At 41.5% G+C, this 576,716-nt stretch overlaps 15 protein-coding genes and 1 long non-coding RNA gene across 35 annotated transcripts; 8 read left to right on the top strand and 8 right to left on the bottom strand.

Moving 5' to 3' along the window:
* Nucleotides 1–75,266: 75,266 nt before the first annotated feature.
* Nucleotides 75,267–83,682, bottom strand: LOC117447033 (SH3 and cysteine-rich domain-containing protein 3-like). Its single transcript, XM_034083613.2, has 13 exons — nt 83,542–83,682; nt 82,507–82,588; nt 82,112–82,190; nt 80,623–80,776; nt 80,422–80,519; nt 80,245–80,326; nt 79,680–79,777; nt 79,349–79,409; nt 79,064–79,101; nt 78,863–78,966; nt 78,653–78,704; nt 77,948–78,085; nt 75,267–76,183 (listed from the first exon to the last, which is right to left on the bottom strand). The coding sequence occupies exons 2-13, from the start codon at nt 82,521–82,523 to the stop codon at nt 76,085–76,087; spliced, it is 1,020 nt and encodes a 339-aa protein (XP_033939504.1). The 5' UTR covers nt 82,524–82,588; nt 83,542–83,682; the 3' UTR covers nt 75,267–76,084.
* Nucleotides 83,683–84,594: 912 nt separating this feature from the next.
* On the bottom strand, nt 84,595–85,466 carry LOC117446148 (uncharacterized). The gene is made up of 2 exons (XR_004552115.1): nt 85,247–85,466; nt 84,595–84,876 (listed from the first exon to the last, which is right to left on the bottom strand). It is a non-coding gene; the product is annotated as an uncharacterized lncRNA (long non-coding RNA).
* A 6,071-nt stretch (nt 85,467–91,537) lies between these two features.
* Nucleotides 91,538–173,054, bottom strand: LOC117446295 (R3H domain-containing protein 2). Of its 12 annotated transcripts, XM_071203174.1 has the most exons (29): nt 172,974–173,054; nt 172,812–172,874; nt 170,633–170,679; nt 141,364–141,523; nt 140,734–140,888; nt 140,381–140,603; nt 140,091–140,132; nt 139,464–139,550; nt 139,167–139,290; nt 138,473–138,551; nt 130,314–130,373; nt 129,617–129,757; nt 127,487–127,595; nt 114,751–114,846; nt 114,280–114,329; nt 113,653–113,706; nt 109,963–110,198; nt 108,994–109,160; nt 108,247–108,345; nt 105,947–106,240; nt 101,667–101,802; nt 100,762–100,919; nt 97,188–97,327; nt 96,531–96,631; nt 95,476–95,645; nt 95,166–95,310; nt 94,390–94,481; nt 93,696–93,780; nt 91,538–93,065 (listed from the first exon to the last, which is right to left on the bottom strand). In XM_071203174.1, the coding sequence occupies exons 6-29, from the start codon at nt 140,537–140,539 to the stop codon at nt 92,683–92,685; spliced, it is 3,207 nt and encodes a 1,068-aa protein (XP_071059275.1). In that variant the 5' UTR covers nt 140,540–140,603; nt 140,734–140,888; nt 141,364–141,523; nt 170,633–170,679; nt 172,812–172,874; nt 172,974–173,054; the 3' UTR covers nt 91,538–92,682. The 12 variants fall into 12 exon arrangements, with proteins under 12 accessions (XP_071059275.1, XP_033938308.1, XP_033938312.1 ...); XM_034082417.2 differs by lacking the exons at nt 172,812–172,874; nt 172,974–173,054 and adding an exon at nt 171,050–171,326; XM_034082421.2 differs by lacking the exons at nt 172,812–172,874; nt 172,974–173,054 and adding an exon at nt 171,050–171,326 and having other exon boundaries at nt 108,994–109,118.
* A 12-nt stretch (nt 173,055–173,066) lies between these two features.
* Nucleotides 173,067–177,026, top strand: LOC117446297 (inhibin beta B chain). The gene is made up of 2 exons (XM_034082429.2): nt 173,067–173,632; nt 174,026–177,026. Exons 1-2 carry the CDS (start codon nt 173,284–173,286, stop codon nt 174,805–174,807), a joined length of 1,131 nt encoding a protein of 376 aa, XP_033938320.1. The 5' UTR covers nt 173,067–173,283; the 3' UTR covers nt 174,808–177,026.
* An 11,835-nt stretch (nt 177,027–188,861) lies between these two features.
* gli1 (GLI family zinc finger 1) lies at nt 188,862–237,979 on the top strand. The gene is made up of 13 exons (XM_034082092.2): nt 188,862–188,951; nt 224,358–224,467; nt 226,810–227,042; nt 227,682–227,777; nt 227,887–228,085; nt 228,690–228,858; nt 229,070–229,177; nt 231,116–231,256; nt 231,383–231,532; nt 231,657–231,821; nt 232,296–232,538; nt 232,705–233,008; nt 233,218–237,979. The coding sequence occupies exons 2-13, from the start codon at nt 224,397–224,399 to the stop codon at nt 235,785–235,787; spliced, it is 4,449 nt and encodes a 1,482-aa protein (XP_033937983.1). The 5' UTR covers nt 188,862–188,951; nt 224,358–224,396; the 3' UTR covers nt 235,788–237,979.
* A 5,029-nt stretch (nt 237,980–243,008) lies between these two features.
* LOC117446231 (zinc finger E-box-binding homeobox 2-like) lies at nt 243,009–268,930 on the top strand. The gene is made up of 8 exons (XM_034082295.1): nt 243,009–243,096; nt 261,578–261,859; nt 263,505–263,714; nt 264,079–264,272; nt 264,445–264,556; nt 264,780–266,254; nt 266,397–266,574; nt 266,840–268,930. The coding sequence occupies exons 1-8, from the start codon at nt 243,036–243,038 to the stop codon at nt 267,490–267,492; spliced, it is 3,165 nt and encodes a 1,054-aa protein (XP_033938186.1). The 5' UTR covers nt 243,009–243,035; the 3' UTR covers nt 267,493–268,930.
* A 2,387-nt stretch (nt 268,931–271,317) lies between these two features.
* Nucleotides 271,318–320,625, bottom strand: arhgap9 (Rho GTPase activating protein 9). Its single transcript, XM_034083141.2, has 22 exons — nt 320,408–320,625; nt 313,415–313,473; nt 307,395–307,744; nt 306,116–306,314; nt 305,570–305,985; nt 298,002–298,253; nt 296,967–297,056; nt 293,199–293,260; nt 291,085–291,229; nt 290,821–290,907; nt 289,727–289,788; nt 289,512–289,599; nt 283,146–283,241; nt 282,542–282,640; nt 280,854–280,959; nt 280,372–280,491; nt 279,096–279,194; nt 277,997–278,074; nt 277,312–277,365; nt 276,409–276,543; nt 274,839–274,944; nt 271,318–272,478 (listed from the first exon to the last, which is right to left on the bottom strand). The coding sequence occupies exons 3-22, from the start codon at nt 307,614–307,616 to the stop codon at nt 272,292–272,294; spliced, it is 2,703 nt and encodes a 900-aa protein (XP_033939032.1). The 5' UTR covers nt 307,617–307,744; nt 313,415–313,473; nt 320,408–320,625; the 3' UTR covers nt 271,318–272,291.
* Nucleotides 320,626–320,953: 328 nt separating this feature from the next.
* On the top strand, nt 320,954–338,197 carry mars1 (methionyl-tRNA synthetase 1). Of its 3 annotated transcripts, XM_071203173.1 has the most exons (23): nt 321,133–321,223; nt 322,715–322,790; nt 324,501–324,591; nt 325,106–325,184; nt 325,508–325,639; nt 326,355–326,430; nt 326,605–326,789; nt 327,099–327,208; nt 327,511–327,627; nt 328,270–328,473; nt 329,896–330,097; nt 330,233–330,307; nt 330,583–330,753; nt 331,164–331,259; nt 332,768–332,885; nt 332,991–333,204; nt 334,543–334,674; nt 334,877–334,981; nt 335,360–335,555; nt 336,159–336,230; nt 336,501–336,527; nt 336,830–336,958; nt 337,549–338,197. In XM_071203173.1, the coding sequence occupies exons 2-23, from the start codon at nt 322,769–322,771 to the stop codon at nt 337,696–337,698; spliced, it is 2,703 nt and encodes a 900-aa protein (XP_071059274.1). In that variant the 5' UTR covers nt 321,133–321,223; nt 322,715–322,768; the 3' UTR covers nt 337,699–338,197. The 3 variants fall into 3 exon arrangements, with proteins under 3 accessions (XP_033938244.1, XP_033938243.1, XP_071059274.1); XM_034082352.2 differs by lacking the exon at nt 322,715–322,790 and having other exon boundaries at nt 320,957–321,223; XM_034082353.2 differs by lacking the exons at nt 322,715–322,790; nt 336,501–336,527 and having other exon boundaries at nt 320,954–321,223; nt 337,549–338,196.
* A 42-nt stretch (nt 338,198–338,239) lies between these two features.
* On the bottom strand, nt 338,240–342,349 carry ddit3 (DNA-damage-inducible transcript 3). 2 transcript variants are annotated; one of them, XM_034082354.2, is made up of 4 exons: nt 342,170–342,349; nt 340,742–340,805; nt 340,182–340,390; nt 338,240–339,971 (listed from the first exon to the last, which is right to left on the bottom strand). In XM_034082354.2, exons 3-4 carry the CDS (start codon nt 340,335–340,337, stop codon nt 339,213–339,215), a joined length of 915 nt encoding a protein of 304 aa, XP_033938245.1. In that variant the 5' UTR covers nt 340,338–340,390; nt 340,742–340,805; nt 342,170–342,349; the 3' UTR covers nt 338,240–339,212. The 2 variants fall into 2 exon arrangements, with proteins under 2 accessions (XP_033938245.1, XP_033938246.1); XM_034082355.2 differs by lacking the exon at nt 340,742–340,805.
* Nucleotides 342,350–348,703: 6,354 nt separating this feature from the next.
* On the bottom strand, nt 348,704–368,523 carry dctn2 (dynactin 2 (p50)). Its single transcript, XM_034083474.1, has 14 exons — nt 368,309–368,523; nt 367,924–367,992; nt 364,850–364,946; nt 364,151–364,212; nt 363,943–364,041; nt 362,663–362,823; nt 353,894–354,047; nt 353,606–353,671; nt 353,344–353,382; nt 353,066–353,143; nt 352,246–352,317; nt 351,301–351,403; nt 350,190–350,281; nt 348,704–349,477 (listed from the first exon to the last, which is right to left on the bottom strand). Exons 1-14 carry the CDS (start codon nt 368,342–368,344, stop codon nt 349,391–349,393), a joined length of 1,215 nt encoding a protein of 404 aa, XP_033939365.1. The 5' UTR covers nt 368,345–368,523; the 3' UTR covers nt 348,704–349,390.
* Nucleotides 368,524–377,662: 9,139 nt separating this feature from the next.
* kif5ab (kinesin family member 5A, b) lies at nt 377,663–451,012 on the top strand. The gene is made up of 31 exons (XM_034082514.2): nt 377,663–377,678; nt 377,896–378,581; nt 380,277–380,360; nt 405,711–405,798; nt 410,966–411,039; nt 411,351–411,455; nt 411,831–411,879; nt 413,496–413,551; nt 414,263–414,350; nt 414,583–414,707; nt 416,196–416,300; nt 417,253–417,401; nt 418,634–418,782; nt 421,452–421,669; nt 422,541–422,609; nt 425,994–426,200; nt 429,145–429,291; nt 431,244–431,432; nt 431,942–432,059; nt 433,888–433,952; nt 435,780–435,889; nt 437,572–437,673; nt 438,100–438,160; nt 438,274–438,345; nt 438,442–438,546; nt 440,175–440,391; nt 444,812–445,301; nt 446,430–446,494; nt 448,950–448,977; nt 449,431–449,513; nt 450,926–451,012. Exons 1-30 carry the CDS (start codon nt 377,663–377,665, stop codon nt 449,498–449,500), a joined length of 4,107 nt encoding a protein of 1,368 aa, XP_033938405.1. The 3' UTR covers nt 449,501–449,513; nt 450,926–451,012.
* A 12,088-nt stretch (nt 451,013–463,100) lies between these two features.
* Nucleotides 463,101–483,733, top strand: soat2 (sterol O-acyltransferase 2). Of its 2 annotated transcripts, none has more exons than XM_034082074.2 (16): nt 463,101–463,250; nt 464,962–465,101; nt 465,223–465,281; nt 470,060–470,199; nt 470,328–470,381; nt 471,037–471,144; nt 474,542–474,824; nt 477,820–477,895; nt 478,702–478,786; nt 478,868–478,913; nt 479,145–479,274; nt 479,696–479,793; nt 480,429–480,527; nt 481,106–481,241; nt 481,783–481,928; nt 483,290–483,733. In XM_034082074.2, the coding sequence occupies exons 2-16, from the start codon at nt 465,023–465,025 to the stop codon at nt 483,344–483,346; spliced, it is 1,596 nt and encodes a 531-aa protein (XP_033937965.1). In that variant the 5' UTR covers nt 463,101–463,250; nt 464,962–465,022; the 3' UTR covers nt 483,347–483,733. The 2 variants fall into 2 exon arrangements, with proteins under 2 accessions (XP_033937965.1, XP_033937964.1); XM_034082073.2 differs by having other exon boundaries at nt 463,102–463,250; nt 465,220–465,281.
* Nucleotides 483,734–487,737: 4,004 nt separating this feature from the next.
* On the bottom strand, nt 487,738–504,180 carry igsf8 (immunoglobulin superfamily, member 8). Its single transcript, XM_034084035.2, has 8 exons — nt 504,079–504,180; nt 503,735–503,892; nt 500,958–501,338; nt 499,739–500,200; nt 497,186–497,358; nt 496,312–496,564; nt 495,305–495,763; nt 487,738–490,321 (listed from the first exon to the last, which is right to left on the bottom strand). The coding sequence occupies exons 2-8, from the start codon at nt 503,775–503,777 to the stop codon at nt 490,194–490,196; spliced, it is 1,899 nt and encodes a 632-aa protein (XP_033939926.1). The 5' UTR covers nt 503,778–503,892; nt 504,079–504,180; the 3' UTR covers nt 487,738–490,193.
* A 19,655-nt stretch (nt 504,181–523,835) lies between these two features.
* On the top strand, nt 523,836–526,822 carry sp7 (Sp7 transcription factor). 2 transcript variants are annotated; one of them, XM_034083320.1, is made up of 2 exons: nt 523,836–523,856; nt 525,473–526,822. In XM_034083320.1, exons 1-2 carry the CDS (start codon nt 523,836–523,838, stop codon nt 526,820–526,822), a joined length of 1,371 nt encoding a protein of 456 aa, XP_033939211.1. The 2 variants fall into 2 exon arrangements, with proteins under 2 accessions (XP_033939211.1, XP_033939210.1); XM_034083319.1 differs by having other exon boundaries at nt 523,836–523,871.
* A 32,427-nt stretch (nt 526,823–559,249) lies between these two features.
* Nucleotides 559,250–566,024, top strand: tarbp2 (TAR (HIV) RNA binding protein 2). 3 transcript variants are annotated; one of them, XM_034083323.2, is made up of 8 exons: nt 559,855–560,209; nt 560,909–560,951; nt 561,301–561,615; nt 562,084–562,153; nt 562,269–562,386; nt 562,762–562,889; nt 563,129–563,324; nt 564,143–566,024. In XM_034083323.2, the coding sequence occupies exons 3-8, from the start codon at nt 561,311–561,313 to the stop codon at nt 564,298–564,300; spliced, it is 975 nt and encodes a 324-aa protein (XP_033939214.1). In that variant the 5' UTR covers nt 559,855–560,209; nt 560,909–560,951; nt 561,301–561,310; the 3' UTR covers nt 564,301–566,024. The 3 variants fall into 3 exon arrangements, with proteins under 3 accessions (XP_033939215.1, XP_033939214.1, XP_033939213.1); XM_034083324.2 differs by lacking the exons at nt 559,855–560,209; nt 560,909–560,951 and adding an exon at nt 559,250–559,416; XM_034083322.2 differs by lacking the exon at nt 560,909–560,951 and having other exon boundaries at nt 559,857–560,209.
* A 73-nt stretch (nt 566,025–566,097) lies between these two features.
* Nucleotides 566,098–574,995, bottom strand: tespa1 (thymocyte expressed, positive selection associated 1). 2 transcript variants are annotated; one of them, XM_034083316.1, is made up of 12 exons: nt 574,745–574,995; nt 573,183–573,364; nt 572,776–572,818; nt 571,850–571,890; nt 571,247–571,300; nt 570,636–570,675; nt 570,058–570,105; nt 569,827–569,922; nt 569,308–569,516; nt 568,036–569,159; nt 567,078–567,147; nt 566,098–566,410 (listed from the first exon to the last, which is right to left on the bottom strand). In XM_034083316.1, the coding sequence occupies exons 2-12, from the start codon at nt 573,325–573,327 to the stop codon at nt 566,319–566,321; spliced, it is 1,962 nt and encodes a 653-aa protein (XP_033939207.1). In that variant the 5' UTR covers nt 573,328–573,364; nt 574,745–574,995; the 3' UTR covers nt 566,098–566,318. The 2 variants fall into 2 exon arrangements, with proteins under 2 accessions (XP_033939207.1, XP_033939208.1); XM_034083317.2 differs by lacking the exon at nt 574,745–574,995 and adding an exon at nt 574,595–574,730.
* Between the last annotated feature and the right edge of the window lie 1,721 nt (nt 574,996–576,716).

Genomic DNA, 576,716 nt, shown 5'->3' with positions numbered 1-576,716 from the left:
TATACAAAAACGAAACGGTTCAGAAACTCCCTCAACACGTCGTTGATCATAGCCTGGAACACAGCAGGAGCATTTGATAATCCAAATGGCATTACACGGTATTCATAGTGGCCTGAAGGGGTGTTGAAACCCGTCTTCCATTCATCGCCCTCCCTGATCCTGACTAAATGATAAGCGTTACGCAGGTTTAACTTGGTGAAAACCTTGGCTCCCTGAAGCTGCTCGAAGGCTGACGAGATGAGAGGAAGGGGGTACCGGTTTTTAACCGTAATGTCATTGAGAGGTGAGTAGTCAATACAGGGCCTAAGAGACCCATCCTTTTTCCCAACAAAAAAAACCCCCGCTCCTGCTGGTGATGAGGAAGGGCGAATAAGGCCTGTTTTGAGGGAGGCATCAATATAGTCCTTCATGGCCTCTTTCTCAGGTCCTGAAATAGCATATAGTCGACCCTTAGGAATTGTAGACCCAGCAATCAGGTCGATAGCACAGTCATAGGGGCGGTGAGGCGGAAGAGTCAGAGCCTTGGATTTACTGAATACTTCACTTAAATCGTGGTAGCAGGAAGGGACTGAAAGAACATCAGGAAAATATATTTCTGGGATAGTTCCCTGCCTAACCCTCCCAGTGTTACCTCTTCTGTCAATCTCCGCTACCTGCTTAACACAGTGATCTCTGCAATTCTTTCCCCACCCCTCCACCCTCCCAGATTGCCAATCAATGTGAGGGTTATGAAGTTTCAACCAGGGAAACCCCAAAATGAGTGGATGTTGGGCTGAATTAAACAAGTGAAATGACATTGTCTCGTGATGGTTATCATCACATCTTATTTCCAAAGGCTCTGTTTGGTGAGTCACTTTAAACAACAGCCGCCCATCGAGAGCACTCGCTTCAAGAGGCTGGGGTAGAGGTTTAGTTTTTATGTCCAATCTTTTAACTAAACCCCAATCCATCAGACTTTCGTCTGCCCCTGAGTCAATGAGTGCACCATGAGTAACCACATTGTCTCTGATTTTTACCTGGATGCGGGTCAGGGTGCGAGGAGGAAAGTCAGAGGAAGAGATCCGGCTCACCAACGTACTCCTCTTTATTGGTGAGCCTCCTCTTTTACCGGACAAGCCGCTTGTGGATGTTCGCGCTGCCCACAGTAGAAGCACAGACCCTCCTTTAATCGACGCTGACGTTCTGCCATCGAAAGCTTGGCGCGGCCCAACTGCATTGGCTCCTCCACGGAGCCAGGGGGCGCTGTTGTCCGGAACGCAGGTGAGGGGTGACGGGGCCTCCAAGAAGAAGTAGTATCCAGCGGCGAGCGTCTCCTCTGGGGAGGCGGATCAACCGCATCCTTGGATTTATTCCTTCTCCTCTCCGTCAAACGATTGTCTATCCGTATTGCCATGGATATGACAGAGTCCAAGTCAGCGGGCAGATCGAGAGGCGCCAGCTGGTCTTGTAGGGAATCCGAGAGACCGCTGACAAAAGCGTCAAACAATGCAGCGGAGTTCCAGCCGCTATCGGCTGCCATAGTCCGGAACTCGATGGCGTAGTCAGCCACACTCCGCTGATGTTGTTTCAGCTTAATCAGAGCCCGAGCTGCTTCCCTGCCCGGCGTGGTTTGATTGAAGATCTTTCTCATAGTGTCTATGAAGTTTTCCAGAGACCCGCAGATGGGGGAGCCTCGGGACCACTCTGCCGTAGCCCACGCTGCTGCTCGGCCGGAGAGATGGGAGATCATGAAAGCCACTTTGGAATTGTCCGTGGGAAAAGCAGCCGGTTGGTGGTGATAGTGTAACTCACACTGCACAATGAACGTCCGGCAGCCCTCCGAGTCTCCGGAGTATTTTTCGGGTGGAGCCAGACGCATGGAAGTACTGTGCGGCTCAGTAGACCGGTTGGGATCGGAACCGGTCGCCGCCGGAACCGGGAGAGTCGTGGGAGGAGAAGCAGCCTGCAGGTGAGTGAGCACACGCTGGACCTCAGCTGCCAGCAGATTCACCTGGGTTGTCACCGATGATTGTAGTTCCCCGTGGCTGTTGGATAGGTGCTGCACTCCGTGCTGTATGGCGGCCATCTGCTCTTCTTGTTGCCCAAGACGTTGGCCCTGAGAGCGGATGGCGTTCTTTAGCTGGTCTGAGTCGGCTGAGTTCATTTTAATGGTCAGTTCGTACTGTCAAGGAGAGACTCTGAGGCATGAACTCAATTGCACGACTCAGATAGTGTTTTCAAAAATAAAGACTTTACTGGAATTTAGCACAGTAATCAAAACAAGGAAAACAAATATACTCTTTCGAGGAAAACTAGCAAATGATCAATGAGGTAGATCCGTGGGAAGTCCGTGAGGTAATCAGGAACGTGGGTCATAGTAAGACAACGAACTGACAATGAACAGGAGGAAGCTACCACAATATATACACAGGTAAAGGGGACACAGGTGGAAACAATCAGGGCGGGGAAAACAATCAAGGACGCAGGAGACAGAAAGGGGCGGGGAGCGTGGAGGCCTGAAATGAGAGGGATGATTAATTAAGGGAATAAACATAAAGCACAGGGCAAAGGGACATGACAAAACTAACATAAAGAATAAACTTTCACTATTAGTTTCCTAGACATGACACTTCTATCATCTTACGTGAACTTCTCTTTCTCCCTGAAAGAAACCCCCCAAAAAACCACGGATGGGCAGCATCCGTGAATAAAAACGAAGACTCATTGAGTGTCTGAGTGAGTAGATACGGCCGCTGCTAATGTGTGGCGTTAATGGGGGTGGGGGGGGTGGTTCGAAAGATTATTTGCCACGTGGTTCCTGGCGCGAGGTACTGGCAAAGCTGTGGTTGCGCCTGGGGCATACAGACCTCGGATGAGCGTCCTTGCAGGACTGCAGATGTGGAGGAATGTACAATATGGGTGGTAGCAGACGTTTTCGTTAAAGTTATGACTAATCTTCTCGTCTTGCCTATGCTGCACCTGACGGCTTTGACTATTATTCCCGGAAAACAGCGTGGGAAAGACTCTAGGCCCAACAAAATAAAATACTCAGTTACCTCTAATCATTAACCCATGTTTGTATAATTTAATGAACTCTGTGTGTTGCTGCTAGCGTACATGACACCTGACGTGGAAACGTTACTCGTGGATGGGGCTACAGAGCTGCTAGACAGTCGAAAACGGTGCATTCCTCTGTCTGAATGTGCTGCACTTTTGATAAATGTTTAGACAAATTGCTAAACTCTTATTGCACTTTTGGCAACGAGCATTCTCCACGTCGAGACGGGTAAAGTTTAACCACACCTCGGAGCGTGTTCTCTCCGCCACCTCCGCAGAGTGCTCCGCTGCATGTAGCAGCTGCGTGTGTGTAAACTGCCCCGCCCCCTCGCACGCAGACCGGGGAGAGAGATCTCGTCTGATCGAAAATACATCATGGACGCATTTGTTTGTCTTTTGCATATTAGAAATGAGTTGGCGCCATTCATTTCAGGTAACGCTGTGTTGAAGCTTGAAACTGCGTTAGTTACTGAGCATTGTAATGGGTAGTAATTACCCGACTGCATTAGTAATGCAAGTAATACGTTACTGAAACTCCATACTGTAACACGTTACACCCAACACTCCCTGGAACTCACCTTACCCTGAACTAAAGGTAGCAATGCATTGTATTGAACTTCCTGTCGGCTCCCAGACCGTAGTCGACTGTCGTCTCCCAGGGCAGAAGCAACACGCTTCGGGTTCAATAACCCATTTTATCGGAAAGACTGGAGAGAGGCGAGCTCTTCTTGGGAGGTCGTTGCATTTATTTAGCTCTTCTGTTTCGTAAGATCACAGACATTCCTTTTTCTGCTGCCTCGTTTATTACTAGAAAACATGAATCCCGCTCACTCTGCCATACCATGCCCAGCACACCTGCACGCCCCACACCCCTCTCTTAAAGGGGTAGTGATCTCGCTCTGCATGCCCCGAATGTCATGACAATATAACGAAACATCTCGTGAATTTGCTGCAACTGCCTCTTGCCAGCACTACCCTGACGCCTGTTTTAGAGTGAGGCGCAGGAGGAAGTGGGATGTAGCTACATTGTAGTCTACAATGGGATGTAGCTTGAGCCCTGCCTGCCTGCAGGAGGGGTTGTGGTTTGAAGCCAGAATGGGTAAAGCTTCGCATGCGATGAGGACCCGTTCCGCGTGAAGCCGGAAACGCCGCATTTGAGCGGCCCTGAAGCCAGTGATGCCCTCTTGAGAGACTGAAGGCGTGCGTCAATTGTTTGGGTGAAGTAGCCCGTTTCCATTAAGCCGGAGGAACTTCCGTGGAGCCCGATTTCCTTGTCTTTTCCTCCCGCGTCCGGGTTTGCGGGGCGGCCGGCTGGAACCGCTAGCCGACTGGGGAACGCCGCCTGTAGCTTAATCCGCCAGACTGCGGAGCTGATGAATAATGCCTGGAGCTGGGACGAAGCCCCGCTGCTGCTTGCGCGGTGACACCTGGAAGACAGCTGATAGGAAAGGGGAGAGCATATATAGGGGGATTAACAGGTGCGATCATTAGGCTTGTAAATGGAGGGGCGTGATAGGTTAGCTCAGGAGTGGCGCTCCCTGTCACTTAGTGCAGGGAGCAAGTATTGCCATGACGAGCAATACGGAGTGTTAGGTCTTCCTGTCTGAACTTGCACTAAGCTTCATGTCACGGACAGGAATCCCTCAATTTAAATAAAACGAGGCCACGCTTTATTAACTCGTGCGCACGCTTTATTAACTCGTGCCCACGCTTTATTAACTCGTGCGAACGAGAAAGTAAAACGTGGCCACGTTTTATTTATTTTTCTCTCAATGAACCCTCCAGGGCTCCGTAGGCATGCCTTTTTGATACAACATTTTTTTTGTATTTTTATACTGCCATCAATAAAGTACTTCTTTGACTTATCTTATCTCTTGTTGATAATGAATTGCACCCAACAGAAAAAAATCAGATTCACATAATCTTGATTTAGAGAAGATATAAACATACATGAATTTATAAAGCAACAACAAACACCATCAGTTAGGAAAAAGCCCCTTAGTTTTAAGAGATTTAAAGCAAGAAATTGAGTTTGCTAGCTTGAGGTCCTCCTCTAAAACATCATTACATGTTTATTTTGTAATAGTATTAAGAATACATGATAAATACATAATACATGTAGAAATTGCTCAATTGTAATACCCTCGTTCTACTAGACTCAAACAACACATTCCTTATATATTTCAAAGACGAGAGAACAAAAGAAACCTTTAACCCATTCAAGCAAGCTTTTAACATGTCTAGAAGAAAGATTCAGGTTATATTTTAATATATTATTTTATGTTGTGGATACTTTAGCCTCCATCCATGTTTACAATTGTCCACACTATTTTACACTTGCATTTATGAATATAGTTTTGCTGTGTTTTACACTTTAGTATTTATGTTTATAGTTAGCTTTGATATTCGCTTAATTTATTAGAAAGATTTTCTTTTCATGATCTGATATTTCCTCAAATGTTCTTATTATGGGGCAGTACGTACTGGTGCTTGAAATTCAAATATTTACTAAATATTCAATTCAGATAACATTTGTTTAAAAGATTTGACAAACACATGTATATGAAAAAAAAAAGATTTATTTATGTTCAATACAATGAATACAATACAATGCATATTTAGGTATTCACGTAGCGCATCAAACCCTCTCTGATGTCAGTGCCCTCCTCCTCTCCACCTTGAGCCACTGCTACCCCAGGCTCTGCTGCTGCTGGTGCATTCCACCCATCATCATAGTCCTCTCCATGACTCTCGCAGAGGTTATGCAGAGCACAGCACGTCAGCACCATGGATCTCACAAGAAACAAGTAAACGATCGCTTCCACATCCTCCATTGTTGTGTGTGTTTTGTGAGTTGTGTCGCATTGAAGATGACGCCACTGCAGTTTTACCCAGCGTCACTCCGCCCAAAAAGCCCGCCAAAAAGCCGATCGCCCCGCCTACACTGCGTTGCTACCCCAGGTCCTAAACTGTAATGGAAATGCGCCACGGCCTCGGACGGCCAGCGAGGCAGCCCGAGGCCTGAGCGAGGACGCTAGGGACGCTTAAACGGGGCTACCCCGCTGCAGTGGAAATGCGCCATTACTGAGCTACTAGCAGAGAGACAGAAATCTGTCACGTAGTGATCATCTCAATAAAGTATCTTTGCTGATGCTTTTTCGAGTCTTCTGGCCAATCAGAATCAAGATAACGGCATGGTGTTGTTGCCGGAAGTCCTGACGGAGAATAACTTTGCGGTAGAACTACTCTTTATACATCCATGGATACAACTTCAGATACAAAACGAACAAGTACTGTAATGAAATATGACCCCCGGTTTGATGATTGACAGGTCACAGAACAATGGGGGCCATCTACCCTTATCCACAATTTAAAGTAAGTCACACAGCCTCTTTCCTCTTCTCTCTGTGAGGAGCAGCATGTTCAGCTGTCAGAAAAAGTAAAAAACAAAAAATGGCATAAAATATTATTAAATATGTGTAGTATGTAGCAATAGATTTTTTTAATTTTCTACTCGGAGTGTACCAGAATGCGTAGTTTATATGTAAGTATTTCCAAAAATCTCCTGGGGGAGAATCCCCCCTGACCCCCCTTCTGGTGTTGGGTTCTCAGCATGTCTCAATTTTCACGTTTGCAGGATTGGCTCCAAGTGTGCCTTTTTATGTTATACAGTTCAACTTTGATTCTAGAAACTTGATGACCATCATCAGATTAAACTTTTTTTTAAAGCATACTTTAATTCTGTGAAGGGATATACGCACTGCACTTCACTTTAATTACAATTGTATGCTGGAAGCATATACAGTGGGGCAAAAAAGTATTTAGTCAGCCACCAATTGTGCAAGTTCTCCCACTTAAAAAGATGAGAGGCCTGTAATTTTCATCCTAGGTACACTTCAACTATGAGAGACAGAATGGGGGGAAAGAATCCAGGAAATCACATTGTAGGATTTGTAATGAATTAATTGGTAAATTTCTTGGTAAATTAAGTATTTGGTCACCTACAAACAAACAAGATTTCTGGCTCTCACAGACCTGTAACTTCTTCTTTAAGAGCCTCCTCTGTCCTCCACCCGTTAACTGTATTAATGGCACCCGTTTGAACTCGTTATCAGTATAAAAGACACCTGTCCACAACCTCAAACAGTCACACTCCAAACTCCACTATGGCCAAGACCAAAGAGCTGTTAAAGGACACCAGAAACAAAATTGTAGACCTGGACCAGGCTGGGAAGACTGAATCTGCAATAGGTAAGCAGCTTGGTGTGAATAAATCAACTGTGGGAGCAATTCTTAGAAAATGGAAGACATACAAGACCACTGATAATCTCCCTCGATCTGGGGCTCCACGCAAGATCTCACCCCGTGGGGTCAAAATTATCACAAGAACGGTGAGCAAAAATCCCAGAACCACACGGGGGGACCTAGTCAATGACCTGCAGAGAGCTGGGACCAAAGTAACAAAGGCTACCATAAGTAACACACTACGCCGCCAGGGACTCAAATCCTGCAGTGCCAGACGTGTCCCCCTGCTTAAGCCAGTACATGTCCAGGCACGTCTGAAGTTTGCCAGAGAGCATTTAGATGATCCAGAAGAGGATTGGGAGAATGTCATATGGTCAGATGAAACCAAAAAAGAACTTTTTGGTAAAAACTCAACTAGACGTGTTTGGAGGAGAAATAATGCTGAGTTGCATCCAAAGAACACCATACCTACTGTGAAACATGGGGGTGTAAACATCATGCTTTGGGGCTGTTTTTCTGCAAAGGGACCAGGACGACTGACCCGTGTAAAGGAAAGAATGAATGGGGCCATGTATCGTGAGATTTTGAGTGACAACCTCCTTCCATCAGCAAGGGCATTGAAGATGAAACGTGGCTGGGTCTTTCAGCATGACAATTATCCCAAACACACCACCCGGGCATCGAAGGAGTGGCTTCGTAAGAAGCATTTCAAGGTCCTGGAGTGCCCTAGCCAGTCTCCAGATCTCAACCCCATAGCAAATCTTTGGAGGGAGTTGAAAGTCTGTGTTGCCCAGCGACAGCCCCAAAACATCACTGCTCTAGAGGAGATCTGCATGGAGGAATGGGCCAAAATACCAGCAACAGTGTGTGAAAACCTTGTGAAGACTTACAGAAAACGTTTGACCTCTGTCATTGCCAACAAAGGCTATATAACAAAGTATTGAGATGAACTTTTGTTATTGACCAAATACATATTTTCCACCATAATTTGCAAATAAATTCTTTAAAAATCAGACAGTGATTTTCTGGATTTTCTTTTCTCATTTTGTCTCTCATAGTTGAGGTATACCTAGAATAAAAATTACAGGCCTCTCTCATCTTTTTAAGTGGGAGAACTTGCACAATTGGTGGCTGACTAAATACTTTTTTGCCCCACTGTATATTACTGCACGATTTTGTTGTTGAATCAATTTGAGTGGTTCAACATTTTGGGTCACGATTTATTGACGAAGGAAAAAAGTGGGTCCCGAGGCTTGACCAGTTGAGAACCACTGCTTTAGATAATGTGGCTGTCCAGTGAAAACCAAGATTAAGAATTACTCAAATCAACCAAAGCATTAAATGCTTAACAGATGTTCTGGCCATTGGGGATAAGGTATCAAGCTATAAACACAACACTGATATAATATGTCCAAAAAGAAAATTACCACTTATGACGTAGAACAGTGGTTCTCAAACTTTTTTAATAATGTACCCCCTTTGAAAAAAATGCAGCCAAGTAGCCCCTGATCAGCGCAAAAAGAATTTGTTAGGGGAAAAAAGCCTATATAAAGAGGTACAGTGCTGCACCATCAGTGTATTAAAACAACAAGATGAGAAACACTTAAATGCTACATTTCAAATGTTTACAATCCATCACTAAATTCATGGCAAACCAATTTTAACATCATGCAATAACACTAAGACGACATTAGTTGCATTGAACTGATCTTTTTAATAAATTGTACTTACAATTTAGTGAGAAACATGGGCTTGTGCTTCACTGAGGATCTTTGTCATTCTGACAGCGAGGCAAACTGCAGGTATTACACTTCACGTTTTGAAATATGTGTAACTCTGTTCATATAAAATCCACACTGCTCAAACTTTGTAACTTTTCCTAAAATGTGTATATTTATTTATTAGTTTTGGGGCGTGGGGAATGAAGAGAAAAAACATATGAGCATTTATACCTATAACCGCTCATATAAACATGTGCATAATGCTGCGCTATACTTTGCGGCCACACCCTGTGGCCAAGCAACGCTTATTGTTTAGGTGTCCTTTGATAAGCAGGCAGTCATATCATTAACTAGAACTAGCTAGATCTGATGGATATAAACATAAACGCGAGTGAAGTCTAATCGGACGGGAGAGAAAGATCAGCTGCTGCTGACGGAGACACACGAAGCTCTACATCAGGCCTATTCAAATGGCGGCCCGCGGGCCAGATGCGGCCCAGAACCAACTCCCGAGTGGCCCAGCCTCTCGTGGCCAAATTCCTACACTAGTACAGACCATGAACGCAACACTCCGCGTTGCTAGAAACCACCAAACCACAACGCAGCACGTTTTTTGAAAGTGCATCTAGTGGTGCTAGTAACGATGGTCCTATGATAGCAACTCTAAAACATGTCTCTCTCAACTCTGAAGTGTAAACAAAGACAAAACGGTCATTGATCTTGTGGAGCAGATGCGCGAGTCATTGCCCAAGTCAAGCTGGACCTTTTCGCGACCGACTTGAGTACGGGTCGGATGCTGCATTTTCCGACGCTCCACAAACACATCACATCCCCGGCACAAATCACGGATGTGATGACAGATTTCATTGCGAGGTTGAAAGAGAACTTTGGTCAATTGGATGGACTTGCTCTGCCCACAGAGGTGATGGGCTTTGTCAGAGACCCCTCCACTGTTGCAATGGAGGGGGGCGTATCCACCAGAGCAAAGGAAGTGGTCCCCTCCATCGACGAGGGGAAATGTACACTGAAACTTATTGACATGCATTCATCCGTAACCGGATGCCCCAAGCGCAGCGCACTAACGGGCCAGCGAAGTTTTGGAGTGACGTCAACAAACGGCAGTTCCCTTCGTTCAGAAAGTAGCGATCTGTGTGCTCAGTATGTTTGGATCAACATACAAATGTGAGTCAAGCTTTTCACACATGAACTCAATCAAAAGTAGCACTCGCTGCTCCCTGACTGACAGCACTCTTCACCAATGTCTTAGGATTGCATTGACATCCTATGAGCCAAAAATCACTGCTCTTGTTCAAAACAAAAAATGTCACTTCTCCCATTGAGAAAGTCAGCGATGACAAATCACACATGCGGTGATAGTAAGCACCTAGTTTACCATAGTAGACGTGTAGTGTAGTATTCATTCATGTTAGTTACCCTTATCCCTTGTTATGGGTTTGTGCACTGAAGGGTTTGACAGTTATTTTTGTATTTAAATGCACTTTGTAATGTGTCTGGGTCGAAAAAAATTACCTGAATATTTTACTTCTAAAGCGAACACATGTAATGCTACAACTGTGCACTTTTTTTTTTATGCACTGATGCCTCAGATTCTGTTAAATTAATGCTAATTTGTTGTGTTTTTATGCACTTTTGTTAGATGAACAATGAATACAAATGGCATGTTTTTCATCGCAGTAATATGTGTTGGTTTAAAATGTGTCATTACCCGCTTTTTACAGGCCGCTGAATGTCTGGCCCAGCTGAATTTTGTAGTTATAAAATCTGGCCCAATTGAATGCGTAATTGAATAGCCCTGCTCTACATGATCACCTGCAGCGGTGAGCGGAGCAAAACACACACTAAGAGTTAGAACATCGCACTTAGCTATTTGATCTACTCTGGAACTAGCTAAACTAGTTATAAATATGTTTATTTACTGTCGGGACACTCATCACAGGTTCTTCAGCGAGCTGCTGAGCCTGACGGGCTGTCAAGAGAGGGAGAGGAAAACAGAGCAACCCGTTTATTTTTCCCATTTTATTATCCAGAATTACTGTAAACTTTTGAATAAAGTAGTTCATCTACTATTAGTAGCCTAGTTTGTTTAAATATATTACTTATTTCTTTCTTTCGTTTTTTTTCATTAACATAAAATAAATCTCACGTACCCCTGCAGTACTCCAACGTACCCCTAGGGGTCCGCGTACCCCCATTTGAGAACCACTGACGTAGAAGGTAAACATACAATGAAAATATGATATTCTTATCTACTATTTTGCTGGCAGAGCTACTGGTCTATTTTCATACATTTCAGCAGTACAACATCATTAATCTTCACCAGGATCGTTTCTCAGTCTGAGGCTAATGTCACAATAAGGTGATGTGAATATGATGATTAAAAAAAACACATTGCATCACCTCTCACCCATGGTTTTCAATGGAGTATATGGATCAGAAGTTTAAAAATGCAATTCATTATAAAGCAGCAGAAGCAGAATGAAATGTTCCCTTCTGAGATACTGTTAAATTATGGGATTTTTTATTTTTACAAGTGAAGTCGTTTCGTAGGTTCCCTTTAAATAGGGGCCCTATTATGCTCCTTGGGGTTTTCCCTTTCCTGTGATGTTATATAGGTTTTTGGACGAAAATTATCTGCAAAGGCTAAAATCCCAACGTTCCTCCCCTGCCTGAAACGCCTAAAATGCACTTCTTTGTTTACTGCTGTAACATCGCTACTGTATGTCACACTTGCTCTTCTTTTGGCTAGCGCTCCAACACATTGTACGTGATAGGTTTAGGGGGGGACATCTCTATGCGGTTGACCAATCACAACAGAACCTGACACAGCTCTGGTTTCGGACAGAGGGTGAAAAGAGGTGCTGCAGCACAGGCAGTATGAGAAAAATAAAGCCCTTTTTGAACATTAAAGCATGAAAATATGTCAAAGTAGAGGCAGAAAATACAAAAATTAAACCTGAAATGTCAGCATAATAGGGCCCGTTTATCATAAAGTGAGCGTAAAGCTCTCGTTTTGAAAAAAGTAGCCTCATCCTGACCTTCCTGTTAGGATACATCACATTCTGAAGCTTTTATTTAAAAAAAAAAACTAGGTCCTTGACTGGAACCAAAGTAACTCTGCCTTAACAAACCACCATAAAAATGTTCAGTGGTGATCATTACCCAGCTGTTCTGGATTTCATGACATACTATTTTCAATGACACCTAACCAGGACCTTACCAACAACAACCTATCATTCCAGTAAATAATCATGTCGACCTCTTTACCCCAAATGTCCCATTCCTCTCTCCCTGCTTACAGCCAACCTTACCTCTTTCCCTACCCTCCATCTCTTAGTCCCTCCCTTTCCTTCAACACCCCCCTCTCTTCCTTCCTCACCATTCCATTGCATCCCCCTCAACTTGTTTCAGAGTCTGTCTGGTATATGATGAAGTGCACATATTGAGAGACTCTGGTTCCCATCTTCATTTCCCTTTATCTCCTCCGTTTGGAGTGTCAGTGTTATTAATGCAGGCTCAGGGTCCACAAAAGGGAGAGAGAGACACAGATAGAGAGATAGAGAGAGAGAGAAGAAGAGAGGAAAAGAAAAACTAGAGAGACAGAGAGGTGGCACATGGACTCCCAGCAGCAGTAAATACTAGGGATGTAACAATACCAAAAACTCACGGTACGATAATATCGCGATAAAAAGTCCACGGTACGATATTTATCGCGATATTGAAAAATAAATGTTTTTGTACTTGAATTTTTTTTCTTTATTAAATAATAAATCTGATTTGTACAGCATTTTAGTAGGATAGTAGTTGTTTAAAGTGTCAACAATATAATAATCAGACCCTGCAATAGAATAAATCAAGTTTCACTTTAGTTTGTCAAGTAACTCAACTCTAACGCACTCACTCAGCATCATCAAGGTTATCTTTTAGGAATATGAGCATGTCCACATTTCCAGGTAGAAGCTGGGATGTTTGGGCGTTTACAAAATCCCCTGCTGTGGAAAAAACTCTCTTGCTTGGTACTGATGTTGCTGGGACAGAGAGATATGCTTTGGCCATGGGCAACAGCAGTGGGTAAAACTGTGCATTGTCTCTCCACCACTTCAAAAACAATACAGTTTTTGCCAAGAAGGTGAGGCTTATTGACAGGGCGAGACATATACTCTTGGTACTTGTCAATGTCTCTAGGTATACATGTAGCCCTGTAAATACGATGTCCTTTTGTGTTATCTGTTGTTTTATGTTTCATGTTGTAACCTACTTGCTGCCATGTTGGACAGGTCTCCCTTGAAAAAGAGATTGATGATCTCAATGGGACCACCTGGTTAAATAAAGGTTTAAACGACGGTATTGAGACATTTATTTACCGCGATATTTGATATATCGTTACATCCCTAGTAAATACACAAGTAGGAGAGAAGGAAGAGGTGTGCCAGGGTGTGATTTATTACACAAGTTTCATTAGGCAGCAAACAAAAGGTCAGGAAACCTTAAGTTGGGCCTTGGCAAATGATGGAAAATGCAAACAGTCGTAAGTATTCTTAGATACAATTAACCTTTTCCTTCTCTCAGAGCCGCTCTTTCTCTCTCTTTTCCTTTATCTCATTGCAGACCGGGGGCAGCAGGTTTCACTGACTGGAGCTGTCACCAGCTGCTATTCCCCAACACTTATTAGGCTTTAATCTTACAGTTTTAGATTTCTTCTCACTTCTTTCTTTTTATTCTCCCTCTGAATGACTGGGCTTGGCACCACCGAGTGACCTGCGCTTTGTGGTGGAATATTTCTGTCATGCTAATTTGCAGAGAAATCAGAAGCTGCCTATTCTTTCAACACAAGAACAATTTCAAAACTAAAGCGTATCTTGTTCATTAACCACGTTCAGATGCAATTATGGTTTGTTCTTATGTAAATGTGTATTTCCACTTAATGTCAAATGCTCAAAAGTATATTAAAGTTATTTGCATGCTGCTGCTCTTTATTGGCAACTCAACATGAAATTAAAACAATGCTATAGAATAGGGAAATACAACCTTAATTACTTTAAAACTCTCAGTTTTTTTGTTTAATGATTTCATCTAGGAAATGTGAACATTTAAGTGTGTTTTCCTTCACACATTTCATCAAAATAAACCAAAAGCTCACCTATGCTAATTTGTAGGCAACTCATACTTTGGTGATTGACTCCTCACCTTTAGGCCTTTTTTTTAGCCATGTAGTCCTTCATTTCAGTACTTTAATTAAAGGTGTTCTGCTTAGTCAAGTCAAATTTATTTATATAGCACATTTAAAAACAACCTCAGTTGAACAAGTGTTCCAGTTTTAAAATAAGACAATCAGCAATCAATAAAGATTTAGCTTAAACAGCATATTAATTCTTCTCACAATAGAAACACATATGAAAATGTGATTAAAGGGAAGAGTTATTTGCCTTTGTTCTAATATTGCTTTCAAACTATTCTACCAGAGTGCAAGGAGCAATCTACCAAGACTGAAGTTTAGGATTCACGATGGAGATCTCCTCGCCATCCCATCTTCCCAGAGGCCGAATAACAAGTCAAAGGCCTCATATTACATCAACTGCGGAAGTAACTGTTACAGGATGAAACAACCACAGGGCAGTTAACAGGCTGGAGGACATGTACTGGTGCCGTTCAGAGGCAATCATAATACAGCCAGTCTTGGGTTTCATATACAATTATTGGAAGTTGGACAATTTATTTATTAAAGTATAGCAGACCAAGTTTTTCTGAACACAGAGGACAAACAATCAAGGATTCAAGGATATCCCATTTCGTTTCAGGGCCGTTTAGTGCACTTGGCATTTTATGTTGACAACACAGATGGAGAGGACAGGATGGTTTATGGACAGATAGTGTGATCCAGAGTTACAGTTGAGTGGTTTTGGCAAAGCAGTGAAAATGGTGGCAGTATCAACAGACAATTTGTCCAAGAGGCAGCAGAGAGAATTTAACGTTGACTAAATGTTGGATTTAGTCAACGTTAAAGGTGGGGTATGTCATTTTGGAGAAACCAGCTCGAGTGCACTAGAATTTGAAAGTACAACCGGAAAAAATCTGTTTCTTCCTTACAGAGCCCCTCCTCCAACACACACGAACGTGCACATGACCAATGAGGGCACGAGATAAGTGTGTGCACAGATGGAAGGCTTACAGGCAGGTAGGCCATCCAGTTATTTTAGCCGGGCCGGCTAAAATGATTGGTCGTGCTTTTTACAGCGCCACGGGTTCCTCAGATGACATTATTTTATGTATTTATTGTCAAAGCATTTAATGTATTCATTGCTATCGGGATGTTAAGTGCATTCCATGGAATATAACAAAAAGTGTTTCTGAAATAAATGACATACCCCACCTTTAATTAATAAATGACAGGGTTGTTTTGAGAGATGTTATTGTTGTTTCCCTGTTTGAGAATATAAACAATCAAAGAGCACTAAAGTTTCTCATTAACAAATCATTGATTTATGGAGAAAAACATATAGGAATTGTAAAATAAACTAGGGTTGACTGCAGCCATAAGCTATAACAATAAGAATATTGTACATGTGTTTAATAGATAGATGCAAGCTTTTGGTGCCTGAGAGCATTTATGTTCCGTGCAAAGATGTGCAGCGAAGTGTAGTGGTTTAGAGCAGTGGTTCCCAACCTTTTTTGTCTTGTGTAACCCCTGAGCCTTTTGTCATACTATGAGCACCCCTTCACTCATACGTGCTGATGATCCTTCACAAGTAGAACGTAACTGATTATTGAATGAAAATATCTTTATTTCATCTCCTCAGGCATTTTCTTAATTTTAACTTAAATCACTCAATAAAAATGAATATGTTGCCTTGAAAATAAATATAATCAAATAAATACATATGAAATCAAAATAATCAACTTATCTTTGCTATATATATATATATATCTTGTAACATTTAGGCTTAAACCATGGAGCCCCTTTGAATAAGTCCCCTTTAAACAGGCATTTAAACTTTAATTCAAGAACAAAACACTTTCTAATATCCAGAATCAGAATCAGTATAGGCCTAGCAGTTTCTTTTCACCAGTCATGTGAGCTTTAATGAGACACTTGAGCTTGCTTGTCTTTCATAAGCTTTGATAGTTCTGGAGGCAGTGTGGAAACAGCTGTGACCAGGCTGGTCTCCACATCCAGTCTGTTCCTCTGCTTGGTTTTGATGTGTGTTAAAGCTGAGAAGGTCACCTCACACAAATAAGTAGAACCAAACGGCAAAAGTTCAATCAGTGCATGTTTTCCCAGTTCAGGATATTCCTTCTCCACATCACACCAAAACTCAGTCAATGACTTCTCAGCATATGCCATCTTCAGACCACGGGTCAGATGATAATTCCATCAGAGGCTCCTGCAGCATTGCTGGAAGGCTGTTGCTGCTCTCACTCACAATGAATGGGTTCCTCACCCAATCCAGTCTTTCTGACTTATTTTCAATGTCCTGAAAATAATGGCTGAAATCAGTGGAGAGTTTGGACAGGTGTGCTTGCACCAGTTTGACCACTGGACCCCTGGCAACAGCAGTGGTGGCAAGATGGGCATTGATTAGTGGGAAACAGCTTACGTCTCCCTCATCACATTTCCTCTCCCATAGTTTGAGCTTTTTTGTGAATCCTTGAACTTTGTCATACAATTTCAGGACATGTGACTCCTTGCCCTGAAGTGATAGGTTGAGCTCGGTAAACACATCAGCAAGATATGCCAGGCCCGCCACCCACTTGTCATCCTCAAGCTGCACAGCAAGAGGATGCAGATGCTCCGTCAAGAACCAGGGTATATGCAGGAATCCTGAAGTCAAATTTAATACCTTTTAAGACCTTTTTTAAGACCCTTTCCATACATTTTAAGACCTCATCGCAACTTTGAGTTCTAACCGGTTACATTGAAGACACACTTTACCTCACATTTACTATTGATTGTAAGATAGCACAACTAAACAGAGTGCAGACAGACTACTGAAGCCTCCTCTCCACATGAACTTCCACCTCTCTGTGAAGGTCAGGTTTAATGCAGCAAGCTGCTTTGTTGCTTCTGCACTCTGTGCTCTTTCATTCCAGTAAAACTCCTCAGAAACCAGTAGAAACCAGTATTTGACCAATAAACAAAACAATTGACAAAACTTTGAACTATGAAATATATTAAACTTTGGTGAGCTTCAGTGGGGTAATGCCATATAGAGCTCCCTCACAAATACCCAGGGGTTAAATTGGGCTGGGGCTGTCCGCAAACGCAAAAAAGTCTTCCGTTCACACGCATTCGATTCATTAACGTGTCCGTTCACACTAGACCGCTGGAAATGCTGGAAACGCTGTAGTACATATGCCAGGCCTGTAAGTGGCGCTGCTGCTGCCACAAAATACACCAAAAGCAGCGAAGAAGACCCCGGAGCATGGTTGTCATGGTCGCCCTTCTGTTTATTCTCCGCGGTGGACGGCGTGTTCTCCTGCTGTATATCTCTCAGGTAGTCCACCAGCAGATAACAACCCCCCCCCCCCCCCCCCCACAGAGCGGAGCAAGGCAACGAAACTTAAAATAAGAAGCAGCATTTTATGGCACGCTATGCATGGGGCCACCTTGAGGGGGTTTCCCGACATGTTGTTTCAGTAAATTAAAGGGTGTTTCATGTTGTCGTTGCTGTGGACCTTCTTAATACCTTGGAAAATGCCGTTTAATACTTTTTAATAGCCTTAATTTTCGCTAAATTGATTTATCAACTTTTAATACTTGTTAAGACCCCGCGGACACCCTGAGAACACAAAAACTTCATTGCGAAGTTCATAAAGTCTCAGTAGCGTTTCCCCACGAGTCAGCCAGCGCACGTCTGTGTGAAGCAATAGCTGATCGTGCTCTGTGCCGTTCTCATGACAAAGAGTTTCAAACAGCCTGTGATTCAATGGCCGAGATTAGATGAAATGTATCATCTTCACAGCATCATCCATACCAGCACTTAAATCAGGGCTCATACTCTTGCTAGCTAGTGCTTCACGATGAATAATACAATGCATCCATTTAATGTCGGGATTTACCTTTCTTACGTGCCCAAAAAGTCCCTTTACACGCCCCGTCATCGCAGCTGCTCCATCAGTACAGATGTGGCTGCAGGTTTTCCACTGCAGATCATGTTCTCTGAAGAAGCTGTCGATAACCTGGAACAATTCTTCCCCAGTTGTCTTTCCTGGCAGCGTTTTGCAAAATAAAATATGCTCGTTTATGTCCGACGCATCTTTGTAACGCACGAAGGACAGGAGCTGCGCTTCTCCACTCACATCTGTCATTTCATCCAGCTGCAAAGCGAACTGACCGGATAGTTTTATTTTGTTCACCACTTGTCCAATTATATTAACAGACATATCAGTGATGCGACGGGATACGGTGTTATTCGACAGGGGAACTTTCTTGAGTGCTTCGGCTGCTTTCTTGTCTATTGTAGTGCCGAGAGATATGGAGTCAGAGGCGGTGCATCGAAGGTACAAAAGGGAACTTTAATCACAAGCTGCAACGGACATGTTGTCGGGTCGCAGCCCGGGTCGACAAGAGACAGAGCCAAGAGGGCACACCTATTTATAGGTAACCCATAACATGTCCGTGTGGGAACAATAACCGCAACTGTAGTTCCAGGTTTGAATTATGACCCAGTGGTTAAATAGGTGGTCACCACACTATCATAATTTCGGCCAATGCAGTCGCTGCAGGGAGAATGAGCTCCTCAACAAAAGAGTGAGGTTTTTTTTATTTAGCCACAAGCGGGGACACGGCGTAAGATGCCTCGAGTGCTTTCATTGACACATACGTGGCTTTCATCATTACTGTCTGGCTCGACTTAAATTCCGACAGCTTTCGTCTGTAAAATGCTTCACTTTTATCGACACTTCCCGAGTGTTTGGTGCTCTGGTGTCTCTGTAAATGCGCTGGCTTCATTGCACTATTAGCCAGGACTTCACCGAAAAAGAAGCACTGAGGCTGCGGTGGGTCCGCAGAAGTAGAAATGAATCCAAATAATATATATGTTTCACTGTACTGCCTTGGTTTCAGTTTGGCCTCTTTCTTACGTTTCTCTGCGGGCTCCTCTGAACCCTGGCCTGAATCCAGAGCAAGCGGACGTTTCAGCCATTTATCCATAGCGCAGACCTACCAGTATTTTTCTGGCTGCAGGTAAGCAGCTGTTTTCATTGTGGGATTTTGGCGCGGTTGTGCGTGCCACAGACTATTGTCTCCCTAGGGAAACAAATCGCGCACTATCATTTTTGACGGGATTATTTTTTTTTTACTTGTCACCTTAGAATTCCACGTACCCCCTACAGTTCCCTCTAGTGGTACGTGTACCCTCGGTTGGGAAACACTGGTTTAGAACATACATCACATCAGAGCATTAGCATCAGTGCAACATTTGCATTTTTATTAACTGTAACCACTATCTTTTTTTTTAAAGGTCCCCTATTATGCAAAATGCAACTTTTGGATGTCTTTTATACATAAATATGTGTCACTGGTGTCAGGAGACTCACAAAGTGTCCGAAAATAAAAAACGTCTCGCTTTTCCTCCTTACCCACATCTCTAAAAACGGGGGGACAACGGAGCTGATCCAGATTTGCTGCGGTCATGATGACATATCGGAAATGTGGGCTGGCTTTCCTATCAGACGTCACTGTATCAGAAACAATGCGTGACGTGTTTTGGAAGTTATATGGTCAGTGTTTACATTAGCAAGCATCGCTAACACTCAGAGCTAACCTGTACTGGAGAGAGTATGTGTAAAAAAGCCGGCTATAAAAAGGTACCCACCTTGTGGTAAACCTGTGAGAGAAAAAGCCTTTGAGCTCCATACTGTTTCCGAAATAATCCTTGATGTGGTTTGGAACATAATATGGCGTTTAATCACGGCAGAATTTAGCTGAGAATCTGGGTAGAATCCTCCTGCATGAGCTCTCCTCTTTTTCTTTTTTTTTAGAGCTACGGACCCAGAATCAGCACTTCTCTAACAGGGCTGGGATAGAGGGGTATGAGGCAGGGCTAGAATGGGTGATCTGTTTGGTATTTTGAGCAAAATACATAGACATGTTTTTTATATATCTGAGACTGTCACAAACGAGCTGAGGACCAAAATGCAGAACACGGGTAACCAGGGATAGTCGGTAACCAGCTTTATTGAAGGCAATAGGCGGGTAGGAGACAAAACGGCAGATAGTAGGCAAAGGGCTGGTCGGGGACAGGCGAGGGTTCCAGGAGAAAGCAGGACGGGAGTCGCAGGTATAGAATGGGTCAGGGAGCAGGCGAGGCAGGGTGGTCAGGGACAGGCAGGGTCGAAACCGGCAGAGCAATCTGAAGGGTAATGCGGGAAAGACTGGCATGCTGCAAATGGATCTGGCCCTTCCTACATCCAGGACATGGTTAAACCGTACACCCCAGCGCGTGCTCTACGCTCTGCATCAGCCAAACAACTCGCTGCACCCTCGCTGCGAGGGGGACCCAAGTTCCCATCAGCAAAAACACGTGGGTTTGCTATCCTGGCTCCAAAATGGTGGAATGAGCTCCCCATTGACATCAGGACGGCAGAAAGCTTACACACCTTCCGGCGCAGACTGAAAACTCATCTCTTTCGACTCCACCTCGAGCGATAGAATTACTAACAAATAACTACTAACAAAGCACTTATATACTAATAAAGGACTGGCTTATCTATAGCCAGTTGAGTAGCACTATAAATACTTGGCTCTATGAAACCTGATGTACTTATATGATTCTGTTTTCTTCAAGGTTGTGTCTTCCTGGTCGAATGTACTTATTGTAATTCGCTTTGGATAAAAGCGTCAGCTAAATGCAATGTAATGTAATGTAAAGTACGATCTGGCACTGAGGTGAAAGTGAAGTGGGCCTAAATACTAATGGAGCCGATGGGTGGAACAGAGTGAGATACCATCCCTCTGGTACGTTGAATTCCAGGGTGGCAGGAAAGTCTGGAGCTGTGAGCCCACTGAAGCACCTCAGCCCTCAAAACCAAAAGGCACAAACAAACGGTTGAGAGGACAAGAACTAGGACCGGGTTGGTCCACCAAAGCGGACTTATCCCTCTCCTCAATCTCCCAAGCCTCCTCACTTGAGGAGCAGGAAGAATAGGGTCCGGAATACCCCAGGTGTCTCCCTCCCTCACGAACTGCCGGGACAGAGCGTCGGCCTTCACGTTGCGGGAGCCCGGGTGGTAGGAGAGAAAAAAATTAAACCGGGTGAAAAACAACGACCACCTGGCTTGCCGGGAATTCAGTCTTTGTGCCGACCTGATGTATTCCAGGTTCTTATGGTCGGTCCAAACCTGAAATGGTTGTTCTGTCCCCTGAAGCCAGTGTCGCCACTCCTCCAACGCCAACTTGACTGCTAGAAGCTCCCGATTCCCCACGTCATAGTTTCTCTCTCCGCCGGACTCAATCTCCTCGAAAAGAAAGCACAGGGGTGGAGCTTCTGGTTCTCACCAGAACGTTGCGACAGGATGGCCCCCACCCCTACGCAGAGATGGGGTCGTTACTAAAAAAAAGTAATATATTACATATTACATATTACTTTAAAAAAAAGTAATATATTACACTACTTCGTTACTATCTACATAAAGTAATTCGTTACTTTACTCGTTACTTTACTCGCAGGGCCGGCCCGCCCCTCCCTACAGGCAGATCACGCAGACTGCTAAAGTTTCAAATGTTCTCTTTAGTTCAGTTTCCATTGTCGCATAAGACTGATCCAGATAGCTCCTGAATGTTTTCCTATCTGACCATGGATGTCCTCTGTCTCCTGCTATCTGACCGTGGCTGTCCTCTGTCTCCTGCTATCTGACCGTGGCTGTCCTCTGTCTCCTGCTATCTGTATATTTTGCGCAGTCTATCTCTGCTCACGCTGTTGCGTCAGCGTGTTCTCCTGCGTGTTGGCCATGTGTTGCACTGGAGCCAGACTTCAGCCGAGCACGTACGAACTGCGCATGCGTGAGTGGCAATAACTCTCCTTACCAGCAGGCAGCGGTAGTGTGTATTCGTCATTCAAAACAAGCAACAACCGGAAAACAGAGAAGAAGAACTACGTGTGTGTGATATAAATAAACAACAGCTATGTGCGTTAGCTTCACCTAGCATGTGTTCTTTGCAGGTGTTTGTTGAGGTTTGATTATGACTGATTTTAGAAAGTAACGAAGTAACGCGTGTCGGGGCAATGTTAGTAACTGTAGTGTGATTACTGGATTATAAAAGTAGCGCGTTACACTACTCCGTTACCGACAAAGTAATATTATTACAGTAACACGTTACAAAGTAACGCGTTACACCCAACTCTGCCCCTACGTCAGAAGCATCCACCTCCACCACCAACTGACCAGCGAATTCTGGTACTTGCAGGATAGGAGCCGACGTAAACCGGCCCTTGAGGTCCTGAAAAGCCTCCTCGGCTGCAGGGGACCATCGGAACGTCACCTTGGACAAGGTCAGGGCGGTGAGCGGGACGGCCACGGTGCTGTAGCCACGGATGAACCGTCTGTAAAAGTTGGCGAATCCCAGGAAACCCTGCAGCTCCTTCCGGGAATCAGGGACCCGCCACAAGGTAACTGCTGAAACCTTAGAGGGATCCATCTCCACACTTCCTTGACCCACGATATAGCCAAGAAAGGCGACCGAAGAAGTGTGAAACTCGCACTTCTCCCTCTTGACGAACAGCAAGTTCTCCAGAAGTCTCTGGAGGACTGTATGGACATGATGGACGTGTTCTTTGAGGTTCTTTGAAAAAATCTAAATGTCGTCCAGATAAACAAAAACATAACGATCCAACATGTCTCGGTGTACGTTTTTCACCAACGCTTGGAAAACTACAGGGGCGTTGCTAAGTCCAAATGGCATCACCAGGTACTCGTAATGTCCCGAAGAGGTGTTGAAAACGGTCTTCCATTTGTCCCCCTCACAGATTCGTACCAGGTGATAAGCGTTTCGTAGATCCAGCTTAGTGAAGATTGTAGCCCCCTGTAGTAACTCGAATGCGGACGAGATGAGTGGCAAGGGATAACGATTCTTCACCGTGACGTCGTTCAGGCCCCGATAGTCAATGCAGGGTCTCAGGGTCTTGTCCTTCTCCACAAAAAAAACCCCTGCTCCTGCGGGTGATGTGGAAGGACGAATAATTCCCGCAGCCAGAGAGTCATTGACGTAAGTCTCCATGGACTTCCTCTCCAGTGCCGAAAGCGAGTACAACCGGGCCTTGGGTGGGACTGCGCCTGGATGTAGCTCAATGGCGCAGTCATAGGGCCGATGAGGTGGGAGAGATGTCGCCTTAGCCTTGCTAAAAACCAGTCCAAAAATTCTGCCGGAACCCCTGTGACATCCGGAACCAGGTTCATATCCACAGATAGTTGAGGTGCGGCGGCCTGCTTGAGGCAAACCTGATGACAGGAGGAACTCCAACCTAGGATGGACCCAGTTGCCCAGTCAATGTTCGGGTTGTGGCGGCGGAGCCACGGATATCCCAAAATCAGAGGGATTTGGGGGGACCGTAGCACATGAAACTGGATTGTCTCATGGTGGTTCCCCGACATGAGCATATCGACCGGTGTCGTCTGGTGTGTCACCGTTCCCAGCAGGTGACCATCCAAAGCATTAGCCGATACCGGCTGGAGCAGCCGAACCTGTTGGATGCCCAGCTGTAGTGCGAGCTCCTCGTCAATGATGCTAACATCTGATCCGGAGTCGATAAAAACAGCCAGAGCGTGAGATTTGCCTGTCAGGAGGAGTCGAGCATGGCACAAGGGTCTTAGATTGGGGATCAGCTCAGAGGTTTGGCCCACCAGTATACTCCCCATTACTGATGAGCTCTGCCTTTTACCGGACAACGGGAAACCATATGTCCAGCCTGACCACAGTAAAGGCAAAGATTACCTCTTCGACGTAATTCCCTCTCCTCAGAGGTAAGACTGGTACGACCCACTTGCATGGGCTCGACCTCCCCGTACCGTGAGTCAGAGTAGGAATGGGAATTCTCCGCCGAAACCGGAAGTCGAAATCTCCCGGAAACCGGAAGTTGTTGTCGCGAGCAGAGGCCCGCCGCTCGCGTCTGTTGCTCTCCTCTCCGGGTCTGGATTCGTCTGTCAATCCGAGAGGTGCGGTATGTAACTTCTTCATTCATGCTGTGTAAATGTTTGTTAGAACACAGTGTGAATAAGTTACTGCTGCGTGTCCATTGGGGACTGACTTGTTGCTTGCGTGTGTTGGTTTGTGCCGCTAGAGGTTGCTTATTATCGGCAGCTGTGATATATTGAGCGTTCGGCTGAGTGGATTGGAGCTTTTTTTTGGTGCATTCATTAAAACATTAAAAGAATATGTCAATAAGTGGAGCAAATTCAGATGTCAATGTGGCAAAAATGGATGAACAAAAGAGAGAGTCGATACTCACAGCCAAGGCTTTGGCAAATAAAATTGAAAATCTTCAAAAGGAACGTCAATCAAAGGTTCACAAAATGAAAAGTGTGATTAAAACAATGAAGGATCTCATGCAAAAGGATGACAACGCTTCACAAATACAAACTCAACTTGAGCATTTAATTCAACTGGTTAATGAAACCACCCTGTTACACAAGTCTGTAATTCCTCTTCTTCCTGCAGACAAACAGGAAAAACAAAATGTATGGTTTGCCAAGACACTGAAATGCAATAATGGATTTATCGACGTTGTCAAGCAATGGCTTTCTGAAACTGGGAGACAACCGAGCAGCACCATTGCACATGTGCCCTCAAATGAGATATCTGATAAACACCAGCAAAGTATGTCTCATGTTTCAAAACACTCTGGGAAAAATGTTGAAACTTCCGAAGCACAAGATGAAATAAAACCAAGCGACAGTGTTTCAAACATAGGAAGCATTGTGTCTTGCAAGCGGAGCTCTGCTGGAACCAGGTCCAGTGTTTCAACTACAACATCATGCATCAAAGCTGAGGCTGACATGGCCGCTCTCATGGCACGACAAATGTTATTAAAAGACAAGCATGCATTGGATGAACAAGAGGAAGAGCTCAGGAAAAAGAAGGAAGAGCTCAGGAAACAGAGGGAGCAGCTCAGGAAACAGAGGGAGCAATTGGAAATGGAAGTGGAAATAGCCGCATCAAGGGCTAAAATGAATGTGCTAAGACGCTCTGGAAGGTCTCGTGCTGCAAGTAACTCATCTGTGAGTCCCAATGGCATGCATTCTTATTTGGAAAGGGGACGAAAGGAAGCCACACTCAGTGCTGGAGCAAAAACATTTGTGCCTGACACAAACAGGCCTACAGGTGGCCAGTCTGATTCACAGTTTTCGCACAGAGAACATGAAGTAGCAAATGGACATCTGCAACATCAAGCCACAAGAAGCTCAGAGGCCAATATACATCAAAGTTCAACACAATCACATCCACAGTTACAGCACCAAAGCAATCACCCAGCAGCACTGGCACCAAGCAGCAGTGCTCAGAACCCATTACTTAATGTCTTAGAAAGACAAAATGAAATAACATCCATGTTGGTTCAGCAACAGTCTCTTTCTTTTCTGCCTAAAAGAGAAATTCAGATTTTGGATGGCTCTCCATTTCAATATCAAGCATTCATAAGAGCTTTTGAGCACAGCATTGAGGAGAAGACTCACAACCCTAAAGACCGCCTGTATTTTCTCGAACAGTACACCAGGGGGCAGCCTTTGGAGCTTGTCAGAAGCTGTCAGCATATGGCCCATGACAGAGGATATGCCAAAGCAAAGGCTTTGCTACAGGAGCATTTTGGTAATGCACAGAAAATAGTTTCAGCTTACATGGAAAAGGCTCTTTCATGGCAGCCAATAGGAGTAGAAGATGTGCGAGCTCTGCAAGCTTACGGTCTCTTTCTGAGAGGATGCTGCAATGTCATGGAAGAGTTGGAATACATGTGTGAGTTGAACATGCCTAGCAATATGCTAGCCATCATAAAAAAGTTGCCCTACAAATATAGGGACAAATGGAGAACCCTGGCCTATGACTTACAGAAAAGGCAGGGCCGGAGAGCTACATTCACTGATATTGTTAACTTCATTGAAAGACAGGTGGATATTGTGAGCGATCCACTGTTTGGAGATATACAGGATACTCCACCAGCAGCCAACAAAGATGTGAGGAAAGCTACATTTGAACCTCGTTCAAGGATGAGGGGAAGCAGCTTTGCTACTACCATTACGACAGTGGAAAAGAAAGTGGAACCTGGAATAAGAATGAAGGAGAGAGGCTCACTAGATACAAGTGTTTGCCTGTTTTGTGGAGGTGGACATACACTGGATCTGTGTTTTCAACTGGAAAGAAAGGCTCATAGTGAGAAAATCGCTTTCTTGAGGGAACATGGTGTGTGTTTTGGATGCTTGTGTATTGGGCACATGAGTAAAGACTGCAGGAAACGCCTCTCGTGCAAAGTATGCAGTCTGAAGCACCCAAGCATACTTCATATCTATCAGAAAGAGAAAGAAAATGACACAATGCAAGCTAAAGGAAAAGCTGTAAGCAGTGTTCTGATCTCCGTTCAGTCCAGTGGTCTTACAGGGGCCGGTGAGCCAGATTGTACTCTCTCCATAGTGCCTATTCAAGTAAAGTCTAAGAAGGGACATGAAACAATCATAACATATGCCTTCCTGGATCCTGGAAGTTCAGCATCATTCTGCACGGAGCGGCTGATGAACAAACTGAATCTCAGGGGAAGAAGAACAGACATTCTCCTTCGAACAATGGGTCAGGAGAAAATAGTTGGAAGTCACATTGTTTCTGACCTGCATGTGGCTGGATTAGACAGCAGTCATTATTGTGAGCTGCCTGACACCTACACCCAGAAAACTATGCCAGTTCATCGAGGCACATTCCTCGTCAGAAAGACCTTCAGAGATGGCCACACCTGAAACATGTAATGATTACTGAGATTGATTCAGATGTGGACCTGTTGATTGGAACTAATGTTCCTCAGGCACTGGAGCCATGGGAAGTTATTCGGAGTGTAGACGGAGGCCCATACGCAAAACTATGCTGGGTTGGACTGTCAATGGACCTCTCAGAGGAGACAGGAGTAGTGAAATGACTTGTGGACAGCCAGATGTCACTGTCAATAGGATATCTGTTGCAAACCTTGAAGATCTGTGGAAGCAGCAGCTAAAGGCTGATTTCCCTGAATGCAGTCAGGATGAGCAGATGGGACCGTCAAGAGAGGACTGTCACTTTATGGAGTACGTCACAAAGTCTGCTAAGTTGATGGATGGCCATTACTGTATTGGCTTACCTTTAAGGAAAAGGGATGTTAGTATGCCAAACAACAGAAGAGGAGCAGAACAACGTACACTGAGCCTCAAGAGAAGGTTTGATAAAGATATTTCATTTCATGCTGATTACACCGCTTTCATGAATGACATCCTTTCAAAGGGCTATGCAGAGAAAGTGCCAGTAGGGTATGGTATATATATACACCATGGTGTATACCACCCAAAGAAGAAAAAGATCAGGGTCGTATTTGACTGTGCAGCTACATTCCAGGGAACATCGCTGAATGCGCAGCTCCTACAAGGACCAGATCTTACCAGCACACTGGTTGGAGTCATGACAAGATTCAGAAAGGAACCTGTTGTACTCATGGCAGACATTGAAGCCATGTTCCATCAGGTTCGAGTACCAGCTGAGGATTCGGATCTGTTGAGGTTTCTCTGGTGGCCAAATGGAGATCATCATCAGAACTTAGAAGAGCACAGAATGGTTGCACATCTGTTTGGAGCTACATTGTCGCCAAGTTGTGCTAGTTTTGCCCTTAGAAAGTGTGCAGAGGACCATCGGGAGCAGTTCAGTCCCAAAGTAATCAACACTGTCCTGCACAATTTCTATGTTGATGATTGTCTAACATCAGTGGTTTCAGAGGAGGAGGCAGTGGAACTCTATCATGACCTTTGTGCTCAAGGGGGCTTTCATCTCACAAAGTGGATTAGCAACAGACGTACCGTGCTTGCTGCTATACCTTCGATGGAGAGAGCGAAAGAAGTTAAGGATCTGGACTTGGATAATGACACACTTCCTGTGGAAAGAGCATTGGGCGTACAGTGGTGTGTTGAGTCAGATGTCTTTAAGTTCAAGATCATGATCAAGGACAAACCCATAACCAGAAGAGGGATCCTTTCCATGGTCAGCTCAATATTTGACCCATTAGGAATATTGGCACCTGTGGTCCTATCAGCCAAGATGATTCTTCAAGACTTGTGCAGAAGAGAACTTGGTTGGGATGATATTATACCAGCCTCAGCTGCACAAGAGTGGAACAATTAGCTGAAGGAGCTCTGCAATCTCGAAGATTTTAAAGTTGACAGATGCCTAAAACCGGTGGATTTTGGGGAAGTGACCTCTGCTCAGCTACACCACTTCGCAGATGCAAGCGAAGACGGCTATGAAACAGTGACTTATCTGTTATTACATAACATCAAAGGACAAGTGCACTGTGTTTTCATTATGGGAAAAGCTAGAGTGGCCCCATTGAAACCAATAACCATCCCTCGAATGGAATTGACGGCTGCCGTGGTTGCAAGTCGTATGGACAAGATGTGTAGGAAGGAGCTGCAAATGCAACTTAAAGACTCCATCTTTTGGACTGATAGTACTTCCGTACTGAAGTACATCAGTAATGAGACCTTAAGGTTTCGAACCTTCGTCGCAAACAGGGTTTCAAAAATACGCAGCGTATCAAATCCATCTCAGTGGAGATATGTTCCCACCGCAAGCAATCCTGCCGACTGGGCTTCCAGGGGAGTCAAAGTGGAAACGCTCCTGAAAGATGACACATGGGTGTCTGGACCTCAGTTTCTCACTGGACCTGAAGAACAGTGGCCTGGGAACCCTGATGGCTCTGAAATGGCACCAGAAGACCCTGAGGTCAGGATAAGTCTGAATGTGAACGCTGTGCAGGTTGAAGAAGAGATGGATGCTGTAACCCGATTGATCAATCACTTCTCTTCTTGGATCCACCTGAAGAAGACAGTTGGTTGGATCCTTCGGTTGAAAAACCTGCTGCTGTGCCTTAGTCGGAAGAGGAAGCAATTGAGTCTGACTCTTGCTCAGTCTGGCTTGAATAAGGAACAACAAGACCGAGAGATGAAAAAGGAAATGCAGACTATCAAGGCTCAGGTGGTCTCCGGTTTTCTTTCTATTGAGGACCTCCGGAAAGCTGAGAAAGAAATTATCTGCTTTTGCCAAAGATAAAGGTTTCCTGATGAAATTAAAGGCTTGCAAAAGGGAGAAGGTGTGAAAAGGACTAGTCACATCTACAAGCTCAACCCAGTACTTGAAGATGGTGTTCTGAGAGTGGGAGGACGTCTCAGTAGAGCAGCAATGCCTGAAGAATCTAAACATCCTGCTATATTGGCAAAAGATCTTCACATTTCTGACATCATTCTACGGCAAGTACACCAAGATGTGGGACACGGTGGTCGTAACCACATGCTATCTAGCCTGCGACAAAGATACTGGATTCCTGGTGCTAGTGTGGCTATAAGGAAAACCCTGTCAAAATGTGTTGTTTGTCGGCGACTAAATGGAGCTCCAGGAATGCAGCAGATGGCAGATTTACCTCGAGACAGAGTTTCTCCAGATGAACCTCCATTCACTCGTGTTGGAGTTGACTATTTTGGACCTTTTGAGGTTAAGCGAGGAAGGAGTACAGTTAAAAAGTACGGTGTTCTCTTCACATGCTTAACAGTAAGAGCCATCCACATTGAAGTAGCTTCATCCTTGGATACAGATTCCTTTGTTAATGCTCTTCGACGCTTCATCGCAAGACGTGGACAAGTATTGGAATTACGCTCAGATAACGGAACCAACTTCGTCGGAGCTGAGCGTGAATTGAGAGAGGCAATAGAAAGGTTGAATATTGCTAAAATCAACAACACCCTCCTTCAGAAAGGAATAAAGTGGACTTTCAATCCCCCTACTGGATCCCATCATGGGGGAGTATGGGAAAGGTTGATCAGATCTGTGAGGAAGGTTCTGAATTCCAGCCTGAAGGCACAGAACCTTGATGAAGAGTGTCTTCACACGGTTCTTTGTGAAGCCGAATCCATCATCAACAGCCGTCCCATAACGAGAGCATCCACAGATCCCAATGACTTGGAAGCACTAACCCCTAACCATCTTTTGCTGCTAAAAACCAAGCCATCTTTTCCACCTGGACTGTTTCATAAAGAGGACATATATGCTCGTTGAAGATGGAAACAAGTTCAGTACATCTCAGACTTGTTTTGGAAACGATGGATTAAGGAGTACTTGCCTCTACTCCAGGAACGACAGAAGTGGTCAAATGTCAAGCGCAACTTCATACCAGGAGATATTGTGCTCATAGTCGATGAGTCAGCACCTCGCAATTCATGGCTTACAGGAAGGATTGTACAAACCATTCCAGACAGAAGAGGACTTGTACGTCAGGTGCGAGTGAAGACAAAAACTAGCTATCTGGACAGGCCTATCACAAAGATCTGCCTTCTACAGGAAGCAGAAGAGCCGTGAGGAAATTAGAAACTTCATAGACCTTGACATTGACGTTTTTTCCGATTTTTTATTAAGTGATAGTAAAGATCACTCCTTCATAGGCTAACAAACTATATCTTTTTTATTTTATTTTCAATTTTCAAGGACACTTTAACAAAAGGACGTTTTATCCTTAAAAGTTTTTTCCTTGATTGTCTTCTACATAATTTTTCAGTTGTGTAATTATTATGTTGATATAATTAGGGGCCGGAATGTAGGAGCCACATATGAAGCCATTTCTGTGTTTGTTAAGATACATGTTTTTTGAGTCACGATAGGTGGTGGGCGTGTCATTGCATTGGGGTGGTGACGTTTGTGCTTATATCCGGTTGCTTTTACCTGTGCACCTGGCAATAGATGGGGGAGTGAGCTAGAGAAGGAACATTTTTGTTGACCTCACGCACGCACTCACGCACGCATACAAGGAGATACGTACATGGATATGGAATATTGCATTTTTGGAAAGGAAATAAAAGGTCAAACGCATACTGTGTTGGAGAGACTGAGTTTTTGCGCATCCACAGTGTTTTTTCTCTTGTTTAGTCCCTCGCGGCACTTTGTTTAAGATTACTGCCGCAATACAACTCATCCAAGGAAGCAGGGAGATCATCATAGGAAACCAGCTCATCTCTCATATAATCCACTAATCCTCTCAGATATGCGTCTGCTGCTCCCACTCTGCAGTTCCCCATAAACGGGCTCTTCCCGTCAGATGATTAACGGTGAAAGCTACACGAGCCGCCTCGGAGGCGAAGGTGTGTGGCTGCAGTGAAAACAATATGGAACAGTTTGTGAGAAAAGGACTGCATCCCTCCGGCTCACCAGCGTAGCGTTCCGGCGTTCCCACACGAGGCTCCGGAGCGTATCTTGTCGGGCCAGGGGCTGAAGCGAGCATCGGAGCTGCGAGCGGAGGGACGGTAGCAGCCATGGTAGCGGCTAGCTGTTGTACGGTGGCGGCCATCTGTTGCATCTGGGAGGTAAGGTAAGCCAGCATTTGTCCCTGGGTTGAGGTTGCCTGGTGGGTCTCGGTAGCTAAGGTAGCTATCGTGACCTCCTGTCTTTGGATGGCATCCTCAACCCTCTCAAAGCGGTCTCTAGGAGACCCGGTGTTTGCTTGGTCCATTTCTGGCCAGATCGTTCTGTCACAAACGAGCTGAGGACCAAAATGCAGAACACGGGTAACCAGGGATAGTCGGTAACCAGCTTTATTGAAGGCAAGAGGCTGGTAGGAGATAAAACGGCAGATAGTAGGCAAAGGGCTGGTCGGGGAAACAGACGAGGGTTCCAGTAGAAAGCAGGACGGGAGTCGCAGGTACAGAACGGGTCAGGGAGCAGGCGAGGCAGGCTGGTCAGGGACAGGCAGGGTCGAAACCGGGAGAGCAATCTGAAGGGTAATGCGGGAAAGACTGGCATGCTGCAAAGTACGATCTGGCACTGAGGTGAAAGTGAAGTGGGCCTAAATACTAATGGAGCTGATGGGTGTAACAGAGTGAGAGAGAGACAGGGTGTGACTACCAGGTGACTAAGGAATGTTAATGCAGAAAATAGGTGAGTGAGAAAGCAGACTGTGACAGAGACCTCTAATATATGCCTACAAATAGTATAATAGGAGACCTTTAAGTTAATCCAAGTGTTTTAGTTGACTAACATTAAGCATAGTTTATGTGAAAGAAACACAATTCTAGCATTAATATCGTAGTTTTCATGCACAGTTTTTGTAGAAAGGCTTGGCTTTTTTACCATTTTAAAATAGTTTTTTGCATAGTTATCCAACATTGAAGTTATTTTCTGGGGCTGCAGTTGGTGCTCTTTACATATGTCATTCTTTCATTCGCAGCACATATTTACTCAAATAATTGACCAGACCTGTAGACTAGCTAATCACTATAATTAACAGCCTCATAATTGACTTTTTCCTGAATTTAAAAAAGAATTACCTTTTTAATAAGAGTTTTTAATCCGAGCACTTACAATGTTTAAAGTCACATCCAGCTGTGCCATTATTTCAATCAAGCACGGTTTTGTAATAGTTATGTGTTAGTTGCTATGGTAACTCTTGTGTTAATAAGGGGGTTACATAGTGATGTATATGGTCTCCTATTATTGAGCTGAAAGTGTGTTGTTTTACAGCTATAATACCCTTGGCAGCATTTACTGTTAGTGTGGATTATTAATGATGCTGATGGAAAGTGTCTGCACATCAAAGCTATTGAACACTGCGGGGCAATATGATGAAAGTCACATGAGAGACTTGTTATAATTAAGAGCAAAAAGATATAATGATAATAACATAATGAAAATATGTCCAGCAAAACATGGGGACATTTTGTATTTAAGATAAAGTTTTGTTATTAAAATGATTTCTTCTTCTGAAACCTACATTGTTTTGAGGCATTAAAGAAGCAGAAAGCACTGAAAAACTGATCACATAACTATTGGATCAAAAGAAAAGTTGCATTAAAATACTTACAAGAAAATGACAGAGTGAGAGTTTGTTTTTCACTTGTTGTGTTTGTGATAGACTATGAATGGATGTGGAAAATTGCATAGATTATTTTTCTTTTGCTGTTTTTGGCAGTTATCCAGCCGTTTTAGGTGCATTATCATCAACCTGTCATTTTCATGAAGAGGATTGTAGTAGAACTGTGGTTATGTACATTTTAGGTACTTGTGTATTTTTCTTTCTACTTTGATATGTACCACTTAGGTTCCCCTTAAGTGTGATATGGGATAGTAAACAGTTAGAAGTATTGACAAGACCAACCAAAAGCACAACTTAAAAGAAAGTCTTATCAGCAAAGATTATTCTGATACATTGTTTTGAGGCATTAAAGAAACAATAAACAGAAACACCTTGTACTGATGCTCCAAATAATAATGACATAGTGAGACATGTCAAACGTATATAGCCTCATGCTAAAGTTCAACATTTATAAGCAACCAGACTATGAAAAGTGTCATTATTCATAAACAAAGTAGTCTACTGATTCCATAGATCTCGGATCCAGCAACCCTAAAATGCAGTCTGTTGAACTCCATACTGCAGAAAGCTGGCAGGTTTACTGGGTTATTGATGGTCCTAAATGTCCTGCTGCTAGGCTCTTCTCTGCAAGCAGATGCTAAGGTAACCGCTAACTGGCCGCTTAGATGAACATTTGTGCTTCGGCAGCCTCTAAAGCACCACGCTGATATCATAACACCACCTGTTCTCTCCAGATCCTAAAGAAGCAGAGTCCGCCTGCCATATCCTCTCTCACCTCTCTGACTCACTCTCACTCCTTCACTCCTCTTTCGCCAACCTTTGCAACTCTTTTTACCTCCCTCTCTTAAGTCTTGTTCTTCACAGTTCATGCAATGCATACACTTTACCTATGTGATTTTGTAAAGCCCCTGTCAAACTGTCCCGAAATTGACACCCGATGGACACACGAATATGGAATTGTGAATTACGCACGAAGATGGCCCCGAACCACACACGAAGGCAACATTTACATTACATTTAAGACATACAACTGCAACGAAAGTACCAAAAACAATTATGTTACAGTACTGATATCTTCAGACTTTGTTCTTTACTTTATCCGTCTTTATATGTAGAAAATATTACGTTTTCTCCGTAATGTTGTTTCCATAGAAACAACAACTTCCTGTCAACTCTCCTTCAAAATAATATATTATATCCTTTTTAGTTTCACAGAACACAAATTGGGTTATTTACATAATATGTTTACATGATTTTGTTGTGCAATAAAACAACCCGATGGACACACGATAAAGGAAATGTTCAAATTCAGCTGTGATCGTGGCAACATCGGGCCATTCGTGAGGGCATCTTAAGCCATCGTATGACCGCTGGTGGAGTTTCTCAGGCTCCGGCAGCAACTTCGTGAGCGGTGGCAAAATCTTTGGCATGCCAAAAAATAGCCGAAGGACCTTGCGAAGGTTCATTTTCGTGTTGAATTTGTGTGTCAATTTTGCCCTTCGTAAGGCCATCGTGAGGGCATCTTGTTATCATCGGTGCCATCGGGCATTCGCCCCGATCAGAGTGAGGGTGAATGTACCGATGATAACACGAAGATGACACGATTTGACAAGATGCCCTCACGAGTGCCTTACGAAGTTGCCGCTCACGAAGTTGCTGCCGGAGCCTGAGAAACTCCACCGGCGGTCATACGATGGCTTAGATGCCCTCACGAATGGCCCGATGTTGCTACGATCACAGCCGAATTTGAACATTTCCTTTATCGTGTGTCCATCGGGTGTCAATTTCGGGACAGTGTGACAGGGGCTTTAGAGACTGAATATGCTAAAGTGCATACGCTATTCTTCTTGTGGTGCTTTTTTGCAGTTATCCATCAGCTTAAGGTGCATTATCACCCACATGTCCAATCGTCCAAAATGTATGTATTTGGTGAAAAAAGTTTCTTGAAATTTGATTTTGATGATCATGTTTGACCAATCTGAAATGTGTTTGGGATGAATACATCTATTTTTAGAACAGAAAATCACATATTTCATTACACTACTGTCTTCCACCCTCACTCTTTCTTACCAACAATCTGTTATTTCACTTGGAAAGCTAGGTCCTGTTTTTCTAATTGTTTTCAGATTTACGTTTTGTCGTTACTTTAAATGACTATGGATGTAGGGAAATAAATACATTGCGGTAACAAAAAAAAACGAATACAGAAATCTAGAATGAAATAATCAGTTATAACGATGTATGAGACAGAGTGTAATATAGTGGAGCTGTTGCCCCGGTTATTCATCCATAAACTGAACAAGGTTTTTTTCTGTTGTTTACTCCAGTGTAAAAGGAGTATTAACGTCAGTGTGTAAAATGTGCTACAATGGGAATCCACACAAAAGCACATCAATAGTTTCTGTATCTTTCATAAGGTGTGATTTCATATATAGAAATATCATAATATGTGCTCCCTGCAGACCTGACACTTTGCAAACACAGAGACAGGAGCAGGCTGAGACCAAAACAGCACCGTGCACAACAAGGTTAGATCTATAGTAAATTAGGTCATACATAAAAATGTTTGATAATATTGGTGAGATGCAAAGAATTGTAGGTAAACTCCTTTTCACAGTCCAGAAGAAGAGTGGTTCCATGCTAAACGATACAACATATTTAAATGTTTTTCCGTTTTTGTTTAAAAGTGACAGGTGGAACATTATCTCCCTCTCACCATAACAGTAGCTGTTTGCATATCTGTGCCTACTTGTGTTTGTGTGGCTGCGGCGGCGACTTGTCAGTGATAGGACGACAGATGGGAGTGTGTTCATCTGCTTTTTTTTGTAAATGCACAAATGGAGTGTGTGTGTGTATTTTGTGTTTGAGGCAGAGCAGTGAAGTGCTAGGTGACCTTTCGGGTGGTGTAGAGGTGGCATCACTGTGACAGTGTGACAGAGCGGGCCTCAGCCTTCCTGTAATGGATGAGCACTCTCAAGGTGAACACCTCTCCTTCCTCTCTTTTCATTCCCCCCCCTGATCCCACGTGCCCTCTTTTCCATTGAGAATTGACGCGTCTCCTTTTGGGTTGTTTTTGACCCAGTGTGTGTGAGTGATGATTTCCTGCATCTTGGTTTTTGTGTTTTTTTCCTCAGCTGATGTTGCCTTTGTTATCCCACACATGTATCACAATGTTTTAAAATGATCTGATGAGTCTTTACTGAGAAATATATTCAATAAAATTAATTAAAAGAACCCTCAGTCAGATCATGTGACTGCTCCATCATCCGTTACACTAAACTACTATCTATTCCATTATATCTCACAGAGCTTATACTGTCAATTTAATTGCTTTAGGGTTCCAACAGCCTAGCTGACACTGCCCTTTCAAAGAGGGGATATATGATAATGATGTTGAAAAGGCACACACTAATCCCTCAGAGAGTGGAGGTGGGGGGGGGGTGTACAATCTGTTCATGTTATTGATCTAAGCTGAGGGGACACGCATGGCGGGTCACAGCAACATACTTGCATGATATTGATGGGTGGGCAAGCAGCCGGCCACCCACATCTCTGAGAAATGGACCCTGCTGTTCGTCCTTTGGACCGAGCAGACTGGAGGAGACCTTCTGCCCGGACAGCAGTGGTGGGCAGTTATTCGAAAATGTAATGCAACCAACAGCATTCCATGACATCAGCTCACATATAGAAAGAAATTCTGAAAATGACATCATTTTAGAGACTATTGAGCTTCTTTACCACAAATGGGTAAAAGTTTATCTGAGTTGTAATTTAATTAACTACATATGGTATATGACAGAAGTTATTTAACTGTAGATAGATATTCATACATGTACTTGTTTAAGAGTAAAAAGCACCTTTAAGTCAATTGCAAAATCGCAAAGTCAAACACAGGACCATGGCTAATGTGTAGTAAGATCATTTATAGTCAAGTGTAAATCAAGTGGATCTCAAGGTCAAACCCACATTTGCAAACTGTATGTTTTTCAACTCAATCAATGCATTAAGTATTGCGCATTTCATTGTTTGATCAAACAACTAACGCAGCATCTCTTGATACCGAGTCAAATACCTCAATTCCAACACATCATTTCTTCTTTCCTGCCACTTACTGTAAAGAGATATACCATGAATGATGTTGTTATGTTGGATAACCATCAGTACAACCATCAAAAGATTTTTGACTGAGCTGACCTGATTTGTAACCGATCACAGTGAGCTCACTCAGCCCAGCTGTGTGGTTCAGCACAGAGTGACCCCCGTACTGTATAAATGTTATGTCAACTTAGTTCCGCAGCTACAACACATCACTCAAAGCTAATTTAATACTCTGTGGCTTTGCCTTAATTGTCCAATATGTAACTGTAAACAAGTCTAACAAGATTAACATTTTCACAAGCTGATAAGAGATATCAGTCATACATATGCTCTGTAGTCGTTGAGTTAATTGTCAGATTATTAAATGTTAATGACATGATTAGGGTAACGCTCTAGCTGGTTCAGCACAGCACACAAGGCCTTGCCCTGAACCAGTAAACAGCAGAGCGATTCAAAGAAGATTGCATTTGTGACAAACACCATTCCCGACTCATCCATCATGCTTGCTAAACTTAGACATTCATTATAAAGTTTGCCGATGGATGCAGCCCGTTCTGCTCGGCCATTCATTTTTTAGACCCTCTCTCTTTCTCCATCTTTTTGCCACTCTCTCTCTCTTTTGCGTTCGCTGTGTGTGAACAGCGCTGTTTGAATGAGTTTCTGTTGTTCCTCCTCTCTTACTGTGGACTGAAAGATGCTGAGCAGCAGTGTAACAAAGGAGGCAGTGCATTAATTAAATACAGCAATTTGCTTTCCTCTCCTTTTTGTTGTAGGGACAGAGCCGCTAAGATTGATGAGGCACTGTCTGATACACAAGAAGCCCACTACATCTATATCTGAGGCTGATTGTGATGGAACACCCATTGAATGGCCAGTATGTATTAGGATGTCAACTCTTACATTATAAACTGTGCTGGTTGTTTCATTCATATTTTATTATTAATCTTGTTTCTATCCCTTTTGCATGTAAGCATATTTGTTTGCAATACCAGTGGATTTGCAACAGTGCTCTAGGACAAGTGTTTCCAGAAGAAATCAAAAAGGAAGGTGAACAAAGAATTCGATAAAGAAGAATTTAGTAAAGAAATTGTTTGAGAAAATACCGGACGATGTATCCCTTTGGTAAATATGAAACTGGTGCCTTGTGAAGTCTTTCACACAATGTAGCATTCTGTTGGAAAACAATGGAAAATTCAATGTATCTGCTTGATATCCATGCATCTTTACAGACTCACAAGATGACCTATACAGTAGTACTGTATGTTTGGCTGTTTAGATATGCACGGCGTAAAAAAGGGCTTGACATTAGGAAGGACTGAAGGAGAATAAAGTGAGGGAAATAGGTGCTAAAACAGCCATGAAAGAGTCAAAGGAGCCCTTGAGGGTCGTCTCATTATCATACAGGTCTGTATGGATTTCACATAGCGGGGCCAAAATGACCATTTAATGAAGGTTTTCATCAGCCAAATTTACATCATATTATTAGATGTTTCAAAGTTAACCATTTTAACCAACCCTGGATTTCTGAGGCTAGGAGAGTGAGTCAGTTAAACCCCACGGCCCCGCGGGCGGGGGCAAAACGCAACATCTTGCAAGAAACAGCATCTGAGGGCTTCTTAACATTTAATAAACTATGAATGTGTCATACTAACTTAACGGGAAGAAACTCAGCTTTCAGACAATATTAACCATGTTTAGCTAAACAAAAGGGTAATAACAAAGTCTCTGAATTAGCCCTGAGCGAAAAAATGCTAACGCAATTAGCACAAAACTCAAGGTAAAATACCCTTATTACTTATCAAATCTGCACAAACAAGATATCGATTAGCAAGCTGAGATTCCACAGATTTCAGACTTCCAAGTATCATCACTGAGCGATCAGAACTCACGACAGGGGAAGCGAAATCAGACATCACACCACGTAGCATTACGGAGGAAACCCGGGAGAAATTCTTACCTATTCTGTTGTTCTGATCAAAAGTTGTGTTCAATGGCATTAAAACGATAAAGACGCTGCTGAAGGTTAATCCATAGGTTGATCCAATGTGTCTGTCACTTTGAAATGATTACTGATAATCCATCTTCATATCCATGTCAATAACGGAGATTTCATATTAGCTGCTACGAGAGTGTATGACAGCTTCCGGTGTTTGGCATTATGGCTACGCATCACTCATTCACCAATGGGTAATGTTTAGATGGATTTTAGGAACCTCCCCTCGATTATATTGGCTCTAACGGTTAAAAAGAGGTGTCAATCATCAAAATCGACCAAGGGGGGCCATAGATATGGAAAATGCACCCAAATGACCCCAGAAGTGGGTTTCTTTTTCTAAATCTCTCTAAAAAAGGTAAAATGTCACTTGTTTTGCATCAATCTTGATACAGGGTACTTATATGTTGTAGTGTGGATTCCTAAAGCTTTTAGTCTCCGATCCCATCATTCAAGGTTGGTTTTCACTACAAGTAATGTTTTTCTTTTGGACGGACACTATAATTTACATTTCTTTACTATGTTCAATCTGAATTTACTTTAAAATTAAAAAAAAATCTGTATTGATTCTGACTTTTCTACATCCAGTTCACAGGTTTATCATTGCTTTGAGAAAAAAGATTCTTAATTTACCCTTTTAGAAGTGAAGATACAGTAAATTGTTCTGGGAATGTCATTTTCGAGCCTGAGGCCTGAAAAACAGGCTCGGAGCTCAACTGGTTAAGAATAATTTAACCAAGCTAAATAAATCTGTGTTTGAGGACACTGTGTTTGAGGACACTGCTTGATTTATTCTGATGAGGTCGGAAAAGTACTGAGTACACCTCTACATCACCCCATAGGACTGCAGGCTCAAACTTTTTTTCCTCTTCCCAATTCTTCCAAATGTTGATCCGGGAGTTGGATGTGATAGAGTTAAAGCTTTTCTATAGTGTAAACATGCATCACGACACCCCCAGGGTGTGATATTTCACTTTGAAATCCAAAGTCCTGGGTGTTGGAGGCACATCATGGACTGTTGGCTGAAATCCTTTAAGTAAATTGCTCTTGTCCAGCACAAACAAATAGTTGTGTTGTGCCAGGTCACGTTCAAAGGGCTAACTGTCTCACCTTGGGTAAGTCAATGTTACTACAGTTAAGTACAAAAAACTTTTCAGGTAACAGTGACTAGTTTAGGGTCTAACAGTGTCCTGCATTAACTAAGACAAAGGAAATTCAAGTTTGCAGATATGGTACGAATACAGCAAGTATAGAATTAAACCAATAGAGGTCAGAAAAACAAAATTATCAGAGGGTGGTTAGATACGCTTTCAAAAGTAAGATACTAATATGGTTTATTTGCCAGGATTTGTTATTTGACATACATAAAGAAATATTTAAATGAGATTTTTAAAGAATTGTGACCAAGATATGTACTAAGTCCATATTTATGTGTAGTATATAATGTTTTATTAGTCACAGAAAAAAGCAATTAGTTATTTAATCAATATAATTTAAATAACTTTGAGAAGTTTAATGATTATTTGGGCAGTCATTTGCCATTTTCTATCACCCTCCAACTCACTGAAGTAAGACTTTAATCCCAATGTAGTTATCTAAGAGCTTTGCTGAACACTCGCCTCTCTCAGCACCGCTGTGCCTTGCAGTTTCCTTTCTTCAATATATTTCTCTTCTGTCCCTCTCTCACCTCTGTCCTCCCCTTGGCGCTGCAGCCTTTTGCCTCTTCACTCTAATTGATAGGAACAGACTTAGTTAAGATGTCACCCGAACACATCCACAAACCCTCAGACATGGCGACAGCCCACCATCGACAGCCCACCTCGTGCCACACATGGACTAACCAATGGTTAAATTGGTGTTGTAGGAGGGTCAGGAGTGCCTGTGACCCTCAGGGAACATTTGACCCTTCCTGTCACACACTTGCAAACTCGTACACACTCTCCACACTTCAGCTGGTACAGCTTAGGCCCAGCAATCCATTTACTTCCACTGCAGCTCAATTAGCTCACAGACAGTTGTGCAGGTACCACAGGCTTCAAAGTATGCACATAATTACACGTATGAACATGCATACACCGCTCACAAGCAGCATGTATTGTGATTGGTAATTGCTTTCCTAGTTCTGACCCAGCTGTCATGATCAATGGGTGCGACCAGGTGATTAGACATACAAGCACCCAAAGCCATTGATTGGATACATCCATTCCATAGGATATAGATGTATGAGCCGTCCGCTGCACAATGCGTCAACCCAATGGGAATTCTTGTGTAAAGGTTACAAAAGGGTAGAGAATCTTCTCCTAAAGGATTTTCAATTTTAGCAAGATATCAGTGACCTTTTCAAGAAACTTTCTCAGAATAGTGAACGATGCAGTAATTGCAGAGCATACACATTTACAATTCTAGGGAGTATGGAATGGTTATGGTCAGAGGTCTTGATTGAATATCAAGAAATTATTTAGTTTTTTGCTAATGAAAAATAGTCTGGCAATAGTTGGCAGTGTCCTTGCATGTTTATCAATTGATTCAGAAGACTAACTGTTACCTTTAATGTCACTGTACTGTAAACAAATAAACAGTAAAAGTCTGACTACTACATGGATTTTTGTTCTGTTCTGTTTTGAGAGACATTGTAGGATAACAAGATAAGTTTAAGCATTAAGTGCATTTCAAATAATACATAGCTGAATTAGTTGAGATCAATACTCTACAGTTGCTATTGCTGCATCAAGCAAATCAATAGACTGTAATATAATTGTTTTTCTTGTGTATTTAGATAATACTGTGTCTCCAGGTTCATTTAATTAGTGTGTGTGCACAGTATAAAGATAAGATGGGACAAGCTCTATAGGATTTAATGGTAGTAGCCAAAGGACATAGTCATAAAAACATATGGATTAATCAACTATCTACTTTAATTGCAAGATATCCAGATCTTATTTTCACAGCTCTGATGGGACTGGATGTGTCAGGTAAAGAGTTAAAGTAGAAGCTAAACTGAACACCTTTAACTTGCACCTTGAAAATAAGGCACTGCTCCCACTGCGCCTTAGCACCCTGGGGGGTCTCACTTGTGAAATAACTTAGATGAAACATGAGGCATTAACCTTATAGCTAGGATGGTGAATATTAAGAAAATGGAGTGAAAAAGGCATTATAATCCATTCCTAGAGGAGAGGGAGGGGGTATCATTTATCTTATCTGAAGATACCCCGACAATATTTCTGGATAAAACTGGCCACAAGCCTGGCCTGTAGTGCCTGTGTCAACAGAAAAAAAGCGACTGTGCATCTTCCCCCCCCGCTGTTCAGGTGGTGATCAGCAAAAGTGTATCTCTAGAAACTCGCTGTCAGGCAGAATGGATTGTACTTAATTTCCAATAAGGTGCTTAAGAACGATCCCTAATCATGCCTTTAATTAGAATCCCTTGGTCATTAAGGGGAGATAATTCAGTGAAAAATAACTCCGCTCTCTGTGGGGGAAGCAAAGCGGCAGACGGACAAACTGTCTGCTCGGTACACAGGACAATTCCTCTCGTCCATGCAGAATGTGCCACAAAAGGCCCAACGACAAAGATTTTAAATTAAGCTTCATGCTTCTGACCCTACTCCTAACTGCCAGCAATAAAAAGTGACCCTTTACCCAAAGACAAGGATGATGAACCTGATCAACATCCTGTGACTTGTAAACATTATACAAACATCTAAGGCACATTAAAGACAGCTTCTAAACGCAAGCAATGGCATCTGAAATTAACATTCAAAAGTTGTACAGTTTTGGCTATTTTACAACCATTTTCTGTTTCATTGGTTAGTTGGGCAATAATCAGTTTGTTTTGTAAGTGGGTTCATGTATTTCTGCACATTAATAAAGATTTGGCAGTATTGGGATCAAAATGGGATGACAGTGGTGGGTTTGTCAATCAATTCTGATCAAGGGAATTTGTGTTGCGAGAACGACTTTTGAATAGTGTCCAGGCTACGGCCACTCTTAAGTATGGGTATGTGGTATGTGTATGAAAAAAAGCAAGGCGGAAGAGGGAAAAAATAAAGGAGGCTGATTCAGAGTGAGCAGTTTGGGGTCTACCTAGAGTAAGAAGGACTGCAAAGCATACTGAACATGCCATCAAAGAGATAATAGGGCATACAGGAAACAGTTTGTCTCCATCAGTGGCTCAAACTCACCCCCGGCCCCAGTCCACCACGGTGTACCCCAGGGCTCTGTGCTTGGCCCCCTCCTGTTCACCATTTACATGCTCCCCCTCGGCCAGATCATCCGACATCATGGACTCAATTTCCACTGCTACGCTGATGATACCCAATTGTATCTCAGCACCACTCCATCCTCCCAGCTCCCCCCTCAGTGTCTCATCAACTGCCTGCATGACATCAAAACATGGATGTCTTCCTATCTTAAGCTGAACAGCAATAAAACAGAGCTCATGGTTGTGGCACCCAAGGCCCTGCTCCAGAAGGTTGGTGACTTCGTCCTTGAGGTCGACGGCTGCTCCATCTCCCCATCTCCTGAAGCCCACAACCTGGGTGTCATCCTTGACTCCACCCTTTCCTTCCATTCCCACGTAAAATCTGTGACCAAATCGGCCTTTTACCACCTGAGGAACATTGCCAGACTCCGACCATCACTCTCGGAGTCGGTTGCCGAAACCCTGGTGCATGCGTTTGTCACCACCCGCTTGGACTACTGCAATGGTGTCCTGTTCGGGGTTCCCAACAAAACCCTGGACAGGCTCCAGTATGTCCAAAACTGTGCTGCTAGGGTACTCATGCACACAAAGCCGTGGCAGCACATCACTCCCACCCTCATCCACCTCCACTGGTTGCCAGTCAAGTCCCGCATCACCTACAAAGTCCTCCTCCTTACCTACAAGTCCCTCCATGCCCTTGCCCCCCAGTACAACACACTCTCACTCCCTAAGCGTCCAATAGCGACGTTTGGTCAGTGTCCGTGGCGTCCAATTGTGACGCTCCTAGGCTCCTTCAGCGTCATAAAGGGACGCAAATAGCTTTCAACTGATTGCAATGTATTCCCATCTGCGTCGGGATTTGACGCTCATGGAAGCACGGCATTCGTTGTGTCGGCTGCCCTTAAAGGTAATGTGAGCGTCCATTCCCAGGAGTAAAGGATGGCAGAAGACACTACACTACCCAGAATCCCCAGCTATCGTTTGGACTACACCATGTGCTCTGTTTGACAAACCCCGTGATAGTCCTCAAGCTCTGTGATTGGAGAGTGTGCTCCGAGGGTTAAGCCGATTCTCGAACAGCACTTGAAATGGGATGGAACCACGGCAGACTGTCCAAAACTGGATTTGAACGGGTCCACCGCGTCCCCCCTCCCCCACCCCCAGAACTACACATGCTGGCTATTCTGTTTCGCAACATGTTCTCTATGGCACGTCTCTACTGGGAGTTGTATTTTTAAAAGACGTTTTCGTATTTCCCATAATAAGAAGTTGCCAGTATTAAACTGTGTACATCCCTGGAGGTTTAGGGGACAGGAAATACTCACATTTAAAACATATAATTAATAAATAGGTGAAAATTGCTTGTGCCCATTATGGGCAGTATTAATATATATACCCACATGCCAGCTAAGGTCAGAAGAGCTTTATTTAACAGCTGGTCTTATGTGTGTGACCCCTGTGATAACATTACATTACATTAATTGATAAGCCTGAAACATGCACTTGTCAAGGTTCAGAGGCACATTTTGCAAATATGGCAGTAGCCATCGATCAGCTTAAGATAAGATATACTTTATTGATCCCAAGTTGGAACATTTGCTTTACATCAGCATGTGTAACAGTTAAATATGCAGTTGTGTTTATTTGTAAATCATTTAGTATAATCACACAAATTCTGTGTTTTATATTTAATAATTCTGTGTTCTTTATTTATTGATTGTTCAATACCTGACAAGGCCGGAGATGAAATATCTACATAGGTCTTATAAGAGTATAATACATTATGTATAATATCAGTTAAAATAAGTGCTTCAACATAGTTAACATTGCTGGAGGTATGCACACATATTGATAGATGTCTTGTAATGCACTATTGAGGAACCTACAACCCAAGTTTTTCATTCAGTGCAGAACTACACCACAGTTGTGTAGGCCTATATGATATGTCAATAAACCTTAGAAAATCTTGAAATCTTGAAAGGGATGTGCAAAATAGTCATTATATACAGTCTTTAATTAACTATTAGTTGAGAATAACGAGTAATGAATATACTTTACAGGGATCCTATTAATATCTAATAATAAAAATAATGAAATTCAATAACATGCTTTAACCACTAGGTGTCCCTTTACATCAGCTGTGCACCTTTATGGTGTAAATACAGCCTATCTACCAATTGGATCAAATATAAAAGTGAGCCGAATTAGTGTTGATACTGCAAGGAGACGTATTGTGTGAAAAGAAATGTAAGATGTTGTTTAATGGCTGATATATTTATGATCCACGTCACGTTTTCAGTTCCTCATGTTTGTCTTCTCATCAGGGCTCTATAAATACAGAACTACGGCAGATATGTAATATATAATGCAGCCGAACCGTGTATTACAATGCCGTTATGTGATGACTTTCAAAGAGAAAAGCAAGCACACTCGGAATAAAGTATTATTATTTTTCTTTTTAAATGTTTTCGGTCTGTTTCCGGTATTTGTTAATGACAATGTGCTGTGAGATGTGAGACTGGAATTGCACAGGGGGGTAATAACGTAGGCTATCTTTAGATGCGGATTTTGTTAAACTAATATGTTTGCGCTGTGGACCAACACTATACATTGACGGGGAAGGGGGTAGCAATAAAGATAACACCATTAAACAGTTACACAACATAACAGAAATAATATCGATAGCAGCGTCCCTAGCAACCACCTTGGTAACAATGAAAACGTCGCGATTTCCTGAAGTAATCTTCGTAATAACTAGCAAACTAAAGATCATGTACATCCACTGCACACATAATCTGAAATAACAACTCATATTTCTCGCATCAAATGACATCAAAACGCATTTTAATGGCCAAACTAACTTTAAAATAGGCATTTTCCACCCAGAATAAAACGAAGTTCGGCCATGTTTTCTTTTTCTGCAGGGAGCCATTGGAATGAATGGTGAAAAAAACGGGGTTTGTCAAACAGAGCACATGGTGTAGTCCAAACGATAGCTGGGGATTCTGGGTAGTGTAGTGTCTTCTGCCATCCTTTACTCAGAAAAAATATTTGTTTCTCCGAATCGAAGGGGAAAAATACAAAAGCATTGCACACAATTTAAACCAATCAAGGTTGTGTAATTAACAAGGATAATCTGGTGTTTTTTAGTCGATGAGTAGTGCAGATATCACTGTAAAATCAATCGACAGTAAGAGGAATACTTACTTCCGGGTGTACAATTCTCCGTTATCCAATGGGAATGGACGCTCACATTGCCTTTAAGGGCAGCCGACATAAACGAATGCCGTGCTTCCATGAGCGTCAAATCCCGACGCAGATGGGAATATATTGCAATCAGTTGAAAGCTATTTGCGTCCCTTTATGACGCTGAAGGAGCCTAGGAGCGTCACAATTGGACGCCACGGACACTGACCAAACGTCGCTATTGGACGCTTAGGGAGTGAGAGTGTGTTGCCCAGTACCTATCGGACATCCTTCACCCACATGCCCCACCCCGGAACCTGCGGTCCTCAGACTCTGGCCTGCTTACCACCCCCCGCACCAAACTGCGAACCTTCGGGGACAGAGCCTTCAGTCTAGCAGCCCCCACCCTCTGGAACGCTCTCCCTGCGGAGATTCGCAACATCCCCACACTTGACGCCTTCAAAAGGGCCCTCAAGTCCCAACTTTAGATTAACCCACAAATATGTTTTAGTAACCTTTTGTGCCACTAGAATCAAAACAAATCCTGACTGAAGGGGGTAGTCCTAGCGCTTAAACATTTCCCTACACGCTATAAAATACATTTCTCAGCATTTACTACTTCCAGTCTATCTGTGGAGAAGACTGCCTGTAACAGTTCAGTGATGTAGTGTTTGTATGCTGTGTTATTTTTGGGTTACGTACTCTCTATCAGTCGTCTGTCACTTTTATGCTCAATTAAATTGTCTTGTCTTGTTTGTGAGATTCAATCTGTGTGTGTGTGTGTGTGTGTGTGTGTGTGTGTGTGTGTGTGTGTGGTGTGTGTGTGTGTGTGTGTGTGTGTGTGTGTGTGTGTGTGTGTGTGTGTGTGTGTGTGTGTGTGTGTGTGTGTGTGTGTGTGTGTGTGTGTGTGTGTGTGTGTGTGTGTGTGTGTGTGTGTGTGTGTGTGTGTGTGTGTGTGTGTGTGTGTGTGTGTGTGTGTGTGTGTGTGTGTGTGTGTGTGTGCAGTATGTGGATATATAGTGGGGTTTGATTAATAATCTCCTGACCATTTCATTACAGTAATCAAGTCTGGGATCGGCAGCGCATGGCAGGATGACTTAGAACTCGGGGCCTCGCCTCATTAACTCCCTGTGACCAACGAACGACACCCTCACGACAAATTGGAATTGCCTCGGCACCCTGACTCAGACTCTTCAGGCTGTTCTGCAGCCAGTCCAGTGAAAGTCAAGATAATATTCCCCATTATCTTTTGTCTCACCGTCCCACCTGAGATCACGTTCCAGTTAACCCAACTCGTTTTTGCTAGAAGACTTTATGTTCATTTTTTACACTGACTAATGTCATTAAAAATATTACGTTCAGGTGGATACAGTGAACAATTGTAGTCAGTCGTTTCATTGATGTCCGTTTAGTATCATTGTAAACTGACCCCTGTTATTTGTATCCTATTCAACACTGTTGACCTAGTTTTTATGTATCTCCTTTAATTATTCTTTTGAATTCATCTTATATACCAGATACTAAATATATCCTATTTTTACCGAGTATATTTTCTTCTTTACAATCAATGGTCTCCTGCCTCCCATAACCCAGTGACAGTCAGGTGCTTTGAAAAGAAAGGATAACAAAATACTCCGTTTAGATAAAAAGCACCCTGGTGAACACTGCATGCTGTAGCTTTTTGGGTTTACAACTGCCTGTACTGTAAATGTGTTTTGAACTCATTCGGCATCAGTGACTCCTACTTTGTTTACTGCTCATTTGGAGAATTGTAGATGAGAAGGATATATTTAGAGCATTGGTTTATTTTTTTCTGAATATGAAATATTAGTTCATGTACTTCTGTGTTTCTAAGTGTGAGGTGTGCGTGTGTGTGTGTGTGTGTGTGTGTGTGTGTGTGTGTGTGTGTGTGTGTGTGTGTGTGTGTGTGTGTGTGTGTGTGTGTGTGTGTGTGTGTGTGTGTGTGTGTGTGTGTGTGTGTGTGTGTGTGTGTGTGTGTGTGTGTGTGTGTGTGTGTGTGTGTGTGTGTGTGTGTGTGTGTGTGTGTGTGTGTGTGTGTGTGTGATTTAAAATCCACACATTTGAAGACATCTAGATAGAGTGCCCAAGGCTTGAATAATGACCTACTGTCATTTCCATGCCCTCTGTATCCCCCTCTTAATCAGCCCCCTCCATGTGCAGTCGTACAATGTAATTAGGTGCCCACTAATGTTATTATTAAAACTAATTGCAAGCATCCAACCCACACAGATCACTTCATGATGTTCATTTTATTTGTCCTTAGATAACACCGGTAGCTTTAGAGACAACAATGTTCAAAATAAATCAATGTTAATCATGTATTAAAAAGTATTTTTACTTCACTGTGTAAATATTGGGGAATAGGCAAGGAAGGGCTGATCCAACATTATGTAAATGTGTCTTATTAGGATTTGTCATGCTACAATCACAATTGAACAAAAAGAAAGGTTTTAATCTGAATTCAGATCCAAGTCATCATCCAAGCTACATTCCTAGAAGTCGACAGAGCAGGGGGCCTCTTAACAACGACAGCTCAATGTTAAGACCCCGGCTCTGCGTCCCCTTCTTGGAGTTAAATTACCTCCATATTTCCCTGTGTGGCTGACACTAATGGGAACCACGCTGTGTCGCACAACTCACCGCCCGGCCTCCCTGCGCTCACTGATGCTCACTCTAATGAATTGGTGACTGAGGTCATCTTTTCTGCACTGACCACAAGTTATGGAGCAAAACTTCAATAACCCGCTGGCTTATGCAATTAGTAGTCAACCACCATATCACTTACACAACAATGAGTGCTGCCCAGAGGGAATGAACGCTGGTTTGGGGTTGTGCTTGATAAACAATGAGGTCCTCACTAAAGGGGAATAGGGAGAGCGGGGTGGAAGGAGTAATGCTATGATGCAGCTTTGGTGTTATCAAGTCTTTTGTGTGAGGTGAGGGTGAGAGAGGAATAAAGGTGTGCTATCATATAAAATGTGTTATCTCAGTGAAATCTTGTCAGTTCTGCACTCACTATCAGCGCTCCATATCTGGTGAACACTTATAGTTTTGAAGTGTTTACACTGCCAGAGATATGGCACCAATAAAGGGCTTTTTCCTGACGCTTGTTGCTTGAAATCTACCCAGTCATGTAACCATTATGCTTAAACACGAACACTTCATGTGTCTTGATGTTGTGAAATCTTGTGGTTGCACTACATTAATGTGGTTGTTGTGATGTGCGGATGTCTTGATGTTGTTGTTGTTGTTGTTATCTTGTTACTGATGGTGTGGTGGTATTTTGAATGTGTACCGTTTTTTATTTGTGGTTTTCTACTGTTCATTTTCAGAACAGAGATGTCAATATCTGTTTTCCAGGGACTACAGATGTAAATAAGCTTATAGCTCACTCTGGTAAAAAGCTCAGATTTGTGCACTATCCCTGTCAAAAAATGTAACACAATCTTATCAATAGGTGAAATGTATGGAATGTACAGTAGTGAGTATTGAAATGTTATATTGGTAAAGTGTATGTCGGCATCCTAAAGTAATTTTGGGATCTTCTGTGAAATATTATGCCTAATTTAACAATGACGTGAAAATACTGTGGTGTTGATTTTGTTGAGTGAGACATACTCAGTTACAGGAACAGTGGGGTTGTAGTAAACACATTACACTCACTTGACCTATTATAACAAAAGATAAGCTAAACAATATATTACTATATCTAAGGAAATCATAAAGACTTTGGCAGTCATTGCTTTAAAAGCAGCATCCAGGGTGTATATAGTCAAGCCTCTCATTGCAGTTTGACCTTCAACCTGATCACAATCAGCACCTGATGTAATTAATGAGGTGATTAATTGCTGGATTGATCCATTGATCAATCAAAAGGCTCTTGAGTAGCAATTGAAATCCTGAACAGAGTGTAATTACTGGGAATATTAAGAGTTTAATTGGAACCTCCTCGTCAATATTGGTGAAAATGTGTTTCTAATTTGTAGCATGTTGATGTGACTGTTGAGGGCAAGTCATTGAAATAAAAGTAATATTACCATGTATATAATAACATGGGAAAGACGTACTAGAATATTTTCAGACAGCTTGAATAAAATCATGTTAAAATCACATCAGATTAATTGTATGTCCAAGATTGAAAAGTTTACTTTGTTGCTCTTTAGCACAATATAACTCGACTGCACACTTGGCTTGGGAACCAAAGTCAATCATGAGGACCCACAAGTAGCTCAAGTATTGGATTTAGCTTTATCAAAGCTGTCGTAGAACCAGAGGAGACATTTTAGCCACACAGGAGTCCAAACAAATCCCTATTGCAGTCTTTTAGGTAAGCATTATGGACTATAGTCTGCACGCATTAACATTGTCTGCTTTAACTTAAATTCCTGCCAGCTTAAAACACATTGGCAAATTATTTCAGGAGACTTCTGCATTTTTTAATACCCGATTCTTGCTTCATACATGCAAGTTGATAGTTCATAACATCTAAAACAAATAAGATTCAAGAGGCTACCCGATCCTGGATTCATTTTACTTATAGGCTTTCTAAGGATGGCTATGCGGTGGAACACTTAGTGCTTTCATTGTATGATAATAACAGCAGTGAATGAAATGCTGTTTCTGCAGCAGACCTTCAGGTCTTACATGGGGACATGGACCCTTGTCCGACAGGAAAGTCAAAGTCGAAGGAAGGGTATGAGGGATAAAGTGTGTGACAGGGAGAAACAGGTAAAAACCGAAAGGGAGAAAGAAAGAGATAGAGAAGAAATTAGGTGGCAGTAGTGGAGGCTTGTAGCTTGGGAAGGTGACCCTGAGACGCAGCCAGGGCTGTTCATTTAGGCAGGCAGAGAGCAGAGCGGTGACAGCGAGCACCAGAGAAGTCGTGGACCCCTGGAGAGAGGCACTGTAGCAGATGGAATAAAAGAATTTAGATTAAACAATCCCACACCGCACAATGTCACCATGTTGATGCTGCTCTCGCCTTAGAGGTGAAGCTGGACTCTAGTACCTGAAGGATTGGGAGGGGAAGGATTGAATGTCTCTGGTATACAGCCATTTTAAGAGATTGGTACACAAATCATTCATGGTCTTTTCTTTAGGCTAGCTGAAAATGGTGTTAAAGGATAAGAGCGATAAGTATTTCAGATATTATTATTAGAATTAATAAAAACATTTATGAAATAAGTTAACAGAGCCAATCACAATTTCCCATAACCTGCGATGTAGTCTTCTATTTGCTTCTTTGGTCCAAAAAACTAAAAAGGTTCATTAACCAAAAATCTTCTCTTTGAAACTGTAAATTAATTATGTCACACTGTTTGAAGAAGACGGTCAACAAAGTATCCCAACACAGTACTGAACTCATGTTGTTGTCCACATTATGTGAAATGTGTGCATGAACAGGCACTTGTTAACTACATCATTACATTTGAATAATTTGAGCGTGGCCATGCACTTTGAATCCTGCTCAGGACAACAGACACAGTAGCTATGATACTACTGTATCATAGAAAAGGAGATTACATTACATCAAATGTAAGTAATATATATTGAGAGCCTATTGCAATTATACATGTCCTGCAATATAGTATTAACATTGGGGTTTAAGATCATAGAAATCTTTGGGGTTTCAACTTTCAGATAGAATACAAAAATTCTTCAGCTATTTCAAATATTTGGCAGTAAAGTCATACCAGCCTAACAGCAGACGATGACCCCATGTGGTATCCAATCGGACCACGAAAAAAAAAAACGGAGTAAAAAAAAACTGTGGGATCAGATTGAGTGTGGACAGGGTTGGTCAAACTCTTCATTATCTAGTACTGGACTTCTAATTTGTCCACCTCAGTCTCATTCTCTATTTCAAAGACACACTGGCTGCTGAGAGTGTGGCAGTACGAGCGATGCTCCCTCCATTGTAGTTGGACGGCCAGCTGCACGATGTATTATATCTTCTGATTACCACCCACCACACTCTGATAAGATCTCAGCTGGAGCAGGACAGAGGCCAGAGTGCCAGCCCTCGGCGAGGTCTGCAGGTCTTTTGTAAGCCAGTATCAGCATGCCTGTGCATAACAGCATGTTTGTCTGGATAATCAAACATCAGCACGGCTAAATGTATTAGTTGGGTTGAGTGAAAAAAAGGAAAGACAGATTTACACACATGTGTTATGTACTCACAATCCAAGTGCTCGTCCTATCATACATGCATGAACAAACAAACAACTAAAATGTGAAACAGTGCCCTTTTATCAAATGGCAATTTCTTCTAAGTTTTGATTATGTAACTTTAGATATGTGATAAAGCTTCTCTTTGACAATGTCTAAAGATGTCCATGTCAATATCCATGTTCCTTAGTCAATATTAAAAGAAGAATATCATAACAAATCTTTGCAATTATTAAAGTGAATTCCGATGGCAAAGGTTAATTTCTCGTAAAATATTTAAATCCCCAATTCAAAAACATTTAAAATTCTGGTTATGCCCGTCTGCCTGCCTAAATGTCATGTACTTAATGTGATGTGCCTTTAATTACTACATCTAAATGAATTATATATATTATATTTTATATACACGCATTCAAAGACATACAACTATCATCATTAGTTTACGTACATACAATTTAAGTGTTAAATGTTACTAGATTATAAGGTTCAAATCTCAAAACAATGATTAACCTGATAAAAGACACAAATTAAAGACTGGCAGCGTCACTTTCAACTCTTTGGAAGTAACCAGTTGGTCCCATTGTATCCATACTGTTTGCTGTTGTTGCGACTACCCATACTGCAGAGGTCCTTTTGCTTTATTATCACCATTGTTGTGCCTTCTCATCCTGACAGAGCCATTTCTCAACCAGACACTCTCTACTAACTAATTCATTTTTCTGAAACAGGATTTATCTCCTATTACTCCCCACATACAGAAGCACAATCATTTTTCTCTTCAATAAAAAAAAGGGACTGTTTCCAAAGAATGTCTCATCTTTCTTTTCTTTTTTTCTACAATGGTTTCTGATTATCACCTCTGTATGTAAACCGTCTGCATTTATAATGTGGCACTGACGGATGCATTCATTTTCTTGGCTACTTGTCATATTTAATATTATGCGTTTATCCGAGAGCGCTGCCTCTTCTTCTCACTCGTGTTAGTAAACTCCTCCGGATGAAAATATTACTGTGAAAGAATCCCTTAAAATGTCTAAAAATAGATGTACAGATGTTAATCTCTCACTCCATTGTGATGTTGATATGACTGTCACACAAAGGTATGTTGTGGTTTTCCTCAAGGGAACATGTGAATATGATGCCAAAGCTTACTTGAAGAGTAGAACACACATGCATTCACTCACGTCAAAGCAAAATAAAAACAAATTCACACGCAAAGCAAATGCTATGCAGGTATAGATGGAATTTTGCCATCAACAGCCCAAAGCCATTTTTTCCTCCTCTCCCTCATCATTCTTTCTGTCTTTTCCCTCATCTCCTGAACCTCCAGAGGGTTCCTCCTGATTCATTATTTCCTGTCAACATGTGTCTCCTGAGGCCTCCAATGCACTGGAGCCCCTTCTCTAACTACACTTGAGCTGTTAAATGGATACACATTGCCTCTCTCTAAGCGGCTGAACCTATGTGTTCACGCTTTAACTTTTAAACAGGTAACAGTTGCAGTTGTTTTATTGAATATTAGGGAAAGGTTTGTACTCCCGACTCCAGGTTTATCATGAAGTGGTGACAGGTGTATACAGCCTTAACACCTAAGAAACAACCATGGTTTCACTGGACACGTTGCTATAAAAAGGTATGAGTGGAAAATAAATAATGAACTTGCAGTTCCAGGTCTGTACCCTGCTAAAGTCCCTTGTCACGGCAGGTACTTGGAAGTATATAAACAGGTAGCTACATACTGTACATGATGGCTTGTGGAATCTGAACTAATTTCAAATTGCGAGTCTTCAAAAATGTTTGTTGGAGTAGATGAAGTATACTAAGCTTAATGTTCTATTATGCAAATAAATTGCATCAAGAAATAAAGCCGGCAGTGGTTGCGACGAATACAGGAGACGGCTGATGCAGCTTGGACAGTCATGTCAGTACTGGGGAAAGGTGAAAAAAAAACCTGTCAATATAAAGTTGCCCCCTTCTTATTCACAAACATGAATACAAGTGGATTGAGCCAGTGGCGTGACAAGGTTGTGATTGGCCCCGGTGCAAATATTGTTTTGGGGCCCCCCCACCCCATCGCCCCAAATATAAGCGCACGCTGATGCGCTCACACACGCACAGACATACACAACCACTCAGAAGCGCCACATGTAGGCTATTAACAACAGCCTGCCTTGGCCTCAGACCATCACAGCCTGACAACGGCACACCGAACTAAGAAGAGGATTACACCTGTTTCCTTGATGTTTGTCTCTGGGGAATGGGCCGGTAGGCCTACCTGGACCGGTTGCTATAATATAGCCTTTGATCTAGGCGTTGGGGGTCTCAATAGCGCCATAGAGTCCCCTATCGGTTGGGGCCCTTGGGGGAACTGTTGGACCACCACCAGGCACAGCCAAATCCAGCCTCTCCTCCTGGCTGGCTGGAGAAGAAGGTCGCACAGCCACGGATACAGCTTCACTTGTGGAGCTAGATGGCAATGATGGTGGTGAGGCAGGTGAGCTATCGTTAGCCTCCGGCTGCCGCTGCACGTCAACATTGCTAACGTTAGCGCTCGATTTCGAGGACGATGTATGACAAAAGAAACGGTCTAATTTTGTCAGTTTAGCTGTTAGATCTCCTTGTTCTCTCTTGTCCTTTCTCTTTTGAGCGCTGCTCTTGTGCTTTGGTTTGCTGTACATTATAAATGCAAGCTATTACATTTTTTATAATGCTGCCGAACTTGCTGCTGCTAGCTACAGTACAGGTTGATTAAACGGTTCGCTCGTCACGCAAGGTATCACATGACTTGAAAGGGAGCAAGGTCACTGGACAGACAAATTAATTTAGGTTGCTTGGTTACTTTGAAGACTGCGTGAACCGGTCAATGCCATTGGGGCCCCAAAAAAAATATATATACTTTTTTTTTTTTGCATGGGTCCCTTGCTGGCTCTGGGCACCGGTGCAATGCACCGGCTGCACCGGCGATAGTTACGCCACTGGATTGAGCCGATACAACTGATATAATGTTCGTAATATGGTGCTATGGTGAATGGTAATATACACCAACCATAAAACCATAGAAAAACATGAACAGTTGCTTCAATACTGAATGGACATCAGGGGTCACTGTATAGTTTAATGTGGATAAAGATGATGTGAATCATAAGCTGTGGCCTTTGCAGTCACCTGATCAACCAAGTTGAACACCATCATGTTAGACAGCACTCTCCACCAACCATATCAAAACCAAAGATATACTTGATAATAATGAAAAGGAGTCACTTAAAAATGTTTTGATATGTCACCCTGCTGTACTTTTACATACATGTATGTGTATTTACAGAAATACACACAAAGAAGAACACATATCTTACTCTGCATCTAGTTTTTGGCCCCTGCTGATAGTGGGATCCATTGATTCTGTCTCCGCAGCATCAGTCTATCATGTCTCTGCCTTTAGATGGTATTCACATTTCTTCTCTGGAGAGCAGTATTTGGGGACACGAGGGAGGTAGAGAGAGATAAAGAACAGATCAAATGTGATTTATCCAATGTGGGACAGGCAGCCAGTAAACTATACATGCTGAAGAGGATCAGCAGGTCACAGAGGGGAAGGTCACAACTGTATAAATACTGACACGGCAGTACTAGACATGATTTGTGTGTGAGGAGTGGAAGATGTGACTTTGAGTGTTACGTTTTAAAAACGGTGTTACAAGCTGCAGCATACTCATTTCCTTTAATAGCCTATTTCTACACAGTAGTGCCAAACCTCTCCATTCTTAACATTAAGGAATACTTTTCTGAACATCTGAAGATATGGTTTGAAAACCACAGAGGCCATATGCTCTGTTACTTTGCACTAAGGTGTCATTCATGTGGTTTCTGTGAGTTACGGGCAGTTGCTAAGCAGGTTGTTGGGGTCAGACACGTTAATGATCCAACCTGAAACCTTGGTCTGTCATGATGGCAATTGAGGAAAAGAAACAGAGGTGGCCAGTTTGAAGTAGGTCAGGGCAGTTTGACAGGTCATCATCACAGTGTAAAGCCAGAGAAATGTAATGTATTGTATGCTTATCTTGGAAATGATACGGTGCTATGACTGCATTTACAGGATTAATGTAATTACTTTGAATGTGACATTTCTGTCAATCAATTCTTTAATTATAGTATCAGATTTAATCTGAGTGTATTCATTAAATCAGGGTTCACTATGATAATTTTCCTCTTGGTTAAGATGTAAAAAGTCTGGACAGAGGGCATTGCAATAATATATTAGGGCTCTGATTGGGGTTTTGGTTATCAGACACTTCCATTTGGACTAAGAAATACTGAAAATGATTGTCATAAAGTAACAGTGTTGGGCAGAAAATATATCAATTCAGCAGTTGAGAAGCAACCAGCTAGCTACTTTTATCAAAAAGCTGACATATTTTTCCTTCCCAACGGCAAACTGGAAACACATTGCAATATTACTTTTCCCGTTTCTCCATTTATGGAATATTAAAAAAATGTTATAGTTTGTTTTTACTGTGTATGCTTGCTATGGTTCCCAAGTACTGTTCAACATTTCATTTCCTTAAACATTTGGCATCCAAACTCTTTTTCTCCAACCCTTCCTCCCACTGAGTCCTCTCAGTCCTGAGGCTGTGGAGGTCCGCCTGTCTGTCCAAACATACGACCCTGGCTGCGCTGCCTTTAAGCCAAGAACCCAAAGACCTGCAGGTGAGTGTGAATGTGTTTGAACTACCTGAATACTTAAATGCATGTACATGTTGGTATTAATGCAAGTGTCTCAACATATCTCTCACCCGTAATTAATGAAATAAAGGGCTGAGCAAATTAACAAAAAGGCTATCCTAAACATGGCAATACTGATGCTGATATTTAGGGAGGAAAAAAACATTGCACAAATAATAAATATATTGTATAGTGTGTATGTACTGCATAATAAAAGAAAGAAAAACATATAATGTATATAGTTATCTTTTTGTTGGAGTTTTTGTTGAGTGTTCTAAAAGTACTTTTTTTTTTTTTTTAAATGAGTATATGACCAAGATAATTTGTGTACTAAGCAAGACATTGAAAATGTAACTTGTCTGTGCTCGTACACAAATGGAGTCACAGTTTTAAAATAAATATCAACATTTGTTTTTTTAGCGGCAATTTACTGGCCAAAACTATTAAATCTGTAAAAAAAAAAAAGTGTTAAGTGGCTGATAATATCGGCCGGTCAATATAATGTTGAGGCTTTTATTTATTTTATAAAAGCATATAAAAGCAAACATTCACACCAGGGATGGAGGTAACCATTGGTTTTCTGTTAACCCTAATGTCAAAATACCTACTATCAAACATAACTCTTCATTTTTGGTTTAACACAAGCAAGTACAAAACTGATCATTGTGCTTACCAACAGCATTTGGACTACGTCGATCCAGAGATGGTGTAAATAGTTCATATCAATCAACATATCCTCTCTTTACAGAAAACTGCTAACCTTTCTCAGGAGGTGTAGAATAGCCACAAGGATACAAATGGTGTCTTGATTTAAATTAATCTAGGAGCAGATGACACATTTGGTTTCCATGCTGCTCTGGTCCCAGGATATCTAACACCCAATGAAACACATACACATCTTTCAATCTACAGCCACATGTTTGTAAACGTGAAACAATATGTACTGTATATGCAAGCATTTGGATTTAGTTCTCATGGGTATGACTTGTCAAAGCACAGATACAGTGCGTTCTAGTACCTATAGGCAGGCTGTCAGACTTTACAGTGCAATATGAGGAAAAACACTTGCACCCGGTGTTAATAAATTCATACACCTTGTTAGCAGCTCTTAAGGTGATAAATAGATTTTTGCTTTGAAATAATTCCATAAAAAACTAAGGCTCCCACAAGATAAACGACTTTGGTTCATCACTCCTGAAACAAACAACTCAAAGTTTGCTGGCAGAAAATGATGTAGTGATAAGTATATTAATGCTAGAAAAATACAATCAGTCTTGCAGATTGTGTAGACATAAAGGTGCAATGAGCAGGAACAAATGTCCTCAATTATCAATGGTTGATAAATAAAGCATTTGAGATTTGTTGACATTTCGAGACATGTTTTTTTAAACTGCCTGACATAAAAGACTTTCATAGAAGTAAATGGTATTTTCTCAATCTTCCACAATGTTGAGAGCAATCATGTGTTTTTTACACAATCTGCTTTTATTATTTCTGATGCTGGACAACCTAAAACGTTTCCCTATGGTATAGCGATCTCATGTGATGATCCATTTGTCTTTACATTGAAGACATTATTAAATTAAGTATTGTTCAGGTGATGACAGAGGACGGCCGTCGGCCAGCATGGACATTTAGTCATCACACTTATTTTAGCAATGTGTCAGACTACAGCTGAGGTTGACAGGACTTTTCCTACATCATGCTGAGTTCAAGAGATATCCTGTGTTATTATAGAATAGACATGATATAGGACATGGGGTTACAACATTCACCAAGAGTAATGCTTTGAACCATTCATGTCTGTACCAAATGTGGTCAAATAATTCAGTCAAGAGTGAAAGACAAACCAAAAGGCTGACTGTCATCACTAAAGCCCTTCCTTTAGTGTGACTAAACTTACACACATCTAATAAATATTTCATAGCCATTGGTGTCCAATACACCCCAGGGGAAACACACCATAACTCTTGTTGACATGTGCTCCCAGAGTCACGATATTCATGTAGAATATAAACTATGAGTTCACACAAAACTGCTTCCCTCAGGTTTGATTTGACTGTCCATCTCTCAGAATCCGTCTGTAAAGGCTCGGTATATTCTACAGAGGTATTTGTTGATCATTGACACCATTCTGTCATTCAACAATACAAGAGGTTTACCAGAAAACAAAGACTTTACAACAATAGTAAACACCCATCCATCTTCCCCTTTGTCACTCTTCTGTTTCTTTTAAGAGCTGTATCGACTGCCACACCTTAAAATATTTCAAAGAAGTTTGAAAGGGTAATCCAGACAGGGTTTATGCATGTAGCTATTTAAATAGAATAAAGGGTTCATAAGAAAGTAGTGTAAGTCTAGAAACACCTTGAGAAAGGGGAAATTCATAAATATTCTCAAAGTGAACACAATATTGCTTTAAAAAGGAAAAAAACTGGACTATAGGTCAATGTGTCTCCAACCCAAATCTTAATTACAAGTAATGTTCATTGATCTTTAGACGTCCAAACTTTTCATTGGTTTGAATGAGTCTGTGTTTTGCAGAGAGGCATTGTGGTGATTTTCTTAAACTTTTCTCAAGAGGGAGAAAACTGCTTACGCTCCATTGATTTTGCTGTTGTTATTCCCCTCTCCTATTCTGCACACTCCTCACTTTTTCCTGCCCATCTGTAAGTCCAGCATTTCCTGCCAATAGAGAACAGTTATCTGCACAATTATTTGCACCGAAGTGATGATCAATAGAGCCAATATAAAATGGTTAAAGAACGAGCAGTCTAATACCCGAAAACACATTAGCATAAGTGGGTTTGAACGCAGAAGCCACCAGGATGACTATTACATTTGATGGGGGGGACATGGATATGTATTCATAGTGTGTGGCTGGTGGCGTTACCACATCCACTGCCACCTGTCAACACACACTGTACTTGCAGACACACTAACATAAACACTCACATGGCACAGAGAGGAGCAAAAGAGAGGCATAAATACATGTAGCCAACATACACACACACACACACACACACACACACACACACACACACACACACACACACACACACACACACACACACTACAAGACACACACAGAACCAGCAGTGTGCGTCTGGCCCATCTGCTGTGAGAGGACAGCAAAATGACAGTAATGCGTTTCGCTGTCAAGTGTCACTTTTGAGAGAGCATAAAGTATTCTAATTGAATATAACAGAACACAGATAAACACAGGCTTATGCTTGCAGAACATTGTATTAGTTCAGAAAGCCCTGAGAAATGTACAGTAAGCACATTCTACATTTGAACAGAGTAATCTGCAGAGAGAGGCAGACATCCACACATGCATAGAAAAAGTGACGTGTGCATGACAACGGAAACCAAACTGCATGACAGTGGCATGTACTGTATAGTTCAAACTTAGAATATATTTTCAAAAACATCCCACAAAAACTATAAGATGGAGTCATTGCCTGCAAGAAAAAAAAACAAGACTTTATTGCATTTATATTATGGGAACTGGACTGTTAGCTTGGGGAACACAAGACCTCCGACTAAGTCATTTTGGAGACCGGGAAATTGGCATAAACATTTTGACCACTGTTATCTTTTGAGTATTTCACATAGTTAAATAATTAACAATTGGTCGGAAATAGCATTTATCTTATTCTATAAAATACAGAAAACACAAGTATGAGAGTATGATACGATGGAAAGGAATGACATTTTGCTACTTCTGTCTTGTTGTTTTTCCAGAGCCTGCTCTATCATTTCTCTTTCCAGTGTTTGAGCTGGATTTTACTTCGAAGCTGCATGTGAAGTCCCGAAAATAAAATGTCAAAATGATGTGCCAGGGACATGGGAAATGTTCGTACTGAGAGTGTGAGAGGGATTGAGGGTGTGCTGACAGCATGAAGAGGGGGGGTGAAACGAAATAGAGTTGTTTGTGAGTTTATTTTGAGCTCCATTACCCCTATTACAGATGAGTATCTGCTCTCCACACTCTTCTAAATACTGAGGGTGCAGGTGGCCCACTGAGGAAAGCACCTATTAATCTCTCCCAGGCCATCCACCTATCCGGCTGCCCATTTATTCATCAGCTCATCTGATGAAAACCAACTGTGTCCATTCCACTATTCTTCTGCCTCTCCTCCATTTTTCAGATAATCAGTCCATCAACACATCCATCTGTGCACCCATCCTGCAATTCATCTTCCCATCCATTTATATCCCCATCATTCATCTATTTGTCTATCATCTATCCATCCATCCATCCTAACACACACGCCTGCTTCCATCAGTTTCCAGCGGCTCCATCAAGACTACTCCTCAGTTGTTTAAAGTGCCTCACATGAATACAGCAGGCCTTACGTTAGACTTCCAAACAGAGAAACGGAAAACAAAGGAGCTTTTCAATCAATAACCTGTGCGAGCTGTAATCACTTCTGTGACTCGGTAGATGTGGGAAAACGCAAAATACAGCAACAGGGGAAAACAATTAAAACCACTGATGAAAACAATGTACAGACACTGCTCCAAATAGTTGATTACCATCGTCTTTTAAATCAATTACTTGTTCACAGATATATCCTGTAATTGGAATGGATTAGTGTTCAAGGATTATTCTCCTGTGTCGTGTACAGTAAGGCAGTGATGTTTTTTTTATTGTTGAAACGCAGTATCTTTGCGGATTAAAGAACTAGGAAAAGACTTTTTATTTATTATGTTATCATCAAATCCCAGTAGATGAGAAGTTTCTGTACAGCTCGAATCACCCATCTGGTACCAACAAACGTGCCATGTGTCTGTGTGGATCTACCACGCTGCCAGTTGCTGTTATCATCTGAGTCACTGAAATTAGTCGGATTCTTTTTAAGGTTAATTTCTTGAAATGTTAATGGAGTATCAAACTGGGCACCCAATACCATAAGGTACATCTTTAAAGGAGAATAGCTCCAGTATCATCTTGGTTTTAAATAACTAAATTAAAGCTCATTTGTTGTGTGCAAGAATTGAATGGGTAATGATTTGTCACATGATGACAAGACATCTGAATCACATATTTGAAACTTTATCCTGATCCAATTATATGGGCCATTAAACATTATACTTGTTGTCAATAATATCCCCTTCATGTTGTACCCTTTCTGTTAAAAGTGTAAAAACGTGGCTCATTTGCTATGTTCTCCTCTTTCCTGTTTGGGTTTACGTTTCATACTGTTGAATCAAAAGCAGTTTTGGTGTTAAAAACTATGTTAATTAAGGTCTCAAGAAGAGGGGTGTAATAAAAATATACGGTTTGCTGTAAACCAATGAGGTAAGCAGTGGCTCTGTATGTCATTACCCTCAGGGGAAAACTGAATATCGGTTAACTGCAAGGTTTGCTATTTCAATTATTAAATTCTTATTGATTCCTCCTCCGTTCTCTCAATGGAACATCTGCAATAGTCTGCAAAGGTAATGAAGAGAAGAGGAGCAACAATGGAGAGGAAGAGCTTAGCTGCACGTGTTCTCTGACACCCCTCCAGGCCAACCATGAGCAAGCCAATCACCATTTCATCAACGCTCACTGCACGGCCTCTCCCCTCTCTCTTATATTCATGTTTTCTTACTTTTTAGTTTGGTTTTTCCTCTTCCATTTTTCATTCTTATTCCATCTCTCCCTGAGCTCATCTCTCCTTCCCTTGGTGGACTGTGGTGGAGGATACACATGTTTTTCCTTCTCTGTAGGTGCTGATAAATGTTGATCTGCGTGAAAAATACAACCCCCATTGTGTATATATTTGACTATCACAGGTGTGTGTCTGCGAGTGTGTGTTATGTTCAGCAATCTCAGGACGACCTAATGTGCCCTGAAGGCAGCAGAGCGTGATGTGCAGCAGCGCCGCTGTTATGGGATAATGGAGGATGTATCGCTCGTTTCCCTCATTACAGGTCTCTATCCTTCTCTCTCACACACCTCTTACTGGTGTCTGTCCTCTCATACAACACATCCACACACTAGCACACATTCACCTGTATTCTCTCTCCCCCCTAGCTCTCCGAGAGGCTTCACTCACCACCTTATCGGCCCAAACCAGCTCTGACAGTGCTGGCCTCACTCACACACACCTTGTCCCGGGGGCACACCACATTATGAAACAATTACTCCCTTAATTGACAGTTAATTAATCTAAAGTCAATTTGACCTTGCAAGCCTAACCTTGAGATCGAGAGCCGAAGAACTAGGCTGATAGTGGAATGGAGAAGAATAGGTAGAGAGCAATGGAGGGGAAAGGATGGTGGTGATGATGCTACTCCCGACTTATCTCTACACAAATGGAGAAATCTGTATACAGTATTCTTGTCCGAGGGAAGATAGTGTGGCATATGGTTGTGTGTGTGTGTGTGTGTGTGTTTGTGTGTGTGCAACCTTACACCTTATTAGACAATTTCCAGCTAGTTTGCTGAGTTGATCATTTAGGTGTTAATTACACAACTAATTTGTAAAGCGCTGGGGATCAGTCTTCGACTCTGTGTTTGTGTGTGTGTGTATGCGTTTGTGTGAAAAAAACCTGAAAGTTATGTTTTTGATGGCCATTCAGAGAAGGAAAATATCAAATAGCGCAAAATACATGTATTATTTATAAACTGATCAATGTTATTTAATATCAATCAGTATCAAAACTCAGGCAGTGTATTGAAAAGGTTCAAATCAATCAGCCCATGTTAGATATTAGTAATGCTGGGACTACTGCTATATTATTACAAATAATACTGCATTTGTAATAAAAATACACTCCGCATATAATGTCAAGCAATTCCAGAATCACAATGCAGAGGGCTATCGTTTATCCAGCTTCGACTTTACATCGACATAAATGTCAGATAAGTTCAACTTCTTGCCATGCAACCAAACCAAAGTAGACGCTTATCAAAACAATATCAAGGCCGAGCTGAACACGAAGACCCCCATTTACATTTAAAGCCTTCTCTTTAGAAAATGCCTACACATTTTCTGTATCAGAATCTATGGCGTGTTGGATAAATGTGTCTCCACTTTGTGTTTCTTTGACAAGACAGAGCTCTGGCTTCATGGCCGACTGAATTTGTGTGATTAAAGACGACAAGCAAAACCATCTGCTTGTCACATCCATCTGTCATCGCCCAGCGTTCGCCATCAGCCGCATATCACTCAAAAACAACAGCAAGTCATTGAAAGAGAGAGAGAAAGAGAGGAAGGGGGGAGGGAGGGGGGACATACGCTGCAACGCCTCAGAGAGAAAGAGAGGAGAGGGGGAGCTGAAGAGACCGGGAGATGCAAGAATGAGTCGGAGGGTGTGAGCGAAAGTAAATGAGGGAGCGAGGGTTAGGAGACAGAGCGCAGGGGTGATGGAGAGAAGGCTGAACACAGCAAGAAGAAGAAGGAAGGAACAGATGGAGATGTTCTACCCATCTCTGAGCCAACCTGTTGGGGCTGCCCTGTTGTGTCTACAGATTGTCTTATAGTGACAGACAGTGTCCCACCAGCCAACGATCGAATCTCACCAGGGTTGTATTCCCTATGCTTCCCCCTACTTGCAATCCTCTTTTCTTCACTACTGTGTTTTGCAGAACATACCAGAACAGCAGCAGTAGACTGCTCACTCCTTTTACAACCATAACAAAGACAGACTGATCGGTTTGCAGACCCAAATCCCAACAATAAAAAGGGAAAAAGTTGGCAAATAGTTTGAATTCACAAAGTCTTAGAGACTTGCTTTTTCTCTCTTAAATCGTTGCTTTCACATAATTTAGCCACTCATTTGACCCAAAACAACCTTCAAGGTACCAAAAAGGTCTTTAAAGGGAAGGATAGCTAGTAGGGCTGTACCCGAATATTCGACTATTCGAATATTCGTTTGTTGGTCAACTATTCGGGTTTTAATTTCATTATTCGGATATTCGTTTTTTTATTTATTTTCAATTCAAATTTTTTCCTAAATGTATGCTACCAATAAAGGCGAATTTCCATATTCTTATACTATATTTATACTTTTGAATTGCACTGTTAAAATACGGAAATATATACAATCTCAGCCTGTGCTCCTGACATCGCGTTCACTCACAGTCACGAACGCAAACGGTACGCTTCACCTCGCTTCACCTCGCTTCACACACCTGAACACAAAATGCCGAAGACTTCAGCTGTGTGGGACCATTTTAAATTGGACGATGGTAAGAAGAAGGCAGTGTGCCAAATATGTGACAAGAAACTTGCCTACCACGGTGGCACAACAACTCTGAAAAGTCACCAGATGCTGTAAGTACTAGCCTAGCTTAGCTTAGCTTAGCTGTTGTCAAGTTGCCATGATGAAGCTGCTTTATCCGCCGTTTAAACAGTAACGTTACACATGATAAAATCGTGCACTTACTTTGCTTGGAAAATAGTTGCAAGCAAGCGACCGAATTGTTTTTTTATATTAGTTTTTCAATTTGATCCGAATAGTGAAAATAATAGGAGCAATGTGGGAACATCTGGGACTAAGGCAATTATTGGCATACAGTTCGTTCATTTATTTTTCGTTCTTCCATTTATTTAAATACTGTTTACTGTATCGGTAACAAGTATTACACTGTTAGGCCTACTGTTACGGCTATGTTATTAAAAGCATTGTTGTTATAACATAAATATGTGTTTTGTATCTTCAGGTTGTAAAACGTAATTTGGAACCAGATTTGATCCCCAGGCGCTGCACTGCGGCTCGGTTAAATGCAGAGGACACATTTAGTTTTAATGTATGCGAGTACTGAGACAATAAATAAATATAAATCGTAATAGTATGCTCTTTCTGCACTTCTGCTTAACAGCATGTTGTCAGGTGTCTCGGAGCGTGTTATGAATTTTTTTTGTAAAAAAAAAAAAAATTATTCTAAAAAATATATATATATCTTTCCGCACCGAATATTCGAATATTCGCTGCTGATTACTACCGAATATCCGGAGCCCGAAAAATGGTATTCGGGACAGCCCTAATAGCTAGTAGGCAAACTCAATTATGACTGAAAGAACCAAAACCAAGTTATATTTGATTCAATTCCACATAGATGATTGCTTGCTGTTTTAGTAACATTTGCTAAAAAATACAGTGCCTGAGTATTAACTATTCAAATCAATGGATCCTTTTATGTATTATTTATATTTGAGAGTCTTTGAGGTAGTCAAACAGTAGTTGAACTAACTGATTGTTGGTTTTACTGGTTTGGTTGGCAATTCAATGGAAAATCAGTGATATTTAAACTCTTGTCACTCTTTGTTGTAAGTCGGAAAATTGCAACCCGCAGGAACAACTGCACTGTACATGTAACATGACACTGCATTTCCTAGCAAGCTGAGTCAAAACTGTATGAACTAAGGTTAAAGAAAGCTCTCTGGTGCAGACGACATCTTGTTTTTTCAGTAAATCTCTACTTGCTCTCTAAGTGTTTCCCGATGATTTCTCAGTTATATTCATTCTCCTCTTCTTCTTCCTTTTGCTCTTCTCTCACCTCAACACTGTCCTCTCATTCTCTGATAAAAACACAGTCAGCAATAGGACCCGTTGGGAGTTTGTGGGAAAACCAGCCCTCATCTTTCATCTTCCCATCCTAGAATTGTTCTTCCCCTTCTCCTCCTCCTCCTCGTCTCTCTCCCCCAGCCACTTTCTCTCCATCTTTCTCTCTCTCCCTCCCACCAACTATCTCCAGGATTATCGATTTAGCGTAGGCTGTGATTGAGTCTCACTGGGTGTAATGCAGGCCCTAAGGTGTCTTCTGAATGGAGAGCATCATGAGTTATGGACTAACTATAGTCACTCTTCCACAACACCTGAATCAAAGGCAGACACGACACACAAACACACACACAAACAAACACACACCACATAACAGAATACACACACACACAGCTTTCCCCAATGCACTGGCCCTCCTGTACAAAAACAAGGACACACACATATTGATAACCGCTGACACACACATATAGACACACACTCTCTCTGATTCTCATTGTTTACATACTTAACTTTAACTGACCTAAAGGTGTCATTTTAAAACCTCTTGTGCTTTTGCTCATTTGCATTCAGATAAAATAACATCCAGCAGTGACCTCTGACATGTTTTCTTCACTTATACAGCAATAATAAGGTATATCACACATTCTTGTCTACTATTACATCCATCATTCAACACCATATATAAGTTTTTCATACATAACATAATTACACAGTAGTTTTGTATATGTCATGACAATAAAACCTTTGAATCTTTGAAACCATTGATGGCTACAGATGAGCGCGATGTACAAATTCATCTACAAGACAAAAGACACCCAATAATAAACATTGTTATAAAAAATACAGCTTACCTCACCGTTAAAATAGATGACAGGAAGTGCTGGTGAGACATCTGGGTAATATCCTTTCAGGCATTGTTTCGAAGCTCAGCAGCAGTAACCAGAAGTCATCCTGTGGCTCGTCCATGCTCGGTGAAAATAATCTGAAATGTAAAAAACACAGTAGTTCATAGTACAATTAAAAAAATTACTTTACCTTCCATCAAGCGCCACGTCTGCATTTCAGAGGGAAATATTGTACATGTAATCCACTACATTGTGTACAGTACATATGTTGTTTTATTGTGTTTTTTTCTGCTTGATGTTTGTTCTTGATGTAAAATAAGATGTCGGTCTACATTGTAAAAGGGACGAGGAGGAAGAGAGAGAAAGAGATTGTCTTGCCTTATTGATTGCCGTGAGTAATACATTTTAAATTAAATTTTGGAGTGTCAACTCAGACATCGAGACACTCAAATTAATTGATTTGTTTGTATTATTGTCTGATGTTTTATGGACAAAGCTTAAAAAATGTATCGCCGGATGATTTCATAAATAATCTAATAATGCTACTTACCATAGTAGCTTCTTTTGCTGAGCACCATTTTGAACTAGAGAATGCGATTCCTGAAGAAATTGCCAGTGGGAATGCTTTATGCTGAAAATCTGACGCTAAACTGCTATGCTGAAATGTAATGTGTAAGAAGAAAGTGAAGAATTGAGATTGAAATGATACATGACCACTGGGGGCTTGAATGTGTGATGAGAGAAGAAAAGAAAGTAAAAAGGATTGGAAAAGCAGCAGAATATTTTAACTGCAAACTTCTGAACTAACTTGATGGTGAATGATCTGTCGCCATGGCAACGACATTTGATGACACCCCATACTACGCTTAGATGCGTTGATGGCTGCATCGTTACCATCGTTTCAAGGCGAGCATTGTGTTGCAACGGCATTTGAAGAAATCTCAAAACTGTCCCGTAGATGTCTTCACGGCTGGACTGTTGGCACACTGCTATCTAAAGTCAGTTGGAGTGATGACATCATCATGTTCCATGACACAGGTGTTTATATTATTATATTTATATATTATTTAGACAACGGGTCTCACCCCCTGCATGCCACACTGGTTTCCTACCGGAGCACTTTCAGCCATAGACTGAGATCACCGATAACCACCACACAGCGCCACAGGAGGTCTTTCCTCCCAGTGGCCATCAAACTCTTTAACTCTTCACCCCTAAGTAAAGGGCACTGAGAACTACCACACCAACACTATGTGCAATATACATATCAATATAATTAACATCATTGCAATACACTCGCTGCTATGTATATAACTATGTGCAATATTATATTATTATTATTAATAATGCTATGATAACGTGCAATTACATAACTGCCACTACGTTTTAATGTTTGCACTACTAACTACTAAATACTGCTAATAATGATTGCATTGATTGTGTGACCATCTATGTTTCTATGTTTCATGTTGTCTGTGGATGTTTAATTGCTCTTTTTGCTGCACTTTTAGTGTACAGTTTTGCTGCTGTGTTTATTGTGTTTATTGTATTTTGTTACTCTGGCACAACAATTTCCTTCGGGATGAATAAAGTCTTATCTTATCTTATATTTGAGCTAACGAGGTGTGCAGAGATCACAGGTTTCCATTGTTCTGAATGAGAGATAAACCTCTTCCATGTGAACGTTTTGTGGAAGAACCGTAACAGATATCTGTGAAATTTCAAAACGTGAAGCATGTCAAGGAAGTTGAGTATCTGAAGTGTAATTTTTGTGTAGTTTTTTTTTTTTTTTTAATATCTCTAAAAGTAAGAATCAGATTTAAAAGTTGTTTTACATGAATAATGTCAGAAAGATGTGTAACATTTTAAAGTTAGAATGAGGTTTCTGAGTGAAAGTATGAATGAACAGTTAGCAGTTGAAGTCGCATGAAGATTTGTTGAAGTTGAAGAATTTCTTCATTGACTTCAATGGTTAAAAATGTGATGAATTATGGGATGTATCTCTGGAATTATGAAAGTTATGAATGAGAAAAGTAATAGCCATCTATTCCCGACCGAGCTGAACGTTTTGATGTTTGAACGGAGTTTCTGCGATGTTCAATGCGGGAGAAGAAGAGGGCCAAAATAAGTCGGCGGAATAATAATAACAAACTTTTCATGCGTAGAATAACAGTTTAGTTGGAATGCTGTTAACAGCATTCCAAATAAATTAAAACCTTTAACAGACAAAGAGGATCTTGTTGCGTTGGTTTTACATTACCAAACTATCTAAGTAACATTAATCAATATATGAGTGAAATGTTTTAATTTTCATGGTGGTATTGTATTGGACCTGTCTAAACAAATCTAAAAAAAGAAAATAAACAGAAGTCTGCAATGCAAAATATAGTAACCTTTGATGTAAAAAAAAAAAAGAATACTAATGCCATTAACTAGGTAACCTACAGGAAGCATGATAAAGTGTTGGGTATTTATGAAATCCAATCAAATTGCACTCAAAATTAAACATGCATAGGCCTACTGCGCAATATAAATTGTTGTATGCGTTTCAAGACAATATTGTATAATAGGCTCTAACTTTTTCAAATATCATGACTTTTTTCAGTTAATCTAAGAATGTCTAAAGTTGAATGTTACATCCTTAAGATACAAAATGTTAGGGTACATCATGTACAATGATCTTGTATTATTCACCTTGACTGGGACAAGTTTACATATTGGCAGAAAATCTACTTTTAGACTCTGCCTTGACAATTACAGATTTTACATAAGTAGCATGGCGTTAACAAGAACAATTTACCTTAATTTACAATGTGAACAGCACTTTGCAGTTAATGTCTCGGACTGTCAGTCTGAGGAATTCCAGCGGCAGGTAGAAAATGACGTTCGCCGTTGTTAGCACTGTTAGCTTAGCATAAAATGATATCTATCAACAAACTCGACTAATTTATCCTTTTTATTCTCACCTCGACTTAATCTGTCTCGCTAGATCTAGCCTAACTGCTGGTAGTGTATTAGTTGGGTTAATAAACACAAATATGAAACTTTTTTGAAGTTAGTAAACTTCTAGCTGACTCAACTTAAGCAGCCAGGCACTTCCAGTTACGTTAATTACAACACCTGTGTGTTCCGCTGCTTCCGTTCCCCCCAAAGCCCTGACGTGTATTTATTATTATTTTATTTTTTGTAATCATTCATTCATATATTCGTTCATATATTTTGTATGTATCATTATTAACATGTTTGATATCAGTATATTTGTGCGTGTGTAGTTAAATGGTGCTTAGTCGCACTTGAACTAGTTCACAATGCTTTTGATATTTTTCTTTCAGAATATGTTTAGACAATGCTGCTGTTTGTTTCCTTTTCATTTGCTCTTTTCATTTGAACGTAGGCCTACTATTGCCTAAATGCACATTGGCCATCTACAATATAATTACTTTACATAATGAAACAAAAAGCACTTAAAGGATTGGAACACTCAGCCTGTTACATTTTTAGGAGAATGCATCACAGTTAGTTTAAAATAAGTAAATACAAAATGAAACTTTGACTGTGAGTCCCTCCATTAAGCACAGATGTTCTCTGCAAATTGGTTGACAGATTTTCTTTCTATAAATGCTTTCCAAAACACTGCATTAATAGTTTTAAAGGAAACTTTGATTGTATTTCCTTTGTCAAAGACTTAGTCAAATGCAAAAATATATATTTTATTACAACAAGTCAGCCCAATATCATATGCCTCAATGAATGGGCACACACTTTTTAGTGGACAGGGACTGTAGTGACCTGATAAATGACGGTTACAAAATGCAAAAGAGAATACATTTCTACAAATAGAAATACCCAATAAATCTGGGATAGTAAAGAGAAGTAAACAACACTGAAGAAATCAGGTGGCACGGAAAAAAGTTGGGCTGTTATTTTGAATACAGTGCACAAAATAATATGACTGAAATGCTATGGATATGTTTGCATGGTCGTATGAGTTCAATAGTAATCACCTGAATAAAGAGAATAGATTTCAGGGGATAGTTTGACCTCACTTCTGTACACATACGGAACTACCAGGGACACCACATATAGTATTGATGCTAGGGGAGCTTGTAATCGGTGTGCATAATTGATTAAAAGGCATTTATTTGAACATGTGCTGCTGATGTCTCCAAATGCTCGCTTTAACCATGCATTAACCCTCCCCTCCTCCTCAAGCATCTTCCGTGCCCCAAAAACAAGACGCTCATTGTAATTCGAGAATCCTATTAGGATTGGCCCCAGAGTCGGCCTCTGCTTAGCAAATAAATAATGGTAATGATGATGATCCCTCATCTTGTCACTAGGGCTCTTCCCCGGGGGCCCCGCAGTGCAGGTGGAGGGATCCTCTCCTGTCCTAATTGGTTCCAACCCTGCAGTCTTCTCTCCAGCCTTTTCTCCCTCCCTCCCTCCTTTTCTCCTCACTCTCTCTCTGGGCCTCGGGACTCACTCAGTAAACTTGTCTTTCTCTTTATGTGTGAGTGTGTGTGTATTTGTTTGTGTGTATGTCGTCACTATCTTTAATTTATTCTTGCACAAGCATGAGATGAGACTTATACACCAGCACATGTGTTGTCTTTCTGACCCTGCGTGCACCGACAAACACTTACACACACGCGCACACACACACACACACACACACACACACACACACACACACACACACACACACACACACACACACACACACACACACACACACACACACACACACACACTCTCACACACACTCTATGACTCTGACCCCTGGCCTGCAATGAGCCTATATACCACTATCACCATGCCTCATTACAATTCCACTTTAAAAAAGACACACAAGATTGAAAAATTATTTTGGATGTATGAGTAATGGAGATTAATAATCATACAAATCAGATTAAATAATTGAATTTTTGGCACCTCAATGAAAAATGAATGGGAATCAAATGGATGTTATTCTTCAACAGTTATTAAAAGGATCTTGTCAAGGATTTAATCTAATGCTTCAGAGGTTCTGTCAGGAAATATGAGATTTAATACACATTCAAACTGTCCTGCGCACACTTACACACCTATGCGTTACAAAAATGGAAGAAAAATAAAACATTCAAAAAATAAATCAGGTCCGTAAGCTTTATATAAAGCCTACAATGTTGTTATGTTCCGTTGAGGACTTAGAAAAGAGGCAGTTATAGTATTGGCCCATGGAACAGACTTTCTGAAATATTTCTCTAAAAATCAATACCTTCTCTGCTAGGCAAAAAGGATCTCTAATATAGTTTTATGTTATTATTTCTCCTCACACATTGCTACATTTCTCACTGGCTGGCAGAGGAGAAGATGGATTTTCTATTCGACTGGATGCTAAATGTGGTTCTGAACACGGTGGGTCAATGAGATGAAGCAGAGCCTGCACTCTTAAAAAGGGATGCGCCACATTCTGCACATCCATGAGTGCAGTTTGACACCTCACAAAGTTATATTACCTTTTGATGCTGTGCAAACGTGCTGCAAATTAAGCATTCAAGAAGATGTCTGATATGCATGGAAAGTAACAAGCTGTGTGCCTGAAACTGCACCCATGGGTGTGATCATTAACAACTTGGTATCACGGATTAGGGAGAGGGAATTATCAAGCTATTATCTGTCACGTGATCTCTGAATTTAGCAAGAACCATAGATAATGATGAAAGCTGATAATACAATGTCTGCATGGGAACATAATCACTTAAAAACACTGTATTTGGGATGTCTCATGGTTTCTAGTGACCAAAATAATTATTCCAGCATCTCTACACAGTTCTTCAAAACCACACTATCATTAACATTAAATCATGTCTTCCTATTTGCCAGCCTGATATGTTTTGGCCTGGAAAGCCCCCACATTCGCTTCACAACTTTGACAATGAGAATGTAAGCTCTACATGGGGCAATGGGGACCTCTGTTGGGTAAAATCATCATTGCATGATCACTGTGTCTCCGGACCACACTTTGTTTTCAGTGTAGTATTTATTTACATATGCAAAATCTTCTTATATATTACATTTATATTGTAATGTATTGAGGATTTGTGAAATTCAAAAAATAGTGCTTGATGTTGAGGTTATGAACCTTTTATAACTCTCCAATGTTATGTTTGTGTCATTGTTTGATATAAACCTGAGCAAATACAAGTTTAACAGTTGGTTTCTTGATGTGGTGTCCACAATACAAATGAAATTCTCTGGAATTAAACAGATTCATTGCCACAGCATCAGACCGTCACCCCACCCCATGCCCTCAACCTCTCACCAGTGCACTCTCATACACAGACACACACACAGACACACACAGACACACACACACACACACACACACACACACACACACACACACACACATATCAAATCATCCACCCATCCGATCCGCAAACATTTTGGCAACCCTCCTCCATCCTGCCTGTCTAGAGTGGCAGGGTCAGGGGGTCGGGGATGACAACATGGCAGCTGTGATATCTTCCAATGCGGTTACCATGGGTCCTCAGCCGCATGAAGCAGAGGCTGTTTCCCAGGAGGAAGTGACCCGTGTCTGAAGGGGTGCCCTGTTGTCCTATCAGAGGACTGCTGAAGCCTGGCAGCGCTACCTGCTCGGGCCACGCTGCTCTCTTTTTCCTTTGACAGACAACAGAGTGGGAAGGAGGTGTGACCAGGCAACTCATCATCTGCATCCAAAAGTGATCGTTGAAAGAATGAGAAAGAGGGAGAGAACAACATAAACATAAACAAAGGGGGGATCTATCCTAGAGTAGTGACACAGCAAATGTACAAGAATTAAAGAATGTATTGTATTGACAACAATCAGAAGGCAAGATGAAATGGTAAAATAGATATGTACGTTAACAAATAAAAGTGAACCTGTGTCTGTCTATCTAGCTGTCGTGTTATCCAGGCCTGCAGTCACTAGTGGAATGTCTCTTAGGACGTTCAGATGCCATTCCCTGCATACCTGATCTCTGAGCTGTCACTTTACATAGCGAGCCATCCCCACAGTGTTTCCTAGGGATAATTACACTGCACTCAGGGTAGCTACAGAAAATAGCTCTGCATCCTTTTGAAGTTCTGGAAAATGCCTCCGTCTCATTTGAATTGAGAAACAAAATGATAGATAAACTAAAAGCTTTCTCCCATCCACTATGAATGACTCCAAAAACAATAATGGCTCAGAAATACAGCACATATTCACCAAATTATTTTCAGTTACTCAGAAATCTTTGACACTTCCTTTAAACATACACACTTATGCACGAACACACACACACACTCTGTCCAAAGTCTGTATATGTCTGTAATCAAACACATTTAATGTTAATCTGAAAAGGTTTTGTTTTTCACTACTGTCATGATGATACCTACATTTAAATGCACATGTGAGGTGATAAGTTTGATAAAATGTCACATATTTAAAATTGTATAAAAGCTACAGGTAACTGAGTGCAGTGCATTTGGCATTACATCCCATTGATGGGGATTGGGAGAATACTTGCTGTCCTGTCCATGCTAACAGCATGTTAAATGTGCCTACAAATGTGTGTCTCTAGTGTTCAGAACTGGTTTAGAACCAGTAATACATGATCAGTTTACATACAATAGTGTGTAAAATATTATTGTTGAAATAGCTGTGAAAAAGGAACAGCAGCCCAACAAAATAATCCAAGCCTCATATTCTTCAAGGAAAGGCTCAATGACTCAATGATGGTGTTCACAGAAAGATCTTCGACAACCTCCTCCTTTTATAATAATCACAAAAGCATGCTTAATACACAGCATAGTTAACAAAAAGTGCAATACAAAAAAAACTTAAAAACAAGAGCTCCTTGATAAAGCAAGTCCTGGAATATAAAAATTCACTTTCAGTGACATTGTCAGAATATATCTGAAATACAAAATAAGCCTTATAACAAAATGACTGAAAGTGACCTGTGTGCTGCACACAGGTTGAAAGAGGTAAAACACTTAGGCCTACATGTTTGTAGACTAAACCTTTACACTTTCACTTTGTTATGTATCTCCCTTTTTAACACATGGCTTCTCGCACTCTGAGTAAATTCATCGGAATTGTATTGTGCAGAGTTGCCTTGTAAGGTTGTGCGTTTAGACATAAGAAAAAAAAGTGTTTTGAACCAAAATTCAAGTCGAGAGTGTTGCGTTAGAAGAAAACTGTAGCAGCCAAAGCCGGTGAAGAAACTGAGATGAAAGCTGACGCCTGTCTCCTCCTCAGATCTCCTGCAGCAGGTTGGAGGGGAAGAAGCCGAGCTTCCGTCCTGTGCTGACCTTCAGGTAGCCGTTTACCTCCTCCCCTTTCTTTACTACAATCTGAGAATACACAAACACACACACACACACACACACACACACACACACACACTCACACACACACACACACACACACACACACACACACACACACACACACACACACACACACACACTTAGACTTGGACATTTCTTAAGTATCTTTCACAAGTCTGGGCTTAATGTGTGGGATTTTTTGCGCTACAAATCAAAAACAGATCTATTGACACAACCATTTTAGGCAGAAATGTATCTGTAATTCAACAGTTCAGTGTGAAATGACATATTTATAAATGCAGATCACATTCAACAAATGGCAATTAAGAACAGAAATGTGAAAGCAGAACATGTTTGGAGCCATTTTAGGGTAACTACAGTATGTCAGTGCATGGCAAAAAGTAAAGTGATTTGTACAATCTGACAGACCGATAATAAAAAAGGATTTGACCCAAATTGATTTACGTATGGAGTTTTGCTTTAAGCTACTTTTGCTTAAGCTGCAGTTGGAGACAAATGTGAAGACAGATTTTGAAGGGCGTGCACTTTAGCACAGATCTGTTAAAGCAATTATGTATGGACAGCTCACAGGCCATTTTTGCAGATAGCAATGCATCGGGCCTAATGCTCACTAGTTTCCAAGTTTTCACCAGAAGAACAAGAATTTAAAGTTAATGTGCAGATAATTTACTACAAGATTTACATTAAAACAGCTGCGAAGTTCCACACTGTTTCAGATGTCAGTGACCAAACATTAAGCAGTCAACATCTGTCTCAGGGCATATGCTTGACATCTGCATGCATGTGTGTGTGTGTGTGTGTGTGTGTGTGTGTGTGTGTGTGTGTGTGTGTGTGTGTGTGTGTGTGTGTGTGTGTGTGTGTGTGTGTGTGTGTGTGTGTGTGTGTGTGTGTGTGTGTGTGTGTGTGTGTGTGTGTGTGTGTGTGTGTGTGTGTGTGTGTGTGTGTGTGTGTGTGTGTGTGTGTGTGTGTGTGTGTGTGTGTGTGTGTGTGTGTGTGTGTGTGTGTGTGTGTGTATTCATGCTTTTATATCCATCACATATCCATTAACACACGATGTCTGTATTTAACTGAATATCTAGACCATGTTGAATTAATTGAACTGGAAGTCATTATGTTTTTTTTAATTCACTTTTGAAAACCCTTGTGTGGAGAACTGCATAATTACTGTGTTTGTTATTTTTGCCTTCTTCCTTTGGATCCTTGTGTTTATTAATTAGTAAGGCTTGAAATGTCTCCAGTGTATGCATAACAGTGGATTTACTTTGACTTAATTAAGCAAAATATCTATAGAGAATTGATCTGAGAACTAGTCACACAGTACTTTAGGCCGCATTAATGTGTCGGTGTACTTGTGTGTAATGTAAACACTGTGTGTTTGTTAGTGTACTTAAGAGGATAAACTGTCCTCAAACAACATATAGATATACACAACATAGTTCAAGCTCTTGAATCTTTATTTTAGTGTGTTCAGTTTAGGGATACTGGGATTAGCTTTATTTTTAGGACGCATATGGTTAGGTTATATAATCATGCGTGTGTGTATGTGTGTGTGTGTGTGTGTGTGTGTGTGTGTGTGTGTGTGTGTGTGTGTGTGTGTGTGTGTGTGTGTGTGTGTGTGTGTGTGTGTGTGTGTGTGTGTGTGTGTGTGTGTGTGTGTGTGTGTGTGTGTGTGTGTGTGTGTGTGTGTGTGTGTGTGTGTGTGTGTGTGTGTGTGTGTGTGTGTGTGTGTGTGTGTGTGTGTGTGTGTGTGTGTGTGTGTGTGTTAACCTGGTCTTTCTTCAGAGTGATTTGGCCCCTCTCCTTGTTGCCGACAAAGGAGCGAGTGACAGTGTAGACCCCCTCTCCTGCTCGCACTCGGATGATGTAGTTGGCCGGGAAGAAGCCGGTTCTCTCTCTGATCTTCCCCTGGTGGATGAAAGCTTTTACAGTGAAGTGGTGCAGCCCCAGTTTCCAATGTACTGTTCATGAACATATTGCTCATTGTAGCTTTGAAACCTGAGTGACCTGAAAGCAAAGACCAATGTCAGGACTGTAAGTGCAATAGCTATCTAATCAGGGGTAGATAGACACTATATGGTGCGGCCTACTTTGAATGATGTTCATTCAAAGAAAAAGCCTATTTAACCATAGAGACCAGAATGAGGGAAATAAAAGTGAGGCTGAAGCCTAGAAACTGTAAATTATAAATGTATGTTTTGACTTGGAACTTTTTTTAAAGTATCATTTTTATGTATAAAAGGTCAAAACTTAGGAACAGATTGCCATCTTGCAAAGCTGCAGATCTATGTATCACAGTTGAACGCTTTACTCTTTTCAAACCTCAATCCACAATAACTCTTCTTTCTCCAAAAACGAAGTCCTGGAGAATGAACAAAATCTACCTAACTGACCATAAAGCGATTGAGAAGTTTCTGTAAAGTAAAAAAAAAAACAATACCCAGAGGAATATGAGAAAACTAATCTAGGACTCACCTTCCACCATTCCTCATTGGAGTCATCTAGCACTGTGATGCGGTCACCAGCACTTGGGAACACACAGGATATTAAATATTCAAATATAGAAGAGACACACAAAACAGTATGTTTGCTGGCAGTGAGACAGTCCGGGAAATAGTATAAACGAAGAGCTTTGCAGACACACAAGAGAGAGATTAAGCGAGTTGTTGCTGGGGGGGGGCTTACTGAACGTCCAGATCATCCTTCTCTATGGCTTTGAAGCGGTACAGAGCCATGTAGTAGTGAGCCGTACTGAACACGCCCATCTTCCCTGCATTGAACTTTTTACTCTGATCAACAAAAACACATAAAGTGCTGCCTTAAGAAAGTATCTTAGTTTGTTTCATTTACATAATTGTTGTTGTTTTCATTGTCACATGTTCATACCTTGTTATCTACTGCAGCCTTGTCTCCTTCTGTGTTTGCTGGTACATCACAAGAATAAAAACGAGACAAAAAACCAAATCATTCCAAATGTAATCATTGTTAATACTTTTTAATGTTATTTACAGTTTGTCGTGGTTAAACATTAGCATTGAAGAAACTCCCAAAAACACAAACTGAAGGCAAACAAATAATGAAAGTTTTTATTTTATTTGATGTATTTAACACAAAAAAAATTCCTTCCAAACACCCCTTTCCAATGTTGATAACTTTTCTGTTCTCACTCACCTTCTTCCCCTTCTTCACCCTCCTGTTTTGGCTGGGACTCATCATCCTCCTCCATCATCATCTAAACAATTTAAGATAAATGTTACACAAGACATTATAACAAATATACTGTAACACACCAGGGATACCCATACATCAAAGTGTAGTGAAGTAGTTCACACAGTACACAATGGTCGACAAAGTACTCCCATCTTTCAAATAAAAGTAGCATAGCAAATTCATAGATGTACTTGTTGTACTGTAGAGAATATGTTAAACATTGAGTAAAGCACTTTGACATCAATGAAAAGGTGCAATACAAGTATAATGCTGTTTGTGCATTTACACTCACATTCTTCTTCTCATCTGACCCTTTTTTACGCTCCTTGTTGGCCATGATCACACCGATACGCAGCGTCTCAAACACTGGGTCGGTGCGGTTTGACTGTGCTGCGCATCAAACGTCATTGATCCATTCACATTAAGAGAAAACACAAATCCAGATGAGTATGCAGTTCTAACAAAGTATATTTAAGTAGAATCAACTGTAATGTGACTGCAGTGGTGGACTTAAAGAAGGGCTGTTCATGCTTTGTTATCCCAGCAATCTTATTTGTGACTTTGGAATGATACTTCTAACACCTTAGCAAAGTTTGAGCAGGGTAGAGCTGTGGTAATCATGCATTTTGTAAAGCACAGCCACTCTTATGGTATCTGATGATGGTGTCATAATTCAAATACATGACTAAATACTAAAGATTAGGAGGTCAAAATGAAAAGATTGATCAAAAATGTTTGTGCTCTTGCATCATCTGTCCGCGAAATACTTCTACATGTTGAAGCATATTTACTAAATAAGATTAAGCAAAGCAAAATGGTCCATTTAGCTTTATGAAATGTACACACGTTGGACTCACAAAAGGGCAGCAGCTGTGAGACGGTGGCATTCTGCTGAGTGCTGTACAGAGGAGAACTGTACGCTCTCCTGAATCCTGGAGGCTGGAAGAGGAGAGGAGCATGTACACTGTTTATCTGAAGGTCAATTCTCTGCAGTGCATTTTTTTGTTAACGCCTATATTACTCCATAAACTCACAATTTTGCCAAAACACTTCTGGTACTCCACATAGGACTGACACTGGTGGTGGATGTTGGTTTTGCAGTTCTTACATCGCAATGCAAACTTGTTGTTTACTGAGGAGAGAAACAAAATCAGGCGAAATGACATCAGGGAAGAACAAGAGGCACTAAGGTCCACTTTTTTTGTCATGCAAGAAAGGAAAAGAGGTGGACGTACAAACTATCATGCGAGCGCAGACGTCACAGAACTTTGGCTTCTTGCAGTAATGGTCCTTAAACTTGTGAGGGCTGTCGTTGACTGGTCTCACTGGTTCTACAGGAAGTTCCTCTTTTTCTTCCACCTCTACTTCCTCATCATATATGAAATAAACCTGAGTGATGAAAGGGGTACAATAGCAGATTAATATGGGTCATAAATGTTCAATATAAAACTGCCGGAAAACACAATGCACTTCAATTGAGTGTAACAGCAGCCAGCAATGGAGAATGTCAAAAAGCCTTCGGGCAATTTGTCTGTGTCTTCAATCAAGCAAAGATGAATTGTTCATAAATGATTCAGTTTAAGGATTTCATTGAATTGTTTATTACTGTCCTATATTTGCCTTTTTACTTATTTATCAGTCTTAGTAGCCTGCACCACCCACAGCCTAGCAGATTGATAACTAAGAATGATGCTATTAATACTGAAGCACCCTGCGGACTGAGTCATATAGTCTGTCTGGTGTCTGTTCTCACAAACTGTATCATATCAGCCAGAGTCAGAGCTGTGACTAATAACACACACACACACACACACACACACACACACACACACACATACACACACACACACACACACACACACACACACACACACACACACACACACACACACACACACACACACACACACACACACACACACACACACACAGATGGGAGAGACTTAGATCTCAAAATAGCGCTCACACACCGGAGCAAGACAGAATTCCCGACTGAATGATACAAAGCTCCACATTGCTACCTACTCCTAAATACACACTCAGAGGGACGCCTGTCAGGCTGCACTGGCTCTGACTCTCCATCTCTGGCAGGATTAGAGGCGTCCTGTGGCCGCCGGTTGCGGATTTACACTAGAATAACTGATAATACCCGGGACAGTTCACACATTACAGCGCCATCACTCTGCAACTCTATTTAGCTGACATCAATCCTAAACAAACCTCCCACATTGTCTCAGTACATCTCAGCTTAGAGTCGACTTATACAAACCCACCGTGGCAATATTTCACAAATCAAGAGAGCAGAAAGACAGGGGACGTGATATCTGTCCCAACATAATGTATCAGGTGTGATAACAAGACATGAGGCTGTATGAAATCCAATAAATAAACATAACAGATTCAAAAAAGTGATGTTTTGGACTAAAAAACGTTATAGATTTGCAAAAAGTTGTTCATCTAAAACTCTAAGCAAGCAAGTCCAAAACTATGTCTATGTCATACCACTAAAACTAGATATACAATAAAACTGAAATTAGTTTTTGGTAACTTAAATGTATTCAACCATTGATTTGGATATAGCCTAAGCTTCAATGTTGACATCCAACATTAATATTTCCCAATGCAATGTAACATTTGTGTGCAGTTGCTTGGCGTGTATAAATGGTATACAGCCCCTTGATGTGTGTGTACCACATGGTATGTTGAGGATATAGGATGTCTCACCGTGTTGTCCTCCTCTTTCATTACATTATCGGGGGCAGGGGGGTCGTCATGAATATCCACAGAGTTCTTGTCATCCATCCTGTCATCATCGGGTAGCAAATGTCACACAGAGAAGCACATGTTGAAACGCAAAAGACAAATATGTGGTTTATATTTCACGGTGGTCTGACTGAGTCAGTGAATGCCTCAGAAGTCACATTCTGGGGGGTTTTCTTGGGTGATTTTTAGGGTTTCTTAAGTGTAATTTATGTTTTGTGTTGGTGTACCACTACATATGAGATGTAATGTTACTCAGGATTATAAAGAGACCACACATAGGGATGCTGGCCTAAAAACTTGTAAAAATTCTTACTTTACAAATATTTTCATTTTACATTCACATATGCACAACTTACAAGTCGCAGTTAGCCATGGTGGCGTTTGGTCAGTTGAAGTTTAGTTCCTCCAGATATTCAGAGTGCGGACCAGCAGATGGCACTGTCAACAAAACACAGAGCATCACTTCTGTTTCTGTAGAGGGATTCCCTCAAACAGTGTCCTCTAAAATCCTTGTAAGTCATCATATCACATAGGAAAGCAACTTATTTCAGCTTGACTTACAATAAATAACCATCCAGGAACCTCTGGTGAAAAGAAGATTAACATTTCTTGTTTGTTTTTTTTACTTGAATTCAGAGACCTTCTCCTCTGATTAGCATTGCTTCTGTCATGACTCATCAGTGAACAGCAGTCTATTATCAGATGCAGTGAACAGTGAGTTCTGTTAAACTCATGAGCCTTTCTCATGGCCTTTTATAAAATGTATGGCAAACACATCCAGAGGGTTTCCCCCTTCTCTGGTTGCTCTACATGTGGTTCCTTACCAATGGACCCCTTCTCTTGATAACTAAACCGACAACCAATAATATATTTTATAGATATTTTTATATTTTTTGCATAACAATAAAAGTTGTCTTAAAAGAGATAAAATGTACAATGAGTAAAAAAGTGAGCACAATAACTGCAAACAGTTTGTGAAAAACAAGCCATTTGGAGGAATTTTGAGCATTTAGCGTTCCTGCTCCCTGGGCTTGGCCGTTGTTCTTAATCTCTTTGGTTGTAACCTTATGACAAGGCACTTTTTTCATGAAGGCTCTGTAAAAAAATATTGTGATCAGGTTTTCCATATGTCCTGAACTTAGGAAAAAATGATGATCCAAACTTTACAAATGTATTAATTTAGGTTTTTCTCCTAAATAAATGAAATCCTGAGATAAAGGTAATTTAAAAATCAGAAAAAGGTTGCTCCAATTGATATCAAGGAATGTTAGCCACCCCAAGTGAAGCTTTGGTCCTTTTCATGTTACAATTCATAAACAAGAAACGACCCAACACTAAACAGAGAGTGTTAGTAATGGGTTAAAAGAGGGTAGATCATTCATACAACTGACCGTGAAACTGGAATTCCACTTCTTCTAAAAGTGAGATGGTTCCTAAGATAGGGATCCCTGAAGCTTCAGACTTTCGCTGACTTTTTGTAGCGTTGCTGATCAGTCCTCTGCATGCTCAACTTTCCAAATGAGACTCCAACAGGTGGGAGATTGGATGAGTAATGCCAGCAGGCAAACCCAGCCCAACCCAACCCAGCCCTGTGTGTGTGTGTGTGTGTGTGTGTGTGTGTGTGTGTGTGTGTGTGTGTGTGTGTGTGTGTGCGTGCGTGCGTGCGTGCGTGCGTGCGTGCGTGCGTGCGTGCGTGTGTGTGTGTGTGTGTGTGTGTGACTGCTTGGGACAGCTGAGCACTACTGAAGCTGAGAAGCTCTGCTCAGCTTCAGTTGCGTCACTCACAGCATATTAAAGCGTCATGTTAAATATTGTCACACTCCCAAACAGTTTGAGCACCTCATTTATCTCGTCAGTTTTGAAAGTGAAATCTTGAAAAAATGATTTTCAACCAAATATGAATAACATAATAACTTACTATCTAAAAATCTCAATCACAAAATGTGAAATACTTGTAAATGCTTGCTTTATAGTTGGACATAATACTATTTTTTAGAATAACTTATCAATCTTTATTTTAAAGAGTTAAGGAGCCTACATGATCTTTGGAAGCTCGTTCCGTGATTTTGCAGCACAAAATGTGAGGAAAGCCCTTAGTTGGAACAATGTTAAGGAGTTCCCTCTTGAATACATGTTATTCTAAAAGGAGACCACTGGCTTCGATGTGACATAGAACTTAGTGATGTCACCCCTTTGTCATGGTTATAGTATAATGCCCTGTACAACAATAAACTACATTACAATGTGTTAAAAACGATATATTATATGATGTGACCTTTTTTCTCCTTAAATTAAACCCTTAGTGTTTAAAATGAACTAAAATCTGTGAAGATCAGTGATATGATGCAGGATAACCCACGAAATAGATTCTCAACAATGTTACAAATGCAACATACTACCAGAAAAGGACCTCATTTACCATTGACAATACAGAAACACTACACTAACTTTCAGTTATATCTTTATTTATTTGTATCGAGATAGAAAGAAGGGTAGGGAAGAGAGGGAATAAACTTGTTGTTTGTGTCTCTTTGTTGTTGTTTTGGTCTCTTTGTAGTTGCAGTAGTCTTGTGTCTGTAGTTAGAGAACAGTTAAGGCAGAAGAAAGAGAAGAGCTTTCAGTTGGTGGAGAGGTCACTCATTGAGGGAACAGCAGCAGAACATCTTTCTCAGCGGACACGGCCTTTCGGTCCGGACAGGCTGATCCCAAGCTGAAGCTTTCTGAACCTGTGATTAAAATGTAAAAACAACATAAGTAAACAGTTTTAAAACAATAAACCTGTACAGTTCAGCATAGAGACGACACGAGAGGTCTGGAAAAGAAGCCAACTCTAATTTCACAACCTCAGATCCTCAAAAACAGAAAACATAATAGTAATATCTACAAAAGAAAACCTCAATTCCAGTCATTTCATACACAAAATGGCTTTATCAAGTGTAATTCATTTATCTTTCAAATGTGTACTCGTGTAGGAAAAGTACAGTAAATGCCTTTTAGTTACGCTTTTTTATTCTATGTAACTTAGCTATGTTTTCTCTCATCTTGTTTAATACAGTCTTGTGTTTTCTTTCAAACTAGTCTGATCAATTTCATTACCCAGATGAATGTATCCTTGCGCTTCCTGGCAGCCATGACATCTTTGTTCCCAGAGCCAGAATCAACAGAATGAGGACAAATCAAGCTTCTCTTCATGGTCTGAGTTTGTAACAGAAGTAACCTTTCTCGGTTTTCTGGGACAATGAAAACCTCCTCGTCCTCCTCCTCGTCCTCCTCCTCGTCCTCCTCGACGTCGTCGTCCTCCTCGACGCCGCCGCCGCCGTCCTCGTCCTCCTCCTCCTCCTCCTCCTCCTCCTCCTCCTCCTCCTCCTCCTCCTCCTCGGAATCTATTCGAAAAAAGTCAATCCAGTTTGGAGATGGGTTGCTTCCGGTGTCCGTTGATGTGTCATCCTCATCCTCTTCTTCATAATCAAACAGCTCCAGAGGGGTGGAGCAGATGTTAGATGAGGCTCCAGGAGACGAGGAGAGTTTGTGTTCAGATGACAGTTTATTTGGTGACACTCTGACCTCCGTGTCTCCTTGTTTGTCAGAAACCGGATGGATCTTCTTCTCCTTCATTTTACGAAAGCAGATCCACCACTCCAGCGTATTTTCCTGGACTTTTCTTGTATGAGAACTGCTAGATTTGTCATCTTTACTCCTTGCATCTGAATGTTTTGTGGTTTTCACTATCTTGTGTTGCGTAAGGAGGGATTGCACTTCCACGATTGCCGACCTCCTCTTGCATAACCTGCAACCTGAGGACTTGCAGCAGGTGACAGAGTGATCGTTGGAGGATCCTCCGCTCAGAAAAGCATTTATGGTTTCTGACTGAACAGAGGTAACCTCATCACTGATTGCTCTCAAGATGCCCTCTGTAAATGTTGGAGTTATGCCAAGATACATGTCAGCATCATCAAAGCCACTAAGAGCCTCGGCAGACGAGCTTTTCAGACTCTGCTGGAGGTTGCCTTCTATGATGACACATTTATTTTGGAGAGTCTCTGGGGACAAATTGGCACATGCCTGGGAAGAGGTCAAGGAACCGCATGGTGTTGCATATTGATTCACAGATTTTGAAAGGGTGTCGGTGATGGTCTCAATGATGAGACTCAGCCCCTCCACGCACACGCTAGCCAGCTTGTCGTTCACATTAAGGTCATAAACACCTCCTCCTAATACCATCCGCTGCCTAAAAAAGAAAACAAACAAACAGTTTAAAAAAGCGAAATCACCAAAAAACATTCATAACAAATGTGAATTGTATTTAAGTGTTCAAAGGACTTTCAGTGAGGAAATTCAATAACGTACTCTTCGTTAACGCTGTCATAGAATCCCTTGACTGTTTTGTAGAAGATGTTTTTCAGGCCAGTGAGCTGGGGTAGGCCTGCGTCTACATTGTCCTCTTGGAAATGCTCAGGAAGTCTGTCCTCCTCTGGACATGGAGAGAGAGATTTTGAGTCCTTGCTTTTTGACTCTTCCTGTGTACTGACAGCCTGAACAGGGTTGCAGATATCTTTGTCTATCTGCTGGGAGAGTGTATCTACCTCCACAAAGGACGACTCTCCAGAAGACGGGGATGCTGAATTTGTCAGGTTGCTGAGTTCAAATGTCAAGTAAGGACATGAGCCAGACCCGACAACTTCATCCAAATCCTCTTCGGTTGCCTGCCAGACCTTTTTCTTTGGTTTTGATATAAAGCAGCTCTTCAGTGAAGACTTCATCTTCTTGTAGATGTTGCTTTCACGTGTGCTTGCTGATTTCACATCTGTCCAGTCAGGTTTATAAAACCTCTGTGCACTGTCCTTCAGAGCAGTCTGGCAGACATATATTTCGTGTTCCTGGGAGGGTGCATCAATTACCACAAAGGACAACTCTCCAGAAAACAGGGATCCTGAATTTGTCTGAGAACTGTCTTCAGACGTCAATTCACTGCTGGCTGACTCGACTACCTTATCCACATATCCTGCTCCCAGCAACACCAGGGGAACTGTTGGTGTTGCGTCCATTACTGGGACCAGGTCGTCCTCTATCAATTTGTCTATGACACTCTCTGGTGTGTCATTCCTTTCTGCCGTATCCATCAGGTCCATAGGGACAGAGCTCTGATCTACTTCCTCAGCAAACTGTAAGTCCTCACTGGAGTCAGTGGAGAAACTGATATATATCTCTTCCGGGGATTCACTGCTGGACGTCAAGTTGCTGATAGCTGCCAGGTGGCCCTGAGGAGGTTCAAGTTCCTGCCCTGAGGGTCCTGGTGTAGACTCTGTGATTGTGACAAGGTCTTCATCCATGACGTCAAAGCTTACATCATCATGCTCCTCTGGTTGAGATGAGCCGGTGGGGGAGAAAGTTAAAGGAACCTCTTTGTTCTCTGGTGGGACTTCCTCATGCCCTACATTATTATTAATCTCCAGAGGGACAGAGTTCAGGTCTATTTTCTCAGCAGACTTGATGTCTACATTTGAGGCAGTTGGAGATGTCTCTTTAGGACATGTAGAGCCAGACTTGACAGCTTCATCCAAATCCTTTTCAGTTGCAAACTGGACCTTCTTCGGTTTTGATTCCAAGCAGCTCTTCAGTGAAGTCTTAATGTTCTTGTCGATGTTGCTTTCAAGTCTGTTTGCAGATTTTACATCCGTCACGTCAGATTCACAAAGCTTCTCTGCACTGACAGTCAGAGCAGTCTGGCAGACATCTTTGTTCTGGGAGGGTTCATCCATCTCCTGGAAGCACACCTTTTTCTGGATATTTTCTTTAGATGTTGACTCTCTGCTGTCTAATCCGACAATCTCATCTGGGTGTGAGGAAGTATTTACAGTCTTTTGCACTATCGAATTCTCATGCTCCACATGATCAACCAACTGCAGAGGGACAGAGCTCAGGTCTTCATGCGTTGCGTCCCCGATGTCCTCACTGGGGGGTTTATGGGCCGAGGGAAACGCCTCTTCAGGACATGGAAAGCCATAGTTCTGATCTGCTGTCTTTTGCTCCAGTTTAAAGCAGCGCTTCAATGCAGACTTCGCCTTCTCATAGATCGTACTGCCTGTATGTTTCTCATCTGTCCTATCAGAATCACGAGATGTCTGTGTACTGATAGTTGCAGTTTCATGTCCTTCTTGTCCTGATGATCCTGGTGCTGAATCCATCTCAGGAACAATGTCTTTGTCTGTGTCTTCCAGTGTCTCTCCCTGGTATTCTGCGAACAGACGCCGGAGGCCAAAGAAACGGTCCAACTCATGCTCAATATTTTGGTTAACACGACGAGCAGCAGAGGATTTGTCTCCATCGTCATCAGCCTCCCACCTGGATATAGACTGCAACAGCTCGCATAAATTCCCAGTAGATCGTTCAAGTATCTCTGAGACGATAGTGCTGGCAACTTCAGAGGTTACTGAGGAGGGGGAGGAGGCCGTCTTCTCGATTTTCTTGCTAGAAGTTCTGGAGGTTGAACCTCTCTCGCTGACATAGACATTTTCTGCCTCATTCTCCATTATATCAGGATCCAGAGGGCTTTATTTGACCTTTGTAGTCTTTTGGAAAAAAACAGTGACAAAATGTTAGATACATGTAGTAGTAGTAGTAGTAGTAGTAGTAGTAGTAGTGCTATTATTGCCACCAAACACATATGGAGCAAAGCATATCACAGTGATGACTATAAATGACGGATTAAATGTTAAGGCTGATTTCAACAGCTCCATATACTGTTGGTTTAATCTTAAACAATGCTTCATATTTTATAAACTGCTCATATGTTTTGTAAGTAAACACTTAGTCTACAAAGTAAGTCTTTTCATAGCAGGGAAATTGATAGAATGCAGTACAGTATGTATCTTTGTTTGGTAGAAGTATAAAGTGGCCTTAAAATTAATTTGTCAAGTAAAGTGTGATAAATACCTCTTTTTGGTGAGACATCTTCTGTTTTTCTTGCTTCTGCTTTTTGCTTTCGACATGTTTTTGTATTTTTTTGAATCAACATTCCACATTCCATTCACATATTGATATTCAGTTTTCAGTCAGGCTCTTTTATTTGGCTTCCAATTATCTCCCTATAAACACTGACAATAAGGATATCTTCGATGAACAGCACGTCCAATACTGTGCGTTGCCGATATCAGAATGATTAATAGGTAAGGTCAGAAAGGTTAACATTTCGAAAAATATAAAATTACTATCTTTTTGAATCCTGTGTATTCTGTAACACTGGTGCAGATAATACATGTATTGTTCTACTTGATGTTGTTCATGTTTTGGGAACATTCTTGGGACTAAGATTAGTTCATCCAAAATATATGGAGAACAAAATCATCCGGACAGAAGTACAAATGATCTAAAACTGGGGCGTCCAAACTTTTTCCACCGAGGGCCACATACAGACAAATATACGAAGGGCTGGGCCGCTCACTAGCCCTTTAACTGCCAGCACCACCATTTGGTAGAGCACATTTTTTGTCTTGATATGGTGTTGAAAAAAAAGTTGAACTCCATCTGATTCAGCCAGCTCTACCCTTTGGTTGACATGTTATGCACAAAACAACCTCTAGATGTCATTGTGGTTCGAACAGAAAGCCCTTTAGCTAACTTCAACTGAGAAAGTTGGCAATGCTAAAAATCACTGCTGAAGAAATCACTCTTTTTGGTCAACTTTTGGAAGGTAACCATATCCTTTTTGACATATTTGAGTGGCAGGGCACTGACTGAACATAATTAGATAACTTGATGCACAAAAAAAAGTTTTAACAAGGGTGTAATTATTTTTTTGAAAATATGCTCAACCAATCGGTCTAATTGGCCTTTTATGGTAAGCTAGCAATATGACTTTTTCAGAGTTTCAGAGATGTTTTCCAATAAAATATGGTAAATAAATGGCTAGATTCATGGTAATATTACTAAATCTAGTACTGCCTTATGAGTCTCAGAGTGAAAGAGTGATAATAATTTATATAGCAGCTTTAATGCATGGCATTCAGCCCAAAGTTGCACACAGATGAGCAAGTTAGGCCAACACAGGATATAGACATTTGCTGTTAGGCCAGTGGTTTCCTGTTAGGCCAATTCAGCATATACAGTAAGATGAGCAAGTATTTTTTTTATCATGAAAAACACTATTACTTTTTTTTTTACAATTATAATTTATAATCTTTTATGAATATATCTGGTTGTATATATTGCTCATTTTCCATAAAAGAAACAAATGTATTTGAGTTTGTTTTATTTGAGTTTAATGCATACAAATACTGTACTGTATATGATGATAGTTGAAAATGTACTTTTACCATAGAAGGCCAGCTCGACCAGTTGGTAGAGGCTCATAAAAACAAAACTGTGTGGTCAGTCAAAAAAAAAAATAGTTTGTGGCCCATTTGATAAGAAAATGCAAAAAAATAATTTTTCCATGGCTTTTTTCTTGGTCCGGCAGTTAAAGCGCTAGAGGTTAGGTATATTGTAGGTCAATTATGCTTAATACTTGAATATGCTTTAAGAAAAACAACAACCTACATTACAGCTCTCCATAGGGTTTCATTTATTTTGTTAGCAGCTGATTCCTTAAAACAGGAGCCTCAGATTGCTTATCATAACAGGAAGGTTTTATTTCAAGCGTGTTATGAAAATAAGTTATTGGGCTTTTTTCTTAACTTAGATTTGATAGAAAATGTTTTCAACATTAATTGACTACATTTGTTTGAAGAGTGGGCTTCTTAACACATGAATACTGTGTAATATCTGTTTTCATCTATATTTAAGAACTACAATACAAGACAAGCACAAGTTTCATTGGTTGGCCATATTCCATTGTACTTTTTTAATTTGCAGAGGGCCGATTCAAATGGCCCCCGGGCCGTAGTTTGGATACCTCTGGTCTAAAAAGGAAAATGTGGCTTTCCTTCACCTGACGCTGGAGCAGACACATCTGTTAGCGCAACTCCAGAATTTAAGGAAGCCATTGTGAGAAAATGTTTAACCAAACTTAACCTACAACTTTGGACTGAAATGCTGAACAGGGTTCTCCACAGACAAAATGAAAAAGTATGCTTTCAATTTAAAGTTAGATGCATTGATGAAATATAACTTTAGTATAGTAAGGACAAATATATGCAAACATTGAAACTATTTGAAAGGATATGAAGCTTTGTAGATTCAAATCACCCAGCATCCATACATTTTAAGGAGTGATACGTTTATGTTTCTGTTGGTAATAATCTTACCAGTAGCCTACTAACAATTGTAAGTTACTGTATGGAACTCGTGGGGGACCCTTTCAAACAGTGACATAACTAAATGTTACACAGTTCGGTCTGGCTCAGACTTCAGGTCAGCTTCAAATCAAAAAATTAACCACATGACACAGAGGATGTTTTGATAGATTTTTTCTCGACTTTTATATTTTTAAAAACAAACAAAAAATAACAGATTAAATAAAATTTACAGTAGACATATGCAATCATTGTGCACTTTAACTACTTCTTCTGAACGTTCTGCACAGCTGTCAATGAAAAACGCAAACACAATGGGGCGTTGGGGTGGAACTCGGGTCGGGGGGGGATGTGGGTCAGAGGAGAGGGCCGAAGAAGTGAGGTAGAGGGCAGTAAGGAGGAAACAAATGTAGGAGAGGAGAGGGGGATGAAGAGGGGAGGAGTAAAGGATAAAGGAAGACCTACATTTTTTCACTCAAGTGGAAAGAAAGAAAAATCACTAAATATATAGATTTCTTTTATTCCTTACATCACTTATATAAATATATTGAATCCCAAAAAACGAAAACAAAAAATTCTGAGAAAAAAACAAAAACAGCGCAATACAAGAAACCCACAACAGCAGTAAGGCAAACAGAAAGCAAGAGGAGAGAGCAGTGAGGGAGCATGAGAGGTGGCGAGGGAGCAGAGGCAGGATGAGACATGGCAAGAAAAGAGAGCAGAGAGGGTGCGCAACTGTGCGTATGAAAATGTATAAATATGTGAGATTAAGAGACAACTGGGTGACGGAGAGTTAAGGAAGGAGAGACAGCGTTGGGAGGGAAAGGATGGAGGGCAAAGGTTTGACTGTCCAGTGTGTTTTTCTTATGTGTTACGTGACCCTGTTGACTGTGTGTGTGTGTGTGTGTGTGTGTGTGTGTGTGTGTGTGTGTGTGTGTGTGTGTGTGTGTGTGTGTGTGTGTGTGGAGTTTCATGTGTTTCTGTATAATGGCAGCGCACATTCCACGGCAACAGTGAAACACATGGTCGCGTCTCTTGTGTCTGCTATATAAATACAAAACAAAAACAATGAATAAAAACAAAACCAAATTTGCAACCAAACCCAGCCACCTCATGATTCACACCTTCTTCCCTTTTATACATTTTGACACATCATTAAACTCAAGTACATTTTTTTTGTTTTGTTTTTAAATTGTACAATAAGAGCAGTCCGCCTCAGTTCTCCTTCCTGTTCCACCACTCCACCAAGAGTCTCTCTTTCTGTCTGTCTCTTCCACTCTGTCCTGCCTCCCCTCTCCCCCCTCACTGAGAGCTGGCCCTCTCCAGCACGCGCAGGTCATAGTTCTTTTTGGCGGCCCTCAGTTTGAAGAGGCTGGCTCCGCTGTTGTTAAGTTTGAAGGAAGCACTCTGGGCGGCCATGGTGCTGGGGAACACAGCCACAACGGTGTAGAGGTGAGCCGGGTCGACTCCCTTCCCCCCCATGCAGGCCCCGAGGCCGGCGGCGGCACCCGGCCCTGCAGGGCCCCCCCCGGGACAGGGGCCACAGCCCCCTCCCCGGCCTCCCTGGGGCTCCTTCAGCCACTGGATCTGGGCACCGCACATGGACAGCTGGTTGAAGAGCTTCTCAGCCTCCGGTCGGGAGATCCCCTCCGGCAGGTCCGTCACCTCCAGGACTCGACTCACCACTGCACAGAGAGACCGGGGGACGTTAGGGTCTTTACATCAAACACCTGATTCAAAGACCTGCTATGTCTGTTTCAGACTTTTAGCAGCGTGCATTGGTGCACACATCTCATGCCAGAGGAATCTAACTTGGAAAATCAATATGGCTTCTGGAATACTGAAATTCAATGGTATGTTCATAATAAAACATTGATGATTAAATAACTAAAAATACTACATCTTTTTATAGGACCTTCTCTTCTCACATCAAATCCCACAAAGAAGCTCTAGGTCAAACAAATACCTTTGAACTGAAAATGCATTGCAATACATCGCACTGAATCTAACAGGTTTCAATGTGTTCATTTCTATTTAATGGCAATCACAAAATAAGGAGGAGTTTGTGACAGGAAACTAAGGACAAAAAAGCTATTCTGAAAATAAACCTTTTTGTATTTGAAATGTATTTATTAGGATAAACCCCCCCTTGAGATGCACCATCTCAAGGGGGTCCCGAGCACACAGTGTGCTGCCCTCCATTATCTACCATCTCCTCCATGAGAACAGAGCGCTCCTCTCAGTGCCAGCAGAAACACTTCAGGACATCACTGGCAGAGGATATTGTGCTCGGTGAGGATGCACGGCTGACTTACCAACATCAGTGGTGCCGAGGTCTGTTGATTGAGATTTGAGTGTTTGTTTTTTCCCTCGTGCCCCGTGTTTCATTACTCCTTGGCCCTGAACACATCAAATGTTTAATTAGGCTTATTATTACAAGCAGTTCTACAGCAAGGCACTAGGTGGGGGTGAAAGCAATCAGTGTTTGCTAAATGGAAACTCCAGAAGACAAATATCCTGCTCACAGTGTATTATGGCTTAGATTGAAATGGTTACATGCTGCAAAGGACGATTTCAAACTATGTCCACAGCCAACATGTTATGGTTGGATCTGAGGAAAGCTGCCACTGTCCCACAGCTATATTTTATTTATATTCCTGGGTGACTAGTTGGTCACTAACACATTTCTATCACTCTCAACAATACGTAAAAACAAATGCAGATATAAGAATTACATTTATAATAGTACAAAATATGTTCTTGTGTTGTGACAATAATAAATGTCATTGTCTGTCTTGACAAATGACAAACTGGAAGGCGTACATTTGACCTGGTAGTGTGTTTAGAAACATGCTGGAGCTTGCGATTCATGATGGCTCCATTTAAGCTAGACATGAACTGAATAAAAAAAGCGATGCATTCTTGAAATGTCTGTAAGAGCAGGATCAATCTGAGCCTTAAGATGTAGAAGGCTGGAGTTATGCGTTACAGCGGCCTGCCAGTACTGACCTGATGGGAGCTGTAGGAGGACTGGCCATGCATGAGGGGGGGGCACAGGCTGTACTGGAGAGGCTGCCCCAGCAGGGAGTAGCGCCCATCACCTGAAAAACAGAAAGCACCAGTTAAAGTCTTGAATCCTAAAGAAATGGCCTAATAAGTCCAATAAATAATATATAAAGATCAAAGCATGTTCCTGCCATCTTAAAAAAGAAGGTGCTTGATAGATTTCTTGTCGATAGTTTTATGGAATTGGCAAAGGTTTTGAAATCAAGATGTACCTTTAACACGACTGGAGAGTAAAACATTTGTAAAGCACACCAAGCTATGAGAACTGGGTCAAAGGGCCCAATGAAGCTCATTTAGGTATAAAAGCCCTGGGTCATAGTGATATTACTGTGGGTCTCTAACAGTCTTGCGGCTCTGTGTGTGAGGTTTGACCAGGTGGCACAGCGCCACCTGACCAGGTTAAAAAGTCATTGTGGCACAAACAGGGGTTAAAGCACACATTTGTAATAGTTGTGACATTAAAAGTATACACAAATAGTCGACACAAATTACCAGACTTTTGGACAACTAGCAATTGGTAAAAAAACAAAACATGGCGAGTTTAATAATTATGATTAGAAATGAAGAAGGATTGAACACAGGAGAATAAAAATGTCCACTACCTGGTCTGCTTTTAATAGTTGGCTCTAATTTGTAATGGGATGATTGCTGTCTGTTACCAGGTAACGTACAGCTGTTTGTGTGTGCAGGTTTAAACCTTCTCTCTTCTTCATTTGTACCTTGAGCTGGTCCTCCGGGCCGGGGGAACTGTGAAATGAGGGGTAGTGGTCCCAGGCCGGGACAGACGCTGCTGACGCTGCCGGAGGGGGACGGGGTGGGAGACTGAGTGGGGGAGGCCAGGGGACTCGTCAGCTGGGTGCTGGCCTGAACACAAGGAGAAAAACCAAGAGGGAAAATATAAAAAAAACATGAGAGGAGTAGTTCCGTCTTTAATCCTCAGTTTGACCAATAGGTGACTGTTGAATAAATACATGTACATGCATAACAGGATGACCCCCCCCACTGGTGAGGAAGATGTTGTGTGTGTACCTGTGGAGTGTTGTCTGGTTTGTAGAGCTCGCCCGGCTTGCTGGGCCTCTGCTCGATGCTGTAGTATTTGCACGGGTTCCACTGGACCAGGGGGGGGTTCTGGGAAGGCTGCGGTCCGTTGGGGACGCTGAGCTGCATGACCATCACCCCGGGCCCAGGAGGAGGAACGCCTGAGGGACACACAGAGACAGACGTACATAAGATAAACCTGCAATACATGACAACTGGAGGAGCTCAAAACAACAAAGACATCTCTCTCTCTTCATCAAAATATGCCATGAACTCATCAAACGGACCACAAACGTCCTGAAACCATTATTTCAATTGCATCACAGATAAAACAGTGAAAAACAAACATCTTAAAAAGGAATCCAAAATAAAGGTGAAATAGCAACATTTGTTTTCTTTTTAATAATAATTCCTGACCCTTAAAATATTAAAACATTTTAAAGACTGAGGGGATAGTTTCTCAGCAACTAGTGCTTTTCTGCAGAGAACATGAAATTCACACTACCGGCGTAAGAAGATGAAGCACGTTCTTCATCTCAAACACATTTAATACGCTTCAGGAAGACCCAAATCATAGGTTTATTGTTGGATTTGGTCTCAAAGTGGAGGGAAAGTTTAAAATCAAAACCTGAAACCAAGAGTCTGAGTCTGAGAAACCGACCAATCACATAGCTATATGTTGATTTGTGAGTAAACGGCACAAACAGGAGCAGAGGTTGAAAGGATAAAGTGACTACGATCAACATTTACTTTAGGCCTTTCTGACGTGGAGGTTTGTGATTTCTTCAAACATTTCTTTTTTGAGCAAATCGATGAACAAGTTCAACCTGTGAACCCTGTGTACCTCGCTTTACCTTTACCCTAAATACCTTTCACCTGATTCGTGGGTAGGGCAGTTAGAAGTAGGGCATCACTAAATTGCATAATACTCCAGACATTCATTTTGGGAGAATAATGCTCACAAACAAGATATAATGAGTATATAATACTTTAAAAAGCTTCAATGTTGTTTATGAAATGTTTAACTAATCGCCCTTCAGTCTCACCTGAATATTGCTGCTGCAACTGTTGAGGGTTGCAAGGGGACGGCGACTGAGTGATTTGATACTGTTCAGAGCTGGGGGGCTGCAGGTAGCTGACTGACGGGCTGCCGGGTCACACACACGGTCACACACACGGTCACACACACGGGCACACACACACACACACACACACACACACACACACACACACACACACACACACACACACACACACACACACACACACACACACACACACACACACACACACACACACACACACACACACACACACACACACACACACACACACACACACACACACACACACACACACACACACACACACACACACACACACACACACACACACACACACACACACACACACACACACACACACACACACACACACACACACACACACACAATTATTATTATAAAGGTAGCATTTTTCAATTAACACATGCTGGATAAGCTGTTTCTATCCGGGTCTTAGGAGAATCCATCGCCCAAACATTTATTCAGGCAAAAATGTCAGAACATGCAGAGATCCTGCTACTTTCTGTTGTATATGATAGTTATCTAAATATATTTGGATTTTGTACGACCAAACAATTATTAGAGAAATGAGGGAATCAAAAAAGGGAATAATAATGAGTTTGCATTGTTCAGACATACCTTGTGCTGCTCTGCTGTGTGGGGGTGATAACACTGTAGTAGACGGGCATGGGGCCCTGGACCGACTGGCTGACCGGCACCATCACCTGCTGCTGGTACTGCTGCTGCACCACCTGCTGGCTCTCATTTCCCACTGGTACCTGCAACAAGGGAAAGGGCAAGAGAGAAAACACCTTAGGAGAAGTTCTGAGTGCTGTCAAAGCTAAACAACAGTTTGGATCAAAGAAGACCAAACTCTCAGATGGATTAACTCCAGTCATGATGTCATTATTACTTGGTCAGACACGTGTTGCTGTTTCAATAACAAATGTAAGTCTGTTTTTATCTCGTTGTTTGCAAGCGTTCAAAATAGTATTCAAGTAAAGGTATTGGGGTATGTTTACTCAAGTACTGTAATTAAGTACAATTCTGAAGTACGTGCATTACATTTTTGTACTTGTACTCTACTCTTCTATTTGAGTATTACCCCTTTCTACCTCTACATGTTTTTAATATCTTAAAGGTCCCATGTCATGCTTTTCCGGTTATTACCCGTCCCCTTGTGTGTTATGAAAGTTTTTCTGCATGTAAACGGTCTGCAGTCAAAAACCCTCAAAGTACACCCTGCAGTGAGTAAAACTCTAACACAGAAAATACCTCCCCAAAACGCCTCGTTGGAGATTTCTCATTTTCCATTGTTTACTTCCTGGGTATCGCTACGTAGGGATACCCAGTAGCCACGCCCAGAGCTATGGCCGCACCCTCTGCCAGCCTTTCACGAAACAAAGCTTCCCAAACCTTTCGGCACTGAAGGACGATGCTGTTCCTACTTTGTTTGGACCAGCGGGAGATTCGGGTACACAACCTGTAAGTATTCATGGTTGTTTGTGTATTTATGATGTTTAAAACAAACAAGGTATCTACCACGACTGTTTAAATGGGTAAACGTTTTTCGGCTGCTACGTTGGGATCGCGGAGAAATGCTCTCTGCAGACCCATGCTCACAGCGTTATAAACATTTTTCTTACTCAATATCAAGCCACACTTATTGTTTTTACTTCGGCTGTGACTTTATGTGTGCTCAGGATGAGTTTAGCTTGTTCTCGCTGTATCGCCGACCCGGAAGCCTGTCTGCTCCTCGCAGCAGATCGCAGCAACGAGCCTCTCAACGTTGCGACCAATCAGAGCACACTGGGCTCACAGGGAAGGGGGGGCAGGAGCTCCAACAAGCCGTTTAGGACAGAGAGTGAATACCGGTGAATACACATACTTTACAGCAGCGTTTCTCAAAGTGTGGGGCGCAGAGATGTGATAGGTGGGTCGCGAAAAAAAAAAAAATTATTAAAAAAAAAAAAAAGACCTGAAATTTTCCAAAAAAAAAATTCCACATTTATTTATTATTTATACACTGGTGGAATATCAAAACAACGACCCGCCCGGGGTGCAAAACGCATCAATGAAAAGCGACCCTCTACCACACAAAACAACACCTGTAGATAACCCAATTTGTGTTCTTTGAAATTGAAAAGGATATTGCATTGTGTTTGTTACTTTCGTTGCAGTTGTATGTCTTAAGTGTAATCAAGCTGGACGTCCAATCAGCTCCTGTCTTCACAAACTCGCAGAGAGGAGCTTCTTTCATTTAACGCTTCACATTCAAACAGAAACTGAATAGGCAGATTCAAAGAATTTATTTCTTTGGAAATGTTATTTTAAATACAATTTAATCAAGTTATTTTTGGTAAAACTATTGACAAATATTACTAAAAACATATTTAAAAAATATAATTTGCTTTAATGTTTTTAAATATTATTTTGTAGAATATCTTAGGCCCTCAGAGACAGGCTCGCCACTGGTAAAAATCTCTCATACACACGTGTGAAACGGACACACACAACAGCGTTGCAGTCGGGAAGAAAAGCAATGTGGAGCGAGAGAGAGAGCGAGCAAGAGAGAGCACACCTTTATCGATTTAATAAAGTTGTACAAAATAAAGTAAGAAATCATTCCAATGTGTACTATAGGACAGTAAAAAGTTTAAAAGGGGAGTGATTAGTCAAATATGCATAAATAAAAAGAAAGAATGCTAACTAGGTAACATAAGATAAGAATAAACAAGTTTAAATGATTTGTTGTGATCATATTCTAAAGATGTTTGGATTATTGAAAAGTATACAGCTCCCTTTCATCTGAGTGTTGAGAGCTGTATCCATAAATTCATGTTGGGCTCAAAGTAGGGCTGCTCGATTGTGGCAAAAATCATAATCTCGATTATTTGGGTCAATAATTGATATCACGATTATTAAAAACGATTAACCATTTACTTTGAAAAACATCAATTTATTGAAGAAAATCATTTGAAAAGTATGTTTTTAACAGTTGATTACCCTGAACTTTAAGTATAATTCAACTGAAAAACCAATTTAAAAAAAAATAAAATCGTTTTATTTCGATTATGTTGTTTTCATAATCGTTGCAAGCCAAAATCGTAATTGCGATTAAAATACGATTTAATTGAGCAGCCCTAGCTCAAAGTGCACCAGATTGATGCATTCAACTTCAACATTTAAAAAACATCTTCCTGGGGGTGCATGCCCCCGGACCCTCGAGGATGTGATGTCCACCACCAAATAAAGCAGGTTAAAATAATTAAATTGCATACATTTTATTTTAGTAAACACTGAAAATGGGTCCCACAGACCCAAACAGCACACAAAGGTTAAAGGTAGCATATAATAATGTTAAAATGTGCTAAATATATACACTGCAAAAAAACAAAAAAAGAGGAGTAAAAGTAGCTCACGACTTGTTTTATTTTTTGAAAGTAACCCTCATCCTAAAAAAAGTTGGAGACCCCTGTTATAGAACAATACATTTGACAATTTTAAGCTTGGCCTACCATTTTATTGGAGCGATGAGGAACAGGTGGGGCTTGAAAAGGCCCACCTGTTCAAAGTGGGGAATGGCAGACAAAGTTTGAGAACCACTGCTTTACAGAGATGCCGTATGAGAAACCAATGTGAGTTTGGAAAATTGCACAGTATAAATCTATTTTAGTATAACCCATTAATGGATTTATGATCAGTAGAAATGGCCATGACATGGGACCTTTAAGATACTTTGAGGATGCAAAATATAACCAAGAGATAAATTATGATGGTTATCAGTAAGGATACAATTCTATTGATCACCTGGTCAAATTGACAAGCTATGCATGAAGCACTTAAAATATTAAATGGACTAAGTGAAATATTTGAGTACTTCTCCTCCACTGGTTGTGGGAGTCTGTTGGCTGTAGCTGACCCGGCAGATGAGCAGCTATTTCATGAAAATAAAATGTACAGTAACCTTTGAATAATGTACACGTTTGCCACGTTATCAATAAAGTGATGTTAATATGGGTGGTGAAGGCCTTTTCAAAATAAATTGTTTTCAAAAGTGTGCACCAGATGGAGCTGTTAACCATGCCAAGATCAGCCACATGTATGGAGCCACTGGTGGCGCTTTAAGTCTCCAGGCAAGGCACATGTTTGTATTGATAATAGCAAAACTATCAAAATGGCATTATTTTGGCTGACTTTAAACTGTCCATACCTGATATGATGGCATCTGCGGGTACTGAACCATTATGCTCTGCATCTGTCCTCCCATGCTGGCCCTCTGGGAGTTGAGCAGGCCGGGGTTCTGGGGCTGCTGCACTCCCATCATGCCCTGGTAGCTCGGCTGCTGGCTGGGCATCATGGTCTGGAGACCTGAGGACAGCAGAGAAACTATTTGAAAAGGCGAATGATAAAGTAAGAGTATAAGAGTATATTACAAGAGAGGAGAAGAAGAGAAGAAGGGTGGTTGGGCCTTTGACTGTAAGGGGAACATCACATTACAACAGGCAGACGTACAGATGACTTCAACAAACACAGAAACTCCATTTCAGAACAAAACATTGAGTTTACTTGGATGATGACACAAAGGAAATAACACATTTCTCTGGATGAACTTGACATTTTTATAAAGTAAAAAATGCTAGAATGTTAGCACTTTATGTTTGCATTTCCAATGGTTTATCTTTGAAGCTATATGGAGAAAGCCAACAAGCTTCATACCGTCACAAAGCTCATACTTCAAACCACGCAGCGGCCATGTGCATGATGTAAGGAAAGACTGACTGCAGTGTGCATGATGGATTTGGCAGCCTTCGCTATGAGCCAGAGTCCGTTCTGGTTGATGGTCTGTTGCTAACTGTACAAACACATAATCAACCTTGACAGTCCCCAAATGAAAGAGACTGAGGGATAAAGGTGTCAAGGTTTTCCGAGAAAAAAAATAAAGAGCTCTATTTTGGTCCTAGCATATTTGATTTGGCAGGACAATGCAGGGGAAAGGTTGTTTAAAATCAACCTTTTACCTTCAACCTTTTACCTGGTAGACAGAGTATTGTTGAGTCATTCTTTTTGCAGCTGGAACAACATAATACAGTAGCATAACAAAATGTTCAAACTGACCTGACTGCTGTGTGGGCTGAGGCATGGCTTGTGTGCGCTGCGCAGGATAAGACACCTGGTGGGAGATGGGCTGGGGCACACGGTACTGCTGGCCTGAGCTGGGATACTGACCAGGAGGGTAGTATGACACCTGTATCTGGAGACAAAAACACATGTATAGAGATTCAAATACTAAATGAGAGAAAAATTACTTTGGATGAATAAAAGTGACTCCGTCTTTCCTGGTATTGCGTCAGTGCCATTTCTACACGGAGGCAATACCAGGAAAGATTGTATTTTCATGGCATTGAGAGCACATTATTTCATTTTTAAATGTTTTATCAATAATTATCGAATACTTATTCGTATTAAACGGGCCCCGGGGCTGAATTATTATAGACCGTGGTACCGTTAAGCTCCGTAGTTAGCGGTCTTTTTATCGGTACTGGAGACAAAATATGTCATGTGTATTATTGCTACACAAACATTATATTGCAGTTTTAGTGTCGCCAATTCCGTTTCTAACACGCAAAAAGACTGCAAAATGCTTCTATGTTTATTTTTAGTATTTTTGATCTCTCTCTCCCGCCTGCTTGCGAGGGGGCGGGGCAGTTTACACACACGCAGCTGCTACAGTACATGCAGCAACACACACACACACACACACACACACACACGGAGGAGATGGCGGAGAGAACGCGCTCCGAGGTGTGGTTAAACTTTACCCGTCACGATGCTCGTTGCCTAAAGTGCAATAAGAGTTTAGCGTGTAAGGGCGGTAACACGAGCAATTTGTCCAAACATTTAGCAAAAGTGCTCCACATTCAGACGGAGGAATGCACCGGGTTCCACTGTCTTTCTAGCAGCTCTGTAGCTCCATCCACGAGTAACGTTTCCACGTCAGGTGTTATGCTAGCAGCAACACACGGAGTTAACTCAATGATACAAACATGGGTTAATGATTAGAGGTAACTGAGTTATTTATTATGTTAAAGTTTCAGCTATTCTGTTTACAGATCTGTCATCAGATTATTTAATACGATTTGTTAAAACGTTGTTTCTTTTGTTGTGAAATATTATGTATTTCATTTAAATAAAAAGCAATGTTAGTTTTGTTCACAATTTGTTAAGTTAGTTTACCTTATTTATTTCTCCAAAAGAACCGATAAGAGTACCGTTAAAAGACCGGACCGATAAGCGGTATCGATAAAAGTAGTAGTACCGTTAAAACCTTAACGATACCCATCCCTACATCCTACAGTGACTCTTTTTTGCCACTTGTGACAGCAAACACAAGCGCTGTGAATAACAGTGACATGTGTGAGTTGATATTCCACTCTTGTTGGACCTGTCCACTATTGAGAGCAGGAAGGTCCAGAACTCACTATGTTTTCCGAGGTGTATACAATACAATTAACGGGCCTCCATTTGAGAAAGTAGTTCCATCTACTGAGGATGGGAGGTGCTGTAAAATCAATAATTAATAAATTATTCACTATATTTACTAGCTTGTTGCCAACTTTGTCCGTCTGGTGTTTAGTGCAGGACGGTAAAGTCTGAACACAGTAAACAGCTGAGGCCCGAAAACTGCAAAATACAAAATGATCTGACTGGCTAAATGAAGCATACAGAATGGATATACTAGGCCTCAAGTGGATAACAGTAAGGAAGTTGAATGCATAATTCTTGCCTTAAACCTCATCTGCATACATGACAACATTCAGCCCATCTCGAGGCTGCAGCGGTGTTAATATTTGAACTCCTGCTACACTGTCCACCACCCACACGTTAAACAACACAGAGCTCCTTCTATTAACGGCCCATGCTGTTCATACAGAATGGAAATCAATAAGAGTGAGGATAATATATATGATTGTTTGTAGGGTGATAAAAAGCACCAAAAGAAGCGGTCTATATGGGTCAGTGCTTGGAACAACTAAATGAAATCGCAGAAAATATAAGCAAAAACAAAAGTGTAGCTAACTTTGGGACTAACTTGCATCAGTATATTGAACAGGTAGCAAGCATGGGGACTTGACTTGGGTCTTTGGGAGTTGTAGCATTTATTCACCGACAAATAAACTATACACACTGCTACGTTCAAAGCCACAGCATTACTGCTCACTCCAGACACGTGGACTAAAACTCCAGCTAATGATGCATGCACAATTGTGTCTGCAAACTCTCCTGGAAGGGGGGAACTGGGGACTCGGTTGCCCTTTTTGCGCAAACACTGCATCACTGATAAATTATGATTCAACCTGTTTGTGCTTCGATAATTAAGTATCTCTGCCCAAAAGCAAGGTCATGTAAACAAAACACATTAACTAATAGTTTGCACTGCTGTCTGAGGTAACACATGTGTACCGGATTATAATACATCCTCTGATGCTCTAAGCAGACATGACTGACCCCCGATTCACTTCATATGAACACAACACTATGTAGTCACTTCAGCTATTAGAAACCATCTTCTTTTACAACTTAGCCCCAGAGACACATTACAGGACCTAATGTCTCCCACAGGGTGTTTAACGGCCAGGTCAATTTAGTTCTCTGCTCAAATGAATTATAATAACTTCTTTATGGAGCAGAAGCCTAAGGGAGGGAAGGGAGAGTGTGAGTGACAGAGTGAGAAAAGTCATCATATTGTCACCGCCTCTGCGATCAGAGGAATGTGACAGGCGAACTGAGAGCGAGCTTGTGGAGGTGACACACAGCGCTTTGGGAGCTAGAACCAAACTCCCCCACTGGGTGAATCCTGATAGTTCACAGGAATCACATCCTTGATATGTCACACGTAACTCTTTTGAGTTTGTATTCTGTTATATTTATTGCATTCATTCATCACTGGAGAGTTTTTAAAGTAAAAATGGATTTTGTAATAACCTAGGCAGTTTCCTGGAAAGGACAATTCAGATGTGAACTATGGACAGCGTTATATTGGTACACTCAATTAATGGGTGAGCTAGTGCAACCTAGTCGACATACGCAGAAACGCGTTTCATCTTTGATGACCACCTCTACTTTTAACATGATATTCTGTTGTTCAATTATATTGTGACCAATGTAAAATATTCCAATGATTAGGTTTCAAAAATACATCTTTAATGAAGGAATATGATTCCAAAGTTCTTTCATGGTAATGTGTACTTTACCTGTAATTACTACAACATGACATAGCTCTTTCCAAGACAATGATATTACTAGAAAAATATCTCTGACATGACTGACCAGATAATGTGTATTTAAACACATTTTCTGGAAATGTAGTCACCAGAGGAGAGATGAGTACTGTGCCACAGCTGGAAACATAAAATAGTGTGGGAAGTAATAATAATAATAATTATGTGGGTAGATTTCGCTTGACAATTAAACCAGTTATTTTCTTGTACCAGGAAACTATTACTCATTGAGATGTTGTAATTTCACAGTTAGCGGAGATCTCAGATGTCTCAATCCAACAGCTTTAGCAGTTACTTCCCTGTACACCTTTCCTATAAAAGGGAGATACCTGTGCTGTTGAGTAAGCCTTGTTCAAATAACTTTGACGAAACGAATCAGACCTCTTGTTCTCAGTGTTTAGTTCCTGTAATGGAAAACCATTATAAGACTGCCATATCACTCACGAGTTTCATCTCTGTATCTGTATGTTAACAAAGTGCAGCGTTGATCACACAGTGTACTCTTCTAATTCATTAACACATCTTTACATTAACACTCATTAGTATGAGGTGTAAGGAACATGGGCCTCACAGTGGCCAATATCTCAAGGAAGCAGGAACAGTCTGACATCAGATGGTGTCAGCGTGTTCCAAATGTAATCTAAAGGACTAATTAACCATTTCACACATGCATAACGATGGATTCAAATACTTGAATTATTCCAGTACAAATAGCAGTTTCCCCAGAGAATCATCAACACTCGAGAAACAACCATCCTAATGCCATCACCTCTTCCTGGAAAAAGTGACACAAATGAATACAAACTAAACAGTTCCAAATAAATGTTTACGTATTGTGTATGTGCAAACCGTGTATATATACATAACTACTGTGTTCAAATGTTGATGCCTCACCCTTAATCCATTATTTGTAATAAATTATGGAATTGCAGGAGGCAATCCAAAACAAATGTCCTTACAGGAACAACAAAGTATTTTGTATCAAGGTGTACCGTATACAAATATTTGAGCAAATTGATACTGTATCACAAACGTAATATACTCCCATTTCCGGTATTCTGGGAACATTCAAACAATACCTTTGTTCGATATTGCAGCCTGTGGAGAAAAGCGTACCTGTTGAGGTGGAGGGGCCTGCATGTAGCCCTGTGGGGGGGGCGGGGCCTGCATGACGGTCTGGGATGGAGGAGGTGGTGGAGGTGGAGGATGGGGGTGTCCAGTGGCAGGCTGATAGCCAGACGGAGGCGCCATAGGCTGACCCGTGGTAGCCATGATGTAGCCGGTCTGAGGAGGCGGGTGCTGGGTCAGCACCGTGGGAGGAGGCTGATACATGGGGGGGGGCTCAGGGTTCTCACTGGAGCCCTGCCGACTCAGAGTCATCTGGGTGAACTGTGGCGCCAGATCTTCTCCCTGGGAGGAATAAGAAGGATGTTTGATTGCCACTAATTACAAAGTATACGATTATTAGGATGAATCTAGATTACACAATATTTCATGTATAATAAAATAATACCTACACATTTCCCTCAAAGCCAGCACTCTGAATACTAGCAGGCATTGTTAGCCACAAAGTGCACTACAGAAAGTCACTGTATGAACCATCTACAGATATGTAAAACTATAGGTCACAATCTAAAGCTTCTTATATCTGTAGCAGGGTATACGCAGGAATCCTGAAGTCAAATGTAAGACCTTTTTTAAAGACCCTTTTCATACATTTTAAGACCTCATCACCACTTGGAGTTCTAACCGGTTACATTGGCGACACACTTTACCTAAAATGTACTATATACAGTATTGATTGTCCTTCCTCCTTATCTTCCAACCATTTGGACGCAAACTTGCATTTCCCCAAAACGATGTTGTTTAACAACCGGCGTAAACGAACCTTCGCGCGCTATCAAGCAGTGAGCGTGCGACGTCCTGTTCAGATGACGTCAAGCCCAACGGGATGCCATAAATAAACTACACAGAATCACACTACACACCTACGCAATGATTACATTCAGGCAAACTGTAGAATACAACCTCTTTGGACAATTTATATACTTATTGAAAACAAGCTACAAAATGTAATACCTTGGACAATGCTGTTTAATACTTTTTAATAGCCTTCATTTTCGCTAAATTGATTGATCAACTTTTAATACTTTTTAAGACCCCGCGGACACCCTGTGTAGATACAGGGTGTTTCTCAATGTCGAGTACGCTTGCTTAAAAGCACATGTCTCCGAGCGTCTTGTTTCAGAAGCGAGGCAAGAATACTTCCTGGCATTCAGAAAACGAAGAGTGGAGCAGGCGAGCAAGTGTGCGTCATATGAGAGGCCCCGCCTTACATTTTCCGCCATAGATTTGGGGAAATTGGTCCGTGCGCAAAGCATTGTGGGGATTTTAAGACCGCGGAGTCTACACATATACAAGCCTCGAAATTTCTCCCAACGAAGTACGCAGGGCTCGGTAGAATTCCAAGTATGCTGGACATTGGAACAGTACTTCGGCGGCACTCGATGCTTGAAATAGTGGCTCTGGAGCAGCTTTACTCGAGATTGAGAAACACCCACAGTTGTAGCTGCTGGCATCACGGTCTGTGCTTCTTCTGAAGTTTGCGCTAGGACGAGTGATTCAAAGTGATTTCTAAAGCCATAATGCTACCTTAACAACAGTAAGAGCACTTGATGAGTTTTAAGGGAGCACTGTGACATTTAGAAAAATATCCATCTCAGGTAAGAGGATCAATATCAATGACTCTGTTTTTCATATTCATCTGCATTTAGTTAATGGTTCAAATAAACAGAATGTTGTTACATCTCCACAGAAATCAATATAAAGTGCTTGGCAGACCAAAAGCAAATTACAAATAAGCAAAACTCTTGCTTTTTTTTTGTCACAGCAAGACACATTAGCTTGATGTACATGCAGACACTTACGGCCCCTACACACGGCGGCGTGCATTGTCGCTTGCCGGCGGGGGGGGCTGAAACTCGACCAACAACCAATCACATGAATCTCCCGCCCCAGACACACAAGCACGCGGTTTGATTGGCTAGAGCTTGTACTGGCATATTGGCTGACGCCTCCGTCGAGGCTTCAAAAGTAGAACATTGCTCTACTTTTGCCGCGAGCACCGCGAGAGAAGCTACGCTTCGCTCCCACAATGCAGTTTGGCGAAACGTGACGTCACCCCATTCAAAGTGAATGGGCAGAAGCGTTGAAGAGTCAACGCACGCCGCCGTGTGTAGGGGCCGTTACAAGGAGTAGCAAATACATTAAAGATCAGTCTCTAAAGATTTGTTGATCATCAAATATATGATTATTTCCCGGTTATATACCTCTGAGAACATGGTATGAGCGTTTAAGACTTTAAGGGTGTCCTTAATGCAGTATTTGACTCATGAAAACACAAGTGGTGTCAGTACCATTGTGTACTGCTGGGGAGGAGACACTGGCAGGAGAACCTGGGGGCAGGAGGGGCTGGAGTAGGAGACAGGCTGAGAGGGCTGCAGAGTGGCCACCGGCTACACACATCACCAGAGAGAGGGAAGAAATAAAGAGGCAGAGCAGGGAGAGAGGACGGGAGGCAGACGCAGGAGGATAGAAGGAGACAAAGAGAAATGAATACATAGGAAAGATGAGGGTTAAACATAGAGGGAAAGTTGTTAATGAAAAAATGATTTTTTTTTATTATATGTGGTTTTAGAATATTTCACCAAAACAATAAAACGAGGTTTACAAAGTGAGCTACTACTCTAAAAGAGACAAAAGAGGAAATCTCTGTCATTTCATAAACTGTTGTTGATGTGCAATCATGTTAGCTTGTTGCTCTAATGTACCTTATCTTTAGATGTGAACGACCTGAGGCTAGGACTGTAATAAATTATTCTTTTCATTATCAGTTAATCCGTTGATATTTTTTAGATACAAATGATTCATCGTTATGTCTATTATATGACAGATATTAGTAAAAAATAATGTTCCTTACAGGTTCCTAAAAGTCAGAGGAGATGGAAAAGTACTACAATCGACTGATTATTGAAAAAGTTGATGATTTTTTTGTTGTCAATTGAGCACCAGAATAAATGACACCCTAATTAACTTGAAAGTGCGTCTTGGTTTTACCAATATGCTTGACGTAAATACATATAGTGGCGGTACATAGTACATACCTGAGCAATCATGTGGTTTCCCATGGGGTGCTGCTGTGGGGTGGGCAGCAGGGCGGTCTGGGGCGGGACCTGGGGCTGCGGCTGCTGTGACGGGCAGGGAAGAAGGCTACGGCTAGACTGGGAGGCTGCAGGCGGAGGACACACATCAGGACTGACTAGGGACAGACCTAGTGATGCAGAAGAAGACATGAAACAAAAAGATAATACTGCAGATGTTTTTGAGCGAAATACTGAGTGAAATACTGGCTAATGAGGACTAAGGGGAATTTATTATTATGGTATGCATCTGGAGTCGTGGCGGAAGATATCAGATTGGCATTTTGCAATATTAATCTAAAATATGCCAATTGTTGATATGTTAATTAATCAGATCACTATCACATGTAATATTGTTTGTTTAATAATGTTGTAACTGAGATGTTTCTTTTTATGGCAAGTCTTTAACTTTAGTTGCTGCATTTTTCATTTAATACTATTTCTTGATTAAAAAAGAACAATCAAAGATGGAAGAAAACATTCAAATGAGGATAATACTGTTTTACCAACAGCTTGCAACATATTGTTGCATTATGTGTCGTTTGTGGCTTAAAACTGCTATGCTAGCAGGTTTCTGTAAGTATTTAGTTAGTGCAGTTTAACCTACAGGAGTTTCCAAGAGTCTATGTAACAGAGGAGTCAATGAGTCAAATTCACCTCCTGATGTCTTGCCTGAATCATCTGTCAAGCAGCTAAGAGTAACTATTATTACATTTTAGGAGAACGCTCAACAATAAAAAGCGAACAGCTAGAGAATAATAATTCCGACTGGATCAAATGGCTTGAAAAGCTGTTTGTGCTTCACTTAAGTAGCTATTGTTGTATTAGTAATAGTTAATAATGTATAGAAAAGGGTGTGGTGTTTTAAAAGTGAGATAATGCTAGCATTAATGACATGCAACAGAAAGTCCTTAATATGTCTCTATGTCTTACCAGATCGAGAGCCTTTGCAGCTTCCCTGTGAGCCTTTGTTGCTGCCAAGGCTATCCCCTCTGGTGAGGATGGAGATGCCAGAGAAGCTGCTAGCCTTGGTGACGGGTGGCCGGAGGGTGCGGTTGGAGCTGTCTGAGTCAGTGCTGCTCCAGGGCCGTGGCTCCAGGCACTTCATGTCACTGTCTGTGCTGCTTTGACGACTGCTAGACGCCCGGCTGGAGCTCTCACGGTTCCCTCTGAGAAAAGACAGCACAGGGAGGAAGAGGAGAGAGACAGAGAGATGAAAGGAAGGGGATAACATGGGGATGGAGTAGGATAAGAGGAAAAGAAGAGGTAAAGTAAGGAGAGTTAGGAGGCAGCAAGAGAGAGATAGGTAGAATGCAGAGTTGAATTTAGAGGAGGAAAGAGACACAAATGTAAATGGGTAGAGGGAGGAATATATAGAAAGGGAATTGTGTAGATGTAGACCGGGACAGAATGAAAGTGAAAGACAAAACAAGATGGAGGGGAGAGCAGAAGAGAACAGTAAGGTCATCAACAGGTAGAGAGGACAGTGTGACAGGCTTCATTTAGGGTGGGGCATTCAACACCGATGCACATTGGCTGGTTTAATTAAACCACGATACAAAGAACAGGCAACATACCACCAACAATATGATATCCCATTTTAAACATCTAACCAAACATTCACACGCACAAACACACATCAAAACCCATCCACAAAGGAAAACATACATGCAGGCAGAAAAGATGCTCCAGACAATCAACAGGGGGGTGTAACAAGTGACACTGGATGAGACAAACTTCCATGAATTTAACACAAACACCATCAAAGACAGGAGACACCATTCACATAAAGAGCATTTGCATACATTCATGATATATTTTTGAACACATAAATTGAGATAAACAGTAACACATGCAATTTAAAACATGTTATATTGGACACAAAAAATGACATACAAACAGGACACACATACACCTGTAAATTACACTTAGACTCACACACACTATCTACAAAATAGCAACTGGTTCACCACTATGGTTCTTTAAACTGTACTGCCGTAGACACTCATTGTGTTGTTGTGATGCTGTCACCCTGGATAAAGGCAGCTGCCAACAAACCCTCACTCTGGGGAAACCTCTCTATCACAACTGAATGGTTCAGTCCGACATTGGCATGTCAGCATTAGAAGTAGTAGTGCTTCATTTAAATATGTCCTAATGTGATTTAAAATAACACATTTGAAACTGGGCACATGGCCTCCCTTCACAAAGACACAGCGGATGGAAATCTGTATCCGCTCGTTGTACCCCCGTTTTTAAAAGATTTGGGTACAGAGGAAAAGAGAGAGGGTTTTATGTTCTGACGCTGCGTGACACCGGGGACACATATGTATGTATAAAAGACATCACAAAGTGCATTTTGCATGATAGGTCCCCTTTAAATAACATTTTATGTATTAAAAAAAAGGGTAAAAATAGTTTAAAGTTTCTACTACCAAGTGTCTTCATCATTATAAGTGTTAGATTTAAATATTAATGTTTAATCACACAATTAATTAACATTCTGATATCCGGAGATCTTGTACAATGTCCACTATGTTTACGAAGATTTACTGGCTGATACTCGGTTACCGAATCCTTTTTGATCTGAACCTAGCTTTATTTGACAGCCTTACTTATTTTCTCCTATTTTGTTGTTGACAAAACAATCAAAGTTAGCTATACATAGTGGTGGCGTAGCATTAGGTTGAATGTAGGCTCTGCAGGTCAACAGAGACCTGTGACATTAAGTACAGCAGAGTAGGAAAAAGCTAACTCTTGTTTTCTTTAATCCTCTTAGCACTGTAAGAGGGTAACAAGACAGTATGCCGATGGGAAAAGAACAAGAGTGAAATGAATTGAAAACATGTGAGGCTGATTGTGGGAATCTCTATGACGAGAACAGTTATATGGTATGGGTTGTAAAACGCGAGCGATAACGAGTGGTGTTTGAAGGTGGCTGTGGCTGATAAATATTTCAGAGAGACTGTAATTAATGGAGGATCTATTTTGAGTCTTCTCTGCACAGCCTATTTTAAGGGAGGGTGGGTGCTCTGGCGCTCTGTGAAGGGAGTCGCACACTTGTTCGCTTCGCTCTGCAGACAAAGATGAGAGCAGGAGGGAGAGGAGGAGGGATTCTGCTGTTGATCACATGATCTTTCATCTCCACTCTCTGGTCACGACAGCATTCCCCATCACACGCACACGCAGGGGAAGCAAGGCTGCTTATGTGCCTCTATCCCTCTCAGGTTTTAAATGGCTACATTAAACCATGCCTCACAAAAGAGGTTCTGGTTTATTTAGGTGAGGACTGTGGATTGGATGCTGCGATTAATTAACAGCATGTGTTCTGCAACACCTAATATCATTGACTCAGTTTGCTGGGTTTGGGGTATAAGGCTTGTTTTCAGGTGAACTCTAAAAAGACCATAACTTAACAATGCCATATTATTATGGGACGGTGGCGCAGTGGTCTGTACATCTGATCATCAGATCAAGGGGGGCGTTGGGGAACTCCAGTTCGAAACCCGCTCCTGCCGCCACTGCGTCAGGCCGTTGTGTCCTTGGGCAAGACACTTCACCCGGATTTGCTCCTGTGGGTATTGTCCACAGTACATGTATAATATCAATGTGTACTTGTGTACACGCCTCGATGACTTCGAGGCGTGAAGATGGACGGTGTGGCGCAGTGTGCTGTGCAATGAAACCCGCTGCTGCTGCGTCTGTAAAGCCGTTGTGTCCTTGGGCAAGACACTTCACCTGAACTTGCTCCTGTGGGTATTGTGTAGTGTGTATTTGTGAAGCGCTTTGAGCATCTGGAAAAGCGCTATAATGAATGTAAGGAATTATTATTATTATTAAATTACACATTGTATGGCAACTGAATTGAATGTCATGACATTCCTCTAAGAATCAGAAATATTAGTGATAAGGGAATAAACAAATAGTCCGCACATAATTAAAGGGTTCAAAGGTTGAATGTATATTAGATACTCCTAGAAAATGAAAAGTAAAAACGAAATAAACTGTTGCCCTTTATCGCAGAAACGATTAGTTTACTTATTAAAATATTTATTGTTTTGTTAATCCTCTACAACAGTACATAAAAACAATACAAATGTGTCAAATTGGATTCATGAAACACATTTAACATTACTCGCTAATATTGTATAGAACAAAAACTGGTATTGCTTTAATTAAGAAAACAATGAATATAGCCTTTCTGCACTCTAAAATTCGTATTATTTTTGTCAGATTAATAGCACAATTGCATATACGTACCGTACCGTACATTTTCTCATATGCTACTATGCAACAGGTGACATGTTAACAAAAACTACAACACTAAGTCAACCACAAAACAAACAGGTTACTGTGGAAGCGATGCAGTTACTTTATATCAAAATGTAGTTGAGGGAGGATGAGTGGAAGGGTAAGTAGGTCAATCAGTCCCCAATGAAACCACAAAGCAGCCATGCATGGGCCATGGGAAGCCCCACAGTGCAGTGCTGGAATAGCCATCAATCAGCCGACTACGCAAAGCAAAGATATAAAAACCACCACAAGTCACCACTATCATCACCAAACCACTTTGAAAGAATGGGCATGGCAACACACAAGTCAAAGTCAGCAGCACCCCAATACCTAAAGATCTGCCTCCTCTTTTGAGAGCTAGAGCAGTAGCCCTCAGTGGAAAGTCTGTTGGGGTTAACATTAGGAGAAAATGTGGGGGTTACAGGACTGCATTGGAGAAGAGGAGGGGGTTTTGGGAGGGGCAGATAAGGTGGGAGGTAGAGGTAGGCACAGTGCAGAACTTTTACCCTGCAAATAAAAAATGTACGCTGCTCTTTCTCTCTCTAAGCATATTCTGTCCTAATCTTTCAACCTCAATGGCCAGGATGCCAAGGGATGGAGGCTGACTAAGTGCTGTGTGAGATAACTCATTCCTAGAAAACATTTGATCCATTACCGACTAATCTTTCTTAAAGACATCATGTCCCTCACAGTCTAACAACACTTGCAGAGAAACCTCAGCACATGCATATTAATCACAGTAAAATAACAAAACCTATTATAGGGGCTACAGTAATGTAAGTGATCAAATTTAAACAAATAAAATCAGTATATATTATGTTGATGGGTCTACAGCCCTCTCCATTTGACATAACTGGAACTTAACAAGCGTTCTGTAGCTTTAAGGGGAAAGGTGGCAGAAATGGAGTATAAATACATTGCACACATCACAGTCTCCACTAGGATGAATCATCTTACCTGTTGTCATTGATGTATCCATTTTGAGAGGACTGTAAGAAAAAGGACACCTGCACATTATGAAATGCTTCATTCATCCAGGCGGCCAACATTTTTTTCAAAACAACCTTTCAGAAGTTTTAACATTTTAAATGATTGTATTTTGCATGTGACATGGTGTTTAAAGTAGCTGTTCCCATGGTTTGATAACCTGCATTACAATTAGAAACCTGTTTTGGTTAAACCTTTCAGGCCTCTATTATCTAAATTAAACAATGAGAGAAGGTAAAAACAACTGTTTACATCTCGCAGACATGCACCTAGTGATCATGCTCTGTATTAACGGGTCACAAGCTAAACACACTGGGAAACACCAACTTCAGATATCAATATTACCACGTCTAAATTCAACATTTATTAACAAAAATGTACTGTCCAATTTGGACCTTTTGACATCTCACTATTCAAAACCCTTCCAGGTCCAATACTTACTTCTCGGGCAAAGATCCTATCTCGTACCCGCTGATACTCTTCCTCTCGCTCTTCAATGGACTTGCTACGTCGCCCGTCCTGCAGCGGCACGCGGATCTAACATTTAGGAACACAATCAAATGAAAGTGTTACAATCCATTATTCACTTTTGACAAAAATATGCTAAAGTTTTATGTAAATACAATACATGCGTAGCGTCCTTCTGTAAAGATAAGAAGCAACAAGTCACATGATAACAACAGTAGCATGTGATGGAGAGCAGCTGCTTCAAAACAAAAACAACAGAATGGAAACTTTGCAAACTGAGTGTTTTGAGGGGTGGGAAAAGTGTGGGAAGATTTAACGTGATAGAACAAAGGGAAATGACAAATATGCAAACGCGTTAGGCGCCAAGAAAATGTGTCAATGTTTCAAACAAACACTGTCGGAATGATGACAAGTGTGAAATTTCAGCAACAACTATAGCATATTATTCCTTATTATTTTTAATCCTTTGTGGTTAAAAATGGAAGTCTAATGTGTGGTTTAAAACCTAAATACCTATGTTATTAACTTCCCTCTGAAACAACAGAGATGTTTTAGTTGTGAGATTATTATCTGACTGTATACTGTTGTTTAAAATGTGCATCTTGCACCATTCCTAAAACTGTCTGCAGTGTGGATAAACAGCACACGTGCGAGGCCTGTACTACAAAGCCGGATTTTTGCTTAGCGAGCTAACTTCAGGGAAAACTCTGGGTTTACGGTCCTACGACGCTGGTTCTCTTCTTACCGGGGTAGATCTCCATGGTAACTTATGCTGAACGGCTAGCCTGCTCCAGAGCAGGTTAGGTTGCAGGCTAAGAGATCAACTCAGTGAAAGCACCGTCTGCTGACCAATCAGAGCTCAGTGTGCGGAGTTTAAAGCGATCAAGTCATATTACAGGATAGAGGAAATACAGAAAAGCTGCCGTTGCAGGAAAGACGGCCGGCAAAAATCAACTGACTGTGTGAATGTGAACATGAATAGAATATCACCTCCCATCTTCAGAGCACTCTGACTATTATAACATTAGCGTTAAGAAAGCTTACTTAAATATCTGCCACAATATAAGTAACCGGATCAGAGTAACATTACGTACAGTCCACGGCACTGAGTGCAGACTTCGATGTGTGTGTCCCATTATCAATCATATCACATCATAATGTATCATATATTTCCTTATCCGAGTCAGCTTCTTGAGCCGTATCTGGCCGTGCAACACTCAGTGTCACAGACTGTCAAACACTTTTTCTTTTACCAGCTGTATTCACCTTGCAGGTGCAACTATGTGGCTTTTATCCTGGATAAAGTGTTTAAGTCATGGATGTTTAAAGTTTAACGTCTTCATATGTCTAATATTATAGTTCACTTTTCATTCAGGAAGTGTGACGCTGCGCTGTCAGTACGCTTCTCCATGTTGGTGATTGGTCAAATGTTGCTAACCCCGCCCCTTTCATGTGAACGACGCACACTCAGCCGGATAGAGAAATCCTGGCTTGAGTTAACGAGTTGATAACCAGCATTGTAGGACCGCTTAGCGAGAGCGCATTTGTTTTGGGTTAGTTAAGCCAGATAACTCAAACATATCCAGGGTCTGTTGAACAAATTCGTAGTACAGGCCTCTGGGTTACAGTTGTGTGGCTCACACTCAGGAAATCAACAAACCATGGAGAGATATTCAATACATTGCAAATTGAAAAGTGTGTGTCATTTATAGAGACAGTATCAATAACATGCAATCTACTGCATACGATTGCCCTGTCATTAGTTTAGTACAAGTGTTTGCATTCAGTGATTCTGAGTTGTTCTATCTCTATAGTAATAACTCAAAACAAGGGGTGGACAGACCTGTGATGTTTTGGACTTAAACAAAAACTAAATGTGACGGAAGAGTCTCCTCCATTTTTAGTACCAAACCAAGTCTTACAGATGGTTAAATCTCCCTCCACATGCTAATTTTCACCTGTGTGGTCACACCCACCTGAGAAACTCAAATAATGTAGTTATCTCAGTTGAAACTCTACATGCTCTTACACAAAGCTACAATTGTTTCACCGATTGACTCTTCTGTTAAAATCCCTATCTTTTTTTGAAACAATGGAAGGGTTATTTTGAATAATTCACACAAAGATGATGCTGCAGCACTACCACTCCTACTTCCAGATGCCAAGTTAACCTGGGGGCTCACCACTGGAAATCTGTGAGTGTTAGATTCACAGCCCAGTTGGCATCCAAAGAAGACTTTTTTCATCTGAACTGGAAAAGGTTTAAAGTAGTTATATTCCATCACATCCATCTCTGCCGACTGACAGTTAATTTAACAAAGGGACAAAACCCACATAGAATATATTTTTAAGTACAGATGTAGCACTCTAGAACAGACTCCAGCCAACAGCTTCCTGCCAAAGACCCAACGGATCCCAGCGGCTGGGAATGTTAAGCCCTCCCACTATTTTCCAAGAGGGCGTTGCCAGATTTTAAATTTCAGGATTTAACTATTAGATGGCGCTTCATTCACAAATACAGAAAGACAAGTTTCATGGACTTTCAGTTGTGTTTTGAAGAGCATTTGAACACACATTTGTTATGGTTTTCACAGGCTACTACAGTATAACGAAAAAACATCAATATTTTAGATCAAATAAAGTAGGCCTATATCTAATCTTGTAATTCAATAATATAGTCTTTATATATTAAATAATCATAATAATAATGTAAATGTTTACACTTCTTTATTTGTTATGCTCATACTTTTAATAGTTTGCTTTAATATGTAGTATATTTGTTGTAATATTTGTTTTGGTGTTTGCTTCCTCCTGCTCCCTTTCGGACACATACTGTATGATTTATTATTATTATTAATAATATGAAGATATTATTAAGATAAGATGTTACTTTATTGATTGAACATTTTTGTTTAGAGTTCTCTGGCTCACATTCCGACCATTATTTAAAACAATAGGCGCTTTCACACCGTCTACAGTTTGATTTGCATAGAGGGAGCTGTGGCTGAATGGCCGGCGATAAGGTGTGGCGCATTTATCATAGGTGATCAGAGCTGCCTGCCTGCAGTCAATTTCATTTAAAAAACAGGTCTGATTTTAAGATCCTAAAATAAATACAAATAGCCTATATATTATATATATATATATATATATATATATATATATACTCGAAACACAATTAAACATTTTTCCGATTTAATTCAATTTCCTGCCTTTCTACAAATATATTAGGGACTATGGTGTTAAAAAAATCCAAGAAAAATGTGTAGTGTAGGGTTGGGAGGGTTACTTTGTAAATGTAATCAGTTACTGATTACTGAATACAGTAATACAGTGTACAGGAGACACAAAAAGCAAAAGGAAGCTGAACGTGTTTTTACTGTTTTAATGGCTTATCAAGAGCACAACTGAAACATAACATCTGAAACGATGTAACAACATAATACACTTTTTGGGGATGCAGCTTGGGATGTGAGGAGTGAGGGCAGAGGGCGCCTTCTGTCCTGCCAGTGTTGCCAGGACATGAATTAAAATGTCGAACTCGGACTTAATTTTAAGGACATTTTGGCCAGCGGTGTAGAGCTATATTTGTTTAAGCCTATTGTATGATAACTGTGTGATTACTATTTATTTTCAAATGCACATATGCCACCCATTTACAGCGCTCTCCCCGTCAAGAATTGGAATTTGAATAGAACTTAGTTTTAGTTTCTGGATCTCACGGAGAACACTGTCCCGCTTCATTGTAGGATTTCTGCCTTGTCAGCTTTCTGTCCGCAGAGTCAGAACTAAACATGGTAAAGCAGCGTTCAGTTATTATGCTCCAAATATCTGGAACAAACTCCCAGAAACCTGCAGGTCCGCTGCAACTCTTACTACTTTTAAATCCAGACTGAAGACTTTTCTTTTTGTCGCTGCTTTTAATTGAACTATTCATATCTTAGACTGCACTGTTACTTTTATCCATGTATTTTTTATTAGCTTTTCTTTTTAATAACTGATTTTAAATGCCATTTTCTTAATGTCTTTCGTTTTTTGTAAAGCACTTTGAATTGCCTTGTGTTGAAAAGTGCTATATAAATAAACTTGCCTTGCCTTTCCTCCACGTTATAAATAAGTAATTAGATAGGCTACCTTACCATTACTGTGCTCATAAAGAATGATGAGAATAAGAATAATGCCGGCGTGATCAGATCACATGACCTGTTCAAGCCGGTGTCGCATAAAAACAACAGTCCGGACAAGTACTGGCTTGAAACTATATGCCAGTCTTTGTTTTATGCAAAAAGACCCAGTAAACACAGAGATACGATGATATAAAGTTAATACAAATATATTTCAAAAGTATGAAAAATGGAAGCACATATATTTTAATATCTTCGCCGTATTTTATCATTTTACGTGATTAGTGAGTTTATTTAAGGTAATTAGGTAGAAGCCTTTTTTTATCAGTAACAAATTTAGCAGTTGAACATAAAAGTCAACTGAGTGTGACTTGCAATGACAGTGTTGTGTTTTTATTTTATGAACCTTTTACATTAAAAATTGTTGTTGAATATACAAATATTATTATGAATATGGATAAATACTAGGCTATTTATTATAAACGTTAGTCCTTAACATCTATCACTGTGTATATCACCATTCTTTAATTATATGTTTGATAAGTTTCTATGAAATAAGAAATGAATACAATTAAAATGTAATTATCATATATTATAATGTATTGTATTATTAAGTAATATCATACATTAACCCCATTATAGCAGATGCCACATTGAATGGATGAACACATTTATGCATCAATAATTACAACGGAGTATTTCTAAATACAAGTTGTAAAAATACTTATATGTATTTAATACTAATAACATAATGATTCATTGTACTTTCAGATGATAATACTTTTCAGGGTTAGGGTTAGGTCCGGTCTGACAGCGCTTAGCTCTCTGCTGCAGAGAGGAAGAGAATATCACTGCTCTAAACAAAGTCAAAAATCGTACATCCAAACGGAATAAATATAATTAATTATTATGAATACGTTAACGGCACGTCTACACTACAGGCATCAAAAAATCTTGAAGCTGGGCGTGTCTGAGGCTTGGCGATTTCTCGCGCCCAAGGCGACCAACAACCAATCAGGAATCTTCCTCCCGCCCCCGGCATACAAAGCAATAGCAATGTTAAAACGAAGTAAACTGGATATAAAATCCCCAAACAGGCGAAAACCTACCAGTTTCATCCACTGTCTCTGCCACCTCCCTCCATGCCTGGTTCCTCCGGTTTGTATCCCGGTAGATGAACAGAGACTGATCATACAGCACCGGGTGATTCACTACCGCTCCATTTTTTTGAATATGAGGAAATGACCTGCGTACTCTCTCCCAGCATACACGCGGTTTGATTGGCTAGCGCTTGTACTGTCAGATTTGCATGATTTGATTGGCTGATGCCAAGCATCGAGCCTCAAAAGTTGAACATTGCTCAACTTTTGATGCTCGCGATGCTTGCAAAGCCACGCTCCCCACAATGCAGTTCGGCGAAGATTCAAAATCAACTACGTCACCCCATTCAAGTGAATGGGCGAAGCGTTGAAAGCATTTGTCGATGCCTGTAGTGTAGACGGGCCGTAAGTCTTGTTCATTGTTTTTCACTTTTATTAAATGTTTGATATTTCCGGCACAGACCCTTTCATACCGGCAATGCGTGATAGAAACAACAGGAACTGCGACACAAACCAGACTGCTGGAGAAGAGAGATCACAGGGGGGGGGTTGGGACACACATATTCCGATGGCCAATTAGTTTTAAACAAAGAGTTCGCAACATACAGTAGGCATAGGGGGGTGGGGCTGGTGAACGGTATGGTCAATGTTTGTAAACACTGTGAAATGTTGACTTTATTTGATAATTTCAGTTAAAAACTAACGTTCATATTTCTCTTTTTGAGAAGAGAAATATGAATATGTTAGTGGCTCACCCAGCCCCATGGTCTGTCACAGTAGTGCGGGAAAGAGAAGTGCACTGTTTTGTCTGGCTGGACCTGTATTTTACAGGAAAGGAGTGAGCAGAGGGTGGAGTTGTCGATTCTTGTTCTGTTTTCTGTGAACAATCCCCACCCTCTCAGACTTTCAGTTGCGTGCGCTACTAAAGAAACGCGCTACCATGGAAACCAAACAATGGTGTAGCCAGGGTTGGGTTGTAAGGGAATACATGTAACGGCGTTACGTAATCAGAATACAAAAATCAAGTAACTGTATTCAGCTCGCGTTACATTTGAAAAACGAGTAAACCTGAAGTGAAAACATTTTGGATTACTTATTGGAATTATTGGTGGAAAGATTTCTTCACAACATTTAATATGCAGTACAGCCGAATCATCACAGCGCACAAAACCTATTACCGCTGCAGATGGACCAAAAAAAGGGAGCGTTTGAAAAAAATGTGCGGGTCCGCTCAGTGAAACAATAACAACGAAACATGGAGGAACAAAAGTCTGCGTTTAAATTGTGTGTGTGTGTGTGTGTAGAAGTGTGTGTGGTTAAAACACATCAGCCACACCGCTCTTTAGCCTTTCTAATGAAGGTAAACACAGTGAAGGCGGTGCGTGAAAGGCGGTGCGTGAAAGGCACTGCGCGCTCCTCTTCTCAGAGGCTGAGTTAACCCTCCCGCTGCCTCCTGGTGCTGCAGAGATTTCATGAAGTGAAATCACTCCCCTTTTAAACTCTATTCTTGTTATTTTTAACAACTTTTTTGTTACTGTCATATAGTATTTTATACATGTTTTTCATTTAGTCTCTAATGTCTCATTAATAACTATAATGATCATATCAAGGTGTGCCTTAACCTCACTGAGCTGAGGTTATTTGAGCCTCTCAGGAGAGAGCTCTCTTTCACCTGGTTGTAGAAAAGTTCTTTAAATTCCGGTGCTCTCCGTCAGCACTCTAGTCTACACTCCTTTCAGACGAGACATATACCACATGAAGACACGTTACGCTCTTGTTGTGTTCAAGGAACCTGTCCTTGGCCAGGAAAAACAGGCACTCGCTTGTTTAATTAGTTTGCGATCTAGATTTCTTCTTCTTTTTTGAAGTGAGAATTTGTCTCGACAAATTGATGGACCCCCCCACCCAAAACGAAAACTCTTCGGTTCTCCAAGAATTACAGTCACCCAAATCAGCGTTAAAAAAGCGGGAGGCGCCATTTTGCATCACTGTCCAGTGTGGAACCCCACTGCACCTCCTGGTGGATCAATGATCCATTGCAGCTGGCTTCATTATAAATTACATTTATTTATCAAGGGGGCAGTCTCAAGTCACGCTGGAGGTTTTCCTTTGAGCGAGGGCAGACCCCGTGCCGGCCACGGCCCTCGCGTTTCAAACTGTCTGAAATGAGGTATCTGTCGATCGGCAAATTCATTTTATACGTAGACACACATCTTTACACCAGGAACCAGATTAATTGTTTTGTTTTTTTAAAATAGTGATTTGTGCCTAGTGCTGCATACCTGGACGCACATTCAGGTTCAGGTCCGGACTCAAGTCCAGACCTGAACCCATGGCTTGTGTCAAGTTGTGTGAGTAACTAAAGTTACACAGGTCTCAGTAGGGGCACTCAACCCTGCATTACAATATAGGCAGGGCCACTCTGCTGATTGCGTGAAGTACAACAGTGTGAATTAGTCATCTTCCAGCTAAAAAGCACTCAAATACCGCATTTAAAATCTGAAGAACTCAGTGTGCATCTAGACCGGGTGACGACACTACCTATTGACGCAGAAACCACTGTAAGTTATATTCTTGTTTAATTAGACTTCTCTGTTTCATTTAATCTACTCTGTATAATTGTTTTGTAGTTATTGTAGCTAAAACGGCGCTTTTAAGAGATTTTAAATCTCAGATCTGCTCAAGTGAACCTGTTACACAGGTCTCAGTAGGGGCACTCAACCCTGCATTACAATATAGGCAGGGCCACTCTGCTGTTGCCCATCAGCTGTAGAGAGGTAACTAATTAGAGGGGCGTGGCCCCACAGCTGTGAGAACTCAGCAATCGGGCGTCCATTTTAGGTAGCTCTTTCCTGGAGCGTCAGCGTCAGACTGACAAAGACATTGGAGTCCTGCGGGAGTAAGACTGACAAAGACATTGGAGTCCTGCGGGAGTCACGAGGGTGGCAAAGAGGAGGCAAATCCTCCTCTGATTAAGCTAATTATCGCTGGTGTCTTATTTTCTTTTCTTTAGTTTTCTAGCCCCTCATGCTATAATCATGTGTATTTTCTCCATTCCTGTTCATATGTCTCCTCGCAATTATCACTGGCCCCGTGTATCTCCTAATCGCTATAACCGGCCTGCTCTCGTCTATCCCACATGCTCCACTGAGATCCAACATCTAGTTTCAGGTGGCCTGTGGAACTGCCAGTCAGCTGTTCCTAAGGCTGACTTCATCTCTGGCTACGCCTCCCTGCAGACCCTGGATTTCCTTGCTCTCACTGAGACCTGGATTACTCCATTCAACACATCCACCCCAGCAGCTCTCTCCACAGCATATTCCTTCTCCCATACACCCAGACCCACTGGCAGAGGAGGTGGCACTGGTCTCCTGCTCTCTCCCAAATGGAGCTTTTCCCTCTTCAAGCTACCTAACTTCACTCCTTCCACCTTTGAATTCCATGCCGTCACAGTAACCCATCCTATACAATTAACCATTGTTGTTCTCTACCGTCCACCAGGCGCCTTGGGGGACTTCTTGGAGGAATTAGATAATCTCCTCTCACACATCCCTGAAACTGGCCCTCCCGCTGTACTTCTCGGAGACTTCAACCTCCAGACAGGGAAGATAGACGAACTAACATCTCTGTTAACCGCCTTTGCTTTCTCACTGTCTCCGTCCCCACCAACTCATAAAGCTGACAATGTCCTTGATCTCATATTCTCAAGGAACTGCACTACTTCTAACCTCTGTGTAAACCCGCTCCACACATCCGATCACTTCTTCATTTCATTCTCTCTACCCCTTTCCAAACATAACAAACTAATCTCTTCTAATCCTGCACCTGTCCGCCGTAACCTTCGTTCCCTCTCCCCCTCTACCTTTGCCTCATCGGTGCTCTCAGCCCTCCCTTCCTCCGACTCGTTCCAACTCCTGCCTCCAAAGTCTGCTGCAGAAACTCTCCTCTCTACTCTCTCATCCTCTCTGGACTCTCTCTGTCCTCTCACATCTCGGCAGGCTCGTCAGTCCCTCCTGCTCCCTGTCTAAATGACGCACTGCGTGCTAATAGAACCGTCCTTAGGGCAGAAGAGCGGAAACGGTGGAAATCCAAACACCATGACGACCTCCTAACCTATCAGGCTCTCCTCTCCTCTTTCTCTGCTTCGATCTCTCAGGCAAAAAGCACTTTCTTTCAAGATAAGATCCAATCTTCCTATTCCAATCCCAAAAAACTATTTTCCATCTTCTCCACCCTCTTGGACCCCCCCAAAGCCCCTCCTCACTTCTGTCAAGCGACTTTGTTAACCACTTTGAAAAAAAGGTTGATGATATTCACTCTTCTTTTTCTGACTCACCTTTACTCACCGCTGGGTCACCAGACCCTCCTTCCACCCACACACTAACCTCCTTTTCCCCTCTCTCTCCAAGTGAGGTTCTTACCCTCATTACCTCTGCCCGCCCTACCACCTGTCCTCTGGACCCTATCCCTTCAAACCTCCTTCAGACTATCGCTCCTGATATTCTACCGTTTCTCACCCATTTCATCAACACTTCTCTAACTTCTGGTCACTTTCCAAACAGTCTCAAGGAGGCAAGAGTAAACCCTCTCCTAAAGAAACCCACTCTCAACCCATCTGATGTTATAAACTACAGGCCTGTCTCTCTACTCCCGTTCCTGTCTAAAACACTTTGTCTAAAACGTGCTGTCTTTAAACAACTCTCCAGAACAACCTTCTGGATCCGCACCAGTCTGGTTTCAAGGCAGGTCACTCCACAGAAACTGCTCTCATTGCTGTCACTGAGGAACTGCACACTGCCAAAGCAGCATCCCTCTCCTCTGTCATCATCCTGTTGGACCTGTCTGCTGCATTCGACACGGTGAACCATCAGATCCTCCTTCACACTCTCCAAGAACTTGGAGTTTCAGGCTCTGCACTTTCCCTCCTCACCTCATACCTCAAAGACCATACCTACAGGGTAACTTATACGTAACGACCCTTGTCAATTAACTACTGGGGTCCCTCAGGGCTCTGTGCTTGGTCCCCTCCTCTTCTCCCTGTACACAAACTCGCTCGGTTCAGTCATTAGCCCGCATGGTTTTTCATACCACTGCTACGCTGACGACACCCAATTAATTCTGTCCTTTCCCCGCTCAGAGAACCAGGTCGTCGCACGCATCAGCTCAAGCTCAACCTTGACAAGACTGAACTGCTTTTTCTTCCGGGAAAAGATTGTCCCACTCTTGACCTGACAATCAACATCGGCACCTCTGTTGTTTCCCCGACTCAGACTGCAAGGAATCTGGGTGTGATCCTAGATAACAACCTGTCCTTCACTGCAAACATTGCTGCTACAACCCGTTGCTGCAGATACACGCTTTACAACATCAGGAAGATACGTCCCCAGCTGACCCAGAAAGCCACGCAGGTTCTGGTCCAGGCTCTCGTCACCTCACGCCTAGACTACTGCAACTCCCTCCTGGCTGGTCTACCTGCATGTGCCATCCGACCTCTGCAGCTCATCCAGAATGCAGTGGCTCGTCTGGTCTTCAACCTTCCTAAATTTTCCAACAACGCTGCGCTCCTCCGCTCCCTTCACTTGCTTCCGGTAACTGCTAGAATCCACTTCAAGACACTGGTACTTGCATACCATGCTGCGAATGGATCTGGCCCTTCCTACATCCAGGACATGGTTAAACTGTATACCCCAGCGCGTGCACTACTCTCTGCATCAGCCAAACGACTCGCTGCACCCTCGCTGTGAGGGGGATCCAAGTTCCCATCAGAAAAAACACGTGGGTTTGCTATCCTGGCTCCAAAATGGTGGAATGAGCTCCCCATTGACATCAGAAAGCCTGCACATCTTCCGGCGCAGACTGAAAACTCATCTCTTTCGACTCCACCTCGAGCGATAGAATTACTAACAAAGAACTGCTAACAGAGCACTTATATACTAATAAAGGACTGGCTTATCTAAAGCCAGTTGAGTAGCACTTGAAATGTTTGGCTCTATGAAACCTGATGTACTTATATGATTCTGTTTTCTTCAAGGGTGTGTCTTCCTGGTTGAATGTACTTATTGTAAGTCGCTTTGGATAAAAGCGTCAGCTAAATGCAATGTAATGTAAAGTGAACTTATTGTGAGCTAATTGTCAATTGAAAATAAACTCATATATCAAATCAAATTCAAACTCGTCAGGTTTGTTCCCTTTCAACTTGTGTCTACATTTCTCTACAAAGTACAAATGTAAAAAAAACACTTTTTGCCACTTAGTCTACAAATGACTTATGACAGCAACTACAGTGAACTACTACAAAGTTCAAACATTTATTTCATTTACCAAACTAAAGTAACCAAACGCATTACACTGTTACACACCTACTATACAGTATACATTGTAGTGACTGTACAGTCAGAGTGTACTGTACTGTCTGTACACCATGTATTTTCTACAACTCTACATGTGTACATTATACAGTACATACTACATACATAGTGATGTACATACATACTGTTAGAAATTAAAATCAATGTTGATATGGCTTAATTTGAATTAAATAAAATGTAAATCAGTTTTATTCTGAAAAAACCGGAAGTTCACACTATTAACTTAATACTTTTATTCTGAAAATTATTCACTTCCGGTTAGCATTAGCATATGGCGAAATGCTACGTTTTTAAACCGTGAATCGAAGGTGAAATGACATGTGATGTTGTACACTGAGCACACTGGGATTAGCACTCATTTATTGACGCTGAATAACGTTTATCAACGTTTAAGCTCGGTTGGATGCTAGTCAATCGGAAGCTATTGGTACCTGCTTATGTGGATAATTATGTAAATGATGCTGTATGATGTCCTTTTGTTGTTCTGTTTATGTTTTTATGTTTCATGTGGAACTACTTGAGCAGGTCTCCCTTGAAAAAGAGATCAATGATCTCAATGGGATTTATCTGTATAAATAAAGGTTTGAAATGAAATGAAATCAGGGAATGTTTAAATAACCACAGACACCAGAATGATGTAATTTAGCAACAGAAAAAGGCAGGAATTGCATTGGACCCGCCCCCCGACGACGCCGGCCAATAGGAGAAGACCTCAGATGACAACAGGAAGAGCAAGCCAGGAATTTATCTCTTCTCCCTGCTGACCTGGGCTGACGGGAGATGAGGAGAGCGCCTCCTTTTGCAATTTCATTTGTACACCACCGCATCTTTTGTGTAATTAAATGCTGTTAACTTTTATAAGCTTCCCTTGACTCTTTTCAGTCTCTCCTGCCTTCAGGGAGGTTTTAGATGGTTTAGAACAAAAAGGAGACTATACGTAAGTGCTAGTGTTTTTGCGAGTCCAGTACCGGTTCGGCGTACCGGTACGCAGCACTATTTGTGCCTGTGATAGTAAAAACGAAATAATAACATTGTGTGTAAAGTTCCTTTAACTACTGTGCCACTATTGTTCTATATTAGGATATACGTAACAATGTGACGGTACAATCCAGTTTACCTGATTATCATCCTTGTCCATGCTGGCATCATCTCTCTTCAGGATGAATTTCTTCTGGAAGTCCATGTTACGTTCATCTTTGATGTGTTCAGAGAATCTTTGTTCTGGGCTGTAAAGGACAAAAGACATGATTTTAACATACTATACAAAACATTACTTTACTGCAACATTTGAGAAATGGAGAAAATTAGCAAGGCAACAGCAAAAAATAAGTACATCAATTACTTTTCTGACTTTTTTGAGCACTGGAAAAGCGCTATAATAAATGTAAGGAATTATTATTATTATTATAAATAGACAGTCAATTGTCAGCCAAGAAAAGTAGTTTCAATGAGAGAGGGTCCCTCTATTTATTGTGTGGCATTTCATATTTTAACCCAAATACTAACCCATTTCCCTTGTCACTGTTTAGGGAACTTAAAGTGATGCATTTTTAACAGTTTGGCATTTGTGTTGGTGGTTTCCCCATCAGCCCCTAGATTCCTCATCAATAACTGTTAACTGGTGTCGATTCCTCCGGCCACGGTGATGATGCCTTCAGCTTTGAAACAAACCTTCCCTTGGATTACATTTTGCTGCTCGCCAAGTGTTTGGTTCAGGTGGTTCTTCATCCTGCTCACACAAAGTGTATAGTTGTGGGATTCTTCTACTACCCATATCATGGTTGTAACATCAATGTTTGTTTTTGTGTGTTGTCTAAGAGTGTTTACATTACTTCTGGATTTCATTTGCATACAAAAGCCCCTACCTAGACCCCTATTGACACTAGTGTTAATTTCGTCAGCTATTTTTTAATTTAGTTTTAGTCTTAGTCCTGTGTTAAATTTCCTTTTTAGTTTTAGTCATATTTAGTCACCTTCATCCTGTTTTTATTTAGCCAAGTTTTAGTCGACTAAAAGTCTGAGCATTGTAGTCTTATTTTAGTCGACTAAAACAGTAAACATTTTAGTCAAGATTTAGTCGACTAAAAGTCTGAGCATTTTAGTCTTATTTTAGAAAACTAATTATTTTAGTCTACTTTTTGTCAATGAAAACTGTTGAGTCTTTTTTAGTCATCAGATTATATAGAACATTTCAGTCAAACTAGTCTAGCCAAAACCAATAATTTGTCATTTTAGTATATAAATAAATAAGATTATCTTGTCCTTATTTGATGAAAAACACAGGTTGAATGATTTAAGAATGCAGCTTTGCAGAGAGTATCTGGTCAGGTTTGTGGTGTTTGTACCTCTGTGTTATGGCCACATTGCTTCCCTTCTGATAAAACAATGCATTCGCTTTTTTTCTCCGCCTCATTGTAGCGAAAATGGGCCCAAATATCACATCGTTTCTTTCTCCCAAGCAGTGGTGGCTTTAGACTTTTTCGTTGTCAGTCATTTTGACGGACAGGATTGTAACATTTCCGTCATAATCCATTATTATCCGTCGAGTGCACAATGTATTACTCACTCGCGCTGACGGGGGGGTATTCGGTTAACGCGACCACTGCTCCTAAGCCCTGTTGTTGCCATTTTATTTTCTGTTAAATAAGGTTAGTTAGACCATGAGTTAGACCCGAGTCTTCCTGACAGTTCATATTGTGCCGCTGCCCGGTGTAATTCAAATGTACCGCCGCGTGCAGCACAGACACAGCTGCTGCTCTGCCGCAGCACCGGAAATGGAACTGCTGGGAGAAAAACTGACTATCAGAGATGTAACGTTATCTTTGATAATATTTCGTCTCCTCATTTTTCGTCAACGAAAGTAAAGAGAGATTTTGTCATAGTTTTTATTTAGTAAACTACATTTTCGTCTCGTCACTTTTCGTCAACGATATTGCATGATGATTTCGTTACAGTTATTGTTTACTGCCGTCGGTGCCGTCTCGTCATCGTCTCGTTTTCGTCATGAAAAAAAAGGTCGTTGACGAACATATTTCGTCATAGTTTTAGTCAACGAAATTAACACTAATTTACACCATTATAATCCCTGTATTGAGAAATGTCTGATTAAAGTATAATGTTTCTTTGACTGTTTTATAAATTCTGGAATCATTTTAGTACATTCTTTGTATACCTATAATCATCGGAATAAGATATCATTTAGATTACAGCTGCTGAAGTCTGAACGAAAGTCAAGAGCAGCTCTCACATGCGAGTGTTGCCCGTCTTGTTAATGATGACAGCCTTTCCCGTCTGATCCACGTTGTGGTCCATGCCGAAGTAGGCCGCCACGCGGTGAAGCAGCATGCGGTGATAGGACGTCATCTGAGGAAACTTCTTATACTGGTTACTGCGGAGGACACAAAAGATGGATTAACATATGATATTTTAATACTACACTGCAAAATGTGTTTAATGTCCAGTCTGTAAAATTAAAAGTACTAAGAGTATAAAAAGCAAAGAACCACAGCATTACAATTAATTAGTAAACTATGTCTCTATTGTTTGAGGCTGTAATGTGTACATTTCTTTTCAGCATTTAAAATATTTTGAGAACATAACCCTCTTAGGTTTGTTCTGCTAACAAATGGATTTGCATTCTAAGGGCTTGGGCAAAACACCAGGCTGTCTGAAATAAAAATGGTAAAAACTCCAATTATTAATTCTTGTAACCTTGGATTTTCTTCTGTTGTCTTGTTCCCTACATAATGTTCCTCTCTGAGTTTGCACTGCTCTGCTAACAGGGGTTCACAGAGTCCAAAGCTAGAAACACTGTCTGGCTAAACTTAAAAAGAAAGTAGACAAAATAAATGTCTACTACATGCCATATTTATCGTACTAGCTCAGGAATCTATAAATAAAAAGGATGGCTGTAGAAAGTCTAAATACAGGAGAACGTGGCTTACTTGTCGTCATTAATGAACTCCAGGATATCTTGTTCTAGTTTGAGCAGCATCATTCGATCCCTGTTGGGCCAAAGGGGGAGAGGGAGAGAGAGAGGACGGGAGAGATCAGAGGGGGGAGTGTGTCAGTGACTAGAGTGCAGCGAGCATACCAAACAGAGAACAAAAAGGTATGATATATAGTGTTGAATTTTTGTATGACAATGTATTACAAATGGTGGTCCTTCCCAATACATATTTTTCAAAATTGTGTTTTTAGTCCTTCCTTCTTTAAAATACTGGTAAGGCAAGGCACGTTTATTTATATAGCACTTTTCAACACAAGGTAATTTAAAGTGCTTTACAAAAAATGAAAGACGTTAAGAAAATGGCATTTAAAATCAGTCATTAAAAAGAAAAGCTAATAAAATAAACATTAAAAGAAAAAATACATGGATAAAAGTTACAGTGCAGTCTAAGATATGAATAAAAGAAAAAATACATGGATAAAAGTAACAGTGCAGTCTAAGATATGAATAGTTCAATTAAAAGCAGCGACAAAAAGAAAAGTCTTCAGCCTGGATTTAAAAGTAGTCAGAGTTGCAGCGGACCTGCAGGTTTCTGGTAGTTTGTTCCAGATATTTGGAGCATAATAACTGAACGCTGCTTTACCATGTTTAGTTCTGACTCTGGGGACAGAAAGCTGACCAGTCCCTGAAGACCTGAGAGATCTGGATGGTTCATAATTTAGCAGAAATACAGAAATGTATTTTGGGCCTAAACCATTCAGTGCTTTATAAACCAACAGCAGTATTTTGAAATCTATTCTTTGACACACAGGAACCCAGTGTAAAGACTTCAGAACAGGAGTGATGTGATCCACTTTCTTAGTGTCAGTGAGGACTCGAGCAGCGGCGTTCTGAATCAGCTGCAGCTTCCTAATAGATTTTTTAGTGAGACCTGTGAAAACACCATTGCCGTAGTCGAGTCTACTGAAGATAAAAGCATGGACAAGTTTTTCCAAATCCTGTTGTGACATTAGTCTTTTAATCCTAGATATATTCTTTAGGTCAGGGGTATTCAACAACAATTCAACGAGGTCCAGTTAGAGAAAATGTCCCCATGCAAAGGTCCGGAACATCAAAATGTCTAACTTGCTTCATGAATTAGTGTGATATATATTGAAGTGACCTGTAGCTTTATCAACGTCTGCATGTAATCAACAGCTGACTGCCAATCAAATAAAGAAAGTACAATACAAAAACAACAATATTTATTGTCAATTAACATTAAATACTGTGGATATGTGTAATGTTCCTCTCGGGCTGCATTTACAAATAAAATAGAGAAAATAAATAAAATAGCTTTTGAAAATATGTGCATCTTAAAAGTGCTTAATTTTAGATAAATAAAATAAAGTGTAGCAGCAGCTTGAGTGTCCCTTTTTCTTTGTTAATCGTTTCACATCATGACTTAACAGTTTCAGCCGATTATAGAACAATATCAGTCTTTACACATCATAACAATTGAACAGTTTTAAAGTTGCTCTTTCTTTCCCTCTTATATTGCAGTCCCTCACTCACTTTTTTAAAATTCAGTGCGAGAATTGAGCTGGAGCTTGTCCTGCCAGGAGTTTGTAAATCTGGGCTGAATTGGTGTCAGGGCCATTCTCATACACATGCAGGTGCTCATTGGTTACAGTGATGCAAACACAGGTATGGTGAAAAAAGAGAGAACTATTCGAAGAAGGAAAAAAACAGCGTAATATACCATCTGACAAAGGCCTGTGCTATAATGCTTCAATTAACTGGCTATTCTTTATAATATACTCAGATCAATAAGAGACGTTAATAGGAGATGTTAAGATGTTAAGTTAAAAATCAAGGGTTTTTATTATTATTTACAGCAGGGGTGGGGAACCTTTTTCCTTTCAATTTTTACAACATCCTCCGAGGGTCGTACAACTGATTGAACTCAACCTCTGCTTAAAAAAAACTAAAATCACAGCCCATTCATTTGGCCTTTCTTTCATGCTGTGCAAAGAAAAAGCAACCTCTTAATCCAGATATCTCACCATGACTCACGTATGCATGCATGTGCACAGTGTGGCGTGACCACCAAAACAGAAAGATATGGACACAAGATGTGTGCAAATGTATTTAGTATCCTATCCATGTGAACATGATTTAAGTGAGGGGGGGACCTAACCTCCTCTAGGGGGGTCCGGGGGCATGCTCCCCTGGGAAGATTTATTTCTAAATATTGAAGTTAAAAGCATCAATCTGGTACACTTTGAGAGCAATATTAAGAGATCTATGGATACATCTCTCAACATCCATATGAAACAGAACTGTAAGCATATTTTTCTTTTTGGATATTTTTACAAATCACTCCCTTTTTAAACTCTATTCTTATTTTTAACAACTTTTTTGTTACTGTCATATAGTATTTTATACCTGTTTTTCATTTAGTCTCATTAATAACTATAATGATAATATCAAGGTGTGCCTTAACCTCACTGAGCTGAGGTTATGTGAGCCTCTCAGGAGAGAGCTCTCTTCCACCTGGTTGCAGAAAAGCTCTTTAAATTCGTTAGCATAGCTAGCTAACCAGATGCTAATAACAACAGATCGCCACTGTGCTTACAACTAAAGACACAGCCACGCAAACACTGCGGCATGTGTACGGCTCCTTATGGGTACTGCAATATTTGAAGAGCTGGAGTGGCGTTCCGGTGCTCTCTGTCATCACTCCTTTCAGACGAGACATACCACGTGAAGACACGTTACGCTCGTGTTGTGTTCAATGAACCTGTTCTTGGCCAGGAAAAACAGGTACTCGCTTGTTTAATTATTTTTGCGGTCTAGATTTCTTCTTATTTTTGGAAGTGAGAAGTTGTCCGTCAGTGACACAAGTCACCCAAATCAGCGTTAAAAAAGCGGGAGGCGCCGAAAAATCCCCTATTAATGTATTGATTATAGGTCGGCGTCTGGGTCCGGATACGGACCGCGGTCCGCCTGTTGCCGACCCCTGCTTTAGGTGATAGTAGGCTGATTTAGTAACTGTTTTAATGTGACTGTTGAAACTCAGGTCAGAGTCCATGACTACACCTAGATTTCTGGGCTTTATCTGTTGTTTTGAACATTACAGACTGAAGCTCAGCGCTAACTTTTATACGTTTTGCCTTGGCTCCAAAAACCATTACCTCAGTTTTATCTTTGCTTAATTGGAGAAAGTTCTGACACATCCAGTCATTGATTTGTTCAATGCACTTACTCAGTGTTTGAATTGGAGCATAGTCTCCTGGTGAAATTGTTACGTAAATGTGTGTGTCATCTGCATAGCTATGGTAACTTATTTTGTTGTTTTTCCATTATCTGAGCCAGTGGTAGCATGTAGATGTTAAAGAGAAGAGGCCCCAAGATGGAGCCTTGAGGAACCCCACATGTCATATTTGTCAACTCAGATGTGTATTTACCTATAGAAACAAAGTTGTTTCTGTCCTTTAAGTAGGATTCAAACCAATTTAGAACTGTTTCCGAAAGTCCCACCCAGTTTTCCAGTCGGTCGAGTAATATGTTGTCGTCAACAGTGTCAAACGCAGCACTGAGATCTAATAATACTAACACTGAAGTTCTGCCACTGTCTGTGTTTAAGTGGATGTCATTAAAGACCTTTACAAGAGCAGTCTCAGTGCTGTGGTTTGGACGAAAGCCTGACTGGAACACATCAAAACAGTTATTTAAATGCAAGAAATTACTCAACTGTTGAAAAACAACTTTTTCAATGATTTTACCTAGAAATGGGAGGTTTGATATGGGCCTGTAATTGTTCATTACTGAAGCATCTAGATTATTCTTTTTTAAGAGTGGTTTAATGACTGCAGTTTTCAGGGCCTGTGGAAAAATACCTGAGTGAAGAGATTTGTTTACTATATGAAATAGATCTGAGGCCATGCAAGGCAAAACATCTTTGAAAAATCCTGTTGGAATAATATCAAGGCAGCAGGAGGAGGATTTCAGAAGTTGAATAATGTCCTCTCGGTTTTTATCATTAATCTGATGGAATTGTGTCATGGTGTTTGAATTGATGTTAAGTGGACACAGAGACAACACATTTGCTGTTCCTGATGCAGAGGCACTGACTGCTCGTCTGATTTTCTGAATTTTGTCAGTGAAGAAGGAGGCAAAATCATTGCACGCCCTGGTGGATATAAATTCAGAGGCTACTGACACTGGGGGGTTAGTTAGTCTGTCGACGGTAGCAAACAAGGCACGTGCGTTGTTTTTGGTAATGATGTCAGAGAAGAACGATTGTCGTGCATTTTTCAATTCCAAATTATAAAGGCCAAGTCTCTCTTTATAGATTTCAAAGTGAACCTGGAGATTTGTTTTTCACCACCTGCGTTCAGATTTTCGACATTCTCTTTTTTCTGTTTTTACGGTCATGGCCTTTCTCCATGGAGATATTTTCTTGCCAGACACTTCCTTTACCTTAGTTGGAGCAATGGCATCTATAATATTTTTGAATTAAAATGATCTACTAGCTCATTTACTGAGATGTTAGCAGGGGAAAGTGTGGAAGAAAAATTCTGAGTAAACATTTCCCTAGTATTTTCAGTTAAATATCGCTTTGTGGTTATCTCTTTTTGAACATTTTTGTGAACAGAAATAGAGCTCTCAAAGAAAACAGGAATGGTCAGAGAGTGCAACATCAGTCACCACAACCTTAGAGATATTCAGACCCTTTGAGATAATTAAGTCCAGAGTGTGCCCCTTATTGTGCGTGGGCTCCGTCACATGCTGAGTCAGTCCATAGTTATCAAGAACACAAAAGAGTTATTTTTCCCCTCTGTCCTGGGGGTTGTCAACATGGATGTTAAAATCACCAACAATGACTAAACGGTCAAAGTCAATACACGCTATAGACAGCAGTTCAGTAAAGTCATCAAAAAAGCTTGCACAGTATTTGGGTGGTCTATAGATATTTAGGAACAGAGCTCGAGAGGAGCATTTCAGCTGAAGGGCCACATATTCAAAAGAATCAAAGTTCCCATAAGATGTCTTCCTGCATTGAAGGGAATCATGGAACAGAATAGAAACTCCACCCCCTTTCTTATGCATTATTTCCTGACTCATAAAACTAAAGTTGGGAGGGGTTGATTCGATAAGAACAGCTGCACTGTTATTTTTGTTCAATCCAAGTTTCTGTTAAAAACATAAAATCGAGATTGTGCTCAGTGATAAAATCATTGATTAAAAATGTTTTTCCTGCAAAAGACCTGACATATAATAAAGCTAGTTTAAGTTTGTTAAACACACTATCAGTCAGGTTTGTTGTAACAAGCTGTGGCTGACATGGAATCACTGCTAAATTATATAAACTCACACAAACGTTTGAGCGCTTCCTGTATCTAAGATGATTCACCGCTCTTAATCTATTACCTATCAACACAGATATCAGCAAGGCTATAGGCAGGCAGGGCCCCGGCATGTCCTGGAAAGAGTTGAGTGCCATACGCCCTTGAGCCTGGACCCAGAAAATATCAGTTTGCAGCGTTTTGTACACACACATATCCCTATCAGGCTTTGAAGGGGAGGGAGGACCCACCACCCTGCTCCTCTCATCATAGGAGGGCAGGGTGAGGGCTACACTGTAGAAAGGGGGGTTTGGAAATCTGCTTCCATCTTCCTTGTATTGTTTTGGTTTGGATGATTGTGGTAGGCATGGTGATGAAGCCGGGGGAGATGGTGCGCGTCTCTGCTTTGGTGAGTTTGGTGGGCGTCGTTGAGGGGCGGAGGTAAAGGACATGCTGCCAACCCTGCGTGTCGCCTTCATGCGGTCATCGAACTCCAGGGGGGAGGGCGAGGGTGAAAGGGTGAGCGGAGAGTAGAGAGAGCTGGGGGATGAATGAACAGTATCCTCAAAGGCGTTGACAGGGAGGGAGACGGGCAGTGGAGACTCCTCCATTTGTGTCATAGGTCTCCCATAATCAGAACATTCCTCAGGCGGGTGCAGTGATACTTCTTCAGGGTTGTCTGCGCGATGTGTTGTGTCTTTCTCCTGTTTTGATTCCTCTTGCCGCTTGTCCTTGGCAGAGGGAACATATTGATGACGTAGGCAGTTGATTATGTTAGAGATAAACAATTTCACTCCTGACTTGTTCAGACAAACTCCATTTGCCTTGAAAAGATGTCAGATCCCAGAAAAAGTTAAAATTGTCAATAAAATGGACAGAATGGTCAGTACAGACAGTTGAAAGCCACGTATTCAGTGCAAACAATCTGCTGAATCTCTCCACTCCTCTTCTGACTGGCGGTAGAGGGCCACTGATGATAGCAATCATGTTTTGATTTGTGGGGGTTAAAAGACACTTGACATCAACAACTAATCTGAATACTGGTACAGAGGATGGAGGATAAATACTGTGCAAACAATGCATTGTTCCTCCTGGAATATTAACCCTTGGCTTAGACAGTAAAACAAACAATGTTATTGCTTTACCAGTTGTCGGGTATTTTGCTTTTACATGTTGCATTCGTTATTGCATATTAGCATCAATGCAACCAGGCTGCATAACATTTTGCCTTAAAGGTCACCTAGCATGCTATTTTTAGGCAATAGCATAGGTCTCAGATAAATACAAAAATATAAAAAACATGTCTATGAAGTGTTTTGCTCAAAATACCAAACAGATCACCCATTCTAGCCATGCCTCATATCCCTCTATTTCACTTCCTGTTTCAAAAGTGCTGATTTGGGGTATAAAGCTTTAAAGGTCACATGTCATGGCCATTTCCACTGATCATAATTCCATTGTTGTGGTCTACTAGAATATATTTATACTGTGCAATTTTCCAAACTCACATTGGTTTCGCATACAGCATCTCTGTAAAGTATGTGTATTCACTCTCTCCACTAAACGGCTCGTTGCAGCTCTTGCCCCCCCCTCCCTGTGAGCCCAGTGTGCTCCGATTGGTCGGGACCAGTCGGGACGTTGTGAATCGCGCTAAGCTCCGTGGAGGTGTGATTTCCTTGTTTAGCGATACCCAGCGAAACTCACCCTGAGCACACACAAAGTCACAGCCGAAGTAAAAACAATAAGTGTGGCTTGATATTGAGTAAGAAAAAGGTTGATAAACGCTGTGAGAATGGGTCTGCAGAGAGAATTTCGCCGCGATCCCAACTGTCTGTTATCAGCCTGCAGCCAGGGAGGAGGGATCAGCAGAGCTGCTTGCACTGAGTGTGTGAGGATGTCCGTGGATTGGTCAATTTGGACCAATCAGCGGGGGCTTAACGTAACGGCTACGCAGACGTAACGTAACGGCTCCACGGATTGGTCCATTTCGTTCCGGGGACGACATGACATCATGATGTACCCGGAAGAATCAAATGGACAGTGACGTATCTCCAACGAGGCGTTTTGGGGAGGTATTTTCTGTTTTAGAGTTTTATTCCCTACATGCTCTACTTTGAGGGTTTTGACTCTGCAGACCGTTTACATGCATAAAAACCTTCATAACACACAAGGGGACGGGTAATAACCGGGAAAGCATGACATGTCACCTTTAAAAAAAAAAAAAAAAGATTTTAAAAAAGAGGGGCGGAGCTTATGTCTGCTCATGCGGGAGATTCTATCGGCAGGTTCTGCGGTGATGAAACGCCATATCATGGTTTATCAAGGATTATTTCTGAAACACTATGGAGCCCAAAGGCTTTCTCTCTTGCCGGTTATACCACAAGGTGAGTTCCTTTTGATATCCAGCTTCTTCACAGGTTAGCTTCTACAGTAGAGGTTAGCTCTGAGTGTTAGCGATGCTAATGTGAACACCGACCATATTACGTCCAAAACAGTCGGGCATTGTTTCTGATAGTGCTGTGGGTCCACATTTCCGATATAACGTCATATCGGACGCAAATCTGGATCAGCTCCGTTGTACCTCCGTTTTTAGAGATTTGGGTACGGAGGAATTTTCTGATGCTGCGTAAGTTCCCTGACACACCGGGGGATGCATATTTATGTATAAAAGACATAAAAAAAGTGCATTTTGCATGATAGGTCCCCTTTAAGCAAAATTTGAGATGAAAGTGCAAGTGCTTGTCTTTATGACTTAAAGTATGTACCTAGTGAGCCCATAAGTAAATATCTGATCTGATGATTACAGCTGTGGATAATCTCGTACCTGGGATTGTTCTTCAGTGTGTTGACCAGAAACTCATGGACATCGATGCCAGTGGAGTCAGTGTATTCCTGACTGGAGTCTAACAGAGAGAGGGAAAAGGTAAATAGGCAGGGAAGGGTTAGAGCACGTTGGGAGACTTGTTAGGTACAGTAAAGAGCAAGTGACACTTCCGTAAAGTAGGTTAGAAAGAGCAAAGTCAGAATGATTCCAAGCATAGCTTCTAAAATGGCACCCAAACACACCGGCAACAACTTAATTGACATAAACATAACCATCAGTCTTTCGGGATCATTTTTCACTACACTAGACAGTTGGGCTAGCCATTTAATCTCAGATGCTCTAATGACGCCTGAGGGCCTCAGAAGAGAAAGGGAGTGAGGTAGGTCATTCGAAAAGAAGAGGGAGGGATCCCATTATCTTCCAAAGAAAATTAGCATGACATGGTATTAGATTCAGTATTAATAATACACTGGACATTACATTTACATGTAACAGTCGTGACACTACAAAACCTTTTAAAAATGATTAATGTGGGACATTTTAAATTACACCGTTATTACGCATTAATTGTATTTGAGTAAGAAGAATTAATGATAAAAAAAAATAGCTCAATTTATTAGCAGCTTTTAATCCCATCTTGTTCAGGGTTACAAAATGCCCAAGACAACAGGCTACAAAACATATTTGGCCTTACCACGTGACAACATCTTCCGTGGAGCCTTGTCCTTCTTCTCCTTCTCTTCATTCTCATACTCGTCCTTTGAGGACTTCTCCTCCTCCTTGTCTGACGGACAGCTGATGTGAAGCTGGATAATTTCCTGGAAAACCACATTCCATTGCTATGAGAAAAGTTGGTAACATTTCCATTTTTCTTTATTCTATTAAGTATAGCTCAAAATGCATACACTTTCATTGCATAGAGGAAATTGCAGGCTAGGCTGACACGGTGAAGAGGAAAGTTAGAGTTAGGGGTTACAGAAATAAACAGTACCGATTCTGGAGGTCCATCAGTGGAGAACGGACCGGAGGACTCCTCACATACTGCCAGACTCCGTACCAGCTTCAGCTTGGCATTAGACTGAAACAAAATCAAATATATATATATACACATATATTACCTGTAAGGCTAAATGTAGTGTAATGTCAGTTTTTCAAAGTCCCCCGCTCAAAGGTGAGAATAGTGATACAAGTCAGCAAGGTCTTCTTAGAACAAGCACAGCTCAAAAGGAAATTGATAGAATTAGGCAGTAGAGAAAAAGAATTGCGAGAAAAATGTAAATGAACTTCGGAGCATCTTGTTAATAATAAATAATATGAAATGGTTAAATGCATTAAAGAACAGGTGCATGCAGTGAAGGGAGCACAATCAGCCTATTCACTCTTTTGTATTCTTGTGGATTGGTTAGGTCATTCACAGTACTACTTGTAACCCTCCAAAGGGACTTAAGATGTTAAACCAATGATAACAGGAAGCGCACTGTGGTTGAGAGTCTAGTAATGGAGGAGAGGTCATCTTATACAACAAAGCAGCAAGCAGTTAAAATAGGGAGCAGGATTACAACGTTATTTGGGTTTAGAAAATATCTGGTTTTGTAAAAAATAACAAGAGATGGCTTACCTTGGCCCTTTTCCTTCCATGGCTGTGATTGGGAGCCCGTTTCTGCAAGAGAAATATATGATTTTACTAACAGTAATAATAACACTGGACATTGAATACACATAGAAAATTAGCAGCTATAGATTTAACTAAGGGCCGAATTAATGTAATAGGTAAAGTTATTGCAGAGCCTTTAAATTCATTCTAATGTCCTTCTTTGTATTCAATTATCAAACAAACACATTGTTGTAACACATCATATAAATATTGTAAATGTCACAACTGGCCCTTTCATGTTATCAGTTCCTCACCTGTGCATCCTGTGGGGAGCTGTCCTCCGGGTCCAGGCCCTCTCCTGTCCCTTCTTTAGTTCCCTGTGGCAGAGGGGAGGTCTTTCCTCGACTGCAGGGCTCGATGAGCGGCCCACTCTCTCCCTCCTGCTGGATGTCTGTTATCAGGCTCACCGACATCTTCTCAGGGGAAGGGGAGAGGCTGGGAGTAGGGGACTGGGTGGGGTGGAGAACCCAGGAGTGGCTGGGAGAAAAAAATCAAGAGAAAAGAGAGGAGAATTCAAGGTTCTGACAAATTAAGATTTAGACAATTAATAACTTTAGAGAAAGACATATACAGTATGTGTGCAAGTGTACAGTAATATAATATCTACCTGTAGGGGGTACCAGATCTGTGCTGTACTCCGTACAGTGAGTCTGGAGGGAACCACGCAGAAAGATAGGGGAACCCACTAAGGTAGTGTACTGGGCTGGGCTGCAGCAGGGGGCGAAGCGCAGTCCATAGCAAGCCTCAGCCTTCGGGATGGGGCTGAGGGGAAACAGCACACAGAAGAAAGAAATGTGAAAAACTGTATTAAAAAAACTAATTGACTGTGTTAAATGAATGCTACATATATACAATACTACATGGATGAATAACTACATCAAATATTATCTTTTTCCAAAACAAGATAAGTTTGGAAATTAAAAAGTATCAAGATGTTAAAGAATGAGTGCAAACTCACTCCAAAAGACAAGGGTTTTAAAAATGATATAGTGATTATTCAATACATAGATTCCTCCTCTTTCGGCGACACACAAATTCAAAAATAAATGTTCTTCAATTTTGTTTCAATTTTCCCCTAGTGTATCAAAAAGGGTATTATATATATTGATATCGTATAATCTACTGCATGGAAGTTAGAAATTCCAGTTTTGTGACATCACAACAAAAGACACATCTTTAGTTGAACAATAATAAAAGATGGTCCACATGCACAACAAAGAAAGGCAGCAATATTTACAGCGATCAGGTGAACTGAAGAGGCAGCAGCTAGCCAGTCAGGCAAGGGGGAGGGGCACACCAACAGGCCAGCCACCACCTCAGCGTCCTCCGGGGTGCCTCTCTCTTTTCTCTCCCTCCGGCTCAGTGCAGCAGCATGGTCTGTCCTCCAGTCAGGAGCCCTGGACAACAAGAACAGAAGAGGAAGACACGAATGACGTCATGTTTCACACACCGAGTGACTCATCGCTGCTGCTGCTGCTGCTGCTGCTTCTAGCAGGGAGGGGGACAAAGCAGCAGAAAGCTCAGAGCACACAGGGCTGCAGATCTCTAGAGCGTGGGCAACAATCTTTATGAATGGAAAATGGGTGTTTTCTGAGAGAGAACTATTTCAAAATGGGTTTCTTCCCCAGAATTTAAATTAGCAGCAAAACTTAGAAGATGATAGTACATTCTTCTGACCAGCTTTGGTTGAACATAAAACATAAACACTCAACTATTCCCTTTCAAACCCTCATTCTCCTTTATTGTGCAGCTGCAAGCTCATTTTATTCAAACTTCCAATCAAAAAACCCTTTTGTAGCATATCCTATTCATTAATAGTATTCTCTATTTTCCATCCTGTCATTTTCATCATTAAACCCATTTTTCAAAGATGGAAAAAGATAAGACGGAACTGCAAGCAGCTTTGGGGTAAATTCTTGCCATGAAGCTGTTACTAAGATGCCTTAGGCAGTACAGTACACAAACACGGATGAAAAGCAATCCATATGGCCTACAAGCCTACATCATCTGGTATCACAGGGCCAACCGCTGCATATGCGCACATGCATGCGATAGTGTGATGAAGCACAAGTGAATACAAAGGCATCAGAGGCTTGATTGTTGGATTGAATGCATGCAGCACGGATGAGCGCCATTCATGCATGTCCCTGCCTGTACTGCTGTGCTGCCAGATAGATGAGATGAGTGAACAAACTGGGCAGGGATTCCCAGTGTGGGGAGACCCAGGCAATGCAACAGCAAGGGCGTCATCGGCAGCAGCATCAGCATTACAACACATCACTGACCAGGACACCCACATGCCCCAACCTCGCTCTGCTTATATAAGCCAGCAATACAGCATCACAGAATACAGCCAAACTATGCACTGACAGTGTCTTTGAAAAAAAATCTCCTTTTGCTAGCTTATACATATAAAGTAGGGCTGTGCAATTAATCATATTTTAATCGCGATTACGATTATGGCTTGCGACGATTATGAAAACAGCATAATTGACAAAATACGATTATTTTGCTGGGTGCGCTTTCGCCCCTCCCTAAAAACCCACTCGGCCACGTGGGAGTGACATTTGTTGTGAGTGTTCAGCGCGAGCGAAGATGTCAGAACAAGAGCAGCAACTCGTTAAAAAGAAGGGTACAACTATTTCCACTATTTGCTTTGTACTTTGTCATTACATTTCACATCGCTAAAGATATGTGCCCAGTTAGCACTGTTAGCAACCAGGGCTTTAAGCAACTTGTCAACACGTTGGTCAAGCGTTACGCTTGCCGTGGGGAAGTTGAGAGAGATGTGGCTTCAGCTGACTACTTTGCTACCACAACAGACCTATGGTATAGCCGAGGGGTGCCCAACCAGTCGATCGAGAGATGTGTCTAAAAATAGAACAACAATATTCTGTTTTATCATTAATGTCCTGTAACATAATCTTCCTGTGCCAGAATAATGCACTTGAACGCATCAAAGCTTTGTGATTGGCCGGCGTCACCCCATGTGTCGGGGCGTGGCTGAGGGTCTTCAGTACTGGTGGCAATATTGTCACCTGCCTGCGCTCATCTCTGAAACCAGACTATGTAAACAGGCTGGTGTTTCTTGCAAAAAATCTTTAAGAGATGACATGAGCAGCCTTACCAGCATTTGCCATGGTGGCCTAAACATTTTTATTTGGTCTTAAATTGTAGTTCAACATTTATTTCCTGTTACTTCTGGACCATGACGGTTGGCCAGCCTTCAACGTTTAACTGAGTGGAATATGTTGAATATGTTTTACAAAAATGTTGGCTATATGTTAAGGAGTTTTCAGTAGGTTGTGACAGTGCACTGCATCATATTTGATTTAATTTATTTTTGGTCTAATTTATTTTTATTTATCATATTAATAATGTATGTTTAGTATGGTTTTGGAAGTGCGCTCCAACATATTTGTTGATCTTGTTTATTGGTAAAATATGATTTGTTTTAAAGTTCAATAACTGGTCAATGAATAATCGTCAAAATAATCGTGATATCAATTATTGACCCAAATAATCGTGATTATGATTTTTGCCATAATCGCACAGCCCTAATATAAAGTGTGTTTTTGCACAACAAGAATGAATGGTTTTGTTTTAGAAAGAGTGTGTGTCAATCGCATTGCTGAGCGGACCAATGGCATAGCAATGGCAGGGAGCGGCTGCAGTACAATTTGTGAATCAGAGCCAGAAATGGGGTGCTTATGAATAAACCAGATTCACCCATTCTCTCCTCCTCCACCCATGCCTCTCTTATGTTTCCTCAGTTCTCTCCTCAACACTCCCTCCCGCTTCCCTCACCACACACACACACAAACCAGCCTACAGTGTTGCCAAGGAGATGGGAACGTCATACTCAACTGCTGCCATTTGTGTTGAGCGAGTAGCAGGGCGAAGAATGATATTAAAAATAAATATGTGGACTGCAGTGTGCACATACTGAGAGGGATGCAGGAAGAACAAGGCAGGATGCAAAAAATAAATGATTCCAGGTAATGCTTTTGCTGCAGTTAAGATGTCTAAGAATCAGGACAATTCTAAGTATGTGATACAAACAACAATGAGGAATTGCAGTCATTCAGGTCATTAGAAATCATAGCAGCCTGTTGTGTCCCAGCTCAGTCAGTGTGTCGATGGGCCTGATGTTGGCATCTCTCTGCCAACTGCCATCATCATGACATGAGGTTGCAGACATGCAGAAGGGGAGCTGATTCACACAGGATTCTGGCCGGTTACGTCATAACTAAAAGGGGTTATCATGTTGGTCTTATAAAACCACATTAACATGCTGGCTGGTGTTATAGAGCAGGATGCTTTGATCAAGCAAGTTGATAACCGCTTTAAATGTACTACTTGGCCAGTTCACAAACAACAAAGGAACATGATTTATTTGTGTTAATGACCATTTTTAGAAACACCCAAACTTGTATTACACAATTCTTGACCTAAAGAGTAATACTAAATCAGTATGGAACCTTGTCAGGACTGCCTGTACAAGTTTCCCTCCTGTGAAAGCGACTACAAATATTTATCAGTACAAAAATAAAAAACAGCTTCCTACAAAATGACAGGGGAAACTTTCCCCATCAACCTCATTACACTCACACGGGTAAGCACATAGATGGTCGACATACAACACCCACAAAATAATCATCATCAGCTGTTGTAGTGTAGTGCAGGGCACGCTGACCCACCGCACACTCAATACCAAACCTCTCAGCCTCTTACATGGACCCTGATGACAGGCAACCAGTTGAGACACTTGGGGCTCTGCCCTGCCACTGTGTCCGGTTACCACACCAAAGACTGCCAGCGGAGTGTGAAGCAGTGAAAGACATCGAGCAAACTATCTGTCTGGTCACCACTGTGAGTATGTGTGTGTGGGTTAAGGTGCAGAGAATGTAAATCCCCACTTCAGATAGTAGGCTAGCCGCTAGGGATGGGCATTTGAAAGCAAATGTATATTCAAATATTCGACCCCCAAAAAAACGGTTAACCTCTTAACCGAAATGTACATATCCTATAAAAAAAATTGAAAATGTGGGAAAATGTTTTACAAAAAAAATATATATATTTTTAATTTTGAAAGATAAATAAATACATGTTCAAATAAGTATAGAAACCAAGTCGAATTTGTCAAATGTATTGAACTGGTGATCACAGTTTGAACAGCTTACAGCTATAGGCCTACAGCTTTCATGCTTAAAACATAACTTGTTTTTAAATGAAAGAGGGATCATACACGAACAACATAACCGGTTAGTTAGGGTAACGTAACCCTATTACAACAGAGATCAACAACCTATAACAGGGCTATGCACAGAATGTAGCTATTCAATACTCATTCTTGTTTAAGAATATGAGCATGTCTACTCAGGGGAGAGGCGGTTGCGGAGGCGATTCACAATCAGGCCAGCTGTAGAGAAGACCCTCTCAGCTGGAATTTGGGCATAAGATGAGGTTTGAGTCTGTGTGTAGGGAGGGGCAGCAGCCATATCATTGGCTAGAACTAGCTAGATCTGATGGATTTGGACATAAACGCGAATGAAGTATAACCGGACGCGAGAGAGAGAGAGATCAGCACCTGCAGCTCTGCCCGCTGTGAGGGACCGGTGAGCGGAGCAAAACACACCTTTAGACCTAACACACTTAGCTACGGCACTGTCGTATACATTGAATTATTTCATTTGATAATATGTAATCAATGTAGGCACCCTTCCCAAATTTTAAATATTCATAACTCATATTCGAATACCTGAATAATTTTGAATATTCAAATATTCGATTAATCGTTCCCATCCCTACTAGCCGCCTCAACATTCAAGCTGGGTCAGGGTCTCTGCAATAAGTAGCAGCAGGGCAAGCCAGAGAAATGAGAGGAATTCCACTGCATGGTAGTAAAGGAAGTAAAGAGCTGGTTAAACTGATCACATAACAAAGTCTTGTTCACGATACAGGTTGAGAAAAAAGCCACTGCTTGCTACAGTTGCCAAAAATACCAATATGAATTCATTTGTGGTTTTAACAACACGCTCAAAGTTAATCTACACTGTTGTGCCGTTAACAATTACGTTATTTCATTCCTAAATAATAATACCAAAAAAAAGTGATAATTTGCACTTCTTTAACTTTTTAATAGAAAATGTAAATGTTTTTATATAACCCTGTTATACTTTAATTGTCCAGGGAAATTATAAGAGGATACCTTTGACTCTGGGAACTTATAATAAGCTTTGGGGTTTTTATACTTACATTTTCTACATTAATATATTCATTGACCAATTCTCATCCACTTAAACTGGCACAATGTAAGGAAAAACAACATGGAGGAAAATCTCCCTACAAAAAAGGAACAGTATGAGATTATTTTGCTAATAATTGTGCAATACAGTAAATGACAGTATAGCCAGTAAAGACTGACTGATAAAAGTGTGTTTATCTGCTATTTCTGGTTAATGACAGCCAGAGTGTAAGTGAACAAAGAATGAGCAATTCCTACAGATGTGTGGATGATGATTGCGAGCTACTACTATTACCAGTTATAACTTTCATTCATTGCAGGATTTCCAATTTCATAATGGAGAAGCCTGCGTAGCAGACGTGCCTCTCCATTTTCGCTGCACAAGCTGAATGGAAGAGGAAGGTGAATGGAAGCGCAGAGCGAGCACGTACAAACCCACAGACAGCAGTGGGAGAGACACACACAGGCAGTCCGACCCAATTCGGCACCTCGCTTTTCTGTTTGACGTCAGAGAGAACCCATTTCACAAAATGCAGCAAGGTTGTGTCTTCGCGGAGTGGAGGCTGATGTGTGTGTAGCAATGGCAGGGTTTGTGCAAGCTCAGTGCCTGCACATATTATATATCAGCAGCGCTCGCAGTGTGTGCGTACCACTGTCTGTCTCTGTCAGAGAGGATTCCCCTTTGCATTGGTTGCACAATTGTACACAAGGAGGGAGGGGTGGGGGGCTTGCAGAGCACTGGGGACTTTAGAAGAACTGTCCAGGCACTTTCACAACAAAACTGTTCAAATATTAATACACGTAGACAATTAAAGGATACTGTATATATGTTCTGTTGTGAGCTATATACAAGTTGTAAGGTGTCTGAATCGTTGAGAGGAAACGTATTTGATGACGGCAGCAAAGATATGGAGAAAAAACATCCTGAAGGGTGGACACAAGACAAAAAGACGAGGGGGACATGAACAGTGAAATGCAGTGGAAGACAGGATTTCTCTTCTTCCATATTTGTCTCTCTCTGTCCTTCTCCTTGCCTCCCCCTCTCAATGCTAGAGGATACCCCTTCCTGCCTTCCACAACAACCCCTCCCATCAATTCTCTCTCTCTAGTATCCACCCACTTCCAAGTGTTAGCTCTCTGTCTCTTTTAATGTGTCTTCTTAAATTGTCAGGCCTACTGCTGACGCCATCCTCCTCCACTCAGCCAACCCACTCAGTCCTGTGGGACGAGCTATGACTCATTCTCTCCCTCCCCTCCCTTCCTAGTTACCTACCTACCTTTCTGTAGCTCTCTTGAAGTCTCTTTGGCTCTAGTTATAACCTATGAATAGTTTTCTCCTGCATGAGGGGGGAACTGCAGAAAGTGTATTAACCCTCTGAGACCCACGGGGCCGTATACGATCCCAAAGATCACGTTGTGTTCAAAGCGTCATAACTTCTCAGCTGTTTCAGCCAGAGACATGCCGTGTTTTTCCTCTTCAACTACAGAAACGGCACTAAACAACTCTATTCAGTTTTTCATTGAGAGGCGTTTACTTATTTCGGTGAAATGAATGCATAAAGTTGTATATGCTGCGGATGGTCTCACCTTGATTCTGGCGCATCGCTCATCATTTATAGATCTATTCTCATCCACCATCTTTGTTTCTGACGTAAAGAGTGAAAGAGTCACGTTTCTGAATCGGACACTCTGAGTGGATGCAGTCACAGCCAATCGGAGTCTGATTCAGAGGGTTGCCTGTCTGTTCTGATGTTATGTTTACTGAAATGAGAGCCGGTATAATTCCACGCGCGAAATAAATAAATAAAAGTTGGAATACGTTCTTTTAGTGTTTTGAAAGTAAACAAGGACGGCAAAGACGTTTACTACAGCTGAGGCTTTGGAGCAGATTTTTCAAGGGGACAATGTTGATGAAAATTCAGACGAATCTGCTCAGCATGCCATGTGTGATTGAGGACATGTTATATCATGTGTACTCTTCAAAATTGGCAGGACAGAAAATGACAATTCTTCGCAAAAAAACGCCCATGGACACTGCCCAAAAGAATGGGCATAACTATTGAACAGAATACGTTAGAATCTTCTAATCAGTTATGATACAATGATAATAAATGTGTGCAATTTTCTGTGTTGAATGTTTCTTTCAATGTTATGGTTAGCAGTTCTTTTTAATGAAATAAGTAAAACATTCAAGCTCCGTTTTTTATTTATTTTTTATTTATGGGCAAATATCCCCTATTATAGTGTATATAAGTCTCTAATGAGTGACACATATCATTAGCTGAGGTTGTGTTGATTTCTGGGATGTGTAAAACTTGATTTTACTGCAAAGAAATGACAATTTATTAGGCAAAACACAAAAATATACAAAAACAGAAATGTCCTATGTGGGTCTCAGAGGGTTAAGAAAGAAAGGATACAAATAGTGAGAAAGAAGAAAGTGATGGAGAGAGGTGAAGAGGTGTTGATCAAGTGAACCAGTCTTCCTCCTGCATAATGAATGCATGCCAGTAGAGAGAGGGGGGGATCCTGATCTTGCATGAATTAATGACGACTGAAGAGAAAAGTGTGAGTGAAGGAGAGAAGTTTGGAATTCCTCAAAATTAAAGAAGTAGGTAAGAATTATGAAACCAAACCAATCCAATGTGTGAACAAACACGAAATGAAGGAAAAAAAGGACTCGCAATGCAGAAATGTTGTTCAAATAAATGTGTCTAATGCCAGAGCTAAAATAAACATTGGGTTTGTATCAAATTAAAATGTTATACCATTATATTCAACTTTTTCTTAAGATTGATAAAACATTATTGTGAAACTGTGAAATGCATACAACCACGCACAACAGAACATACCCACTAGTATCAATGAGGGAATCTAAACCTTAAGCAACATTGAATCTAAGCATCTAGACAAATGGGAATTCCCTGTTTATTAACGCAGTTCTATTTTTGTGCAATCAATGGCCAACTAATTCGTCCAATACTGAGCCTAGAAGGCATCTTCTCATCAGTGTCTGTCAAGAGGAAGCCCTGATGGAGCGCGTCAATAACATCACCGGAGCACATTACACAGTTCACAAAGCAAAACTGATACTGCCGTAGTCGTTTTAAGATTAAATAAAGCCTTAAAATTCTAAATTAACATCCTGATATCCAAACAACTAGCATGAGTCAGGAAAATGTGTTGTTACATGAAGTTCATTGATAACATTTACGACAATGTTCCTGGTAAAACACAGAATTTGGGAAATATAAAATGAAATCTGGGAGAAGAAAATGGATTATTTAGAGCCCTGCACCTTATTTGATCGAAGGGCAAGCTTACAATTCAATCATCACATAAGTAAAATGACACTTCACTACTGTGGTCATGCTACAACATTTCTAGGAGAAACATTCAGCCGACATAAGAGTTCTCATTCATAACACTCCGTTCGATGTCTCACTATGGATGCGCCTCATCGCGGAGCAAACAGAAGCATCAATCTCATTACGCCAATCCTGATTGGCTGGTGATCTTGACGTCAACGTCAGGGGAAATCACCCCCTATAAGTAGCCTGCGCCACGACGCATGCGTCATTCAAACACCTCTTCTCGCTTCAGAGCACATCTCTAATGGTAGCCGGGCTAGCTTAACAGTCCACAGACTGAACCAAAAGCAAATTTTCGGTCGACGGGCGTTAGCCGGCTACCCTATTCTCTCACAGAGGAGTATTGTACTAACACACCAATTAGTATTATAATCAACCTCGCCATTCTTCCTCAGCAATTAAGGTAAGGTTTTGATTGTTCAAGCTAGCAACACACCTGCTGCTAGCTTGTTTTTTCCCTCACTGCCGACACCACGGTAGCGAGGACGGATTTTTTACTTTTTTCTTCCACGAAGGAGAAAAAGGATTAAAAGGATTAAAAGGATATTACCACACCAGGTAATATTCTTTGAGAAAAAAGACCCACACCGTCCTTTTTCTACGGATTAAAGACAGGTTGGGAACTATTTTTTCTCTCGACGTACCCGTTACGAGCGGGTCCTCTTCACGCCACGCAGCGTATAAGATGGATGCCTCTCTCCCTCACACCAGAGGAGTCAGGAACTCGGAGGCTCGGCTCTGCGGCTGCGGGTTGAAAGTGTCAGGCACAGACTCACACTAGATCTGTTCGTCCTGCCTCGGGCTGGAACACGCCCAGGAGGCCATTGACAACTCCGGCTCGTGCGGGCATTGTGCCCGCTTCACCATGAAGAGCCTCCGCCGAAGGTTAGCACAACAAGCTAGCCTGTCGTGACAGGACCCCCTCATGTCCACTGGTTTGCCGGCTGGCAATCAAGACACGGGGGCGTCCGCTGTAGAGATGGAGCCCCTCACTGGGTCGGTCTGGGGCTCATCGACAGCGGCAGCCGCAGAACCGGAATCCCGCGCCATATCAGGCCGAGACCCGGTGGCGGCAAGAGACGCGGGAACGGGGCCCCACGCTTTACCAAGCTGGGGCTCCCGGCTGGACCTCACCATGGTTTCACCTGCAGAAGATGTCCTAGAGTTAGACTACATGGAGGACGAAGAGGATACCTCTGAGTTCCTCCTGTCTGACTCGGATGAGCAGGAAGACGACATCTTCATGTCATCGGCTCAGGCTGCAAAGCCGGGAGCGATGGCTGCTCTCCCGGGCGATAACACACCAGCTTCGCCCTGTCTAAGCATGGACCTGCAGGCTGTGTGTCAGCGCACTGCGTCCAGGCTAGACATCCCATGGCCCGAAATGGCCAAGGAGACCTTCAAGTCCCGCTACGAGGGGAAACATTTTCCCCAAACAACGAGGACGAAGAGGCAGCTCCTTCCGGTCTTCCCGGAGATGTTGGATGAGGTGTCGGTCTCGTGGAGAGACCGGCCCTTTAGCAACAAGGCCCCAATCCAGGGTGCCTCCTCCCTTGACTGTGACTGTATGGAGAGGCTCGGCCTGCTCCGCATACTGCCTATGGAACCGCTGGTGGCAGCCCACCTCCTACCGAGGATGGGCCCGTCACCAAGCAGGAACCCCACGCTGCCAGCAAAAACGGACCGATTCCAGTCGACCATGACTGAACGGGCCTACAGAGCCGCAGCATTGTCCGCCAGGGCTCTGAACGTTTCCTCGATGCTAACCGCGTACCAAGCGGAGCTCTGTGAGGATCTGTCGAGCAATCCTGGACCGGCCACTCTGGACGAGATAGCCGCGGTCACAGACATTTGTCTCTGTGTCCAACGCTGCGCCGTCCAGGCCACGGGCAAGGTAATGGGGATCATGGTGGTGCAGGAAAGAGCTAGATGGCTCAACCTCACCAACCTCCCAGACCGGGAAAAGGAAGATGTGCTGGATATGCCCATCGTTCCCGAGGGGATTTCCGGCTCCGCTCTCGCTTCCATGCAGAGGAAGTGCGAGTCGAAAAAGAAGGAAGACGAGGCCCTCCACCTCTGTCTCCCTCGAAGGGTCCAGCCGCTGCCTTCGCAACAGCGGCCCTTCGCCCAAGCTGCACCGAACCCTGCTAGGTTTAAAGTACCAGGACAGCAGAGGTCGCAGCCCACCCCGAGTCCCCAGCCCAGGCAGGAGACGAGGGCGAGTTGGCCTAGAAAATCTCCGGTTCCGGCTAGCAGTCGAGGAAGAAGAAGTGAGCGGCCTGACAGCCCCTCCTTCTCCCCTCTGTGACAGAGCTGGAAGTTCTTTCCCCGGCTCTAAACGTGTCCCCGCTGCAGTGTGAGAAAAAGTTTTTAGAGAGTACTTGTCCATGGACAAGTGAGTTTGGCAATTTACTTGTACGAATACATTTTTCACTTGTCCAGAATGGACACAAATTGGGGCCACTGGAATCTTCTTCTTCGTCATCGTATTTTACATTTTCCTACGGTTTTTATGACACCGCTAACGTAAGTGAACGGTAAGATTTCACTGCATCACACATAGGGTTGGGTATCGTTTGGATTTTAACGATTCCGGTTCTGCTTTTCGATTCCGGTTATTTTTGGTTCTCGATCCGGTTCTTTGAGAGGGTAAATAAGTCCCATGACAAACTGGGAGAAAAATATATTTATGAAAACATTAAGTCAAATCTGTATACCTATTTACAAATCCCTTCATACTGTTTAATTTCTTACGGTTATTGAATACAATTATATAAAAATAATCTCTGCATTGTTTAGTTAGTTCCAAGTGGTGCAGTTTGAGAATGTACAATTGGCCCAGTGTCCTCTGATGTTACACTGCAACCTGCCTGTGAGACAGAGTCCAACCACACATGTCCAACACATAGGCCTAATAATAATAATAATAATGACACATTAGATGTATAGCCTATAGGCCTAGCGCTTTTCTACAACTCAAAGACGCTTGCACGCTTACACATGTCCTGCAATACACATGCTGCAGCTGCCCTGCTGCTCACTGTTTGTAAAAGTAAATAAATAGTATTTTCATTTCAATAATGTACTTTCTATACCCTGCTTCATAAACAATACTGACATCCCTGTGCTCCTCCGAGTCTAGGGGTCCGGGGATGTGAGGACAGCGCGAGGACAAAGACAGGGAGGCTGCTTCACTTCATAAAGGAAATGGCGGTCAATATTAACAACACAGGAGCTAAAACGCTTAATAACCTTCATTACATGTTAGAGAAAGAACATAAGAAAGGTTGACAAAGATGAGGCTGTTAAACGGGCAGCAGATCCACTGTGTGTAGAAAGAGAGAGAGAGAGAGAGAGAGAGAGAGAGAGAGAGAGAGAGAGAGAGAGAGAGAGAGAGAGAGAGAGAGAGAGAGAGAGAGAGAGAGAGAGAGACGCTGAGCTGCGCCGCGATCAGCTGATACGGAGCATAGAGAGAGAGCTGCAGTCCGCGGGGCTCGGCCTCGCCTCCTGTCCTCACAACTCTTATTAACCCCGGTACCGGACAATTGTTATTTCATTTCATTTCATTTCAAACCTTTATTTAACCAGATTGGTCCCATTGAGATCATAGATCTCTTTTTCAAGGGAGACCTGCAAAATGTGTTCCTACTCGGAACCGAGTTTTGCTTCCCAACACTGCCACTGTGCTACACTTCCCACCCCGCTCTGCCCCGCCCCCGTCTAACTGTACAGAAAGCGGTGAGATGCATTTCCTTAGGAATTGACAAGCAGAACAGAAACTAACACTTCTAAACGAACAATGGCGGACACGTACAATTTGCGAATGAGTTCTGCCTTTTGTAAACTGAATGTATCAATAATTTGCCGAAAAACGTCACTTGTCCGCCGGACAAGTCAATTGAAAGATCTACTTGTCCGATATTGTAAATAGCACGTCCCGGACGGTGGGACGTGTACTTTTTCGCACACTGCGCTGCCTCGAGAGATGCCTCAACATCATCCTCAAGTCCGCATAAAACACATGTCACATCTTTGTTGTTTAAATAAACAATTTTCCGCTAACGCATCCAGGCTTCGGCCAAGGGCGCAGCTCAAAAAAATGAAAAGAAAAACAATAAACAGTCCGTTAACTATAAATCCCCTTCTGAGAGCAGCTACGGCCTCTCTCAAAAGGCGGATAATAAACGGGTCTGTGAAGGCACCACCGCCATGCGCATGCGCAGTGCCGGTTGGGGCTTTAAGGGCACTACCGTCACGCACATGCGCAGTGCTGGCTGGGGTCGTGAAGGCTCCACCGTCACGCGCATGCACAGTGCCGGCTAGAGCTGTAAAGGACAGCCCGCCAATTCTTCCCCTCTTGAGAGCAGCTACGGCATCTCTCAAGAGGCGGATTATTGACGGGTCCGTGAAGCCACCGCCACGCGCATGCACAGTGCCGGCTGGGGCTTTAAGGGCACCACCGCCACACACATGCGCAGTGCCGGCTGGGGTCGTGAAGGCTCCACCGTCACGCGCATGCGCAGTGCCGGCTAGAGCTGTAAAGGCACCACCAGCACGTGCAGGCGCAGTGCCGACTGGAGCTGTGAAGGCACCACCGTCACACGCATGCGCAGTGCCGGCTGGAGCTGTAAGGGCACCTCCGTCACGCACATGCGCAGTGCCGGCCAGAGCCGTAAGCGTGACATCTCAACTGGCTCTAAGGAGCATACAGCAGGAGATACTCACGACATCTGCCTGGGCTTCTCAAAACAGTTATAATTTATCTGTTTTCACAAACCCAGAGAGAGTCAACCCATATTCTGGAGAGAGAGGTTCTCTCTCTCTGTTCAAGGGTGTTTCCATCCAAGACATCTGTGCAGCGGCAAGCTGGTCTTCGCCGCTCACTTTTGTCCGCTTTTACAGGCTGGACGTCTCCGCTCCAAGCGTGGCCCGAGCAGTGCTGGGCACCTTGTTGAGTCGGGACTCCACCTGTTAAATTCTGGTTGATCGGTGATCTTCGAGATAAGCTCGTCTGGCAATACGGGAGCTACAATATCCCATAGTGAGACATCGAACGGAGTGTTATGAATGAGAACTATAGGTTACTTACGTAACCCCAGTACTCAGAGTAACATGAAGTGAGATGTCTCACCAGACGGCCCTCCTTGCTATGGTGAAGCGAGAAGAGGTGCTTATTTTGAATGACGCATGTAGGGGTGGGCGATATGACGATATATATCGTCGTGACGATATTAGGTCTCCACGATATGCTTTTTCAGAGATATCGTCCTATCGTGATAAAAAAATAAATAAATAAAATAATATTTGAAAAAAAAAAAATAGCGGGAGGGGAAGAGGCTCTCCGTGCGCGGCGCAGGGGGCTATGACAGCGGACGGAGAGCCTCTTCCCCTCCCGCTCCCCCAGCCTCACCTACTGATTTTAATTTCACCATATATCAAGCCCGATCGATTTCACAATGTCAGCGCACCTCTGCTTGCGTTCAGTCCGAGTTGTTTGACACGCTCCCAAAGTCCCCGCCCCCTTTCTTTGCAGCGAGCAACCATAGGGCAGGCATTTCATAAAGGGGCTCCTTATGAAAAGACTAGCAAACGGTGGAAAGACATAACTGACGCTGTGGCGTTTTATGTTTTTCCCTTCAGTTATGCTAAAGTCTTTTATTACACTTCAAGTCTAGTCTAAAGTTTACATTTTAATTATTTGGCACTGACTTTTCCTCATTGATGTTTTATGTTTTACTTAGTTATGTTTTACCCTCCTTTTCATGTTTATTGATGTTCACTGCGGATTCAGGGATTCATTTCTGAAATAAAACCAGCTTGAAATGCTATTTTGGTCTGTTACTCCTTTTTGTTTTAGTGTCTGTTACCTTGTAGGTGCTTGTACTGTTAAGTAACTTGAAAAATAACCATAATAACCGACATGAAAAAATATCGTGATATATATCGTCTATCGTGATACTGCCTGAAAATATCGTGATAACATATTTTTCAATATCGCCCACCCCTAGACGCATGCGTCGTGGCGCAGGCTACTTATAGGGGGTGATTTCCCCTGACGTTGACGTCAAGATCACCAGCCAATCAGGATTGGCGTAATGAGATGATGCTTCTGTTTGCTCCGCGATGAGGCGCATCCATAGTGAGACATCTCACTTCATGTTACTCTGAGTTCTGGGGTTACGTAAGTAACCTATAGTTTTCTATTTGTATCCAATAGACAAAAACGAATTCAGTCTTTATATTAATTATGCTAAATCTTTCTTTTGTTTTGGGATGCAATAATACTAGAGAATACTACATCCATGTCAAACTTGGAAGACCTGTCCTGTACAAGTTTGTTTTATGTTTGAGTGCAACACCATGCGAGCTTCAGAGCAGACAGTTCACAAGCTGAATGATCTGAAACTGATAGAGCATCAGACTAATGAGAACACTACTAAGGGAAAGACGGTAACCTTTTTAAACAGCTATAACAGTCTGCCTGTGCAAAAGATGGCCACATTTTACATACCTTCTGGCCAGTAAGACACCATTTCCAATTATTTCTTAGCTGTGCAATAAATACATACATCAAAACCAAATGTGGGATTATCTTGTCTTCTCAAGTACAGATGAGTTTTGTGAAAGATTCTGGCAGCTTCACTTGAGAAGCTGATATTAAATGAATTACCGTGTCAGCTCCTGCCCTCATTATAAACCTTGTAATTGATCAGCTTCTTTTACTGTGAAAAGGAGGAAGCAATGAAAGAGATGGGGAGAGAGAGGAGAGGGAAGAGAGTAGAGACAAATGGAGGAGCAAGGGGTGGCTAGTGAGACTGGAAGAGGGGAAAAACTTCTCAATGATGAAACAATCTGTGCTGTTAAGCGATTGGACCAGACTTCCACCAATGGGAGGACCAGCTCCATGGCAACAGGCTCTGTCACCAAGAGAAAAGCAGCCATATCCCTCAACACCCCCATATTTCTCTCTCCCTTTCACTCTCACGACCCCCCTCGTTTCCCAAGGCCCGGTGTATTTATCACTGGGTAAACACAAATGAAACGGCACACAGAAACACACAGAAGCATCATGGGTTACTTGAACAAAACAGCTCGATAGCACAGACACAACAAACATGCAACCAAACAGGGCTTGTAGATGTACAAGTACATACAGGCACACAGACTTGATCAGAATTCGAGTCATTCACACACACACACAGCCATTTAAAATGTGCAGATTGGTCGATGACTCCCATCACACACTGACTGCGGACAGTTCTGTTCCACTCCGTCCTGATTAGAGTAGTGACTGACTCAGGTCTGGTGAAGCCGAGACCTTGACCTAAACAGATGGAGCTCAGACACAAGAACAGACCTCCAAAATAAGGAAGTATGTCTCAGATCATAGTACAAGTAACTACCTTTCTCTTGAAGATATGCGCAGGTAAAGTCTGCATGAGAGTATCACAAAGTACAGACACAGCTTTACAAAGGAGCTGAACATTTTCAGCACGCCAATTTTAACGTGTGAGGTTAAGCCTTAAACTATACTGGAAGGATACCAATATTTGACTGCACCCTAACCAATGTGACCTGCTGCAGCAATGCATGCTGAGAGGCGAAGTCTCTGAGGAAACTGTGACGCATGCTCAAGTGTACTATAACCTTTGTTGGCGAGAGCAAAACAGACAAATACTGTAAGGCAGCCTGCGCAGGTCTGTGTTCAGTGTAACTATTTAACATGCGACTATAACTACTTGTCAACATAATGACAGAGAAAATGATGCAATACATTTGCAATAGGGTTCTTCAGCAATTGGAAGAAAATATGGACTATCAGGGATTAGCTGAGAGAATATCACCGGGAAGAGTGGACAAATAACACCTCCGAGTAGTATAATCACAAATTCCTATATTTGTTTTATTTATTCCAATATGTATTCGATCACTGGCCATGTGGCTGTTGGGAAAACGGTCACAATCAGAATGAATGTGCTTTTTTTGTAGTGATAATAACAACTCAGACTCACATGAAGTGGGCTGACCCGGAAGATGGAACTATTATTATTTCAGATAGAGCTATTCTCATAGTAGCGTCAAGCCCCTGTTCCGAGTTTTGAATGAATGTCAACTTCAGCAGACCTATGATTCTAGTCTCTTAATGTCCATTTCTATTTCTAAAGGCCTAACTGTTATCTTTTTTTGTCTGTCTCTCTCTTATCAAATATGTATTGTTTTTGGGCTAACCCCATTAACACTCTTAAAAAGCATTTCGCAAGGGGAGCAACATAATCCATGATAATTTTGAACAAAGTCTAGTTTTGTCAAATACATTTTCTTTGCTGGTGTTGAAATAAATGCCACCAAAATTAGCAATCGCTCTTTGTACTCAACATTTCATCCAATCAAATGGGACTGAATTTTCTAGAGCCAATTTTAAATTGAGTCTAACTCCCATTAGATTAAAAGATTACTTTTTGCATCCCTGAGTGGAAATTAGAGTGTGGAAGTGCACTTGTTTGAACAGCATTAAAGGTGGGGTAGGTCATTTTGGAGAAACCAGCTCGAGCGCGCTAGAATTTGAAAATATACACAGCCGGAACAAATCTGCCACTTCCTTACAGAGCCCCTCCTCAAACACACACGAACGCGCAAATGACCAATGAGGGCACGAGACAAGTTTGTGCACAGATGGAAGGCTGACAGGCAGGTCGGCCATCCAGTTATTTTAGCCGGGCCGGCTAAAATAATGAATTTATTGTCAAAGCACTTAAGATATTCATTGCTATCGGGATGTTAAGAGCATTCCATGGAATATAACAAAAAGTGTATCTCAAGCTGGTTTCTCAAACTTACCTACCCCACCTTTAAGGTTTACCATAAAGGTAGATGATCTAATGGTAAAATGATAAGCTATGCGTTAATTTAAAATGAGGGATGTTTTACTGGACTTCCGCGATTGGGTTTCCCTCAGTTACTACCACTTCAGGGGGGGATTGGCAGATGGGGCTTGTCCCCACTATAAGCTAAAGGGTTAAGCCTACGGCATTTTTACACTACATGAATTACCCTATTGGAGGTCTTTGTTCTTACTCACAGCGCTTCAACTCTTTCTTGATTGAAGTCAAAGCATGCTTTATAAGCCCAACACAGTGTTATAACAGAGCAGCTTATATTAATAGTGGTCTAAATAAAGTTTGAATGCCGACTAAGCTACGCTGTGTGCAAAGCCCACAGTCCATTGCCCCACCTTCACTGAAACACAGAAGAGAGAGAAAATTAAATAAATTACTGCAAAAGTATGACAGCAAATGCAGTTAAGATTATCAATGAAAAAATGGTTTCGTTCTTTCAAGGGGCTACAGTCGGGGAAAATCTGTGCAAGTCGTCACGTCTCTGGTTCCTGTAGCAACACAACAACAACAACGCAGCGCCTTGCGTTATTTTCTAATGCTGCACTATTTTTGGTCTAAACACCCCCTAAGAGACTGAGTGGAACTTCTATTGATGATGAAAAAGCTGTAATGATAGTTAATGATAAATAATACACTGGCCAACAGCTGGAAGTGTCCAGAAGGTGACCAATGTCCTATAGGATCCACATAAACACCACCATTTGCTACAGCCATCCTCAATGACAGCTAGCCGACTGGGCTGCAATGTCCGATGTTCCTGGGAAAGGGATGGAGAATCGAGTGCTGCCAGCCAGTCAAACAGCCAGGCAGCCTCCATTGGGCCAGCAGAAAGTGTGCTCTCTTACAATGTGGCTTGTGCACTCCAGAATGACCAACAATGCAGCCATTTAGACCTCCTTCCAGCTAACTAACACACCACGCTCAGTCTGCCACCCAGCATCCCCCTTCAACTGCTCTTCAGTTTATCTCCTCCCTCTTCCGTTCCCCAGGCACCGAGCCAGCTAAATATAGTCCCCTCGGATGGGCCAAAGACCCGCAGGTCAGGGACTGCTAAAGCCCCCCACACCCCAAACAAGAAGTCTCTATTACACGCATCATAGAGGATATTAAAAGCAAAAACAGCAATGGCCAATAAGTAACTGAGCTCGGACAAATACAACATGGCCTCTGTCCTTTTTGCATTATACCAGGCAACGGGCAACTGTAATTCCAACGATGATGACGCTGGAGAAAAAAGGGGCAAGATGACTGCCACTGCTGTTGGCTGTAGGAGCTATGAACACAACATGACATACATACTGTAGAGACTGTTTGATAGACGTGTGAGATCACCGCAGTAGGCCGATTACTTTATTTGAATATATCTATGCAGCCCCTTATCAAGCAGACACCATTGTACCTGTTTTAGAACAGCATCAGCAAAAACAATGCTTCCAACAATGCAAATTAATGCCTGCGAATTACAGTCTTGACTCATTCACTTGAAATGTGTTGGCAATCTAAAATAATTTAACAATGCCATCTACTCAATGATGTCATGTGTGAGAGAGTGATGGTGTACGACACTAATAACCCTGCACAGATTATGAGGTAGTGTTAATTAGAGAAACTGCACACGACAGCGAGTCACTAGATCACGTAGCTGACTTGACAGCGGTGGCAGGTCAGCGCCTCGCTGCGCCGTGCCATCTGTTTACCTGTGAAAACCAACCCCTCCCAATACCTCCTGTGTAAGGAGAGCAATTTATCTGTCATTCCAGTTTGTCTAGCTCTCTCTTTTTACGTCAACCTCTCAATCTATATAACAACCATTGAATGACATCAGAAACCACCACTCCTAAACTTGCTCTGGTTAAGTAAAGCATGTTCTCCATCCTCAACGCTTCTATAATTTGCTTATTGATTTATTTTTGTAAACAGCGTTTTCTGTTGGCTCACTGTCACCATGCTTTCTCTCAGTTCTTCCTTCCATTCTCTCTCTTGAAATTCAACAAGTGGTTATGTCTCTATGCCAGTTCCATCTGAGCAAACGGCTGAGATAAGATTGGTCATGTCTAGCATAAAGCAGAAACTAAGGTATAGGTTGTCTACATTTTATTCAAATTTGTATTTTGTTTCAAAAGGTGTACTTAAATGAACTATAAATGACGACAAAGTAGAATGATAAAAGTTAAATGTGGATGTTTCACACTAACTTCTCGACAGTTTAATTTACTTCCGCTCAGCAAACAGTATCTCACACACACGGTTATGAGAAGGGTCAAGAGGATGGAGGTTTCTCAAGCATCCTGTCACCATTGTGTTCACAACAATGAAACAAAAATTGTTAAGATTAAAAAAAAGAAAAAAGGATCCAGATAAAGTGTGAACCTTCTGACTTGAAGACAATTACAGCAGCAGTTACTCTTGGGGTTGCTATTGATTTTTCTCTTCTCTTCCTCTCCCTTTCATACTCCTTCTTTTTTCCCACGCATTTGCAATTAGTATGCGGGAGTGAGGCTGCAGAAGCACCAGCTACCTGGGGAGCAGAGCTCCAGTCACCAGCAAACAAACAACACAGGTGATGGTCATGGTCACTGCCAAGGATGCACAAACTGATAACTTAATGCAAGTTAATATGAACACCATTATATCAGTCAGGGCTGAGCAGCTAGCTTTACCGTCTTAAGCTATTTATCTTCTTGCTTAGGAAAGGTAGACTAGCAGATGCGAGGAAGAAAAACGGCATTAGCTCTGGCAACCAGACACCAAATGGGCAGCTTCTTTCTAATTTGGGGGTTGCTGTGGTTGTTGTCTGTCTTTTGCATTTCTAAATGCGAACTCTGTAGAATCATGGAAACATTGCCATTTTATGAGCATCAAACTAGTTGAATTATGGTGCGTTGCTTAGGACACTCATGTATCTTGATTTATTATAATGCTGACAGACGTGCAAACACATACAGAAACACAATCATTATATGAACAGGCAACATCCAGCAGAAGACAGATCTGGGTCCAGCGAACAAAAAAAAAGAATAAAAGGAAGAAGCAATAAGGAGGATTGTATGATTTTGCTCGGCTATAACCATCGGAGGAGAAAAAGAGAGGGAAAAGCCAGGTCTTCTAAACCTGGAACAGTGCTGAGGCCATGAGGACAGCTTGCTATTAATAGCGGCAGATTTTGTATTCAAAAGGGCTCTGCTGTTGTGCTTTCTCTCATGCTTGTGCTACCTCTCTGTTCTTTCTCTCGCTGCACATTGTGTTCCACAAATAAAGGGAAAAAAGCACTGTGCCACTAAATATAGTGTCTTCAGAGTTTAAAAAAGGAGATTTATCATTTGTAATGCATTTATAAAAGTGTCATTATCATAATGCGTTACTGCACCTTCAAGCCAAGCGGATCCTTGAGGATAAACTTCAGGGGCTCATAACACAGGACTTCCCACACAAAGCCTTATGTAAGCCCATAGGTTGTCCTTTTTAACGGCACCCCTCCCTCCTCAGTATGACAGTGTTGCAGAGTGACTCTCTCCACCTCCACCCTCCCTCCTCCCACACAGGGACACAGTGGAAGGGAATTCCTCATTACCTCAGCATTTGCCTCTTAAAATACATTTTGTGTACATCTGTAGCAAACGTATGAAACAATAAACTCACCAATAGCATTTCTGAGAGGGTTGTCTGTAAAATGTAAAAATTCCAGCTTTAACAATGACAAAATGAGTTGCACTTAAATAAGTAGAAATCTATGCATGGTACGATATGAACGTTCTTCCAGAAAGCCGCATTCTATGACACTTTAATTGTTACTAAGGCATATTTAAATGAAATTGCAGCAGGAACTTTATGAAGACCAACAATGAAAATTGTCAAGATAAGATACAATTATAACAGCGACCATGGCTGCACATTAAACCAAATATCAGAGCTGTGAAAGGCACATGAACAAGCTACATCCCACTTACAAATGCATAATACCCACTGACAAAGACACACAAAGCACATGCTTACTGTATTTGAGTTCAGCTCTGTGAATCTCCAGATGGTATCAGGTGTCTCAGGTAAAAGCACATTATTGCAGGAGAAGCAGCAGCAGCAGCAGCTACAGTATGGAGCAACAACACCCTAGTTTTCTTTTGCTAAGTAGCAGAGATGAATGAATTCCTTGCAGCATGTAAATAGCTGACTGTCAGGGGTGTTTACCTCCGTCACTCTCTCCAGCTCATTCTACTTTCCTCGTCTTTACAAATGCTATCTTCCTCTATCTGTAGATGCCAACAGCTCTGGTTTGTTAATGGATTTCATGAACGTGGAAAGACAACTCATGTTTGGCCCCCTCTCTTTTTCTGAATGAAGCACACACACACTACAGGGAAACAGAAAGCCTTGCTAGCTGCCTCCCTCTGTCCCTACTGCTCGTATGCTATCATGCGCACAGTTTGCACCGCTCCCTTCTCCTCCAACCCTCCCTTTCGTGTGGATTCCCTCTCTCGCTCTTACATATCTTGTTTGCTCTGTGCCTCTTTGTAACAATACAATTGCAATGACAGCCAAACGGGAGCTAGCTAGAAGTCCAGCTGTGGAAAGGGTTGCTTGGCGAACCCAGTAGGTCACTTGATATGACAGGATAAATATATGAGAGGTTACAGTATATACGTTTATTCTTTTACGACTAATATTTTAGGTTTGCTACTGTATTTTATTTTTTAAATAATATAGGCATACATCCGGAGGGAGGCAGAAGGTTCAATTCAGGCACACTCTAGTCACCATTCAATAATCTTCATTTCTTTTAAATACATGAAGCTGTAGCCTGTGTGCAGACTAACTGAATGAGCTCAAAGTACTGACAGCTGCTGGTGAAACAGAGCATTGCTGCAACTTTCCAAAATAAATAATAAAAAAGCAGGGTTTTGAAGGAAATAAATTGTGGGGGGAAATAATGAAACCACCTCATTAACTCGGAAAACCTTAATCCCACAAGAGGACATATTTGCATCTTTTCCCTGCAGCTCCCCTACTGCGAAACAGCAGCTGAAAGACGCAGTGGAAGAGGCAGTCAAAAGTTCAGCGTCAAAGGAAACCGGCAGGGAACTCATAGTAAGGTAGACAAGTCCAGGTATGTCTGTCTCCTAGATGGATGGGTTCTTTAAATTGACAGAATGCAACAAGGTTTGTTGGGCAAAATATAAATAGTGCCAATTAAGGTGGTGTTACAGTCCTGAATTATATTCCAGTACCAGTGACCAGACTGATGTTTGAAAGTTAAAACAATAGTTGTACAATTGTTGCTACATTCAGGATAACTAATAAACAGTAAGATAATGAAGAACATCTTTGGCTTGCAAGGTAACCACACCATTGGTTACACATAGGAATGCTCTGGTGTACATGAAGACAGGAAGATAACAAACGGCAACAAAACAGCTTTGTCTATCTTTTTCTACTATCTCTTCAACACACAACAATAAAAATGACTTTCCTATTTCAATACTTTTTCACACTCAATGATTCTAGACAGCAACTGCTCTGTGAAAAGTTTTAACCTATATGCAAAATAAAGATAATGTTGTACAACTTCATCAGATGCAATGCACAGGTTGATATGTGCATAATCAGAGGTACAATAGGTCAACACTTCTAATTAGCAACCCTGTGTTCAGGGATGGTGACAGGAAAAGGTCCAGTTCTTCCAAAATGACAACTGGAGTTTTGCATTCAACCCAAGTTGTTGGAGTTATTGGGTGCCCGGTCAACACCCAGGCTTTCATTACTGGATTTTGTGGATTTACTGTGCATCATCTCATTCTTTCCTCACTTAAACTGTATTAATTGTTTTCAATTTATAATATGTGAAAGCCCATCTGTGGTATAACTAGGGTTGGGTACCGAGAACCGGTTCCGAACCGGAACCGGTTCTCGGTACCCAACATTTCGATTCCAACGGCATCATTTAGAAATGTGAATTTCGGTTCCACTTTTCGATGCCTGAGGAAATGTTTCTCGCCGCTCTCCGTAGCCTACTGTATGACTGCAGCGAGGCGGGAAATGTAGCGTTGTACCTACACTTCCTACAGCGTAACCTGAGACCAGGGCCGGCCCATTGCACTGGCGTTATAGATGTTCGCCTAGGGCGCCAGATCTGTGGAGGCGCTGCGCTGACAGCTCAGGGAGAAAAAAAAATGTTTTGACCGTTGGTGCTCATACTACATTTTCGGCCTTGATGTAACAATATTCATAATTAAGTAAATGTAACACCCTTTTCACCACGGTTATACGTTTCATTCGCCCTGTACGATGGGCGCTGCAAGTGATGAAAATGGGGGATGTTGGCTTATCTGGCGCCCGCAGCTCACAGCCAAAGTGGGAGCGAGCGAGGGAGAAAGGGAGGGTGCACTGGAACCGGCGCTGTTGTTATTAGCATCTGGTGCTAGCTGCTCTAACGGAAGAAGAAGATGTTTCTACAATGATGTGGAGGGAGAGTCCTCTCCAGTCAGACTGAGAGGCTGATGACTACAGCTCAGTGAGGTAAAGGACTCTTGAGTGTTTAGATAGTTCACTTTAGTCTAAGTTATCTCAGTGGGGTCTCAAACGTTTTAATCACAATTTATGTAAACACATATTTCCAAGGCACTCCTTTATAATTATTGGGATAAAACAGGTTTGAAATCATTCCAATGTATACTATAGGACAGTAAACCAGACATATCGTTTTAAACTGGAGAGATAAAAACAATAAAATAGTAAAATAAGATATGAATGAACAACAAACATAAAATACGTTACATGTATTTGTTATTTGTTATGCTCACATAGGCTACTTATTTAATTATTCAAATGTAAACCGATCTTTTTTATATGGGTGTCTATGTACCCCCTAGATCTAGTCTCTAGTAATTCTGCTTAAAGTGCACCAGATTGAAGCAATTTGCTTTAAAATGTTCAAACATTTCTTCCTGGTATGCCTGAGAAGGCAGATATGCTTGTTTTTCTCAACAAGAACTTAATCATTTTTTTTACCCTGCCCCTCAAAGAATCGGAATTGAGAACCGTTAAGAACCGGAATCGAAAAGTAGAATCGGAATCGTGGAAATTCAAACGATACCCAACCCTAGGTATAACTGCCTGGTAGAAGAATCCTTTTCATAGTTTATAAAAGTAAAGATGGATGAGAACATTATGCAATTACTTTCAGCTCTTGCATTAAAGTTTGAATACACATTGTTGTTGTGTGCTGGTGCACCTTATACTAATATTAGATCATTCCGGAGCATGACAATATTTCCTTCTTGATTTCCAAGGACACTACACTGCTCTAGCCAAAACCAGTACAATTGATGCAAAAAAACAGGAGTAGTTGTAAAAGTTCCTATGGTGCTGTTCGTTTGCCAAGAATATGTCTGCCACTAAGATTTGCCACTAAAGAAGCAAATCCTAAATTCGACTATTGCCATTTAGCAAGGCAATGTTCTTCGTCAGCATGAGTATAAAGTTGTTGGTGTTTAAAAGCCTGTCCAGGCTAATACAGTAAGCCTATATTCTGTTTTAGAATAAACAGTATATTTTCAGTGCATGACATTAAGGATGTTGGGCCATCTAAGCTAATTTACAGATGGCCCTGAGCCCAATAGAGATTGCCCTGAAAAATGCGCGCGGACGAAATGACGCACGAAGGGTTTCCCCCTAGAACATTTTGATTTTTGCAGGTCTTAGATGCTGTCTGGTGCATTCTCTAGACTGAATTATAAGATGAACCACCACAATATGGTATTGTACAATTTCAATTGTATTCTTCATTTCACTTGTTTGTTTGTTTTTGTTTGCTCACTTGCATGCCCTGCATAGCTATAAGAAATACTTAAGTTGTTGGTCAAGACACTTTCCATCTGATGAAAGCAAATGCCTTCCCAGATGTAAAAAAGTAGAAAACATTACATTCAGTTATAACTGCCAAAACAAAGATTATTTACACTATTATGGCCCCCGTTAAAAATGTTTGTAATGTTATCTACTGTAAGTTGGTCGAACGAATGCCTCCTCATCCGGAAGCTGACCGAGCAGACCCGAGCAGCAGTCGAGAGGAGCCGAGCGCATCCGCGAAGCACACAAAATGAGTTCCCTTTAGCCGGCAAATCGAAATCTCTTCGGTCAAAATGTCCGGTCAAAAATAATTCCCCTTTAGCGCAATACCGCTTCAGTTGCGCCACTTATGTTTCTCCGGCAGGAAATGCCGTAACTGTATGTAACAACGGTTTCAAATCAGCATCTCTTAGAAAAAAAGTTTAAATTAATAACTCAAATAAAACTCCTAACATCTTTCATTGTGTTTCAAAGCTCTTTTAGTTTTAAACCTGATGTTTATAAGCTTCTTAGTTTTTGCAACGGTCTGTAAATATACACAACTTTATAATAAAATGCACATGTTTACCTTTTTCTAGACTAAACACAGGTATGATCCTAAGTTAAAAACATATGAGGTTATCATGAGGTTAACATCGTAGTTTATCAGTGGATGTTGGCTGGATCTACTTTTTAACAGCTTGTTTCCCGACGGACACACAGCGTGACTCCGATCAGGTAGAGACCGGTTTCAAGTCAGCATCGCTGCAGACTCGCTGTTTGAGGGCTTGATAGCCCACTCCCCCTCCACACCGCTACACACTCGTTGCTTTGGAACAGCCCTTAATATGGCGGACCCTCCGCTTGAACGCGCAAACGGAGGGGTAGGGTGTAGGGGGCGGTTTGGGAATGGGCCACAATGTGGAGAAAGAGATGTCCTGTATGGGTTGATTGTCCGTGATCTGTTGGTAATGCCTCGGGGTTCCGGTGGGCATGTAAACAAATGCATAATGCTGCGCTATACTTTGTGGCCTCACCCAGTTGCATAGCGACACTTATTGTTTAGGTGTCTTTTAATAAGCAGGTAGTCATATCATTAGCTAGAACTAGCTGGATCTGATTGATATGGACATAAACGCGAGTGAAGTCTAATCTGACGGGAGAGAGAGATCAGCTGCTGCTGACGAGTCGACACGCAGCTCTGCATAATCACATGCAGCGGTGAGCAGAACAAAACACACTTTAGGTTAGAATATCACACGCAGCTATTTTAATTACCTCTCAAACTACCTAAACTAGTTATAGATATGTTTAGTTTTACTGTTGGGTCATTCATTACTGGATCCGCGAGCTGCCTGATACTGGCATAATAGATTGCAACCAGCAGGTGAGGCTTCATTGCCCGAGCTAAATACTAGATGGCCCCGGGCCATCGGGCAGTCGTTAATGTCGAGCCCTGATTTGCCTTTTAAAGTGTATACATTTAGCATAGTCACAACGTAGACTAATGTGTAGCTCACAACTGGCCTTCTATCTAACCTAGCCAAGTTAGGACGAGGAACCAACCAATGACTCTGCAATCCCAGCAGGTTTGACCACATGACTAGGATAAAGAGGATGGTATGCACTAATACCAGCTAATTCCTCAAACCAAGTTCAGAAGCTTCTTCTGCATTTGGGTGGCCAGGTAGCCTCTTTCAGAGGACAGCAAGGTAGGACAGCAAAGGGCTTATAAAGCAGGAAGGAAAAGGGGGAGGAGCAGAGCAAGGATCAGTTGCCAAAGATACCGGATATAAACCGTTCTTGAACACAATCACAAGATGTTGCAGTCTCTACACGCAACACAAGACTGATGTAACGTTATAATTAATGACTATACAAATGGTTATTATTTACAAAGCAAACAGGGCTTCACTAAATACAACCAGTTTCATATTGACTTTTCACTTAGAATAGGTTACACAAGGCCTAGTGTGCCCCTAATCAAATGAAGGGACTCTTGCATGAAGTAGTTGATTATCTTTCTAAAACCTTTGTTGTTTTTTCCAAAGCTGTTCTAATAAAAAACAAACAGACACTCTTTCAAAACACTAAATTCATCTGTACATTTCAAAATGTGTTTTTTTCCCATTTGAACTAGTATATGAAAACCCTCCAGTTTTGAGCCAATTATATTGAAGACAATCAGACAGCACAGTCTGTGGATAGGCTTACGGCCATGCAACCAGTCGCCTCCCTTCTGCTCTGATCAATAATTGACATTGAAGCAGAAAAAGAAGAAAGAATATGGAAACAGAGGATTGAGATACAGTGACTGACATAGGAAGACATAAAGAGAATGGGAGCTTTGAAAACCAAGACAACAGGAAAAGAGGAGATGAATAAGGATGGAGAGGGACAGAGAAACAGAAGCAGGAGTGGTTAAGAGAAGAGAGACATAGGAGCAGAAGCAACAGCACCACGCTTGGTGCTCTGGCAGAGATCTATAAATAGCTCTTCAAATCTCTCTAGAAAAAGCCTCTTCTGCTTATGCTGCTGCAAACAGAAATTCAGAGACGGTAGAAGATATGGATACCTCGCTGACAAATAACAGTACAGATCATTGCTTATGGGATAATAGCTGCCTATTTCAAATTACACCACTCCGTAGAAAACAGCATTAAAATTGCTTTTACACCATTCATCTTGTAAACATATTTGATCATAGGAAGTGGATACAGTAAAAGTAATGTGCTGCAAGTAGGTTACATGCAACACATGAACTGACATGTTCAACTGATGTATGAATAAATAATCGGTTAATAGTTATGTACCCTGCAAACAAACACAAAATCAATAAGCACACTACTAAGCAAATAAAATCTCTTTTAACAATTTATTGGTATGGGGGGGGGGGGGGGGGGGGGGGGGACATGTTGACAGGGAGGCAGGATACGCCATCTTTCTTATTACTGGCCTTAGCAACAGCAGACTGTTGATTCAATGACTCACCTCCATCAGTTCTTACAACGGATAAGCCTTTTCTTAATGATACTACCCTTGGTATTAGTTGGAAAAGAAAGGTTGCCAAAGTAAAAGGTGAAGAGACAAAAACTATAATGAGGTCATATCTGGTACAAAACGTAGCACTGTGTGTATACCAATGCTTTACCATAGAAGTACTGACATTGCTCAGTAGGTGAACCTCTTAACCTGTAATACTTACTTGGATCAGTCTACAAAGTAAAAGAGAGTCGCAACATCAAATGCATCTATTGTAGTCCTTGCCTGCCACTTCCCAATTGGCTGCATCACACGAATGACCTATTGTAATGAATATGTATTTTCCCCGACACACATGCTGTTTTCCCAGAGCAGATGTTGTAATCACAGCTCTGAAAGTCTGTGCTGTGATCCCACCTAGTTCGACACAACAGTCTTGCCATCCATTTCCAGCTTGAGTATCAACATGTTGAGCTAAAGCCAAAACACAAAAGACCAATAGTCAAGTATTTTTCTCTACAAAACCCTAATTCCTAGTTGAATCCTCCTCAATTGTGTGCGTTTTATCACACAGAGTCAAAAAAAGAAAATACCTCACTGAGCCAGGCCTTGGACGATACATATTACTTTAGTTTTGAGGATGACAACGGAAGTATGCAATGTTTAATGCAATCAACAGAGCCCATAATTATATATCAGCTCACTTTAGTTGACCCTCATGCACCACACACATACAATTATTAGTATAAGCTAGGGGCGTTCTTACTTCCAGCTGATTTGGTGTTACATCTGCACCTTATTTGCTGTCGTTTCTGAACACCAGTGGACACAAACATGCAGTATACCAGCACGGATATGGCAATAAGCCAATAACACCTTGTTGTCAGTAGCTAAGGTGGGCTTTCAGCGTGATTGCCACGAACAGTTACAAACAATTTCCAAATTCATTTTGATTAGACCAGCTAATTCGCTAATCACTTTATTCCTAGTTACGCAGTCCTGCACCGAGTTTCAGTCACGTCTCCCAGCTAAGATTAGAAGGATAAGATTTTAACATAGCCATCTCGTGTCAGGCATGGAGATCGAGGACTTTAAAGATGGTGCTTAATGTCACGTTATATATCTGACCCAAAATCACTGATAATCGAATATAAGTTATCTCAAGTCATCTTAAAAGGTTAAACTCACCACTTTCCTGTCCGTATGTACCGAGTGGAGAATCCTTCAAGTAGTGTCTGTAGAAAACAGATGGCAGTATGGTCAGAGCCGTGGCTGTGCAAGTGACTGAAAATATTAGCTTGCCCACACGCTAACAATAGCTAGCTCACGGTATTAGCTTGCTTCCTCCGGCGAGTATAATTAGCCACCTACAGCACCTAGCAAACCTAGCTAATGTTAGCCCACTAGCTAGCCTTTTATTTTCAGTGTACGCTAGCAACCCTACGTTAACAAAACTGTGCCTGTATAATACAACTGGTTAGCCAACGAAGAAGCATATGTTTACAGGAAGGCGTACCTTGTTGTAAACCTGTACTAGCAGCACTGTCAGGTCTTAAAATAGGAGGTGCTAGCTGGAATGGTAAGCTAGCTTTCCGAATGACTTACCAATGCTAAAATAATGGAGCTGCTAGCTGCGACCCCGACTGTCAAAATAGCGCCGCGTGAGGGGAGAGCGGCATGAACGTTAACTATAGAGAGCACGAGCTGAGGAGCGAGGCAGTTGATAGTCGTTGCAGGAATTCAGCGAAGTAACAACACAACGCCAAAGAATAAAAGGATACAAATTAAAGAAAAAAGAAACAAAACGCTATTCCCCCTTCTCGGCTCAGGCTTGTATGTATGTGTGTCAGCGTCACTTTTTTTTTTTCCCCCTCACCGACAGTTTACGTCAACGGCGTACTTCACATTCGCAGGGAGACGTTCAGTGTACAGTAAAGTTGTTTATACCGTTTGCGCACACTAAATATAAATAAACTACTGAACATCTGTCTGTCTTCTGAATGCATCTTTTGTTAGAATTACCCTCTCATACACTTGTGTACTTGTATTACTCTATTGTAAAAATAATTATTCGTACGTTGTTCTCATCTTTTTAGCAATTCTGGCACAAGAATGTCCTTTGAAATGAATAAAGTTTGGTCTGACCTTACAATATCCACTCGTCCCAATAATTGTTGACTTTTAATGCACCATTTTGAATGTGTAGTACATTATCTGTCATAATGTATACTTTGTATTTGTATTGGAATGAGTCACTTGGCAAATAAAAGCGATTTGACTCTTATCTTCACTTTATCTTAAGGTGCTTCTTCTTCTGTTTTGAAAATACTTATTTTGGAAAGCAATGAAGGTTAAAAGGCATCATGAATTTTAAACCTTATCATTTTATGAAAACAGTTAAATAATATCATGAATCCTGTATAATGAATGGACCTACAATATATAAACCTATGGGCTACTCTAAATTGTAATTACAGTGTCAAATTCACATTCATATTGAGTTCGTAAAAAAAGTAGGTGTTGAGTAAAGTACTACTTTGTCTATACACCTTTTTAACACCTTATTCAAAGGTACCAATACAATACATTTTTTTGTAGTTCCCAAAGTTCCCCACATGTCGGCAGGCAAGTTCTTCCAAGCATCTTAAAACCTTCGCTCAACCTCATATTTAACCCTAAAGCATAAATGTATGAAAAGTCCTGAGTAAATGTGTTTGTCAATACCGATTGTTTTAGAAGTGTTCATATGGAATGCTACACATTAAAATGGGTTTTAATTTTTACAGAAATTGTTAAATCAACATATAATGTTTTGTAAGTTTTTAAGCATTTCTGAAGTCATTATTTGTACTTCTGGTATTGCAGTTGGGCTCCCTTAGATAATTAACGCACGTTATGGCTTTATGTTAATATAGGTATGCATTGGGGTCAATTTGTGTGCTGTAGATATATGTCATATGAGGAGGAGCCATATGTCACAAAAAAACGTTATGGCAACATGGATAATATTTTAAGCCCATTGCAGAAAATGCTGTGATCTCAAAAAGACGACTTGTTTGCAACTTCATGACAGAGACAGTCATTATTCTTAATCGCTCATCTCTGACACACACACACACACACACACACACACACACACACACACACACACACACACACACACACACACACACACACACACACACACACACACACACACACACACACACACACACACACACACACTAATATGCCAACATGACGGAACGTGTTGTCACCCGCCTCACAGCCTCCAGCACATGTGCTGTGCACGTTTTGAGCCTACAATTGTTTGATGGCTGTGTGGCTCGTGTATTCTGTAACTGGGTTAAAGGGAACTGAATCTCACCTTTGGTCGGCGAGGCTGGTGGCAAGTTGCCTATAGCCCCTGGCTATCAGGCGACTTCCTGTCCTTAAACGCATGCAGGTAACGATCCAGGTTATCAACATTAATCAAGTCACTTTTAAACAGTCGAAATAGTTCATGCAAAGCAGCGAGTGGGTCATTTACCAGGTGTGTCATTGGCAGAAGTCGTATTGATACCGGTTGCCATCTCTTGCGTGAGAACAGGGCACACTTGCCAGAAATTTCCTCGGTGCCCAAATGCGCTCATTGGTGCGTCCCTCCAACGTGTCACCAGTTTTCATGGATTACCCCAGATATCTTCACCATTGGGTGGGCCAAACATCATTCCTTTTCCTCAACTCCTCACTTCACGGTGTTCTCCAGCTTTTAAACAGGGCTTCTGAAACATTTGAGAAACTTGAGACTTCCAAAATCTCAGAACAAATATTTCATTTTTAACGCTGCACACACAGGCATGCATTTGTTTACTTTGGAGTCCAAGATGACGCCTTCTTTTTTATTCACTTTTTTCCTGTTGCAAGGTCTCTGGGTCAGTGGATCACCGGGCTGTGCGTCCTGTGGCGTGCCCGCTATGGAAAGAACCACAGAAGAAAGGCATATGATAGAAATCGTCAAGCAGCAACTTTTAGACAAGCTGCACCTGAAAGAAAGACCAAACATCACTCAGACGGTTCCCCGGGCAGCGCTCCTCACCGCGCTGCGCAAACTGCACTCTGGGCGCGTCCGACAGGATGGTACTTTGGAACCAGAAAACAGTTTACCCAAAGATCAAAGCTATGAAATTGTGAGCTTTGCAGATCTAAGTAAGTTTGGTATTCTCATTTTACACTTTACATTTTTTTTCTTATGGCACTAAAACACATGTGCATGGTGTGGGCTCTTCACGCATGTCAGTGCTTAACATTGACACAAATTAGGTTAGGGATTCATTGAGCCTCTTAGGGTTGTTGTACTCCTTCAAACACTGTAACAGCTTCTTTACAGTATCTGTCATCACCATTTTAAGAGTCAACCATAACAAAATGATATGAGAAATGCATGAAATGGGTGGAGGGATACCTATATTTTTGACCTAAATCTGCAGCTTTATTTTATAAGCATTTCTTTAAATTAATTTCCCAATTGATTGTGCAACAGGTGTCTAGCATTTCCAGAATAATCACAGTCTTTGTCCTCAAAATGTCATTGATCCATAGATGAGACAGAGAGTGGGGATGCAGCTAGCCTCAGCCTTGCCTTCCAGTTTCTACAGCAGCAAGGGCAAAATATCCAGGTGCTCCAGTCTTCTCTGTGGATCTATGTCCGCTCCTCTGAGGACCGCCATAGAGACTCCCGCCTCTCTGCTCAGGTTTTTCTCTCTGCAGAAGCTGGGGTGCCAGGAGCTAACCGCACCCTGGTGATGGAAAAGATGCTGGAGGTCAAGGTGAGTAACTGGCACACCTTCCCCATCACCCGCACCTTGCAGGCCTTTCTGGAAGGGGCCCGGCACAAACTGCGTTTGGAGGTAAACTGCGATGAGGATGGGAAGAACCTTTGCTCCCTGGATGGCTCTACCGACACCCTCAACCAGCCCTTCCTGGCTGCCCAGCTGCGTCTCCGAGAAGACCACTCCAAACACTCTCTCAGGAAGCGCTCGGTACGTTGTGGTGAAGATGTAAGCGTGTGCTGTAAGAGAGAATTCTACATCAATTTTAAAGATATCCAGTGGAATGACTGGATCATTGCACCTGAGGGCTACCATATGAACTATTGCATGGGTCAGTGCCTCCAGCATCTGGCTGGATCCCCGGGCATAGCATCCTCATTCCATGCCACTGTCTTCAGCCAGCTGAAAGTCAATGGCATTAACGCAGATGTATCTTCATGTTGTGTTCCTACTGAGCGACGGCCACTCTCCATGGTGTACTTCAACTCCCAGCACATCATTGTCCAAACGGACGTCCCTGATATGATAGTGGATTCCTGTGGATGTACATAAAGGATTTGTAAATATATGTTATAGTTAACAAATACTTTTTTAATACGGGATAATTAGACAAACAGAATGATAATACATGATAACAGGAGGAGTACATCTTATTTGGGACAACAAATAACTCTAAATACGCTGTTACTTGTACTCTTTTCTTCCCAAATAAAACACACAAGTGTGTGGAAATAATATATAAATAATAAAAAAACACATAATTTAGCAGTTTACACATACATAAACAATTGTCATTAGAGGAATAGACCAAGAGATCTTTCTGTTTTATCACACAGTGTGTCACTCATTAGATTTTGAGAGAAAATGTTACACTGAGTCTCAATGAAGACCATTTTTTTTTTTTAAACCGAGGCACTATAAAATAAAGTTAATAAACTTAGAAACGTTAAAAGACATACAATAGAAAAAAGAATATTTGTGATATTATCGTAAACCAAATATAGAGCTGTAAAGTGGCTATTAGTCCCGCTTAAAACACTGCTTATGGAGGTCATATGAAACACTAAGAGATTAATGTAATGCCCTCACTGTAGTTCATTTTAAAGATGCATTTTCTTTTTCATTTTCGTCATGTTTAGATTATTTATTTTGTATTTTACAATTGCTGCTGGATTTCAGTGGAATTCAGTCCAAAAACATTTGGTGTAGAACTGACCTGTTAAAGAGAGGCTTTTCAAATAACCTTAATTTATAGGTTGCCTTCAACTTGTGTCAAGGCACAAAGATAATCCAGTATTAGTGAGTATTATTACTGACTAATGCTGTCTTTTTATGTCAAACCTTTTTGTATTTTATTTTGGGTTTTTCTTTTGAATTACACCCAAAGAAATGTTTAATTGTATTGTGAAGTTATGGTGAATGTTTGAACTTGTCACGCTTTGACCATGTTCAATTAGCCCTGAGTTCTGTCTGAGCACAGCCAATGATGCACGTATGTTGAAATTAGTTTGATCAGCATCTCCACTGTATTATTTACACAAGTCGGCTAATCAGTTGGGTAACTTTATCTCTGACAGCATATGAACCCAAGGTCATTTCTCAGCAGCGTGAGCAAACATTTAGCTATTGCCTCAGTGTCAGTTAATGTGAAGGTCTGTGAGGCAGGTCACATAGCATGTGGGTTTGCATGTTGAAATTAATATCTCAAAGTCTAAAGTTTTCTTGGATGATGTCAAATTAGGAGCAATCTGGTATTCTTTTTTTAAAACAACTTCTTTGTTACCCAATAGTACACATTTATAGTCCTACAAATTATAAGTGAGTGTAAAAAGTACTATGTCCAATCCTAAAGAATATTAAGTAAGATATATACTTTGAAAAATGCCAGCATCTACACTAAAATAACTTAAAGTTAATGAGCACTTTTGCCTCACAATGCAACACGTGACGGACATGGGGAACATTTTCAAAAAATGGTGTCATTTCATGGTAGGAAGAATGTATTATTTACAATAATGTATCGTATATGGACTACAAAGATATAATAATATATTTATAGTAAATTCCTGAGTCACAGGCCTTACTTCTTGCCTATGTTTAAACCGAGTGTTGGAAAAGCCAAAGATGTGTTCTGGATTTTCTGGATTGTACTGGCATTGCACAAATGTTATTTTGATGGCAATCATACTTGGGCTTTTTGCCTTACAAGATTGTTCATAACATTTATGTCCAAATAGCCCACAAACTTGTTCCAGCTATCTGTTGCCTCTAAAAGCTTCTCTTGTATTATTATCTTGTAAACCAATTGCATTATTGTGTATTATTTTATTTTGCAAGCACCCCCTATCCCATGACTCAATGTAACATTGAGGCACCATCATAACATAACTTATAAAGCACTTTATCACCCTACTGTATTTTAAGAGAAAATTCTGCTAGAGGGTTCTACTACTTATAAGTCTAACGGAAAACTATTGATACTGCTACAGAAAGCATTATGTCAATCATCTTATTTTCTCAAGCTCTAATTGAGTTTAAATGCGTTGTATTGCATGTTTTTGCAGAGCACATATATAGAGTTTCTGTATACTGTAACTGGTGGAAATGGAGTCAGGATTAGAATTTTGTGTCAATTGAAATGTGTAATTATTGTCTTTATTTTTATATAATGCTATATTATGAGCATAATGTATGAGTTGTACTATTACTTCAATGCAAAATGTGTGTCGCAATGTGCTGACATGATGTGATTATAGCACAGTATATTGTTAATAAATAAATGAATATTTTAAATTGACCTGGTTATTTCGATTTTCTTTATCTTCTGTTCTCTTTTGCTAGAATTACAACAACCCTAGAACACAAAGAAAAAGGGTAAATATGAAAATGGATACAATTTAAACTGACCAGCAGAGAAAATAAACCATTTTCAGTTTCACAGTTTTTATATGTTTTTATACACTTTTTACAAATCATTTTTTTAAAGAAGTATGAGTATACATTTAACCACTACTAAAAAGCTAAGTCAGTGTTATTCTTTGCAGACTTCCAATTTTACCCAACATTCAAAACAAGTTGCATGCACTGTCATCACATTGGGACTGTCTATGTGTCAAAGGCATGTTTGCTCGTACAAATAGTGGAAGTGGCTTTATGGACTGTCTGTGTTTGGTGTGTCAACAGTTGTCAAAGTCTCTTGGCATGCTGTCATTTTTGAAAGCTCAAACATTAATATAGAAATAAACAATCAAGTTATTAAAGAAACAATAAAAATATTTCTGATTTTGGCAAGCTCACATCATTATATGGTGAACTATGATTTTTATTTTACCTTAGCCAATGTCCCATTTTTTCAAAACCATTTCAAAATGAATGCTCGAAAGATCAATTGCTAAAATCCTTGACTTTAACTTGATAAAAACAGTCATAATGGCCTTTACTGCCAACATTTGCCAACGCCCCTGCTACAGCCAACAGCGATGCTGTCCTTACACCATCAAAATTGGACTATAATCAGAACAAATAAGTTGTACTAATATATATTGCAAAATACATTTGAATGTCTAAGCCACTAGTGGTTGAGTTATTTCACCATTGGTCAATTGCATTATTTATTATGATAAGAGTAACTATATTCAACCAAATACTTAAGCATCAATAATAACTCACCAATAGCATGTTAAAATATTTGGTCCATTGTGGTTTGTCCTCTTATAGTAATGAATAACAATACTTATGACAAGAAGAAAATAACAAATATACTTTGAGGACTGTTGTTGTGCATTACTGGTAGATGACATATCAATCACAATATTTTTTCATCCATTAACATCCACCTACATTACCCTGTCCTCAGCCACTCTCATAACATGAAAGCAGTCCAGAGCACCTCTTCCACAAAGGCTAAACACCTGCAGGTCCGCTGCAACTCTTACTACTTTTAAATCCAGGCTGAAGACTTTTCTTTTTGTCGCTGCTTTTAATTGAATTATTCATATCTTAAACTTCACTGTAACTTTTATCCATGTATTTTTCCTTTTAATGTTTATTTTATTAGCTTTTCTTTTTTAATGCTTAATGTCTTTCATTTTTTCTAAAGCACTTTGAATTGCCTTGTGTTGAAAAGTGCTATATAAATAAACTTGCCTTGCCTTGCCTTGCCTTGCCTTGCCTTGCCTTGCCTTGCCTTGCCTTGCCTTGCATTGCCTTGCCTTGCCTTGCCTTGCCTTGCATTGCCTTGCTTTGCCTTGCCTTGCCTTGCCTTGCCTTGCCTTGCCTTGCCTTGCCTTGCCTTGCCTTGCCTAGCCTAAACAAGGCTGATGCAGGATTTTTTTCAAGCAAACATTACAACACTAGCAAATTGTGGGGCATTACAGGTGAACCCAATCTACATTATACCTACTGATCTCTCTGAACTGTATCTCCATTCTAACTCAAAAAACATTGCTGTCTTCTCTTAGTTGTTATAAACGATGCACTTGCATAATAGTTCATGACTTCAAAGGAAACGTGAAATGTATGTGTGTTGTGTTACGATTGTTTTAATTGAGAGGAAACACACTACTGCAACATACCTACACATATATAGTTGTTATAGGTTCACAACTTTCTACTCAGCATTGTAAGCTCCACGTCACTGTGAATATAAAGTGAGAGTCATTCATTCAATTCACAAAGGTATTAACCTACCGCAGACACACTAATCAAACATTACATCTTCTTACACTCACTACAAAATAATCTTTCCAAAAAGAAGTAATGGAAACGTACTTTTTTCAAGGACATAATTAGCCTAGGATACTGTAAGTATCCCTATGTGCGATGTTTCAGTATGATGCCAGGTAAAGTTCTCTTAATGCATGTTTTACTGGTTGAAAACGGTATGCAGGCCTCCAGGTTTGAACTGCAGCAGTCCAGGTATTCAGCACCCCCTTCTGGGGTGATGGTGAACTCTAATGTGAATTCACATCTTCACTTTTCTGACTGAAAATAATTAGTGCTGAACAAAATAATGGTAATACTTGACTACCATGGTAAAACCATTTGTTTTTACCACAAAACAAGTCATGGGAAGTCTTGCACTTATGTTTCTAAAAGTTTCACCAGATATTTCTAACTTTTACTATTTGTAGTTCTTAAATTGCGCTCAACACTTTAAGATAACAAGTGACCTAAGACTACAAGATTACTTTTCCCAGTTCATGTTAGCATTTTGGGAGGAGTTGCAGTTCTGCTTTGTCCGTAAGGAATTGGCTTGGGAACCGGAGGGTGATTCAAGTCCTCAAAGTAAATATACAGTAATGTATGTATAGCAGCTCCTAATACTAGGATGGGTTAAATGCAGAGTCTACATTTCATTATGTGTGCTGTGCGGTGTATGTGTGATGATATAAAGAGCATTAAAATCCTCCATTTCCATTTATCCACTTTCTACCACAAAGATAGTCCCACAGGTTTTCACTGGGAACTAAGCAGAATCAAAACGTAAGGAACACTCTCCACAGTGTTGACATTGATGCTCACTTTTCAAACTAATATTCAAATGTGTCCAGTGACACAAAAACATTTCCATTTACCTCCATTGTATTAGAGGAGCACAAGATGGATGAGCACTAAAACTATAGTTTAAAGTTAAAACTTGGGTAAATAAAAACAAGAATATCTGCCTGTTTTAAAACCCTAAGACGTGTATACATTTCTTTTTTTTGCAATGAGGATGAAGGAAGCTGGTCTTAATGTGCTTGAAAATATCTGTGGATCTTGTAACGCCAAATTAAATTCATTTGTTATGCTCCAAAAGACCAAGACTAACAGGCTATTATTTTTCACACAATATACTTATATCTATTTTGTAGAGGATGAGTAATTCAACAGTTGCAGATCCCTGTGAAATATTCTCTAAATATTAATGTTAAATATCATTGTCTTGAATAGTCACTTAACAAATGTACACTTTTTAATCTATTTTGAATGTCTTTTCATCAATGTCCAAAGACTGTTGGAAACGTACTCTTTGACACCAGGAAGAACTTGCATTGGCCCCACTGAAGAAAAGCAGAGTGCTTAACCTAATCTGGGAAAAATAAAAGCCTACTGACTCACTGATATACTGACCCACTGACCCACAGACCCACCGTTTACATGTGCTACTAAAACCCTAATCCTTCATTCCACTCACAGTCCCACAAATCCCCTCGGGAGGTTTAAGGTGTCAGTCAGGTTTTCACCCTCGGTGTCACAAAAGGACAGCCTGGTGAGAAACTGCTCTCACACTCTCCGTTTCCCCATCTGATCTCAGGTAAATGGTAAACAACAATGTTACGATAAAGGTTAAAATTGGTGCACAAACATGCAGTTTTGTTTATTTGCCTTCAAGTAATCATGCTTGAGATTTTTTCAGCTATTAACATGCCAAACAGTCCTGTAGAGTGAGCCTTGTTTTGGTTCCAAAAGTCACACCAGACTTGCTGTTGTCTTTGTCAAATTGAATCTCTAAGCAGAAGGCAGATCAATTATTCAATTTAGTGATTTAAGATGTTTACCAGTCAGCTACGTGACCTGGTTAAATGCTCTGTACACAAAAACATGTTAGCATAGATGAAATAATTCTAGAGAGAAAGTTTTAAGTTATCCTTTAGTCATATGTATTGTATCCTCCTGGGACCCGAGGAAAAGATGTGTCTTACAATTTCCTTTTTTTTGTGATTTCCTACATATTTAGGGTTAAAAAAACATCTTGCAATGTAGACTTTTTTAATTTAATTTAATTTTTAAATGTTACAGTATGTCCACTGTAGAGGACGTCCGGACCATTTTAGTTTGAAAAGACAGTCAAAATGAACAGATAGACTATGTAACGTATTATGGTTATAGAGTGATAATAATACATTCACCTTTATTTAAAGCATAAATAAGTAATTGATCTGAACATTGCTGTTTATTTGGTCACTAAAAAACTAGTTTGTTTTTTGGTGAATCTTTCCAGATCTTCAAAGACTTTGTAGTCAATGTAGTGGGAAAGTACCTCATTGACTCCAGTCGGCACGGGCTGTTGGGTCATCTGGACTAGTTTTATGGATGTGGTCTCCATTTGACCTGCTCATCGAAACAAACTTGGCATTCCTGAGGCAATTCTCATTTTTCATGGCTCCACTTCAAATAAAAACAACAATAAGACATACGTGCTACTCTTGGCCCACAGAGGGCCATGTCTTTCCAGCTCGTCCTGTCTCTCTGTCTGTATCTGTGCGCTCATGGAGCCTCCTGCATCTTTCCCCCCTTCTTCTTGACCCTCTTCTATCCCAGGTGTGAAATCCTCATCTCTCTCATCATCTGAGAGCTCAACACCTTAATCTCCCTGAACTATCTGGTACAGAAAATATCTGCTTCAGTTCCGTTTCCTGCAACAAAATTGAGTCATAAAGTCCATGAAGATAGTCCTGACGTCCACTAGAATGGACATTTATAAAAGGGCTGTTATTTGAAAACTTGAATTATTTAATGGCTTTCAGAACTAATTATATAGTTCCTCACATGTTAATAAACAAGAACATATATGATTTTCATGATGAAAAGAAAGAGGAGCTTCCCAGCATGCAATTTTAACCAATGACATATTACTGGAAAGACCAGGGTGTCCTCTGTACAGTACATCAGGGATTGATAGAGTAGCTCAAAAGAGTAAAAGGAGATGCATGTTAACAAAATGTCCACTACAGTGGACATTTTCAATGGGCTGGGTCCCAGGAGGACGGTATATAACATTTTATTTTAGATATATATATACAGTACTGTTTATATATCTCAAAATCGACATACAACCTACACAGCTGCCAAAACTGTTGATTTTCAAAAGCTGCTCAAAAGAAAACTACAAATTTAAATAATTGTGATCTGATCAGTTTTGCCACTTGGTGACGTTGTAATAAGCTTGGGAAGGAAAATAATAATTCTAAATTGATAAATTATATCAACTGCTGCTTTACTGTGACCATGCCAATAACTCAGGTTGATCTTGAAGAATTTTAAAATCAAAAATGGTCTTCGGTAAGGTAAAACAAAACTGAGTTTGGGCATTCAGAGACTGCACAGTAAATGCAATTTAAAAATAATCTTTACTTTTGATCAAATTACATATAAGGTAAGATGACTTCCGTCAGAGGTGTCAAAGGTAATCAAAACTGAATTTGTCACTTGTGTAAGTCCAATCAGCTTCTTCCCTTTAGTGACTAAAGTAAGACTAAAGTGATTATGATTGCTGTTATTCTATTCAAGCATGTTGATTTTGTTTTGCTAGTCGTGCAGTAGTATTAGTATTTGACTTCCAACTTTGACTTCCATGCCTCTGCTTTTTGCTAAAACATGATTGGACTATGTTTGTGCTGCATGGATCCGTCTTATAAAAATGCTATTCAATAAAAGAGGGAGAGATGTTAACTTAATCAACAGAGGAAAATATATTCCTGACAGAGCCAACACACTTTTGCTCTGCAAATTGCCCTTTTAACTAAACGTCTTTGCTTTTAACTGCACAGCATTCTGTAGAGCTGGTCGGGTGTCAAAGATGCCACTGTGGTTTAGTAACCTGCTTCACTGCTTAAAGTTAGCCAGGATTAAGACTGAAGGTGCAGTCACTTATTATACTATTGCTTGGTGGGAGGTCCTAACCTTCAACCCTACAGCGTTTGGATTTGTGAAAAAGTGAGAAAGGTTGGAATAGGTTACTATCCCCAATCTCAAAAGGCAAAGAGCCAAAAATAAACTCCAGGCTTAAAACATGACACATTTCCTTGGTAAGCCCCAAGCCTCAGGCAAATCAGTGTTGGCGTTTGAGTCTCGTGAACAAACATATCAAAATGTGTTTTGAATATCATGCTCCAATATTTCATACCTACCATTTAGAGAGAAGTTATGGTACCGGTAGCTTTAGCTTAAGCTTTTGACTGCAAAAGGAAACCCCAGTTTTAAGAGACTGTGCCACCCTGTGGAATATTCAAAACAAAATATATAGTGCGGATAACGAGCTAGACCAAAAAGAAAAAAGTGATTTAGTCACCTACATTTGTGGTTGTGTTCATGGCCAAATTCCATCAAACTGTAGGGAGAGATAAAAACATGAGTGGAATAATTGTCCCATACAATTAAGTATACGTATAAGCATAAAGTATGTTTCTATACGTGAACAAATGAATATATAGACTAAAGGATGTGCGCTACACACCGTGTATACCTAACTGATATAACATCCCCTGTGTGTACAGGGCTCTTTAATGGTTACAATTGTATACAGGACAGCATTGTTTTACGGTAAGGTGTTTTGGTTTGCCTTGTTCTTAGGCCTGTATTATGCTGCCATCTGGCGGCCAAGACTTGAACAAAAAGCAAAACAATAAACTACATACTCATATAAAGAAAAATGTAACTTTTACACACAATATTAATTATGGTGGCAATCGGAAGTGTGCAACTAAATGTGTGTATTGCATGTTAGTTCACAGTTCATGCTGAGTATTTAGGCAATACAAGTATATCTTCACTTAAAGCAGCTGAATGCATTTTGGTGATATTGACACATGTATTTTGAGTTAAAAAACATTATTCATATACATACATAACTAAATAAAACAAATAATACGGTGACACAGAACATGACAGGAATGGCTGTCCATTATGCTGGAAAACCACTATTTCATATATTTTCATTAATGCTACATTATCATATAAATATATATGTTTACTTTACTTCAAACATTCTCAACTCTGTAATAGTTCTTGTTTTTTACCCTCAAATTGGCAATGATATTTCAAAATGTACTTTTTGCAGTATTTTTAACAAATCATAACCATATTTATGATATAATGTACTTTATCTAATAATTCAGCCAAGTTACCTTATCTCTTGTTTAAATTGCCTTAAAGCCTATTTTACATAATACAGTCAAATCTGTACTTCCCAGCATGTAGTTTAGCAGCAAATAGCAAGATAATTTCTTCAGAACTTGGTGGGGACCAAAAAGAGCTCAAATGAGAGTGAATGGACTTTATATTTGCCAGGACAAAAAAAAACACATTTATTTTAATACTATTGTTGTTGGCAAAATAGGCAAGTCTTTGTAACTAAGATATAATACTCTATGTTAAATGTGTGTTGCTGCCGCCAAGTGGACAAAGTAGTTGATTTATCTTTAAAATAGTTCTCTGTATGCATTACTGATGAATACATTTTCAGTGCCATTTTATTTTTAATACCAAAGCACATTTTTAGATAAATTATTTGATTACTGAAACAAAGTTTGAAAGCTTTTATAACTAATAAATGCTAAATTATCCTTTGTTGAATTGTTATGCCATAATTAATTATACACAAACGGAGAAAAATATCTCATCCTCATATTTGGTCGTGTACCACTATTTCTTCAAGTATATTGAAGACCAATTCTACAGCAGATCCCAGACATAAATGCACGATGCAGGGGGAGGGGGTGTAGGGAACAGCAGACCTGAATAGTGAGAATATGGGTGAAAAGATCACCAGAAAACCAGACTCTGCTGTCTTGTCTCAGCCACTGGATTGATTCACTGACACCTAGCTCCTGACTCTTGTGCCAACTCTGGCTTTGATGAAACAGAGGATGCTTTCTCTACGCTCAGCCTAAAAGCAGAATCTCCTGTTGCTGAAGCTCCTCCTCCTCCCGTGACCCCTGCAGATGGACCTCTTGCCATCGGTGTAATTCAGGTTGGGTTCACAATCAACCAGATTGAACGAGCAGACACCAGAGACGGACTCAGAGGATGTGGAGCTCAGCCGAGAACTACACCCTGCTGTGATTCTGGTTCTTCTATCCCCCACGATGGACCTGTTTGCAGGCTGACTTGATAATCAGCCAGGGTGAGGTAAAACATAAGAGAAGAGGCAAGCGCTACTGTATAGTTGGTTCAGAATAACTGTCTGTTGCTGCTGGAAGATGCAGACAGAACATTCTTTAGTTTGATTTTCTTTTTCATTGTTTTTTTTTTGCATCGAAATAAATAATTAAATTGTTGTGTATGATTTATTCTGAATTACTCTGTTTTATATTGTGAATGAATGCCAAGACAATATTTTACAGAAGTAGAAGTTACATTATTTGTATTTAAACAACACTTTGCTTCCTTTACATGTTTAATGTCTTGTCTTTTATCTCAACTATACAAAAAGGAACAAATGATTGTATAACAACAACAAAATACAATATAATGTAGTTACTGAGAAACTGTTTTATGAATGTCTTTTTTTAATTATAAGAGGTTCAGTGTCTTGGTAATTTGTGTACAAGACACATTAGTCCAATTTAATGTGCAAAGTAAGCAAAACTTGGTTTAAAACTTTGAAATGATTATGCCCAGGTTTTAGGCGATAGTAGATAGAAGATATTGAATTGGTGAAAATGTTTGAAGTGTTTCTCAATGTTGTTACATGACAAATTGGTTGCTCTAAATGAAAGCTTGGTAGACAGTCTTTAATTGTGTGTTAATGTTGTAAGGATAAACCTTTATTAAGTTAGCAGATTGAATCCAAACCAGCTTTAACTGCACTATACACTTTGAGCACCTGCCCTTTCGCCCTCCTATTAGAGAAGTGCCCTTTTTGCGCACATGTAACTCAGTTCACAAAGGTTTAACAACACAAAAGTTCCTTAGCCAATTGTTATACAGAGTTTTCGACCTTAGCCTTAGCTAATCAAAATGCAGGTCTGCTGAACGGTTGAAATATTTATAACTCAGATAAAACCTTAATAACTCAATATAAATGCTGTCAGACCAAAACGGTAACAGTTTGCACTTTGTTGTGAGGTTGTAGACGTGTGGGAGAAGCCCTGCTCTGTTAAAGCTGATGAGTGACATTGATAAACTCCCGACTTGACGAATCGCGGGCAGTAGGCTATGACAAAAAACTCATATCACAGTATTTTTTCCAAATTACAACGGTATCACGGTATATCACGGTATTTATGTATTGTTCACTGATTGGAAATGTATTGACATGTATACGTTTATAATGGTGGCCCTCATGAGTCTTAAATGGTGAAGGAATAAAAAAAAAGGATTGCATTGAGAAAATCTGAAGTAACCTCTGATCGTATGTTCTTAATGACCTCCTGCCTTAGTTCAGGACACACACTGATCACACTGTGTTACTTTTAGTAAAAGTGTATTTACAGATGTATGATTCATGTACACCTACTGAACACCCTTTTGACAATATTGTTCAATACATTTACCAGTTTGAAAGTGAAAATAGAAATATTCTAAATAGCATTTTCTTATATACTGTTTTATCCAATTAATTTCAACATAATGTGTTTTACACTATATGTTGAACAATATAATTGGTGCAAAACTAATTGTGCCTTGTTTACCTTGTGGTCAATGTGGGTATTGAACAATTCTCTTTAACCCTTAGATGCATAAGTGGGTTTTTTTGGACCCGGTGAGGTGGTTTTCTTGAAGTATCTTTGTAATTACATTTTTTTTATCATTTCATATTCCAGCTATTCCTCAAAAAACATGTTTTGGATATCATGCCATTCACATTTTTAATTTACATTTTAAGAAATTGTAGTTTTTGGATTACAACCCCTGTACCCCAAGCTTCCATAAGTGGGTCTTTTTGGACCCGGTGAGGTGGTTTCCTTGAAGTATCTTTTAAAAAATGTTATCATTTCATATTCCAGCTATTCCTCAAAAAACATATTTTCGATATCATGCCATACACATTTTAAATTTAAATTTTAAGAAATTGTAGTTTTTGTATCACTACCCCAAGCTTCCATAAGTGGGTCAAAAATGACCCGCATGTATTTTCTATGGAATCCTATGGGAACCTTTGATTCTTATCACCTCAGGACTACATTCACTGTAGACCACACAGACTACATCACAAGTGACACCTCTCAGGAAGATTATTTTACACAGCAAGATCTGAACCTGTCAGTATAATAATAATAATATTAATAATAATTATAATACATTATATTTGTATAGGGCTTTTCAAGGACTCAAAATCGCTTTACAATATAAGGGAAGGTTAGGGTGGGGGGTATAGGACTATCAAACTTGATCAACCGGCATGTATTGATGGGGGGGGGGGGGGGGGGGGGGGGCTATGAGTAGACAAGAGGAGAAGAGATGAGTTTTGAAAAGGGACTGGAATACTGTGAGGGTCTCAGAATAGCGGAGATCTTTGGGACAATATGTTCAAAAAATGTTTTGCAAAATGTAAAATGCTTTGTTGATTTGGTCTAAAAATGTGATAACAGTTTCCGTCGTTGCACTGGATGTTTTGTATATCCTGCTAAAATCAGTGTTGCATGTATACATATTACATGATCGTATGTTATCTAGAAAAAAGATACAAAAAAGCTTGGGTTCTATGGTAAGTAACTAAGTACATCTAGCAAGTACTTCAATGTTGTAGGTGCTTGTAGTGTTTAAGTACGTTTAGTAAGTCCTGCTAACTTATACAGCTACTCCTCTACATTTTAGAGGGATATATTGAACTTTAAACCTCAGAACTTCACATATTTTGCCTTTTTAACATAAATATAAATAATTAAATTAATTAAATGATGATGCATTTGTATTAGTTATGATACAACTTCACCAAGTGAGTACTACTTTGGTAAGTTTCACAATAACATTAGCTACACTTTTATACATGTATGCATCAGTGATTATGATCTAATAATCATTATTCTGAACTGACTCAATTATTTTGATATTTGAATTACATTTCAACTCCACTGCTTGTGTACCATAACGTACATTTTGGATCCATGACTTTTCCTTGTAATTTATTATGGTATCCATACTCTCACTGGTGTTTCTCTAACCTCTGCCTGTGGTCCTGAGCTGCAGACTGAACTCCAGTCCTGGTTTTGTTGTGGATTTTACTGGCAAGGCGCAGCAATCTGCAGCATCCCCACACGTAGCAGCCACACACGCTGTCCGAGAAGCTATGAAGTTACCATTAAAGTAAACAAAAACATTTATAGATAGATTATCCCAATTATTAGATAGGAACGCACTTTATATAGACACAGCAATGTCCATACAAGTATGTTATAAACATATGCATGCTGTAATGACTTTATATAACTTAAGCATCTCGCTGTAAATGTATTTGTAATTACTTGCACAGAATAAAAGGCGAGGGATTGCAAATGTATCAGTCTTGGTAAACTGTAGTGCATGTTAACTTTAAGGGAAAAACTGAGGCAGCATGGCTCTTTTTTAAGAAAAACAAAAAGTGAACTTCCTGTTTCGGGGTGGTCCACAGACTTTGGAGAAAGGGAGGGAGGAGGGAGGAGGAGAAGGGGGTGCGCATTCCCGCATTGGCTGTGCAACCAACTCCAGGGCGCTTTGAGGAACTCCATAGCCCGAACATGGGGTTCAATTCTGTCCCCGTTTGCGTATAGTGACTCTGAATTAACAAATTATGGGAAAGCACTTATAAAACAGGATAAAGTGTCGGTTTCTGTGAAGAATTCCGTCATCTCCATCCGAGCGCGTCTTGCCAAAAAGTCGAGAGAAAGTCGAGCGAAGGGAGGCTTTACTGGAAACTCAGACTCTAGCAGTCCTTGGACACTGAGCTCCTCCAAGGACTCTGGGAATCAAGTCAGAAAGTTTCATGCTGAATGTTCCTGCATTAACCTGAGGTAAGCACAGCTGATGATTCATTTTCTGTCTTGATATCACACGCAATCATGATCTAATTACGAGTTTATTCGTGGGTGGAAAGTTGTATTTCAATCATTCGGCACTGCTATATTAATTGCGTACTTTCTGTAGTAAGAAAGAAAACGTGTTATTAGTGAAAGTCCTCTTTTGGCTTTATCTATTCAGGGGATTTTGGGACGCATTGGAAGCGTTGGTTTGATTTAATTAGGCTGTTTAACACTTCCTGTACACTGCAATGTGCAGTAATTGAGTTGCATAATATTTCTACTATCCGATCAAAATGTATTATACGCTAGTTTTTGTGGATTAATTTCTCCTTATCCCAAAGTAGCGTTGGTACTGTCTTTTCTATCTAATTGTGGAGATGTGAAGCATAAGCCTGCAGAAACAAGTTTAGACATAAAAGAATATACACTTTCCTGTCTTTATACGTTGGTCTCCCGGGGGAAGTGTTTCTTTTTAGGGGTCTGAATAAATACGGTTTTAAAATCACACATAGCCGAGGGTCTGAGGGCCACCCGAGAACAGCTGTTTCTTGTAACCTGAAATACTTGAGGTGCCAATATATTTTCCAAATGTGGGTTTCTGTCAGGACACCCACACGACAACATCCTCACTGAGCACTGTGTGAGGTTCCAGGAGGGAGAAATCTCTGCAAAAGCCCCATCAACCCATTTAAAATGATGCACTGGATATATTGCTGCATTTTGTTCTCACTTCTGGTTAAAATAAACATGCATTGTGAAGCCTCCCTAATCCATCTCTAATCTGAGATATATTATTGAATCTAATCTAATTATCTCTCTAAGAGGTGACTGTAGCTGCTAATGTGGGTAGATTAGGGTGCTGGTCTTCATGCAGTGGCCCTGGACTGAAGAGCGTCAACACTGGACTCAATAGAAGAGCCAAACACTTATTTATTCCAAAGTGACAGTGAGAAGTGCTCAGCACACAAACTCACAACCTCACTAAACAGTATTTGCACACACACTCATAGAGGGTGTATTTGTAAGCCACAACGTTTCTTTTAGTAGATCTCAAAAAATAAAACATGTTAGAAAGACAATGATGTATGTGGAATGTTTTTATAGGGAAATTGTGGCATATTTACCAAATAGTTATATTATTTATTGTTTAAATAAATGACCACAAGGGTCAAAAGAGTACAGTCAGAGGTTGACATATTGTGAAACTTAAGTGTGTGAAAAACGTCCTTTTTGTGAGTAGGAAAAGCCCCTCAGATATTACTTTTGATTTCAATCAGAACATATTTTCAAGAAAACAAGCACAAATTCTGTTTTTTACGGAGAAGCACTCGGGCCCTCCTCAAGGTTGAGACGGGGGAGAGTTTTCGAGGGAGGAAAGTGCACTTGTCCTTTGGCCACGTGTGAAAAGCTCTGCAGGGGAGCTTCCTCACCCTCCCTGGTCTTTATCAAGTGTGTTAAGGCCAAAAGGCTCCTTAATGGGAATGCTCTTAAACAAATAGACCATACAGGAAGCAACTGTCCCCCTACCCAGTCACAGGAGAGGACTGATGGGCTTTATCACAACCATATCAGAGCCCTGATAAGTGTCTATCAGGCTGAATACAATTGAAGTTAGTGGGATGAATCCCTTTTCCTTTTAGGTCAGTGTAAACAAAGGTAGGTGGAGGATGTTTAATCTGTATGCTGAAGCAACATTTAACTTAGAGGCAATTTGAGGAAGGAAAGTTGTTCCTTAAGAGACAAGCGAGTCCAAATCTGGAATATAAAATAGCTCAAACCTTAACTTTTTGTAGTTCTATCTTGCATTAATAATGTTACTTAATTGTTGTTTATTGACCGCTTGTTGTGTGACACACTGGTACCCAGAAGCAGGCAACAACAAGTGGGGTGTTTTTGTCCAGATTCCATTTTGGTCTGCTCAGCAAGAAACATGTGTCACGTGATGCCTGCAATCCCCCCCCCCCCACCAATCCTCCTTCTCCCCAACACCCTCCCACCTTCCAGTGAGAGGGAGGTGAGGGGGAGGGAGAGAGGGGTAGAAAGACCACCCTCACTGGGATCACAGCCCCTCAATCAGACCCTTTCACACCCTGTGAACCTGAAACAATCAGGGTTTAATAGCAGCTGTCTGTCTGTGCCGGCCCTGGCTAAAACCATGTCGGCTCACAGTGCGGAGCCTCAGCCGCGGAGAGACCAGAGCAGACAGGCCTGGGGATGCTCCAAAGGACACAGAAGACAGAGACACACAATCAAACACTCTTTCTCCGTCTTTATACCCTGCTACTCTTTTCTCTCCACATCTTCTAGCTTTCCTCCCCATGTTTCAAGGCTCATAAAGAGATGCTCGGCTCCCTCAGGTTGCCGGTGTCAGGGTCTGGTATTTGAAGGTTATTTGTGGTTCATCGGATTGAGTTTGTGTGGTTTTCACACTGCTGCAAGGCTTTGTTCACGTTGTCATTCATGGGTGTTGAGAGCAGAGTGCATTGATTTTTTAAAGGTAGATTGTTGTTTTCACTATTATTGAGCCAAAGTTTATCCCATGGGTGCGATCTGTATCACAATTAATTTAGCCGAAAATATCATGTATGCTGAAGATCACCTTTTGACAATTATTGCATTGGGTAAGATTACACTATTGGTTTCACTGAGAATCTCTCTACCTAGACATATACCACATCTAATGATGTTGACACTGGTCGGCAACGGCATCAAACACTTTAGAAGCTTAACTAGCATCAGCCAAAGGGCACACATAATAGAAGGGGGAAATGTTGCAGACATGGGAAATATTCAAAAAACCATTGTTCATGGTCACTTTGAGCTTTCCCATCCATTAGAAAGCGTATCAGACAAATTGATCTGCAGGGGCGATCAGGTCAAAGCAATAGAAAAATGAGAGGTCCGCTGTATTAGATGTAATTATTTTAATTATGGGAAGATAAGAGCTACAGTAGTGACTGGACGCTCAGGAAATAAGGATCCCATATACAGTATGTCCACTAGTAAACAGATTAATCAATGAGGGGAATAATTGTTGAGGTTTTTTTAATTAGATAGATAGAATTGGGAGGTGTGACGAAGATAACTTTGTCACTGTGGACTGACGGCTTCAGAAACTGACCACTCCGCTGCACAGAGTTCAAGAAACCCCGGGCGGAGTGGAGACACATGGAGGAGAGCAAAATGGCAAAAACGGTTAAGACACTGTGCTTCCTGGGGAGAGGGGTAAGGAAATGTGACGGAGATAACTTCGTCACATTTGTGGACTAACGGCTTCAGGCCTTGTATATTGCACATGTGTTTTATTTTGAAAAGTGTTCCCCCTCCCGTTTTTTCTGTTGCTCCTGATTATGTTCACATGATGCCCTGTGTTGTCTCCTCCCCCCTCACCTGTGTCTTGTTGGGTTAATTAGTGTGGGTATTTAGGCTCTGTGTTTCCTGTTTTGTTGGGTGTGTGAGATCTTTGTGGCTGGTGACTGTGCTCACGGGAACAGCAAGATTGAGGCTGTGTCCTGTGCTCGAATTTAATAAATGCCCACACCGGGTTATATTTTTGGACGTTCTGCCTCCTTGCTTGGTCGGGCCGCTCAATTGTCGGCTTCACAGGAGGGATGAAACCCTCTTAAATGGTCACACATGCAGAGCACACAGCACACACAGTGAAATGTGTTATCTGCTTTTAACCCATCCTAGTACCAGGAGTCTAGTACTAGGAGCAGTTAGGTGTTAGATTTCTTAATTGGCTAAGGATTTTTAACATTAAGGACATCCCGTCAATGTTGGAAGATTGATGCATAATTCTCTGATGCTGGATAACTTCTGTAGTGTAAGGGGTTAGCAGAAGATTGTTGTTACGGTAAATAAAGGACAAGCAACCCAAACACTTATTTACAGTTAGAAAGAGATGGTAGTTCTGGTTTGAAAACAAAAAGCATACCGTAATGTAATGTTACAGGACATAAACTTCCCATCCACTACCCCAACATAAACCCTGTCTTCTAAAATATTATGTTCATATACTACTTATTTGCAAGAGTAAATGCATTTTTGTAGTAACATAATGCCTAGATTACCTTTTATATTAATATATATATTTTGGGAAGTGATTAAACGATTGAATAGTTTTCTATTAACAAAATAGATGTAAACTCAGTCTCCGACGCTGACCCACTCAGATCGAATTCAGTTACAATCCAAGCAGCAAATACGTTTGTTTTTTTGTGGCAATTTAGCATGGTACAAAGGTATTTTGTGGTAGAAATGATTGCGGTACTTTCCTCCTTGTTGCACAGATCAGCAGAATCAAAAATATTAACATAATTCCTATAGGATGCCGGACAGCAATTGATGGAAGGGAGCACAACGGGCAATGAAAGAATAGAGTACGAACCCAACAAGTCCTGATCCTTAGAAAAAACTAATCTTGGGCTGATTAACCAGTCTTCCTGGTCCCTAATGTGGGAACACTTTGGTTTAACTCCCTGCTCTAATGCCTTAATACTAGACATGAAAGGTCAAGTCACATGTGGCGCAGCAATAAGAATGATGTTGGTGGAATCTTACAGAAAATGCAGTGTTTTTGCATCTGCCTCAGGGAACATGTGTGTGTGTGTGTGTGTTTTATATAGATTCAAGGTTACTGCTGACAGTAAAAGGCGGAGTCATTCCGGTCCCCGTCGTCCCTCCTCCGTCTTTGAATGAGGGTGGCGGTTTTTGATAAATGTGTGTGCGTGCATGTGTGTTCAAACAGTTAAGCATGCTGACTGTTAACTATCACCTCATGTGGTTGATATTAGAAATCAAACTAGTGCTAATAGGATCCAGGTGAGATTGTCAATGGCTCTCACATGCACCACCAACAACCCACAAAGATACTTACTCATTGCTCACTGTTACTTTAGCTGCTTAGTAACAATGGGCCTGCGGTCGGGGTTTTCTTTGAGGGATGGTGGTCTGCTGTGGATGACAAAGGCGAAAAATTAACAGCATGTGGAGGAGGCAGGGAAACAAAGAAATGTTTGATAAAAGTAAACCAAACAGCTGCAGGTCTAAACTGTGAGTGAATTTGTTGTGTTTTCATGCATGCATATTATGTATATACTGTACCTGTATGTGTGAGTGACTTTGTGTTTCAATGTGTGTGTTCTCCGCTGCTGATGACTCACGACACACTGTCCTGTCGGCAGGCAGAAAGTGAAGAGGGGGTGGTGTTTGTTATTTCAGCAGGTTGCCATAGCCACGGTGCATTCGGGTGCTGCCATCATCGGTGTAATTACAACGCAAGTGTCTGACATTAGCTCTCCTCGCTGCCTGCGTCTCTCTGACGTCCACCAATGAACCAGCGTTTCCCTCATGCTTCCAGGGAGGGTCATCCTGAGAGTTCTGTGTCAGTTTTGAAGTCATTTCAGTTCAACATAAAAGAAAAAGAAACATCTGGGTGGAATACTGCTCCCGCTTTCTTCTCCAAAAGAAATGCAATCCCTCATTTTCACATTAAGTAGAGAGTTGGTTACTTCCCTTGAACAGTTTGTATGCAAAGTCACTAATCTTACCAGCGCTGTTTTATGTGATAAGCTATTACATTTTACTGGTGAAATAAGCGAGAGACAGATAGCCAGAGAGAGGGAGACATTAAATGAGGATAAGAGAGCAGAGGCGTATCCGTGTACCACGTGTTTGTGATGAGCCTCCAGGGCAACAACTCTGTAATATGAAATGAGATAACAACAGTAGATCTTTGCTTGATACATGTTCTGGGGGAACTCATAATTCCACACACTCGCCTGACAAACATGCAGCAAGTATATAAACATGAAGTTATAGATATTTATGATTACTCAAGCACTGGTATGCAGCATATTTTAAGTGTATGCAGCTGTACATGAGGGCTTCTTTATATTTAATGTATTTATTATTATCTGGCACAGCACCAGTGTGAACCAGTGAGAGGGCTGATTATCATTAAATAATTTTAGATAACAGGGCCAATACAATACCTGAGTTTTAGTACTGATAGCAAAGCAATTCGTTTTTTAACTTAATTTGGAAATGGAGTTAAATGTTTTAATCTTTTGGTGTTATAAAATAGGACTCAATTCATAATTGATATAAATACAGAACTTTGTATTCAAAATATAGTTTGATTCAGTTATTTTTAGATGGAATTTAGAGGAAATATCTGGTCAAAGAAAAGGTAAACAAAACTAAAACATTCTATATATATATTCCAACTTTGGATATTTGATAATTTTCCATATTCTACGTTAAGGACATTTCATTTGAGTTTCAGTATTGGAACATAGTGGTTGGTATACAGATAGCTGTGCAGTGATACTGTAATGATCTCTAAAAGGATGAATACAGCAATCCCACATTTCCAAAAATAAAAGATGTGAGAGGTTTTTTTCAAACATGTAAACTTTATTTACATTTTTAGCAAAAAGCTATTTCAGGACATTCAACAATTGTAAACAAAGTTCATGTACCTAAAGCCTAAATGTATCTTACTTGTATCTATTCTTAAGTAAAATGAACAATATCTCAATTGTATTCCAGGTTTATAGAGTTAAAAAAACTAAAATGTAAACAATTGATGACCTTAACCCACATTGCTTCATGATAATGAGAAAGGAATTGTGTGGTCAGCCTAAAACCCACTAAAAAAGATTCTCTTTTTGTGTTTTCTTAACCTCTTTTGGTTGCTTCTCGTCCAAATGTTTCCCATTCTGTATAAATCTCCTCATTCCCATTCTCTCTCCTCCTCCGCTGCCCGGCCTCTTGCATATTGTTCTATTCTTGTTTCCCTGCTCTGTAAGTAAGTGACAGTTGTGAGAAACTACAGTGGCTAGCTGATGCCACGTTAACCAGATCAGATGCCATAACAGGAAGTCCATCCACATGCATGGATGTAGCACAGTGACACGCACATGACTTACTACCAGTGCAAGCCAAATGTAGGCCCCTGTCACTGATACACTGACATGAATCTGCTGTGGGTCAAAGGTAACTACACCCTCAGTCAAACAGTCTCATTTTTACTACAACATATCTGACATGACAGCTTTCATCAGACTTTCTGTGGAAAGTGGCGAACTCTCACTGGTGACGCAGACAAGCCTCGGCACCTTCATTTTGATTCATAAGTAACATCTGTTGATTGTTTCGCTAGCAGAAACAATGGTAAATCTGAAACCAAGCCAAACTCATTTAGGCTCTGCTGTAATTAACAAAAGAGATGTGGTGCGCTTGTTTTGTTGGTTTCCTGATAGCCTTAACTGAAGTGATCTGACTGATTTGTCCTGTAGCATCTAATGTTGTTAACAGATATGTTCTGTGTGTTGCGGTGCCATAACACGTAAATGGAAACTAGCAGTATAACTTTGTGTTGAAGCTGTTATTGAGAAAATAATTCCCTCCAGGAAACAATAAACAAGGAAGGTTGTGAGATGTAATTAACTTTGTTTCAACAAAGCTTTGCTGACGTCTCCTTTACAGTAGAGAGAAACCCTTCATCAAGATTGTACAGTAACATGGGGCAAATACAGTTCCAGTGCATTTGATACATATTTGTAAACTTAATTAAGACTTCAGAAAAATAATATTATTGGCACAAGTTGAGAAAGAGCTTTCCATTTTCATTAACAGTGGAATTTGTTGGAAAGGAAAGAAGGGCAAAAGAGAGTAAAGGGCGAACGAGAGCAACATTTCATAGTGAGTGTGGAGGAGGGAGAGAGAGAGAGAAAGAGAGAGAGATGCAGATTGTTTTAAATCCGCAGCGAGTCAGGCTCTCAAATTTATGCCCATGGGCTGCTTCTTGGGTGGGCTGCAGGGAGGGCGGTGCGCTAGCTGGAGCAGGGGAAAGTTGCCGACTCCAGGCTGCTCGCCTTGCTCTGAAGCTTGGCTTTTCCTGCTGGAACACATTTACAACTCAACCGTCCTGACTGGCTGACTGACTGCCTGGCCCTGCCCTGCCCGACTGACTCTTTCTGTCGCTTATTGAGCAAACATTTTCAATGTTTTCGAGGTTTTATCTCTTTAATGGTGCCTTTCTCGTTTTAGCAATGGAAATGTTACTAGTATCTACAACAAAACCGTTGTTTTTGACACTTCACATTCCAGGAGTAAACTAATTTCCTCATACAAGTAGTTTGTCCTCCAGAAATAATGTACGTCTCTACCCAAGAACTTAGATAAGATAAGTTGTCATTCTGTCTCCTCTGTATTTCATCCCAGCAATAACTATTTGTTTTCTCAACTACAAGCCATAATGCACTTTGTTTTCACAGTGTAGATTCAGGGCTGGATACATCATCGTCCTTGTGTCAGCTTGACATAAAAAGAATCCTGTTGTAAAAGAAATGTTCTAACTTAAAGTTTAACAGTGTGTCTAATTTAACAGGTGATTACCTTGGTTTTAAACAATACCAGTTTGAGTTCTTGTACTCAAATACTGAAAGCCTGTTCAGTGCTGAGCTTCTTTAACTTATTTAAAAGAACAGGGAGGTTTCCTCTCTGAATACACAGCGAGGGGATGACATCGGCAGCATGTAAATCAGCCTCGCAGCCTTGCAATAATCTAAACTTCAAATTTAGCGGCTGGTGTGTCGGTTCACCAAGATAATGTGCTGACACACACACATAGACACGAATACATGCATGTACACAACAACAATAAGAGACCAGAAGGAAGTAAACAAGTTGCTTTAGGATGAGCAGGGATCATTTATCTTATCATTTCTGTTAAGGCTTTCAGCACAACATTTTCTTTCGAAGTAAAAAACACATTTTCCTTCAAGTTAAAACACTGCTTGAGAAAAGAAAAGAAAACTGTTTTAGAAAAGAAAAGAAAACTATGTGGGTGTACTTCTTCCTCCCAGCAGTCTTGGTTCATTCCAGCCTGTGTGTCTGGCTGCTTTGTGAGCTAATTCGCTCTGAAGGTATTACGGTTATTGGAAGGCTTGTAAACCATTAAGTCTTTATTTACAAGAGAAAGAAAAGAGGGTCTGGGTAACTGTGGGGGCGAGCTAGGTTTTGGTATGGGCGCTGACCCCACTGTAAGTGATCAGAACAACTGTAATTCTCTGCACGAAGGACATCTGGTCCTATTTGCAGCTGGGTGCAGACCACTCCTCAATTACATAATTGTGCCCATTAATTACATGGGGAGGGCCTTCATTTCCTGGTAGCCAATAACTAACAAACAGAGAGCCAGTAAAGGAGGACTCTAACACACACACATGATTATAGCGTGTGTGGTGATACATAAAGCATGGCCTCCCATGTATAAGAGCAGCCCAAGGTTAAAAAAGCATCCGAACGAGATGGAAAACTTCATCTTTTACGTTAAGAGTTTATTTCAGCGTAAAGCAGGAGGGAGGCGACACAGTGGTAACACAGCTGTCGGTTCAACACTTGGTCTATAAAATGTAAAAAAAAAGGTTCCCACAGCCAAAGTTGTGCAACTTTAAATGTCCTGTTTGGTGCAAGCAACAGTCCCAACGAAATGATAATGAGTTTTTTTAAGTATGACAAAAAAAGTATCTTATCTTATACATTTTTAAAAGACAGAATGCATGCACCTTTTCATTAAAAATGACTAAAGCGAATTTTTGATAGTAAAACATATTGTATGATGTATCAGCTTATCCAATAATTCATTAATTGTGGCAGATTCAAACAATATTTAACCGGCCCTTTGCTCTGAGTTGTGTGGTTCCCATGCCGAGAACTGACCTGCTGCTGCACTCAGCATGAAACAAATGTTGGAATGACAATGCGGCTGTCGCAGCTGTTGTTTTTTCAGGTCCAGAGCTGTTGTCCTCTCCTCCTCCTCCTCCTCCTGTACTTCTTTCTTCTGATGCTCCTCCTGTCGTCATCCCCGTCCTTATGCCAGGGGGTGCGGAGCAGACCGGCCATAGGACAGGAGCTCACACCTGCTAGCAGAAGTTTAAGGAGAGCGTGGGATAATGGAAGAGTAACTGGTGGGGGAGAGATACTGTCTTTCTGTGCGTGTGGGAGAGAGACAGAGAGAAGGCAGCATACAGTGAAAGGAAGAGGCTGTGAGAGAGAGTCTCTTGGTCTTTAGACTGCGGGAGGATCGAGGTACCATGCTGGGCATTTATGCCGGGGCTTATGGGACCCGACTCGGCTGAATACACAGAGGGTCAACAGGGATCCACGCTCACTTTTCTTTTCACACAGAGTACAGTGCTGTGTGTTCACACTATGATAGACCAGCGACCTGTGCAAACTGGTTCTCTGCCTTTTACCCAGTGCATGCTGGGAAATGCTCAACAAGATGAATGGGTCAGAAAAGCTGCCAGACTGCATAGTGCATTTCTTTATTCATTATATAACATCCTTACCCAAACTGAGACTTTGACAATTGACAAAATGTTTTGATTCATGCATTTTTTTTAAATCTATTTCTTTATTGCTCTCTGGTGGGACAAATATACTATATCACTCCCTCAAATATATAAGTAGATCAATAAAATGAAAGAACCCAAATAAGATAAAAAATTCAACCAGATTAGGCAAGTTTGCACACTCAATTTCCCTGTACTGATGACACTTTTGGCATGATCATAAAACTGGAATGGCTTCGGAGTTCACAGCGTGAAAAATAGAGAGACAAGATAAGTGAAAATATTCAGGAAAACAAATCTTAATTCTGAAGATCTATCAGAGTGTGAAGTTTAACCAAAACCGTTATCCTCTGAGAACATTTACAGAATAATTCTCATGCAACTGTTGCTCTTCAATGTATCTCAGAAAGGGTGTTTATATGTAGAAGTGTAGCACTAAATTCACTTTCTACTAAATGTGATGACTCTACAGCAGGTTGTGACTTTCTTGGACTTTCCCAGCTGCTGATTGTTCCACCAGCAGTTAAACCACCTTTGTCCATCACTCTGTTCCTGTGAGTTCTTTTCAGGACGGGACAGGCAGTTGTTCTGCTATGGCACATTTATTGGCCCTTATTAGCTAGCACCTGTAGTCCATTAAGAGCCCTGCTTTGCTGACGGACTAACAGATACATACTGTCTTTTGAGTTCTGTCTTTTGGGATATAAACAAACGTGTTTTGCGGTGGAGAACAATCGCTGGATGTTCAAAGTTTCAAACACTGTAACCCACAGGATCCCATTCGAAGGGGTTATTTATCGACTCTTGTATTCTCCTGCAGCCGTGGAGCAGAAATGTGGTGAGCACTTGTGCGTGTCAATGTGTCTGTGTGAATGTTAAGTGCTGTGTGCGTGTGCTCGGGCATACAGTGGGCGAAGGGTCCCAGATGTTGATGTTGTGCAGGGCGGGAAGTTGTGGTGATTTTGAAGCTATGGGCATTCGGGTCAATTAAGGACCATGTCAAATTCCCACTGTCATCTGATATTGGTCATATTTTAATAAATAATGTAAAAGGTCAAAAAAAGGTAATCAGAATTGAGCATAAAGGCTTGCAGTGTGCACATACCCTAATCTCAGCAAGAGAGGGAATATGTGTATTTCTTGACAGCCAAGACACAATCATAGCAAGTCAGTCTTCAAGCAAGTCCAAAATTGAGTTTGTACTTAAAAACGTCATTGCATTATCTTTGAGTGATCTAATAGCTTGTAGACTATGCAAAGTGTTGATGGGATGTATATAATCAAATCGATTAAAATACTTGTTCCAAGTTCCTCCAAGTGTATATCCTCAACAGGTCAATGCAAGAGATCTATGACCCACAAAAGATCCCTTGGAATGCATATTTTTATGCAATAATCATATAAGTAACTTCAGTAGCACTAAAACATGCATGTATGTACAATTGATCAGCCAGTGATTAGATCCCTTTGCATGTAGTTCCAGTTAGTGGAGAGTTGAGTCCTTGTGGTCCCCCCCCTTCCTCCCTCGTCTTGTGTGTCCCAGCTCACACTCCAGCTTCCTGTGGGATAGAGCTGAGCCTGGGGGCAGAGAGATGTCTGTTTCCAACCAAGGAGCTCTGTCACACATGCTCCAGCTTGTCAGGCTGAGTTTGTGTGAGCGTGATTGGGTGTCACAGTGAGTGTATGCGTGTATCTGTGTGTCTCTGGCTGTCTTCTTGTGCAAGTGTGTGTGTTTAGATGGTCAGAGATATGGGTGATTTCTCTCTGTGGGTTGAGGCGGCTGAGAAACTCACATTAGTTCTCTTGAGGTCCAGGTTCATCTCAGGTTGACTAAACACAACTTTATAATTGTGAGTTTTATCTCAGGGACAAGACTCTGTAAAACATTTACTGTCTCTTGTTGCAATGGAAAATAAATAGTAGGTATGTGGCATATGATACTTGCACGCAATAACTAGCGCTGTTTATTAGTGTACCACTTTTAATTCATCCAACTAATATAAATTCAGGAAAGGCTTGTGTGGACTTTCATTTGGCAAAAGATCATAGATACGTTGCCAATAGGGGTGTAACGGCTCACAGAATTCACGGTTCGGTATGTACCTCGGTTTGGGGGTCACGGTTCGGTACGGGTTCGGTACAACAAGAAAAAGCTAAAGAAATGCTATTGCATAAGGGCGCATAGTCGTTGAAAAATACATGCTAAAAGCTTCCGTTATTTATTTTGGTCTCTACTTTCATGTCTATTGGCTTCTTAAAAACAGCGGGATAAGCTGTTGAACTGCTGTTGTCTTTTGCCGGGCTCCGGTGATTGCCAAATCTGGGTGATGCCTTCTCATATGATTTAGCATGTTTGGCTTGTGTTATCATTAGCATAACGCACCGCTGTCGAACAACACCGGCACCCCGTCCTGTCCACAGGGAACCCGAAATGTTCCCACAGCTGATTTAAAAGAAGCATGTGGCCGGGTCTTCTAGCTCCTGTGTGTTGTGTGAACTCGCAATATTAACTTTTGTTCTTCTTGTATTTTGTTCGTTTCGTTGCGTTTTCTTCTTCTTCTTCATTTGTTGTTTAAGGCCCAATACCGCCCCCTGGATTATATATAGTGTAGTGGATGCTGCCCTGAATGACAGACTTTTTCCCATTTGTAAAAAAAAGGCGTATTCGTCGTGTGTGACTGCATGCACCAAACCGTGACATCCGAACCGTGACTGTACTGTACGGGACGAATACGGATACCGTTACACCCCTAGTTGCCAACTAACCAAATAAAATGTTATGCGAATGTGGAAATTTGGCTCACATTTATATGTAAAATATATTTAAGTAGCCATAATTGCTTAGTGTGAACCTGAATTTAAATATTTGTTATCAGAAGGCGTTAAAGCGTTCTTATCAAAAACAAGTCTTCATATTAGCTAGAGTCCTCAATCATATTCGATGTTTTTTTAACAGGGAATTAATTCTGCATTTTTTCTTTGGGGCAATCTGTTTAGTACTGTCCTTTCACAGTCAGGGCTCTGGCATGTTTATGTGGTTCCACATCATGCCTGATCACTGACAGGCAGCATGTTAGGAGACAGTCTGCGGTGCCCAAACACCAACAGGATTTGTGTGTATTTCTGTTTAAGTAGAGCTGTGTGTCTTAAAGTTAAACCTTTTTACACACACACACACACACACACACACACACACACACACACACACACACACACACACACACACACACACACACACACACACACACACACACACACACACACACACACACACACACACACACACACACACACAGTAGCCTACTTTTCCTCAGTACTTTTCCCCCAGCTGGTCGGCCATCAGAGCAGACTGGTGGCATGTCTGAGGCGTGTGGCTTACCACCATGTCATTGCCTGGAGGGCTCTCACTTTCTGTTGTCACCTATGCACACAGGCACACATAAACATGACACTAGAAGAACACATTTAATACAGTTCTCTATAAGCAAACACTATGTGAATTTCTGTCTGTGACTGTTTTACATTTGTAATATTACACCTAGTTAGTTCAGATTCGTGCTGTGATTGGTTTGCCGTTGGACTTTTACGTTACTCTGGATGCTTATTTCATCAGACAGGCACGTTAAATTAGCATCACATTTACATAAAGGAAAGCATGTGTGAATGGAGCTTAGAAAATTATTTTTCCATTTGACATATACAGTACATTAGTTATAATGCTTCAAAAATCAAGGCTGTAACTGTAAGGGATTTATATCTAATGTGAAACTGTGATATAAGAACCAGAGTTATTGGCAATTAGACTATGCAGAATGTGTATAGACACGTACATACATTCACACACTCATCTTTCGCCACACAACCTTCTTATATACCCACAGGTCAACAAGGGAGTGTTTTAACCTCAGCCAAGTGGGTTTGGGAGTTGAGGGGAAGTGAAATTAGCCAGGAGAAGATAATTCACTGATCCATCCTCTCCTCTCCGTAAACACATTGAAGAGCAAACGTTTTTAACTTGGAGTGTTAGCGCCAGAGCTCTTCTGCTAACTGACCCGGGGCACTGAAGAGCTGCACATAACAGGCGCCCACATTGGCTTTTGTGTGCAGGAGGGTCTTTACATAACCAAGCACATTGTCTAGCAACCAGCCCGCTACTGAAGGGCCTTGTAAATGGAGGAGGGGGTCTGCTTGAGTGGAGGCCAGTAGCCGGGTTGAGAGGCTAGTGGAGCTAAGCTAGATCATAACTAAAGGCTAGTTTGTTAGGGTTATGCCCCTAAAGAACTGATGCAATAAGCTCCCTCAGAAGCATAGCGGCTAATACAAAGTTGGTTTTAATATAAATTAAAAACCAAAAATCTGATAAAGTATGCCTGCTTGGCGTCTGAAAGGGTTTCTGAAAAGGTGTAAAAGGTGTCTGAAAGCCTTTTTCACAACATTTCCCATTTTTGCCAAACTAAATGAATTCTTAGTTACCTAACGCCCCTCATATGCTCCCTATAACTCCACAAAGCCCGGCCTTCTTCACCCTGTTTCCAGAGTTTGGGTCTGAGCCAGAATTCCCTTGGACCTGTCCAGGATGTTGAGGTATATTTTTCCTCCCCGCTCATGGCGATTAGTTTTTTCAAGAAAAAATGTTTGCATGTCTCTCTTATTGCACCGGAACACACCCTTAAGACTCAATACTTTAGTGGGGGATGTTGCCTCAGATTATTATTATATGTATAATATTATTATATGTTAATGAATTATTATAAGTATTTACATGTTGTTACATTTTAAATGTAAATAAGTATAAGCGAACTGAAGTAACTTATTTTTACCTTTACTATAATTTTGCTAGATTTATTTCCATCATCCAGGTATTAAAGTAGAAAAAAAGTATTAATGACTGAAGTACATCTTCAGTTTGACTAACACCAATTGTCCTTACATGGTTGCGTCAGTCATTTGTGTGGCAACTCAACAGGTTCTCAATTGTAACTGTGATTTTGACGCAGCGACTCATTATCAGCTCCACACTTCGGCTTAGATCAGGTGATAATGACCCATTTATCACTGACACTTGATGCCCCTGTCATTCCTAACAGCTCCCTGCCAGGACAGAGGAAGCTTTTACTGCTGGTCCCGAGATGTTACTATTGTCTCCCAATACACCAAGACAAGGTGTCCTGATGGCCCCTCGACGGCCCCTAGTTGCACCACGGAAGATTTTCTCGCTATTGTCACACCGGCTGCAATCACCGGGCACGTCCAGAGTGAGGAGGTAGAGGGAGGAGGGGTGAATGTGGCTTGTATGGGTGCTTTGAAAAGATGTGTGAAATGGGTATTAAGGGTCTTGGCTCAGTTGGGGGTCTATTGTGCTGAAGGCTGAGCCCCCTACTGGCATCCATGATCTCCTCCATTGACACAGAAGCTCTGCTCCGCTCCCTGTGTGTTTTTTGTTAACCTCTTTCTCACTACTTCATCGCCCTCCCTCGCTTTCTCTCACTCCCTTGTCTCTTTACCTCCCTTCTTCAACTTTCTTTTTGCTCGGCAGTCACAGCAAAAGAGTCTGGAAAGTCCTTTCCTCTCCAGATTGAGTTAACTGGATTCACACTGATGCGTGGAATGGCTGTGAATGGCAACCATGACAGGTGAACTGCTACTGTAATAGTGTATTTTAGGAAGGATGTAAGACACAAACGCTGTGGCCAATCATATTTGGACACATGCGTGCTTAGTCAGGGCTATATTTTAGAAACACTAATGAACTCAAATCTACTCAGCAGAATCCAATCCATCACCAACAAAACTCAACAAATTGTCTGAGTATTTAAAACAATTACATAATCTCTTATGTAGCTTGAGCCCTGCTCTTAGTACCAGTTTAGGGAAATAATAATGCAAATGCATACAGTTATGATTTAATATTGTGCTTCCAAGCTGGTGGCAATAGCTCGGAGGAAAACGTTTTTTGTTTCAACATGAAATCCATTAAGTTAAGAAAATAAAGGTTTTTTTTTTAAGTAGAAACAACATAAAAGTGCTGAGCTAAATACCTTTCCCAAAATAATTGTTGCTTTGATTTAAAGTATCTTCTTCTCTTTCTAATCTATCCTTTCTACCCGTTACACGCTCAATGTGCTCGGGGTGATTCAGACGCAGGTTGTGAGCGTGTTTCGGACAGATTGTGAATGTGTGTGTACATACACCTATTTGCACAGCGTTAACCAGCTTGTGTGAGGCCTACAGGAGTCGTGCGATTGTCAATAGTAGAAGTCAATAAAAACCCGTCATTGACAAAGAGAGAACAAACAGCATTGGTTTGTCCAGGATTTCCTAACAAACACGCCATAAGGAGGGCTGTGGATAGTGCAGAGAGACAGAAAGGGAGGCAAAGAAGACTCTCTTATAACACCAGATCAAACAGGGTTTTGTCCTTATGAATACAGTCTATGGCATTGTCTGACTCATCGCCCTATTCTTCAAGGAGCAAGTAAAGGGACGGGATCCTTGTCTAACCTGACACCAGAGGGGGACGAAGTACTCCGATCCTTTACTTAAATACAATTAAAAATACTCAAAAAGTCATGCATTGCACATTTTACTTGAGTAAAATAACAAAAGTATAAGCATGAAAATGTACTTACGGTTCCAAAAAGTACTAATTTTGCAGAACGCTAACAAGTGAAGTTTTTCTAAATTATACATCTATCCAGCTCTGCAAACATACTGTACATTGCCTCAAGGTTCAATAGATCAGTGCCTTTTGTTTAATGAACCAGTTCCAAAGGTTATTGCACTTGTCCTGACATCACCATAAAGAGAAAATCAAGAAGTCTGACCCCCCCATGTCCCTTGTAAATGTCTTCAGCTGGTGCAGACCAGTCAGACTGGGACAAATGTGCAGGCTGAACGCCCGCGGTCTGCGGAGAGAAAATAAGGAAGGACTGTGGGACCTTGTAAAAAAAAAACTAGTGTCACAGTTTGGCTTTACAGGAAGTAATGTGTTTGCTGGTGTACTTAAGCTTTTACTCTTGGCACGTCTGTGACCACTCTATGCCCTCTGCTTATTCCTGTGGATATCAAACTTGCTCCTCGGACAATAATATGCTTTCACTCTCACTCTTTTTCTAATGCACTGCGTGAAACTACTCTAGTTAAGGGTATTGCTAAATAAGTAAATGTGTGAAATGCGAATGACAACAGTGAATGACAACAGTGTCCTCGGCTTGCACTGTCCCTCGGGATAAGCCGCCACAATAGGAGCACAACACTAGAGCCCTTATGCAAACAAAGTGTTCTTGAATGAAGGAGGCATTTAAAAATAATCGCTCTCCGCAAACAGAATGCGTCCCTCCTCTCTCTGTCCCGCTGTCCCTCGCCTCCCACCACCCCCCTAAACTCCCTCATATTGTCATTCTCACCTTCTTTCTCTCCCTTTCTCCCAATTCTCCCAATCTGTCCCGTGCCTGTTGAACACATTTGGCTCGTGCTAAACCTGGAGTGACAAATACTCCCTTCCTCTGGTCATCAAAGGGCTATATGTGTCCTTGTTTTCTCAGAGCTTCTGAGGGGCTGATCAGTGGAGGAGTGGTAAGGGGAGAAGGTGCTATGATGCTGGATATAAATTGGAAACAGGGAATGAGTGGCCAGACTGGAGGAAAGAGGGGAACAAATACGGGGGGACTAAGATCGGAGGTGGAGAGTGTAGTGATTAAAATTCATCCCACGGTGCAAACAAAAGGAGGAATGAAAAAGCGGGAGAATGCAGCAGAGAAGAGAGAGAGTGTTTGGGGGGGTAAGAAAGATTTGGGGTGAAAAGAAGATTGTAAGCCTCAGCAGATCCCTGAACAGCCCCCCTCCTCTAAATGACTCACAGCACAATTATCCTCTGAGACAACTGAAAACAAGGGGAAAAGAGTGGGGGGGTAAAGAGGAGAAGGAGATAGATAGATGAAGAGCAAGAGGCAGAGAAGGAGAGAGGCCATTAATTATTCGGCAGGCTTTTCCTCCGAAGATTTGCAGAGGCAGGCTGAACAAGGGGTCAACAATTGACTCAATTACAAGACAAACTCTGGAAGGGCCCTCACCGGCACTCACTGCGGACCCTGCAGCTCTCGGGCAGCCTGTTGATTTTTTTTCTACCCCCTCTTTTCTTTGCCGGTAAATGTTTGCCCCTCTTCAGGTGCCCCTGGCAGACGCAGGAACTCCAGCCCTCGGCTAGACTTTAACCTTTTCAGCCGCTGAATCATTCCCCTCTCTGTTCTCCATGAAGAGCCAGAGGAGAGAGGGAGTGAAGAGGCAGAAGAAGGGCTAGAAGCTTTCTCTTTGTCAGGCTTTATAGCTGGTAATGAATAAGAAACGTCTGATGACCCAAGAGGACAGTTTTTTTTAATGGCACAGGTGGATTTTTCCTCTTTTAATTCTAGTTGCCCTCGACCAACATGATAAATACTTTTATAGACACTGAAGAATTGCAAACAAATGAAAGTTATTAAATGCTGGATATTATTATAACAGCCTTAGTCACTGTGTATTGTATCTGAGGTGTCTTACAGAGAATTTTCTTTGCAAAACAACACATGTTCATGCAGCTGTAGTCAAACCATGGCGGTTGTTGTCATTAAAAGGGTTAGCAGTTACAAGCAACATCATTATATAATTCTAATAAACTTTGGGCATTATTGTTTTTTTTTGTGTTTAATTCATACTTGACACAAACGACACAAAATGATTAATTGTGCAATTGTTTTCAGTTGTTATGAAATGGCTATTGATAGGCACTACTTATTTATCGCTGATATAAAGATAAATTGATTGGTATTGTAATTGTCATAAATAAAATAATCATCGAAATAATATTGTAAAATCAGGTAGAGAGACCTGAACAATTGAATGCAGCATACATTTAGATTACGTTGAGTTACATTTTTGACTCCAAAAACAGTGGATCCTACATTTCCCATAATGCAACTCAAAGGCCTCTTTCATTTGAGCTAACCGCCTTGTACATTTCCACTTATTTCAAACTCCACACTTCCAGTTTTTAACTCAGGGTGGCAAAAATGAGGTCTGAAGCTCAATCCAGGATAACCCTGGCATTATGATCTACATTATTATATTATCAATAATACTTAAGATGACATCACATATTTCTTCTTACCTCCTTAAAGGTTTTACAGATACGACACCTGCGTTTTCTATCTGCAGTGACACTGTGAACAAATGAGAACTTATGGCAGCGCTCGCCATTGTTCCTGGTGACCCTGCGTTGATAAGGTCGGACAATACAGTGAGGAATGGGATTTCAACAATAGGTCTCCAGTCCCTCTCTTCTCAGTCAAAAGGACTGCTGAAGCATAGTGCCGCTCAACACTGCTCGCTCTCTTTCTCTCCCTCTTTTTTTCCTGTTTCTCTTTGTCACTGTCATTTGCTCTACCTCTCTGTCTTTCTCCCTCTTTCCATCCCTTCTGATTCACCCCATCCCTGCTTTGTAGCAGAGAAAGGCGAGCATGAATACCACACACAGACTGTGAGTCGCCCGCTGCACAGAAACATTACTGCCGCCAGATTTTTTTCCATCTCAAGTGAATCACTCTACCTCTTTTTTCTCTACAGGAAACAGTGGTCAAACTGTACTCTTCTCGCAATCCTTTTATCTTTAATTTCCCCTACGTCGAGTCCCAAAGCCATCATTTTATTTAGTTTATGAGTTTTTATTTATTGCGAATTATGCATCTACAGGTCCTTAGGAAGGGTGCATGTGTGTATCAACACATCTTACAAAATAGTATCTTGTGTGTCTTGTTATTGTTGTTTTTGTTGTTATTGCTTTGATACTTGAAGGTCAAGATGTATATAATATTTGACTCAAGATTGTGAAAAAGTTACTTTAAGTTCAGGATTTACCAAACAACTTAAGGTCCTTACACACCAAGCCGATCACGGCTGTCGATAGATGTCGATAGATGTCTGGCCGTCGATGAGCGTTCTGTCGGCCTACTCAGATTGGTGTGTCCCGCCCCGTCGTGTCTTTACGGCCGTGCCGACACCTTCCGCCGCCGATTCAACTCTGATTGGCTGTTCAGCTTAGCGAATCAGTGCATGAGAAGCGAAACGGAAGCGAGGGACCCAAACAAACTACGCAGGAGACGTGAGGCGACACAACAGTCGTGTTCTGTCGGGACGTGTTCTTTGGTGTCAGTTTGGTGTGTAGGCCCCTTTAAAGTTTGTTATACAGTCTAAAATACAGAAAGTTATTGACAGAATATAACAGAATATAACTGGCTTGTTGATTGTAGACTGTACAAGAGATGAACTCACATTGACTTGTTGCATATTCTTTGTACATTTTTATGGGGGATTGTCTGCTTTAATATGTTTCTTACATTTTTTGTGTGAGAGTTGAAAATAACTTTCGTAGTAAGAGGCTGCTGTTCAGGACACATCACGTATGGCGCTTTTCCACTGCAGCACGTAGCACTGCTTTTTTTTGCTTTTCCACTAGGGGTAGTTCCGGCTCAGGGCTACTTTTTCACCTTTTTTCTAGCCCTACAAAATCGAGGTTCTTACCGGGCCAACAACCGGGCTGAAGGGCTGAATATGCTAAACTAGTGATGTAAACACTCTCGACTGCTGAATGGTCAGAGTGAATCGCTGGCAAGGGGGCTACAACTACAACAAAATGAACATATTTTACCGTGATTTCATTGTAATACACGTTTCAAAATGATGCCGAAGTAACAACATACTGATACCGGTCTGCAGACAAGACGGCAGGCGAAAAATGCGTGTTTTCTGAATGGAGATCGGATCTATCAGGCTAAGCTAACGTTGTATATGCTTCGACCGTCCACACTCACAACAACGGCCTATACAGACCTAAATAAACCAGCGACTGTATTCGCCATGACACAGACAGTATGTGGTTTGTACTTGTTTAACTTTTGTCTAGTTTCTGAACAGATATGAGGAGCTGTAAGTTCTGAGTGCTAACAGCTAACGGCTGATGTTTTGAAGATGACGTCACGGCAGTTTTACACAGCGTCGCTCCACCCGCCGAACAGCCGATCGCCCTGCCTACACTGCCTTACTATAGTTACTACCCCAGTTGGTAAACTGTAATGGAAATGCAGCATAAAGTGAGCCTGGCCTACCAAGGCCTAACCATACCATACTAAGCCGTGCTAGGTCCTGCAGTGGAAAAGCGCCATTAAACTCTGACACATCACCCCATACAGAACAAGTGCTCCAGGAAAGCTTCTACAAAATAAAATTGCCTTGCTTAGCAGGACTGTTTGAAAATCCTTTAGTAACAGAGCAGGACATACACAATGTGTGTTTGTGTGTGCATTTGAGAGTCTTCAGTGAACCATTCACAAGCCGCTGACATAAATCGTGCCCTTCTTATTGTGTTTGTCACATTAGGTCCACAGGTCATCGAGGCCATCAGCCAGTCTCTCAGTTCCCTGTATACGTGTGTGTCTCTGTTGGTTTACATATATCTGTGTGCATGTACATCTCTTCAGTATTTGTGAGTTTATATTTCTAAGTAAGTAAGCGGGTAAAAAGATGGAAGTGTGTGTGTGTGCGTGCGTGCGTGCGTTGCGTGCGTGCGTGTATGTGTGTGTGCTCCCTGCGCATCACTGAGCACTGCACGGAGATACAGACTGGAATTTAGGGCTGAGACTCGGTGAAAGGGAGCCCCTTCCTCATGCATAAGATAGGATCAGTGTTTACATGCACAAGTAGCAGAAAGCTCCTGTGGATGCAAAACATCTTCTACACTTTCTGATTCAAATGGCAGCATTTGACAGACATTTAAACATCTTTATCTGGCCATTCTTTGACCAAATGTTAATGAAAACCAGTTACATCGATTGTATGTGGACTGATGCCTCCACAACTGGCTAGGTTTTTTTTTAATTAATCAACAATTAAGCATGTTATCATGTTTTGTGTCTGTGCTGTGTGGAACATGACTCATTGCACACCTTTGCTCTGATCTGTTCCCCCTCCTGCATCGGACATCACTGGCTTCATGGTTGACACATGCATACTGACAGCGTCCTGCAAAAAAAGGAAATATGTGTCAAACTACTCTATAAGGGTATTGCTAATAAGTAAATGTGTGAAATGCGAATGACAACATTGAATGACAACAATGAATGACAACAGTGAATGACAACAGTGTCCTCGGCTTGCACTGTCCCTCGGGATAAGCCGCCACAATAGAAGCACAACACTAGAGCCCTTATGCAAACAAAGTGTTCTTGAATGAAGGAGGCATTTAAAAATGATCGCTCATGTGTGTTTCATTCTTAAACTTCACTCACAATATGTTAAAAGTACCCTTTTGCTCTCTCACTGTAAACAAAATCGAATGTATCACTAGAACACATTGCACACATAATTTAGGCCTAGAAAAGATGACAAAATAATGAAACATTTTTGTTAAAGTGGGGTCGGATTCTTCTTTTTCTCCTCTATTATTGGTTTGTTGCTACCTTAAACGTACCACATTACATATGTGCCAATGGTATGTTTGTAGTGTGTGAGTCTGAGAGTCAATCCTAAACCTTCCTGATCAGATCCTGATTTTAATTATTCAATACTTTTACGATATGATATTTTAATGCTAAGACTGGAAAATTGCACAAACGCTCTCTCTAGTACTCATTCAGCCCTTTACACAGTCAGATTATGTTCTCCACCCTTTTTTATTCTCATGAATGTCTGATGGTAAGCGCAAACATGTGGTGGAAGAATTATGCAACAAGTGGCTGCTCAAAATAATCCAAAGAAAAGTTTGAGTGACTGTTCTGAGGTCAGTCTAAAATCTTGTTATTGTGTAACGTGGTGCCACCACTTGAATGAGATACAATGATGACAAAACTGATGAGGCATTCTTCATGTGTGGGGTCTCCCACAGCTACACATTTGAAAAACATGTGTTCCCAACTTAAGGAATGATTACATAATTAATTAAAATGAGATGCAGTTCTGATAGTTAAACTAGTTCTTAGGTGTTTTTCATTTGAAAAGTGTGTGCATCTGTTTAGATTAGTGTGTGTGTGTGTGTGTGCGTGCGTGCGTGCGTGCGTGCGTGCGTGCGTGCGTGTGTGTGTGTGTGTGTGTGTGTGTGTGTGTGTGTGTGTGTGTGTGTGTGTCTAAGCTCCTGTCCCCCAACCAACTTGCAGCCAGCCGATTAGCTGATTTGTTGCCTTTTAGTTATGTTAATGCCACTTAATTACAGTCCTGGTTGGAACTCAAGAAGCTCACACACTGTCTCTCTCACGCACACACATACTGACAATCACCTTGCTTGTGAGGTGAGCATTTGCAATTTGTGACCAAAAGAGACCTACAGCTGTAGGATTTTCTCTCTTCCTGCATCTTTTTATGTCTCACTTTTATAATCAGCCCTGCAGATAACATGGCTGCTGCTCCATGCAACCTTCAGCAGCTTGGCGTCAGTTTGTCCTGGGATCTCAAAGATGTAACTCTGTATGTGTATGTGCATGGCTGTGTGTTTATGTGTGTGTGTAGTCTGTGTTTGTTTAGTTTGTAGACTGGACAGCCAGGACTACTTATTCCTGACAGCATATGATCCTGAACCCGGCCTAGCTTTCATTCGTCCAGGGAATGTGTGTGTGCATTTGTCTTTGTGTGGGGGTGCTTTTGGCTGTGTGTGACTCCCTGAGTCACATGCTAAGCCCCAAACACCAGCTCAGGGATCCCAGCCAATTAAAAGCTAACACAGGCCCGGATGCCTTGCCCCTACCAACATCTGGGTATTAAACTAAACGCCTGCGATATATTAGTTATGAAGTCAGCAGCTCTGAGGAGGACCACACAGGAGAAGTGCACATGTTGCTGTATGTCTCTGTGTATGTGATCCAAATAGCTGCTCTGTAATTTGTTCAGTGTAAATTGACGAGGTTTGTTTAGGTAAATGGCAAGCAGAATGAAAAAGAAGAACATAATTTCCATCCCTACTGTTTTTCATCAACAGATCGCAGCAGTCATCAGTTTTCAGATGATTTATGGTTTACTGCCGATTCCCAGTGGGCATACAAGGCAGATGAGTTGTGGACTGAGACAAATTTGAGCACAGGAGGAAAGCATGTGTTGTTTTGCAAATGTTTTTTCCAAATTCTTGCAAAAACACAGAAAAGCAGGCAGAGAAAATTAAGGGCAAATCGTTTGAAGAAGGTAAAAAGGAGAAAAGGCAGGTTGTGGGACAGCAGGAAAGTGATGATATAACACGTTGTAATACAATGACCCTTATGAAGGGTGCACACACAAACACACAGATGTGCACGTTTTGTTATACAACTGAAACCTGATGAAGACATGTCTCTACATGTTCTCAGCTGCTGGGACTAATTTAAATACAGTTTACATTCTGAGGGGAGAGATACTGGTATGCTCTGAAGAACAACATGAGTCGTTTATGATGTTTATAATGAGCAGTTTAAGAGACATAGCAGGGTCTCTGAAAGACTTTCAGCTCGAGTGTCCACCACAGTCTATGGTGTCCACACATATTTTCTTTATAGCTGCTCTTACAGTACGGTGACAGGTCAGGCCTCCGTTTTTGACAACTCAATGTTTGCACGCTGTCAGCCCCAAATGTCAGCGAGAGGCGACTTTTGAAACATGATGTCTGCATATTTTACAGACCTGCTTATATTAGATTTGTCCTGGATAATTAGGATACTTTCAGAAATGTCGGCTTGTGTCACAAGTTTGACATCATTTTTTACATTTTTAATATTCAAAAATACTTTGGAAAGACACATTTTACACTCATGTAAGAATTGCTACACATTTTCTTACATTATGTATTTTTTTTAAGTAATTCAAATATTTCTCCTAGGTGCTGAAGCCTAATTTTTGTAATTCATTCATTTGCATTCTATATAAAGGAAGAACATTCTCATACAACACACTAATTAACACTGTGAGGACGAGTTACAATTGAAGCACCAGGTTCTATCTCTCATTCTGTTGAAGTGCTGGTGTTATCCATCAGGAAGTCTCAACTTCTGCCTCTTTTAAGTCCGTCTGCACAAAGATGCTTGCCAGTATTGAACCTGCCTTTAAGTCTACACATTACAAAGCATTGTCACTTCCTAAAAAACGAGCCGTCAAGTAATTCCACATGTCCTTTTCTTGAATAATCCTGTCCAGTGCATGTTCTGGTTGTAATGTCTGTGTCTTGTTTCCCTCCTGTGAGAGGCTCTCAGAGCTGTGGTCACTGTGTGAGTCTGGTGGCCCGCAGGCCTCGTCTGCTGCTGTCGCTGTTCGGAGGGTCTTCGCAGTGGTTTCTCCCACACACCGAACGCAAACACACACATAAACACAGCCTCACGTAGTGCACTCCCTGTCTGTGTCTCTCGCTCTGCCTTCCTTTGTCCGTGTTGCTCTGAGCCACACACATGCGTTTGGGTATCCGCCCCCACACACTCTCCCACCGCCATGCCCTGGAGCCTCCTCTGTCTCCCTTTCCTCTGTCTACTTTTCCTCACAAGTTTTCCACCTCTTCGCTCTCCTCCCTCACTTCCAGCTGTGCTATACAGCGCAGGAATATAAGTAGCAGCAGGCCGGCTATAAATATCGCCTGCCCACCCAAGACTGTTAGGATTATTATTTTTCTTATAATCACTGCGGTCTTTCTATAAACCGAACAGATTATTATCTGGTTTTTGTCTCCGTTTCAATGTGTTACTGCCGGGTCCACTGACATTTTGCAGAGGACATTTTCCTTCTGCTGGTGTCAGGGAGATTATTGGTAGTTTAAGTCACAGTGAGCAAGTGACAGTAAAGTGGACAAGAACCAGGAGAAAATATGACCTAGAGATACAGAAAGGATGGGAAGTAAAGAGGAGTCGGGTGACGTTCTTGAGTGCTTGTGAAGGTGAAGATGACTGCTTAGAAGGATTTACAATGACAGAGCTTTTTTTCTTGAAAATGGGGGCTGGGCTTCTAGTTGTTTATAGATGGAGCATTTTTTTACGTGCTGCTCGGTCTACAGCTGGGAGCCAGCTGTGTGAATCAACCTTTCCTCATCTGCTTTATCCATCCTTCTCTCCTTTTTTCCTCCCCCTCTTTCCTCCGCTTCTCCTCCATAAAAGGAGTTCAAAGAAATAGTTGTGGTTGGAGTAAAACCTACCTGATTCACAGCCATGCAGAAGTAGTACAAGCAGAGAAATAAAAGGGGTAAGACAAGAGAAGAGTTCGATGTTAGACAGAGAGGGGAGGGAGGTGAGTTGGGGGAGGGAATGAGACTGGAGGTAAAGAGAGAGGAGGGAGGAGAGAAGGGGAGCAGGGTACAGGAAACCACAGGTATGTGCAAGATAGCGGGTGGTTGGCCTGGAGAGAGGACAGAGGATTGTGGAGGAGTGAAGGAACAGCGAGTTATGGGGAGACTAAAGAGGAAGAAAACACTCTCACATGTGTTGGTAGCAAGTCTGTCCTCTTGATAGTCATGTTAGTCGAAATCCCTGAACTGACAAATGTTAAACATCTAACTGCGTCTGAGAAAGCAAAGCTGCTCAGCAGTACAAAACGCTGCTTGTGCAGGCAAATGAAAACAAGGAGAGGTGAACCGCTCATAATCTTAAAACAAACACTATCGAGTCACAGACTGATCAGGCCGACAGTTACTGCGGTGGTAAAACAGTAATCATGACTATGCAGCAAAGGCAGTGTGTTGCTCTACAAGGCAGCTTGAGTAAATTACGGTACTTTTTGCACTAAAATATATTCTGTCAGTGTATTTAGCTAACTTTACCTTCTTTGCTCTTCTCTACGCCCTCAACCGTTCCACAGTTTGCCGAAAACCCTCTTTTCCTCTGATACTGCTGCTCCTGGCATAACTTTTCCTCATCTTAAAATCAGCTCAGTTTGCAAAGAAGTTCAGCAAATTCTCCTCAGAAGCAGTTTTCTACTCATTCTGCGTTACTCTTCTCTACTGTGCTTGGTTTAGCTCTGCCCTTGTGTCTACAGTTTGTAGCTATGTGGAGCTGCGGCTCTGAATCCCTTTAGTGCCCCGCTATCTGTCATCAGTCACTCCGGCTGTGTAGCAACAAGGGATCATCGTTTCATTCTGACATTTCGACAAGGTGAGAACCCCAGCAGTGAGACATCAGCACCGCAGCTTCCTCCGCCAGCAGTTCACAGTACAGGGATACGTGCAGTGTGAACCAGGGGGTTGAAACCTGGGTTATGGTGTGGACTGTATTAAACCACAGTGCGAGTGTAGTAAACATTAGTTTAGGGTTTCAGGGATTCTTCTTTCTAAAAAAAAGACTGAGCAAATTGTCGAACATATCTTATATACAAGTACGTATACAGATTTTAATTACATTTTCTTAAGACAACATTAAAGGGGACCTATCATGCAAAATGCACTTTTGTACATCTTTCATACATGAATATGTGTCCCGGTGTGTCAGGGAACTCACCAAGTGTCAGAAAACACAACCCTCTCTCTTTTCCTCCATACCCAAATCTCTAAAAACGGGGCTGCAACGGAGCTGATTATTATTTGAAAGAAAAGGGGTGCTCCGCCTATATGGGCAACTCTCCACCTATCAGGGGAATGAGAGACCGCTCAAAAGCACTGGAGACACTGTAGTACATATGCCAGGCCTGTAAGTGGCGCTGTAGTCTGTCACAAAAGCAGAATCAGCCCTTGCAAAAACAGGGCTGGAAAAGAGCTAATAGAGCAAAATGAGGCATGGCTAAAATGCATGATCCGTTTGGTATTTTGAAAAAAAAACTTCACAGACACGTTTTATAGGTATGGCCCTACAATAGATGAGAGTAACAAATGCGTCACTTCCGGGCAAAAATAACGGCTCCGCCCACTTATGGGGGAAAACAACGCTGTCAGTTGAACGGCGGTCAATACAAATTCTGAAGTTTTTGCCAATCTGATCAGAAATTTAACAAAACCGGAGATTTTTGGATCTTCAAAGAGCCCGATTCCAATGGCCAGACAGGCAAACAATTGCATTAAGCCATTAGAAATTGACGATCGGGCTCGATATATGGTTAAATATAGCAGTAGGCTATCGATTTTCATAGATGAGAGTAACATCTACGTCACTTTACGGCCCCGCTCACTTTTGGGGGAAACAACGCTGTCATTTGAATGGTGATCGAGCCTGAAGCCACAGAGCTCTTCTGTTACTGTCCTTTCTTCTTAGATGAAGTACAGAAACACTGAACTCTTGATTATTTTTTATGTTTGAGGTGCAATAAACGACACAGCAGCTTTTTGGCATGTTAAAACTATTATGTTCCGCCTCGCTCATGAGAGTAACAGCTGGAGAAATTACAGCCTCGCCTACTGATTTTAATTTAACCATATATTGAGACCGATTGTCGATTACCAATGATCGAATGTAATTGTTCACCTGACTGGCCATCGTAATCGAGCTCTTTGAAGATCCAAAAATCCACGGTTTTCCAAAAAATTTGATCGGATTGGCAAAAACTTCAGAATTTGTATTGACCGCCATTCAAATGACAGCGTTGTTTTCCCCCAAAAGTGGGCGGGCCGTAATTTTTGCCCGGAAGTGACGTAGGTGTTACTCTCATCTATATATGTTTCAAATATAGCATGATAGGTCCACTTTAAGTTAGATTAAGAAATTCAAAAGAAACGTGGTGCTGCAGTTTGCTGTTTTTGCTTAATACCGTTTTTCTTGCTTTCTACACAGCTTCCTGCAACAGACCACACTTAGTTACAGTTTATATTGAACAAAATAATTTTGTTCTAATTTATTTAGATGCAGAAACACATCAGACTCCAACTCATTCCCAATCTTGTCCCTTGTGTTTCAGATAGAGACAGGTAGTCAAGGTCTGACATTAAGATGAGATAAATATATAAAAAGTCAAAGATAACAATAGATATTACCATCAAAATATTATCATAATAGCACTGACAATGAAAATGATGATGAATTGTTGCCCAGCCCAGCCAATACCTACTCTTCGTCAATTTATGAACCTGCTCACATGAGGATTATGCCTTGGTCCGGTGTCTTTTGAAGTGTTCTGTTTAGTAAGTTTAAGAGAGTAATTAAAGCTGTTAAAGGAAACTCAAAGTGGCTGTTTAAGTAGATATGACATTAATCTTCCCTGCAGCAGGTCAGTGAATGGGGCTTATTGTACATTACAGTGATGTCTCCGGCCCTGTGGCCTTTCGCTGGTCACACCATTAGCCCCCATCACATTATAGCAGAGAGGAATTTACAGAGTCTGGGTAAAAGGGGTAAAAACACAAGGGAGGGTGGATGGGGGAGAAAAGCAGGGAAGGAGGAGAGTCTGTGTTGGGTGGGGTGGTGGGGGTTACAAAAACAAAGCCAGAATTTAAAAACAAAGTTTACCAGCTAAGGAAAACAACAGGGCTAGAAAAAGTTGGTGGGTAAGGAAAGAGAGAAAAAAATGAAAAAGAAAATGAGTTAGAATCTGAACTGTGGTTGGCTGAGGTCCCAAGCCCCACCTTCGTCTCCCCTTTCCTCCCCTCGCTCAGTCTCCAGCCCTAACACAACAGAATCCCCCACAAGCCCGGCCACATCAGGAACGGCTGGCTACATTATAGCTGCCATTATCGTCTCTCAAGTCATAACAGCCAGAGAACACCCACCTCGACTGCTGCTCCTCCAGGAGGGGGAGGGGCGAGGGAGAGGTCGCAAGAGCAGGAATGAGCTGGGAGAGAGGGAATGAGGGAGAGGGTGGAGGCAGCGGGGGAGAAGAAGGAGAGAGAGCAGGAGATAGCCAGAGATACAGAGCAATGGAAAAGGCAGAATGAGAAGAGGGAATGAGGGAGAGGGTGGGGGACAAAATAGTTTCAGACGGTTGTTTACACGGCAGGACATGCTCCAAAGATGTGTGCCGGTTTGATTTAGGCTGTTTTGTGTTGTCTAAGTAAGAGATTATCCTGCAAACACATGCTGTATACTCACATTCCCATCTGAGTGTAGAAGAGAAATGAGGTTAAGAGGAGAGGGGCTGTCATTAAATGCCTCTTTCTACATTGGCTGGGGAGGGAGCGGGGGTCATGTGTGAGCCCCAGTTTAGTGTTACACCCAGGAGTAAAGGAGCGCAGAAGCAGAGTCGGATCCGGCCTTTTGTCTGACACAACCAGTGACCTGTGGACATATCTGTCCTCTCAGGAGACTTACTCAGAGGGAGGAGGAATGACGCTTGATGGGAATGTCACAAATGGCCAGCAGTGCAAGACTAAACAATGTGTGTCTTGTCTTTGTATACCACATACAAACTCACCTGAGAGCTGAGGTTGGTGGGACTAATACGTAGCCTACCATTACAAAAAAAGTCACCTATGCACTCGAAGCCCTGCAACAAGTAGTATACATGTATACTGCTTATGATGGTGTTTTACTGAGCTATTGTTTGGATGAAATTACACTTTACACGTCATCAGAAGGAAAACATTAATAAATAAACACAAGCGCTGAGCCATGTTACTGTGCATTTTGAAATTAAATGCAACCTTGTTTGATTTTCTAAAGCAATACTTTTAAACGTTTAATCATTAAACAACGCATTATTGTTTCTTATAATGAAAAGTTGAGTTCATAAGCAATAAAAGCACATCTTCAATTATTCAAAACAATCAATGCAGCTTTAATTTTTTCTCGAATGGCGATTTGATTATTTTAATGTTTAATGATTTTATTTGTTTAACTAGAATGGGTCTCTTCTATTTGTATTGTTACGATGTCGTTATATCGTCATCTTACAGTAATTCAAATCATAGTGTAAACAGTAGCCTACATCTACCTCACGTTTGCTAACATAATCTAACATTAGCCGCTGTAAGCTACAGTTCATACCAGACCAAGTAAGGCTGAAAAAACAAAACAGCCAGTGTGTTGAAGCGAGTGAGGGTTTATTGCTTGAATCCAACCTTTGATTTAAAAGAGGAATAATGTGTTGGATCTGAAGTGGTAGTTAGTATCAGGTGAGAGGTGAGTATTTACAGTGCTGCGGTCTGGTTTCTGACTGTGAATGAGTAATAGACCAGTAGGGATACAAAACCATATTTTATTTAGTGGTGTTAAGCTGTGCAGGTTGGGTGAGTAAGAAAGTAAAACTGAATGGAAATATATTAGGCTAGACCACAACTCAGATATTTTGCTTGAAAATATTAAGTAATTGGAGGTGAACTTGGATTATATCATCCCTAAAGTCTGCCATGCTACTTTAACTAGGACTAAGCAGAGTGCCCAGTGCCTGCTTTAAGATGTTTCTCAATGGGTGATATTGTGGAAGTCACTTTGGGGTCTTCAAACACCAAATGTGTGACCTATCAGGCAATTTTTCTTTTTTGACAACAGGATGATTTTAAATATACTTCACCAATTCAACACACATCAAACATAGTTGATTAATATATTGCACAATTAATTAAATGAGTGTATAAGACACTGCAGGTTATATTGACGATTGCTTTTGTAAGAATTGTTTTAAGAGTAAAAACATTTTGTGACCAACTTTTTTTGTTGTTGTTGACTTATATACACAGATACAAAATACATTTAAGAGTAAAATATAAATAAATGTTTTCAAAACATTTGTTAGCTGTTTTATACGATACGTGCACCTCTTCTACCATTTCTGAAATACTACTACTATATTCATGCCCTGTTTTCTCACACTGGTTTCATCATTTTCCCATGTTTAGTGGATCATGTTGAGGAAGTGTTTGTGTGAGGTTTGAGGCGACTGGCTTTTAGGTGTGTCTAACTTCTATGGGATGATGCTGAAGCTGGAGTGTTTGAACCGAGAGGTTTTGGGTGTAGAAAGTGGCTGGACATCCTGTCCTCATCCTCAGCTCCCTGGTTCCTGCCCAGCTCGCTGTGCCACAGACTTGTTTAGTTAGCCGTTGATTTATAGCCTTGGGGTTTTTAATATGCCTTTGCCCTATCCCTCTAAAACCCGACACCGCAAAATTACACGAGGAGCAAACTCCTTGAAAGTTTCTCACAGGATTTTGACCTAAAATAGCACAATGCCACGACACCTGTGTCAGCACCCTGCATTTATGAAATCATATGCACTTATATGTGTACATAAATAAACACATACAAGGAAGATGCATCAATCAGAAACTATTCCACATTAGATTGATAAAATATGAAATCTTGGTGCATTACCTGCAGAAATCTTGTATATAAATGTAATTTTTCGAGAAGACGGGATGCTTTGCAAACATGAATTCTGTTAAATAACTCTAAATTTGCACTATCTTTACTGCAATTAACTGAATAAGAGCATACTCTATGTACCATGCAAATTATTTACAAACACACAGTTGGGTGTGCGTACACTGAATACTCACACTCACTCGCTGCCTTGCTCCCTGGAGAAACACTTGGAACCATGTTTTTCAAAAGATTTCCAGCTTGCTTTTGCACAGGTGGTCTCATACATCATTCACTCATACTCTAGATCCACCACCATTCCTCATGTCAAACACACTCTCTGTTACACACACACTCAAACCCACACGCTGCACAGCAAATACACTTGTCTCCAAAACTCCCTGCTCATACACACCTGCCACCGTGTTCACACAGTACAAACTGCTCCGGTATATTCAGTCACACTCACTCTTTCACACACACATTCTCTGCAGACTTGGTGGCCACTGGATTATTATGCTGCTACCCCCTGGTGAGACTGACAGGTGTGTGTGTGCGTGTGTGTGTGTGTGTGTGTGTGTGTGTGTGTGTGTGTGTGTGTGTGTGTGTGTGTGTGTGTGTGTGTGTGTGTGTGTGTGTGTGTGTGTGTGTGTGTGTGTGTGTGTGTGTGTGTGTGTGTGTGTGTGTGTGTGTGTGTGTGTGTGTGTGTGTGTGTGTGTGTGTGTGTGTGTGTGTGTGTGTGTGTGTGTGTGTGTGTGTGTGTGTGTGTGTGTGTGTGTGTGACAGGCAGTCTGGCAACCCCCTTCTTGGTATTTATGAGTTCTGGACAGCTGAGGTGCAAGATCTCTATTTAGCACTTCCGGCTAATTATCATACACACATCCGAAGCAGGCGCTGAATATATGCAATTAGCCCCGGACCGCCCACATCATTTAACCAATCGCTAACTTTGCGTATCAAATCGCCCTGGTGGCTTGTGGGCTTAAATAGGTCCCTACTGCCCTTTTAACACTTGTGCTACTACATAACAGGCCTGGCAACCTGTCACACTGAAACCACAGAGCTTTCATCTGCAAGGAAAATAAGCTTTCTCCGTTTAGGTTCGAACACTTGTCACATGAACAGCAGCAGTGGGATATTTTGGTGCGACATACATGCAACATCTTAAGTACAAAGCTAAAGAACATTGTGTCAGATTTTTGAACATTTTTTACATTTTGAAATTTGTATGGATTATTAAAAAATCATTACTCATTGATTAATCTGCAAAAATATGTTCTATATTATTTGTCTGTTATAATCAGTGTCCACATTTGTTTGGAAATGACAAGCTAATATAGCATTTTCTGCTACTTTCACATAAAAAAATCTCTATGAATTATTTTTGACAAATGACCCAGACTAATATTAACAAATGTTTTGGCTTTTCAAAACATGTGGTAGCGACGACATCAGAGAACGTGTACAGTAATTTTCGGTCCTAATTACCTGTGTAACCATGTCAGAGCCCACAGTCCTGATTATTAGTACCTGCACTGATGTGGTTGGATGTAATGAGCAGGTGCTTGTTCCCACGATCTCTCAGCTAGAATTACCCTTCACATGCACTCTTGCTGAAAGACACCATCTCAATATGAGCCTCATACAAAAGACTGCTTTGTTCTACTGTTACTTTTTTCTCTGTTTGTTTTGCTAATGTCCCGTAAGTATTTGTTTTTAAAGCTTTGAGGTAAAACCCACATTTTCTTCTTTTTCATGCTCTTTCCGTGGTGATCGCTACTTTCCAGGATGGGAAGGTGTGGCAGGTTTTTAGTGTCTGTCAGCAGCGTTTGAGGTGCACAACTTTGTTTAGAGGAGAGAGGAGAGAGATTACAGCCAAACCTGCTGTTTGTGTCACAGGGTTTTGTCTAATCTGTAGGAGTCCGTCAGGGCACATCAGGACAATCACATGATCTGGAGAGTTGTCTGTTCTTAGATCAACAAAATATATTTTTGCATTTTTTCCTATTGTATGTAGTTATTGGGTGACATGTATAATTTTTCCAAATAGAGCTTTAGATGCTTATATTTCTGTAGATATATGCCTGCGGAATGCAAATCAAGCATTGTTGTTTTTCAAAGTTAAAAAGAGTTTAACAACGCCTCAATTACATAAATTACACATAAACCACACAACTGATCTTTAAATCACATTAGTGTCAACATACCTTTAATAAAAATTAACCTCCTGTTCACCAAAGTGACTCATAATATGATACATAAACTGTGTTCAGCATGGCGTTGAATTGTGATCAGATTTTTTTTGTTTTTTAATCCCTTATCATCCCTTATCATTTACATTGTATAATTTTGTATTAGCTTTAATTCATTAAAAGACTGACTACAGTTATGAAAATATTTGCCATTAAGAGTTTACATTCCACACATACAGTTCATCCAATAAAATATGATGGATGAAGCAGGGATAGCAGCACGTTTAACACTGTCCACTATGAGTGCTTCTAGCTTTCATTCTTGAGAAAATATGACTCCTCAGCTTCTGTGTTTTACCAACTGTCAGTAAAATGTAAATGCAAGATTGCATGACGATGTTTAACAATGTGTTTAAATATATTTCTTCTTCTTCATGTATTTAATAATGAGTTGTAGTACTCGCTTTGTTTGAAATAAGTATGACTCAAGCTTTTCAGTGGGAGTTTTCTTTTTGCCCTTCAACTGTTGTTATTAACATAGTAACATATTATTTTTTCCCCAACCACAATTGTTTTTGTCTATTTGGCTTTTCAGTCTGGTGGAGTGTAGTTTAGATTGGTGGGGTTTGTTTTGGTTTCCTAACCGTGTCCTTTTCTTTGTGTCAGGTCCAGGGTGTTTGGGGAGCAGTAGGTCTCGGAGCTCCAATGCCAGTGGACATGCAGCCACACCAGGGGCTGTATCACTACGAGACCTCACCCAGCCAGCCCTCCAGAGGGTAAGAGAGAGATGAACACGTGCTACGTCCTCATTCATTACTCCCTTGATGCATTTAAACGTCTATTTGTCATACAGAATCCCACAAATGCTATAAGAGAAGTAAAAGCGATACCTCAACATTTTGGTAAATACACTTATTTGCTTTATTTCTAGGAAAAGATAAGATAACATGTATTTTATTGATAAGAAGATCGTTACAACTCTCATGCCTGAATGTTAAGTACATAGAATGATATTGTGATTATTCTAAATAAGCATAAAAAAGAAAAAGAAAAAAGGGGGGAAGCAAACCTTACAGTGTCCAAAATACTTGGTAAAAAAAGACTTCTGGCAATATTTCGAGGCTGACATGTTGCATCTTGATTTTTTAATAAATACAAGACAAAACATTTAAAAAAATGAAAACGTTGTTATCAAGGGGATGTTACCTGTTGAGCTAGATACAGCGGTTGATCTTTGAGTTATTATCTAAAAACTATATATTGAAGAATATTATTGTTTTTCGTTTCTTACACATCATACACCAACTTCAGAGTTCCACTTAAATGTGACAAATGAACTAGTGTACCACAGAGCTTTATAGAAGACAAACTATGTATTCGTCTGAGTTATTTAAAAAGTAGCTGCATTTTTGTATCAAAATTACCAACATATATTAGCTGACATACAACAGCACATTAATAAACAAGCTTACATGTTGTAGATATTTCTTGACAAACAACAGCTCATTCTTCCGCCCATAATTTATTTTTCTTGGATCGGCACAATGATATAACACCTGACTTAAATAAAGTCCCGACATAAAGTATTAGTGCACCACTTATAAATCTCAAATGGTTCTCTTCTGTTCCCTTTGAGGTTTGACACTGTGTGTCAATAAGTTGAAAGGTTATAGTTGGCACCTTTTCTGATGTGGGACAGATTCATCCTAGCTATTTCCTCCTGCTCCCAGGTGTTATGCTAAGATGATCAATGTTTTTTTATTCCATATCTAGAAAACGGGAATCATGTTCATCTAAGAGGCTTGAAAATGGTACCTGGAGGGTGCAGAAGCCCAGGTCTATCTGCAATTGTTGTGGCTGCAGTGCTAGTCCAGCCCCTCACTCCTCCCCCTCTACTCCCCCCTCCCTCCCTCATGCCACCCAGGTTGCGGGTGGACTCGGCCTCTCTCTGACAGCTGCTAATTACAGGCTGACCAGGCCCCGCTGCGCTCTGCATGACTGCCTCGCGCTCTGCTCAGGTTACCCAGAGTGAGGGAGAAACAGAGAGAGATGGAGAGAAAGGTGGCTAGTAGGGACAGAGAGAGAGAGAGAGAGAGAGAGAGAGAGAGAGAACAGACGGAATGAATGGGAGAAAGGGAGAAAGGAGGGAGAGGTAGAGTCGGGGGGAACCAGCACAGTGGATTAGAGAGGACAGATTAAGCTCCTGTGTGGAATACACGTTGTGGTGAAATAATTAAAGAACTGAAAGGAGGACTTAGGAGAAGGTGGATAGATGAAGTCTGCCCATCAGGAGAGGAGCGAGAGGGACAGCGAGAGGGAGGAAAAGAAGAGAGACAGATTTTAAACTAACCAGGCAGACTGAAGAAAGGTCAGAGAAAACATTAAAATGAATGAGAAGGTTGGAAAGTTCCAATGAAGCTTTCCTAGGGGGAAACCCAGAAGAGTACATTTCCAGTGAAGACCAACATAAGGCCTATACCCCATCTAGTGGAGAGAACCAGATATCACAAGAGATCCAGGCTGTGAACTAGCTTTAAAAGTGACTAAACTTCATAGAAGGTTTTCAAAAGGCTGCTGTCACTTAACTTGACCCAAATGACCGATTAGGACAAATACATTTTCAATATGCGTTTCCAATTTATATATAATAATTCGCTCCTTTGTTACTTTAAAGACCTAAATCCATTCACTTAATGCATTTGTTCCTCTATGCCTTCTGCCTCAATAGGTGTGTTTCTGTCCACATCTTATAAGTGCATATTACATTTATTGAATTTATATATATTTTTTAATTTATTAAAAAGATTGAGTGTAAACAATGAACATTTACAATGTATTTGTATTATTATTAGAAATATTTGGATGGAAACCTGGCTAGTGACTTGCAACCATGGTGAATGCGTATCTTAAAATGCTTTTACAGAGTACGTTTCAAGTTGGAACTTGCACTTTATCACATATAAGGTAGAATATATAAAAAAATCATAACAGTTTTGACACTGTTACCACTTTATTCCTTCTATGTCCACAGCTTCCATCACACTTTTTGCACTTGCAATTTTTCACATTTAGTTTGGATTTGTCATGATTGATAATAGTGTTTCTTTGATATCTGCAGCATAGTCTCATCAGACCAGTCTCCCTACAGTGATGTGACCTCGCTGCGTGGCCCGCTCCTCAACGGCCCCCCCCAGGACTGCCGCGCTATGTATAACCCCATGACTCCCAGTATGACTCATGGATCTGGCCCAGGACAGGGGATTGGCCACTGCATGGATCAATATATGAGGCCCCCTCAGGCCCCTCCGCCACACAGTATGATGGGCCACAGGGGCATGCCGCCCCCAGAGGGTGAGTCAGAGTATCTTTTACATCTCTTAAATCTCACAGCTGCTACTGATTTGTGAAGACACCTGAGAGACGGAGAAGGAAACAGAGACTACCCAGATTTCTACAATAGGAAAGATCTGCAGTCAATAGAAGACTTGTATATGCTAAGATATATGCCATGTCTGTTAGGCAGTCAAACACCAGCTTGGACTGATCTAAAGTACCTAGTTAACCTAAGGTGAACTAGGGATAAACAAAGAACCTGTATATAACAAATATATACAGTGAATAGTGTTCCTCTCAAAAACTAAGAGGAAAATCACTATAAAACCTGACAGGACAGTCAATTGTCTCGCTTCTTCCTTTCATTAGAGAAAAGCTACGTTTACAAGTGATCCTTGCAACTGTACCTATAATAATACTTCAAATGACTGAACCAAAATGCAAGTGGATGTCCTTACTTGCTCATGCAGCTTTTAGAAGAACACAACGGCTAGTTAACATGATATGTAATTGAGATTTTAAACAAGCAAACGTGCTACATGATAAGTAAGAGGAAACCCGTGAACCATTTGTGTACCTTACTAACACAAGATCTGTTGATGTACATCTTAGCAGTCGTATGTTTAAGTGTTTCAGTCTGTCTTTAATGTCCAACAGGTGGCAACAGCACCCCCTACTGTAACCAGAACAACATGATGTCCTCTCATCACAACTTCTGCCATCCTGGCTCAGATCAGATGGGCTCAGTTGATGGTAAGAAAAGACTCCCCACGGTTTCCTATTAAATTCATTTTGCCTCAAAAAGATGTTTGCATCCTCAGAGCTGACCTTCCTTCTCTTCCTGTTGTCTGTTCTCCTTCAGGCTCAAGGTTCTCCACACCTCGATCCATACTGAAGCTGAGTAAAAAGAGAGCTCTGTCTATCTCTCCTCTGTCTGATGCCAGTGTGGACCTGCAGACAGTGATCCGCACATCACCCAACTCTCTGGTGGCCTTTGTCAACTCTCGCTGTAACCCTAACGGGGCCAGTTCTTATGGGCACCTCTCTGTGAGCGCCATGAGGTCAGACATCTTACCTTCAGATATTTAGGCACAAACGTACATAGTCAATAGCAATTACCTCAGACTAGTCAAATCTAATATTCAAGAAATTATAAAAGTATCATAAATGCATTTTACTTTGAGGCGTGAAGTTTGTGGTGGTCCCTCTCCCTTAAATTGGCCACATTAGTGTACCAATATTTACCAAAATATATGAATATGAATATGAAGTCTGAACGCTCAAGCCAGCACAGTTGGTCGAAAAAAAGAGATCAAATAAAGGTGCACTGTAATAAAGATGTGGTGAAATGTACCTGTTTGTGTGATTCTTAGCTTCATGTCAGCTGGCCAGTTGCTCAGCAAATATGGGGATTTAGTTATTAACAAAAAGGTAGATATATACAAAGGCAAATTCAGAAAATAAGATCAATAAAGGTTGGGGAAAAAAGTGACGTTTTCAAGTATTAAAAGAAAAAAAAGAGTATTGAATGTTTTTTCGCCAATTCCCAGTCCACTATACATTTCAGCAGATTGGCCAACAGTTGTATTGATTTGAAGTGATATTGACTATTTCACCAGTTTCATCAGATTGAATTCTTAACACTGTCATATTGTTACCTTACAGCCCGTCCCTTGGCTATTCCAGCAATATAAACTGCCAATCCAGGCAACACTTTTCAATGTATGGAGGAGGCGGGGGGACGTCTCTGGGTGGACACATACAAGGTCCCTGCCAAGCTTCCCGCTTACCTCCCCACAATCCTCGGCTCCACGTTCCACCCAAGCATGGACACGTAAGACAGCCTTCTCACTCACAAAAATCTCACAACAATTCAGTAGCAGAACACACTTTGCTTGATATTTCTTGGAAGTGGATGCATGGGAGGTGGGAAGAGGAAGCAAAGGGAGGTCTTCAGTAGGGAGAATTTACATCTGTGCTAATTGTATGTTAATGACTTTCATAGACACGAACAAAGGTAACGTGATGTGTGTTTTGTTTTGTAGCTGAAGACAGAGCCAGGGCTCGGACTTGGGATGGATGGCATGAATTTGAAGAGCATGGAGGAAAGGTCAGAGGGAGATGTGGCCAGTCCTTCTTCCACTGGCACTCAGGTAAAGAAGTAGAAGTAGTTTTCACCATCACACCACAATTGTAGTTTTGGCATTAAGATTGGTCATATGCAGGAATATAAACTCATATATCCGTCACACATTTCATGGAAATTGAGTTAAATGTTGGCGGATCACAAACAAATTGCAGTTTGTGAACATGTTCGACTGACTATTACAGACACAGCATGCAAAGAAAGAAGAATACTCTTAGCGTTTATAACTAGTTGTATGTTGTTAGCAAAGGACCTCCATCATCATGTCAGCAGAACATGACTGATCTCGTATACCTGCGTTTCTCAGAGTGGTAAAAAAAAGTGCTGCTTTGCATAGATGCAGAACCAGATAAAATAAACACTTTGTCACAATGGTGTAAAGTAACCAAGTAGATTTACTCAAGAACAATTTAGAGGGACTTGGGAGGTTCAATTATTTCCTAATTTGTTCTTCTACCCCATTACTTCAGATCTAAATCATGGTTTTTTTACTCCACTTCCTTTATTGAGTACCTTTAGTTACTTTGCAGCTTTTGTTTAATGATGTAAAGTAACTACATAATTAATATAATCAGCACTTTAATAAGACTTTAGTAACACCTGTAATGAATTCACAAGCTACCCTGCTGCATACATAGTCATTAAAAATAGCTGCAAATTTACCAGCTTTGATAAACACATTAATGCATCAATAATTATAATCAAAACATATCATTGATAATATTCGGAAGTGGGCCAATCTGCATAATTAGTACTTGTAATTGTGGTACTTTAAGTGTATGTTGATGCTAATACTTTTGTACTTTTACTTGAGTAAAATGTTGATTGCAAGAATTTTCCTTGTAAGGGTATTTCTAGACTCTGGTACTGTATACTTTTATTTAACTACAAGATCTGATTACTTCTTCCCCCTCTGCATTGTCATAATGAAGTATGTCACGTTTTCTAGTAAAACACAGGCCATATTCTGACAGAGCTTGTTGTTATCCTGTAGCTCGATCCGCTCTCACATTGAGAATCCTCTCAGGAAGATGCTTGAGATGAGATTGAGTCTGTTCTTTAGCAGGTGCTCTCTGGTCCGAATAACAAACGGGAGGCAAAAAAAGCATCTTCTGTGACAAGCTAGCAGTTAGCCATTTTATATTTCTGGTGAACCACTTCACGTTATATCTGTTTATATTTCACCAACGGTTTAGTTTATAACAATATCGCACGGTTGGTGGCCTCCAAATGTCTCACGTTTTTTATTCAAACTGCAAACTTGTAACTCTGTGCTGTTCAAGATAGTCAATATCGTTCATTGTGTCCGGAGTTTACTATTTTGTTTCCACTTCTGCCAAACTAAGAGCAAATGACGACAACAGTAAATAGCCAATCAGATTGCAGTGCTGCAACAGGTAATCAGCCGCACCTGGCATTACCTTTGTGCCATCCGTTTTCATTGACCAAGGCTTTGGGCATGTTTGCTCGAGCAAAGGGCAATTAAACACAATTTCCAAACTATACTCTTACTATAAACGTATTAACGTATATCCAACTAATTAAATGATGTAGAAAAAAGATAAATAAAAGCAGCCACTAATGTTATTTTTAATATGTTAATAGTTTTGCCAGTTACATAGCTACCATACCACCAAACACACATATATTTTCAATGCAATTAGCACTGCTGTTTTTTTCAGTTCAAAGCTAATACATTTATCTAAAATACAGATAATGTCTTCTCTAGAGGAAGAATCCCACAAATGTTCCTTTTTTCAAGTCTTGCATTATTTAACGATAATATTTATTTCCAAATTAGTCAGCTCCAATAAAACAACCCTTTTCTCTGTTGCCAGCAGGTGGGGCTATTCCCTACTTGCCCAAATAACCCATCACCTATTTTTAAACACTATTTCCTTCAACTTGAATCATAATCTTCTGGTATGTATTTATGTTTCATCAGGACCCCCTCATGGGCCTACTGGATGGCAGAGATGACCTGGACAAGGACGACGGGAAGCCTGAACCAGAGGCCATCTACGAAACCAACTGCCACTGGGAGAGCTGCATCAAAGAGTTTGACACACAAGAGCAGCTTGTTCATGTAAGAGATGTTAATGTCAAAAGACATTGTTCAAAAAGCAGAAAAACAGCTTTTAAGCAAAAAGGGATCTACAGTATACCACTTAGATTTTTAATGGATCCTTCTATATATCTGTTTACTTTACAGCACATCAACAATGAGCACATCCATGGGGAAAAGAAGGAGTTTGTGTGTCACTGGCAGGAGTGCTCTCGAGAACAGAGGCCGTTCAAAGCCCAGTACATGCTGGTGGTTCATATGCGCAGACACACAGGAGAGAAGCCACATAAGTGCACTGTGAGTGTATCCTAAATCACTGTCCATGTACTTTTTTTCTCTGTTTTAATCAGTTTCTTCTTGGCTATTTGTTTCTCTTTCGCAGTTTGGCTGTTTTTATAAAACTATTTTTGTTTTGTTTTAGTTTGAAGGCTGTAATAAGGCCTACTCTCGCCTGGAGAATTTGAAGACCCATTTGCGTTCTCACACAGGAGAGAAACCATACGTGTGTGAACACGAAGGCTGTAACAAAGCCTTCTCCAACGCTTCAGATCGGGCCAAGCACCAGAACCGAACTCACTCCAATGAGGTACTGTAGTGTAAAAGTTAATTAAATTAATTGAGATCTGGTTGTACATTATTGAAAATTATATTATATTAGAATCAGAATCAGTATCAGAAATCCTTTAGTTGTTGCACCGCAGTGAAATGTAAAATGTAGCAGCGAAGGGACAGTGTATACAAAGGCAAAAATAAAGTGAGTAGACTAAGATGTTAAATTGGCCATACTATATATGTCCACATCTATTGATGATTGTATGATACTATCACATAGGAGTCTTGCAGGGAGTCTTTCACTTCTGAAAATATGTTTGGATGTTCATAATGCAAGCTATAGCAAATCAGTAAAAAATCTGACCTTAGTTATTAATAATAAACTGCTAATTGTGACAACAAATGTCATTAGCAGTCAAGTTGTAGTATTGTATTGTATTTTGGGATGCAAGACTGTGTATTCACAAAGAAGGTTTTATGTATTGACAGTGTCTTTGCTCTTTTACAGAAACCTTATGTATGTAAGATCCCCGGCTGCACTAAGCGGTACACAGATCCAAGCTCTTTGCGTAAACATGTGAAGACGGTGCACGGTCCTGAAGCCCACATCACCAAGAAGCACCGTGGAGACACAGGACCTCGACCCCCCGGTTCAGCTATGACCCCTGGATGCCCGAGCTCTGAACTGCTGCTGGAGAAAGAGGAGACACGCAGGGAGGACTGCAAACTGCTTATTCCTGAGACGGCTCTGGTAAGTAATACAGTTTGTCCTGCAAGATCCTTTAAATACAAGAAAATAAACAAAAGCTTGCTGTTAGATGCCACACATCCATAGTTGTTCCCCCATTTAGTATCATAAATTATTAGCATTCCTGCAAAATCGTTGACATTAAAACACATCACATAACATATTTCAGAAATCCCAGCCCAGCCCTGGTGGTCAATCATCCTGCAGTAGCGAACGTTCTCCACTGGGGAGCGCCAACAACAATGACAGTGGGGTGGAGATGAACCTAAATGCAGCTGGCAGTCTGGAGGATCTCACAGCACTGGAGGATGGAGTTGCAGGAGGAGGAGGGGAGCCAGGAAGTGTTGGAACAATGGGAATGTCAGCACAGGCTTTGAAGAGGCTGGAGAATCTGAAGATTGACAAGCTGAAGCAAATCCGCAGGCCGCCCCCTCCTGGCCGCTGTGCCAGTCACAAACTACCTGCACTTCCGGGTATGTGATGATACAACACATGTAATCCAAAACTCTGATGTGTGCCTATTCTTTGGTTTGTATGTGTGAAGCCTGAGTTGTTGCATTAAAACACACTATTTACACTGGGCTGAAATATAAATTGTTACAACATTGTTTTATCTAAATTGACATTAATAGTTTTTATTTAAACGTTTTTAAGCTTTCTCCTTCTGGATATTTATTTTCAGGTCCAGGGGAGAATGTGGGCATGTGTGCACCTTCTCCACTCCTCTCAAATCGACGGGTTATGGAACTGTCCAATCACGATTTAGGAGGTGGGACATCGATTGGCTGCCCTTCAAATGACAGAAGAGGAAGCGGCACCAGCAGCTTAAGCTCTGCATATACTGTTAGCCGTCGGTCCTCCATGGTCTCTCCTTACCTTTCCAGCCGGCGCTCAAGTGATGTCTCACAAATGGGAGGAACTGGAGGCGGAGGATGTCACCACCTTGGCCCAGAGCAGAGTGTGGGAGACCCCCTCTCTCCTGAGACCAATCGCAGAGGAGCTCCATGTCCTGGAGGAGGAGGATTGCCAGGTCTTCCTATTTTAACACCTGCCCAGCAATACAGCCTAAAGGCCAAATATGCTGCAGCAACTGGTGGACCACCACCTACTCCTTTACCCAATATGGAGCACCCAGTTACTCCAGGCAGAAGAGGAGGTGTTTTGAGTGAGTACCAGAGTCAGCCTCTGCCTCCATTCCTCCAACATGGTGGACCACGTAGGCACAGTGCCAACACAGAGTATGGCACTGGTGTCATCTACCCACACCAGGCTCCAGGCAACAACAGCAGGCGAGCCAGTGACCCCGTCCGATCAGTAGCAGATCCTCAAGCTGCCCCCAAGCGCTTCAACAGCCTAAGTAATATAGCCATGATGGGCCGAAGAAATGCGCTTCTACATCGTGGCTCAGACACCAGTCTTTCTCGCCATCTTTACTCCCCTCGGCCACCTAGCATCACAGAGAATGTAATGATGGAGGCTATGGGTATGGAGCCCCAGATTGGCTCTGTTGAAGCCAGGGATCGCTCCATGATGATGCCCCCTGGAGAGAGAAGCTTCATGGGATATCAGCAACAGCATCAAACTATGGGAGGAGCTGGGGGTTCTCTTGGAAATCAGCTGTCTCCAAGGCATGACTCTCCGAGCTGCCCAGACCAGGGTTACATGCAGGGCCACTACCAGAACCAGGGGGGGGAAGTCCCTTCCAGGGCTGGTGGAAATCCAATAGGCCAAGCAAGGCCTGTTCACTCGGAGGGCATATCCAATTCCCTTCTCCAACAGACCGAGTACAGCATGAGCACATGCCAGCTTAGCCCCTCAGGCCCCAATTACCCAGGCTGTGGCCAGGGTGGTGATGCTGGAGGTCCTTGGAGTGATTCCCACAACCAAATCCAAACTCCCAACCAGGCTATCCAGAACCAGCGAGGAATGCAGTTTGTAGATCCTAGCCTGCAGCCTCAACACACACAAGCCCACTTCAACAATCAGACAGGCCTCTACAACAGTCCAGATGGAACCCACAAGCTTACCATCAAGCCTGAGCAGCAGTTCCACCCTGGGATGGGAGGTGGAAATGCCTGTCAAAGTGCTAAGCTCCAACAGCAGCGGATGCTCCTCCAGCAGACTCAAGGTTACCCACAACCAACTGGCCAGGTCCTGCTGAGGAACTCAAACAATCCCAGCTGTGACTTTCAAGGGCCGAACCAGAACTCCTACCCCAGTGGAGGGGGCTTGAGCTTAGGCTGTGCTGGTACTGCGCTGACAGATGGGCAGAGGTCAGAAACCCCCATGCTGCAGGTGAAGGAGATGATGGTGAGAAACTATGTACAGTCCCAACAAGCACTCATGTGGGAGCAGCAACAAGAACAGCAACAACAGCAGCAGCAGAGTGGAATAAAACCTCCTCCTCTATCTGATAATATGGATATGAGTGGCCAGACAGCAATGATGCAGCTAAGTCCACAGCATCAAAATCAGAATCTCTACTCCAACCAGCCATATCCGTCCTACCCCAACCAGAACCTGGTCATGAGCCCCCCGGCCCACGGCCGAGGGACCAGCTCTGTGCCACCTAAAGAGCAGCAGCTGATAGGTCTCCAAGGCTCATGTTATGGCCAGGAGATGGTGGTCCCCAGGCCTCCTCAGGGACGGAAACCTCTCAGCCGCCAGAACAGCCTGTCACAGGTAGCAGGGAGCTACCTTGGAAGCCCACCCCAACTCAGCCCTGTCCACTCCACTTCCAGCCCCAGGCGAGCAGTCCGACTCCCTCCAGTCCAGCATCCACAGCACACGCAAAATGAAATGTTCTCTCCTTCCAATAACAATAACATGTACTATTCGGATCAGATAAACATGGACAAACACATGGACCCCCAGAATGGACCTTGTGTCAACCAGCAGCACATTATGGGTTCCAACCTGGACCCAACAGGGGGCACAAAACCTGTCCCCATGACTCCCTATCCTGAATCTGGCCCCATCTCCAATGCGTTAGAAAACTTGGACCTGGATAACGCTCGCATAGACTTCACCTCAATCATTGATGATGCTGATTCTTCCTCATTCAGCCCAATCAACCCTCCCCTTCAGGGTCAGCCAGGGTCTTCCACCCAGGCCTCATCCCGCCTCAACACCCCCCAGACTTCTGTTACCCTAGCTCCAGGCTCAGGTCTGTCCAACATGGCTGTAGGCGACATGACATCAATGCTCACCTCGCTGGCTGGGGAGAACAAATACCTGAACACACTGTCTTAAAAGGAACGTTTATGGCATCTTTTTGAAGATTAACAATCAGGTCGAGACCTTGGTAAGTTCTTAATGTTTTAATTGAGATCCCACATGAAAGCCCAGTATTCAGGAGTAACCAGCAGGGGGTTACTTTGTAAGAACTTTCAGTTAGGGAATAGGATAAGTGGGCCCCTTTTTAAATGGATCATTTGATGTGATGGATCATTAGTCTGGGCTGTTTTAAACATTCACATAAGCGTTTATAACTAAACCCAACATATAAACCTGCATTCAATCCAGAATCCTCAACATGAGAGGGGTCTGTAGCTAATGGGATATCCATGTAATGAATTTTGGTCGCAAGTTGAGACAAAGCTGCGAATGTGATCCTATCACAGGTTTCAGAATTGTAAAAATCCTCACTTACAGCCTTAAAACCAAAGGTGCCTGATCAACCTCCCTCACTGTATTGTTCCTTCGCTGCCTTGGTACTTGGTATTTTTCTGTGCCTTACTGTAAGACACAGAGCCTTACGCCTGATATGAAACTGATACTGAACGTTTTCCAAACAGGCATTCCAGTCACATGGTTGGGCTGTGGCAACAGTGGAGTAGAGAAGGATGCATGTAAATACGTTTTATATACATATATTATAATGTTGTGTACATGACAATGAGACAATGGATTAATCATCCTCTGTCTTGTGATAGACTGCTTGAATTCTGAAGGCCAATGTTCAGAAAAGAGTTTATAAGATGGGTGTTTCGAAAAGCTAAGTGAAGACTAAAGTGCTTTTAGTGATTGAGAAGTTGTTTCTCGGTGCTACTAAATATTAATCTGTATTAATAGGGATTTCTTCCTTGTCATCAACAACACGCTCTATAGTGGCATATCAGTATTCCAACACATGCACAGATGCAGTCAGAGACAGACTCTCAGGACCTGTTGGTGTTTGCATCTTTAGTTTTCAGATTACTTGTATGTTGTAATTGCCTTTCCAGACAGAGAGTTTGCACTCCACATGTTTACTGTAAGTGTTCGTAAAGCAGCTGTGTACTTATTTTCTTTCAAGTGGTGTTTATAACTGCAGAACAGAAAAGTCCCTTGTTCTATGAGGTACATACATAGTAGGTGATACGTTCATATGTTGTGTGTGCTATAAAAAAACCCTCTAAATTACAGTATGTCTGATTAAACAATAACCCGATCTACTACTGGTGTATGACTCAGCTGAGGATGACGGCTATTTTGAATGACACCTGAGTCAGCGGATCTTTAATAGTTGCCCATGTTTGAGCAACGTAGGTACACTAATAGTACAGAGCTACTGCACTCTGGCTCTGATCCCAAAGAGGAGTTATTTGGAAAATTCCTCATACTAATTCAGGATAGAGGATCAAGAAGCAGGAATGTTATCAATTGCTACCACTGTAGTAAAATACATATTTTCACGGGTACAGTGAGGTACTTTTTCACAACTATTGAGCTTATTCATACGGAAGAAGAATGCAGCTTTTGGTAGGGGAACTAATTTTATACTGTGGCTTTGCACTGACTACAGCACTGCGTGGAGAGGTTTCTGTCTCTTGTGACTATTCAAATGAACCTAATTTTGATAGCGATAACCAATTATTACAGTATTTTTAATAGTAATTCAAGAACATATCTGAGCAAATCTCGACTCAATAAGTCCACAAATAAGTATTGCTGAAGCTTTTCATGTGACTTTCCAGAATAAAAAAAGTAGCGTGACTTCAAAGTGTATCACGCATTAGCAGGAATGTACATTTCTTCATTTTGGAAAAAAGTTTAAAAACTACCAAAGACACCTTAAAATGACTGATAAAAGATGCACAAATAGTCTATTTTAACACAACACTAACACTAGCAATAAGGGCATGAACATTGACTGATAGTGCTGTTCTTTAGAATGTATGAGATGTTTTGTATAAAATTATCTTTTTATATTAATGAACTTTATTGATGTTGCCTTCTTTGTGTGTGTATTTTTTTTATATCTGTCATCCTTCATTCTTACTTTTTTGCTGGCAAAAGAATATCACCTTTAGCAACTGAAAGCTATAATAGCCTAGTAGCATTAACTACAATAGACAAAAAGCCAAGTGTTATATTTTGTGTACAATTTTCTACATTTTTATACAAATGTGTTATATTTTACCAGTATATGAATAAAGATGTTCAGTGGGATGGATGCAGAAGGATTGTCAATCTTTTCTTTTCATGTCCCTTGTTGTAATGTTGAATTGTGTTTTGTTACAACACACACTGATGCTACTCAAATGCTGTATTGAGCCATATGTGCTCATTCTATAGATTAAGGAGGTTTAAAGTTAAGGTAGGTAGCCTATGCCTGCTCTGCTGTCTGACATGTGTTGCTGTTCCTGATGGATGAATGCAATGACTTTGTCACGCCAATAGAGTGCAGTGCAGCCTGAAAACAAGAACAAATAGCCAACCATGTTTCTCTTTCATTCACTCTGAATGAAGCCCCCGGAATTCTGCACACTCCAAATCGTCTACAGCCGTTTTTGGCAGTCAAACTATATTTGGTGTAATTGTGATGAATGTGATCCAACAACATGTTACCCCAAAATGATTGCAAGTGTAATTAACTGACCAAGCAGAGGGCATTTATCCCAAATCATCTAACCTTTTCTCCTCGTATTAATTGGAAAATCCTCTTGTCATGGATACAATTTATATCTAGCTGCAAGTCAGCCTATTGTGAGCTATGGCGATGTGCTTGTCTGCTACAGTTAGTAAGTGGATGAGTATTAAAAATGGCTGCTGTTGGTGACATCAGTGCCTGGACAGGCTCCCTGAGGTCAGTGGGGATTGGCACTCTGGGCCACAGTTTTCTTTAAGAAAGAAAAACTACAACAAATCTTGCTCGTAAAATATTATCAACATGACATATCTGCTTTTAAAGATATCAAATAAGAGATTTTAGAAAATATATGGGAGAAAAAAGCCCATAACCAGGACACTTTTCACCAGGGGTTTCCCACTCTATTTGGGTTGTTACTCCTAAAAATGAAGTCATGTCTATTTGTGACCTCACATTACAGGATATGGTGGTGGAAGTGAATTAGGAGCATTGCAACCAATGAGTGATTTTTCAGATTGAAGCATTATTATATAAAAATAAATATATTTATATATATCCTTATGTCTCTCATACCTTGAATCTGTGACCCCTCGGATATACTGTATAGCCCACTGAAGTATCCCTCCGCCGGCAGATGACTACTCCTGTACACATTCTACTTAAACTATGACAACAAAGTCAAATTAATTTATTATTTATAAATCATTATGATTAAAATTGGGAAAATACATTAAGTGTACTGAAAATATTAATTGTACATGTCTTGTCGAGTAGTTGTTGGTTTACTGTAAATGTTATCCAGGAAAAAGAAAAAGGTTTTAAAGTGTATTAATCGTCGGTAACCATAGCAAGAGCAGCTACCCAGACCTACTAACTCACTGTTAAGGAATGAAGCTATGGATTAAACCGCCTAAAAAATGGTATGCTTACGGTATGTAGCATTATTAAAGATTTAGATATAAAACATGCATTAGAATGTCCTAATTTCCTTTAGAAAGGTGCTCCTTCACCTTGTCTGTAATTTTGTATTACACTTCTTTGTGTGCTTATGCTGTCATTTAATCTGCTGTCTGCTGAACTTTTACATTACATTTTTAATGTGATATTTTTTTAAATGCTATCACCGCCATTACTTTTTACAGCACTGGCTCTTTTTGGTTCAGGGGCCCCAGAGTGCTGGGACTATATTGGCATTGTGGTGTTGTGGCATGGCACAGTAGACTCACGGCAGCCACTTACAGCCTGGCACTGAGGCTAAAGTTGACTCATTCGCTCCAAGGCAAGGGGGACTTCTCCTGACGGACTACTGATCTGAAATCTGGCATATCCATATGGTTATTTGAACAAAAACAATAGTTAAATCTCCACAATGTGGTCAAATACTGCATGTGTTCACAAGAAGGGCTGCTGAAAGAAGATTAAAGGGAAAATAATACATTTGTATAATTTAGACTGAAATCTGGCATTGTAATTCTAGATGAGTGGCTACATCATACAAATGTACAACACATCAAAAGTGTGTTTACTCATTTGAAACTACACTAAAACTGTCACTGTCGTTTAATGTTTAACTTAACTCACCATTTTACATAATTACAAACATTTTAGTTGTAAAGCAAACTGACCTTCACAGATTCTTCTCCTGGAAACATTGTATTGTCTCTTGCCTCAGGCCAACGTTTTTGTTATGCAAACTGACCATCGCTTCCTTTCACAAATTAGAGAGAGTGAGTGTGTGTGCCTGGGGGGATGTTTTTAACTATATTCCTGAACATGTTTGAGTTCCACGATAGTGTATAAAGTCAGCACTGATGCAAAGACAGTGTTTTCGATACTCTACAATGTGATTTATTTTCTGCAGTTAGAAATGAAAATGCCAAAATAAGAGTTTTTCAAATGCAAAGAAGTGGGCAGCATAATGACTTTTCTCTTTTCTTGTCTTGCCATTCAGAGGGAGGCTTTTCTTTCCCTTTGTCACTTAGGTTGGCATATCATTAACTCCTGCTTAATATGCTGTTTAAGGGCTCTCCTCCCCATGCAAGAAGCTTTGAACCCATACACCACAGTCAGGGACAAAACCCCAGTGGGACTGCTTCCTCCATGCTCCTCCTTGTGTGTATGTGTGTGTGTGTGTGTGTGTGTGTGTGTGTGTGTGTGTGTGTGTGTGTGTGTGTGTGTGTGTGTGTGTGTGTGTGTGTGTGTGTGTGTGTGTGTGTGTGTGTGTGTGTGTGTGTGTGTGTGTGTGTGTGTGTGTGTGTGTGTGTGTGTGTGTGTGTGTGTGTGTGTGTGTGTGTGTGTGTGTGTGTGTGTGTGTGTGTGTGTGTGTGTGTGTGTGTGTGTGTGTGTGTGTGTGTGTGTGTGTGTGTGTGTGTGTGTGCTGTATTCTTATTTTACACTGTACAACTATTAAACCCAAAATTAGACTGTGCAAAAATCTCACTATAGCCGAAATAAAATAATATCCCCAACCTCAAAACCTCAATAACCCCCTTAAAACGGTGCTTATTAAATGCATCTTAAAACAGCTCATTCGAAGACAGTAGGTCAGTGTTGTATATGTAACCTATCTTTCCCATATAAAAGTGCAATATGCTAATTTTAAAGTGAATAAAACAACAGTATACACCCTACAATACCCACAGCTCCAAATGCAGGTAAAAGTAACAAGCTACAAGACACTTAAACAAAACTGGTCTTAGTAAGAAATGTACAATTTGTTTAAAATCAATTGAATGAAAGCAATTAACCTGAAGCCCTGACTGACAACTGTGTGGAGGAATGACCATAACATATGACCAAAAAAAATCAGCTCCCAGGACCTCTGAAGCACCTCTGCACCTCTGTGACCCTCATCTGTGGCAGAGTTTATTGCCCCCTCCTCATACACCTCCTCTCCTCTATCCATCCCACCACAAAGAGCCAAGATGACCCTTCTGTCCCTCTCTTTCTTCGGCCCTGTGCTCCCTCCCCACCTTCAGGATGCTTTCTCTTCCAGAATACATTAAGAGACAAACCCCCAGCAGCCATGATGGGTAAAAGAATGAAGGGGGTTTGCATTTTGTTTTTTCACTATTCTGATCATGTAGGGAAAAAGTTCTTACTTAAAATGTAACCTTGAGCTCATGCAGTTGTGAAAACTAGTAACAAGGTAAATGGAGTTTCAGTTAGCTTCACATAAAGAGTCAAAAGTTATCTTCTAAATTAGTGAGAAAATTAAATTAAAAATGCAAAGTCTTAAGAAGTTATGAAAAGGCTCACCGTTTGTGATGGGTTTATTGTGCATGAGTTCGACATGTTTCATGATGTTTCAAATTGTAGCCTACTATAATACATTAATTGTTATGACATTTGTATATGATCTGGTTGGTAACACCTACAATTCCTGCAAGGTAATAATTTCTCCTATTTGTCGTGGGGGATCTAGGTTTTTAATTGAATCGTCAAATCTCTTAAAACATCCGAGCAGGTAATCTGTCCTTTACTTCTCTAATCTGCGTCACAGTGTCAGATCGCAGTTTGTTTACTCCGATCAAACTTTCTCATTATGCGCTGTGAAAAGCTACCCGGCTCGCTTGTATTATCTCGCAGAGTTACTGAGATGCGGGGGGCACTAAAAAGCCAAGGTGGGGGTCCTGAACGCTGCGTTAGAGTTTTATTTCGGATGTTTTTTCAGTTGCAAAACAGATTACGGTCCAGGTTGCAACACAAAGGACGGTCAATGCACCACTTCCTACAGCCATACAGGGGTGAATGGGGCGCGGGACGGGGTCCTCTCCAGGGTACTCGAGCGCAGGTGCGACGTGCATAACAGTCAAGCCATAAAACACGAAGCAGGGGGGGGGAGAGGGGGATGCGCACACAGCCTACCTGTTGTCATTAACCTGTAGTTAGTGTAATCTCTCCGAGGTGAAAATGTAGCACAAAGGGGCTAAAAGGCTAATTTGCACCTCTCCAAACAGCCTAAAGATTTAAGATAAGACGCTGTGCCCACTAAGACTCTGTGTGAGGAGTTTTGAGAAGATTCCACTTGACAGAAGTAACGAGGAGTAAAACACGTGGTGAAAGATGTCAACTCAAGCAACAAGTAAATGATAGGTTACTGATCGATTAAGACATCTGCTTGTTTTTGTTATCAAAGTATTTTTTAACAGATTCAACTGTACACCAATTACCCAGACCCAAATTCTAGCAAAGTATAACGTGTTATTTAGGCGATGCATGAATGAAAAGTTAAAGTAGGCTACAAGTTGTGTATTCCCCCGTTTAGAAAACCCGAACATGCGGATATATCGCTCCTGGGATTCCCTCTCCTAAAGCCATGGTACGAAATCGGGACAATGTTTTGTCAAATTACAACGACATGTATTAGTGGCCTCTATGAGGAGGTCTTAACATTGTATTGTCTCTTTTGTAAATGAGGAAGGTGCACGTTTACGATGCCAAGGCTGACCTCAGGGCCGCCTCTGCTGCTGACATCACTCTTCCTCGCGGCTCGTCGCCTCGCTTGGAGTCCCATCAAGGTCTGAGTCTCCCGCTGTGACCGAAGGCGATGCCTCATCACCATTCATTCTCAGGCAGGCTCTCAGGACAAACACACACTCGCACCGCTCCTTGGACAACTTTTTTCTGAAACAAAATAAAGCGTGATGATGGCAGAAGAAAGTAGGGGCAAGCGCAGGAAACAAGCCAACCCCAGGAGGAATCGAGGTAAGAAACGTGCAGCGCTGGAAAGTTTTAATAAATTGGTAAATGATGCAGACAGATGCTGCTGCAGCGGACAGGAGCCGAATTCGTCCGAACCGCGTTGATTTATTCTGCAGTTTTGTAGTAAAACTGTGTTTAAATGTATTGTATTATCGCTCTGTAGTTTGCTGCACAGTAGTTTGACAACATTCATGTTTCAGACTCACGTTTCTGCGCTCATGGCTCATGATTGCCTTGCAGCGTAAATTGCAGGGATGAGCAGTCAACTTTCGTCAGGCTGGCATCCACTGGGATTATTTTATCTGTACACACATCTGGGCAAAACCCTAACATAAAAGCCCACTATTTTTGGCTGCTCGCTTTTTGTGAAATCTCATGACCCTTGTATGTTTTATACACCTGATTTGTTGTCTCCTGAATAAGTGGTAAATCATCTATTATTTAAAAGCATCCCCACTGTTTTAAACCTCCTCGGAAAGTTAGACTTTGTTTTTATTATTTTAACTAAGATTTGTTTTTGTCAAACAGAAAGGCTTCTTGTAATCTACTGTGATCATACTTTAGTGGGACTTTCTCTCACATGTAGACTTGATATTTGTTACTTTACATGCAATCAAACAGAAACTTCCTCGGAGCCTGTTTCCTAATTATTAATATTCTATGCTCTGTTTTGCAATATTGTGTAACACTAGTTTGATGTCTTTTAGAGAGGGAAGTTAAAAATAGTTTAGGGGCGATTTTCAACTGATCGAAACCCAAGATTTTTCTTAAACTACAATGTTAAACATTTCACAAGTTATTGTCCAATCTTGACAGGCACACAATTAAATATATATATTTAAAACAGAACGTAATTCAATTTGGTTATAGTTTTATTATAGGATTTAAAATGTGAGGTATGGATTTAAAGCAGTCTTATGTGTGAAATACAATTTGTATTCTAACGTACTGTTAATCACCCAATCTAGAATTAGTGGTAAGCTTTAGGTGTCCCTTTTTCTTTTTTGTGAATTCATTTTTCTTACAACCGTGCTGACTGTTTGCTCAGTTAAAAGACTTTGTTGAGACTTTGTTCATTGTGCATCAGGTATTGCACTCTATAAAACTGGCCTTTTGTGGTTATGCAGTTCTGATTGTGACAATGTATGACTCTTTAGTTTAATTTACATGCATCCATATGTTTGTTAGTTACAGCTTGGGGTTCTTGTGAGGTTGTGTGTGTGTGCTTGTTTACAGCGTTGAACTCTCAAACAGTAGTAAGGATACACACATGTGCATGAATAAACATATAAACATTTGTTCTTCTATCCTGCTGATGAGGACAGATCATTTATGTTAGAGTCAATCCCATACTTCTCTCAACCAAAAACACATACAAATGATTCACTGACATTCACTCACTAATTTTAACTTGACACCAACTAATTGAAATCTAAACTTGAACACTTAAACCTTATCAAACTTAAATTATTCATATACTAAATGATTCTTATACTATAATGTGTGCATGCCAGTGTGTTGCTGCTGGCTTCTTTTAATGTAAAGTTGTTGGGTGCTGCAGGGAGAGCCATCCCAAACCAACCTAACCAATACCCCCAATGCAAACATAGCAGTAACCCTAGTAAAAAACACAAAATTAAGTTAATCTCTTATATTTTTGTCATTTTCCTATTGCTGAGAGGATAAATAGTTGTCAAAAACATCCAAAAGCACACACATACAACAACATTGCCGGCTTTATTTTGTATTTCTTGAGGCTAATGAAAGACATTGCAAACCATGCAGGGTCCTTGTTTGTCTCTGATCTGACACACAACCGCCTTAAACCTATTGGCTGTAAGGAGTCTGTTTACTTATATAGTTAATTAGTTTGCTGCAAGTGTTTCCTCATTTTATTCAGAGAGGTGTGAAGCTCGGCAGAGTGTCACCAGGGTGAGATCCTCCCTGGCTGCCGAGCGATAACGGCTACTTGTGTGTGCATGCGTACACACACACTCTCACCTTTGACGACACCAGTTTGTCGACCGACTGCACTTCTTTTCACAAATAAGCACCATCTCACTGCCGTAAAAGCTATCAGCAAAAAAGCACACTTACTGACAAGGACCTGTCAATATCTGACCACCAGGGAAAGCAGTCCTTTTACTTTAATTTACTGCAGTGACCTCAGAGGAGAGATAAGCATCACCTCTGGTCAATTTCCAATACGTTTTACCTACAATGGTGGGAATGTGGTAAAGTGAAGGCATTTTAAAGTGAAAGAAAAAAGAAAGAAGATACAGTGATATCTATCTGAGAATCTGAAAACTGTAAATGCCATGTTAAAGTATTTTATCTTTAATTTGTTATATCAGTCAGAGCATAAGTTCAAGCAGCTTTTCCCAGAATGGAATTAAGATTGTTAGTGAATTTGCATGCATGCCTGAGCTGATGGCATGCTTATACATAGCATATGTGTATGTGAACATTCTGTGAGCGAGTGTTTATACATCTTTGTCTCATGTAGAAACGTGTGTATTAAAGCCCTGTGTTGGATTCGGAATGTGCCGGGCTGCGAGCTGGGAGTTAAAGGTCCTTGATAAAACCAAATGAATTTGGCAGGCCCGACTCATAAGACAGCGATTCGGGGATCTTTTCCAAACCAGAAGAAAGAGGAAAAAACATAGGCGGACTTTTCTTCTCCCTCCAAGGCGCCTATTGATTATGTCTCTGTCTCCCCCAATAAAACTGTCAATGTTCACCAGTCTTGGGCAACGTGAGGAAATTACTGGCAGATTGAAAACAGTCCTAAAACAAAAAGCATAAGCATTTGAAATGACGACCCATGTTTACTGGCTGTGAGTAAAAGAGTTTCAAAGAGTGTGAATTAATTAGCTGATAGCCAACAGTTCAATATCCCTCTTCAGGCCTGTATGCACACTCAGTTACACCAATGATTTCTGACACCATGGGGACATTTGCCTTACATCCTTAGTAAGCCACTTAATGGTCAAATTCATTTCATATTTTCTCATCATTAAAAGTGTTTTTTTCTCAATTGTAGTTGCCCTTTTTTGTATGTGAGGCAAACATCTTTATAATGATTGGACGATGATTCAAGATGATATCTATTTTCTCTCAACAAAAAATATGCCATGATAATTTTTCATACACTGAAATGCGTTTAAAAATGCATTGAAGTAAATGTGATGAAGCAACCTTTTAATCCATATCTGCAGTACTCATTTTAAAAATACTGTCACTTGTTTAAAGTGTCCTGGCAGTGTTATGTGCGGGCTTTCCCCTTCCCTGAAGCTCAGCAGGCTTCTTGGCCAGAATGACACACAACTGATCAGACTCATTCAAACATTCACTGTTGAATCAGATGTAGGATTGTGTTCATGAACACACTCACAAACATATTTAGTCATGTTGCCTTGCGCTTTTTGCTTTGTTAATCCATGAACCAAACTCCCTCTGTTGTTGAGTTGATGTGCCTTTTTAAGAGAGAGCTTTCTCTCTCCCTGTTTCCCTCACTCCCTCTTTCTCATTTTTCTTCTTTTTTCAAGTGCCAATTTATTTAAACTCCTTTCCCCTTTTCTTCTTTCTCCTTCATTGATTTCCAAACCCCAGTCTTTGTATGCAGCTGGGGCCCAGCTGTGTGTCTGTGACTGTGTATGTGTGTGCATACATGTGTGTGTTTGTGTGTGTTTTTTCTGGCACAGTGCTGCCACAGTGAGCATAGCACACTGTACACAAAGGACTCGGGCAGCAAAAAAGAGAGAGAAAAGGAGAAAGAGAGAGAATAGGGGGGAAACATTTGAGCGTTCAAGACCGACGTGCTTGTACAGTACAGAGTGGAGGGGCCGGGCCTTTTGGACTGGGCCTGCTTTAACGGCAGATGTATCGGCGCTCTGGGATGAGGGGTGGGGAGAGCGAGACAGCAATGAAGAGCGCAGGCACCACAGTTTATTACCAGGACTCTTCAAGGGGATCAGCCCAGGCGTCAGAACCAGCGGGTGGGAGGGACAGAGGAGGAAGAAAGGAGAGGAGGATGACAGAGGTGGGGAACTGATGGGGTTGACAGGGCTGGAGACAGCGAAAACAGCTCCTCGGCGTGAGAAGACAGGAGATGGAGGGGCTGACGGGTAAAGACGAGATGGGACGGGCGACAGAGTGTGGGATAATAAGTGTTTCCTCATTTGTTCCTCAACGTTCCCACAGCTCCAAGTGCCACAGATATCTCCCATCCAAGCTCTGTGTGTGTGATGCCAGATCTGCACAGCAGTAACGGGGAATCCCTTGATTTGAGTCCCTCTGGTATTTTATCACATGTTTATTCGATTATTGCTCTTTCCGATGCTTTAGACCGAGCAGAGCCATGTCTTACTGTCAATCAAGGAGGAATTATTTGGAATGTTGTGCCATTGCATTATTAATACACAACAAGGGGCTTTCCGCCATATTAGCCCCTGCACATGACTGCTTGGAGTTGTATTATCTCCTTAATTTCAGATGTCACAGATACATTCTTGCTTCAGACAATCACAATCTGATGAAAGCAAAATCCCAGGCATCCATCAGGATAAATACAACTTCTTTAAACTGTAACACTACTCTAATAGCCACAGTGCTCAGTGTGCGTGTATAGGTGCGCGGGTACACACTTTTCACACATTTAACACCAACTGTGGCTTCACACTCATAAAGACATTTCTATTTTCACATCAAAGGCGTTTTATCTGATAAGGCTTCCATACTGTATTTGATGTTGCAAATTGATCCCTTCTTTTTCTTGACATATGCCATTGCAGCGCTATCATTACATTCTTTGTCATTGCTTTGGCAAGACTCCTCGTCTCATTAAGTCTATTTGCGGATCTTCCTTTGGTGCTGCGTGGGTATTGTGTGTTTGATATGCTGCACATGTTCCACAGAAGAAAGAGGTTAAAACTATCCAGATAGGCAGGCTCTTCGCACACAATTTATAGATATGTGCTGTTTTATCACACCTCAAATTAAATTTGGAAACCCTGCTTCAGCTGTCATGTATTACAAGGCCCAGATGGGTGGCAGAGAGAGAGAAATAAGAGAAAGACAAGGAGACAGGGAGAGACAGGAGAGCTGCTCAGTGTGCCAGTATATGCCTGCAAAGGATCTAGTATTACGAGCAGCAGGTTGAAAAGGAACAGCTTGATATGTGGTGTGTGGAGACAAGAGTGGTGGGGCATTTGTTTAGTATCTGTGTTGATCACCTACGAGGCCAGAAAAGCTTGCGCGTTCTGATGTATTTGGTTTCATCAGTTCAACATGTGCATGGTTCTTGCCTCTCTTCCTCTTTTCTGCCTGCCTCTCATTCTTTGTAGCATTCACTGAGTCCATTTTCTAATTGTTTTTGAGACCAAATAGTAGTCTCATGTGCATCTTTCTTTCCAGTTTCCATTTAAACTACATACAAATACTACAAACTAACGCTTAATGAATATATGAAACACATGATCTATATGGATTAACAGTAGGGAGTTTACAATAGATATGTGTGATATGGATGCATTTGTATTTTATGGTTCAGAGTTTTATGATACCATATATCATAAAATATATTGGCCAACATGTAGTACATTATCTGGAAAACAATTAAAGAACAGATTTTAGATCAAATAATCAGGCTAGGAGATCAACTAAGGGTTATGTATATTATCGATTATATCAATCATACAATTATACATTTGTAAGTCAGTGAATAGTGAAAATCATAGTTGCGTTAACATAAAAAAACAAAATGTTGCACAATTTCTTTGAAAAAGCTGCGTAGTTTCCATTATCAATTGAATCTGCACCCAGGGGTCGTTACTTCTATCAGCCAGGTCAGGGACAAAGTTGAAATTGGACTGACAACAAGAAGAGGTCAGCCAACGGACTCCTCCTCTGTCTCCCTGTACACCTGTGATCACCTGGCAACACCTTCATCTGACCTGCACACACACACACACACACACACACACACACACACACACACACACACACACACACACACACACACACACACACACACACACACACACACACACACACACACACACACACACACACACACACACACACACACACACACACACACACACACACACACACACACACACACACACACACACTTCAGGGGACATTACATTGACTTACATGCATTTCCTGGAGACTTATCCTAACCTTAACCATAACCAACACATGCCTAACCCTAAACCTAACCCTTAACCTTAACCTAACCCTAATCCTAACCAAGTCTTCACCCTAAAATTAATCATGGGGACCTCCAATTCGCCCCCATAAGGGAGGCGAGTCCCCACACGTAACTGTGTAAACAGATTTAGGTCCCCACAAGTATAGTAATGCTAGGTCACACACACACACACACACACACACACACACACACACACACACACACACACACACACACACACACACACACACACACACACACACACACACACACACACACACACACACACACACACACACACACACACACACACACACACACACACCTGTAACATTCAAGGCTTAACATGTTATATTTTGTACACAGTCTCCCTCTCTCTCACTCCCACATTTTCTGTTTCTTTGGCTAGCAACATCACATATTTACACATTTCCACTTAGTACAATACACTTTTAGAGGCAGTCATTCAACCATGTTATTACTGTTGTAGCATTAAAGTATTTTCAAAGAAATGTGTCCACAAAACATCACATGTCATCGTCAACATTTGTGAAAAATGTGAGGGTTTTTGTAAAGTCATAAGAATGCTCTTTTTGTAAGCACAAACTCGGACTCTTACCTCAGACAGGATAGCTACGTGCAATATTATATCTGCAAATACCAACATCTTTGATAGCTCAGGTATGATAAAGAACCGGATCCTTAAACCGGAAGTATTTTCTGCAAGAAAGGAAGCAAGTAAATAATATCAGTGTACACTGGTCCCCTATTTCAGTTATCACTGTGTAACAATCTTGAAAATAGTCTTATCTCGTCTTTAAATCATTTTGTATGGTGTTTGTTTGACAAGTTGTCATGTTTCTGTTGATAGTGCAAAAAGGGGAAGGTTTTTACTCCAAAAAGTTGGTTGCTAATACAAGTAAAAGTTAAAAAAATGGCAAAGACAACAAAGAAGTTCTGAAGTTATACAGAATCAATGTTCTTCTCTGCTGTGTAGACATACCTCAGGGAAACCGTGCAGTTATGATATACAGTGCATGTGTGCAGCATGCAGGAGGGATGGAAGAGGAAGTAAGTCATAAGGCCGCCTGGCAGCAGATCAGAGAGAGGTAACGTCATCTAAATGATACAAGTAATAGGTAGGTGTGAATGTGTCCAGGCCTGATATTGGGACAGGGGCTCTGCATTTCAGACACAAATCTGGAACCTGACTTCATTGTCACCTCTTTTTTTCTCCCCTTCTCAAATGTGCAGCTTTTTCATCTTAAGCCTTTCTTGTTTCTCTCTTTCTTTGTGTGAGTCTCTCTTTTTTCTGTTTCAGTGTTCTGTCTTCTTGTCTTTCTCCTTTTTCTTGATCCTCCCCTGGTTTCTCCTTTATCTCCTCCTCCTTATCTCTCTGTATCTCAACTCTTCCACCTCCCATCCCTTCCAGTCTTTTTTTACATTTTGTCTTTCTTTCTTCCCCTCTCCTTCCTTCCACATATCAATCCTTTGCTCCTCCCAGCCCGTGCTCCGCAAGTCCTGTACGGTCGCCATCATGCCCCCCACCCCCTCTCCCTGAGTGCCTCCCCTGTCCCACTGACACCACACGCTGCTCCCATCCCCCGAAAACCACTTCAAACAGGCAGCGCCATCAAAGCCCACAGTCAGCCAGTCGGCCAGTCAGCCAGCCAGCCTTCTGCTTCGACTTAACATTACTGTCGTCCCAGTCGCAAGGCTGCTTTCCTCCTCTGATACACATCAAAGATCCTCTTAAACTCCTAAAGTTTGCTTTTTAAACCTTTCTTCTTGTTGAGTCTTTTTTATATACATTATTTCGCCGGTTTGAGGGTTCTCTCTCTCTAACTCTCTCACTCTCTCTTCTTGCCATCATTTTTTTTTCTGCAACTGGGCCAGGTCAGTAATGACATGCACACACTCTCGTGCGGTTCTGCTGTATTTGCATTTTTCTCCATGACTTTAATTAGTTTTTATTTTTCAAGGCGTCGGTTTGGGCCTCGCACGCACACACACACACACACACACACACACACACACGCACGCATGCACGCACACACACACACACACACACACACACACACAGCTGTAACTAACAAACATATGGATGTCATACCTCTTCTTAATCAGAACTGCATAACCACAAAGACAGCAGTTTAATGTTGGTGTGTGTGTTCCTATATTTGCTGCCTGTATTACTTGATGTGTGCGTGCTAAAGGAGCAGAGAAAGTGATAAAAAAAAAGGCAGGGACCGAGAGAAAGAAAGATGTGTGTGCAGAAATGGGAGGAACGATTCAGAGAAAGAAAATGGAAGCAGAGGGACAGATTAGAAAGGCATCTTTTCTATGTTTCAAAGCCTTGGAGGTCAGATGTGGTCACTTGAAATGTTTCCGTGTATCATTATCTTTTGAGTGGAGGATGTAATGTCCACATACGCCAGAGGATGGCGCCCCGTCTGTATGTTAACCATATGAACTGGCTGCCAGGCCTCACCTACAGCCTCTGTCTATTAAAACAACATTTATCATTATATAGCAACTTACATTTAGATATGGTTACATCCTGTACTTTAGTAAATAGTCGCTGTCGTTTTTGCTGACTAGGACATACTCTTTACTCTTAGTGAAAGAGCTCAATGATAGTTGAAATGATGTGGGTGCATGTGTAGTGAATACTTTTACATGGCCTGCTCTGATCTTTTATTATCTTAATGTGGCTTTCTCAGGAATCTTGTATCTTGCGTGTTGAATCTGCTGAGTGGTTAGATTTGGACATTCTTGTCTTTAATGCAGCAAATTGTCGTGTTTCAAGAACACCACATCATGCAAAACACCTCTGACAGATTATATATGATTGAAGCAGACCAAAGTCAGTGGGATACCAGGCATATTTTTACATTACATTACATTACATTGCATTTAGCTGACGCTTTTATCCAAAGCGACTGCGATATTTGTTTCAGCCTCACTACAATCTCCCGTAGTGAGTAACTGAAAGTTGCAGCTCGAGCTGAACTAACCAAATCCCACATTGTATAGCTGTTAAACTCAAAGAGAAGTTTTATTTAGCATGAAGCCCTATTAAAAAACTTCAGAACCTTTGTGCTCCGTCAGAGAATGTTTTAATATTCAAAAGGAGCCACTATTGTGTGGTTTCTTGCGACAACGTACAAAATAAAGAGCCACATCAGAAAGCTGGAACAGTCCCTGAGCATTTTCATGTGTGAAGAAAAAAGAGGGAAAACAAATTTGGAGGGGGAGACAGGGGTATTTATAGAGTGGTGTGAGAGTCTTTGCAATGACAGGAGTCTAATGAAGTGGAGTTTGGGTTTTGATTCACAGTGCGGTGAGTGCGTGGGTCCCTCTGTGACCGTTACTGCATTCCAGCCCCGATCCCTCGCTACACGGAAACCAGTGCGGGCCACAGGAGGAGGCGAAGGGCCAACTCGAAATAACGTGTTCCTCTAACCGAGCTAACCTTTGTCACCAACATCAGTCCTGCCTGTGGAGCAGATGCACACAGGCACAACAGCACTGAGCCTAAACACGGTGACAAGTCTTTGTTTTTACAACCAGGGTCTCTCAGCAGTACAGATACAATAGTCTATGTATCTCTGCTGGTGAGTCATTGACAAGGTATATGAGTCAAACAACATAATTCAGTGACAATGACATAGAAGGGAAGTCCAGAATGATATCAATCATATTTGTTTTTTTTAACCTTTATAGTCCGGTGGAAACTGTATTGGGTGTGAGTTCATACAGATGTGTAATGAGGAAGCGAGAAAGAGACAATGAGATCAGAGAATGTAAGTCACCATTAGTGTTGTGGGTGGTGTGAATTTTAAAACCATGATATCACAGCTCTGGTGTATTGATAAATGGTAAAAACAGTTTTATTTTTATTTTTTATTATTAACTACATTTAAAGAAACATCTTCACTCTGTAACTCTAGAGAAGACTATGTTGCCTTTTGCAAGCTACCCACAAAAAGTTGCACTAAAGCAGAAAGTCACACATATCTGTTCTGAAGGTAAAGTCCGGTGTCAAACAAGGTGATAATATGTTTTTGACAAATGTCATTGTGGTGGTCGCAAGGACAGGTAAATATGGCGGCAAACGTGTAGGCAGCAGCATACAGGAAACCTCCAAAGGAAGACGACACTCGACCACAAAGACTTTATGCACACCTCTTCTCTCACATCTTGCCTCATTTGTGCAAAGAGAAAAACTGATTGCTGCATTTGTATGCAAACAAATCCATTCTGTCTGGCTAGCATGTTTTATAGTTTTTATAAATAGTTTTGGGTCTGTTAATGCGAAAATTACAGGATACCACACAGCAGGCAGGAAGTGTAAAAACTCAAGTCAGACTTCGGACCTGTTCAAACACATTCAAATGTTAAATGTGAAACTTTGATCCCCATTTTTTTTATACACGTCCTTTTCTTTTTGTATGCGTTCTGATCGTATCTGTAACACACATTTTATAAGAAAGACCTGACATTGCCTGTAGAAGACATTATGTTAATGACACATTAAACAAGCTAATTATCCAGCCACAGTATCCTTGTGTCTCTATGCTCTACCTGGGAGAAATCTTAACCTATTCATTTTAAAGTTCCTGTGGAGGCACTTGTCTACTCTTTAAAAAGTTTAAATCATTATAGGCTCCAAAAATATATCATGGATGTCTAGAGTTGACCACAATCTAAGAATACATGGCTCGGTGGGAATCTACAGGAGGATGAAAGTACACGCAGTGAGTGTGTTTCCCCGTCTTCTGCCTTTCCTCGTGCAGTTCACCTTCAAGTGAGTCACAGCTGATTCACCAGCACGTATACTCACTTTTGTGGAGTAATTATTGATCTAGTTATTTGGGAAAAATGTCCTGTCCATGTTCACTCCAACATCTCCTATTTCTCTCTTTCTGTCTCTATCCGAAATGCATAAACACACAGAAAGATATTCTAGCATAGGAGATGCTGTTTGAAATAATCCTGTCATATGCTTGGTTTTTACAATAAAAAATAAATACACTTTGTTCAAATAACAACAACATGTTTGGCAATTGAAACCTTACAAAAGGACTGAATTCACACACACTCAAAGTAAAGATGTGCAGAATGCATGGGTACAAGAGCAAACATGAGTAGGATCAGATGTAAAAACAGAAACTTTGATTGAAAGGGAAAGATTACACCTAATGACAGAAAAGTGAATGCCCACTCAGTTTCACCTCGAGGTAGATTAGCTTGCCCTGCAGAACACGGACCATGCAGTAAGTCACTACTTTGTTTGGTTGGTTTTGCTGCACTTTATTTTATATTTCTTATTTGTTACTTTACTGTTAGTTTAATCTGCTGTTGTTTTGAAGTCACATGAGAGCGGGTTTCCACTAAGCAGATGTGGTTCTCTGTGTAGTGCCGCGATGAGACATGCAGATAGAGAATAACAGATCAGTGATACTGATCTCATTCGATGTTCTGATGTCTGGGTACTTTCACAGCGGCCATGGCATCTGAACACAACACCACAGCATTTTATAGCCGGTGTCTTGGGGCCGTGCTTTGATTCGCAGAGGCTCCTCTGAAATCGGACTGAGAACGAGTTCATATGTGAATAATGAAACTAACACCAGCACAAAGTCACACTAAAAGCACAACTGGTTGACGAATTAACTTTGTGAGTGTGGTATCAGAGAATAGCTCGGTGGCTTTGAAGCTAATAAAATGCCAAAAGGGATTCTGTGTTTGTGTCACAAGGGCCCTAATTGAACAGAATCATTAAAAGCCGCAGAGAACAAAGGCACTATAGTTTCAATTACAGTGTTTGTTGTCAATTCAAAGGTCACAGCTTGGAGTGCAGGACTGCGCTGCAGTTTGGTTCACTGATGTGTTTGCAGAGCCTTAATCAATATGGGGAAATAAGCTTGTTCTTTATTTCTTGATTCTTCTGCGCGCCTCTGAGTGTTTCAAAGAGCAGATGTTGCCACTCGGCTGCACATGCTGTGGTGATGGTCCGAATGCTCTGACAGGGTGGTGTCTCCTAATGAGCGGGACATCTAAAGGCACAGAGCCGTGACTTTGCTGCTGCGGCTCTGCATGAGCTTTAACTCTGCCTCTGTTGGATGTTCATGCTGTTGCATACACACACACACACACACACGCTGACACACAGTTATTGTCATGTATTTCTATGCTGTTTTTGATCATGCGCTAGTCCTCTGCAGCAGCAGGCCGGTCTTGCTTTTAATTTGTGCCCACAATACTAGTCGTTTTTTCTGTTTTTTCTCTGTGTTTCTCTGTACTCTAGTTTGTAGTTTGTGTGTGAGTGTGTCTGTTGAGGGAATTTCCCTCTGCAGCGTGTTTTTCACAGTTAGAGGATTTGTGTCAGGGACAGTTTAACGCTGTTGCTTTCTGTCTCTTTCCTTCTCCTTTTCTTCTCTAATTCCTCACCCCTGCATTTCTTTTATCTCACTCTTTCTCTACCACCTTTTCTTTCTGTTTGCTCTAGTTTATGCAATGTGCAATATTCTTCATGCACTGTTGTTTCTGAAACTCGGTGTCACTCTTGTCAGCCCCTCTCTCTAACATACATTACACACCACAGCACTGTGTACCACTGCAAGCATGCAGATCACAAAGTGCACCACACATTTAAGCATCTCCTCCTCCACACTAATATGACCTTTACAATTCCTATCACAGTGTCACAGTTTCAGTCTCATTTATACTCGCCGGCAGCCATTTGCAGACCTTTTTTTTTTTTGTGTGGCTAACTGCCAACCAGAAAAGAAACCACTGTCATCAATTGAAGTAGAACTTAACCCTACATCTTAGACTTTCATATCAACGTGCTTGTGGTCATTTTCACCATCATTAGACAAGAATGTTTGCACTTCCTTCTCTCTGGCCGCAGAGATGCAATAAATGTGCAGCACAACATCACATTACCACCATTCCTATTGGTTAACATGTAATTTAGAGCATTTAATCATCAATTTGCTGTCAGCGTTATGATATAATCTGTGAAACATTTGGATAAATTAAAATATAGAGTCCCATTCCAAATTGAGACAACCACAAAAAGGAAGTTTACTGTAAAGCCAACTACAGTAAATTCATGTTGGAATATTATTGGAATCAAACAGATGTGAAAAGGACAAGATTTTTAAATGATATCATGTATCAAAAATATTAAGTAGTTGTTGTTGTTGTTGCAGATCAAGTTCATGGAATGACAATGTGTTGATTATGTAGTTGGTGCATTTAAAATAAGGCAGTAAGATAAATCCTAATTTGCACGTAGGCATTAGTGTCCTTTTTACCCTCTCAGTGTTGTTAGGGCAGGGTAAACGAAACCAGAGTAGGTGCCGAGTCAGAGGGAGCCATCACCCTGAGTGACAGACTGTGAGTCTCTGCTACGATCGAGGAGGTGAGGTGGGAGGTGTTTGTTTTTGGTTGTGGTCCTCCCCTGAGTCATTGTACAAATGTCAGAGAGCAGGTATGAATACAATAGCTGCCACAGTGAGATTTCTTTAAATGACTTGGTTGATTTCTGCAATATTTTTCAAGATGGGTCATCGTCAACATGAACACGCTCTACAGATGAATTTGGATACACTTCGTCTTTAAACAGCGGAAATAGGTACTGTAAAATGACAATGCACATGTTCCTGAGCTTGCATTTTGTTTAGCGGGTGTGTAGGTGTCCGTGACCCTTGTGGTAATATACTGTAAAACCGTGACAGTTTTAACAGTATGGAAGTAGCTATATAATGTACATTAACTAAAACTAAATCATTTAGAATGAACATTTTAAACATATTTCTATGGCAAAAATAGTTTGGATACAAAAGTATGTTGCGTCAGTATGTGTTTAATTATGCCATTAAGTTTCAGGCAGTTTTACCACTTACATTTGTACTGTGTGAAATGTATCAGATGTTACTTTAACGTGGCATGGTAATCATTATTTCTGTCGAAGAGCTACATTGATTTTATTAATTTGTATATCAGGATAACTTTTGGATTAGAACATAAGTTTGAAAGTCATTTCATGTAAAACGTAAAATAAATTAAAAACATATTTAAATTCTAAAAACTAAACTCAAAACGTAAAAAGACTCTTTGATTGTATTTCCTGTGTTAATTTGAAGGTAATTTTTGTATTTATTATAATGTTTGTATTTATATATTGTGAGTGGCTTATATTGTGTGTAAAAAATGTACTTTCATGAAACATTCATTTCAGACAGTATTTCTAAAAAAGTTATCATCTGTTATCAAAAAATCTTAAACTGATATTTCATTACATAAATAAATAGATACATTATTTATAAGGTTGTTTTTATCTGGTGTAAGACAGTAAAGTCTAATACATTGCTTGATAACATTACATTACAGTTATTCTGGCTTTGTTTATACGGATCTTCAATTGAAGGAATCAACAGAACTGTAACAATTTCATTGAGTGGTAAATTGGGGCTGGCCTTGTTTGTTGCCTTTAAAACCAGAAGAAACAAACAAGGTAATTTCTAGGTATTTATTCCGTGCTTACCATTTACCCACATAATTACTAAGTCAATACCAGATCACATATGTGCGTCGTAAAATAAACTGCAGCTTAGCGTGTTGCTGTACAGTAGATGCCCTCTGGGATATAAACAGTGCAGAATTAGACCGACTCTGAAGCTCTCTTTGCTGAAGAGAGTCAGTGCAAAATAAATTCAGATTTACATTTTTGCAGGTCCTACGAAACTTTTTTAAATTATGGTTTGTGTTTTAGTAATAATAATAATAACAATCCTTATATTTATTATAGCGCTTTATCAATGACTCTCAAAGCGCTTTACAAATACACATTACACATACAGATCATACATACATGTAATGGTCATCTACTGTGGACAATACCCACAGGAGCAAATTCGGGTGTCTTGCCTAAGGACACAACGGCCTGACGCAGTGGGGCGGGAGCGGGTTTCCAACTGGAGTTCCCCAACGCCCCCTTGATCTGATGATCAAACGCACAGACCACTGCGCCACCCGTCCCTATAGTAGTTAGTGTAGTGGTGGGAAGATTCTTTCTTTGTGTGTCATATATATGTTCTTATGACCTTATCAGGCGTTATCCGTCTCTAGCTTTAGAAAACTAACTAAACAATGTAAACAATAAAAGAGCTGCTGCAGGTCATCATTTTTAAGGTTTTCGATAAGTTTCAAAATAGATCACAAGCCCACAGAACAGTGGTGTGTGTTGTCCCAAGAAGACTTCTTTCTGGCAGGCACACCATCAATCTGTCAGACGTCCAGCCGCTGTCATGCAGTGAAAGCGACTGACAGATTTAAATAGTTGTGCCGTGTTTGATCAGAACACAGTGTTGTTGTCAAACATCAGATGCAGTCCCCAGAATAAGTGATCGACGTTGTCAAGCATGATGCAGCACAGTTCGGTGAGCACTCTAGATATGAGTCACGTTCTTCCCACGCACACTACAGTGCATGCACAATAAGAGTGAACTGTTTTCTACTGTTCCAAAGTGTGTGTTATTTTCTGCTCAACATCTTCTAACAAATTACACATTCGGAAAACTATTGCACATTGCATTAATTCACAAGTCCTTTGTACCTTGAAACACAATCCCAAACCTCCTGTGGTGTTCAAAGATTTGTCTACTCCAAAGTAAAAAATGAAACAATTTGAAGGATGCAATCGCTCTCCAAATAAATAAATCAACGGGGCGATAATGAAAGCCATCCCAGGGCGTTGCGGCTTTAATGACAGCACATACAGGCTCAGTGTCACTCACTGTCATTGCAGAGAAAATGAGAGCCAACTTGATGCTAATCCGGAACAGACTTTCTCTTTTAGTGCCCAGCAGTGTGTCCTATTATCCAAGGAAACTCCTGCAGGTCAAACCTCAACTACATCATATCATTTCATAGCTTTCTGCTCTAGGGAAGCACATTTAATTACCAATTTCACCCCCCATAAGAGCTAGTCATTCCTTAGATGACTAGCCCCTGGTGTTTTGCATGAGCTCACTTTTTGGGAGGTGTATTGAAGCTGGGGAAGGTTTTGCAACGAGATGATACAAACAGATACACATGTGGGTGGTGCATTTGGAGATTAGATAATATACTCATCAAACTAGTGTGTACATCGAGTGTTTTAGGTGTGTGTTTGCGGGCCGCCCCCTCCTCAGCACCGGGTCCCGTTTGCTCTTTCAGTAACAGAGTGAGTGTACAATCTGTGTGTGTGTTCTCGATGTAAAGTTGACGACATTTGCTGAAATGTTTCCTCCGATGTAGAACAGTCTCTGGTGTTTGTCACTGTGGGCTCTGGGCCTTAACTGAATGTGTCAAAAGCTAAATTCTCTTCAATTATAGAGTCCACCGGCCAAGAGCGGTTTTAAAACAGCTCCGTGTAAAATGAACATTTTCTTTCTTTTTTAATATTGACTGACTGTTGTTTTGTCATTTTAATCAAACATTTTGTTTGAGTTTTATGAAATGTAGTGAGCTGTGAAACATTATTTCTACTGTGATATAAACAAAAGAATTCAAAGAGCAACATTTATTTAAAACTAGAAAGAAGCGTGACAATATTGTACTGTGACTGTCATAAAAAAAAAAAAGTTTTACAACAAAGAAATAAGATTTGCCCTCTGTGTTTTGGCACACCCTTTGATAATGGTTTGTCTTTCTCCAATAAGCACTGGCAAAGAGTCTATGTGCCTTCTTTAATGGTCACTACTTGGTTGTGATTAGATGTTGCCAATCAGTGAGAGGGAAACAGAGTCCTCAAAGATATCCTTGGAAATCAGAGCCTACAGCTGAAATCCCAGGCATGTGTTTGTGATTGTCATTTATTGTCTTTGCCATGGGAAAAAGTAATGCAGTCTGGGCACCGAGGGAATACTTTTAAATTACAATATGTTATTTATCTTTTCTTATTTCTGATTCACTATATCCTTGCTGCATCACAAGTAACATACCGTACATGTGCGAAACATTAAGGCATACACATTTTTTTTCTACAGTCGCACAAATTGTGTTTTCTCTGAGAGCAATTTCAAATACAAACACATTTAGTTCAAAATACACTTTTCCATTTCATAGAGATTCATCCTGAAAATTACACATTTCAATTTAAATAAACATTGTAATATGTATTTTACTAGAAAGTTGGATCATCAAGATGGATGAGATTCTTTTTAAGTCAAGACCTTAATAAATAAATAAATATTTTCATTTAATTTAATCATTTATTTAGCATGGACAATGCACATTGATGAACACTTTAAACAAAAAAATGTATATAGTGTAAATATGCCGGATTTTAGCTTGGAGGTAATTTCCATCCGCAGCCCTCACATAAAACATTTAAGAACATGACAATTATACACATAGCAAAAACAAATACATGATATGCAAAAAGTGCAAGAGAGCAAGAGCAGCACACTAAAGTATTTAGCACATGGCAGTACAATCTAGCAGCAACGACATGTAAAGTGCAAGATAGGATACAAGAGCTACCTAAAGTGCAAGAGGAGATACCCCTGTGTTAAAGTGCATTTAGCGCTGATTGCACGTATATAATGCTGCCATTATCATAAACCACATTTCACTTTTTTTATATAGTGTCAGAAGTTTCATGTTAAGTTCAAAGCTTAGTAAGATTTTTGACATGCCTTAATTTCTAGTTAAGAACATGCTTAATACAGTTGTACATTTATTTTTGAAGAAATGTATATGTTGCACACTAAGCGTGTCTGCTTGTAATGATCATAATCTGCACATACCACATAAAGCCATATACATTTCCCATGATAAGACACATTGAATTTCTTCAGAAGGGATTTTGTTTCCCTTGCTTAAAAAGGAACAACACTAACATGAACTAAAAGGAATTATATTGTTGTTTGTCATTGACAACAGTTAAGATGTAGTTTGGAATTTACTAAACATTTTGAATTTCTATTGTGTGTTTCCCCTGTTTAGTTTCAGTTCCTTACATTTTAAAGAGAAAACAAGCATTTGATCTTTTTGAATTTGACCTCAAGCTGAAATTATAAGAAACTCATGAATGTTACCTTTGAATTATGTTTAAAAAATCATGTAAACCAAAAAATTATAAATCAACTATCTCCTTCATTTTGATCATTGTAGATAATTGTACAAAACTATATACAATATTGTGTTCCCTAATGAGCAAAAGGCCTACTGCAAATCTGATTGTCTTTTGTCACGCCTCTAAATGTTCTCTTTCTCTCCTTCTCACAGTGGATGCTGAGCAGGTGAGTTCCCTGGGGTCAGAGGGGGAGGATGAGGTGGGCTTGTGGAGCCTGGAGCCCCAGGACTGTCAGGAGAGCCTGGACAAGACGAGCCTGACGCCCAGCGAGGGGACGGAGGAGCCCGGCAGCCCGGCCCGCTCCACCCGGCCGCTCAGCCTCAGCCCCGGCAGCAGGAGCTACTGGCCGCAGGTGGAGCGGGAGGTGGAGGCGGCAGAAGACACAGCATCTGTCACTGGCAGGGAGGGAGACCAGGAACCGTTGAGGGTGTACTGTAAGTTATACACTAAAATAAACCTGTAGAACTTTCTTTTTAAGTTTCTGAGAAGCCTCTCTAGAACAAAGGCATGTCCAAGGAAGTGTGCAAAGTGTCAAATGTGATCTGTTTACTGTATGAGAGTGCTGTGTAGGACCCCACTGTGCGTGTAAACAAGTTTTCAGTGTTTTTCTGATGCAAGACAGCGGCAGTCTCATGATACCTCTCAGAGCCCTCGAGATACACCTTCATATCAGCTCCTCGTGAAACCATGCCCTCCCTACAAGCTGTTCCTTTCTTTCACTCTTCTCTTTGAAAAGGCAGCCTTCTGAAAGCATGACAAAAGAAGTAATCCCACACAATGTCACAATATTTCCATGCATCAAAGAGGTGACGTTACGGTACTGAAATCAGCACTGTGCGATGCGAGGCTTTCCCTTTTATTTAGGAGAGATCAAAGGCTCACTCGGCTTGCCTACTAACAATCACTTAGCTCCCTCGCCTCGTGTGATTTGGCCTTGCCTGATGAAGGCAAAGCTGAGTTTTTACAACACTCAACCGCACAAGCTCTTCCCTTCACCACATAAAAAAACAGCTCAAAATATGCCAACATCTGCAAACATTTGAAAAATCTTCCTCAAAGTCGCTGTAAGCTGACTGGCTTGATTCATGATAGGAAGCGCCCTCCCTTCTTCACGTGGCTTTCTTTCTCTCTGTCTGCCTGTCACTGCACTCAAGGACCCAAATGAGAAATCATTCTTCAAATCAAGTTTCATATATGGCCAAGAAGTTCCCTGAATACATTGTTCTATCTGTCGGTCTTAAGAAGGCTATTTAGTTCCATTAGATTCAGCCGCACAATCACACAATGTCTCTTTACAAGTTATCCCTTCTCTCCTAGCATATACATATACAGTATAATTCTACCGTGTTGTGTAATGTTTATTTATACTGTTCATGCTCACTACTTGTAGCACTTCGGGATTTGCATTCAAATATGAAGTGCTTTATAAATGGAACTCATTATTATTATTATTATTATTATGAGACATACTCATTCACACAAAGACATTTCTTTCTCAAAAATTGAATTTAACATAGGTTCAATCGCACTGATGCAATCACTGACAATGTTCAAAATGTAAAATGAAAAACCCAGAAGGCGAGATCATGTAGAAATGCATTGTATCAATCTGCAAAATAACTGGATATTGTTTATGCTCTTTGGTGCAGTGTGGGTGACACTTTTATTATCCTGTTTTTATTCTCTGTTTGGCTTTAATGCTGCCTTCCCGGGAACAATTTAGCTTTATTTCTGTGAGACTTTTGGAAAAAGAAAATGGAATCTTTACCAATATGTTCCTAAATCACAGAAAACAGCTCAACAGTTTCATGTAAGAACTAACAAAGCATGCTTTAGTTTGTCAACTTTTTTAATTTTTTTACTAAACTTAAAGTTGTATATTGGATTTGTTTGTGTGAATTTGAGTTCATCAGTTGGAAATAAAGAAAACTAAACAAAAAAAACGTGAACAAATAAATGCAAAAAAAGCACAATTAACAAAGCTAGAGATACATTTGACTGACAGCATTATTACGATTATGATTTTTATTATTATTACTTATATTACTGTACCTCTGTAATGTTCTTCTCTGTTCCTAGGCAATAACTCAGACTCCCAGAATTCCTTGGAGGACCTGGCCCACTATGAGTTTCTGGCCCAGTTGAAGAATGCCTCTACCTCAGCCAGTCTCCTAGAGCGCTTGAACCACAGCGGCTCCGCAGCAGCGTACCACGCAGGCAGCCGGCTGGACGAGCTGCCCCCGGCCATCTGGTCTCCTGGAGCTCAGCACAGCTCACCTGAGGGGGCAGGTACGTGATGGAACAGCTGCAAGGACACTCAATAAGAATGAAACAAATCTTACATGACTGGTTTTAAGCTAGTCAGTAAGTTATTAGAATGAGAAACCATTAAGATGCAGGCCGACATTTATATAAAAGTGATAAATGATATATTTGTAATTGTTTATGCTAATGTAATTCTGAAAACACACATCACCTAATCATCCAGTTTGACACTGGTCACATCTATATGGCAATCCATGCATGCAGGTTGTGCTATATTTAAAAAGATTATTGAGTAAAATATCAGAACTTTACCCGGTTCAAACAAAAATCTATTTAGAATTGAATTTTGTTGTCCGTTTAAAACACCACCTTTATTCCTGGACCTCAGATGCAGGGAGGAGCGAGCAGGCCTGTCCGTTCTGCCACAGGATGTTTCAGCGAGGAGATTCTTTGAGGGACCACATCAAGTACTGTCAGGAGAGGGAGGGGGGCCACATGGTCTGTCCGCTCTGTGGATACACTGCCACCCTTAGGGCACAGATGGAGCGGCACCTGGCACTTCATAACCAAATGCAGGACAAGGTGAGATACACAGCAGGAGCAACTTCTATATCTGCAAGGAGACACATTGTCATAACTTTAATCTATGATTTAGAAGTTGCTGCGTTAAAGTCATTTATTTGTAACTTTGTGTATACTTCTTCACACCCTGCAATGTGTCCAATCAACTAATAACAATGTCCTGTCATCCTAGAGTGTCCTCGGTTTGGATCAAGGCATTGAGACGAGGAAGTTCAAATGTCTGCAGTGTGGGAAAGCTTTCAAGTACAAACACCACCTCAAAGAGCATCTCCGCATCCACAGCGGTGAGAACAAAAACCCGTCAACCAAGTTGTGCCAACCTTCTATTTGCCATTGTTTCCAATGTATCACTAACTGTTACTTATCAGTATATGTCATTAAAAATTAAACATAACTTGAAGTGTTGACAGGAAACAAGTAAAAAAAGATCCATGCAAAGATCATTATAAAAAAGTTATTTTCATACATCTTTTGACTAATATATCCCGCCTGTGTGTCATCCTTTAGGTGAGAAACCTTACGAGTGCTCCAACTGCAAGAAGCGTTTCTCTCACTCCGGCTCCTACAGCTCCCACTTAAGCAGCAAAAAGTGCCTGAATGGGGGGGGGATCCCAGGAGGAGCCAGCAGTGCGTTTAATGAACATAGCCACAGCTCCTTCCACCACTCATTTCCAACATCTCCCTCTGGAGGAGGGGGCGGAAACAGTTCTGAAAAGGGCTCTCCGATTGCATCACAGTCCAAAGGTCATGCTGGTCCTCTGGGTCGAGGACCAGAGGATCCTAACCATCTCTCCCTGCAGGACCTCAACACCACGGGCTTCCCCAGAGCGTCAGACCTGGCTCAGCTTTGGGACCCCTCAGCAGAGCTCTCTGTGAGGACCAGTATACTGAAAGGGACCACCCTGCTGCCTTATCTGCACACTGGGACCAAGTTTGAACAGATGCTGCAGGAAATGCTTCACAGGGAGGTGAAGAAAGATGTGGACATGGACAGAGGAGAAGCTGCGATGGAGGAAAGGAAGGGGTTTTTCAACGGACGAGGGGCTGACATGAAGGTCTCCCCCGACAGGAGGAGAGAGGCAGTGAGGTCAGGTGAGGGAGAGAGAGGTGTTCTTGGGATGTCATGCCGCTGGTGCTCCCACCTTTTCCCCAACGTAGCAGTGCTCCTGCAACACGAGCGCTACCTCTGTAAGTTGAACCGAGAGGCAATGGAGGGTCTACGCAGCAAAGACCACTCCTCACCACCTTTATACTTCCCAAGATCTGCTATCAAAGCAGAGAACAGCAAACCAAGTGAAGCAACCAACGGCCTCTCCGAAAACAAATCACCGTTACAGAAGCTCAGCTGGCACTCTATACCGCAGCAGCTTTTAGTCGCAATGCAATCTCCCCCACACGATAACCGGTCCTCACGAGCCTTCTGGCCAAACCAGCAAAAGGGAAGCCCCAGCCATCCAATCAACCACTCCCCAGAGCTGACATCACCTCGAGTCAGAAGAAGGTTTCCGTCAGGATTTGGCTCTCCGCTCTGCCTGGACCTCACCAGCTGTCCCCCTGAGTTGACCTCCCCTCAGAGCAGCCCGTGGTCCGGACAGAACGAGCCCCTCGACCTCTCCCTGCCCAAGCAGCTCTCAGGTCATGAGGGGAGACACACAACTGTAAATGGTAATGCGGCCCGAGGAGAGAGGAGAGAGCGTGGGAACCAGCAGCTCAAGAGACCAAGTCCATCTCCTCATCTCCCCCTCCACCACCACCCTATATTCAGCAGGGCTGGAGCTCCTGTGTTTCCAGGTTCCTTATATAATGGATTTCCTATCTTCAACCAGTCTGGTTTAGGGCTTTCAGGACATGACGGCATTGCAACGATTCCATTCAGCCAGCCAGCTAACAGCCCTGGGTTTCTCTCTCCCATGGCCTTCATGATGGAGGCAGACGCAGAGGCCACACTGAAGAAGATCCACCAGGAGAGACAAGCTCTTATGGTGAGTAAGGCTTCTCTTTCAGGTTTTTTTGTTAATGTTATGCTGAAGAAAACCAAAAAAACACCTATATTTGATAGCATTGCTGTACGAATGTGTAGAACTAGAACAATACCAATTATATGTTTGTACGTTTCCTGCTTAGGGTGAGGTGTTAAGCCGCGGCGCTCTGGACTACCTCTCTCTCATGGATGATGGACTGGATGGAGGACCAGGGAGGAAGAGACTGAAGAAGACCGATGAAGGGCTTTACGCTTGTGACATCTGTGAAAAAACCTTTCAGAAGAGCAGCTCTTTGCTTCGACACAAATACGAGCACACAGGTCAGTAGCATATGCGAAACACACTTACATTATATCTAATTTCCTATAGTTTATAGATTACTACAATATGCATTACTTAAAGATGTTGGTGAAAGGATTTGATTACCTTTGAATAGAGCCAGGCTGGCTCCTCCCTCTTGTTTCAGTTTCTTTGTGCCAAGCTACCCGCCTGACAGATGTTTATAATTACTCTTTTCTATACAAATGAAACTGGTACATCTTCTTTTTCTTATGTTTGAAACAATTTTCTTTGAATTAATTACAGGAAAGCGTCCCCACGAGTGCAAGGTCTGCAACAAAGCCTTCAAGCACAAACACCATCTGATTGAGCACAGCCGGCTGCACTCTGGGGAGAAACCCTACCAATGTGACAAATGTGGCAAACGCTTCTCTCACTCCGGCTCTTACTCCCAACACATGAACCACCGCTACGCCTACTGCAGCAAGGACCAGGACCAGGACCAAGACCAGGACCAAGACCCAGAGGAGATGCCTCTCACCCCGGGGGCCGGGAGCAGCCTCGGGGGCCGCCTCAGCGACGCGACCCGCCTGTCCATAGAGTATACCCAAACCGCACACTCCTTCCTCAGCGATTCCAGTCTGGATGGAGCTGCAGAGGCCTTTAAGGAGGAGGAGGATGAGGAAGAGGAGGAAGATAAAGAGGCAGGAGTTAGTGATAGTCATGGGGCACATGTAGGTTTGTCAGAGGAAACCAAGGAGCTGGAGAGTAGCCCCATTCAAGGATCACCTATAAGGGAGAATGGAGTGCAAAATGAGAGAAATGGTTACGATGTGGAAAATCATATTGACAATACAGAGAGAGAATTCTGGGAGCAAAACATGGAGGAGCAGAATGGAGACTTGGACAGATGTGAACTGAGCCATGATATAACAGATTTACCCAGAATAAAAACTTAAGGGTAACTCTAAAAAGCCAAAACAATGCCTATACTATATATATTTAGACTTTTTATACAGTTGTCTCCAATATGTATACAAATACAGTATGTAACAGCTCCACAGATATTTTACTAATTTTTACAAAGTGAAAAAATGCACAGAACTGCCAAACAGTTGCCTTTAAGTGGATGAAGCCATACAACAAAAATATATGGGACAATACCAGTTATAGTATTTTATCATTCAAAATAGACTTGATGTACCTACAATGCTTTTTGTTTGTTTTAATCTTTGCCATGAGAGCTAAAAAAACATGTGGGTTGACTCATCTGAGGTCCTGTCACCGGTCCAGATGTGACATCGCAGGAATCTCACTTTTATATGCCTGCTGCTGCCGAATATTGCACAACCAACAAACAAGAGGCCTTCGTATTTTAACGCCCAGGATCCAGCTTTTTTTTTGTTTGAAACGTTGCGCCTCTTTGCATGTGATCAGGTTAAGAAACAACACCTGAAGGAAAGCTTTGATTGCAGGACAGAAAGAGTCTCACCTTAAAGGTTAGAGCTTAAACGGGCAAGACACATTCAATATTCTGTGGTATCATTTCATACAAATCCTTACCTCTATTTAAAGAGCAATAACTTGTAAACTGTTTACATGAAAATACACATATGTTTCATTACTTTTTCCAACAGCCAGTGAGCCTCCTTTTATCATTCATGCTGTGAAATCATAAGGTGCAGCCACCTCATCTCATCTCGGCTTTGACTTATAAGCAGTATATTTAGAGAACAAGCAGTAAAAAGAGGAAAGTGTTTTTCAAATGTATTTTTCAAACAAAAAGCAGTGGACTTTTTACATGTCATCCTGACATCTCAAGGGGGATAAAAGAAACTTCATTTTATGCAAAAATATATCCTCTTTCTGTTAATCATTTACATGGGCTACAGCTACGTTTTCTCACCCCCTGAAGAATAATGTGTCACTGCGTGTTGAGGTGTGGTGAGAGGGTCAAGACTCAGGACACACACATCAGCTTTGAACTTCCTCTTTCCGACTGCAGTGTAGTCAACGTGAAAAGTACCTCAGATGTACTGAGACACTGTGAGTAATCCGACAAAGCCATGGTACGAAGAGATAAGACGGTGGTACATGAGGTGTGACTAAGCCTATATGTACTCATGCATACCGTGTGCCAAAGACACTTCTTGGTTATTATGTGTGTGTGTGTGTGTTTATCACCAAAGATATGCATATGTGGCAAGTCAACTGCCACCCGACTCTTTCTTAGTTCCTTACCTTTTCGGAGTTAAAAATAAGCAAGAAATAGTTTACTTGGCATCTACACCCGGTTTTTCTTATCAAGCAGTGTTTTTCTTATTATTTACTGGAACTCTTGCAACTTTTGTATTCACTTTTTATATATGTTGTTTGCATGTTTGTGGATATTTGTAATAAAATTGTACATATGTTGTCACCAAAATACCGTATTTCATGAATTTTCATGTGCTTTATTTGAAAAACTTTGACAGAAAGGTCTATAAGGGTGTAAATATAAGATTTAAGTGATATCAGTTCAGTTTTCATTCTGTGGTTATAGAATAAGATTACATATTTTAAACGAGGCAATCAAATTCAATTAAAAGCTATGACCAAAAGCTGTTTTTAAAAGGTCAATGTAAAAACAGAAACATGTTTAAACATAAGACAGTTTCGAGGCTCCACTGTTGCCTTACGACTTGGTTTCCCATCACCGCTCATGATCTGCAGACTGTTTTGCTACACTGACTTTGTTTTGTGGCTTATAGTGTCTGTTTGCATGATGATTCATCGGGGGGGGGCTGCTTGGTGCCTGTGAACCTGTGGATGTGGCTGCTCTGCCTGTATTTGATGCACAAAGCTTTAGGTTAACGGCTGGTTGAGTAAACAATCAGCTAACCGTAACATTAACAAACCAAAATGGGTGACGTAGGTCAGATACATTTGGGAGCCATGCATCAGCAGCATTCAATAAACTGTAGCACCAACAGTTGTGGTGTTAGGATGTTTTTCTCATTGCTCTGCTGGTTTAAGCCTAAAGTGAGTAAGATGACATTTAATTGACAACTGCCTTGACTTTTACTTGTGGTGTGCAAAAATCCTGACAGTCAGAGACCAGCTTCACTTGCAACATCACATCAAATCCAGAGCGACAGTTTGTCTGCTTTGGTGCTCAGCTTTTCAAAGTTTCAATTCCCCTTACCAACAGTGTAACAGAGCAGGCAGGCCTGACTGTATATAATGACGACAGCTACATATACATGTACTGGTGGGCAGAAAAGCTGTTCTTTAACCAGAGCAACAGGATCAAGGCTTTGTGTCAGCCTTTATGCTGCAGAAATGTCTCTTCTTTTCTCAAATAATTCAAAACAGTAACAAAGAATCACGGTTGTATCTCTTCCTGCAAGAATAATCCATACAGATATATTAACATAGAGCTGCCCAAGCAAATTACTTTAAAGTACACCGCCTAAAGTGGATTGGATTATGAAATTAAAATGATGATACTTGGATGAAAAACATATACCGATGAAACATTCCCCAACCTTCTCATTCTCTTTCTTCCACACTTCTTAAATAAATACTTACACATACTCAGAAACGTTTTGTTATAGTGGTGAAGCAAACAAAATAACTACCTACAGATGCGAAATGGTCAGGCGGTTACATTTCATCAGTGCGTGCTTAAAAAAATATTTGGTTGAAAGCTACATTTTGCTGCGCTTGTTCTCTTCCGTCTACATAAAACATGCCTGCACGTTCTAATGTACTTTTCAATAGGTCATTTTGCATCGTTTTCACATGTATTAAGGGATATCCAGACTGCTGTTTTAAATTACATGTGATTAATAAGTCAAAGAAGAAAAATAGAAGGAAACTGAGGCGAGAAAAAAGGCAAGGATTAAACCCAAAGTAATAGTTGATTTTCACTGCCAACACGCTGCTGATGAGAAGGGAGGGGTGTTTGATTGTGTCTGATTCTATTTTAGGGAGTCATTAGCACCATCACAACAAGTGAAATAAAACACATCACACAGCTAGCGCCCACATCAGTTAAACGCAAATAGGGTTTTATTGAAGAAAAATCCCTTCAGTTTACACATTTAAAAAAGAGAGGACAGAAGATACTGAAAAAGTCCTAAATGCATTGATTTTTTATGGCGCTATATTTTATTTTAATAATGTGGGCAAGCTTTACAACATACCGCTGTCAGAAGACAAAACAAAAACTGCAGTACTGACTGAGAGATAAATGTATAAACTGTGATGACTATGCTCACATGAATTCGGATCATATAAACAAATGTGGTTGTCTATTTAGGTTAAAACATATTTCTGTGTCGGTCAAATATAAGTCCAGATGACTCCCCATCACTCAACTACACATCATTTAGCCCCTCCTTAAACACTGTCATGATTGGAAATAATAGGAACATAAAAATGAATAAATGCGTCTAATAAAATGTTGCAAAATCTATGCCCCCCCCCCCCACTCCTCTCCTGTCCCTATTGTGTGCTCTTTTTTGTCTCTTGCCAAACCCACAGTCAATATAAAACGACCAAAGCCACAGAGTGAGAGAGGCGGAGGGTTTTGGGGAGAATCCACATTTTTTAAACATATGCATTTCCAGTTCCTCTTTTGTTCTGTTATTAAAAGCAGCATTCACACCAATCACAGGGGAGGCCTCCACCCGCTGCGGCACACTATACCTCCACACACTTCCACTATCTCTCACGCAAGCTTGGTACACACAACCTGACAGACACGTCCTGACCAAGATCACAAAACACATCAAATCAGCTTGTTCAACTTTCTTTTTTTTATTGCAGGAGAGTTAACAATCAGGTCCCAGCAATATTTTAACACCACACTGGTCATTTAAAAGCAAATGTATCAGTTTGAATTTGGCTAATATATAATGTTAAGATCACACAATGTATCGAAAGTGCTATTAGTTGACAAAGACAGTATTTTACATATTTACAGTTTTATATTTCCTAATCTGAGGAGTTTGAACTAATACAAATAAATGACGTATTTGTACAATAAGGGAAGCTTTGATGGTCCACACTCATGACAATGTACTGTTTGGTTCTATTTGATCCCATCACAGAAATCATGCTTTTTTTCTTTGAAGAGTTGAACTTCACCTCTGAAGTCTGAAATAAACATAAAACTCTTTATCTAAAACACTGTATAGCTTCAGTGAGGATTTACACGCCCAGCTTGCTACCTGTTACTTTGCATATTTTACAGTATATATCTTCTGCTTTCCACTGCAGGTGGGATCTGTCCATCGTGGCTGCATGAGGTGCTGGAGCATGTGTTTTCACAGTGAGATGGCAAGTTTTGTTTCAGTGCTACGTTAAGACATATCCTTCCTCACAGTCCTTGACAAATACCTGATTGATACTCCGCTAGCTGCTGGAGATGTATATATTTTATGGCTTTAAAAAACAAATCCAGTTTGTGTCTTTAAGACCAATGAATAGTGACGAGGAGGCGTCGGCTCCTGCAGTCAAAGACACAAGTATCGCAGCTAAAATTGGTTTGTTTTACTATTATTGTTTTAACATGTCTTTATATGGAGGCCAGATGTCAGGATTAGCAGCTTTCTCTCCTGATTCTTTGTACCCCGTAATTACGTTTTTGATGTGAAACCCATTTTACACCACATGAGTCAACAAGCAGAAAGGACAAATGCTGCACTACTTGTGCTTTCGTCTGATCTGGAAGAGCTTTTTGAATCCCCCTCCCCGCCTCAGTCCGAAAAGATCAAGAGGGGCCTCTTGTTCCAAAGATGTGGTCAAACTCGCTGAGGATGAGCTCCACCGCCTGATTCTGGTAAACCATATTCACCGCCATGTTGCTGTTGTCCCGCTCTGGACGCATGAGAGTCGGTCCGAACACAATGCCGATGTTCTGGGTGGTCATTCGATTGTTGCATGTCTTCTCCAAAACTCTGTAGATAGATTAAACACATAAGAGATAGCTTTAACATTTAAATATCAGCAAAAAATGTCTCTGGATATCAGATTATGAATTGTTCAAGTTAGCGGATTTTAATTTCTGGTCAAGTTTGTAAAATGGTTCCATTTTGGGCCTAAATTGAAATATCTCCCTGTGGGATAGCTTTAATACCCTTTAGATGATGTACCTTCATGACGTTTGTGTGATCCCCTGACCTTTCCTAAAGCATCACCATGGTGTGGCACATTTGTGGGGATTGCCAAACAAAGTGTATTTAGATAGTCCAATATCACACATTTCGCATTTGTCTCAGGGGACTTTATAATTTCTACAGAATATGAATATGACACCCTCTGCCCTTAGACCCTAACCTCTGACAAAGAAACCCCACAGTTAATGGGGAAACCTTAAAGAGAGCCACAGAGGAGGGATCCCTCTTCCAGGACGGACTGACGTGCAATAGATGTACCGTACTTTTCGGACTATAAGCCGCGACTTTTTCCCCCATTTTTTTTGTACAGCTAACGGCCACTAGGGAACCTCCTAAATCTATGGTTCTCAAAGGTAAAATTAACCACCTTTAACTCTATGGGCTCTATGACCGGTCCGCGCCCGCCACCTTTAAGCGCGCCAAAGTAAAAGTGGAACCGAGAGACAGAACGAGAGCAAGACAGACGGACAATTTAGCTGCTGCAGCTTATATGCAGGTGCGCTTTATAGTCCGAAAAGTACGGTAGTGTGTCAATTAAAAAGATTAATAAAATTACAACATAGAAAGAACATTTTGGTTAAAATTAAGAGATACTCAGCCATTATCAAGTCTAATTTATATTTAGTATTTGTATATTATGTATATTATACATCCCGTTAGACTGATGCCATTACCATCAGTCCCAGCTGATGTGTTCAAATGTTAAAACCCTCAACATGTTATACCTTGGGCATGTCAGCATGTTGTTGTTAGTATTCAGCTAAAAGCATCACTCTGCCCGAGTACATCCCCAGAGAGGCCAGCAGTGTTGTAGACTTTATTCTTATTTAAATTCATCTTTGAGACTGCAGACACACAGATGACTGCTAGCTTCCCACACAGCTTCATTCTTGTGGTCAGCATGTGACATCTTTAACCTTCTTAAAATCAGGACAGCAACAAAAAGAATCAAAGTCAACGAGTGACATCTTGTTTTTTGCATGCATGTTCATGTATCTGCACTGTGTCTAAATCCAGTATCCACCTATGTTGTGTGTGTGTGTGTGTGTGTGTGTGTGTGTGTGTGTGTGTGTGTGTGTGTGTGTGTGTGTGTGTGTGTGTGAGATCGGAGGGGACGCAGGAATGGGTTTAAGCCACAGCATGAGGCATTCTTCTAAAAATGCCATTCCCACCAAGCCACAGAAGCAGCCAGCAATTGCTCAAAACTTCCACATTAAAAAGAGAGGAGGAAAAAGGAGAGAGGGGGGGAAAAGAGAGAAAAAGGAGCGAGCGAGGAGGACGAAGAGAGAAAAAGAGAGAGAGGTTCCAGTGGTGGCGGCGGTGGTGTTGGTGTGCCTTCCAGCAGACGAACCACAAGGCTCCCATGGGACCTTCGAGGCACGAGGAGAACGTGGGTAGAAGGTGGGGGGAGGAGGGAGAAAAAAGGAGAATGGGATGGAAAGACGAGGATGAGAGGAAGAGGAGGACAGGGAGGAAGCAAAGAAAAGGAAGAGAATAAAGAGTAAAGAAAGGAAAGGAAGGTAGGAGGATATAAGGCGATAGGAGTGAGTGAGCAGGGAGATAATAAATGAGAAACAGAGCCAGTGGGGGAAAGGAATGACAGTGGGGAGAAAATGAGAGCAAGACAGAGAGTTGACAAATTCATCTGGCCCACCACACCCTGGCACAAACATCGGCCTCTGAACACGAACGCTCACCCCTGGAGTGGAAGGAAAAACCATCGGCGGTAAAAAACACACATTTTATGTACTGTAAAAGGAACTGGCTCGCAGAACATCGTACACCATTCATCTTCCTCCAGCCTTTTCATCTTCACAGGGACCCAAACTTAACAACAGTGCGATCCTGGTACAGCACTGGCATACTTTGAGAACCGCGGCCAAAGAGTCCCTGACAGAAAATTACTGACAACGCCAAGGAAACTACCCCCTCTTGTGGTCACATTTCAAAAGGACATTTATGAGGAGGAGAGTTTTTTTTCCTTCAAGGGCACAAGGTTCATTCCTTCATGCCGTTAAATCCCATTGGGAATATTCTGCATTGTGAAATGTGCCAGTTTTAGGGAAGACAAATGAGAGACAGCAAAGACAAACACTTCAGCACAAATGTAACATGTGCGTTTCTTGTTCCTGGCCTCTCACCGTTGGAGATGGCGACATATGAACTGCAGCGTGTCGTGGTTCGGAGGAGGCATGTTGAGCACCAGACACTTCAAACGATCCACTTTGTCCGTGTAGTCCGACATCTCTGCAACACAGAGCAAGATCACAGTCAATGTCATCATTTGCATTCCACTTCATGAACTTCATGAGCAGCGGAAACCAAATGTACATTCGCTTACTGATATCACATGTACTTTATCAACAATTATCTAATCTGATATAACAGCATGTAGTTATCATTCTCATTAATATGCAAGTTTATCACTGAATTTAATTAACTTGGAAATGCTATCTACTGTTTTATGATAAGTCAAATACATTCCGATACATTTCTGTAACGTCAAATTATTATTTTTAATACCATGAAAAGATTAAAACCGTGATCAGTAAAATTATACTAACAAGACTATGTTTGCCTGATTTGGTTTATTCTTGAATGTAATAGGCCTACATTGTTGTTTAAACTATTAAAAGACATTATTAAGTTGCACTGAATGACATTTTACTTTATTATGATGCTGTAGTACTCACTGGAGCACTGTGTTTTAATCTGCAGCTGAAAATAGTCCCCCAAAAAGCACTACACTCTATTTTTAAGTTACATTTTCTTTAACCTAATGTTTAAAGAATATATTTGGCCTTTTCAAAAATGTAACTATATATTTATGGACCGTTTGAGAGGTTTACATCAGAATGGACGGTTGTAAAGCAAATAAAGATGAAAAAACACATGTTTTTTGTGTGTTCAGGACATTTGTTAACAAGAAGAAAAATATAGAATAAAGCGGGAGTTGAGGATAATTGGAGTACGAAAAAACGCAGCTAACGTGAGGATTTTTTGTTGTTGCAGTAAAACCATAACTTCATTTGGGTTAAACACTGCTCAATAAATGTATCTTTTGTCAGTATGTAATTATTCCTCCCTCTCCTTGGAACTCATTCAATTTTCTTTTTTGGAAAAAAACATTTGATTTAACCGTGTCCATTTATCTTTCATGATATATGTGGTGTTTTGCAGATGTGGACACACGTGCTGTAAATTCAGTGTATTCTATATTGAAGAAAATGACTTTCACCGCAGCTTGAGAAAGTGTGAAAGCATCCAGTCACACGGACTGTCCTGGGTTTGACTCATTAAAACCACAGTATTGTTGCGAGGATTCAGAGCAAAGGGAAAATAACAAAGTGAGATTATAAATGATACAATACGAGGTTAAAAGACGCTCATCATGTAACTTGAACAACCTCACTATGAATATGACTAGGCACTGGATGGACGCAAGTGTTCATGTTGATTAATGTGCATTTCCTTTTCTTAAATAAATAAAATACATTCAAAAAAATAGTTTCACTAATCCTAATTCTCTAGTTCTCCTAATTTACTGTCAAATTTCTACTACACATAATTAAAGAAAGTCCTAAATATCCGAAAAAACCTATCCATTAAAAAAGCATTAAGGTTAGATTGATCAAAGATGCCATTCTTTACATTAATGAGGGATGTGTACAGCAGAAATAAAATGAACTGGGGCTGAGGCGGGTCACTCACTGACTGTCTCCACGATGTCGGTGAAGAAACCGAAGGGCACGAGGGGCTCGGGAAGCTCGCGAAAGAAAAGTTTCAAAGCCCCCGTGATGACATGAATGTCCTCCCAATCACTCTGGTCCAAATTCAGCTTCTCTTCTGAGGGACAGGAAGGGAGGAGGGGGGAGAAATTCAAACAGACATTGTCAGAAAAAGTGCATGAAATGCAAGACAATGTGAAAAAGAGAGACAACGGGTTAGAGTGAGTTAATGAGAAAAATAGGTGGAGTTAAAGTGACATTATTGTTAAGCTAACAACATAATTAAAGTGTGAATTCATGTCGGATTGAGGCGTAACACGAAGGTTTGTAGCTGCGGGATGGAGATAGAAAAGCTCTTTGAAACGTCAGAAGAGCTGCTGCCACAAACACATGTAAAGCAAACATTTTCTTAAAATCCAGGCCTGACCAATGCTTCTCAAATTGGATCATAAAACCAAAGGGAAAACAATGAAAGGCTTTGATTGAAGTTCTTTATGATACAAATAAGAATCTAATGATGAGAAGCGTTGGTCAGTGAGATGCTGCTGTGGGATTATAGAGCACTTCACAGTGTGTGAGCTGCAGCTGATTCTCTGTTTCCTCCACTTGGTGGCAGCCATGTGCCGTGCGAGGCGTCGCTGTACAACCTGCCGCCTGTTATTACATCAGAAAACTTGAAGCAGAAAAGCCTAAGGGACACACATACATTAAGCAAATGGTAGCACAAGCAGCAAACTGTACTGTGCACGTCTGTGCCGCAGATCAGCCCCGCGTGTGGGGAGTTTCTGACTGAGGTGTTCACATTATGCAACAAATGATGCACAAATATGAGCAGGCCGAGTGACACGTTCAAGCAGCCGGTTTCCCCTCGTAAATCTGAATCTACCTTGTACGAACTCTGCCGGGAACATGTAACGGCCGTCTGTAGTCACCGCTCGCTCTGCAAAAACCAACAGTTACTCAAAGGGCTTTCCTCAGCGTCCACCAAATGTAGTGGGAGTGAGACAATCAGGATTCAAGCAGGTGTGTGCAAACGTAGAATATACAAAACAGCATCCGAAAGCATTCTGAAAAAATAGGAAGGGTTAAAATGTAATCCTTTCTGATGTCCAATTGTAAACTCCACCACTTCTCTCTGTCCCCAGCATTTCATTCACAGGTTTCATTCATGGTCAGAGATGAGATGAATCAAAATAACTTTGAGAATTATCAAAATAATTCATATCATTTTCTCTCTCTCGTTAGCTAAACGTTTGAGTCTTTCTTTTGAATGTCTTTTCAGAACTGCTCCCCAAAGACATTCAATTCACCAAAACGAGTTTTTATCAAACCTTGTGGTCAAAAGAAAGTTCTTGTGTGTATGAAATATTTGAAGCATTTTTCCCAGACAGTTTCCAAACAACTTGAGTTTCTTTAATGTAGATGTTTCTCTCTCTTTGACATCTACCTGGCACCCCTTCTCTTCCCCCCCAACATTTCACTAGCAGGTTTCATTCATGGTCCGAGATTAAATGAATCAGCATTAATTATAGATATTGTTCAGTTATTCCCCTCCTCCCCTTCATCCTCACCGTGGTCCACCAGGAAGCGTAGTTTCTGGATCACTGCCAGGTTCCCTGAGACTCTGTAGATGCCATCAGTGTCCAGTCCTGTCAAATTACACAAATAGCTGGTTAGGTCACTGGCGTGAGGGTTCGTATCGAAACCAGTGACACATTTCTCGAGGCAGTCAGAGATTATATTATTGTTTTTGCTTCTGCACATCCATTATTTAGCCAGCCTGGGAAGTTTGTTTTGTTGCCTAACTTCCCAAAAGTGTTTGGATAAAGTCAAGCAAAAGCAAGTTTCGACACATCGAAATATATATATTGCTGAGTTATATGATGACATGATTAATTTTCCACACTGGTTTGATGTTGTAGATCAGTGTAAACAATTAATTATTAACATCCTCAATCGATATGTTCTATTCTTTCTTTCTATCAAAGTGGTCAAAAAATCTAGCCTGGATTTTGTATTGATCATTGGTCACATTAACTTCATTTTATTTCACTTTAGATTAAAATGTGTTGCCAGCGTTTTATAATCTCTGTAGGAGCTACAGTGACTCACATACTTGAGTTGACAACAACATGAATCAACATCAGTTTTTTATCCATAAAAGACAAGTTGCAGCTTCTAAAATGTCTACATATTCAGATTTTCTTCGTGTTCAGTTGAGGTTAATGTTATACTGTAAAACACTGGGTAAATGCAAGAGGCATTTTCTGACATTCCGTCACATCCTTGAGTATAAATGTCCAAAAGTGCTCCTTGAAAATATTCTATTCATTATAACCAAGTTTTTAAAAACAATACTCAGAATAAAGTTGTTTTGGTGTGTATGAAATATTAATTTAAAAGTACTGTTTCCACACAGTTCCCAAACAACTCCATTGTCTCTTATTATATCTCTATCTTCGGTTGGCAGCTGTCAGAACTTTGTTTCTGTGCGTCTTTCCAGTAAATGTTTGCTAAGTGATTTATGTCAAGAAGCTGAACAATAAGGTGCACAAATGCTTTTATGTGACTCGTGCTCAAAACAGAATAAAGGAGTGTTTCCTCTTGCGTCCCCCTCTAAGTTGAGCATCACATTAGCAGGAGCTGGCTGTGTGTTTGCAGTGTGTGTACCTCTCTTCTCCACAGCCTCAGTACAAAGCCTGACGAAGCGAGGGACGGTGCTCTTCTCTCTCTCACAGAGCATCTCCAGACGACAGCCAAACACCTGATCTGAAGGGTGATGGCAGACGGACACAAACACACATTGTATGTCTTTTCAAAAGTTACTTTTTTCTTTATGATGTAAGAGCTACAGGCTCAAGTTAATCTAAGGATAAATTCACTGTTCACTATGAAATAAAAACCCCATGTTCCCAGGAGCGATATAAGCTCACCTTTGATGATGCAATGCAGCTCACGTACTGTAGGCCTACTATGCTGTACACAGTATACAGTAGGGTGAAAAACCCCAGCATACGCAACACTTTACTTCAGAGTTTGGTACCAAACTGGTTTTAAGGCCATATGATCAGACTTTTAAAAACTTGCTTGGTATAATCTGATTAAATCAATCAGTTTATTAGATGGGAGTAGGAGTAGTCATTATTTTATAAATGTACCATCACTTCCATTCATTTAAGAGGCTTCTTCAGTTGTAATGACATGCAGGAAATCACATAACGCCTCGAGGATGTTGTTGAGATTACACATCGTGTTGTCATTATGTCGACACTTTGTGTGATGTGTAGCTTTCAATCCTGAACTGTTACTTTTTTTAAATGATGAGGAGCTGCTGGCCTTGAGATCACTGGCTATATCTGGCGACAGTTTTGTTGGGTACCTTTGCTGCCCTGGATTTCCTCCTCTCTTTCTGTCCCCTTGCTATTGCTCCCCGTCACATAAACGCACAAATAACATGCCAGAAAGAATACTTCACTGCACTACAAAAAAGGATTTAAAATATTATCAGGAAACCCCAAAGAACTTAGAATATGGAGAAAAATAACCCAAATGATCGCCTCAACTTTTGAGAACAAACCATAGCTAGTTTTGTTCTCCGATGGTTGATTGCACAATGGAAGTCATTTTGGATGAAAGCCTCTGCTGAATACATGTAATGTTATAATAGTGTTGTAATCATCAGAGTGAAATCATTTCATTTTGGAGAAGCTGTTACAGGAAAGAGGATTGCGATGCGTATTCACTCTGGGATATGGCATCATTGCAGAATGAGATTTCCAGCCAGCCAACTTTGATGCAGCTCAGTTAAGCAGCAAAACATGTTCAACTTCACAACAAAAGACCAGTGGAAAATGGATTTGTAAAAGTCTTGGTTTATTTAACGCTGTGTCCTGAGTGCTGACTAAAGGATACTAGCATTACAAATAAAAAACGTATGAAATGTTACCTTTAATGAGGCCTTTCTCCTGCAGCGCCTGCAGAGGGGGTCTCTTTAGGATCAGCTTCTTCAGCCGGGTCTTCACTCTCTTCCTCTCCGTGTTCTCCAGGTTGGACGACGAGCGAGGGACTGCAAAGGTGGGAAAGGTGGAGGAGCAGGAAGAGAAGGAGGTCAGTACGGGTCGATGAGGGGGGCAGGAGAGCAGATGAGAGGGGATGGTGGTGAGGATGAAGAGAGGGAGGGCCGGGTGGCGGCGAAGGTGAGACAGGACTGACGGGGGGATTATTTGCCATGGAGGCTGTGTGAAGATATAAGTGGGCTGGATGGAGGAAAGGATGGAGGAGAGGATGGAAGGATGTAAGAAGCCTGTGTGGAAGTTTAGAACAAAAAAAGTGATGATGATGGAATGAGAGTAAACTGAGGTGGGGTGAGTGGACGGTGTTATGTGGAGGAAGGAAGTCAGAGGGGGGAGGGGGGGGGGGGGTACTTACGCGCGGTCCTCCTGTCGTCCTCGTCTCCACTCTGCTCCAGCATATCCACGCTGCCTGCCCGCCTCAGGGAGTACAGCAGCACGTTGTCCAATGGGTTCTCACGGTCCTGGAAGGCAGGTAAAGTGAAATTACTCACATACAAAAAAGTACACCACCTACAGTTTGAATCACATTTTTAAAGAGGCTCTCAGAAGTCTATTAAGCATTTCAAATATATATTTTAAAGGTTATTTTGAAGCGCTTAATTTAGATTGGCTTTTTTGAAAGCTAATTTGCTGGATTCTTGCTGTTGAGAATTTGTTTCCTCATGGTTGATTGCACTTATTATAAATTGCTTTGGACACACCTACATAATGTAATAATAACATTTACACACAGACCTTAAAGGTCCCATGTCATGCTTTTCCGGTTATCACCCGTCCCCTTGTGTGTTATGTAGCTTTTTCTGCATGTAAGCGGTCTGCAAAGTACACCCTGTAGCGAGTACAACTCTAACACAGAAAAGACCTGTCTCTGCTGCCCCAGAACGCCTCGTTGGAGATTTGTCTTTTTCTTCCTGAGTATGGGGACGTAACCATGCCCAGGTTCAAATGGACCAATCCGTGGAGCTCCTCACACACACACACACACACACACACACACACACACACACACACACACACACACACACACACACACACACACACACACTCACTCAGCCTTATCTTTTCTCAGCTGCGGCTCCGTGGATTTCTCCGCCTGAGACTCGGCCAGCTGTGAGTTTGTGTGTGTGCTCAGGCTGAGTTTCGCGCTGTCTCGCAGAACCCACGCACCAACCAGGAAACGACCCCAGTAACCCAGCTCACACTATCCGCTCCTCGCGCAGCAGCGAGCCTCGCAACGTCCCGCCAACACGGCACCCAGACCCCACGCAGCATTCTCATCTGTTTGTCATTACTGTTGTCATTTTCTGGTTGCTCACAAACGCCATTGTAACACATAAACACTGATGTTCCGCTGTAACGGTGGTGGACTCATCAGAACAGAGTGGGCGAGCTGACCAATCAGAGCACAGTGGGCTCATAGGGAGGGGGGGGGGCAGGAGCTCCAACAAGGCGTTTAGGACAGAGAGTGAATACACATACTTTACAGAGATGCTGTTTGAGAAACCAATGTGAGTTTGGAAAATTGCACAATATAAATCTATTCTAGTAGACCTCAACAATGGAATTATGATCAGGAGAAATGACCATGTCATGGGACCTTTAAAACCCATTAAAAAGAAAGATAGCTGTCATCCGTCAAAAGGAAAACTAAATGATTTGTTTGTAGATGGAGGCTAATATTCTTAAAACTGATCTTTAAAAAAATATATAGAAAAGAAGACAAAGAATAAGGAAGTTGTTAAAGGATGTGTGTGCATTCCTAACATTTATATACTAATGGTATGACACTATTATCCTTCAAAGGAAAACAATTTGACCACTAATAGAGAAGTGGCACAATAAAAGGTTATCTGTGTGTGTGTGTGTGTGTGTGTGTGTGTGTGTGTGTGTGTGTGTGTGTGTGTGTGTGTGTGTGTGTGTGTGTGTGTGTGTGTGTGTGTGTGTGTGTGTGTGTGTGTGTGTGTGTGTGTGTGTGTGTGTGTGTGTGTGTGTGTGTGTGTGTGTGTGTGTGTGTGTGTGTGTGTGTGTGTGTGTGTGTCTCACCAGCCTGTCGATGACGCTCTGGATGGTTTTGTACCACTCTATGATCAGCGAATCCGTCTCTGACTGCAGCAGGAACTCATTGCCCGTCACTGTCCTCAGCTACAACACACATACACACATTTACAATGTATTAATGTATGACACAATATCCATACAGCTCCCCAACGATGATTTAAAATATACATATATATTTATTTGTTTACACTTTTTATCCAACGAGTTAGTCAGCTGTCATGTGTCTATTGTCTTGATTTCTTGGTTTCAAAGATAGTTCAAGACGTACACGCCACAATGAACTGGAAAATGTATTATTACAGCTTCCTCTTCTTTACTGAGGCTAAATGCAAAGTAAAAAACTCCCCACTCTCACTTCCTCTGCTGATAAGGACCCCCTGCTGACAGAAATATGACTTTATGTTTTACTACTTGCTCACACTGTCCTCATTTTATATCAGCCCACAGCAACAATTGTGTTTACAGTTATTTGATAAAAACAGATAAATTACACATGAGAGTTTCTTACAGAAAGTTTGAGGGAAGATCAAATTGTATCTGGAGATCTTTTCACTGAATTTCCTGAAAATTAATCCACTTCTTGTTTTACCTTGAAGACATTCTTCTTGCTGGACAAGTTGTTGGCCCAGTGGAGCTGTGCTCCTCTCAAATCCACACTGCTTTCAGGGCGACTGTTTCCTGGTTTCTGTTGATCAATTTACAGGCACACACAAACACAAAATTATAGGTTACTTACGTAACCCCAGCTTTCAGAGTAACATGAAGTGAGATGTCTCACTATGGGATGCGCCTCAACGCGTATGCAAACAGAAGCATCAATCTCATTACGCCAATCCTGATTGGCTGGTGATCTTGACAAATGTCTTGGATGGAAACACCCTTGAACAAAGCCCAGGATGTAGCCAGTCCACGAGTAGAATGAGCACGCAGGCCCGTTGGTGCCTGCAAACCCTGACTCGTATAAGCCAGAGCAATCGCTTCCACAATCCAGTGGGAGAGCCGTTGCCTGGTAACGGGCTTGCCCTTCTGAGGGTTAGCCCAGGATACAAAGAGTTGGTAATTACAACGAAACTCTTTTGACCTGTCCATATAGGTGTGTAAAGCACGAACTGGACACAGCAAATTTGGCCGCTGTTCCTCAGAGGAACACAGCGGTGGAGGAAATGCATGAAAGTGCATGAAGGATGTACAGAGAGCGCATGAATGTCACTGACTCGCTTGGCAGATGCCAGAGCCAGTAACAGCACTGTCTTCAGTGACAGGTGTTTCATGTCAGCTTCTTCCAGGGGTTCAAATGGAGGTCGAGTGAGCCCATCTAAAACCACTGCCAAGTCCCATAAGGGCACCAGTGACCTGGAAACAGGGGGGAGCCTGCGAGCTCCTTTCATAAAACGGCAGACCAAAGGATGTTGGCTAGCCGTCTTTCCCTCAAAGCCCACATGGCATGCAGCAATAGCAGCCAGGTACACTTTGATCGTAGAGAAAGCTCTGTGTTTATCAATCAGGTCCTGTAGGAATGATAAAATCACCCCGACAGGACATTGAAAAGAGATGTGTCCTTTTTGAAGGCACCACTCCTCAAACACCCTCCACTTACAGTCATAGAGAGACCTGGTGGAGGAAGCTCTCGCACTCTGAATAGTTTTTATCACCTTCTGAGGGAGCCCCACTGTATTCAGATTGTACCACTCACGGGCCAGGCCAATAGTGCCAAGTGCTCTGGGTGTGGGTGAAAGATCGCCCCCCCCGCTTAGGACAGTATGTCCCTGCGTAGTGGGAGCTGCCACGGCTGCCCGCACAGCAGCTGATATATCTCCGCCAGCCAGTACATTGCAGGCCAGTGCGGAGCAGGATAAGTGTGTGGCGTTGTTCTCTCACTCTGGCCAGAGTTGGGGGTATCAGAGCCAGGGGTGGGAACGCGTACAGAAGGACCGGAGGCCAAACGTGCGCGAGCGCGTCCACGCCTAACGGTGCGTTTAAATCGCGCATTGAAAAGAACAACTGACATTGAGCATTTTCTTTTGATGCGAACAGATCTACCGCGGCTCGGCCGTAACGCACCCACAGCTGACTCACAATCATTGGATGTAGAGTCCAGTCTGCATAGAGTGGTGCACCTCTGGACAGTAGATCCGCCCCGAGGTTCTTCACTCCTGGTACGTGCGTCGCTCTCAGAGAGAGGAGATGCCTGCCGCTCCATAAGATCAGTTTGCGTGCCAGCATGTGTAACTGGAGAGAACGCAAACCCCCTTGGCGGTTTATATACGATATTGTGGTCGTGTTGTCTGTCCTCACGAGGACGTGATGTCCTCTGAGAAAAGGCAGAAAGCGTTTCAGTTTGAGGAACACCGCTAAAAGCTCCAGATAATTTATGTGTGACCGTTGGAGGTCTCTGCTCCAGAGACCCCTCACAGGTCGACCTTCGTATATATCCCCCCAGCCCGTCAGACATGCGTCTGTAGTGACCACCTTCCGCGCTAGGACAGCACCCATAGGCACGCCCCGTACTAGAAAAGTCGGGTGTAGCCAGTGGCGCAGTGCCATTACGCATTTCATAGTGACCATCACTCTCCGCGCGCCATGATGCGCGGGGTCCAATCTGAGGGCAGCTACCCAGCACTGAAACTCCCTCATGTAAGAGTACAGTCTGGGCTGGGGACAACATGCTCTTTTCTGTGTTTATTACGAAACCCAGGTCGAACAGGTGTTTTACGAGGACATTCGTCTGCGTAATAGCCTCTTGCTCCGACTGTGCGAGAAGGAGCCAATCGTCAGATAAGTTGCCAGGCACATACCCTGTTGTCTTAACGGGGCTATCGCAGCTTCCGTACACCGTACAAACACTCTGTTGTGGAAATTTCATATCTTACCTTATATGCTAAAACCAAATGCTTCTCCTAGCATTGTCTAACACAACTATATTTCCTGATATGTGCTGTTTTCTCTGCATACTCTAATGAGGGTTTTTATTCCCAAGTGCTTCAAGGCCACAGAGCTGATTTGGCAGACTATGTTGAAACTACTCCTTTTCACACAACAACTCGTGGGCTGAGAGACAGACCGAAGGGAAGTACTCTGTACTCGTAACAGACACCCTGAAAGGCGAACCTCAGATATTTCCTGTGTGGGTAATATACTGGGATATCTTTCAGGTCGACTGATGTGAACCAGTAATTTTTTTTGGTGCACGAGACGCAACAGAGATGTGTGAGTGAGCATTCTGAATTTGTATCTTTTGAGATATTTGTTCAGAGCTCTCAAATCTAGTATAGGCCGAATTCCGTTCCCTCCCCGTTTGGGAACGAGGAAATACTTGGAATAAAAGCCGCTCTGACTCTGTTCGGCGGGTATTATAGCCTTCTTGTTTAGTAGCGAGAAAATCTCTTGCTCCAGAATATGGGCCGACTCTCCCCGGGCCTGTGAATACAGAATGCCCGAGAAGTGAGGGGGGGTGACAGCGAATTGGAGCCTGTAGCCCCGTGTTACTGTCTTGAAAACCCAAGCAGAATCTGTGAGCATCCTCCACTTATCGCTTCTCAAAGCGAGCAGAGATGTCACAGCTCTGTCGTCTGCCCTCAGTGTCTCTATTTGTTGTGTTATGGGGCCCTCTAGTGTCTGAACACGGTGGTACCCCAGGTTGACAACCCCGGCCGACACTGCGCATGCGCGTGGCGGTGGTGCCTTCACAATCCCGTGAAAGAGGGGCAGACGACAGACTGTTTATTGTTTTTCTTTTCATTTTTATTGACTGCGCCCTTGGCTTCAAGCCTGGAAACGACAGTGGAAAATGATTTATTTTGAAAACAACAATGATGACATGTGTTTGTGTGACTTAAACAGGCAGCGGAACTTGCTGTCTTTGATGTTAAGTCCATTTCCCTGATGGCGCGAACTTGAGGATGACGTTCTGGCATCACTCGAGGCGGCGGGAAGATAGCATGGTGGCACCCCGAAAACACATGAGCATCCAACACTGGAACGTGCTCTGGAGCTGGGGAACAGGGAACTTCCAGCTCCTTCATCAAGGAGAGGAGAGGAGGCTGTCAGGCCGCCCGCTCCTTCTTCCTCGCCTGGTGGCTGAAAATCTGGGTCGGCTGCGCCTGAGCGGCAGCTGCCGGGACCGGAGATTTTCTTGGCCAGCTCCCTCTTGCCTCGTGGCCGGGCTGGGGACCCGGGACGGGCTGTGATCTCTGCTGCTTCGGAATTTTGAACCGGGCAGGATGTGAGACAGCGTGGGTGAAGGCCTGCCGCGGGACCATTGAAGGTGGCGGCTGGACCCTTCGGGGGAGACAGAGCTGGAGAGCCTCGTCTCCCTTCCTTTTTGACTCGCACCTCAGCTGCATCGAAGCTAGAGCGGAGCCAAATATGCCCTCGGGAACAATAGGCATGTCCAGAACATCCTCTTTTTCCCGGTCTGGAAGGTTTGTCAGGTTGAGCCACCTGGCTCTCTCCTGTACCACCATCATTCCCAGCGCTTTGCCCGTGGCTTGGACTGCACAGCGCTGCACACGGAGGCAAATGTCCGTGATCGCTGCGATCTCGTCCCACACGGCAGGCTCAGGTCTGCTCGACATGTCTTCGCAAAGCTCCGCCTGGTAGGCGGTCAGCAGCGAGGAGACGTTGAGTGCCCTGGCGGACAAAGCTGCGGCTTTATAGGCCCGTTCGGTCATCGCTGACTGGAACCGGTCTGCCTTTGCCGGTAGCATGGGGTTCCTGCTCGGTGTCGAAGCCAGCCTCGGTTGGAGGTGGGCTGCCACCAGCGGTTCCATGGGCGGCATGCGGAGCAGGCCGAGCCTCTCCATACCGTCACAGTCCAGGGAGGAGGCACCCTGGATTGGGGCCTTGTTGCTGAAGGAACGGTCTCTCCACGAGACCGACACCTCGTCCAGCATCTCCAGAAAGACTGGAAGGAGCTGCCTCTTCGTCCTCGCTGCTTGGGGCAAGTTCTTCCCCTCGTAGTGAGATCTGGAGGTCTCCTTGGCCACTTCAGGCCATGGGATGTCCAGCCTGGACGCAGTGCGTTGACACACGGCCTGCAAGTCCATGCTTAGGACGGGCGAAGCTGGTGTGTTATCGCCCGGGGGAGCGGACATCGCTCCCGGCTTGAGTCTGAGCCGATGAAAACGAAGATGTCATCCCCATCCGAGTCAGACAGGAGGAACTCAGAGGTATCCTCTTCGTCCTCCATGTAGTCCAACTCCAGGACATCCTCCGCGGGTGGAACCATGGTGAGGTCCAATTGGGAGCCCCAGCTTGACACAGCGCGGGGCTCCGCTCTCGCCACCGGGGTCCCAGCCTGAACGGCGTGGGGCTCCGGTTTCAGCGGCTTGTCGCTGTTGTTGAGCCCCAGTCTGACACAGGCGGGGCTCAATCTCTGCGGCGGACGCCATCATGTCTTGATTGCCGGACGGCGAATCAGCGGACATGAGGGGGTCCTGTCCCGACAAGCTAGCTTGGCGTGCTAACCGTCGGCGGAGGCTCTTCATGGTGAAGCGGGTACAATGCCCGCACGAGCCGGGGTTATCGGGGTTGTTCCAGCCCGATGCAGGACAAGCAGACCTGGTGTGAGTCTGTGCCTGAAATCTTAAACCCGCAGCAGCATAGCCGAGCCTCCGAGTCCCTGACTCCTCTGGTGTGAGGGAGAGAAGGGTCCATCTTCGATCGCCGGGGTGTCGGCGTGGAGTGGACGCGCTAGTAACAGGTACGTTACTGAGAAAAAATCCAACCTTGCCGTTAGTCCGAAAGGAAAAAGGCGACTGTGTAGATTTACTCTTAAGAATATTAACTGGTGTGTTAATCCCTTTTCTATCTCCTCTGGTGTGAGAAAGAAAGAGAACGTCCTCGTTATCGTGGTGTCGGTGTGGAGGGAAGAACAAAACTAGCAACAGGTATGTTACTAGCTTGAACAAAAAATCAAAACCGTACCATTATTTCGACAGAAAGAACAGCGAGGCAGATTACAATATTAACTGGTGTGGTTAATATTGCTCAGTCTTCTTGCAAAGCAAAAAAGTAACCGGCAAGCGCCCGTCGACCGAATGTTAGCTTTGGGTTCAGTCTGTGGACCGTTAAGCTAGCCCGGTTACTGATAATTCGAGATGTGCTCTGAAGCGAGAAAAGGTGTTTGAATGACGCTGCGTCGTAGCGCAAGCTACTTAAAGGTGGGTGGATTCCCTGACGTTGAGGTCAAGATCACCAGCCAATCAGGATTGGCGTAATGAGATTGATGCTTCTGTTTGCATACGCGTTGAGGCGCATCCCATAGTGAGACATCGAACGGAGTGTTATGAATGAGAACATGTTTTCTTCTATTAGTTGGTCAGATTGACTCACACATGTTTCTAAAATTGAGTTTGGGTGTTTTCTTTTCCTGCACGGGAGGCTGTGGCTCAGTGGGAAGTGTGCTGGATTTCGAATCAGGGGGTAGTAAGTTTGAGTCAGCATATCGTTGTGTCCCAGGGCAAGACACTTCACCCCAAATTGCTCCTGTGGGGATTGCCCACAGTACTGAATGTATGCAAGTCGCTTTGGATAAAAGCGTCTAACAAATGACATGTAATGTAATGTAATTGCACGAACTCTAACATTAAGAGTAACTTTCGAACTCAACACCTGCAACAGATACGTTTGACCTGTTTTGTGAACACAGGACTGAATGTGTGTCATTTCACAGCAAGGAGCCATGAATGAAAACAGATTCATAGAACACAAGCAACACAGTGCTCTTTTTTTGGGTTTGTCAAAAGCTACCGACTTGTTTAAATCTTTAAAAACACTTGGCTAAGGATTGTTAAATAAAGAAATTAGCTTCATGGAATGATTTTTCACCCACGTTACTTTTAATATACTGGGAAATAAACATGAATTGATTGTTTATACAATGAAATGTGTACAAAAAAACCAACCCTAAACCTTGGATAAAAGCTTGAGACACACAGTTTATCTGAGCTCTTACCCAGCTGGAAGGTGTCTGTGATTTAGGATCTTTGAAGAAAACCAAGCTGTTCCCGACCAACACAACCCAGGAGGGGCTCCAATTTTTCCTGCAACACAAATACCCCAATAATACTCATCTGATCAGCGCAGCAACTTATACTTGCCTTCATTTATTTAATCATTATTCATACAAATAGATGCAACCTTTTTTGTGTTCAATGGGAGCAGGCTCACCTCAGTTTCCGGCCTCCTTCTGCAATCTTCGTCTTGTTTAGGAGGCCAGCTTTCTCCAACTCCTGATGACACATTGAAAGAGCTTGAAGCACAAGAGCTAAACTCAAGCAGTGTTATTCATAACGTCACACTAATGTCATCTCTCACGGCAGGCAAACAAATTGGTTTGATTAATAAAAGGTAACGGTAAAGTACAGCAGAGGGCTTTTCCTCTGTGTGATACACTGCATCCTGAGAAAACCCATTTAACTTGAATGTTGCATCATTCAAAAAAATAGCAGGAGGGAGCTACTGAATCTCCCACTGCGCTATGGCCCCGTTTAAGTTCTTAGAGAAAGGTACCAACTATCTATTCATCCGTATGGAGTACAGTATATGGAGGCAGTGAATAACAAACTGAGGAAAGAATTTGCCTTTTAAAGAGAAAACTAAAGAAGAAAAATGAAATTTGTAAAACAATTGCAACTTGTTTTGCCAGATACAATTCAGGATAAATAGACCTAAGATATAAATGTTTTCTATTTATTTCAAAATATTTTTCAAAATGAAATACCTGCAAATAAAACCAAAACCATTTGCTTTACTATTTTTCTCCAAGGGATAATTGGGATGTGTGTTTTTAATGTCAATAGTGAGTTGCCCTTTAATCTCTGACTCGACACAACAGATGAAAATATTCCGATGACAATATGTTTACCACAATTCTCTTGGCCTATCAGCATTTCAGGAGAAATACGCTTCTGTCAGGACTGCATTTACAAAATCTGTGTTTATCTCTTGATGAAACAGAACTGGTGAGAAAATGTCAATGATGTAGCTTTTTCACATGAAGCTAAAGTCCTAGAACTTCAGTAGAAAGCCAGAGCTACCTAAGCCTGATGGTCACTGCCTTGTTTTTGTAGCTGTGTTCTTACTGCCAAGATAATCAACTAAAGGCTGATTGTATTATGTGTTTGTTCTACTCAGAATTACTGTGAGGAGAGTTTGCAGAAAAGGGGTAGGTTCAAAGTTGAGGATAACAGGTGCTTAAGAGGTATTATTTTCCCAAAGCTGTCTTTTGATAAGTATTAACAAAAATATTTTTTTTTTCTCACCGGTGTGCCGCCATCGCTGTCTGGAGAGCTCTCAGGAGACGGAGGCTCCACGATGATGTTGCTCACATTACAGGAGTCATCTCTGCACTGATGGATCAGCAGAAAAACAGGAAGTAGGCATCATCAGCTGCTACAATCCTCTGCATGTGTATATGTCCAGTGTTTTGTGTGAAACTGATACACATCTGCATTTCCCTCTGCATGTCTGTGAATACTGGACACCAAATGTATGACTTTGTTTGTATGTGCTCTAAAGGCGAGTACCTTGCCGTTCTCAGGCAGGATCATAGATTGGGAGTGGCTGAGCTGCGGCTTGGCATCATGCAGGGCGGCAGAGATATGGCACTGGGCATCAGTGAACGACATGGTGCTCAGGGTGTCAGAGGAGACGGCGCGCTGCATGCTCTTCACAGGGGTTAAAGGTGGGGGGCACATTTTTGGGTTGGGGGGAACAAGGGAAAGGGTAATCACTAAGTTATTGTGCGTGAATGGAACATTAAATACAATATGCTGCTACTGATGTATGTGGATCTTGTGAGAGCTGATATACGTGTTTGCTTTCTTTGGAATGACTTCACTGAGACTATGGAATTACCTTTTTTTTGTTATTATATTTGTTGCATATTTAAGTATTTAGATTGTTTTGCCGAAAGCAACCAATTAAAATCACAAACAAGCAACAGTAAGGAGCAACAAAAAGGTTAGGGCTTTTTCCCAAATTAAGCATGCAGTTTATGCAAACAAGCATTCAAAACCTAATCATATCTGCAATGAAGAAGAACAATACTAGTTTCCCCTAGTGTAGCCGTATAGAGTAAAATAGTATTGAAACCGCAAGCAGCAATCTTTTCTAACTGCTGATGTTTATTCCCATCTGCTGTTCCAACTTTTCAGGTCATGTTATACATAAAAGGAGGACCTTTTCCCACTGGCTGGACTTTTTACTCATTAATACATTTTCAGTTTCAGTGGATGTACAGTATTTCTCTATTCAGCTCTGTTTTTCTGACTAATGGACTGGAAAGTTCTGAATAAGATTAGAAAGTGCCACAGTCTGACACAGATTATTCTTGCGTGAGCTTAAATGTCACCCCACGTCAAACTGCCTCAGCATCTGTACTTAAACAGGTTAACTTATCTCGCTCTGCACTCAGTTCTCTCAGGAGGTATCATACATTGGCAAACATTATGAAACCTTTTGCCATGTCGGATCAATTCTGAATAAATCTGCAAGTATTAAAAAAATCCTCTTTGGGGGATGAAACAATGCATAAACCTTACTTCATTCAAGTATGACCTGAAGCATTCCTGCCCTCTGAGACTTATGAGAGAATTTCCTGAGCACTTTACAAACTGGCAAATTAGGACAAACTGCAGCTTCCTTGAGAAGTTGGAATTAGTTTCTTCACTTCCCCAGAGGAGTAGGCGCATGTACAGAATGTACATCTTTACTCTACACACAAAATATGTATGCCAATAATTCCACACGTGTACAGATACAGGTGATCGTGATTGCTCACATGCAAAAATTCCCACAACTTCAACTCTTCATTCAGCAGCAGCAGCAGCCACATTTAAGTACCTTTCCCAATCCCTGTAACCTAGTTTCAACAATCAGACTTAATATCCCTACTAATGTTTGCCATCTTTTCATGCAAGGAGGATTAGCACTAAGAGCCAAATCTGCTCCTTTGCTAAGAACAGGCAGTTAAAAGGGCTTTATAACCAAGTGCACCCACACCCCTCTGTGATGCAACATGTTGCAGTAAGAACTGCTTGGGTAACAGCCTTTCTTTTCACACCATGAGTTGCTATGTTCCCACCTTAATATGCATAAATGCTGAACTGTGAGAATGTAAAAAGCATAGCTGGCATTACTTGAATGTATTCTACAGCGATACAGTGGATATGTAGTTTTTGCAAATCTAACAACTCGACGACTTCATTGATTTTCATGAGGAAAATACCCTCCATCATCAAAAGCCCTTATAAAACACTTAGGATTACCCTCCCAGTCAGGCATGCAACACAAGTAACAAGGAAAGAGTTTTCAGATTTTAAAAGAAGAAGAATAGGAAGTCTTAGTAATCTATAGATACTTATGTACAGACATATATTTAATGATTCTGCTGGTGCTGTGCAAACATGTAGCAGGATTCTTTCTTGACATACTGTAAGGGTACCAGAGCTGTGTGGTTGTCCCGTTTTGTTAAGCAATGCATCCAGTACTGTAAGGAGAATATGTTAAACTGATAATAAGGTTTATGTTTACTTCACTTTTTGATGGTTGATTTTTTACAAGATGAAAACCCAAGGTGAAATGCATTAGCCCTCTGGCATTAAAAGAGTGCGGCAGGAAGAGACTTGTTTCACCTGTTTTCATCTGCCAGCCACCATCAGCATTCCTCTGGTGGCTCCCGTAGAGGAAATCAGGTGACAGCTAGAAGGAATGAGAAAACAAAGAGACAGAAAGACAAAGACAGGAAACACAAGTGATCAGTAATTATTTATATTTAATTTAATTTGAAACACAACTTGGACTTCTGTTTATTTTACTGGCACCAATAATGAATTTCAGGCTTTTGTGTCTACATTTGACGATATTAGTGCAACAAAGATTTGATCAAAAATGGCACAATTTTAATATTTATTAATAATAATAAAAAAAAATTCTTTTAAAAAGAACATATATGCATGTATATACTGTATATAAAAATAAATAAATAATAATACGTTTTTTATATATGTTGAACCTCTTTTTAAAAACAGGATGTTGAAAAATGTTGTCAGTTAAGATAAGTCATGAAGACCAGGCTGACAGACCAACACAGAAACTACACCTCAGCGCCCCTCACATCCTGCCAGATAAAATTGCTGTTTTACACATCACCACACAACAGAGGTACACACACAAAGTCACGCACCCACTCGTGGCAGAATACAACTGAAGTTAAGGAGAAGCTGCCATTGCTCAGTGAGACTGAAACACACGTTGCGTTTTACTTGTTTGACTCAGGCATGCTGGTTTTTCGTTAGTGAACTTGATCCCACGCTTCCACATTAATAGCTTGTTATAAGAAAAGTCAAAATCATAAGCAAAATCTCTGACATTGTAAATTCAAGTGAGTGAATTATTAGCTTAAACACCACATGAAATATATTCAGATCAAATTAAAAAGCTATATTTAACATGTGATGCAAAAAACTCAACACAAATAATGACTAAACAACAGCACAACTAAGTAAAACAGTTGGTTTAAGAAAAGAATATGAACTTACAGCCGATGTGCTCATTATGACCGAACAACAGTTTTACAATCCAGGCCAATTTGTGTTTCTGAGAGCTGCTTTTCCTGTCGAGTTTGAGTCCTCACTCATTGTTAAATGTCATGACACTTTTTCGTCAGAGTGTCAAAGTGTCAAAAACATTCATCGGTCCCTCCTGTCTCACCGTGCGTCTACTTCCCCATTCTAGAGGGAAGCTCGCTTTATCAGCCCGTACAATCACTCTCATGTAGCACAGCTCAGAATAAACACAGCAGAACATTGCAACACTAACCACTGTCCAACTGCTTTTGTTTGTGAGTTCATAGAATACAATGGGAATGCTTTACTTCATTAAAAGTACTATAACATTGACATAGTCCTTTAAAAGTTAAGATTGCCCTTTGTTGTTACACTTTGGTATTGTGCAACAAATGTACCAAACATAAAAGCACTCACATTAAATAATAACACTTTCTATGCATTTGGATGATAATTACTGGAATCTGTGGAAAGATTAAAGAATATTATGATCATTTAAGACTAATACAAATTCTGATTTGGGAAATTCAAATCCAAACAAATTGGTGTGAGGATCAATCAATCAATCATCAATCAATGTTTATTTATATAGCCCAATATCACAAATGTTACATTTGTCTCAGTGGTCTTCACAGTGTGTACAGAATATCAGTATGACAATACGACACCCTCTGTCCTTAGACCCTCACATCGTACAAGGAAAAACTTCCGGAGAAAACCCACAGTTTAAAGGGAAAAATGGGAGAAACCTCAGGGAGAGCAACAGAGGAGGAATCCCTCTCCCAGGACGGACAGACGTGCAATAGATGCCGTGTGTAAATTGAAAAGATAATACATTTGCAACATCATTTTAAGTATTCATTGTTATAATAACCAAAAAACTACTAGCAACGGCTCCACAAGACACACCTCCAACCAACATGACTTGGTGTTCACACGTTAATAACGCCTGCTGAGGGTGTGAAAACTTTGAGCAGGAAAGTTCAAATGGACTACTAAAATGTATTAGTTAGAAACCTCGAGCTTCTGCCATTCCAGATAGCAGAAGTGCAAAAAGCAAACTCAACCAATTCTACTCAAATAAAATATCTACTTATTCAGAATTATTATGCATTGTATGAAAAGTTATTGTGACAATATTTTCTTTTATATAATGAAATTAGACATAATTCTACAAATAAAAAAAACTTTCCTATTTTTAAATCAAATCTCAACTATGCGTCACTCAGATTGATCACCGTTGTGTGCTATGCAGTATGCATTATATATCATCGGTGGAGTTCCTGTTTAATACATGTACCACAGATTAAAACTGACACATATAGGTCAATAGAAAGCATCTCAAACGGACTTGATAGGGGAATCTCTGCTTTGATCATGTGGGTATTTTTTTGATGAGCAACATTACATTTGAAACACTGACGCAACATTGAGGCAACGCAACCTTGAGATGCAAAATGCTTATCTCTGACAATCTGGATCACGCAGCTTACGTCGTCTTACTATGAAGATGTCGTCATTGATCCAGGTTAATTAAAGTAACCCATGGCTGTTGCATTATTTCCCAAAACACTTACGCTCGAAACAACAGATGTATTCCTCCTCGGAGATTAGAGACACCATTGTAAAACCAAGTTTGCGACAAAAAAGAAGGGTGAAATAAATGAAACAGTGGGAATCTGACTGTGACGGCATTGCGGGGTCAGGGAGGGGTTTAAAGCTGATGAGGAGTTTCATTGAGTGGTTTAAATTTAGCAATGTTTGTAACGTTTCGGATTTAAAAAAGAATCCTGTTTCCTCTGTGGCCTAATGGCTTCTGAATCAGATCAAAGGGCAATACTTTGTGGCTCCCATCAGGGATTAGCCCAACAAAAACACTATTTCAGAGCAAGTATGTGCGTCAGGGGCAGATCATATGGGGTCATTCATCGATGGAGTGACTAGAAAGATGTCATTTTTTTTTATTTGTCCCTGTTCTGTATTTCTCCCTCCTTTAATCTCAAACACAAATCAGGTGTTTTGCACTATGGGTACATCAATTAAAATGTATACAAATATCCTGGTACTGGGTCTTTGTCTCACTTTAGTTTGTTCTGTCTGTTATATTCTACAGTGGCCACAGCTTCACAGAAACCATTATATAAAACTGAGCTATACATCAGGATTATAAAAGCCTCCTGACACTTCTGAAGAACCAAAAAGAATGGGTAAAAAACATAAAACTAAACCAACCAACTTGGACTAATCCCCGACTTGGCACACATTTCTCACCAACTCACAGTACAGACTTCCTTGTGGCAAGGATCATTGAATAAAAGCTGAAGTACAATGCTAAATATGTGGGCAGATTTCCATATATTTGAACACTTGAATTAGCAATTGCATTAATTAATTATGAAAAGAATAATCTGAGCCTTTCAAAACAACACAGGCGATTCAAAGTGCTCGACAGCACAGAGGTAAAGCACGATAGATAGAACAAGGTAACCAGACAACATTCCTAAGTCAAGAAAATACTTTGGTTGGGTGTGCACTTGTTGCTTCCTATGTTTGGTTACAGGTGAGTGCGGAGGTATCAGCCAGAGTAACAGAGCAAGGGTTTTCCCCTTTAAGTCATGTGTTGTCACTCTGCAAGTTTAACTGCTCCTTTTCATTTTGTCACCACACAAACAGCAAACCTTATTCTTATTTCATCATCCCAAAACTTATAATGCTTTAAGCAGCATGGAAGATGTTCCAATTATCAGTTCAGGTGATGTAATTCCACGTTCATACAAATTGCCTAATTGTCATGAGGGAGGCTGAACTTGATCACTTGTTAGGAATTACAGCAGTCTTACCCTGTGCACTGTTCCATTACCAGCTCCAAGAAGTGGAAGGGCCAGATGGCTGGTTTCTCTGGGTAACGTCTGAGGTTGTTCTGAACAGCCCTGCCACAGAAAGGAAATAAAAAACAACAATTAGTAAAAAAAAGAATATGTCTAATTACACTATATTTTTTAACACTAATGCACCTTTTTGCGGAAACTAAGACAGAAATATCCAAATCACTCTCAGAATCTTCTGTAAAATGTGCAGATACAGGCGGCAGCCAGAGAACTAAGCTTAGCACAAAGATTGAAAAACAAAGGGGAAACAAGCCTAGCTCTTTCTGCTAACAAAACCGGGGTCCCTGTTGGTTGTCTAACAACTGCTGAAAAAACCCTGTAAGACAGTGAATTGTCCTTTTTAAACTTTTACAGTTATTTTATGGATTTAAACAAAGAAGATGTGTTAATAAGTGAGCGTTAGATTTAAACAGAGCCAGTTTTGCTAAGCTAATTTTCCAGGCTGAAGTCGTACATTAAACGGACAGCGAGTGGCATCAATCTTTCTTTCTAACTCTCAGCAAGAAGCCAAATGAGCATATCACCAAATAATTTAGTGAGGAGTTCAATGTGACTCATTTCAAAGAGACAATATAAACAGTGTCTGCCAATCAAACTCATATATGAGTCTCCCCAGTGTGCTTCAGACTTCCAGCTGTGGAAAACAATCATGTGATCACTGTGTGTGTAACGCTATATGCATCACCTCACGTTGAAGTAGAGAGAAAATATGCGAGCCAGGGTTTTCCTTTAGGTTGTATGAAGTTCTTTGGCTGAAAGGTCTCTTTTAGTGCTGATACAGTCATGTGAGCATATCAATGAGCAGACTCTTTTATTCTAAAGCCTGACCTTTTTCTATCCTCTCCTTTGAGTAAAGACGCTTTCATCAAGCTCTCAAAATGCACACCTTTTCAAATTTAAAGCGATTTTAGCAAAAGACAAAAAAAAACATGGATTAAGGAGGAGTAATAAACTGTGAATGAACACCTGCCGTGTTGGGCACTTTACCTTGCCGGTGGTGCCTCCACGGGCCCGGCGGGGGGGCTTCCAGGACCTTTCCCTGGTGATGGTGTTGATGTAGTAGTATCTCCCTGTGGGCTGGTCTGAGTACTGCTCCCACAGGTCTAGGATCTGAAGGGGCTGCTCACCTGGGGCAGGGGTAGGGGGCTCCGCTACCGACAGACGTTTCTCTGGCAGATTGTCAGAGTAAAGAGGAGAGTCCTTCCAGGACAGCTGGGAGATGTATGACTCTGTTGGGACCTTATGGGCAGAAACAGTAAAGAGGAAAAAGAGGAATAAAGAAAGGAACGTTTGTTGTATGATATATGTGTTGTATTAAAACATGACACAAGCAAAAGCTTCATTTTGTCAGAATAAGTTAATACTTTTTTAAAACAGCCAGGCTCTCAACCTGAACAAGGGTAAATTGTACATTTGTTGGTGTGCACAAAATAAACTTCATTGCCAAGTATTAATTGTAATCTGTGACTGTGTTTATTTCTGCACAAAATAAGCTTTATGGGACAATATGCTATATGCATAGAAAGCACAGTCAGTGTTGTATGCTGCAGATACTATATATACACAGTCAAATAAATGTGGCTTGACTTAATTAATTGAAAGAAAAACCAGGAAGTGAGGATACCCAGCCCGGAGGAAGCCCGGGGTCCCCTTCTGGAGCCAGGCCCAGAAGGAGGACTCGCTTGCCACGGAGCCCGGCCGGGCACAGCCCGAAAAGGCAACGTGGGCAACACCTCCGCTTCTCCATCCCGCGGGCCCACCACCTACGGGAAACAGCGATGGGGTCGGGTGCGCTGCCAGAAGGGTGGCAGTGAAAGCAGAGGGTCTCGACGGACCAAACCTGGGCGACAGAAGCTGGCTTTGGGGACGTGGAACGTCACCTCTCTGGGGGGGAAGGAGCCGGAGCTTGTGCGGGAGGTGGAGCGGTACCAGTTGGATCTGGTTGGGCTCACCTCTACGCACAGCGTCGGCTCTGGAACCTTACTTCTGGATAGGGGTTGGACTCTATTCTTCTCCGGAGTTGCTCAAGGTGTGAGGCGCCGGGCGGGTGTGGGGATACTCACAAGTCCCCGGTTAGGTGCTTCGTTGTTGGAGTTTACCCCAGTGGACGAGAGGGTCGCCTCCCTACGCCTGTGGGTTATGGGGGGAAAACTCTGACTGTTGTGTGTGCTTATGCACCCAACAGCAGTTCAGAGTATACGGCCTTCTTGGAGACCCTGGAAAGAGTCCTGTATGGGGCTCCTGAAGGGGACTCTTTAATCTTGCTGGGAGACTTCAACGCACATGTGGGCAATGATGGAGACACTTGGAGGGGCGTGATTGGGAGGAACGGCCCCCCTGATCTGAACCGGAGTGGTGGCTTGTTACTGGACTTCTGTGGTAGTCATGGATTGGCCTTAACAAACACCATGTTCGAACATAAGGATGCTCATAAGTGTACGTGGTACCAGAGCACCCTAGGCAGAAAGTCCATGATCGATTTCGTTATCGTATCATCGGACCTGAGGCCGTATGTTTTGGACACTCGGGTAAAGAGAGGGGCGGAGTTGTCAACTGATCACCATCTGGTGGTGAGTTGGGTCGAGTGGCGGGGGAAGCCTCTGGATAGACCTGGTAAGCCCAAACGTGTAGTTCGGGTGAACTGGGAACGTCTGGAGGAGGCCCAAGTTCAGGAGGCCTTCAACTCACACCTCCGGCGGAGCTTTTCGGGCATTCCTGTGGAGGTTGGGGACATTGAACCAGAGTGGTCGGTGTTCAAAGCCTCTATTGCCAAAGCCGCGGCGGGGAACTGTGGTCTCAAGGTCCTAGGTGCCTCAAGGGGCGGTAACCCTCGAACCTCCTGGTGGACACCGGTGGTCAGGGAAGCCGTCCGACTGAAGAAGGAGGCCTTCAGGGATTTGTTATCCCGGGGGACTCCCGAGGCAGTTGCAAGGTACCGACAGGCCCGAAGGGCAGCAGCATCAGCCGTGGCCGAGGCAAAGCAGCGGGTGTGGGAGAAGTTTGGAGAAGACATGGAAAAGGACTTTCGGGCGGCACCAAAGTTCTTCTGGTAAACTGTCCGACACCTCAGGAGGGGGAAGCAGGGGACCATCCAAGCTGTGTACAGTAAGGATGGGACGTTGTTGACCTCAACTGATGGAGTGTTAGGGCGTTGGAAGGAACACTTTGAGGAACTCCTGAACCCGACAACTCCACCCTCTATGTTAGAGGCAGAGCTGGAGTATGACGGGGGATCAACACCAATCTCCTGGGGGGAGGTCACTGAGGTCGTCAAACAACTCCACAGTGGCAAAGCCCCGGGGGTGGATGAGATCCGCCCAGAAATGCTGAAGGCTCTGGGTGTTGAGGGACTGTCATGGTTGACACGTCTCATCAACGTTGCGTGGAAGTCGGAAACAGTACCGAAGGAGTGGCAGACCAGGGTGGTGGTTCCCCTTTTCAAAAAGGGAGATCAGAGGGTGTGTGCCAATTACAGAGGCATCACACTACTCAGCCTCCCCGGGAAAGTTTACTCTAATGGCGCGTTTTCACTGCAGGCCTCGCTCGGTTTGGTAAGGCCTTATTAGGCCCGGCTCACTTTAATGCTGCGCTTCCATTACAGTTTAGGAACTGGGGCAGTTACTATAGTAACGCAGTGCAGGCGGAGCCGTGACGTCATCTTCAATGAGAGCCCCAGAAAAACAACACAGCCGTTAGCTCTTAGCACTCAGAGCTCACAGCTCTTCATATCTGTTCAGAAACTAGACAAAAGTTAAACAAGTACAAACCACAGACTGCCTGTGTCATGGTGAATACAGTCGCTGGTTTATTTATGTCTGTATAGGCCGTTGTTGTGAGTGTGGACGGTCAGAGCCTATATAACGTTAGCTTAGCCAAGCTACATTTAGAAAACACGCATTTTAAAAAGGGTGTTTCGCCTGCCGTCTGTCTGCAGACTTGTCAAAGCATTAATTCATGGTTTTTACTAACTGGTATCAGTATGTTGTTACTTCGGCATCATTTTTGAAACGTGTATTACAATTAAATCACGGTCAAATATGTTCATCTTATTGTAGTTGTAGCCCCCTTGCCAGCGATTCTCTCTCTAGTTTAGCATACTCAGCCCGACTGGTTGTTCCTGGCCCTAGAACCACGATTTAGTCGGGCCAGAAAAAAGGTGAAAAAGTAGCCCCGGGCCAAAACTAGGCCAAGTGGAAACGCAACCAAAAACGGGCCCCGCACGGCTCGGCACGCTTAAAGCGAGCTACCCGCTGCAGTGGAAACGCGCCATAAGGTACTCGAAAGGAGGGTCAGACCGATTGTCGAACCTCAGATTGAGGAGGAACACTGCGGATTCCGTCCTGGTCGTGGAACGACGGATCAGCTTTTTACTCTCGCAAGGATCCTGGAGGGGACCTGGGAGTACGCTTTTGTAGACTTGGAGAAGGCGTATGACCGAGTTCCCAGGGAGTTACTGTGGGAGGTGCTGCGGGAGTATGGGGGGAGGGGGTCTCTACTCAGGGCCATCCAATCTCTGTACTCCCAAAGCGAGAGCTGTGTCCGGGTCCTCGGCAGTAAGTCGGACCCATTTCCGGTGAGGGTTGGCCTCCGCCAGGGCTGCGCTTTGTCACCAATCCTGTTTGTAATATACATGGATCGGATTTAGAGGCGTAGTCGTGGGGGAGGGGGTCTGCAGTTCGGTGGACTAAGGATTGCACCACTGCTTTTTGCAGATGATGTGGTTCTGATGGCTTCATCGGTCTGCGACCTTCAGCACTCACTGGATCGGTTCGCAACCGAGTGTGAAGCGGCTGGGATGAGGATCAGCACCTCCAAATCTGAGGCCATGGTTCTCAGCAGGAAACCGATGGACTGTCCACTCCAAGTAGGGAATGAGTCCTTACCCCAAGTGAAGGAGTTCAAGTATCTCGGGGTATTGTTCTCGAGTGAGGGAACAATGGAGCGTGAGATGGGCCGGAGAATCGGAGCAGCGGGAGCAGTACTGCAGTCGCTTTACCGCACCGTTGTGACGAAAAGGGAGCTGAGCCAGAAGGCAAAGCTCTCTGTCTACCGGGCCATTTTCGTTCCTACCCTCACCTATGGTCATGAAGGATGGGTCATGACCGAAAGAACGAGATCGCGGATACAAGCGGCCGAGATGGGTTTCCTCCGCCGGGTGGCTGGTGTCTCCCTTAGGGATAAGGTGAGAAGTTTAGTCATCCGGGAGGGACTCAGAGTTGAACCGCTCCTCCTTCGCGTCGAAAGGAGCCAGTTGAGGTGGTTCGGGCACCTAGTTAGGATGCCACCTGGGCGCCTCCCTAGGGAGGTGTTCCAGGCACGTCCAGCTGGGAAGAGACCAAGGGGTAGACCTAGGACCAGGTGGAGGGATTATATCTCTTCGCTGGCCTGGGAGCGCCTTGGGATCCCCCAGTCAGAGCTGGTTGATGTGGCCAGGGAAAAGAAAGTTTGGGCCTCTCTGCTGGAACTGCTACCCCCGCGACCCGACCACGGATAAGCGGGAGAAGATGGATGGATGGATGGATGGATCTGTGTGTTCAGAACAGGGGCACATACTGTAAAGTATGACATCTAGCAGAGAGCAGTGCCATGACGTTAAAATCACCTCAGTGATGATATAGAATAAACAAGAGGAACAAATAAATCCCATCACCTCGTACTATGGAATAACCCGTCAGACGTTGGATTAATCCAGAGTTTATAGAAACGCATGTGCTCACCCAGATGCAGAGTATTAACAGCTACAGAATTAATTTAACAGATATGCATGGAAGAACATCTTTCCAGGAATAATTGCTGACATAATTCACTAACTGATTGACAGGCTGGCTGGTTGATACTTGTTACATAACACATGGATGTTTCAGATAGGGACTGAGGGAACATGGTGTGATTGTGTGTGTGTACTGTAGTTTACTCCAGGGGGCAGCACTGGGTCTTTAGCTCACCTGAAGCTTCCTGCCCACAGACTTATGTTCACCTAAGTGGTGATAGCAAAACAAGTGTTTCGCAACAAGGTTAGGTGGGGCCATGGCTGATTACAAAATAGGAAATACAAAGCACTTCAACATTCAGCCATTTTTTTAAAGTATAACTTAAAAAAGTTGGATTTCAATCAATCAATCAATGTTTATTTATATAGCCCAATATCACAAATGTTACATTTGTCTCAGTGGACTTCACAGTTTGTACAGAATATCAGTATGACAATACGACACCCTCTGTCCTTAGACCCTCACATCGTACAAGGAAAAAAGTACCGGTAAGAAGTATAATTGTAGAAAGGCGATTTCCAGAGTAAAAGATGATTGTCTTTCACTGGAAAATGTCAGACCTGCTAGAGACACAAATGGATCTCTTTATATGTGTGTGTGTGTGTGTGTGTGTGTGTGTGTGTGTGTGTGTGTGTGTGTGTGTGTGTGTGTGTGTGTGTGTGTGTGTGTGTGTGTGTGTGTGTGTGTGTGTGTGTGTGTGTGTGTGTGTGTGTGTGTGTGTGTGTGTGTGTGTGTGTGTGTGTGTGTGTGTGTGTGTGTGTGTGTGTGTGTGTGTGTGTGTGTGTGTGTGTGTGTGTGTGTGTGTGTGTGTGTGTGTGTGTGTGTGTGTGTGTGTGTGTGTGTGTGTGTGTGTGTGTGTGTGTGTGTGTGTGTGTGTGTGTGTGTGTGTGTGTGTGTGTGTGATTTCCTATCTTCAAAACTGACATTCTGGCACTTCCTCTTCCACCTCTACTTCTTCAGTTTTGGTATTCACACCCTAATTACAGCTATGATCAAGCGCTTCTTTTAAGTTAGTTGCAGATAAGCTTTATTTATAGAATAGCAAATTGAGATCTGGTCAGTGCTGTTTCATGTGTGCTGAGATGAGATGGGCATGATGTTCTGGTGTCCTCATAGTTTTGGCTGTACTGTACTGACAGTGCCTAAAAAGCACCTTTAAAAAAAAAAATGGTATCTCCTTAAATACAAATGGGGTTTTGCCCTCTGGGGAAAAATAATTGTCTATGTCTATGACTTATTGAAATTCCTCCTCAGTGGGGCAGCACTGAAAAAACAAATGGCTCACAAAAATGAACGGTGAGAGAGTTTTGTGAACGTAAAACAGGGAGTTATGACCTGAATGTGGCTACAATTATACTTCTTACTGGTATTAAAGGATTGAAGAGGGTCTTCGGAGGTGACAGATCAAATAGAGGAGGGGAGGGGGAGGAAGATACAGAAACAGACAGCGAGGAAGAGAATAACAATTTTTTTTTTTTTAAAGAGCACTTTCCTCTCCACTGAGATCACGGCTACCCAAACTGGGTGCATGCATGGTTCAGTGGATGCTACACTTGGCTCTTCTGAGAGAGACAGATAACCTTCAGTATTTCTATCAACAACAACGCCGCCTTGTGTAATCCTCTCTGATGTAAAACAGGGAAGCTCCGACGTCACCACAATGCTAACTTGATTGCTGCTCTAGGAGGATTATTGAGGTCAAGAACAGACGTAAATCAAATACAACCTCAGCTGCCACAGTCGTCTGGGGGGATAACACAGCATATTTGATTTCATTGGGCTCAGTAGAGTTATTTGTTGCGACCTGAACAAGCTTCTCCAATTAAATGAAGTTTGAAAAAATATCTCAATAACTATGATCTTAAAGGTCCCTATTATACTCTTTTTCATCAATATATTATAGGTCTCAGATATATAGAAAACATGTCTCTGAAGTGTTTGGCTCGAAATACCAAACAGATCATTGTAGCATCCCATAAACCCCTCTGTTTACTTTAGATGAAAATAAGGAGCCACTCCCCACGATAAGCTGGGAGGGGGGGGGGTTACCTTGGTTGGTTATTGGCTAATGGTTACACAAGCCAAAAAATCCTTATGACATCATAAAGTGGCCAACATCTGATCAGCTCATTTTCAGACAGGTTTTTATATAAATGGATCAGGACAAAAAGAGAGGGAATATTTTTTCCTAAAACTTTCAGAATGTCTTTACACAGAGGGGACACATGTTTATGTATAAAAGACATGAAAAATTGGATTTTGCATAATAGGTGACCTTTAAGGCATCATAAATCCTTATAATTTACCGTTGACTTTCTTAAATTAAACTCTGCATATTCACACGGCTGAAAACTACCAGCTTGTTTACTAGTTTGGGTGTTATGGCCAGTAAATCCATCAGATTAGAGATGTTGTGAATGAGAGGAAGTCAAAATCAATGTAAATTCACACTTCCTCAGACACCATCTACATGTGAAGGATTTGTTTGACCTATATTCTAAAATGCACTTCAGTCTTCTTCATACCAATTAGGATCACAGAAAGCAATGTGTTTGGTTTGGGCTTCTTAAATCTTCCAATGAGTAACTGCTGGCTGTCAGATGAAAATGTCAACTGCCTTAAACCTCTAAAACTACGATATCTTTACAGTAGTGGAAACTAGGTTTGAGTGAGGTTGTCAGACAGACTGACTGAATATGAGAATAACACCCAGATTTACAAGTGTAGCTCTGCTATGTAAACCAGATGTTAGGTTACATCTGGTGTAGGTTTGCCTTTTCCTACCTGCAGATGGTTGTTCTTGCCAGAGGATCCCACCATGTCCCACTGGCTACAAGACTTCTTTGGCATCTTGTGGTTGCCACGACTGCTGAAGCCACCGCCCACCTCATCATACGGGTTCTCCGTCACGTTCTCAGGCAGGTTGTTGGAGCTCTGGCTGCGAGTGATCATGGGGACCTCCCTGGGGTTTGGCGATGTTGTCTGTTGTGTGGTGGAAACTGCAGGGGACACAGGGACCATGAGGTGTCCTGACAGGGAGGCTGGAGAGTTGGAGGTAAAGGTGAAACCAGACCAAAGGGGCAGCGCGGGGAAGCGGCCTCCACCCGCGCTGGAGTTCTTGTCCTGACCCTGGAAGGAGTTCTTGTCCTGACCCTGGAAGGAGTTCAGGTTTTCCATGGAGCGGAAAATGGGTTTGTTTGCTTTAGAAGGAAGGTAGAAATACAAAACATGTCTCTGAAGTGTTTGGCTCCAAATACCAAACAGATCGTGAAAAAGTGTATTTTGCATAATAGGTGACCTTTAAAAAGACATAATAGAAGTTATCTTTACCTTGTTGCTGTTCATTATAGGTTGTCTCCTTTGGGCTAGGAGAGAGTGAAACCCGTGGCAGTATCCTGAGTTTTGAGTTTAGCGAGTCAGAGACAACCCGGCGCCGTGGCAATGGCAGCGGTGCAATGGGCACCTCGGTTACATAAGTGGCGGGAACATACAGAGGCTTTGTTTTACTGGCCGCTCCAATCCTCCGCACCTGTCGAAGAAAAATAACTATTTCAAAATGCTCTTCTTATTATCTCTAAACACAGCTGATGCATGAACGCTGTGTGGAAATGTGTGATGCTGCAGTTCCTGTGACGTCCAACCACTGCATCAGAAAACCCACAACTTCTCTTTTGGAATACACAAATTTTTTCAAACAAGACTTCATGGTTTTAATAGCTAATGTGTGTTTGACATGACATGATGCACATAACATGTTAAGTATGCAATGATGTTGGTATAATTCAATCATTTCTCATAAGTGACTTAAAGGTGGGGTATGTAAGTTTGAGAAACCGGCTCGAGATTGCTAGAATTTGAAAATACACAACCGCAGAAAATCTGCCACTTCCTTACAGAGCCCCTCCTCCAACACACACGAACGTGCACATGACCAATGAGGGCACGAAATAAGTTTGTGCCGCGATGGAAGGCTGACAGGCAGGTAGGCCATCCAGTTATTTTAGCCGGCCCAGCTAAACGGATTGGTTGTACTTTGTACAGTATTACGGCTTCTACAGATGACATTTTTTTATGGATTTGTTGTCAAAGCACTTAAGATATTCATTGCTATCGGGATGTTAAGAGCATTCCATGGAATATAACAAAAAGTGTATCTCGAGCCGGTTTCTGAAACTTACCTACCCCACCTTTAAGGTCTTTGAATAATGAATATTTTTCTTATTGCCAACCAATCTGCTAGAAAGGGTTGAAATCAACAGTTAACTAATCTTTGTATGCATAGTTAATTATAGGTTATCCCTCTAAAATGCTGTCTAAAACTGTTGAAAAAAATCAGTGTTGAGATATCATGTTTATTCATTACAATAATTATATTTTTGTTAAAGTTATAGTTTGTGACTATTATAATTATAATTGTTTATTTTTGTCAGTAACAACAAATGGGCTTGGGGCTGAGAGCCACAATCAGGTGTCAGTCTTTATCCAAACTCAAACACTGGAACCTACTTTGAAAACCTTTAAAACGTTGTTGACACTATGTTCATGTTTTATGAAAAAATATCAGGTTCGACCAACAAAAGACAAAACAACGCATTAACGGTTTTCTCACCTGCCACCAGTCAGTGTTGGTCTTTTTCAGGAGAACGAAGCGTTCCCCCTCCCTGATGCAGACCTGCCGCCCATCAGCGGCACGGTAGTTGTAGTCATACTGAGCCTCAAGGACCACTGTGCCGCTGGTGACCCCACACACTGTCATGCTCCTGGGGGCCACCACAGGCGCTGCAGCGGGCTGCTGGTGCCCCATAGAACGCCGCCAAGACCCCGACAGCATGGCTCTCTGCACGGTCAGGTTCAGCAAGCTTGACTGGAAGCGTGCTGATGCTTGATACTGGCAATACTGGTGATACTGGTCTGCTTAGCACAAGGCAAGTTAGACTGGAGCCAGGCCAGAGCCATGCTCTGAAATATAGTTAGAATGGATGGAGAGAGAGAGAGAGAGAGAGAGAGAGAGAGAGAGAGAGAGAGAGAGAGAGAGAGATTAGAGAGACAATGAGAACATGTCACCCAGCTGTGTGGAGGTTAAAAGCAAGAGGACATCGTTTTAGAGCTAAAATTGGAAGTCTGGCTTAATCTGGGTAAAATCAACAACATGTATGACAACAAAAACCATCCAGAGACAAACAGTCACTGCCTACTGCTCATCAAAAATGCTTTTTATGTTTTATTACGTTGTAAACTTGATTTTTGAATGACGGTTGGTCGGACAAAACAAGACATTTGAAGACATCCCATTGGGCTTCTGGAAACTGTAATGGGCATTTGTCACTATGTTCTGGCATTAACAACCAACAATTAAAAGCATATTCAACGTATACTGCCGTTCTTAATAATTAACTTGTTTTTAATTGATTATCTATAATTCGATACAAAAAAGGGAAACCTGCTAGTAGCATGTTAGCTAAGCTAACTGGCAGTTGGCTTTTGCTTCATATTGAACAGACAGATGAGAGTGCCATGAATAGTTCCAGTCAACGTGAGTCAATTATTTAATTTTTTTAAATGTTTCAAGTTTTGCTTTGTTTAGTTCAATCTATGGTGAAAAAAATCTTTGTTTGCAGCTTATTTGCAAATAACAAACAAAAGAATGAACCCAGTTTGTGAAAAGATGTAAAGCTCTAACGTTCTAGTTAAATAAAATGATTGAACTTCTTTCTACCAGGTATTCATTTAGTTTGTTCCAGCCAGGTTCTAAATAAAAAACGCAAGAGCCAGGTTCTAAATAAATCCTTTCAGAATACACATTTCTTCTAAATGTAAATACTCTTCTAATGGGACAGTAGTGACAGCTGCAATAATTATTTGCATTATAGATTAACCACTTTTTCCCCATCACTTGATTCAATATTTATTTATATTTAGCCTATTCAAACTTTTTTTTTTAAAGCTTTTAAATTCACAATAATGTTAAATAACTATTAATCTTTTTGAAGATCTAATGTATTTATTTATAGGTGTAGATGACTGCTAATGATAATATTTTTTTAATAATATATCGGTTTTTTTCCACTATCAATTTGAATGTACTGTACTTGACAGACATGGGGATGAAATGTCACTGCAGATATGTGCACAGTGCCACTTTGCCATTGTCCTTTCATCCTGGTAGAGCTAGGAGACACGTGTGAGTGAATAACTCATGCGTTCGGAGGATGTAAGCAGCGTCTCTCCACCTGAGCCTGCATCCCCGAGCTAAACTGCTCTACCAAGCCAAGACCCACTTACATAAGACGACATCTAACTCTCTGCCAGATACATTGCAATACACAGTGCATGCACCCACCCACCCCACACACATGCAAAATGCACATAGAAACGTGCACATCCCTAGGCATCTAGCAACAGTCACAGTCAGGCCCAACCCATCACAGTCTGGGTGAGAAGGGAAGAGACAGCTAACAAAATAGACCCCAGAAAATTAAAAGAGACAGGGGGGCAGAGAGGTATTAGAAACTGGACATTGACTACAAGACAAAAGAAAAGAAGAAAATTCAGACTGCCTGGGATACACTAGAGAATATCCAAAGTACAAGATATTCAGGAGAAAATAAAGAAATAGAGAAACTGAGACATATACGTATGGATGAAGCTGGTTGGAGTTGTGAGTCATGTGAGGCAAGAGGGAGAGAAGCTGGTTGAATCTTGATAATCCCACTGTTATTAAAGCACAGGAATGAATCTGTGACCCCCACAGCTACAGAGAATTCGAGTGAAATCCCCGAGTAACAGCATATAGGCTGGAGCCAGACATGGCACCAGAACACATCTACAGAGAGGGCGTATGATTTTCATGGGAGGGCACACAAAAACGTCATGTGCCACGGCACATAGATCCAATCAAACAGCGTGGCCAACAGCATTGCGTAAAGACGCACACTTATCGCAAATACATACACAAATAAAGGGCAACATAGAAAACACTTTTGAAACATTGTGTGCGTGGCGGCACAAACACTGGTAACTCATGAGCAAGGCACACATTTGAAATAAAAACATAACAGCAACAGCTTTGCTTGGGCCTTAAACTTGGGAAACCGCTGACCGGCGCAGAACACATAATAATACAGAGCGACACCACATTACGCAGTGCGCATATTTAATAGACATGCAAACATTCTACTGCTTCATGCTAATAAAGCTGGAGACGCCGTTTGCCTGAACAATGGAATGGATTGAAGGATTGGGCTTGCTAACTCAGCCCCGGGGTTTGCCGAGGTCAAGCTAGTAACATTAATTAATTTATTTGATTTTTTTTTTTAGTTACTATCTGACATCACATACATCGTAGCATTAAAGTTCAAAGTTTATTTATAAAAAAAAGAAATAAAATAAAACGTGTTTATTGGGGGAGGGCAGAAATGTCAAATGGGAGGGCCTTCTCTGGCCCTCCCACGGCGCCGGGTCTGGCTGGAGCACTGCTGGCCTGGCTGCCTCCGGGAGCAACACATGGGGAACATTTTCCAAGGCACTTGATGAAAGTGTAATGAATCAGAATGAATTTCCTACCACATTAGGAACACATAAATATGGTATACTAACTAGACTGACATCTGCTGAGGTCACTCGACTCACATGACACTAAATCGGCTTAGGTTGTGAGGTAGCTGCAACATAAATAAGTGTGACATCAAACACTTGGCACATTTTAAAAGAAAGTGCTGCTAATGTGTGTTTTTGCCAGATAAATATCCAATAAGATAAAAAAAACATGGGAACCATGCCACGTAAAAAATGAAAAAGAAGCATAGAAGTGTATTTAGTGCATTCCTTTAGAAGTCAGACAGTGTGTTGAACGTGAGTATATAACACCATTTACTTGGAAGTTAATTCAAGTGAGACAATGTCAAGTTTGACTGAACAAAGGTGACTAGGGCCACATTGACACAACGGTCAAATAGTTTAACTGACCAGGAGTGTGTTTTGTTCCTTTTGCATGTGTGTGTAAGAAGCAGAATATGCTAATTACTTTTTTCAAAGGTGACATAGTCTTGTTTTAAGGCACCAATATCACATCTGTGAGTTGTTTTTTTACTGAGTGAGCCACATGCAATATTCATTCCTGGCCCCACTACTTACTGTCTACATTTATAGTTGCCTGTAGTGTATTGTGACATGTCGGTCAGAGGACTAATTGTAGTCCTCTGAGGTGTATATCTGTGTATGTCAGACCATAAATGTAAAGGAATACAACTCAATACATTGCAGATGTATATCGCATATTGTACTGTGTTATTTTTATATTTATTTATGGGAGGTTTTATTCGGTTTATGTGAAATAGAGAATGCTTATGATGCAAGACAACGTTCAGAGTGTAGATAGGTGTACAAGTGAGACTTAAAAAACAGTGCTAAAACATTTGTATATTGATGAGCTGAAAATGATTGTTATGTTGGTGCTTCAGATGCTTGAGAACACTCCTCTAAGAACTGCAGCCGAACTCAGAAGGGACAGAGGAAAAAGTCAGAGGTACAAGGCGAGCAAGTAAACAGGAAATGACAAAGACGCATCAAAGTTCAACCACAGTTTGGGTCATATCCTCTCCATCTTGCCACTGGTATTTCTGACGTGATACATCTCAGGCATTTTAGTCACAGCCTGTAAATGTTGACAGCCAATAGAGCCTGGTTTGTGCAAATACAGTAAGTGCACTAAGTTGTCCCATATAAGGGCTGTGCAGCTCTGAGAGTAGCAGCAATTACTACCAAGCTGAGCCGAGAAGCAGAGAGAAGTGGTTGTTTCTGGCTTAACAATTCTCAGGGAAGAATTACATCAGACCCTGGGTTTGAAGAAAGGTCAAACAGTACAAAGCAGAGTTGATTCACACAACCTGTCCATGATGTTTATCATGAGTTCTTCTCCCCCCGCAGACAGGAAGAGCTTTGAAACGGCTGCACACCGGTTTTCTTTTTCCTGTCTCTTTACTCTTCTCTGAACACAGAATCAATTACTGATACCCTGCTACCATGGGGCTTTAACCAACTTTATTTCCCCTATAATTTGTTGAGTTAGGGCTGAAGTTAGACAGAGTTGCTGGACATCCCTCAATTCACTTTAGCACACGTTCAAATGTCCTACACAGGCACAGAAGGCTTTATCGTGTCTTGTGAAAATGAGGCTTTTACAGCAGTGTTAAAGTTCCTGCTCAGAGTTTAGACAATGCACACAAAGGGAAACTGCTGGGAGGTAGTAAAAGTCAGAAATTATGTAGTCCTTCCTCACTTCATCTATAATGGTTTTAATTTGAGTTATTGTGTCTGATTCAAAAGCGGAATGGCAATTTGACAAAAGACAATGCAGGCATTATTTTTGCTATAAATAGCAAAACCAGAGCTCACAAACATTGAAGATGGGATGCAAATGAAAGATGTGACAATAACAAATAATGATCTGCAAGGGGAAATGAGGCCAACCTGTGTTTTCATTTGCAGGTCAGATGGCAGTGAAGCGGGCACTGGCGTCACACACCCAAACATAGAGAGAGGCCCATATGGTGTTAGAGACAGACACAGGCACCCCGTCATGCTGATGAGAGGCAACCATCGTTTATGCCATGGGCTGAGGGTAGAGATGTCCCGATCCGATCACGTGATTTTCAAAAGATCGGAAGAAAAAAATCGGGGATCGGGATTTTTTTTTTTTTATAAAATATTTTTATTATTTAATGTTACAAAACAAAAATGACCATGTTCACGTCTTAAAGTCATCCTGAGGCCTTAGTTTTGGTTTAAAATTACACAACATCATGTATGTGTTGCTTCTTTTGGGCTTGTTTTCATAGACCTGGTTGCTTATTTCTCTCAAATCTGGCAACAGAGTGGGCGCAGTGTCTAATAGTAGCAGTAAGCTATTCTCAGAGAGAGAGAAGTATTATAAAATGTAAAGCGAAGGCAGTGTAACAGCCAGATGCAATGTTTGCAAGGCAGAGGTTCCTCGTGGTGGAAAGAACAGAGCTACGTTCAACACGACCAATCTAATACGCTACCTGAGAAACAAACACCAACAACAACACGACGAGTACACAGCGGCCACTCAGGTAACGGCACTGAAACAACCGACACTTTCAGAGACTTTTAAAAGGAAAGAGAAACTGCCCCGGAACAGTGAAAAGGCCAAACAAATAACAGCCAAGATAGCTGAATTCATCGCGTTGGATGACCAGCCGCTATCTGTTACCTTTTTTTTCTTCTTAATTCATTGCATAAAGATCGGAAAAAATCGGTATCGGCAGATTGTCAAAATCAAATGATCGGAATCGGATCGGGGGCAAAAAAAGGTGATCGGGACATCCCTAGCTGAGGGGCTTATGTTGTGGTGTCAACAACACAAATGGACAGAGATGGAAGAGAACAAACATAGTAAGGAAAGAGAAATCAGGAAGAGGAATGGAAAGAAATGAAAAAGGTGAACAAACTTGGAAAGTGCTTCATGTAATTGTCTGTCTGCCTTTGCTTGAACTCCAACTCAGACTCTGTGAGCATGCAAGTCAGACGGAGCTGAAGAAATGGAGAAAATGTGTGCATTCATGCGAGAGAGACAGAGAGAGAGTGAGTAAGGCAGCGAGAGAGACTCACCATGGTTTTCTAGTCAACAAGATGCACTCAAATCCATGCACGCAACCCCATCGCCAAACCTTAAAAAAGAAAAAAAATGAACATGTATTTAATCAACTGCCCTCCAGCATAATATGAAGAACACCTTTGCTGCCTGGCCTGCAGATTAGAGAACAAACCCAGGGGCTTGTGAAAAAGGTGGGGCAGAGAAAAACACACACACACACACACACACACACACACACACACACACACACACACACACACACACACACACACACACACACACACACACACACACACACACACACACACACACACACACACACACACACACACACACACACACACACACACACACACACACACACACACACACACACACACACACACACACACACACACACAGAGGAAGTGACAGAAAGAGCGTCAGCTGGCTACCCATTCATGCAAATAAACTATTTTTGAACTTGAGAAAGAAGAACAAGAGGGAGAAACAGAGCGTGAGGTTTTGTGTGCTGACCAAACACAAACAGCCCAGTTTATTGATCGACCTATCGATTGTACACAGAGCTGGCTGGTCAACAGTGCCACTGGATATCAGAGAGCCAGCACACAGTCGGCACGGTAACCACACGGGTGTAAGCAGCGGAGTAAGGAACATTATGTTCATTAAGCCTTTCAGGAATTTTTTTTCTGCTTTCAAGGGGAGTTAAGTGTATTTCAAAATGATTTACATGCAAGACAGACATACCAGTACAAAGGATGTGATGCTTTACCACCAACATTGTACATTTGCAATCAAATCAACAATCCTGAAAGGCCACTAGATTAAATACTTTAGGGATTAAAGGCCCTCCTGCTGGTTTCATATGTTTTGGACAAAAAAAAATTCAAAGCATACATCATATCTTTCACTCACTTCCCAACTATCACACAGACATGGCTTTCAGCTCGTCCCACAATGGTTTTAAAACAAACTTTTTAGAAGCTTACTAAAAAATTGATAACCCATCAGCATTGCTTCAAAGTATAAAGCTCTCCTCCAGACATGTTTTATGTATAGGAAAATACTCTGCTTTTAAAAAAGATGTTGTTCTTTCACAGAAAATAAATCATGATAACCTACAGTAGTGTTGTTCCATTTCAAATGTTTTACCAATCAAAATGGCTCCTACTGAATGAACAGGTCAATTGTTGGTGTTTCTCTGATGAAGATTTTTAGTTTCCACTATTTTGTCAAAATAGCATTATTCATCAGATTAAGCACACAACTTTGGTTGATGGCATGTTCGAGGGCACGCTGAGGGGAGGTATCACATATGGCAGTGGTTCTCAAACTTTTTTCAATAATGTACCTCCTATGAAATCTATTTTTAGCCAAGTACCCCCTGATCAGCGCAAAAACAATTTGTTAGGGAAGAAATGCCTATATAAAGAGGTACGGTACAGCGCTGCACCATCAGTGTCTGATGGTGGTCAACAACATTGTAACTGAGAAACACTTAAATGCTACATTTCAAATGTTTACAATCCATCACTAAATTCATGGCAAACCAATTTTAACATCATGCAATAACACTAAGACGACATTAGTTGCATTGAACTGATCTTTTTAAGTACTTACAATTTAGTGAGAAACATGGGCTTGTGCTTCACTGTGGACCTTTGTTATTCTCAGTGACAGGAAGGCCACTGCAGTTATTACCCTTCGCGTTTTGACATATGTGTAACTCTGTTAATATAAAACCCACACTGCTCAAACTTTGTTACTTTTCCTAAAATTGGGAATTTTTTTTTTTTTCATTATCATAAAATAAATCTCACGTACCCCCTGCAGTACTCAAACGTACCCCTAGGGGTCCGCGTACCCCCATTTGAGAACCACTGACATATGGTATGCTTCGGAAAAAGCAGTAGTGTTATCAATATGTAGTGTACGGGCTAAGCCATGCATGCATGCATCCTAATGATAATGTTATCATGACACTCTTAAAAAAAACAGTGCCTGGAGGACCGTTTGAGATCGAGACGATTGATGCAAATTAAAATATGTTATAAAATATATGGATGGTCGATGACACGAGAATAATATGCTACAACACGCTAACAAATATTGCTGGCTTAGGTCATACCAGATAATACCAGAAGGGCATAACCACAAGCATTACTATTTCAACGAGAAAGAAGTTGTGATATCCCCCTGCAGCTTCATGTCATCATTCTTGAACAGCAATGTCACAACTTTTCCAAATAGCTCATGCCTCAACTCAAAGACAATTCACTGAATGACAAGTTTAGCTCCCAGAGAGATTGTTTGAGATGGCAGGGTCGTTCACACTTCACTATACAGCAGGGCAGGAGGGGAGTGAAGCGTGTCGGTGGAAAGTATGGTGTCATATCATATCCATATTCATTCCATACGTTTGAAGTGGAAAGAGGGCAGCTTTAATAATCATGGCTACATGGTCTTCAAAGAGAGATGAGACATGGGGAAAAGGAGTAGAGTGAATGAGGAACTTCAAAGGGCCCATGTGTGCTATCCCACATCCGTATACACATAGCAAACACACACACACACACACACACACAGTTTTAGGAGCAAAAACTGTACTGTATTTACATATGAATGTCTATAACCAAAAGGTTCGCAGGAAATTAGAGAGAAGAGAAATTGCGCCACATGGTACCAAAGACATATTTTGGTACACCCTGTTTAGCTGTTCTGTTTGTGACAGGATTGCTGATTTAATATCTGTGTCAGCCAAACAGAGGCAGGTCCTTTACAGTGACGTGAGCCATACTGCCTGTGCATGATCTTATTGTTTCTCATGCAAAAAAGCATCCAAATGTTTTTTCTGCTCAACTGGCTTTTATGTGTGAGGTAAAGTATTGCACCATTTATCCACATCATTATGGGGGAAAGGAGTTGTAACACAGCGGTATATCTTGAAATAAGTGCCTTGAAATGTTCCTACAATCAATGCTAAACTACACCAAACCTTTAAGAAGAAACTCTACCTGTAACAGATTTTATGATCACAAAGTGAAATCCTTAGACTTTGAGAACTTTAAATACGGTATACCTCTAAGCATTCATCAAAAGTCAACCCTAAATATCTTCTTTGTCTCAGGAGACTTTACAATATGTGTAACGAAAAACACATTCTATACTTAGAATTCAGACAAAAACAATCTAGAATAAAGACCTACAAATGTCTTTCCTGATATTTATGAATGAACTAATTTAAACATTTAGCCATCAGTTCACTGCCAGCTTGATATGCAGTTCTACTGAGGACTCACGGTTTCTGTGGATGTACGGTTATAACTACTACTGCTGATGTCTCTCTCTCCTTATGAGACATATGCCTCAAGCCAAAACAGCCTTTCATCCTCCCAAAGCCATGCATTATTGATGATCAGACCAGAGAGAGACACACTGCTTTTCCCAGTGTGACAGCTAGCTGCCTGTGTGAACGTGTGTATCAATGCATTTCTCTATGAGTGTGTGTATAAGGCTTTGTGTGTGACTAAATAGGTGGGCTGGATTCCTTCAGTGATTAGCTTGTGTAAATTGAGAGCCAATCAAAAAGCAGATGATGACATTAGCGCAGCCATTGGCTCATGCGCTCTACTATCATCATGACAACAACCTCTGTGGCCAACTAGCATCTCCAGTGTCTGCACTATGTGTGTTATTCCTTTCTTGTTGCACATAACAACATGTGTGTGATGCCATCATTTCAAACGTTTGCCGATGCAACATTTGTGTTTACAATGAACCCTGCAGCCTGCATCGACACACAGCAAACTTCTTCAGAGAGCTCACTTGAATAATATTCAAGTTCTTCTCATTTCCCCCATTTGAATATAAACAACCACCAGACAGGCCAGCGTTGGCCACTTAGGCAAAGTAGTGCAGGATTGCTAATTAATTCCAGCATCACATTTTTAATAAGCTCAAGCATTTTAAAGAAAGAAATAAAAGGTGAAATTCATGCTGCAAGTATGTAAGCTTATTTTGCTCTCTGAAATAAGGGTTAGGGTTAATGCTTCTTATTTTAATAAGCAGATTTTATTAGGTATGAGAAAATACAGCAAGAAATATGTAACGTAATATTAATTAGTATTTGAGGGTATATAGCTATGACATGCTTTCCAAGAGGAATGAAGGGCCACGATTACAATTGTTGTATTGTTTAATCAATTAACCTGTCATAGGCGTGGCACATGATGAAATATGTTTGTTCCAAAAACCTATAATTATTCCATTTACAATCATATAAAAACACAGAAAAGCAGCAAGAAGTTGTAGTCAGTGAATGTTTGCCATGTGCTTGAAAAATAACTGTAGATTATGATTCAGTTATTATCAAAATGTTTGGCAATCCACTTAACTCATTATTTCAGTAGTAGCAATTACTTATTATCCAAAATAAACATAATCATGTTTTATTTACATTCAAGGTGATGTTTGACCAAAATGTGCCTGTTAAAAATCATCAAATATCGAGGTATTCCTGCTTCACCATTTTCCCACAATATTCTTCAATTGAAGAAAATAAAATAACACAATAAAGCTTCTCTCTCTGACTGGCCTGAAGGCTTGATGCTGAGCCTGTGGGAATGTGCGGTATATTGATGGTTCTAATGAAGAGCGCTGAGCTCCATTGATCCACCGGGGATGAGAGTGAGCTGTCAAAAGCTATCAGGCGAGTCAAAGACCCACTTTCAGCCCTGTGCAGCCCGAGTGAGCACGATACTGTTGGGGCACAAGGAAGAGAGGCTAAACCTCCTAAGGCAAATACTATAGAGAAGAAACACACACGCAGACAATGCTTTGATGCCTTCACAGCATTTGGGGGTAATTTGTTTTGTAAAGGAACATTACACAAATAACAATAAGGGACTACATTGTAAAAATTGGTTTCATTTTGATTATCAATTTGTTGACTGTTTCCTTGATTATTTACAAAGTTACTTATTTAGGAGAGCCAAGGGTAGGTTCTTCTAATGTCTTTATACATTGAACAAAAAGTCGGAAACCCAAAGGTTTCCAATGTACAATGAATTATATTCATGTTGTCACAACTATTTAAAAACGACTGTTTTTGTTGGTGTTTTCTTATTACAAACAAATGCAATTATTAATTAATTATCAAAATATTTGCCATCTATTTTTCTATCATAAATTCAAGTTATCATTTCAGCTCAGATGCAAACTTTATTTTATTTCAAATGATGTGAAAGAGCGTGGACAGCGATAAAACGTGGGTGCTATTTTAGCCTTGTATGACAATAGGCTAATATGTATCATCTTCTCAATGTCTGTGGTTCTTTGCAGAGTACAAGCTGATGAAAGCACTAATCATTGCACAGATACTAAGTAAATGCAGGATTAAAATGGATTAGAAACAGAGCACAGATGCGGTTGTAGGTGGAGCTACCATACTGTACAAAATGACATGGTAAGCTGCTTTCATATAGACAATACAGTGGGGTGAGAAAATAGAAGTCCAGGTTTAAGCACTAAAAACTTGAGAATGACCAATGTAACTTTGTTAGTTGTAAAACTAAATCACCAACCCCAAACAAAAAAATGGATGGATATTTTATTTCAGAGCTGTTGTAAATAGATCTTAAAGTGTATCATTATATAATCTGTTTGAGGCTCCCCTAGCTCTTGAAACTTGCCACATGACAACTTTGGGTCATGAGAACTCTTTTGTGACAAAGAAATTAGGTCAGGGGGTAGAAAACTTGAGAAACTAGTAAAACCGGATTGCATTGACAGAAATTGAAAATGACAGCAAGTTTATCCCAAATACAGATCCATCAACAGATGACTGGATCTGAAAAAAGACATCTGTCAGATGTGTTTATTTTGAAGGATCATATGACACACATGTGTTGTAGCTATCACTGTAAACACACCCATCTCACACCAGATACACAAAACTTTCTCAAATACCCCGAAGCAGCAGAATAATCTGACTAGCTTCAGTGTCCAAATCTGTCTTTGACACTGCATCCACAGCAGCAGTCGGTGAAGCACACTAGCAATTACAGCGGACTTGTAACCCTCCTGCTAATACTGCACATAGGACTGGGCACTTTTAATCAGTAAAAGTTGAGACTGAAGAATAATCTTCCAAGCGTGTGTCATCACAGGCTGGCGAAAAGGGGAGCAAATCTCCTGCTTTGCATGGATTTAAGAAAGATTATAAAACAGCAAAAATGCAATGCGTCAAACTGTTTCCATCACACCCTGTGGTTAACCCGTCCATGCACTGAGAAGGATGTAAGGGCTAAAATTCACTTGCACTAGCCTGCAAATATTTTTTGCATGACTAGAGGACTGTCCTGTGTAAAGTGTTGAGATCAGCAATTTTGATCATTGTGACAATTAAAGACATGGGAAATGGAGATGAACAAAATGAGGTCATGCGTCAGTTCCATTGTAGTAATGAAATATGTGAGAATTATTAATCCTCTAAATAACTAAAGCACACACACAGTATACTATTTTATTCTAATCTATACTACTGTGTTTCATTTTGCACCATTTTTTTTTATTTATTTTGTGTATCTTATGTCTTATAATATGTTGCATTGTTGGAGGAGATGTTCATTGCCATAACTACACTGTAACTACTGGGCATATGACAATAAAACCCTTCAATATTGAATACATATATCACAGCAAAACTCTCAAAAGCCAACAACTTCCATATATGTACAGAATGTTAAGAGTTCAATACAAATATCTTAAAGCTATGAGATGAGTTGTGACACTTGTATTCATTCTGAATGAGTCATTAGTTTGAGTGAGGACAAGGGATTATTTTAAACCTGTATTCAGGTGTGGAATGTGATAAAAATCACATTTATCTTGAAGTAAACATTTCGTGCAGTAAATGTGATGTGATATGTCACAACAGAAAACAACTTGTCTGACCAAACAACTCTGGATAAAATCTCGTGTTTGCATCTGAGGAAGACATCACTCACCTTGCAACGACGTGATGACAGCTCAATTGAGTTGTTTGGAGTGAACTGAAGAGATAGCAGGAGTTGCGCGTTTCTCGTGGGATGAATACAAATGATTAACTTTACCGTATTTAGCTTAACGTAAGCACAGAGAATAACTTCACGGTACACTATTACAAATTAACACTCGTGGATGAGATTGGCACTAAATTGCCCGCTGCAGCCCATTATGATACATCCTCCTGGCGCTTTAAGCGGATAAAAAATAGCTTTCGCTTTTTTGATTTACTGTTATATGATTGGCTACAACGGCGCAACATGATTTTATAAAGAACCAATAAGATTACAGGTGGCTCTGTGGTGCGCACGTTTTATAACAGAGTGTCGCCCGGTGTCTAATAAGGATCACAAAAGTCGAATCCCGCCCGGCGGTGCTAGAGTGGAATAAAACAAGCAGACCTCATTCCATACGCTTTTGGAAATGGTTTGTGGGGAATGTAGTTTATTTGAAAGACCTTTATCCTTTCCGTGAACGACACAGACACCACTAAAAAAACTACATCTCCGCCATTTGTAAGAGAGCAAACACTTCTTGCATCAGCGTGTATGGACTACGCTCACCGGCAAAGTTACTACCAGTACTAGCTGCTACTTGTCTTGTTTTAAAGTCAAATATATTGTCAGCACTAAGGCCAAGTAAATCCCGATATAACACTGTGGCTACAAACATCCTGATGAAACTATTCGTCAGTGAAGGCAACCCGCACTGCCTGAAAGTGTTAGCAGCTGTAGAAGTGAGTGGAGTTCAGTGTGATGTCCAGTATGTCAACCACGAAGGTAAGGGAGCATGGTTAGCTGAACACCAGACTGTATATCTAATTGTGAGGGTGACTTATATCTGATAACTAATCATAATATGTGGTTTAATCACGTTTGAATCGCGTGTGTGTGGTAACTGATGTGTACTGTTTAACTGCAAGCTAACGTTAGCCCTAGTCCTGACCAAATGCTAACTATCAATCACTGCTGACTGACAGCGCGTAGCATTTGAGAAGCTGCTAGAAATCTACTTTACTGCACATCACTGCTTTGTTCGTCTTCTGTAGTACCGTTTGTTAGTGCAGCCCAATGTAGCCTTTGTTTAGCAGTGCATACAGGTGTAGAGCTTACCTGTACAGCAGACAACCTACAGTACAACAGTAGCTAGGCTAAACTTCTCCTGCCTGGAACAGTCCTGGTTTACGTTACATTGTTTATGTTGTAATAACAGTGTAGAAAAGTCCTTGTTATATGTTAAATTCCTGCATTCAAAAATATTAATACAAATACAATAGTATAAGGATTGAAATATATTTTAATTACAAACAAATCTGAATCAGGTTTATTACTAAGTAGGTTTACAAAAACGAAGTTGCTTTTGTCTATAATAGTGCATGCATACACATCGTAATCAAACAACAGCCAATGCAGAAATATTTTGGAATAAACAGTAAAACAATGTTACTGTAGTTTTAATGAAGGCAAGGCAAGTTTATTTATATAGCACCTTTCAGCACCAGGCAATTCAAGGTGCTTTACAAAAATGAAAGACATTCAGACAAAGGCATTTAGAAACAGTAAAAGATAATAAAAGAAAAACAAAAAATGAAAACATTAAGAAAATGGCATTTAAAATCAGTCATTAAAAAGAAAAGCTAATAAAATAAACATTAAAAGATAAAAGTTACAGTGCAGTCTAAGATATGAATAGTTCAATTATTTCGGTTCTTGATTTTTTATTTATTCACAGAACCTCCCTTTGGAAATCCGAACATTTCCGTCCCGATTGTTAATTTAGACTGATTGTTTTCACCATGTTATGCTCGCATGACATCCACAATCGGACCCTCAGGAGGGTGTACTAGCCCCCTACTCTGCTTTGCGTTCCATAACAAAGTCTTTAAGTGTTACCTGAACACCCCGTGTTACCAAAACACTATTTTTCACCCGTCGGTGATGTGATACTTGTTCCTCAGTACAAATCACCTAAAAACTGATCGTAAACCCTGGCTACGATGGATATCCCAAATATCCTACTTTCGAGCAGTCCCTCTCATAAATGTCATGGAGAAATTAATTAAATTTAAAACATTACAAAAGAAAAAATACATGGATAAAAGTTACAGTGCAGTTTAAGATATGAATAGTTCAATTTAAAAGCAGCGACAAAAAGAAAAGTCTTCAGCCTGGATTTAAAAGTAGTCAGAGTTGCAGCGGACCTGCAGGTTTCTGGGAGTTTGTTCCAGATATTTGGAGCATAATAACTGAACGCTGCTTTACCATGTTTAGTTCTGACTCTGGGGACAGAAAGCTGACCAGTCCCTGAAGACCTGAGAGATCTGGATGGTTCATCATTTAGCAGGAGGTCAGAAATGTATTTTGGGCCTAAACCATTCAGTGCTTTATAAACCAGCAGCAGTATTTTGAAATCTATTCTTTGACACACAGGAAGCCAGTGTAAAGACTTCAGAACAGGAGTGATGTGGTCCACTTTCTTAGTGTTAGTGAGGACTCGAGCAGCGGCGTTCTGAATCAGCTGCAGCTTTCTAAGATCTTTTAGTGAGACCTGTGAAGACACCATTACACTAGTCAAGTCTACTGAAGATAAAAGCATGGACAAGTTTTTCCAAATCCTGCTGTGACATTAGTCTTTTAATCCTAGATATATTCTTTAGGCTGATTTAGTAACTGTTTTAATGTGACTGTTGAAACTCAGGTCAGAGTCCATGACTACACCTAGATTTCTGGCTTTATCTGTGAGAATGAGACAGTATTGTGCTGAAATGTAAAAAATAGTCAGAAGAAGGTGCAAGGTTCACCTTATGGAGTATAAGGAATGACTCACACGATGTTACAAAATGTGCATTAATGTGATGCAAATAAAAGTACTCATTGTGGAGAGTGGTCGGTTTCAGTATACCTTACATTATCTTACTTGATGATTTATATTGATTCATTAATGTGTTTATAAACTAGTAAAGGTGGTGATATTATTATTATAGGTAGTAGTAGTATTAATAATATCATAAGAAGTCTTATTTTGCACTATATATGAGAGCAGAGTAGGCCATCATGGCAAAAAAACGAAAAGGTTTGCCTACAAATTGGGCCAACATGTTCTGACTTTGACAAAAGTAAACACTTTGAACTTTTCTTGATATTGATTTGAACCAAAAAACCATTAATGGCTTTTGATCGTACCTATTACTCACAGTTGAAAATGTTGTCCAAAGAGTGGTTTAATGCCAGTAGTCTTCCCTAGGCTAAGCTTAATAATGATCATGAGATGGTGATTTTATTTTTGCATTGAGTCCATTTTACTACTGCTACAACTCTGAGTACTACTGCGACAGGGGCTATTTCTCTCAGACACATTGTCTTTGGAACTTCATCTTGGTGCTGTTGTGTAAAGGAATTAGATTCTAATTAAATGGTTCATTCCAGCTTTGGGCTTATGTTCTTGTCTCAGGCATGTGGGAGAGGCTTCACTCTCTTCAGTTCCAGATGTGTGCTAGTCCTCTGTGGGAGCTGATCACAGACAAAAAAAACAGTACCATCTGGCACACAGCCTCAGTGTGTGAATGAAGTGGACTCAGAGATATGTTATCTATACAAACAGTATTCGGTGTATGGAAGTACATTGTATCATTCATTTAACTATATATGTTGTTTAAAATGTGTGGAAATATACAGTACTGTTCTTCTACCTGAGCATAGAGCCAATACAACATTATTTAACAGTATTTCAAAACAAATATATTATCACAATCCCTCATTTAGTGATACATTCCAGTTAAAGAAGCTCAAATCCGGGACCTTCAAAGTGACCTTTGTGCGCTAGAGTGGTTATTCTAGTAAGAATTGAGGCTAAGAATTTGATCACAGGATTATCATTGACGCATATGAAGAGTCTTGTGTTGTTATTACTTCTCCTTACAGCTTTGGATTCAATATAATCTCTGTTTAGGAAGAACAAGCTCATATACCAGGCAATGTTATTTCTTGTTGTGTTTTACTGTTTTGTATTTGTTGTGATGCATCCGAACAAACATTGTGATCTGTTATTTTCTTTTAGAGAGAGTGGTGCCCTTCCTTAGCCGTCCAGCCCTGCCTGCCCTTCTCCTGCCCAGTGGACTGCATCTTTTCAGCTCCAATGCCATCTGCCGGTCAGTCGACGATAGACCCTCCTGCCAAGTTGGCATGAATATCAAGGCTGTTAACCAAGCCTCTCTATATCGGTTCTTAAACCCTTAATTAAGAATCAGATCAAAAACAAATTACACTTTTATCTCAACTTGTATCTAGTCATGCAGATTTCAGCTCATATTATACATCTGTGAGCCTTGCTAATGAAATGTGAGATGGATATCTCAAAACATGGGCAAGCCAAAGAAGGGATGTAAATTGTGAAATGTAAACATATTTCCATGTCATATTAAATGAATGATAAATCGGATAGTTACACTATAAAATGAAACAGGCTATAATAGCAGGGACATGTGTGTACTTTCCATTTATAATGTCTAGACTTTAATTACATTTTGAGGCACACTGTAACTAACTCGTGTAGGTGTCGATGTTAAAGATATTTGTATATATTTCTAGTGTGAGTTTGGTTGAAATCCCTTTGAAATGAAATAAACAGCATCTCTTTGACACACGTTCCCCTTATTCCCTTAGATACCTGTTTGAAGTAAGTGGAAAAGACTCCAGTGAACTTTGCAACCAGTGGCTTGAATGGGAGGCCACCGATCTTCAGGTAAGCCCCACATAAAATCATTCAGTATGCTGGTAATCTGTTGCATAAAACACTAAACCTCTTTGAGATGGAAAACTATTTTTAGCTCCTGCCTTTGAACGTTTTCTAATGCAGAATCCTCTCACTGTCCCTCAATGTGTTGCCAACGGGACATACATCCATGCAGCTATATGATTAAAGCTCATGCTCTCAAAAGAACAATTTGCTCTGTAGGGCTTAAGAAAATGAATTGTTTAACCTCAGTCATGCTTCTTTGGTTTACTTGCTTGATCTAGTGTCATTCAATCAATTCTAATTATCTCTGTTTTGTTTGTTTTGTGCAGCCCGCTCTGCTACAGGCCCTTCACTTGGCAGTGGTGCAGGGAAAAGGTTCAGAGGTGTCCAAGGTCCTCCAGGGGCCACTAAACTACTTGGAGCAAAGCCTGAGCAAGGGGAACACACCATATTTAACTGGGGTACAGCATCAACATCTCCTGTTAAGCTACTGCAGTACTTCTTTTTCTATTAACACTTACTTGCTATGTATGGTGTGAGCACATTTATAAGATAAGGACAAACCTACTCACTCAAACAATGCCTTTTTACGGCTATTTTTAACATATGTTCAAGTCAAAAGTGCATGATGCCTCTATGGAAGCTCAGCTGAGTCTCCTCGGTGCCACATCAGGCTCCTCAGGCAACATTTCTTTTTCTTTTTCTCAGCTGCTGATGTTGAGCTAGTGATACATTTTAAAACGATTTTTTTGGTGGAAGCGCTCCGTTACTGTGTGTTGCAGAAGTGCCTGAGTGTGGGGGGGTTGGTGTGGGATCAGTTCCCTGTGGTATTCGCAGCCCCTGAGGCAACAAGTCATCTGCGTCTGTCATATATTTAATGTGTACAGAAATGTGTTTTGTGAAGTCTCTTGGTAATTGGCATGGCTTGGAGGAGCCCTGTGTAAAGCTAAAGAAAACGGTGGTAAGCACACAGTGAGGCAGTACATGGAGTCCATATTTAGTGAGAAGCAGGCGCGGAAAAACAATCATGCTGAAAATTGTCCTTTTTTTCTGTATTGTTTAGGGCTTTGAAATCAAACAAACATTTTGGTTTTTGATGGAATAACAAGTAAATGAGACATGGAAATGTCAGTTATAATTTGTGTTTAATGTTTAAAAATATGTGTTTTGTTTCAGGAATCTGTTTCAGTTGCTGATGTTGTTTTGTGGGCTGCGCTGTACCCGGTTTTATCTGACGCTTCACTAGCATTGGGTAAGTAGTAATAAACGCTCAAAATTACCCAAATGTCTTCCTATGTTATAATGATCCCTTATGCAACCCTTTACATTTCTTGTCTACATTCCCCCCCCCCCCCCCCCCCCCCATTTCTTCCTTCCTTTTCTTCCTTCCTTACCATTTCCCGGCTTCTTTTCACTCTTTTAACAGGCGAGCGTGCGTCTATTAAGGCCTGGTTTGACCGTGGGGCTGTTATGCACAGTTGCCAGTCTGCTGCTCAGAAAGTGCTGCAGGGGAAAGGCCTGCAGGGCATGCAGAGCTACATGCAGAGGCAGCCTGCCCCCCCGAGCAGCCAGTGCAGAGACTCACAGCCATGCAACAGCAACCCAGCAGAGGTACTGTATCAGCCAGATCACCAGGATTACCATTACACTTAAAGCATTCTTATTGATCAAACGTCTTTCCGGGGTGCTTCAGTATGTACCTGAGTACACGTGTGCTTTTTTCAATTCTCATCACGGAAATGATTTATAGGTGATGGAAATACTTAGAAATGATAAATGACAGTGGTAATAGTTAAAACATTAAAGTAATTAAAAGAGCAGAATTGTTGAACAGATAAGTACTTGTGGCAATTACTAACATTATAAGTCTGTTAAGGTGTAACTCCCAATGAATGGCTCTATATCTGACTGTCTGTTTAGAGTGAGGAAAGTGAGCGCGCGGTGTCAGCAGAGGAGATGGAGACAGCTGCTCTCACCTGGAGTAAAGGTTTGAACACCTGCTCAATGGCTACAAGCAGACAGCACCCCATGTAAGTAATAGAAGCTGCTGCTCCTTATTCTAGGCAGATCATCTCATTTGGAGTTAAGTGCAGTAAGTGTGTGTATGTTGTGGTATAGGATGTTATATGATGTGGGCATAACAGCACTTCAGATCATCTTCCTGTGGGACTGTCCCATAGATTAATATGTTACTAATCATCACTGTTATATCAACCATGTTTTCTAAACTCATTAAAAGTGCATATGTCGACAGCAGAGTAAAGTGAGTTGAGCTTTAACACGAGTTACTAAATAGGAAGATTAAACCCTGGATCTGTTTGTTTCCTGTTAGTTTGCCACAGGAAGGCAAGCGGAACATCCTGCTCACCAGTGCCTTGCCTTACGTCAACAACGTCCCCCACCTGGGAAACATCATCGGCTGCGTCCTCAGCACTGATGTGTTCAGCAGGTAGAAATGCAGCACTCAGCGACCAACACATGCAGTGACATCATGCATCAAGCTGGACAAACTGGCTGGTTAGCTTGTGGGGTTGCTCAATCCATATGATTCAGATGAAGAGAGATGATAGGCGTTAATAAGAGTGGGGAAGATATGTTGGATATTTGTATAGGTTTTTTTAAATGACTTTCATTAAACGGGATGGTTTGACATTTCTCAAGTGGGGTTATATGAGGTTCTTATGCATAGTTCATACAGTAGATATGGTGGGAACACCCCCAACCTATTTACAGCAGTTGCTGTTTTTTAGTATTAGTTTGTTGCAGTTATTGTGTGACATTGGTGTTTTAAAGGGTTAATAAGAATGCAACAAATGTTTTATTTTTTGCAGGTAGAAATGTTATCTTGTAATTCCTTTTTTTCTGTATACTGTAGATGCAAACACAATATGGATAACCATAATATAGAAATCATCATTGACCTCTGTATCTAAAGGTGTTTGCATTGAGAGCTTGCATGATCTTGTGTGTATTTGAAATACAGGCATATGAAAATGTATAATGTTTTTAAAAAAAAGTTTGGAACATTACAAAGAAAACTGACTATCATCATCTTCTGTCTTACTGCACTGACTCCGTCCTCTCCTCTAAGATATGGCCGCATGCGAGGCTGGAACATGCTGTTTATCAGTGGCACAGACGAGTATGGCACAGCTACAGAGAACAAGGCCAGAGAGGAGGGTCTGACCCCGCAGCAGATCTGCGACAAGTACCATGTCATTCACTCAAACATCTACAAGTGGTTCCAGATTGACTTCGACTTTTTTGGCAGAACCACCACCGAAAAGCAGACGGAGTGAGTGAATGCAAGGAAGAAGGGTGCACATTGTAAAATGTTATCTACGGATTTGTGGGAAATCAAAGACGAGGCTTTCTTTCAGTCATAATCAAAGTTGAACAAAAAAGCTAATGATAAACAGAGAGGGGTCTCCAAAAAGAATCCAGAGCTCGTTTCAGGACCCTGGTCTTCTCCTGGGCTGCATGTGGTTCTGCTTGGCTTTCATGTTAAAGGGTAAACACGTTTCCATACGATTACTACACAATTATGTAACATAAGATTACTCTAATCTTGCAGTAAATAACAATGTGGATATAAATGGATTGAGTCCTGTCAAGCATAAATTCTACTCTATGTAATCTCAGAGATTATTGAGCATGGTTGTAGAATGTGGGTCATTACTTACATTTCTAACATTTACTAAAAATAAATAAGTAAAAGAAAATAAATCCTCTAAAAAAGTTGTTTGAATTTTTTAGTCAAGCAGCAAACTGTCTGAAACTATTGTTCTCATCTGTCACCTTTGAATAGTGCCAAATATATAAATAAACTGTTACAACAAACATCAACCAAGCCAAGGGTTGCCTGTACATTTCAATACAGGCAGTCAGGTGAAGCCCTTCTTTCTAATAATGCTTTAGTAATGTATTTATTCAGGAAATAGCATTACTTCTCGTTAGTTAAAAGAAAGGAAAGGCATTGGCAGAGTCGATCTAGGAATAATATATTAGACGTTTTGTTATAAAAATGATCTATTTCATCATATGGATGAGGCAGCAAGGCTGGAAGTATGAAAAGTATGGATTGTTGCCTGATGGAACTTATTGAACAGTTAAGCAATAGACTGTATGTGTATGGATATAAAGTGTCTAATTATTTTTTGTTTGCATAGTTGTTTAAATAGATTTTGAAAGATGGGCTTTTAGTACATACTTTTTCTTCTGTAAAGATCAGGCTTTAAATCTTGAGCTCGTACAAAAAACAGGATTATGAAGATAAAAACTCTTGTTTTATGGCTTTTACTTTGATGAGTAAAACATTAAAGGCATCAGACACAGTGCTCTAGAACCATGCTCTTTGAAAAATGAAACGGACCACAGGTTCAACTTTTTTCACGACATGGGCTTTAGGTGTTAACACTTACTTTTTAGATTTACAAATCCAACACCAAAGATTACAAAAAGCTCTGTTTTTTTCCAAATGTAAGACATTGTTCCTTTTTTTTACATTGCCGTATTTATAGATAACGTTTACACATGTTCTTGCCAACAGGTCAGAGCAGTATCAGTCTGAGCATGAAAACATAAATGCCGCCAGGGTTTAATGACACATTTTTTAACATGTTTGTCAGTGTGTTAATACAAAATATTTAAATGTTGTCTTTAATCCAAGGTACAACCCCCTGTGAATTAGCTTTCAACTACCTTTGTTATATTTCAGAATCGCCCAGAATATTTTCTGGAGAATCCACAAGCATGGTTTTCTAGTGGAAGACACGGTGGAGCAACTACGGTGTGAAAAGTGCCAGCGCTTCCTCGCCGACCGCTTCGTGGAAGGCATCTGTCCCCACTGCAGCTACCCAGAAGCCCGTGGTGACCAGTGTGACAAGTGTGGGAAGCTCATCAACGCTGTGGAGCTCAGGGTGAGTTGAAGCAGATTGTGTATGATAACAAGCAAGACGAAGGATGATCATGATGTTAGAAAGTGAATGGTGGCAGTAGCAGCTGCTATAATAGTTATATTCCATACTGTAATTGTTTGCTGCTGTCCCGTTCAGGAACCCCAGTGTAAGGTCTGCAAAGAGACTCCATCCATCCGCTCCTCCAAACATCTTTTCCTGGACCTGCCAAAGGTATGCTTCTTAAATTGAATGAGAATGGCCTTGGTTGTCCATTCTGCAGTTTAGATTACGATTTTTTGCACACTGGTGTTGAGACAGACTTTTTTAGAAAGTACAAACGGCAAGTAAAAAGAAGAATAAAAAGCTTGGAAATACAGTTATCCGTGTTGTAATTATATAGTATCATACAAACGGCTTTACTCTTCCTAGAGCTGTGGTTTGGAGTTAAGACATTTAATGTTTTTTTAATGTTTTTTTTTTTTTTTCTACCTCTTTCTCTCATGCAGCTCGAGGGTCAGTTGGAGCAGTGGCTGGATAAGTCAACCAGCACAGGTGACTGGACGGCAAATGCCAAACAGATCACTCGCTCCTGGCTGAGAGATGGACTCAAACCTCGCTGCATCACTAGGGACCTGCGGTGGGGAACGCCGGTACCTCATCCTGACTTCAAAGAGAAGGTCTGCTATTGTCTTGTTTTACATAACAAATCTGGTCTTTCCCTTGTTAATAGTCTATTATATAGTATTAAAAAAACGTGCACATACCACCCTGTATTTCTTTCTTATTTTTCTAAGCATAACAAAGCCTTACTGCCCTGCTGAAAGCTAGCAATTCATATCTAGGTTCAGAGTCCTAATTAAACATTTAAAATGACTTAATTAGCTGTTTACATATGCTGCAGTAACTGATGATGCGGCAGTGCTCACTGTAAGAGTCTTCAGGTCAAAACATAAATACCAAAGGGAATTTTAATTAACATTAACATCTTAAGGACTTTTCCATTACTCCTAAGCTTTGTGTGCTTTTTACTAGGATTCATTTGTTTTGGAATCACTTCCTAACATAAAGTCCCTCTCTTTCTCTGCAGGTGTTCTACGTGTGGTTTGATGCCCCCATTGGTTATCTGTCCATTACTGCTAACTACACCGACCAATGGGAGAAGTGGTGGAAGAATCCTCATCAGGTAACTCAACCCACCCTCGCTCCTTCCCCCCTTCATGTCAGACGTTATGAGCCGAGCAGAGTACTGATGCACAAACATGGTACAGATTTTACCCGCTGCACAGCACAGAATGTGATTGCTTTTTTCATTGCCCCATCTGGTCTTCTGCAATCTCATTTAAAACACAGTTTCATTCCTAGCCCCATATAACACTAACGGAATTCAGAGCAAGGCATAACCTCTTCAATAATGAATAAAATGCACAATCAGTTTTGCACACACTATATACTGAGTAGGAGACAATACAGCTATTTGAACTTCCTCTTCAAGATCCCTCCCTCGGACATAAAGTCTCATCATCTGTTTTTAGAATTTCCTGATTGTTTTGTTGGTCATTATGCTGTTTTTAGTGTGTGTGTGTGTGTGTGTGTGTGTGTGTGTGTGTGTGTGTGTGTGTGTGTGTGTGTGTGTGTGTGTGTGTGTGTGTGTGTGTGTGTGTGTGTGTGTGTGTGTGTGTGTGTGTGTGTGTGTGTGTGTGTGTGTGTGTGTGTGTGTGTGTGTGTGTGTGTGTGTGTGTGTGTGTGTGTGTGTGTGTGTGTGTGTGTGTGTGTGTGTAGTGTGTGTGTAGTGTGTGTGTAGTGTACATTTTTTATTACTTGTAAAGCTATCGCAGCTACCAACACATGCAGTGACATCATGCATCAAGCTGGAAGCACTTGCTGGTTAGCTTGTGGGGTTGTATTGGGTTGCTCAGTCCATTTGATTCAGATGAAGATGAAGATGAGATGAGTTAATAAGAGAGAGGAAGATATGTTGGATTTTTGAATAGGTTTTTTTAAGTACTTTCATTAAACAGGATGGTTTGAAATGTTTCAAGTTGGGGTTCTTATGGATTTAAATTTTCCTTGCAGCACACAGCAGTTGCTGGTTTACAGCCTGAAGCCTAGTTTGTTTCAGTTATTGTGTGACATTGGTGCTTTAAATCAGCAGATAAGTATTCTTACTAACCCTTTAAATTAAAGGTTTACTACTAACCCTTGAAATTAAAGGGAGTAAGAAAGCTTCTGTTCTGTGGGATAAAATGACTGATATATTTATGGAGTCAGGTGGTCTTGGCGAGAGCGTGGAATTATGTATAACTACTTCAATTGCATTCGGAGGTAAAGTGATGAAAATATTCTAGATATAGTGTACACTTAAACAGATATTGATTTTTTTATTTGGGTAAAGTACATTCAGAGCTATCCCTTTCAACTGCAAGTTCTTTATAAACCCTATATGGATTTTTTTCATATATATATATATGAAAAAAATCCAACATGTCTTCCTAACTCGCTCCGACTCATCTCTCTCCATCTGAAACCCCACGATTGAGCTTCTGTAAAGTGTGTGTGTGTGATGGCCTGTGTTTGTAGAGAGGGAGAGAGATGGGGGTGGGGAGAGCTGATAAGTCCTCTTTGAACTGGATGATCTCATGATGATCTAATATGATGTCATCTCACAGTGCAGCGTTTTGTCTCTGCCACTAGGTGGAGCTGTACAATTTCATGGCCAAAGACAATGTGCCGTTCCACAGTGTGGTGTTTCCCTGCTCCCTACTGGGAGCTCAGGACAACTACACTCTGGTCAACCACCTCATCGCCACTGGTGAGCACCAATTCTGATTACCTGATTTTACTGATTCAATATTACTACTATTTATAATTTAAGGTTCAGCACTGACATTCACTTATTTTGTCAATTCCCCCACAGAGTATCTGAATTACGAGGACACCAAGTTCTCCAAGAGCCGTGGTGTGGGTGTGTTTGGAGACATGGCCAAGGACACCGGCATCCCATCTGATGTGTGGCGCTTCTACCTCCTGTACGTGCGTCCAGAGGGACAGGACTCGGCTTTCTCCTGGGCCGACATGGCTCTGAAGAACAACTCTGAGCTGCTCAACAACTTGGGCAACTTCATTAACAGGTTAGTTAATTCAAATGTTTAAAAAAATCCTTTGCTTGTGTTAAGCCGATAGTATGAAGAAAGGAGCCTAACAAAGTCACTTGTGCTTCTTGGTCCTCTTCGTGTGTCACTGTTTCAATTTCAATTTAAACTGATTTGATCGGCTCAGATAAATCACTAGTAAAAACATAGTGTTTCACTCCAAAAGTAAATTTGAAGCACATAACTGTCATGCAGTCCAATTAACAACTAAGTTTTCAGATTGTTGTACTCATTGAAAAAAACCTCTGTTAGAGCTGTAACTTAAAAGAGGCTCACCCTAGTTTTCTAAATTTGTTTGGGATGGCGTAATTTAGCCCCAATTACATTGCCTCAAATGATTTTTAAAAGATCAGGGTTTAATCCCACATCAAAGATTTTTCTCAGCAGCATTTTCTCAAAGTACCTTGATCTTCAAAATGTGTCTGGGGCAGCAGCGTTGATGCCTAATTGGTTTGAAAATATCTTGTAGATTGCATCCAGCCTTAGGTGTTGGAGGTAAAAAGTATTCTGCCTCAAAAAGGGGAATTCTGTCCTTGCCTGGATTTAGTGACTAAAAAACTACAGGCAGTGTGTCCATCTTGGAAGCCTTTTCAAATCCATAACAAATGTTTGGCTCTAGCTTATCACAATTCAGTAGAAACAGTTTTGACTATTCCACAAACAATCAGCTTCAGCACCAAAATGGGTTCTTAATTAATAGATTAACTAATATATAGATATGACTTTATTGATAAAGAGGATTCAGTTACTGTAACAGAATACTCTCTATTGCCCCAGGATGAAAACAACTCGGGGTTTGGTCATTCCACAAATTAAAGGCTCATTAAAACAAATTAAGAATGCAGGTCACTCAAAGTGTAGTCGCACACATCAAAATCACAGCTCAGTGTAAACATGATGATGGTATGGCAGACCTTCCTTAGAGGCCGAGTTGTTTTTTTAAATATAGAACCGTCTGTTGCATCAGACATGACAAAGCCGTTCTGACTTCAAACATCTTCCTGATGTGCCCATGAAACTCATTCCTAAAATGACTGGCTCGAGACACAACTACAATGTAGAGGAGTTGTAAATAGGCTCACTATAGCACACTGTTAGTTAGTTTACACTTTCAGATCACTATATTACATCCGGCAACACAATCTGTAATATAACGCCAGTCTAATAAAATACCCTTCTCCATTTGAGCGATCTGTCTCTTTCCTTTGTTTCTCTTGATGCCTCTCTTACTCCACATTTTTCCTTGACCCATATTTCTTCTTTCTTTTTTTCATATTTGTTGACCCCCCCCTTTCTCTCGCTTCTTCTCTTCTCCAGAGCTGGCATGTTTGTCACCAAGTTCTTTGAGGGCTGTGTGCCTGCGATGGAGCTCCAGCAGGAAGATAAGAGGCTCCTGGCTCTGGTGGGCTGGGAGCTGCAGCAGTACATCCAGCTCCTGGACAAAGTCAAGTAAAACTAAGCAAATGGCATTACCGTCAAACGGTTGAACTGTTGATATTACTGATTGAAAATTATCCAAATTTAAAAGGGTGTATTTCAGTAAGGGTAAAACATTCTACAAGATAAACCCATGCTTGGACCTCTACTGAAGTCCATTTGTATGAATGGGTCTCTTGTCAGCTTTCATCAAGTTTTCTCTGAAATCCCCTAGAATCCGTGACTCTCTGAGACACATCTTGAACATCTCTCGCCATGGCAACCAGTACATTCAGCTCAATGAACCCTGGAAGAAGATCAAGGGAGGAGACACCGAAAGGTGAGATGTCCTTGACCAGCTAAAGACAATATGTCGCTGCTGTAGATTTATACAAGGTAGATAGTGTATTTTACTCCCATTGTGTTATTTTATATTGTATGTATTCCCTGTACAGCACTTTGGTCAACTGAGGTTGTTTTTAAAGGTGCTATATAAATAAATAAAGATTGAGATAGAGCTAGAGCTGTGGTGCAATTTTTTTAATTCTCATTTCATGACGACAAAGTACCTCTCACCTAAAGAAAATGTGAAAAAGGATTATTTTAAGAAAGAAATATTTGTATGAACAGCCAACTAAAAGAGCAGTGTTTAAGATGTAATTTCTGTCAATTTTAAGATTTACCAAACATGAACTGTTCTCCCTTCCCCCCCCTGCAGGCAGCGTGCGGGCACAGTCACCGGTGTGTCTGTGAACATCGCCTGCTTGCTGTCAGTGATGCTGCTGCCATACATGCCGACGGTCAGCCAGACCATCAGGGATCAGTTCAATGCCCCTCAGTCTTGTGTCGATACCATGTTGCAAGGCACTGGCACCTTTGTATGTTCCCTGAGTGCCGGCCACCGCATTGGCACTGTGAGTACGACCTAAGAACACACACACACACACACACGGTCCATACACACACACACCTGTGGAGCCTCCTGTATGTAGATGCTGGGTGATACAATGAGCATGCAACAGTCTGTCAATATGTCAAGACTCTGGAGGACATTACAGTCGTGTGAACACATACACACTCTTGAGAATAACAACCTGGACAGTGTTTGGAGGCCTCAGGTTGCTCTCAGGCCACTTGTCCCTTCAGGCCTAATTGTGGTGAGCGGTGTGTCAACGCTGCATTCGATTCTCCAAGGCTACCATGATTCGTGACTAAAGTCTCCAGACAAGGAATAGTACAGCACACTGTTCTAATGTTACATGAATCATAAACAATTCTGACATTTCACGCGGTGCTGCATTTAAGTGGTGATTATGATCCAAACTCTACATTTCTCAGACATAGTTATCTACTTTACTCACTTGCATAATCCTCTTTGTTCAAAGGCGAGCACAGAGCCTCCGGGTTACATGTTCCAGCTACACTGGCCCTGGGCTGGATCCAAAATCACAACTTTTTTTAATTCATTCTTAAATTCTTTTGAATTTCAACTTTTTTGTTCCCCCTTTAATTCCAAGGTCAGTCCTTTGTTCCAGAAACTGGAGGTGGACCAGATTGAGGCTTTGAAGAAGGAATTTGGTGGACAGCAGGTATTTGATGTTTATGATGCCTAACGGAGTTCAGTCAGATCTTGTTGTAATATAGGTTGACTATTTATGAATAATGAAATAAGAAAGAATTTGATCATGCGTAGTCGTTAACGGGTTTCTGTCAAACTTTCATCACAAATAAGAATGTGTCCGTACTCTTTTGAGACATGAGCTAACACACTGTACGTTTTTGAATTATGTATGAACCATCCATCATATAGATAACAAATAATCCCTCTCTTAACCTTCTGCTCAATCGCCTGCCTCTAGTCTGACGATGAACCGCCTAAAAAAAAGGTATTGAGCGACATTTGTTTGCGTTGAGTCAGTCCGCGTTGGTTATGCTGTGTCCATATTGATTACTGCATGCCTTCACTAACACTAGCAGCTCATCTAACATCCTCTGATTTTTTGTTTTTATGCTAATCCCTTTGAATGCTGTGTGTTTTAATGTCCATACACACTTCATGACTCGTAAACTCCCGTCGACATTTTGAGTGATGAGTGATATTGTCTGAAATGAAGTAAGTCGTCTCTTGAAATAATAACCATAAACGCCTCAAATTCATACATCTTCATCTGTCTGTTTCCGCACTCAGAAGACCGCTCAGAGCGCTGGCAGCCCCCCGCCCGCCGCTGGGCCAGCTGCTGCTGCTGCTGAGGTGGTAGCGGGGATCGGAGCGGACCCAGAGAAAGCCAAGCAGCTCACTCAGGCTGTAGCTGAGCAGGTGAGAACGCTGGCTAGTGGCAACACACGGGCCATCGACTGTAAACACAATTCTTACGGGTTTTTTTTCAATAAATGTGTAATATTATTTTACTAGAACAAGATTCACTTTATTTTATTGTTTTGTCTTTATAATCTTTGTGCAAAAGGGATATTTAATAAATGTGATGTCTTCTTGGCCGTACGGGAATGAACGCGATGTTCGTAAACATCTAATCACGGACGCAACAAACTACGGCCGCTGAACTAAATTACTACACTTTTTAAAAGCTAAATTTGATCATTAACTCTATTTCAAAAAGTATCTGCTAACGCTTAAGATTGTAATTAAATGATCATAATCATTTCATTTGAAATGAAATTTGAATTTAACGCGGCGGTTAAATTTTTGGGAATCAAACGTTTAATTTCTCAGTATTTCTGAACCCAGACAAACACGTACATTTACAAAATTCTCAAATTGGTTAATTACTTTATATTTGACAAAAAAGCTTCCAACATCAATCCATCCTTAGAATCTCAAATGTTTAATCAAAGACACATTTGGGCGTCAAAATTCAATTTCAACACTGTCATTTTTTTCTATCATAGGGCGAGAAGGTGCGAGAACTCAAAGCCCAGAAAGCGGAGAAGGCGGCGATCACAGCAGAGGTGGCCAAACTGTTGGACCTAAAGAAACAGCTGGCTCTGGCTGAGGGGAAGAGCTCTGACCCGCCACCTCAGAAGGGCAAGAAGAAGTGAGACGGGAAGTAAAAAGGGAAAGCTACATGATGGAGGTTAGTGAGAGGAAGGGAAGAGTAGAATGGTTTGAGGTATGATTGTAGGGAAACAGGAACAAGATGTACACTAAGAGAGATGTGAGGGTATTAGCTTAAGGCAAAGCCGTGACAGGATCTAAGACAATGTGGTATTGGCACTGAGGACTAATGAAATGCTGGATCGGCCGACGGGGAAATGCAAATGCACAAAGAGAGACTCAGCTACAGAAAGGAGGGATTTTTCCAAATCCCTACACCAAAAGAAACTGATTTGATACTCTCCCTGTGATAGTCAGCAGCATACCATATTAGCGTTGGAAGGTGTGTTGCGCATTTTTAAAGATTTATTTTATATCCTCTGGAAAATTGTGTTTTTGCTACAAATACTTTTTGGATTCAGAAAAGAAATTGATTTTATTTCGTCTGAAATTGTCTTTACTCCCCAATTCTCAATTACCCTTATTTTCTAATAATATAAATTGATTTATTAATGGAAACAAATAAACAATTCATGACACAAGAAATTGCACATTTGTTTCTTTATTGCAAATTTGGGATTACAATGAGGGATAAAATAAATAGTATGGTAAAATACATGTATTTAATGCTATCAATGGTAAACGACATGCATACCGGTATTATTCTACGATTAACAGTTTTTGTGAATGCAATGGGAAAATAACAGATGATATGTTGGCTTTATACAGTACAAGCCATTACAGTACAGTATATATATTACAGCGTTATATAAAAATAGTAAATCATGGTAAAACTGTGTGGTTATTATTCTACAAATCCCCATATTGATAGAAAAGGTCAGCTGACAAAGTACAGCCGGGTCCTACTAACTTTATCTAAATACACATACACACAAGCCATGGGTTATACAAAAGTAAGAAAGATTATGAATTATCTCAACAACAACAAAAATCATTCTCTCATACTCACACTGGGCACTTTCAGACTTTTCCTGAGCTCCTATAGTCTCCACAAATTGGGGCAAATAATCTCTGCTAGCCTAATTGCAGCCCTTAACGCAGGAGTTACAATTATTGCAAAATGGTGGGAATGGATGACAATGAAATGCACTCTCTCAATTCAATTCCTTTTTGTTCAACATACTAAGAAATCCAATGCTCGTAACCATTTCTGCCATCTTATTTAATGGAACTTAGTGTTAGGCATTCTTTAAAAAACATTCTTCAAAACCACAGTATCATCGTCTGTTCTTCCTTTATACATGCTGTGTCTTTTATCTTTGCCGCATTGCTGTTGCAGCCCCTTCTCGTCTTTCATCACTTTCACTACTACTTGCCATTTTAAGCTCTGTGTTTTCCCAAAATCCTCTTGCTTATAAAATATATCTTTGGTTTCCCTCCTTTCTAAGAGGCATTTCATGTTGACCTGTTTTACACTTGACCCCACCACTGCTTAATCCAATTCTGTAGGAACTGCCATCTTTCATTTCTCTCTTCCATCCTGTGCATCATTCTTCTCTCATTTCCTGGTGTTGACTAGTCTCTCTATCAGGGCTCTACGTGTCCTTTGTACCTCCTCTCCCAGCCTGTCGATTTCAGATTTCAAGCGCTCGTTCTGCTCAGTCAGCTCCTGTACCTTCCTCTCGTTCTCCTGCTCTTTCTCTTTGCGACTCTTTTTGGCAGATGAGAATGATGAGGATGTGAGCTGTGTGGAGGAGGCAAAAGAGGACAAGGCACAGTTGGTCCTTTTGCGTTTTCCCAGACGGGAGGACTGGTAGTCAGAGGGAGAAGAAACGGGTGAGGAGGGAGAAGAACAATTCTGAGATGGGGACTGGGAGGCTGAGGAGGAGCTGGATGGAGAATCGGGGACACAAGGCAGTTCCTCCTCGCTGGCTGAGGGGGACGCAGCGCAGACATTATTAGCTTGGTGGTGGTGGTGGTAATAATAGCCACCGCTGATCACTGCTCCGCTCGGATCCACCATTCCCACTCCTCCTTCACTCAGCAACTCGAAAAACTCAGGGGGCAGCAGATCACTGCCGCCTCCTGTGGAACTCTCGCCACTTCTCCCACTCTCAGCCTCTGGCCGCCGCTCCTCTGCAACTGCTGGACTCATGCTGGAGGAGGAGGAAGAGGATGAGGAGGAGGTGTGGTGCAGAGGCTGGGAGTTGTGGATCTCCTCTTTTGTCCTCTGGACCCCTTCGCCCCACGTCTGGCCTCCGTCCGTTAGCCACGTCAGGGAACAACTCTCCAGAACATCCAGAAACTCCGGCTCTTTCTACAAACACAAAACGCAAACGTCAACATCGGCCAAAACACATCAAACATCACAGCCTAAGGTGAATAACCATCACTGAGTATGTGAATGCAACTTTTTAAAAGAATGGTAAAACAAAGCAAAAATAAATAATTGATCAAAGTACGATGGACAACAAACACTCGCACTCCTCAAGGGTGTGATAGACATTTCACTCTTCAAGCTACTGACCTCGGTGTATGTGGGGGCACGTGCCAGTTTTGCCCCTCCCGTGTCGGAGCCCAGAATATCCTGCAGGTCCTCATACCACGCCTCCAACTCTGCACCACACAGCGGCCCCACGCCAGGGGGGTACGGCGGGGGCAGGTGTAGCCACTCGGCAGTCATCTCGCCAGTCAGTCGCAACACACAGGTACTCGGCCACACGGTTCACACTGGACCTGGGGGGGACACAGAATGTTACAGACACTCTGCCGTGATCATTTTTTACTGCTCTGCAACTGGTTGAGTTATAGTTTGTAGGTATGCATTAATAAAAGATGGGGTGAACTTTTACTGAGACTATTACAAGAAGACCTAATAATAATACCATAATGAATCAAAACTAGTCCACAGTACATTAAATCACGGCAATAGAAAAAGCTAATAAATCGGCATTTAAGGCGGGACAAATATGTGTATTGAAAATGTTGATGACTATCACGAAGTTAATATGAAAACAAAAAAGTATTTAATCAAAATATTGATTCTAGAAACAGGCAGCATTAAGAATGTAAAATAGGAGAATTTACCTTTTAGAAAAGTCTCTGTTAATCAAGTCTGCCAATTTGTTGGAGATAGCTTGTCCCAACAATCCTGTAAGAGAAAATAAATATTCAAAAAGTAAGTCTTTGAAAATATGGTGCCTGAAATGTGCTGAGATTTCAGAATTAAACTGATGATTTGCACAAAAGGAAACACGGGTAAATGTGCCTTCTTTTTTCTTTTTTTAACGGATGGCTTCTTTGGAAAAGGACAAATTAATTTCAATAATTTATCATTTACAAAATGTTAAATTGATCAACATGGATGGAGAATATAAAGATCCTGTCACGTAATGCTTGTAAACAAAGACCATTATGTTCCCTAGTGCGCCCCCTGCTTTCTACGGTCCTCAAAACACGTTTGGATCGATAAACAAGAGGTTAAACGATAAATAGATCTTTATATTGATCCCTCAGGTCTGACAGTCAGGTTTACTGCTTTTATTAATGACGTAAGCTGTAAGTACCTACAGGTTTCAAACAAAACAACATCATGTATTTAATTATTGTATACAAAGCTTTTAACATGAAACATTTCATCTAAATAGAGTTCCTCCTCCTTTTATTGTGCAAATATAATTACAAAAAAAATAAAAAACATTGTTAGTGAATTGATGAATTACAAAACTGATTAAATATAAGAAATCCTCCTAACCTGATGACACATTTTAAACTTCACACATTTGGTTTGGCAAAACAGACCGTACCAATTATTTTCATTTTAAAACTATTTTATAATAATTTATTTTCTATATGTTAATATTTACTTTTTTAGTTGGGCTACATGTAAGCCAAGACAGTTACGTCATGGAAATGAATGTCCAGCAGGAGGAATGGGCGAAACAAAAGGAAACTAAAATAAATACAGAGGACAGGAGTGGGTTGGGAAAAAGACAAAGAGATATCAATTTATATTCATTAATTGGTAAACATTTACAATTATTGTATTGGTTAAATGTGTGAAAAATGGTAGCTGTCAAAAATAAAAGCCGTTCCGTTTCGAGCCCTATTAGACTCCTGCTGTCAGACGCTACACGGGGTTTGCTGATATGGTATTTTGTTCAAATGAAATGACACTTAATATAATCAAAGCAAAATATGTTGTCTATACAATTCACAGTATAATTTGTGAACGGTTGTTACGCTCAATATAAAAAAACATAAAAACAACTTTAAGTCCGTACAAGCGTTGACAACTTGTCAAACAGAAGCGGACAGCACAGAAAAATCACTCAGTGTAAATTATGATGGATTAAGACAACTGTTTTTTCTAAAATTGGCACTGGGAAATCTGCCAAATTCTTGCTTTTTTCTCTCCACCAGCCCACTTCAAGTTTAGTCTCCGTTACTCCCCGAAAGACTTAAAAACAGACTTCCTCTTCGCAGAAAACTATAATAAAACGAATGCCCACTTACCCTTTTTCGTTTATTCGTTCGCCGTCTCGACTGTCTTGAGCTCGAATGTGGATATTTTAGTAGAAATTGGTGATAGCTCATGTTAACCATTGTTCAGTCTTGAACGGCTGAATGTGATTCTTCGGAAACTCCCGGCGGTGTTTATATCGAGAGAGAGGCCAACCGAACTATGCATGAGAAGGTAGATCACAACCTATCCCCATAGGAGAGTAACAGGCGTTGAAGTGGTCTAATCAGGAGAGCGGAGTTGAGATATTTTCCTTAACGACATCCAATAGGGTGAGCCAAATCCGAACGGAGGCGGGGTCCAACGGCTGGTTTTCGCTCTATCCTGCATAGTTTGTGTGAGCAGCAATTGTGATGCAGTCATAAGACGGCCAGGACGAATTTGGGGTGTATGGGAGTCACATGAAAGGAATGATGCAATGCTTGGCAACCAATTTCTAGCTGGGGATAACACCAGCATAATCAGAACATGTTTTATTAAACAGTGTTGGCTCTAACTCAAATCTAAAAATATACATATATGCATGGATATCTAATGTCGAAGAATTGTTTGTTTCCCGAACAAAAAAGCTGAATCGATTTTCTCACGGATTTTTTTTTTTATCGTATGAAAGAAAGTATCTATTTAATGTTTATTTTTGTATTAAGTAAATGCCATCTGATTGTTTTCACCTGTTTTTTTACATCAGGTGATTTTCTCAATATTGTCCGAGCCTGACATTGCACACCTTTTACGCCATCATCCACGAGGGGAAAACAATAATAACCGATCCTCCCCTTTAAATCACAGTATTCTTTTTTACCAAGTGTGATTCTGGAAGACACATGTCTTTTATTTGTCCGGTATTTGTAAAATGCCATAGACCGGACTTTGAGAGTTTGAGCACACATGTGGTGTCGTATTCTCATTCATTTCATACCGCGTGCTCTGTGGCAGCTCCGCGAGATATCAAAACACGCCCGGTCGATGGAGCGTGTGGCGCGAGCGCTGCTGGGTGTGATCTAAAAGCAGACTGAGCTCCTTTTGGTGTGTCCGATTATTTATTCAGCTTTACGTTATACAATTAAGAAACATTTATTTTAGTTCATTATACAAACTTGTAATAAATAGATAGGTGTGCTATCATTTTTATCTGATGATTTGTGTTACTTTTTTTATTTGTCTATTGTTCCCCCTATAATAACTATAATACAAGGTTGCATTTTACAAGAATAACATAGGGTGCTACATCACACCAAAATAATAATTGTACAGCCATGGTTTGTTTAAAACATTTAAAAAAACGAATCTAAGCAATCATTTCTATACTTTTATATCAATTGTAGGCTATTCATATTGCCAAAAGAACCTCTCTTAACATTGTCAGAAAGTCATTATAACTTTGTGTGATTATAGATGTACTGAAGGGCACCATGTTGTCTAAAGAAATATAGATATTTAAAATAATGACCAATAGGTCCCAATAACATGACGTCGCATGTATCTGTGTTGTCCTGTAATGTCACATAGAATGAGAGGTGTTATTGTCAACATAAACTCACTATACTGGCGAACAACATAGCCTACCTTTGTTACACCCCATCATTTATAACATCGAAATAAATGTCACTCGGCTAGCGTTCTTTACTTACAATACAATGTATTTATAAAACACGTTAAGTGATAAAATATTTGCCATTAAACCCATAAAGTTCAACAAGGTCACCATCCCAGACACACAAGCCAGACAGTAGCCTAAACGTTTTATTTACAGTATTGGATGGTGAACAGTAATAAGGTAAACAACAGCGACATCCTCAACAACAACAAATCAGTGACACCCAAATAAAAGCACGTTTCATCATGTTGCATTGTTGATGCGGGCTCGTCACCCCGCGCCTAACACTTTCTGCCCTTAATCCAAACTCAGCACACACGAACTGTTTTTCATGCACGGCGCAACGTGCACGGCTCAACATGCACAGCCCCATAGCAACAGCGCCAAGTAGCGAATAGAAAGCTCAAATACTGTCTCTAGGACCCGGGTTAAAGCGCTGCAGGAAGCACCGTGAACACGTCACGACTTGAGTGGCTGTTGCTGAGTAGTTCAGCACACTTTCTCTACACCCCCCCTCTCCACCCTGCCGTCTGTTTGTTTTGTCAGTCCCATCGTCTGTGTTGTATTCATTAGAAAACATTGTTTACAACCCCACATCTAGGTTGCACTTGTTCTGCTTTGTTCATTAGTGTGACGATGACAATACCCTGTTTTTTTCATTGATTCTCAATTGATACCCAAATATAATAAACACAACACAAACTAAACAAACAATATGATATAAATGTATAATATATTGTTGATCCTCTTTATGTCAGCCTTGTATGACACTGGGTGTAAACAAGCAACCTTGAGAACTGTCTGCTCCTGTGGATCAGCTTTTAGATGAGACTTAGACATTACTGGTGATGGTTATATTTAGAAATATCAGTTGCTATGCTGTTTCTATAATGTTTTACCTTCTGTACCCCTTGCCAAATTCCCCTTTGTCCGCTTAATCAAAAATAACTGAAGATAATCATTTGTTTTTTAGATATTTCTTTGAGGGTACATCATGTCTACACACCTGTCATTAATTATTTCAAATATTTGTAAACAACCAAGAAAACAAGCCAGTCCAATTATGCAAATATAACTGTATCAGACTGTAACTTATGATATACATTTAGTATCAACAAGTGAACCAATCAACATCCACAATGATAATTAGAATTAAAGTCTTAAAATGGTCTTGTGTAGATTTAGGATATTTTCTTTTCTGCTCACTCTTTGTCTTGCCGCCACATTTATTTCTCACAAATGCTGGTGTTTGACATTTCGATGAGGACCAAAAACACTGAGACAGCGGAGGTTGTTGATATTTTCTTAAAATTACATTTTGGACATTATTTATTTTGTTTTAAAGACAGAAAGAGTCTGGGGAATTTCCAGCCACCACACTCCCTCTCTCTGTCCTCTGCCCTTGGTCAAGGCTCCATACCATAGACTGTATATATGCTCCACACCCAGTTCCCCCTCTCTCACACACACACACACACACACACACACACACACACACACACACACACACACACACACACACACACACACACACACACACACACACACACACACACACACACACACACACACACACACACACACACACACACACACACACACACACACACACCAGCTGTCGGAATCCTTCCCCTTTCTGAACTGAGACCAACTGATACAGCTGTTAACAAGTGGTGGTGATACAGTATACCCCTTCCTCCCTCTCTGTCGGCTCACCCTTTTGTCCGTTTTATCTCTTTTTCCCAGAACCTCTCTATTCGTGAAAACTGGGGGGAAATGTGTGTTGTTTGTGTGGAATGTCATTTGAAGTGATACATTAGGGAGATTCTCAGACAACATACATTACATTATTTGCCAACAGTTATTACTTACAGTGCTTTTTCTTTAATCTTTACATCCACATTTTTACTAAATTAATCTCCTCTGCCAATTTCCATCTCAGATGAAGCCGATATTACACTTCCCTATTGTCTTGATGATTCCCATCAATCAACTGATATGCATGTTATTTTCTCAGGAGACCCTCCATCTATCATCCTCCTGTACAAGTGAGATGTCCAGCACACAAGTAAAGCAGAAAACTACTATTTCAGGTTTTTTTCCCGGGGGTTTTAAGATATCCACTCCATCCCATATTGGCTCGTCTAGATTTAACAGCTAAATGTCACATCCACTTGTTGAGATTTCGGTGTTTGGAGCTCAAGGACGACTTTGCAGCAAATCTTGTTAGTCCTTTAAAACCCTGTTTATGTCTGCACCTCTTTTACATGTCTTCTCTTTTTCTCATTCGCTACACGCCTCCCAATCTGCCCCACAACTGTATCCATCCTTTTACTTACCTCCGCCCACTCCTTCTGTCCTCCTCTCTGCCTCACCACAGACGCTCAGCTGTCCGCACCCATTCAGGAAAATGTGACAAATGTCCAGTAGCCCTTGTGTGATTTTCTTTCTCTTCTCCGCAGCTTATTATCTGATTAAATTGTTTCTTCCTTTTCTACTTTTCCTGCCATTTTATTTTTTAAATGGTTATTATACATGTGTGTGAAATTAACAAAGGGAATATTAACTATACAGTAAAAGTAATACATTATAATGTTGTTAAATACGCCTCCTATAGGACATTGTAATACATTCAGGAAAGTACAGACATGAATAACAATGTGCTATTGTCAATATCTAAACTATGAACAGTTCTTTGTTTCTTGGCATCACCCTATGTGTACAAAATAAGACATAAGAAAAAGGGAAAATCACAAGCCCAAGCAGAGACCATGGGTGATTAAACTTTAAAGCCTGTTTGAACAGGTGGGCAGCGAGGCACACTCCGGGCTCTTACTCCATCCTTCTCTTCCTCTTCTCTTGGTTTTCACAATTTTACCACCAGAAACAGATTTTGGAGCAATTGTGGCTCCCTACAGCCTCCTCTGTGTTCAGCTGCCTCAGGTCTTACATATTTACTTTGTCCAGTGGAGTAAAGGGTGCTGTGGACTTTGAGAAGGTGCGATTGACTGAAAAATTCCTGAGCTTATTTCGAGGTTATTATTTAATTCAATGCATTACTTCCTTTAGCCTTGTTTGTGTTTTGGACCACACAGAGCGCTAATGGTCTCAATTATAATTGTAACACAGTAATAGCACTTTGGGCTGACCTCTTGATGGTCTACAGTTTGTAATTGGGTCTTAACAGATGGGGCTGACCCGATCTAGCTCACCCAAAATAGAAGGACAAAGTAGTATAACATGATATACAGTTCATGGTATGTCTCTGTGCTCATCTGGGGCATTCCCTTCTAAGTTGGAGCTCTGGATCTGGTTCCCTGCAAGTCGCACTTGATATGTCCTGTCCGAGCAGCACAGTATTGAACTCTTCTCCATTAGAGGAATCAGTAAGCTACTCAGCACTTAATCCTCCTCTGAATCTAAAAAAAAGATGTGATACAAGTCGCTACAACACTCAGCTAAAGAAGAAATACACAGGCGGCAACACATTTTTATATTGTGTCTGATTTAGATCCACCTTCAGGAGCATGCATGTTAAAAAGGCTTATCAAGAAGAGGAGGATTGTATAGGAGGATGTTATCATGAAACTAACCTCTAAAGATTACATGTTTATTTTGGCAGCTCTGTAACTTACTCCACGTGTAGCGGCTTGTAGCGGCAGTTACTTAACTCACATGATCTGCTGCGTATTGATGACTCAGCAGAAACACCTGATACTTGCCCTACTGTAAGCACCTGTCTGTGCCTTTGTCTCTAATACTGTCACCTGACATCCAGCATGAGAAAGGTTTGAATGTGTTTTGTAAAGCTTATAATGCCAGATGGTCTTGAGGTTGAGCTAACAGATATTCACTGATTGCCTCCTGGTAGTGTACTCTGTGAATTAAGTATCACTCTAGTGCGGATTCATTTAAAACCATCAATTTCATATTTCAGGACTGAATGCTTCATCGTCTTGCTGTAGGTCTGTCATGGTCAGGTTTTGTTTAAGTGTTTGCCTTTTAGAAAACTGATCTCATTATATTTTAAATACCGTTTCATAAAAATGTGTAATTGGGACTTTTTTTTAAATGCCTTTATTAGATATTTGGCAGTAGAGAGAGATGGATGTAGACAGGCAATAAAGGTTCCTGTCTGGACATGTTCCGGGGATGTTGCCTTACATGGTTGGCCCCTAAAGCTCTTGGCCACCTGACATTGTCTGATACTTGAAAGATAAATGTACTCTTTCCATTATTGGACGTTTTATTTGAACAAAAAAATTCCGGTGGTCAAGAATGTTAAATTATCCATTACCAATGTGAATACAAATAGCATTGATTTAACATTTTAGGTGTTTATTAGATGTATTTATTAAGAGGAAGTTGTATGGCAGCGAAACATTGTATGGTATGGTGTATAGCAGAATTTAACCTCGTTTGTGAGTCCATTTGGCATTATGTTTTCAAGCTGAATAACAGTGTTCAGCGGGATTTACCTTTGTTTTATTAAATGCTATGCTGCCACCCAGTGTCCATAAATGAACACAACAATTCCTTATATATAAGAGCTAAACAAAAGGGAGGATGTTTTTCTGAATTATTTGTATTACAACCAGATTGGAATTAAATTAAGAGGGATTTCAAATGTGTCACTCTTTAAAAAGGTGGTGACATGATTAAGTGTCATGGCATCGTCTGATGACTAATTACTAGCAGAACGTGTTTTCATACATCAGTACGGTAACATTGCATCAGCCTATGAATTCATCCGACATTTCTGTTCAGGCGTCGGACAAGACAAGTCCACATGCTCTGTTAAAAAGAAACTTAATAGAGTATATTAATAAAGATACTTTTGTCCATCCAACCAAAGCAGGTATAAAGTCGCCAGCTGTTCAAAGATTAATCATTGAAGTGTTCTTCTCATATCATAAAAAGGGAGTCGAGCTTATCGCACTTCGTTTTATTTATTGATCCGTTTCCATGACCACAGATGTACAATACAGTTGACTTGTAGGCAATGACAAAGCAGATTCAAAGTTTGTCCGTGGTGTCTGGTCTCAGTCATAATAGTTATAAGTGACTGAGTGTGAAGAAACAATAAGTTACACAGGCATATTTACAAGCGGTCCTTCCCTGACCCTCGCACAAAGGCGCTCCAGCTACCACACTTTCTATACAGTTCAAAACACCTTACAAGTGTCCTCCATCAACCCACCAAAACTGTGATCTATTTCATTTGAGCAAAGTTTAAAGTACAATTTGGCAATAAGCCGAGACGTTTTGAAAGGAATGGAGGAATTTCATAAGTTTAATCCTAATAATTATAAAAACAACCCTAAAACTCAATAAGCTAAATAGGGGACTGCAATGCATGTATAGAGTGGACAAATGTGTTTTCATTTTATATCAATTTGATGAAAGGAAGAGGAAGGAGGGTGGACACGAACATTTGGTCTCCTTTTTTTTGTTATTCCAACTTTTCCAACATTCCTCTCAGTGAAAAAAAGGCAAAGTAGAGAGCACGAGAGGGACGGCCGGAGAGTTGAACCCCCCTCGGTGCTCTGCGGCCAGCTCATATTTGTCCATGTTCTACACTCTTCTCCTGGACTGGTCTGAAGAACCATGCCGCCATTTATTTGGAGAGCTTCTTCATCCTCTCATCTAGTGCAGAAAAGTTCTCTTCTACAGCCCCCAGATTCTCCTTCATTGTCTGTTGAACCTGGGGGGAGGGGGGGAAAGAGAGCGAAGTTTAAGATCTTCATAGAGCAATGTGGTTCCAGGAGGCTACAGAAAAACACTGCTTCCTACTAAAGAAATGATGTTTTCTGTGAAGCCATGTCACTGATGGATCAAACGAACCTTCAAAAAGCCAAAGGATGTTTCCCATCAGAATACAATGCAGTGGAAAGAGAGACCATACATCTTCTGACTACAGAAGATTGTAAGTTTCAGCAAAAAGAAGAAGAAAGGCTTTACCTGAAAAGGCATCTATCCAGAAACCTTGAATTGTTGGGGCACAGGTTGACTATTGACTCTTTAGAGAGGTCTCCTTTGTTACATTATTACTCTTGGCTATGAAAAGCTGCCTCTTATAACACTACGTTTCATTGGAGGACACTTGATCATTTATTTGTAATAATCCAACCTTTTCAAAGTGAAACGGCTTCAGTAGAAAAGCTACTAATCTTTCTAACTCTGAAGATATGGGTTATTTGTTTGACGATAGAATGAGATCTGTTCTTGTAATATGAGAGCAATTGAAGACAAAGAGATTGTTTGAAATCTCCGTGTGTGCCCCCAGTGAGACAAGCATGCTTTTCAATCGTTCTATTGTTGTAGCACGACGTGAACATTAAACTCTGCTAAAGTAAAGATCCGCACTAAATAGATGAATGTTGTCCCGAAGGTTTAAAGGAACCTGAACGTGTTACCTGTGTTAGCAGAGTGTTATTGTCCTTCAGAGAGTTGTTGATCATCTGCTGAGTGGTGTCCAGGTGGGTCAGCAGCTGGCCAAACTGCATCGCTACGAGACGGTGGGGGAGGAGGGGGGAGAATCATGAGGCAAGAGTGAAGAGAAAGAGGATTTACAAATGTGTGGTTAAAAAACGTGCAATGTTGCCTTTGCTTTCAGTGAAGGGGAGTCAAGACAAATGTAACATGAAGCTGATTGCTTAAAAGATTATTTTAGTTTTCCCCTTCTTCTCTAAAAGGGAACCGGAAAGGAAAAGAAAAATCAGTGCTGCTCGAGTTAAAAACCCCTTTGCTGCAGCCTGTGACAGATCGGTGCGATGAGTCGGGATGATAAATGACCTCTTTCAGCTCTCAGAAAGGAATTATCAATATAATCTATTAATGCCAAGGTTCTGCTTTCATGTGATAAATAATAAAAAGATGATAATGTGATATATAATATCATTCATCTCTTTCTCCCTGAGGGGGTGTTTAATAGTATTACTAGATTTAGTCTAATTCTATTACCATTTTGAGGCTCCCTTTGAGTTTTGCCCTTTGTTAGAATAGAATGCCATGGTTTAGGCTAATTCCATTATCCGTTTGAAACCCAATTTTCGCTTAGTTTTCATCTTTTGTCTCGCACTCAGACGCTCACCATTGCAAATGCAAATCTTCCCGGCCGAGTACTACTTCCCGGCGCAGATGCTGCCTGAAATGTGATCGGGTTCACAGCCTGTTATGTTCTGTAGCTACACCCTACATATTTTGAATCTTTAATGCCATTCCCCACCCCCCACTAACCTACATACATCCTCTCCTTGAACTCTCATGGGTGTCATTCCAAGGTTCTCTTACCCTCACGTAAAAGAATAGAAGATAAATTATCAAAGTTTCCATTGTTATGATCCTTATCTGCCCCGAGAGCAACATTGTTACAATGTTGGCAATATGATCCAATTTCTCAAAACCAGTGCGTTCATATAATATTATGGGGTAAACTTCAACAAATAGTAGCATCTTGGCTTTTAGAGGATAACGCTAGAACACAAAGCAAGTCTTCGGGCTAACACCTTGTTGGTTCTGTGTTACCTTGCTCATGCAGCTCCTTGACAGCGACCAGCCTCTGCACCACCTGAGGGACGGAGGTGGACATGGCGTCCCACTTCTGCACCACGTCGTAAAGCTGCGACACCTGCCAGGTAAACACATCCAGACACATTTAATATAAAGACGAAACCGGCCAGCAACAACAACAACAACAAGTCAAGTTATTCATCCATGGTCACAGGTTTTATCTGCTATAACTATTGTACTATAAGTGATACCTTATTTATTGGTATAATAAGAACGAGCAAACTTGACTTTAAAATGCTGTGCTAGCAAATAATACACACTGCTTGAAAATGTCCCTTTTCCAATTCAAGCTGTTTTGTATAGTCTGGTAATTGTGGGTCTAATGACTTCAAATACATAATGTCAAGTCATTAAGTCACACATTATCATATTTACAAAATCCCAATAAAGTATAGCAACGTGAAATAACCTTAAGTATCAAGAAGAAACCACCGTGAATGATTTTGTTATTCACTGTGATGATTTAACTAACATGCCCTGCCCTCTACTGGCCTTATACGTGTACAGCACTCAAGAACATTTACTAACAAGATGCACACGTTGCCTGGACATCATACTGATCTCACAGCAGATTCTCATGAAAAGCTGCAAAAAGTTTATTTCATTAGTGACTGAAAATGAACAAACTATCAAAAGGACTGGTTTAGCACTGACTGCTTCATGCAATGCTTCACTGCTCTACAACTCAATGCTACTTTTGAGTACGTCTGACAAGTCCTTATAAAATGATTGTCACTAAGGCTGAGCTGTGGATTATTACTATATTATACATTTCTGATAAAAGCTTGTTTTGATTGTAGGCACCTTGCAGCAGGGTGAATAGCTTTGTAAGTTGTGTGAAAGCAGCTGCGATAATTACTGCCCTTAGTTTGCAGTGATGGATGAGCAGGGATCACAAACCTTGTTTTGTGTCTCCGCGTCTTCAATGGCAGCCTTGTGTTTAGCGATCTCATTCATCTTCCCGAGGACACTCTGAATGGGAAAGGGACAACAAGTAATTCATTCATTTTGATCGAGAGGTATTGTTTTAGAGGCATGCTGGTACATTACAGGAAAAAGACATTTATATGATTAATGCCAATACTGTGACAAATTGACCGCTCCTCCAGAAGGCGCCACAGGGAACCCAACGTTATAGGAATATGGCATCATTTAAAAGTTTAGAAAGTAAACGTTTATAATTGAAAGTTTAACACCACAAAGCAAATGCAGTGCTCACTTTCTTATCGTTTCAATAACTCTCCAGGGTGTGGGGGTGATTGAAAAAGAACAGCACCTTCATAGCTGAAGTCTAAATATTAATAAAAGACTTTCTTGTCAACTTCTTGATTCATTTTAGCTGGAAGGATGCAGTAGGTAACACAAGTCAGAGAAAAGGCTGGTATCTGTCTTTGTTTTTAGATTTGAAAAATTCTTAGATGGATAAAATGCAATCTGATATAAGTTTTCATTAAGCCTCAGAATTGCAGGGACAGCTGTTGCACCTGGTTGGCTCATCTCGACCGTACGGAACACAAATAAATGACACCTCAAGTTCATCCTTTTACCCCGCCGTAAAAAAGCAAAAAAACAGTTATTTTGGTTTGGTAGAAAACACAATGCAACTGACTTGACTATCTAAATCAAATCCACTCTACTCTACTCTACTCTACTCTACTCTACTCTACTCTACTCTACTCTACTCTACTCTACTCGTCTCGTGCTGGGATGGATTAGTTACCTGCAGTCTGGCCTCCACTTGATCCAGAGTAGCAGAGTCCAGAGCGCTGACCCTCGCCTGCAGCAGCTCTATGGTGTCCTGATCAAAAAGAGCACACGTTCACAGTTTATTTAGAAAGTTAGGAACAAAACTTTGTGTTCTCACTGCTGGCACAGCAACATCAACAAACTTTGAGGAACTGATGTCACTCAGCTTTGAAGTATGACCCAGTTCTCTGGCTGCGCATCAGATGCACAGAGTTATGAATACAGCCACAGAAAAAGGAGCTGAAGTCTTACCATCAAACTGCCTCCTTGTACGCCAGCACTCAGAGGTCCCTGCAACATAAACAAAGGGGGAATATCAATGATAAAAGGAAAGGATTAAACCACCCTTATCATTTACATACATCAAGTGGGAGATTGTATTTCAGTGACATTGAGTGGATGGTTACACGGCAACAGGAGCATGGAAGTTCGACTGGTGTGAGTGTGAAAGAGAGGAGGAGATGAACAGAATCAGTGTGAATGAAAGCGAGGTGTGTGTGCAAAGACTGTGTACCTGCTTGTCTGATCCTGAGCCAACAGCCATTTCCAGCTCAGCTAGACGCTTCTCCAGTTCCGCCATCTACAGGGACACAACAAGGCAACACATGGTGGTGAAACAGATCCCACAAGACACGCAAACAAACATCCACGCACACACACTTCTGTGATTTGTCTCCCTTATTTACCATCAAAGGACATTCCTCTCATGAGAATGAAAACAGAAAAACACGACAGGCTCGTTTGCTCATTTGTCGAGTGCACTCATCCCAGACACTCGACTCCGCTTCCCTTTCCACTTTACCTTGGCAGACTCGTTGAATTTCTCCTGCTCCGGTCTGCTGTGCAGCTCGTACAGAACCACTCCATCTGGGCCCTTCGCTGAGGCCGTGGGCTTGCTGTCTCCTGCAGAGCTGCCACGGCTGCCCTTGGCCACTTCCAGCTGGGTGAGCAGACGCCTGGGGGAAGGGAGGGAAAGGAGACACAAAAGGTGTTGAATATTGTTATTGGCTCCATGTGCTGCTGTGCCCACTGCCTCTCTTTTGTTACAACTCTTTTCAAGCTTTGTTATCAATGGCAAGGTCGAAGTGAGACTGCAAATCTAACCAAGTGTAATAATCTACTAGTTTGTCTTGATTTGAGTTTAAATTGCTTATCTAGTGCTTTCTAAGGAAGATCTTTTGACTTAATTCAAGTAAATGTTACTTGCCTAGTCTTGATAAGCAACTTTGTCTTTATTTTAGTTATGTTTAACTACATACAAGGGATCCGTCTATAAAACATCCACTTCAAGGCTATAAAGCCTTATTTTAAGCACTAGTATGGCAAGAAAAAACATCGAATTTCAAGCATCAGCTCTGTGGTTAACATAAGTCATTTTCCCAGCTGGTATAAAGACAGTAAAAGACACAATTCAAACAAGAATAGTGAGGCTTAACATCTCTTTTAATGATAATCACAAAATAATCATCATTACACTCTCCTAAAGGATATGGACCAGAATAACTGATGATATGCATGACGGTCTCTTATTATCTATGGCATAAGCAATACTGGACAAAGAACAATATATCTTAATTTCTGAGGTTGTGGTGCTTTTCATATATCACACCAAACTTTTTCAAACAATCCATGCCACATTACACATTTAAACATGAACAGCTTAACACACCAAGTATGGCTGAGCGATATGGATAACAAAAAGAAATATCACAATATATCTTTGACTCGAGATTGTAGGGGTGACTGTCAGTGCTTTCACACACACACCAAGAGACCTTCATTTATCACCAGCTTAACAGCTCAATTCCATAACATCATTGAGGTTGTACTTAATTGGAACATATTGGTGGTCTTTAAAAGTAACTGCATAATAAGCTGTAAAATCAACTAGCTTCTCAGCATCAACTACCTCTGTGGCTTGTGCAAGATCAGGGATGTCTACTTCATATGCAAGCAAACCTTTGCTGAAGCCCAAAGTGTCATAGGGCTGATATTCAAAGCAGTGTAAATAAGTGTTAACCAGCCAGATATCTTTGATTAGCCCAAATACTGGGAGATGCTGGTCATTAAAACCATTGATTATCAATGACTTATGACTCGTATACTTGTTGCAGCCACTTGAGTGACACAACCGTCACTAGTACCAATGTAGTCTCTCAGTTTCGACAGTACATAGTCTGTGTTTACAACTTCAGATGTTGGACCCAGTTCCTTCTCATTTGAAAAAATCGGGTGTTGCCTTCCATTCACATTGTGAGAGCATTCAAACCTCTGATTGTGCTGAACTAATGTCTTACAGATGTTCTTCAAATTTAATTTTGAAGCCCAGCGTTTAAAAAAACCTATGTTTTGATTAAAACCTCATACACATGTGTCTAATCATTGCCATAATGTGTGAAGGAAGATGAAGCAAATGTTGTTTTGTTTTGGTATAATGTTGTTTTCTGGGAAAAGCTGCTTACAGGGTTCTTACACCTTTTCCAAAGTCAATTCAAGCACTTTTAAAGCATTTTCAAGGTGAATCTTCAAGCTTTTCAAGCATCTTACAGCTGTTGTAAATTACATATTTATATACACATACTTATACTCAAATGATTATTTCCCTACCTCACATTAAATCAGATGTTCTTTATGCTATAAACAACCAAATGTGTGTTTCATAATAGCATTCTACATGAGGATGACAAATTAAAGAAAAGAAAACTAAGTTTAATATTTCAAAATGAGTAAACTATCTGTAAGTAGACTGCCTGAGCCAATATAAAACAATCAGGCAAATAACTTTTCAATACATCATTGATTACTATTTTTGAGGTACTTTTAGGTTGGCAGTAAACATAATTCAGAGGTAAATGGTGTACTTTTGCTCCACTACATGTATTTAATCCCTTTAGTTACTTTACAGATGTGGATGAATGATGTGAAATCTAACCAAGTGTTGAATCAGACTTTAGTTCCACCTGGAGTAAATCCACCAGCTACCCTGCAGTACACAAAGTCATTCAAACTACAGTAGCTGCACCTTCACCAGCTTTGAGAACACTTTCATGATCAATCTTTATAAAACATTTCATATATATTATTCTGAAATGGACCAATCTGCACAACGACTACTTTTACTGTCGCTACTTTCACTATATTTTGATGATAATACTTTTCTACTTTTACTTGAGGAACATTTTGAATGCAGGACTTTTACTGCAACAGAGTATTCCTACACTCTGGTACTTCTACTTTTACTCAAGTACAACATCTGAGTACTTCTACTTTCACTACAAGATCTAAGTACTTCTACTTTTACTCAAGTACAATATCTGAGTACTTAGTCCACCTCTGGTAGCGTATTAGCCTGAATTGTAGCCACAAAATCACACAGAGCTGCATAAAAATAGACTCACAATGGAAAATAATATTTACAAATGTGTACAATGATTTGTAGGTCATTTTGACTACTCAAGACACCTGACTTATACATCTTCAAAGGAAGACTGTGTTCATTCTACAATTACAGGGGATTAAAGCAAAATGTAGTTTTACTTTTATAATACTTCAAGATTTTATATAAAAGCCTGTTTCTAAAAGTATCAACCATATGCGGTCAAATCTTCAGTTTATAATTTATAACAACATACTAACAAGCTAAGGTCTAATTACGCAACCAAGTCTCACAGCATTTCGTGTTATAGTCACGAAATCAATGTAATCTATTGATTCGTGTTCACCAACACGATTTCCCCCTTTTTTCGTGTCACACAACGATCTTAAAAGCAATGTATTTATATTGGTAGTATGTTTCGTGCCTGCGTCTTTTTGTCCGGTCAAGTCTTGGAAGACCGGAAGCTGTGGCGTTAAAAAAAACATGTTCTTACTCAATATCAAGCCACGATTATTGTTTTTATTTTAAATCGTTGTGATGAAAAGGGAGCTGAGCCAGAAGGCAAAGCTCTCTGTCTACCGGGCCATTTTCGTTCCTACCCTCACCTATGGTCATGAAGGATGGGTCATGACCGAAAGAACGAGATCGCGGATACAAGCGGCCGAGATGGGTTTTCTCCGCAGGGTGGCTGGTGTCTCCCTTAGGGATAAGGTGAGAAGTTCGGTCATCAGGGAGGGACTCGGAGTTGAGCCGCTCCTCCTTCGCATCGAAAGGAGCCAGTTGAGGTGGTTCGGGCACCTAGTAAGGATGCCACCTGGGCGCCTCCCTAGGGAGGTGTTCCAGGCACGTCCAGCTGGGAAGAGACCAAGGGGTAGACCTAGGACCAGGTGGAGGGATTATATCTCTTCGCTGGCCTGGCTTTCAGAATATGAAACTGTTATTGCCAAAATCTCACGATAAATACATTTTTAAAGCTTGTATAGCGACAGCAGGAAACAAACAAAGTCGCTGAGAGGCTGAGGCCGGGCCTGTTTGATATTGTGTGACACGCTACAAAAAAGTACTTGCTGAAATCAAAAACTCTGTTGCAAAATAATGTAGTTTAATAAAAACTGGGATGATCAACTTATACTCCTTGGACATGTACATTGTTATATTAATCGAAGCAATCATTTCAACTTGCGGTCAACAAAAAAGTACAACAGCCCTGTGTCACCCTCTCTTCCACCCACACCTCACGCAGGTGAACAGGAGTATAATGAGTGCCGCCCATATCCATGTGACCCAAGCCAACCAATCAATAGTGCTCAAACAAATATCTTATATTAAAACATAAAGGATTACTAAACACGTTTCATGGCTCCTACAGCTTGTAAAGGGAAGAAGAGGCACCTGTCAATTCGCACCCTGCTCTTCCGCAGCACCGCTCCCCCTCCCTCCGCTGAAATTATGAAGTAAAGGCGTATAGTAATCATAGATAACACGACAGAGTCCGGGACAGTTTGTTTTCATCTGTTTTCAAATAAACAAAGTATTGGCTTTCAGAATATTAAACTTGTGTCTGCCAATTCAGATGATAAATACAATTTTGAAGCTTGTAACGGCATAATTACAAGCAGAGAACGGAGTAATTTAACGTCACTGCAGGCATAACAACAGCCGGTGTTTCTTGTGAGTGTTTCCCCGGTACACAAACACAATACACACACACACTCGCGAGCTTCCCCCAGACCAGTAATACAAACGAAAATGTGTCTTCGGTTCAATGTGACTGATTTCGATAGAGCAAGTCACATTTGGTTTAGGCACGAAACATACTACCAGCAGAAATACATTGCTTTTAAAATCACTCCGTGTCGAATCAATAGATTATATTTCGTGACTATAACACGAAATGCCGTGAGACTGGGTTGAATTACAACAGTGAGTGCTTCATCCTCTGAACACCACAGGATGGCGACAGTAACGCACATATTAACGTAGGTAATGATTGTCCCCTGCAATTATTATTATTCCTCATCGAGTTCGCTATTCAGCTCGCTAACGTTAGCTTAAACAAACGTAACATGCAACGTTAGCCTAATCTAAAATGCTCTACTATGGCGTACCTTTCACTCTCCCATCGTTATTTGTTGCAAACTTTGCAGGAGGTTACTCGTGGGCTTGACCCTCGTCTTAGCCATGGCTTGTATCTGCATTTATTGGTTATATTTTATGTTTAGCTAAATGTCTTTAGATTCCGTAGTGTATCACTTTTTAAAAGAATTGTACATAAACTGAGTGTGAGCCGTTTTCCAGCTAACTAGTTAGCCGCTAACGTCGTGGAGTGCATGTGGCATTTACGTCACTGATGTGAAACTTTCCTTTGTAGAGCAACATCTCACTGTACTGTGGCTGAACTGTGGATCTGTGTGTCTATTACATGGTTTGCAGGTATGTTTATTAAATGTTTGTATTGAATACTGTTCATCTAAGTAATTTGATTAATCTTTATTGTCACAATTACAAACTAAATAGTTTTATGTTTGTAATAAATGTTATTGGGTTTCTTTGTGTTTGTATTTAGAATCCTTTTTCTCTAAACAAAGTATACCACTATACGATCACTGTAAGTGTTAGAGCAGAGGTCTTCAACAGGGGGTCCGCGGAGGTACTGCAGGGGGGGTCGCGAAATCTTTGGTTGATTAGACAATTCTTTATATTTATAATTGTTTCCAACATTTTTTTTCCCACAAATTGAAATGTCTTTAAATGCACATTAACATGAACCCAACATATTGTAGCGAACGGAGAAATGGAGGCAGAAGACGTTATCTTTCAGTCAGCAATGCACGCATTCAGCTACACACAGTAGCTATCTCAAGCTAGGCGCCGGTTCACTCACAGCAAGAGACTACCCCGGACCTGTCCCACCAGGCCTCCTGTACACAAAGGGGAGGACCCGCCCCTATCGCTGCTGTGCCAATCACGAGGCCGCATGACACACGCTGGCTCTGTCAGGTTCCCCGTGATTGGCCGAGAGCCTATTCAGTCCCCAGTTTACTAAGGACCCAGACACAAGGAGTCGGACGCACGCTGCGATATTATTGAGAAGACCATACCTTTATATATAAAAATGGATCATTTTGCAACTGACCAAAAAAATCCACCTCAGAAACCACCAGTGAACATGAGGCGTGGCGAGGCGGAACCTGCTGCTGATGTAGCAGCTAATAAGGGTAAGTGCAAACGAGAGAAGACCCGAAAATATGCAGATAATTAACTGAAGTTTGGTTTTGCCTTTAAGGAGACAGATGGCATTGAATTTCCAATGTGTGTCATTTGCTCTACTGTTCTTTCAAATGAATCTATGAAGCCATCAAAGCTGCAGCGTCACTTGGAGACAACACACAGCCACTTAAAAGACAAACCTGTTGAATACTTCCAAGCTAGCCTCAAATCCCTTCAAGGTCAACAGATATTGATCAGAAAATCAGCCAAAGTTGGTGAGCTAGCTTTGAAATGCTCTTATCAAATTGCTCTTCGGATTGCCCAGAAGAAACAGCCATACACACTTGCAGAGGATTTAATATTGCCTTCAGCAACCGATATGTGTAAAACAATGTATGGGAATGATATTGACATTAACAAACTGAAAACCATTCCAGTGTCGGACACAACCATAGCTCGCCGTATAGACGAGATGGCATCTGATGTGAGGGTGCAACTGATAGAGAAGCTGAGGTTGGCCGATACAATTAGACGAGTCAACAGATGTGTCTAAAGACGCCCAGCTTCTGGCGTTTGTGCGCTTTGTCGATGATAAGGAAATGCAGGAGGAATTTTTGTTATGTAAGTGCTTCCCTCAACGCACAACTATCTTGTACTTAATAAAAGTAGAAGTACTCAGATCTTGTACTTGAGTAAAAGTAGAAGTACTCAGATCTTGTACTTGAGTAAAAGTAGAAGTACCAGAGTGTAGGAATACTCTGTTACAGTAAAAGTCCTGCATTCAAAATGTTCCTCAAGTAAAAGTAGAAAAAGTATTATAAAAATACTAAGCCTTGCACAGAGGCATGAAAATACATTTTCAAAATGCTCAACAGTGCTGCCAAAATTATAAACTGACTGCCTACACAATTAAAATAAATGCTTTTATATATTTCTATAGATGTGACTCTTTGGCGTTTCTGTTATTATTACCTGCTGCTTTAGTTGTTCTGACTGCTAAAATCCTGTTATTCCTCATTTAAAGCCGATATTCCGTGGGGTCGGGGGCTTGGATCCTTGTCACCTTTTTCATACCTGATGACTTTGCATCCCTGACTACAGTTGCCTCAGCGTGTAGAAGCTAAGTAAGCCTACTATTTGATTTATTTTAGATAGGCACAACCAATGTTTCATATATGCAGACCTTATTTTCCTGTTCCATGTTAAAATAAACCATTTTCAGTGGTCATTTTTTTTTGGTCATGGAAAATTAGGTAAAGGTCATTGAGAAGTCATGGGAAAGTCATTGAAAATCATTGGTGAAAAAGTGTATGAACCCCTGAAAAACAGCACAATGCATTTGATCATGTATCCATATTGTTTTTCAGCTGGACAAGTCGATTGCGTTTGATGAAGGCAGCTTCCTCAATGTTTCCTTCCCCAACTGCCCCACCCAAAAAGATTGGGTCAGCAAGTGAGCACTATTCCATGTTCTTGAGGTGAGTCTGAGTCAGTATCAGTTACACTGAAATAAAACTTGATAATGCCCTAAGGTTTTAATGTTGTTCTACTTTTTGTATCTACTTTGTTGCTCTCAGCCAATCTGAGGACCCCAATACGTTTCTCCAGAAACGGCCCATCACCAGTCCAGTCATCCTAGACTCTACTAACCTCCTCTGGCTTGTGGGCAAAATACCACTAATGAACCCTACCTAGGGAATGATGCACGAGGCCCCACTCATCCTGATGGTGGTGTTTTTTACAACCTTCCACCTCACCTACCCAAATGTGTTGCTACTCTCCTATCCGTCATCCAGACTGAGGTACTGAAGACAGTATTCACGGCGTGACCTACCCATTCATACAAAAAAAGCAATAAGCCTGAATGGGCCAGAATTCTGTGTCCAATGTTTTGTTCAGTTCCTATGAGGATGTATACATGTTGAAGAGCTTTGTTCTTTAATAAATGATCCTGTTTGTTAGTGGACTGACTTAATAAAAATGTGTTTTTTGAAAGAATTGTCATGTTACTTATTTTTAAGAGTGTGTGTTCTAATTTAGCTCCCTAAAAACAAGAATTTCATTACATGTAACTTGTTATCGCTTTTATCCAAAGTGACTTACATACTCAATACTGTGGGCAATCCCCAAAAGAGCAATTTGGGGTGAAGTGTCTTCAGGGACATGCTGACTGCAGTGGGGTTTGAACCTATGCTCCCCTGATCCTAACACCAACGCACTACCCACTGCGCCACACGCCTCCCTAAATTCATAAATCTCATTTTAAGTAATTTGATGCTAAAAGTACCCTAGTTTTGAGTGATAATAGGCTTCTTTTGCATTAAATAGGCTTAACTAGATTGCTTGAAATTAGTCTTTTTAATCTTATTTCAAGATGTTATGTGCTATAATGATAGTCGGACAGCCTGACTTGTTTTAAGACATCTTATCAAGTGAAATTTGCTTACTGCACTGGCAGCCAAATGTGCTTGTTTTAAGTGCAAGCATGCTATATCTAGAACGTTTGGCCTTAAATTTGACAGGGCGTTTTTGCAGTTTCATTGCCCTTCTCTCACTGTCTCTTTCTATCTCGACCTTCAGTTGTGGACCGACAGTATCTTTTCAATCTCTCTTATGGCCTCCTGCTAATCTCTCACCTGTTTTATGTCCCTTCCTCGATCATCTGTGATTGGGTTCTTGTGCTCCCTGGGTAGTGCTACACCAAGATAAGGGGGTGTATGTGAGCAATTGATAGCAGCTGCACTGCCTGCCCTAGTTACTCTCCGACTCCCTTTAATCTGGGTTACACAAGGCTCATTTAAAATCAATTCCCCCTTCTCTTCCCTCCAACCATCTTTTGTTGACTCTCAGGCTTCATTTTTCCCTCTCAGCTCGTTCCATCCATTCCCTGTCTACTACCTTATCTCTCTGTCAGGGTCTCAGGATTCTGACTCCAGATGCTTGTGCCTCCAGCTTTTTTTGTCTTCTCTTGCCCTCTCAGCTCACCTGGCCAGTGCTCCATCAGGGTCAGCCAGGTTGATGTGGGCCTGTGGTCCCAGCAGTGAGTCCAGGTGGGCAGAAACCAGCTGCTGTTTGAGCTGCGCTGCCTGCTGGGCGAGGACCACCGGGGTCAGGCGCTCCTCCGCATTGCTATCCTTTGTGGCAGCCTTTAAACAGACACACACCACGGTCATTGAGTTAATGAGTATTTTCAGTTGCTTTCTTTAAAACAATGCAGAGGCTGATGAAATCGATGGCTGGAAGTCTGTCCAGGCCAACCAGGTATGTTATTCACAGAGAAAATGTGTTCCATGACAACAACAACAAAAAAGAAATGTATTAAAGTAAGTATGCCCTTTTGTAAAAGGCATATGAATTCGATTTGTTCTGCTATTCTATTTGAGACAAAAAGCTCTTCCATGTTTCAATATTTTGGGTAAGAATTGGCTTTTCTAGGCAGCTACAATGGTTAACCAAACTAAATAAAAAACACAGTTTTCTTCCTTCTTTTACTTTTCAGATTAAGGTGTTTTCTGCATGATAACATAGCACAATATCATCAACCAAATGTCATTTTATTAATTAATCTGGTCTATTTTAGTAAATAACAGTCGACTTTCTCCATTCAATACCCTGACGAATGGCAACACATTATGTGGAGCATGTCCTTTATTTCAATTACTCCAATGAGAGCCAATGAATCTCTTCACAGATTGAATTAGAATTTGGTGTTGGGAGCAGAGGACTTTTCTCTGTGCTTATTCAAGTCCATGACACCCAAGGTTGGATAAGTTACTCAGTTAAGGACTCCAAAAAAAGTCTGAAAAGCAATAAAAAACTAATTTCCAGGGCAAATTTAAGGCTTCGGTGCACACATGATATAAAGCTAACGTCTCAGTTAGAACGGGGGTATACATATTCCCCCTGGTGTGTGTGTGTGTGTGTGTGTGTGTGTGGTGTGTGTGTGTGTGTGTGTGTGTGTGTGTGTGTGTGTGTGTGTGTGTGTGTGTGTGTGTGTGTGTGTGGTGTGTGTGTGTGTGTGTGTGTGTGTGTGTGTGTGTGTGTGTGTGTGTGTGTGTGTGTGTGTGTGTGTGTGTGTGGTGTGTGTGTGTGTGTGTGGTGTGTGTGTGTGTGTGTGTGTAGGTGGTGTGGTGGTGTGTGTGTGGTGTGTGTGTGGTGTGTGTGTGTGTGTAGTGTGTGTGTGTGTGGGTGTGTGTGTGTGTGTGTGTGTGTGTGTGTGTGTGTGTGTGGTGTGTGTGTGTGTGTGTGTGTGTGTGCGCGCTCACCTGAATGGTGTCCACCTCCTGAGTGAGTTCATGGATCTCGTTGACCAGACGCTGGTACTTCTGCTGAGGTGTCTCCTTCACTCCACAGCCCTCTCCAAGCTTAACAAGGTTGCAGAGAAATGGTATGAATATTACACAACATCAGAAAACACGTCCTAAAAGATTAAAAAGCAAAGTAATGAATTTGGGCTGAACAGAGTGTACTCACAATTTCAAATTCTCCTGACTCATAGCCCACTCTTCTGCTTCTACTGATTCTGTCTGAGAAGTCTGTGAACAGGAGACAAAGGAAAACATGAAAAAAGAAGCAAACTGGTTGTAGGTATCAAGCCAGAGCCAGAAGAAAAATGGGATGGACTTGTTTTCTTGCACCTCCAGCAGAACATCATGACATAATTTATATTTCTTTATCCATTAAAAGTATTTAAAAGCTTTTCTAGAAAGTTGACAGTATTGTTAAGTTAGTATTAATAATGAACTGGTCACAAGACTGGCATATAAGTCAACCAGAAACAAAAAAAAAAAAAATGTCTTTTTATCTAAAAGCAATGCAGTGTAACAACAGAGCTTCATAATACCTCCATAATGATTATAAAACATAATAACAAGTAAGTCTTTTTGAAATTGCTTTAAAGAGGTGTTGATTCAATGTTATGATGATTTAGGTGACTGCCATTTGTGGTGCTGTTGAACTGCAATGCATTCTACAGACAAGTATTTCTATTATTTTGTCCACCACATCTAAATAAAAAAAAGGCAGGATAGTTAGAGAAACACCTCTGTAAACCACAATAGTTTACGAATATGTTTTTATTTGTTGAGTCTCTCAATCTATATGATTAGTAAAGATGATGGTACTCTTCAAAATCTTTTGACAACAGTAATATATTTTCCACTATGAACTGACCGAGCCCCTTGGCGTTGACATGCTTGTCCTTGAACTTGTCATAGGCTGCGTTGGGGTTGACCACAATCCTCTCCACACTGTCACTGCAGAGCTCCTCCTGTCATTGAGAGACCAGGAAGAACATCAGATCAATATAATGACAATCTTAAAACTGAATGTTATTCTTTACAGACAGAAACGACTTGAAAAATTGCCTTGGCTTACTGAGCCAAAAGTCTCAAAGCCCCAGGTAGACTTGAAATATGTTGACAGGTTGGTAAGATCTGAGAGGAAATTCAATACTTGATCATTCCCCGAAAGTATGATTAAAAAGATGATGAATTATTTGGTTTATACAATTGTATAATTGCTTACAAAAGTGATATACCCTCAGGAATTAAAGTCATTGTAGCCATGAATCATGAAAATCTGCAAGAGCTTCCGGACAACATTTGTGTCCAGAACCAGATTCATTTCAACATAATTTAAAGTACCAGCAGGCAAGAGACAAATGTGAAAATGATATCACAGCTTTACCCAGGCCTGATTGAAGAACTTTAATGTTTGAAAAGGTTTAGCTTTTATAAGAATGTGTCAGCTATACAGTATGGTATAAGTCTACTATGTACTATTAAATCAATGTTATGTGAAAGAAAAGCAGGAAACCACTAACACCTAAATGACGGTATTTTGATTAGTGATTCTGGGGAAGAAAAAAACAAACGTGCATCATTTGATCAAAACTTCCTATTGATCAATTACGATGAACTAGAGGCTATGGGCAAGATTAAAACACCACTGACACATACAGGTAGATGACATGAGTCTGGGCTCACACACAGATTTGGATTATTAATTTTTAAAGGCAGACCAACAAAAAACACACACACACACACACACACAAGACAGTTTCACGGATGTTAGGAAGAGGAGGAAGAGTGAGGAGGGGGGTTAGTCAGGCTCTTACCAGCTCCTTGGGTTTCCAAAGAGAATTAGAGAAAGTAACGGACGAGCAGAGGGAGAGAAAAAAGTAGGGGGGAGAGAGAGACAACACAGATTAATGTGGTTATCACATGCCATGCACACAGGAACAGTTGGCCAGGGTTCGGGGAAAGATAAGAAAGAAAGCAGTGTTCTGAGAGTTGCTGCTAAAAACCCTGGAGACACTCTACTCAGACTGCTCTCTCAAGTTCTTTCTCTCTTCCCCGAGTCAGGGTGGTAAGACGGTCCATTTACACAAACAAGCCCCTGTCTCCTTTGATGCCACACTGCACTTTTATATGTAGTGGGATCATATGCTCTTGTGGAGGGCATTGTAGGTCTTACAACATTAAGCTATCAATGCAGGGGGGTTGGCAGTTTAAAAACAATCCATGATTCAAACTGATGGGTAACAGGAGGTTGTAGGGTGATTAAAGGGAGTCTAAACAACAGGTCTAAAAAACCCATTCTGTTACACAAATTCTAATCATCAAACATCATTCATCAGGGTGTGTAATTCCTAAAAAAACATGCTAAAGGAATTTGCTAGACTAAGCCAAAGCTGTTAATGAAGTATATCCAAGTTAAAGTCACAATTACACGGTGTGATTTTACGGGTGTCCGAGACAAATTGCTATTATTTCTTTGGTCATCAATGCAAGAGGGAGGTCAATGCTGTAAGGTGAGACATGTCTTATCAGCTGATGGCAGACTTAGAACATTGATGAACAAGGAAAGTCTGTGGCAAAGGTCTGAGAGTGTCAAAAATGTGGGAATAGATTCTCTATATGGTTTTGTTAAGACGATACAAGTAAAGTAATAGGCATTATCTAAAAATGTCTTGAATTTGATAATGTACAGTCCAGCACAAATTCTTAATTATTAACATTATAACATTAAACCCCAATATATCCAAACATGACATGCAAAGAACCTTCAAGATGATATCACACAGTGTATAAGGATCTTTAAAATACCCAGTTAGTCCAAATAATGTGCTTAGGCAGGAAGTGACTGTTAAACATGAAGACAGGTTAAAAAAAAGAATATATCAAACAAAATAGAGAAACACTTTTCTTATTATAGTGCTGCTGAAGACCCATCAAACTAATTATTCCCTTTAAATTGTTTAATTGAAACAACACAAATAAGAGGAAAAGATTCAATTTCCTGTACTTCAAAACAATCAAGAAGTGATGAATTACAAAACAAAAAAGGGCCACCCATGCATACAAAGCATGGCATTAAGCTCACAGAGTAAAATGGAGCCTTACTTGTACAAGCTAGGCTCCGAGGAGGGGTAGGGAAGAGTCAAAACAAGGGCAAGGGTAAGGGAAGAGCGAATGGGGAAACATGGAAGGGAAAAGGCCAATTAGGAATCAATCTGCTGGACAGTAAACCGTCCAGACATTTAACAACAATGTTAGGCCAACCTCCCTTAACTGTTTGCATAGTATTTTAGAAAAGCACTGCTAAAAAATATTTGATCCTAGCAACGCCTCCCTAACTCTGCTTATGTTACAGTTAATGGCAGTGAGAATAGACTTTTCATTGAGTCACAAGACCATCATCATGACATAGTTATAAACCCCCACAGTAGGCCCATGGATGGCATTTCTTTTGAGTTTTTCCATCTATTTTATACGTGTCTTCCCTTTGTTACTCACTCATCTTGATGTATAAAAAGGAAAGCTATTCTTATATGTATAATATATGGAAGATAAGTAAACTGAACTGGGTAATCAATTTTTTTGATAGAATATTAACAAAATAAACATTTCTCTAGAAACATAGGCTTTTCCTATATATTAGAACGTTTTAATTAAACAAAAATAAAACCAAAAGCTGATCAAACATGTGATCTTAAAACGTTTAGGATCAGGCTTTATTTTTTTAATATGCAAACATAAGGATATAGTTTAATTGGAATTTCACAATTATTATAGTGCCTTTTCATGCATTTAGTAATAGTTAGCCAGGCAATTGCGTGTTCAGGTATTTAATCACAGCAGGGATAATGCAAACCTATCGCAGTAAATGTGTCATATTTTTCCCTTATATAAAGTGTCAACACTCGTTAGCTAGTTTGGTTAGCAACGGAAACGTCAACTTACCGACTCAAACTGAGCCTGGTCATCTTCTGGTAGGTCACCGGTCTCGTACACGTCCGGTTCATTAAAGGCCTAATAAAACAGGTAAACAATATTAGGTTAACAATATCAAACGATCAGATATTACGTTTATTGTCAGTAGCTTGGCCAACGCCCCGGCCCATTCAACACCACGTATATGCTAGCCCTTGCTAGGTGGCTTGTATCATTAGACAACACATTAACAATTGTAGCAACTACACATCTACGATAACTAACGCTAGTTAAAAAATGACACGCAGATGAAAGAGTAAACAGCACGGATGTTTGCTAACTCAGCTGTCACAGCTCAGAGCTAGCATTGCTAGTAGCAATCTAGCTAATCTGTCTGCTAGCTGTATCCACTTACAATTCCTGGCAAGTTTGCGTATTTAGGATCAGCCATTGTAAGCGGGATGCAAAGACGAGGTCAACAAACAACTATAGAATGTAATAATTCTACTTAATTATTGTCTATTATAGATTAAACTAATCTAATTGTAACAAAAGCTAGCGATAGATGAGCCAGCAGTCTCTCAGCCGGCGGAGGTTTCCAAGCTGATGTGGTCACTAGCTTGAGATGACAGCGTGTGCGTTTGTTTTCTTGCAGTCGAAGGCGGACGGGCGGGGAAGTACTCGCTATGCCAATAGGAAAGCGCTCACCGGTGTGCAGAAACCAACAAAACAAGCCCTACCAATACATTTGAGCGTTTGTGCAATTGTAGGCTACGTCGCTACGTTGCTTACCATCGTTTTGTTTTGTTTGTTTATTATCAAACAAAGAATTGGTTGGGCGCATTCATTTTGCAAAAATGAACTGCCTTCAACAACACTATTCTTTTTTTCAAAATATATTTGTCAGAATTTAGCAAAGTCGTCACATGGTGGCGCTAAAAGTACAGCCAACAACTCAGTCAATGGGCCAAAGACGGTCGATTGTGAAGATGATCACTCTGTCGGACAAAATTATCTACCTTATCTAAAAGCATTGATAAATTATGAATGGGTAATGTTGTATGTTGTATGTTACTTTCTTATGTTTAAAATAATAATGATTAAAACACATAGAAAAAAAACGATAGGCTATTGAATAATAATTCAAACACATAGAAAAAAACTATATTGAAACTACATAATAAGCACTCATAGTCTTCTGTTTCCTGAGACAAATGTGTTAAATGCTATAAAACAGTTGTAATAGTATACATTTGTCGAACTGTGTTTCGTAGTGCATAGCCCTTATAGCTATTGCAATTCCTATAAGTGTTAAATAATTACACATGTTAGTGTTGAGCACATTTCTTTTTTTATCTGACTTTCTCAGCTCTGATGAATGTGCAGTACATCAATGGAGAACCCTAATTTCTTGACAACAACGACGGAGCCTTTGTGTGGTTCCTTCATGACTGCCCATGCAAAACAGCATTGCCATACCAATCTGGTGAAGACGTGGACAAAATTGTTAAATTCTGGACCTAAAAATTACTGGCCACAAAAAAAAATCAAATGATGCAATAAGGAACACCTTCAACTTGTTGTGCTCAGTGTTCAATTGTTAAAAGTTAACTTCCATGTCAATCCCAGTTAAAAAAACTTGGCTGAGGAAATAAGTAGCAGAGTTGGAGCTCCCCTCCTCAGTGGTGCTGATGGGAGGATTTGAGTCGCTACTTTCCAAACCCCGCCCCCAATGCGAGAGCAGTGATGACGGAGAGGCATGCTCCCGAGCAGCCTGCAGCCTATCCAGACACTGCCGACCGGACCGGGTTGGAATATACTCACATTTACAACTCTCCATCTGTTCTCCTACGCGAGTTTGGTTTGAGGGCTTTTGAAACTAGAATCACTCCGAACGGGTTGTTTTTGCTTGTGATTTCTTTAATGAATTTGTCTCTAATCGCTATCTCCCAAAACTAGTGGGTGTCCATTCATCCAAATGTTTCGCCTGCCGGTCTCGCTTTGCATGTAGCTGGTGATTTCAGCCTGCGCCCAGGTGGTTCACGCGAAATTGCGAAGGGGATTTTATTTGTCTTTATATTTGTTGGATAGAGACATCCCTTTTTATTTATTGGAAAGCGTGTACACTATTTTTCCCCAACAATGGCTGATGCTAATGCAGAATGCAATATCAAGGTGTTGTGTAGATTTCGTCCTCTGAACAAGTCCGAAATTATCCGCGGAGATAAATTCATCCCAGTATTTCAGGGAGAAGACACTGTCATCCTGGGGGTGAGTTAATTCTAACCATCTCCTTCCCTTTTCCCTCCTTTCCATGCAGTCGGTGCACGCGAACGCTAGGGGTTACACTTTGCATCTCGTGCACACATCAAATACTGGCCAGACAAGACTAGAGGCTTAACGGCTCCTGCTAGAGATCAAACTAAGTATAGCCCCTATCAATATTCTGACCACCAACATGTTGCATGCTCATGTGTGTTGCTGCCATTAATAAGCAACAACGCAGGCTTAGCCTTGCACAAAAAAAGTCTAGATTAGATTGATTTATATCGCATGATGTAGTATTGTTAGATGTGCCAAGAGCAAGGACTGTCTTAGGTAAGACAGCTTTTATGTGCGCAGCTCCACTTGCTTGGAACAATCTACAGCAAGAATTGAAACTGAGCAATCTCATTCCTCTGCATGTTTTTAAAGCTAGGCTAAATGAAATGCTCGTTGATACTATGGACACTTGTAAATGTCTATAACTATGTAAATGTACCCGTAAATATAATGTATGATGTCCTTTATTGTTTTATGTTTCATGTGGAACCTATATGCTGCAGGTCTCCCTTGAAAAAGAGATCTATGATCTCAATGGGACCAATCTGGTTAAATAAAGGTTTGAAATGAAATGAAAAAAATGAATAGTCATTTCATGCCTTCAGCTAAATTGCCTAAATCATCCTGTTCTTGTTTGATTGAAGCCCAAAATCAATACACTCCACAAATCTGAGCTCAGCATTGTGAAGAACTCAAATGCATCTGGACCCCACCTTTGGGATCCCACACTGCCTCATTATTTGCTTCTGCTATGGATTTGATCTGCTGGATTTTGGCATTTTTTCTGTCTCAAGAGATCGTGCATGATTGATTGATTGATTGATTGATTGCTTGCTTGTTGTTGGTGTTTCTACAATCAGCCTGTAATTCACTGTTGAAGCAAAAGGTGCAATACGTTAATGAGAGTCATAATTAGGCTCCGAGGGCTGTTTCTGTCCAGTAAACGGATTCCTATAGCAGCTGCTGTCTCTGCTTTGGAGCTGCAAATGAAAATGGACCAAGCTTTAACACATTTGTCAATCTGATGGATTGTATGAGTCTGAGGTTAACAGCTGGGGATTAAGAGTGCTCTAAATGCAAATGTTCTTGTTGATTAAATGTACGGAACATTTGTGCCGAGGATAACATACGCACATATACATAATACACACATGCACACACACACACACAAGAAGAGAGAGAGATAGAGAGATCCATATGCTTATGGCCCTAGGGTTGACTTCAAGTGATGATGAAGACAGCAGATGGATGTCTAACACAAGACAATTCAGTGCCCATTATTCTGATGCTATTAGAGAATAGCAGGCCACCATTACACCAGCTTCAAATCATCCATTCATGCATTCATCTTGGTAACTGTATTTAAGTGTATTCAGGATTTGTTAGAGTGCAGCAGAAGAATGAAAAAATGCATTACGATGTTCTTTCTATAGATTATGAGGCTTTTGTCAAGTTCAAATTCTAAATAATTACTGTCACTCACTACAAATACATTATTTAGTTGATGCTGGTGCTTCTGTTCAATTCAGGCTGCAGTGTGTTAGTCACATTGCTCTGCATATGATGACAGTTGGGAACATTGTGCAGAAATTGAAATCATGTTACCCAATTAAGGGAACCGTGATCCATCATTATGGTGAAGAAAACCTACGCAGTGCACTGCTGTAGTTCCCTCTAAGCACTGCTGTATAGCAGCAGGAGCCTACAAAACTGATGTCTGGAAACAGATGTGTGCACTGCTTATATTTCCAGTTACTTCATGTATCAACCAAACAGCAGTTTCCTTCTTCTCAGAAAGTATAACCACAAAGGTATGAACACAGTTTTTTTATCCTTCTTAATGAGAATTTAGCTTGGAGGCGTGCAGAATGCCAATGTTTTTTAAGGTGTGTAAATGTATTTATAGTGTCTATTTTCTCTGTGTAGCTTCCTTCTCATAGCTCTGGAATACTCTAAGAGGAAGTTGTAAAAACTCTCCTGAGACTTTAAATGTTGCGGCTGTCAGGTTGGATCTGGATGTAAGATATCGGGCGGCAGGTAAGCAGGCTTGCTGCAGTGACAACTGCGTTGTTTGGTAAATGTTTATAAAAAACAATTTATATCCGGGCAGTGCTGATGGCCCCACATTTGTCTGCTCGAGAAAGTCTTCTTCTGGAACTTGGTAACTGACAGGGCCAATGATTTGAGCTTCTGAGTGATGGTTTGGCAGCACCTGGGTGGCAGGCAGGAGGAGACTAGGAGAGATTAAAGATCCGGGGAAATGGCATGTTGGTGTGTGTCTGAATTGATGAAGGAACGTCTCTGGGGCCTTAAGACATTTCGGAACAGGTGAAGTCTGAGTGATAAGATATATGACAGTCAAAAAAGCAATGACTCCTGAAACATCTTGGATGTGAAATTTGACAACTTTAACTTGCATTGACCTTGATACATTAACATAGCTATAAGTCCTTTAAGCATCATCCTACATTTTGATAAAAGCATTTGTCCAAGCATCTGTTTACAAATAGGTTAGTTTATCTGTGATAAGCTATGCAGTGTATAATTAGAGAAGACTCTTTAAGATTGCAAACTGTCCTATGAATATTACTTGTGAATTCAAAAGTATATTTGTAAAATAAAGATTGTGTTATTTCTCCGTCCAAAATGTTTAACAAATTTGACTTCTGCTGCTATGTCCATATGTGTTGGTCTCTGCCAACTCTCGGGGAAATATCTGGCTTTTTAGCTGCTAAATGCTCCACTATGTTCACCAACGACCTGCTAACTGTGTCCTCCTGCTTGTTTTCTGCTGAGCAGTCTGCTTGGCACTGGAAACAGCTCTTATGCAAGTAAGGTTGATGAGAGGAGTGAGATTTGAACTGAAAGAAACATTTAAGATACAGAACATGAAAACTAAAATGCAAGATGCACAACGCTCCAAAAACTGAGAGAAACTGGAGAGTCCGGTGTTGTTGCCTGTGAGCAACTTCTGCCAAACCATAATGCAGTCATTCAATCCATTGCTAACATAAATCAGATTAGTGTAGCCACTGTACAGTTGGGTTACTCAGGCACGCACCTGAGTACTTGAATATAACTCATTTTGACTAAGACGTTACCACCATGACTTGCATTTCAATCTTAAGTCAGACTTGATATGAGGGTTTTGTGACTTCACTGCCATAATACAAGATGTACTTATCATGTACTGCATCCTATAGTGAGGAATAAGTGCTTTTTCTCTGAGGTGTGGATTTAGCAGTGCACAAATAAACGTAAGAGAGTAGGCTACTGGCGAGGGTCTGAAAGCATTAATACAGTTATTGTTGGATCATGAGCTTATACAGAACAGGTTTAACCTTTTGCTGCACATCCTGAGTTAGTCACGTTTTCATAGCAGTTCCCACGAACACTTTCCAACATTGCAACAGCTTTCTCGCCAAAGTTAAATTGAATGACATAGCAATATGTCACATCCCCTAGTGTTTGTTTCATTTTGTTTTCTTTTGTCTGGTATGCCACCTGTGGAGGCTTCTTCGGTGCTAAATGGATGTGTGACAGTAAACCACACTCAGGCTGTACTGCCCGCGGCTCAGCCTTAGTGTTGCTTCACAATGGAGTGACACAGCTGTCTCTAGTATTTCACTGTCGGGAATAATGCCACGTCACAGGGGCCAGAGTGTCCCTCCTAATCTTCTGGCAGGCGAAAAAGACAGCCCAATGAATCACGCTTTGGACTCAGTTCTATCACTAAATAAATAACCAATGGATGCCTCAAATGCAGAAGATATGGAATTTCTTCTCTTGCTCAGAGGCAGTAACATTGGTTATCACATGCTAGTGCCATATGTAGCTTCCCACTGGCATTACATGCATATATACATCATACCAGTGGCAGTATGATGATAAAATATGATTTTAGAGGTTAGAATAACTGCTATTTCAGCCCTGTGCTGTATTCACTCCATGATTGTTTGTTTCATATCTCTTTATTTCTGCAAGAGCTTTAAGGACCTCACTGGTGCTGAAGATACAAAACAGTGTCATTTACCGATTCCCTTGATTCATTTGACTGCTGTTGTGAATATTTGTATCTGCATGCTTGTGCTGAGTTATTAACAGGATGATAGTGTAAAATATAATTTGTTAATATAGATTATTTTCCTAATCCAATCCCAACTATTTGAAACCAGCAGGAAGAAACGCTACAGTGAATTTTACGCTGGCACTAACTGTAGGTCATGTAGTTGGCTCTGCAAGTTCCTTTCATCGTGGGCATTACTTTCCACCATTAGAGGTACAAGTGTAATGAGCCTGCATCCTGGAGCAAGGCCAGACTGTTTTAGCTTTTGATCAAAATGCAAAAACAACAGGAAAGTCATTTTGTTCCCAAAACTGTCCTCCTGTCAAACTCACTCAACCTTGGATCATGCGTAGCTGTGCATGAGTGTTTATGCTGATTTAAAGTTTAAAACAATCATAACCTTTATACCGACCCGTTGTCATTTCCATATTGAACTTGTTCGATGTCTGCCTGTGTTGCCCATGATAGTTATTGAGGAGGCTGAACTGTGCAGTCAAAAGAGCCCCTTGGCACGTTTTAGGGAGTCCAGTTGAAATGTGCACATTAAATAGCTATTGATTCTCTATTTTCTGCACACCATTTATAATTCTATAGATTACTTCTCCCCGGCTGCTGTTCCGTTGTGTGCTTAGATATCATCTCAAAAGAGTTAAAGCCTTTTTAATTACAATTGAGAAATACACCTTATTACATTTTTAGGAAGAATAGAGGATTAGACCAGTCTTGTCAAAAGGTTCACAGAGATGTAGTGTATTATCTACCAAGGCTCACCTTTTATATTTTGGGATTAGCTTCGTTTGAGAACGCCCTTATTTTCTCCTGGAAGCTTTTTCTGAGGTTGATTAAAAATAAACTAGGTTCCATGGTGATCTGATGCAGAAAATAGGCATGTAATGTTGTTAGACAGTCCCCGATTATCTATGAGCGAAATTCAAAGATGTCCGTCTGCTTTCTGATGGAGCTGCAGCTCTCTTCCTGTCGAGCTCGGCTGAGTGCTGTGTCTTTTTTCTTCTCCTCTTTCTTTCTTGATTATACACCAAGAAGGAAAAGCATCTGCTGTTGAAACACACTGTTGACAGTGCATGTCGACGCAGAGTAAAGTCACCTGTTTCGTACATTTTGTATCAAAGTACATTGCAGCGGTTTTCTCCTTAAGCATATTTGTTTTGCATTGTCTTCCCTGTCGGCAAACCAAACAGTCGGACATGGAGGTCCAAAGGGTCCCGCATCCCCACCGTGCTCTAATTCTATCACTGCTCATACCCCATCCAATTAGGAAATGTAATAGGATTGCTGTGTAGGGTCAAGATCAGTGCACATGTCCTCCCTTTAGTGGCCTCCTCCTCCGGAGCATCTACCACTTGGGATCAAACCTCACCTTCTCCCCCTTCTCCCCCTTCTCTCTCTCTCTCTCTCTCTCTCTCTCTCTCTCTCTCGCTCTCGCTCTCGCTCTCTCTCGCTCTCTCTCTCTCTCTCTCTCTCTCTCTCGCTTCAGTGTATTTGTATCTATCTATAGCTGTGTTTCATGGTGTGATGATTCTGCTGCTTATTTCCTCACGACTCAGCAGCAGTTTTGGAGGATGTGAAGAAAAAGCTCAGCCTCATCTGTCATCTCATTAAGTCAGGAGGAGGTTTCAAGTGTCGAGAGGGAAGCTCCTCAGTCAGGAGTCATATGTTAAAGATTCTTCCGACTTTGGTGAGTTTATTTCGGCAGTCAGCCGAGAGATATGAAAACTGACCTACTGAAAGTAATTTTGGCTGTATTTCAAGAGTAAAATCAATATTCTAATCTCGACAAGTTTATGGCTAGCTTTTACATTTAAACTTTAGAGTACCTACTCGATCTACCCATAGCCCATACCGACAAGGGCTAAATGCTCTCCCTCTCATCTTTTTCATATTAACAACATCAATTTAGTCCGCACAGCCACACTCAGCAACAGCATTATATAGCTGCCAGTTTCTACAGCTCATCTTATTTAGCCTGCACACATGCTAGGGTTAGATAAGCTTGTGCCAGCCCTTTTCTCTCCCTTAATGACAGAAGTGGGCTGTGACCACCAGGCCTTTAGCTCCGGGGAACATTAATGGAGCATCCTCACCTCATTAGCCATGGCCCTGCCCAGGATACAGCTTGGTCCCCAAGTCTGCCCTTGGTGTCTGTTGGCAGCACAATGTAACCGGCTGCACATGCTCGCACACGTGTGTGCACATGCCAAGACCCCCGAGCAGTTGGTGCTATATTTGCCTAGACGTAAGACTGGAAGGAAATCCCAGGGATACGATTAGAGGATCCCTGCCTTCTGCAAACCCAGGACTTCTGTTTCCTTATATTGATCACAGTTCAGCTTATTGATCTGACACTGGAGAACAGTGACATCTACCCCGGGTCTCTGTTTTTATTTTCTCAGAGGAACCAAGCATTCAAGCACATTCTCCTTTACTTTTTTTTAACAAGGTTAATCACATTTTGGTTTTTAGTGAAACTACTACATAACAGAGACTGGAAAATCTTCACAATCTAACAAGTCTCATTTTAGTCTTTGCTTTGCCCTGGATTGGTCTTAACCCAGACTTTTATGCATTTCTTCAGGCTACAATACCAGCTGTTTCTTAGTGTTTTTCAGTAGGTTTAATCAAAACAGTGATTTATTTCTGCTCTTTTGCCCCACCTTTTTCTATCTTGCAACGTTTCTAATCTACTCAGTTTTATGCAAATTCCAAAAGTAATAATTCTGGAGGCCTTTTATTATCCAAATGACCTCACTGCACAGATTGGTCATTAGTTGCTGCTGAATAACTAAGAGAATCCCCCGTACCGTGTTGTTGATTTTAGAGCAAATTCAATTAATTTCTCACTACTGCTCCTTGAATTGTTTTATTTCTACTTAGCTTTTCCTCTACCATCCCTTGCTTTAATAATTGTTGCCAGCGTACAGAGGTTGATAGAAATATATGTCAATGTTTCCATACACGACTTCTTCCCTACCTACCCTAATTTATAATTCATTCTCCGCCACATGTGGTCAGCAGCTCTCATACTAATGGTGCAACGTGGCTGGATTTGGTTGATGACTGCATGTGCCTTCCTTTGGAACTATCGGTGCTCTTGAGGATCAGTCACTGTGTGGAGGCACTATAGATTTAATTAGAACTGTGGACCATAACCACAAAAAACTCCATTTCAGTTTGGAGCAGAGCTAGAGTAGAGATGACAGCATTATATGTTGCCTGCATTATCGTGTCTTTCAGCATCCCTTAACGCCTACATTCAGTCAATACAGTTGCTTGTTTGTGTACTAATTGAATAACTGGTTTGGAGGAATCGATGGCACCTTTTAAGAGCCTTCCTTATTTACATGGCTTTACTTTTAAGAAGAAATGGGCATCAAGGCAGGTGTTTGTGGAATAATGTTACTCTCCCTGAAGTGCAAGTCAAAACAAAATTTCACAAAACACTACAGCATTTCACAAAACACTTAAACATTTCATAAAACACTTAAACATTTCAAAAAACACTACAGCATTTCAGAAAACGCCACAACATTTCAGAAAACGCCACAACATTTCAGAAAAAAAATCTTCTTCTCCAAACACACCCAACTCCACTCCAGGCGGGGCATCAGCCACTCCCAGCAGTTTCACACCCCTAATAATCACCACCGGACAAGCTAAGAATCAGCTCTCGAAGATCAACGTGAGGAAGGCAAGGGGTCCAGACAACACCAACCCCCGAGTGCTCAAGGCGTGTGCCGATCAATTAGCAGGAGTTTTTCAGCACCTCTTCAGTCTCTCCTTGAAGCTGATGAAGGTGCCGGACATCTGGAAGATGTCTTGCATTGTCCCGGTGCCCAGAAAGACACGCCCCAGCACCCCAGGAGACTACAGGCCTGTTGCTCTGACTTCACATGTCATGAAGATCTTTGAGAGACTGATTCTGCAGCACCTCAAACCCCTCGTGTGTGACTCCATAGACCCTCTACAGTTTGCCTACCAGGAAAACATTGGCGTAGCCGTAGAGGATGCTATCACCTACATGCTCCACAGAGCCTACACACAGCTGGAGGAGCCGCACAGCTCACTAAGAATTCTGTTCTTCGACTTCTCCAGCGCCTTCAACACGATCCAGCCATACCTGCTAGCTGAGAAGCTGTCAGTGATGCAGGTGGATCACAGCATGGTGGCCTGGATCACAGACTACCTCACCAGCAGACCTCAGTATGTCAGACTGCAGGGCAGCGTGTCTGATGTGCTGCTGAGCAACACTGGAGCCCCCCAAGGAACTGTGCTCAAAGACGAGGTCAACAACAACTATAGAATGTAATAATTATACTTATTATTGTCTATTAGATTAACTAATCTAATTGTAACAAAACTAGCGATAGAGCCAGCAGTCTCTCAGCCGGCGGAGGTTTCCAAGCTGATGTGGGTCACTAGCTTGAGATGACAGCGTGTGCGTTTGTTTTCTTGCAGTCGAAGGCGGACGGGCGGGGAAGTACTCGCTATCCAATAGAAAGCGCTCACCGGTGTGCAGAAACCAACAAAACAAGCCCTACAATACATTTGAGCGTTTGTGCAATTGTAGGCTACGTCGCTACGTTGCTTACCATCGTTTTGTTTTGTTTGTTTATTATCAACAAAGAATTGGTTGGGCGCATTCATTTTGCAAAATGAACTGCCTTCAACAACACTATTCTTTTTTTCAAAATATATTTGTCAGAATTTAGCAAAGTCGTCACTGGTGGCGCTAAAAGTACAGCCAACAACTCAGTCAATGGGCCAAAGACGGTCGATTGTGAAGATGATCACTCTGTCGGACAAATTATCTACCTTATCTAAAAGCATTGATAAATTATGAATGGGTAATGTTGTATGTTGTATGTTACTTTCTTATGTTTAAAATAATAATGATTAAAACACATAGAAAAAAAACGATAGGCTATTGAATAATAATTCAAACCCATAGAAAAAAACTATATTGAAACTACATAATAAGCACTCATAGTCTTCTGTTTCCTGAGACAAATGTGTTAAATGCTATAAAACAGTTGTAATAGTATACATTTGTCGAACTGTGTTTCGTAGTGCATAGCCCTTATAGCTATTGCAATTCCTATAAGTGTTAAATAATTACACATGTTAGTGTTGAGCACATTTCTTTTTTATCTGACTTTCTCAGCTCTGATGAATGTGCAGTACATCAATGGAGAACCCTAATTTTCTTGACAACAACGACGGAGCCTTTGTGTGGTTCCTTCATGACTGCCCATGCAAAAACAGCATTGCCATACCAATCTGGTGAAGACGTGGACAAAATTGTTAAATTCTGGACCTAAAAATTACTGGCCACAAAAAAATCAAATGATGCAATAAGGAACACCTTCAACTTGTTGTGCTCAGTGTTCAATTGTTAAAAGTTAACTTCCATGTCAATCCCAGTTAAAAAAACTTGGCTGAGGAAATAAGTAGCAGAGTTGGAGCTCCCCTCCTCAGTGGTGCTGATGGGAGGATTTGAGTCGCTACTTTCCAAACCCCGCCCCCAATGCGAGAGCAGTGATGACGGAGAGGCATGCTCCCGAGCAGCCTGCAGCCTATCCAGACACTGCCGACCGGACCGGGTTGGAATATACTCACATTACAACTCTCCATCTGTTCTCCTACGCGAGTTTGGTTTGAGGGCTTTTGAAACTAGAATCACTCCGAACGGGTTGTTTTTGCTTGTGATTTCTTTAATGAATTTGTCTCTAATCGCTATCTCCCAAAACTAGTGGGTGTCCATTCATCCAAATGTTTCGCCTGCCGGTCTCGCTTTGCATGTAGCTGGTGATTTCAGCCTGCGCCCAGGTGGTTCACGCGAAATTGCGAAGGGGATTTTATTTGTCTTTATATTTGTTGGATAGAGACATCCCTTTTTATTTATTGGAAAGCGTGTACACTATTTTTCCCCAACAATGGCTGATGCTAATGCAGAATGCAATATCAAGGTGTTGTGTAGATTTCGTCCTCTGAACAGTCCGAAATTATCCGCGGAGATAAATTCATCCCAGTATTTCAGGGAGAAGACACTGTCATCCTGGGGGTGAGTTAATTCTAACCATCTCCTTCCCTTTTCCCTCCTTTCCATGCAGTCGGTGCACGCGAACGCTAGGGGTTACACTTTGCATCTCGTGCACACATCAAATACTGGCCAGACAAGACTAGAGGCTTAACGGCTCCTGCTAGAGATCAAACTAAGTATAGCCCCTATCAATATTCTGACCACCAACATGTTGCATGCTCATGTGTGTTGCTGCCATTAATAAGCAACAACGCAGGCTTAGCCTTGCACAAAAAAAGTCTAGATTAGATTGATTTATATCGCATGATGTAGTATTGTTAGATGTGCCAAGAGCAAGGACTGTCTTAGGTAAGACAGCTTTTATGTGCGCAGCTCCACTTGCTTGGAACAATCTACAGCAAGAATTGAAACTGAGCAATCTCATTCCTCTGCATGTTTTTAAAGCTAGGCTAAATGAAATGCTCGTTGATACTATGGACACTTGTAAATGTCTATAACTATGTAAATGTACCCGTAAATATAATGTATGATGTCCTTTATTGTTTTATGTTTCATGTGGAACCTATATGCTGCAGGTCTCCCTTGAAAAAGAGATCTATGATCTCAATGGGACCAATCTGGTTAAATAAAGGTTTGAAATGAAATGAAAAAAATGAATAGTCATTTCATGCCTTCAGCTAAATTGCCTAAATCATCCTGTTCTTGTTTGATTGAAGCCCAAAATCAATACACTCCACAAATCTGAGCTCAGCATTGTGAAGAACTCAAATGCATCTGGACCCCACCTTTGGGATCCCACACTGCCTCATTATTTGCTTCTGCTATGGATTTGATCTGCTGGATTTTGGCATTTTTTCTGTCTCAAGAGATCGTGCATGATTGATTGATTGATTGCTTGCTTGTTGTTGGTGTTTCTACAATCAGCCTGTAATTCACTGTTGAAGCAAAAGGTGCAATACGTTAATGAGAGTCATAATTAGGCTCCGAGGGCTGTTTCTGTCCAGTAAACGGATTCCTATAGCAGCTGCTGTCTCTGCTTTGGAGCTGCAAATGAAAATGGACCAAGCTTTAACACATTTGTCAATCTGATGGATTGTATGAGTCTGAGGTTAACAGCTGGGGATTAAGAGTGCTCTAAATGCAAATGTTCTTGTTGATTAAATGTACGGAACATTTGTGCCGAGGTTAACATACGCACATATACATAATACACACATGCACACACACACACACACAAGAAGAGAGAGAGATAGAGAGATCCATATGCTTATGGCCCTAGGGTTGACTTCAAGTGATGATGAAGACAGCAGATGGATGTCTAACACAAGACAATTCAGTGCCCATTATTCTGATGCTATTAGAGAATAGCAGGCCACCATTACACCAGCTTCAAATCATCCATTCATGCATTCATCTTGGTAACTGTATTTAAGTGTATTCAGGATTTGTTAGAGTGCAGCAGAAGAATGAAAAATGCATTACGATGTTCTTTCTATAGATTATGAGGCTTTTGTCAAGTTCAAATTCTAAATAATTACTGTCACTCACTACAAATACATTATTTAGTTGATGCTGGTGCTTCTGTTCAATTCAGGCTGCAGTGTGTTAGTCACATTGCTCTGCATATGATGACAGTTGGGAACATTGTGCAGAAATTGAAATCATGTTACCCAATTAAGGGAACCGTGATCCATCATTATGGTGAAGAAAACCTACGCAGTGCACTGCTGTAGTTCCCTCTAAGCACTGCTGTATAGCAGCAGGAGCCTACAAAACTGATGTCTGGAAACAGATGTGTGCACTGCTTATATTTCCAGTTACTTCATGTATCAACCAAACAGCAGTTTCCTTCTTCTCAGAAAAGTATAACCACAAAGGTATGAACACAGTTTTTTTATCCTTCTTAATGAGAATTTAGCTTGGAGGCGTGCAGAATGCCAATGTTTTTTTAAGGTGTGTAAATGTATTTATAGTGTCTATTTTCTCTGTGTAGCTTCCTTCTCATAGCTCTGGAATACTCTAAGAGGAAGTTGTAAAAAACTCTCCTGAGACTTTAAATGTTGCGGCTGTCAGGTTGGATCTGGATGTAAGATATCGGGCGGCAGGTAAGCAGGCTTGCTGCAGTGACAACTGCGTTGTTTGGTAAATGTTTATAAAAAACAATTTATATCCGGGCAGTGCTGATGGCCCCACATTTGTCTGCTCGAGAAAGTCTTCTTCTGGAACTTGGTAACTGACAGGGCCAATGATTTGAGCTTCTGAGTGATGGTTTGGCAGCACCTGGGTGGCAGGCAGGAGGAGACTAGGAGAGATTAAAGATCCGGGGAAATGGCATGTTGGTGTGTTCTGAATTGATGAAGGAACGTCTCTGGGGCCTTAAGACATTTCGGAACAGGTGAAGTCTGAGTGATAAGATATATGACAGTCAAAAAGCAATGACTCCTGAAACATCTTGGATGTGAAATTTGACAACTTTAACTTGCATTTGACCTTGATACATTAACATAGCTATAAGTCCTTTAAGCATCATCCTACATTTTGATAAAAGCATTTGTCAAGCATCTGTTTACAAATATGTTAGTTTATCTGTGATAAGCTATGCAGTGTATAATTAGAGAAGACTCTTTAAGATTGCAAACTGTCCTATGAATATTACTTGTGAATTCAAAAGTATATTTGTAAAATAAAGATTGTGTTATTTCTCCGTCCAAAATGTTAACAATATTTGACTTCTGCTGCTATGTCCATATGTGTTGGTCTCTGCCAACTCTCGGGGAAATATCTGGCTTTTTAGCTGCTAAATGCTCCACTATGTTCACCAACGACCTGCTAACTGTGTCCTCCTGCTGTTTTCTGCTGAGCAGTCTGCTTGGCACTGGAAACAGCTCTTATGCAAGTAAGGTTGATGAGAGGAGTGAGATTTGAACTGAAAGAAACATTTAAGATACAGAACATGAAAACTAAAATGCAAGATGCACAACGCTCCAAAAACTGAGAGAAACTGGAGAGTCCGGTGTTGTTGCCTGTGAGCAACTTCTGCCAAACATAATGCAGTCATTCAATCCATTGCTAACATAAATCAGATTAGTGTAGCCACTGTACAGTTGGTTACTCAGGCACGCACCTGAGTACTTGAATATAACTCATTTTGACTAAGACGTTACCACCATGACTTGCATTTCAATCTTAAGTCAGACTTGATATGAGGGTTTTGTGACTTCACTGCCATAATACAAGATGTACTTATCATGTACTGCATCCTATTAGTGAGGAATAAGTGCTTTTTCTCTGAGGTGTGGATTAGCAGTGCACAAATAAACGTAAGAGTAGGCTACTGCGAGGGTCTGAAAGCATTAATACAGTTATTGTTGGATCATGAGCTTATACAGAACAGGTTAACCTTTTGCTGCACATCCTGAAGTTAGTCACGTTTCATAGCAGTTCCACGAAGCACTTTCCAACATTGCAACAGCTTTCTCGCCAAAGTTAAATTGAATGACAATAGCAATATGTCACATCCCCTAGTTGTTTGTTTCTTTTGTTTTCTTTTGTCTGGTATGCCACCTGTGGAGCTCTTCGGTGCTAAATGGATGTGTGACAGTAATAACCACACTCAGGCTGTACTGCCCGCGGCTCAGCCTTAGTGTTTGCTTCACAATGGAGTGACACAGCTGTCTCTAGTATTTCACTGTCGGGAATAATGCCACGTCACAGGGGCCAGAGTGTCCCTCCTAATCTTCTGGCAGGCGAAAAAGACAGCCCCAATGAATCACGCTTTGGACTCAGTTCTATCAATAAATAAATAACCAATGGATGCCTCAAATGCAGCAAGATATGGAATTTCTCTCTCTTGCTCAGAGGCAGTAACATTTGGTTATCACATGCTAGTGCCATATGTGCTTCACACTGGCATTACATGCATATATACATCATACCAGTGGCAGTATGATGATAAAATATGATTTAGGAGTTTAGAATAACTGCTATTTCAGCCCTGTGCTGTATTCACTCCATGATTGTTTGTTTTCATATCTCTTTATTCTGCAAGAGCTTTAAGGACCTCACTGGTGCTGAAGATACAAAACAGTGTCATTACCATTCCCTTGATTCATTTGACTGCTGTTGTGAATATTTGTATCTGCATGCTTGTGCTGAGTTTAATTTAACAGGATGATAGTGTAAAATATAATTTGTTAATATAGATTATTTTCCTAAATCCAATCCCAACTATTTGAAACCAGCAAGAAGAAACGCTTAACAGTGAATTTTACGCTGCACTAACTGTAGGTCATGTAGTTGGCTCTGCAAGTTCCTTTCATCGTGGAGCATTACTTTCCACCATTAGAGGTACAAGTGTAATGAGCCTGCATCCTGGAGCAAGGCCAGACTGTTTTAGCTTTTGATCAAAATGCAAAAACAACAGGAAAGTCATTTTGTTCCCAAAACTGTCCTCCTGTCAAACTCACTCAACCTTGGATCATGCGTAGCTGTGCATGAGTGTTTATGCTGATTTAAAGTTTAAAACAATCATAACCTTTATACCGACCCGTTGTCATTTCCATATTGAACTTGTTCGATGTCTGCCTGTGTTGCCCATGATAGTTATTGAGGAGGCTGAACTGTGCAGTCAAAAGAGCCCCTTGGCACGTTTTAGGGAGTCCAGTTGAAATGTGCACATTAAATAGCTATTGATTCTCTATTTTCTGCACACCATTTATAATTCTATAGATTACTTCTCCCCGGCTGCTGTTCCGTTGTGTGCTTAGATATCATCTCAAAAGAGTTAAAGCCTTTTTAATTACAATTGAGAAATACACCTTATTACATTTTTAGGAAGAATAGAGGATTAGACCAGTCTTGTCAAAAGGTTCACAGAGATGTAGTGTATTATCTACCAAGGCTCACCTTTTATATTTTGGGATTAGCTTCGTTTGAGAACGCCCTTATTTTCTCCTGGAAGCTTTTTCTGAGGTTGATTAAAAATAAACTAGGTTCCATGGTGATCTGATGCAGAAAATAGGCATGTAATGTTGTTAGACAGTCCCCGATTATCTATGAGCGGAAATTCAAAGATGTCCGTCTGCTTTCTGATGGAGCTGCAGCTCTCTTCCTGTCGAGCTCGGCTGAGTGCTGGTTCTTTTTTCTTCTCCTCTTTCTTTCTTGATTATACACCAAGAAGGAAAAGCATCTGCTGTTGAAACACACTGTTGACAGTGCATGTCGACGCAGAGTAAAGTCACCTGTTTCGTACATTTTGTATCAAAGTTACATTGCAGCGGTTTTCTCCTTAAGCATATTTGTTTTGCATTGTCTTTCCCTGTCGGCAAACCAAACAGTCGGACATGGAGGTCCAAAGGGGTCCCGCATCCCCACCGTGCTCTAATTCTATCACTGCTCATACCCCATCCAATTAGGAAATGTAATAGGATTGCTGTGTAGGGTCAAGATCAGTGCACATGTCTCCCTTTAGTGGCCTCCTCCTCCGGAGCATCTACCACTTGGGATCAAACCTCACCTTCTCCCCCTTCTCCCCCTTCTCTCTCTCTCTCTCTCTCTCTCTCTCTCTCTCTCTCGCTCTCGCTCTCTCTCTCTCTCTCTCTCTCTCTCTCTCTCTCTCTCTCGCTTCAGTGTATTTGTATCTATCTATAGCTGTGTTTCATGGTGTGATGATTCTGCTGCTTATTTCCTCACGACTCAGCAGCAGTTTTGGAGGATGTGAAGAAAAAGCTCAGCCTCATCTGTCATCTCATTAAGTCAGGAGGAGGTTTCAAGTGTCGAGAGGGAAGCTCCTCAGTCAGGAGTCATATGTTAAAAGATTCTTCCGACTTTGGTGAGTTTATTTCGGCAGTCAGCCGAGAGATATGAAAACTGACCTACTGAAAGTAATTTTGCTGTATTTCAAGAGTAAAATCAATATTCTAATCTCGACAAGTTTATGGCTAGCTTTTACATTTAAACTTTAGAGTACCTACTCGATCTACCCATAGCCCATACCGACAAGGGCTAAATGCTCTCCCTCTCATCTTTTTCATATTAACAACATCAATTTAGTCCGCACAGCCACACTCAGCAACAGCATTATATAGCTGCCAGTTTCTACAGCTCATCTTTATTTAGCCTGCACACATGCTAGGGTTAGATAAGCTTGTGCCAGCCCTTTTCTCTCCCTTAATGACAGAAGTGGGCTGTGACCACCAGGCCTTTAGCTCCGGGGAACATTAATGGAGCATCCTCACCTCATTAGCCATGGCCCTGCCCAGGATACAGCTTGGTCCCCAAGTCTGCCCTTGGTGTCTGTTGGCAGCACAATGTAACCGGCTGCACATGCTCGCACACGTGTGTGCACATGCCAAGACCCCCGAGCAGTTGGTGCTATATTTGCCTAGACGTAAGACTGGAAGGAAATCCCAGGGATACGATTAGAGGATCCCTGCCTTCTGCAAACCCAGGACTTCTGTTTCCTTATATTGATCACAGTTCAGCTTATTGATCTGACACTGGAGAACAGTGACATCTACCCCGGGTCTCTGTTTATTTATTTTCTCAGAGGAACCAAGCATTCAAGCACATTCTCCTTTACTTTTTTTTAACAAGGTTAATCACATTTTGGTTTTTAGTGAAACTACTACATAACAGAGACTGGAAAATCTTCACAATCTAACAAAGTCTCATTTTAGTCTTTGCTTTGCCCTGGATTGGTCTTAACCCAGACTTTTATGCATTTCTTCAGGCTACAATACCAGCTGTTTCTTAGTGTTTTTCAGTAGGTTTAATCAAAACAGTGATTTATTTCTGCTCTTTTGCCCCACCTTTTTTCTATCTTGCAACGTTTCTAATCTACTCAGTTTTATGCAAATTCCAAAAGTAATAATTCTGGAGGCCTTTTATTATCCAAATGACCTCACTGCACAGATTGGTCATTAGTTGCTGCTGAATAACTAAGAGAATCCCCCGTACCGTGTTGTTGATTTTTAGAGCAAATTCAATTAATTTCTCACTACTGCTCCTTGAATTGTTTTATTTCTACTTAGCTTTTCCTCTACCATCCCTTGCTTTAATAATTGTTGCCAGCGTACAGAGGTTGATAGAAATATATGTCAATGTTTCCATACACGACTTCTTCCCTCCTACCCTAATTTATAATTCATTCTCCGCCACATGTGGTCAGCAGCTCTCATACTAATGGTGCAACGTGGCTGGATTTGGTTGATGACTGCATGTGCCTTCCTTTGGAACTATCGGTGCTCTTGAGGATCAGTCACTGTGTGGAGGCACTATAGATTTAATTAGAACTGTGGACCATAACCACAAAAAACTCCATTTCAGTTTGGAGCAGAGCTAGAGTAGAGATGACAGCATTATATGTTGCCTGCATTATCGTGTCTTTCAGCATCCCTTAACGCCTACATTCAGTCAATACAGTTGCTTGTTTGTGTACTAATTGAATAACTGGTTTGGAGGAATCGATGGCACCTTTTAAGAGCCTTCCTTATTTACATGGCTTTACTTTTAAGAAGAAATGGGCATCAAGGCAGGTGTTTGTGGAATAATGTTACTCTCCCTGAAGTGCAAGTCAAAACAAAATTTCACAAAACACTACAGCATTTCACAAAACACTTAAACATTTCATAAAACACTTAAACATTTCAAAAAACACTACAGCATTTCAGAAAACGCCACAACATTTCAGAAAACGCCACAACATTTCAGAAAAAGAAATCTTCTTCTCCAAACACACCCAACTCCACTCCAGGCGGGGCATCAGCCACTCCCAGCAGTTTCACACCCCTAATAATCACCACCGGACAAGCTAAGAATCAGCTCTCGAAGATCAACGTGAGGAAGGCAAGGGGTCCAGACAACACCAACCCCCGAGTGCTCAAGGCGTGTGCCGATCAATTAGCAGGAGTTTTTCAGCACCTCTTCAGTCTCTCCTTGAAGCTGATGAAGGTGCCGGACATCTGGAAGATGTCTTGCATTGTCCCGGTGCCCAGAAAGACACGCCCCAGCACCCCAGGAGACTACAGGCCTGTTGCTCTGACTTCACATGTCATGAAGATCTTTGAGAGACTGATTCTGCAGCACCTCAAACCCCTCGTGTGTGACTCCATAGACCCTCTACAGTTTGCCTACCAGGAAAACATTGGCGTAGCCGTAGAGGATGCTATCACCTACATGCTCCACAGAGCCTACACACAGCTGGAGGAGCCGCACAGCTCACTAAGAATTCTGTTCTTCGACTTCTCCAGCGCCTTCAACACGATCCAGCCATACCTGCTAGCTGAGAAGCTGTCAGTGATGCAGGTGGATCACAGCATGGTGGCCTGGATCACAGACTACCTCACCAGCAGACCTCAGTATGTCAGACTGCAGGGCAGCGTGTCTGATGTGCTGCTGAGCAACACTGGAGCCCCCCAAGGAACTGTGCTGTCGCCATTCCTGTTCACCCTCTACACCTCCGACTTCCGCTTCAACTCCGGCTCATGCCACCTACAGAAGTTCTCTGATGACTCCTCCATTGTCAGCTGCATCACAGATGACAATGAGGAGGAGTACAGGGCCCTGGTTGAGAACTTTGTAGGCTGGTGTGACAACAATCACCTCCAGCTCAACATCAGCAAGACTAAGGAGCTGGTGGTGGACTTCAGGTGGAGCAGGAAGAGGCCTCTGACCCCCATCACCATCAGGGGGAAGGATGTGGAGGTGGTGAACAGCTACAAGTTCTTGGGAGTGCACTTAAACAATAAACTGGACTGGACAGATAACACCGATGCTCTCTTCAAGAAGGGACAGAGTAAGCTGTTCTTCCTGAGGAGGCTCAGGTCATTTAACGTGTGCACGAGGCTGCTGCAGATGTTCTACCAGTCTGTGGTGGCCAGTGTGCTCTTATTTGTGGTGTGCTGGGGTGGAAACACAATCACTGGCAGGCTGAACAAGCTCGTGAGGAAGGCTAGCTCTGTAGTTGGAGTACAACAGGACAATCTGGAGGAGGTGGCAGAGGGGAGGATGAGGAGGAAGCTTGACAGCATCCTAGAGAACCCCTCCCACCCACTCCACGCAGAGCTAGTGAAGATGAAGAGTACGTTCAGCCACAGACTCATCCCTCCACGACAACGCACCAAGCGCCTCGGACAGTCCTTTGTGCCTGTAGCCATCAGGCTGCACAATAAGGGGTTAATGATGAAAAAGAAATTAAATTAAATCACTGGACATAAATATACACTGTTTCCACAACCCATGCTAACATATTATTAGTAGTAGACCAAAAAGGTAGATAGATATGTCCCTATGTGTACAGATGTCCATTTTCACTTTTCACTTGTCACTTTAACTTATTCCATACTTTATAATTTAGATGACCAAATATGTACATATGCCGACAGTTATTTTACAGTTTTTTACTCTTATTTTTACTCATCTCCTATTTTATAGTCTTTTATTATTATTATCATTTTAATTTTTTCTTGATTTTCTTGATTTTTGATTTTATTAATCTGTGTGAATCTTTGCTGTCCTGTTTTTTCACGCTTACCCTGTTGCTGCTTTGTACAACTGAATTTCCCCTCGGGGATTAATAAAGGTTAATTTTATCTTATCTTATCTTAAAACCAGCCTGTCCTCCTACAAAAAACGACCATATAGGTCGATTGTTCAGCAGCTAAATACGACCCAGAGACACGTTTTAAAGTGTAAGAAACAACATGCTCCTGTCGATTGCAAACGCTCCGGAGGGTCGTTTATTCACAAATAACCCTCTCTGGAAAATCCTAAATTGTGGAATAGTTTGGCCATTAAAATGCTTTTTTATTAGATTTCTAGCGAGAAGTGTATATTGTACTTTTATAATCCACGTCCAGTGGATGTGTAGGATCTACAGTTTGATAGATATACGAAGATGATTTGAGGTCTCGCCAGGAGAACGTGTACTGTATATGGGGCAACTTCCATGTAAAGTTAGCGTGGGTGAAAACAGTATTTCCGGTCTCGAAGTTTTCATAATAAAACCGGAAGTATTCCCCACATTGTCAAATGATTACGCAGTGATATCTCCATTACTCATCCACTAAAAAACATCAGTTTATCCTTGTTAATTACACAATATTGATTGGTTTAAATTGTGTACAATGCTTTTGTGTTTTTAACCTTCGATTCGGAGAAACAAATTGTTTTTTCGGAGTTTAGACACTACAGAGTTTCCGAAGACACTACACTACCCAGAATCCCCAGCTATCGTTTGGGACTACAACATCCGCCTTGCTTTACAAACCCCGTGATTAGCCCTCAAGCTCTGTGATTGGATATTGGAGTGGCAGTGCGACAAGGTTACGCTGAGCGTCAAAGCTCTTTGAAATGGAATGGAACCACGCCAGACTATCCAAGACTGGACTTGGACGGGTCCAGCCCGGCCTCCCCCCCCAGAATTACACTTGCTGGCTATTGTGTGTTTCGCAACATGTTCTATGGCACGTCTCTACTGGGAAATGTAGTTTTAAAAGACGTTTTCGTATTTCCCACAATTAGAAGTTGCCAGTATTAAACTGTATACATCCCTGGAGGTTTAGGGGACACGAAACACATTGGTGTTATCAAATTTAAAACATATAATTAATACATGGATGAAAATTGCTTGTGTCCATAATGGGCAGCATTAATACCACATGACAGCTGGTCTTATGTCTGTGACCCCTCCTGTTGTTAATTGATAAGCCTGAAACATGCACTTGTCAAGGTTCAGATGCACATTTAGCAAATATGGCAGTAGCCATCGATCATCTTAAGATAAGATACTTTATTGATCCCAAGTTGGGAAATGTTTTTGTTACAGCAGCATGTACTACTTTGTTCTACTCCACTACAATTCAGAGGTTAACCTGGTATTTTTACTCTACTACATTTATTTTTGTTACTTTGCAGATTCTGATTAATGATGTGAAATATAAACAACCCTTAAATCAGACTTTAGTTACACCTGAGTAAAATTCAGCCAGTCATCAGTTTGTCTGTTTTGCACATCCTCCTGTTAATATCTTTGGATGTCCTGCACTAAACTGTTTTATTGTAGAGATCACTACAGTATCTTCTAGATATTTTCCATTCTATATTTCTATCATTGACCCCTATTTTGTATGTAGGCTACTCTTAATATTTAAATGTTTTCATCAATAACTAAATAAATATAACTTATTCAACAACTACATTCAATAACGTGCTTTAACCACTAGGAGGTGCGGTTTAGACCAGTGGTCTAGTTAATAAAACATAATATCGTACATAATATGACTATTCACTTTATTGTGAGTTTAAAACAGAACGGTAAAGGAAAATACAGTTTCAGTCTCTCGATGTGAAGCTTATGCATTGTACCATGAACCTGTATAGACCTGTAACAGTCAACTGCATGAGGAGTTGGAAAGGTAGTTCAGAAAATCAGTAATATCTTTAAAAACTACAAAAAAGTCTCTTTCTATCAGCTGTGCACCGTTATGGTGTAAATACAGACTATCTACTAATTGGATCAAATATAAAAGTCAGCCGAATTAGTGTTGATACTGCAAGGAGACGTATTGTGTGAAAAGAAATGGAAGATGTTGTTTAATTGTTGATATATTTCTGGTCCACGTCACGTATTCAGTTTTGGCGGCATCTCTTCCAGTTTGTCAAAAGGTCTTCTGATCAGGGCTCTATAAATACATATCTAGGGCAGATATGTAATATTTAATGCAGCCGAACCGTGTATTGCAATGCCGTTATGTGATGACTTTCAAAGAGAAAAGCAAGAACACTCGGAATAAAGTATTATTATTTTTTTTTTTTTTAATGTTTTCCGATTTCATATCACATAAACACCATATCCCGACGTGCATTGCGGCGTGATTTTAGCCTATCAAAACCTCTGAAAAAAGAAATGTGTCTCTCAGAATCGAAAGAGAAAAACCTATGGGAAAAACACAAAAGCATTGTACACAATTTAAACCAATTAATGTCGTATAATTAACTAGGATAAACTGATGTTTTTTTAGTGGATGAGTACTGCAGATATCACTGTTAAATAATTTGATCATTGGTTTTATTATGAAAACGGCGAGACAGGAAATACTGTTTTCAACCCGTAACTTTACATGGAAGCTTGCCGCATATACACGTTCTCCTGACGAAACCTCAAATCATCTTCGTAATATCTATCAAACTATAGATCCTACATATCGACTGGACGTGGATTCTAAAAGTACAATATATACTTCTCGCTAGAAATCTAATCATAAAGCGTTTTAATGGCCAAACTATCCTACAATTTAGGATTTTACAGAGAGGGTTATTTGTGAATAAACAACCCTCTGTAACGTTTGCATTCAACGGGAGCACTCGAGGCAATTTTCAAACGTAATTATAGGTCGTATTAAGCGCTTGAACAAACGACATATTTGGTCGTAATAAGGGCTTAAACAATCGACCCATTTGGTCGTATGAGTTGGAGGACTTGTTGCTTAAAACGCTACAGCATTTCAGAAAACGCCACAGCCTTTCAGAATACGCTACAACATTTCAGAAAACGCTACAGCATTTCAGAATACGCTACAACATTTCAGAAAACGCTACAGCATTTCAGAAAACGCGACAGCAAAACCCTACAGCATTTCAGAAAACACCACAGCATTTCAGAAAATGCTACAGCAGTTCACATTTTACGGAAAGGGTATTCCTTAGGGAGAACACTTCTTGTTTGTGATTGGACAGAACGGCACCACGTATTTCCTGTTTGGTACTGTTCAGCTGTTTCTTACGAATTTTAAACTGAGTAGGAAAGAATGGAAGAAGAGATGGAAATCTTAAGGGAATATTTTAACGAAGGATATACATACGATGTTATCCTCGACATGCTGTCAACCCATCACGACATCAACATGTCCCTTAGAACCAGGGGTGTAGTGCTGCCAGAGCACCGCTCCGGTTGTTAGCATCTGGTTAGCTAGCTATGCTAATGTACATAAGGAGTTATTTCTACAACAAGGTGGAGGAGAGTACTCTCCTGTCAGACTGAGAGGATCTTATAACTACAGCTCAGTGAGCTAAAGGACTATCTGAGTGTTTAGATAGTTAACTTTAGTCTAAGTTATCTCGGTGGGTCTCAAACGGTTTGGTCACCATTTATGTAAACAAGTATTTCCAAGGCACACCTTTTTTTATGATCATGATAGTTATACAAAGTAAGAGAATAAATGAAAAACAGGTATGAAAGAATTCCAACTCATACTAGAGGACAGTAAAACTAAAATACAGTTTAGAAGGGGAGTGATTAGTAAGATATGCTATGCATAAAGAAAAAGTACTTCTGTTTACAGTTTCACATGGGTGTTGTTGAGAGATGTATCCATAGTCCCTAACTTTGCTCTCAAAGTGCACCAGATTGATGCATTTAACTTCAACATTTAAAAAGAACTACACCCCTGCTTAGAGACCTGGAAGCGTGGTTTAAAGAGTTAGGACAGAGGAGACCTCACTGAGCTGTAGTTATAAGATCCTCTCAGTCTGACAGGAGAGGACTCTCCTCCACCTTGTTGTAGAAACAACTCCTTGTGTACATTAGCACAGCTAGCTAACCAGATGCTAACAACCGGAGCGGTGCTCTGGCAGCACTACACCCCTGGTTCTAAGGGACATGTTGATGTTGTGATGGGTTGACAGCATGTCGAGGATAACTGTTATCCTCACATTTTAATGAAGGATATACATACGATGTTATCATAACATTGTATGTATATCCTTCATTAAAATATTCCCTTAAGATTTCCACCTCTTCTTCCATTCTTTCCAAATCAGTTTAAAATGGCATACATGCCAACCTTTCCAAATCCAAAAGAGGTAGGTTTGCGCGTGGCAAATGTGCACGCCCAAACTAGATAATCAGAAGAAATGGAACCCCAGTAATTGCATGTATAAACCATGTATTAAATATTGCATAATTGTATGCATTTTTCAGAAAAAGTGGTAGTTTGGTAAACAGTGACATCAATGACATGTTTGGTCATAAAATGTCCAAAAGGAAAGTAAGATAAATATCCCAAAGTCTCCACATTTTATATATTTTCTGTGTGTTTCTGGTCCTCTTTCAGTTGAAACAGTGTATGAAGGATGTGTAAGGATGTAGGAAAGCCAGAACTCTTGTGTGAACATTGGATAAAGCCAGGTTCATATTCTTGTTTCATGTTGTTGACAATATTAGTCAAAGGTTTGCACAGAGCGATATATCTTTGTGTTGCGCCATAAATGAGAAAATACTGCATTAAAAAAGTCATTTCCTGCATGTTTTTGCAGTGTGATATAAATAATGCATAAGCTTTCAGATTGCTGTAGTTCACTAAACAGAGACATCAACGACATGTTTGGTGTTGAAAATGTCAGAAAAAGTGAAAGAATGGGAGATAAATATCCCCAAATCTCAAAATGGTATTATATATGTTGTGTGTTTGTGGTCCTCTTTCAGTTGAGACACAAAAGACCAAACACTGGATGTCTTTCAGTCGGGGAAACCCTGCAGGACTCAAATGCCTCATCTCTGTTCCCCTAAACTCATTTGGGAGTGATGACTGATTATTATCAGTCCCAGGGGACTGCGGCAGGCAAGCTTGACTGTGTTTTCCGAAGTGGAGGCTGGCTTGACCGCAGTAACGCTGCCCTTCCTCTGCATGTTGTTTCTCTTTCAGAAACACAGAGGACTGTTTGTATGATGGGATCGCAGACACGCTGCAATCGGTGTCCGCTAAAAGTCGAGTCCGTGGAGTGTCATTTTTATTTTTTATAATTTGGGAAGAATGACATTCTGGGAAAGCCAGCTAAATCGGTAGGCGGTAGAAACATGTCAAAAGCGGTAGACTACTGCCCAAATTGGTTGGGTTGGCAGGTATGGAACAGTACCAAACAGGAAATACGTGGTGCTGTCGGCCGGGTGCTGACCAATCACGCAGCGTAATCTCTTGACTGGCAGCAAAAACAACCAATCACAGCAGTGCTTCTCTGGCTGTCTCTGTCCAATCACAAACAAGAAGTGTTCTCCCTAAAGGAATACCCTTTCCGTAAAATGTGAAATGCTGTGGTGTTTTCTGAAATGCTGTAGCATTTTCTGAAATGCTGTGGCGTTTTCTGAAATGCTGTAGCATTTTCTGAAATGCTGTGGTGTTTTCTGAAATGCTGTAGCATTTTCTGAAATTCTGTGGCGTTTTCTGAAATGCTGTAGCGTTTTTTTAAATGCTGTAGTGTTTTTTTAAATGTTGTGGTGTTTTATGAAATGTTGTAGCGTTTTCTGACATTTTGTAGCGTTTTGTGAAATGTTGTAGCGTTTTCTGAAATGTTGTAGCGTTTTCTGAAATGCTGTGGCGTTTTCTGAAATGCTGTAGTGTTTTTTTAAATATTGTTGTGTTTTAGGAAATGTTGTTGTGTTTTATGAAATGTTGAAGTGTTTTGTGAAATGTTGTTTTTTTACTTGCACTTCAGGGCCACCGTACGAATGGGCACAATAGCTGTTTTTAAAATGGTACTTGTGATGAATTGATGCACTCTTCTTGCAGGGTTTGTATGTTTTGATTTGATTATCTTAGCACATAGACACGATGCTTTTATAAGGTTAGCTTCCCGGCTGAAAACACGATTTTACTCTGTATTAAATGCTACATGTTTTTGTCCTTGTTTTTCCAAAGCAGCGCTGACAGAGACAAAGCTGCTGTCAGGAGTAATCCTGTACCTTGTGTGAATTAATTCTGACTAGATTAGTTTATATGCAGTTTTAGCTGAAAGCAAATGGCTGTTGGCTGAAATACAGCGGTAATGACTTACAAGACCTCAGATATTTCCTTGGATATCACATGCCCTTTGAGAGCAGCTAATACCATCTCAGGTTGTGATTAAAGCTCTGTGCTTCAAGCTGAGGTCGTTGGTCCCTTTTCATCTTAAACAACTTGTTTCTTTGTCAAGGACCATTTCTGTTTTCTGTAACATTTCTATAAATCCATGACGTAAATAACTGGAAGGATGTGAAGGGTGGAGGCCCAATCAATCGTGATGCTAGACGAGGACAGAACAGTGAAAGTGTCAGTTAAATAATGAGGCGTCTTCGTCATCTCTGACATGTGTTTTCCTTCTCTTTGCTCTTTCCTTCACTCTTTCGCTCTTTTTCACTCTATGTTGTACTCTCAGTCTCGGTAGTATCTGCAGTGCAAGCCTATTTGGGTGGACTTTCAGTCTGCCTTTCTGGTACTGGTTGCCTTTGGCTCTCCAATTTGTGCTTTAGCTTTTTTTCCAGAAATAAAGACAGCAGTGCTGTATTATTTTAAAGATTGGGATTATAATGGAACAAGACACCATTATAATGCACCATTGCTAAAGTTTATACCAAAATGACATTTCACTCGTTACCTCAGAGGAAAGGTACAAGCACTTTCTTTAGAATCTTCCTTACTTATTCAAGAATATTAGCCAGAGTTCTTAAACTGTTCCTGTTTTTTTTACATAAGTTTTTGTACAATAACTTATTCGAAGTTAAACTATTGAGATGTGTCAAGATAACGTCATAGTCCACTTAATTATTTAATCACACAATCTTCATCAGTAGAAGGAATTTGCTCAGTTATTATGGAATTGTAAATGTTAAAATTCCCTTTTTCTCTTTGCACTTTAAAGGAATACGTTGTATCACTTTCTGCCTTTCTGCCAAATCCTCACATCACATTCCCACTTCCTCAAACACAATCCTTGCCTTTCTCTATCGGTCGCCCTGTAGTTCTCTTGTCCTGTCACCTCACCCCCCATTCTCCTGTTCCTGTCACCTCACCCCCCTTACAGCCACTCCCTCTTGCCCTGCAGTAACCCCTCTCCCTAAGGTCCCAGTCACCTGACCTTCCCCGCCCACCTGTGCCCACTTTCTTCCTCAGCCCGGCAGATATTTAGGGAAAAACGTCCTTACAAAGAGTTAAATGAATGTGAAGATTGATAGCACTTACGTGTATATATGTCTGTATGATAAATATGCAGCTCATATCTAGAGGTAACAACATCTCTTTACCAGCCCCACTTTAGCTCTAATTAACACATTATATCTTGCCTGGCAACCTTACAGTGATGACAAAAAGACTCAAGGAAGTCACAGCTTGTAACCTGCTATCTTTTGTATGATAAGGTATCAAATGACAACATAAAAACAGTGTGAAAATATGTGGTTGCTAATAGTGATGAACCTGTACATTATCGCCAACATCTGCATGATTTCCCCCTTGGTTTCACTGCAACTTTACTATTTTAGTTCCCTCAAAGATGTCATAGTGTTGTTACAGATGCAGCAGCAGGCCTTTGCTTTCAGCTAAACCCTCTAGCTTCTATATACCATGCTTCATAAGTCAGTCAAAAATAAATAACTTATTGCCGTTTTTAGGACCTAAAGGTTCCGTTGTTAGAATGTTTTTGAAGAAATTAAATGTAATAGTAATACAAAAATAGTTTTCTTTAGTGTACTTTAATCTGCAAATGGTTGTTCTTTACATAGTGAGTGGATCCATGTATACCAAAGTCCACTGTGTTGCTCTACCATTTTACAGACAAGAAAAATACAAACCAAACCCTAGCTATAGAGAGGGCTTTTCAATTTTAGGTATTTAGCTATTTCACAATCTACAGCCTCATTGCTAGATGACACTAAATCCTACTGGAGCTTTTATTGTCAGAATTTACCCTGAGGTGAGATTGTAATGTCAACTGCTGTCTCAAAGGTCAAGAATACACTTTGAAATTCATCTCTGTCAGAATTGTAATCCATAATAAGTAAACAAGATAATGATCATGCCAGATTTCAGGATTTAACATGTTCTGTGTGGGTCCGTGTCTACCAAAGAACAGACAAGTTGAGCTCCATCTGCTTTTTTTTTTGAGTGAATGTGTCATATTCCGAAAAGCACTAAAAATGAAAGAATTCAATTACATTCATCAGTTTATTGCTGTCATTTCTGTTACTCTCTGTCAGTCATCGCTGCTCATCTGTCGTGGTTTGAATTCTTTCTGTGTTACACTCTCCTCAACTGGATGCTGCTCTCTTTTTTCTCACTCCACCAGTGTCCACAGGGAGGCCCATGTTGCTCCTGTTTTCTGGAACTTGGTGAACAAACCCACTCATCCCTTCCCTCTGTTCTCCACCCCTCTGACTCCTGCTTCTCTCACTCCTGATCAATTATGCAGTATGCACTATTTCACTTTGATGGGGGACTAATTGCTCCACTTCAATGTGTGGATTTTCAATAAACAACTTGACGAAGGGAACTAAATGAAATTATAAAAGAGTTTTAACAACGTAATGTTGGGTGGTGTACTTCGGTTCCCTTTGCTATTAATTAAGTGAAAAAATAGCCAACTATAGGATATCTGCAAAAACCTTTAAAAATACTACCACAATATGTCCCTGCATTTAGTCAACACTGAGAGCCGCTTTGTGCTCGAGGCAGTGGGCCAGTCGAGTCTGATTAGACTTGTCAGCACAGTGAATTAGAAAATACAGTCATGTTTAGTAATATTGTGTGAATGGAGCTTTTTCAGTTGTAAGGGATTGTTCTGTTGACGAGAGAATCGCTAATGATGCTGTTATCTGAGGCTCAAAGCCTGATTAGCTTGGCGGATTGAGCAGAGATTGGCAGCATGAATTCTTCTCTGCTGTCAGTCTCACTGTGCTTGTATGTGTGTGATGAGAAAGACGGGCAGTGGATGAGTTTGTGGGGCAAGGGGAGAGTGATAGAGACAGACACACACACACACACACACACACACACACACACACACACACACACACACACACACACACACACACACACACACACACACACACACACACACACACACACACACACACACACACACACACACACACACACACACACACACACACACACACACACACACACACACACACACACACACAGTCTGATAAGGGAAATGGGTCCCCCTCCTTTTCCTCATCTGCCCTCAGTCATGCTCACACACCAATACTAAACCCCTGCAAAAGGAGCCATGGAGCAAAAAGTGAGCAGTCGCCTGCTTGCCTGACTGACAGCCCGCCAATGTGTAGGAGGAGGAACACATGTCTAATCCTCTTATCATCTCATCCAGCTCTGCATTTAAATATTGAGCTACATGTCTCCTGGTTAGTGGGAGGGAGACTTTGGATGTAAACTAGATGCAGGAGAAGAATGTGACATAAATTAAACCTCTCTGAAAGGGTTCAAAATGTGTGTGTATTGTTACTTTGGAGCCAGTATTGGCAGTTACTATCATATGCGGGTGCAGTTTTGTGTGTTGGCCTTTTCTTGTGAATATGTTTAGTTCACCTTCAAGTCTGTCCACACCACAGTAATGTAGGCATAGATCCATTTGGCAAACACTTAAAATGAGCTACATTTTCCTGACAAGTGACCTTTTTGTTGCGGTGTGTGTGTTTACCTGTTGTCTGTCAGAAGCCAAGGTGGATGTAGCATGCGGTAATTGAGCCTCTAGTGCAGCCAGACCTCTCAGGGAGAATGTGGTGGAACATGGTGAGATTAACCCAGTATGTGACTTGACATCAGAGAGTGCTTGTCGCCATCCATGCCAAATGTCTATCGATCCCATGAAAACGACGGTGTAGTTTAAACCATCTCAATCGTCTCTCTTTGGCCAGAAAATGCCCTGTGCAGTTTTGTGTAATCTTGATGCCTTACAAAAAATCAACCTTTATTTATGTATTCATTCTATATCCTGTTTACATCCATCTAAGTACCAAACAGTCTTTATTGCCTTTTCTTTTAATAGTTAAATAATATGCAAGCAAAATAACAGTTAAAAGGACATAACATAACCTAAATCTTCCATAGTGTCCAGCCTAATAGCTGCTAACATTAAACACATGCTGCTATAATATCATTAATGTCTCTTACTGCACTGAGACGCCTTGCTTTGTCGTTTAGCTTCATCGCAAGGCATTGTTTGTATACAGGCATGTGCATTATTTCAATGTGTCTGTACAGCATGTGTCTGTTAAAAGACCCATGCATGGAACCCAGACGTCTAGTGGACCCTCACAGGGGTTCCAAGCCCTCTGGTAACAGAGGAGCATCTTTGGTCCCAGAGGTATTAAACCCTGTGTACCAGAAGACCTCCATTTAAATTCAACAGCTGCTGCTGGAACACTTCACCTTCTCGTTTCTCTTTTTTTCTTTCATTGCCTCTTGTTAACTCCTTTTCTTCTCTTCAGTCAATTGCCTCTCTTGTTTGTGTATGTTCTCTACCTCATTCCTCAGTTGTTTTTGATCGTGATTGTATTCCACACTCGTTGTCTCTCATTTAGTTGCCTCTTTGTCTTCTGGCAGACAGCAGCAGATTGCAACTGGACAGGGCATGTGGGTGTTTGACATCACACACAAAGCTGTGGGCCATGTACAATGTCTGCATGTAGGAGCATCATTTGATATATCGTTTGCACATGTACACACACACACACACACACACACACACACACACACACACACACACACACACACACACACACACACACACACACACACACACACACACACACACACACACACACACACACACACACACACACACACACACACACACACACACACACACACACACACACACACACACACACACACACACACACACACACACACACACACCTTGCTGCTTCCCATTCCAGCTTTATCAGCTGCATGCACACAATGGAAAAGACATCTGTTAAATTACACACAGAGGTTTCTATGAATGTCCAATAGATAGATGCAGATAGAGAGCTCTCACAATGTTTAGTACATTTGTGGTATCATATGTATGCAGCACAGGAGCAGATTAATGATTTAACAGAGGAGTCAGTGAAACAAATGATTGGCAAGGGTTTTTTGTATCCAGTTTATGTAACCAACTCATTTGATTCACCCCAATGAAGACCATATCATGATTTGTCCCTCACTACCTCCCTCTCTCTCTGGTGTGGTTTGCATGTGCGTACTGTGTAGCCTTGCATGGCTCAGTGGGTACATATTCAGTGCTAATCAGCTCTGGTGGGGAGCTTGTTTGTACCTGCAGCTGTAAATACAGCACTTGAAAATAATAGCTAAGCAGTTTCGCTTATTAGGAAATGGAGGAGAATAATAGCTAAACTTGAAGCTTGGATTCTGCCACCACTCTCTTTCACAGACAAAATATTTTAAGCAAAGCTAGCTCTATAAAGTCAGAGTTCATTGTGGAAAAGATCTCATTCACGTCTTACACTGTGTTAATGCTGCCTCATTTTCAACTACAGCTGTTGGGAGTGATACAAATAGCATTTAAATAGGTTGAGCAGAAACACCGTGTGGCATGAAAAAAGCATAAATGATCTTGGCAGACCAAAATAGCTTAGCTCAACTACTCTCACTATATCATCTTAATGTAACGGTTTCAAAATATTTTCTTAAGCTGGGAAATGATCACAAGGTTGAGTTATTTAAATACTAGTCATTCACTTTTTCGGTGTATGAACTGATGGAGCAGTAGGCTACCAGGCTGCATGTTAAACCATGGCAACACTAAAAGGGATTATGACTTTACATAACGGTAGCCTGCCCATATCCACTTTTCATATATTTAAACAGATGAAATGCATATAACACGAAGCCTACATTTACATGCACACTAATATTCCACTAACATTTCAGATTTGATATCATGGGTCATATGGCATATTTGGAAATAGACCTTATTCCGAACGTAACATTTTCCGAACAATAACAATGTTGTTATTGTTTAAGGAGCCTTATTTGGAACATTTCAACATGTAAACAGTGCATTCTGAATAATTGACCTAATGGGGTTTTCACTCCAGTTGACACACAGCCATTTGCCTGTTTACGGCCAACGTTTGCATGCCTGGGTGGAGCACAGAAAAGTAACATTTTGTTTGTAAAAATGTTAAATACAAATTTTTTTATTCTTGTGTGACTTACTAGTCAACAAATCATTGTTACTCCCTTGGTTGTGTTGTTACTGCTGTAAAATATTGACTTTACTATTTTCATTATTTATCATCACCTCCCATTATTGATTTGTTATCATACTGTAAACAATAAACACTTTACTGCCACATATTAGCCGCTTATAGTGCAAAGCCTTAAATCTAAGGATACATGCACAATGTTAAAATCGCATGTAGAAACCCAACATAATATCTATGTGCTTGTGAAATAAGAAAGCAACACAGTGAATTGTGATTTACACCACAAAAGAGCCAATTCTTAAAAGCCAACGAATGTATTATTTAAGCCACTTAGATTTGTGTGCGCTGGGATTTTGTGTCAAGCTTGTTGTTGAATGTGTCATTTAAAAGGCTCAGAAGCAACGGGGAAATAGCCTATGTAATACTTTGAGGTGCGGGGGATTATTGATGTATTTTATCCCAGACTTCTGGTGCAGGCATAATCACAGTTTTTAAAGCACCCTCCCGAGTTGTATGGCTTTTATGCAAGGGGAAGAACAACTTTATTTGTGTCATAGTACATTAAGAAAGCATAGAATGCATTAGCATGGGAGTTTGAGAGTGTATTATAACCAGTAAAAAATGCTTATTTCTAATGAATGTGCAACGTGTGGCATGTTTTCAATTTCATTCTCCTTTCAAAACGGTTTTAATGCCTGCCTTTCTCCCTATGATATCAATACATTTCCATATTTAAACCATAGAAGCAATAACAATGTGTTTCCTTGTAGGGACATTATCCCCTCTTGCCTTGAACAGGAGCATGAATAGAACAAGACTCACGGATTTAATGACGTGCTTATGTAACAAGGCGCTCCCACTTCCTGCTCCCTATCCAACCCTTCCGACAATAAGGAAAGAACAGCCTATACTAGGGAAGGTTTGCGCCAAAGTAAATCCTGGCCATTAGACAGTACATCCAGATTACATAAGAGACCTTTGCAGATCTCTCAAAGGGTGCGTCATCTTCTGCCTGACACAGCCTTTCTGTAGGCTTGAAGGAAAGTTCAGACACCTGAGTATGTACTGTATATATAGCCTATATATATATATATATAAGTATATGGTCAAGAAGACCAAAGATGAGTTCCATGTCTGGTTGCATTATATTGCCTACACACAAACAAGCATTTATTTAATCTGTTTCCATGGTGATTTTGACCCATAATGCCTTAGTTACACGTTAGATCCTCAAATAAAGCGTTGCATAGAGTCGACAGCTCTTGATTTGAAACCAAACATTATTTTAAGGTTGTATCAGATTACAAGTATTTTTTAATTAAACATGTGAATTTAAAAAAAAGTATATAACATAAACATCTACATTTAACATTTTCATGAAACATGTTTTGAAGACTGTTTCATAAATAAGAAAAAGAAAAGACACAATACAAATATGTTTCCTCATCAAAGTCAGCATACCTTACATACAGTAAGTATAGTTTGTTCGTCATGCGACCAATGCATCACAAAGAGCATACTAGAATAAAACCTGAGTGAAAAATAGCTGTGAAGGTAAGATAGCCTTCTACTGTGTTTCTTCTTCTCTCAGTGGATGTCTGCAGGTTTGTGGGTGGTCTAGGCTGCCTTGTACAATTGCACACACTGCTCGAGGAACATTGTATATGCATCCCTACACCCACCACACACACAAACTGCTATCAGGCATGTTTTAATAACAAGACTAGACTGCCTTCAGTTTCTATCTTTTTCACATACTGTGTTACCTCATATCTGGTGTCTGTAAAATATGGAAAGTGGCTTTTCAGTGGAATAATGCTAGTTGGATAATTAACTGGCTGAATGGCGACCCATGTCTGTGTCTGTGGGAAATTGGCAGTTTGACTTGTAGCTGATGGACGTCTGATTGGCTGTCTTGTTTCTCACTAAGGCTGCTTTTCCGTCTGGTTAACCGACCCACTGATTCAGTATAAAAAAAACTCTTTATAATTAGGGATGTCCCGATCACCTTTTTTTGCTCCCGATCCGATTCCAATCATTTGATTTTGACAATCTGCCGATACCGATTTTTCCCGATCCGATCTTTATGCAATGCATTAAGAGGAAAAAAAGGTAACAGATAACGGCTGGTCATCCAACACGATGAATTCAGCTATCTTGGCTGTTATTTGTTGGCCTTTTCACTGTTCTGAAAGTGTTGGTTGTTTCAGTGCCGTTACCTGAGTGGCCGCTGTGTACTCGTCGTGTTGTTGTTGGTGTTTGTTTCTCAGGTGGCGTATTAGATTGGTCGTGTTGAACGTAGCTCTGTTCTTTCCACCACGCGGAACCTCTGCCTTGCAAACATTGCATCTGGCTGTTACACTGCCTTCGCTTTCAATTTTATAATACTTCCAAACTCCTGACATTTTCTCTGTCCCGACTCCCGAGTCACCAGCTGAACGTAGCCTCTCGTTAGCTTACTGCTACTATTAGACACTGCGCCCACTCTGTTGCCAGATTTCAGAGAAATAAGCAACCATGTCTATGAAAACAAGCCCAAAAGAAGCAACACATACATGATGTTGTGTAATTTTAAACCAAAACTAAGTCCTCAGGATAACTTTAAGACGTGAACATGGTCATTTTAGTTTTGTAACATTAAATAAAATAATAAAAATATTTTCAAAAAAAAAAAATCCCGATCCCCGATTTTTTCCTCCCGATTCCGATCTTTTAAAAATCACGTGATCGGCTCCGATCCCCGATCACGTGATCGGATCGGGACATCTCTATTTATAATATTTTTGTACTGTTTTAAGTACAGTCTTTCTTCCATGCCATTACTGCTTTCAGGTCATCTACTTTCTTCTGCTCTCTCTGGATTTGCACTCCCCTGCTCTACTCCTCCACAACATCTCTCCTCTCCACTCCATCACTTTACCCTCCTAGTCCTTGAACGCTGCCTCTAATGGCTTCACCTCACATGTGATCTCTTTCTCTGTCTCTCTTGGGGTTGCACAGCCTTTTGCCTAAGGCTTAACAGTGCACTCATGCAAAGCATCCTCTGCAGTAGCACAGAATGTACACAAATAAAATACATAGAGACATACACAGAAAGCATAGTATTCAAAGGAGACATACTGGCCTCAAACTGTGATTTATGCACTGCTATTCAGGACAGATGGACTCAGCGTCCATAAAGCATGTTTATGAATTACATATGGATGTAGCACTTTTTTTACAGTGTTTTAATGATAAACATTATGTGTGAAGTCTCTCTCACATTCCCTGCTCTGCTTCACAAACTTCCAAGGAAGGGAGTCACAGGGGATGATGAAGTGTTGACACAAATCAGAATCTCCAATCTGTCTGTGTTGTGGTGTGGCTGACTGTGTGTTTGTACTTCACAGGGGAAGTCATATGCGTTTGACCAGGTGTTTCCTACGAACACCACCCAGATACAGGTCTACAACACCTGCGCCAAGCAGATTGTCAAAGGTGAGTCACGTAAACTCTTTGCCTTTTCTTTTCATCCGAGACGTGTGAGTGACAGAAAAGCTGAGGGAGAGAGTCAATACTCTTTCAATCTCAATATCCTTCAGTTCACCTTTACGGCTTTGTCTACACACTGACTGAATGCATTCGAAGCTACTTAAAAGCAGAGAGAAAAGCAATTTCCATAACATGATGCGCCCACACGACTTTCAGGTGTGACCATCAACATGCTCACATTAACAAGATGCATACTAATCAAAGCAATGTGGGACTAGTGTATCCGAAGGCCCCTAGATCAAACGAAGCCAGAGGAGAATCGAATCTTCTTTCCTTCGCCCCTCCCTCTGTCTGCCTCTCCCCCCTGTTAAGGTCTCATTTTTGTGCCAACATCAAAGTGAGTGTGAAACTTCACTAGCCCTTCTGTAGATGGAGCATGGAGCAAAGAGATTGATTTGCTAGGAAAGATTACTTAGACCGAGGAAGGACGGTATAACACGGTGGGATGAATCGCAGGGCAGGGTTGGAAAAATCCAAGGTTAGGGATTTGGCAAAATAAAGGAATGAGATCTGAAGTAAGATTTGAAATCTGTCGGGGGATAAGGGTTAAACAGCGAGGCCAGAGACATTTTTATATTTAGTTTTTTTGTCCTTTTTGGTCTTTCTGGTTGTCAGTTCCTCTACATTTTGCTGCATCTTTTTAATGCTTTTTCATCTTTCTCTTATATTTATGCACTCTTTCATCTCCCTCTCTTCTTCTTCTTCTGTGTTTCTCTTTATGGTGGTCTCTGCTGTTAAGCAAACTCATCTCCGTCTGTCTTTATTTCCAGACGGATTCTTGATTCTTTGTTCTATTATGTGTCATGCAGTTTTTCGGTCCCACCATGACCAGTGCGTAGGAAGAGACGTTGCTGAGCTGCGAGCTGCACGAGTAAAGGAATCACAGAACGAGAGGGGGGCCTCATTGTTTCAGATCAGAGCCTGAGAGATTTGTGGTCAGCTTACCTGAGGCACCTGGCCTTTTGGGGCGAATTTTTTTTCTATATCACTGTTATATATCACGGTTTATTAGCTCAAATGTTGAGGTGTTGTTTCACTTTGGCTTCCATCACTGTTGTGCACCGACAGAAATGCTAAGAGAGGTTCATTTTCATGTTTGTTTTGTCACTCACCATTTATCTCTCATTCCAGGCTTCCTGATTGTCCACCCCTTGTGTGTCTCCTGTGCTCATCAGCACCAGCCCCGCCCCTGATTGTTTTCACCTGTGTCTTGTTGTCATGTGTTTAAATTCCCCAGTCTCCCAGTGTTCATTGTCAGTTTGTCTTGTCTCATGCCAAAGTCAGGGCTATGCTCTCTATGTTATCTAGAACAGTTTTGTTCCTCACAACGTGAGCGATTTCTTTTGTTTTCATTTTGTCATCTCATCTGAGATTAGATAGTGATCATTTTTTTGGAAAAAAAAAGTATCTTACAAATACTTTACCTCTGTCTCCCGGGTCGTGCAATTGAGTCCTATATCCTGAGTGTCTGAGTTCTTAACAATCATGGAGGGAGAATAACATCTTGGTTGGTGCTATACTAGGTGCCTCCTGGAGAATTAAACGTTGCAGGTATGATGTAGGGCTGCACGATTTGGGGTCCCCGCTGCCTTGAGATCATTAACAAGTTCCTCCCTTGTAGTTCTTGGCTGATACCTCGCCTTTCTCATGATCATCAATAGCCCAAGGGGCGAGATCTTGTGTGGATTCCCAGAGCGAGGGTGATTGATTGTTGATTGATGTCCATTTTTTTCCCTTCCATTTCCGAATAATCACACCAACAGTTGTCACCTTCTCCCCAAGCTGCTTGCTGATGGTTTTGTAGCCAATCCCAGCCAAGTGCAGGTCTACAATCTTGTCCCTGAGGTACTTTGACAGCTCTTTAGTCTTGCCCATGGTGGAGAGGTTGGAATCTGATTGATTGATTCTGTGGACTGGTGTCTTTTATACAGGTAACAAGTTGATACGAGGGGTACTTTCCTAAAGGAAATGAACTTATGTAACCGGTCTGTGGGAGCCAGAATCCTTGTTTTTTGCAAGGGGATCAAATACTTATTTCCCACAGTTAAATAATTGTTTATCTTTTATATAATGTAATTTTCTGGATTTTCTTTTTGATATTCTTACTCTCACTGTTAAAACAAACCTACCATTACAATTATAGACTGTTCATTTATTTGTAAGTGGGTGAATTTACAAAATCGGCAAGGGATCATACATATTTCCTCCACTGTAGGTGTCATACCCGTCCTGTCCGGGTTTCTCAATCTGGTTCAGAGTGTCAATGACTGCTGCATCGGCAAGATCTCTAGTATCCAGTACAAGAACATATTCACTGCTTATTTCACATATATTATATAGCACCAATTAGTGCTTTAACATCTTGTGCAAATGCCATTTGCGCATGTTTGGTCTGCTCATGGTGCCGGGTGTCAGTCTTCTTGCTCTTCTCAGTGGAGGCCTCAAACTCCCCAACCACACGTGCCATCTCGGGGCCAGACACCATCCAGCGTCGCAGAACTGCAGGGTTCTCTGTCAGGCCTACAGCACCACCATCACCTTTCACAGAGGCATTGTTCTGCTCGTGGGCCTGGTCAATGACAATTGCAGAGAAGCTGCGTGTCGTCTTCTTCACAGCAAAGTTTCCTTTCAGAAACTGCCCATGGACATCAGGATGGTTATCTTTTAGCACAATCATGTCATGTAAGTAGACTGGTATCCATCCGGCATAGAGATGGATACCAGTCCCAGAGAAAGGAACCAAGGCACACTCTTGGTCAAGGCATTTATGTAGAGTAGGAAGTCGGCCTCTCTTATTGATCGCACATAGATCATCAACTCTATTTACAGCTGCAGGATGATAGACCAGAAGTGGAACTGGGAACACGACACTGCTCTTGTCCACCCGCTACCCCTCCAGGAGGTCGCCAAGTACCTTGAGTGCTGCCATCTCAATGTGAAACCCAACAAACATCACAATAAAATGATGTTCACTGTGAGTTGCTGGCCAGCTCCACTAGATTTGTTTAGCCACAGCGTATAGAGGTTGATCCAGAGTGATCTGACCAGGATTCAGAATCTCTAATGCCTGCCTTACCTCATCGATGGAATGATGAATCATGGCCACATATTTGGCCTGTTCATAGAAGAGGGGAAGTAGAGAAGTGAGTGTGACACTGCTCTCTGGTATTGTATGACCGCACTAGCAGCCAGGAGTCAGTCAATCAGGCACGCAAGTAGCTCTTCACCCAGAAAGGTAGAACAATTGAGGGATTCCCCCCAACACAAGCAGCATTGATTCAGCACACAAAGAGAGCTGCCTTCCAAGCTGGTCACTGCTGAGGACAGATGAGGTTTGCAGCCCCTGAACTCATTACTGGTTTACTGGACCACATTACCAGGCCTGTCGTGAACTCCTCTGCTGTGGATGCAAAAAGGGGTGCAGTGGACAATGCAAATGTGTCAAGGCAGCAATTCAGTGCAGTGCCCTTTGCCACTGTGGTGGACTGTGTTTTCAGAACTAACTCTGCATTTAGTTGAAAACCTGTAATATTACATATATATTATGTAACATGTATTATTACTTCACCATAATAAATATGTTAATGGTTTACTGTGTATTTTGTTCCCTGAATACCAGATACATATAGTTAGCTACATTCTAGCATGTTGTAAATAGTACCAATGCATTCCCCATCCTTGAAAAGGTAGGATTAGCCACCAGAATCAAGTTCCTAGGTGGTCTAGATCCTAAACTACTGGTAAAATAACAACCAATGGACACATTTGCGATGGCCCTATAGCCAAAAATCTTCCTTAGGGCATGCTCTAACAGTGTGCCAAATGTCATGCTTTTATCATCAAAAGCACAATTCTTTCAGATATTTCACATATCTGCTGGACTATATGAAACAGAACTGTAAACAGATTTACTTTTTCTTTCAACATTTATTTGAACAGCAAGTGGAGGCAAAAGTGACTGCACCCAACACAATAAACCTGCTAGCTAACTAGCCTAAACTCAGGAACAGAATGTGGGCAACACGTTCTTCTCCACAGCCGCGCGACCTCATACTGTATACTGTATACACAATACAAAAACGCCTTTAGGCTTTGGAACTTGTTTATCCATCTGTAAGCAACTGCCAGCTAGGTCTCTCAGTCACTCATGTGTAAGTGAAACTGATAGATAGAACATAGGTAGCCTATCAAAACGGCCCAGCCCAGCCCAGTGGGGTGTGGGCCACACCCCTCCAGGGAGTGGCCGGAACATTTACAAATGTGGGCCGGTAGGATTTATTTATTTTTTGGCCCACGCACAGCACCGGCCCACCGGGAAAACTCCCGGTATTCCCAATGGCCAGTCCACCCCTGAGCATTACTAACCTGACTCAGATGGTTTGTTTCACCAAACCATCTAGGAAAACTCCATTGGAAGCCATTTGGAAAAGTATTTTAAAAATACTTTGCAGGTGATTGGATCAATCTGTCTATCACCTACTATCATGGGCCACTTCTGATTGGTTAACAATGTCTGGTACATGTGGAGCACAGCACTTCTGATTGGTGTGGATGACTGGCACACAAGAATTACATTTATTTTAGTTTGGCACTCTTATACCAATGCTCTTTTCCACTGTAAGCATGGTACTGTATGATGTGAAAATGTTACATCACGATTTTCCTTGACAAAATAACTTTGACTTGCATGAAATGATCCTGATAATCAGAAGTTTAAAACTCTTAAAATGGTAATAATATCATAGAATTGCTTTACCTTACATTTAGTAAGGAAACAGGTAATTATATTTTTCTGTATAACAGACACACATCATTAAATGTATATATATTTATTTTCGAGCAGTCTTTAATGAGGTTACCATGCTGTACATAATGAGGTCTCTGCATTGGCAAAGGTTACATAAATAAAAAATAGCAACATTGTGTGAGATCTTAATCAGGCTCTATTTTCCACTTCTTTACCATAATATCGAGCTAGACAGCTTTTTTAAAGTTACTCATGTGAGGATGTTCAAGATTATCCCAATTATGTAAATTCATCACAACTACTTTGCACCATCCCTTATTTCTAAAATGTTGTTCTTGTTTTTTGTGTGATATTTTCTCATTATAGATGTTTTGGGTGGATACAATGGGACTATATTTGCCTATGGGCAGACGTCCTCTGGAAAAACACACACCATGGAGGTACAGTATCACTAAATTATTCAAAAGGCACACACAGGCACACACACATTTGTATTTTATATTCTCCCATGCTCTCCTCTGACAGTACATCTCCCTCCATAACTGTCACCGCTCACTATCTCTCTTTCCCAGCCTTTGGTGGGAACTATCCTCCTTTACAACTCCCTCTGGGCAATAACCCTGTTCTTTTTAAAGTCAAAGCCTCTCTGCTCTTCTTTATTTTACTTTTCTCTTCACTGTATTCATCCCAGTGTCTGCATTTATCCTTCTTTTTATTCACATATAATTTTATCGACTCTTTCTTCTCGTAGGGGAATCTTCATGATCCCCAGGGAATGGGAATCATCCCCCGAATCGCAGAGGACATTTTTGAACATATATTTGCCATGGATGAGAACCTAGAATTTCACATAAAGGTTGGTTTGAATATCCATGTGTGTGCACGTTTGTTCATGCGTAGATTGCACACTTGTCTCCCAGGGATGAACATGCTCTATTTTACTCTGTGATACCTAGGGAATACAGCCTGTGCCTCTGAGGTAATCCTCACATGGATTGCCGTGTGGAAACCGCCACGCATCAATACATCATGATGTATAAACCTTGAAAATGCAACAGTCTTAGAGGATAATACAGCTGCACCCACTGGAATACAGATTACTGCAACATCATTTTGCATATTTTCACAATGATCCTCCCTCACTCACTTCCTTTCTCTGAGAATCTCTTTTTTCTGTTCCTCCTCTTTATTCCATAGATCACCTGCTTAATGTTTTTTTGCTTTGTTTTAGGTCTCCTATTTCGAGATCTATATGGATAAGATACGAGACCTGCTGGATGGTGTGTTCATGCATCAAACACTTCCTAGTGAAAATACATCACACATTTGTTAACACTGTACAGTTCCCTTGCGATACACAGTGGGAAATGTAAACATGTAAGCCACACCTAGGTACATAATAATAATATTTTCATTAAGGGTGTAATGTCTTTGGGGGAGTGGGGGACATTTCACTTTTGTTTTTCCACTTACTATCTTGCTGCCAAAATCCTAATGAGAAAAGAGAGGAGAGAAAAAACAGCCATGCTGCCAGTGTTTGCCTGTAGAGGTTACATCCTGTCTGACCTGCCTTATTAATGGAGGGTGTTTGGGCTCTCAGCCTGAGAGGAACACTTCAGACAAAATTCAGGCCTGATAGAAGTGCCTAAAACGTATAGCGACACAAACCAAGGACATTTATTCACAGCTACTGCAACATTGTGCAAGAAATAAGCTATCATTGACCATTAATCACAACAAAGAGAGCTAAGCTTGGAGCGTTCGATAAAAAAAAACAAATAGGTTAACTGCAGTAACACATAACATACTGAGTCTATATCATTATGAATGTATTGTGTTATGGGTGTGCGTTTAAAGAAAACATTAGTTTGATATTTTATGAAATATAGTTATTCAATTTATTTTTGGAATGATTTTTGATGCTGCTGCGCTGTCATATATTCTTTTAAATATAACCAGGCAGGCAGCAGGTGATTAGCTTGCTTTTTTAATAAATAAAAAATAAGCTCTCATTGACCATTAATCAGACCAAAGGGAGCAAGCTTGGAGCGTTCGACTCAAAAAAAGCAAATAGGTTACAGTAACACATAACAAACTGAGTTTATATCATTATGAATTTATTATGGGAAGCACATTTTCTTTAATTTATCCCTGCTTTTTCTTATACTTTTTTGCTTCAAATAATAGAAACAGGGTGGGGGGTTTAGTTATTACACACGAAAGCAGCACAAGATTGAAGTTCATAGTCCTACCACGAGGTGTAACCAGTGTGAAATGATGGAGAGGCCTGGACAGGGAGCTGTAGGCAGCATCCTTGTGATTACATCTTTAATCGAGCCAGAGACGGTGGCAAAAGCCGCCATTTGTATGCAGGGAAGCTCACAGTAGCTGAGGAACATACAGCTATGAACATCAAAACAGAAGAAAACAAGTGAGATGAAGCGAGGCAGCACAGAGAACAACACCCTGTGGAGGTTTTCCCAAGAGGAGAAAGTGACTGTAGTGCGATAAAACACAATGACACGGACACTCACAAGCACACAGTCTCCAGGGGAAAAACGGTCTCCATAATCAAGGGAAAGTTAAAAAATCAACAACATTATATGACTTTTGAGATGATTAATGCAGACACTCAGGCAATAAATAGTGTTTTTTTCATTTTGTTAGCTGACCTTAGCAGAGTCATCTTCTTTACCTCTCAACGACGAGAAAAGTTCAGTTCCATAAATATCGTTCATAGATGGAGTGACATGTTTTTTTCATGCAGCATTAGCACAGTCTGACTCACTAAGAGAACATAGTCAGGTCTACATTCACATGCAGATGCTTATTTGCTCTCACACGTACACAGGTCATGCTTTGGGTAACACAATGACCTCTTTTTATCAAATCCTAGTGACCAAAACCAACTTGTCGGTGCATGAAGACAAACACAGAGTTCCTTACGTGAAGGTGAGTCAGCAGCCGTTTGACATGATTCAGTTTGAGTTTTCTCCTTTTACTGTGTATTTATAATTTATGTTTAAAGGAAACAGTAGTTTGACATTTTCGGAAATACAGTTATTCACCTTCTGTTGGAAAGTAAAATGATTTTTGATACTGCTTTCATATATTCTTTTAAATATAACCAAGAAGGCAGCGGCCGATTAGCTTGCTTTAGCTTAAGGGTTTTGTCAAGAATAGCCAACCAGCACTTTTAAAGATAATTTAACATATTATATCTTGGATTTGTTTAATCTATGCAAACTCATGTTGAAATTAGGTAATGACTTGAGACAATTCTTGGACTAGTAACTCCCTTTCACTTGTTTCCATGGTTGCATGTGTTGAATTCCATAATTCCACATTTTTGATTTTGTGTGTTTAAAACAAACAAATATAATATGCTGGTAGGTTGGATTTGTTAAAAATTACTTCAGTCTCCAGAAAGCAAATGTGCACATTTCCCAAAATGACAAAACAGTGCTATACATTTCAAGGTTATAGATTTGAAGTAAAGTTAATGTCAAACCATTTTCATGTTCGTGTGTCTGTGTTTATATATTGTGCAAATTAAAATTATTTCATCAGCAGATGCAGTATTTTTGTTGATACATGTGCTTTATGAGTGTATGGTTATTTTTATAGCACATATCAATGTTTGCACGTCTTCTCTTCACTAAGGGCTGCACGGAGCGCTTTGTGACGAGTCCCGAGGAAGTGATGGATGTGATAGATGAAGGGAAGGCCAGCCGCCACGTTGCTGTGACCAGTGAGTCACGCTGTTGATCTTCTTTATGTCCTGACACTCACTCTGTCAGACGTTTTGTGTGAGATTTATTTTTCACAGTGAAAGTATGAAAACTTCAAGGTGCAAAGGTGAGAAAAGCATGATGAGGTGCAAAAGGAACATCTAACAACTCTGTCGATGGGAAGTGATGAATTGAATGACGTTCAATGTAAAGAGTGTGATTTAAAGCCTCTCCTTCCTTTTTACACTTTAGACATGAATGAGCACAGTTCCCGCAGTCACAGCATCTTCCTGATAAACATCAAACAAGAAAACGTGGAGACAGAGCAGAAGCTGTGTGGGAAGCTGTACCTGGTGGACCTCGCTGGGAGTGAGAAGGTAGGACAAATGGGGATTGCTTTCTGAAACATTAAAAGTAGGGCTTATCACGGCAACAAATTCTCAACATTCACCGTCAGCAGGATTTTTGCAACACTGGGACCAGATGCCTTTTCTCACAACAACAAGTTTTTCAGACATCAAAGAGTCAGATAAACAATGCAGTAAAGCTCTGAACTCTAAAGCAATGTAAAGCACTCACTTTATAGCACTGCACTTTGTTTTTATTGAAGTCTACATTAAAAATATTCTGCCTGAGAGGGTTTAGTCCGTCGCTGATGCAATATCAGGGTTAGTGTGTGTTCATTTTAAGCAATGCAATCAGTTTCGCTGATGGAGACCAAAACTTTGTTCTTCTTTGAAATGATAAACTCTGCTTTTATTGGTTCATAAAAGCTTTAAATGAGGTTTTTCATCCGAGACAGAAGTCAAATTGAGAGGAGCCACCAACAACTAAGTGTGTGCTTTTTCCAAGGCCTTTTAGATGAAATCACTGCACCATCCATAAATCCCTTTATCTCCATGACATTCTCTTAAAAACGGACTAAAACCATTTAAAGACAGGGCAGAACATGACCCTTGACACCTAGCTGTAGTCTACTGTTGATAGTATTGATGCAAGAACTGGGTGCACTTAGAGGAGAAGATCTGGATAGATGCTGACGGCAGCTGTTTGGAGTTAATAAGTGCTGATGCTGCATCCGTAAGTTGTTTTGGTCATCCCTGGAGGTGAAGGAGGAAATGGTTGAGCTCCAATAACTTCTAAGACTCAGACAAAATATTATTGACTGAACAGGAAGCTGGTACATGCTTCACAGAAGGCTAACATAGCATATACTTTACTCTCTTCTATAATTAAGCTCCTCATTATCTCGCCATAAATAATTGTATCCCATGACGATTATAACACGGCGTGACTTCAGTATTTTTGGCATAAACCTTCTAAAAGCTTCTCGTGCTATTTTAACAATTTACAATACAATGGGTGAATGCTTCCTTTTACAGGTCTTTCATTTCCATCATTCTGTTTTCCCCAAAAAGAAAAATTTAATTTAAATGACTTAATATCGGGAACATGGTTAAAAGTTTTGAGACCGTTGTTCAAGTTTACTTGGGTGTGTATGCTTGCGTAACATTTCACATGCATGCTCAGCTGAACTGCTGTGTATTGATTAAAGGCATCCTTTGGTTCAGCTGGCAATTCATCATAATTGATTAACTGGTAGTGTACCAGCTGATCACTGTAATTTGTACTTAATTGCATTTTCCCTTAAACAAGTACCAGATTTTCCCTGCAATAAATTCAAATGACAAGTTATTTCCTGGAAACTTGCGGATTATGTTTTTTATTCCAGGAAATTAAAAGTGACTGCAAGACTTTGGAAATAAAACATTACATACAAATGTCAATGGGAAAACCACGTTTATTTGTATGCTGATTAAGTACTTTCTTACCTAACTCCTCCTGTGTGTGTGTATCTGTGTCAGGTCAGTAAGACAGGTGCAGAGGGAGCAGTGCTCGATGAGGCCAAGAACATCAACAGGTCTCTGTCGGCGCTGGGGAACGTCATCTCAGCCTTGGCCGAGGGAACGGTACAGTGGAGACACTTTTTATATTATTATCTTTTCTATCAGGCTGCTAAAGAATTGTAGCTGCGACTTGTCTAATTCATTGTTTGTGTTTCGCTTAACATAATTTTTCTTAAATTGAATCTTACCTTAAGGAATTAGATTGGAACATTATAAATGTGTTCAAGGTCGAGCCCAGCCAAATTACACACAGTAAATAAGACAAGTGTCCCTGAGAGTAAATGATACCGCTTTCAGAATTTCTTCTCATGCGACCTTCACCAGAAAGCGAATGTCCCAAAATATGAAACTGTTCATTTTATCTTATTATATTTGTCATAACAACAATCTTTTTTTATAATGTTAACACTACCATCTTTGTCATGTGAAGATGTTGTAGAAAACAAGAATTAAAAAAAACATTGACAATAGAGGTAAAATACATTTATAGTAATAGTGGTTCTGCAGAATCTTATAATAATAACACTCTGTCTTCCATTTTCAATAACACTGTTACTGCTTGTAACTTATTTCCACATGTCACCTTACTCAACTCGAAAATTCACACAGTCTTTCCTGCCAACTCTACAGTCCATCATAGTAATACAAAATATTTCCCGGCTGTTATTATATAACTCAGGACGCTCAGGTATCCCTATAATCCTGATGGATTGGTTTATAGACTGTAAACACCTCAAAAACACTTCATAAATCTACTGGTATTTATTCTTTATTCATGGGTGAGGACATAAATGTCTTTTTGAAGGCAATACAAAGGAAGGGAACAATGTGAATGAATCAGAAAATGGAGAGAAATCTCTTCTTTCTTTGTTCTCCACTGATGCTCACCACACACGTTTTTTGTTTTTGAGAAGAAAACACCTGCAAGATGTAACAGCATTTCAGGATGTCCTCCGGAGGCTTTTAATCCTCTTCTACCTGTCTGTTCTTTCTTCCTCTCGTTGTGTCTTTGTAGAAATCTCACGTGCCGTACCGTGACAGCAAAATGACTCGCATCTTACAGGACTCACTGGGCGGGAACTGTCGCACCACCATGTTCATCTGTTGCTCTCCATCCAGCTACAATGATGTGGAGACCAAATCCACCCTGATGTTCGGCCAACGGTAACAAGCTTTCTGCTCTGTAGCGCTGTGCTGCTGCACTGTGCATCTCTGTCTCGCTCAGCTGCAGCTGTTGGAATGTTTTTCAGCTGAAATGTGTTCAACTCTGATATGCTATTCGTGTGGTTTCTGATCGTGCTGGGAATGCTTAAAGATATGTATTTAGTCAACTTAAGGGCAAGATGTTGCTTTCACAGAAGCAAAGATTTGTTTTGCTTGTCAACGCTCCGCTCCTATTGCTCACAATCAACGCAAAAAAAAAATTCAGTTAGAAAGATTGTGAAAAAAGCATCCTTACCCATCTCCATTCTCCACAAGAGTGTTGGTTGAAATGAATAATGTATGATGGAGCAGAGGGAGTGACATATATTTGAATTTGACTGAACAGAAGAGTTGGTCTGATATCTCCCTATGCCAGCCACAGTAGCTTTTAACACCGCGATTAATCTCTTTCTCAAAATCAATATGACACCAAAAATATGATGACGTGATATTAAATATATTGAATGTCATGAAATATGACAAATATTTGTCAAACTTTCCCGTTATCAACGTAGCAAGTGTATTATTTGAGATAAAGGTCCACAAATATACAGGTTTGTATAGCCACCAACATTGACTTTATGATCACCTGATGATTGATTATCAGCATTGCACTACCCAAATAAATTGTTAACTCAATTCTGAGGCAATGACACAACTTGAGATAAGGCTGTTTGTTGTGCTAATCGAAGTGAATAAATGAATGGAGGACCACAGTGTGTTTTCACTGAAGTGTGAAATGAAGTGATAGCCAATGATGAGAGTTTCACAGCCGAGTGCTGTGGCTGTAGCCTCATGAATGTTTAACTCTGTGATGCCATCTTCATGCGTCACGTTTGAGAAATAATTTATGGTCACATACTGTACTCTCTCCTCTTATGAAATGTATGTTGCTATATTTTGATGTGTTTTAAGAGGTCTGAAGGGCTTTTACAGTTTGGATTCCTGCCTCCCTCTCCTTACATGCACCATCAAACACTGTTGGCTGAAACCCAATTTGCATACCAATTAATGAGATGCGAGCCCATTTCCATTAAGCAGCCAGCGCTGAAATTCGCTTGTTGACAGTTTCTCTGTTCTCTCACACTTTCCTTTCTCCCTTTTTCTATATGTGGTGCTCACACCCTGTTCCTCTCACGCTGTTACCTTCCTTCACTCTCTGATGGTGTTTCTCCCTGCATCCCTCCAATTAGAGCCAAGACCATCAGAAATACTGTATCTGTGAACCTTGAGCTCACAGCAGAGCAGTGGAAGAAGAAGTACGAAAAGGAAAAGGAGAAGAACAGGTTATTGAAGGAGACTGTTCAGAGACTGGAGACTGAGCTGAACTGCTGGAAGAACGGTAATACTGGCACTGAAATCACGCGTGCAGCTCACTAACACATGACATATCTAAGTCTTCTGCCACCAAAGGACTGTGAAACAGCGCATTCATTTCTTAAGGTCATATTAATAACAATTAATTTATATTTTTAGACACAAAAGCAGGGTAGCGGTTGGTCAGCCTATCAGGGTTGAAATAACAAAACCACTATTTAATGGATTCCCATAAAAGTTGTTACACATAGGATGTTTGGAATAACTTATTTCACTCACGAGAGGTTATGGTTAACAGCTTTTTTATAACAAATTCAATGTGATAGTAAAGCCTTGACAGAAAGGCTTCGACTCTACGGATGGATTTGTAATCTAGGGGTGCCTGGCCATAGTGGCAGCAAGATAAATCCACCCCAAGGAGTCTGATCCCTGGGGAGGTGGTTGCTGATGATCCTGCTGAGAGTGGTAGGCTGATAACATGATACAACTGATTACTGTGTGGGGGTGGGGAGGTGAAGGAGCTCTGGTAACAGCAGCATGAACATACTAAAGGTGCCTAGGAATCTTGATTTAAAAAGAGACAGCAGCAAACAGAGAGGCTAACAGCTGATATCCAGTTTGGAGAACCAAACATTGGTAGCAGGAATTTACGAGTTGGCATGCGTGAGAGGAATGATTGCCAGGATATTGGTGAAATAAAATAGTGGCACCCGGGCCTTAATTTAAACGAGCACCATCTGCAGATGTTTTCATAATGTCAAAATTAGATTAAATGAGATTGGATTCAACTTTATTGTCATCACACATAACACAATGAAATCAAGTTTGCATCCAACCAAAAAGAGCATAGAGAAGATAAGGTGCAGATGAGGATACAATTTAAACACATATGTGAAATAAAGTGAATTGTAGCTAAAGGTTGTGGCATATGTAATACATGTTTGTTTACATTTAAAATACTTACAAAAAAGATAGAAAAGTAAAACCTCATGTTGCTGATAGCGTGACTTAGTCCTGTTAAATTACTTGTATGAATGTCATAACATGAATTAAATAAGGTACCAGATTTGCAAAAATGATCATAAACCAGCACTCTTATTATTTTTCTTTTAAATGTTTGTTAACAAAGATAAGCTTGGTCACCTTTAAAAAAAATCCCTACTGTATACCAGATGCAGTTCACAATAGTAAAGGCACTTACTATCAGGAATGGAAATGTAACCAGCCTGCAAACATTCTTTTTCAGACAACGTAAGTGCAAATTTAAGATGCCAGTGTTGATATTGGAGGAGAGCAGCCAAAAAGACTAGCTGGGCTTCTGCCCAAAACACTTAAAAATATCTTTCTGGCTTTTATGTTTAGAATTTTACACTTTGTATAAATGAATTCCCCTCTCACTGTGCTGAAGGCATGCTGGAGGCTTTATGTTTTATGAATCCTCATGTATTAGTAATCTACGAGGCGACAAGGGTTCATCACATTTAACTTGCGCTTCTTTTCTGTGTCGGCACACACACAATGTGTCAGGACACACTCTGATGAAGCACTGATCCATCCCTCGACACACACACTCCTCGGCCTCCTCCCCTTCTGGGCTGTAGGTCAATTGAAATGGCACTGCACTGAAGGGTTGTGATCGGTTGACATTCAACTCTGTAATGAATACTATCCGACGTATTACTTGTAGATCATCCTCTCCATGCTTCACCTGATTTTTTTTAATGCTGTAACACATCTTTATTGAACAGCTATCATTGAAAATGATTCCTTTTATAGCTACATCTTCATCAGTTACTTTCCCTCACACACACTCTCCCTCTCTCTCACGATGTATTACTTTTAATGTCCTAATGGATCATTTTGGCATTATGTTTTCCCCAACACTGCTCCCTTTATTGTTGCCCACCTCAGGCCAGGACCTCCCTGAGTAAAACGTGTTTGACCTCCAACATGTCTCACATTACCTGTTTTTAGTCAATTATGGCCCAAAGGCAGGAACAACTGTCTCATACATGAATTCTCCTCGATGTTCTCCCTCCACAGAGGAGATCTAGTGTGCAACCATTTCAGGGTTGTGTTGCATTGAACCAGGCTGATAACTAGACGACAAGAGATAGGTATTGTTTTAACTATGGATTCATTTGACCTAACCACTCAATTTCCCAATTGATCCTCTTAACTCCAGCTACAATACAGTATATCGGTCAAAGCAGTGTTGTTAAATCCTGGAGGCACAGAGAAGTGGTGGAAGTAAGCTTCTGAAATGGTTAAGTATAAACCTCCTGATGCTGCCTGAGGAGGAGAATTCCAATCACAACACATTACAGAGTGTCTGTCAGTCCAAGCTATTACTCCTGTGTGTTATGAAACGCATTAAGGGCTTGTACACAATTGAAATACAGATTTCTGCATTCGATGGTTCCCCCACGTTTTCTTCATAGAATACTGTCGTTGTCTTAGCCAAAGCACGAAACAACTGACATACTGTTATACAGTTCGGGTGTTTTTGACTGCACGTTGAGTCTGTAGAAAAGAATAGCTACTTTATGGAACAGAAATATAAATAACCTGAGATTTTAAAGTATTCAGGACTAAGGAAAGAACATGCTTAAGATATCCCTTCTTATCCATTTTATGCATTAATACATGGTCGTACCAGAGAAACACATTTTACAAACATGTTCTTGTTCTTAGGTGAGGCTGTCGAGTTAGAGCAACTGAGCCCTGAAGACATCCCCCTGGTTCCTCCTGAATCTGAGGAGCCCGTTCCCGACATATGCACCCCCTGCAGTCCCTGCACCCCCTGCAGCCCCTGCTCTGTTGCCTCTTCCATTGTGGTTCACATCTCTGAGGAGGAGCGGCAGAAATATGAGGCGGAGATCCGCAAGCTTTACAAACAGATGGATGATAAGGTGATAAATGAATGTAACATCGGGACCATTTGTGTGCATGAATTATAGACTGTGTATATATAGGCCTGAATGCAGAGCTGTTTAAACTCGGTGGATGAGATATTTGTAATGGTATACACACATGCACACAAAGAGGATATCATACATGTATTATTCATTTGAATGAATTCAGGATCAGACGCATTGTAGTGACTAATGTAGCAACGCATAGGAATATGTCATTGGGGAATTCCGAGCAATGTTCTACATTGAATGGCATTAAAGCTCTTATTTATTTTACATATCATCTGTACTCATGTGTGCTGTTCTCCATGGTGCTATAGTGTATAATGTCAATGTTTTTATTAACAGATAAACAGATACATATGCAGAACCAGCTTTACAATGCTCATGAGATGCTCAGTTACAAAGACTTCTTACATCATTATACAAGCAGGCATTTTCAGGTGTATTGCACTTATTGTACAGGATAATCTAACTGGATGCATATTTCTCTACTAATATTATACATTAACTGTACACCTGTACATTGTAAGTGTATACACAGGATGATATTTGTTACATTTTTATTACATGCGTTGTTTCTGGTTGACGGTAGTTGCGTTAACTTTGAGAGAGCATTCTTTTCCCCCTACGGTACACAGCTTTTTGATCACATCCTTATTAATCTACTGTTATTTTGTTAATGGTTTTAATTAGATGTGTTCCTATGAGTTAAGTACAAGCTCAGAATGTATAGTTATGGTTGACATGGAACCCAAAAGTACACCATATGGTAGTATCCAGAGAATCTGTACTGTACCAGTGTGTGTGTAATACATAACTCTCTAAATCAAATGTTTATACTTCCTTTGCCTTTTTGCCTCTCAAGGATGATGAGATCAATCACCAGAGCCAGATGGTGGAGAAACTGAAGGAGCAGATGCTCGACCAGGAGGAGGTAAAATACTATATATTACATCTATTCATTAGTTTGGTTAAACATCTCAAGGTAAGCTGCATGTGGCAATCAATAGCACACTTTGACTAGAACTCAGCCGTGAGAGCTTTATTAAATTGACCTTGAAATGCCTTTCAGGTGCCAGAAAGAACTTGAAGGACCTAAAAGGTTATTGTTTAATCGTAAGTGTTTTTGCGTGTTAACAGCAGTTTAGAAATAGAACAGGTCTAGTGGTTGCACAGATGGAAATGATTGTAGTAAAGGATCAATACAAAGATAGAGTAGGCGTGCCGCGTGTGGCCTGATGTGAAAATGAGAAATGAAGACCATTGTTTCCCATTTTACTCAGCATGGCTCACATTGTAGCTAATAGGCAGAAAACAAAAAGCTCTACAATTATCTCATATGTGCTTTTAAAAAACTATGGATCAGCATGTCTCATTGACATTACATTTAGAAACCTTAGAACATTCAACACTCAATCTTATGTAAAACAGGTTTACCCGCCTGTAGGCTATATGCTTCTTGTCTGAAGAACAGCGATTAAAAGACTCCATTCAAATGTAATCTTAAACAGTATTTACAGCATGTATTAACAAAGGTGGCTACACAGTAGGCTAAACAGCATGAAGCAAGCTTTGGGATGTAGTACACTTCCAAATAAAATACTTCAGATTTGTAAACATTACTTCATTTATATCCTAAAATGGGCTCCGCTGTGAGCTGATCTGACTTGATGGTAACTACCTTAGCCTTGTGTACAGTAACATCATTTCACATTCATTTTGCAAAACAGAAGCTGTATACTGCAGTGTGCAGGGGCGGATCTAGAAAAATATTCATGGGGTGGCAAGAGGGTTGCAGGAGAATTTCAGGGGTGGCATCCCCTGGCAGAAGTATATGCTGATTTAATCGCAGTCATTCAATGTTAAGTTGGAAAGCCACAATATTGATATTTTAACTCAATAACATCAGGTGACATTATTGTGGCACATCAGTAAAGCCTTACATATCATTTACACATCATTTAATGCATTTTAACTGAATTAGTTTGTTTCACTCTTAGACCAGCAGGGGTACCAAATCTATGCAGACTGCTGCAATAAGTACATTAATTAACTGTCTCATCGATGTGTGTCTGTATGAATATGATACTATTAAAAATCATATTATTCCTATCAGCTGTCAATCACTGTTATGATTCACATATTCAGTGTTATTATTAAATAAACTATATTTTTTGGAGGAGTTAATGATGAATGTTCCTCAAGATGCTTGCTCCTCAAATTTGAAAGACAAGTAATTACTATCAGTTCAGCGCCCCACAGCTTCATTGCAAACAGTTACAACCTTGACTTTACATCAGAAAGAACAAACATTAAAGAAGTGACTAACTGCATCAGTTAGGGTTAAAAAACGTGTATTCAGCTCAAACATAAACATCGCTGCAGTTATGATCTAGTGGAAAGCCCTTACCTACAGGCCTAGTTAAATCAAAGTGGTTACTTTCTTTTGGCTGGGCAGTGTAGTTTTACACACCGTCTTATTTGACTTTCTCAGGACTTGAAATGGTTTTTTGGCGGCAGACCCCCACAAAGAAGAAAAATATATTTACACACATAAGGTCATCATCTTAACAGTTTATTATTCTCATTGACTCATCCGTGAGCAGAGCATCAAGTTGGCATGCCTATTACAGCTGAATGTGGCGATTACCATCTTGATCAGCAAAACGCCTCACAAACTTATTAAGATTTAAAGCTTTAGTGCGTTTTGATTCAATGCTGAGTACAGCCAAACTTGACAGGCTCTTCTCTGTCATTGTAGACCGCAAACAGGGGCGGCGCCAGAGTATTTGTGTTGGGTAATCTATAGGGCTAACCCATAGAGTGGTGGGGCTCAAGTCAGTATTTGCAATGTAATTACATACACGCTCCCCTTGACAGTGAAACGCCACGCGTGAGGTTTAGATTATTTCCCTGTCTCAATCCAAATCGAACTGTATGAAATAAAAAGGCACATTTGTCTTGTAGTAAATAAAAAGGGCGACCTGGAGCCAATCCTGCAATTTCACCACAAGTGAAAAAGTTGACGTGCTGAAAACCCAACCCCTGCAGGGGGGTCTGGGGGGATTCTCCTCCAGGAGATTTTTTGAAATACTAAAATAAAATACACATTCTGGTACTCTCTTGAGAAGACAAATAAGTAAATCTATTACTACACGGCATATTTAAAAAAATGAATGCCATTTTAGTTTTTTGTTACTTTGTTCTGAAAGCTGAACCTGCTGCTCCTCACAGAGAGAAGAGGGGAGAAGCTGTGAATTACTTTACATTGTGGATAAGGGTGGATAGCCCCCATTGTTCTGTGTGTCAACATGAAAGACAGCCCACACACCTATCAATCATCAAACTGTGGGGTCTTATTTCATTACGGGTTGATTTCTATCAACACGTAATGTTGTATCGATGTATATAGAGATGTACTACAGCAAAAGTATTCTAAGAAAGATGATCACTACGTGACAAAAGTTTTCAAAACCGTTTCTGATCTTCGGTATTTCCAGACAAGTGGCTACTGAAATCAATCTTACTAATTGCTGTCTGTGCAATTTACTCCGTGCGAGTTGGCGGACTTTATTTTGCTTACCTTAACATCATTTTTCATGGTGGGGCTAAGCTATTTCTTGGTATGGCTGTAGCCTACCCCAGCCATACCCTGACCGCAAATACCTCATTCCTTCCGTCTACTTGGATCCGAAATGCTTCTCGTTTTGCGCTGTCCCCCGTTCAAATGAAATCGCCGCCAATCATATTTCCACGCTCGTTCCAGGGCCGGGGGAGAGGTTACAAGCCTTACGTCTTGTGCTGCATTCACTTGCACTCGGACATTAGAGGTTTTCTCTCATAAATGTCCGATGAGCCACAACTTTTTTTTCAAAACAAAGCTGCTAACTGGGGTGGCAGCTGGTGTGGCAAGGCATTTTTCTGAGGTGGCAGCTGCCACCCCGTGCCACACTGTAGAACCGCCACTGGCAGTGTGATTATGCAGGCACCCGGGGAAGAGACACATCTACATTTAATGATATCCATTCAGTACAATTGCCCACAATGGGCTGCAGCAGTACACATACACTGTAGAGGGAAACACCAAGGTGGTCAAATAATGTCCTCTCTTACAGCATCATGTGAAAGTTTTTAGATTTAAAAAAAAGTGTTTTAATTTTTAATTCACACCTATATTAAGTAGCAGGGTTTGTTGTCAGGCTTATCTGTTATTAACAAGATATACTTTTTTCTAATTAAAACCCAGCAGATCTGCCATGTGAATTAAGAAGATGATAAATCAGTTTCTATTAAGTTGTTGTATCTCTGTGTTGCACAGCTTCTGGCATCCTCCAGGGGTGACAGCGAGAAGGTGCAGTCAGACCTCGGCAGGCTGCAGACGGAGAATCAATCCGCCAAGGCCGAGGTGAAAGAAGTCCTCCAGGCTCTGGAGGAGCTGGCAGTGAACTACGACCAGAGGAGCCTGGAGGTCGAGGAGAGGAGCGTGCAGAAGAAGCTGCTGGCTGAAGAGCTGACCAAGAAAGTGGTGGGTGTTTTCTTCTTGTAGGCTCAGTTTTATGCGACATAGGAGAAGGAACAGTACAGCTAAAAATGGTCGAACAGAGAAGGAATGATGAAGAGAAAAGAGAAACAAAGAGGCAGCAAAAGTGAAGGATTAACTGATTAAGGCAGGAACAAACGGCACACTGTGTTATAGTGTATTTATAGGAGAGCCCATTAGGAAGAAGGAAAAAATGAGTTTTTAGGTATAAAATAATCTATTCCATTTTAAACCCTGTCTTTCAAGAATATGAAGAGCTACTGGTGCAAAATGCAATTAGAGAGATACTTAATTACATTAGAGAGTTTTGTAAAAGAAAAGATAAGAGATGAGATTCTTATAAACTGTGCAGCCAGCGGTCATGAATAGATACATACATACATATGAACAACTAATAATCAACAACTTGAAGGAAAGCCTAAAGTATTGTTCAAATGACAGCAGTGATGTTTCTTCAGCTCCAGCCTGACTTCACCCTCATACTATATGCAGCTACAGCTACAGCTACAGCTATGAACTCATTCATTCTTGAAAATGTGGCTAGTTGTTAATGTGATCACATATCAACTATTAACAACTAATTAATTAAGGGCAAAGTTATTTCATAAACTCTCTTCAGAAGCCTTTTATCTTTTACTGAATAGCTGTTCACATGAGGACAACATTCAGTGTTGACAGAGTTACTATTAATTACAGTTTATTTGCAGAAGCCTGTGAAATGTAGTTATCAATGACATTCTGCTTCTATTCAAATAATAATTTTAAGGTCTATGTATTGCACCAGACATATTTATTGTCAGTCTTTGAAAAGAATGAGCAACATTTGTGTGGTCTTAGTGCACTGGCATTTACTTTAGAAATAAAGGTAATAGAAAGGCAAAGATCAGTCCTTAATGAAGTTATTGTGGGGTGAGTGGACCATTATTCACCTTCTTAAAACCTCTTCAATATTTCTTGCACCGTTTTACAATCTGCTCCGGCGTCCTCTCCTCCCTCTCTGTCTCTCCGAAGGGGCTCCAGGAACAGATGAAAGGAGGTGACAATGTAGCGACCAACTGCACAGTTTATCCTGCTGAAGCCAGCTGAAACCTCTTTTCCTTCCTCTGTCATCTCACTAACGCCTCCTCTGTGGACGTTTCCTCCTGTTCTGTCCTAACCTCTCACCGGACATAGCTTCCACTCAGGGACGCCGCCTTAGCAGGCTGACGAGATGTGAAACTGAATGCAAGAAATCATACAGTGATGTAAAAAAAAGAATCCCATTATACCAGCCTCTCAGGGCCTTTTCCAGCTCCATCCCCCATGACTCTTTATTACAGATTCTCCACTTTCTGCATCCCAGCTGTTATGCTAATGTGCAGTGTTGCTGCTTCATACATTTTTTGGCGTTGACCTAGAAAAATGGTGCAATGAATTACATTCATTACTGTCTTTAATCCACCACCTCCTTAGCTGTCTTCAACTTCGATTCCAGTGGAGGCTCCTCTCTTGTTCTGCAAAATACCATCGCTCACTGTCTTTCCATTCATCTGCTCCTTTAAGCACCTTATCTATCCATCCTTCCACTTAAGCATTTGGTATCATTACGATTAAGTCCATTCATCATTTAAAGAAAAACATCTCTTCCTTTTCATATCTCTCCATAAATCTTTCTTCAACTACACTGAGCCTTTTTCATTAACCACCCTTGTTTTTCTTTTCTCAGAAATGGATCTATTTCAGTAAATTATTTACATCCTTCTATGCTAAGTCAATGTTTTGACATGGGAAATGACCTGGAAAATGATGAAGTTAATGAAGGGGATGAAGATGAAGAGGTTGATAAAGGCGTGAATGTTACTGTATTTGTGAATGTGGTTAGTTGTGCTTTAAAGCGACTCAACCATGAAATGCAGCATTACAACCCTGTCATCTGTGACAATAGTTAATCCACTTGGAATGAAAGAAACACCTTCAATGCATTTTACACCACCTCTATGGAAACAGACTCATGCCAGAAAAGATGACATGGTTTTTGGAAAATTGGTTTAGACAACTTGAGGAGTTTTACATTATTCAATTACACACTAACAATGTATGGTGAGTTCTGTAGATGGATTTTGCTCTGCATTTCAGGCTATTTCTTAGGCCCAATACCCCCGGATTATATTCAAAATGTAAAATAGCATATCAGTAGTATTGTGTGTGAGGCAGTCATTATGGTTAAGCCATCTATATTAATTAATGTTGTATAAAAACAAAAACGTATTATACGTGGCTTTATATAGAGAGTTAAAACAGGTAGGTGAATTGATAAAATGTGTCAATTTAGTACTTAAAAATTGTATGTCAAATTAAGGATTACTTATGGGGTTAAGGTAATTTAAGAACAACAATATCATTAAATGTTTGCCGTTGTTTATTATGTCGAAAAAATTGTGACACAGATTTGCAAGATCAAATAATTTGCATCCATAGTATAGAAACTGCAACTCCCTTCTTCTGTTTGACTTGGATTGAGCCTCATGGTTTCATTGTGTTCGAGCATTTGAGGTTACAGTATTGTTTAGGAGCCTGCTGTACGAAATGGAGAAGTATTAAAGAAAGCATTATCATCCCCCCGGATCCTTTCATCCAGCCCCGATGCCATCAGCCCCATCTCAGTAGTTCATTGATTTCTAATATGCCGGCCATGACGTTTTAGCTATTTGGATTTCTTGGATGGGAATGAGGTCAGGGGTTAAAGCGAGTCTCACAGCTGTGTGTGCTCGCGGATTAAAGGACTCTCAATCCTCCTCTATTTCAATCTTCTTTTACACAATTTAATCCCGTTATTCCCATCTCTCCTCTTCTCACTGTCGTCATTTTATTTTTCTCCCTCTACCAAACTCCTCCCCTTTCTCTTCTTCCTCTGTGTTTAATCCCTCATTTCGCTCCTCTCCTCCCACAGGCGCAACTCAAGGCTGTAGAAGCAGAGCTGTCTCGCATCCAGGAAGTGAGCAGCCATCAAAGGAAACGCATCACTGAGATTCTCAACAGCCTGATGAGGGACCTGAGTGAGTTCAGCACCATCGTTGGGAACAGGGACATCAAGCTGGTGAGTGGGACGCACAATGCAAGCTTAGAGTAATATACCAGTTCAAAGGAACAGATAGTGTTTGAAACTTTGAATAACAAGCACAAGTCTTTCCCCTAAGTCATAAGAAACATTTAACTATCTGGGAAGAATAGATGACATTAGCATAAAAAAACACTTTACTTACTTGAGACTAAAGTACACAGATATATGTTTAAAATCATATTAAACTGGCCTTTCTTATTGATTTAGGCTCTATAAAAGGTAGTTACATTTATCTTTTTCATGGTGCAGATGACATATAAAACAAGGTTTGGCTCCATAAAGTTTCCTACTTACATCCAAATCAATGAAGTATTTTTTTTTTATATAAATGACCTTGTGAGCGGAAGCGACCTTTTGGTTGAATAGATAGGTTGCTCCTCTGCATCCTTCAAACCCGACATCAGACACCATCAAAATAAAATCGTTTGTGTCATGCAGGGATGTGTGTGGGCTCCCTTTCGATATTACTTAGTTTCCTCAAGCGGCAGGCCTGTGGAACATCAATTTAAGGAGACTACCTACTTTCAAGGACAGACGGTTATCTGTCCAATCTTGCTCAAATGAATGCTAAAACAAATGATGCAGAGCATCAGCTGTCTGGGCCCTGTCCAAAGGATGGACAACAGACGAATCCCCAGAGACATTCTGTACACAGAGCTGTCATCTGGAAAGAGGTGCACTGGCCGCCCACAGTTACATTATAAAGATGTCTGCGAGCAAGTCTTCAAGTCCTTCAACATCAACCGGGTCACATGGGAAGATGCCCTTAACTGTTTTTAAAGGCAGGAAACTCTCCACACTGGATTGCTGACATAGAACACCATCTTGACTCCGAGAAGCAAAGACAATGGAGAGACAACATTATTATCATGAGGCTTCTTATGCAACATGTGCTGGTCTCCCAAGCCTGCCTTGTTGATGATTTGTTATTCCTTTCCTCGTGATAAAAACCTGCCGACATAAAAGGCAGAAAGTCAAACGGTTTCAAATTGAGAGAAACAATTTCAATCTAATTTTTAAGGGTGAAATATTAATTAATATTAAAGTCAAAGTGGAACATTCATAATGGCTTATGCATGATTTTCTTTCTCTTTCTCTTTTTTTTAATATATGATTTATTTTTCAATATACAAAGACAGCAACAATACAATACATTACATTTACCCTGCGATTTCTAAAAAAAAAAACCCAAAGAAACAATACATCGTTACAATTAGACAATAATGTAATAAATAAATAAAAAATAAATAAATAAAAACCTGCAAGTAATTTTGTGAGCATTCCTGTGAACTGTTGCGGTACAGGGGGGCGACTCAGCCAATGGGGACAGGCTCCAACTGGAGGGACTTAACATGTTCTAAGAAGGGTAGCCACATTTTTGTGAACTTTAAGTCTGAGCTCCTAATACAGTGTTTAATTTTTTCCAATTTCACAAAGTATAGGCCAGGGCATCCTTTATCTAATGTGTATGAGAGGGGGGACGAGGACACTCTTTCTCTTTAATTGAACCTGACATTTGCGAAATCCGTGGAATTTTATGAATCATGTCTTATTTCTTACTGTTAGAAACCCAGCTGAAGGGCAACGCATTAAACATTATAGTCATTATTTGTATATCCTTGAATAATTTTTTTCAATATAGCACCTGGGATATAGGATATGTAATAGGCGTACCCACTGATGTATCTTAGCTATAATATTTACATTTGTTTTGATATGTGGGAGTAGTCTGTCCTTTACAGTTTATTTCGGAGCATCTGCTCAATGATGCTTTTAACATAACGGATGTGCCTACAAAATGTCCCTAAGATGCCTCTCTCTCTCTTAAACTTCCCAGCTGTCTTTAAACAGTCCCCACTAAATCTTAAGCTAACATCTTCACTACTCTTTTAACGATCTCTCCTCCTCTCTACCTCATTTTTCTTCAGCCCGTGGAGATCACTGGTTCAATCGAAGAGGAGTTCACCGTGGCCCGCCTCTACATCAGTAAGATCAAGTCTGAGGTGAAGTCCATGCTGAAACGCTGCCGTCATCTGGAGAGCCACCAGATGGAGTGTCACCGCAAGATGGAGGAGACAGGCAGAGAGCTGTCCTCCTGTCAGCTCCTCATTTCACAGGTGAGTGACTGACTGAGAAACTAGCTTCAAACATCCAGGGTAGGAAAACGTTTGTAAATCCAGCAGGAAATGTTGGTGTTGATGTGGGGTAAATGAGGACAATCTGCAATGAAACCAAGAGTGCAAAATATTATTTATCATCACCAATGAGTGATTGACATTTTGAATCAGAAAGACTTTGGCCTTTTTTTTACGATACTTATTTTTGAGTAGGAGCAGTGTGCTCAAAATGTCCCTCAACTGTTTGTGGCATCAACACATTAGCAGAAATTATTCTCAAAACGATGTTGTGCATTCTTTGTTGATTGCTTGAAACCCTTCATGTTGTGAGTTCCACTATCGTCTGTATTTGAATTTATATCCCTAATGACGGGTTCATAAATATTCAATGTAAATCATATCCATTTCACAGCGAGTAGAACTTCTATCCTTGGAGTCAAATCCTGTGTCGAGGTCCTGTGCTCATTAGTATACCTCCTGCATCTGAGGCGCTGTGTTCTGGTTTTCAGCACGAGGCAAAGATCCGCTCTCTGACGGACTACATGCAGAATGTGGAGCTGAAGAAGAGGAAGTTGGAAGACAGCTATGACTCTCTGAGTGAAGAGCTGGCCAAACTCCAAGCTCAAGGTAGACTAATGTAATCATGATAGTAAAAAAAAATCCATCATAATTAAATAACCACAGTATCTTTCCAGTCAACAAACAAGACTAATAGTAAAGACAATCCAGACTTTTCTTTAGCACAGCACTGCTTTGAGTCAAATCCAATGATGCTGATGTTAAGAAGGTATACTGTGTAATCATTACATCAAGGCAAGCAGGTCATCAGGTTTCATCCTCTGCACACCAAACTGTATATGTCTTCACAAAATGTCATGGCAATCCGTCCTATTTTGTTGCAGACAAAACGACCACAGTGGCATTCATGTCTAATCTCAATGAACTCCTCAAAAGTATTTAGAAATGTGAAAATACACAGTCATGTTAGACATTTGTAACAGTAGATGAATCTGTTTTGAGGTGAAATCTAACTATCTCGCTAAACCCCAAGGATCAATATTGAATAAACAGAGTCAGCGCAGCACATGTAAAATGTCTTGCTTCTGTTTGTGTGATAAAAATGTCTTTGGCTCAGGTTGAGATATTTCCCCTACGTGATCAAAATAACAAACCAGGAACAGAGTGTCTCCCATTTATTCAGACTCAAAGGTGAAGCAGGAAACAACAATACGGTGAGAAAAGCTATGCAACAGATTTATGGCTGATAAATTATACAATTGCTCCAGGAGCAAAAGTAATCGACAGTCATAAAAACAAATATGTATTCAATAAATCAAAGAATACTGCAGGTTAAAGTAGAATATTTATCCTATAAAAGCACACATTTTTATAGAGACAGTGTGCCAAAGTGATTGAAGTGATGGATCATAATCTTCTGTGTGACATTCTTGCTAAATACAGAGTGAAGGACAGCATGCAGGTTAAACCACACACGTTAAATGTATGACTTTGGCCAAAGGCAGATATTAAATATAAGTTTAATATTCTGACAGAGCAAAACACAATCCTTTCTTGAGGAAGTAAACAAAAGACAACAATCTGTTGATGTATTTCCGCTTCACTGGACTGGAACTGGGAGAGGATGCAGCATAAACTATTTGATTTAATACAAATTGAAGGAATCCCTGTGTATATGTGGGTCTGTCATCTGATGAACTACACTCTCTGTGAGTAGATTGCTCAGGACCCAAAGAACTGGAGTGCAGGGAGTGAACGTTTTTGGATCACTCTTCAGTGCGGGCACTGCGTGGCTTCAATGAGAGTTTTAGTCTCTGCCAGAAGCCTTTCTGTCCTGTCGAGAAAAATCGGGTAAACACTGACAGATTTAAGCTTCCAAACATATCACTGCCCCAACATGAACAGATTAATGGTACATTTGAGCGTCGGTCATCTAGCTGCAGATACTCTCGGTATACTGACACAATTCACAAATCAGGCCAAAGGCAATGTAAGTCCTAAATATCCTGTAAAAAACCTGTGGATTAAGTCCAGGTAAATCAATTGTGTCCGTACTTAAGCCAGGCACTCCTTGAGTCATTACAGAAGTAAATAAATACAAAGTGCTGCAGGTTGTGTTGAAAACACAGCAAAGTAAAGAGCTCCGTAATTTCATCATCAGACAACGGGACATTTTAGGAAGAGCAACGAGTTGTCGACAGATTAGATCAGCATGATACAGTAGCTGTCGTTCTCAATAACCGGTATTATCACACCCGAGGCCCGAGTAGTAGTTGACCTCTCTGTCAAATGAAGCGTGGTGCTGTTATGCTGGCAAAGTCATGCCACTGTCACCTCTGTCATCTCAATCATGTGTTTTATCTCCCTGCTTCTCTCTTCTCGTCCTCCCTCTGTCTTGTTTGATCTTACCGTTGTGTGTGTGCATGTTTGTTTTTAGAGAGCATGGCACTGGTCACCAGCGGCAAGAATCCCTCTTCTGTCCAGGATTCCTGTGATATAAAGGTAACCATGACTACAGTGAGAGCAATTTAGTGTAATGACCTTTTCCTCACACTGCCTCAGCACTCTGCTGCCTGCAGGTGTGTGTGTGTGTGTGTGTGTGTGTGTGTGTGTGTGTGTGTGTGTGTGTGTGTGTGTGTGTGTGTGTGTGTGTGTGTGTGTGTGTGTGTGTGTGTGTGTGGTGTGTGTGTGTGTGTGTGTGTGTGTGTGTGTGTGTGTGTGTGTGTGTGTGTGTGTGTGTGGACTAGCATTACTATACTTGTGGCGACCTAAATCTGTTTACATAGTCACGTGTGGGGACTCGCCTCCCTTATGGGGACAAATTGGAGGTCCCCATGAGGGGAATCATTCATTTTAGGGTGAAGACTTGGTTAGGATTAGGGTTAGGGTTAGGGTTAGGGTTAGGCATGTGTTGGTTATGGTTAAGGTTAGGATAAGTCTCTAGGAAATGTATGTAAGTCAATGTAATGTCCCCTGAAGTGATGTATACATGGTGTGTGTGTGTGTGTGTGTGTGTGTGTGTGTGTGTGTGTGTGTGTGTGTGTGTGTGTGTGTGTGTGTGTGTGTGTGTGTGTGTGTGTGTGTGTGAGCTGTGGGTGTGTGTCTCTGAGTCTTTGAGTGTACATTAATGTTTCAGAGCACGGTGTCAGTACATCATAATGGGAGTGCAAGTGTTGTTGCATATAAAGTAGGGCTGCAATAGTTATTTAAATGTTAAATGGATTCATCAATTGTCTTTTTTAAGAAATAATTTGACATGTAAAACGGGAAATATGTTCTTTATGTGAAACAAATGTCTGAGGGAACTTCATGTGCTGTAGGAAGATTTTATTTTTTGGACAAAGCTATGATAACCCTTTCCCCTCGTGTCCAGTCTATTAATGGTTAAATCAACTGGCTGCTACATATTATTATCATACAGAGAGGTATCAATATTGCTATCTAAGACTTAGAGGAAAGCTATATTGTACAAATTGTTTAGCTGTTCCTCATTCTTTAAATAGCTCATCTTAAGTAAATGCCCAAACTCCAAAGATACAGCACTGAATGTACAATGACACAACATATAAACAAGCAGAAAATCCTAAGATTGATGATTCTGGAAAACTCAAATGTTTTGTACAGTATTATATGATAAAAAGGTATCGATCTGTTATTGAGTGATTATTATTCGACAAATCTGTTAAGCACTAACATGTCTTGGTTTAACTGTTTGGGGATCCTTTGGTCAAACATTTGCTCCTGCGCTGTTGCCAGAGCAAACAGCACACTCAAGCCAGCCGCTTCACATCATTATACTGCAACACTACCAGGCCTTCGGTTTTATGTCAGTCAGTTTGTGGTTATTTTATAAAACATAGGTTATTTAGGAAAATGCTCCATGTCATCACTATTGAATCTAAAGTAATAAGGTGTTAGTAAACTATTTTTAATACAAGTCAAAGCCCTTATACAGAGGATGTTTTGCACGATCCAGTGGATTTTACTCACGATGTCCACTGGAGGCTTAAATGCTTTTCTCTCTTGTTACTTTGTGATTAAGTTTTGTTCCCACCTCCGGGTACTTACTTTCTCTCTCTCTCTCTCTCTCTCTCTCTCTCTCTCTCTCTCTCTCTCTCTCTCTCTCTCTCTCTCTCTCTCTCTCTCTCTCTCTCTCTCTCTCTCTCTCTCTCTCTCTCTCTCTCTCTCTCTCTCTCTCTCCTCTCTCTCTCTCTCTCTCTCTCTCTCTCTCTCTCTCTCTCTCTCTCTCTCTCTCTCTCTCTCTCTCTCTCTCTCTCTCTCTCTCTCTATGTATGTATGTCTCCCCTCTTCTTGTTGCCCATACCTCAGAGGGCTCTGGAGCAGCAGATGGAGTCACATCGTGAGTCGCACAGCAAACAGCTCGGTCGCCTGCGAGATGAGATCAATGAGAACCAGAAGATCATCGACGACTTAACTGAGTCAGTGCTTCATTATTGTTCTTCACCTTTTCAGAGAAACTTAATAAGGCTACAGATACTTAGCGTGTACAGGAGTACGACAATAGGAGTTCAGGAGTGTTTTAAAGCAGGGGCCAGTTGCATGAAAATAAACTAATTTATTTTGTCTTAAATGTAACTTTTAGTCAGCATTGCTTTACAGTACATAAACACCGGTATTAAGCTTCCTGATGAGTGGCTAATGTAGGAATGACTTAGGTAATCTGTTGGGCAATTTCATCTGGGGTAATAAAAGGCACTTTGTGATCAATACACTTTAAACTAGCTGAAAACCTAAATCACAGTGTCTTATTTAGTACTTCCCATGACTTAAATGTTATCTGATATCATTTGAATATACAAAATGATAGGTTATCAAGGAAAAGGCATAATAACTACTTTCTTTGACCCTGGACTGTGTTGCATTACAAAGCAGGTTTTACATGGCTCCAACGCAGACAGCTTATCCACTCCGCTGGCTGTAGGCTTAAATCTGTATTCCTATTCTTCCGTCATATGCAGTGTGAAAATGCTATAATTGGGGATACAATGTCTCAGTCCATGAGTTCTCAAAAAGTCTTGCGGTAGCTGTAAGAGGGTCTGAAATCAATATGTGTGGGGGTTGACATGCTGAGGAAACTGCAGTGTGGGAGGACTTTAGATGCTTCTGCTAATTACCACAGATCATTGAAAAACCCCAGGCCTTGTTTGGGCTCCTTGAAAGCATGCCCCTTCAGGTGCCTTGTTTTGAAGATTTCTGTAACAAGCATGAACGTCTGGGAGTAGACTGCAGTGCAGAGCCTTGAGAAACTAAAGTACATTTCGCAAATGGTCGAGGAGTACTGACCCATGGAGCAGCTGCAGAGGGGTGGGGTTGCTCTGCTTGTCCTGCTGACATGGCTTGAATTGGATAAGCAGCTTGAAAATGGATGTATGAAGGGATGGAAGAAGAACAGAAATGATCTGGAAGCAGTAGTGTGGTCATTTTGATCCTTGCAGCAGAACAGAAAGGTATAATAAATATTTGTCCAAGATTTAAGGGTCAGTAAAGTGGAGCATGATAAAATAAACTGTTCAAGTTGATGAGGAAACGCAGTGCGCTATTTTAAAACAGGATGTATCTGTACCCTAATGTGACACTAACAGCTTGGATGTGACCATGAGGACACAAATCCTTACCCTGCAAAGAAATATTGAGCCTTCTCATCATTTGTGATCATGCCGCTTTGAAAGTCTATGCATGCCACTGAGCTGAAGCGTTACCCCCCAGAGACAGGGAAGACAATTTATTTTTCGCATTTGTCAGTGTCAAGCTGAGGCCAAAACAAAACTCATCACAATACAAGCAATTGTCAACAATGATTCTCTTAAATGGCATTTTATACCAGTTTACAAACATCCAATCAACCTCTCTCGTTGTCCTGTAATATTTATTGGAAAATGCATAGTGGTTAAATTCTAAGAACTTAGATTAAATAGCAAAAAATGTTAAGGCACATGAGAGTTCATGAAGTTTGACTAATATGTGTTTTTGGTGCTGCTGACCTCCATGTCCAGATTGAACCCATTGTATTACATATCTTATTTTACATTTCCCCAATTTTGGATTTCCTTTAGGAGAGAGAAATGATGTATATGTCTTGTTACATTTTGTACTTTTTCAGTTGTAACCAGAAGCAGGAGCTGGAGTTGGAGCAACTGCATTACGACTTTCAACATCTCAGGAGTCAAGAACATCACAAGAGCCGGCAGCTGGAGGAACTGACGTGAGTCTCTGCTGTTCTGTCCTGGCCAGCATTCAAACACTCCACCATATGGAGGCCCAACGGCGAGCTGCCTCTTTTGATTCACATCTTCCATTCCTCTCTGTCATCCGTCTTCGCTTTGTCTACTTCTTTTCCTCTCTCTCTGCAGCTCTGTCATCCTATTTACAGTATACGTTTATCTCCCTGTGGAGGAATAAAGTCGTACAGTTTGTAACTAAAATGAACCCTTTTAACCCCTTTCAGTTCTTGGAAAGGTAACAGCTGGCTGCTAATAGGTCTGTTTCAGTCTGCACTGCCCTTTGCAGCGTATTGCATCAGATGGCAGATTGAAGCCAGAGTTAGATGCGATCTTTATTCATGATTTAATCTGGCAAAAATGTGCTGTAGGGAGTTTTTTTAATTATCTATCTTTCTGTCAATATATAGATTTCTCCATGAGCGTCATGAGCAGTCCAAGCGGGACCTCAAAGGGCTGGAAGACACGGTTGTAAGTCCTTATTTGCTGTCACGATTCACTTGGCTCCCTCACGGGCCAGTGATCCACTAAATACTCCCAAACTACTCTAACTGCACTATTTCCTCTCTCACTTTATTCTGAAGTCTCGTGAGCTCTACACCCTGCACAACCTCCGCAAACTTTTCGTTCAAGACCTCACGACCCGAGTTAGAAAAGTAAGACGGAAACAACTTCTTGAATCTTGAATCCTCCAACTTTTTTGAACTGCAGTATTTCCGAGGTTGAAGGTTCTTTATTGTTTCTGTCCACAGAGTGCACAGTTGGAGCTTGATGAGAGAGGGGGATATATCAGTCAGAAACAGAAGATTTCCTTTCTTGAAAACAACCTCGACCAGCTTACAAAAGTTCACAAACAGGTAACAGCCCATATCAAAATATAAATGATAGTGAGAAAACAGAACATGTTTTATCCATCCAACATTTCATTTGAAACTAGGACACATAATAGTGTTTGGCTCAGCCTGTAAATGTGATTATCACTGTGCCATGGCGCAGCAGTGTCGGCTGAAACGCCTTACCAGGATAGAGTAAATATGAGCAGAGCCAAATTAAAATACAGAACAGTGTGCACTGTTTGTCATTGTTGACAAGAGTAATGCAGGCACCATCAATCATTTTACTATTGCAACTTCAAATATAAGTCTCCTTGAAAACAGAGCAGAAGCAGGTGTTAAACCACGCTGCTTTCAGGGAGAGGAAGCCCGGTACTCAGTCGCTCAGAATTGGTAAATACAAAATAATTCATCATGCAGGTGCACATAAAACACGCCTTTTATCCTCTCTGAATCTGACGCACACCATCTCTCAAAGTCAACCCTGCACTCAAAAAGATGAGACACAAACACTCAAATATACACAGACACACACATACACTTCACACATCCAACTTTAATATTCCTAAATGGACTACACTAGAGCGAGTGTGGATGTGCTAAACGCTCTGCAGACTTGCACACAAAGTGGTGCTGGCAGAGTGGTGAGCGCTGCACTGCAGCAGTGTCAGAAAGCCAATCCTAAAGTGGCTGCTGGGAGACTCCATCCCATCTACCCCCTGCTGATACTGTAGGAAAGGAGATGAAAGTCATGGTCATAAATCAACAAGCTCCCAGAGGAGAGTGATAAGACTCCTAAAGACAGGCAGGACAGCGGCTCTGCTCTGTCTGATTTGTCCTGCCCTCGTACAGACACAGTACTGACTGACTGTATTTCCATCTGGAAACACTCACACCTGTCATGATTTCTCTTATTACATCAATTGGAAAATAGGAGTCGTGCCTCTATTTCCCATTTCTCTTCAAAATGATTCTCAACCAAACAATAACATAGCTCTGCCAAACCTGAATCTAGGATCCTTAGCCTGTTAGATTACTTGGATACAAAGAGTATTATTCTTTGCACAGTGCACCACAGGATTGTGTCTCTAAACGCTTTTAACAAATGTGTAAAAACATATTGGTGGGGATGAAACATTCCGTCAGTGTTATGCTTTACTCCCACAGACTCTGTCATGGCTGACACTTTTTTTCTTGATATCTAACTTCTTTTTAAAATGGTTAACTTTTTTGGAGAACCTTGGCAACACAACGTTACAGAAATACAGATTTAAAGTTGATCCTTTGGTTCTGGGTTCTTGGCTTTTAACAAAACTCACTAACACATTATTCTCTTTTTTTGCTTGCCAGATTAAATGGAATAATTGGATGAACGGATGAAACACAGAGCAATGTATATTCTTAGACCATTTTTCCTTAAGGCAACTTATTTGGGTCTAACTAATATAAATGTTCCAGGTAAAGAGATTTGTGAGGTCACTTTGCTACATCCATTGTTGTATGCTTTAACTATTGATTTCAATGTTCTCTTCTTGGAGACAAAAGGTTGGATCTCTAACAGTGAAAAACTGCACGATCATTTTCCTATGGAATGGAAATGGGAAATAGGAAGATAGTTAATCCCCGGGTTTATGTCTTCTTTTGTGTGACAGCTGGTGCGTGACAATGCAGATCTTCGCTGTGAGCTTCCAAAACTGGAGAAACGTCTTCGGTCTACAGCTGAGCGAGTCAAGGCTCTGGAGGTCGCGCTGAAGGAGGCGAAGGAAGGAGCCATGAAGGACCGCCACCGCTACCAGCAGGAGGTGGAGCGCATCAAGGATGTGATGAGGGTCCGCAATCCCTTCCGCCGGCCCCATGCTGCACACATAGGTAATATCATCCTGCTCACTGACTCACACACTCAGAAAATACTTCAGAATAATGTAACAGCCATCAGCAGTGATCTACACACTGTATTACACGTGTCATTTCAGTAAAAGCTGTTATTTCATAAAATGATCTTTCACTCTGTCCTCTGCACCTCTCTATTCAAATCTGATCTATGGGTATTAATATGCAATATGCACTATTACGTTCCTTTTTAGGACATTGATTGCATTTCATTGCCTCAGTACTTGTACAATATGCAATGACAATACAGTATATCGCATCTTATGTAATTCAGTCCACGATCAAATTACACACAGCCGTTTTCATGACATTAAGGTTATTTAGAGGCATATTACAGTTTTTCTCAATTGCTTAAGTATGGCTTTTATTACTTCTCAAAGAAATAACAGTCATTTATACTGCAGCACAACAACTTCAAATGACTCCATCTTGCATGAGGTGAATTATTCTACCAGTGCATCTCAATGCTTTCAAAACAAAGGATGTGTGTGTTCAAGGAAACGTGTCAACATGAGTCCACTGAAATTATTTGACATCATTTTATTTTATGGAAAATTTGAAGGAGTTTGAGGAGTTGTCAACTGATCACCATCTGGTGGTGAGTTGGGTCGAGTGGCGGGGGAAGCCTCTGGATAGACCTGGTAAGCCCAAACGTGTAGTTCGGGTGAACTGGGAACGTCTGGAGGAGGCCCAAGTTCAGGAGGCCTTCAACTCACACCTCCGGCGGAGCTTTTCGGGCATTCCTGTGGAGGTTGGGGACATTGAACCAGAGTGGTCGGTGTTCAAAGCCTCTATTGCCGAAGCCGCGGTGGGGAGCTGTGGTCTCAAGGTCTTAGGTGCCTCAAGGGGCGGTAACCCTCGAACCTCCTGGTGGACACCGGTGGTCAGGGAAGCCGTCCGACTGAAGAAGGAGGCCTTCAGGGATTTGTTATCCCGGGGGACTCCCGAGGCAGTTGCAAGGTACCGACAGGCCCGAAGGGCAGCAGCCTCATCCGTGGCCGAGGCAAAGCAGCGGGTGTGGGAGAAGTTCGGAGAAGACATGGAGAAGGACTTTCGGGCGGCACCAAAGTTGTTCTGGAAAACTGTCCGACACCTCAGGAGGGGGAAGCAGGGAACCATCCAAGCTGTGTACAGTAAGGATGGGACGTTGTTGACCTCAACTGATGGAGTGTTGGGACGTTGGAAGGAACACTTTGAGGAACTCCTGAACCTGACAACTCCGCCCTCTATGTTAGAGGCAGAGCTGGAGTATGACGGGGGATCAACGCCAATCTCCCGGGGGGAGGTCACTGAGGTCGTCAAACAACTCCACAGTGGCAAAGCCCCGGGGGTGGATGAGATCCGCCCGGAAATGCTGAAGGCTCTGGGTGTTGAGGGACTGTCATGGTTGACACGTCTCATCAACGTTGCGTGGAAGTCGGAAACGGTACCGAAGGAGTGGCAGACCGGGGTGGTGGTCCCCCTTTTCAAAAAGGGGGATCAGAGGGTGTGTGCCAATTACAGAGGCATCACACTACTCAGCCTCCCCGGGAAAGTTTACTCCAAGGTACTCGAAAGGAGGGTCAGGCCGATTGTCGAACCTCAGATTGAGGAGGAACAATGCGGATTCCGTCCTGGTCGTGGAACGACGGATCAGCTTTTTACTCTCGCAAGGATCCTGGAGGGGGCCTGGGAGTACGCTTATCCGGTCTACATGTGTTTTGTAGACTTGGAGAAGGCGTATGACCGGGTTCCCAGGGAGTTACTGTGGGAGGTGCTGCGGGAGTATGGGGTGAGGGGGTCTCTACTCAGGGCCATCCAATCTCTGTACTCCCAAAGCGAGAGCTGTGTCCGGGTCCTCGGCAGTAAGTCGGACCCATTTCCGGTGAGGGTTGGCCTCCGCCAGGGCTGCGCTTTGTCACCAATCCTGTTTGTAATATACATGGATCGGATTTCGAGGCGTAGTCGTGGGGGAGGGGGTCTGTAGTTCGGTGGACTAAGGATTGCACCACTGCTTTTTGCAGATGATGTGGTTCTGATGGCTTCATCGGTCTGCGACCTTCAGCACTCACTGGATCGGTTCGCAACTGAGTGTGAAGCGGCTGGGATGAGGATCAGCACCTCCAAATCTGAGGCCATGGTTCTCAGCAGGAAACCGATGGACTGTCCACTCCAAGTAGGGAATGAGTCCTTACCCCAAGTGAAGGAGTTCAAGTATCTCGGGGTATTGTTCTCGAGTGAGGGAACAATGGAGCGTGAGATGGGCCGGAGAATCGGAGCAGCGGGAGCGGTACTGCAGTCGCTTTACCGCACCGTTGTGACGAAAAGGGAGCTGAGCCGGAAGGCAAAGCTCTCTGTCTACCGGGCCATTTTCGTTCCTACCCTCACCTATGGTCATGAAGGATGGGTCATGACCGAAAGAACGAGATCGCGGATACAAGCGGCCGAGATGGGTTTCCTCCGCCGGGTGGCTGGTGTCTCCCTTAGAGATAAGGTGAGAAGTTCGGTCATCAGGGAGGGACTCGGAGTTGAGCCGCTCCTCCTTCGCGTCGAAAGAAGCCAGTTGAGGTGGTTCGGGCACCTAGTTAGGATGCCACCTGGGCGCCTCCCTAGGGAGGTGTTCCAGGCACGTCCAGCTGGGAAGAGACCAAGGGGTAGACCTAGGACCAGGTGGAGGGATTATATCTCTTCGCTGGCCTGGGAGCGCCTTGGGATCCCCCAGTCAGAGCTGGTTGATGTCGCCAGGGAAAAGAAAGTTTGGGGCTCTCTGCTGGAACTGCTACCCCCGCGACCCGACCACGGATAAGCGGGAGAAGATGGATGGATGGATGGATGGAAAATTTGAAGGATAATTTCTCTTTCAGCCAATTAAACAATATCCATTAAAACTCATGCGGTATGGTTTTAACTATTCTTATTCATTACAGTGTGCATCTTATTTCAACAGTAATTTCAAATAAAAATAAATTATAAAGACAAATGTCTCAATATTCTGTTTAGATTTATGCAAATCATTAATATGTAAAATGCTAATTCTCTCCACATCCGCTGCTAAGGTTACATATACTAACACCCTTCTCCATCTATCCGCACCTTTTCTTCTGCTTCTGATATTCAATTTGCACTTGGAATGTACTGCGAGAAACTTTTATCACGGTGCAAGAATTCCTTTCGTGAAATGTCCAGTACCTACAGTATATTCTTCCTCCATTCTCATACTCCACCTCATCATGCATGAGCAAGGTCCTGAGAACGTTTTTAAACTAAATTCAACAACATATATGAGTTGCCAATAATTGCTACAATAATTATAATACCAAACAGATAGATGTGATGGAGGGCTGCATTTTTTTCCGAAGGATTTATACAAAGAGCTCTTTCGAGAGAAATGCAATGATTAGAAAAGCATTGTAATCCATTTTAATCAATAAGACTTGCTTCATCACTGTGTCTATTGAAGGTAATTGGACTCGTGCGTTTGAATTCTGTGAAACAAATGAGATGCCTACAGTATGCTGCTGTGAGAAAAATTAGCTATTGATTTTAGAGTCTTTAGAACAATGATTTTCCATGGGGATTATACTAAAGCGCCTCAGAATAACTGTGATGTGTTGGTGTATATTAAAGTTATAAAGAAAAAAAAAGATCTTGCAAGAAGTGTGTTCATGTTTGGATGTTTTGAAGTTGGATCAAAAAGACTTCAGCTGGAGAGCTAATGTGTGTTTCCTGTGTTGGAAAACAGGCTGATAAAATGGTGATTTTACTGCTTTATGCTAAATTTGATGGGCTACATAAAAACAAGGTCTCCATCTAAAGCTGCAACAATTACTAAATCGGTCGATTAAAATACAAATATAAGCCAACTATTGTGATAATTAATTGATAGTTAAATTAATGTTTCTACTTCCTGCTAAAATGGCAGAAAATGCTGTTTCCAGCCTCTCAAATATGAAGATGTGCTGCTTATCATACTAACCGTGGACAGATTTGGACGGAAAAAACCAGACATTTAAAGGCATCACCTTGTACTTAAAAAACGGGATGGACATCTTTTACTATTTTCTGAAATGTTATAGACCTGGAAGTATAATGGTTTCTCTTTTTATCTCTAAGGAGAACTTTGAGAAGTGATTTATATTGTATATTGTAATTTGTGTTTGATTTCAGCCCTTATTGTATAACCTTTGTGAAAGAGAGCATTGCAGTCATTTGGTTTCCCTGATTAAAAAAAGGTTATCTATATTCAGTGGCAGCCAGTTTCACTTGGACTTTAATATATCCTCAGTATTCAAGTCACATTAAACGTATAACTCTGTCCTAGAGATGACAGGTTAACACCTTCTGGGCTGCACAAATATGATGTTTTGTGTCTTTTATGGTTGAATGGATAAATCAATAAATCATTCTGTTTTATCTCTAGCCAAGCCTGTGCGTGCCGGCCACTCGTGCTCTCCCACCAACCCCTTCTACATCCGAGGCTACAGCGATCACCCCGTTGCCTTCTATAAAGCTGACTTCCACAACAGCAACATGAAACAAGAAGCTGCTCCTGCTGCTCCTGCTGCTCCTGCTACACCAGAGAGTGAGCCCAGGTTACCTGAGGCCAACTCCAAACAGAGCAGCCCCACCAAACACCCCCACCCCCAGGTCGACGACTCTCACGACAACGAAGCTCAGGACAGCGACTCACACGACAACGAAGCTCAGGACAGCGACTCACACGACAACGAAGCTCAGGACAGCGACTCACACGACAACGAAGCTCAGGACAGCGACTCACACGACAACGAAGCTCAGGACAGCGACTCACACGACAACGAAGCTCAGGACAGCGACTCACACGACAACGAAGCTCAGGACAGCGACTCACACGACAACGGACCTCAGGACAGCGTCGCTCAGGACAACATGTGAGCAAATCCAGCTGCATGTGTAGAATTTATAATTGAATGGAGTAATATCCTGCAGGTGATTATACACATCCTTGAACATAATGGTTTGGACTACTTCATTTGTTTACATCTTACTAGTTATTTACAGAGACGTTGTATTGGCAGTGCAGTTATCATGACTATCCGCTGATAGTGAAGACAATGCAGTCGAATGCTTGAGAAAAGCTCTGGAAACTGCTAAAAGGGTGATCTTTAGTTAGGACTATTTTGCCAGCCATTGAACACTGTGAATTATTTTCAAAAGTCAGAAATAATAGATCACGCTCAAGGCAAATAATGATGTTCTTATACAAAGTATACTGTATCTAGATCTATCTGTGTTCTTAGTGCAAAGCTTAAGCAGCCCAGCTTTTTACACTTTAGTGTGTTAGTAGACAAAAGCATTGTGTTTTATGAAGACACATTTGCACATCTAAATGCGTTGAAATGCAGACCAGTGATTCTTAAAAAATAAGAACCAATATTAACCAATGACTAACCTTTTAGTCACTCTTCGTCGAGACAGTTTAACACATTTCTCACACTGCTGTTTTTAAATAGATCCTGCTCTACCCACTCTGTGTACAGGAGTGGGATAATTGTTCTCATGTGGGAGTGTCTCATGTGACAATCTGCCACATAATGTTTTTTACAGAATACAAAAAAAACGTCAGCCTCAGAATCACATAATTAAATCTATTTACAAGAATAAATACAGAGCTTGCATCTCTGATTAAAGAAAACGTTGGCCTTGCAGCTTTCATAAGTCATTTACAGTGTTGTAATCATATGCACTACTTGTATATTGAGTTTACCATGCAGCAAGTAGGTCACCTTCTCATTTTACAATCCTCTAGGGGACAAAGTTTGCTAATTAAATATCCAGTATACTTCTCTTCTATCGAGTATTGCATCAATGTTGCCATTTCTTTCTTACAGTCAGTGAATCCGTTTTGACATTGATTTATTATTTAGTGGCCGAGTGAGCACTGGGGTACACTTTTATATTCAACTTCTCATTTAACTCAAAGACCCTATTGATCCCGTGATTTTGAAACTAATATCCCAGAAGCAAAATGTACATAAACATCTTTGTCTCGTTTGAAGGCTTCCTGCTGAACCTCAGAGTCGAGCAGACAAGAACACGGCAGAGATGCTCGATTCAGAAAACGGTGAGCCTTGTCCACATGTGCCTTTTTATTGTAATGTGAAATATTATGATGGCGATCAGTGGGGTCGAATGCCCTTCTTATTAGGACCTCTTTATTTTTACTGGTTGCTATAATGGCTGTAATGCTTTCATACCAGCCATTATGTTTGAATGATGATTTATATACCCTTACAGAGTGGTGGTTGTTAAACTGTTTACAATGATTGCATTCTGCTATCAATCCACCCTGCTGTTATTTTGTTGTCATTTTGCTTTCATCTTCTTGTAACAGGCAGGTTAATGGCATCAGGATAACATTTATGGAATAAAGCCTTGTTTTTTATCATTCACTGAGGAAATTCTCTTCGTTGTTTTGAGGACATTGCTGCTGCTTCTTGAGACTTTTCTGCACCCTCATGTTTGTGTCTGCTCTCATCAGCAGGCGACTCTGGGGAGATAGATTATCCTCACAGAGTCATTACTCAGCCGACAGATAGGCTGCAGACAGGCTGAGAGCCCACCTCGGCCCCTGACCTAGCCATGACAGTTGTGAGAGTTGTGTAACAACACCCCGCCTCCTCAATTCCCCAGGAGTGTCAATAAAAGTCACAAACTGGGTCACAGCCAACATTTGACTTTGCTGCGACATGTACCTTTCTTTTATTAAAACACTAATATCAGTGATGCTATCCAGTGAACACTTTACTCATTTAAACAGGCTGCTCTTATGTTGTCGCTTCCCATGATGGTGGTTCAGATGGTTTTCACCACTGCCAACAACAACATACGGAGAACACTGATATTTCTCTCCTCTTGGCATAAACATACTCTTTTCAATACCAACAGCTGCTTAGAAGCTATGATTCATCTCAAGAGATTTGTGAAGATTTTTTTAATCAAGGATAAAATATCAGTTATTTTAGATTAACTCAGTTTAATTTCGTTTTTTAAGATTGTATCCAGTATTTTTCCCCAAAATGGTCATTCAGTGTACTGTATGGCATTTTTGAATGAAAGCGCTCTTGCTCTGTAATGCCAGTCAAATTCAGAGGTACATTTCTTTCTGGTCCCTCACCAGTCATTTTCACCCTGGGATATAATTATACTGAGTGTCACGCATTTCAAAAAGAGCTTATAGGAAGGTAGCTTTGCAAGGCTGTACCTCAAATGACTTACTCTTTCAGTATTTTGAGTCTGTTGAGGTGTAGCCCTGACAGTTCGTGTAAGGATTACATTTTTATGAACTACCAATTTAAGTTTTTTAGAAATAGATTTAATTGAGCAGCCTTATCATCCAGTCAGGCGCAAGGCTCCCTGATAGCAGCCAACTCATCAAGTTTAAAGCACACACATTTAGTAAATGCTCTGCCATGAATATCAATGAATCAGTGCACATAGATTTCTTAATGTGTGGCGCTCGAAAAACAGCTGAAACATCTTAATCCGGATGGCAATATTCTTCACATAAAAAGTCAAGTGAATATTTTGAGAGATGAATCCCTCTCAGGGTAGCTCAGGGAAAACACAGAACTTTTAAAGATTGGTTTTTCCAGTAGCTGCTATAGAAAGACATTTGGCATAGCACTAGCCATTAAACTGCCTAGAAAATGAATGAAAAATAATTAAAAGAATGCAACTATGATGCCGGGACTACGAAGTGAGCCATAATGGTGTGCTTTTAATGTAAGTGCCATTCTGTGCTGCTGTTGGTCTACCTGTATGACATCTGTTATTGGGCATATGTTTTATGCAACAAAGCTTTGAGTAGGAGGAATATACAGTATACATATTTTATTTTTATTTTACAATTTTGATTTGTAGTACTTTGTTATTGTTATTATTAGCTGTAACGTAACTGAGTAAGTCTATTGGCTGGTTGTATGCTTAAACAGTGTAAAATTACTCATGTTTATAGTTTCCTGACAAGCAATCTCTGGCAACGGTGCTAATAATAAACCTCTTCAGGATAACAACAGCATCGGTTATTTTAAAAAACAGCGTGAAATGACCATGTTTATATTTAGTAGCAAATGTTTTTATACCACTGATAACTGTTCAGGTGGAGGGGCTGCTGGATAGTTACAAACACTACAAAGACGTTAACAATGATTGAATGACCGAGACCACAAACTGTCCCTCATGTTAACCGGTTTCTGCTGCCTGAATTTCGAAAATGTGCTACTGTTATGTTTTCTTCTAGCTTGTTGGGTTTATTATCAGGGAAATGCACATACTGTATGGGTTGTTTGAAAATGACTGCCAACACTGTCTTCAGTCATGTGTGCATGAGGATTCTTTTGTTTGAGAACCAACACATAATGCAGCTGCTTTTTCAAAGCCATATCTCCAAGGGCTTTGAGCTGTTTCAATTAAACTATGTTTATTTGAGAAAAAGCCACTTCTTCCCAAATTTGCACACCACTAACACTCTCACTGTGCACCTGCCTGCCTCCTTATGCACCTCTCTCTGTCCACAGGAAACACCACAGATATAAATGACAACAGGTAAGACTGCTGCACCCTCGTTGATTACTGCATAACACACATTTCTGTTAGTTGTCGTCTTACTGATTTTCTGGAAACCGATTTATTTTAGAGTTCACGTCAGGCCTTTTAATTGCCTTATTGCAGCATTACATGAATGTCCTGCAATATTTACTTCAAATGGGAGATAGCTTGCATCCAGCATGATGATAACAGTCAGTGATAGGCATAGATCATTATAAAGTGTGGCACTGACACACTCCTGCGGCACTGTTCCCCTTTGTGTTTTATGACTAATAACTATAACATCACTGATTGCTTTGCTCACGATGTCTCTCTGCTTCATTGCTTCCCTCTGGATGCTGTCACTGCTGCTGCTCATCCTCCTGCTGCCGCTCATGAATCTGGTGCCGGGGCCGCCTGTGATTCTGATGTGTTGGATAGCATGTGTCTGAATGTGAATTCTGTGTCCAGAACGGACGTCTGCGACAATCAGGATCCAGCCAAGCTCTACGGCCTGCATCCCGATGCCGCAAACAGCTAATAGTCCTGAGCAGGTAAGAGAACGGAAAACACAGCAGCTCTTTAATTTATCATGAATCATGGTTCAGAAAAACGTACAAATCTCATATTTCTGAATCTAAAAAATGTATTCGGTACACAGCTCTTGCATGGGTTGTATGTATACATTCGCTGTGATTATTAAAGCATTTGCATTTAATGTTAAAACGGACCCCCTGGACTTTACATTTAACAGCCCTGCTCATCAATTATTACTTGAATAAATGCGGATTGATTCATGCTTTGAGTTCTACAAGGTCTTTACTTAGCTACCGTCATCATTTTGTCATCAAATATTAAAGCAGTATAAGCAGGAATGTATTGGGTTGGGAGCAGAGCCTGTGTTAGAGAATAAAAACATCACTGTTTTTGAGGTTATTGGGTTTCGGCCCTCAGGAGCTTTGCAGAGTTTACAGCAGAAAAGCTGCCATCTGCCAGTGTGAAGGGACGGGTGTTGTCTGTGAGGTTTCCCATGCTAAAAATAACAACTCTGGCCCGGACTGCACTGTGAAGTACTAGAGGCACAAACATACCAAACAATAGAGTCTGTCTCGGATCAGCACTCTTTGTTTTTTTTGTTGTTGCAATTGCTTCATAAATCCCAGCTGAGGTTTAAAGATTATTCAAAAGAAATTCCCTTGGAAAGGCGCATATTACAATAGGGAGTCAAATGAATACCGCCTTTGGGTTTTTACTTCATCCTACTACTTTGGCTGTCACAGGCTTTATTCGGTGGTTCCAGTTAATCCTATTAAACATCACCTGACCCAGGGACAACAGTTCATTTATTTGGAGACTCAATTTGCAGGAATAAGATAAGATAAGATGGACTTTTATTAATCCCTCGTGGGGAAATTGTTTCTCTGCATTCGACCCATCCTAGTGTTAGGAGCAGTGGGCTGCCATTTTGAACGGCGCCCGGGGAGCCGTGTGGGGAACGGTGCCTTGCTCAGGGACACCTCGGTAGCACTTGAACTGGTGACCTTCCAGTTGCCAAGCCAAGTCCCTATCGACTTCGCCACCACCGCCCCACAATAATGCTTTACTTTATTCAAACCTTATTATTTTTCTACTTTAGGTAGAACTAGTCAATGCGGTGACACTTTATATAACACTCAACCTGCAGACTGCTTTCCAAGCGCTTCATGTTGAAATGTCAGGGCAAGTGTTTCACAGTGTTGGTTTTACATCCTATGAAGTCTAAGTTTGGACCCAGAGTGTTCCATGCAGTTTCCAAACACAACAAGCTCTCAGTGAAGACACCCAAAATAAGATCATTTGAGACATGTTCCTTCTGGCTATTTTGGCATGACTCACCGGCTGCTGTCTCTCGTTCTCTGTTTCTCTCAAACGTATCTGACAGTTGCTCTTACTTTTTGTTTCTCTGTTTGTCTCTCTTTCTCTCCAGGCAGATGCTTTTTCTGAGGCCTCCTCTGTAAATCTGCATGCAGCTGATCACTGTCCGCCCCTCCTCTCCTTCCCCTCTTCTCCTCACCTGCTGTAAACAGACCTTTATCTCTCCTCTGTCCCCTGTCCTTCCCCTGCTTGCTCATCCTTTTCCTTCTTGTACAATGATGTGGGGTGTATGTGGGTATCAGTAACATCTGTGGCACTGCGTCTCAAATGCCCGACCTGGCAGCTTACAATAATAAATATTGCTGCACACGCTCCCTCATGAAAAGGGGCCACAGAGAAGAGAAGGTGCAGTGCTGTTGGTAGCCACTAGTGTGTGCTGTTTGTCTTAGTGACGGTATTACGGTGGACAAAACCAGGACAACTGTAAGCTAATGTTTGACTTTGTCATTATTACCATTCTAAAACATGCATATGGAGTTAAAAACTCCATGATGTACAACATAAAACAGTGAACCTCAAGCTCACGTTACTAATATTTACACTTTTTGACTGCATGTTGTTTTTTGATATTGGTCTTTGGCTTTTCTTGGGAATTACATGCAATAGGAAGAGAGCAAGTGAGGGTACATATTACCATGAAATGTCTAAATTTAGTCAGTAAGTCAAGTTAAAATGGGCATTCTTAAATGTATTTTGTTTAAGGGTGATATAATAAAAAATATATATTGTCAACAAACCTCGTAAATAGAGCAAAAAGCAACAGTTGTTAATTCTGTCTGAGTATTTTATTACCTGCCGAGTCTGTCTGTGGCTTTCAGTCTTAAGCCTACTGAAGAATACGTAAATCCTTTAAAAATAGGCCCAGAAAATATTGTTGCATTCGTAGTAAAAGGCTTAATTATTTTCTTAAAACTACTAGCCACTATATTATTTAGGAAACACTCCTAAAATAGAAATAAACAGCGCATTTGTAGGGACTACTAGCAGCCGTAGAATAATATAGTGTTGTGTGAGTTTTTACAGCAGCAGGATGGTGTATGTGGGATTGATTGGTGTAAATGGCAGTGCCCTTTACATGGTAATGAGGAAATATGTTATCCAATGCAGCTGTGTTGTCAGTGGTGTGTTTTGAAACAAGGGAAGTCCTTTGCACAGAGGAAGCAGCTACTGTATATCAGGCTTAACAGTAGATTCCTGTTTCTACTAATCACTCATTTCTATACTTATTGCTGTTCTATTTCGTCCCTACTGACCGCCAGAGGCGGTGCTTTAGCACTGGATATGTCCATCGCGCGCATGCGCAGCTCGAGTACCAATAACAACAAAGTCACCTGTGACCCACGTGACACCGGCTACATCAGCCGGTGTCGACAGAGGATCTGTTCCTTTTCATCTTCTCGCTGCGCGAGAGTACCTTGGCTACATTTTTTGTAGCCTACAGCGTTCGTTCGTTCGGAACATTTGTTAAGGATTCTCTGCAAACAGCTGGCTGCGTGTAGCTTCGCGACTCATCCAGTCGGGGCCGCGGGATTACCCGTCCTCCAGGAGCTGCGGCTGGCTGCGCAGAGACTTCGTTCGGACAGGTTGGTGTCGGCTTGGTTGGCGACGGCAGTGTTTCTACTCCCTCTCCCAGCCTAGTTGTCCTGATTTCTGTCTGTTTGCTGAGTCTTTTGGTGACGGAGGTGTTTTCGCTCCCTCTCCCAGGAGTATTGCTGTGCTTTTGTACTGTTTTGGCCGCGGCGCTGAGCCAAACGTCATTAGCATTGAGCTAAACCTCATTAGCATTGAGCTAAACTTCATTAGCATTGAGCTAAACTTCATTGGCATTGAGCTGTACTGGCTAGTTAGCAGTAGCGGCTGCAGCCACTCGGCGGACGCCGGGTTGAGCACCGGAGTTTCCCGTGCCGTTCTTTTTTCTTTAGCTACAGCTGGCATTCGCCTTTGATTTAACGCTAAAGTTGCCGTGTTTATCCTGTTAAACAAGTAGCTGGTGAAGTCTGTGTTCCCACACCCGCTCCCGGTTACGCTGCATCTGGCGTTCGTCTTCAGTTTAACCAGTAAAGGCAGTGTTTGCGCCCCCGCTCCTGGTAGGCGCTAAACGGCCTGGTTTTTTGCGTTAAGCAGGTAGCTGGTGAAGGCTGTGCTCCCGCACCCGCTCCCGGTTACGCTGCGTCTGGCATTCGTCTGTAAATTAACCAGTGAAGGCAGTGTTCTCGCCCCCGCTCCTGGTAGACGCTAAACTGCCTGGTGTTTTCTGTTAAGCAGGTAGCTGGTGAAGGCTGTGTTCCCGCACCTGCTCCCGGTTACGCTGCATTTGGCATTTGTCTGTAAATTAACCAGTGAAGGCAGTGTTCTCGCCCCCGCTCCTGGTAGACGCTAAACTGCCTTGTGTTTTCTGTTTAGCAGGTAGCTGGTGAAGGCTGTGTTCCCGCACCCGCTCCCGGTTACGCTGCATCAGGCATTCGTCTGTAAATTAACCAGTGAAGGCAGTGTTCTCGCCCCCGCTCCTGGTAGACGCTAACTGCCTTGTGTTTTGGTTTAAGCAGGTAGCTGGTGAAGGCTGTGTTCCCGCACCCGCTCCCGGCTTCTCTGCATCTGGCTACCTACAGAATGGCTCATTCATGTAGCGCCTGTAGGGCTTCTCTCGAGCCCGAGGACGGCCACGACCGTTGCCCCTCTTGCCTCGGCCTCGAGCATCTAAGGGAAGCTCTCACAGTAGGGGCCTGCATGAACTGTAGCTGCATGCCCCGGGCACTCAGAGTGGCTAGAATCACTGAGGTGGAACGTCTGGCGGCAGCCAACGGACACCTCTCTTGGTCACATCCTCCCCCAGATCAGTTCGACCGTCCCTGGCGACTTGAGGGAGCGATGGCCATGGGTGCACCCCCCAATAAGAGGACTAGGAACAGGCTGTCCTCTAGAGTGGATCAGCTAGCTACCGACATGGACACGATGAAGTCGCTCCTCGTGGCCCTTCAGCCGGGGCCCGGTATAGGGGCTGCTAGCGGGCCGCCTGCCCCTCCTTCGGTTGCTGCCCCTCCTTCGGTTGCCGCCCCTCCTTCGGTTGCCGCACCTCTGTACGAGGATGCCTTGTCGCTAGCGGCTTCGGCTAACCTCTTCAATGAAGAGACGGAGGATGAGGTCCCGCTCGAGGAGTTTTCCCTCTCCTCTGCTCAGGGGTCTCTGCAGGACGGGGAGGACGGCTCCATGGCGGCCATCATTCGTACAGCCTTGGCGCACCTGCAGATTCCGGTTCCGCAGGCCAACTTGGCTCCGGCTAGTGCCTTCTTCAGGCGTAACCCAGCCCGTGTCCCCCTCACCGTTCCTCCTTCAGAGGAGTACCTGAGGGAGCTCCAGGCATGCTGGAGGGACACCAGGGCCTTTAGCCGCACTGGTTCCGATGCCCGGACCTTGGCTGCCATGCAGGACCCGGCGAGGGCGGGGCTGGGTGGCATGCCACCCATTGAGCCTGCCATCGCCTCCCTGATTCTGGCTCCTGACGAGGCTTTAAGGCCTGAGGTCAGGTGCCCTCAGCCTCAGTGCAGGGTCACGGATGGGCTGCTCTGTAGGGCCTACGACGCAGCGGCACGCATGGGTCGTATCGGGAACTCCCTCTCCCATCTAATGCTGGCCGTCTCCGCCTCGCTGCAGCAGGCTCCGGCCGAGCCTTCTTTGCTGGGCCTCAGCGATGCATCACTGCAGGCCTTTGCCCTAATGACTAGGGAATTGGGACGAGTTATGTCTTTTCTGGTACAGACTCGTCGCCAGGTTTGGCTGGCCCAGTCACCACTGACGGAGACATGTAGGAGGGTCCTACGTAGCGTGCCAGTCGAGCCAGGGGAGCTGTTTGGGTCAGCTGCCCTGGAGACACTGGAGCGCGCTGCCCAAGCGAGGCAGACCAGGCAGCAGCTCTCGGGTCTTCGCAGTCCCGCGGCCGCTCCCGGCAGGCCCAGGGGCCGCTCTAGCAGCCGCGCTCAGTCACCAGCTTACTGGGGTGGTCGGCAGAGTTCCCAGCGGCCCACTCAACCGGCCAATGACTTTCGTGCCCCAGGTCGCCTGGCTTCCAGGCGGCCTCGCGCTTCAGAGCCTTACCGGCGCCCCCCGAGGGGCTCCAGGGGCCGGGGGGCTAGGCCCTGAAGTCCCGGGGCCGGTCGTCGGTTGGTTTTCCCAGCAGCAGCTCAGCTACTGGGCTGCCTGTATTTCCGACCCCTGGGTGGTTTCCACACTAACCCGGGGCTACGAGTTGCAGTTCCGACGCCGGCCCCTAGCCTTCGGCCGGGTCAGAATGACAGTTGTCAAGGACCCGGCGAAGGCCTTAGCGCTAGCCCAAGAGTTGTCCGTCCTCTTGGCCAAAGGCGCAATCGAGCCAGTGGACCCCCTGCGTCAGAGCGGGGGGTTCTACTCGACGTACTTTCTTGTGAGCAAGAAAGTTGGCGGATTCCGTCCAGTTCTGGACCTCAGAGGAATCAACAGATTCCTGAGGGTACTACCCTTCCATATGCTAACCACAGCAGACACCTTTCGTGTTGTCACACAGGGGGAGTGGTTCACAACCGTGGACTTGAGGGACGCCTACTTCCACGTGCCAATTGCATCCCATCACCGGAGGTTCTTGAGGTTCGCCTTTCAGGGTCGACATTATCAGTTTCGGGTGCTTCCCTTTGGTCTCTCCCTCTCCCCAAGGGTGTTCACCAGGGTTGTTGCGGCAGCACTCGCTCCCCTGCAGGCACAGGGCATGAAGGTCCTGCCATACCTGGACGACTGGCTGGTTTGCGCGCCGTCCCGGGCCCAAGGGGCCCAGGATACGGCGCGCCTCTCATCCCACGTTGCCCGGTTGGGCCTGACAGTGAACACCGGGAAGAGTTGCCTGGACCCTTCCCAGCAGGTCACTTATCTGGGGATGGTCCTAGATTCGGTCACCATGAGGGCCTACTTGACACCTCGTCGTGTGGACGACATTTCCCACCATCTTCGCATCTTCAGACTAGGCAAGAGGGTGCCTTACATACAGTTCCTCCGGCTCTTAGGCAGACTGACAGCTGCCTCAGCCGTTGTGCCCTTGGGCCTGTTGTCACTGCGCCCCATGCAGATGTGGCTGAACAGCCGTCACTTGGACGCCAAGCGGCACAGGCACAAGAGAGTCAGGGTGTCTCAGCGGTGCCTCCACTCTATGTCCCGCTGGAGGGACAGGGCCTATCTCCTGAGGGGTGTGCCCATGGGCACCATCCCATCCCGCCGGGAGACTGTCACTGTGGATGCGTGTCTCTCGGGGTGGGGGGCGGTGTGGCAGGGCAGGACTGTGCAGGGTCAGTGGTCTGCCCAGGAAGGTGCACGCCATATCAATGTGCTGGAGCTTCGAGCGGTGTTGCTCGCACTCATGCACTTTTTACCCCAACTGGCGGGCAGGCATGTGCTCGTTCGTTCGGACAACATGTCCGCAGTTGCCCAAATCAACCACCAGGGGGGCGCCAGGTCCGCACAGCTGCTCCGCGTTTCGCAGAGCCTCTTGCCTTGGGCGCTCCCCCGCCTCACCAGTCTGCGGGCAGTTTTTCTGCCAGGGGACCTGAATCAGGTCGCAGATTTCCTCTCACGGCGCAAGCCTCCACCGGGGGAGTGGAGGCTTCACCCGGAGGTGGTGGAGATAATTTGAAGCCTCTTCGGCAGGGCCGAGGTGGACCTCTTTGCCTCGGAAGAGTCGAGGCACTGCCCCCTCTGGTTCTCCTGGTCGGAGGTGACCAGCCCATTGGGTCAGGATGCCCTGGCGCACGACTGGCCGGACACTCTCCTGTATGCCTTCCCGCCGTTGCCTCTGATACTTGAGACGCTTCAGAGGGTCCTTACCCAGGGGCACAGGCTCCTTCTAGTCGCCCCCCGCTGGCCGGGGAGAGTCTGGTTCCCACTGCTACGCAGTCTCTGCGGCAGCCCACCGTGGCGTCTCCCCGACAGGAAGGACCTCCTGTCACAGCGCAAGGGTCAGATCTGGCATCCCGACCCTCGCCGCCTTCAGCTCTGGGTTTGGCCTCTGCAGGGCCCAACCCACTGTTGAGCGGTGTCACGGCATCTGTCAGGGAAACTATCCTGAATGCCAGAGCTCCATCCACTCGGGCACAGTATGAGTGCAAATGGAGGCTCTTCTCCCACTGGTGTGTGAGTAAGGCTGAGAATCCGGGACATTGCTCCGTGGCCACCATTTTAGAGTTTCTGCAGTCCCTTCTGGATAGCGGACGTTCTCACTCCACTTTGAAGGTGTATATGGCTGCTATCTCTGCCCGACATGTCGGAGTCGATGGCGCCACAGTGGGGCGCCACAGGTTGGTGTCCCTCTTTCTAAGAGGGGCTCTACGGCAGCGCCCCCCTAGCACCCCAAGGGCCACGGCTTGGGACCTGCCCCTAGTGTTGGATGCACTATCATCTCCTCCCTTCGAACCCTTGGCCCAGGTCGGGCTTAAATGGCTGTCCCTGAAGGCAGCATTTCTGCTTGCCATAACCTCAGGGAAGCGAGTCGGAGAGCTTCATGCCCTCTCCGTAAGCAGTACATGCCTGAGGTGGAACTCCGATGGCTCGGGTGTCACCCTCTGGCCGAATGTGGCGTTCTTGCCCAAGGTGCTTCCACTAGCCCACTCCAATCGGCCTATCCAGCTGGCACGCTTTAACATTCCACAGGAGAACGGCACACCTGAGTTGCTGTGCCCTGTGCGTGCCCTGAGGGCGTATATTGATGCTACGGCCTGTATACGACAGTCAGAGCAGCTCTTCGTTTGCCATGGCGGCACTAGGAAGGGTCGTGCTCTCTCGAAGCAGCGGCTGTCCCACTGGGTGGTGGATACCATCACATGTGCCTATGGGGCCAGTGGCCGCCCCCCGCCATCAGGGGCCAGATGCCACTCTACAAGAGGCGTCTCAACATCGTGGGCTGCCCTAAGAGGGGTGCCCCTGGAGACCATCTGCGCCGCGGCGTCATGGGCGTCTTCGGGCACATTCTCCAGGTTCTACCGGGTCAATGTCGCCACTCCTCACCCCCTGGGGGTGGTCTTGTGGCCAAGCTCCGCTGCTTCCAACTAGGTGAGTAAGTGCTTGGATTCTTCATGACATGGTTGGTATAGGTCATCCAGTGCTAAAGCACCGCCTCTGGCGGTCAGTAGGGACGAAATAGAACGATAGTTACGGCTGTAACTACGGTTCTATGAGTCCCGGATGACCGCCAGAGTTTCCTGTCACTCAGAATTCTTGTGTGCTCGCGAGAAGATTCTGGGAACAGATCCTCTGTCGACACCGGCTGATGTAGCCGGTGTCACGTGGGTCACAGGTGACTTTGTTGTTATTGGTACTCGAGCTGCGCATGCGCGCGATGGACATATCCAGTGCTAAAGCACCGCCTCTGGCGGTCATCCGGGACTCATAGAACCGTAGTTACAGCCGTAACTATCGTTTTTTGTCTTTTGGTATATTTGTTGACAATTAGAAAATATGGAATATCACCGCACTTATCATTTAGAATAAAACTTTTGGACATTTGGGAGAAATACAAAATAATAATTTCACCAGGCTGGTAGTAGTCATAGGAGCAATATATAATACTTTATGACATGTAGGTAGACCAACACACACTAAACTAAACATATGAACACCTGCCACAGGTTAAACTTGGCGAGGCCTTAATTTAGACAGCAGACAATTTCCCACATTAGTCCTTTTGTACTCAAATAAACAAAGGAACATTTAGTGTATGCTGGATATACAGTCTTTATCTCCTCAAGACTCTTCAAGACTCTATAGTGTTGTATTTTGGTACCCTTTGAGGATATGTTTCAGATACTTACATTCCATATTACACTGTTTTCCTCTAGTTCAATAAAGAAACAACTGTCAGTCTAAAAAGTGTGTATCTCAATAAAGTAGCAAATAAATCACACTTTTTGTAAGCACTTATCAACGTAAGGCTTGATTGGTTGTAGTGCTATCTCACCAAGAAAGTATGGTCAATAAAGTACTAGGCTAAGATTGTCTAATATAAAAATGTTCACGTTTTCAGTGGTTAACGTAAGTCATCACCGCATGTTGGACTGTTGGTACACTGCACTGGTTTATCGGAAAAGCAACTTAAAGGTGGGGTAGGTAAGTTTGAGAAACCGGCTCGAGATACACTTTTTGTTATATTCCATGGAATGCTCTTAACATCCCGATTGTCTTAAGTGCTTTGACAAAAAAATCCATAAACAAATGTCATCTGTGGAAGCCGTAGTACTGTAAAAAACACGACCAATCATCTGAGCCGGCCCGGCTAAAATAACTGGATGGACAACCTGCCTGTCAGCCTTCCATCTGTGCACAAACTTATCTCGTGCCCTCATTGGTCATGTGTGCGTTCGTGTGTGTTGGAGGAGGGGCTCTGTAACGGCCCGTCCACACAGCGGCTTTGGAAAAAGCTTGCCGGCGGGCGTGTCTGAAGCTCGACCAACAACCAATCACATGAATCTCCCGCCCCTGACACACAAGCAGCGGTTTGATTGGCTAGAGCTTGTACTGGCATATGATTTGATTGGCTGACGCTTCCACCGAAAGCTTCAGAAGCTTCAAAAGTTGAACTTGTGAATTCTGCACACGCTGTGTGGACGGGCCGTAAGGAAGTGGCAGATTTTTTCCGGCTGTGTATTTTCAAATTTTAGCACACTCGAGCTGGAATTTCTCCAAAATTACCTACCCCACCTTTAAATAAAAAAGTTAATTTTAAAACATATTTTTCCTGATTTTAGAAGACTGACTGTCATAGTAGAGAGACTTTTAAACTGTAAATCATACAAAAAATGGCCTGTCAGGGATTGTCTGTGAGATATTCAGTCTTTATCTAATATGTTAGTCAAAAGCATGGAAGAGTGGGAAAAAAAGAATTGTGTAGCAACTATTTTTATACTGCTAATCCTAGTTTAAAAGAAAAATATATATTATTTACAATTTGCTCTATTTTAAATGTAAATGATATGCTATGTATTCTTTATAGCAGTTGTTGAATGTGAAATGTTTGCATATGCTTTGATGTGTGCTTCAAATGGTTTGGATCTCAGATTTCCAATGTGTTATCATTGAATGAAAATGTCATTCCAATATGAATTTGTCTAACAGAGGAATATCGTTCTTTACGAACCTCCTCAGATTGAAACCAAAACGCTGACTGAAGTGAGTCAGTTAAAGAGGCGGTCTATGAAACATAAAGTAAGGGTTACTCTAGGTTATCTTCTGTTACAGCCCCATCTTATCCCTCTCTTCACACACACACACGCACGCACGCGCGCACACACACACACACACACACACAGTTAAAGTGCATCATCAGCCAATAGGTGATTGACCTTTGACCCCAAAATATAGATGTATTACATACAGTCTAAGTTATCTGAGCAGATAAGTTGATTTACAGTTTACACACTTATAATGCCCTTCAAACTATAGACTGTAAATAGCTTCAAACTCATAAAATTTCTGGTAAACCATTCAGGATGACGGAGTGTGTGCGTGTTTGAGTGTGTGTGTCTACGTGCTATATGTGTTGGGAGAGAAAAAGGAGGTGTATCTTCTAAGCAGACTCTCTCACTCTTTGACTTTCAGCCCTTGTTTTTAACAGAACAGACCCGTAACGCTTTATATTACAGCCTGCCGATATAGTGCACATAATTTGTATGGTGCACTCACTGGGTATAGGCACAGGGGACGAGGTAAGAGGGTTTGTGTTTAGAGGGGATCTAGAAATAAATTACACATAAAGTATGTTTTAATGAATTGTTACAGACAGGGGACCAGCAGACTTGGTGTATTTGTTGCCATGGTATAAAAAAGAGCTAAACCTTGTCTGGCACTTTATCAAAGTATTAATTTCATTTAAAACCTTTATTTATACTGATAAATTCCATTGAGATCATTGATCTCTTTTTCAAGGGAGACCTTCTCATATAACTATAATACTTTTATTATAAGGAAACATTTAGGCATTTTAGCTCCACTACTGTTTCTAGTTTCTTTTCCAACACAGTTTTAAATTGTCTGATGGTTTTCATACTTAATCATTATTTTTCATAATATACTGTACACATACATATATTTATATATTATTTATTTTTTGTTATAGCTATGACTGCAGAGGCTGTAAAGCCTTATTTTTGGTTTCCTAGCGACATATTTGCCCCCATCTTAATGCTCTGTATTTGAACTATTCTGACAGTGTCATTTCAGTATTGACCTCTTTCCCCTTACTGTATGTTCATATATGTTGTTATACTCCTATACCTCTTGTTTTTATCTGTTCTTTCCCAGATTTGTTCTGTATAGTTACCCAATTAGCATTTTACAATGCTCTGTACAAACTAAATTATTACGCTAAATAAATTGTGGGCTGTAATCCGAAGCGTTACCAGCAGTCCCTCTATTTTCATTATATTGAGACTTATAAATGCATGAAGCACTTTATCACAATATTTTATTTATGCTTTTTCTCTTTGTACCTCTTCACAAGGGGGAAGGCTAAAAAAAGGACGTTGAACTTGAGAAGTGCTATTCTATCTCTGAAGTAGAGTGTGTTTGCATAACCTTTAGAAACCATTCGTTGAATGTGAATGTCCTTTTGCTGTTAATCAATGAAAACCACTACGGATACAACTAATCCTGACATGCCCAATGGTCGTCTACTGTTCTGTAAATGTTTGGATGATTGTAGAATTTATTTGCAGTCTTATTGTTATGTTTGTCTGACAGTAATTGTACCCAAACTGAAAAAAAATCTGGCAAGGTAAAAAAGATGTGATACTGTAGCCTAAATATGCAGAAATATAACTCTGACAAAGATGGTGGGGTGGTTAAAAAAAAGAAAACTGGTGCAAAATGTTTGTTTGTACATGTGTGTGCGCTGGTTGGTTTGTTTAAGGCGTGTGATTTAGTGCATGCAGTATTCTTTTCTGTAGCTGCTGATAAACAGTACTGTTATCTCATGAAACTCCTTTCAATAAAGAAGATCCTGTGTACATATCATTATGTCACTGTTTTGTTTTCACTCTGCCACTTTAATCATGTTAGATTTTTTTCACTGCTTTCACCAATTATAAATATATTGAAATTGCAGTGGAGACAAAAAAATAGTGTGTGAATTTGTAGCCCTATTTTAAGTAGAGATATACTTGCATGTTGATGGATGACCAAAATAGTTAGAGTTTTGTTAGCATTGACTTTAAGCTAAACATCTTTGAATAAAAAAGATATTTATATGATAGAAATGTTCTATTGTGCTTGTTTTTCAATTATAATAAATTGTAGGATTTGATTTACTGTGTGAAGGAGAAAAAACATGAGGCATGAGTGAGACTGACGTCAACCTAAACAATTCAAACTAGAGCACAGCTCCCTGTTTGTTCAAATTGCTGTCCAATGTAAACTCTTTAGACTAGGACACACAACACACTGATTGTACAACCAGTTTGTTTGGGCGAATTTTCTAAAAACAAACACGTTTTTTTCACGTCTCGCAGAATACAGTGTCCAAATGATTCAAACGGTGTGTCTGGCCAGTCTGGCCTCAATGACTGGTCTTGCTTTGTTTGAATTTAATACACTTTACAGCTACATTTTTAAAACATATTTCCACAGTGAGGCGTATTTACGAACATGTATATTTTTCACTGAAAGTTCATCTTCATGCATCCCCTTTGCAGCTTTAAAATACACAAAAGTGAAGAAATAATGTGCTTTGAATAACATTTTGAGTTTATCCATTCTCATGTCATTTTTTGCTCCTCCCTCTAAAAACACAATGATGTTTCAATACGGTCATCTTGTACGTTTGTCATCGTTTTAAGATGAGATTTAAATTGAGCACACACACATCTATCCTTCTGCAGAAGTCCTCTAGTGTCAAGCTCTGCATCACATGTATCTCCACAGTGAAGGAAGGTCAAACCACCAAGTGACATACATTTTGAAATTTTAAATCAAAGCAGCTAGAATTGATGTTTTTGTCTTTCACTCGGTATTGTAGAAAACCTTTCACCTGGATGTCTGGGAACCTTTCCACACACAAGCTATGCCAAGCAGAAAGGGCATGAAAATCAATAATACAATTCATGCTATGAATAAATATTGCGATGACAGTTATTGAATAGATGAGACAATAGGACAAACTCCACTGTTGCTTCATGACCTCATACATCCAGAGGAGGAGAAGGGGGAATGTGCTGCCCAGGGCCAGGAACCAAAAGGGCAAAGTGCAACATGTATTTGAGGAAAGGAGAGGACAGAGATCACAAGAACTGTAACAGACCTTCTTAAAAACACTCCGGCAACTCCCTCCAGCAGGAAACATCGATGCTAACACTGCCTGAGCCACATGCTGGACGACTGTGAGTATAAACCTGACACAATAACACATGTTGATCGTGGATATATCACTCATCTGTCCCTTTTATGATTATTGTAGATTTCACAGTTTCTGCTGTAGAAATGTAAGTTTAAAAAATGAAAAAAAATTGAACTCTATTACTGTTGAAAACTATTGGTAGTTTAGTGTGGTTGTAATATATAGACACTGCAAACAGGAAGGGATTACATTAAAGTTGCATACTTAGAAAAAATATAATTGGTTTTCAGATTTTCTAATCACTTTAAAAGTATTTTCAATTGATGTGAATACAAAATATTGACTTTAAAGGAGTTCCTCTGATAGATCATTAACCACCCGACTGTAAACACTTTGTTTTTTAAATGAGACTTCAAACTGTGGTTGTATACCTCCACACATCAATCTTTGAGTGTTTCTCAGTCTATCCTCAGTTTACTGTAGCTCAAGATGACTGATAAAGCTCATTGTCACTATTAATTGTAACTATTCAATCAATACATCAATGCAGCTGTGACCTCTGATATCATGATGTGATTAAATGGTCCCATCTTTGATCATTTCACTGTCTTAATTTGTCTCATGGTAGCTTTCATCTCTCCGGCTATCCATCTGAAACAGTAATATTAATCATCATCAACATTATATTGGGCTTAAGAAGCTGTGTTAATGGAGGCACTAATGAAAGAACATGTACTATGAGGTTGTTGTACTGATCCAAGCTCAATGTTCATATTTCATTTTCAAAAGATTTTTAACTTCCAAAGGACGTGGAGGTGGGCCATAAACCCAAATCCAATCTCCTGTAATGTACATAATGTATAATCTGTGCAAATCTTATCTGCTGTGTTGACATTTCTTGTGAGAGATGATCAGACAGCAAGGATTAGAAAATGAGGTCACTCTGTGTCTTTCACCTCTTTGCCTGTTTGCTGTGCTCCTTATCTATAAAGTGTGACCTTACTCTGGGAACTGGTACACCACTTTATCATGTGTTTACACTGTTTACTTTAGCTTGATCTATGTGATAACACTCTTGTAAGGGAAAAACACTTCAGGTAACTAAAGTTCAAAACCCCTCACCCTGTGTATGCATAAAGTTCATGCACCTTTCCAGTTTGAGATTCACATTAAAAAGTTCCTCCAGACTGAGGCTCATCCAGAATATTAATCTTATTGGACATGAGGCAACCTGCCAGCAATGGGCCTGTGACCTAATTTAATCTCTTAATTTATAGCTGGAGATTCTCAACTCGACAAGCTTCAACAAGGGTAAATTCACAATAAATCATATACTCTAGGGTGGAAAACTTTTGCTGCACCGCCCTCCATTGTGAGTGTTGAAAATGTTGTACCTCTGTCCTGTTGTGTCATAGCTATTTAAGCAGAGAAAACAACTGATTTTGAAATCATTTATTGGGGTGAGTCAGTCCGTGGAGGGCACTGCACTGTGTCTCACTGTTTCAGCAGATTTGTCAGAGATAAGAACTATGTTTGGAACTAAACTGGCATGGGTACGGTTAAGAGGGTCAGTTTTGGCTGTAATTTTCCCCCCTCCTGATTGGACCAACAAGAGAGGCTAGATTTGGCAAATGTGAGCCAGGCAGCATTACTCAATCACATTGCACAATGTGTTACCCAATGAACTGTATCATTTATATTGCAATTGAGCTGCACCTCTATATTTACCTTTTTATTCTATATTATATCTACAGGGTTGTCCTCTTAAGTTCCAGTACATAGTGCTTGGTGCTGTGACGTCATCCGGTGGTAACCATGACTACTCCAGAGACACCTAATGGAGTGGTGCACCGAAACATAAAGACCCCTCAGTCAGAGGAGATCTCCGGTCCTGGTATGGTCAAAAATATATTTCTACAGCTTTTCTAGTTTTTCACTGAATATTAATCCAGGTGCAATATGTCCAGAATATTTTACTGTTTCAATGTATGCAATTTTCATTCCTCTCTCAGCAGCTGGAAACCGTAATAATATGTCAGATGAAGATCTAAGACAGTGGCAGAAACATGCGCAGGTAAACAGCTTCTTTTATAATGTTGTTGGTATTTTTGCTTCTTTAAAGTAATGTAACTTATTACATTTGGATTGTAATTACTTTCTAACAAATATTGAACAGGTCAGGGTTAACTTATAGCAGCACTCAGCAGTGATTTCTGTCAAACTCTGTCAAAAGTTATCAAATGTTTTTCAATATGACTACATTTTTGATTACCAAGGTGGGGTAGGTAAGTTTCAGAAACCGGCTCGAGATACACTTTTTGTTATATTCCATGGAATGCTCTTAACATCCCGATAGCAATGAATATCTTAAGTGCTTTGACAAAAAATCCATAAAAAAATGTCATCTGTGGAAGCCGTAATACTGTAAAAAGTACAAGTATTAGATTGCCGCCCTGTCTGTCAGCCTTCCATCTCGTGCACGCACAAATGTATCTCGTGCCCTCATTGGGTGTGCATTGCAGCAGTACTTCAATAGAGGCTTCTCAATTCTTAAATGTCCCCTCCTCGACTCCCCTCCTCGAGACTTAGTCCCGCCCACAGGAGATGCGAGCGGAGGACCGAGGAGGGGAAGCAGCAGACGAAGGCCCTTTCTCATTTCTCTAACTCCCCTCCTCGACTCCCCTCCTCGACTCCTATCCTCGAGACTTAGTCCCGCCCACAGGAGATGCGAGCGGAGGAGCCGAGGAGCCGAGGAGGGGAACCGAGGAGAGAGGAGGGGAAGCAGCAGGCGGTTAGAGAAATGAGAACTCCTCTCCTCTGAGCGGTCATTTTAAAGAGACGTCCATTAATGATGACAGGAGGCACAGCAGCCCTCTGTCTGATGGACAGATGTGTTCATGATGACTTATATATTTACTTTGATTCATTCACAGTGCGGTATAATGAGACAATAACAGGCTACAGATGCGGACACACACATATATATGTATATATTTATATAAATATATACAATTTCAGAATCAAACAGAGCATTCATAATAACGTAACACTATCAGAGACTGGATATCCCCCCCCCCCTCTCTGGTCGCTGCAATGAGGAAAATAAATTACGGGCCAAAAGTTTTATTTACAAGTATTACAAATTAAGCAGAGGACACCAAACCAACTGAGACCTGTCTGTCCGCTGCATCTACACACACACTGTACCACACACACCTACACATAATCAGGCTACAGCTGTTGCGTATTTTATTATGTGAAGCACTGAATGGTTTTAGAAAAATATCGACTCTTTGTTTGTAGATATCTACTAAACTAAAGCAAATAAAGAGAGTAGGCCTGTTATAGAGTGATATATATTATACACACTGCTCTGCTTTCTGCACGGACCTCACAGCTGTTCTCTCTGTAAACATCGCGTTGCGATGAAAGCAGTTTCTAAAATAATATCCAGGGGATGCATGCAGAGCTGTCATTGGCTGAGATAAGTCTGGCCGTGCGTCACGACTCTTTGAAACATCTCTGTTCCCGGAAATGCATCCGCGAAGGAGCCGTGGAGGAGCCATCAGTGTATCCTCGGTTATAGCTCCTCCAGAGAGGCTCCTCGATGCTCGATGCTCGGTCCTCGACGTGCATTTAGAGAAATGAGATGTCCTTCAACATGGCGTGCTAAAATCCATTTCCGGGTCACTACCGGAGGACAGAGGAGTCGAGGAGGGGGATTTGATGAAATGAGAAAGGGCCGAAATGAGAACTCCTCTCCTCTGAGCGGTCATATTAAAGCGACGTCCGTTCATTATTACGTGGCAACAGCTGCATCAGCTGTTGAGTGTTTTGTCATATTTTATAATCTCTGTTAGATCAGCTGAACATTGTTCCCCCACATATTTATTTTGAATTCATTGAGAGTGCGGTATAATGAGACAATAACAGGCTACAGATGCGGACACACACACACACACAAATATATTTATATAAATATGCAATTTAAAGTATGAGAGCACTGTCCGCCGCATCTGCGCACTGTACAACACACACCGACACACTAGAGGCTTCTCAATACTCAAATTTCCCCTCCTCGACTCCTCGACTCCTCGGTCCTCCGGTAGTGACCCGGAAATGAATTTCAGCGCGCCATTTTGAAGGACGTCTCATTTCTCTAAATGCACACCGAGGACCGAGGATCGAGCATCGAGGAGGCTCTCTGGAGGAGCTATAACCGAGGATACACTGATGGTTCCTCCACGGCTCCTCCGCGGATGCATTTCCGGGAACGGTGGAGGCGTGACGCACGGCCGGACTTATCTCAGCCAATGACAGCTCTGCATGCATCCCCTGGATATTATTTGAGAACCTGCTCTCATCGCAACGCGATGTTTACAGTGAGAACAGCTGTGAGGTCCTGCAGAAAGCAGAGCAGTGTGTAGAATATATATCACTCAGTATAACAGGCCTACTCTCTTTATTTGCTTTAGTTTAGTAGATATCTACAAAGAGTCCATATTTTTCTAAAACCATTTAGTGCTTCACAATAAAATACACAACGGCTGTAGCCTGATTATGCTTTAGCAGCTGTAGGTGTGTGTGGTACAGTATGTAGGTGTGTGTTGTACACAGAGGCGGCGCTAGGGGGTGGCTACTTGGGCTCAAGCCCCGGATGTTTTCTGAAAAGCCCCGGATGTTTCACTTAAAAAAAAAAACATTTTTTGAAAATGTCTCGGGAGTAATGTGCAGTACCGGAGTCCACCAGAGAGGCAGCCGCTGCGGGACATTATCCTGCGTACTGCGTAGCCTTCCCTACCCTGAAGAAGAAGTGATCCTTCCTAGTGCCTGACGAGTTTTAAGCTAATAGCCTATAAAGTTATGGATATTAGAAAGTTATTTTCATCGAAGCAGCAGCAGCAGCAGCAGCAGCAGCAGCAGCAGCAGCAGCTGACAACAATGTCATCACCAGCAGTGAAGAAATGGATGATGTTTCAGGTTTGTGAATCTAATGGTGATATCTGCACTCTGGCTGACTGAGTAAGAAGTGAAAAAGAGTGATGTACTGTAACGTTAATCTTATAGCTAGTAAACATGGAGTAACCAAGGCAAGTTTATTTATATAGCACCTTTCAACACAAGGCAAGTCAAGGTGCTTTACAAAAATGAAAGACATTCAGACAAAGGCATTTAAAAACAGTAAAATATAATAAAAGAAACATTAAAAGAAAAAATACATGAATAAAAAGTTACAGTGCAGTTTAAGATATGAATAGTTCACACAGAAGTTCCACTTTACTGATGAACACAACAGCTCAGTTTAAATTAAAAGCAGCAACAAAAAGATAAACCACACTAAGTCAATACCCTTATATGTTAGTATGTATACAGAACATGACTAAAAATTATCCTAAGATGTAACGTTAACCCTTCATACCTCAGTCCACTTTTAAGACACTAAAATAACGTATTCCAATTTTTATTTTGTTTTCGCGCGTGGAATTATACCGGCTCTCGTTTCAGTACATATAACAACGGAACTGACAGGCAACGGAACTGACAGGCAACACTCTGAATCCGATTGGCTGTGACTGCATCCACTCAGAGTGCCCGATTCAGAAACGTGACTCTTACACTCTTTACGTCACAAACAAAGATGGTGGATGAGAATAGATCTATAAAACGATAAGCACTGCGCAGTGGATCGGAAGAGGACGGTGTGTCGGCGTTGTTCGATAGCGGTGCGGTATGCTAATGGAAACACATGCCAAACATGCTAAATCACATCAGAAGGCATCACCCAGATTTGCCAATCACCGGAGCCCGGCAAAAGACAACAGCAGTTCAACAGCTGATCCCCACTGTTTGTAATAAACCAATAGACATGAGAGCCGAGAGACCAAAATAAATAACGGAAGCTTTTGGCATATTTTTTCAACGACTTTGCGTTCTTGAAACACTTTCTTATTATTTATGATGTAATATTTTCAAGACATTCTTTTTAGTTTTACAGCTTGATGAAACCTTTTTGTTTGACATCAGCCATTATAGATACTATGGCCATCTGAGTGTGTGTGGTACTGTTTGTGGTTTGTTTTTAACTGTTTAATACAGTTAATTATTCAAAATGTCAGAGTTCCTTATTTTTAAACTGAAACTTGCACTACTGTTCAAAAGTAAATAACAACAAACCTGGAATTATGCATTTGGGCCTTTTTTTTTTAACCGAACCGGGTGTGCATTTAGAGAAATGAGACGTCCTTCAAAATGGCGCGCTGAAATTTATTTCCGGGTCACTACCGGAGGACCGAGGAGTCGAGGAGGGGATTTGAGTATTGAGAAGCCTCTATTCTCGCCAGCAACAGGCGGCCACTTTCACCAGTCTGCTGACGTCATGTGCGCGTTCATGTGTGTTGGAGGAGGTGCTCTGTAAGGAAGTCTGAAGGAAGGGGCGGATTCTTTTCGGCTGTGTACTTTCAAATGTTAGTGCACGAGTCGGTTTCTGAAATGTACCCACCTTTAATTTAATTGCATTATTTTCCTCAGTACCCGTAACTGATTACAATTCCATTTATTTAAATTACGTGACACAGTTATATGTTATTACTTACTTCCCGTCACTGCAGGTAACACATCATTTCAATTCCAGCCAGTATATTCAATTGAGGTACCTTGATCATGCTCTCACTCCTCTGTCTTACTCATCTGGGGAAATCAAATATAGAAGCTAAAACTGTAGGGATACAGCTTAACATCATATTTTAAGTGTGAAAAATGTGGGCTGCAACTTGCATAGTACTGTGATTCATGAGAGTTGGCTTTCCATTTAGAAATCCAAATATTAATTTCCTCCTGTGTGTCGTCCTGTAGAGGGTGAAGGAGAAGGTCCTGGAGCAGGTCCAGGTTCAGCTCAGTGATTTACTGGACCAAGCTCTGACTGAAACCGTTGAGTCTTTCACCCAAACACAGGCAACATTCAATGGAAAGACAACAAGCAAATCTGCACCCAGGTGAGGAAGAGGGGCAACTTTCACTCGCACACATATTATTCCTTATTGATTTTGGAGATATATGTTTATCCTCTAAAGAACTCTAGTAAAATGTGTGTCTTTCCAATTTTTCTTGTCGTTTGTTTTAGATCTCAGAGAACGGATGACGGCAAAGTGTTTGTGGCCAGGCCGTCACTGTTGGAGTAAGTCAGAAATGATATGTAAGGTGGTGAACTATGCCAAAACACATGCAAAAGAAGAAACATCTCCACCGACTTGACAATACATGCGCCGCTTTTAAAATACATTGACCAACTGATGAAACATAGTTTGCTAAAAGCGCTACATAAACCAAACGCTGCAAATATATATCGCTGTAAGAAGCTCAAAACAAAAAACATAAAATGTTGGCACATTTGTGTTTTTATATTTGCATCGTTTCTGACGCTGCAGTGTGTTTCTCCTGATGGAAGTGCATTGGGCCGTTGTAGCGTGTTTGCACCTGTCGCCCACCGTACAACCCAAAGATATCCACTTGATGATCACATAGGACAAGGAAAAGCAGAGGATGTTTTGTGTGATGCTGTAAAATGTAAATTGATTGTCAAAGTAGTTGCTGATTCATTTTCTGTTGGTTAAAAGTTATCTCTCATATACCATACCCACAGCTTTATGGTGTGTGGGCGAGGAGTTATGCAACTTGTTATGACAGACATTCCGAGTCTACAGAGATATGAGTTCTGTATGTAGATTGCGTACAAAGTTATACTGTTAAAAATGAACCTAGCACATGTATGCGGAATGGCAGATATTAACATTCATACAATTTACTCAACCAGTTCTCCTCCTCTTCCTCAGTGAACTCTTTGAGATCAACCACATCAGGACCATCTACCACATGTTCATCGCTGTACTCCTCATGTTCGGCCTGAGCACACTGGCTGTGGACTACATCGACCAGGGCAGGTGTGTGTGTGTGTGTGTGTGTGTGTGTGTGTGTGTGTGTGTGTGTGTGTGTGTGTGTGTGTGTGTGTGTGTGTGTGTGTGTGTGTGTGTGTGTGTGTGTGTGTGTGTGTGTGTTTGTTTTTTTGTCCAAGTCAAGTCTCAAGTCTTTGGTCACGAGTCCAAGTCAAGTCTCAAGTCTCTAAAAAAATAAAAGTCTCATGTCTCTTCTGGTTTTAATAAGCCTTCTATTGTCTGCTGCTATCCAGTCTGTTAAGAATACTGCACAGCTATATCTAAGAAATTCAAAGCATTTACTGTGTTATTATCACTCCTATATCTATTAGCATACAGTATCAGTACTGATTAGTTGTTTGTTATATGATCACTTTAAACAGGCTATTGCAATGCAATATGAGGAAAAACATCACACTTTAGCTAAATGCAAACACTTCAGAATCAGAAATCAGTATCACAAATACTTTATTAATCCCCCGCAGGGAAACTGTTAAAAGTACTTAAAAGCGGGTAATGATTAACGTTACCGACCTTTTTTATGTCATGTCAAGAGTTGGATGTCAACGCCACTCAACTCAAACAAGTGTGACAAGCAAACATTCACTCATCTTTTCAAATACTCAGTTACAAAGCTAGTAGCAAGCTAAGTTAACATTACATAGCTGATGCTGCTAAACATGTTTGCTAACCGTCCATATGCGTTAATGTGACTGACCTCTCCGGGTGAGTTTTCAAGTGCCTGATGAAATTCGACGTTGTTGCGCCAGCATCCTTGATTTTGATATTGCAGACTTTGCAGTGTGCGCTCCTTTTGTTGGTGCCGCCGGCGTTTTGCTCGAAGTTTTTGTAGTTGAACATAATTATTACAAGCGGTACAGCCGCAGGTGTGCCGCCGGTCGCCATTGTGTTACTACGAGGTAGTAACAGAGGCGCGCACGTCTGCGTAATGAGCCCGGCTAAAGTAACTGGATGGCCTACCTGCCTGTCAGCCTTCCATCTGGGCACAAACTTATCTCGTGCCCTCATTGGTCATGTGCGCGTTCGTGTGTGTTGGAGGAGGGGCTCTATAAGGAAGTAGCAGCCTCTAGCAGATTATCTCCGGTTGTGTATTTTCAAATTCTAGCGATCTCGAGCCGGTTTCTCTCAAATGTACCTACCCCACCTTTAATACGCCAAAAATAGAAAACACAATCATTGTTCACGAGTCGCAACACACGAGTCCAAGTCGAGTCTGAAGTCTTTTGGTCACGAGTCCAAGTCAAGTCTGAAGTCTCTGTGTGTGTGTTACGTCCCCACTAAGGTCTAGGGGACCTGGAGACAATAACGTACAACCAATAAGTATGAGAGAGTCAGAGTAAAGGTTGACAAAAGGTTTATTCCTTGTAACCTATCAGATAATACAATTAAACAGAAACTGTTTGTGAGGAGGAGGAGGAGTCAAAGGATTGTGCCAAACAAAAGAAACAAGCATAACAAAACCAGGCCTACCTCTACAACTATCCTTTGAAACCAAACTCAAACAAAAACCCTCACTAACTAACTACAAAGAATTTGACAAAACAATATACAGGGGTGGCAACAATCCGCTTACCTAGTGTGTCTAAACAATAGTTAGCTCGGTGGTGAGAAATGTACAGGGTACCCCAGACTTACCTAACTCCTCCACCTCTCAACACACACATTAACAAAGTTCAGATTATTCAAAGAGCTTTAGTTGCTAAGCACAGCCGTGTTCCTTCCTCAGCAACAGGCCCAGAGTGAGAGAGAGAAGACTTCCTGGGTGCCTCCTTTATGGTCGGCCCTGGTTGCTGATAGGCCAGCTGAGGGTGAGAGGATCCAATCAGCCATCAGACTCAGGTGCACAGGCAGATACCGATCAGCTGCTGATTAGCTGTGCAGAAGACAGGGAGAAGAGAGAAACACAGGAGGGAAGGAAAACCACACATGTACAGCCTGCCTGGCACGTAACAGTGTGCGACTTAAGTGCGACTCGAGTCCGAGTCGCAGACTCGAGTCCGAGTTGCAGACTCGAGTCCCCATCTCTGGTGTGTGTGTGTCTGTTCTCAAACTCCACTATGCGACTATTTAATTGTAATACACGTTACAAAGTGATGCCGAAGTAACTACATACTGAAAACGGTTAGTAAAAGCCATGAATTAACGCTTTGATAAGTCTGCAGACAAGACGGCAGACAAGACGGCAGGCGAAAAGCTTTTAAAATGCGTGTTTTCTGAATGGAATCGGATCCATCAGGCTGAGCTAACCTGTAGCTGCTCCATCCACACTCACAACAACGTCATACAGACATAAATAAAGCAGCGACTGTATTCACCATGACACAGACAGTCTGTGGTTTGTACTTGTTTAACTTTTGTCCAGTTTCTGAACAGATATGAGGAGCTGTGAGCTCTGTGTGCTAACGGCTGATGTGTTGGCAATCACGAAGCGTCATTTCTTGACTGGCAGCAAAAACAACCAATGACAGCAGTGCTTCTCTGGCTGGCTCTGTCCAATCATAAACAAGAAGTGTTCTCCCTAAAGGAATACCCTTTCCGTCCATTGTGAAATGTTACAGCGTTTTGTGAAATGCTGTAGTGTTTTCTGAAATGCTACAGCGTTTTGTGAAATGCTGTAGTGTTTTCTGAAATGCTGTAGCGTTTTCTGAAATGCTGTAGTGTTTTCTGAAATGCTGTAGTGTTTTGTGAAATGCTGTAGCGTTTTGTGAAATGCTGTGGTGTTTTCTGAAATGCTGTGGTGTCTCGCACTTCAGGGCCACCGTAAAATCTAATAGAAACTCAATAAACCCCAAAGCATTTAAAAACTTTCCTATCTTCTTTTTCATTTTCCCTGTGTCCCTTCCTCCTAGTACTCTCCCTGCCTCTCTGCCCGTTTGGCAGCAACGATAGAGCAATCAATCCCTCTGAGTATGTCTGTGTTGCTCTGGGCAGCTCAGTAATGATTCGCTTGCAGACGCATTCTTGTGCTCCTCCATCGGGAAACTCGACTGTGTGCAAATAATTTGATACGTCGACAAACATTTAACATTGATTTTGATATCTGGAGAATGAAATAAAAAAATGTAATATACAACTGGACGTGATGAATGGCACCATCCCTTTGACATGCTGCAGTGAGACAATGGGTATTTTAAATCAATTTTGAAAATCAATTGCTATCACCAGAGGGGTCTTTCAGAGCAAATAATTCAAAAACATTTAACTATGCTTGACATTTATTCAAAACAGTCAAGCTTTGATATCAATAACATTTTAATTTAAAACCCTGTTTGAAGCTAAAACAAGACATTGTGGCAAGTAGAGCGCATCACTTATTTTCTTCTTTGTAATAACTTTGTCATACCCTTCACTTAATGATTGTACTTTTTATTTTATGCCATCCCAGGATAGTTTTGGAGTTCGATCTGCTGTTCTTCGCCTTCGGAAAGCTGGGGACGGTGGTCTGGGCCTGGGCTGTGATGTTTTTCTACACGCTGCTGGTCCCCTACCTCACGCTGGTGATTTGGGGGTCTTTGTACCACACCTGCCCCTCTAAGCTGGGTCTGTCCCTCGGCGCGGGGCTGATCCTGTCTGCAGTGCAGACCTACGTCCTGGGACTCTTCCCCATCTTTGTGGTCGTACAGTACCAGCTGCCAACAGCCTCGCGGTTTATTGTGATTCTAGAGCAGGTGAGTGTCTGTTTGAGGAATAACAACTTTTGTATTTATTGAGAACAGGGTGCAACCATATACAGTCTATGGGTGCAACACTTTTGAACTGCCCATAAGCCTTCAGGATACATCAGCATGTATCGTATTAGAATTGGCTTATTCGTATAAAAAAAGAAGGACAAAAAAGGTACAAATAAATGCAGTACAGAAAGGATACAAAATTGTAATTATTAACCATGATCAAATGTGTCCATCAAACTGCAATGAAAGGTCCTGCTAAAGACATATCTTCATTACTGAATTCAAGAGGTTCTCAAACTTTCTGTACTGAGTGAGTATTGGCCCATGTATGTATATTGTTTAGTCAGATGTTGATATATTAGCATAGCCCTAACAAATCTTACATATGATCTGCTCCAAACACATTAACTACAGTATGTATAGGTCAAAGTAATTTTGGAGGAAAAGACGCTTGAAGAAATTCTCAAAGTATCTAAGCAGCATCGAGGAATTAATCTCCCTTTGACACATGCAGTAATAGTACTGAATCAGAGATAACACACACGATCATTAGAGCTTAGCAAGGCAGCAATGCCAAGCTTAAATCACACGAGGAGGAGGGATGGCTGTTGCAGGGAGTCGGGCTGCATCCACAGTTAACAGATCAACAGGGAACAAGTGAGAGCAGCAGATTGTACCAGTAATTAGCACACATTTATTAATGTTGGATTGGATGTTGCTAGATGACTTGTAGCTAAACAATAATACATGAATAAGTCAATTATTGTGAATTTGAATTAAACAGCTGACAACAAACAGCTCACATGAGCACTTCATGTGTGATTTCCCAGCAGCAGCAGCAGGTCAGTGTTTACAGTTCTAGCTGCTCCGAGAAAGTGCGGGTAAACAACCAGAGGTTGTCTGGAGTTCCAAGTCACAATCGTTTTCATAACTCCTGCAGTACAGAGATGTTCACAAGTCTTTTTTTGCAAGTCCAAGTCAAGTCTCAAGTCTTTGGTCACGAGTCCAAGTCAAGTCTCAAGTCTCTAAAAAAATAAAAGTCTCATGTCTCTTCTGGTTTTAATAAGCCTTCTATTGTCTGCTGCTATCCAGTCTGTTAAGAATACTGCACAGCTATATCTAAGAAATTCAAAGCATTTACTGTGTTTTTATCACTCCTATATCTATTAGCATACAGTATCAGTACTGATTAGTTGTTTGTTATATGATCACTTTAAACAGGCTATTGCAATGCAATATGAGGAAAAACATCACACTTTAGCTAAATGCAAACACTTCAGAATCAGAAATCAGTATCACAAATACTTTATTAATCCCCCGCAGTGAAACTGTTAAAAGTACTTAAAAGCGGGTAATGATTAACGTTACCGACCTTTTTTATGTCATGTCAAGAGTTGGATGTCAACGCCACTCAACTCAAACAAGTGTGACAAGCAAACATTCACTCATCTTTTCAAATATTCAGTTACAAAGCTAGTAGCAAGCTAAGTTAACATTACACAGCTGATGCTGCTAAACATGTTTGCTAACCGTCCATATGCGTTAATGTGACTGACCTCTCCGGGTGAGTTTTCAAGTGCCTGATGAAATTCGACGTTGTTGCGCCAGCATCCTTAATTTTGATATTCCAGACTTTGCAGTGTGCGCTCCTTTTGTTGGTGCCGCCGGCGTTTTGCTCGAAGTTTTTGTAGTTGAACCTAATTATTACAAGCGGTACAGCCGCAGGTGTGCCGCCGGTCGCCATTGTGTTACTACGAGGTAGTAACAGAGGCGCGCACGTCTGCGTAATGAGCCCGGCTAAAGTAACTGGATGGCCTACCTGCCTGTCAGCCTTCCATCTGGGCACAAATTTATCTCGTGCCCTCATTGGTCATGTGCGCGTTCGTGTGTGTTGGAGGAGGCGGGCTCTATAAGGAAGTAGCAGCCTCTAGCAGATTATCTCCGGTTGTGTATTTTCAAATTCTAGCGATCTCGAGCCGGTTTCTCTCAAATGTACCTACCCCACCTTTAATACGCCAAAAATAGAAAACACAATCATTGTTCACGAGTCCCAACACACGAGTCTAACCCGAGTCTGAAGTCTTTTGGTCACGAGTCCAAGTCAAGTCTGAAGTCTCTGTGTGTGCGACTTAAGTGCGACTCGAGTCCCCATCTCTGCTGCAGGAGGATCAGAGGGTTTTTTATTGCAGCGTGAACTTTTTTTTATTAGGAACAACATGTCCTAGAAACACCCTGGACTGTAGATGAAATGATCTTCATTGGAACTCAAAATGATAAATGCAGCCATCAGCAGGAACATTGTTAGAAGAAAAGCCTGCTGGCCAGAGTTTGGAGAGATGAGATTCTTCCAACTGGAAAGTCACCAAAACAGAAAGTCGATCTCAATGCAGCCAACGTCTGAACATCACGGGTGCATTCTGTAATACCTTCTCATCCTTTATCACACTGGCCCTGGGCTCCAAAACCGTCTTAGTCCTGCGATCATTTTATCTTCATTGGATGGAGTGAGATAATCCCAGTGCTTATATGCTTTTGGGAAACCCGGTCCTTATCCTCATCTGACCTGGAACCAATAAGTCCATTCGTAATTCTGGTGCCCTCCATACCACATATCAACAGTTTGATATTGGTTTTTGATGCATAATTGAATGTGTTTACTTAACTTAATTGTGCAAAAAAGTAATTGGTTCCCTGTTGTCTGCAGAATGCAGATTAATCACGCATCATGTCTGAATCACAGTTGGCTGTCTAAAAATGATTAACCATTTTATTTAAATGGCGCCTGTTGTGCTATAGTTCCCTTTTAGTCTATGTTCTCACGGTTAATTACAGAAGTGAGCTAGATAATGAATCATTAGGTCAATACGTTCAAATGTAGAGCATGAGATTTAGGCCCCAAGGATATAGTTGTTCACTGCAGACACCTTGTCAATTCATGCAATAAAGACGGACGGAGAAGCTGTTTCACATAATACCTATCTATTTTCCGCAGATTCGATTCCTGATGAAAAGCTACTCATTCATAAGAGAAACCGGTCCTGTTATCATGAGGAACACACCAAAGGAAGGTACTGAACTGCATTGTATTGATGTCAGGTGTATTTAATCCTCAGGCTGAACCATTACTCATGATGACACTCTCAGACACGAGAGAAATGACTCCCAGAGAACTCAGCAGGTTACCATGAATACTCAACACAGACTGAAACACACATGCAATAAATTAAATTGAATATGTACAGTCCCATGAGGTCCTGTCATAAAAGTGTGTTAGTGGTGAGGAATGTGTCTCTCTCTGACTGCGTAGCAGAAGACATAAATAGTTATTTCAGTAAAATGCCTCCAGTTTAAAACTCCTGAATAAAAATGTAAAGACTGGCAGAAACAACTTTATAAAAGTTTCTGTAAAATATATTTGTTTTGGAAAGAGTTGAAAAATACAAAATGTTAACACATATTTTAATAGCTATGTTAAATGAAAGAACAGCAGGTTTGGAGCTTGACTGAACTACATCTTAAATTCAGCAAAAGAGATTAGAGGTTTTTCTATGTGGACAATTTTGTTTAATGGCTTAATGATTGTGTGATAAACTCACTTCATTTTAAGGGAGCCATTTCTTAGCAGGTCCCTGTACTCAGGTGCTGTAAAGCTAAAGCGTTCACACATGGAGCTGTTAATGGCTGGTACTGTGCCACATAATGAAACAAGGCCAATTAAATGACCTTAAATAAGCTATTTCTAACCAACCCCATTTTTAAAAGTCATTCTGGATCATTTTAACTGCTAAAATATATTTTACTGTTAGAATTTAGGACTCAAAACTGGACCCCTGACTTTGATGGTCATACAGACTGAATTGTTTTTGTTTCTCAGGAGAAAGCCCCAGATTCCCATCACTTTCCAGCTATCTGTACTTCCTCTTCTGTCCGACTCTCATCTACAGGGAATCATATCCTCGGTAAGACACTTTGTCCTTTTGAACCTTTTGCTGATCCCTCATGATTTACTTTGTAGTCACATCGTGTCTCTTTCTTTGCAGGAATACCCATATAAGATGGAAGTATGTTGGCATCACAACTGGAATGGTAAGTTAAACTTCATTGTGTAGATTGTGACAGAAAAACGAAGTAGGTGTAGTGAGGTTAATGACTTATAAGTAGCTTGTAGCGCTTGTGTATTGTTGGATAACGTAAAGCAATCATAAACTACAGCTTTAATCTCAGATCTCTGAGGTCACATCACTATCTCCTGTTGTGCTTATTCTGAAGTGAGCTCTAGATTGGAATTGCTTTTAACTTATAATGCTTAATTTGCAGATTTTTGGATGCCTCTTTTATGCCTACTTCATCCTGGTCCGCCTTTGTGTGCCCGTCTTCAGACCTGAGACCAAACAGCCTTTCAGTAAACGAACTATGGTCCTGGCTGTGTTCCACTCAATATTACCAGGTACTTCCTACTTTCTACTTTACTGCAGCTTCTTGTTTTGTCAGGCGAATGAGAAGAATAACATATTATTTAAAGTCCATCCTCATTCTTAACAACACTTATGCTTACAATTTCTATCATCTCTTATCTGCATGAGTCAATGCTGGACAGGCTCAGGGCTTAACAGGTTAATGTTTCCCTTATGGAAATAGAGAAAACAAGTCTCTAGTGTTTTAGAGTGATAAGATTATATGCGGTTATGCAATCAAATGCAGGTATTAAAGCCTGGCATATTTATTGCTCTCTTTTAAAGAAGGGCTTTTTGTGTATAGGCTGATTTAAGAGCAGCGTCAAGATACTATTCTTCTGAGAAAGCTGGGAGCAATGCCCAGAATGAAAGTGTCGCTCACAAACTCCCTCTCTCTGTCTGTCCCTGTCTCAGGTATAATGCTCCTCCTGCTGTGTTTCTTCGCCTTCCTGCACTGCTGGCTCAACCTCTTCGGGGAGCTCCTGCGTTTCGCTGACAGAATGTTTTACAAGGTGTTTGTCATGGCTGATTTTTGTGGGCATCATCCCTCCTGTGAGCACTTTATTTGGAGATGTGCTTGTTCTTCCATGTGGGGAAATTACAGCAGCAGCCTGACGGTCCCAAAAACGTCTCCGTCCTCATAATCTAGGCTAAAGTTCGCTCTTGGACAAGCTGTGACATAGTGTTGTACTCAATGTTATGATTACGAATGATTTATCCAATTTGTGTTGTGCCTAGAAACCTGAAAATAAGACGCAACTGACACCATACTTGTGTGTGATGCTGATTTGAGTTGACCAAAATATAAAACAACTTTTTATCAATTGTATTAAACCTTTTGCAATGCACATAGATCAACTCCCCTGTAATTGTTCCAGTGTTAGCGCTTCATTTAAGTGCAAACTTCTACATTAGCTGGAAGCATTGTATGCCAGAGCTACACACTCTTATACTCTGGGTATGTTTAAAGCCATACTGTATTTCATTTAAGAAGATCACACAGGTTTGGCTCTCACCAGTTTATCTTCATGAAAATCAGTATGTGTTTTCAGTTGTCGAGATGCCAGAAGTGAGGGAAGCCTTATTTACTGTGTTTTTATTTTTGTTATCCACAAACTCATTTTACCACTCTGCATTGATGTTCTAGGACTGGTGGAACTCGACGTCCTTCGCCAACTATTACCGCACCTGGAATGTGGTCGTTCATGACTGGCTCTACCAATACGGATACAGAGACTTCCTCTGGGTGAGCCCATTGTCAATACAGCAACCTACAAATGAATCAGAAATCCTTTATTTCAGAATCAGAAATCCTTTATTTCTTCCACAACAGGGAAATGTAAATGATTACAACAGCAGATAGTACAGATAAAGTGAGGGGGGCGGGGCAAATGGCTAAGTATTTACACGTTATTAACAACTATATAAGTACAAAAACTAGCAGCCAATTGTAAATTAACTGAGAGAAATACATTAACTAATTAAAAATAAAAATAAATGAAATTGCAGGAGGGTATACTGTATTGCGCTTGCATGTATATTACAGACAGTGTTATTTCAGATCAGGGGTATTCCAGGCCATGTGTGTGGGGGGTCCACCAAGGGCCGTGGTGGTTGTACAGCCTGTCGCTAAATACAATATATAATAGTACAAAACTATAATGTGATGTCCCAATTGGTTTTGTCTGTATTTCCAAAACAGCATGTCACATGGTTAAGTCATTATAGTAGTGTAACACTCGTCCTGTAATTCTAGAGACACAAATTCCCAGCTGAGCCCTCCTGACCTCTAACCCAAACCCTTCCTTCCTCTGATCCCTGCAGCTGTCCAAAAAGAAATTCCGAACAGCTGCTATGCTCTCCGTCTTCATCGTCTCTGCTGTCGTCCATGAGTACGCCCTGGCAATGGGCTTCGGCTTCTTCTATCCCGTCCTGTTCTTTCTCTTCGCCATCTTTGGAGGTGAGGGTTAAACTAAGTATTTGAGGAACAATCTTCACATTAAAAATAACTGGACATTATCGGTGCACGGACCTTGCTGCTGGAGGAAAGCATCCGATTGAATACATGCCTTTCAAATAAAGAATGAAATAAGATGGGAAAAGCAAAACATGAAAAATATGATTATGTCCAACTCATTACTAAATCACAAAAGAAAATCACTAAAAACACTCTGAATGCAATAGCTTGTTAAATATGTAAATGTCCCCTTCTACATTCTGGACTGTGCCTTCAAAGTTCAAATCAGTATGTATTCACAATACACACATTTAAAAGCTATTTCCAGCAGACAACTCTCATAGTGTTCATTGTGTCCTTTTCCTCTGAGCTCAATAAGAAGTCATTTCACAAAAGATTTGATTTTGTCTCACGCTCTTACTGTATGCCCTTGTTCTTACGAGCACACATCTCATCCTTAACACAAATACACTGTTTCTGTTTAACTTCAGATAACCTTGACACAAAATCAACAATAACATTGACTTACTTTATCCTCTCCCAGTGGTGTTCAACTTTGCCATGAATGACAAGCGACAGAGCCCCGTGTACAATGTGCTCATGTGGGCGTCTCTCTTCCTGGGACAAGGCGTCCAGGTGTGTCTGTACTCACAGGAGTGGTACGCTCAGATACACTGCCCTCGGACAGAGGTACGTGCTCCACATACATGTGCATGCTAGTTCTAGAAAAGGCTCTAGGAAGCTATGCTCAGATGATCCGACTGGTTTCATTTATTTGTGGGTGATTATGGTGATTCTATTTAAGGGTAGCTTGACTTTTTATCAAGTTTGACAGGAACAACATCACTATATCGTATAAGGATCACTCAAAATATGTTTACGGAGACACAGACATATAAACACTTACACGTTACGTTATGATGAAACACAGATTGAGTCATACACAGAATCACAAGGTTAAAACACCAGCCACCAGCCGACACTTGTTACTATAGTATACTGTGATATTCTTCTTAGTTATTGATTATGGTGTTTGAAGGTTTAAATAAACATTCTCAATGGACTGTGTTAAAGCTCAGTGATCATGATTGAACAACATCTAAATCCTTTAAATAAAGAAAGCAAAATACATAGACAGATCAAATGTGACTGAAATGTGACTTGCAATACAACACTTCGACCCCAATGTGTGACGTACTTTAAAGGAAAAATGAATAGGAGGTCAGAAGGTGAATAAACTTGAAAGACAAATAAATAGACTAAAACATCACATGGTACTTTGGACGTCATACTGACGCCAGAAACCAGATGAATCAGACTAACTGCTTTCACTGTTTTATAATCCTGGCTTTGTAGTCTCCTTTTATCTCTAGTCATTCCTGAGCATCTGTTACTACACAGACTACGTGCATAGTGTGGACACGCATATAACATTACATGTTACTTGTTAGACGCTTTTCTCCAAAGCGACTTACATACTCAATACTGTGGACAATCCCCACAGGGGCAATTTGGGGTGAAGTGTCTTCAGGGACACAACGACATGCTGACTGCAGTGGGGTTTGAACCTGTGACCCCCTGATCCGAACACCAACGCACTAGCCCACTGCCCCACACGCTTCCTCGTCCAATATCAATTGTAGAAATGTGTTCTCAAAGAGACAGCTTACCCAATTTACAAACATAAGCCTATGGAGGAGAGCCACATGTGTTAAGAAAAAGCATGTTTGTAAAAATCTGACAAGTAATTCATCGTTTAAAAAGCCCCCCTTCCAACCCCAAGCATTTTATGAAGTCACAGATGTGAGGGATTTGCCTGACAGATGGGCCCAGATGTACTACTACTTATTCTACGATGACACCAGCTACAGCATCCAAGCACGCCTCATTCTCTCACACAATGGCTTAACACAGTTAACGGCTCTCTAAAAATAGACCTAAATGAGATTAGTAATGATGTATGGATGTTAAATCATACAGATGAAATGTATAAAAGGATTTCAAATAATGTTACCATATTTAGATCGATATTTTTTACTTTGTCTCAACAGAATAGCTTCTGGGAGATGGTGACGCCTCGATCGTGGTCCTGCAGCTACCAGAGATGATGCTGCCGTTATGAGAACCGAGGGATAAATGATGAAAGGGTAAAGGTCTGAAAAATTGAAGACTGGCAATAGCAAGGAACTTGAAATGTATGTTAATATATATGTTATTTTCTGTATTTTTGTGTGTTAAGATTTAAGATGTATTTGGGTCAAGATGTGACTGTCACCGTTATCTTGTTGAGTTATTATTCAGACGTGACGCTATTCATAAGTCTCACCTCTGAATTATTCCTATTTTTATACAGAAAGTATTAAATACTGTGAAATAATTTAGGCCGTGTAAAACTTTCTTTAAAAATGATTGCAATGAGCTGATATCATGTGCCTGTTGATTATTGTACTGTAAGCAAAATGTTGCACATCAATAAAATGTATTGACAAAATCTTTATAGTTTTAAAAAAGTTCGTCATTTTGTAAAACATTTGGTGTTTATGGATTAAACAAACAGGATAAGACATGTGAATGGATGAGCTTTGGAGATATGCAGATTATTGACCTCCGCCAGTATAGCTGTCCCCCCCGATGCCAGTATTTATCCTACACTAAGCTAACCACCTCTTCAGCTTCAACACAGTCAACAGGGGAAAGTATGTAATATATATTTATAAGCTATATAACTATTATAAGATCCCTGAAAATAAATGTATCAATTATTTAATTTGTCAAAATAATCAGATATACAATGTTAAAATTGCCAATGTATTTCTGCTATATTTAGTAAAGTTGGACATTTTACAAAATATATCAGTTACTACTTCCTACAGGTTTGCCATAGGGCATCTGGCCTGCTGTGTGTGTTGCATGTTTGATCCCACCTTGGTGGACATTCAGCTGGCAGGGATTGGCTGGGAGAGCAGGTACATTAACCAACCACAGGCAGCGTCTTATCAGTGTGCCACAAAGCCTCCGTTTGTCTGCCTGCCACATCAGGAAGAAGAAGATTAACATGAGTACAGTGTTTGCATTAGTGATGTCATGCTCTGTAAACTGATACAGTACGAAACCATGGGAGCTCAGAGGCACAGCAGGACAGGGATAGTTTTAGAGGCAGCGTCATTATAAGATATGTTTACATGTCCTCGTTTGACATATTTCATCAAATGTTATGCTTGAAAATTAAATCATCTGTCTCTTGCATTTTCTCTTTTGACATTATTTTATTACCTAACTTTCTTATGACTTATGAAAGGGAGCCGTCACGTTTTATTTCTTTTTTATGAGATATTTTCCGTGGAAAAAAGACATTTGCATTTGCAGAACCATATCATGCCGAGTCTACAATGACATAAATCTCCATAAAAAGTTGTTTTTGAAAATTCTCCAGCAGAAATGGAACATTGTAATAAGAACATTTTAATTTGTTTGGAGTCGTTTCTCTGGCCACTAATATAAATACAATTTTTACTTTCTTTTTAGCTTTGGTCTGTTCTTCACCAACTATTGAATGGATGATCTACATTTAAAGCTGAAAAACGCTTCATTTTGGATAACTGTCAGGTTGCACTAAGTGGCTTTTTTCAACAACAACAAGAATGGCTGCATCTAAAGAAAAGCTTGATCAAGATGGTCAGATTGCACAGTAAAGTTGCAGTTCATTTTTTTTATTTGTAATTAGCTGATAGATTCTAAAACAAAGGCTTTATAGAACTGAGAGAAGTCGGGTCCAATAATTTGATCCATTGCTAATGTGAAAATATTGATTATGCAGCTTTAATTTGGCTTTGCAAATGAAAGGAAATGACCTAGCAATAGATTAGAAATGTTTGGTCATTCAGTATACTGATGGAAGGAAGAGGGATACTGTTCATTAGAGGTTTCTCAATACTCAAATTTCCCCTCCTCGACTCCTCGGTCCTCCGGTAGTGACCCGGGCCCTTTCTCATTTCTCGAACTCCCCTCCTCGACTCCTATCCTCGATACTTAGTCCCGCCCACAGGAGATGCGAGCAGAGGAGCCGAGGAGGGGAACCGAGGAGAGAGGAGGGGAAGCAGCAGGCGGTTAGAGAAATGAGAACTCCTCTCGGTCATTTTAAAGAGACGTCCATTAATGATGACAGGAGGCACAGCAGCCCTCTGTCTGATGGACAGATGTGTTCATGATGACTTCTATATTTACTTTGATTCATTCACAGTGCGGTATAATGAGACAATAACAGGCTACAGATGCGGACACACACACACACACACACACACATATATATTTATATATAAAGTTGTATTTACAAGTATTAAAAGTAAGCAGAGGACACCAAACCAACTGAGACCTGTCTGTCCGCTGCATCCACGCACTGTACAACACACATACCTACACACTGACTGTAACACACACACACACACACACACACACACACACACACACACACACACACACCACACACACACACACACACACACACACACACACACCACACACACACACACACACACACACACACACACACACACACACACACACACACACACACACACACACACACACACACACAACACACCACACACACACACACACACACACACACACACACCCTAAAACAGGCTACAGCCGTTGTGTATTTTATTATGTGAAGCACTAAATGGTTTTAGAAAATTTTAAAATATCGACTCTTTGTAGATATCTACTAAACTAAAGCAAATAAAAAGAGTAGGCCTGTTATACTGAGTGATATATATTATACACACTGCTCTGCTTTCTGCACGGACCTCACAGCTGTTCTCACTGTAAACATCGCGTCGCGATGAAAGCAGTTAATAAAATAATATCCAGGGGATGCATGCAGAGCTGTCATTGGCTGAGATAAGTCCGGCCGTGCGTCACATCTCTGTTCCCGGAAATGCATCCACGAAGGAGCCGTGGAGGACCGTGGAGGACCCATCAGTGTATCCTCGGTTATAGCTCCAGAGAGCCTCCTCGACGCTCGATCCTCGAAGTGCATTAATTTAGAGAAATGAGATGTCCTTCAAAATGGCGCGCTGAAATTCATTTCCGGGTCACTACCAGAGGACCGAGGAGTCGAGGAGGGGGATTTGATGAAATGAGAAAGGGCCCCGGAAATTAATTTCAGCGCGCCATGTTGAAGGACATCTCATTTCTCTAAATGCACTTCGAGGACCGAGCATCGAGGAGGCTCTCTGGAGGAGCTCTAACCGAGGAGACACTGATGCATCCTCCACGGATGCATTTCCGGGAACGGTGGAGGCGTGACGCACGGCCGGAATTATCTCAGCCAATGACAGCTCTGCATGCATCCCTTGAATATTATATTAGTAACTTCATCGCAACGCGATGTTTACAGTGAGAACAGCTGTGAGGTCCGTGCAGAAAGCAGCGCAGTGTGTAAAATATATCACTCAGTATAACAGGCCTACATTAATTTCTGTATTTGTATGCTGATATCTACAACCAAAGAGTCGATATGTTTCTAAGACCATTTAGTGCTTCACATAATAAAATACACAACGGCTGTAGCCTGATTATGCTTTAGGAGCAGTAGGTGTGTGTGGTAGGCTACAGTGTGTAGTAGCCTACAGTGCGTAGATGCGGCGGACAGACGGGTCTCAGTTGGTTTGGTGTCCTATGCTTACTTTTAATACTTGTACAACTTTTGGCCCGTAATTTCAATTCCCCATTTCAGCGACCAGAGAGAGGGGTGGGGGAGGATCCAGTCTCTGGTTGTGTTACGTTATTATGAGAGTGCTCTCATACTTGTTTGATTCTGAAATTGTCTATATTTATATAAATATATGTATGTGTGTGTCTGCATCTGTAGCCTGTTATTGTCTCATTATACCGCACTGTGAATTAATTAAAAGTAAATATATGAGTCATCATGAACACATCTGTCCATCAGAGGGCTGCTGTGCCTCCTGTCATCATTGATGGAGGTCTCTTTAAAATGACCGCTCAGAGAGGAGTTCTCATTTCTCTAACCGCCTGCTGCTTCCCCTCCTCTCTCCTCAGTCCTCCGCTCGCATCTCCTGTGGGCGGGACTAAGTATCGAGGATAGGAGTCGAGGAGGGGACATTTAAGAATTGAGAAACCTCTAGAGTCTCTATCTGAGTTAAAGTGCAGTTTAAACCAGTTTTCTTGTCCGGGTTGAGATGAAAGCATCCCAAAGGGTTAACTCCTGAAGCTGAAATACAAATCTCTGCTTGGCTGGTTCTAATGTGGAAACTGCAACAACCACAAGCAATGTTAGGTTTGTTTCATACTGTATTAATGGAAAATATGCTTAAATTGCACATTGACAGATTTGATTATATGCCTCCACACTTAATGCCCTACTACAATACCTCCGCTGTCTCCAGTGGCCTCTGGTATGAACGTTTGGATGTTATAGGATTAAAAATGTGTCATGGCAGTAGAAAATAAAGGAAATCAGAGTGACGTTTTAATTCCAGAGTGGTTTATTGGTTTGTCAACTGGCAGGTTTCGCCAAAGCACCATAAGAAACAAACTGAGTTATAACCATAGACTGTATATAAAGGTTATAACCCGCCATTTTTGTATTTTGATGGTAACAAAATGCATTCAGGAACAGTGGGATTAAAGAGTAAACAGTCCAAACAAAACATAACACCTTCACAAAAGGGTTAAACATATCCTTAAACAAAAGCAAAACGTAGACAGCAGCTTTCACACTTAGCACGCTATGAGCTACACTTTTAACATCTGGCTGTATTTCTCAGGGAAGAGAAAGAAATTGATCGATTGCGAGCCACACTGTAAGAGAGATAGTGAGAGATAGAGGGGGAAGGGCAGCAGGATTCAATCTGCAGCCATAAACAGGGATTAGAGATGAGCATGCAGATACTCACCTACTTTCATCTGAAATACCAGCCACCACTGTGCCGCTGCTTCTGGGCTGTGTGTGCCTGTGAGTCATTTAGTGTACGTGTGTGCAAAAGTGTGTAATCATGTGGTGGGTGGGTTATGTGGGGGAGCAAATCAGCTTTGAGTAGTTGATCTGGAACAAAGTGGCTCAGGAAGCAACCAGAGCTGTGATTTCTATTCCCTAATATCCGTGAACAACATCTATAATCGGGGGTTTAGAGCACACAGGTTAGGCAGGAGAAGGAGTTTAGATGGACTCATATTGAAACCAAGAGACAGACACAGACAGTAAAGACAGACTGCGACCATGAAGAATAGCTCAGTGCAAACAAACTTTGAAAAGCAGAAAAAATGACCTGGAATAATTTCAAGGAGATCCACAAGCTGGAAAACAACATATTTGACTTTCTTCCTCCTTTCCACAAACATGTATCTTGCTTTAAGTGGTCACACAATGTGGGCACACTCAGACTTTTCTTAAGTGTTACTTCGGACAGGAAGTGGAGGATGGATTTCACTAATTATTAGTGTGCAGACACAGTACATCTGTCCTACAGATTTCTGGTGGCTAGCAGCAGGGCTATAGTCATAATACGTATTGGCTGCAGAAATGTGTGGCCTGAACCACATGACTGCAATGCCGACGATATTGAGACTTCACTCAACTATTAGGTCATGTGACTGCGCTGCTTTGGAGGATTCTTTTTCACAGTACTGTTTTCTGTCTCAGACACAAAGGGCAATGGGACAAAAAGCACTTTAAAAGTAGTTGCTTTAGTACAGCAAAGGAGTGATTTTTCAGCCTGAAGAATATCAAGTAAAAGCAGTAGACAGAGGGGCTTTGGTCCCAGTCCAATTGGTGTCCAAGTGCTTCAAAAGAGCAGAACAGACTGGTGCAGAATGTTAAACACAGGCGCTTTGCCAAAGACTGCATAGTCTTACTCACATCAAGAAAAATAAAAACTGCTAAACTCCATACAATATTTACATATTATCTCTGTGCAAAATGGATATATTGTCCATTTATCTTAGTCGAATCTATACAAGACCATATAGAAAACTCACTTCAGTGTGAAGTGTCACAGGCGAGGAATGCTTGTGTTATAGAATTGATTCTCAATTGGTCTTGGCATTAGAAAGCCTCCAGCCAGCGCCTGCCTTATTAAGTAACAGACAGAGACTGTGTTTACAGGCAGAGTGGTTCTGGGCTGCAGGCAGTGGAAGGTCCCTGCTTAGATTACGTTTTGGAGGCTGAACTGCTCCCATCAGCATTCATGTGAATGTTAGTGGCAGTGCTAGAGGCTTAACCATGCACACACACAACGACGTTAAAATAAAAACATGCTGCGCGAGGAAAGGAACAACTGGAACAGTATAAACTATTTGTGAAAACAGAATATCCTTTGTGTGAAAATAGAACAGTTACTAAATGTGGGATGATCTACGTAAACAGCGTTATACAAAATATCTGACCTTCAAATTGAAAATGATCAAACCATGACTTTTAAGAGGGCAGTTTGTTTGATTTTCCTTGAGAATTTCTACAGTAACTTTAAGATTCCTCTCATGTGATAGACAAAAGGAAACTGCAGTACCTTCTTTCCTTTCTACCTCGTCACAAAAATCTTGCTTTTCTTGTGTATTTTTACCATTTTCCATTCTAGACAGAAAGTTAAACTGGAACAAAGGGATGATTAAAAAATGTAGGTTAAGCTAACATGGAAATGCACTACAAGAATGTTAGGTCTTTGCCCAGTAAGGGTCATGTATGGTGACTAAAATATGTCCAGAGGAGTTTTGGATACAAAAATACAAGAGAATTTAAAACACAATCTTTTGGCATTGGTTGTTAAACAGTAATGTCTAAACACAGAAAACCAGCAGGGTATTTTTCACTTCATTCTTGTCTAAAAGTTATTTCTCAGCCATTTGTATCCCGCTATATTCTGGGCATCACCTTTTTGTGCCTCTTCGCGAACATTCAGACTTCAGATCGGCAGCAAACAGCAGGTTTACTTATTTTGGAGTGCGCTGCTTTGCCAGCCGCTTCATGAAGCAACAGGTCACTGTTGAGATGATGAGGATGCCCACAAACAAGGCCGAAGAGACTCCGACCACCAGAGGGATGAGCAGGAGGTCTTCAGCTGGGGGAGGGTAAGAGAGAAGAGAAGGATGTTGTAATGTAAAGTGACATTTGTGTTAAAACCTCATTTCAGAAGGGAAAACGTACTCCTGTTCAACATTTTTGTTTTGCCAAATAAAATGTTATTTTCACCTTTAGGCACCACAAATATTTTTGAAAAAGCAAGTGAATGGAAAAATCAAAAGCACGGTTTAACTTTGAGCTGGAGATTCAGTAATGTGGAGACTGAAACTGGATCTAGACCCACGCCCAGAACAGAGAGAAAGTACACAACTAACTCTGCTACAAGGGCCAACACATGGTCAGTGTAAACATGATCACTGTGCTCAACATATCTCTGTTCTGCATCTGTAAATATGTAATACATATAAATTAGTGCTGTCAAAATGATCGCGTTATTGGCGGTAATTCATTTTTTGAATTAATTGCGTTAAAATATTTAACGCATGTGCAGAATGGCCCGCCCCATACGTGCCACCAGTGGCAGCGCCAGGGTATGGCTGGGGTAGGCTACACCCATACCAAGAAATGGCTTAGCCCCACCATGAAAAATGATGTTAAAGTAATCAAAATAAAGTCTGTCAACTCGCACGGAGTAAATTGCACAGACAGCAGTTAGTAAGATTGATTTCAGTAGCCACGGTTTTGAAAACTTTTGTCACGGAGTGAGCGTCTTCGCAATAGAACATCTTTGATAACGGCGTGGTGTTGTTGCAGGAAGTCCCGACGGATAATACTTTTGCTGTAGTACAGGGCAGAGTCCTGCACGGGTCTGATTTTCAAGACCCGCTCCCGCCCCGCACCCGCGACGTGCAATACCGAACCCGCCCCGCTACTCGCACATATTGCCAATTAGTTCCGCAACCCGACCCGACCCGTCGGCACAAGATCCGCGACCCGACCCGAACCCGCATAGCCTATATATGAGCAGTGAAAACGTGAAATTATTAACACACGCAGTTGCATATTTGTCTCAAAAAGCGTGGGATGTTGGTTATTTTCTCCATCTAGGAACCAAAAGCCTCCCAGACGCTGGGTTTCGCTCTTGAGGAAGTGTTATTGAAAATGCTGTATTCTCCGCTAGAGAGCTTCACCTCAGCCATTTCGAATGTGGCGCGCTCAGCAGCAGATTGATGCGCTGCAGAGGTTATGATTATGCACGGTCCCGCGGGGGAGAGGTCTGAGGATTTAAACATTAAACTAAATTATCATTATTTCAATATATTTACTATGCAACACCCGCGACCCGACCCGCATCATCTTTGTTTTACCCAGAACCGAACCCGGAAAAAAGCGTTTGGAAAAATACCACCCGCGAATCACCTTTTTTGCGGGTCACCCGTCGGGTACCCGCGGGTACCCGACCCGATGCAGGACTCTGGTACAGGGGTGCACTGCACATAACTGGTACGCAGGTTATGTGCGTAATCTGAAATGCATACCGTCACTTGTGTCACAAAGCGCATTTGCGTACCGACATACTTGTAAAGCTTTTCCAGAAGGCGGTTAGATCACAGGACGACAGAGGTCTCCGTGTGCACAGACAGGGCTGCTGTTAACGTCGGTCTGTATAACGGACTTGTGCCAAAACTACGCCAACCGGCTGCGGAGGGAGACTCCCCCCTTCACTGGAGAACTGCGCTAAAACAGCTGATCACAACGTTCACACTAGGCTTGTTTGAGACAAGCAAGACCTGCGCAGACCTGCGCAGTTGCGATCAACGTCTTGCTAGTGCGTTGCATGATGGTTAGTCATTTTGTCCGACTTGCTCTGGAGGCTCGCCCACATGAGACGTTGAAATCTCGCGGGACAAAGACGCCCGCAGCCTTGAGAGCGAGGCGAGGCGAGTTGGCGCAGTTGCTCTCCACGAGCTGCGGAAGCGAAATGCTTGATGGGAAACGGCTCGCTGGTATCTCGAGCTGAGCGCTCATTGGTGGTTTTTACCACGTGCTGCTGATGAAACTCTCCAATTGGCTGGCAAAAGTTTGTTGTTGTTTTGTGTCAGTTTTACGTCGCCACATCCATTCCCATTTTTCATCATTGTTCCACAATGTTTATCATCATGAAATTAATATCTATATATTTTATACTATACTGCTTACCGTTTTCATACTTTATATATCTTAGCATATTCATACACACTGTTCATACTGCTCACAGGCTGATATCTAGTGTATTCATACCCCACTGTTTATTCATCATTCAATTCATTCTATATGTTATTCTGTAGATTGTGTACATTACTTTCCACTTCACTGCTTGTTGCACCTGGTTAGAAGCTAAACTGCATTTCGTTGTCTCAGTACCTGTAATATGTGCAATAACAATAAAGTTTCTCTATAAGTTAAACCAAATCATTAAAATAAAATCTATTGTAATGTAATGATTTGGTTTAACCTTATTTATTGAATACATCATTTAAAATGGCAAGATGAAATCAAATTACATCCATGTTGTACACATCATAAAGCTTAAAGTGGCAGCTAAAGAATTAACACAGCAGCAGGTCTGTTCAATTCATGCTCATTAAGCTTCATGTGTGCGGATCTGAAGGGACTGATCATTTGTAGCCTGTCCACCTATCAGTTTTGCAAACATTAAGAGGGAGGAGCATTTCTAATTATGGAACCCAGTCACTGATGTGGTTCCTCATCATGACTGAATTAACAAACCTATATAAAGCAATGGTGATCACCTTTGTCTACAGTGGGTAAAATGGAATTTGTGGTGCTTACACTGCGTGATGGACAGGGAGACATCACTGTAAGAGTCTCACAAGACATTTCCCAAAGACTACAAAATGGTGAGTAAACAACTAAATTGCATTCCAACAATCTGGATATGATTTTAAATTATGTAAATTATTTTTCAGATAACAGTTTAGCAGCTGCACTTATGCAGCAAGCACGGGCTGCAACAAATGCACAAGGTAATCTATCATTTAAATCAAAAATGGTATTGTCTTTTAATGCAAATCAAACAAATGACATATTCATGTTTATTGTAAACAAATATTTAATTTTCTCTCAATCACAGTCCCTTTAGATCATGTCATTCTCCATACAATACATGTGGGATTTCTATTGCATCCACTTCATCTGCAACGAAAAACGGCAACGCAATTTCTGCCATTGCAAACCCAGCCAGTCAAGCCGACTCCGAGTCCGAGCTGTCCGACTTAAGACGAGCATTTTGACACCTCCCCCGGCTGCGAACGGCTACTCTCGTCTACTTTCGAGGCGAGCCGCAATGTGTCTCAAACAAGCCTACTCTGTGGTCACGAAGTACTCCACGAGCCCTCCCCCCAGATGCTCAAATACATTGATACTTAAAACTTGACTTGAAACAGGTCTTAGGGATTCTTCTAGAAAAATATAGTATGAGGGCCTAACGTCACTTCCGGACAAAAATACGGCCCCACCCGCTTTCCGGAGAAAATAATGCATTGGCGCGAAGCGCAAAACAATAGTTTCTTAATGCCTTCAAGCTGCCGAGTCAAATATTGCACCTCAAACAACAAATAAATCCTGAGTTACGGCTATGTTCTTCCTCTACAGAAAAAAGGACAGTAAAAGGAACGATCTAATACAGAAATCACAGTTTAAAGTGGACCTATCATGCTATATTTGAACAATATATTGTAGGGCCATACCTAATATAAAGTATATAAATATAGTTTTTTTTTCAAAATACCAAACAGATCCTGCATTTTAGCCATGCCTCATTTCGCTCTATTTGCTCTTTTCCAGCCCTGTTTTTGCAGGGGTTGATTCTGTGACGTAGCTTTAATGCAAATGAGCCGCAGCTGACCACGCTCCGCTCTCCTGCAGGGGGGCGTGGTCAGCTGCGGCTCATTTGCATTAAAGCTACGTCACAGAATCAACCCCTGCTTTGAGATCAGCTGCTGGGCTGTCAGAAGAGGGGGAGAAAAAGAGATCTCCGTCCTCCGTGTTTTATTCTTATATGATTATATAGAGTCATTATTCATTTGTTTTAAAGCTCAATAAATAACAAAGAAGACCTTTGACCGGCACTTTTCTAATTTTGTCCGGAAGATTTAAACTTTAACGGACATGTTGACCGGCGGAAAAAAATCTAACTGAAAATCTAACTGAGTGTTTGTTATGAGGGCGCACGCTAAAAATAAGAGGGCACAGCTTTAGTTTAATTTGAATATCTTTGGATGTTAGTTTGACAACAAAATGTAAATGTCCCCTTGGGTTCTGTACAGTCATAACAAGTACTTTTCACCGGGTTCCTTTTTTAAAGAAATGGTCATCAAGGAAGTACTTGTATCAAATGACTTTGAAAGAAAAGCTAGTTAACTGCAGCCCTAGGTCGTTTTGGTCCACTCGTTCAGAATCCCACAGAATAAAAAAAACTGCTAAATGGGACAGGAACAAGTGACATAAAGTGCATATACAAATATTGAATATGCAAGTACAGGGGAACTATGCCCTGCTATTGCTAGGGAATTATAGAGAAGAATACATCTCACTCAAAATGTACAGACATTTCTCAAGGTTAAGAGTAAATGTTTGAAATTGACTCAACATTTACACAGGCCACCCTCCAGCTTGTGACGGAAGGTCAATGGAGCTGGAAGTTTTCAAACACTAACTTGAGTAGAAGTAGTAATACTACAGTAGAACAATCCTCCATTTAAAGTAAAACCCATGCTCCAAAATTCAATAATAGCAAATGTAGATAAAGTATTATAAATAAAAGTTCTAATTATGTCTCTTGGTACTGTCGTGTTACACTACCACCAGATTGGATCAGGGGAAGTGTTTCCTGGTTTTAAAGGCTGCCTTACAGTAGAGTGATTTCATTTTCTGAACTTCAGTCCTTATATCAACATTACTGATGATGATTGTTTTATTAGCACCAATATAAAAGAATAAACTGGAACTGTTGGTAATCCTTCACATTTATCCACGATCACAGGGATTATTAAAAATCCAACCCCGAGGAGACTCTTACCTCTGGAATACATGTAGACGGTCACTGCATTGGACTCTGCTCTGGCCCCTGTGTTGTACCAGCCTCCATGGGGGTCCTGACCCCACGCCTGGGCATGACACGCATACATGCCCTGATCATCCATGGTAGCCGAGTGGACCCTCAGTCTGTAGCTACCAGCGGACAGGCGGTCAATACTAACGTCGCTAGTGTTGACGTAGATCTTTGCAACACCGTCGTACATGAGGGTGGCTACCAGGCTGGGCCCCTCCTCCACAGGGGGGTCCGGTACAGTAACAGCAGAGGCCGCGCTCTCCTCCCTCTTGAAAACTCGAGGAGGGATTGGCCACCGCATCCACTGCACCTGGGCCTGGGCGGGACCTGTGGTCGTCACGGTGATGTTGCAGATCAGGGTGATGGTGTTGCCTCGTTTTAGCAGAGGGCCTCGAAGGAGCTGAGCCACAGCTGCAACCAGCACATCTGGAAGGAAATGGTACAGTCAAAGAATAGATATAGGGGGTAGAGGGTAGACTTAACATATGTGACTGCCAAAACAAAACTGAATGAATATTGTGTGATCAATCAAATGGTAGCAATCATCTACTTAACAATGTGATCTTAGTTAACCCAAGTTTATCAGCATTTTAGAATTTTCTGAAAATGTGAAAGGAAGCAACTACAGATTCAATGTTTTAGTCTACATTTGAGCACTAGCATACTACTATACTAACTTATTATACACAGATTGTCTTTCATTAAAACCATTAATCAGAAAATACAAAGTTTAATGATTTTCAGACAGATTTGTAAAGCTGTAGGTGGGACTAGTGTCAGAAGTATCAGAGGTCCTGTTGCAGACTTGAACTCAGCCCAACAAAGCCTAATGGCAAACAACACAGGCCCCATGAATTACAATTTTTAAATAATTTCATAACAAAATCCAACACAGAAGTCGTTGAACAGAAAATGTATTCAAAAGTGTTCAGATGAAGCCCTCGTGTCACTGAAGATGCATGCAGCGCTCTCACCTTTGCTTTTGAGGTTGACGGTGACCCCCTCAGACCTCTGGGTGAGTGTTACCGGAGTAGACGGGTCAGGGTTGGCTCTCCCGGCGTACACACTCACCACACACCGGTACACCCCAGAGTCTAAAGGCTGGCCTGAGAACAGCTTCAGAGTGTATCTCCCCCCCGCCACTTTCTCCATGGAGCCCCCACTCGCTCGGCTGAGGTTGTCTCCCCAGCTCACAACACCGTCCGGGCTCATGCGGGCCACCTCCATCTTAACGTTAAATACAATGTGTCAGATTATAAATTAAATTACATTTTTGGCGATTAACCAGAAACTTTAAATATTTTGTAATTAGTGCAGACCGTTCCCTAAGGCATGCAAGGTTGAAACGCAAACGTCTTTAAAATTATAATGTCCCTTTTGGACTGCTGCTGCTTTTTCAAAGCCAACTCTTAAGTGTCATTCATCAGAACTTTGCCTGCAGCACTTGAACGCACCCCACCGGAAAACCTTTCAAATCCAGTAGTAACTTTGGATGAAAATAAATTAGACTTTATGACTGTGATGGATTGCCCATTCACGCCAGTAATAATTTAACTGACAATTATCATTTAATAAATATTTCTATAAAAACTGACTCTCAAACAGAGAAATAAGAAAAAACCAGATAAAAATATTCAAACATACGCATTTAAAAGTATATGCTTTTCTTATTGTTGTAAATGGACTTTAATGCAAATACTAATATGGCATGTGATAACAATTTTGATGTCAAATATTTCCCTCTTGCTGACCTGTTTGTTCTCATGTATTCACTTACATACTTGAAAGAATAAGGTATACTTTAAGGTGCAAAGCAACAAAGCAAGTGAGCAGAATGAGAGTCTTTACCTCGACCCCCCCGCTCCTAGCTCCATCGCTGCTGACTGATCTCATCCACTGAACCAGCAGCCCTGAGTTTACCTCCGCCGGCAGCCCTAACACCTCACAGGTCAGGATGAGAGGAGCCCCCACCTGCAGGGTCACCTCCCCTCGGGGAGAGGACGTTATACTCAGAGACTCCGCTGGGGAAAGGAAGAGGCAGAGGGAGACAGCTTATTAAAAGTGAAAGGAAATCCTCTGCAGTGGGGGGGCCTCAAACAGGCCATTAGACTGTGACAGTAAACATCTTTGTGGGAAAGCTAGGGTGGCCTCTCTGGTACATTACATATTTAATGTTTAGCCATCCCAACCAGAAAGCAAACACTAGAAAGTGATTATTACAGCATAAAACTAAATGGAACACAAGAGAAAAGTAATTAGGAAAATTATAGATTTTGTATTTATTGAATTGGATCATTGACTCTCCCAAAAAGTGTTGTAAAATAAATCTGAGGGCTCTTTTGGATATTTTATTATTTTAATTAAAAGGATCGAACAGCAGGAAACACATTTCTGCTTCAAATAATAATGGTATTTTCTTAAGACTTTCCTTTAATTTTTGTTCTTTTGTCTTATACGTTGTAGAAAATTCAGACCACTAAAAATGATTCAAGTTAAGATTCATTATGTTTTTCATAACCTGAAGCTCTTCCATCTTAAGCAATTATCAAGAACTAAGTACAAATAAAGTAGAAACAGAAATGCGCGCTCTCAGGTTGTAATAAATGTATTATACAGTATTGATTTTCTTGAACTTGTCCTGTCGTTTTCTAATTAGACTTGCATGTTTATAAAATGACAGTGTATGGGTATTTTTTTGTTTTCATTTTATAAGTACACACTGGTCCATTATGTAAGGGAAGCACACAACACTTCCCCTAACAAAAGATCTACTCTACTACTTATCTACTATAATAGACACATTATTTAACAAAACAAAAGGGAGACTGGGTCAGGCTATTGTATGAGTCAGACAGCAGGGGCCAGACGAATACAGATCGTAATAGTGCTTGTCAGAAATTGACAGAAAAACAATGCATGCATTAAAGCGAGTTCAATTGTAATGCTGAAGAGAAAAACATTTGACCTAAATTAATGTAAGCCCCACATATTACAAAGAAGTTTTTGTGAATCTCAACAGGAATACAAAATCAGTATTAAACTTTAAAGTTTTATCCAGTATAAATATTCTATATATATATCAGGTTAACTTTCATATCCGAGATGTTAAAATATGGAGGGAGCAGCTCTGACAGGAATGGACACATCAGTTGGCCAGAGAGATAGTCTTCCTCTTTGTGGGCTACAAGGGGCCAAGGTGGGAGGAAAGATTACTTAATCCTTCAGATCTACACAAGCTCTTTAGAATTTAGCTGCTGCCGGCCAGCCAGATATCGACCTCTAAAATCCAGCTGGATAATCAGCAGAGTTCAGCGTCAGTCAGGCACTCTGACAGCCTGAACACATAGTCAATACACTTTGATAGTTTCAGGTTTTCTCATGGGAGAGTTTGCTGCGTGTCTCACCTAATAGTAAATAATAGGGGTGTAGCGCTCCATTGACGACGATTTATATATCAATTAAACGATCAACAATCCAATATCATCAATGCAAAGTAAAACGTCTCGATGTCTAGAGCTCAGTAATAAAATTGTCAAATCATATTTAATTGTGTTCTGTTAGTAGACATTCATTTAACCGATTGTATACAATGGGAGTATAAAATGTTCTCATATTGATCGCAAGCCCATGAATAGAATGAAGTAGAAATGGTCCAGTGGCAGACTTTATAATATCACCCAGTATATATTATTGTTGTCCAGATAATTGGTATAATATCGGTATTAAACTTTTAAATGTACACCCTGTGCAAATATTATAGAACAGTAAAACAAGAGATTTGATAAAGTCACCTCTGGAACTGAGATATTGTGATGGGCATTTTTCATGGTTTCATAGACCAAAGGAATAACTGATTAATGAAGAAAATTATCTGCAGATCAATAAAACAATAGTAGCTCTGATAGTAAGATGTCCATCCACCCAGCAGGGAATGAAAAATCCAGCAATCCGTGCATCTAATCAGAAAGCCCAACAAGCGGAATAACTGTATCCAGTTACGTGTTTAATTAGCCCAGCATTAGTAGACTGCTCAGCCAGCACGCTAGACATTCAGTTAAGCTGTAAGTAACACACACATTTAGGGCTTCAGTCTGAAATCTGGAAAGACTCCAATGTACTCAACAACGCTGCAAGTCCAGCCGATTGACATCACTCGACTCTGAAGTAGAAACCAAACCTTAGCCATTTTGCTGATATTATCATATAGCAACCAAAGTGGCCACTTCTTTCCTTTGAAGATGTTTTCGCTGACTTAATCTTTCAAATGTATGTTGTTCACAATGTTGAGTGAACACAAATAATTGTGCAACATGCATGTTGTAGTGTGACCATGACACTTGCAACACTCTGTACTAAGTTTAGCAAATGTCAGCACAAATACTGGCAAAGTTTCTCACTGACCTAGTTGCTGAACGGTCAAGTTGCCAATATCCAGCGTCCTCTGTGCGATCTTCTGCCAGGATCGATCGGGGTCCCGGATCCACTGCGTGGACTCACAGAAATAGGAGCCGGTGTCGTCTGGCTGCACGGCCCTCATCTTCATCACGTACTCGCCCAGTCCCCCTTCCTTGTTCCTCTTCTCCAGCGTGATCTCTCCATCGTCGTACCGCTTCTTGTACATCCGTCCAGGGACGACCCCCAGCAGCTTGTCGATGGAGATAATCTCCCTTATGTTGCTGACTTCCCCTCCACCTTCGGCCCCCAAGCCCTCTCCATTATTGCGCTTCCCAAACGTGATGGACAGCTGGGTGAGCTGCTCCGATTGGATGCCGCCTGAGCATGTCAGAGTTAACTCGGCCCCCTCGGGCACGGGCTGGCCGGTGAGGGAGCGGGTGTAGCTGACCTGGAGTGTGTCAGGGATCACTGCAGGTGTATAAAAGAGACAGACAATTACATTCAAGAGGCTACAGGAGCCAGGCAGGAGGAAAACAAGATGCCAAATTAAATTTCTATTGTCTGTGTGCTGTTTAGACATGTCTACACGTCTATGTTTAGAACACTAAAGCATATAATGAAATGAGGTAGCTGAGAGTTACTGCAAGATGTTTACCACAATCAGAGGTGGGCTCCAGCTTTGCCAAAGAGAGGGTAATAAACAAACTATAATGAAGATAGCACAATTAAGCTGCAAAAGTAACATAAAGTTAACTACAAATATAAACTTAGTGGTTCACAGAGAAGACAATTATAAGAAACAGGATAGGTAATTATGCTGATGGATTAGGGAAAGAGCAAAATGTTATTGATAGCTTGAGCAGGAAAACTCCAGCCGGCAAGTGTAAATAACAGCTTAGACACGAGGAATGTCGTCATGTACCGAGTAAACACATAGTATGATTAATAAATGTCATCCATCTGGCTGATGTAGTGCAGAGTTGTTGATATTTTCTTTCCCCCATGACAGAACTGGAAATCACAATTATAGTTCAAACTATGTCACAACTAAATAATTGTTTTTCAATGAACAAAGGTTAAGCCTGTTCTTAGACATTAAACAACACGATTGGAACATGAGTGATACATTTTGGCAAAATTAGAAACAATTAGATATAATTCAACAACCACTCAGATATAATGTTGAAAATAACTATTTAAAATACATTACAAACATATGACTGACCTTTGACAGGCACTGAGGCGCTGTAGTTCCCCTGGTAGGTGCTGTCCGTGCTGGGTGTGTAGCACTCGTACTTCCCCTGGTCTTCAGCTCGAAGTCTCTGGATCACCAGTCGGACTTTGTCCCCCGAGTCCCTCTCCACCCTCACCTCTCCATTCTTCACCCGAGGCTGAAATGGAGCGTAAGGGAAGCCCTTGTCCCTGGTGGACACCACTCCCATCTGCCTGCCACCAGCATCATCTCTGTACAGGAACCACTCAAAGTCCTGCGTGCGTGGCCCTTCAAACCCTGACACAGCACAGGGCAGGGAGAGGGGGAACCCTGCAACACGGTAGAGGGTCCCAGGAGGAACAGATACGTCGCGACACACAGCGCACTGGAGCACTGTGAAAGACAAATGGAGTGAAACGCTGTGATAAATGGACAGCAAAGATTGGAAACTGCAATAATGTCATTTCCTGTGGGTCACATTCTGGCCTCGTAGCATGGTTGGTACTGATCAATATCCTGAGCTGATGACGGACTAACAGGGAATCAATACAAATAGCTTAGGAGAAAAACACTATAGCTGCCGCCTGCCAGTAAAATACTCCAATACAGTGAAAAGTGGCATTTACAGTTTTGCAAACAGTTATTTTCAATCAATTAAAATGTCTACTACATACATTCTCAAACAACCGATGCGTTGTTTAAAAAACGTCAACAAATACTACTTAGCAACACAAATTACATTTTTCAGTGCTCAAAGAAGCAAAAACAGGTCATTGAGTGCAGTGCTTTGGAATGAGTTAGACATTTCCAAACTTTAAATCACACTGAAACTGTCAAAAGACGTTACTCAGGCCAAAAGGGAAAAATAAAACTATCTCTGTCACCTAACTGTTTAAGAGAGACTTGGTAGCATGGGAGGTTTTTCACAGTTCTGGTTTAAGAGAAGAAATATTCAGTGCGAGGGCCTCGGGGGTTTCATGCTTCCAGGTTCAAGCGTGATTGTATTTCACTGAGTCTCGTTGTCTGGCTGCATACCCAACTTCCCATGGAACCCCGTTGAAATAGTTATAGGCTCAGACCGAGCTGCTATTTAAATACAGAAACTGTCTTTAAGTCACAGGCACTGAAACTTCTCCTAGCATTACTATTCTGTCACGATAAGGGAAATTACATATAGTAATTCCTCTTTTGAGAGAAGGAAGCTCAGAGGAACAATCAAATGGTTATACAGACTTGATTGTGATGTTTGTATTACTATCTAAATGTGAATGTAATAAAATAAATAATCCAAATAGCTCAGAAAAAGTTAAGCTATTTATTTATTAAAGTGGATAGCCAGTCGAGGGTCAGATAGCTCATCTTCATAATAAGTTGATCCATATGGTGGGAAGAAAAAAAATACTTTTATATAATCGGTACACATTTTAAAGGACTACCAAATGATTTAAATTCACAAGTGAGAAAAACTCCTCATTTCCAAATGCAAATAAGCTGTGATCATACCGGGAAAAACTGTCAACAAACATACACCCACTAACTGACAATGAAAAAAGGATAATCTCAAACTAACACACCTTAAACTCTCATCTCGAGCTGATTAAACTACCTGAACAACTCGAAATACTAGATGGGTGCGTTTTTGCTCTCATGGCCTGTCTGCGTGTGTCACACCTAAAAACAACTGGAGCTTTCTCACAGGCTGAGCCACGGCCTGATAACAACACACCCATAGATAATGACATGGGAGACTAGAGGGAGGCTTAAGCGGATCAAGCCCTAATTAACATTGGGCTCGGACTGATAGGGTTGGGGGACACCATGGCTGATGATGCTGAATACTGTCTGGACCCTGTGCAACATGAGGGAGCCCCAACTGCCCTATCAAGACCCCACAAAGACATCCATGTTGTACCAGAGGAGTGACAAATGACCCTTTGGTTATTAAATTGTCTTTATATTAATATGTATACTGTCGCATATGATATGTTTTCCTTATGTCTAACATGTATGGTCAAGCGATAAAGAAATATATGTTAAGTACAAACTGGAGTAGTTCTGTTGACAGATATACATTTCAGATGTATCTGTTGCTGTCTGGTTGGGTGGTGTGTTCTATTCACAGCCTAAAATAAAGTTGTATATAGGCTCTGAAGCACCTTGGATTTATTTGATTATGTAGCAGTATATTCTCTCGGCAAGAACTATCCTTAAGTCAAAAATCTTCTTCATGTTTACTAAGTGTAGCTGAACTTTGAAGACCCCATTGTCAAATATACCTTGTGAAAAATAAGAAACACACTGATGAGATCAAACAAAAATAAACCTAGTATATCTGTACTGTGGAGATCAGTGCCATAAAACAACGATAAAGTTAACCTTTGTGTAAATACAGTAGTTAACAAATATTATCAGGGAGTCCAGCTGATTTGAATACTTTTACTTGGGATTTCCTGTCACCAGAAACTAATTGTATGTTGTTTTTTTAAATGAACATACATCAAATAGCCTCTAGGTGATTTTTGCTTGATATTGGTCTGTCCTATCTGTCACTTGTGCATTTGCAGTGTAGGTCATAAACTTGCAGACCACAACAATTTGAAAAAGTGCTCCATATATGAAAACATTAGGGCCATATCATAAGAATAAAGCTACGTGCTGCAAATAATATCTAAATGAATAGTCTGATTGGTCTGCAACAATCATACAATGCATCTCCATGTGACAGATGGCGAGGCGGTTTCAGTCATTGTGTTCAGAGAGAAATCATGTGCAACTCAGACTGAACTCACCCCAGTGTAGAAACACGAATAATGCTGTTTTCATCGAAGCCATCACGGTCCTTATCTTCCCCCCCGATGTCCAGATGGATTAAGTTGACTTAAATGTCTCTCTCGGTGTTCCTCTGCGTTTTATCGCCGATCATACTTCATCCCGCCGCGGAGGCCAACTGTTTTAAAAACAAACGTAACGACAGGCACCATCGGATTATTTTGAGAAGGAGAATGAATGATAACGTGCAGCGATGTATCAATACTCCGATCACACAGAGGAGTGAGTTAGCAACATCAGCTAACCGCAAGACACATGCATTTCTATCAGATGTGTAAACGTGCAACGCTGCAAATGTAATCACCTTTTTCATGCACCGTCGCATCTTTGTCAACACACCGTCTGCTCCATCATGTCCCGGTTTGCTTTTAGATTATACCGCCTCGACAGACATGCCGTGTGTGTGTGCATGTGTATGTGCGCGTGCGTGTGTGAAGGAGTGGTTGAGACAAAAAGGGAGGAGCCTGTATGCAAAGAAACGACGTTGACAATTTGAACCAATGATATTGCAGTATAGTAAACTAGATTGGTTGAACTAACAACGTCGAACCGAAAGGGGGCGCCACAGCAAAACACAATACAATTAAGTAGGTTAAAGTGCTTTTACTCTCATCTCATTACATGGTATAAGTGTAGTGCTATAGACTTACATGTTAAAATTAATCAACAAAAAAAGACATTGCCTACATTACAAGTAGTCCAGTATTCAAAACCCTACTTAGGTAAAAGTTAGTAAGCATGTATCAGAAAGTGTACTTTTAGTAGTAGTCCTTTCTCTGCACAATGAGACTGAGAATTGGCTGGCACATCTGGTATTTGATGCATTAATGTGTTATCATAGCTGGTAAAGGTGCAGCTATTTTAACTGCAGGGTATCTTGTGAATTTACTCCAGGTGTAACTAAAGTCTTATTTAAGTCTTGCATATATTTCATGTCGCAATCCAAATCTTCAAAGTTACTAAAGGTATTAAATAAATGTAGTGGAGTAAAAGTACACCATTAACCTCTGAATTGTAGTGGAGTAGAAGAGCAGAGTAGCAAATTAGTAACTTTACACCACTGTGTGTTTGTAAGCCTGCTCACACTTTCGTCATTCATAAATAATGTACATAAAGAATTGAGTTAGTGACTGTTTTATTCAACCACAAGATGGCGACAACTAATTGCCGCACTGAAAGCTCCAGCCATCTGAACACTCTGTATAGTGTTTGCATATGTAACTCCAAAATAATAAAGGTAAACATATACAAAAGATGAACAGATTGGTTGTCTGACCATACCATTAGAATGATAACACATAAAGATAATGATAGATAATGAATACAATCTTTTTTGAAAGTATACTATCCTTATATATTGAAATCCAACTTCAACATTTGTTATTGCCCTGCTACTAAACCCTGAATCATCCAAACAATATGTAAGGTTACTTCAACAATAATGTTCACGAGCTGACATTGATGTAAAACATCGATAAAACCCAACTAACATTTCTGTGGCCGGCTGAGTCTACTTTGGTACATTCCCCTTTTCACTGTCACTGTTTTTGTATTACCCTCAATGTAAAGGCAATAAAGACATCTAATCAGTTATTAACTGTTTTTCCACATTTGAAGCAGAGTCAGGAGAAATTAAAGCCTAGGGCAGAAAATTGGGAAACATTAAAGCTGAGTGGAGCAGGATGTAAAAGTTGTTAAGAGTTTTATGTTCATTGGTGGACAGAGTCACTCAGATGCTGTTTATTCTAAAGAGGATTTATGCCATCGGAGCACACCTCATTAGCGCTACTAGTTGTCCTCCATCCTGTCTAGTTTCCTTTCCTCTCCTCTCTTCTCCTCACTTAAGGCTACATGGAAACATGGATGACTTCACAGTGTGGCTCGGCAGCAAGAGGAAGTCATTAGGATATTCTGGGTTAACAAGGCGGCGAGCGAGATCTGCAGACTTCAGCAGGAGCCTACAGCACACTGAGGGATGGCACTCATGCAGAGTAAACTTCCTCAGTCTCATGGCTTCCAATGTGTCGCAATTCTTTAACCAAGTTGGACAGTTAGAGCATAATGTGGTCTGATCCACTTCCAGGGAAATAAAACTACTATTTGCTGTTAAAGTTTGCATGGACTAGAAGATTAATTCCAACTTTTACTTCTTCAAATGCTCATCAAATGTCAATATCACTTGTATTTTTCCAGTTAGTAATGATCTAATTACCTTACACTTTATTTTACTTGAGTGTTTAATTTTCTGCTACTTTATACTTCTACTCCAAAACATTTCAGAGTATGTTAATATAGTACCTTTTACTCAACTATACATACACTTATTGATAGTTATACTGTAAGTTTCTAAAGTATTATGCATTGTTATATAAGTACATTCAACTAGTCCATCATAGTTAAAATGAGCTCATCTTAAAGCAGCAGAAGAAGGAAGAAAATCAAATAACACCTACTTCTCATTATTCATAGTTGTTTAATTCATTGTTAATTTAAACGTTTAAATAAAAAATAGTTGTTTTTTCATCTTTTCATACATGGACTACTTTTACTTCAAAGTGCATTAAAGTGCATTATTTGTTTGTTCAGCCACATGAGGGCAGCAACACCAGATACAACTATTTTCAATTTGTTATGGTAGACATTTTAGCAAATAATTGTCTGTTTACACATTCAGCAGACATATTTGGATATCAGTTCTGGCTATACAACAACAATAGATTATGATCCCCACCAACTACTGAGGGAAAGATCCCTGTCTTTAGCTTGCCGGTTGTTTTACCTTCTTTATCAACGTGTTGCTAACTTTGTCTCTCTCTGCCCTTTGCTGCTAAGCAGAAAGTGTTTTTCTAAAACCAAATAGAAATTCAGTTGATGGCAGCAGAGCCGTGGAACTTTAGTCTAGTGGTAATTATCTTTTGTCACTAAAAGGACACCTTGCCCGTTAGACAAAGCAATTTGATCTATTGTTATAAAAGGATATTGTTTAGGGTTGCTTTAAGTAAAGGATCTAAGTACCTTATCCACCATTGCATCAAGAAGAACATGATGCACCATGAAGAGGGAAATGTATTGCAACTTCCTTCCAGTTTTAATTCTTCTTCTTTGTGCACTCACTCCCACTCTGTCTCTTCTAAGGCCACGACAGACTAAACTGTGACCTACTGGAGACTGTCTCTAATGACTTTGTATTACAGTCTATACAGTCAGGAAAACACCCCTGTCATCGGAGAGACCGCACCATGACTGTCAAGAGGATCCTTTCACTGTGTGTGGCACGGCAGGTTCACACTGTAGGCACAGGCATAGATTGGCACCGTGTTCATTCATCTTCCTCTGAAATTATTTCCGTTGGCACCAGCAGTCACAGCTTCTGTCTCTTGGTGTGTCATGTCAGCCATAGGTTTTGAGTATGGTCTATTTGCTTCCTTGGCATATTTCCCAAACATATAGAAACAGTACACACACATCCTGGATCCGCCTAACTCACCCTTCCCCAAATCAAACACACTGTATTGTACACGTTCTATAAATGTGCTCAATTCGTTCTCCAGTTCTGTCTGCAGTTTTATTACCATGATGTCGGTGATGTGGTGACAGAAGATCTACTTCTAGACAAAACAAAGAAAAGGAGCAAGGACATGTAAACGTATAGCTAATTTACTGCTGACAGGATATTAATAATTCCCCTCAGTGGGCCTTTGGTTTTGAAGGTTTCCTTTCTTTATTACAGAATGCAACAACGATGTTAAGCTCAGCGTTTGACCACATCGTTCGACTTCTCTTGGTCACTGTCTGGGACTGGAAATGTGTGAGGTTGATCACTCAGTTTTTCTTGGAACAGAAGACTTTTTACTTTTATCTCATGAAAGCAAAAAAGGAGTGAGAACATATTTAGAACATAGAGATTCCATAATGGTAAAACCAGATGTAATGTCATCCTCTAATAAACTATTCTTTTATAGTTTACTCAGCTAAATGATGGACATATAAACCAAAAACAGGACAGAGGGTAGCTTTATTGCCCACAAAAATAAAACAGCTTTGTACCAATCAGCTAAATCCATTAACATGTTTTCATCAAACATAAACACAAATGAGTAGTATCCTTTTAACAGAAAGGGTGTTTTTCTGTCATTGAGATGCAACCTTCTGGATGCTACTAAAATGCAATGGAGCATATGTTTGTTGCATGATCACAATAAATAGTTTCTTAAGCACGCATTTCTGTGCGTGTGTGTTAGAAGTTGGCTTCTAGCAGCTATGTGGAATACAATGTTAGAAGTGGTCTCCCATGGTGTAATTGGCACAGACTGGAGGATTGTTTTAGCTGACTGCCACGCCACAGGCAGGCAGGCCAGCAGATAGACAAATAGAAAGTCTAATGGGCAATTTGGAGGACATGGAGAGAGAAAGACACACACAGAGGAGAGGAAAGGAGCGATGGGAGGGCACGCGGAGGCCAAGAGAGGAGAGGGAAGGTCTGCTGAGGGGGGAATTGGAAACATATGCAGTGGTCTGACTGCTGGTCTTCCCCCCTCTGCCTCATCCAGACAACCACACACAACAAAGACGGGATATGGGCCAGAAAGGGTGTGAGGCTGAGTGCGAAGGTGATGATACATGGGCAGTGTTTGGAAGCGGACTGGCAGTTTTTTATCAAAGAAAGATGGCAAACACTAAACAAATGAAGATGACACAATGGACCAAAGTATTGTTTCAAAGTATTAACTGTGGTTTTGCATTGTGTATTGTGTATACTTTTGCCAAGTGTGGTATATTGTTTAATGAGAATAAAACCAGACAAAACCAAATAATTATTGTATGGAGGAAAATAATGATCGTTGGCATTTGTGTGTTGCACAAATAACAAAATTCTGAGGTTGCAAATGTACTGTACTGTTGTAACTACACCTCTATAGGATATTGTGCATCTCCACTATTAAAAAATCTTGTCACATGTTCGTCTGCGACCTCTGCCAAAGATGGTTTACTAAAGAAAGACGCAGCAGACTGTTCTGTAATTCTTTGTTGAGCGAGTGAGTCAAATAAGATTTCACTACAACAACAGTCTAACCGCATCTAAGCGTGAACATTACACATCACATTTTGATTCATTTCACGACTCATCATTTAAGTACACAGCGTTGAGTAGTAGCTAGTTAGGTTGTTGTCAAATCTTACTGATAGTGACCAAAGTCCTTCAGTCAAACTCATGTCAATATTTGTTTTCTTATCAAACTTAAATATTTTAATATCTGAGATAATCGTTTATTGTGTTACATCTGAATATTATCGGCAGATAGACATTTATAACATAATACAATCTCATGTTCAGGTTGGACTCAGACAACTTGACACATCTCTTTATAATTCAAGTTGTTGATTTATCATAGAAATGGTTACATTCTTGTAATTAAAACATTTACTAAGCCTCAGCTACATCTGTCTACTGAAAAATTATATTTACACCCCAAAATTATTTTTTCTAGAATTATTTTTATATAATATAAAACAATATAATATTAAAGTAGTACATTATTTCCACTGGTTCCTGTAAACGTTGATAAAGACATTTATTTTTATTTGAATGACCAACAAATAACATCAGAAGTGGTTCCTTTGTACGACTGACTGCATTCATGTAAATGATTTTGGTATTTTATAACTTCACTACAGTCAAACAGAACTGAAGACGGAAATAATAATTTATTCATGTATGCTATAGCAAGATTATGCCAAAATGTGTATACAAGCACGTGTGCATACATGTAGCAGCTCGCTAGTCGCCCACCTGTGTACAGCTTTGCTCACGCTTGTGCAAGATGTGCCCTTGCACAAGTGTGCGGCGGGAGTGCGTGCAGTGATTAAAGTCAGGGTCCGCAGCAAAGAGTGAGAGAGTGTATGTATCATCAGTGCAGTGATGGTGGTGGTGGTGGTTAGAGGAGGAGGAGGAGGAGGAGGAGGAGGAGGAGGAGGAGGAGGAGGAGGAGGAGGAGGAGGAGGAGGTCAGACACAGAGAGACAGATGCCAGCCTTGGTTTGGAGCTGTGCCTGAGGAGCGACTGTGGCTGATGGAGAGAGGAGGGACTGGGGAACGAGGGAGAGGGAGAAGAGGAGAAGAGGAGAAAAAGTGGGGATTCGAATGCTGGAATATAGATGAATGATAGAGGAAGCTGCATTAGCAATAGGAGCTGAAAGAGCAGAGAGGCCGCATAAAAGAAGAGAGAAATGAGAAGTGTGGAGAGTCTGGGGGAAGGAGGAAGGAAGGAGGAGAAAAAGGGAAGGAAAGGGGGAGGTTGTGTCGTATGGCTTTGACGCTGGAGGGACGCAGGGGCTAGCGGGGGGGGTGAGGAGGAGGAGGAGGAGGAGGAGGAGGAGGAGGAGGAGGAGGAGGAGGAGGAGGAGGAGGAGGAGGAGGAGGAGGAGGAGGAGGAGGAGGAGGAGGAATGGGGGAGAGGGGGCTCATTAACCAGTGCGAGATTGGAGCCTCAGTGGCTTGCTCGCATTCAACCACACTCAGCCTTTGATGAGGGCTGGATCCTCAAGCTCAATCAGTCCCACATGAGTCCAACTGAGAGAGAGAGGGAGACAGAGAGGCCAGAGAGAGACAGAGGGGGTGGTTGGGATGGAGAGACTCAAGGAGAGATGGAAGACAGGAAAGGAGTGGAGAGACAGGAAATGGTAGATGGTATAGAAAAGGAGATGAGGGGGAGTGACAGCCCAGGGGGAAGAAAAGAGCAATAAATGAAGCAAACATCAGGATACGGCTAAACGGGCGCTCGCAGGGAGCCACAGGGGACTTTTCATTTAAAAAACAAACTGCTGTCCAGAATAAAATAGTTTTCATTATACAAAACATGTCTGAGTGGATGCATGAGTCATTGTGAAGGAGAATTCAGGAGGTTTCTGACTGTGCATATATTTGTGTCGACCAGTGGACTGGATGTTTCCACATCTGAGTTTGATACTTCTCTTGAGTCTGGTCACTGCATATGGGCTCTTGCTTAATTATGTAGCATGTATGCTAAGAATAACAATAAATACTGCAAATAATTGCCAATTTGAAAAACACATACCGTACATGCCTTAAGTATAGAAATGCTGCAAAAAAACAAGAACAGGGAACCTATAATAAACGACAAAATACAAACAACATATAGATGTGTTTTCTAATGTGACACCCTATAAGGAGGGCAACATCGTTTGTCTGCACCTCATTGTGAAAAACTGTTTTATGATTTGAGAATACAATTGTTAAGATTAATTTCATAACAAAATGTGTTGGGGCTAAATTAAGAGAAAGGTCATGGTCCGGGTTAAAATAATAATGTAGGGTTTTAAAAAAACAGCTGTGATCCTGTGTTTGAGTGTGATTGTGTTATATTGAACCATTTTTTTTACATTACTATTCGTATTAATTTGTGTTTTTTAAGCGTGTATCTTCAAGTGTGTAATATATTCCTGAATTTGCTAACATTTATGGTGTTTTCTGGTTTTGCCACCGTATGTGTGGATGTTTGTAGGCTACTATACCTGATGAGTGTGCATGCTTTAAAATCAGACAGAGAAAGATATGTACAGTATGTGAAATGCATGTGTGTAAACGTAAGCGCGTGGCTGATCACGTGACATAGCGTCACTGCCATTGATGAATGTGGCAGCATTTAGTGGTTCTCCTGAAGCCCAGGTCTCTCTCTTTCCTTTCTCCAGTTGCTCTCAACACCACATCAGCACCAGAGGGCCACAGGATCATTACCTAATTACTGTGTCTCTATCAGAGGCAGAGTTAAACGCACCGCCCCATCTGCCTCCTTCCTTCTCTCCTCTTAAATCCAGCGTTCTGCAGGAACCAATTAATCGCAGCAGCCATGAGGGTCACAATTAGAAAGTGTTTAACCAAGTCAAAACATGTCCCACTTACTGATCTCCTGGTAGTTATCTGTGCTGACGGTGCATGTAAACATAGACCTAGTAATGAAAGGCTATTAGACGGGCTGAATTTGTTCTGTTGCGATCATAAATACACCTACAGTGAACAAGCTATATATATATATAACACGTTCTGCTTCTTTGGCAGAGGAGAGGGATGTTATTGCATCCATTGTATTAACTAGGTGATGTTATCTGGATGATAACCTTAAGTCCCGATGTAACTCTATACTTCGGTTGAATCCCATCTACCACTTGGCAGATGTATAGAACTCAGGTTACTTTATTGGTTTCCCTAATTGGTGCCAGTTTCCATTTTCATTTACTAAAATGTCAGTGGCGTAGCATTGTGTTCATACTGTGTGCATCAATGCTAAGTTCATGTGTGTGTTAAAGAGAGACAGTACAGGGCACATGTGTCGAACTCAAGGCCCGGGGGCCAAATCAGGCCCTCGGTGGATTTAATTTCGGCCCGCAGGATAATTTCTAATTACTATTAGATCTGGCCCGCCGGTATATTGCACGCACACCTTCACTCAATCCTGAGGGTCTCCTCAGCTCAGAGCCTGAGCCCAAACATTGATGACCTTGCACCCAAGATGAGATGCCAAGTATCTGCTTGAACTAGCATCACAGAGCAGCACACTGAGGTTACATGGATGTTTCCTTCTGCACTTTTTCTCTCACGACAACAGGGCAACAGGGGCATGCTTTCTCTTTGAGGGAAATAGTTTTGTTGAAGCTGTTGTTGGCCTGTGGAGAAATGTAATCATAAGAAATGACTCCGGAAAAGCTGCAGATAGAGCCATAAGAAATGAAGGCAACTGATTATTTAATGTTGTTTTTATAGGCAATAATTTAAGCTTTGTTAGTTCCAGGTTTAATATGTGCAGTAAGTTCATTTCAATACGTTTTGCAATAAACATTGAACCAGTCCGGCCCTCGACGAGTACCCATTTTTTTTATTTTGGCCCACTGTGTATTTGAGTTTGACACCCCTGGTATAGGGAGAGGGTACAAAAGAAAAAGAAAGAGATAGAGAGATGTGAGAGACACTCTGCTGCGCCGCATGTGTAAACGTATGCAGTAACTCTGAGATGACTGTTTGTGCTTTGTTCTGTTTGTGTGTGTATAATGAGTCATCAGTGATTGGCAAAGTTCATGTGGTCAGCAATGGAGGCAGAGGGGACACTTTACAGTAAGTGCATCAATGGAAAAAGTACCTCTCGGAGAGGGGGAGAGGAGGGAGGATGGCGGCCAGGCAGAGCACATCATTCGTCCAATTGTAGGAGTCAATTACACAAAAATACACAAAACTCACCACAGTTGAGCACAAAAAGCCACCGTGACGGAGGAGCAAACAAAAAGAATACTTGAGATTTGGATAAACACACGTTTATGCAGGAAAAGTAAACATGGCAAAGACAGCAGAAATGCATCAGTGGAGAATGTGAAGTTGAGAAGGGGGTAAAACTGTATTAACTGTAGTGTGAGATCCACAAGGTCACGGAATAAGAACGTGACCTGGTTTAGAGGAACCTGTAATTGCTGCTCGCTATTCAAACATTATCTCATCATGTGATATAATATCCTAGGCCTGACAGTTAATCAAATGTCCACACACACACACACACACACCCACACACACTGGCTGGGAGGGCTGATCTGGGAGGATACACTGCCCTATTGAACTACACCCACTGTGACCCATTATTCAGCAGCTCTTCCCCGTAAATGTGATAATTATATGCTTGCCCATTCACAGTGCAGCACACATATACAAACCATGCTGCTTCTGTTTATTCTCCCCGTAATTCCTCTTTTATTTCCTCACACACTTAGTTAATCTGTTATAAACCAACATGGTTACATCATTAAGCTGTTTCCTATGCAAACTATTATATGGTGGCTTGTGAGGGGTAACATTATTTGTTGTTCCAAAAAGCAAAAAACAGCAAACATAATGATCAGAAAACAATTGTAAACTTTAAGAAAAATATACGTAGTTTGGGTAGACGTATGTCCATCTGGTCTTCAATCAATGTGTGTGTGGAGGTATGCGTAGCATGCTTGTGTGAGTGTGTAGGTGCATCCGTGTGTCTCGGTGTGTGTTTGTGCGTGTGTGCTGGCAGGCCAATGCGCCATTGTGCAGCGGCGACCACAGGGCCTCCTTCTCCCCCAACCCGCCACAACAAAGAGCAATTAAACGCCGCTGCCTTGCCAGCTGAGGAGCCAACCGCCAGCCACACTTCCACAAACAGGCAGATCTGTTTAAAACCAAAGGGGAGAAGCAATAAAAGCCAACCTACCGAGAGCAACCCCCTCTGATCCCCTTCCGATGATTCAAACCAGAAGGTGACTGGCTGGCTTCACCCTATCACTCACTATCACCGTTCAGGCGGCATTACCATCACATGTGCAGTTTTACATGCAAAACTCAACCCGTACAATGATGTATTGCACATGGTGGATGAATATTGGCTGTACAGACCATGGCGTTAAAAACATGACAAGATAAGATGCTTCAAAACACAATATGACACGCCAAAGCTTTTTGAAAACAGGGGTTTTTTAAATTAAGAAATATCTCAAATGTACTGTGTTTGTTGCTGTATGTTTATTTCAATGACAGGCTACTCTGCTACAGGATGCGTAGCCTACATGGAATTTCACTGTGTTTGTTTGACCTGCAAAGTTCCCTTTGAGGATTAAAGCCTTTTCTTTACCACATTAAAACAGTGGAAATGGTAGCATATAGTGTACCAGCTCATTTCATTCCCTTATTTGTTGGCGTCAGTCTTTGCCAGGCACCTACTACTGACTTCACATACTGTCTGTGTTTGTTTTCACTTGAACTGTTGCATTGGTGGAAGTAGTATTACAATTAAGGTTGCTCAAAGTAGCGATACCACAATCTAAAAATACTTCATTAAGTAAAAGTAAGTTACAGTATAATCACCAAAAAGGCAGGGTGAATAATAAAGTGTTATATAAATGTAAATGGTAAGATCTTTACTGACACACTTGTGTATTTAATGGTGGTTGTATTTGGGCAAATATTTGCAATCTGGTTAACTTGTTCAATTTCTTTAGACTCGCCAAAGGCTTTGTATGTAATGGTGTGGTCTTTAGAGTAAATAGTAAATATGCTGTCTGACAAATGTAAAAAAAACATTATATTTCCCTCTGAACTGTGTAAGAGCATAACAAAGAAATACTCAAGGAAAGTCAAAAGTACCTCCAAAATAAAGCATGTACATGAGTTAATGTATTTAGTTACATTCCACCACTGCTTTGTCCCAATTGAGCAAACAAATGGCTTTAATAAGGTTTCACAACACTAAGTCGAATCTTGTTTTACTATGAAGTATTATAATGCTTTTTAATTTTGTCCTTAATTCTATTAATTCGTTCCATAAAGTACAAGTTATACATAGAGATGACTAAATAAGAAATAGATAAATAATTGAAAGGCTTTGCCGTGTTTGTCAAGTTTTCATAAAGCTTCAGGCATTCACATCTTGAGTAACTTCCACACATTTGTGTTGTTGTCTTGTTTCTCTGTGACCCCAGCAGAGGGCAGGACAGGGACCTGCCGTGGAGCAGCTGTGGGGCCTGTCCTGGCCCAGCCCACCCTAGCCCTGCTCGGCCTGGGTTCAGCGTGGGCCGCACCGCGGTGTCTCTGGTCAGGCAGCCTGGAGCCCTTGGGCGCTGGCAAGGGGTGCGGGCGTCCGGGAGGGGCCCCCTCAAAAGCCATCTACGAGGGGCCACACCCACACAGCCATTACGGTGGAGGCTGTTCTGGGCTTCTCCCGAGGCCGCCCGATTGCCATTTTTAGAGCAGCAACAGAGTAGACCACATGCTGTGGCTTCAGGCAAGTGGGGGGAAGGAAGGTTTCTTCTTTATTTTCAGTCAAAGCGCCATAGTCTTTGGGAGAATTTCTACATTTGCACTCCAGTAGACTCAGTCAGGGAGGAGAAATTGTTCATCTCTTGGATTGAATTTCATATCTTGCTTCCTATCCCAACTTTTGTTAGGCAACATGGCGCTTCGTATCCAGGCGAATTAACTCGCGCAACCCAGCGCGTGTAATCTGTCTGTTTTTAGTCTAGTGGTTTGGACTCCCAATCATGAAAGAATAGATGATCTGCAAGTATTAAACTTAGTTCCAAGACCTTGTGAAATAAGTTCGGTATATTGAGTCCTGCACAGTCTCAGTGTTTTTCAGAACAGCGTGTGGGTGAAGCGTTGGGTGGTCTAAAGGAGAGAAGACTTGAGCTCCCTCTTGCACACATATGGTGCGGCTTGGCCTTTTTGTTTTGATTTCAGGGGTTTTAGGTTATAAGTAATAAAGTCTCCTTTAGGTACGGCCTGCTTATTTTACCTACCTATAATGTCATTCTATTTCTGTACTGGACGCCCTGCCCGCTCCTCTCACGGTTTCTATGAGTTCTTACAGCCTTTTTCCAGCTCAAGCTTGCTTCACATTTAACTCTTTGACCTATTGCATCTATCAAACACCAGTTCTGAACCCTGCTTTAATCCGCAACCCCTCTATTTCTAACCCTGTTTTGATCCCCCTCTCTCTTCTTGATCAGTATCACCAGGAAGTCCCCACATCAGTCTCCTCTTCAGAAGAGGAAACTCAAGTCAAGAACACTTCACTTCTACTCCACACAATCACTCAATAGTCAGGGACATATGATACTCTTGGTCACCCGTCTCAAACATAGAGACAAACGCACTCTCTTGACCCACTTGAAGATATTATCCCTCTCCTGCAGCGCAATGTGTCTCTCATAAATAAACAGTCCTCCAGACCACATCGTTATGGCACTAAGACACCAAATGTTGAGCTTTGAACAATCCTCTTTTAGAAATAAAGGAGACTGAAAGATGGAGGTATTGTCTTGTGAGTGGCGGACCACAAAGCTGAAGTAAATCTCAAGAGGACAAAACTGAAGAAAAGACAGAAACTCTCAGATAACAACAGTTTTCATCATGCTACCGGCCCTCACAGTGTTTGGTTTTTAACAAAGCCGTGTTGGAAGAATTAATCAGATTTGTTACTTTAACAAAGTAACAACAGAACAATCTAAAACATACTCAATTTCAAACAAAAATCCTGCATTTGAAATCCTTCAGAAGTCTTGTTAGAAGATGTTTTTGGTTGAAATGCTTACAACTCTTAGACAACTGAAACACAAAACAACTATGCCAAACCGTTTTGTCAGGGGTCACCAGCCCCACGGGTCGGATAACAAGGCAATTTTTTATCAGCTTATATTTTTTGTAAATGTTCATCTTAAAAGCAAAATCAGCTGTCAGATAAATGCTTGTGGAGTTGAAAGTACAACATTCTCTAAAATACTCCCTGAAATGTATCTGAGTGGAGGTAGAGAGTAGCATAAAAGTATAAAGTTAACATACCTTAAAATTGTATTTAAGTACAATGCAAAAGCAAATGAGTTTATATTATGATTATATATACGTATTTAAGTCTTATTTAACGTAGCAGTTTGACATTACATCTAAGCTTTTTGATGTTATTTAAGTATTTCGCTTGACATTATTGCAGTATAAAAAAAGTGTTTCAGGAAAATGTTATGTCAGAGCACTTTTAAGGCATATTTTATTTATTAATAAATAGAAAGGAAACTAACCAAAAGAGTGTGTTAGGGTGTGTAGGTGTTGGAGGGGTCTTTACCAAATACAGAGTACAATTCTGGTTATTTCAGTGAAATAAGCACATCCAAGAGAGGAGTTAATTAAATCAAGGAAGTCCGACGGAAGTTATTTGCAGGCTGAGGAGACCAGAGATGACTGCTGGTGGCACACACACGACACATGGAACAGATCACACAACGCTTGGAGTCGGATTGGCCCGTACGAAATAAAGTCACCCAAAAAAAGAAACCTCAATTTACTCCCTTTAAAAAACCCACCCCTCCTTTTTGGTAGGGCTCCACCAAGGAGTAATGAGCTCCCACCCAAACCTCAGCAGCAGCTGCTGTCAGGGTCTGGGGGCACTGACTAAATATGTTTAAAGCAGTGGGGGGAGAGGGGAAGGTGGTGGGCTGCCCTGTGGGGAGCAGCGCTGTACCTTCTGACATGACAGTGTTCAAAGAAATCAATAAGAGCTACCATGTGATGAAGAATCAGCTAATTGATCAAAGGGTCACAGCAAGGAAAAATGTGTAACTTTTAACTCAGAGGAATCACATGAAAATGGGAAATCACACATACTTTTTATAACATGGATAACTGGCTCCCTGGATTCAACCATATTGCTTAATCTACATGGGGGTTGTGCTGATTTTCTAATATTAACTGTTAATAAGTAGAACTTTTTTTACAAAAATTCCTAAAGTTGTGAGAGGAGGGGGATTTAGTAGAAATGTTAAATAAACCTGACAAGCACTTTGTTTGAAGCGTACTGAAACTAGTAATGGGAGGTTCTGAGGCACTGATTATGTTTATTCAGTATTTTGAGTATTTCAAGTAGATATTTAGGGTTGTAATGCTTAATGCCATTTATATGACTGTCAGTGAGTTTGGTAACATGTCAAAACATGTCAAAACATGGATAAAAGCGTCTAACAAGTAACATGTAATGTAACTCACTGGTGCGAGAAGGCGAGACCATTTTTAAGTGACTATACAGAGTGAACATATGGTTATTTCCTTCAGGCATTATGTACCAGTGATGAACCGTTACCAATCAAACTCTCAAAAGCAGCAGTAGCAAACAATATTGTTTTCCTTTTGGACAGCACTTACTGAAACTTTAAAGTATTTTAAGGGTCAAGCCATAAGTCTTCAGAGGCAAATTGCAAGTCTTTCAGATCTGAATGCTGACCACGAAAACGGTCCGGTGAAATCTGTGTTAGCTTTTTTTTTTGCAGTAACTTTAAATAAACTTAGAGCCATGCACAGGTCCATTAAAAAAAGACTGTGACCTTAACTTCTTTAGAGTCTCAGGTCTTTGGGGAGACCCGTCTCATAAGCCAAGTTTTGAATCTTCATGTTTTTGATTTACTGTAAGGCTGCGCTTCAGTATCATGTATACTGTAACTCTGATATTTACAACCAGTTTTTTATGTCAAAGAAGAAAACCACACATTAACTATAACTTAATGAAATCCTAGTGAGGATAGTGCCTTACACATCACAATGTTTTTGCGTTATGTTCAGCCTAGATATGATGACACATGTATGTTGCTGCCTAGTCAACCTACAGTGTCCAGTAAAAGCATAGTATATCCTAAAAGTCTCTCTCATTTTACAAAGTATGTATAAAGAGATATTGAAAGAGACTATCATTGCGCCATCCTGAGCAATTGCATGCATGACGCCTGTCGGGGTCATTAGGTGGCCGCAGGTCTCCCCGACAGACGGGGAGATTACAGGCCAGATGTCGGCTTGTATATAGCAAGAAGGCGGTGGACTGGGATTTGTTTGGGAGTAGATGGACTTCTGTGTTTCCAGAGCTGATACGTGCATGTAATACCAAGTACAGCAACATTTTTAATTCTAAAGCGAGATAATAACTCTGGCATTCTGCTTAGAGTCAAAAAATCTTTATAGGGAAAACAATTGATGTTCTCTCAGTGCCTTTTGGGATTATTTCTGACGTGTGGTCACTGAGACATCACAGAGAGACAGGAATTAACTATGCTGGAGGTTGGGATGTCAGACTAAAATCATGTTGCTATTTAAAAACAATATTCAAAGTTATGAGCAGCAGGAGACATTTAGCTTCTTTCATTTGCATTTATAAAGGGCAAGGATGACTTTCTCCTCATTGCTACATGTGATTACCAGCATGTCTGCTGACTGAATAAGTTCTGTCCACTGGTTGAAATGCAGCCTGTAGGTGGTTCAATTACTCAAAACCACCTACATGCCCCAAAGTAGAGACAGACCACTCGAGCCGGGCAGGTCATTTTATTAAAAGCATGTTGTCGCTTTTCATGTTTGTCTCAAAAAGGCATAAGTGACCAACATGTGATGCTGAAATTAGCAGCATCAACAGCAAATGAACATGATATTCACTGGTGTGTTGTGTAACCCACCACCCTTTCTCTTTCACTCAAAGTCTTTCTGTCTATACGTTTCCGTCTTTCTCTCTTCTCCCGCACTTCTCTCGCTCTCTCATTTTCCGTTGACAAGCTCACTGAATCTTTGACCACACAGCCTGGAAAAATAGCACGGAGTCATGCTGCAAGGCAAGTCTATCCCTGACCCTGATTCCCTCTCACCACATTTCCATCAGCAGCGAACTAAAACACATCTAATCATTTCAATTTTCCCCCTCCGTCGCAGTATTATTAACATTGTTAATTTTCTGAGGGTTGCAGCCCAGAGGGGAATGTCAAGGGAAATGCATTATGGCGAGATATTCCATTGATCCACCATTACACACACTTACTTGGTTGCTGTAATGGCCTAATGATACCAAGGAACCAATTTAATACCAATGTAGAAAACAGAAGGCCTTTCACCCCCAAAAGAAGGATGCATTAAAAACCAATGTATAGACAAGGCCTAACATCTTAGCAGTCACATTTGTTTCATGATGCTTTGAACTGCTGATGTGCTTTCGTGTTACCACCAAGACGAATCTGGCAAACCTTTCAATACTATTTCAAGAAAGACGCCTGCTGGATGAACTCGCTTGTACTAAAGTGTACCAAACGAAGCCACAGCGAGTAATTCATGCCTACAGGGCTTGAAATATTTCTGTAATTTCTTACTCGAGTTAGTACTCGGATATTTTACTTACTTTATAAGTTAAAAGTTAGTCTGGGTTAACCAGTGTATATGTATATCTCCAAAATCACTCTCTACCTATATTGTGTGATAACCTTTACTCAGATACTTACTAGAAATGAAGACACAATGATTTGATGAATACAAAAAACAACACAGACACAAAGCTAAGTGAATTTAATGTTCTCTTGTTTTCTCTCTACATTTTGAATGTAAGCTGCAGTTGCCAAAAAGTGAACAATATACTTGGATACTTTCACCTTTGAAACTAAACAAACTGAGAGCTGAGAAACCAGAAGAACTCTGCCGCTCTGAAACGGCTCGACCCGAAGGTTTGTCAGTTCAGTCGACCACTGATTGAGTCTCATTGTTTCCCATTTTTAACCAGAGTAAAACATTATCTGAAAACAAAAGAGGCTTTACATTCGGCCAGCAACAAAATGCACAATGTTAATGTTTCTTGATGGATGTAAAAGATTGTGACAGTCTGGTATATGCTAGGCAGCCAGCCCTCACATTACAACAAAGTCATGGAGCATAATCACATGAATTACATTTAAAGACTGCACACATACAGGAAATAGGTGAATACAAATGAGTGATGACGCTTAATGTAAGATTCAAACAGTCCCATATCAGAGGACAACTTTCCTTCACGCTCTCAAAAAAGTAGAGGGTTTTTTGTCATTTCGCAAGCATTTAAGCTCACGCAAAAGCTGAATATACCAAAACAAACTCACTGATCAAGTCAGAAACAAGGGACACGTATCAATTAAACTTCCAGCAATGAGACATTCAGATATCTGAGATATTAAAACTGAGGTCATCCCTGAAAGTAATCTAAAGAGAATCATCTAAATGCAAAAGGCCACATGGCTAGAACAAGGTGCAACATGCTCGCTTGAGTGTGCTTGTTGCACACAAACGGACTTAGGCTAATGAGCTAGCAAAACTACCACAACCTGGAACTACTAATACAACTGATAGCTGTCATATGGACAATAACTATCTATACGAAACATATAATCAGCCTTGGGGAACATAATCATGCCCACCCAACGCCCCAAGGTTCATCAAGCCTGCAGTGCCTACCTACCCAAAGGTCTAAACCGCACAAGGCAGAAAATAGTAAATAGAGCAGAGAAAGCTTTTTGAAGAGGCTGTTAAGACCTTAACGCATTCTCTAATTATACATCTCTTTTGAAGAGAACTGTAAATGGGAACACGCCAAGGTTTTAGATTACTACAAGTCTTGTAAAAATGAGAAAAAGCGGTCCATTGCGGACCACTTTTGCGGCAGTCTAAGAGCTTTATACCTCCCCTCTCATTTCACTTAAATGTAAAACATAAAGCATTAATGAACGCTAAGAAGAAAAGGAACACTTCACTTAAAGACGTACACCAGTAACACACCATGTGTCAAATGAGAGGGGATAGAAAGGCCTAAGAAAGTGTGAAAAGATTGCCACGTATAGCACATGTATCTGGATGTAGGTAGATAGATACGATAGATAGAAAGGAGTGTGTATATGAACTGTTGCATGTACTTTGTTCTTCGACTCACACCCTTCTGAAATAACAAAATAAAGGCATGAAGGTCAGTTGGAGAGCAGACTGCCAAATATAGCTGCTGTGTTCATGTGAGGGCCAGACTCTCCAGAACGACAAGCCTAGCTCTGACCAAGCCCTGTAATTGAGGAGAAAATAAGGACAGAAATTATATGTTTATTTTTGACAACAATTTTAATCTTCTGTGCTCTCCTTCAGAAAAACGAGACGCCCACAAAAAGGCGCTGAGAATCTGTCTCACCCGAGACCAAAAGTTGAGTTCTTGACTTTTTCAACCAATAAATACAATTCTAAAATGCCTTTTAAAACATAATCCTGACGGACAGATACATACATATGATGACTTTTAACCTATGAATTGAAAGCTTGTTTCTCACAATATACAGATTTATTGAAGATTCACTTTTTTTGTTGAATATTTTTCTTTAACCCAAAACCACGTATGCATTGTAACACTGGTTTTTTATTGTATAAGTATAAAGATATTTTAAATGAAGGTTTTTGGACCACATTTATTATGTAATTTATACTTGTTTGTTTCTATATAATGTGAGGAGAATATTTATTATATTTAACCGTACGCAATGTATGTGTCCCCCACAAAAATAATGATCCAAAGAAAAATAACAAATTAAGAACTCTTTAAAAGGACTAAACAAACCTAACATTTTATAATACATTTGGATGGAGTGTTGATTCTTCTCAAATCTCTTAAAGTGTTTATATTTAGTTAACCAGGCAAACAGTTTGGAGATAAAATACATTTAAAATATCGTGTCGTATATTTGAAAATCAATAATGACAGAAAGTTATCTAGATGATTTAGAAGTACCACTTTGCAACTGTCTTTGTCAAGATTTATAATTTTTTCCATTTGTAAACTTTCTGTCAGCTTTCATGTCTCATTTCTTCCTCTTTTTATCAAACATCTTACTTATGGAAAATAATCTTTGCGAGTCCCCCCCCACCCTCTGGAATTTGCCATTTGAATTCATTTTATGTGATGTGATAATCTCTTCTTTATTTTATTTAATGGCGGGATCCTTTCCTGCTCGCCTGTCTCTGTAGTTCAGTCTCTTTTACCATCACAGTTAATGTCTAAAAAGGCAGTTAACTGCATTTAAGAATATTGGAAACAGAGAGACGGTTGAAACCAGAATAATAAAATCTCGGATGGAAACCACAGCCTCGGTCTGTTTAATTTTTTTTATTATTTATGTGGCGCAGGCGGAGGCTACATGTTCTGTTGTTATTCTTCCACTCTCAGGAGGAGAACTGGAAAGAGCTCACGTTGTTTTTTTTTCATTTCTTTTTACAGTGATCCTATAGTAATGTGTCAAGCAGCATGAATACAATTTACAGCATGTCTAAATCTGTTATCCGGCCTGATAATTTTCTGTGAGATGATGTTAAACTGTAGTCTTTCCCCTCAGACTTCACTGGACTAATCCCAGTGGAAAAAATAATGCCAGTGAAACAGAAATAATGTCCTCATGGTGATTGATGAGTAACCCATTCATGCATTTATCTTGGAAAATGATTCGACACTGTTTGGGGAGGTGGGATGTCCTCTTTCTATCCACCAATCTCCTTCCATTTTCCTCCATTTCTGGGTTGTTATTGCCTCTTAGCGAGTCTTCAAAGAGCCCATGGCCTATAATTAGGGGGCGGGCTCCCCGTGCCTCAAAACACTTCCCCGCGTGAGTGCTCAACTTCTTTCAAACTGTCCCGGGACTCTGAGCTGCGCTTCTCTCTCTCCCTTCAGCTTCCTTAGGATTTTGTTTCTCAGGGATGGCCGCATCTATTCTGGAGGTAGGGAATGTGATTGTAAGTACATTTTTCTTCCTCTATTTTTATTTTATTCAAAACCAACTTTTATGATTTAATTGTTGTTGAAATTCCAGCCAGAGTTTAAATATAAAAGTCTAGTGTTTGAAAGATTAACTAAGACTGTAGTACAGATTAGTTGACAGAATTTAAAGTCTGAATACAAATATATGACTGAATATTAATCTTTGACATGAAATGGAAATCATATTATGTATTACTGAAAAAACGATCTTATGATGATAAATTATTTAAAGCAACTTAAGGGTGAGCTGAGAGTTTGGCTTAGTATCATGAAACTTTACAACTCACATTGTAATCATCTTTGCATTTACATTTCCTCTGGGCATCAGGCATTAGTCCTTTATCCAGAGCAAATATAAAGATAATTGAATAACAGGTTATCTCACCTGGCAAAGTATCTGCACAGTAGTCAGCTGATGGAGCAAGGTATTTAGAGCTGAGCAGGAATTGTAGGGGCCGTAAAAGTCTTTAAAGTCTTTGATGAAACATAATTAACCTGAGAACTGGGTTCACCCTGAGGCTGGTTGGAAGAGAAGGAGATAACCACTAACCATCCCTGAATGAAGAGGCAGTCTGAATCAAAAGACATCTTTAAGACTATAATATTCTATTCACACTGATTCAAAGTTATTGGCCGGGATTAAAAAGAGCTTAATGCGACTAGATTTATGACAACTTCACATCCCTAAAGGATTATCGCAACGGTTTTATATTTATACCACAGCAGGTAGCACGAAATGAGTATAAAATAACATCAGTAAACTCCATATGACATTATGTAAAGATAGGAACATAATAGGGATTTTTCAAATGTTCGGATATCCACGTGTACAGTGTGTCAGCATTATAAACACAGGCCTCTGTTATCTTGTGCTATTGGGTTTATTATGTTCCACATGAAAAGGGAAATACTATATACAATAGAGAGACGACTATTATGTATTACACTTTTTATTGTAACGTGAAATGCCTTTAGTAGTGAGTTTTAGTCAGGTATATTAGTTCACTTAAAAAATGATCTTATGGACCAATGAAGATTCTGAAACCTTACATGAAAACGCATACAGACAATCAACATTATGATCAATGAAGAGAATTGTAAGAAATGTTAAAGAACAATGGTAAAACGGTTGTAACACTATTATGAGCTTGTTTTCAATGCCATTGTGTCTACAGGAGAATAAAAACACGTTTGACAAGATACACACAGTTACAGAGAATAATAATCAAGCACATACACAAAGTAAACACTGTAAGTTTATGTATGATGGAGACCAATAGAAAAGGTGAAACAAATGTTTAAAGCAAACATGAATGCCACATTTAGAAAAGCTTGTGGTTTAAGCGAAACAAAAGAGTAAGGGAATTCCTCCTTTGTTGAGCAGAGCAGAACCTATACAAGCATAAACATTCACTGCTTGAAATTTCCCATACCACTTTGGAAACGGGGGGAGAGGAAAACCCAGCGGTGGCAGTCTGACATAAGTTTTTTATTAGAGTTGACACTGACAGAAGCAGCAAGCAGCCATTTCCTGCCGACAGACAGTCTCATGTTCTCCCTTGTCTCCTCCTCCCAGGAAGACGCACGCTATGGCTCCAGTCCTCTGGCTATGTTAACTGCTACCTGTAACAAGTTCGGCAGCACAAGCCCCATCAGGGATTCAGCTACACCCGGTAAGCTCGGCAGCGCTACTCCAGTAAAGAAGCATTACATCATGACCTCTGACCTTCAGTCATCTAAGAACGGGCGCATCGCAGACGGCAGCGGCCTGGCGGACTCCTACACTGGCTCCTTCACCACAGCAGGAGGAGGAGGAGGAAGCGGGTTGCTTACCCCCACTGGCAGCCCCCCTCAATCTGCCGGAGGCTACACTTCAGAGTATAACCCTTTCTCCCACTCCTTCCAAACCTCCATCTCCCAGGATCCGTCTCTTTTAGTGTCCAAGGCCCACGCTACGGTCGACTGCCTCACCAGTGTCTATACCTCGCTGGATATGACGCACCCCTATGGCTCTTGGTACAAAACAGGTGTCCACCCTGGCATTACTGCCGCTCCAGCTAATGCCACATCCTCCTGGTGGGATGTCCACCCCAACTCCAACTGGCTGTCATCATCTCAGAACCAGGCAGACGGCGGTCTCCAGGCCTCCCTGCAGCCTGTGGCCCCTCAGGCCTCCCTCAGCCCGCAGTTGTCCAGTTACAGCACCGACTTTACACAACTCAACCCAGCTCAGTACTCCTCTGTGGGGCTGAGCTCCTCCTCACACCTCCTCCAGCCCTCTCAGCACATGCTGCCCCAGGACATGTACAAGCCCAAGCCTGTGCAGAGCTCAGGGATGATTGAGAATCCCATGGGTCTAAAACCTGCGAGGGGATCAGGGGGCTATAGTGGAGGGGGAGCCCCCACCAGGTCCTCATGTGACTGCCCCAATTGCCAGGAGCTGGAGCGGCTCGGGGCCTCGGCTGCATCCCTGAGGAAGAAGCCTGTTCACAGCTGCCACATCCCAGGCTGTGGAAAGGTCTACGGCAAGGCGTCCCACCTCAAAGCCCATCTGCGCTGGCACACTGGTGAGCGGCCCTTTGTTTGCAACTGGCTGTTCTGCGGGAAGCGCTTCACCCGCTCGGACGAACTGGAGAGGCACGTGCGCACCCACACACGAGAGAAGAAGTTCACATGTCTACTGTGCAACAAGCGTTTCACACGCAGCGACCACCTCTCCAAGCACCAGAAGACCCATGCAGATTCTGCAATGCAGGGAAAAGCTGTAGCTGGGGAGGGAGAGACAGACCCTCGGAGCGAGGAGACCACAGAGCTCAACACCAGCGCCGTACCCGCCAATACTGTCGTTGACCAGATCAGCAACGGAGAGGAGAAGACTGGCACACCTAATGGAGTGGAGAACAGCAGTGGACTGTTGGAGATCTGACTTCAAGTGGTCTACTTGTCTTTAATGGTGGAAAAATAAATCACCTTTTAAATTAAAAGAAAAGACAGTATTTTGTTTCAAGACCTTCAAAGGATATGTTTGAAAAGACTTGATATGATAAATGACTGAGCATGTCAAAGGTAGCAATCACTTCATTTTCTCTGTACCCCACACACACATAGAATATGAGCAAGCCTGCAAACAAACACCAATGCAGGCAGACACAGATACACACAAATATAAGAAACCAAGTATAACATGTCTATGTGCACATACACAAAATTAACTATGAGCAAATGTGCCGGCATATATAATGCATATACAGTATATATGCACACACACACACACACACACACACACACACACACACACACACACACACACACACACACACACACACACACACACACACACACACACACACACACACACACACACACACACACACACACACACACACACACACACACACACACACACACACACACACACACACACACACACAAGTAAACACACTCATGCACACATTTTCTGCCTTTCAAATGAGACAAACCACTAGGGAAATTTAAACTGTGAGAGCAGAAGGAAAAGAGCTCTGAAGCCACAAAAGGAAAGTCTTTTTAAAAGGAGACTTATGGTTAGGATGATGGAGCCGATGGAGTATTGCATGCCTAGAGAAAAATCAGATTTACAGCTGTACTTTGATACTTATTCATTATTCTTGAAACAATCAATGAACAGACTTTCTTCTTGTTCTTCTTGTTGCCAAAGATTTTCTGATGTAAAAGGTTTTAATTTCTCTTTTGTTTGCTTCATAATATGTCTAATTTAATTTCATATTTACATAAACAATCTAATTTATGTCTTAAATTATACACATGAAAGATTATCTTATCCTGCACCCTGCGGGAAATATAATGCCTGAAATAACGCAAGATGGTTAAAGCTGGCCAAAAAGAGAAGAAAATGCATTAAATTAAGACTTTTTTTCTTATTTATTAGGGATAACATTGAGTTTGGGGTTCTGTTTTTAAAGATTTATTTATAGATCTTGAAGTTAGATGTGCGTTTAAACTATTTCTGTATAATCTTTTAATTTTGAAATATTCCACACCTGGCAAAGTAACTAATAAAAAGGGTTTTTACTTTTTAACATAAACTATATATTTACAAAAATATATAGATATTGTTAGGTGTGTTATTTTTCTACTTTTTATGTTTTTTCTATATTTTGTGTAACTTTCCACAATGAATCCATAAAGTATACAAAACATAAACATTAATGCTAATTTGTCGTTTATGATTCTGCTCATTGTAAAATTGAACTACCACTGTTTTCTGATTTGTTGTGAAATGAGTGTAAGACCGGTAATAGTGATAACGCTTTAACCCTCGTAAAGGTTAACATGTTGTAAAAGTTGTGGTGTGGAACCATGACGATTGTGGTGCTTTAAAAAGTAAAGACATTTCCCAAAAACATTTTCTCCTCTGTTTTTATTCATATGTTAAGGTGTTTTAAAGAGTAAAACCTTTAAAAGGTAGCTCCTCAAGCATGAAGCTCACTCCTCCACACCTCATCCCCTCCTCTCCTCAATCACTGTCATTCTTTTCATATCTTACTATATTTCCACCTCACCATGGCCAACCAAATACTTTCATTATCTTTTGCAGCACAAACAAAGCCGTCCACTGAAGTGAAGTCTTAACTCCACACAATGACCCCCTTTCAGAGAGCCACTGTAGTTACACTCAAGACAATTACTCCACTCTCCAGCCCGAGAGGGGTAATTACTGAGAGCGATGCTCCAGCAGAATCAGGAGAGAGGAGTAGAGGGGATTAGGACAGGGGAGCTGTGGTTGTATTGTTTATCGAGGGAGGCGGTCAAACAAAGGACCCCAATTAAAGCAGGATGCAGGACGAAAGACATGATGTGGAGATACGAAAGCAGAGGAGAAGCTGAGCTTACCACCAAGTGAATTGTAGTCCTTAAAAACATCATGCTGCACTGTAGGTGACATTAAAGTCCCAATAAGTGGACTCCAGTCAGGTCATTCAGGTTATATTGCAGATTAATACAAATACTTGAGGTGGGTGGATTTTCCACTCTGCATTAAAAGAGCGATAGCCTCAGGAAAGACTAAATGAAGCCGACAACAGAAGTGCTGTGTGATATAATATCACCAGACAAACAATTATTCAAAGAGTTCATCTTTAAAATATGTTTATAACTAAAGTGGAAAAAGGTGATTGTTGAAGAGAGGATAAAACAATCTCATAAATATGATAAAATCCTTCTCCCCAACATTCTTCAGAACATGACTTCATCTGTTGTTAAAAGGTCACTTTTTTAAGACAAAGAAGAGTTTCATCACAGCAGCGAAGACCTGTACAGCTGGAACCCCCCTGAAGATACTGACTCTCCTGCTGTAACATTTACACTTCCCAGGCTGCATGGTTCCAATTTAGGGCATCTAATGAACTGTAGTTGAGGTCAATTTATATAAAACGTCCCTGGGCCGACTCTGTCATCAGGGACCGACATGTTTACGGTGATCTGAAGTGGGCGCACGGTCAAGTCCACAACATAAAAGTCAAACAGGGGGATTGGGGTATGGTAGGGTGTGGCAGGCCAGCGAGTAAGGGTGGGGGGGTTTAGAACACGGTCAGTGGCTTTGAAAACCTCTCCTGCTACTGGTAGTTTCTGCCTTTAAAAGTGCATTCCCTCAGCAGTGGTGGTGGCCTACTGTAGCCCTAACTTTATTTTTACTTCTTTATTTAGAAAGCCAGGAAACATTAAGTGTCGCTTCAAATAAGGTCATAAAAAGAAAAACATACATGCAGGGACACTGGGGCAAAAGAAGAAGCTGGACAATCTGTTCCATATGGCTTGCCCACTCGTGCCCCTGTACTCCATTTACAAAAAAAACACACAGACTTGTTAGGACTAAAAATGTTATTCTGGAGGATCCCAGACACACAAGTTAAAACCATCACACAGCCCATTTCCGACCTAACTAACACGAAGGAGCAATTTTAAAACATTCACTCAGGCATCGTTAAGTTTAACCATAAGACTTGATGATACATGAACTATTTTGCTTAATGAATTACTCCAGGGAGTTTCAACCTTCAGAGACTCCAGCTGTTTTAAGTGAGATAACAACTCATCATGATGCGCGGAGGAATATGCTAATGATTCTCCTTTTCCTGTTATTATCTGGTCCTAACTGAATAGTCAAGTAAAACAATGGGACTGTGATCTGACATAGCCACAGGCAGGGGGGGAGCAGGGCGGGGGGTTCATGGGGGAGGCACGGGGCAGGACAAAAGCACAGGTGTTTGCAGGTGTGACTGGGTCTCTGTGGTAAGGCGGGGGAGAGAGAGGGAAAAGAATGTCAGCGCGCCCAGAGGCTCAGCATTTAGGCCATAAGTAAAAACAAGATAAGGGTTTTTCGCAAAGGGGAAAGGTAAATTGACCTGAGTGGACCATAACATGACCTGAAGACAAAGAGAGGTCAGGACAAATAAAAACGGTTCAAGAGGAAAACACAACAGATAAGAGAGAGGGGCAAGAGGTAAAAAGGTCAGGCTACCACGCAGATGTCTACATTGCTTATCACTTTTTGCCATCATTTGTCAGGAAAAGAAACAACATCATTTTAAGTAAGTACAATAGATGTGACTCAGTGACCTGAAATTGAGTCCAGCTGATGCAATAACATCAATCCTTGCAGTAGTCATTATTACAGTGGTGACGGAGGTTAGACCACCCTCTCCCACTTTTGACAGATCAAACAGAAGTCTGTGTGACTTGCCTCATCAAATTAAAGTGCTTTTTATATTTCAAACTAAAATCAAACAATGTCACAACTCTTTATAGCCCTGATCTGCCTTTAAAGTTTAAAGGGAGTCCTCCCCTACTGCCCGATGCTCCAAATGCGGCGCTAAATGAGGCCATTTTGTTTATAGGAACTGTGGGAGGGTTGTGGGTGACTCTATGCCCCTTTAAAAAGATAATATGCTTCCCATTTAATGGCCTCCGGATGACAAATTGCTTCCAGGGGGAAATGAAGTTAAGAAAATTGCATGTGTGACACGTAAAGACATATCCACTCTACTTAAGATGTTTGACATCCATAATTCAATTAAACACAGCAGTAGGTGAAGTTAGTTGTTTTTATGAATAACCACATTGGCCCATAAGGTATGAATAAAGTAAATGCTTTGGCCCTTCATCATTGATCAAAAGTCTTTCTTAACATGTCATAATAATGTGCATTCACATTATGACAACAAATGATTAATTTGATTTTAATTGTAAGGTAACTTGAGGGGATCTAGAGTGAGAGCACATGACGTAAAGCTGGTGATTCACTTCATGTTGACCACAATGGAACGTCTTTTTTTGTTGACAAGAGGAATAACTCTTTATCTCATGGGGATGGTTGGAAAATTGCAACATAATATCCTTACAAATATCCAGAGCACCCATGCAAGGGTTCCTTCGTTTTAAAAATGCTTACTATCTTGATAATATGATAGCATTTTGACTGACGTACAGCCCAAACCATTTTTGTTTACGTATTGCAAGCCACTAAATGCTTCCTTGGGACATTTTAAGTGAAGGGATTTAAGAAAGACAGAGCAGAAAAGGAGTGGTGGATAAAAAAAACACAAAAAAAAAACTCAGGAAAAAAGGTAGAGAAAACACAATCAGATAGACCTGCCACTATAAGTACAGCGGTAAGTGAAAAGAGAAAGCAGCCAAATAGCAGATTAATCTGGATTTGGATCAACTGAATGAGGAAACTATAGAAGGAAAAAGAGTCAGGGAGGAAGGAGGGAGGAGAGAGAGAGACTCTAAGACAGACAGAGAGAAAGAGAGAGAGGGGGAGAGAGTCAAAATGCAGAAAGAGGACGGAGTGATTTGGGTTGGAAGCGGGAGCAGGGAACCAGGGTTGGCAGGGTTTTGGTGGAGGAGTGTGGTGGTTCAGAAGTCCTCCAGCGCGAGGCGCCAGTGTGTCCGGCGGAGGCCCCGACCATGAGCTGCCTCACCCCCCCAGAGCCACGGCCACAAACCCCCTCTCTCCCTTCACCACCAGCACCGCCACCCATCCAACCAAAAACCCACTGGCAGGCAGCGCTTCACTGAAGCTGCTGCTGCATGTTTATTTAATATTCTGAAGAAATTGAAATATCTTTGTGGGTTAACACACATAGATACATAATTACTCACCCCCCTGACACACACACACACACACACACACACACACACACACACACACACACACACACACACACACACACACACACACACACACACACACACACACACACACACACACACACACACACACACACACACACACACAGAGGCCTACAAACACACGCACACATACATTCACACACATTCACACACCACAATATATAAATAAATAAAGCAGAGTAATAATGTTCTCTTGATCTGTGGCCAAGAATAGAGTTGGAGAAAATATTTTTCAAATGGTGTTTTCAGAAGTGTAGAGGGAGGAGTGTGAATGTCTGACACTGCATGATGCCTGAGCGTGCAGCATGTCTCGGACCGACTCCCACAGAGGAGAGAGAGAATTACCAAAGTATCTGACAAACAAGAAATAGTTCCCATGTGATGTGACAGGAACAGTGTGACAGAGAAAAATAAATAAAGCCTAACATTTAAACTTGCTGGTAGAAATGAATATCGGCTCCATTATACATGGATGGTGTTGAGTCTATATTATACTAAGCATTTCACATGTAAAGCAATTTAGCAACTCTGAGTGTGTGGTCCACGAATGAGAACATGTATATGAGGTGTTTGTGAAGTGCTAAATGAATAAATGTGCCAGTCTCTCTCTTTATTTGTGTATGGGTGCACACCTCCATAATGAGTTTCTGATCATTACAAAGCCATTTCTTCAGACAGAAATTCTTTAAACAGCCTCGGTTTTTGGGCTTTATGCTATCCCCCTCCTGTCTCCTCTCTCCTCAACAGCCACCAACCACTGCTGCTGCCAAAAATAACACAGGAGCGCCACTCGAACCCGCGCCTCACCACAGCACAGCTTGGCCGCAAGAGAGGGATCAAAACACACACAAAAAAGGAAACACATCATATTGTGGAAGGAGGGAAAAAGCGCATTCATACAGCTCCATGCTTGAAGATATTTACTGATGATTTTGGCAACTAAAGAACCACACATACTAATGTGCCAGGCCAAGACAAGGAAAAGAAAAGTGTGTTTGTGGATGTGTGTGTAATGTGTGAAAATACATTTTGGATGTACATTAGCTGCTAAGATGGTATTCATTTCTGATCTCATTCAACCACAAGCTCAATAAAAACACTTAGATATCACATTATAGGTCAATATATTTGGCCGTTTAATTGACAAATCAAGGGCCCAGCAAACAAGGAGAATGAACACTGAAAGTATGAAAAATGAGCACGAGGGGTCACACATGAATCATGGGGCTTTGATTGAAGGTCAGGGAGTTCAAATCGGAGCTGACTTCACTCATTGTCATGGCCAGTTCACTTTGTGTTACACTTGGCAAAATGTGCTTATCCACACTGAAACGCTGATGTCAGTGAATGAAGCCATCAGAACCCCAAGCTTTATTTCAATGGTGGCCAGCAGGGGTTTACGAGCAAACCATCATTGGATTAATTTTCAAGCCACAGAAATAAAGGAAAATATGGAAAGGTGGAAAATACTGAAATATTTTATGGAAGTTTGCTATAGTTGGGGCAGGAGGTTCTGAACCTCAGGTCCAAAGGGGTCTGCAGGACAGCTCTGGGAATATTCACCAAAGCAAAGGGATCCAAAATAAGCAAGGAAACCATCAAAATGTAAGTTGACGGTCCTTAAACGTTTTCTATTTATATTTAAATAAATGCAACATTCCAACTCCTCCACACACAACACAGACACTAAAGTGGAACGTTTGGTTATGCCGTGCAGGCTATATGGGGCATTCTACCGAATTAGTACAAAGTGCGGTCCCACAACAAGAAAAAGTATTCAGACATATATTTACTAAGAATATGTCATGGTCTATTTAAACACAAGACATTACATTAGATAGTGATAAGCTTAATATATACAAAAACATCATTTATAGGGTACTTTCTATTGGGAAGTAGCTGTCCCCAACCCTGACATCTAAATTTCTATTTCTGTAAATAACACTTACAAAATTTTATTTTTGTTCAATGGTGTATTTAGAAGATCTTTATGATTACATTCAAACAGAAGTTGGAATATTTTTTATTTATTGTGGGTATCGTTTTTTAATAAAAAAAACTATACTGAAGGTTCTTGTAATGGCGGACGGCTGAACAGGTGACGAGCCCCGACTCTCCGATCAATTCCATCCTTTTACCTAATACTGACCAGTTAAATAATCATAAAAAACCACAGTTTGAGACATAAAGCAATGGCAATCTGATATGCCCCAAAAAATACCAAAGCTGAAGCCGAATTGTTCCAGAACACGAAGGACTCCACCAACAACCAGGCAAGCTAAGCTAAAGATGGACACGGCTAATGCCAATGTCGGTGGAGCCAGCGCGAACCTCATAGCTAGCTCAGCCCAAGCTGAATCTAACGGCAAAATATTAGAAGCAATCCACTCCCTAAGAGCAGACGTTACCACCCGTAATGATGAGATTCTGGCTGCAATCTCGGAAATTAAAACGGATCTCAGCTCCTACTCGGGAAGATTAACACAGGCCGAGGATCGCATTGGTGAGACAGAGGATAACGTGACGGTGCTTCATAACACAGTGAACGGGATGGAGAAGGTGATTTCAGCACTCACCGAGAAAGTAGACGATCTTGAGAATCGGGATAGGAGGTCAAATCTACGTGTTATTGGTCTCCCAGAAAACGCCGAAGGTAGAGACGTGGAATCGTTTTTGGAGAAATGGATACCAGAAGTACTCGGTCCCGAAAACTTCCCAACACCGTTGGTAATCGAGCGAGCTCACAGAATCCCGGGTGGCAGACCGAAGCCCAACTCCCCTCTTCCCCCGAGACCTCTAATCGTAAAGTTGTTAAACTTTAGGGATAAAGTCAGGGTGATGCAGGCGACACGAGCCAGAGGAAAGGTGATATACGGGACTCGCCATATCATGTTTTTCCCCGACTTCTCAGCAGAGGTGACGAAGCGGCGTATGAAGTATGGCGAAGTGAAGCAACAGCTCCGTACCCGGGGAATACAATTCGGCCTTATTTTCCCTGCCAGGATGTACACACTGCACAACGGGAAAAGACGTGTGTTCAATACTCCTGAAGAGGTTGAGTCATTTCTTTGAGATGGAAAGGATACAGACAATGGCTAGATGTGGTGAGTTTACATAATTTGGATCATCCAGCGGAGCATTTTTGTTTTGTTTTTTTGTTCCTATACTGACTGTACAACTTGAACTATGGTTTGTACCGACTTCAACGCTTCAAGCCTATGGATATATCCTGGCGTTACTGATGAAGAAAGCACTGTAATTTCACTAGGTTTGACACTCTGCTATGCCCCTACTAGTTTGTTCCGGATGGAATAATGATGCTCTGCTGGAATTAAGATAAAAAGCTAATACTATCGGTCACTAGTTTTCACTTGGAAATGATACGATCCACATTACGTCGTTTGAAGGTTCATCTGCATTCATATCTCCGTTCAGGCTTATTACAGCTCATTCATGCATTGTAACGCCCAACTAACTTTTGAGCTTATCTCCGTTATCTCGATGTGTGGTCGTGATTTAAAACAGTGTTGAATGCACCACATTTCATGTTTAGGGTGTGTTAAAAATACTGAATGGATGTTTAATTTGTCTTAATGTTTTTGCAATATTTCGGATTTGTTGTTGCTTTTGGTCTCTTTCATCCCTCGAATGTATATTGGTCGAAGATGAGGGGTTCTTGCAGTGGTTAGTTATTGGTTTAGCTGCTCCTCTTAAAGGATCGGTTAAATAGCCTAGGAGCTCTTACAAAACCACTTCACGGCGAGTACAAAAAAAAACGAGAGAAGAAGAACTACACGGGGGAGGGGGTATAAAGCCCACCTGCTGTATGAGGCGTTTGTTTACTTTCCGACCTTAGACATGATGGAGTTCAATGAGCTTGTTGTCTTTGTGCTCATGTTATACAGCTTTGTAATTGGGTTATTGCAGCCAACTAGGGATTTGACCCACTCGTCGGATGCTGTAAGTGCAATGCTGGTTCGGAATCGAAGGCGGTTAAAAAGCTTTCGGAAAAGGATTGGACCACGAAAGGCACACAATATAGCCATGTTTCGCCGTAGGATGGCTGATGCCTGGGTTTCTGTATTTTTATTTGTACCCAGCATCTGTGTGCACTGTGCACGATTCCCAGCTCAAGTAGCTTTTGCGAACATTGCTCAAAACATTTGGAGTTGGGAACTGCTTTCTGTAGAAGCTGCTGCATCCCGTCCTCAGAGTAAATTGCCAGAAGCGCCGACACTTCCTCATCATTCCACCGCTCCGGTGTTGCAGTACGTGTGGTCATAACTGCTTTAATGTACAAAAAGCCTACTCGCTCAGGTGTGGATGTGGTTTTGTAGCGAGGAAGAAAATGGCTGCCTAACAAAAAAAATTCAGAGTCTAACGGGGCGTGGTTTGCAATTCGACCAGCCAATAGAAATAGAATAGAAATTGGCACTCTTTTATCACCAGGTTCGTACCACCTCTCTAGCAGGGACTGAAAAGGGCCAAAATAGTTCCAAAAGAGTTCCCGGCACTGAGTAGTCCCGGCGGTGTGAACGCGACATTATTGGTACTAACGGAACTAAAGAACCAAAGTACCAGGGAAAGTCCTGCGGTGTGAATGCGACTAATGACATTTGATAACCTTTTTAAAATATCATCATGGAATGTTAGAGGGCTAGGGGGATTATCTAAAATAAAACAAGTAATGACTAGAATTAAAATGTTGCAATCCAAGGTAGTATACCTGCAAGAGACCCACCTAACATCCACTGAGATTTTGTGTTTGAGAAGATGATGGCAGGGACAGGTCATAACTGCGTCATTTTCGTCACACTCAAGGGGAGTGGCAATACTCATTCATAAATCGGTCCCTTTTCAGGTGACGGACATAGGGGGTAGATATATAATAATACAAGGTACCTTATTGGGTGAACAACTTAATTTAATAAATGTTTATGGGCCAAATATTGACGACCAACTTTTTTACAATAATCTTTTTCTAAATATCTCTTCACTTAGAGATAACATTATAATGGGTGGCGATTTTAATTGCACCCTCAACCCTCTTGTAGACCAATCTTCAGGCATATATGCCTCCCACATACAGACAAGGAGGGTGATCTCACAGTTCATGATGGATATGAGTCTATGTGACATATGGAGAGTCCTAAACCCTGACAAGAAGGAATGTTCATGCCACTCTTCCACGTACCATACTTACTCACGCATTGATTATTTCTTAATCTCCAAAAACCTAATGCCAAATATTAAGAATTGTACCTACGGCAGCATAGTAATCTCGGATCATGCCCCATTAACCTAGGACTACATTGCAGTAAAGCCATTTAAGGGTACACAGAGATGGCGTTTTGATACCAAATGGCTGCATGACGCAAGTTTTGTAAGCTTCCTGGATTCTCACATAGATATGTACTTTCAAATAAACACTACGCAGACCTCTCCCTCTGTCAGGTGGGAGGCATTTAAGGCGTACATTAGAGGTCAGATAATTAGCTACACAAGCTCTAAATTGAACAAATTCCGTCGTCAAATGTCTGATTTAGAAAAATAAATAAAACAACTAGACAGGGACATAGCCCTTAACGACACACCACATCTACAATGCAAATTGACATTACAAAGAGCCCACTACAATGAACTATCGTCCAATAAAGCCTTGGCAAGTATCAACAGACTCAAACAGTCATTTTACGACCAAGGGGAGAAAGCAGGCAAATTACTAGCCTGGCGCATTAAGGCATTACATGGCGAAAGAGCGATAAACGAAATTCAAAACAATGCTGGAAATATTACATCAGATCCTAAAGAAATTAATGAATCATTTAAAACATTTTATAATCACCTATACAAGTCTGAGCCCCCTGGCGACCCAAAGACTCTTCGTCACTTTTTTGGACGGGATACACTTTCCATGTTTGTCTGAGGCACGAAAAGCTAATTTAGATAAACCAATACAATTATTAGAATTGTCTGAGGCCATGACTAACATGAAGGGTGGAAAGGCAGCTGGTCCTGATGGGATCCCCATAGATATCTATAAAGCCTTTAAAAACAAACTGCTGCCACCGCTCCTGAATATGGTCGAGGAGATATTCGAAAAGGGTTGTCTTCCCCCAACCTTACAGGGTGCATTAATAACAGTTATCCTAAAACCAGGAAAAGACCCCTCCAGGTGTGGCTCTTATAGGCCTATATCATTGCTTAATTCAGATACAAAATTAATCGCTAAAGCACTGGCTTTAAGACTTGAAAATCACCTGCCTACACTGGTGGGCCTGGATCAGAATGGCTTTGTCAAGGGCAGACAGGCCTTCCACAATATTAGCAGGTTGATCAATATTTTACATACAGAAAGGGGGGCTCCAGATACGGCCATTCTGTCCCTGGATGCTGGAATGGCCGTATCTATTCGAAATATTATCCCGATTTGGGTTCGGGGAGGGTTTTTGTAGGTGGATACAAATGTTGTATAGCACCCCAAATGCAGAAGTATTAACCAATAGCATAGTGTCTGCACCATTTGCACTATCGAGAGGTACACGTCAGGGGTGCCCTCTATCTCCATTACTATTTGTACTGGCAATTGAGCCCCTGGCAATCGCGGTCAGAACTCATTCTCATATCACAGGAATAACAGTTGGGGGCATTGAAAAACGCCTGGCCCTTTATGCTGATGATATCGTTCTATTTATAAAAAAATTGTCAGTGTCATTGCCAGCGCTAAATAAACTGATAAAGGATTTTGGTACGTTCTCAGGGTATAAGGTGAATAGTTCTAAATCTAACATTCTTCTACTTAAAAAATCGGAAAGACTTAATCCACCTCTTCAAACAGATTTCCAAAATTCCCTGGAAGGCTTTAAATATTTAGGAATACAGATTACACCTGAAATAGAAGACCGTGTTCCAACAAACTATGACCCCATAATAGCTTCTGTGACAGATTCTATTAATAGGTGGACATCACTCCCTCTATCCCTAATCGGACGCATCAATATTATCAAGATGAATGTCCTACCTACATTTCTGTATCTATTTCAATCCCTGCCATTGCACCCACCATCCTCATTTTTTCCCAAAATGAAGAAAATCTTTACAAATGTTATCTGGAATAATCAGAGACCAAGGTTACGGCTATCCCTTTTATATCTACCTTATGAGAGAGGAGGACTCCAGGTAAGCAATCTGTCCTGGTATTACTGGGCAGCCCAAATAAGAGCAGCAATGTGTTGGTTCTTGGACGGAACCCCCATACCATGGGTTGAAATTGAACATTATACAACAACTCCACTACCACTGAATTTGTATTTGTTCTCTGACTCTCCAAAACAGCTTAAAAAGAATACAAAAAACCCTTTTGTCAGGAACACAATTGATGTCTGGTTCAAAGTACAAAGCCACTTACTGTAGGTTTAAAGTCACAGATATCCTCTTTTACTCCTGTATGGGGTAATAGAAGATGTATACCAGGAACATATGACTCAGGGTTTAAAATGTGGGCCAACAGAGGCATCAATAAGATCAGTGATCTATATGATGACAACAAATTGATGACCTTTGAGATGCTAAGAAATAAACATCATATTCCCTCAACACATTTCTTTAAGTATCTGCAGCTAAGGGGTTATATATCTAAGGCACAAGATCACTCACTATTATGTCCACCTCTATCAAAGCTGGAAACAATTATAGTACATCACTCCTCTGGTCATGGACAGGTGTCTTTGATCTATGACCTTTGCAAAACTGAATCAGGAGAGTCCTCAGAGAATAAAAGACTTGCTTGGTCTACTGATTTGAATGCAGAGGTAACAATTGAGGAATGGGGGCAGATATGCCACAAAGCCCAGGTTCAAACTATTAACACAAGGTTTAGACTCCTACAGTACAAATGGATTATGCGTACCTATATAACTCCATCCCTAATACACCATTTTGATGCAAATATTCCAGATCAATGTGTAAAGTGTGATAATGATAAGGGAACATTGTTCCACTGCTTATGGGACTGCCCAAATATTAAATCATGTTGGAAAGATGTTCTGGGCACATTATCAAAAATAATTTCTGCCACATTACCAGAATGCCCAAAACTCTGTATCTCCCAGACTTAATATCACTAAGAAAAGACTGGTAGTCTTTTCTCTTCTCCAAGCTAAACACACAAATGGCTGTCTTTTGGAAAAACCCAGAAAACCCCTCGATCAATCACTGGTTAAAAAATCTCTCTCATTGTCTAGCCTTAGAAAAATTGACATTTGCCATAAAGGGAAAGCCTGAAGTGTTCCATCAAATATGGGGGTAATTCTTGGTGTTTCTGGAAATAAATGTGCCTCCTAATTGACCTTGTCCTCTATAATGGTTGGATGTGATATGGCTGCTTGTCTACCGGCCTTGTAACTAGCAATGTTTAAATTACAATATTTACCACATGTCCACTTGCGTGTATGTATATATATGTATGTATGTGTGTATGTATGTATATGTGTATATATATGTTGTTACAGCCGCTGCTACCTTGTGCCTTTAACATTGTGTGTATGCAAATGAGTTGTGCCTTCCTATGCCGTCAGTGGCCGTCCCGACCTCGCAACATTCGCAGGGATTGGACAGACGTCACTCAAGGCTGGGCACGAACATCCGTCTGGAGGCCCTGTATTTTGTGACAGATGCCTCAACCCTCTACTTGTGACAAAGCCTTCATCCTGTGATTCTGTTAGACTGCAGTGTATTTTCTGTGCCTCGTTAGACTGTTTAGCAGTATAGTCTGTAGGGTTCTGTGCGATCTCACTGGTTAGCAGTGTGTCTTGGTATTCTGTGTTTAGAGTAGGGTTGGTGTGTGTGTGTTGCGTAGATCCAGGTTGCTTAGCTCCTGTAGACCCGCATTTAGATTAGTGACATTGTGAAACAGCTTAGACCCAGGTTAGCTTAGCGCCTGTAGATCAGCATTTGTGTATATGGCTTAGACCCCCGGTTGATCAGCAACAGCTGTGTTCCCACACAGTCTCCTTTTGTTTAGTGTTTTGTTCCACTTTAGAAGTGAGGTACGTTCTGTTAAGATCTGTCTGTGTTGGTGTTTTGTCTTGTCTAGATCTGTCTGTGGTTTTCTGTCTGCGTTGTGTTTTGTCTTGTTTAGATCTGTCTGTGGTTCCCTGTCGTTAGTTTCCCTGGTGTGTCTGATTACCCGATTGTGTTCACCTGTGGCCCCTGTGTTTTCTCCTCCCTCCTCACCTGTGTCTTGTTTGTGTGATTAGTGTTGTGTGTATTTAAGTTCTGGTTTTTCTGTCTGTCTTTGTCGGTTCGTCTTGTGTATTGACGTGGTCTGCGGTGAGTGTTCTGTTCTGTGTTTGTTAATAGTTAGCCTTGTAATAAAGGAGCTATTTTTTGTCACATTAATCTGCATTTGGGTCCTGCTTCCTGCACACACCGTAACATTACGAACCGACCAACGATATGGGTCCAGCAGATCCGTTTGAGCAGGAACTAGTGGATTATACCGTTTCTTTGTCTGACTACGCTCATCGATGGATAGGAGCGGTCAGGGTTCAGCAGCGAGATGCTGCTCTGGCAGATGCAGTCCACCTTACGCTGAGGAATCAAGATTTGGTTAAATTCTTACCGGCCTGGCTTTTGGATTACCTCACGGTTTGTTTTCCCGATCCTGATAGACCCAGGTCTCCAGATTCCCTTTTTGATACCACACGCATCGGTGTGGTCCGTCTGGTGTCAGCCCCTGCTTCTCACCCAGTGTTTGCTACAGTCCAGGAGCCATTCGCTGCTACTCGTCTGGCTTTTGGGGGTCCACAGAGCCTCCAAACGGCTCCTAAGAGGAGTCGCCAGGTTAGCAGCACGAGCCCAAAAGGCCATGGTTCCAGAACCAGTTCAGCCCCCAGCAGCCACGGTTACAGCCCCAGTACAGGCCCCAGCAGCCATGGTTCCAGACTCAGTTCTGGCCCCAGCAGCCATGGTTCCAGACTCAGCTCTGTCCCCCCTCTAGTCCCTCCTCAGGTCATTTTCCTAGTCCCTTCTCCCGTCCCACCTCTAGTCACTTCTCTAGTCACTTCTCTAGTCCCTTCTCTAGTCCCTTCTCTAGTCCCTACTCAATTCCTTTCTCAAGTCCTTTCTCAAGTCCCTCCTCTAGTCACTTCCATAGTCCCTTCTCCAGTCCCCCCTTTAGTCACCTCTCTAGTCCCCTCTCTAGTCCCTCCTCTGGTCCCTTCCCGAGTCCCTTCTCTAGTCCCTTCTCTAGTCCCACCTCTAGTCCCTTCTCTAGTCCCATCTCAAGTTCCCTCTCGAGTTCCCTCAAGTCTCCTCTCGAGCTACCTCTCGAGTCCCATCGTGAATCCCCTTTCGAGATCCCTCTCAAGTCACCTCTCAAGTCAACAATCAAGTCACCTCTCGAGGTCCCTCTCAAGCCCTCTCTCGAGTCCCCTCTCAAGTCATCTCTCGAGTCTCCTCTCAAGTTCCCTCTCGAGTCTCCTCTCGAGTTCCCTCTCGAGTCCCCTCTCCAGTCACCTCTCGAGTTCTCTCTCGAGTCCCCTCTCAAGCCCTCTCTCGAGTTCCCACTCAAGTCCCTACTCAAGTACCGTTGGAGGTTCCGCTGGGGCTCCTGCCAACCCTTTGTCCTGTCCCGTTGGAGGTCCCGCTGTCTACTCTCCTGCCGGGGGTCCTGCCAGCTCCTTGTGCTGTCTCGTTGGAGGTCCCGCCGACTACTCTCCTGCCGGGGGTCCTGCCAACCCTTTGTCCTGTCCCGTTGGAGGTCCCGCGTCTACTCTCAATCAATCAATCAATGTTTATTTATATAGCCCAATATCACAAATGTTACATTTGTCTCAGTGGTCTTCACAGTGTGTACAGAATATCAGTATGACAATACGACACCCTCTGTCCTTAGACCCTCACATCGTACAAGGAAAAACTTCCAAAGAAAACCCAGTTTAAAGGGAAAAATGGGAGAAACCTCAGGGAGAGCAACAGAGGAGGGATCCCTCTCCCAGGACGGACAGACGTGCAATAGATGCCGTGTGTAAATTGAAAAGATAATACATTTGCAACATAGGTAGTCCAAATGTTTGGAAATGCATGTGTGTATAATAGGAAGATGAATCCACGAGGATATCCATCCAGGACCTATGATCCAGGACCACAGCCACGACTCAAGATCCAGCGCTCGCGATCCAGGACACAGGACCGCAGGATCATCCATGACTCCGGATCCCAGCGTATATAGACACCAAAAAGAAAGACATTTGGGGAAGCTGGGTTAATCGGAACATGAGTGTACACGGGTATAGACAGAGAGAAGGAAGAAGTAAGATGTCCCCCGACAAACTAAGCCTATATCAGCAAAACTAGGGGCTGAATCTAATCAGCCCTAACTATAAGCTTTATCAAAAAGGAAGGTCTTAAGCGCACTCTTAAAAACAGATAGGGTGTCTGCCGCCCGAACACAAACTGGAAGCTGATTCCACAAATGTGGAGCTTGATAAGAAAAGGCTCTGGCTCCCATTGTACTTTTAAAGATTCTAGGAACAACCAACAACCCTGCATTCTTGGAACGCAATGCCCTAGTAGGACAGTAGGGTATAATGAGTTCTTTAAGGTAAGATGGCGCCTGCCCATTAAGGGCTTTGTAGGCGAGAAGAAGAATTTTAAATTCTATCCTGTGTTCTATAGGGAGCCAGTGTAAGGCAGCCAGAACAGGAGTAATGTGGTCCCTTTTCCTAACTCTGGTTAGTACACGAGCCGCAGCATTTCTCCTGCCGGGTGTCCTGCCAGCTCCTTGTCCTGTCTCGTTGGAGGTCCCGCCGACTACTCTCCTGCCGGGGGTCCTGCCAACCCTTTGTCCTGTGCCGTTGGAGGCCCTGCCGACTACTCTCCTGCCGGGGGTCCTACCAACCCTTTGTCCTGTCTCGTTGGAGGTCCCGCCGTCTACTCTCCGGCCGGGGGTCCTGCCAATCCTATGTCCTGTGCCGTTGGAGGCCCCGCCGACTACTCTCCTGCCGGGGGTCCTGCCAGCTCCTTGTCCTGTCTCGTTGTAGGTCCCGCCGTCTACTCTCCTGCCGGGGGTCCTACTAATCCTGTGTCCTGTGCCGTTGGAGGTCCCGCCGACTGCTCTCCTGCCAGGGTTCCTGCCAATACCGTGTCCTGGTCCTCTTCCGTGGGGGATCCTGCCGAGGCCTGTCCCACCAGCTCCGACGCCGGGTCCTGCCCGGCCTCCGGCGCTGTCCCGTCAGACTTACTGGAGATAGCACGGCACTTCGGTCTTGAGGTGAGCCGGCAGATGTTAAAAAAAGAGTTGAAGGTAGTGGATGAGATGGTAAAGAAGGAATTACTAGTACGGGCTGTACCTGTTGAGCTCCCAGTGTCTGATGTCTTAGCTGAAGACCCGTTAAGTCAGAGGCAGGCGGCGAAGTACAGAGGAAAAGAGTGATGACAGCGAGGGGGGCGAGTCGTGTGAAGCACGGTTCATGCCGCCTCGCGGAGGTCCACCCTCTTCTGTGGGCAGCACAGATTCCCGGGAAGGGGAATAAACTAAAAATCCGTCTCGCCCGGCTTCAGTTGGAGGCTAAAGACAGGGAGCAAGACAGGCAGTTCCAGTTGGAAATACGGAAAATCGAAGCAGACAAGGAAGTCCGGATACGTCAGCTGGAGCTAGACTCCGAGCTGCGCGCCACCGGTGCTTTTTGCCATGTCGGAGGAAGCTTTCCACTTTCTTCTCATCCACCTGCCTTCAATGTAGGAATTTGTTTTGCGTTAGTGCCGGTTTTCCGTGAGGCTGAAGTGGATGCATATTTTGGCAGCGGCATTACAGTGGCCGGCTGAGGCCTGGGCTCTGTTAGTGCAGTGTAAACTTCACGGGAGAGCTCAGGAGGCGGTTGCTGCTCTTTCACTGGAGGACAGCTTAAGTTACGACCTGGTGAAGCGTGCCATACTTAGGGTGTATGAGTTAGTTCCCGAGGCTTATAGGCAGAAGTTCAGGAATCACAGAAAGGGGGCTAATCAAACACATGTCGAGTATGCCAGGGAGAAGGGGATGTTGCTAAATAAATGGATTGAGTCATGTGACGCTGCAGAGTATTCTGCCTTGAAGGAATTAATCCTAATGGAGGAATTTAAGAGGGGATTACCTGACCGTATTGTAGGGCACCTAAATGACCAGAAAGTGCAATCTCTCTCCGCAGCTGCTGTGCTGGCAGACGAATATCTGCTAATGCATAAAACGGTGTTTCTCCGGCAATTGCTGAGAACTCTCGCTGCATGCCGGGTGCACCTGTTGGTCAGCAAGCGAGAGTATTTACGAGGAACAAAGAGGAGAGAGAATGTCACTATTGTCATCAGCCTGGGCATCTAATTGGTAATTGCATGATTCTTATAGCGGAAGGAGCAGCCACCAAACATGACTAGGCCGAAAGGCATCGGCTTAATTAATACCAACCCACTCATTACTCCCGCATCTGACAATGATGAGGAAATAGATCCCTGTTTCAGGCCTTTTGTGTTCGATGGGTTGATATCATTAACAGGTGAGTCAGACGATCAGAGACCCGTCCGCATCCTACGAGACACTGGAGGTTCACAGTCAGTGATTGTGGCCTCGGCTCTGCCATTCTCAGACCAGTCAGCGTGTGGGTACGGATCACTATTATGTGGCATTGAAATGGGTTACGTGCCCCGTCCCGTACACAATGTACACATACAGTCGAAGTTAATTACTGGATTTTTCCCTGTTGCTGTGTGCCCAGCATTACCCATACGGGGTATAGTTCTTTTAATGGGAAATGACATCGCAGGAGGTAAGGTAACTCCTGCACTTGAAATATTGGTTCTATTTCGTCCCTACTGACCGCCAGAGGCGGTGCTTTAGCACTGGATATGTCCATCGCGCGCATGCGCAGCTCGAGTACCAATAACAACAAAGTCACCTGTGACCCACGTGACACCGGCTATATCAGCCGGTATTGTCAGAGGATCTGTTCCTTTCATCTTCTCGCTGCGCGAGGGTACCGTGGCTACGTTTTTGTAGCCTACAGCGTTCAGGTTTGAACGTTTGATCGGAGGGATATCTCTGCAAACAGCTGGCCGCGTGAAGCTTCGCGATTGACAGTCGGAGCTACGGGTCGTTAAACGCGTCCTCCAGGAGCTGTGGCCGGCTGTGCAGAGCCTCGACAGACAGGTTTGTGTCGGCTTGTTGCTGGTGATGGCTGTGTTTCCACACCCTCTCCCAGCCAAGTTGTCCTGATTACCGTCTTATTGTTTGTGGCTTAGACTTTCTGGTGACGACAGTGTTCCCGCTTCCTCTCCCATAAAGTTGCCCTTATGCTCTTTTGAAAGTTCTGCTTGTGGCGTTGTGCCCGAGCTATCATTAGCATTTGAGTCCCAGCTTTGGCTGCGTCCCTCATTCAATTTAGTATGGAAGCCCAGAGGGTCATACTTTAAACCCGTTTAGATGCAGAAAGTAAGGTAAGTACTTTCTATTTCTTAGAAGCTATTATCTGGTCTTAACATTTGTGTTCTGACTGGTCGCTTGATTGTTAGCAGCAGCCGCTTGGCTAACACCTTGCTGTTGAGCTTAACTATTAACTCAGGGCAGTGCTCCCGCTCCCTGTAGCATAGGGTTTGATTGCAGTAGCGCTAGATCGTTGTATTACTGCTCCTAGTACTAGACTCCTAGCACTAGGATGATATGCAGAGAACATCTTCACGGCGGGTGCTGTGTGCTCGGCATGTGCGGTTACTACTGTAACCAGGCACGGTTCTATGCGGGCTGTTCTCTTTCTTAGAAGCTAATTATCTGGTCTTAACATTGTGTTCTGACTTGGTTGCTTGATTGTTAGCAGCAGCCGCTTGGCTAACACCTTGCATGTACGGTTAAGCTTCATTATTTAACTCAGCCGGTGAGGGCAGTGCTCTCGCTGCCGCTCCCGGTAAACGCATGGTATGGTTGCAGTAGCGCTATATCGTTGTATTTACTGCTCCTAGTACTAGACTCCTAGCACTAGGACGATATGCAGAGAACAATCTTCACTGTGTGTGCCGTGTGCTCTGCATGTATGGCCATTAAGGAGGATTTCATCCTCCCAATATTATATTGTCTAGTGGGCAGCCGTTGGCTGACACTTTTAGGCACCGGCCACAGTTACTATTGTAACTAAGGTTCTAAGCCGTAAGTACTGGCCATAATTACTACTGTAACTACGGTTCCAAGCTGTGTAAGTACTGGCCATAGTTAATACTGTAACTACGGGGTTAAGCCGTAAGTACTGGCCATAGTTACTACTGTAACTACGGTTCCAAGCCGTGCACGTACTGGCCATAGGCAATACCGTAACTACGGCTCTATGCTGTGTAAGTACTGGCCATAGTTACTACTGTAACTACGGTTCTAAACCATGTAAGTACTGGCCATAGTTACTACTGTAACTACGGTTCCAAACCGTGCAAGTACTGGCCAGAGTTACTACTGTAACTACGGCTCTATGCTGTGTAAGTACTGGCCAGAGTTACTACTGTAACTACGGTTAGATGCCGTGTGAGCCCTGGCCATGGTTACTGCTGTAACTACGGCTCTGTGCTATTCTCTTCTTTAGAAGCTAGTTATCTGGTCTTAAACATGTGTGTTATTTGACTTGATCTCGCTTGATCGTTAGCAGCAGCCGCTCGGCTAACGTCTTGCGTATACTGTTAAGCTTCTTTATTTTACCCAGCTAGGTGAAGGCAGTGCTCTCGCTACCGCTCCCTCTGCCGGTAATGCGGATGTAGCTACATCCCTTTTTCTGTTCGGCGAGTAGTAGCACCGCTCTACTCTTCCCGTTCAGCAGGTAGCTGGTGAAGGCTGTGTTCCCGCACCCGCTCCCGGTTACACTGCATCTGGCATTCGTCTCTAACTCAACCAGTGAAGGCAGTTCTCGCCCCCGCTCCTGGTAGACGACAAACTGCCTTGTTTTTCTGTTAAGCAGGTAGCTGGTGAAGGCTGTGTTCCCGCACCCGCTCCCGGTTACACTGCATCTGGCATTCGTCTCTAACTCAACCAGTGAAGGCAGTTCTCGCCCCCGCTCCTGGTAGACGCCAAACTGCCTTGTTTTTCTGTTAAGCAGCTGGTGAAGGCTGTGTTCCCGCACCCGCTCCCGGTTACGCTGCATCTGGCATTCGTCTCTAACTCAACCAGTGAAGGCAGTGTTTTCGCCCCCCTCCTGGTAGACGCTAAACTGCCTTGTTTATTCCGTTAAGCAGGTAGCTGGTGAAGGCTGTGTTCCCGCACCCGCTCCCGGTTACGCTGCATCTGGCACTCGCCTCTAGCTCAGCCAGTGAAGGCAGTGTTCTCGCCCCCGCTCTTGGTAAACTGCCTTATTTACTAATCCAGCTAGGTGAAGGCAGTGATCTCGCTCCCGCTCCCTCTGCCGGTAACGTGGGTGTAGTTACATCCCTATTTCTGTTGGGCGAGTAGCGGCGCGGCTCTACTCTTTCTGTTAAGCAGGTAGCTGGTGAAGGCTGTCTTCCCACACCCGCTCCCGGTTACGCTGCATCTGGCATTCGTCTCTAACTCAGCTGGCAGTGTTCTCGCCCCCGCTCCTGGTAGATGCGGAACTGCCCTGTTTTTCCGTTAAGCAGGTAGCGGGTGAAGGCTGTGTTCCCGCACCCGCTCCCGGTTATGCTGCATCTGGCATTCGTCTCTAACTCAGCTGGCAGTGTTCTCGCCCCCGCTCCTGGTAGACGCTGAACTGCCGTGTTTATTAATCCAGCCAGGTGAAGGCAGTGCTCTCGCTCCCGCTCCCTCTGACGGTAACGTGGGTGTAATTACATCCCTCTTTCTGTTCGGCGAGTAGCAGCAACGCTCTACTCTTTCCATTAAGCAGGTAGCTGGTGAAGGCTGTGTTCCCGCACCCGCTCCCGGCTACGCTGCATCTGGCTACCTACAGAATGGTTCATTCATGTAGCGCCTGTATGGCGTCTCTTGAGCCCGAGGACGGCCGCGACCGCTGCCCCTCCTGCCTCGGCCGCTTCTGGCGGTCAGTGGGGACGAAATTCGAGCATCTGAGGGAGGTTCTCACGGTAAATGCCTGCATGAGCTGTAGCTGCATGCCTCGGGTGCTCAGAGTGGCTCGAATCACTGAGGTGGTAGTCTGGCAGCAGCCAACAGACACCTGTCCTTGTCACGTCCTCCTCCAGATCAATTCGGCCGTTCCCGGCGACTTGAGGGAGCGATGGCTATGTGTGCTCCCCCCAATAGAAGGACTAGAAACAGGCTGTCCTCTAAAGTGGATCGGCTAGCTGCCGATAGGGGCATGATGAAGTCGCCTCTTGGCCCTTCAGCCTGGGCCTGGTGTAGGGGCTGCTAGCGGGCCGCCTGTCCCCCCCCCCCCCCTCCTTCGGTTGGCGCCCCTCCTTCGGTTGGCGCCCCTCCTTCGGTTGGCGCCCCTCCTTCGGCTGACGCACCTCCTTCGGTTGCGTATCAGTCGAGCCAGGGGAGCTGTTTAGATTAGCTGCCCTGGAGGCACTGGAGTGTGCCGCCCAAGCTAGGCAGACCAGGCAGCAGCACTCGGGTCCTCGCAGACCTGTGCCCACTCCCAGCAGGCCCAGGGGCCGCTCTAGCAGCCGCACTCAGCCGCCGGATTACAGGGGTGGTCTGCAGAGGTCTTAGCGGCCCACTCAACCGCCTCCCAATGACTTTCGTGCCCCATGTCGCCCGGCTTCCAGGCGGCCTCGTGCCCCAGAGCCTTACCTGAACCCCCCAAGAGGCTCCAGGGTCCGAGGGGCTGGGCTCTGAAGCAGCAGCAGCTCAGTTTCTGGGCAGTCTGTACTTCCGTCCCTTGGGTGGTTTTCACCTTAACCCATGGGTACGGACCGCAGCTCCGGCCCCTAGCCTTCGGCTGGGTCTAATTGACAGTCGTCAGCGATTCGGCAGGGGCCCTGCCAAGAGTTGTCCGTCCTTTTGTCCAAGGACGCAATCAACCCAGTAAGACCCTCTGCTTAGCCAGGGGGTTCTACTCGGCATACTTTCTTGTGAGCAAGAAAGTCGGCGGATTTCGCCCGATCTTGGACCTCAGAGGAATCAACAGATTCCTGAAGGTGCTGCCATTCTATATGCTGACTACTGCATACGCACAGGTGGAGTGGTTCTCAACCGAGGGATGCCTACCTCCACGTGGGCCGGGCAAGAAGGTGCCTTATATTCAGTTCCTCCGGCCCTTGGGCAGACTGGCAGCTGCCTCGGCCGCTGGGCCCTTAGGCCCGCTGTTGTTGCGCCCCATGCAGATGTGGCTGAACAGCCTTCACTTGGACGCCAAGTGGCGCAGGCACAGTGAAGTCAGGGTGTCGCAGCATTGCTCCACTCTCAGTCACGCTGGAGGGGCAGGGCCTATCTCCTGGTAGGCGTGCCCATGGGCGCCATCCCATCCCGCCAGGAGACCATCACCATAGGTGCATGTCTCTCAGGGTGGGGTGCAGTGCGGCAGGGCAGGACCGTTCAGGGTCAGCGGTCTGCCCAGCAGAGTGCGCGCCGGGTCAACGTGCTAGAGCTTCGAGCCATGCAGCTTGCACTCATGCACTTTCTACCCCAACTGGGGGGCAAGAATGTGCGTGTTCCTTGGGGACAGCATGTACATTGTTGCTTAGACAACAGTCCCTTCTAGATAGTGGACGTTCTCACTCCACTCTGAATTTATGTGGCTGCGATTCTGCCCGACATGTTCGGGTCGACGGCGCCACGGCGGGGTGCCACAGGTCGGTGTCCCTCTTTATGAGAGGGGCTTTACGGCAACGTCCCCCTTGCACCCCGAGGGCTCCGGCTTGGGACCTGCCCTTGCTGCCGGATGCCCTATCATCTCCTCCCTTCGAGCCCCTGGCCCAGGTGGGGCTTAGGTGGCTGCCCACGAAGGCAGCATTTCTGCTTGCCATAGCCTCAGGGAAGCGAGTCGGGGAGTTGCATGTCCTCTCCATAAATAATACATGCCCGAGGTGAGACTCTCAGGCGTTGCCCTTTGGGCAAATGTGGCATTCCCGCCCGGGGTGCTTCCACAAACTCACTTCAATCAGCCTGCCCAGCTGGCACGCTTTGACATTCAGGAGTACGGCACATCGAAGTTGCTGTGCCCGGGGGTGCCCAAAGGGCGTATATCAAGGCTACTACCTGTATACGGCAGGAGGAGCAACTCTTGAGTTTGCCCTGGCGGCACTAAAGGAGGTTAGGCCCTCTAACCAGTGGCTGCCCCACTGGGTTGTCGATACCATCTCACAGGCTTACGGGACCAGTGGCCGCCTCCTGCCATCAGGCTGAGATGCCACTCTACAAGGAGCATCTCAACATATTGGGCTGCCCTGAGAGGGGTGCCCCTGGAGACCATCTGCGCCGCGGCGTCGTGGGCGTCTTCTGGCACATTCTCCAGTTGTCATCAGGTCAATGTCGCCACTCCCCATTCTTTGGGCATGGTCCTTTTGCCGAGCTCCGCTGCTTCCAGTGGTGAGCAAGGGCTTGGATTCTTCATGACATTGTTGGTATAAGTCATCCAGTGCTAAAGCACCGCCTCTGGCGGTCAGTAGGGACGAAATAGAACGATAGTTACGGCTGTAACTACGGTTCTATGAGTCCCGGATGACCGCCAGAGTTCCCTGTCACTCAGAATTCTTGTGTGCTCGCGAGAAGATTCGGGGAACAGATCCTCTGACAATACCGGCTGATATAGCCGGTGTCACGTGGGTCACAGGTGACTTTGTTGTTATTGGTACTCGAGCTGCGCATGCGCGCGATGGACATATCCAGTGCTAAAGCACCGCCTCTGGCGGTCATCCGGGACTCATAGAACCGTAGTTACAGCCGTAACTATCGATTCTCCTCAGACTGTGTTGTCTGAGGCCACAAATGCTCACATTTTCCCCATTTGTGCTGTCACTCGCGCGCAGGCGCATAAGAGTGACTCGGAGGTGTCTCTCAATGATACTATGTTTGGGACCCTGTTTACAGAGGACATAATGCCAGAGGAAAAGCCAGCCGTGGTGATTTCCGCTTTCCCTGCTGAAACCGTTGCGCCAGCGCAACCTGCCAGCCCAGCCGGTGACGGTTCCGCACTCCCGGTAACCCGAGAGTGGTTACTCGCCGCGCAGAGGGCGGATCCGACGCTTGTGAAGTGTTTCGAGCAGGTGGTGAGTAATGACAAAGCAAGGGGTGAGAAGGTGGCTTATGTGTTGGATAAAGAGGTATTAGTGCGCAAATGGTCCCTCACTGCTACTGCTGAAGCTGAGTGTAGTGCATCAGGTAGTCGTGCCGGTGCCATACCGCCAACATGTGCTATCTGTAGCGCATGAAAGTCAATGGTCGGGACACTTGGGCGTGACAAAAACCTATAAAATAATTCTAAAGCATTTCTTTTGGCCAGGTTTAAAGAAAGATGTCTCTAGCTGCTGCTGTCATGTGTGCCAGGTTGTCGGTAAGCCTAACCAGAAAATTCCGCAAGCTCCGTTACATCCCATACCGGCTATAGGTGAGCCCTTTGACCGGGTGTTGATAGACTGTGTTGGCCCTTTACCACGTACGAAAACAGGTCAACAGTTTTTGCTCACCATAATGTGTACGTCGACTCGTTTTCCGGAAGCTATTCCGCTGCGTAGCATTACTTCCGCATCTGTAGTTAAGGCCTTGACCAAGTTATTTTCTACATTTGGAATTCCGCGAATAATTCAGAGTGACCAAGGGACAAACTTTAAATCGAAGTTGTTCAAGCAGGTTCTCCAAACACTGCAGGTTAAACATGTCATATCCAGTGTGTATCATCCCGAGTCGCAGGGGGCGTTAGAACGGTGGCATCAGACTTTAAAAAGCATGCTGCGAAAGTACTGTATGGAAACAGAGAAGAATTGGGATGAGGGAATTCCTTTCGTTTTATTCGCAGCCCGTGAAGCAGTTCAGGAGTCATGTCAGGATTCAGTCCCGCGGAGCTCGTCTTCGGCCATACGCCCCGCGGTCCACTTAAAATCCTACATGATGAGTTTATTTTGGCTGATACTCCTCCAGATACGAACGTACTAGATTACGTTAGTCAGTTTCGTGAGCGTTTGTACCGAGCAAACTCACTCGCTAGAGAGTCGCTATCCGCTTCACGAGCTGTCATGAAGCGGAACTATGACCGTGCCGCTGTCCCTAGGCACTTTGAAATAGGTGATAAGGTCCTCGCACTATTGCCTATCCCCGGCTCTGTGCTCTCAGCCAAATTCCTCGGCCCGTACGAAATCCGTGATTGTCTCAGTGACACAGATTACGTGATTGGTACTCCAGAGAGACGACGAAAAACGTGCGTCTGCCATGTAAACATGTTGAAGCGTTATTATGCACGCACCACTGATAGTACGCCGGCCGGCTCAGGTAATCAAAGAGTAGCTGCTTCCGCCTTAATAGTTGTAGATAGCTCCGGCCCGTCTGACGACGGTTTGGTGATGCGTTCACATCACCAGCCGGGTGCTCGGTTATGCAACTCGGAGATGGTAAAGACATTGCCCACTGTGTTAGGTCATCTGCAGAAGGCCCAGCAGCATGACATAACCCAGTTGGTGGATCGTTTCCCAAGCCTTTTCCATGATGTCCCGACACAAATTAATGTGATAACGCATGACATCGATGTAAAGGACGCGAGGCTGATTAAACAACATCCGTACCGTGCCAATCCGACCAAGCGTGAGCTTATGAAACAGGAGGTGGAATATCTCGTATCAAATGGCCTGGCGACACAGAGCTCTAGCCCATGGTGTTCGCCGTGTCTGGTAGAGGCGAAATCTGATGGTTCCCCGCGCTTTATTACGGACTACCGTAAGGTGAACGCTGTTACGGTGACAGATTGCTACCCATTGCCGAGAATGGAGGATTGCATCGATAATTTAGGTTCCGCGAAGTATGTCAGTAAATTGGACCTACTTAAAGGTTACTGGCAGGTACCTTTAACGGACCGTGCCTCAAAAATCTCTGCTTTCGCTAAGCCTGACTGTTTTCTGCAATACACAGTCATGGCGTTTGGTATGTGTAATGCTCCCGCTACATTTCAAAGATTGGTGAATACTGTCCTATCCGGAATAAGAAATTGTAACGCGTATTTGGATGATCTCATTGTGTACACGCCCACCTGGGAGATGCACATGAAGATCCTGGGGCAGGTATTCACCCGGCTCGCACAGGCGTCTCTTACTTTGAATCTGGCCAAATGGGAGTTTGGTAAAGCTACTGTCACATATTTAGGGAAGCAGGTTGGGCAAGGCCAAGTCCTGGGGACGGGTGGCGCAGTGGTCTGTGCATCCGATCATCAGATCAAGGGGGAGTGCTGGGGAACTCCAGTTCGAAACCCGCTCCTGCCGCCACTGCGTCAGGCCGTTGTGTCCTTGGGCAAGACACTTCACCCGGATTTGCTCCTGTGGGTATTGTCCACAGTACATGTATAATACTAATGTGTACTTGTAAAAGCGCCTCGATGACCTCGAGACGTGAAGATGGACGGTGTGGCACAGTGCGCTGTGCAATGATCATCAGATCAAGGGGTGAAACCCGCCGCTGCTGCGTCTGTAAAGCCGGTGTGTCCTTGGGCAAGACACTTCACCTGAACTTGCTCCTGTGGGTATTGTCCACAGTATCTGACCATTGCATGTATGATATATGTGTAATGTGTGTATATGTAAAATCCCTTTGAGTCATTGAAAAAGCGCTATAATAAATGTAAGGAATTATTATTAAGTCCGACCAGTGGAAGCTAAGGTTGCTGCGGTGGCTGAATGTGCGGTGCCCGTCACCAGGAGTGATCTCCGCCGTTTCCTCGGTATGGCAGGCTACTACCTCAGTTTCTGCCGCAACTTTTCCACTGTAGCCCAACCCCTAACTAGGTTGATAAGTCCCAAGGTGGATTATGTTTGGACCCCACAGTGCCAGCATGCCTTTGAGTGTGTAAAGACACTCTTAATTCACGCTCCTGTGCTCGCTGCTCCCGATCTTGCTAAACCCTTCAAACTCGAGGTGGATGCTAGTGCAGTGGGGGCCGGTGCTGTTTTACTGCAGGAGGATGCGGATGGAGTTGATCATCCTGTCTGCTATTTTTCCCGTAAATTGAACAAGCACCAGGTCCGCTACTCTACTATCGAAAAGGAGACCCTTGCTTTGTTGTTAGCTCTCCAGCACTTTGAGGTTTATGTCGGGTCCAGTTCTTTGCCGGTTGCAGTGTTTACCGATCATAACCCCATTGTCTTTTTGTCCCGCATGTACAACCACAATCAGTGTCTCATGCGGTGGGCTCTGATCGTCCAGGACTACAACCTGCAAATCTGCCACAAGAAAGGGTCAGAAAATGTGTTCGCAGATGCGTTGTTCAGGCTGGAATGATGTGTTCTGTGGTTATGGTGTGTTATGGTTCACAAAAACCCTGTGGGGTTTGTGTTTTAAGGGGGGGGGTGTTACAGCCGCTGCTACCTTGTGCCTTTAACGTTGTGTGTATGCAAATGAGTTGTGCCTTCCTATGCTGTCAGTGGCCGTCCCGACCTCGCAACATTCGCGGGGATTGGACAGACGTCACTCAAGCCCTGCCCGCTTCTGCCACGTCATCCGGGGGAGGAGGATAAAGGCTGGGCACGAACATCCGTCTGGAGGCCCTGTATTTTGTGACAAAGCCTTCATCCTGTGATTCTTTTAGACTGCGTAGCAGTGTATTTTCTGTGCCTCGTTAGACTGCTTAGCAGTATAGTCTGTAGGGTTCTGTGCGATCTCACTGGTTAGCAGTGTGTCTTGGTATTCTGTGTTTAGAGTAGGGTTGGTGTGTGTGTGTTGCGTAGATCCAGGTTGCTTAGCTCCTGTAGACCCGCATTTAGATTAGTGACATTGTGAAACAGCTTAGACCCAGGTTAGCTTAGCGCCTGTAGATCAGCATTTGTGTATATGGCTTAGACCCCGGTGATTAGCACTGGTTGATCAGCAACAGCTGTGTTCCCACACAGTCTCCTTTTTGTTTAGTGTTTTGTTCCACTTTAGAAGTGAGGTACGTTCTTTTAACTCTCTTTTGGAGTCCTGTGTTGTTAACCCGTAACAGTTTGGTCCGTTGTTGGTCCAGGCTGTTCATGTGTTCATCATTGTTTTGTTCAGTTGCCGTCATAAATAAACCCAGCGGTAACCAATACCAATTACAAACTGGTCGTGTCGTTTCCCTTCCTTACCGCTAGCAAAGAGGGAACGTAACATATGTCTTTCTTTTTATTATTTTTTTATTTCTTTCTTGTATTTTGTTTTTGATTTTCCTTTATGGGATATATACGTGTACAATGTCTTATGTTGAAAAAACGAAATACCAATAAAAATATTTGTCAAATAAACAACAACAACAACAAACAAAACAAAAAACTATACTCAAAAAATCATGTCCCCAGTTTTCATGTCACTACCAAAACACAAGGGGTTTTAGTCCAATGGCTGAGCCAGATTTTTAGCCACACCCCTGCATTTTTGACAAGGCAGTGACACTGCATCCCTGTCCCTCATGGCTGAATGGCCAGTAGCTACAGTGGGGCAAAAAAGTATTTAGTCAGCCACCAATTGTGCAAGTTCTCCCACTTAAAAAGATGAGAGAGGCCTGTAATTTTCATCCTAGGTACACTTCAACTATGAGAGACAGAATGGGGGGAAAGAATCCAGGAAATCACATTGTAGGATTTTTAATGAATTAATTGGTAAATTCCTCGGTAAAATAAGTATTTGGTCACCTACAAACAAACAAGATTTCTGGCTCTCACAGACCTGTAACTTCTTCTTTAAGAGCCTCCTCTGTCCTCCACTCGTTAACTGTATTAATGGCACCAGTTTGAACTCGTTATCAGTATAAAAGACACCTGTCCACAACCTCAAACAGTCACACTCCAAACTCCACTATGGCCAAGACCAAAGAGCTGTCAAAGGACACCAGAAACAAAATTGTAGACCTGCACCAGGCTAGGAAGACTGAATCTGCAATAGGTAAGCAGCTTGGTGTGAAGAAATCAACTGTGGGAGCAATTATTAGAAAATGGAAGACATACAAGACCACTGATAATCTCCCTCGATCTGGGGCTCCACGCAAGATCTCACCCCGTGGGGTCAAAATGATCACAAGAACGGTGAGCAAAAATCCCAGAACCACACGGGGGGAACTAGTCAATGACCTGCAGAGAGCTGGGACCAAAGTAACAAAGGCTACCATCAGTAACACACTACGCCGCCAGGGACTCAAATCCTGCAGTGCCAGACGTGTCCCCCTGCTTAAGCCAGTACATGTCCAGGCCCGTCTGAAGTTTGCTAGAGAGCATTTAGATGATCCAGAAGAGGATTGGGAGAATGTCATATGGTCAGATGAAACCAAAATAGAACTTTTTGGTAAAAACACAACTAGACGTGTTTGGAGGAGAAAGAATTCTGAGTTGCATCCAAAGAACACCATACCTACTGTGAAACATGGGGGTGGAAACATCATGCTTTGGGGCTGTTTTTCTGCAAAGGGACCAGGACGACTGACCCGTGTAAAGAAAAGAATGAATGGGGCCATGTATCGTGAGATTTTGAGTGACAACCTCCTTCCATCAGCAAGGGCATTGAAGATGAAACGTGGCTGGGTCTTTCAGCATGACAATGATCCCAAACACACCGCCCGGGCAACGAATGAGTGGCTTCGTTAGAAGCATTTCAAAGTCCTGGAGTGGCCTAGCCAGTCTCCAGATCTCAACCCCATAGAAAATCTTTGGAGGGAGTTGAAAGTCCGTATTGCCCAGCGACAGCCCCAAAACATCACTGCTCTAGAGGAGATCTGCATGGAGGAATGGGCCAAAATACCAGCAACAGTGTGTAAAAACCTTGTGAAGACTTACAGAAAACGTTTGACCTCTGTCATTGCCAACAAAGGGTATATAACAAAGTATTGAGATTAACTTTTGTTATTTTCCACCATCATTTGCAAAGAAATTCTTTAAAATGTGATTTTTCTGGATTTTTTTTCTTCTCATTTTGTCTCTCATAGTTGAGGTATAGGCTACCTAGGATGAAAATTACAGGCCTCATCTTTTTAAGTGGGAGAACTTGCAATATTGGTGGCTGACTAAATACTTTTTTGCCCCACTGTATATCCCATACTTTTGATATAAATCTGAAAATCAGCTTGTAACCTTAAGAATTGTCACTAGATATGATCTTCAATTAAGTACACTTTTTCGAGGTTTTATGCAAAGTATTAGGTTTGTATGTGTGTAAACCTCTTCAAAAACGTGTATGCTAGCCATGTACATGCTAGCATTCTTTAGTTATGCTCAATTTGAGCTAGAATCGTCACTACCGAAACAGTCACTACTGAAACATATGGTTATGTTTTGGTAATTGACATGATCGTTTCGGTAGTGACAAAATGGAATGGTAAGCAGGTAAATCCCACCATTTTGAAATAAATGTGTTTTTAAAGTCTGAAAATCAGTGTGTTACTTTAAAGGTCTCTTATTATACTATTGTTAGGCATATATTCAAAACATAATGAATTTGTTGAGCAAACACTGCATATGATAACACCATCTGCACAAACTAAGACTTGCCGAGCATTATGGGAACATAGTGATGCTGTGTGGTTACTATTACTGCCATCAGATATAGAGGAAGTAACCCTCAGCTGCATGTTGTCACAGTTTTTACCGGTGAGACACTGTTTTTTACTACAGTTTCGGTAGTGACCATTGTTGGTAGAGGAAGAACATTCCAATGCAGCCTGAAAATACGATATAACAATGTACAGTTCTTTTACCAGATATGTGTAATTTAGATATGGTACAAAATATATAGGCCTATGGACAAGGTTTTGGGGAAAAACACATACAACATTTCCAACCTGACTTTGGTCCAATTCGGTAGAATTATATATTATATTATAAATATAGGCCTGTTTCCAACCAATTCTGTCTGTCTGTTTATTCCTGTGTGTATGTTTTTTTTGTACACTATGTTGCTTCAACATGATGTAGTTAAATGTTGATTAGAGCTGGAGCTGCAGTCTCCAGGAACATTTTACTCGGTGCCAGGGCCCCAAAGTACTGACGAAGCCCCGATAGAGAAGCTTGTCGGAGGTGCAGACCAGTGACTGACTGGCGCCCTCTTATGGTGACTATCAGTTATAACAAGTTACTGCACTGAGAGCCAGCAGCATGCAGAAAGTTGTGGACCCAAACAAATCTTCATCGCTGGAGCCTTTAATGTACCGTTCAGCTCAACTGGCCATCCAAGCAGAAACCATTATTAAATGATAGGATGATGACTTGCGGACACGCAGAAAAAAACGATGCGGAAAACAACTAACATGTATACAGGTACAGTTGGTACTGGCACTTACTTGAATACTTCTGGTACTTTATCTTCCAACGCAGTTGTCTTGAGAGCAGCAGTTTGAAGATGCTAATATGGTGGCTAGCTAACGTTAGCTGCAAAAAAAAACATCCGTTACACTCACAAAGTACGTTCATTTTGTTTTCTCATTGGTAGTTTTTTCTTGCACTGACGTTAATAAAACCGTGAAGGGATGCATTTTTCCCTTGGTAATGACTTTACATCAGTAAAGCTAATTTAACTGAATTTAGCAAGGTGCGTGCAAGCTAGGACCATGGATTTATCAGAGAACATTCATGATTATAACTTGGTTGTACTTTTTGCACCATTTGGAATGGACGAATTCTACTTTTGATATGTTTATACTTTGTCCTGCAACTGCAAACTACATTTTCCCGTATGTGAAGTGCAAGTGACTATTCACCTGTTTCTGTTATGATGAAACGAGGTTATATTTAACTTTAGCGTCGCAAACTGAAAAACTACAACCATGTCGGTGTTTTCCGGTGTGCAAAACGAACCAACCCAAAGCGCCCACGGACCAATGAGAAATCGAGTTTTGTGGGACTACGTCATAACTGTGCTCCGCTGCGATCTGTCGGAGGAGTGGAGGGGTCTGCTCTTCACATGTCTCTGCCTCATCGTCTGTTGGGGAATATACCGTCTCATGAAACCGAGTGGGGTGGGGATTAACCATCCGGTACCGGTCTGCGTGAAATAGGGAATGAACGACGAGACAGCACCGGACAGCTGGAAGACAAACTCCGGGTGCTCCAGGTGTGCAGCTAAGCTAGCATAGCACTGTGGCTAGCGGGGGGCAGTCTGATAAATAGACACTTGTATTGACACATTTTCTGAGTGTCTGCCACAACAACGCTACTGTTTTAAATTCTGAAAACACATCGACATTTCGTTAAAATTAATTATACTCCGCTAGCTACAAAATAAGGTGCCAAATGTGTGATTGAAATAGATCCTGTTGCCCCCCTGAGTTTACTGTCATTGGTGCATCTCCTATCAAAACATACATGACCCTTTTTGGTCATTAATTAAATCTCTACTCATTTATGTAATACACATTTGCTTGTTGTATCTAAAGACCATGCTATTAGTCACAAGTTACAGCAACTTCCTTAGCACTTATTTAGCCTGCCCTCCTTCATAAACGTAAAACATCACCTGTGAATATAACACAACACAATACTGACAAACCACATCCTGCATCCAGCAAAATGAGCATACATTTGAATCGAGCTCGCCCAAACTGAACGAAGGTAGTATTAAAGTACTGTTGTGTTAGACTGCATGAGTTTTAGCTACAGTAGGTGTATCTAATAATAAACTGGTTATTGAGTGTACTTACAACCATGTTGGAGCTGACCGGACACACTTCAAATATTTGTGTAACCTTACCTAAAACCAGTCGTCATTATATGTAGTCATGATGTTGTTGTTTTTTTATTTTATTGACTTTAGATTTACAGTTGCGATGCTGAGATATCCATTGCCACAATTTGAGGTAATGGTTACATTCAGTAAGTTGAATCAATTTGTGTAAGCTGGACATTGTTTCTGGCATTACTGCAACGTCAATGCATTTTGAAAAGTAATTGTTTTATATTAGCTTGGATATTTGAAAGCCTTTTGTAATTTGGGTGAGTTAATCTTCAGTTACACTAGCCTAAGTGCAAAAATGACAGCATTCAACAAAATGAATGTGAAATCCACAGGACATTTCTGAATTATACAATGCATGCTAATAAGCGTTTCTTGAAAGGTATGATCGACACCATTTTCTAACGCCCTTTCCAAATGTAATCAACAGTTACTCAACAGTCCATCTAATGCTGGCTTTTTCTTTTGTTAAGTATTGAGCAAATGCTGGCTGTGAGTCCCGGAAAGACGCCCATCAGTCTGCTGCAGGAGTATGGAACGCAGATAGGCAAGACCCCAGTGTATGACCTGCTGAAGGCTGAGGGACAGGCCCACCAGCCCAACTTCACGTTCCGCGTCTCCGTCGGAGAGATCAGCTGCACCGGCCAAGGGCCCAGCAAGAAGGCAGCCAAGCACAAAGCAGCCGAGGCTGCTCTGAAGATGCTCAAGGCAGATCTCGGAAATCCCGTCGGACTGGTTGTTGGAGAAGAAGGGTTTATTGGAGTAAAAGTATCCACAGATGTAGAGAGGTCAGTTTCTTTTCAAGTTTTTTATTTCTCTGCACTTACTTTTAGTTAAAATTATACATAGATCTGGAGTAAAACCACCAGACAGTTTTATCCCACAGGCCATAAGACTGCTAAACACCTGAGCTCTGTGAAATGCCTCGATAAACATTCATCTGTTTGTCATCTATTTATTTATCTAAATAGCTATCACCGCAATAAACCGTATTTAATTTCGTCTTAATGTACAATATTTAATTTCACATTCTGTTCTTGTATATAACATATTCAATTTACATACATATTTGTTATTTTGTATTTTATTATATATGTTGCATCGTTGGAGGAGCTCGGGTCATAATATTTTCATTAGCAATTGCCATTGCTTTGAATGTTTACATCAGCTGATAAAACATCTCAGTGTTCTAAGAATTGAGTGAATTTAAGATGGATGTCTGTGTGGTTTTGTGACTTCCCTTATCTTCTGTACAGCCCTCAGGCAGAGATGAAGACATCAAGCACTTCTCAGCAGTCGGAGTGTAACCCTGTTGGAGCTCTGCAGGTGAATACACACGGATAACTCCTGTAGTTTAAGGTTTTAAATCATGAAAAACTTCCGATATAGTTGCATGCCTTTTTGTTTTCATGAGTAATGTATGACTTTACATCTCTGCCAGGAATTGGTGGTGCAGAAAGGATGGCGTTTGCCAGAGTACACCGTCACCCAGGAGTCTGGTCCAGCACACCGCAAGGAGTTCACCATGACCTGCAGAGTCGAGAGATTTGTGGAAATCGGTAATATGCACAATGTGTCATTGTTTGAGATTGTTCTGTGTATGTTAAAAGGCTCTGCCTCTTAGATTAAATCAACTTTCAGCAATATAAACATTGTTGTTAACATGCCATGCAAACCCTGAGTCAGTGTGGACATCCTCCATGATGAAACATTTATTTAAGCACTTGTGGATAAAAAACTGCTGAGAGAGAACTGAAATGGAAATGAAAGAAAAGCAAACGTGCAGCCTTTTACAGGGTGGTAGAGTAACTACTGACCTTCATTGACCTTTACTTGCAACACATGCATTACAAGAGCATTACCAGGCATTGGCACAGCCTACAGCTGCCTATAATAGATTACTCAACATGAGTCAATCTCCTGTTCCTTTATAGGAAGTGGAACCTCCAAGAAGCTCGCAAAGAGAAACGCAGCGGCTAAGATGTTATCGCGTATACACGATGTCCCGGTCGACCTGAGGACCACCAACGAAGCTGAGGTCGAAGAGGACACGTTCAACATGGTGAGAAATAAACTTTCTCTGTGCCCCATTTGTCAAAGTTTGTGAAAACCTTTGCAGGAAAGGATCCACAACCTTGCATAACATGTTAATATTGTATTTGTGCTTACCAATGTCTTCAATTTACAGTTATTAATCTTTCATTGTGACGCAGAATACAGTAAGACATGCATCCCATCCCCCTTTTCCTTACATCTTAATAGTGTGTATTAACTACCATGAACTTCCACCTGCACACACAGCACATGGGGAGCAAAGCTGATACGGGCAAAAGTAAAGGCTTCGGCTGCACGTGGGACTCTCTGCGTAACTCTGCTGGAGAGAAGATCCTCCAGCTCCGCAGCCACCCTCTGGGCATGCCCACTGACTCCAACTTCTGCTCTCTGCTCAACGACCTGTCTCTGGAGCAGTGCTTCGACATCAGCTACCTGGATCTAGGTGAGTTCCCAAGCAGCGGATCATTATACATTCTTCCAAGCACCACAGTGTGACTGAAGTGGAAGACTACAATACGTTTAACACTGAAAGGTTACAAAGAAATGTGGAGTTTATTCACTGGGTAGTCGTGTGTATGCATTTAAAGTTGCATTTTAGTAAGGAGCATAAACATAATGAATTTGTTGAGCAAACACTGCATATGATAACACCATCTGCACAAACTAAGACTTTCCGAGCATTATGGGAACATAGTGATGCTGTGTGGTTACTATTACTGCCATCAGATATAGAGGAAGTCACCCTCAGCTGCATGTTGTCACCGTTTTTACCGGTGAGACATTTTCATCTGTGTACAGCGCTTCACAGAAGGACACGAATTTTAAGCTGATGGGGGAAAAATCAGTAGTTGTAGTTGAATACTTGATTTCAGAGTATGTGATGATCAAATACAAAAAGTACGAGACCCTATCTAAAGTAAAGCTAGTTTCTGGGTTTCGTTATTATTACGTTATACATTTGGTCAGTGACATATTTAGTAACGAAGGGTCGTAACTGAAATAGCTAATCATACTTATAATGTAGAACTGAATATATCTCAATGAAATGCAACTGAAATATACTGTAGTGCAGCCCTAGGGTTCTTATCAGATGGAGCATCACCTTCACCTTTGACGAGAAATTCTGTCTTTGACCTTTAACTGACGTATCTAAAGCAGCATTGACGTTGTAAAAGTATCTGAGTCAAAATCTTGCTTTAGAAAATGTATCTTTTAAAAATGCTTTACTTAACCTCCTTTTTATTTGCGTTTTTGTTTCAGAAGAGCGCAGTCTGAGCGGCCTGTGCCAGTGTCTAGTGGAGCTTTCCACTCAGCCAATCACAGTGTGCCATGGCTTCGCTCAGAGCATGGATGCAGCCCGAGCCAATGCAGCCCACAATGCACTGCAGTACCTCAAAATTATGGCCGGGGGAAAGTGATGTCGTCTTCCTCCTCACAGACTCGAACTCACCACCACACGACGGCACTTTTGTGATGAGTTCAAATAACGTGAATTACCTCAATTGTGGATTATATAAGATACTTTTTTCTGTCCCCAAATTAACCCCAAGGACATGTTTTGGTCACGTGGATTTCTCATCGTTGCCAATGAAGATATAGCTGCCCAAAAACTCATACCTCTCTCTTTGACTATTTTGCATATCTGTCAGAAATTCTTTTTAAATGCTTTTTTGATATTTTCTTTGATTTGCCCAGCATCCATACTCGCCACTCTATTTCCCTAAAGAGCTCAAGTCTAAAAAGTCTTTATCTAAAGTGACACCTGTTGCATATATACATACATACAATTACTTACATACATACATACATACAAGTTCCTTAAAACCTGCAGATATATTCTGATTTCACAAACAATGCAAATGGAGAATTACCCAATACTGGTGCTGCGTTAAAACCACAATCATTGGTTGGTGAATGGAAGAAAACATGGAGAGAAAAGGACTCTGATGCTGATGAAATATCAGGGGATAATAATTTTGAAGGCAGCCCTGCTTTCAGATGACCTTAATGAGATGATGTGGCCTTTGTTGTATATTCAATCCAGCTCTAAAAATACAGTTGGATGCTCCTCATGTTGGTCCTTAAAGATTAGAAAATGTAAAACGTATCATAGTATCTCTGTTTAACAACTGAATTTGGTAAATAAACCTTTCTAATCGTGTTCCTAAAATAGAAATGGTGAGAAAGATCAGTATGACTGAAACATATTGATGGAAGAATTGTCCTTGTAATGTTTTGCCCCTTTAAGCACTAACTTAAAAAGGTAAGGCTCATATTTATTAGGTCCGGAGCAGGAATAGAGAAAGTAATGTGTCTTTTAATTGTGAGGAAAACTTTAAAAAATATCTCTACAATATTGAAATGACGTCACAATCTACTCATTGGTCCCATTTACTCCTGGATGTGCAAACAGTTTTGTAAAGTGCTAATTACCTCAGCTTTAAGACTCTTCTTTAAAACACGTCTTTGCTTGTCTTCAGTGTAAGACAATGATGAATTAATACACCGGTTGAAGGGGGGGGAAGTACAAAGTCCTCTGACAAAGCTTGTCGTTTTCAATATCATAGACCAGTCAAACAAGCTATAATATGTTGTTCTGTTAAGTTTAAATGTGTCTTTGCTCATCATGCCTGGCACTGTTTCATTTATCATTTAAACCCACTGTGATTTCGTTTTTTTTGTCAATGGGAATATGAATCCTGTGATATTGGAAAGTTGATCATGGTGAAATTTGGAAATATTCTTCTCCAACTACATGCTGTGTCTTGTAAAAGGATTCATTGCCATGCACCTTGCGGTATTTGTTTTGATATACTGCCTTGCACTCGGCTGGAATGAGTATTGAGTATAGTGAACCGTTTGCACTACTTCACAAGCACAGTTTCCTTACTCCTCCCACCGGTGCAGTTCATGTGAACCTCATTCTCTGAACAAATCTGATCATTCAAATAAGGAACTTGTGCTGTTTTTTGGTGAGTTTTAGTACTCACACCATTGAAGTCTATACTGACCTCATTACATTTGAGAAGAACTTCTTTGTTGTTGTTGTAGTAGAAAAAGTTGCCCAGTTTGAGCTAAACGATGAAATATTATGAGATCCATGTGAAATTGACTTATTTCCAATAAAACATTTTGTACATTTTACTGCCAACTGTTGCTGTTACAACTTGAACATGCTGCCATTCCTAATTCAATTCATTAATTTCATCAAACCCTTTGAACTACAATAGTTTTATTGTTACTTATTTACAGTCTGTCTGAGCACTGGGGAGAAACGTAATGATTTGCATGTCCGGAAGTCTTATTGGGAAAAAAATTCTCTCGCGTAACTACGTTGTTTACAGAATCATCACATCTTAAGCCTCTGTTTAGAAACAACATTTGGTGCAGGAAATAGTCGACAGGTGAGAAACGAGATGAAATTCAGTTGTTTCCATCATCTGTTATGTGTGTTTGATGAAGGGCTAACTTCTTCATCTGCATAGCCGCTGCTGTCTGACTGCATGCTGTCGCCCCGGACCATCTCACCTACACGAGGAGGGACACAAACACTGTCAGGCAACAACTCCATGCAGTGAACCACTGCACAAAAACAGCTGCAGTCTGACCTGAATCCGGTATGTTCCAGGTGAAAAAAACACCTGCACATCGACATGTATACATAAATGCTCTCACATCTTATTTTACTATCTATATTATGACTTTATAAGGACTTTACATGCCCAATTCCCTCAAATGTAAGGACCCAAAACAATATATCTAATGAGACAAAGTTCAAAGTGTCACAACCTTTATTAATTTGCTCAGCTTTTGCTCCTTAGAATTGTCAGTCCTTTTTCAATAGATTTGTGAAAGCTATTCGTTTCCTCACATCATGTTGGACCTCGTTAAAAGATCTACAGTGACAATATTGAAGTTTAGCAGTATGTTTACACAAACAAATATTTTTCTGCCACCAATCTGGTTCTAACTGTCACAGGTTGGACTGAAAACTCCTTTATCTACTGTTTAGAAATGTTTGAACTGTGTATGATTAAAAGCCGTTTTTTTATTTCTGTGAAAAAAATTGAGCAACAAAAAATGTTGGCAGACTTCATGCCGATAAATCTAGTTTCCCTGTTCCTGTTTTAATAAATGACCTACCTGTGCTTGTATACAAAAACATTCCATTCACACAAAATAATTATAAATATACCTTTAGACGACAGGGGGGTCGTTGTCGTCGTTTCAGATTTAACGAAATCTTCCTCTCCTGCACTTTGCACCTGTAGAGTCAACAGGCATACAGTTAGTATTATTTCCTGAATGTATACCATGAAACACACTATTAGGGCTGAACAATGTCTTCTTTTATTATCCACATCACAAGGTCTGATGGTGGTACAATAACTAATCCAATTTCACTAAAACAATATTGTGTATTGTTACAGTGTTCATTTTTTCATTCATAATCTTACAGTTCATCTGTAGCTTGATATAATTCAATGCAGTTGCAAAGTTGAGTGACCATGGCAATCAATATTTTCTGATAAATACAACTAATTTAAATACAACAAACACTTAAAGGTCTCCTATTATACTGTTTTTCATCAATATATTATAGTTCTGTACAAAATATGTCTCTGAAGTGTTTGGCTTGAAATACCAAACAGATCACCCAGTGCAGCATCCCATAATCCCCTCTGTTTCAGCCCTGTTTCTAAAGTGCTGATTCTCTGTCTGTTACTTTAGATGGAAATAAGGAGCCCCTCCCCACGCTCCTCTGAGAGAGATTTGGTTAAAAAGAACACAATGGTGCTCTAGGAGGAGATTCAGGGGATAAGGTGGGGGGGGGGGGGGTTACCTTGGTTGCTGATTGGCTAATGGTTACACAAGCCAAAACAACGTTATGACATCCTATAGTGGCCAAAATCTGATCAGCTCATTTTCAGACAGGTTTTTATATAAATGGATCAGGACAAAAAGTGAGAGAATCTTTTTTCCTGAAACCTTCAGAATCTCTTTACACAGAGGGGACACATGTTGATGTATGAAAGACATGAAAAAGTGGATTTTGCATAATAAGTGACCTTTAATCTGGAGAAATGTTGTAACTTTTCTTTTTAATACTTAATTTTCTGAAGATAATAAATATTCTATTCAAGAGACAGTACCTCCTCCAGCTCGAAGGAGTTGACCTGTTGCAGAGGCTTGGAGTCGTGCCCCAGGATGTGATGAGTCAGGCACCGGCTTCTCCCCTTGATAAATGACTCCTCACATTTCTGCAGAGGCATTACAGTAGAAGCATGACCGGCATCTGTTGCATTTGAGGAATGAGGAGAGACGCCGCCCCCCTCCCAGCCCGTCACAGTGATGCAGCACTGGGTGGGGTCTCCGTAGGGGGCCAGGACAGGAAGTGATCCAGGTGCACGAGTCTGTTTGGTGTCAGGCTCAGGGATAGAGATTTGTATATCAGGTTCATGAGATCCATCTATGCTTACTTTCTCAGAGGAGATACAAGTGTTTGTTTTTGGAATAATTGTCTGGTGACAGCAGAAAGGCGCCTGGTGTACACTCTCAACTATCTGCGGGCAGATTAGATCGTACGTCATCTTGGCAACTGGTTTCAGATCAGCAGTGCCAGTCTCTCCTTGAGACGCACATGAGTCCAGCTCGGTTTCTATCACAGTTTCTCCTGATACTGATGACGCTAGAGATGTTACACTGTGAGTCCTGCTGTCAAGGTCTGCTGCTCTGACACTGTTTTCATCTGCATCAACATTATCTGTTTGTTTGCAGCCCTGCATCTTATGACAGGTTGCATTTCCATTATGAAGAATGTCTTCATCCTCCATGCTCTGCTGTGTTAGTGCATCTTTCCCACTGTCACAGGATGTATCCCCGTCCATAAACAGCCTGACATCCAAGTTGCTCCTATCATAATCCCCCAAATCCAGTTTCTTTGTAGCCCCACTCTTGTGTTTCTCCAGGACTATACCCACAACATCAGGGAGGCTGGCCCTTTTCCTGGGTGAGGGCTGTGGAGAGGTGGAGTCTGACCCTCGAGGAGAGCCTGTGTAGAGACACATCTTGGAGACGGTGTCCTTCAGCCGCTCCACCGGAGAGCGCACCTCGCTGCGGATGCTGCCTCTGAAGCGCTCGATCTTCTCCACAGGACACGAGGAGAAGGTGAACTCTGGTGTGGCCAGTTTCTGCAGAGGAGTGCGGGACACGTGAGAGTAGAGGGAGTAGAAAGCGTTGGCCATTGCTGTGAGGACTTGCACTTGTCTGAAACGACCTGTAGTAGGAATAAAATGCAAATTAAAACAAGTTCTATGGATGTCATTTGCCACGACTTTCTTCACCTTATCACATGCCAAACACAAATATACAATCGAGTGACAGAGATAACCAACAGCAGTGATTTAATAACTCAATGGTCTTACTAGCAAGAGAGAGGCTTGGGTCTTCCTCTCGTATCCGCCGTATCTGAGAGTCCAGGAAAACCCGGAAGTTGATGCCCCGAGACAGAGAAGGAAAGTTTAAGAAGCGAGGAGGGATGCGGACAGTGACCTGAGGCTCGTCACGGCCAAAACCCAGTTCGTACAGCGTCTCCTCCGCATCCTCAGCACACAGCTGCAGGACCTCTGAGATACTGGAGCGCATGTGAGGAAAGAGGATAAATAAAGTTATATCCCAGTAAAAAGGATTTTGTAAAGCCTTTTGAGGCACATTTTTGAAAAATACAAGCATGTGTAATGCTCATTGAGAGTAACAAAGTGCTTTAGAAAACGTTTTTAAATGAAAAGTATCAAATTACATAGAATAAATATGATATGTAAATGTATTATTCAAGTGTAAACAGACATGAAAAAGATTGACGTTAAGGAGTAAAATATATTTGTAAAGCTTCACTAGGTCATTCAAAAGCAAAGTGCTGAGTTATTGGTCCTCAGAAGTCTCACCTCGATGTAGTTTTAAAGGTGGAGGAGGAGAGGCAGCTGGAGGCCATGCTGTGGCCCAAGTTTAGTTTAGGCAGACATTGTTCCTTACGAGGGGTACTGTGGACAAGACATGAGTAATGTTATAATTCATATGAGCTGCCTATGAGCTGTGGAAGAAGACATTTAGTATTCATCTTAATAATATCTTAATATTCTGATATGTTTATATTGAGGTAGAAATGTTCCACTGACCTGGTGAGTCTGCCGGGACCTGGTTTGGAAGAAGGATGCTGTGCGAGGCTTCATGGTCAGTGCAGATTGAGGAAAAGTAAAAAAAAATAAGTCTATTAACCTAGTGTTTATTTAGTAAAGATAGTCAGATTTGAATAGATCTTTATATCCCAGTAACACAAACGTGTCTCGAATAATTTCAAAACTGAAAAAAAGAGTCCATACAATGGAGCATGAGAGCATTCTCATTCACACCTCTTGATCATTTCAATAGAAACAGACCCAGTATGCAAATAAGAAAGAAAACTATAGGTTGTTGGGGTGGGTGTGTTGAACTGAACATACATGTTTTATAGAGGTGTAGCTCATAATGTCTATCTAAAACTGACTAAAATGTGAGAAATATCTTAGACAATAATCTCCTTTATTTTGTTCTTGTGCAGAAAATAGGAAAATTAAACAAAAAATACAGAATGACCTCTGTCCGTTTAATGATTAAAGCACCATGGATACTCATTATCTAATCTTCACTAATTAATTAGCGCGACAGTCCACTTTTCTTGTTGTTTCATTGTCCCTGATACTACAGCTGCACTTACCAAGCTTTAGATGATATCTCCCCACCATTTAACAAAAACGCTGAAATACAAAATAAACACATTTTGATTCAAAAGGAATATGTTGATATTGAGGGTTTCAAAATGTAACCCTGCAATGTAGGTTAACATCACAGCACACAATTCATCACGTTGTAACTAATCATGTGGACAGGCTGCTTAAGAAATCAAAACGTTATTGTACCAGAAAGTCACCAAAGGACTGAGTCATATTAATGTTAAGTAGATTAAGTACATTATGTGTATTCTTTTTTAGTTTGGTAACATCTCAAATAAAACTCTATACTTCCCCTTCAAACAAAAACATCCTCCTTGGCAGAGTTACAGCAATACTGCGTAACTGGACATTCCTCTGACTGTGCGTCTTCATAAATATGTAGAACACATGTAAGCTTTATAAGAAAACAAACAAACATGGTGTGTGTGTGTGTGTGTGTGTGTGTGTGTGTGTGTGTGTGTGTGTGTGTGTGTGTGTGTGTGTGTGTGTGTGTGTGTGTGTGTGTGTGTGTGTGTGTGTGTGTGTGTGTGTGTGTGTGTGTGTGTGTGTGTGTGTGTGTGTGTGTGTGTGTGTGTGTGTGTGTGTGTGTACTTACCATCAGCACCAAGATTGAGTTCATCGTCACATTTCCTGGCTTTCAGCGCAGAGTCTAGAAGAAAAAGCAGTCAATAACCAAAAAACATGTAGTTACACAAACGGCCAAATTCCTGTTTTGAAATCTTGCTCATATGTTTCAATACTGTAATGTTTTATATTACTAAGTACTTTACAAATTTCACATTTTTAGTTACATTTAATGTAACTTTATACTTTAACGTCACTAGCATTCAAATGGAAATATTATTTGTATTCCACTATAGTGATAGGCCATTTCCATTACAACATACTGATTGATTAAGCTGTTATACCAAAATCATAAAACAAAATTAACAAAACATGATCACTTTTATGACTTCAACTGCCCAACAGTAGATACAATCATAAAATGATCTCCAGTTAACCAGCTACAACGGTAAAATGCTTATAATAATACAATATTACAACAATCAGAGGCCATTTAATTCTAAATTATAGTTGAACTATCACTTTAAGTCCATTCACTGATAAAACTTTAGTGACATTTGTTAACAAACAAAGGACACATGTTTTCCCATATATGGTACATTGATACTCATTTGATATTCAAGGTCATACTCACCAAAACTCAGCTGATCCGTGGTCTCTGAGCAGGCCTCTGCCCTGTAATTGAAATCCCCACAATAAAGCATGAATACACAGGCAGTGTAATTTGCATGCTTCTTCTGTGAAATAATTCACTGAATTTCCATAGAGGGAATGTGGAGTGAGATAGCAGCCTAGCTACAGAACACACAGTGACATCGACTCCCTGATCAGCTCGCAACAGGCGGCCGGCATTTGTCAACTTCCTCTTGCAGACATGTTGACACGCTGAGCGGCGATATGGTCTGCACCCGACAGATCTGGTCATTTTCATATTGACTTCTCAGAATGCATAAACCACTCCTTTTACTTGTTTTGGCGTAAGTCATGTTTTAGACACTGACACGCTTTGTCACATACCTGACAAATAGCTTCCTTCTTGGTGATTGAAATAAGAGACATGAAACAATGTGTGTGTGTGGCTGATATCCTTCCTTTAGTTTCATAACAGAAAAGAAGGAACTGTTATTTTTGTCTAGTTACAAAATAATCTTACTCCAAACCACAAATTGTGCATTTTTGTGAAACCCAGACTCAAAGACTTGTTTGCATCATATCCTGAGAGTCATTATTTTGTAGTCAACATTGCCTTAAAATGTTGTCTGCATCATGTCATGGCTTTGTTATTTAACACTGATAGATCTCAATTCAGAGCACTCTGACATTATGGTTTTAAAATAAAAATAAGATTATTTTTTTCCAAGTGGAACAGTAGAAATGCATCAAGTCTATTGTGGTGAGAACAATACTGTGGCTACCTTTCTATAACGTCTTCCTGGAACACGTGACCTCAGTTTCCACTTTCTACTCAACCGGTTTCAAACGACTGACACCTTCACCTTCAGGGACTGAGTCTAAAGATGTCAATATAAAAAACAAAAGCAGTAAAGCGAGATGACTCACCCACAACTCTGGAGCCAATTCTCGATCTTTCCAGTAAAGCATCCTGTGGAAATCACAACATTTAGCATTACAGGAAATCCTGATAAATTAGCAACTCTTCATATTATTTCACTCTATTTTATAGTTGTCTTCTTTAACATGCATACCTAATTTGGAATATATTCGATGAAAGGAAATAATAATATTATTTAGCTATTTCTAAAAGAAGAAGCATTTTTTATGTGAATCACTTTTCAACCGGGTAATTTCTTATATTTGATGTATTAAAAGCAGAAGTGACATGGGCCCACACAATCTTCTACTACTTCCCTGGAATGCTTGATCATATGCATGCTTGAGCTCAGTTTATCTGTAACTAAATCAACAAATTGATTAGAGCTATGACACCCTGCTCAGTTTGGACTCACCGTCAGAGAAGACGTCGTCGTCGGCGGCTACAAATGCTGAGGGGAGGGTACATAACGGCCCCTCGGGGTCCGACTCCAGAGTGGAGCGCTGCCGGCGGCTGTTGATCCAGGCCCTCCGCCTCACTGTGGAGGGTGGGCTCTCCATTGCCTCAGATCACAGACAGAACATGGAGGGGTCAAAGCTAGACAGGAAGAAGAACAAGGAAATAAAAAGATAACACTTCAAACGTTTGACACCTAATCTCCATGGCGTTGAGTGTTTTGTTCAAACATTATTTATCAGTAAAGTAATCAACATAAAATGTGTCTTTTGGTTGGACAGGCTTTTTGGATTATTGTGCAATACTAAAACTCCAGAAGTCAGAATGTAGAGATTGCTCCATTTTTGCTTTTAAATTAATATTGTTTTCATTAAAAAAAAAAAAAAAATTGGAATCAATAGTTGAAAAGAGCATATCTACATGCCCTAATGTTGAAAGCATTGTTTCAAAAATGGTAAAAGGAAAGGTGCTAGTTCCCCTACAGGGAACTGACGAGGTGCCCCTGAGCTATAGGCACCAAACCCCCAAAATCTGCTCCAGGGGTGGTGAAACATGGCTCAAAATATGTGTGTGTGATATCTACGAGGAATATGTTAAGAGATTAAGGCTGCAATGAACGATACATTTCTTCGTTGATGAATCTGTTGATTATCTTCTCGATAAATACATTAAATAAATACTCATTTGTCTGAATAATTGTGTTGTAACTGTCTTTTCTCCCTGGGAATCACCTACCTCTATAAATACAATGAATCACTTACTAGGTGAGTACTTATTACCTGTTTTCTCCACAACTCAAACATAGTCAGTTCAAAGAAAAATAGAAAAAAGAATAACATAAGATAATTTTGACTTCTTTCCTAGAATTCAACCCGATTAATTGATTATTAAAATAGTTGGCAATTAATTTAGTAGTCAACAACTTATCACAAATGTAGCTCCAAGAGAGATACATTTTAAATTCATTGAGTATATTTGCCTTTTGACGATCAACAGAAAGGCACATTTCTCCTTATTTTTTAAGTTTAAGCTATGATTTAATTGAATTATTTATTCATCATAAAATACCAAAATATCTGAGTGTGTTCAAATGAATTGCATATCACAGTTTATATAAAGTAGCTATCTACAATGAGTGACAAACGTAAAGTAGGCACAGATATAAACACAGAATGACAGATAAAGCCAATTCAATTTAAATTAAAACTTTTAAAGTAGAATAGGTAACATCATGTTAATGAATACATATTTGAACATCTATTTGTAATAATTCAAACAAGCTCATTTAAAAATACACAAGTTTGACTAATAGAAAACATGCATCATAGTAGTTTGAGTAAGAGTAGGCCTATGCCTTTTACGATGATATACCTTTGTGTGATCCATGAGATAAGCGATGGACAGGTGTCTACAGGCTGTATATTTAGCTGAATGATGTAGACTAGTCCTACTGAGAGTTTTCCAAGTTATTATTCAGAGCAAGAACAGAAAACAACGTTGAGAGAAGAGAAGCTGCTTTACCTTCATGGAGGCAGGTTTCAGTTGTGTCAGTGGCGCTTTTTCTCTCGTTTCCTGTTGTCGCAGGCTGAGATCCCTGAAACTGATCTGCGATCTTTAGCAAACCCTCAAACTGCATCCAGCCTGCTTAGGGTTTCACTGATGACTTTAGTGCAGTTTCGTGTTAATTGTTGTGGTCCTTGTCAGCTGGCCTGCGTGTGTTGCTGAATTTGCGCGGAACATTAAGAGAGTTTGAGCAGACTGTAGGAAGTGACTTTGCATCTCATCTGAAACTCAACAGTTCTATCAGCGTGGGATGCAGCTTCGACACATCCTGCAAAAAGCTGCAGTAAAAAGACTCAGAGTCGGAACATGTTTTTTATAAATTTCACAGTTTATGGAAGACCACACAAGTGGTTATAATACTTATAACAACGTAGTTCATAACAATAGATTGCAGAGAAACACCCACATGACATAACGGTCCTTTTTTCTTTAAAATTATGAATATAGTCCTTTAAAGACATACTCTCCAGAGCTTTCTAATTTGGGATGGATGGCCTGTATAAAAATAACCTCATAATATCAGATCACGAAACACTGCAGGTGACAATCATGTTTGGTGATTAGGCTACTGCATTACATAACTTTAACAGGATTTTAAACAATTACTTTATTAAAGGTTAGTTAAGCATGTACATGTTTTAAGATCCATTATAAGCTATAAATGATGATGATCATTTGGTTTGGGCTGGTGTTCATCATCACATCTTCCAATGGATTTTTGAACACATCTGCACCACAGCTATTTAGACTAATTTTAAATGATCATTTATCATTATCAATTATTTTGTAAATGTACCCATGCTTGCTAAGAGAGAAATTGCATATATTCTGTTAGCCTGATGATACAGTATGTTAACAATTATTTACTCCATGGTTTATTCTTTAATTGTTGACCTACTGAAATAATTAGTGAGCAATGGTTTATTGGAAAGTGAGACAACGTTGACACCATGTGACTTTTTATTATTCACATACCAATGCTGTTTTTATCAATATTTTTTTTTAGATGTCCATCAACATATGGAAACTGTATGTTTAATTTGTTTTGTTTTTAATTTTAGTGGATAAGCTTTCTTTCTGCATGCTTTCTCTTTCTACTGAGGGGAACGCACATTATCACCAATTTACGTATAATGCACGTCATTCAGAATGTTTAGGTGAAAGCAATATTGCACATGGAAAAACATTTTGTTCTTTAATAAAGATAAACGAAGATTGACTAAATATGCTCACTGATTTACTGTAGTAAAGTAGCAAAGAGTATTTACTCGGCTTAAGTACAATTGTGACGTATTTTAAGTTACTGATTTCTTTCTATTTGATGTTACTCTACACTTCTACTTTACTATAGGACATTTTACTCCAATCAATGTATTTTAGAGTTGAGGTTTCTCTTTACTTTGCAGGGCTTCAGACATGTCGACATTGCACAGTTAAAAAGCAAAGGTTTGTAAATCATAAAATGAATGACCGCTGAATTTCATGCAGCTTTAGTTTCAGGGTCCTGGTATTTTCACATGCGGGCTCATTGTCACACTGACTTGCTGGAGGAACAGAGAGAGCAATTATTAATGTTATCACTAACAATGGTGCTTTTCAAGGTCAAAATATCTGCCTTTAAAGTTCTTATAACATGCCCAAAAATGTTAATAATCAGTAATGCTATAATATAGCCTAATAGCCTTTATGATTATAACAGTGGCCATTCGTGCTGACTTGCAGTTATTAACCCAACCATTACCATTTTTACCTTCTCACCTCTATTGTTATTCTTGTTGTATATGGGCTTCTTTTCTTTTCTTTATTATCTAAAAATGTCCATAATTATTGTAGGCCATCTTTCTCTCTCTTTCTCTCTCTTTTTTTGTCTTGCAGACCCCCGAATAAATATAAAGCCTACATGATGATGATGATGATGATGATGATGATG

This window comes from Pseudochaenichthys georgianus, chromosome 5 (genome assembly GCF_902827115.2).
Source record: "Pseudochaenichthys georgianus chromosome 5, fPseGeo1.2, whole genome shotgun sequence".
In the NCBI taxonomy this organism is placed as follows: Eukaryota; Metazoa; Chordata; class Actinopteri; order Perciformes; family Channichthyidae; genus Pseudochaenichthys; species Pseudochaenichthys georgianus.
The sequence above is the reverse complement of the archived record's forward strand: the minus strand, read 5'-3'. Positions and strand labels throughout refer to the sequence as shown.

Coding starts and splice junctions, on each gene's coding strand:
- LOC117447033 (XM_034083613.2), bottom strand. Junction 79,778..80,244: donor CTCACAGCTGCTGCCCTTTT/GTGAGTCCAACG, acceptor TTTGATGCGCAG/CACAGTCAAACCGCACCGAC. Junction 78,086..78,652: donor CCAATGAGGAATGGTGGAAG/GTGAGTCCTAGA, acceptor TTCATCCACCAG/GGGAAGATCAGAGAGAGAAC.
- LOC117446295 (XM_071203174.1), bottom strand. CDS start 140,539: ATGTCGGTGAGCCTGATAACAGACATCCAGCAGGAGGGAGAGAGTGGG. Junction 110,199..113,652: donor AAGAGGAGGCAGATCTTTAG/GTATTGGGGTGC, acceptor GTCTTTTCTCAG/AGGGAACCGTGAGAGCTCCA. Junction 101,803..105,946: donor AGGCCCCTCCACCTCAACAG/GTACGCTTTTCT, acceptor TTTTGTCTCCAG/ATACAGGTGTCATACTACCC.
- LOC117446297 (XM_034082429.2), top strand. CDS start 173,284: ATGCATTTGTTTACTTTGGAGTCCAAGATGACGCCTTCTTTTTTATTC. Junction 173,633..174,025: donor TGTGAGCTTTGCAGATCTAA/GTAAGTTTGGTA, acceptor ATTGATCCATAG/ATGAGACAGAGAGTGGGGAT.
- gli1 (XM_034082092.2), top strand. CDS start 224,397: ATGCCAGTGGACATGCAGCCACACCAGGGGCTGTATCACTACGAGACC. Junction 228,859..229,069: donor TTCCACCCAAGCATGGACAC/GTAAGACAGCCT, acceptor TTTGTTTTGTAG/CTGAAGACAGAGCCAGGGCT. Junction 231,822..232,295: donor ACCGAACTCACTCCAATGAG/GTACTGTAGTGT, acceptor GCTCTTTTACAG/AAACCTTATGTATGTAAGAT.
- LOC117446231 (XM_034082295.1), top strand. CDS start 243,036: ATGATGGCAGAAGAAAGTAGGGGCAAGCGCAGGAAACAAGCCAACCCC. Junction 263,715..264,078: donor CAGCTCACCTGAGGGGGCAG/GTACGTGATGGA, acceptor CCTGGACCTCAG/ATGCAGGGAGGAGCGAGCAG. Junction 264,557..264,779: donor GCATCTCCGCATCCACAGCG/GTGAGAACAAAA, acceptor GTCATCCTTTAG/GTGAGAAACCTTACGAGTGC.
- arhgap9 (XM_034083141.2), bottom strand. CDS start 307,616: ATGCTGTCGGGGTCTTGGCGGCGTTCTATGGGGCACCAGCAGCCCGCT. Junction 293,261..296,966: donor GTAATGGAACAGTGCACAGG/GTAAGACTGCTG, acceptor CATTCCTTCTAG/CTGTCACCTGATTTCCTCTA. Junction 282,641..283,145: donor GCAAGAAGAATGTCTTCAAG/GTAAAACAAGAA, acceptor TGTGTGTTGTAG/CTGAGGACAGTGACGGGCAA.
- mars1 (XM_034082352.2), top strand. CDS start 321,121: ATGAAACTATTCGTCAGTGAAGGCAACCCGCACTGCCTGAAAGTGTTA. Junction 325,185..325,507: donor GGGAGGCCACCGATCTTCAG/GTAAGCCCCACA, acceptor TGTTTTGTGCAG/CCCGCTCTGCTACAGGCCCT. Junction 332,886..332,990: donor CAACCACCTCATCGCCACTG/GTGAGCACCAAT, acceptor ATTCCCCCACAG/AGTATCTGAATTACGAGGAC.
- ddit3 (XM_034082354.2), bottom strand. CDS start 340,337: ATGACTGCCGAGTGGCTACACCTGCCCCCGCCGTACCCCCCTGGCGTG. Junction 339,972..340,181: donor GTGCCCCCACATACACCGAG/GTCAGTAGCTTG, acceptor TTGTGTTTGTAG/AAAGAGCCGGAGTTTCTGGA.
- dctn2 (XM_034083474.1), bottom strand. CDS start 368,344: ATGGCTGATCCTAAATACGCAAACTTGCCAGGAATT. Junction 364,213..364,849: donor TGTCAACGCCAAGGGGCTCG/GTCAGTTCATAG, acceptor TCCTGTTCACAG/ACTTCTCAGACAGAATCAGT. Junction 351,404..352,245: donor ACGCGGAGACACAAAACAAG/GTTTGTGATCCC, acceptor TTTACCTGGCAG/GTGTCGCAGCTTTACGACGT.
- kif5ab (XM_034082514.2), top strand. Junction 418,783..421,451: donor GCTGAACTGCTGGAAGAACG/GTAATACTGGCA, acceptor TCTTGTTCTTAG/GTGAGGCTGTCGAGTTAGAG. Junction 438,161..438,273: donor AAGGGCTGGAAGACACGGTT/GTAAGTCCTTAT, acceptor TTTATTCTGAAG/TCTCGTGAGCTCTACACCCT.
- soat2 (XM_034082073.2), top strand. CDS start 465,023: ATGACTACTCCAGAGACACCTAATGGAGTGGTGCACCGAAACATAAAG. Junction 474,825..477,819: donor TTATTGTGATTCTAGAGCAG/GTGAGTGTCTGT, acceptor TATTTTCCGCAG/ATTCGATTCCTGATGAAAAG. Junction 479,275..479,695: donor GTTCCACTCAATATTACCAG/GTACTTCCTACT, acceptor TCCCTGTCTCAG/GTATAATGCTCCTCCTGCTG.
- igsf8 (XM_034084035.2), bottom strand. CDS start 503,777: ATGGCTTCGATGAAAACAGCATTATTCGTGTTTCTACACTGGG. Junction 495,764..496,311: donor CGTCAACCTCAAAAGCAAAG/GTGAGAGCGCTG, acceptor ATTTCCTTCCAG/ATGTGCTGGTTGCAGCTGTG. Junction 490,322..495,304: donor CGTCTACATGTATTCCAGAG/GTAAGAGTCTCC, acceptor ACCCTCCCCCAG/CTGAAGACCTCCTGCTCATC.
- sp7 (XM_034083319.1), top strand. CDS start 523,836: ATGGCCGCATCTATTCTGGAGGTAGGGAATGTGATT. Junction 523,872..525,472: donor TGGAGGTAGGGAATGTGATT/GTAAGTACATTT, acceptor TCCTCCTCCCAG/GAAGACGCACGCTATGGCTC.
- tarbp2 (XM_034083322.2), top strand. CDS start 560,157: ATGAACGACGAGACAGCACCGGACAGCTGGAAGACAAACTCCGGGTGC. Junction 560,210..561,300: donor ACAAACTCCGGGTGCTCCAG/GTGTGCAGCTAA, acceptor TCTTTTGTTAAG/TATTGAGCAAATGCTGGCTG. Junction 562,154..562,268: donor ACCCTGTTGGAGCTCTGCAG/GTGAATACACAC, acceptor CATCTCTGCCAG/GAATTGGTGGTGCAGAAAGG.
- tespa1 (XM_034083316.1), bottom strand. CDS start 573,327: ATGGAGAGCCCACCCTCCACAGTGAGGCGGAGGGCCTGGATCAACAGC. Junction 570,676..571,246: donor ACTCAATCTTGGTGCTGATG/GTAAGTACACAC, acceptor TTTGTATTTCAG/CGTTTTTGTTAAATGGTGGG. Junction 569,923..570,057: donor GGTCCCGGCAGACTCACCAG/GTCAGTGGAACA, acceptor TCTTGTCCACAG/TACCCCTCGTAAGGAACAAT.